Source organism: Carettochelys insculpta, chromosome 4 (genome assembly GCF_033958435.1).
Source record: "Carettochelys insculpta isolate YL-2023 chromosome 4, ASM3395843v1, whole genome shotgun sequence".
Taxonomy (NCBI): domain Eukaryota; kingdom Metazoa; phylum Chordata; order Testudines; family Carettochelyidae; genus Carettochelys; species Carettochelys insculpta.
Genome location: NC_134140.1, coordinates 37,892,830 through 38,469,545, shown reverse-complemented (window position 1 = coordinate 38,469,545; position 576,716 = coordinate 37,892,830). Strand labels below are relative to the sequence as shown.

At 41.6% G+C, this 576,716-nt stretch overlaps 1 protein-coding gene across 13 annotated transcripts; it reads right to left on the bottom strand.

The window, feature by feature from the left end:
* Window positions 1-154,467: 154,467 nt before the first annotated feature.
* Window positions 154,468-570,525, bottom strand: PCDH7 (protocadherin 7). Of its 13 annotated transcripts, none has more exons than XM_074992575.1 (4): window positions 567,230-570,525; window positions 375,447-375,663; window positions 174,443-174,502; window positions 154,468-158,769 (listed from the first exon to the last, which is right to left on the bottom strand). In XM_074992575.1, the coding sequence occupies exons 1-4, from the start codon at window positions 570,386-570,388 to the stop codon at window positions 158,390-158,392; spliced, it is 3,816 nt and encodes a 1,271-aa protein (XP_074848676.1). In that variant the 5' UTR covers window positions 570,389-570,525; the 3' UTR covers window positions 154,468-158,389. The 13 variants fall into 13 exon arrangements, 11 of the variants coding, with proteins under 11 accessions (XP_074848676.1, XP_074848677.1, XP_074848678.1 ...); XM_074992579.1 differs by lacking the exon at window positions 174,443-174,502 and adding an exon at window positions 291,506-291,573 and having other exon boundaries at window positions 158,653-158,769; XM_074992580.1 differs by lacking the exon at window positions 174,443-174,502 and adding an exon at window positions 291,506-291,573 and having other exon boundaries at window positions 158,653-158,769; window positions 375,471-375,663.
* Window positions 570,526-576,716: the final 6,191 nt, after the last annotated feature.

Here is a 576,716-nt window from a genome sequence, read left to right as displayed (position 1 = left end):
TTGGGGACCATATTGTGTCAAGTTAATGACTGTGGTTGAGGAATTCTATGCAGTTCTATGGAGAGATGTTACTTTTAGCTCCTCCAGAAAACAAAAACATTGATGTCCTGGGGTGGGGAATGATCAATGTGAATGACGCAAGTGGTAAACACATTCACAGAGGTACCATTCCCCAGGAAAAGTTGCATATACTAGTTCAAACTGAGTTTACCAGACACCACTGCGGATAGTGGCATAAAAAAGCTGTATTTAAACAGAATCATGCCTTCTTTTTGATCCATCAAACAGATAAGACTTCTGTCCAGAGGGGGTTCCCAGTCCTTGTGGTAGGTTTGGAAAGACTTTTGCTGAGCTATCCATACAAATTAGGAGATAGGTAAGAAAATGTGGAACTGGTTGGAGAGTTACTGTAGTCTACAAGGCCTACAAGCTAATGGGTTTAGAATAATTCTATAAACTATACTGTGGCACAGACCTGGTCTAATTAAAACTGAGCAGTTACTGCTATTCAGACCTGGGTTTGATAGAAAGCCAAATAAAAATGGAATGGGATTAGAAAACTGGGACTGGGCTGAAGCCAAGACTCACACTCCAAGAGGAAGCCACAGAATGAGTGAAGAAAAGTGGTATTGGATCTGTGGCCAGATGAGTCACTTTTCCCAGTATTGCCCAATCTACCCTAAGGCCCAGTGAAATGCCAGAAAGACCAGCTGCACCCTAATCTTTCAGCTTACTGTGAATGACTCTCCCTGAGGCGAGAGTCACATATACACTCCAGCCATGGCAAATAATGTTCATGATAAGCCTTTCAAACCCAAATCCACTGCCCAAATATCAAATCCATCAGAGTTCCATTGGGAGAAGAAGGTGGTAGCTAATGGGGAGTTAATTACTGTATTGAGAGATCCCGGGAATGCTTAGAATATAAATAAACCCCATGTCATGAGACCATCAAATTCTTCTAGGTGTGAAAACTGGGGGTTAAATTTGTAAGTGTGAAAGCCTTTGTCTTACCTACATCATAGATTGCTACACAGATTCAGGAGGAGTCATCAGTGTTGACTGTAGGTGTATTTGCAGATATTCCATTTTTCTTAAGGCTCCAATAAAGACCTTCCACTTTTAAAGCCATAATATCATCTTACCCTTCAGCTAGTATCAGACTAGTGAAGGACTGAGTTAGCCAAATATAGAGTCAGTAGCTGACAGAGGGTAGCTTGATACCCCACCAGTATGCAAAAGATAATAGAGTTGCAGCGGAAGTTATCTTTCCAGCACGCATAATATCTGATAGTAAGGGAAAGAGGGATGGGACAACACCCAGAACCATAGGAGTAAGAAGTCATATTGACTTGAAGGGAAATCTCTAAATCTTGTTGTTTTGGCCTGGAAAATTACCTCTCTGCCCACTCTTACCAGGAAAAAGGAGGCAGTACTCAGCATGAGGATAGTGTCCCCAGCCAAAAGTGTGAATACAACATGGTTGATTGTAAAGAAAATGTTTGAGCAAGCATCTTAAATGTCCCTGAAGTGTGAATATCTTTTCCCAGATTCCCAAACTGAAGGAGGGGAGGGACAGAGCCCTGAGCCTGCACTTTGAACCATTCTCACATCTTTACAGCAGTCATTTGACACAGATTGGCACTCTACCTTGACCTGACATTTCTCTTCCTTTAATGCATACTGTACACATCTTTTTCCTCTCTCCATCCAGTGTCTCTGAAATACGCCAGCACTCCCACTTCCTAGTTACAGGCTTATAGCTGACGAGGTCCGCAGTGACTCATCAAAACTTTTGAATCGTTCCATTCAATGGCTCTTTGAGACCCCATTCTTTTAAAGTGAGTGTACTGTAGATTATCTATTTGGGATCACTGGAAAATGTTTCCCAAGACATCAGGCTATTAGTTCAATAAGCCATTACATGTGCTTTAATCGTGAACTTTAAGCATTGAGGAGAGAGCAACTACAGTCATCGATGAGTTCTCATTATAAACTAACACGAACACAAACCCTTATGCCAGTGCATAAAAATAATGGGACAAATGATACTACAGAAAACTAGTAGATCCATAAAATCCCCTCAGAACCAACAAATTTAGATCTTAACATTGTCTTTCCCTTGGGATTTTCTATTGCATAGTTATTTGCATTCCCTGGCCACTGAAAGGCATTAGAGGATCTGAATCTCAGTGCCAAAGAAAGGAAAGGCTATTGAAGTCTAACCAGTGAATGTGATAAGAATTAGTCCCCACAAGGTCTGTTTCACTTCAGTTTTAATCTTATTTTCCACTTTTCTAAATTTGTGCCTTTATGCAATAAAACCAAACCATTATCCACAAGAGGCACATTAAGGGCTCTATTCATTGACCCACAGCTCTCCCTTTGAATGTGTGGAGATGCCATAGTCTAGATGCCATTGCTGGAAAAGTGCAGGGTCTATCCTATAGATACACAATGCCCATATTCTACCTGAACGAATAATTTGGATTCATTTCTATTACCTACCCATCTGGTATCACAGGTAGTATTTCTGATGAAATCCTTTCATTTGTGAGTCTTGTGTAACCCAGAGGCCAGGAGATCGCTGATAAGGGAGGGTGAAGTCTGCTTTACAGCTTCTATTGAACAGGTGGATTTGAACCTTCGCCCTCAGAGGCTGAAGCCATATACCTCTGCTGCATGAGCTAAAAGTCAACTAGTGCACAGCTATGGCTGTAGAGGGGATGTCACTCTCCCTTGTCAGGGGTCTCAGTATCTCAGGGTTATACGCTTCCCTCAGCTGAAGGAAGTGCAGCCCAAGCATCAGGCACCTCCTAGCAGTTCCTCCCTGACAAGCCCCCACTTGTAAAGCCTACAGACCCTGGCTGTTGGCAGGTTGGATAGACCCTGTTACTTTATAGGCTAACATCATGTGCCACTACAGCATGAGTTAAATCCAGCTGACTCTGAGTTAAGGGTTTAAAGCAAACTTGAACCTCCCTTGTCATGGGTCTCAGTGCTTCTCTTACATACTTCATAGAATCATAGGGCTGGAAGGGACCTCAGGAGGTCACCTAGTCCAGCCCCCTGCTTCAGGCAGGATCAGCCCCCGCTAAGTCATCCCAGCCAGGACCTTGTCAAGCTGGGACTTAAAAACCTCAAGGGATGTAGAATCCACCACGTTTATAGGCAGTGCTTCACCACCTTCCTGGTGAAGTAGTTTTTCCTAATATCTAACCTACACCTCTCCTTCTTCAACTTCAGACCATTACTCTTTGTTTTGCCATCTGACATCACTGAGAAAAGTTTCTCACGCTCCTCTTTAGAGGTCCTCTTCAGGAAGTTGAAGGCTGCTATTAAATCACCTCTTAGTCTTCCCTTCTGTAAACTAAATAAGCCCAAATCCCTCAGCCTATCCTCATAGGTCTTGTGCTCCAGCCCTTTAATCATTTTTGTTGACCTCCACTGAACCTGCTGCAGCACATCCATGAAGAAGAAGAATGTTAGTTTTCAGTGAAATTGCAGAGATAGTTTAGATAGGCAGATAATATAACCATTTGTAATTTGGCCAAAATACTTTGGTTACCTCTTTTGGTGAATTCCACATTGTATTAATAGGGTAAGACTTAAGCTGAGCAACACTAGTGATTGTTTTAGTTGTTCATGCCGCAAGAGGTAATAATTTAAAATTCTTTGGCTCTTCACAGGCAGAAGTAATTGGCCAATCCTAATATAATTTATTAAAACTCAATGTTTAATTACATTCAGGTGGACAGTCACAAATATAACGATTTGTCTCTATAGCAAGGTCATGCAAATTATAGAATTAAGAAAATACAGACAAAAAACACTGGTTGATATGTGAGCCTCAGAAAGAATGGGAAAGGTTATTCAATAAACTGCAATACTCCAAGGCATAAATTCATTACTTCTGTTGCAATACCGTAGAACCTTATTAATTCCCACTAATGACTTGAAGACCTATTTTATTGACTGTTGTTTGTGTTTAGAGGGTGAGGATTCAGTTCAACTCAAGCTGAAATAAATAGTAAAACTCCAACGGATTTACACTGTAATTTGATTGGGGATGAAGAATATGAACAATAGAAATAGCAGAGATAATTGATCAAAACATACCTGCTCAATCACTTACTAAGTAGTTTTAATTATTTGGTGAGGCATTTATATTATCCATTGCAGTTTATAAAATGAAATAGTATTGATAATAATAGCATGTTTCCCCACCACAAACCATGTTCCTTTCAAAGAATAGATATTCACATTTCCTTACAAGCTCCCAACATCAAGATAGTGTAAGAACCCTGATGTGATATTTGCAGCATGTACGTTATTTGTTTTCAGTGTACTGCATCTTTCTGATCGAGAAAAGCATTCCATCCCACCTTCTGTGGCAGCTGCCATTTTGTAATCAGATACAGCCTTTTACAGAGGAGAGGTGATGCACAAACTGTTCTTTCTCTCTCTCATGGAGTCTCTGCTTTGCTCATTTTTATTTTGTGGTGCTCTTGATGTAAAATAAAGGGTTATTCAAGCTGTCATCACAGTGCTGTTCTTTGCAGATGGAAAAGAATAATCATAACAAGTATATAGAAATTTGCTCATAATGAGCTGCCATGTTCCCTTTCTTTGCTTGGCCTGGCAAAATCTCATTAGAATATTGCTGAAACTAGGCTGTCATGAACTCACTGGTAAGTCATCATTGGATTTTGCCTTCCCTTCTTCATGGTACTGTGCAGGGGATATCTGGAAATAGAACTTTCAGATTTAGAGTTTGTATATAGCCTGAAGAAAAATGAGTGAAGGAAGATAGATAGAAAAGTGTGCAAACAAAATAAACTGGCTAATGATGTGAAAAAAAGAACCAATAGTGTGCAAAGGAAAAGACATCTAACTACTTGACTACTTAATGACATATGGTATTTCTGTCCTTCAATTCTGAAAGATGGAAAATTAGTTCATTCATACCATTTCACAAATGAAAAGTTGTTTATACACATTCTAGAATGTGTATAAGAAGCTTTTCCACCTCAGTGCAATTAATTTTCAGGATTCTGGCAGCTGTCTCACAAACAAGAAGTGACTTCCAAGCAATATTTCTGACAGATGCCCCAGCTTCTGATCAGCAGTACTGACATGGCTTCCATGAAGTCAAGATGATTTTTAGATTGAATTAAAAGAAGCAGTAAATTATTTTTGCACAGTTCACATGCACATGTATTAGAGTTTTAAAGGTATTTAGGTATTGCCTTTCTCATTATTGCAATGCCTAACTGATTTAGGATCCCAAATCTCATTTTCAAAAGGGTTTTAGGAGGCTGAATATATATTTAATCAATGTAGTTTGGGTTCCAAATTCCTTCTGATAATGAGATATGGAGTCCTAACGTGTTACTTGTTGCAATGCTGAGGACAGCAATGTCTAAATACCTTTAGAATTCCAACCCTTAGGCCTTGCAACACTGAATGTGGCAATGTAAATACCTTTAAAAATAACTTTGAAGTTGCTTGTTGTACTTTGAAGTAAGCAACTTCAAAGTTATTTTTAGTGTAGACACAGCCATGATGTTATTTCTCAATCTTAAAGCAGTTGGTGTTTTTTGAAGTAGAGCATTCACACACAAAATGCACACTTCCTTACTTTGAAGTAGGCTTTCTCCTACTTCGAAGGTAAACGTCCACACACAACTACTCCCTACTGCGAAGTAAGGAGACTGGAATGATGAAGGCAGGGGGTCGCATGGCCAACAAACCCTTCCAGGCTCCCAGCCAGCGGACCCCTTAAAGGGCCCCTCCCAGTACCCACAGCCCGCACGTGCTTAAGGCTCACAGCCTGAAGACAGCAGCAGCACGTACAAAGGGTAACAGCCGGAGACCATGCCAGCTCCCCCTCTCAGCGAGGACGATGCTATCACAGTCCTGCTCAGCCTGCTGGCCATGCTGCCTGCCATGCAGCACCAGCAGCACAGGCAGCTCGCTCTCATAGGACCCAGCCTTGAGGCTCTTACCATCCTCTTGCTGCCCCTCCCCTGCCCCCCCCCCAGTCCAGAGCCAGTGGGCATATGCCACCAGCACAGAATGGTGGGACCAGCTGGTGCTGGAGGACTGGGACAATGAGCGGTGGCTCAGGAATTTCAGGATGACCCGGCAGACATTTGAGGACCTCTGCCAGTGTCCTCCAGCACTGGGACACCTGTATGAGGCCAGCGTTCCCGGTGCAGAAGAGGGTGGCCATCGCACTATGGCAGCTGGCCACCCCCAACAGCCATAGATCCATCGGCCACCAATTTGGTGTAGGCAAGACCACCATTGGAGCAGTGCTGAAGGAGGTATGGCCAGCCCTCACCATGGGCCCGTCCCAGGGAGGGGGCAACCAGGCAGGGGGATCCTGGTGGCGGGCAGAGGGCTCCCATGGGGGTGTGGGGCCCCCAGTCCCAGCAGTCATGGATGTCCCCACTTTCCCCCTCCAGGCTGTCAAAGCCATCAGCACAGTGCTTCTGAGACGTATCATGACCCTGGGGGACCTGGACACCACACTTGCTGGGTTAGTGGACCTGGGCTTCCCCAAATGTTTTTGAGCCCTGGACGGGCCGCATATCGCGATCCGGGCTCCGGACCACAGTGGGGGCGCCTACATAAACAGGAAGGGATACCACTCAGTGGTACTCCAGGCCCTGGTGGACACAAGGAGCTGTTCCCTGGACTTGTGTGTGGGGTGACCAGGCAGGGCCCATAATGCCCGGGTGTTCTGGAATTCATGGCTGGGACGATGGATTCAGGCAGGCATGTATGTCCCCCCTCAGGAGGTCCCGCTTGGGGACATCATGATGCCTCCTTGCATCGTGGCCAACACCGCATATCTGCTGCACCTGTGTCTCTTGTGGCTCTATACCAACCACACCATGCCTGCCCAGGGCATCTTTAACGGTCACCTCAACCATGCCAGGGGCACAGTCAAGCAGGCATTTGGGAAGCTGAAGGGGAGGTTTCGGAGCCTCCTTACTAGGCTGGATGTCAGCCTCCCAATTGCCCCTGCAGTCATTGCTGCCTGCTGTGCCCTCCACAACTTTGTGGAGGGCAGCCGGGAGCCCTTCATGCGGGGCTGGACCGCCGACCGGGGGACTGGATATGAGCAGCTGCCCGCTGCCCTGTACTGTGAGGCACAGCAGGATGGGGTCAGGGTCCGGGATGCCCTGTGCCTGGCCTTCACACAGGGCCAGCCCTGACCCCCCCCGCCAGCCACACACCATACTACCCTGAACCCCTCACACCCCCCGCCCCCAGGAATCACCATGGACATGGGCTAGGGTCAGAACAGAAAGCTTTAATGGGGGAAATAAACTAACATACAATACTGAATGGAATGTGGAAACCTTCATATGCACGTGGGGCACTGTTTGGCAGTGGGGAGGCGGGGGCTTGGGTGGGGGACTGGACTGGAGAAGGGGACTGGGATGGGGGTTGGGTCAGTTGCTTTGTGGTGGGGGGGTCTGGGAGCCATGTTGGTCACAGCTGTCCCTACCGCCCCAGGACTGGGGTCCCCGCAGGGCTGTGACAGGGCTGGGACCATGGGGAGGTAGGGCTGGGGTGGGGGTGCCGCTGGCTCTGCCCCCACGGGGTAGACAGGAGGGGCCACTGGGGTTGGGACAGGAGTGTGGGCTTCCATCAGCAGCCACCGGGCCAGCTCAAGCTGCTCAGCTGGCGACAGGTCCACCACATGTTGGGCAGTGGTGGGAGGGGTGGCTGCAGCTGGAGGGGCGGCCGCAGGATAGGCTGGTGAGGGTGTGGGAGGCTGGGCAAGGTGGCCAGCCAAGGCCTGGTGCACAGCATCCATGCTGTTGGCCAGCCTCACCCCCACATCCCACTCCAACTCCAGCCATTCCCACAGCATGCTGGTAAGCTCCTGCACAACCACCCGGTTGGCAGCCGCCTCCTCATCCCTCCACGCTGTCTCCAAGGGGCCTGTCCATGGCCATGGGGGAATGTGGGCTAGGGCGAGGGAGCATCATCCCAGCCTTTTGCAACAGCAGCCCACTCAGGACTGCAGGGATGGATGGCTGATGAGGGACCTGTGGAGACAGGAGGGGACAGTGGGATGGACTGTGAGTGCTGGCTTCTGACTTGCGGGGGGGGCTGGATCTCCCACTCCCTTGGCCCCTGCCCCGCCTCCCTGCCGCCTGATGGCCCGTGGGATCCCAGATGCCCAGGGGTTCCTGCTTGGCAAGGATCTGCCCGTGCTCCCCGTCCTACATCCTCCCTTACTGCAATTTAAGCCCGTCATCAGAGGCTGAGGAGAATATTTTTTTTCTACTTCCTCATTGTAATACCCTTTTAGATATTTAAGTGCTACTATCATCTCCCTTCTCAGCCTTCTCTTTTCCAAACTAAACAAACCGAGTTCTTCTGATGTTCTCTCATAGATCATGTTTTCTAGACCTTTACTCATTTTAGTTGCCCTTCTCTGGACATTCTCTAATTTCTCCACATCTTTCCTAAAATCTGGTGCCCAGAACTGTACAGAGAACTTCAAATTAGGCCTAATCCGCATACAGTAGAGAGGAAGAATTACTTCTCATATTTTACACACAACACTCCTGTTAATGCACCCCAGAGGCATGTTTGCTTTTTTTTTTTCAGCAGAGTGACGCTGTTGACTCATACTCAGCTTGCAGCAAAATAATGTGATAAAATAATACTTTGCATTTATGTACTGACTGCCATGCAAGGAATACAAAGCAATCTAGAAATATTTCCTAAGGCTAATGTCCTTTACATAAGAATTATTATACACACTTTACGGAAAAGAAAACTGAAGCATAGGATCCTGGGTCTCTTTAAATTTCTAAGAGTGAAAGTCTGAAATCCACATTTCTGAGTGAGTACTGACAAGAAAGTACAGAGTGTAAGTTTCAAAACATATTCCTCACTTACCCACAATCTTGGAGGACACAATCTCTAGGTAGGGGTTGAGATAGCTGAATAAGGTTACTGGCCAAATATACACAGAACCTGTGAAGATTCTTTCCGATGAACCTGCAGGACAGACACACAATGTGTAATTTGTGTGACTTACTGGGTAATATTTCCAAAACTGCTTAACGCCTGGATCCTCAACAATATTCAGACACGCAACCAACACTTAAATGCTTCTGAAGATGTAGATTTAAGTGACTTAGAAGCCTAAGGCCACATCTAAAATAAAGACTTCTGCTGTCCTGGCTGTGTTGGTTGCAGATGTGATCCCTGACTGACACAGTTGTGCCAGAGAAGCCACTAGTAGAAACAATAAAACTTCATCTTTACTGTAGCGGAATAAACTTTACCATGAAAAATGCAGCTTTGTTCACATAAGTACATCCACATTAAGAATATTTTGCCCCATTCCAATTATAGACATGGTCAAAGTTCCATTAGCTTCCAGTGGGATTTCCTACGAGCTGAAGATTTGGCTCAATGTTTGAGTAAATGTCTTTTTAAATCTAAAGTTTGTTGACTGTCCCACACTATAGTAGAAAGGTCATTTTTGTAAGGCAAAATGTTCTGTAACACAGCTGCTAACAAACATTCTTAATCTAAAGCAATGCCTTTTATTGCCAAAGAGAATTAAAAATATAGAGAAACTCTGATTCCATAACACAATGTGCTCACATTCCTTTGGAGCCTTTTTCATTACACAAGATAGATCAAAAACAATTTGAAAGCCAACATCAATGAGCTATTTTAGCCAGCTTGCATTAAATAAGTGGAAAGCCTGAGCTAGGGAAGAAACGAAAAAACAAGAAAGCAGAGCTCACTTCCCTGTGTGTTTCAACCTCATTTCTCTTTACCAAATCAATCTTTCCTTCTGAGAGCAAATCCAAGGGAGAAGATGGCCATTGGCAACAACTGGCAGCCAAAGAATAGAGCTCAATTCCAGTGCACAAATTATTTTACCCTGGTTCAAAAAAAACTTTAGTTTTATGCCTCTGATCACCAAATACTCAGCAAACATCTTTTTTCTTCTGTGTCCACTGCAAAGAATATGATGACGATTCCTTGAAAAATCATATTTCCATTGGATTGCAGGTCTTTATGGGTAATGGGCCCCAGTGTTGTTGGCTGAGCCAATGTACCTATGTTTTGTTGCAAATGTGATCAAAGAATATGTAAGGACTTTTTGAATCCTTCCCCCCACACACCCTTTTTTTAAGAGTTACCAGCAATGCAGCATTTCACGGATCCCACTTTCAAAGCTGGATTATAAAATACAATGCTGAAAATTACAAAACCAGATTTTCACTGATCCCAGCAGTTGGAGGTGGAGAATTATATGGGTCTGTAGTGCTCCAGCACCAGGAATATTCCTGGTCCAGAGCCAGGTTCCATTAAAACTAAGCACCAGCTGAGTCCTTAGTTCCCTGGACCTTGCATCCCCCATTGCCTCCATACCAACCTGTGTTCTCCCTTATGCATCCCCTGGCCATCTCTGCTGTCCATGGGTAACTGGAAAAGACCCTGGGGGCTCCCACTGCCAGCACTGGCAGCGCAGCAGAGCTAGAGCAGGTTCCTGCTGCTCATTCCACATGGCTGTTAGTACCTGTGTTCCTGCAGCCAGAGGGTGGGATGCTCTGTGCACAGCTCACAGAGGCACCCCGAACCCCCATTCCTAGGTTGCAGTGACTGACATGCTGGCAACAGCATGGAGCAAGCTGCAGGAAGCCATTCTAGCCCCACTGCATGGCCAGTGGTGATAGTGGGGGACCCTGAGGCACTTTAAGTCACCCAGAGGCAGTAGGCAGGGCCAGGGGATGCATGGGGGGTAGCCTGTGGGGGGCAGTGGGCAACAGTATCCAGAGTCTCCCACCCACCCTGCCAAAAGTCACTGCCAGAGGGGAGTGCTCCAGGATAGTGAGGCAATGCTGCACCTTCTTGTGCACCCCACTCCTCCCAGGGCATGCACACTCTCCCTCCCAGAGCCTGCACCAAGGATCCTCCATCTCCTGCTCCAGGCCAGAGCCTATACCAAGTTCCCCCAGTCCTTTCCCAAGCCTGAATATGCACCTAGACTCCAGCCTGAACCGCTCCCTCTCCTGAACCCACCTTTCCTCCCAGAACCTGCATCTCCTCTGCCCCCACAATGCACTGCTTAAGACCAGAACCTGAACCCAGAACCCAAATGCCCTCTCATCACCTTAGATAGGTGACACAGGAGAGAGTTTGAGAGGGGGAGGGGTGCAAGCTCTGGGCATTCTGGCCACCACCATAATTTCTGCAAACCTACCACCACTACCAGCAGTATTTTAAAAAAAAAAAACACTGTCTTTCAATTTTTAACTGAAACTCTCATATGAGTTGGTGCTTTACGCCAATTTAGTGCCTTGGAAAAATCTCCTCATTAGTCAACGACTGCTGCTGTGTGAGGAATTTAGCATGCCGTAATAAATGCTCTTAGATGCTGAGTTGCAAATCTTGGTCCCCTCACCAAGCCTGAGTGCAGCCTCACTGCAAGGGAATTAGGTGAGGGATTGCATTTGTCTCAACTACAAAGAAAAAGGCAAGGCACTAAGTCTCACACCCAGGTCAATTGAATTGCAGTTTTGAATACAGGGCTAAAACTATCCATGGAGATGTTCAGGCTGGGTCCTGTGCTCTGAGATTCAACCCTCTCTCCAGGTCTCAAAGCTTAGATTCCAGTCGAAGCCCTATGTCCACACTGCTATCTTTAACACCACTGTCTGAGCCCCGCCAACCCAAGTCAGTTCAACTGGGCTTTGAGACTCATCATTACATCCATTTTTTTCTTGCCATGCAGACATAATCTCAAGTCCTTTAAAGGCAGCAGAGATGTGCTATCCCTATTATTACACATTGAAGCTGGCCAACTACTCAGCCAATGTACAGCTGGACAAAGCTCCCAGGAATGGCATCAGAGAAGGAGAAAGACCTGCAAATCTGACTGCATTTTGTTTTGACCAGTCAAAAGCATGAACTGTGTGAAGCAGAGATGGCTTTGACCCATACAGGGAAAGTTCCCTTGCCAGAGTACTGTTATTAACCAGAATAAGGGAAACATTATAGCAACTGTCATTGCAGAGTATTTTTTCTAATATTCTCAGCCTCACACTCACTGTTTAGGCTACCTTCAGTAGTTCTTTTTTCTGTCCTTGTTATGTTTCTCTGGCTTTAGAGTGCCTGCCTTCACAACAGCATGGTGTGTCTCAGAACTGAAGTGTATTGAATCAGGGACCAGCAACATAGACAACTGAATTTGCTTCCTCTATTTTAGCATGATTGAATTAGTCTGCAATACTTTTCAAAGTCTTTATTCTGACACCTTCATTCCACAATGTATTATTAGCAACTCTGTCAGTTCAACCAGGGGTTCACCACAGAAATGCAGGCTTGGTTAGAGCTGGTTGCATGGGCTGGATCCTGAATGGCTCCAAAACACAAATTATAATCTCAACAAGACTCCACAAAGGAAGTCAATGGGTTGATACAAAGTTCATTCAAAAAGAAGAATGAAATACACTTTGTTTTCCTACAGATTCTGCAGCCATAACATCCTCAATTAGCTTGTTAGTAGCCAAGCCTAATTCTCTTTATCAGGCAGCCTAAAATAGCAGATGTGGTGGAAATCACTGATCAGCTTTTGATCATAAATTGATCATTCTTCTGGTGAGCTGCTGTAACCTATTCTGAAGACATGACTTCCAGGAACATGAAAAGCTTTTCACACTGCATAGATTAGTCACTAAAAATGTATAAAGTTAACTTCAGCAACTCTGGTCAGACAGCAACTCTTTGTGGTGAAGTCTATTTGAGAATTCCTAGTCTTCAAACTCACTCCACAGAAAGAATATTAATTAATGAGATGGCTGTGAATCCAAAATCAGAGCACAACAAACAAATCAACAAACACCCTGCTATGAAAGAATAATGAAAAACACAATAATTCTGAAGTATCCAGAAAAGTATTCAATTTAATATTTCAGTGAGGGAAGTCATCCCCTGTTCTCTGTTTGTGTATTTTCTATTTTGATTATGAACTCCCTTGGGTAGGAATGACTACATAGCTGTTTATAAAGCTTTTAGCATAAAATTGAAACTAGTGCTACTAATTTTTTTTAAAAATGTAATAATAGTTAATAACAATAATGATGATTTTCGTTTAATGTTGCTCACCCTATACTTGGTGTAATTTGCCTATCCAACTTCAAAATGACTGAATGGTATAGGTGAATGACACCTGATCTGAAGAAGTGTATCTGCACCATGAAAGCTCATCACCTAATAAATTATTTGTTAGTCTTTAAAGTACTACATGGCTGCTTTTTTTTCATTTTGTGGGATACAGACTAACACAGCTACCACTCTGTCACAATACAACTAAGCCAGAGTTCATGGAGGCTTTTGAACTGCGAGTTTCTCAAATTGTACTGGAGCTGCGGATGCAACTCCTGTCCCCCTACTTTCTCTACTACCTTCATCTCCATCAAATCTAAGAAATGGCTGCATTCCATGATGATGTACTTCTTAATTGTTCAGCACGTATGCTTCTTTCACACATATAAAGACTGAATAAGCAATGTAGATTATGCCATCTTCTAGCACATTGATTTGACCAGAAGACTCCATTCCACTGTAAGGAATGATGACCTGATCTAGGTTTATAAATGTCTTTGTAACCTCCTATATAGACTGTAGCAAAGCAATAAGGTTAGCCAATGGGGGGATAGACAGGGTCACTGCCATGGGGCCCAGTTGAATTAGAACACCTGAGGACCCTAGGCACTGCTGATGGCAAGATTTGCAAGAAATGTTTCTTAGACCTCATCATTTCTAATACACACACACACACACACAGAAGTATGTATATTAAAAAGTAGGAAAACAACAGAAGACTTCTGAGGAAACAATAACCACTAGAGATAATAGTCAGACATTTATTGTCAGCCTGGTTGGCAGTTTGGAATGCTGAGACGCTAGTTACAAGACTTGAAAGATTGGACATGTCATGCTATGGTCGTTATCTTTCAAAAATCTGAAGGTCAAAAGGAAATCTGATGCTCATCTAGTTTGATGTCCCTCATCATAAAATGTAAACTTCCCAATTTCATCACAGATTTCTTTAGTATTTGAACTAAACTATTTTAATATCACCTGTTACCCCCATTTTTGAATCACTAACAGGTTTGTGCATAAATTCAGTCAAAGAGGTATTTGTATTGTACCACTCTGCTGTAGTGAGAAGTCCCTTCTATGATTATTTAGACCACACTGTGTGCTGGGATTAGACTGGGGAGGCTGTAATTAATTCTTCGGAAAGCTGGAGAGAGGCAGAAAGAATTACAAGGGCTTTCATATGTTGAGACCCTAAAGCAAAGAATCCTCTCCTTGTCAGTTGTTCTTTTTAATGTGGAGCACCAAGGGAATCAGTCAGGATCTAGGATCTTTTGTGTTATGTATTTTATACACACAGTTTTATGTAGTACCTGTCCCAAAGTCTCAGGCTTTGATCATAAAATGGATATTGTACAGATAAACTTCATTAAAGGAGAGGAGTTCCGGTGAAGACAGCAATACGGAGATGCTAGACAGGAATCATTGGAGGATCAGGCCTTTATTAGGCCAAAACACAGGAAGAGAGAAGAACTGACTCTTGACTTCCTTCTACTCCAGGGAATGCTGAACATCCTGACTTCTAATAACTGAACAGCTGAGTTCTGGAATTAGAGGGCGCCATTTCTCTCAAAATTTCATTTTGAACTCTACGTAAAAAAATTGAAAAATCATCTAAATAACTTCGATATCTACATCTCATTGACTTTTAGTGTGATCTAGGCTTCTAAGTCATGGAGGCTTTTGTTTTCTTTTTGAAAACATTACTTGTTATCCTTACAACTCCCCACTATAATTCTGGCAATAGGCAAACAGTATAACGTCTTCCTTTTGTGCCCTTCCAGAGGTGCCCTTTTCATCTATCCAAGGGCACAAATGAAGTGTGTGTGGGAGGTAGCTTATTTCATAAGCTCATTTCGTATTCTCCTTCACTGAAAGTCAATTCTATGCATATGTGTAAAACAAAAGACTGAAGCAGATATATAATGAGAAAAGATTAAATAATTTTAGTTTACAACAAAAAAGATAATACATAAATCCATTGCATAATGACATGCATGCCAATGTATAAAAATATATAAATGTAATGTGTTTAAAATACAAAGGAAGATTCAAAACCAACTTTGAGTGATTAATCAAAAATGCGTTTTAATTCCTGTAAAGTTCAAAGAGAATTTGGTTAAATATAGTAGTTTTATTTCATCACTCTTCACTGAAATCCTGTGTAAAGGCTTTCAATTATTTTGTCCTGCTTTCTTCACACTAATATTAAAGATAATTGGGACCTGATGCTACTCCTCTTGAAGACAATGATTATGCTTCCGTTGACCTTGATGAGATTTTGATCTGTCCCCTGGTCTTCCATATGATTTTTGAGTAGTCTTCTATACCAGTAACTGCCTTGGTTTGTGAGGTTTGTTACTGTAACTGAGTCAAATAAATTAGCAGTAGCAGAACCTTAGGAATAAGCAAGTCAGTCTGGATAAATGAAACCTATAGCTACAGATGCTCAGTGGCTATAAACTGGTGCAGTTTCACAGGCTCTCTCTCTATCATAAGAAGTGGTACCATGAGAATCTCTTGTCCAGCTATGATCAAAGTATTACCTACTATTTATATAGTCTCAGTGTCACTGAACCAGTTCTCCACAGCCCATATGTCCCTCTGACTGGAGTTGTATTAATATAGATGGATTATATGAGCCAAAGGTGTTAACAAAACCCAATGACTGTCTAAAATTAAACAAGATTAGCCAAGATTATGAGATGGTATGCAAAGCCCTCAGCCACATGGTAAACACACCATTAAATCATTTCTCAAAACTTTGCATTAAAGTCATTGTAAAAAAGAAAAAAAATAGTAAAGTGTTAGAAAGGGAAGGCTTTCATTTTAACATACTCACGTTCTTTTCCCCCTTTTCTGGGTTTTTAGAATGAAAAAAACACTTTGACAGTTTTAGATGTCTTTAAAAATAGTAATAACTCTCCTTTTGGGGAAAAAGAAAGATGTCTGAAATGGGTTGGGTTGTTGTTGCTGCTGTCATCATCATTATGAGTTTTTTTGTTTTGTTTTGTTTTTTTTAACTAACTAGGCCTAATTTTGGATGCACTAATTTTGGTTGACTGATTTTTGGTTCCAAACTTTTTTGGTTTACCAAGCATGATTTTAACACAGTTCTTAAACTATATCAGGAGGCTTTTTTGTTTGGATTAATGTAGTTTTTCTTTCTCCCTTTTGTACATTTTTCTATCAACATTTGTCACACTAAGTTGCCAAGACTTTTATGAACTTGGAACTTTGTTGCCCCAGTTACTGAAACATGACACTCAGCTCTCCATTTCCTTTTTCCCAGCATTTTTTTGTCCCTGGGAAGACTCAAACTAGCTTGCCAGCATTCTGTGCTTCTCCTCCCCTGTGCAGGACATCATCTACCAGATGTAGTTTGATGTGCAGCTCTATTACCAGGAAGGGGAAATAAAAAATAAGGAACTTAAATTAAAAATGTAAATAATAAAGTACAGGCAGGAAAAATCTTTTCCACTCACGTGAATATCAGAAACTGTTCCTGGATGAATATCCTTACAGATTCATGCACCTACTGTAATCTCTGGCTTCCAGTTGCTATCCTCTTGTGATGAAGCTGTAGAAAGTAATGTATCAACCTAGTGTTTTTACAATGAGACCTCTGAGAGTAGATCAAAGTACTATCATGGAAATATTTACTCTCTTAAGCAACACATTCCTCTCCCAAACCTTTGCCTGCATGTGAACCAAAACCTTCTTTTACCTCTGTGTAGCTGCGTCTACACGTGCACGCTACTTCGAAGTAGCGGCACCAACTTCGACGTTAGGCGGCGAGACATCGAAGTCACTAACCTCATGAGGAGATAGGAATAGCGCCCTACTTCGACGTTCAACGTCGAAGTAGGGACCGTGTAGACGATCCGCGTCCCGCAACGTCAAAATTGCTGGGTCCTCCATGGTGGCCATCAGCTGTGGGGTTGAGAGATGCTCTCTCTCCAGCCCCTGCGGGGCTCTATGGTCACCGTGGGCAGCAGCCCTTAGCCCAGGGCTTCTGGCTGCTTCTGCGGCAGCTGGGGATCTATGCTGCAGGCACAGGGTCTGCAACCAGTTGTCAGCTCTGTGTATCTTGTGTTGTTTAGTGCAACTGTGTCTGGGAGGGGCCCTTTAAGGGAGCGGCTTGCTGTTGAGTCCGCCCTGTGACCCTGTCTGCAGCTGTGCCTGGCATCCCTATTTCGATGTGTGCTACTTTGACGTGTAGACGTTCCCTCGCTGCGCCTATTTCGATGTTGGGCTGAGCAACGTCGAAGTTGAACATCGACGTTGCTGGCCCTGGAGGACGTGTAGACGTTATTCATCGAAATAGACTATTTCGATGTTGGCTGCACATGTAGACATAGCCTGTGTGTGTTAAACTATTCCCCCTGTATTATGTTTTATTTTGGAAACCCACCTTCCAGTAGGGATTATACCTCTCATGAGGTACTGCAGTCTCCCCTCTGGTTGAACTCATGAGCTGCTTCATAAATGTAATGTGACCATGGTGCATCATGCATGATGTAGCCCAGGTGCGGAACATCAGGCACCAGAAATGAAGTTGAGGAAACAGATTGATATTGAACCAAATCAAAATATAATATTTTTATTGAGTTCAACAAACTGTAATAAAACATTTCAGTTCAGCAATGAAAAAATGTTTTGTTACAATCACAAATGTCAGAAAGTATTTCAAATAAGATTATGTTTAGGAGTAAACCTTCATTATTCCAACCTTTAACCCAAACACACACACACGCGTGCACGCACATGCACACACATACAGTCAGCCAAAAACTCAAAAATTTTCATCCTGCAGGAATGTTGAGTTTTTGACCAGCTATAATTCAGGTGTGTTATGATTAACAATGGAAGGATCAATAAGAATATCTGAAGAAGAGCAGCAGTGAAGGTGTCTCTGTTGACTGCTCCAGCAGTTGTAACAGAGCAATCTGTGCTTTTTGGCTCCTGCTGGAGCCAGAAAGCATCACCCCCCGAACCTAAGAATAACCTTAGTAAGCAGGTACCACAAACTAGATGATCCAGATAAACAGTGGGAAATTATAGGACAAGAAGCAATGGGTTTTAAATGCAGCCAGGGAGGTTTAGTTTGGACATTAGGAAAAACTTCCTAAAGGTCAGAGTGGTTAAACACAGGAATAAATTGCACAGGGAAGCAGTGGAATCTTCATCACTGTAGATATTTAAGATCAGGTAAGGCAAACATCTAGCAGGGGTGATCTAGATAGTGCCTGGTCCTGCCGTGAGGACAGGGGACTAGACCTCTTGAGAGCCTGTCCAGTTCTAGTAGTCTGTGATTATATGACTGGCTTTGATTCCAAGCTGGAAGACATAAAAGAGGGTACAGTTCCGTAAGACAGAAAGGGCCAGGAACGGGTAACATTTCCTGCAGTAAGCTGGCTGACTGACTAATCAGCCAGTCTTCTATTCCCTCCCAGAGATTAAAGAAGTTCTGTGCTACTAAAGTGGGGTGCAAACTGCAGTGTCTGCCCAGATAAGGATTATTCCTCTTCTAACTTCTCCTTATTTCTTGTGTTTGTACAGCAGAAGACTGAAAGAGTCTGCACAGAAGGTTAAAACATAGTTGAGCATGGCTGACTTTTCGACCCTAGGATATTGCACACCACACTGTAAACCCATGTGTATCCTGCTCTCCTGCATCACAAACTGAGGGACATCAGAACAATGGCAGGATGGATATAAGCCTGCCATTGAGCAGTCAGAACTACTCACTCATGTCTCCCCCTTATCCAGAGCTCCTCAGTGTCAATCATGATGAATAAACAAAGCAAAAGGGAAAAAAAAAATTGAACCATTGTCCCTACCCACTTAGCAATTCCTGCCTTCACAGCTGCCAGTGCCTTGGCATTTCATCTAATTCCCTAATTGAATGAGAGATCTTGCTGTTGATAAGGACTTGGCACAGATCCCCTTGCTGCTTTTGGAGACTAACCCACAGTGCCTATATTATGGCACCTCTCTCTGTACCTGACTCATTGAATTTGTGTGAATAAAAACATCTCTGATTCAGCAAATTGCTTAAACACAATAGAAAGCCTAGTGTTTAAATCTAAGCGTGTTTTAAGTGATTTGTTGAATTGGGACTCCTGTTATTATAAGAATGTCTGTGTGTTCTGACCCTCCCTGTTTTTTGTTTGGTTTGTTTTTTGTTCTCTTAATAAGCCATATTTATCACAAGCTGCCTGTTCATACGAATTTTTTGAAAGTCAACAAGAGTTATTTGTCTTTCGCACAGGCCACGTCTACACTAGCAAGAACTTTCAGAAGAGCAAGGGCTTTTTTAAAAGATCCCACAGACTGGCTATACACAAAATGTGTTCTTTTGAAAGGAAATCAGAAGAACATGGAGCTTCTTTCAGAGGTACTCTTCCAGTTCTGAATCAGTCCCCTTCCCCCCAATGTATATAGTTAGCCCCTGCTCCCCATTGTAGATAATCGTTTGCATGTATTGTATAATTACACACTTTTTTTTCATGTTAAACAATTCATTTTTTTTGCCGTCCATGTGTCCTGGGTTCATGGTGGGGGGATGGTGGGGAACGGATCTGTGGGGGCATTGTGGGGGGCACAGTGAAGGATGGATATGCGGGGAGGAGTCATTGTGTGGGGATGCTTAGGTGTGGATGTGGGGGAAGCCTGTCGTGGGGGCAGGTGGGGAAGGGTCACTGGGACCCGTGGGTGAAATCCTTGCAGAGTCCTCCCTGATTCGTGCCCCAGCCCAATAGGCCTGGTAGCTCAGGGCAGCAGCTGACTGTTCATAGCCGGGGCCAGACTTGTTCACCCACCCCTGTATGAATTTCTCACTCTTTCTTTCCATAATGTTTTGGAAGGCGCAGCAGGCCCCCACCACTTGGGAGACATTCTGGAGGCCAGACTCCTGGTACATTAGGGGGCACCTAAACTGTCCCTTCAGGCACTTAAATGCACGATCGACCATGTTTCAGACCTGATTGATCCAGGCATTATATAGCTCCACGGTGGGGTCTGTTAGACTGGTATAAGCGCTCATGAGCCAGGGATATGGGGGGTACATGGTGTCTGCCACCATGCACAGATGTATGGTGATGTGTCTGACTGGGAAATCCCACTGGGGAACTAGGCAATGTAGGTTTCCTCCTGCATCTGCCAGCAGGGCCAGATTTGCAGAACACATGGGCATTGTGTGCCTGGCCTGACCAGCCCACCTAAATGTCTGTGACATGTCCCTTAGGAACCACCAGGGCCTGAAGCATTATTGAGTGTTAACCCTTGTGGTTTCTGTACCACCCACACTGTAGTCCAGGTCACGGATGGAGATATGGGTCCCATCTAGGGCACCAAAGCAGTTCAGGAAACCAAGCATGGTGAATTCTGTGATGACCACGTCCAGATTCCCCATGCAGATGACCCTCTGCAGCAGCATGGGATTTATGGCGCTGATGACTTGCACAGGATGGAAAGCACAAGCACTTGTCAGTGTGTGATGGGGTGTGCTGGCCCCTCCCTCCGTACATTCCCCTCCCCCCATGCCCTCCAGTCCCCCCATGAAACCTGTGGGGGGGTGGCTTGGCATGGTCCCATGGGGATTGGCATCTCTGCCCCCCTGCCCTGCCTCCTTGCACTCCCTCTCCCAGCCACCAGGGATCCCCCTTGCCAGGAAGCCTCCTCCCCATGGCAGGTGTTTGACCTGAGCATGCCTTATCTCCACGAGAACAACCCCAATGATTACCTTGCCCACCCCAGAATGGTGTCCCATGAATTGATGGATGTCTGAGGTAAACAGCTTCCATATCACAATGATGATCAACTTCTCCAGAGGAAGAGTGGGCTGCATGTGTATGTCCTGATGTCAGAAGGCAGCGGTGAGCCAGTTGCAGAGCTCCAGGAAGGTCTGCTTGCTCATCCAAAAGTTCTGGAGCCATTGGGCGTTATCCCACTTGCCCATCATGAGTTGGTCCTGCCAATACGAGCTGCTGGGATAGCTCCAGAGGTACCGGAGTACCTGGGGGTGGGGATGCTGTGAGCAGGGCCCTAGAGAAAGGGGCTCTATAGTTCTATCGGGGGCTCAACCACTGGAGGAGGTGGAGGGTGGCCACAACCACCATGGGCAGCAGGTTGACCATAGCATCAATGATGTCTGTGTCAGGGAGCTGCTGGGGATCCATGTGTTTGTGGAACAGCTGTCTGGTCCTTGCACAGGATCAGCTCTGCTGAGATCAGCTCAGCAGACCTCAACAGCGTGTACAGGAAGGGGCTGTTTGGGAGGGTCCCTTTAAAGGAACAGCTGGACGAGGACCCCAGATGGGCTTGGCAGCCATGCGACCCCATCCATGATGTTTTCTCTTCCATTCTTTCAAAAGTGTAGCCGGGACTGTGTAGCCACTCTCTTGGAAAAAGAGGATTGATATTTCTAAAGGGCAGATCACTTTTTCAATCTGCTTTTTGTGTATGGATGTATTCTTTCGAAAGACAATCTTCTGGAGGAACTTCTTTTGAAACGACGCTGTAGTATAGAGGTAGCTACACACTTGTTTCTGTAAATCCAAGCAATAGGCATCTAAATGCTATTGAAAATAATCTATGCAAAACTATATAAAAAGAAAAATTAGGAATGATAAAGTTAAGATTGCCTGCACAACCTGATTTCTGCCCTACTTGTTTATAGGTTACAGAAGTTGAACCTCTTTAGTCCAGCACTCTCTCATCCAGCAACATCTGTAACGTGGTATGATTTTAGTTAGCCAGACAGCTACTTATCATTGGTGTGGCCAAGTTCCCATGGTCCCAAAAAGTTTGTTTACAGCCACCAGATGTGGCTGTCAGTCTTCTCACTGTTATTTAGCTGTAATTTACCTCTGATATCTTCTAAGAGCCCTGTAAGCAGTGCAAATGTTGGTAATGCTGCTAGACTATATTGACCTCTCATGGTCCATCAAATTCTCTCATTCAGTAACAGTCAAGTGCCAAAGGTGCCAGACGAGAGAGGTTCAACCTGTATTTTTATGCAGTCTTTTATTATACAGTCCCATGCTTCTACACTTTACACAGGTCCCTGCTTCCTTCCCTACACACTTTAGAACTGTGTACAGACATGATTGTGAATAGGTCTGGGGTGCAGTATACCTGAGTCTCACACTCCCTTTTTTGTGCAATGTGTCTTCATAGCATGTCATGTACATATGGCAGAATCTAGCCCTATATCTTTATATAACAACCAGAATTCTATTGTTATGAGATGATATCTATTTAGAAGATTCCATTTAGGTTAAATATTTGCCTGTGTGGGGTGAGGAGAGGGGAAAAGGAAAGAAAAGAATAACACAGAATTTGGGTCTTAAAAAAGAATGGTTTTAAATATAAATATAGGGATGTACTGCTTTTATGAGATTGCATGCCTGCTTATATAGGCTAACATCCATCTTTGTGAAGGGTAACAAAAGAATGAAATCCCCGAAGACCCCTTTGATTTTTCGCAGTGGAAAAAACAAGCAGAAAATATATATAAAGATGTTTCCAGGGTCACCATTTGCTATCTCTGAATGTTATTTATTTAATTTGAGAGCTAGCAACTGTCCTCATTGTATATTTTAAGCACAAAAGGACACTTTTTTACACTCTTTTTAATATGGAACTTTTTAGAATTATTTAATATAAGCACTTTTGGAGCTGAAAGGTAATCAATAAGAACGCACAATCCTCTTGTTATTTTTACTGTCAGTGTGATCCCGCAAACCCTTGCTCATACTTCTGAGAATACACATATTCAAAAGGACATCTAGTGTGAACAAGGGGTTTCAAGGTTTGGCCTCATAAATTCAAACTTCGCAAATTCCCTCAGCAGAAGACGTGCTTACAAATACTGAATCATAAAAGTGAGGTTATTGAAAATGGTATCATTCTAACCTCCCTGTGTTTTTACTTAACCTTTGTTGTTTCTCATGTTGAGTTTCCTCCCACATTTGACCTTTGGCTGACAGATATATGGTAGAAGAAATATATGTACAAATCCCTCTGAACAGACCTAGGACTGATCAAATGTGCAGAAATTTAAAATGGAAGTTACACTCTTTAATATTAGCCTTCTGTCCATCTAGTCTTTCAGAATGCTTTTCCTTCTTCTTATTTTTGCATAACTTTGATGATTACCTATAGAAAAAAGTTACTTTTTGATTGCTCATATATATAATATATATTATTTTATAGAGACAAGCAGAATACCCTTAAGCCTTGTGAAAACTATCACACACCTTCAATGCATCTTCTTCCTGTTCTGCAACACTCATCCTGTCCTAGTAGAACTGCCAAACATGCTAAACATTTGTGGAGTTCAGTGATGTGGGCAGATATTCACTGAGATTTAGAAGAGACCACAGAAACTCACTCACTTGTGACTTTAACAGGATTTGGATCTAGGCCTCCAGAGGTGAAAGCCTTGTTCATTAAGCTGGTGGTGCTCCTTAAAGATATTTTTGTAACACTAGCAACAAAGCAAAATAAATAGATTCAGCCACATTCCAGCTGTCAAACTCTGTATCCACTTTGATGATTCTATGTAAATTCAGGAAACATCCTTTCACGGTAGACTTTGAGCTGTTTCTCTCAAAATATCTTGTTACAGTGTGGTAGAAACATGACACTGGGGTTAACAAAGGATTAAAAATAATAGCTTTTAAAAGAGAAAGAGAATCACAAAGAGAATTGCCTTGGCGCACAAACTGAAACAAAAGAACACAAGGATTGATTGACTGCTACGCAATTAACAGATTAAAATATTCAGGTGACAAGTTTCTACATAAATCAGACTTTCTCTCAACTGTTAAAGGACTGGAAGCATAAAATCATGATGTTAAAACATAAGGGTTTTACCTCTGAGTTGCAAGAAAGAAGTTTATAACGGGATGCAAAAGAATAAAAATAATATAAAAATCAAGAGTGAAAATATTTAAAGTTGCACAGTACTTTTCAGAGAACCTGAATTCTAACTGTGTAGTTGTTTATTCCTTACTGGATGTTTTTCTGTCTCTAAGGAATACTGAAATCCCTTTCTACTGCCCTTTTGCCTTTTTGATATGGCTACTTTAGGCCATGTCTAGATTAGAACGATTTGTCTACAGAAGTTTTTGTCAGAAGATATCTTCCAACAAAACTTCTGTCGACAGATTGTGGCCAGACTGCAGGGTGAATAGAAAGAGTGATTCACTCTGTCTACAGAGAGAGGCTGGACAGCCTGGATGCTCTATTGGCAAAATGGTCACCCAGAAGAATAGCAGACTGGGTTGCCCAGTGTCCCAAAAGCTCTTTCTCCTAAAAGAAGGCTCCCCAGAATGTCCAGACAAGGCTTTTGTTGATAGGTCTCTTTCAACAGAGGCGTTCTTCCTAGGGCAAGCTAGGTACAGCTGTTGACAAAAGAGCTGCATTCAGTTGACCTACTGTCAAAAGAATTGCCTTGGGAATCCGGATGCTCCATGAGTTCATGGTCCAGACACTGAAGCATAAATACTTTAATATAGTACATATTACTACTAATTTTGCTAGATATTTTACATAAAAAATAAAACATAGATTCCTTTCCCTGAGAAAGTGCAGTTTAATTTTAGATGCAAGGCAGTAGATGAGTGCAGCAAACAAAGAATAACTTATATAACATGATACTCTTTGTGTAGTCACATTGGGTGAATCTGACCTGCACTGTGGGAGTATCCTGTGGGAGTGCTGCCACTGACTTTAATATATCCACTTGATCCATTGAAACATTTGATCCATTGAAGGTGAAACCAGTTGTAGGAATAGATCAGTTTTGACAAAGTGCTACCTGCTTTTTCCTTTCAAAGTGACCTTTGTTGAACCTCTCTAATCCAGTCCTGGATCTCAGTATTCTGTGCTGTTATTTACCTCTACTTTGCTCCTAAATGTCTTCTAACAGTCCAGTAAGCAGTGAAAGTTTTGGTAATGCTGCTGGGTAAAACTGACCTCCTGTGGTCCAGCAAATTCTCTCACCTGGAACTGGTCAGGTCCTAAGGATGCCAGATTAGAGAGGTTCAGACTTTAGAGTCCTTTTTTTTTTTTAAGGTTATGGCTACTATGCTTCAACTTAAATTTTAAAACAAAGTGTTTTTATTGAACTAATCTTATTCTTCCATAATTTTAGTTGATGAACATTTTTGAGATTCCACCTTTTAGTCTCAAATTTGATATGAGAAAAATGTTAGAAACTTCGTGCTGCAGAAAAAAAATCTTACCTAACTCTAATTAAAAAAGGTGTTTTTTCCCAGTATAGACCCTCTTCACATGTTTTCTAATAAACAGTTCTTCCCTGTGTAATGAGGCAATCTACTAGAATGCTCTAACTACAGAGAAAGGGTAGGTAACAATTTATTTTCATACCCAGCTGAAACCATTAGGGAAGCTAAAGCTATATACTGTATCTGGAAGGAATGCATTTACATACTTTCATTCTTAGAATGGGTTTCTCACTTTGAAATGGAAACAGTTTCCTAACTTAAAGTAGGTAATTACACACTCCATTAAACAAGTAATTAACAGATTACAATTTGGAAGAAAAAAAAACCTTGAAAATGAGCAATTCAGATGCTGAACGTGAACCACAATGTTATAATTAGCATAATACCTTTTGAATGGATTAACAAGTACACAATAAAAATGAAAAAAAAAACAATGTTTCTTCCATGCAGATCATATGCAACAAATTCCATTTTATTAGTCTTACAAGAACATAGCTTAAGAAGAAACCTATTGTTAGTAACTTGTGCTAAATTATTCTAAAAACTAAAGAGAGAAAAGTTTTTGAAGGTTATTATTATGTGTGTGGCATATAGGAAAGAGTGTCAAACATCAAAGGCCAGATTCTGCCTTTGGATGTGGAAGTGCCTCTCCTTTTGACTGGGAGCAGACTCTGTCCAAGAATTTCAGCCATGTGGTGTTACATACTGCAGTTCGAGGTATCATGAAAGGATACCATAAGTGACCAATCAAATACCATAATCAAATATTTATACTCCTTTTTATTTCAATTTTGTTTGCTTTGGGCTTTGACAGTGATTTAGACTTGACCCTCAGCTTGCCTGGGCAGCCTGGAGAGAGGCATAAGTGGTTATACCTGTCCCAATACCTTTTCTAGAGACACGTCCCTGTCATGAATACATCCTAGCCCACACAGGCCACACAGCAAAATCTTCAATATATGCCCTGAGGTGAGTTGTAAGTACTCTTTATATCTCTGGAGTGGCACAAAAAGAATTTAAGGGTAGCCAAGGAACTTAAGACTCTCTTCTGTATAGTTAGTGCCACCATTCTGCTACATAATCATTAGTCATATTCTCCTGACAAGACAGTTTTTAAACATAAAATCACACTTAAAAGAAACTCTAAAAGATGAAACAAGGAATCCTAACTTTCTGCTCTATCAGTAACTGGATATTTAAAGTAATCAATTGCAATATTTCAATTGGCAATGTCCTTAAATTCTTCTATATTACTGTTTTTCCCAACGTACACAGTTCATATCTTAACCTGAAAATTACCCAACTATTTCTTTTCATCAGGTAATTGCCTTCTATTGAGAAGATCAGTTACTGGTTTAGACAGTATTTGGTCCTGCCACTGGGGCAGGGGGCTGGATCTGACAGCCTCTCGAGGTCCCTTCCAGTCCTAGTATTCTATGATTCTATGATTCTAAAAAGATAAAATATTAAAATGCAATACAAGAATATGTGAAACAGTGTAAAACTGAAACTACAGGAAGAGATTCTATGGCAAGTGAAACTATGTTTGTAATCTATGACATGAAAAAGATGCATGTTTTCTTGCTTCTTTTATTTGTTTACCATAAAGCTTACAGTTCAACTAAACTACTAACAAATCCCATTTTCACTTATTGTATGTGATCTGACAATGGTACAGGCTGTGGTGGCGTGGATTCTCAGTAGTTGTTAAAAAAATAATAAAGGGGATCTAATAATCTAAATCTTATAAAAGACAGTTGTTGAGGGGCTGCACAGACATCAAAAGTGTCTGTGTGAGAAATGCTAGCCCTGCCCAGTAGCTTCTTCCACCTTTTCTTCCCGCAGATGCTATGATGAAAGCTTTTCCTACTAAACTAAGAGAGGTAGATGTAAACTGGAATTATTTCTGTATGGCTGGGTCTATACTTGCCCCCCAAATATGAAGGGGGTTTGTTAATGAGGGTCATGGGAGATTACTAATGAAGTAATGTTGTGAATATGCAACGCTTCATTAGGCTAATTCTCCCCCACAGCAACTTCGAAGTGTCAAACTTCGAAGAAACAGCGTACTTGTAGCCGCAGGCACTTGCCAATGTTTCGAAGTTAATGACTTCGAAGATCATGCAGCAGGAATAATGCTAATGAGGTGCTGCATATGCAGCTCAGCACCTCATTACTATTCACTGAGCAGGCTCATTTGTGTGCCCCTGTTAGCCGGTGGCCGGCTAATGTGCGGTGAGGTACTCCCCTGGGTCCTAAGCAACCCAGTTTTTTACTGTTAGAGCAGGCAGCTCCTAGCACTCTCACCCACGGCCAGGCTGTAGTAACCAAACGGTTAAAGTTCTTTTTGTTGTGCCGGCTGTGTTGCAGTGACAAAAGGGTTAACAGCAGGGTCAGGCTCAGAGCTTAACTAGTTACAAGTTTATTTAAGCTACAGTTATAAGCGTGCGGTTACAAAAGGCTATTGTTTACTTCTTATATGCTAGCAAAGTACAGGTGTTAACAAGTTACGTTACAATCCAATACAAAGATATCTGTTACCATCTAACACAATATCTTGATACTAGTTACAGAGCTCTAATTCTTTAGCTGTGCACAAAAAAGTCAGAGACCTAGCAAGGGTGTATCTTACCCTCTCTGCGTCTCTCGATACCAGCGTAGCCAAGCTGGATCGGTCACTCAATTCCGCAGAAAGATGAATACGAGGTTGGGCGTCTCCAGTTGTGGACCTCGGGAGGCAATCACCTGACCCGACCAGCAGGTAGTTGGTGGAATGCACTCAAAGTTAGAGTTCTGCTGGACACATCTTTTATACCCCTTTTGGGTTACGTATTCTCTTTCTTATCTATGGTGCCAGATCATACTGGTCTGTCTTTGTGACGCCAGTTTGTTACAAGGGCATTTCTTACTTAGTTTGCACTTGTAAGACAAGAGATAAGCAATTTAGGAGTACAGGACATTCTTTTTGTGCGGGCGGGGCACTTCCCCTTCTGGGGTGATTGTGTGTGTGTGTGCATCATATCGATCAATGCCAGCTGGGGTGATTTCTTGAGGGTCCCCCCCCCTCTCATGTTGACAGTCTGGCCTGTTAGCCTTCTAGCTGTACTTTCTGCTTCTCAGGGTCACCATAAGCTAGCATATCTGGGCCTCAATGAGGGCATCAAAGACTGTGCTGTCAGCAGCCATTTCCGTGCACTGTGTGCTCCTCGGTGGGGGTGGGGGGGCAGCGAGCAAGCTGGCTTGTAAGGGGGAGACTTTGTCTGGCTACATTCCACCCCCTGATGCACCACAGCCCCTTTTGAAGGAGGGGGCTAGTGTAGACGAGCCCTGTATGGGTTTCTTTCCTGATCTCAGCATCACATGTTTTTGATGACTTCCTTTCTCATCTCCACTCCACTGTTGGTCATACCTACATAAACATTTCTCTGAGTTGGTAGCAGTTCACAGTCTGTTCTCCACTTTCATATATTTAAGGTGTTCGTAGCTGGGTTTGATCCTATGTGTTTGATTGGCTGCTGCAGCTGTATTTAGCCTGTGTCAAGAAAGCTTAACTCAACTCAGAGTTTGGATGTTCTTCTTGCCAGCCTTACGCCAGTGGGGCTCCCTTGCCTTCAGTGAAGTTAGCACTTTATACTGTTATAAGAGAGATGAGCATCAGGACCCAGAAATCACAAGAAGCTCTCTCAATTGACAATTATCTGAAAATAGTTTCATGCTGTCTTTTTGATCTTTTGGAGGAAAAAGTCTTCTGAACCTGAAATGGCAGCATAAAGCATTCTTCTCAGTGGTCCAACATTGTGTCACGCAGTGCCTAGAAATGAAAAATTTGACTGCTGCTTTTATCAACCTGTATGCAGTTGGCCTTCTTAAATCTACTTAGTTTCCTTATTTTCTGATATTTTACTTGCAAATGAGTCTTCTAAATTTCTATGACAGAAACCTGCTGGGACTGCAACATAGTAATGAAGATTTGAAAACTGAATATGCTTATTAATTTCACAATGTCAGATAATTTACAATAAAGTTGAAGACACAGTAATTTTTATGCTGCTGTGGCAACTCCTTATCCATTGCCTGATATTCCTTGCAATATTCTGGGCGGTGTCGAGCCAAGAATATATTCAAGAAATGATTACAGCCTTGCTTGCATAGAGGTCAATATGGACACTGACTACCTTAAAAAAAAAAGCAAAAACACAGTCCTGTAGCAATTTAAAGACTAACAATATAATTTATTAGGTGATGAGCTTTTGTGGGACTGTGGGACGGACCCACTTCTTCAGATCTTCAGATGTAGAAAATCCTGATAAATGATAACTGAGGCAGAAAGAATTTAACAGAAAGATGCGGGGGGGAACTAAATAAAAAAAACAACAAATCAGATAGGTAGGACAGAAGGAGATGGATAAAGGGAGATGAAAAATAGTTTCTGCAAATGTCTGTTAAGTTAAGTGGGCTGCCTGGGATCACTACAAATATCAAAGGTGGGGAAACTGTCCCTGTAATGCATAAGATAAAGGTTATCTTTGTTGAGCCCAAGGTGAAAAGTAACAAACCTGAGGATGAATTCCAATTCAGATGTTTCCCTTTGTAATCTGGTGTTTCTTTGTCTCAGAATGCACACTTTTAAATTTTGAATGCTATGACCACCTAGACTGAAATGTTCACTGACCAGTTTATGTGAAGTCAGATTCTTAATCTGACAAATGTCCAATTTGTTCATTTTAACCATGAAAGCAGCTTAACTTTGTTTGCAGACTACTTACTTCATAACTTCTATTTCTTTTGTAATGCTCATCGGAATGTCTGTTTGTTTTCACAGTTTTTTTTTCTTCAATGACACATTGCAATGAAAATAGCAAATCAAATCTTGCCAAGAAAGATATAAATCCTTTAAGGGCAGGTACTGCTACAGCCTAGAAACAAAAGTTTTGAATATCTGGCAATGTTCTGTTCCAGGAGTATTTGTATGTCAGGGGAGAGGAGCATATGTGGCTAAACTACAATTTGCCTATCACACTACTGCCAATTATTAATACGGTTTGAACAAAGCATCCCTTTCTTCCATTACTGCATCTCAGGTTGAGCACTGCATCCAGTTACTAAGTCAACCCTCCCCTTGCCAGTAGATAATTAGGTATTTATGAAGCATTTTGGAATTTCTTTAGTATGAAAGGTGCTACATATTACTAAATACTATATATTCTGCCTTAGTTAAAAATAAAAAAAAACTGGTAGTACAAGCAAAGAAAAGATCTATTTCATTCATGCATCTGTCAGATGTAAACAGTTAAACACCTTCTAGACTGCAGTCCTAACTTGAAATAATTGAAGCAAATGGCACTGAAGTTCAAAATAAGGGGCTAATTCAAGGTTTCTGCTATCCCCCTCATGACAAGGCCTAGCAGAAAAGGAATACCACGCTCAAAATAGTCTATCCATAGCCTACCTGTTTCTAGATTTCTCCTATCAATGGATTCACACAGAAAAATGACATTCCACAGAATTTTATTTACTTTGGAATAAATTCTCGGTTTTCAAAATGATTATTTTCCAATTTGCCTTTATTTTACCATCCCTATGAGCCAATTCAGGTGAACAGCATAAGGCACTGTGCTACCTTCACATCGTACCTAAATTCTGATAAAAGGGTTGATCTATGAACCAAGTGATGCACAAGATCTTGAAGAAGCCTGCTGAACTGAGGACAATTTCATCCTAGAAACACAGAGTGCTAAATTGAGCCCTGGAATTGAACATAACTCCATGGATGTGAGGAAGAGCAATTTGGCACAATAGATATGCATTAAGGTCATGCCCACATGAGCCACTTTACCTGGAAAAAATGGGCTCTTGTGCAAAAAAAAAACATGTAGAGTCTACATGGCAAATGCATTATTTGCTGGCAGCATTACACATCTCCCTGTTCAGGTATAACTCCTCTCTTTACGGTGTCTTGGCAACAGAACAGCTGTGTAGATGCTCCATATCCCTTTTTACCAACAGACAGGGCTTCCAGATCCCTCGGCAGCCTGTTTGCAGAACTTCCAGTCAGACATTCTGTCGACAGAGGTCAGGGCAGTCTGGCTGCTCTCTGTCAACAGAGTCACTCGCTCTTTCGATGTGATTTTATGTGTAGATGCAATCTGTTGGTAGAAGTTTTGCCAGAAATCCCTTCTGACAGTAACTTCTGTCAACAGAGGCTTCTCATATAGATGTGGCCCAAAGATAAAGAGATTCTAATTTTAAACTTTTGCATGGAATGGGCAGGATGAGGTTACATTGAGACTACTTAAGTGAATCATACCAAGAACTCTCTTGTGCAAAATGAAACCAGCTTTAAATGATACCAGGCCATGGTGAATAGACTTATATTGCTAGTCTTTAAAGTGCTACAGGACTGCTTTTTTTCTTTTAAAGGGCATGGGTTAACTTTTTTAACCAATCTGAAATATATGAAAATAAACCTACCTTAAGGTAATATGAACCCTATCACTCCAAATGAAAATGGAGATAGTAATAGCAAATTCTCTCTTACTACATGCAACCTTATTGGCCAGATCTGATTGTTTTCACCCAGATGATAAAAAACTGGATAAACTGTTTACCTTTCCTTACCTCTTCTGCAATTGTCCCTGCACAGGTTGCTCTCCCCACCTCAAGCACAAATATTTTCCAGAAGATCCTGCTACTTTTCAGTCTCTTTGAAACTTTACCAACTTTATCCAGCTTTGACTTATTTATTTTGTTCTGTTTTGTTTTGTTTTAATTCCAGTATGATGACAGAAGCAGGTTGCCACCTCTAACCAAGAATGAACCAAATGCTGTCACTGGTGTTTCTGAGCAGCCTCATGTTAGAAGAGGTAATGCTAGCCAGAATTTTAATCTAGAAAGTTCTCTGCAAGCAAGCAAACAAGCAACTTCGAACCACACCATTCTGTATTGGTCATAGACAAAAATCTCCCTCGCTTCCCATTTAAGCAGGGATGGGCAAAATACAGCCCACAGGCTACATACAACCTGCTAAGCCACCAGATCTAGCCTGTGGGCTGCCTCAGGCATGCAGAAGCTGCAAGATTATTGCTGGGGGGAAAGTGGCAGCACACAAAGCCTCCCCATCCTCTGAAGGTCTGGTGGAGAGAGCCAAGTGAAATAGGAAGTAGTTTTGAGCTGTCTGTGGCTGCAGCAGGTAGAGAGGTTGTTGGGTATTACCCATGTAAGTCTCTTGGCCAGAGCTTGCCTTCGGCATTTCAGACCCTCTTTCCCCACAAACCCCTGTACCCTATCTCCTGCCCTTCACCCTGCATAACCTTAACCCTCTGCCTCACCTTCTCTACCCAGAACCCACATAACCAAAACCCTCTGTCCCTTCTCCCGCACCCAAACCCTCTGCCAGACCCTGCACTCCAGTCCTCTGCCCTGGGTCACAACCTTTCCTGCTCAAAGTCACAGCCCAAATCCCTGAACCCCAATCCTTTCCCTTAGGTCCAACCCAAATCCCTGCACCCCCTCCTGCATCCCAGATCTCTGTTCCAGGTCACAGTTGCCTCCTTTATGCAAACTCTCTCCCAGACTCCAGACCTCTTCATAAACCCCAGTTCCTTATTCCATGCTCCCTCCTGCACCCCAATCTCCATCCCAGATGCTGAACATCCTCCATTAATATCATGGATGTGGCCCTTAGCAACCTTCCAAATTCTTGGAGTGGCCCTCCATCAAGAATTATTGCCCATCCCTGCATTTAAAGATCATTTTTAGATGAGTGCCCTTTCAATGTCACACCATATTCTGCTAATAAAAAAGCATCCTTGTGATGCAAAACACTCCTGATTGACATTGAACTATAGCACATATAAAGCAGCCGCTTTAGCTACTGTCAAATTAGGCAGCAGCCTACAATACCCGATTCTGCTTAGGGGAGGCTGGGCCAAACTTGAGCAACACACTGACCTCAGGTGCCATGTTACAGCAAATTTGGCCTGGTCACTTTGCTATCACAATGTATGGGGAGTTGGCAAAACCTAAGTTGTGTGGCAGTCTGGGGGTTGGTTCCCCCACTTCTCTCATCTAAACCACCAGAAGGCTCACCAAGATCCACCAGATAGTCTGGTAGGTTGGGTTATCTTCCTGAGAATGTCTGCTCTGAGGTGGGAGGCACTTTAAAGTTTTGCCTCGGTTAACAGATTGTCTTGAGAGTCCTCTGCAGATATAAATTAAAACAAAAACAAAAACAATAAAACATAATTCTAGTGGCTACACCAATTTAAATTCAGTTAGATGTGAACCAAGTTATCTTTCCGTATTCACACTCTATGGTTATGTCTACATTGGAGAGTTTTATCATCAAAACTGGGGTTTTGATGACAAAACTCATGGAGTGTCTACACACAAAATGTTTTTTGTCAACAGTCTTTCAGCAAAACTGGGCACTTCCACACACAGCATTCTGCCTCTCAACAATGAGGAATAACACCTTTGTTGACAGTTTATGTAAAGAAAAAGACATGTAGCCACTCCAGGGGGTCCGCTGTCAACAGACAGAGCTTCTGGTTCCTCAGGCAGCCCTGTCTGAGGAGCTTCCAGGTGGCCGTTCTGTCAAGAAAGTGGCTGGGCAGTCTGGCCACTCTCTGTTGACAGAGCAAATTGCTCTTTTGATCCACTTTTGTGTGTGGATGTGATCTGTTGACAGAAGTTTTGCTGGAAGATCGCTTCCAAATGTAACTTCTGTCGACAGGTCACTGTAGCCTATGAAAACAAAAAAATACCTAAAATGTTGATGAGCTTACGTTTGATTGAATTACAGAATTCAATGTGATAGAGGTCATTGCCCTGGGATGTAATTCAGAAAAAAAATTTCTGAAGCAACTTTGAGACTCTACGTTTCCATGCCAGTGAAGATGATAACTAAAGATCACATCACTTGGTCTTGCTGTTTTTTGTTTTTTTGTTTTTACAGGATAAGTCAAAATATTTTCATTTTTTGCTTGGTATGTAAAACTGATTCCCTCATGAAGTAGAAGTTATTTCAGGTAGCACACAGTTCATTCAGAGAGGTAGATGGTAAGATGTTTGACAACAGTAGCAATTTACAGTTAACTTGGCACATTGTTAAGGCTAAGCTTTTGTAGTCTTCAAACCAAACCACTCCTTGAATCACATTCTCTCCACACAAAGCAGCTGTGAAAAGTTGTTAGACGATCTGAAAAGATAATGAAAGAGATCAGAGAGTAAGATGGAGGAACTCGCAACAGAGTTGTTTGAATCTTTTCATGCAAAAAAGTGTTTGTTTTTTACTTTTTCTTTCTTAAATAGGACCTTTTCAAAAACAATAATTTACATTAAACACTGCTAGCATTATTAATATGTTAAGGCAGTTTTGCCCAGTGTTCTGCAATATTTTAATCAAGATTGTTTTAAAAGAGGTTTTTATTACAGTCATTTCAGAACAGTTTTGTCTGCCAAAATGCCAGTTTTCTGTAGAGAATGTTGGTAAAAGATGTATTTTTTTCTTTTATTTAAATATTGAAAAACAGTGACAAAATGGCATGGTAAACTACACAAAATGAAATATTTAGCCATTTCAAAACCTTGGAAATGTAAACAATTCCAGAATTTCTAATTTTGCCTGTTTTCAATCACCTTTACACTGCATCTTTCCCATCATGTCTCCTGTGTTATTACTTTTGTAGGTGGGGTTTGCATCTTTGTAGAACAAGCCAGGATTCTTTCAGAAAACCTGATGTATCTCCCATTATTGTCAAGATACAGTGTCCATATTATTTTTTCCTAGACGAATATCCTCTCCCTTCTTGCCCCTGTCCCTCCAAAGTCAATGGTAGTTCTGCTATTAAATACAGTAGAAGAGATTTCACCAGTGAATCATATGTTAAGCTTACTAGCCTTATTACGGCTTCCCCTCTCATGGGCAGAAATCTGAAAGTGGACATATGCTGGTAGTTTTAATGTATATTTTCATTTACTTCAGGTGCTGGAACTTCTATTTTGCTTCTGAGCATCCATGGTCTGTACTTTTTGTATTGATCTGCAGAGTGTGCATAGTTTGAACTTGCTTATGTGGAACCCGCTGTAGCCTGTTATGCATCAGCTGGAATGGACACTAGCTTCACATTATTCATGGAAAGCTCTGTATTTATTTATTCTCAGTAGGTCCAATGGTTTGCTGAAGATGAGAGAAGTGTATAGTGGTTTGGCTCTTTAGAGACTGAAGGATTGATGGAGGATATACAGTAAGCTCTGCTACTGCTGACAGCTGATAGAAATTCTTTCTTAGCTCTAATAATAGTACTGTTTTGAGACCCTCGTGTAAATACACTAAGGGGAAAAAAGCATTACAATTCTAGCCAATTATGCTAAAAGAGATTCTAAAAGGAAAACTGGAAAAGCTGTTGCCAAATGTAATTTACTGCATGGATCAGTCACGCATATGTAAGTCCTTGTTGACCTTTGAGAAGGCCTATGTACTCATTCTGTACTATTATTATCAGCTACTTAACCCTACTCATACTCTATCCACCCATCCATCTAGTATTTATATTGGGATCCAGAACTACAGTATCAGAGCAATCCAAACAATAAATTATGTTTTCCGACAGTTTTCTGTATTGCCTTTCAAAGTGATTCCTTCTTGGTAAGTAAAGAAAACATTAGAGCTGGGTAGACAATAGCAATTCCATTTCATGGCGGATTGCAAGCTTTCAGAATTAGGTTTGGCTTTGATTTCACATGTGTGCACATGTGTATGTGCGCGCACACACACACGGCAATAAAATTATCATTCTCCACCAAGCTCATTGGGTGCAATGGCTTTATGGACACAAAAGTGTGAGATTGGAAGCTGGGACTCCCAGGGTTTCCAGGCTGCAAAGGCTTACCATTAGCCCCCAAGCATACTTTCAAGGAACAGAAAGTCCTAGAAGTCCAAAGTTATGAGATGTCATGAGTCTGGGAGTCATGGCTCCAAGACTCTAGGCTCCTTGTCAGTCCACTAGACAGGCTGATGTGGAGCTGGGAGCCTGGACCCCCCAGCTATCTGCTAAAGAGGCTGCCAATTAAACATAAAAGTGAGCTGAAAGGAAACCAGTCAAGTCTCTGAAATAGTTTTACTGAAATTGGAGCTTTGCTACTCAGGGCAGTGCCCTAGCCACAAAACTATAAAATCATTCTCTCTCAATCTAATTCAGTGCATAAGTATTTATACTGTTTGGGATGATTTCAACAGCAAGAGCTTGAGGAAGCACTATATCAGAATATCTCAATGGCTAAGGTAAGGTTCAACAATATTTTTTTTTAATTCAGTAAAAAACTCAAGAGCCACAATGCACGTAAATACAAGATTGTCCTTAATAAATAACATTAAACCATACTTGTTGTGATTCCTATTTTAAGAACAGTGAACATACAATGATTTGTAATGTGACACATTTACTGCAGGACACTCACCATTTACTGAAAATGATCAGGAAGCGGTGGGCTTTTTGTGTTTGTTTCTTTGTTTTTTTAACTTTGCAATTATAGCATCACAAGCCACAAAGAAGTCCTTAAAGAAGCATATGCAGCTCCGGCACAGCAGGTTCCAAACCCCGGCTTAGGGAATGCACATGAAAGATTGGAAACCCCTGCTCAGATCCCTTCTTCTCATGTGGGGCAAGTGCTTTATCAACTAAACTAAAGGTTATTTGGAAGGTCTCCTTCTTAGCCATTGTGTGTGATAAAGTGGCCTCTGCTGCCTTTCTTGCAAGAAATAATTTTGGTGGTTACCTCCAGGAAAGGATACCATTTTTTCACTGACAACTTCTATTGGCTTAGACAGTGCCTCACTTAATGGCTGATCTTTGTGGATTCCATTCTCAGGCACCATTATCTCCCCATTGCTGTGTCTAGACTAGCTCCCAACTTCGAAGGCGGCATGGTAATTAGGGTGTTAGGAGATTGCTAATGAAGTGCTGTGGTGAATATGCAGCACTTCATTACGATAAATCTCCCCGGCAGCAACTTCAAAGTGTCAAACTTCAAAGTGCCAGCTTGCATGCAGCCACAGGTCAGCCGCGGGTACTTCGAAGTGCCTGTGCTACTTCAAAGTCCCTTCACTCCTCAAAGTTACCATGGGGGAGATTTAGCCAAATACAGTCCTGCATATGCACCATAGCACTTCATTAGTAATCTCCCAACACTCTAATCACCACATCCCCTTCAAAGTTGGGGGCTAGTCTAGACACAGCCCATGTGTTGTACAGAAAGGCTAGGTGCTTAACTCAGGCTTTACACATTCCAACCTGTAGCTAGGCAACTAAAGTCAACATTTCACTCAGTGAAGTCCCTCAGTGGATTTGGGTCACACTGTTCTTCTACTAAGTATTCCACAAAAAAATGTCATTTTAAAAATAGCTGCTGTCTCCAGTTGTTTTCAGTTAGGTTACCTTAACAACTGAGGACACTTGAATCAAAATAGTTACCACCTCTTATTGTTCCAAATGGGAAAGAAACAAACTGGAACTATAAACACCGTTATTCATGAATTAGAATTCCACTTAATCAACATCAATATATGGTAGAATTATGGTTGTTTGTATATTTAATACTGCATTTGTATGTTCTAACATAGAGTTATAAATCATGTAGAGCTGGAAGGTCCCTTGAGAAGTCATCTACTCCAGCCTCCTGCACTGAAGAAGGAACAGGGATATTAAAAACTGTAGGTCTGATCCATTTTTGAAAACCTCCACTGACAGTTATTCTATGACCTCCTTTGGTAATCTATTCCAGATCTTAACTATCCACATAGAGTGCTTATCTGGATTTATTTTACATTTAATTTTCAAGTTCCGGGTACATGAATCTAATTCTGTGATAAGTGTAACATCCCCGTAATAATTTTACCCTTAAGTTACTTATCTGAACAATATCTTAATTTAATTGGAATGTTGTGTTTATCTGGAATATTTACTATGGCTGAGCACAAATAAATGATGGACCTATATGGACATATATTTTGATACTTTAAACAAAAATGAGTGACAGCACTAGAAATAATTTAATGAAATTTAAAATGAGGAGCAATAAGATGAATAGTTACCAAAAACTTTCCGGCAGTGAAGTCTATTATGGTACACTCTCCAAAGAAGAACTTGGAAAGCCCTGTAACTGGGACATTTAAAGCTAGAATGGGTCAATTATATATATATATTGCATGCGGTAGTGCTGTTTTCCTGTAATTGCTCTGTCAATGGAACAAAAGACAAAAGTCACTGTTGTTGGGTCTTGCATCCAGGCAATAAGGAATGCTGGTATTTTCAAGTATGTCTTGAGCAACAAATATCTTAAGAGGGAAATATGGAAATAATGAATCTGATTCTCCATGGCCTTACATCTAGGTCAATCATTTAAAATTGTGTGAATGTGGTATAAATTGTTAGCCAGTCAGAAAGGCTTGTACACACCTTACAGGTACAAATGACTACAAAAGTTACAAAGCAGTGACGAATCAGGCTAATTCCTTGTTTGGATAAACTTTTGGAAAGGAATTTGAGAGTCTGGGAATCTTATTTTGTAACTGTTTACCATAGTAAATAGCACTTAAATCATTTTTTGGAGAAATAAATAGGCAGCTTTATTTGTCATATTGTGTATTATTCCATTGTTCTGCTGTGAAGTTCTGACTGAGCATTGCAGAAAGAAGGTCCAATGGTTGCCAAAAGCAAACAAAAATAGGTGAATAAAGGTTGTATATGGCTTTCCACAGCTAATTTTAATAATTATTACAGAGAAACGTTCAGTCTGCCCCTGGGGACATCTCACCTTATATCCTTGAGGCCGTAGCATAACTTTTGTTCATGAAAATCACATAGGCAATAGTTTACATCTCTCCAAGTGCGTATCTATTTCTCTGTGATATATTCAATGGTGGGGAGACAATCCATCTCCATTCAATGCTCATCAGTATGTAGAAAGACAACTCTGTGATGTACAGTACTTATGTCTGATGTATGTTTCCTAAACCTCAACCTCCTCGGCCACAATTGTCAGGGATTTTTATCCCTGGGCATTATCGCCCCCCTGTGTCGGGGAAACAAGCCTCTGGCACTGTAAAATTATTTCAGGTACATGGAAAATCTAAAGTCTTATAGGCTGCCATTTAGCAGCCCCCCCTCCAACGGTCACTCTGAGGCAGTTGGTTTCCCCAGTAACCTGAACTCATGAATAATTCATGAAGCCAAGTATAAAATGGGGTCCTCCGATTGGCCAAGGGTGAAGGGTTTCCAGAACCTTCGGCCAAAAGGAGGACCTGTTTGAAAAGCTTGGTGTAGAATCATGGATATTTTAATAAGCTAATGAATAATCATGAGGACTCTATAAATTCTGGGCTGCCAGCCCATTCTGCGACCCTTGGGTTCTGAGACAAGGACTCCTCAGACCCTATACAGGACAGCGTTGGCTGCAAAGCGTCCGCTGTTCCTGAGGTCAGCTCATTACAGCGAAGAGCTGAAAATAACTGCGGCGCCTGCCCCTTAGGCGGCGCCGCCTTTGAGCTGAAACACTACAGCTGCAGCTTGCCTCAGGGGCAGCTTGTCAGCTAAGAAGTGGCGCCAACGCTCCAGCGCCTCACCGCACACGAGCACCGCATTTGCATCCAGGAGCGGCAAGTGGGCTTCTTAGCGTACTCACTGGGTGGCGAACTGGACCGTGGCTCCGGTCACAGGTACTGCATACCCAGTGGGGAAACTAGAAGCCCACCAACACCACCTCGCCATCGTCGCTTCTCCGACCACTCCATCGCCTGTGTGTTTACCTCAACGACTTCACTACCGGACTCGACCATTGGACACAACCCCTCTTTATCGGCTTTGACAACCAGACGCGACCACTCACCTAATCTTGCTCACCGGACAGGACACGTAATAAAACTAGACACTCCCATTTAAAACCACCTAGGATATCGGGGTCCCCACCGGGGAAGCAGGGGGTAGCTTCCTTTGCTGCATGGCAGGCTGACGAGTTGGCCGCAGCCCCTGAGGATCTGACCCCTTGAGGGTCGGGCTTAAACTCCCAGGCATATTATATTTGGTCAATATTTAATTGTATATAGTTATTACTAATCGTCTGTTGTTTTCTAGTGTTAGCAAAAGTAGTTAGGTACTATACTTAACAGTTAAGTATTGATTTCCCCATCTCAGCCCAATTCCTCAAACTACCTTGCCGCAATTGCAGGTGGGAAGTGGTACCACCTACCTGCCAATTTCTCCCGAATGGAGGTTGGATCCCATGGGAAAAGGCTGGGGTTTTAAAGGAGGTTGTTCTCCAGCAGCCTCTACTGCCAGCCACTTGGGCCTGGAGTAGCACCCAGGCCCAGAAACGTAGCTTGATAGTCTGAGGATATTTCTAATCAATCTTGTGTGTACTGTAAATGTAATCTATTTAGTGTTGTTATTTCAGTTTATATATATATATATATATATATATATATATATATATATATGTGTGTGTATGTATATATATAGATAGATAGATAGATATATTGTCCTTCAATAAATTCCTCCGTTTTGCTTCCTTTAAACGGTGTTCATTCTCTCTCCCTCTCTGTCATCGCCCCTGCACGCCAGGGGGGCTAAGTGAGATCTAGAAGGTCACGTGCACTGTGTCAGGTTCCCTCACCTGTCTGGGGAGTGGGGCGGGTCTACAGTTTGTACCATCGTCCCTCCTTGAGGGTAGGTTCCCGGGGTTCCGAACTAACAGGGGGTGGTGAGGCACCTTTAAGCGTGTTTTTGCTTTTCGCTCGCAACAACAATGTGTCAAAGAACTGTGAAAAAAAATGGAATGTAACAGTGGCATTCATTACTGCTGACGAAGTACAATTGCTTTGTGCACACCTCACCCATCCATTTGCTAATGATGCAATGTAAGAAATACATTTACTATGTCAGTGTCGGCATTCTAATACATAGAACTGAAACCACCAGTTTGGCTAAAATAGTGGATGCTGCCTAAGAAATTTAGCTGTCGAGTTCCCATTCAAATTAATGAGAATTTTGGCATGCACGTCCCATGAGCACCTAAAAATCTCAGTCTTCAACTCCTGTGAACCTTTCCAAGAAACCCTATGGGCTTTGTCATTAGGAAAATGAGAAGGAGCAGTAATATGTGAAGGTTCATCTACTGGCTGCAAATGTCTTATATAATCTGAAAAAAAAATAAAAGAAGTGTTAAGAACACACAGTAATGGGAAAAATCAAGAAAAGTTAACATTTTTGAGATATTAGATATGCTTGTTACTGATATTTAGAATTATTCTGACAGCTTTCATTACAATTCTTTCTCCCATTATTTTTTTTTAAATATTTTCCCGCCGAAGAAAAGTGCTCAGCTATGTTATAATTAACTTGGCTGCCAAAAGATATTATATATCATCAGCGGCTCACCGGCCTAAGGTAGTCAAAGAATGGCGGTAGTATTGTTCACTGTTTAATCAGGTCAAAGCAGTGGCAACATTAATTATAGTTATTGTCAGGACACTGCTAAATGCCTTTAACAATAAACCTTGTTGCATGTAAAGTAGTCCTGCATCTTTTGTCATAGCTTTGTATAGGGTAGGCCAGAAGATTTAGGCCAGGTCTACACTAGACATAAAAGTTGGTTTCAGATACACCAGTCTAGCTATTGCAATTGCATAGCTAGAATCAACATATTTGAAATCTGCTTTTGTGATTGTCTTCACTAAGGAAGGTCAACTGAAGCATTTCTCTCACTGACCTCCTTTATTCCTCATCATAGTGAGGAGTACAGAGGTAGACTGCAGACCCCAGACAGATTGATTTTGCACATCTTTACCAGATGCATGAAACTGAACTCCAGAAGATTGACTCTGACCAGGTTGATCTTCATGGATATGTAGAAAAACCCTTACTTTGAATGTTCAAATTGGTGAGCATAATCATTATAGGTATAGACATTAGTGTACAGATAGTGAATGGACAAACAGGTACAGGAAACACTTTGCAACTTGGAAAAACAATAATAAACGTGAGCAATAGGGCCTAAAAGTAGGGTGACCAGGTGTCCTATTGCTGACTGAAAAACAGGTAGAAAAGGGTTCCTACCCAGTACTCCCCAGCCCAATGAAAACGATCAAGTGAGTGAGTGTAGAGTGAGATACAGTAACAGTGGTGGAGGAATAGAATGAGTACAGCAGAGTCTCAGAGAAGGGGTGGGAGAATGGTGTTTGATTTTTTTCAGTCAGAAAACAGACAAGCCATCGTCTTAAGAAAACGTCCTACCCCTCCTCCCACCTACCAGAACTTTCCAATGCAAACTAAATTACACAAACAAACAGTACATAAAAAGAATATTAATGTTGCGAAATCAAGCATTCAAAAGTTAATTATCAGAATGTAGGCTTCCCATTTGCACACACACACATATTCCGTCTTTAATTACTTGGTCACATTTTTGCCCCCAAAATACCCATGTCTCTTTTTTTGAAAATCTGAAGGGGAGGAATAATAATAATAATAATAATAATAATAATAATAATATAGTATTGATCCTGCTGCACATGACTCATCAGTATGGCTGGAACACTTGCATCCACAGCACAGACTTCTGCTGCTCAAGATAACATAACAACTGACAGAGTCTGACAACCATATATTGCTATATGGATTAGCCACTCGAGGGAATGAGACAAAAACTTGAGTTGGTTTCAGATATTTGCTGCTAGCAGATGAATGCTGGGAAACCTAGAATTTAATTAAGGGTTCCGGAAGGGAATGTGCTATAATGGTCACAGACATTCTGCCCCAGTTTCCTTAAGTCTGTTTTCTGACCAAGTTAAAATCTTGTGTTTTCCCCAACTTCTCATCGTGCTCTTCCTCTAACCCTGTTATCTTATGCTTATCCCAATCTCCTCACCCATATTTCACCAGTCCCCATCTAGGCTGTTTATCCAAATGCCACCCCAACCTGGGTTTTTCATTCTTGTCTCAGTCTGTCTGCCTAGTTAGTCACGGTTTATCCACTGCCCGCTCAGCATCTTATGCACTGCTGGGCCCCTCTTCATTTCTTTGTGAATTTCCAGTTTCCCTTTTACACACATACAAGCATCAGCTTCTCAGTTGTTGTCTCCTCATCCAAGCCCATCTGCCTCAGTTTCCCCATCCTGCAATGCAGCTTCCTTTCCCCAGGCACCATCATGAGGTGTCCTAAGAGCGTAAGGAAGCAGGATTGCTAACCCTCTCAGACCAGATGTCATTGCTGTGGATGCTTGAGAATGGTGGCAACTCTAAAGATAGGCACAGAGAGGCACCTTGAGCTCAGTTCCTGGATCTTGAGCCACAGCAGCTCACAGCAGCCAAGAACAGGAAATGAAGGCAACATTCTGCTCAGGCTTTGCAGCCCTGGAATAGAGCCTGCTTAATCATTCTGTGGGAATGGCATATATACAGCCTCACTGGCACCAGGAGCTGCAAGGGGTCTAAGAATGCTCTGTAAAAGTGACATCTTCAGAAGATCTAGATGCCAAAAACCAGTAACAGTCAGATGTGCATTTGCAACTGATATTTTTCAGGAGTAATTTGCCCATCTTTGAGATTTTTCACACAGACAGAAAAAATCCCATCCCTGACAGCAGACTGTGCCTCTGTACATGCTGGGTATAGTTTCAATGATGTGTAGGAAGACAGTTGTGTGATTGGTTGAGTAAATGTGCAATGTAGAGTTCAACATTTCACTTCCTTGACTTTGAAAATTTATATTAGGGAAAATACTAACCTGTGACTCAAGGGGGGAAAAAATCTTTAAGATGTAGGAGAATTCCAGCCCATGTCGCTCAAAGGAGCTAAGACCCAAGAAGGGAAAAAAAGTTTATTCATCTCAAATGGTTGTGAAGGTTGTGAATGATCCTAAGATTTTCTCTGTTGACTGCAAACTACTTTTTAAATGCACATTTCCCATATAAAACCTGATGGGCCAACCGCAACCCTGTGTTAGGAATCTTTATGTGCTTCTTAGTGATTACTTTACAAAGCTACAAAGCTGTTAGTGATTCATGGTCTACTATAGTCACTATGTTGTATGGTCAGTAATTAAATTTAATGTGTTGCAACAAAATCAGTACTCTGGAAAGTTAACCTTGAATCACCTTTTGAAAGATTATAGAAGCATTTGAAGTTCTGCTGCATGTCCTATTTCAGGTACCAAATGTTTTTAGCCTCTGATGAGAATAACACGTCCCGATCCATAAATTCATTAGAGCATCTGCTTCCCAGAGTCATAAGTTGAAAAGAGGAAAAGGAGAGTTAGTATTATGCTGCTCCTAATCAGCATCCTGGCAGTGCCTTTCCATAGCAAAGTCAGAACTTTGGGGTAACACAGCTCCAGCAGTCACCCCCTTTTCTTTCCTAGAAGTGTCTGTGGGGTCTACTCCTCCAGAGAATTTTACCCATGCATTTTAAAAGTGGATGCATTGTCTTCCTGGAAGAAGAAAATCAGTAGGAGCAATTACAGAAGAAGCTTACAACATCATAATGCGAGGAGGAAGGAGCTAGCCAAACTCCCTTTACACTCATTACTTCAAGTAGCCAGGACTTCATAGGTACAGAACTCTATTAAATCCCTCTGCATCCCAACAGTAGTATTGGAGGTCATGCATGTATGGCCTCAGGAGCCTCAAGAGCTTGAGGGAATTAGTAAAAATAGCCAGAAGTACACTACAGATTAACCATTTTTTTGTCAAAGACCCACTTCATCAGACGCAAGTGCATGAAGGAATTAGACTTCTGTATTGTGTATCCTGATTTTTTTTGGGGGGGGGGGCAGGAGGGAGCAGGTACTGAATTACCTGAGTGTGGGAATTTGGGACAATTGAGGTGGGACTTCACTCAGTCTTTACTTTTAGATCCCTATATAGTATTTCAGTTACAGATGTCACTGAGGTTATATATTTTATAACAAAAGTATTTTAATTAGCAAATCCCATTGATATTTCCTTCCACAGCTACGATTACCAATTATGATCTTTTGTCTGATAGATTAGAATAAAATAATATTGAACCTTATTAGCTACTTGAATATTGCTTTACGTATTCTCTCTCTCTGACTGGGACTCTGGCTAGAATCAAACATTAGATATGAAGGATGGATAAGTTAATGCCTCAGAACTGAAGAAAAATGCTGTGCAGCTCACAATTTGATCTCTCACTCTTGCAGAAGTTGGTCCAATGTAAGCATTATGTCAATCATCTCATCTATCTAATATCCTGAGACCAACAAGGCTATGACAACACTGAAAACTGCAATTCAACATGATATATTGTGTGAGTTTTAAAAAATTAGCCCTAATAGGATGAGGGTGGACATTATTTATCAATTAAAATTTTGTCAAGTTATGGGTGCCACATTTCAGAAAAGATGAGGAGAAATTGAGAAAAGTCTAAAAAAGTGCAACAAAAATGATTAAAGGTCAAGAAAATGTGACCTATGAGGGAAGATTCAAAACAATAGACACAGTTTTCAAGTACATGGAAGATTACTACAAGAGGGAGGGAGGAAAGATGTACTTCTTTACCTCTGAGGATAGGACAAAAATGAAGGGCTTAAATTGCAACAAGGGAGGTTTAGGCTAGATGTTTGGAACAAAACTTCCTATCAGGGTAGTTAAACACTGGAATAAATTGCCTAGGGAAGTTGTGAAATCTCCATCATTAGAGATTTTATAAGATGAGGTTAGACAAACACCTCCCAGAGATGGCCTAGATAATACTTAGCACTGCCATGAGTGCAAGGGACTGGACAAGATGACCTCTGAACTGCTACAATTCAATATTTACTTTTTTTTCTTCTACTACTGCCTGAATATGCACTTCCTATTCCAAATGAATGTGTGATGGACTAGAGACAGTTTGTAACTCTGGTGTTCAGAATTCTGAGGTCCTACTATACTGTATAAAATATAACATGCATTTTATATGCATTTTGGTTGTCTGGGTTCTTTTTTTTTACTCAATCCTAGTGATCAGTTCTAGTGCTGTAGTTTTTACATTTAGATAAATAATAGACAATTATGTTGCAGATATTACAGAACAAAAAATTAAATAATAGCACACACATATATGGTGGCATTTTTCATCTTGGCAGAATGCCCAGGATCTGAATAATGCCTTATTGTGTGTAACTTCAACCCTGATGCATCCCTTGCACATAGCTACCATAATGCAAATTAGTATTTGGCATGTTAATGGATGGGGAATCAGGATCGTTTCATAATAATAACAAAATAAAATTAATTCTTCTAATATTGTGCTGAAGGAGCTTATTCCAACAAAGAAACAATGCCATTTCAAAGGTGGGCATAAAAGAGCCATTTATCTAAAATGCTACTTGGATTTGACATTTCACAATGGTCTAAGAATATGATGCACGTATTCATTGTACATTTTGCCAAGAGCTGATATTTGAAAATCTGTGCTTCTTTGCATGTTACCTAAGAAGTCAAAATGCAGAGTACTTGGTCTCAGTAACAGAGAGAGTAGCTAACATAGTTTGACACTGGTGGAAGGCAAGGATTAAAGTAAACTCAAACAGGAGGGAGCCAGTTAAAGAAGAGAGGTACTTGCGGAACCTTCGTAGACGGCACCCTCAAAACCCAATCAGAGCTGAATGAGAGAATTTGTCAGACCACGGGAGGTCAATGTTGTCTAGCAGTATTACCAACACTTCCACTACTCATTAGGCTCTTAGAATAAATTTAGGGGTAAACTGGAACTTAATAATTGCACAGAACACTGAAACCAGGACTGGTGATTATAAACAAACTTCCTGGAACCACCGGAAACATAGCCACATCCATGATAATCGGTCATCTGACTAAATCAAATCATGCTGGATTGTGGATTTTGTGATAAGAGAGGTTCAACATGTATCTGCGTGGGAATGGTGCTTAGCCATGCCAGCAAGAGAAACATTGCTTTTGGGAGATAAAGGGAACACTGACTCACCTCTATATACCCCTTACTTCAGTCTTTGCACATAGGCTTCCCCTCACTCTCTCCAGAAAACAAGAATATTCAAGCATCCAAATGTCCACTGCAGCCTGTTCCACTGCTGGTGAATAAATATTTGCATACATATATTCAGAGATATCTTCCACACCAACAGTGCCACACAAATCCACAATGGCTTAATAGACAGCACTGTTTGCTATCACTTTCTAATGTCACCCTCAGCTATAACATACTTCTTTGTTGTTAGTTAAATTGCATCCTTGTGGAGTACATAATAACATTACTTTCTTGATGGGCAGAGAATCAGTGCATAGCTGTGCTTCAGGTCCCCCACTGAAACCTTGAAGCATACCACAGACACCCTGGCATTTCAGCAATGCACTATAAATAAGCTGCCATCACAAGACACACTTTCATTTTCTGGCTAATCAGAAATCAAGAATTCTGGCAATAGCACCAGAATTAAGTATCACCAGTTTCGTAGCTCTACCATTCAGACAGTTTTATCATTCAAATATCTTGGTATTTGGATTGACCGACCTCTTAGAGCTTACACGCTATACATACTGAACCATTAAGAATAAAAATGAGTGTCTGTTTGGAAGTTCTACAGTGAGGAATCCAGAGGGATAGATAGACAGATAGATAGATGCAGAGCCTCTCATATAGATATATATATTTTTGCAGAGCATCTGTCTGATGGTAGGGGCTTCTGGAGCCCTCAGAAACTGGATCAATCAGAAACTGGCTCTCCAGATCACAAATAGAGGACACAGACATTGGGCAGGGGAGCTTCAGGTTTCCTGGCAGCTACACTTTCTAAAATGCCCTGGAGAAAAGAGGCAACATGCAGGAAACTCCATAAAAGCCTGGGATCAGGCTGTTTCTCTGGATTCCCAGGCCTGTGACTGGATGGAAGGGACAGGTGTCTGGCCCAACAGATGGGCTTTGGTGGGCGGGGGGGGAGGGGCAGAGAGAAAGATTTATGAGCAGGGAGGCCCACTAACCTCTAACCAGCACCCCCAAACAAGTACCCTCTCTTTGTACACATAGACTCATACAGAACTCTCCCAACACTTAATCCAAGGAAACAAACACATGACTCTGACATATCCATGCCCCTTTCCAGCACCCCCAAATACCCCCTCTATTACCCTCCCCCCATTGTACCTTTAGTTTGCACTTTCCCTCCCTCCTCTCTGTGGGAAAATCTGTATTGTAACTATATGAAGGCAGGGAGAAAAAACAAGAATTAACTAAAAACTCAGATGGGCAATGTTTTCCCCTGCAGTGTGCCCAGCTGACACATGTGACACATTCAGAAGGAGGCACCAAACAAAAGCATAGAGGATAAACAGCAACTGGGGTGTCATAGGGGTTTTGTTAGTTCTCTACTCCTTGGGGAATCTTTATTTTGTTGTCTCTATTGTTACCAACTTACTAGCTGATGGGTATTTTGAAATAAATTACCAAAATAACTGAAACTATCATGATTATACTGTGTGGCAAAAATATGCAGAATTTTATTATAATGTGTGCAAAATTTCTAATTTTTGACACAGATTTCCTCCAGGAGTTAAATAGAATAGTTAAATTCAAAGGTGGGAAATAAATGTTTTGGTTGTCTTCTGTTAACCATAAGAATGCCTAGTCACTACATGGTAATCTACAAGAGTGGACTCGTAGTGATGTTGACAAGCAAGTAGAGTTTTTAATGAAGCACTTGACTAACACTTATTCTAGGGATGGGATTTTCAAAAGATGTCAAAACTCTACTCCTGCTGAAGCCCATGTTCATTAACATCTTTATTATCATTACAGTGACCTTAATTACTATTATATGAGCAGCATTTGACTACATCTATTTATTAGCTCCCATAGTATAAGCATTCACTTGTTATACGTAGTTTGTGGCAAGTAATATGAAGTAGTCACCAGAATCAGTGAATGTAGCTGATGTCATGAATTCTGAAAGTGTGAAACCACACAGAGCAATTACCTTCTTTTGTTATTACCAACTGACAGCAATACCATTATTAATTCAGATGTTGTAGTCACATAAGCAGCTTCACTATTTGTGTGAGTATGATTAGGGACTTTCAAAGGTTATGCAAGCTGTACGTTCCACCAAGGACTGACCTGCACAGGAAATGTTTACTTCTTCATACACATTATAAATTCCATAAGCAACCATTATGCTTGTACAGTGAAATAACTGAAACCACTAAAATAATTGTCATAAAATACAAGACCATTAATTTTTCTAGTTATTTTTCAGGCTGTTTTTCTACTGTATACTTAACTTTCAGTACTTCTTCATCTTCAGCATCTGGCTTTAAATACTGAACAGTGAGATTCCAAGTTAGCTTTTTCTCTAACCTCCTCATCCTCCCTCCTTGAATGTGCAATATATCTGCAAAAAAGGGAGATCATATGTCCCACCACAATGAAGGAACTGAAAAAAAGAGTAAGGGGAATGTAGTTTAGAAGTAGCCTTTGTGTGTATCTGTGTTATTTTGAAATAAGATATTTAGTAACAACTCTATAGTGTACATGTAGCAATAATGTCCTGGTACTCCAGAGATCCACCACTCAGAAGCAATCCTACATAACAAAAAAGTATGTTTACAGCATGGAATAATTAAAAAAAAAATTATTCAGTTTTATACTGAAATATCTAACTGGGTCTTATTTGAGCTCTGAGATACCTTTTCCTGCCTGCAACACTTACTTAGAAATGCAGTATTTCTTTTGAAACACTTCCAGCTCTGAAAGTTTTGCTGATGTTTACATTCCCTTTTTGACTACTACCTGAATGTCACTGAAGGAATCAACACAGCTTCCTATACCACATTTCGTAATTTCAGAATATTAAGGATGAGTTGAATATGGCTGAAGTCATAATATTTCTTCTGCATAGTGGCTGAACCTAACTCATGTTGTCATCATTAACATAAAAGACACTTTTATTAAACAAACAATTTTTGTATGTTTTTCCATTTTGTTAACATTTCTATAATTCTGTAATTGAAATGCCTACAAATTCATGTTCTCCAGTAGCTGTAATTAAGCACTGTACTCATTTTATTGGTAAGCTTGGCAGAAGACATTTTTATTTCTTTGCATTTTAACAGATAACACCAATGTTTATTTATAAGATTTTTTTTTAGATTTTTATCAATTTAAATTTTCACAGTTGTGCAAAATTATGGATTTGAAGTATCTTTTCCATCTTTATCTGACTGGATATTCAAAGTGGCAGGAAATTATGTGGGAGTCAGACAATAATTATCTAAAGACAGTAGATACAGAGATTCAAAAAGTTGAACTGTAAAACCATCAAGTTGCAAACTGTCAATATCACATATCAAAATATAAAAAATAAATGTCTTTACATTGTAATTTCTTGAGCATATTTTTTCTTATTTTGCTTATCTGTTAATTTCTGTTGTTATGGATGGAAATATTTTGTCAGGTTACTGAAATTACCTTTTGCTGACATTTACCAATTAAAATATCTTTCCCAGCCTATTAATAATGTAGCAAAAGTGGTGAAGCTAGTAATCAGGAATAGTATTTGAAAAACGTATTTTATAATGGAACTCACAGGCCAAGCTAATGGATTCATCCAGTATATATTTAGGGGCAAGGTTTCTGGTGCACTGGCAATATAATGTGAAGTGGAGTGTTCTAATGAGAACATCAGCAAATCTTGATTCAATAGCAGAGATTGTACTACAGTTTACAACCAATTCAAGGACCCCTCTCCCACCTCCTCCAGGATGGCAGTACAGTAGGCATGGCCGGGGAAAAGAAAGAACAGCCGAGATGCCCTTTTATTTGACTACTCACTAGACGCTGTTTTGGCCATTTGCAAAGGAATCAGTCCTGTACTCAGTGTTCCATAATCAGGGAATTACGAATTTGAGCAAAGTTCTCTCACAGCCCTCAGTTTGCACTATTTGCTCATTCGTAACAGCTTGACATCTAGTTCAGCCATTAGAGCAATAATAGGTTAACAGACCAGCACAGGACACTTAGGCTACGTCTACACGTGAAGCCTACTTCGAAGTAGCTTATTTCGATGTAGCGACATCGAAATAGCCTATTTAGATGAATAACGTCTACACGTCCTCCAGGGCTGGCAACGTCGATGTTCAACTTCGACGTTGCGCAGCACCACATCGAAATAGGCGCAGCGAGGGAACGTCTACACGCCAAAGTAGCACACATTGAAATAAGGATGCCAGACACAGCTGCAGACAGGGTCACAGGGCAAACTCAACAGCAAGCCACTCCCTTAAAGGGCCCCTCCCAGACACAGTTGCACTAAACAACACAAGATCCATAGAGCCGACAAATGGTTGCAGACCCTGTGCATGCAGCATGGATCCCCAGCTGCGGCAGCAGCAGCCAGAAGCCCTGGGCTAAGAGCTGCTGCACACGATGACCATAGAGCCCCGCAGGGGCTGGAGAGAGAGCGTCTCTCAACCCCTCAGCTGATGGCCGCCATGGCGGACCCCGCAATTTCGATGTTGCGGGACATGCAATGACTACACGGTCCCTACTTCGACGTTCAACGTCGAAGTAGGGCGCTATTCCCATCCCTTCATGAGGTTAGTTGCTTCGACGTCTCGCCGCCTAACGTCGATGTTAACTTCAAAATAGCGCCCGACACGTGTAGCCGTGACGGGCGCTGTTTCGAAGTTAGTGCCACTGCTTCGAAGTAGCGTGCACGTGTAGACACGGCTTTAAAGTTGTGGGTTCTTTTGCTGAAAAGACAAGGGATGAAAGAGCACAACATGCTGGCCTAAGAGCTGCAGACATATTAACTATACGCAAGGAGGGTGTATAAATGACACATGCCAGGTGCTCAGTGGGGTTGTGATTTTGACTGACAACACAATCACACTACTTTTTTTAACCTCTTGAGGGAGAAATGAAGATACATGAAGAATATTAAAATGGACTGAACAAAGTTGGTTGATATTCTTGGCTGGTTTTTTTTTTCCTGAGCAGAGTTTTAATTCTGTATTATTGTTGATGTAACATATTTTTGCTAGCTGTCCTTATTGATGCTGACAGGAACTACATGTCTGTAAATAAAAGAAGTAATACACTAACAGAGGGGCGCGCAAAAAGCATCTCACAGGCAGGACACAGTTTGCCAGGGCTAGCCATTGGCTGGTACGGCTGCTTGCAGCTGCCCTTGGCCATGAATCAGTGTTCCCAGCCAATAGAAGCTGTGCAAAGCAGTGTCCCAGTCTTCACCATTTCCTGCAGCTCCCATTGACTGGGAATGGTGATCCACAGACAAAAAAATCTGTGTGTGGCTGTACCTATGGACACACAGGTAACTAAAGCGCCAACAGCCACCAGGAAGTAACCCTGGTGAACCACATCCAGCCCATGGGCCACTTATTGCCCACCTTTGAATTACCAAGTAGTTCATAGCCACTTTGTTTCTTTTTAAGTAATAACTCATTTTTAGAATCCAAGTCTATCAGGGTTGTTCAGAGTAGCTTGGATATTTGTATACAATTTTAAAAAGGGGGACCAACTCCCTTTGAACAAGTGACTTTCTGTATTTATTGAGGTATTTCCTAACACTTTGTGTTCCATTTGTTCCCATCCCTTGTACAGCCTAGGAACTGATTTTTTTTCATATCTCATTATTAGAGATCTGAACTAAGCTTCAGTTATTGCCTATTAACAGAATGTATAGAGAGAAAACAGATGTGGGTAGATAAATTTATCATCTCTTGTGCTATTACAGGCATATGTTTACATAGGGATACATCCTGCTCCTACAGTTGAAGAGACTTTCTCTGAAGTGTATTGGTGCATTTTCACTGTTTGAAAAGAGAAGCCAGGGTACCAGGGACTTCACGAGGGATGAGCAGGGTGTTTTGCCTACACATAGCAGCTGCATGGGATTGAGGCAGGGTATTAGAATGGCACGAACATAACTCTGGACCTCTAAAGTGCCCATCAGAATTACTCCAGCAAGTAACTGAGAAAGGGATTTGCTCTTCAATGAAGAGGCTTAAGCAGTTACATCTGACCTTTCATGGCCTGATATTTTGAACAAGAGAGACATTTTCATTTGCGTTTCCCCCAAGGTTTTCAATGAAAAGGAAGTCTCACAAACACTCACAATTTGGGAACATTTTGGGATACAAAATAATCTGTGATACAGCATCAAAAATTTTAAAACAACTTCCTGCTTTCATGCAGCTCTAATTCCTATAAAGATCCAGAAAGTAAGCAAGGAACGAAAGATGCCTTTTTATAGCCCTTTTAATATATTCCTTAAAATTCAAACTGACTGCTGCTCTGGCTGCAGTTAAAATGCTCCCAAGTGGCACAAGGAAATGAATCGCAGTACAGCAGAGCATGTGATAAGGTGTCAGTTTCAGTATTATTCTTAATCAAGTGAGGTAATGATTTCTAACCTTGCTGGCAATATGATTCTCACTCTCTCGGGCCTTATTCAGTGAGATCATAAGCAAAATATCTCAGAGGATTTTGGCCTTGTGCATGGTCACTGTTTTCTGTCATTTGAATATCTGTTTTGGATGACTTTTGCCATGAACCACTGAAATAAATAATTACTTCCACAAATATAAAAATCTGAACATGGACTAGTAACAGCTCATTCACAAATGGAGTCAAAGTAATATCATGTTTTGTTCTATTCAGTTTCATGATAATAAACAGTGATTGCTAAGATACAGAAGGCATAGTTTGTTAAAGAATCCAAAAGTTCATTCTTTTATTTATCTATTTATTTACTGTTGTTTATCCAAATGTCTTAGTGTTTAATTCAGGCTGTTTCATGAGATTTCTCATTATCCCCTGGTTGTCGTTAGACAGGAAATTATCCAAGAGCAATTACATTATGCAAGTAGACCCAGAGAAATCGTCGGGATTACTCATGCTTGTAAAGCCTATAGGTCATTTTTATTTTGTTGGTGTAATTATCTCTGCTATAGATAAATTCAAGTGAATGTGTCAGTCTTGGAAAAAACAGTTGTGGTTATATTTGGTAATATTTGTTTTGAAATTTTTGGGGAAAAAAGTGGGGCTGAGTTGGTTGTTTGGGATGTGAGGTGCTAATTCTTGCCATACAAATTAATTTTCTTGACAGCTTCTGAACTGATATGATTTCTATTCACATCCACTTTTATTCTCCTTCTTCTGTGCAGATTATATATAAATGGCAGTTTGGGCAATAGGCCAAAGTCTTACCCAGTGGATCATGTTGTCTGCAAGGATGATCTTACCCAGTGGATGATCTTGTCTCCCCAGACAGAATGCTATCCTTCCCTCTCAAACCCACCAGCTTTATTGGCTGGTGTGGGGGTGACGGGTCTGTGTCTTTTCCATCTCTTCGTCACTGCTCAGTCATTCTACCTGGGGGCATGCACCACTAGAAGAGCATGAATTGCAGTTGTGGTTTGGTCTTAAACAGGTGGCACAAGTGGGGGTTAGGCATAGTGTGCTTGCTGTGTCTTCCAAGCCATGTCAGGGATGGTCATAGTCTGACTCAAAACCTGCAGTCAAATGCTAGTGTTTGGCATAGCTGTACCACTACGGTGAGCTCTTGAGGAAGAATTTATCTGTTTATTCAAGCACTTCTGTGGTCTCCAGCTCCATAAAAACCTAAGCACCTTGTGAGCAGTTATGTTTATCCTCCTGCAAAATGTAGGGATATAGCCTCCATAAAGAATTTATACTACCATGTGACACACAAATGGAGGTAATATATTACTACCTCAGAAAAGCTACTACTGTGGGGAGCACAGCAGGCCAAAGTCCACCCTTAGTTACACTAATGTAAATCGAAAACATCTCCAATGAATTCACAGGCAAACGAGAGAAAACATTTTGGAAATAAACAAAGAATATATTTTGAGTTAGAGTAATGCCATGGTATGAGATGCTAGACAATTACAGTAAATTAAAAATATGTAGTATGCTTTACACTGGGGAACTGATTTTGCTATCTCAGCTTCACACTGGTGATCTCAATGGATTTACTTTTGAGTTAACACCATTGTAAATGAATCACTTTCTGTTTTGTTCTTTGAAGACTAAAACAAAGGGTTGGTAGAAGGAAATATGCAAGTAACCTCCAGCTGGTGACTGACCCTGTGAAAGACTGAATGATATTGGGTATATATATATATATATATACATATATATATATATATATATATTGGGTATATATATTGGCTACATCTACACTAAGAGAAATCTTCGAAATAGCCATGCTAATGGCCATTTTGAAGAATACTAATGAGGCACTGAAATGCATATTCAGTGCCTCATTAGCATGCCATCAGCTGCAACACTTGTAAATTGCTGTTTTTCATTCTCGTGCAGCTCATCCATACTGAGGTCCTTTTTCAGCAGATAGGAATAAGGGGATTTCCAAGTTGGCAAGGTCGTTTCGAAAAGGACCCCCATCTGGATGAGCAGCACAGGAGCAAAAAGTGGCAATTTTGAAGTGCTGCGGCTGGCAGCATGCTGAGGAGCTGAATATGAATTTCAGTGTCTCATTAGTATTCTTTGAAATGGCCATTTGCATGGCTATTTCAAAGATTTCTCTTAGTGTAGACACAGCCATTATGTTTTTCCTGTGATTTGGAAACTAGGTATATAACATTGGTACCAAAGTTCTTTTCAGTTCATGATTTTTGCAGTGTAGTGCATCCTGGGAGAGTTGTTTTAGAAGCGAACACTGAACTCTAGAGTAATAAACAACAAGCATTTCTGATGCTGGATTTCAACTGTGTTCTGTGAAATTTTAAAAATATTTTGTTTCTTATTTAAATGATCTATAATATTTGGCTATGATACATACAATTTAACTCGACAACACTTGCTTCTCTTTTCACAGAGAAAAGTGTTATTACTGGATGGGGATATTAACATGATCTGATTTTCAAACAGTGCACGAACAGGAGCTCCTGAGGATGAATCAATGAAAAGGTGGATTGGGGAAACCTGGCTGATTCTCCGTAGAACATTTTGCTGGAAGCAGCAGAACTTTTATGGATTACACTGCAGCCTATTTTTTTCATGCAGTTCTACAACTGCTCGTGAGTTGCTGTTCCTAGACCTGTACAGCCTTTATTGCCCTAGTTCAATTATTTTTACTTTTACTGCAAGATATTTTTACATTTTCTGTTCCCTGTTTTCAGGAATAATTTGTACCTCCTAATCCTAGCTTCTGCCTTTATTAGCACAAGTGTTTGTACTTGGTGTAACTCAATAATGCACTAGTGTATTTCCAAGCAGAATCTCTCCATGGATAAAATGATGGTATTAATCTAATTCTTTTTTCATCTTTCTGATTTGTGACTGAAGTGAAAATATCGCTACAAAAATGCAGGTGCAAGACTTAGAGACATAACTTAAATCTGCAGCAGACAAGATGTTCTCCTCATAAATTACTCTATAGCATAAAGGTATCTTCAATTTATCTAACTTTATTTTTCATGCTTGCCAATCTCTTAGTGGTTGTGTTTGTTTTGGGATGCAGCTGAAATTAACGTGGCTATTTTGTCTTTAGTTGCATCAGCTCTTACGTTATCTATGTCTTTATTATTCCAAAACACCATTATTTTTCACAGCACTGTCATTGATTCATATCAGCTTTGGGAATAGTGCCCATTTCTGTCGTAAAATTTCTCCAATGAAAGTAGAGAAAGCGCAAAACATTGTATTTTTACAGGGTTTACAAAAGATATATTGATGTTTTTACTTATTTATTAGCGACTGCAATAGATTTAAAGTAAAACAATCATTAATGGGAGAATTTACCTATCACATTATGAAAGTTTTAATGAGGGTTAAGCTTTACATGTTATTTATCTCCAATGACCATTTAAAATAATAACATCATTATACTGTATTTACCACCTCACTCCAAGAACTGAGTACCACCATTGAATAATATTTGAAGAAGTGGGTCTTACCTACAGGAGCTCATTACCTAATAAATTGCTTGTTAGTCTTTAAGGTGCTACAGGACTGATTGTTTTTGTGAAGCTACAGACTAATGTGGCTATCCCTCTGAGACTATTACTATTGAAGTCAATTTTCTTTATTCTTCTGGTTTCTTTAATCCAACCTTCAATACTACTGCCCTTTCAGTTGATATACCCTAGTAAAGGAAGAAAAAGGGTCTATTAATGCAACCACTCCTTCACTGTTTGTTCCAAAGCTTATTTTAGTCGCCATCATTTGCACCTGCCTTCTATTCTGTCCAAAGCAGCGCTGCCAAACATCTTGGAGGAAAAATACTTTGGTTTCTTGTGAAGCCCTGTGTGCTCAATACTTCTCAAAAGACATTTGGCACAACACAGAATTGCCCTCCCCCCACTTAGCAAAATGACATCCACAATAGCCATTATTTGGATGCCAATAAATCTGACAAACTTGATAGCTCTAGTTTTTGTTCTACAGAAATTGTGAGCGTCATTCAACACTTAAACTACTGAGTCTCAGGGTGCAGATTTGCAAAAAATATGAACAATTGTTTGCATCAGAGCCCTCTAATTACTAAATAAAAATGGGAAAGTAGAAGTAGTTACTGGATGTGATTTTTTGGATTTATTTCTTTCTTGGTGCCACTTGCCCTGATTCTGAATAAGAGTGTTTTAAATATAGTAATTATTGCAAGTGTTGTTGATAGAGTTTTCTTGCGCATGGTAAAGACTGTAGGATTTTTATAGCTGTTAGTGTCTATTCAGAGGCAGATTGGAGGGAACTGACTGGACAAAACACAGTAAGAAATGGACTCAGGAGCTATGAAGTCTGCTGTAGCCCTGAAGAGACTCAGTCAAATCAAATATTATCAACTGATTCTATTGTTGGCATTGTAACTCCTACCATTATTATTGAGACAAACTGTATTTTTTTGGTTTCACTTTGTTTTGCAGTAGTTGCAGGAGGAGATCTGATTTTTCTGTTGTTGTTCCATTAATAGGCAGAAAGATTATTGAATCATCAACTCTTCAGGGTTGGGTTCTGCAGTAATATTTGCATTCTTAGCCAAAGGGGGTTCAGTGATCCTCCCACAACCAAACAAACCCACCTCTATTCCCCCTTAATGAGGGAAATCACAAAAATTCCAGTTACCTTCTGAGCCCCCAATCCTTTCATTCATTCTTCACAAATCTAGCAACCTGGTTTGATCAAAAGAAACATATTTTTAATTCATTCCAGCACCGCACAATCCCTTCTCTAGTTTGTTGCCGGACCTTCTACCTCTGATAATCCCAACCACTTCTTTTTAATCCCCATTTATTGGGGTTTCCTGATTTCTTTTATATTTGAAATGCCTGATTCTCCCATAGGTGGCACTCGTTTTGTCATCAGGGTTGGTTTATCTCCAAGCTCTCTTACCTACTGGAAAGCCACCCTACTGAAGTTTCATTTACAAGAACTTTTATGTTAAACATCCTGTGACTCTTTATACTCATTGAATTTAACTTGATTTACTCAAATTCCGCACATTAACACACAGTTTAAATCGTGATGGGAACTGTCTGAGTCACTATAGTGGCTCGTCTGCATACTTGGCTCAGTCTAACTCTGGACTTTCCCCCCACCCCTCCACTCTCTGATTTGCTCACCTGGATTATCTTTTTCTGATTTGTCCTCCTTGCTTACTGTTTTTGGTTCTCTGTGTCTTAAATATTAAGTCTGTTCTGGTCTGGCTATGGTCTGAAGAAGTGGGTCTGTCCCACTAAAGCTCACCTAATAACTTATTTTGCTAGTCTTTAAAGTGCTACTTGACTGCTTTTTGTTTTGTCAGTTTACTCAGTGAGACAAGATTAGGTAGGAGGGTTAATTAGGAGATTCAGCCGCAGAAATGACATGGATTTGAGGCAGAGGCACCAGAACATTCAAAAGGTTTCATTCAGTCTTGCAGGATGATTGAACCAGAATATTGGATAAATCATAACAAAAATAGTAGCATGACCTAGGGAGAGAAACAAGCACAGATGAATAGAATATAGTCTGCCAAAAAGTCCATTGATTAATTAAGGAAATGAAATTGAAAAATAACAATTAGACTGCTAAGTATTCCAAGCTCCAGAGGGCATGACCACTTTGCATTCAGTCAAGAGGCATCCGACGATCTTCTAAAGTGGAACTGGGTAAATATTTACTTCTCTCTGTGTGTTTGCATTTAAAGTGTATGTCCTGAATTTCTGTTGACTTAAACTGGGGATGAATTTGGCTCTGTCTGTTTCATCAGTGTCCTCCATGAAAATTGCAGTCAGACATGTCTGTTGAATTGTGAGCTCTGCTATCCATTGGAGTCAGAAGACACTTACTTACTCAAATCCTTGTACTCCAAGTAGAGCATAGGTCAAAGTCTCCTGAACTTCACTCTGTCTCAAAAAGAAACTTCTATCTGACTCCAGGAGTACTCCAGTTGTTGCCTTTCAATCTCAGTAGATCTTCTCCGTGTTGTCCAAGATCTTCCTCCTTTTGTTTTCCTTGCAGGTTCTGCATGAGAGTTTGATGGACTATGCCGGAGGATGGTTTTCTGAGAGTGTGGCCTAGCTGTCCCAACTTTCTTCTCTTAATCTGAATGTTAAGTGGTTCTTATCCTACTCTTTTCCAAAACTCCTCATTTGTGACAAAGTCTTGCCATTTGATGCAAATGATATACCTCATGCATCTGCTTATGAATGCCTGTAGCTTGTGATTTGAAGACTTTTTAGTATGCTCGGTCTCTCATTCATACAAGAGTACGCTCTTGATATTTGTGTTGAAGGTCTATAATTTTGTTTTCACAGATATTATTTGTGAACTCCATAAGGGATGGAAAGGCTTGAATGTAGCATTTGATTGCCCTATTGTGGCATTTATTTTCTTATCTGTTCCTCCATGTCTGCCAATAGTATAGGTGAACTGCTCCACATCTTCCAGGTCATCCAGGGTAATGAGCTCTATCCTTGAGGAGGCAATTTGGGGCTCTGGGGAAAATAGATTAAAAAAAATTGTCAGGGATTGTGCTCGGTTCTGCCAAGAGGGCAGGGGACTAGACTCGATGACCTCCCAAGGTCCCTTCCAGTTTTATGAGATGTGTATCTCCATATATTATAATGTATATCTCCCTGTGTGATGGTGGTGTTGTTGTTGGACTGGATGATCCTCATTATCTTGGTCTTTCCCTTGTTAATGCTCAATCCAGTCACTGAGGCAGTTTTGTTTAGTGTTTCTACCCTTTCTTCCTTACATTCATGTCAGTGTGAAAGGAGGGTGACATCATCAGTAAAATCAATGTCCTCTAGCTGTTTGAAAAGTGTCCACTGAATGTCTCTTTATTGGCCATCTGTTGTCCTGTTCATAATCCAGTCCATTGTAATCAAGAAAAGGAAAGGTGACAATAGGCAATCTTGTCACTCTCCTGAGAGTATGCTGAAGGATTGTGTCAGCATACCATAGTGAACAGCTTGGCATGTTTTCATACATTGAATGGATCAGGTTAATAATTTTGGATGGGATGCCATAGAGTTTCAGCAGTTTCCGCAAAACTAGCTATTGTCTCTAGCTATTCTGTCAAAGGTTTTCCAAAGTCTATCAGTTTATGTACAGTGGGGACTATTCTATGATCACGCTAAGAGTTTCTGTTCAGTCAGTAGACGATCTCTTGCTTCAGAAACTGACCTGTTCTCCGCTGAGCTGTCTATCAATTTCTGTCTTCATTCTCTCCAAGAGAATCCTACTGAACACTTTTTTCTGGAATAGACAGTAACATGAAGCCCTCCAGGTCTTGCATTCCTTCAGGTTGCCTTTCTTTGGAAGCTTGATAAGGTAGTCATGTTTCCAGTCTTGTGGAATCTCTTCAGTGTCCCAAATTTTCCCAAATATATTATATATCATGTTGACTGATGTCTCTGCCTTGATTGCTTCTGCAGGGATGTTGTGCAGAGCAGGTGATTTTCTGCTTTTCAGATGTGCAATAACTTTTCTGATTTCTTCTTTTGTAGGTCTGCTGCTGTTAATTTGCAGTGATATATTTGCAGGTGGTAACTTGAGGGGTTCCAGGTGGGCAGGGTGGTTCAGTAGCTCTTCAGAGCGTTCCTTCCATCTACTGAACTACTCACTTGTTTTGCTGGCATATGCCCCTCCATATCTTGTACTGACTGATCCACTGTATGCCGTGAGCTAGCTAACTCCCGTGTGATGTTATACAGTGCTTTCAAGTTTCTCTGTCCTGCTTGTTGTGCAAGGTTTTTCACAAAGTTCTTCTAGTCAGAAAACAAGCTTCAGTCAATTTTTTTAAATATGGGTATCAAAAGTTAGATAGTTTTACTGAAGACATTCATGCAAGTTAGGTTCCTTTGAATAAGCCTATGTATAGGATTCATGGTCTCCTGCAATATTGTTATGCTGAAAGGTGCTAATGTCTGACAGAAGTTCAAAGAAAGTCACTGAGTGCAATAAAGTCAATGGAGAAAGCTTGGCATACTCAAAAAGGCTCAACATAAGGCACAAACAAGCCTCTTTATAAAGTTAAAACCACTGCATGTAATGGTAGTGACCAGTGTTCCCCCTAAAATCAGTGCTTGGCAGCCACACAACAGAGATTCCAATGCCACTCAGCTGATTAGCAGAGCACCTACAGCTGGGAGAATGTGTTTCTACTGAAGTTTCACATCTGCACATGCCTTGGTGCATATAACAAAATTGATTCTGCACATGGATGTTAAAAATAGAGGGAACATTGGTGGTGACTGCCCAAGAAAAATCATGTGGCAAGTAACAGCTAGCACAGACAGGCTAAAAGAGGTGGCAAGTGCAGAGGCTAGGGTATTTGGTCTCTGTGTATTGGAAAAAAAAGAAAGAAAGCAGCAGAAGGTGGTGTGAGTGTGACCCTGAATAGAAGCAGAGAGGAAACTAGACTTGTAAATTCTTTTGTTAATAAACAAGATTACATGAAGAATATTCATGACTCATATCCCCAATTTCCTTATCCTAACAGGGAGCTAAAAAAAAACAAACAAACCTGTGAGGCCCCCAAGGGACAATAGCTCTTATGAGAACTTAGTCCTGTTAAAAAAGATTATGTAGTTTTGTTAAAGTTGCATATGTGCCACTGGAGTGACAGGTCAGTCAGCTGAAATGCATTTTCAGTGGAGTGATGTATTTCTAAGTGTGTGCCATCACATATAAGATAAATATATTTCAGCACATGTTGAGTAAAACAGAAATGTGAAAAATTACATACGACTGTCTAGTAAGCAAACAATGTTTACCATACTGTTAGTTCACAAGCCTCGAGACAGCTTCATTAAGGATAATGGAATATTGAAATGTGGCAAACGTGAAACTCGGAAGAAAAAATGAAAAATTCTGCAACATGAAAACAGGAGATGTGGAATCTTTAAGAATGAAAATGTGACTCAGTTATACATTTTACTTTAATTGTCTCCCATTGCAGATTCATAAAGACTTTTGCTGCCTAAGACTGCTGTACACTATAATGAAACCAATTAAATATTTAGTATTATTCAGGTGTTTATAAGGTTTTCCCCACTGTGGTGTCCAGACACAGCTACCTTTTTGTGTTTCAGTGAATACAATAATCTTCTCAAAACACAGAGCATGTACTGTGTGACCCTCTGCAGCAATCAACTGAACCAGTTTCCCTGAGAGGAATGAAGTGGGTGAACAGCAGTCACTAGGCTAATTGTCAGGGGATTCAGATGACTGTGGTTCTCAAAAAAGACTGAACAATGATGTCTGTCTTCTCATTCTAAAGGTAGCATGTCAAGCTGACAAACAAGAGGACACATTAAAAACGAAACAAAAAAACCCAATAACAACAACAACAACAAAAATTTTCAAGTACATTTTATGTTATTCAGCCAGGTCTAGTGAAAGCATTTGGGCCTGGAAATTTACCAGGCAGGATGCAGTTCTAATGGCAAACTACTGAGAAATTCCATATCCCATGAGCCAGGCAGCTGAGGCATTCATTCTAATCTTAGGTGTCATAAAGCAGCCTAGGCAGATTTTGAGATAACTTGTCACTTAGGATTTTTTAGATGGTAACCAGTCACCCAGAAGTGAATGGGTAGCTAGTGTAAAGTATAGAACACAGCAGGTATTATATACTGTCATGTGTCTTTCTACCTAAAAAGCAGAATGAATGCTGTGTTTAGTGGTACAACTGGTTCTGGATTTCAAACTTTCAGTTAGCACGCTTAAACTTAATAAACGCGATTTCTTTGGCCAAATCTGCTTTAGCGAGCAAAAGATCCATCTCATTAAAGTTACAGAACACTACTTTTTTGAGAGCAAAAAACGAAATGATTTTGTGATGCTTTAAATATGAAATATTTCAAAATATATTTCAGTTATCTGGGAGCATAATTTTTGCAGAGAATATCACTTTATACAATTAGCTACCTTTTCCCTTAATCAGTTTTATAGTTGTAGTCCCCATCCTTACTACCAAGACCGGATGTTAGATTTTTAAAGTCTTGGTCTATCATAGAATCATAGAATAGTAGGACTGGAAGGGACCTCGAGAGGCCATCAAGTCCAGCCCCCTGCCCTAATGGCAGGACCAAGTACTGTCTAAACCATCCCTGATAGACATCTATCTAACCTGTTCTTAAATATCTCCCCAGATGGAGATTCCACAGCCTCCCTTTGCAGTTTATTCCACTGTTTGACATACTTCAAAACCATTTATAGAAACCGTGGCACAGCCAGGCTTCATGGCTAGGTATTTTTTAGTTCAGTAGACTATGTCCTAGTATGAACTGACTTAGTTCTTGTGATAGGTCCAGTGAATAGCAATTACAGAAACATGATTGAAAGTCATTATCCATTATGGTTATTAACAAAGTTTATGGGATAGTATACACAGAGTCACTCAGTGCCATTCAGAACAAAAACATGATGTGGCTACAAAACTGGTTCCCATGGGTTTCAACATTCAAAATCATTTGTAGTTTATGATCCCACAGAGCCAAGGTTTGGTTTTATTTTTAACACAGTTTTGTTTTGAACTTTTTCAAGTGATCTCACATGAGGTTATTCTGGTATCTTGCAGTCAGTTCACTCACACTCAGCCTTTGGCATAAGCAATGAACAGCATTCTTGTGTTGACCAAATTTCCTCCTGGCAGCTGAGCCAAATGGCAGGCAATTGTCTGCAAAACACCTTTTGGTCCACAGTTGACAGTAGTTTTGACCCTGACTCATTTCAGCTCTTTTCATTCTTAGCCCATATTATTCTGGTTGATATTGCATGTAGGCTTTAAAGGTTTCTAATCAAACGGTATCAAGTATAGGTTAAACCAACAGGGAAATAAGTAATTAACAATAGAAGATGGATTTATTTTCTGTGTTGTTTTTTTTTTCTGGATTTTATTCTCTTTCCACCTCATAAAGTTTAATGCTGTGGTTGAGCAACTGTGAATACATATGATTTTCTAGCATTCAATTGCTTGGAATTCTGTGGCCTCATGGGTTTCACACTGGGTTTTATGGAGGTTATGCATGACGCCTATGTTTATGAAGTTTTGTGTAGCTATAGAGAAGGAGATCCTTTCTCACTCTATGGCTGTGTCCACACTAGAGAGTGATTTCGAAATGACTTATCCCTATCCGTTATTTTGAAATAAGCCATTTTGAAATAAGTGGCACGGAAACGACTATACACAAAATGCAGATCGACGTTGTGATCTGCAACATCGAAATGACTCCCAGTCATTTCGAAATGGAGCGGCTACACTGCCACAGCTTCAGTTCAAAATAACAGGGCAGGAAATGGTGAGGGCAGGATAAATGGCCAACAAGACCTTCCTGGAGCATGGGCGAGCAAACCCCTTAAAGGGCTCCTCCCAAACACATCCCCTGTACACATGCTGAGGACCCTGACTGCTTGCAGCATGTAGCCTCCAGCACAGCACTCGGCAGAGCCTTGGTTAGCCACCACACCACTGCGTGCCATGGACCCGTAGCACTTCACTGACAGGGACACCTTGGACATCTGGGCCAGCCTGACGGCCATCCTGACAACACGCCAGATGAGGCTACGTGCTGCCCAACACGTGGCCAACTTCCTGCAGGCTCCCCCCCACGCTGCATCCGAAGCACCCCCTGTTCCAACCCCGCCGTCGCCTCTGGCGGTAGCCCACCAGTGGGAAATGGTGGGGCGACATCATCCTAGGACAGTGGGACGACGACCAGTGGGTCCGCAATTTCCGGCTGACTCGGGCCACCTTCATGGAGCTGTGCCATTGGCTGGCACCAGCATTTCACCACCAGGACACCCGCATGCGGCCTGCGCTCCCCCTGGAGAAATGAGTGGCCATTGCTCTGTGGAAGCTGGCCACCCCAGACAGCAACCACTTGCCTGACCACCAATTCGGGGTGCGGAAGGCCACCGTCAGGGTCATCCTGCTTGAGGTAAGGCACCCAGGGCCACACACCTACGTTGGGTTCCTGGGGAGGGGGGTCCCAAGGTATGGAGCCCCAGATAATGGGGGGCCTGGGAGGGGGGGTCCCACAGAGGGGGTTCCCAGGGAGTGGGGGTCCCATGGAGGGTTTTCCCAGGGAGCAGGACCCCAGGGAGTGGGGTCCTGGGGAGTGGGCCCCCATATGCTACCACAGACTCATGGGTTCCTGTGCCCTCTACCCTACAGGTTGTCACCGCCATCAACAGGATCCTCCTGCACTGCCTGATCCGCCTTGGGGATGTGGACATTGCCATGGCCGGCTTCCAACAGCTGGGATTCGCCATCTGCATCAGTGCATTGGACAGCACCCACATCACCATCTGGGCCCCACCACACAGCTGGGGATGGTACATCAACCGCAAAGGCTACCACTCTGTCATCCTCCAGGCCCTCATGGATGCCCGAGGACATTTCACTGACATCGATGTGGGCTGGCCGGGTAGGGCCCATGATGCCTGCATCCTGCGGAACTCGTGGCTCGGCCACAGGATGGCAGAGGGCTCCTACATCCCCCATGGGAGCTGCCAGTGCGGGACATGACCATGACCCCATGCATCGTCGCGGATGCTGCCTACCCACTCAGCCCTGGCTAATGCATCCCTACCTGGGACACACCAATGAGAGCCAGGACCTCTTCAATGCCCACCTCAACCACTGCAGGAACACCTCAGAAAGGGCATTCGGCCATCTGAAGGCACGTTTCAGGTGCCTCCTGTTGTGCCTGGAGGTAGGACTGGCCAGTGTGCCCGCGGTCATGGGTGCCTGCTGTGCACTGCACAACCTCGTGGAGAGCAACCAGGAGCTCTTTGTGGCACACTGGGCAGCTGAGGCCATGCCGCACTATGAGCAACCAGGTGCGGTCCCATGTCGCCAGGTGAACCAGGATGGGGTGTGTGTGCGGGAGGCCCTCTGGGAGACCTTTGCCCGGGGGCCCCCATGACCTGGCCCCACTCACTCTATGCAACCCCCTCACCCCCCGTTCTCACACCTGCCCCACCAGCACTGCCTTTGACATCCCCACCTGAGGCAGCACACACACACCAGTAAATAAATTCAAGTGCTATGTTTGGAACAGAAAGAACATGTGACCATTTACGGGGCGGGGGAACTATTTACTTGGGGGATGGAGGTGAACTATGTACATGGGGAGGTGGGGAGCCTCAATCCTCTGTCAGAGTGGCTGGTAGGGAGCCAGGATGGCCCCTGAATCCACAACTACCTCCGGTCTGGGGACCACAGCGGGGCCGGGATGGGGCAGGTGGAACAGGGAGGTAGGGCTGTACTGGGGTATCGAGGGGCTCGGACTTGTGGGGAGCAGGGAGGGGAGCCACAGATGGGCAGAGCTCGCCTGGCCAGCTCCCGCCACTTGGCCAGGGTCATGTTGGCTGGGAGCAGAGCTGCAAGGGTGCGGGTGGGTTGCAGAACAGGGAGGAGCTGAGGAAGAGGGGGTTGGTGGGGAAGAGGGGGAGGCTGGGGCAGAGGGAGGTGGTGGGGAGGAGGAGGGTACCGGGGAGGAAGGGGGGGCTGGGGCAGAGGGGGTGCTGTGGGAAAGGCCATCCACTGGGTGGGCGGCTGGGCCAGGTGGTTGGCGACGGCCTGGGTCAGGGTGTCAAGATACCTAGCCACATGATCCCAGGCTGCCTGCTCCATGGAGAGCCATTCCCGCAGCAAGTGGTTCTGCTCCTGCCATGCAGCCGTGTGGGCTGCTGCCAGATCATCTGTGCAGCTGCAGCAGTGGCTCCTCCCACCATGGTGCCTGGTCCGGGGAGGTGTTGCCCCTTCACCCTCCTCTGCTGCTGTGGGGCTCTCAGGCACATCCAGGGGGCAGATGCTGAGGGCAGATGCTGAGGCTGTGAAGACATAAAGTGAGAGGGTGGTGCCCCATCAGTCATGAGCCCGGGTACTGTAGGCCAGCAGCCTTGTCCCCACCGCCATCCCACCCTGCTTGTGGTGAGGGGTTCTGGGGTGGCCTGTCTTCTGTGGAGTCCACCAACGTGGGGCCATTAGAGTGGTTGCTGCAGCCCTCCCAGGCTTCTGACTCTCATGGCAGCCCATGGCCCCATGGGAGCACCACCCAGCAACGATGACAACCATCCCTGGGTCCCTGGCCTGTGGCCATGTGCCCAGGCCTGCACTGGCTGCTTCAGGGACTGCCCCCTCCCTCGCAAGACCAGTGCACCCCACGCCCGGTCCTACCTGACGTTTTCTTGGGTGGTTCAGGGGAGGCCCAGGTGGAGGTAGCCTGGCTAGGGCCCTTGGAGGGCTTGGCCATGGACAGTGGTCCCTCGTTCGCACTGTCACTATCCCTGGTCCCAGCAGGTACTTTGGGGTCTGCAGTGTGGGGGGGCATTGAGGGTCCTGGCTGGGGCTCCTCTCCCTGCCCCTCTGGCTCTGTCGTATCAGGGTTTCTTTGAGTGGTGCAGCCTCCCTGGGTCCCAGCAGATGGTGGAGCTCCCTGAAGTAGGGACAGGTGTCTGGTGCTGCCCCTGACTGTCTGGCTGAGTCCCTTGCTTGGGCATAGCCCTGCCACAGCTCCTTCACTTTGGAGCAGATCTGGTCAGGGGTCCGGATGGGGCAGCCCCTCGCGGCAAGGTTGCTGGTGAGGGGGGCGAAGGCATCCACATTTTGCTCCTGCTCCTCCATCTTGAGCAGGATGTCCTCCTCCCCCCAGACAGCCAGCAGGTCCCGGACTTCAGCTTCCAGCCAGAGGGCGCCCCTCCTCTTTGGGGGCTGCCCAGAGCCGTGGGAGCCCTGCCGCCCAGACACCTTGGCTCCACAGGGATCCTGCCTGCTGGCCATTGGGCCGGCAACAGTGGGGTTTTGCTTCCTGGGGGTGCTATTGAGAGTCGTCTGGCCACTTCGTGCTCCTATGGCTGCCAGCACACTGTCCGCTTCCTACACAGGGTTTCTGTGTCCCTGCAGCTTTAAGGCACCCGCAACTGACAGCCATAGAGCTCCGATGGCTGGTGGGAGGGGCTGGCTCTGTGGAGGACTTTTCATTTTGAAATGGCATCCAGGGAGCGGTTACACACATTTAATTTTGAAATTAACATCGAAATGAGACTTTATTCCAAAACGGGAGAGGAATAACGATTTTGAAATGAATGCCTTTAATTTCAAAATTAATTTCAAAATGAGCAATTGCTGTGTAGTCGTTCTTCTGCTCATTTCAAAATTGACCCTTATTTCAAAAATTGTTTCGAAATGAGCTGCAAGTGTGGCCACAGCCTATGTGTTCTATGAAGTAGCCAACAAAAACACGTTGCAAATGGTACTGCATGGTGACAAAACACAGATGTTTAAAGAGAAATGTGCCTGCTAGTAACCCCACATCCCAAAATCCAGAAGGGGATTAATGAGTTTACGTGAAATAGGACTCAGTGGCTAGGACCTCAATCCCTATTTTAGGAGGTTCTACAGAGCCCAACACTACAATATCTAAGACATTTTCACATGAACTAAACAAACATATGTAGACTCACCGGAGACTCCAGATAGAATTCTGCTTTTCTCTCTTCCAATTGCTATTACTTTCTGTCTGGGTTATATATTCTTTTCTTAAAGTGGTAATCAGATCAGAAAGGCAAAAAGTTTTACTCTCCTAATAATGCCCTGAATTCACAGTGATAAGTACTGACCATGGAGCTGTGCCAAAACAGGGGAAACAATTTCAAGGGTGCAGCCAGGGATGAAGGGTGACCAGCTTTCAGAATGGTGTTCTACTGACATAACTTAATTTTCCAGAGAGCAAATTCACTCATCTCAGGATCATAGAATCATAGAATACTGGTCTGGAAGGGACCTTGAGAGGGTATTGAGTCCAGCCTCCTGCTTTCATGGCAGGACCAAGTACTGTCTAGACCATCCCTGATAGACATTTATCTAACCTGTTCTTAAATATCTCCAGGGATGGAGATTCCACAACCTCCCTAGGCAATTTATTCCAGTGTTTGAACACCCTGACAGTTAGGAACCTTTTCCTAATGTCCAACCTAAACCTCCCTTGCGGCAGTTTAAGCCCATTGCTTCTTGTTCTATTCTCAGAGGCCAACAAGAACAAGTTTTCTCCCTCCTCCTTATGACACCCTTTTAGATACCGGAAAACTGCTATCATGTCCTGCCTTAATCTGTTTTTTTCCAAACTAAACAAGCCCAATTCTTTCAGCCTTTCTTCATAGGTCATGTTGTCTAGACCTCTGATCATTCTTGTTGCTTTTTTCTGAACCCTTTCCAATTCCTCCACATCTTTCTTGAAATGCAGTGCCCAGAACTGGACACGATACTCCAACTGAGGCCTAACCAGCACAGAGTAGAGCAGGAGAATGACTTCTCATGTCTTGTTTACAACACACCTGCTAATGCATCCCAGAATCATGTTTGCTTTTTTTGCAACAGCATCACACTGTAGACTCATATTTAACTTGTGGTCCACTATAACCCCTAGATCTCTTTCTGCCATACTCCTTCCTAGACAGTTGCTTCCCATTCTGTATGTGTGAAACTGATTGTTCCTTCCTAAGTGGAGCACTTTGCATTTGTCTTAATTACGCTTCACCTTGTTTACCTCAGACCATTTCTCCAATTTGTCCAGATCATTTTGAATTTTGACCCTATTCTCCAAAGCAGTTGCAATCTCTCCTAGCTTGGTGTCATCTGCAAACTTAATAAGCGTACCTTCTGTGCCAATATCTAAATCATTGATGAAGATATGGAACAGAACCAGTTCCAAAACAGATCCCTGAAGAACCCCATTTGTTATACCTTTCCAGCAGGATTGAGAACCATTAATAACCATTCTCTGAGCATGGTTATCCAGCCAATATTGCACCCACCTTATAGTAGCCCCATCTAAGTTGTATTTGCCTAGTTTATTGATAGGAATATCATGCAAGACCATATTGAATGCCTTGCTAATGGCTAGGTATACCATCTCCATTTCTTCTTCCTTATCCACAAGGCTTATTATCCTATCAATGAAAGCTATCAGATTGGTTTAACATGATTTGTTCTTTACAAATCAATGCTGGCTGTTCCCTATCACCTTACCACTTTCCAAGTGTTTGCAGATGATTTCCTTAATTATTTGCTCCATTATCTTTCCTGGCACAGAAGTTAAATGACTGGTCGGTAGTTTCCTGCATTGTTCTTGTTCCCCTTTTTATAGATGGGCACTATATTTGCCTTTTTCCAGTCTTCTGGAATCTCTTCTGTCTCCCATAATTTTCCAAAGATGATAGCTAATGGCTCAGATACCCCCTCCATCAGCTCCTTGAGTATTCTAGGATGCATTTCATCAGGTCCTGGTGACTTGCAGACATCTAACTATTCTAAGTGATTTTTCACTTGTTCATTTTTTATTTTATCTTCTAAACCTACCCCTGTCCCACTAGCATTCACTATGTTCAGCATTCCTTCTTCAGACTTCTCAGTGAAGACTGAAACAAAGAAGTCATTAAGCATTTCTGTCATTTCCAACTTTCCCGTTACTGTTTCTCCCTCCTCACTGAGCAATGGGCCTACCCTATCCTTGGTCTTCCTCTTGCTTTTGATGTATTTATAAAAGGTCTTCTTGTTTCCCTTTATGCCTGTAGCTAATTTGAGCTCATTTTGTGGCTTTACCTTTCTAATCTTGGCCCTCCGTTCCTGTGTTATTTGCCTATATTCATCCTTTGTAATTTGTCCTAATTTCCATTTTTTATATGATTCCTTTTTTATTTTGAGATTACGCAAGATCTCCCAGTTAAGTCAAGGCGGTCTTTTGCCATATTTTCTCTCTCTCCTAAGCAACAGAATAGCTTGCTTTTGGGTCCTTAATAATGTCCCTTTATAAAAATGCCAACTCTCCTCCATTGTTTTCCCCCTCAGTCCTGATCCTTTCAGGATCACAAAGCAATCTGTATTTCAAACTCAGGCTCAGCTGAAATGGGACCAAAGTGCAATGAAAATGTTTAAAACTGAGATACCACTCAGCTCCCTCTTGTCTATTCAACTAGTTAGAACATTACCACTCGCCTTCCATCCTTTCCTTTTGTTGTAGCTATGCTTTGCCCTCTTAAGCTCAAGTACCACCATTCTGTGTGTCTGCCATTCCTGATGCAGCTCTGTCTAGAAGAATATATTTAAAAAAAAAATAGAGAAAAGAAACAAATCTTAGTTCTCCCAGCATCCCACTGTTGTATTGTCGCTACAGCCCTGACTGTCCAACCAGTTATGACTTACCATGTTAGCTCTACTATAAAATTGTTGGTCTTTATTTCAAACATTCCAAACAGTTGCTGAATACTAGGTGAGCAGAATATGAATATGTTGCCATCTCTGGTCAAAGAGGATTCAGTAAATGTAGGGAAGCAATGTGAATTATTCCATTTGTGAAATTATGTACTTTGATACAGCAAACATATGTGCCATATTTACCCATTGTGGTGCTCCATTCAACTGTGTGGAATTACCTCAATGGGAGAGTTAACTATGCTTAAGATAGTATCCTGTTGTGTGGTATTCTTTCGTTGCAGCAACTAAGGTGATCAATACGCAGGACAGCCTAGCTCTGGTGGGAGCAGCCTCACTGCAAAGCTACACTAGAGTTACTAGGTTCTCACTGGTGATCCACTGGCCTATGTTTTAGACCTTCTAGGGGTCTATGCCATTGTTCTTTGCACTCCAGAGCCGCGTCTACACGTGCACACTACTTCGAAGTAGCGGCACTAACTTCGAAATAGCGCCCGTCGTAGCTACACGCGTCGGGCGCTATTTCGAAGTTAACTTTGACATTAGGCGGCGAGACGTTGAAATCGCTAACCCCATGAGGGGATAGGAATAGCGCCCTACTTCGACGTTCAACGTCGAAGTAGGGACCATGTAGTCGTTGTGTGTCCCGCAATGTCGAAATTGCCGGGTCCTCCATGGTGGCCATCAGCTGAGGGGTTGAGAGACGCTCTCTCCAGCCCCTCAGCTCCATGGTGGCCGCATGGAGAGGCCCCTTAAAGGTCCCCTCCCCCTCCCTTCCTGTGCAGGAAGCTGAGGGATCGTGCAGGCGGCAGCCGACACACGCGGCCAGCCTGCACCTCCCTCAGCCCCCCACCCAGCTGCGATGGCTGCCTGGCAGCCCCCCCAACACCCCCAGGGGACCCCCCCAAGGGGAGCCAGGGCTCACAGACCAGCCAGAAGGGCAGCCAGGCTGGGAAGTGGCAGCGGGGCCCCTCCTGGACAGAGGCCGAGCTGCGGGACCTGCTGGGGCTCTGGAGCGAGGAGGAGGTGCTCCAGGTAATGGGGAGCAAGAGGCGGAACGCGGATGCGTTCGCTTGGCTGACCGACGGCCTGGCTGCCTGGGGTCACCCTGCTCGCACTCCTGACCACGTCAGGAGTAAGGTCAAGGAGCTGCGGCAGGGTTACTCCCGGGCCCAGGATGCGGCCAGCTGATCTGGGGCTGCCCCCGTCACTTGCCCCTTTTACAGGGAGCTCAGGGACATCCTGGGCTCCCGGCACACCTCCTCCCCTCCAGCCACCCTTGACACCTTGGCCGACGAGCCCCAGCAGGCCCTGCAGACGGAGTCCACCCCGGAGGCAAGCCCCACAACCTGGGGGCACCCCCTGGAGGCCACCCCCGGGACATCGCGGCAGGAGGAGGAGGAGCAGGAGGAGGGGGGCTCCTCCTCTTCAGAATCCGGGCTGCAGATCCTCCTTCTGCCATCCCGGAGCAGCAGCAGGGCCTCCGCCCCCCCGGGGATCTGCGGACTGTGGGAGCAGACCAACAGGTAGGTACCCCCCTCTGGTGTACACCCCTGGCCTTGAGGGGCGGGGGGTAATAGATATGTGTCCAGGGCCCCCCACATGCTCACATGGCCATGGCCCCAAGGACAACAGGGCCATGGCCCTCACATCACTGCATCAGCCCCTGCCCCCCCCCACCACGCACGACAGTGCCATGCCCCATCCCTGGGGCAGGGGGGAGCAGAACCTCGAGGGGCCCCCAGGAGGAGGGGGTGGGACACCCCGCAGCAGCAGCATGTGATGGAGTTGGGGGAGTGCAAAAGGGAGACTCAGGCTACACATGGAGCAACAAGAGCTGAATAGCTCCCAGGGGCAAAGGAGGATCCTGGGGCTACAGCTGGCAGGTGACACCTCTGCCCTGAACAAACAGGAGGGAGGAGCCGAGCTGGCTTGGAATTGGGGGGCGAGGGCGGGGGCCACAGGTAGAGGCTAGGGGAAGGGAGAGCTGGAAGGCAGCCAGCCTGAGGAGAGGGAAAGCTGCATCCCAGAGGGGCACCCCTTGGGGTCTTCTCCCTACGATGGGTTGGAAGGAGTGTCTCTTCCGACAGCTGGTGATGTCACTCCTGGGAGAAACTGGGCATCTGTGGCCTAAGAAACCTCTCCTGCTGTCAGACCCTGCGGGGTAAAGTGAGAGTCGCTCCCACCAGGGGACAGGGTGCAGGGCAGGGGGACCCCTGAACCCCATCCATCACAGCAGCATCTCCCGGGGACGGGGATGGGGAACCTGCAGCACAGGGCTGGGGGGAAAAAGGCCACGGCTCGGGGCCCACACTAACGCCTGTCTCCATTCTTCTTCCCCCACTCCTCTCCTGTGTCCCGCACCTGCACCATCAGAAGGACCGGAAGAGAGCACCAGCGAGGCCTCAGTCGTCCCGGAGAGCCCTCTGGGACCATCGCTCCAGGCCAGCCCCTCGGCCAAGGACCGACCGGCCCCACGGCGGGCTAGATGGCGGACCCCGCACCACCACCAGCCAACGGCAACAGACCCCCAACTGCTGGCCATCCACCGTCGGCAGCTGGAGGTCGCGGAGCAGCACCTGCAGCTGCAGGAGCGGGCGCTGGCCTGGTGCCAGGAGGCATGGGGGGCCTACATGGAGACTTTTAACCGCTTGGTGGACTACCTGGCCCCCCATGCCGCGCCAGCCGCCGCATCGCCCGCCCTGCCTGCTCCACAAGCCCCACCACTAGCTGCTCCACCCATCACTGTCCCGTCCGCCATCGCCCCGCCACCCACCGCCGAGGGCCGGAGCGCCGAGGGACCCCTGGAGCCACCTAAGACTCGCCAGCAATCCTACCTTCCGGTCCGGCCCGCCCCCACCCAGCCCCGGACAGGGCTGCGACCGCGGTGGGGCTCCCGGCCGTCAACGCCCAGTGCCGGGCTATAGGGGTGAGGGGCCCGGGACATGGCCCCGCCCCTTGTACATAGTTTAAAGTTATTATTTGTTGCCCCCCATTTGCCCCGTCCCCCCCATGTAAATAGTTCTCCCCTTTATCCTCCCTGGTTTTCTTTTTATTATTGAGGACACTTGTTTCTTTGTATTGTTTTATTTTTGTACATATTAGTTTTTTTCCACATTTGTACATAGTTTGTTTTTGGTTCAAATATTTACAGTTACAAAAAAAAGGTTCTGAAACAAAAAGAAGTTTAAGTTCAGCCACAAGTGCGTGCTGTCATTTGTCCAGGAAAAGTAGGAGGGGGGTGCGGTGGGGTGCTCCATGGTGTAGGCGTTGGAGCAGGAGTGTGGTGGAGGAAGGGGTGGGCAGTAGGGGGCCTGGGCAGAGTTCACCCCGCGGCCTCTTGATCAAAGTGGGCCCGCAGGGCCTCCCGGACCCGGGTCCCCTCGGGGTCCACCTGCCGACTAGGGGCAGCAGGTGGCTGGACGTCTGCCCTGCCGGCCTCTGCATCCCAGCCCTGGAAAAAGGTGTCCCCCTTGCTCTCTACCAAATTGTGCAGGGCGCAGCAGGCACCCACAATCTGGGGGATGTTGTTGGGGCCTGCATCCAGGCAGGTCAGGAGACATCTGCAGCGTCCCTTCAGGCGGCCAAATGAGCGCTCTACCACCTGGCGCGCATGGTTCAGGCGCTGGTTGAAGCGCTCCTGTCTAGCGGAGAGATGGCCCGTGTAGGGGTGCATGAGCCACGGCCGGAGGGGATACGCCGCATCTGCGATGATGCAGAAGGGCATGGTGGTGTCCCCCAGAGGGATCTCCCGCTGGGGGATGTAGGTCCCTGCCTCCAGCCGGTGGCACAGGCCCGAGTTCTGGAAAACCCGGGCGTCATGGGTGCTGCCAGGCCAGCCCACGTAAATGTCCTGGAAACGTCCCCAGCTGTCCACCAAGGCCTGGAGGATGACAGAATGGTAGCCTTTTCGATTCAGGTATCGTCCTCCACTGTGATGCGGGGCGCGGATGGGGATCTGAGTCCCATCCAGAGCCCCGAAGCAATTGGGGAAGCCCTGGGTGGCAAAGGCCGCGATGGTGGCATCTGGGTCCCCCAGCCTCACGAGCCTGTGCAGGAGCATGGCATTGATGGCACGCACAACCTGCAGAGAAAGCACATGGGACAGCCCCAATGAGGGGTGAGCAGGGTGTGCGTGGCCCTGCCCTGCCCTGCCCTCCTCTGCCCTGGTCCCCCTCCCCTGCCCTGCCCTCCTCTGCCCTCCCCCGCCCTGGCCTCCCCTCCCCTCCTCCTCCCCTTCCCTGGCCTCCCCTGCCCTGCCCTGCCCTCCTCTGCCCGGGCCCCCCTCCCCTGCCCTGCCCTCCCCCCGTGGGTTCTCTTACCTCCATGAAGACAGCCCCGACGGTGGCCTTGCTGACACCAAACTGCTGCCCCACGGATCGGTAGCTGTCGGGAGTGGCCAGCTTCCAGACAGTGATGCCGACCCGTTTCTGCACTGTGAGAGCACGCCTCATGGCAGTGTCCTGGTGCCTGAGTGCAGGGGTGAGCCACTGGCACATCTCCAGAAATGTCTGCCGGCTCATCCTGAAGTTCCTGAGCCAGCGGTCGTCGTCCCACTCCTCAAGCACCAGCCGCTCCCACCAGTCGGTGCTGGTGGGGTAGCTCCACAGCCGCCGCCGTGTGAGGCGGGGGGGGCGGGGTGCTGCAGGGTTAGGGGTTGAGCCCTGCTGCCCTGGGGGCATCTGCTCCTTTGTGGCAAGGAGGTGCTCAGCTGCCTCCCACATGGCATGGAGCAGGGCAAGCCCTGCTCCTGCCGGGAGGGCTAGGTGGACCTCTGGCTGCTGCTGCTGCTGCTGCTGCTGCTGCTGCTGCTGCTGCTGCTGCTTCTGCTGCTGGGGGTCCATGACTGCGGTGCCCGGGATCTGTGTGCCTATGGCTCCTCAGACCGCGTGCTGTGCAGGCTGAGTGTGTCTGGGAGGGGCCCTTTAAGGGAGCGGCTAGCTGTTGCCCCGGAAGCGCTAGTCCGCCCTGTGATCCTGTCTGCAGCTGTGCCTGGCATCCCTATTTCGATGTGTGCTACTTTGGCATGTAGACATTCCCTCGCTGCGCCTATTTCGATGTTGGGCTGCGCAATGTCGAAGTTGAACATTGACGTTGCCAGCCCTGGAGGACGTGTAGACGCTATTCATCGAAATAGGCTATTTTGATGTCGCTACTTCGAAATTAGCTACTTCGATGTAGCGTGCACGTGTAGACGTAGCCCAGAAGAGGGTGATGCTCTCAGATTATTTCCCAGTGAATTGTGGGACATGATGTTTATCTTTTTTTGTTCCTGGAAGGAATTGTGGGAAGGCACTGGAAGATCATGGAAACTCCAGTGATTTAGCCTGCATGCTCACTGCAAGGTGGACAGGTTATCAGCCTGAGTGAAAGCAGCACTGGAGCTTTTCCCTGTACCCTTCTATAAGTCAGCTAGCCCAGGTGGAAAGCTCCATTAAACTGGAGTGAGTTAGATTTAGTGTGAGAAGAGGATAAAAAGAACATTTGAATACAAGCCAAGGTTAACTCCATAATGAAGTCATGCTATAGAAAAATATAGCATTCTCAGGCACAGCACACAGGAGAATAAAACTTGCTTCTTCCAGTAGGTATCAGACCATAGAAAAGACATGAAAATTTTTACCAGGCCATGACAGACCCTTGAACAATAGCTTGAGATATAAATAAACTGAATTCTACCCCACTTGTTTACATAGGCAAGACAATTGATCTAGAAGTAACATGAACATTTGCAATAATGTGAACAGGGATGTGGTTGTTTAGATTATATTGTTTCCCATTCTAATTATTTGAAAGATTAGATTTTGTTTAAGTTAAACCTGGTCAATTGCAATGTTTTTGACACTATCCAGAAACATGCTGTATTACGGAGAAACCTTTTTGCTAACCCCATAAATTTGCAAATTGTGGCTTCACTTTGATGTAGCATATGTGCCGTTAGCTATCGATCAGAAAACGCTCCAGCCCTTTCTGTTTCACCTCTAGACATAGTGTTACAAATTTCGCAGATATCCCACTGCCAAGAAATGTGATGGGTTTTAATCACTGTCTACTCTCTCATTCCTCCTAGCTGAACATAAAAGGACCTTTTCTGATATGACCAATAACAACTCCAGAAGGAGTTCATTGCTTTTTTTATAGTTTTTTGATTTCTCTCCAGGAAATGTGGCCACTAATGCTGGGATATATCATAAACAAAAACTACCCATAGTGATAGTGAAATTATTCAAATGACATGCCTGTAAGGGGAGGTGTTGAAAATAATGGTTATAACTTGTTTAGTATGTTATATAATATATTACTCTGCAGCTATGTCTAGATTGCATAAGGAAGAAGGGCTGTATTGGCAGAGGGGGTCCTCCCAGCATTTGGCCCCATATGGATGGGCCAAATATCAGGAAAGTCTCTTCTGACAGAACTGTCAGCAGAAGATACACAAATGAATTGTGAAATTTACATGTCTTTTGCTGACAATTCTTCGTAATCTAGACACAGCCTGAAACTCTAGTGTGTATGAACAGCATAGGGGAAGAATTTAGTAAGTCTTCGGATTGTGTATGTAGGTTAAGGATGTGGGGTCACGTGGGAACAGTGGGATGCAAGTGGGTATAGGTCTATGGAGACAAGGAAATCAGTAGGTCTATGAGCATGGACTATGAACTGAATATTTATTAAGGTAACATTACTTTCTGTAGTTAGTTGTTAAAGAGGAAAGAGCATTAACTCTACCTATGACTCTTCATGTATACTGTCTCATTGCAAAATCCTTCTTTGTAACACTGTGTTTGTTCAAGATTTATATGATCTACCTGCCTTTTTGGCAGAAACAGCATGTAAGAACTCAGCAGTCATCTCGCTTCTGTTCAATTATTAGGCAATTCAGAAAGGCTAACAGGGCTTGGTACCTCTGTAAAAGTATTAGCTGACTTGTAAGCCCCTCTAAGGCACAGACCGTACAGTTTCTTATTACTACTGCTAATAACTGGAGTTGAAGGTTTTGTTCTGCCATGCTGTACTTTGCATAATTAGTTTTACACATTCTTCTTCACTTTTAAGGCTCTTCTCATTAGAATGCCTGCATCTTTTTAGTGTAGCATCTCAATGCATCTAAACACTTATTAATTTATCCTATTATACCCCAGAGAGAGAGGAAATATTAATTTCTCCATGTGGTGGAGTGAAGAAACCCCACTCTGCCACAGCCCTCAGGGAATATAAGTAGATATCTCTCAAGCTGTGATCAATAGTTGGGATAATAGGCTAAAGCCCAGGTAGAAGTGTGTGTTTGAATGTTATCCTGCAGCAGACTGAAAGAAAACCACTCAAGGAACGAGTCAAAACACTGCGAAGGTGGGAAAGAGACTGGTGGAGGACAGATCAAAAAAGGTACTCTGCTATGCTCTGTGAGCTAAAGAAGAAATGGGCTCTTAGGGTCCTGCTTTCTGGACCGGGAGGAATATTACTGTCAGGCTCTCTGGGTGGCTCATGAGGATGTCTGCGAGCCTCAGGAATACTGTCAGGAAACAGGCACAGACCCCAAATTGGCTGTTGGTGCTTTATTTAGATTTTACAACCACGCAGCTACTCAGAAACTACAATAACTTCACCATGGAGTCACAGACTTTCTCCTTGAGTACCAAAGTGTCTTAAGACTCAGGAAAACTTTCTTGTATGATAGAACAGTAACATACAAAAAGCTGTGGGAGAACACTTCAATCTCCCTGGACCCTCAGTAACAGATTTAAAAGCAGCAGGCCTACAACAAAAAAACTTCAAAAGTAAACTTGAGAGAGAGACTTCAGAGCTACAATTCATTTGCAAATTTGACTCCATCAATCATGGATTGAACAGAGCCTGGGAGTGGTTGGACCATTACAAAAGCAGTTTCTCTCTCTGGATGTTCACACCTCCACATTAGCTACTGATAATGGGCCACATCCTTCCCTGACTGAACTGACTTGATTTCTCCAATCTTGATGTTCACAACGCCACATGAAATGCTGATAATGGGCCACATCCCCCATGACTGAACAGACCTTGTCAGCTCTGGCCCTTCCCTTGACTGAGACTCCCTGTTTATATCCTCCTTTGAAACTCCCTTACTCCTGCATCTAGCGAAGTGGGTCTTTGCCCACAAAAGCTTATGCTCCAAATTATCTGTTAGTCTATAAGGTGCCACAGGACTCCTTGTTGTTTTTGAAGATACAGACTAACTCGGCTACCTCTCTGATACTTGTGTGGTAGATGATCCTTTTACATCATACATCACAACAATATGCAGATTACTCCCAGTCCCTGGGATTAGTCACTTACCCAAAGCAATTACAAATCAGAATCCACACCAAAGAAAATGCTTGCAATGAATCCTATAATAAATTAACTAAAATGTATTCATTAGGAGAAAAGAACTGTATTATTTAGAAGCTTAATGCATGTAAACATACAGTCTTAGGTAATAAAAATTGGAGTAGCTCTACAGGACATACAAGCTTGAATATCACAGCAAACTAAACTGTTTACGCTTAGCTATATTCCCCTCTCAGAATTTGAAGCATGATAGCAATACAGTTCCTTCTGGTACTGATTTTTATTGCTTTCTCCCAAAGTTCAAACTGATGGGATGAGGGTTTGCACCTGCCTCCTTTTCATGCCTCCTTTGATTTCATACAGCCTTCATGTGTGCAGCACTTTTCATTATTAATCCTTCCTTCCTGTTTGTTGATTTACATAGTATTAGAAGTTTACAATGTGAACACTCAGTATAACTTTATATCAGAGGATACAGATGTTTAAAGTGAGATGACTACATTCAGAATTCTACAAGTATTTCATCAAGTCTAAACACATTTTTAAATACACTCAGCATCTATTTTAATTAAACTAACACACAGGGGACAGATTGGGTTACAGCTATGTATTTCTTAGTTTTCAGTGAGGGCTTGGGCCTTTGGCATGGCCTGGCATCTGATCTGCCAGTGTTACAGTGACACAGGGGTTTGAGGACATCTGGGGTTGAACAGGAAGTCCAGGGGAAGAACATAAAAAGGCTTGTGTATTTTGAAGGGATGTAAATCTGAGTAAAAGAGCTGAAACACCCACACCCCGTTTCATAGAGAAAGAACAGAAGCACATAGAAATTCAATTACTTGTTCTATGTCACGGAAGAAGATAATGGCTGAGCCAAGAATTAAACGCATATCTCTTCAGTCTCAGGCTAGTGTCTTAACCTTAAGACCATATTTCCTAAGAAATTAAACAAATAATCATTGCAAAGCAGTTCAGCGCAGGGGTGAGCAAACTTTTTATGTTGGGCCCCACTTTTTGCCCCGGCAATTAGTACACCAGCCCCACCCCCAGCAACCTGTCTAATGTAATCGAACTGATGGAAATTTTAGTTATGTTCATATGGGAAAAAAAAAGCCTTTTCTGTATGTGTAAGAAAACAAGGTATGTAGATTATAAAAACTTTATTAATCGGCATATACATGTGAATACACATTCATATAAAGTACCATATTTCAACATGTTCAATGAGGTGGATGAACCTGAGACTTAGCAGCAAATCTTACTGTGTCCCCCAAACGTGTTTTGAAATGTCATGTCCTCCAAGAGGGCCTGCCCCAACTTAGCTCACCCCTGTTCTACGGAACCATTTCTGGGCATGAGGAAATACATCTACACACCTCAGAGATACCCCAGTTAAGCTAGGATCTCATCCATACAGAATGACACTGAATCAAGGCACCATCTCTAAACTCATTAAAATGGATTCTTTTTAAACTTGTTTATAAAGATCTATGTGTGAAAAATACCTAAAAGAATGGATAAGGAAAGTATGTGCTTCTTGTATTCCATCCCAGGTAGCTAATAACAAATTCCAATAACTTTGTCAGATATCGTTCCACAGACAGAAAGAAAAGAGGAAGTAAATGTCCTTTTACATCTGTGAGTAATGAAGTCTGAAAATAGCCATATTCATGGTCCAGACGTCTATACACTGGTAATCTACTTTTCCTTCATTGTAAAATTATTAAGCATGTTCACTGCTCATTGCAGTTAATAAACTATTGTGACTTCTTATTAATGATTTCTCAAATGTCTTCATCTCTCACGACAGAAAACTTGATTTTATGGATCCAAATTTAGTGGACTTCAGGAAAAATGGACCCCATTATTCCTGAAGTCTGATTAACAAGGGCCCATAAAATCCTAAGTACCTGCCCCCACCAATGGCCTGGAGGACCTGCCGCCTCTTTTGCCAGAGCCACCACATGCTCCTCCCACCAGGGGTGGGATGCATATATGGACAGATGGTACTCAAGTATGCACCCCACCCCCCAGTGGTAGGAGGGCATGGAAGCTCCAGTGGTGTCGGCAGCTCTTCCAGACAGTGGCGGTGGCGGTGGCAGTGGCGGTGGCGGTGGCTCTTGTTGCCATGCAAGGCACGGACCCCAGCAGTGGAATGGCTTTTGCTGCTTCAGCAGTGCCCCCAGCCATGGCTGGACCCTGGCTGCTGTGGTGGGGCAGCCAGCAGCAGCAGAATCCCCATCACAGTGGGGCCCCCAGCAGCCATGGCAGGCTCCAGAAACTCCTCCAGTGGCAGTGAGTAGTGGACATTTGGTGGAGGAGGTGGCTGATGGAGGCTGGCGGGGGTGCATCACAGTAAACCCTTTAATGTAATGGACATCCAGGTTTAATGGACACCCCACCCCCCATTAAACCATTAAATTGAGGGTTTACTGTAAGTAAAAGGGTCACACACTCTGCCTGCCCACTCTGTAGTGTCACAGAAAGCAGGTGTCCTGAAGTTATTTGTGGCTCATAGACTCCTGCGGATCAGAGCACTGTCATAGGCTTGGCCTAGAGCCATTTATTAATTTTGATTGATGCATTTTTTCAATCCATAACTTTACAGTCACCGTGCTTTTGGAGAGATGTTTAGTTTTCACATCAAGTAGCACTTTGTCACATCAGCTTGAGCCATTGATATATGTTACATTGTGTGACCTTAAACCCATGGCTGACACTGTGAGCAGATGGCTGAAATCAGTGAGCTCTCAGCCCAAAATAATTATTATTTATTAATTTAAGTCATCATCTTAGTACGAGACACAAATTACAGTATTCAAGGAGACAAGGGAAAAGATCAGTTCACTTTACAGAGCATGCAATAGAGGGTCATTATTTTTACCTCACTGTGGGATACAGAAACTATGATAGCTGGTAAATTTTTTCTTTCTCTCTCCCTTTGTTCAAATCTATCAAGCGAGATAGCAAGTATATTCATGTCTGTAGTGGAGATTTGCCATGTTTTCATTTGCTTGTAATTTTGCCAGAGGTTAACCATTCAGACTGAAATTGTCCATTCTTGCTCTGTGAATCAGGTTGAATTGTTTTGAAAGTTTAAGCACAAACAGTTCAGCCATTTCTGGGAACAATATTATGGGAAAATACATAGTTTTACCAGTCAAAGCGTTTTTGAATAGCTGTAGAGGTTTAGTACTTTGTATAGTATGTTGAGGTTTATTAAAGAGATAATCCTGAGGTCATACAGGTGTGTTTTGCTTTACCCACGTAAATCTGTCGAGATCTGGTAATGTTATAAATCAGAGAAAAGTGCCACATTTACATATGGGGCACTTTCCTACACTTGTCCCTTAATTTTCTATTCATTCTAATTGCAGTGGGAATATTGCCAAGCCACAGTGAGATGTCTGTGACAATCAGCTTAGCTGTCTTCATTCATCAAAATACAATTTAGCCTAGGGGATAACTTACTGCTCTGGAGCCCAGGCAACACTTCTGCCATTGACCGGTGTCAATTTGTCAATTTGTTTTTCTTTCCTTTTTTTTTTTTAACTCTGCAATGTTTATTACTGAAAAAGGCTTCAAAGACAATTCCTAAAAGTCAGAAGAATATACACTCCTCTTCCCCCATTTTTTCAGATAGGGTCACTGAGAAGTTGCTCAGAGTTGCAATTGCAGTGGTAGTTCTGATGGAACCAAGTTTCCAGTGTAGCAGATCCAAGTATCATCTACCAGATAGGTTTCCTTTTGGAATCAGTGGCCCAGACCTCTTCAGCTGGCTATGAGTTCTGTACTTGCTAGCCTAAATACCCGCCCATTCACCCCTTCCAGAGCCAGGACTCCTGATTCCCAACTTCCTTTGGCTTCTTTAGCAAACATTTTTGTAACCCACTAGTAAAGTACAGGCCCTGCGAAAATGATCCCTAAGCCCTCCTTATCTGATCCATGCCTTTCCAGGAGTCATGAATGGGAGCTGGTGCCATGGTTGCAGCCAGTGCCTATAGTTGGGAGTGGGGCTGACAGTGCCACTGAGGGCTTGGCTGTCTGGTAGGGAGTGCGGCTGCAGTAGCGACCAGGTGCCAGGTGCTGCAACTGGAAGGAGGCTCACAGCTAGGACTGATAGCTGGGGGGTTGTGACTGGAAATGGGGCTGGGAGCAGGTGGCTGAGGACCAGGCTGGACCTGTGACTGTCATGCCTCAAAAATTAGTTTACGACCCCACAGGTCAGCACTCCAGTGGTTTGGGGTCCACTGCTATATAGTCATTGGTCTGAGAAGGAGATTACAGCCTACTACCGCTCTTTGTTGTCCCTTTAGCTCAAGTCTTCATCAGGAATAAAAGTCTTTGATGTAGTTGGACTATATAGTGAATTACAAGGTTTAAAGGGCAACACTGAAAATCTGTGTCCAATGAACAGCATTCATCCTCTGTACTGAAAGAGAAGGCGGTTCCATGGAAAGAAAAATCCACTGGTCATGTAATTCAGCTGCATCATATTTTTATCATATTTTATATGATATTTTATATGCACAAAGAGACTAAATTAAAGTTGCTCAGTGAACTAATATCTGCCATTTCCTAACTTTTGAATTCTTCACCTTTAGCTATGGGTTTTAAGTGTAGATATTGTCAGTGATCTTGCTTGCTGTATTTACCTGTTTTATATTTTAAAAAGATTTGCTTCCTCATGGGTAGCAAAATTTAATTTCATTCTTCTTTTCATGGGCTAATTGCATTAATTAGCCTTCTATTTCATTTATGCAGTCACTGTTACTTATTTTAACAACTGTGCATGTAGAAATGTGGCCAAGAACAGATCTGTCATAACTTGTGCTGCTCCTCCTGCATGTGTGATAACTTGCTACAATGTAGTTTCTCCTGTTTCTTTTTTTCCCTCTTTCTTATATGGTGGGCCCTGTAGCTTAGGGCAGTTTCTTGGGATTTTGTTTAACCTTCCTCCACATTCAGAAAATGAGCTTCCTGAGTCATAGCTCTGGTTGCAGCTGTTACAGATTGGAGTGTGTGTGTGTGCATGTACATACATGTGGATGCTAAGCATAGGCCTATCAGGAAGCTTATGCAATACAAACTGGTACTGGAACTGGGGTTGCTGGGAATGCAGAACTCTATTTTAGATATATGCCCATCAGTGTCCATGCAACTAACTTTTCTTCTGCAGGATTTTTTTTCCCTTCTCCTGTCTCAGCTTCAGTTATTTCATATCTTTGTTTTGCACCTGTTCTTGAATGACATCCCTGCCACTACTCCTAAAAAGACAAATGCTTTTCTTTATTATGAGTCCCTACAAAAACACATGCTGGGCCTGATCATAAAGATTGCACATTCTGGATATTGCTGTGGGACATGATCGTGTGGTATTAACTGTATCCTGTGTAAAGCCAATTGACAAAAAAGAGTTCATGTACATCAGAGATATCTGAGGTCCTTCCTCCATCACTTCCTTTCACATTTGACCCAATGAGACTATATTGGGTTTAGCATCAATAGTGAAAATGGTGAAGTGCATTAGTTTATGAAGACAGGTGACCACACAAAATACTAGTTAGAAACACCTGGTACAACTATTTTATTATTTGTTATTTCTTCTTTTGGCAGTCGCTACATAACAAGTAGGATGTCTTCATGTCACTTTCTTATCTGTGAGGGTATTGATGGCTGACCAGCCCAGTTCTGGAGCTGCAGGTCTTATCACACTGCCCAAAGGTCCAAATCAGTATCAGGCTCTCACTCTGTTGGCTGCTATACCACCACAGAAAAAAATGCCTGCCCTGGGCAGCTTAAAATCCAAAGACACAAGGAAATGGACATGATGGTAAAAATAGGGCTATCAAGCACTTAAAAAAATATTGGCGATTCATCATGCTGTTAACAAGAGAATGCCATTTATTTAATATATTTGGATTTTTTTTAACATTTTCAAATGTACTAATTTCAATTACAACAGAGAATACTAAGGCTGTGTCTGCAAGTGTCAGTTCTTCCGGACGAGGATCTTCTGGAAGCCATCTTCAGGAAGATCATCTTCTGGAAAAGAGCATCCACACACAAAGCGGCATCTGAAGGAGCTGCCTGGTCTTCTGAAGATCACCTCCACACATACACATATGCTCTTCCAGAAGAACAGGGCAGGAAACACCACAGACAGGGTTACAAGGCTAGAGAGCACTTCTGGGACACCGGCCATGCAGCACTTCTGGGCCCCCGCCCCCAACAACCCCTCCCCACACTAGCTGCCGAGGCTCAGTGTGCTGCTACCTGTACAGTTCACTGTATTGCTGCTCTTGCAACAGCCCTTTGCTGGCCATGACCCCGAGGTCCTTCATCAGCACAGGCTCGCCCGGACAAGGGTGCTGAGGAGCCTCCTGGGCACCCTCCTTAGCCTTCTGCATGAATGCAGCCTGAGCACCAGGGGCCCAGACCTACCCCTGCCCTAGCCAGGACCCCAACAGCCCATTCACCACATCTGGACCCATGCTGCGAGCAACAAAGGGTGGGACCAGGTGGTTATGGCACAGAGGGAAGACGAACAGTGGCAGCAGCATCTGCATATGCAGAAGTCCACTTTCTGACACATCTGTGCCTGCCTGACCCCCCTGCTTCACCGCCAGGACACGGGGATACGGCCAGCCCTCCCAGTGTAGAAGTGTGTATCAGCTGTCCTCTGGAAGTTGGCCACGCAGATAGCTATCGCTCTGTGGGGCAGCAATTCGGGGTGGGCAAGTCCACTGTTGGGGCCGTTGTACTCAAGATAAGCTACACACCAGGACCCAGCCCAGCCTGAGGAGCGGGAAGGGTGGTCTCAGGCAACGGGGACCCCAGGGACCTAGGGGTCAGGACTGGACACAGGAGCCAGGTGCCTGTTACATGGGACCTTGATACCCCTCCCATACACAAAACCACTCCCAGAGGGGCACCTTGAAAGGAGGTCTTCAACACCAAGCTGGGATGTGCACAGAACCCTGTGGAGTGTGCGTTCAGGCTCTTAAAGGCAAGATTCTGGTGCCTTATCACACACCTCAGTGTTGGGGTAGTGAATGTCCTGCAGCTTGTGGCTGCCTACTGTGCTCTCCACAACCTCACTGACACACATGAGGGGCCACGGCACCAAGGCAGCACAGTCCCACCACCGCAGGAGTATAAGCAGCCACCCGTGGCCCCCAACTGGCAGCTCCAAAGGGACTTGATCCATGAGGACTTCACTTGTGGGGGCCTTTGAGCTGGGCCCCCAACACAGGTCCCCCTCTGCCTTCCCAGTGAACAGGGACACAGTGTTGCTAACCAAAACATATCATGTAAGTGACAAACTATAATAACTGTATATATGAACAATAAAAAACTGCTTTAACCCAAAACAAGGGAGTGGGGTCAACTACGTACAAAGGAGGGACATCTGGGCAGCAGGTGTATACTAACTGGGTGTGGAGGGGGAGGAAGGCCCTTCTTGAGGGACAGGGTGGAGGGCCATGAGCCCCAGCCCCAACGGCTGCCCCTCCCACTCTGGGCTCATGGTCCCAGTCAGGGCCCTGATGGGGCAGGGAGCATGTGGAGGAGGTGGTGGGTGGCTGGTGGCACGTCTCTGGGGGCAAAGGGCAGGGAGGGGTGGTTCCCAGGGTGGGGGTCCTGCCACAGGGCCCGCCATCACAAGGAGCCAGGCCCCAAGGTCCCGAAGGACCACCACGGGAAGACCCTAGAGAAGGAGGGAAGCTAGGGCCTCAGGAGTGGGGAGGGTTTGGGGCTCTGGAACAGAAGTGGAAGCTGGGGGCAGCAGTGGGGGAAGGAGGAGGTGGGCTGAGAGGGATGGCAGTGAGGGGGGAGGGAGAAGGGAGAGCTGAGGGCGTGGCAGGGGTAGCAGTGGAGAGTGCCCCTAGGTCACCGCACACCTGCTGGAGCATCCCCACCACCTCCCCACAAGTGTCCCAGCATCACCGCAGGTTCTCTCACTCCAGGGCTGGCTGCCTCTCTGCCACCTCGGTTTAGCAGCAAAGAGTGTCTGCGTATGCCACTGCCTCCTATGCATGGCTCCAGCAATGGGCCCTCCATGCCTGCTGGGCTGTGGCTGCACATGTGGGTCTGGTTTTTGCTGGGGGACTGCCAGCACCTCTGGTCTGCATGCTCCTGGCTGGGCCTGGGCTCCTCCGGCGCTGCACCCATCCCTGGGATGGAGCTGCTGTAAGACAAGGTGGGGGGAAAAGGGGGATTAGGGCCACAGCCAAGCCCCCTGAGGCAGTTCTCTGACCCCCTAGGCACCCCACCCCAGGCTGGACCCATGAGTCCCCTGTATCGCAAGCCATGGGCCTGGCATGGTGGCCTGGCCAACTGCTCACCTTAGGGATGCTGCCACCTGTGAGGGGCCCCATGTGGGAATGGGGTATCAAGTGGGAGGGATGCAGTCAGGCCCAAGGCACGGGTAGGCTGGGCACAGCTGTGTACCCTGGGTTCCCCCCTGCATGGACCTGTATGTGCAGGGGCTCCTGGGAGTGTGTGTGGGGAGCCCTGCACTAGCCCGCAGCCCTGAAGCACACTAGTGTGGGGCATTGTGGGCCTGCAGAAGGGTGGACTGCATGTGCCCCCACCAGGGGATGCCCCATGCCATGCACTTACCTGGTGTGACCTTGTAAAGGTCGAGGGATGCCCGGCTGGATGTGTTCCAGCTGCTTGGCTCCGAGGCTATGGCAATCACCAGGGACTCCTTGGGGAAGGAGTCGTATGAGGGTTCCTGGTGCTGGCTGGACATCTCGCCATCCTCCCTGGGCTCCTTGGAGCAGCTGCTGTCATCCCTCTCCAATGCGGCAGTAGGGTCCATCACCACTAGTAGGGTCAATGACGTGGCACAGTGGCAAGGTGTTGTCACCTGCCAGGATGTCCCTCAGCTCCCTATAGTTGGGACACCTGGCTGGGTTGGCCCCAGACCAATGGCTGCTGCCCCGGGCCCTTGCGTATGCCTGGTGCAGCTCTTTGATCTTGCACTGGACCTGGTCCACGATTCGGGTAGGATGTCCACTCGTGGCCAGGGCTGTGGCCGGATGGGTGCAGACTGCAGTTTCACCGGTGCCCTTTCATGTCCCTGAAGATGTCTTCCTCTCACTAGCGTGAGAGGAGGTCCTGTCCAGGCAGGGGCCCATTTGTGGCAGGGCTGCTCCTCCCCTGGGCTGCTGTCCCCTGACTCACCACGCAGGAGGGCTGGCTGGGGGCCCTGCAGTTGCTGGCCATTGGCTGTGTGGTCACAGGGAGCTAAGTGCTGCAGTCCAGTATGTGCCTGCTGTCCAGCACGTGCAGCCAGCCTCACAGTCCCTGCTTCCTGATCCAAGGTTCTTGATCTTTGCAGCTTTAACTGCCTCTGGAAGTAGGCATCATAGAGCCTCCAGGAGCCTGATGGAGTGTTCCCAAAGGGGAAGAAGGGGCTTCTGGAAGGAGGGTTTCCTTCTGGAAAATCCCCATGGGCCGCGTGTCTCCATGTGTACTTCAAAGTCCAGAAGAGCTTCTTCTGGACTCTGAACCATGGTCCACAATGCTAATGAGGTGCAGAAAATTTGCATCCACTCCTCATTAGCATCTTTCAGTTAGCTCATTAGCATGCCGCTTGCAGAAGAAGCGGCACGTGAAGACGCAGCCTACAAGTATTAGAGGAATTGAAAAATGTCATTTTGCTTGTTTTTTACTTGTGCAAATATTCAGTCTCCTTATGTTGGAAGTTGAACTCACAAATATAGAATTATGTACAAAAATACCTGAATTCAAAATTGAAGCAATGGGAAACTTTGCCCACTAGTACCTTCAGTATTATTTCTTGTTAAATTGATCTCACAGACAAAAAGTTTGTTTACATTGGCAGGAGATAATGTTGCCTGTTTCTTATTCACAATGTCACCTGAAAGTGAGAACGGAGGTTTGTGTGGTATGTTGTAGCCAGCCTTGCATGACTTTTATGAGCTATATCTGCTAAGGATTCGTACATCCCTTCATGCTTCAACCGTCAGTACAGAGGATATTTATCCAGGTTAACGATATCTTCTTTTCAATAATGATTCAAAGCATTGTGGACTGACACCTTGTCTCAATCAGATGCCATCAGCAGAAGGCTGGCTTTATTTTTTGGTGATCAGATTCTGTAGCTTTTGCTTTGGAGTGTTGCTCTTTTAAGATTTCTGAAAGGATGCTCCATATCTTATCCCTCTTAGATTTTTGGAATATATTTCAAGTTCTCAAACCTTGGATCAAGTTCCATAGCTGTCTTTAGAAATCTCACACTGGTATCTTGTCTCCATTTTGTCAATCTGCAGTGAAAGTGTTTTTAAAATCACCAATATGTACCTGGGTCGTTATATGAGACTGCTACAACATGAACTGTATGGCTGAATATGGATAAAACAGGTGGAGAAACACAAATCTGCTCATTAGCTGAACATTGGCATAGCATAGACCTATGATGCTGTATTATGTTCAAAAACAAGAGGCTTTGTCATGGGGTGACTGCCCCCCCAGTCTGGCAACAGAAGGGTTAAAAGCAGAGAAGAGGGAGGCTGCACACACACAGCCAATTATAGATCAGCTGGGCCCTATATTAAGGCTGCAAAGCAGAGAGGAGCTCACTCTTACCCTGACTAACAAAGGTGAAGCACAGGTTTCCAGTAAAGGCACAGCACCTTAAATCACATCCCTTTCACTGCAGCATCTGATGAAGTGAGTCTGTGCTCATGAAAGCTCGTGCTCAAAACTTTTCTGTTAGTCTATAAGGTGCCACAGGACCCTTCGTTGCTGTTAAAGATCCAGACTAACACAGCTACCCCTCCGATACTTGATCCCTTTCACTGTTATCCCCACAGTCTGGTATCCAGTCTGGTATCTGCCAGGCTATGGGCAAGGGGTTGGCAAAATATGGTCCATAGGTCGAATCCAGAACACCAAACCACTGAATGTGTTCTGCACCATCTTGCAGCCCACCAGGAGCCTCCAGGTTCTCCCTGACTCCCACATCCCTGCATGCCACTGAAGGCAGCTGGCTCTGGGGGCCCTGTGTTCTCTGCATGCTGTGTTCCTCTTCAGGGAGGTTTTGTGCATTGCCCTCATCTCCAGCATGATCTTTCGGCTCCCAATACCTGGCTTCTGTTCAATGGGAGCTGATTGGGCAATGCTTGTGCTCCCAATGCTGTGCACAGCGAATGCATGGTCCCCAGAGTTGGCCTATTTGAATGGTGTATGAGACACAGCAGGCAAGGACCCTGCCTTGAGAATGGTGTTGAGCTGCTGGCTGGGAACCCGCTAGGTAAGTGACTCCCAGCTAGAGTCCATGCCTGGCAGCCTCCAACCTCTGCCCACTACTCCTGCACCCCAAACCTAGGTCACAACACCTTCCCAGAACCTTCATTCCTTACTATACCCTTCCTCTAGGTCAGAATCCTCTCTTGTACCCAAGTCCCCTCCCAGACCTCACATCCCCTTGTGCACCCAAGGCCCCATGCCAAACTTCCCTCTGTACACAACCTCATCCCAGACTCTGCACCTCATCCAGAGTTGAAACCACAGGTATATACCTTACAACCATCTCCCAGCTTAAAATCAATTATCCACAGCTGCCCCCATGGCCCCTTAGTTATTTTGTGAGAGACATGAGTCATTTTAGAAATAACACCAAATCATTTCATTGTAGGAAACTTTGTGTTCTTCTCTGTTGTGCTTTTCCCTTTTTTATAATGATGCAAATTATTTTTTTCATTCTCTTATAATATGTAAAACATGAATGGATTAGACTGATTTCTTTCTCTGTTAAGCCTAACTCTATTTGTGTCTGTTTATACAGCCTGTTGCCTTAAAAATAGATTTTCATCCATAAAGGAGGGTAGGAAAAGCAAAAGACCAATGTTATTATCTGCATCACTAATGAGTAAATTTATTGATGCAGAAGTTATTTCTGACAACAACTTTGGTGGAGCCAGATCTGTTTAGTCTAGTGCTTGAGGAGCTGACTATGTATGTGACAGGGAATGAGAAGATGCTATTTGATTTGCAGCTATTGCTTGACTTAAAAGATAATAGGTAGGCACATAAACAAAGACAAAGCATTACTGCACAACCGCAGCTGGATAGTATGGAAGAGACACCAGTGAAGAATTAAACACTCTCAAGGACTAAGTCATATGTTCCAAATGTTTTAATAAATCTTTTCTGGAGCTGGGCTTTCCTTTTCCAAACACAATTGCTATAAATTGGTTGTAGGAGCCACTTTCCTTAGCAATGTTAAGCTAAGAAGTAGTTTTTATGTTGCTCTCCCTCTCATTTTTCTTGATACAGTCAGGCCAAATCACAGTCTGCTTCAAGCAAAAAAACAGAGAATAGAATTACAGAATTTACTTCTCTTTCTAGGTTAATCATTGGTACCATCTACAACTCCACATATTGAAACTCATGCAGTTAGAGAATGCCCATCTAATACTTTAAAGGGGATAAATAATTATATTGTTTAAAAAGGCCATTTTCCCCCGTGTGTTAAGGACACTGCAACAAACACACTCCTTAAGCCCAGAGCCAGACATTAACTCAAGATCTTATGAATCAGCTAAAAACATAACTCAACAAGAGCTGCATCACTGGCTCTATTCCAACAATTCAATATCTTAAATAGCATATATTCCCTCCCTCCAGGGACATTTCATATATTACATGGCTTCCTTTGGGAATTCACTGAGTAGTTTTGCTCATTCTAGATGAAAGAATGAAACAATATCTATCTAAGCCTGCACAGGTTTTGTCACCCTTAGTAAATATAAATTTGGCTATGTTTAAAAAAAATGTTCTGAGTTACAAGCCCATGTGGGGCTTGGGGAAAAAACGCCAGTATAACAAGGAGAAACAGGTTTCCCTCACACATTTAGGCAACCACCCCCCTAGTCATAGGGACTTCACTGCAAGAACTGAAAAGAGAATTTACCTCTTGAACAACAGGGCATAAAAGGGAAAAAAGAAAACCTAGATGTAGTTTCAGGATTTGTGACAATCTTTGCATCCAAGCCACAAGAAAGTGCATAAGTGGTCTTTTTCCAGCTAGGAGGGCTATACTAAAAGGGGAAGTCTTCTAATAAGAAACTTGAGTCAGTTTTCTTATTGCTCCTGCTTGAGAAGAGCATCTTCATTTGGCTAGCTTCATGAATGCACAATAAAATAAATCAAGTATGATTGCAGGAAGCAATAATATCATTTTAGCTCATTACATTGAGAAGATTAATCACCTCAGCATTTTGTTTGAAGGGTTTACAGTGTCCCTAATTCTATCATTCTTCCCACAGAGTTATGAGAAATGGAACACACAAAGCAGAACCAGTGAGGGTTATGTTGTCTATTCTGTTACAACTGGGTTGTAAAAAGAATACAAACTAAATTAAGAAAAAAAATGTTCTGTGCAGTTTTACCTCACCCAGTTTGACAGGTATTGCTGCAAATGAAAAGCAACTTCCTCCAGTAAGTCTAACATCAACAGTTACTAAGTTCCCAGTAATCATCTGGTTATGGGCAGTGCAGGAGGTTTGACAAGATGATCATAATGGCTCCTTCTTGCCTTAAAATCTGTGAAAATGATTGAAAGCAGTCGAGTTCTATAAAGTACACTCATTATGGCCCAGAAAGAGGCTCCAGGCAAAGTAAGGCTGCAACAGAGTAAGCACAGAAGAGTCTCTAATGAAAGGGTACTTGGTGTTGAGAAGGAATAGCATGTAAGTGATTAAAGCCATTAAATTAAGATTCAAGAGATCTAGGCTCAACTTCTGGCTCTGCCATAAAATGTCTGTAGTGGTGGGTAAACATAGTAGAGCCCTTTTTAGCAAAATTCTTGATCAAGTGCTCAGCTTGATGCACGCCAACGTCACCCTCGCAGTCTTCTAATCAGAATAAAGCATACTGAGTACACAGTATTAAGGAAGATAAAACAAGGAGGTCTAATAAAGGAGTATGTTATCCTCATGTGTCATAATGGCCTGAAGTTTTTTTTAAAAAGAAATTTTTTCAACCCTTTAAGCAACTGTTTACTGGTGCATCTATCTCTACAGCAGCAAGAGGAAAGGTTACTCAGAAGTGTACAGTCCTTGCCTGCCACAAGGCAGAAGTAGGAAATGAGACTGCGGTTAGGTGGAGTGAGTTAATGGATCCCAAGGGTCTGTCAAGAGACTAAGATTCAGAAATCCTCTAAACATGTTGAATGCAAAGAGTTATACACGCTGTGAGGGGAAGGAAAGTTCTGGTTACAAGAAGCCCCTCTCCATGTCTTTGAATGAATCCTGGCTGTGAGAATCCCTTCTAATCTTTATTTGAAAGTTGCCTGCAGGAAGCCCTTTTGATTTATTCTGAGGAACCCTGCATGTAAAGAACTTTAATTTAATAAACTCTGGCTGTTAACATCCCTGGAATGTTTGCTAACATGAACTACAAATGTTGAATTTTTTATTCCCCCCCGCCCCCGACATTGGCTCCCCTGACCTGTCATGGTGCCCTTTAAACTATTCAGTAACCTTCAGCAAGGTCATGGATATTATTTTGCTGTGTGCCATTTTGTGTATTATAGATATATTCTTGAGTGTTCTGAATGGAAGCCACCTAGTCAAATTTCTTAAAAAGATACCCTTTCAACCAAAGTCTCACAGAATCACAGAATCATAGGTCTGGAAGGGACCTCAGGAGGTCATCTAGTCCAGCCCCTTGCTTCAAGCAGGATCACCCCTACTAAGTCATCCCAGCCAGGACCTTGTCCAGCCAGGACTTAAAAATCTCAATGGATGGAGAATCCACCACCTCTCTAGGCGACGCATTCCAATGCTTCAACACCTGCCTGGTGAAGTAGTTTTTCCTAATATCTAACCTACACCTCTCCCTCTTCAACTTCAGACCATTACTCCTTGTTCTGCCATCTGACACCACTGAGAACAGTTTCTCACCCTCCTTTTTAGAGATCCCCATCCGGAAGTTGAAGGCTGCTATTAAATCACCTCTAAGTCTTCTCTTCTATAAACTAAACAAGCCCAAATCCCTCAGCCTGTCCTCATAAATCTTGTGCTCCAGACCCTTAATCATTTTTGTTGACCTGGGCTCAACCTGGTCCAGCAAATCCACATCCTTTTTATACTGGGGGGCCCAAAACTGGACACAATATTCCAGATGTGGCCTCACCAGTGCCGAATAAAGAAGAATAACTACTTCTCTAGATCTGCTCAAAATGCCCCTCCTAATGCACCCCAGTATGCTGTTAGCTTTCTTGGCTACAAGGGCACACTGTTTACTCATATCCAGCCTTTCATCCACCATAACCCCTACGGTCCCTTTCCATCGTACTGCTGCTGAGCCAGTTGGTCCCCAGCCTGTAACAATGTTTGGGATTCTTCCGCCCCAGGTGCAGGACTTTACACTTCTCCTCATTGAACCGCATCAGATTTCTTTTGGCCAAGTCCTCCAATTTATCCAGGTCCCTCTGGATTCTCTCTCTACCCTCCAACGTATCTACCTCTCCCCCTAGTTTTGTGTCATCTGCAAACTTGCTGAGGGTGCAACCCAGTCCCTCATCCAGGTCATTAATAAAGATGTTGAATAACACCAGCCCCAGAACTGAGCCTTGCGGCACTCCACTTGAAACAGACCGCCATCCAGATATTGAGCCATTGACCACTACCTGTTGGGCCCAACCATCAAGCCAGCTTTCTATCCATCTTATAGTCCAAGGATCCAATCCACATTTCCTTAACTTATGGACAAGAATGTTGCGGGAGACCGTATCAAAAGCCTTGCTGAAGTCAAGGTATATCACATCCACTGACTTCCCCATGTCCACAATACAGTTGTCTAATATAGTTGTCTATAAAGTCTAATATAGTTCTTCATAAAAAGGGATTCTTTTACATGGCAATCACAAAATTCAAACATTTGATTCAATTTGCTTAGGATAAGTACTAAAATGTTTGATGCTAAACTGAAGACCACGTTAATCAAACATTTGATGCCAGATTTTTCTTCCTTCACTGTGTTGTCATCTACTCCTCGGCCTCTTTTCTTTTTCCTACCACTAAAGGTGATCTTGTTTGCCCTTTCTTTTAGTGTCACTAATCTCACAGATTCTAACCATTCCAAGCTATTCCTACTTCAGATCCTTTCTCTGGCTGGGTCTGCATGGAGAGTTATTGCCACTAACTTCATGTTACATGGCTAATTTACTGCTGGCAGCAGCATCTGCCATCAGTGAGATCGCACACAGCTATGCTAATTAGCCATGTGATTATGCTAATGAGCAGCCATTGTGATTGAGAGACTGCTCATTAGTAAGAAGCTTCTGGCAATATCTCTCCATGTAGACTGAGACAACCTTCTTCCAACCTTCTGATCCCACTTTGGAATTCCAAAGGAAATTACAACAACTACTGAAGGAACTCCCTGATGCTACTCGGGACCTCATTCACTCAGACATACCATCTGAGCCGCAGCCTGGATTATTCTATTTACTTCCCAAAATCCACAAACCTGGAAACCCTGGATGCCCTATCATTTCAAGTATTGGCACCCTTACCACTGGACTATCCAGTTACGTGGACTCCCTCCTCAAACCCTATGCCACCAACACTCCCAGCTATATCCGAGATACCACCGACTTCCTGAGGAAATTACAAAACATCAGAAAAGTTCCTGATAACACCATCCTTGCCACAATGGATGTAGAGGCTCTGTACACTAATATTCCACATAAGGACGGATTACCAGCAATCAGGAATACCATCCCTGATGCCACCACAGCCAATCTGGTGTCTGACCTCTGTAACTTTGTTCTCATACACAATCATTTCCGATTTGGGGACAATTTATACCTCCAGATTAGTGGAACTGCTATGGGCACCCGAATGGCCCCACAATATGCTAATATATTTATGGCTGACCTGAAACAACGATTCCTCAGCTCTCATCCCCTGTTACCCCTCCCCTACTTAAGATACATTGATAACATCTTTATGATTTGGACCCATGGTACAGAGACTCTAGAAGAATTCCACAGAGACTTCAACAATCTACACCCCACCATCAACTTATGCCTCGATTACAACATGCAAGAGATACATTTCCTGGACACTACAGTACTAATCAAGGATGGCTTGATCAGTACCACACTGTACCGAAAACCTACTGATCACTATACTTACCCACACCCTTCTAGCTTCCATCCTGCACACAACAAGATCCATTGTTTACAGTCAAGCTCTTAGATACAATTGCATTTGCTCTGATCCAACTGACAGAGACCAAAAACTACAAGATCTTAACCAAATATTCATAAACCTGAATTACCCACCAGGAGAAGTAAAAAAACAAATCGACAGGGCCAGACGCATACCCAGAAACCAGCTACTCCAAGATCAGCCCAAAAAAGCCAAGAACAGAACACCACTGGTCATCACCTTCAGCCCCCAACTCAGACCACTGCAACAAATTATTAAAGACCTACAACCTATCCTTAATCAGGATGCCACACTCCATAAGGCCCTGAGTGACATGCCTGTTCTCTCCTATAGACAACCTCCCAGCCTTATGAGTAGTAGTAGTAGGCATCCTTCAGTCTGCATAGACTATGGATTGCGCCCTTTAGAGTTTCAACTGAGGACTTCATTTACAGCGTCTAATGTGACTATGAAGACCCACACGAGAGTGACAGTCCTTGCTGCATCTCTTGCAGATGTGGTGGGTGTCTGGCAAGTCCTTAGTGTGCTTTCTGTGCGCTCGCTTCTCCTCTGCTAGCTGTCTGATCCTCATCTCACCCTTCTGAAGGCCCTTGTGTAACCCCTGCCTCCATCCGCTGCAGTCATCTGCTAGTTCTTCCCAGTTGTCCAGCTCGATGTCAACCTCTCTGACCATCACTGACACCCTGTCGTTGGACACTGAGCTAAACAGGAGGATCGGAAAAGCGGCCACAACTCTGTCCAGACTCAGCAAGAGAGTGTGGAATAACAACAAGCTGTACACTCACACCAAACTGCAAGTCTACAGAGTCTGCATCCTCAGCACCTTCCTTTATGGCAGGGAGACTTGGACCTTGTACACTCGCCAGGAAAAGAGGCTGAATGTCTTCCACTTGCGCTGCCTCAGGCACATCCTTGGAATATCATGGAAGGACAGAGTGACCAACACAGCCGTCCTCGAGCAAGCTGGAATCCCATCCACGCACACCCTCCTCAGGCAGCGTCGACTCCACTGGCTTGGTCACGTCCACAGGATGAATGATGGAAGGATTCCAAAAGACATCCGTAAGGTGAGCTAGCCTCTGGCAAAAGACGTCCCAGACGCCCCCAGTTGCGCTACAAAGATGTCTACAGCCTTATGAGGATCCTCACTAACAGCCACAGTCTATACCCCAGGAATACCAGTCCTGGAACCTTTCCCTGCAACAAAGCCCACTGCCAGCTTTGTCCACGTATCTTCTCTGCAAATACCATCACTGGACCTAACCAGGTTACTCACAGAATCACGGGCACTTTCTCATGCTCCTCTACTAACATCATATATGCCATCATGTGCCAACAATGCTCAGATGCTTTGTATATTGGACAGACTTCTAACTCCCTTAGACAAAGGGTCAATGGGCACAAAACAGACATCAAAACACTCCAGATCCACAAACCAGTTAGTCAACATTTTAATGGAATGGGGCATTCTATTAGTGACCTAAAGGTATGTGTGTTACTAAAAAAGAACTTTCGCACCATTCTTCAAAGGGAAGCAGCCGAGTTGGCTTTATATTCAAATTCGGCACATTAACACATGGTTTAAACCGGGACGGGAACTTTCTGAGTCACTATAGGGGCTCGTCTGCATACTTGGCTTAATCTAATTCTTGACCTCCCTGCCACCCCTCCACTCTCTGATTTGCTCACCTTGATTATCTTTTTCTGATTTGTCCTCCTTGCTTACTGTTTTTGGTTCTCTGTGCCTTAAATATTGAGTCTGTTCTGGTCTGGCTATGGTCTGAAGAAGTGGGTCTGTCCCACGAAAGCTCACCTAATAAACTATTTTGCTGGTCTTTAAAGTGCTACTTGACTGCTTCTAGTTTTGATAGTGTATAGACTAGCACGGCTTCCTCTCTGCTACTATTCTTCCATGCAGGTCTCCTAAACAGGCTCCAAGCACTCACTATTCCCGTCACCACCACGTGCCCCTAGCCAGCCAATCTTTGTACAAACTATCAGCAGTAGCGTCTTTCTACTAGGTTCCAGTAACTCCTAATTCAAATTTTGTGTGCTTAAAGGCTTGCTGTCCACTGCTGCCCCAAGTATACATTCATATTCCTATGAAGTTTCTTGTCTAAAGCCTGCCTTCTTCTGAATATGCCTTAATATGATATCTTATAAAAACAATATTTAATCATTATCTGTCTAACAAGGCAATCTTGTCATTTCATAAATCTTTTTACACAATAAGTTACAGAACATAGGGTCATAGATTTGGCAGAAGATCTACAAGTTTTGCCTTGAATTTCTGCTGACAAACCCTAAGGAGTTCAAAATAAAATGCTATCATACTGAAAAGACACATGCACTTTTCCGCTGTGGCACTATCTGGAAAGCAGCCAAGGATTCTTAAAGTCACGTTAAAAGATGTGCTCCTAGTTTTCAAAATGATGAGAGCCTTCCTCCATGTTACCTCATTTTCCTCAGCCTTCCCTTTTCAGATGGCTTTTCTGTTTTTTTTAATCCCTTCTACTTTTGAAGGTTTGTTTTCATGAACTCATAGCTCTGAAATCTCCCAACATCCTTTTTCTCCACAATTCTATTATGATTATCTATCAACACTCATTTTCTCTGTACTATAAATTACCTTTGTATGTCTACATTACGATGTAGGATAGTAAAAGGGTGATTGTATTATACTCATTTGTGGGATACACAATGAATTACCCAACCATTGAACATATAAATCTTCTGGGACACAAAGGTAATATGAGGTTTGGGCTAACCTCATAGCTTTGTTGTCATCTTTTCTTTAAAGGTAAAAGTTGTATTTTTCTAGCAGTAAATTAATATGACACTGAAGTTAGGCTATAGTACCATATAGAGGGGCTGACATCCAGTGAGGGCCCCACAGCAAAGTGGAAGAGGGGCCTATTTCTGCTCCCCAGGAGTGGTGGGGCCAAGAGTGGAAGGGATGTGGCCAAGGGCAGTCAACTCACACCACCACCCAGCCCATGATACTAGCATACCCTCACCACTCTCTTCACCTCCCGCTTAGCTCTGTGCAGGTGAAGCAGTACTGCCATAGCACTTGAAAAGGGAATGGAGCTCTGTGCTCCGCCACCACTGCCAAAATATCAGCAGCAGTAGCTGGAACACTGGGCTCCTTTGAAACACAGGGCCTAGGAGCAACTGTTCCCTTTCACTCTCATCCAACATCAGGCCTCGTACTGATTTTCAAAATTGGTACCATACAAACCTTCTGCCATTTGAGAAAGGCTTTCTTTCTTTAGCAGACCTATGTTACACCAATCCTCTTTGAACTGATCCTGGGGATGTATTGATTCTTAGAGGTCTAGAAACATTTCTATATGCTCTCTGCCAAATTTTTTCTGTAATACTTGAATAGCTAGATTTGGTTTGAAAATCTCTATACATCAAGATGTAAGGATGTATAGTTTGTTCTGACTTCATAAAGTCTACATAAAGGAAATCTTTGAAGATATTTAGCCAGTTTTCTAGTTTAGCAGTTATCAGATTTTGCATTCTGTTTTTCTTGATGTAGGCCGTCTTGCAGAGTACTAAAGCAAAAAAAAAAAAAAAGACCCAAATTCTGTTTAGATCTATAACCGTAATGGACAATGACATAAGTAAAAGAGACATATTGTATTGAAGATTTCTTTCCTTGAAAACAAAGGTGTTTTTTTTTTCTGGCCCCTTAAAGGTAAAGCTGTTGGCTCTACTGTACCTCACTGAGTACTAAACTGGGAACAAATCTAAAAAGAAACTAGGTGGAGATGAAAAAAGTATTTCTTTCATTTGAAAGAATGGGCTTTAAAAAAATCCACCTTTACGACATTTTTACCCAGAAACTTTTTACCTTGGATTTATAGAGAAAAATCAAAAGTAAACAGACTCCTCAGTAAGCTATAAGTGGCTTGCTAACTACAGAGAGAGGGTTATCACAAAGTTTCTTTTTCAACCGAGAATTAATGATCCCTTGAGTTGGAGAAGACAAGAAAGTAATAAGACAAAACAATGTAAAGTTATAATGGTGGCCATCTGATATTTTCAGTTCTCTCAAGGGTTTCAAAGCCTCCATTTTAATAACTTAGTCCATTTTTATCATGTAACTTGCTAGGAGTGAGCAGACAAGGAGAGAAAAAATAAGGAAGAAATGATGAATCCTTAGTGTGAAGTATGTAAACTCATTACAGACTGTTTATATGAAGGCATTTCTCTGTGTGCCAGGCTATTTGAGGTTCTGATATCCCCAAAAAACCTGAGAGCATTTTCATTTTTCTAAGCTAGACAGAGAAGAGATCATTATGATCATCTAGTTTGACTTGTTGCAATTTTACAGCCCTGGAAAACTAATCTGGTAATTTCTGTATCAAACCCATTACTTATGTTAGAAAGGTATTCACTCTTGATTTAATGACTGCAAGCGATGGAGAATCCACTTTTCAAAAAGCTAAGGAAGTTGTTTTGGGGTTTTTTTGTTTTGTTTTTTGTTTGTTTTGTTTGTTTTTGTTTTTTGCTGGTTTTTTTTTTTTGGAAACACTAATTTTTAAACCAATTAAAAAAAAACCTTGGGAATGAGTTCTGACATATGCAAATTCAGGAGGTAATTTGTCTATTCGTGAAGACAAGGTGAAAGCTTATGATTACTATCAAGCTCAATGAGAAGCAGCGTATCTACTGACACTCCAAGATACATTCTGTTCAAATGAGTTGCGGCTCATTAAGCTAATCCTAGCTATCTGCTTTAGAAGGAGTTGCCCCCCAAATGCCTATCACACTTTTAGCTAAAACATTTTGGGTTTTGTTAAGATTTCTAATGGTTTGGGGGTTATTTCATAAAAGTGAAAGAGGTTCATAACAACTGCACACATTTTCCTGTATTATGCAATGCTACTTCCTAAGACTCCCTATAGGGTTTTCTTTTCTATCACTCCTGATGAGGACATGAGCACTGTTTCATGCAAAATTGTGCCAAGTGGTGTGGCATTTTGGTGACAAGGAGATACTGGTGTTGAAAGCTACCAGAACCATTTTACATAGGACATGAATCAAGTTTGAAACTGGCATCTTTAAAACTGCAGGGTTAATTTTAGTGATGTGTGAAAGCTCTCCAATAATATTTGAAGTTCTGCCTATTTGTGTACTTGTAAAGAAAACCAAATCCTCTGAAGTTCTCACCAATCTCTTGCCTAAGGGTAAGAGCTTAACCTACTCTTCTGGCTCCTGAAATACTTTCAATCTGAAACTAGCTTTAGCTAGTACAGTCTTTGTTAACGCTACTTGGCCCCCATCCCAGTAATTTTTTGATTGAATGTATGGCATATACACCTGGCTGTAATTCTCTTGAATGTATCCCTTGGCCAATCTCACAATTGCTAATGAAAGCAAAACAGTGTCTCTTCTTGGGTTTCTTTCTCACTTTAATTCTTCTCATAAAAAACTTAATTCTTCTGATGTGAACAACAGATCAATCTCAGTGAGTCATTCAGTTAGTACTAAGTGCCAGGTGAAAAGTTCTGACAGGAAAAAATTCTTTAATAATCTGTAACAAAAGGAGAGCTCTCTAGACTCTCATAGTAGAGTCACAAGGGTTGGAATTTCTAGTCATTCACTATCTTATATGTAGATTGAAAACTCATTTTAGGCTAATGTGATGTAAAGTGGTCTCACTAGGATGTGTACTTTTTCACTCATAGAACTCTGCAATCTCATTTACTTGCCTCGATTCACTAATCTGATTGTAATCATGTTACTTATCTTTTAATTTTGTATGTGCCAGATGTACATCAGAAATGGTATTCAAGTGGGACAGTCATAGATAAACTCCATTTCATTATATTTAAATGTTTCAGGGTTTGGATTTGTATTCAAATTCTGTTTAAGGGAAGGACAATGAAAGACACTGAGTGCTAAAAGGCTGCAACTTGCTAATAATCCCGAGATAATATAATTATTGCACATTCTTATGAGCACAATTTATTGCCCACAATTAACTGAACTACTGACTGAGGCTCCTTCAGTAAGACTTGGGTCACTGAATTTCTAGTTGTGGTGGCTGGTAACATGATATACATATAGTTTGTAACTCCCTTTTGAAAAAAAATGCTGTGTTTTTTGACTCCGTTTAAATCTCTCTTACACACGTCATATATGTGTACTTACCCTTTATATTTATATTCATATTTCCTTCTTAGTAGTAGTTGTAGTAGGCATCCTTCAGTCTGCGTAGACTATGGATCGCACCCTTTAAAGTTTCAATTGAGGACTTCATTTACAGTGTCTATTGTGACTATGAAGACCCACACGAGAGTGACAGTCCTTGCTGCATCTCTTGCAGATGTAGTGGGTGTCTGGCAAGTCCTTATTGTGCTTTCTGTGCACTCACTTCTCCTCTGCTAGCTGTCTGATCTTCATCTCGCCCTTCTGAAGGCCCTTGAGTAACCCCTGCCTCCATCTGCTACGGTTGTCTGCTAGTTCTTCCCAGTTGTCCAGCTCGATGTCTACTTCTCTGAGGTCTCTCTTGCAGACATCTTTGTAGCGCAACTGGGGGCATCCGGGAGGTCTTTTGCCAGAGGTTAGCTCACCATACAGGATGTCTTTTGGAATCCTTCCATCATTCATCCTGTGGACGTGGCCAAGCCAGCGGAGTCGACGCTGTCTGAGGAGGGTGTGCATGGTTGGGATTCCAGCTTGCTCGAGGACGGCTGTGTTGGTCACTCTGTCCTTCCATGATATTCCAAGGATGCGCCTGAGGCAGCGCAAGTGGAAGACGTTCAGCCTCTTTTCCTGGCGGGCATACAGGGTCCAAGTCTCGCTGCCATAAAGGAGGGTGCTGAGGATGCAGGCTCTGTAGATTTGCATTTTGGTGTGAGTGTACAGCTTGTTGTTATTCCATACTCTCTTGCTGAGTCTGGACAAAGTTGTGGCCGCTTTTCCGATCCTCCTATTTAGCTCAGTGTCCAACGACAGAGTGTCAGTGATGGTGGACCCGAGATAAACGAACTCGTGGACGACCTCTAACGTATAGTTGTCAATGCTGATTGATGGGGATTCAGCAACATCCTGACCAAGTACGTTTGTCTTCTTTAGGCTGATGGTAAGCCCAAAGTCCTTGCACGCTTTGGGGAACTGATCCAGCGGTTTCTGAAGCTGGTCTTCTGTGTGAGACACTACAGCAGCATCGTCTGCGAACAGCATGTCTCCGATGAGGACTTCCCACACCTTAGACTTAGCTTTCAGCCTTGCAAGGTTAAACAGTTTCCCATAAGATCTTGTGTGCAGCAAGATGCCCTCTGTTGAAGATCCAAAGGCATGCTTCAGGAGGAGTGTGAAGAAGATCCCGAACAATGTCGGAGCAAGCAGGCATCCTTGTTTGACACCACTCCTGATTCTGAAAGCATCCGATATGCGCCGTCATATTGGTTGGTTCCTCTCATGTCTTTGTGGACCTACTGGATCATCTTGAGTAAGCGTGGAGGACAGCCTATCTTGTGGAGCAGTTTGAACAGACCATCCCTGCTGACCAAGTCAAAGGCCTTGGTCAGGTCGATGAAGGCTGTGTAGAGTGGCTTTCTCTGCTCTCTGCACTTCTCCTGCAGCTGCGTTAGAGAGAAGACCATGTCAATGGTAGACCTCTCTGTGCGGAATCCGCACTGCGATTCGGGATACACCCTCTCAGCAATCTTCTGGAGTCTGCCAAGGATGACGCGAGCGAACAGTTTACCAGTGACGCTTAGGAGGGAGATTCCACGGTAGTTGTTGCAGTCGCTTCTGTCTCCTTTGTTCTTATACAACGTTACAATGTTAGCGTCGCGCATATCCTGTGGAACCTCACCCTCTTTCCAGCACAGGCACAGTAGCTCATGTACGGGTTCCAGGAGTGTGTCCGCGGCACATTTGATTACCTCGGGTGGTATACCATCCTGATCAGGGGCCTTTCCTGCTGCAATGCTGTCAATGGCTCTCTTCAGTTCATCCACAGTCTGTTCTTGATCCAGTTCGTCCATTACTGGCAGGAGCTTGACGGCATCGAGGGCTGCGTCAACCACAACATTCTCGCGTGAGTACAGCTCAGAGTAGTGCTCAACCCAGCGCTCCATCTGTTTGGCTTTGTCAGCAATGACTTCACCAGATTTGGATTTCAGAGGTTCCATCTTGTTCTGGGTGGGTCCTAATGCCTTCCTCATACCCTTGTACATTCCTCTGAGATTACCAAAGTCGGCATAGGTCTGGATGTTGCTGCATAGCTGGAGCCAGTGGTTGTTGGCACAGCGCCTGGCTGTCTGCTGTACTGTTCTTCTGGCCTCTCTAAGTGCTTCCTGGGTACTCTGGCTCGGTGAGCGTTTGTACTCCAGGAGTGCAGCATGCTTCTTTTCAATGACTGGAATCATCTCATCGGAGTTAGCTTCAAACCAGTCGTTCGTGTTTCTAGCTCTTCTAAACACCGACAAGGCCATGTTGTAAACTGTATCCCTCAGATGTTGCCATTTGGATGTCGCATCAGCACCCCCAGGGCCACTGCGCAGATTTTCCTGGAGGGTCTCTCTGAACTTTTCAGCTTTCTCTGAGTTTGCCGTCTTTCTGGCATCAATGCGGGGCTTTCAAGCAGGTTTAGAGAGGTACAGCTTCTCGGGTCTCAGCTTGAGCTTGGAGTAAACTAGCGAGTGATCTGTATCACAGTCAGCACTATGATAGCTGTGTGTCAGAAGGACGTTTTTGAGGTTATTACACCTAGTGATGACCATATCTAGTTGATGCCAGTGCTTCGAGCGTGGGTGTCTCCACGACACTCTGTGCTGTGGCTTTGTTTGGAAGAATGTGTTTGTGACATACAGATTGTGGTATGTGCACAGTTCAAGGAGACGCTGTCCATTGTCATTCATTTTTCCCACACCGAAGTGTCCTAAGCAGGAAGGCCATGAGGCCCAATCAGCTCCAACTCTTGCATTGAAGTCACCCAAGATGTACAGTTGTTCACGAGCAGGTATTTGTGCTACAGCAGCACTAAGCACATCATAGAACTTGTCTTTTACTTCCGGTGTGGCGTACAGGGTTGGAGCATAAGCGCTGATCAGGTGGACAGGACCGGCGCAAGTTTGGAGCGTGATCCGAAGAAGTCTTTCTGATCCGCCCATGACTAAATCCACCATTTGTAGAAGGGTGTTTCTGACAGCAAAGCCAACACCATGCTCTCTGGGTTCTTCTTGGGCTTTACCCTGCCAGAAAAAGTTGTAGTCCTTTTCCTTTAGAGATCCCGAATCTGCGAGTCGCGTCTCTTGCAGTGCAGCGATATCAACTCTGAGCCTCTTCAGTTCCTCGTTGATGACAGCGGTCTTGTGGGTTTCACTGATGGCCTGAAGATGTTCAGTCAAGCAGGTCAGGAGGGTCCGCACATTCCAGCAAGCAAGCTTAAATTGTTGATGTTTCTCATTTAGCTGCTTAAGCTAGTGAGAGCTCTATGACACCTGGTGGGATGTCAGTATATCTTCATCTTTGAAAACCTCTTTCTGACATTGGAGCATGTTATAAGAACATTGTAAAATAGACTCTTATACCTCTACATCCAGTGCTGCATAAATATTTTAAATGATATCTCTAAATATATGCTCTGTGCGACATTTATCGTAGTCTTAAGCCTGTGGTGAACATAATGGTATAGACTGTCACAGAACCATTTGTCCAGGGCGGATGTATTGTTCCACAATTCATTGGGAAAGAATCATGCAGTGGCTCAGCATATTGTGTACAAGAAACACTGGAAATAGCTTCCAGAACTCTCAGAAACACATATATTGCTGCTGAGGAAAATTGTCACGGTAGGAAGTCAAAGTTCCCAAAAAAGCCCCAAGCCTAATCTTATCTATCTCACAGGGGGGCTCCTATTAAGCTTAGGTACTTCCCCCTTTTAACACAAAAACAAATCATCTGACCCAAGCCTTTCAAATATTGGTATTGTTAGGCTTCCAAACCCTTATTTAGGTACAAAAATTAAAACTATAGGGCACATGGTATCTCTCAGAGAAGTTACCAACTCAGATGGATAATTATTTTTTTAAGTGCAAAACCTGAAACATATTTTTGCAACCATTTTCTTCTACATTACTAATGCTGTATTAATAATTGTCTTGTTTAAATGCTCACCTCTTTTGCAATCTTCAGTACTACATATCTGGAGGATATTTAAACATTGATTAGTTCTAACAATTTATCATCACTACCACATAGTTATTGTGACAGTGACAACGAGCCTCAAGAGAACTTCTAAATGATGTCCCCTGGGATAACATTCAATGTTCAGTTTACTAGCAAGGTCAGTGACACAGATTTGCCATCAATAGTGTCAGACTAGCCAAGAGTGACAACAGAACAATTCATCAAGACTCAGGAGGAAAGTTTTGGAAAAGCCTTTTTATTTTGAAGAGGACAAGGAAAAGCAATTTTGGGAAGTCTAAACTTTGGCCCATTAGGAAAGTTCATAAGTCAGGAGATCCAACATATATGAATAAAATGCAGCCAATTTCTAGACTGGTTCAAGATGTGTAAAGTGAGGCATTGGGGGTAATGACTCCACCATTCTCAGTAAAACTGAGCAAAAAAGTGCTGGATCCACTGTTAACAGATATGTTAATGCCTTTTCAATGATGCTGACATCCCTCAAATGAATTATTTTGTTCCTCTCTCTCCAGCGTAGACCGTCTTGGATAGTGAAAGGCCTATATTGTTAAATGACGATTTTTCTATAGTTGCTCAGATATGCTGATTAGCTTTTAAAAACTGAAAATAAATCAGTGTGCAACAAAAGTGATTGTAATGCAGCCCCAGAGATGATGGGCAGCAGGACAGACACCCACTGTGAGCACTGAGGCAAGGTGTGAGTGGGGACCAGCTCCATGCCCCAGAAGGGGCGGGGCCTATAACACAGCCCTTAGTACTATTCAGATGGCAGGGTTCCCCCTCCTGCCCCAGCCTCGCCACCCTTAGACCTCTGTGGAGTGGCACAGTAAAATTGCTGCAGCATTTCAAAGGGACCTGAAGCTCTGGGCACTGCCACTGCCATGACCCTAATAGCAGCAGTGGCAGCTGGAGCTCTGAGTCCCTTTGAAATCCTGGGCCCCAGATCAGCTGCCTGCTGTGCTCCTTCCATTGACATTCCTGACTATGGGATCAGACATGTAGTTTATTTTGTACATTTTGACATGTGATGTTGACAATCTGTGCTGTGCTGATTATAAAGCTCTGTCTAACACCCAGCTTCAATGAAAGTTAGATGCCTAAATATCTATGAAGTAATCATAGGTCCTGCACCTCATTTTCATGAATCCTTTATACCTAGACTTGACTCAGCCTGTCCAATTGAAGTCAGTGCGATTTAGGTGTCCAATATTTTTGGATGACGTGCGGCACAGTGCTTTGGCACAACAGCTGTTCTGGATTGCAGAGCAGTCCACAGCTGACTGGAAATAGCAGAGAGTTAAGCAGAGGGCTTCCATAGTTTCATGGAGTCAGAAAAGACAGCAATGATGAAGGGGTCTGACTGTTGTGAAGATGAAGAATGTGGAGGTTGAAAAGCTGTTGGGAAGGAGTTTCCACAACTTCACACACAGGGCTGGATTATGGAGGGGGCTTTAGGAGCTGCAGACCAGGGCCCTGGACAAAAGGGGCACCCCTTTGTCTGAGGCCCTGGAATGAAGCCACTGAAGCCCTTGCTGTGTCTGGTGGGATGGGGAGCAGAGGTGGCACTACATACTGGCATTCTACCCACTTCCCCAGCTGGAACTGCATGAGTTGCTGATAGAGCAGGGAAACTCTGTTCTTAGGATTGCCTGTGGGCTACGCCCACCCACTGCTCCCATTGGCTGGGGAAAGCCTGCAAGCCCAGGCAGACCAGGAAACACCTGTTCCTCCCACAAAACTGAAGCTGCACCAGGTAAGCACCCCATCCCCTGCCCCCTCCCACATGCTCTGTCCCACCCAGCCTGATGCACCCTACCTCCTGCTTGGATTCCACACCCCAATTTGCTCTCATACCCTATCTCCCACCCAGACACTCCACCCCACCTCTTGCCCAAGCTCCATGTATCCATCCCCAGCTCACTCTTGTACTCTCCCTCCCTGCCTCCTAGCCTCTGCATCTCCACCCTACAGTCTGAACTCTGGCAGCCCCTTCCTGTACCCCTCATTGTGGCCCTACCCTGGAGCCTAGCCTTGGTTCCCCAGAAAAGTTAATCTCACCTTGCTCCCAGGGGCAGTCTGTTCCACTCTCCTAGTGCTCTTACAATTAGGAAGATTTTCTTGTGATTTAATCTAAATCTATTATGCTCTAGCTTGAAACATTTGCCTCTTTGCTCTGCTCTGTGGGAAAAAAGAACTCTTTCGCCATCTTTTTTTTTTTTTTAATGGCAGCCTTTCAAGTATTTGCCAGCCAGCACATTTAGTATCCCCCCCAGCTGTATTGAAGACTTCATCTCCCACATCTGCCACTTTTGACCTATCCCCTGCATAGTTCAACAGGCAGGTCAGAACCAAAGCGTTTAAGTGGGATCTTGGAAACTGATAATAAACCAAGTAAATGAAAGGAAAATGAACAACAGACAACTCCCAAGGACATATTTAAAGTTTGGCATGAAAGAGAAAAATGTAACTCCACTGAATCGGAGAGCTGATCATATTTATTTGCTAATGCAGAAGAAATATTTAAACAATTCCATTTGCAATGTGGACAGCTGCCAAACAAATGGAAACCACCCTTGGCTTACTTGAGTGTTATGTATTAGATAAGTTGTCAAGTTTCAAAGCTCAGTATTTTTTGTGGCATTTTATATTTACACCTGAGGGTTTCAATATAATTAAGATTTTGTCACCTCTAGGTTACCCTTTAAAATAGCACTGGAGCCAAAAGAAACAAAGAGTTGTAACAATCCCCTGCCATCTGCCGGTGGTTTGATTAATTCAGTCTGGTTCCCAGTGGACCAGGTGTTCCCATCACAAAGAACGCCATGACAATTAGTACTAATTGTCACCTTTGTCAGCAATCTCCACAGAGAAACTGAAGAGAGAATGGGGCTGGGAGTGGAAAGTCATTCAAGATCTACTGTGCCAAAAAAAAAAAAAAAGAAAGAATGTCTTTACCTCACCAGAAGTTCATTAGCTTAATATAATTTGCCCTACAGGGTAGGAAATCCCCATAGGGAATTTTAAAACCCCAGCAGGACTATACATTCTCAATTGGAGCCAGCCCTTCCAGGATATTATCATGTTTGCGGGGTACTGCAGAAGTTCGCATCACCTCTGCTTGTGCAGTTCAGTGGGTACAACAAATTTTAAAAAACACAGAAGTGACTCAGGATTATAAGTCCAGTTTCCAAAACTGACCCGTGCACATAGAAGCCTAACTCCACAGTTTTAAAGGTACTTTAGGGTTCTTCTATAGTACAAACAAACACTCCACAGTGGCAAATTTTTGAGCCCAAGTCAACGGATTCAGGCTCACAGTCCTGGTCCCGTGGGGCTAAAAGTATCAGTGTAAACATTTGGCCTCTGGTTGGAGAATGGGCTCTGAGACCATCTACCTCACTTTTTGGTTTCAGAGCCTAGCCTACAGTTGAAGATCAAACATCTAGGGCTGCCAACTTTCTAATCATATGAAATGGAACATCCTTTCTCCCCACCTTTTCTGATGCTCCTTCCCACCCTTACTGCAATTCACTCCTGTGTCACTTCCTGTCCTCCACTCTCACTCACTGATTTTCACTGGGCAGAGGGTTTGGGTAGAGAAGGGGATGAAGGCTCCAGCTAGTGGGAGGGAGTGGTTTGCAGGCTGTAAGCTGGGGCTAGAAATGAAGGGTTCAGGGTATGGAAGCATAGCTCCATGCTGGGGAGGGAGGTTGGAGTGTGAGAGGGGCAGTCTCTGGGAGGAAGGATAGGTTGCAGAAGTGGGTTCAGGGCAGAGTTTGGGATCCATGGGGCAGGCTGGGTTCAGGAGAGGGTTAGGGTGTGGGATGTGGTGAGGGAACAGGATCTATATGGTATTTACTTTGGGGATCTCCCTGGAAATGGTGACATGTCCTGTCTCCTAGGTGAAAGTGTGGCCATGTGGCTCTGAATGGCCGTGTCTACACGTGCCCCAAACTTTGAAATGGCCACGCAAATGGCCATTTCGAAGTTTACTAATGAAGCGCTGAAATGCATATTCAGCGCTTCATTAGCATGCGGGCGGCAGCGGCGCTTCGAAATTGCCGCTGCTTGCCGCCGCGCGTCTCGTCCAGACGCGGCTCCTTTTCGAAAGGACCCCGCCTACTTCGAAGTCCCCTTATTCCCATGAACTGATGGGAATAAGGGGACTTCGAAGTAGGCGGGGTCCTTTCAAAAAGGAGCCCCGTCTGGACGAGACGCGCGGCGGCAAGCGGCGGCAATTTCGAAGCGCCGCTGCCGCCCGCATGCTAATGAAGCGCTGAATATGCATTTCAGCGCTTCATTAGTAATCTTCGAAATGGCCATTTGCGTGGCCATTTCGAAGTTTGGGGCACGTGTAGATGTAGCCAATGAGTCATATTGCCTCCACCTGCTGGTGCTGCCCCCATATCTTCCTTTGGCTGCAGTTCCTAGCCAATGGGAGCTGTGAAGCTGGCACATGGGGTGGGAGCAGTGTGCTGCAGCCCCCCCTACCTGTTCTGCCACCGAGGAGCTAGAAGGACATGTTTCCACTTTCAGGAACCACACAGAGACCAGTAGAGAGCCTTCGATTTTTTCAGCCATACTTTTAACAGCCCACTCAGAGTCTGAGCAGAGCCTCCAGAGTCCTTTCTGACTGGACACTCAGGTAAATGAAATAATCAGCTGGCAATGTTACAGCTTTAAGACTTTATGCCATGGGTCATTTTTTGTTGTGTAGATATACCCACAGATATCCAAATATGCAGCTAGACCATTTGTGGAGCTAACTCTCTGATACCATTAGAAATCTACCCCAAGCTGAAGAACGTTAGATCACAGATACTTTCAAAAATTTTATGCAGAGTCTGTAGGATTGTCAAATGTATTTGTACACCAGCGTAATTCACAAATTTCATGTAATATTACATGAACTTTAACTTTTTTTTCAGGAATGTTTTTATCTGAAAAGGAAGCAGCATAGGAATGTAAATATGAGATGAACAAAAAGCCTTGGAAATAATCCATTGATGTTATATAGGCTGTCTCTGAGACAGCAGATGGATAACAGGTCTTAGTAATAACATATGCCATTTCAACAAAACATTCTTAGTTTGGGGAGCTTTTTAAGAAAACAGTAATGACTATTGCATGATTAAGAGAACTGCAAGGAAATTGTTGTCTCAACACAAGGACAAAAGACTTGCCTTTTTTATCCTGAATTTGATGACTAAGTAGCATTTTTATAACCCACCTTAAGCAACAAAAAGAAAAAAGGGCAAAAACAAGGCATTTACTCTCGGGTGTTAAGTTGAAGTTGAACATTTTTTCTCTGTTCAAGAAATGTCATTGTGATGAGTTGTTTTTTAAAAATCACTGCTCAATTATTTTCCTCATGAAATGCTAATGATTTTGGAGGCAATGTAGTAATAATAAAATCTATAATAATTAGACCCAGTCGCTTTTCACCATGGGCAAATGTTACAGTTCTTGTCACTGACAGCAAACAGCAGTCCTGGACCAAGCAAGAGTTTCTGAAGAACTTGCTTATGTTTGGCAAATATTTTGGAGTTGAAAGCCTACTTCTCTAAGTACTGTCTGTAAAATGCTGAAATGAAAGATAACTTTGACTCTTTTTTCCAACTTTCCTTTTGTACTATTGAATGTGTTCCTGAATCTGCTGTTTCAAGAACCAGCACTTTCACACACGCTGGCCGCATCTACACATGCCAGCTACTTCGAAGTAGCAGTGCCAACTCCGAAATAGCGCCCGTCACGGCTACACGTGGCGGGCGCTATTTCGAAGTTGACATCGACGTAATGCAGCGAGACGTCGAAGTCGCTATCCCCATCAGGAGATGGGAATAGCGCCCTACTTCGATGTTCAATGTCGAAGTAGGGAATGTGTAGTCGTTGCGCGTCCCGCAACATCGAAATAGTGGGGTCCGCCATGGCGGCCATCAGCTGAGGGGTTGAGAGACGCTTTCTCCAGCCCCTGAGCTCGATGGTCACCGTGTGCAGCGGCCTCTTAAAGCTCCCTGCCCCCTGCCTTCCTGTGCAGGAAGCTGAGAGAGCGTGCAGGTGGCAGCCCAGCCACACGGCCAGCCTGCACGTCTCTGAGCAGCCACATCAACCCCCCAGTGCTGTGAAGGTCGCCCACCAGTCCCCTAAGCGCCCTCAGGGCATGCCCCCCAAGGGGAGCCAGGGCTCCCAGACCAGCAAACAGGCTGGGAAGCGGCAGCGGGGCCCCTCCTGGATGGAGGCCAAGCTGCGGGACCTGCTGGGGCTCTGGAGTGAGAAGGAGGTGCTCCAGGTAATGGGGAGCAAGAGGAGGAACGCGGATGCGTTCGCTCGGCTGGCCGAGGGCCTGGCCACCCGGGGTCACCCTGCTCGCACTCCGGATCACATCCGCAGTAAAGTGAAGGAGCTGTGGCGACTGGGGGCAGCAGGTGGCTGCACATCGGCCCTGCAAGCCTCCACAGTCCAGCCCTGAAAGAAGGCCTCCCCCTTGCTCTCGATGAGGTTGTGGAGGGTGCTGCATGCACCCACAGTCTGGGGGATGTTGGTGGGACCCGCATCAAGGCGGGTGAGGAGACACCTCCAGCGCCCTTTGAGGCGCCCAAATGTGCGCTCCACCACCTGGTGTGCGTGGTTCAGGCGCATGTTGAAGTGCTCCTGGCTGGCTGACAGGTGGCCCGTGTAAGGGTGCATAAGCCAGGGCCAGAGGGGGTATGCTGCGTCTGCGATGACGCAGAGGGGCATGGTGGTGTCCCCCACAGGGATCTCCTGCTGGGGAATGTAGGTCCCCGCCTCCAGCTGGTGGCACAGGCCTGAGCTCTGGAATACCCGGACGTCATGGGAGCTGCCAGGCCAGCCCACATAAATGTCCAGGAAAAAGCCCCGGCTGTCCACCAAGGCCTGGAGGACCACTGAGTGGTAGCCCTTCCTGTTTAGGTAGCATCCTCCACTGTGCTCTGGGGCGCGTATGGGGATGTGGGTCCCATCCAGAGCCCCGAAGCAACTGGGGAAGCCCAAGGTGGCAAAGCCCGTGATGGCAGCATCCGGGTCACCAAGCCTCACGAGCCTGTGGAGGAGCATGGCGCTGATGGCGCGGACGACCTGCAGAGGAAACACATGGGAGAGCACCAATGAGGGGTGTGCAGGGTGTGCATGGCCCTCCCCTGCCAGGGCCCCCCTCCCCTCCCCTCCCCTCCCCTCCCCTGCCAGGGCTGCCTCCCCCTCCCCCCGTGGGTCCTCTTACCTCCATGAGGACAGCCCTGATGGTGGCCTTGCTGACGCCAAACTGCTGGCCCACGGATCGGTAGCTGTCTGGAGCGGCCAGCTTTCTCCACACTGAGGGCACGCTGCATGAAGGTGTCCTGGTGCCTCAGTGCGGGGGTGAGCCACTGGCATAGCTCCAGAAATGTCTGCTGGCTCATCCAAAAGTTCTGGAGCCAGCGGTTGTCATCCCACTCTCCGAGCACCAACCGCTCCCACCAGTCGTTGCTGGTGGTGTAGCTCCACAGCCGGCGGCATATGAGGCGGGGGGTGGGGGCGGGGTGCTGCAGGGTTGAGGGTTGCGTCCTCCTCCCCTGCGGGCAGCTCCTCCTCTGTGGCAAGGAGGTGCTCAGCTGCCTCCTGCATGGCATTGAGCAGGGCGAGTACTGCTCCTACAGGGGTGGCTGGGTGGACCTCTCGCTGCTGCTGCTGCTGCTGCTGCTGAGGGTCCATGACTGCGTCGCTCGAGGTGTGCATGCCTATGGCTCTGCAGACCACGTGCTGTGCAGGCTGAGTGTGTCTGGGAGGGGCCCTTTAAGGCAGCGGCTAACTGTTGCCCCGGAAGCACTAGTCCGCCCTGTGACCCTGTCTGCAGCTGTTCCTGGCACCCTTATTTCAATGTGTGCTACTTTGGCGTGTAGACTTTCCCTCGCAGCGCCTATTTCAATGTGGTGCTGCCCAACGTCGACGTTGAACGTCGACGGCACCAGCCCTGGAGGACGTGTAGACGTTATTCATCGAAATAGCTTATTTCAATGTCGTTACATCGAAATAAGCTATTTAAATGTCGCGTTCACGTGTAGACGTAGCCGCTATGTCTAATGTCAGCAAAACATGCCAAGCTGCTTTGGTGACACAGACTCCTGTCAATTGCTGCATTGCTTGCAACCTGCCCTTCTGTTTCACCACACTGGCACAACTAATTCAGTTGCTGAGTGAAATGTACATAACTATGTCATTCATTAGATTATGAAAACACAATTCCCAAGAAATGTAAAGTACATCATCAACACTTCCATTAGTTACACTTTTTTCATGACAAGCAACTTTTTTGGCTGTAAGGAATAAAAAAATCTCTGTTTTGTCCTGAAAAAGCTGTATAATTAAATTACTCTTTAGTCTGAATTGATCCTCATCCCTCCTTGGCTGTAATAAAGGAAGTAGCCTAAACCAATGTCCTTCTTTCTGTTTAGACAATCTTCAGTCATAACATGGAGGATATTTTTTAATTATTTGAGTCAAGTAGCAAAGAGTTAGATTCTGACCTGAGTGGGATCTTAGCTTTTAAGTGAGTTGGGCTTGGATTTTGCAGATTATTTTGCCCCTCCCTCCACACTGGAATTTTTCAGTGGCATTTGTGCTCCTTTATAAGATCTCTGTATAAAATACATTCCTTATAGCTCATTGAAAATTTTACTCCTACAGTAAAACGGAGAAAATCTGGAATATTTAAAATTGTAGCAACTTCAACTTTAGGTTGGGTTAAATAGAGTTGGAAAGACTGACATTATGTATGGCTGAATATCTATTTAAATGAAAAAAAAAAATTAAATAAATTGACTTCATTCTCCATGTGCTACTTATGTGTATGCCAGTGCTGAAGTTTTTTGGTGTGTGATGGGTTATGGGAATTTCTGTCTCTCCCAGGATGCCACATAGACTCCAAAATCTAATTTCTAAAGATGTTCACTCATGCCCAATGGTGATAACTCTGTTCTGTGGTTGATTTCACTGCAAATTTGAAGGATGTGAGAAAATAGAGGATTCATCTTTTTTGAAAATCTGCTCAAGCTATTATAACATTTTTACTAGTGCTACCAGTGGGCAGCACATTTTAAAATAGTATATTTCCTTTAATCAGTGCTAAAAACAAATGAATAAAGCCTCCGCTCAGTCCAGTACATTGCCAATGTAAATTCTGTAGCTTTCAACCATTGCTGATTTTAAGTCCTGTAACTTTCTGTAAGCTTTGTAAGAGTAGCTTTGTTTTGTAGCTGTAGCTTTATTCTATATGGTTGTGTTTTGTTTCATGAGCTTTGCTTTGTGGCAGCTGCTGGCTCTTTATTGAGTGTTATAAGTCGGTAAGAAATTGTTTATAGATACCATAAGTCTAAGAAATCCTGACTTTTCCTCTCTGTAAAAGAAATTGCTTTCTCTCAAGTGAGCTTTCCTTTGTGTGAGAGGGAAAAGTGTGAATGTGGCTGGGGGGGTGCAATGGAAGCCAGCAGCACCTGGCTGACCAGACAATAATAGCCTCCAAACCCTGCAAAAGATTCCATCCAAGGAAGAAAAAGAGTCCCCATCAAGAGAAGATCGAAGTCCCATCTGTTAATGGATAACTCATGGTCATATAAGCTGTGTCTACACGTGCACGCTACTTCAAAGTAGCGGCACTAACTTTGAAATAGCGCCTGTCGAAGTCACTAACCTCATGAGGGGATCGGAATAGCGCCCTACTTGGACGTTCAACGTCGAAGTAGGGACCATGTAGACGATCCGCGTCCCGCAACGTCGAAATTGCCGGGTCCTCCATGGTGGCCATCAGCTGGGGGGTTGAGAGACGCTCTCTCCAGCCCCTCAGCTCACTGGTGGCCGCGTGGAGCGGCCCCTTAAAGGTCCCCTCCCCCTCCCTGCCTCTGCAGGAAGCTGAGGGAACGTGCAGGCTACAGCCTGCACACATGGCCAGCCTGCACCTCCCTCAGTGACCCAGCCAGCTGCGATGGCTGCCTGGCAGCCCCCCCAGCACCCCCAGGGGACCCCCCCCCAAGGGGAGCCAGGGCTCACAGCCCAGCCAGAGGGGCAGCCAGTCTGGGAAGCAGCAGCGGGGCCCCTCATGGACGGAGGCCGAGCTGCGGGACCTGCTGGGGCTCTGGAGCGAGGAGGAGGTGCTCCAGGTAATGGGGAGCAAGAGGCGGAACGCGGATGCGTTCGCTCCGCTGGCCGAGGGCCTGGCTGCCCGGGGTCACCCTGCCCGCACTCCTGACCACGTCAGGAGTAAGGTCAAGGAGCTGCGGCAGGGTTACTCCCGGGCCCGGGATGCGGCCATCCGATCTGGGGCCGCCCCCATCACTTGCCCCTTTTACAGGGAGCTCAGGGACATCCTGGGCTCCCGGCACACCTCCTCCCCTCCGGCCACCCTTGACACCTCGGCTGATGAGCCCCAGCAGGCCCTGCAGACGGAGTCCACCCCGGGGGCAAGCCCCGCACCCCGGAGGCCCCCCTCGGAGGCCACCCCCGGGACATCGCGGCAGGAGGAGGAGGAGGGGGGGCGCTCCTCCTCCGCAGAATCCAGCCTGCAGATCCTCCTCCTGCCATCCCGGAGCAGCAGCAGGGCCTCCGCCCCCCGGGGATCTCCGGACCGTGGGAGCGGACCGACAGGTAGGTACCCCCCTCTGGTGGACACCCCTGGGCTTGAGGGGCGGGGGTAAGAGATATGTGTGCAGGGCCCCCCACATACTCACATGGCCATGGCCCCAAGGACACCAGGGCCATGGCCCTCACAGCACTGCAGCCATCAGCCCCTGCCCCCCCACCCCCGCATGACAGTGCCATGCCCCATCCCCGGGCCAGGGGGGAGCAGAACCTAGAGGGGCCCCCGGGAGGAGGGGGTGGGACACCCCGCAGCAGCAGCATGTGATGGAGTGGGGGGAGTGCCAAAGGGAGACTCAGGCTACATATGAGCAACAAGAGCCGAATAGCTCCCAGGGGCAAAGGAGGATCCTGGCACTACAGCTGGCAGGTGACACCTCTGCCCTGAACAAACAGGAGGGAGGAGCCGAGCTGGCTTGGAATTGGGGGGCGAGGGCGGGGGCCACAGGTAGAGGCTAGGGGAAGGGAGAGCTGGTAGGCAGCCAGCCTGAGGAGGGGGAAAGCTGCATCCCCGAGGGGCACCCCTTGGGGTCTTCTCCCCACGACGGGTTGGAAGGACTGTCTCTTCCAACAGCTGGTGCTTTCACTCCTGCCAGAAACTGGGCATCTGTGGCCTAAGAAACCTCTCCTGCTCTCAGACCCTGCTGGGTGAAGTGAGAGTCACTCCCACCAGGGGACGGGGTGCAGGGCAGGGGGACCCCTGAACCCCATCCATCACAGCAGCATCTCCCGGGGATGGGGAACCTGCAGCACAGGGCTGGGGGGACAAAGGCCATGGCTCGGGGCCCACATTAACGCCTGTCTCCATTCTTCTTCCCCCCGTCCTCTCCTGTGTCCCGCACCTGCACCATCAGAAGGACCGGAAGAGAGCGCCGGCGAGGTGTCAGTCGTCCCGGAGAGTCATCGGGGACCATCGCTCCAGGGCAGCCCCTCGGCCGAGGACCGACCGGCCCCACCACGGGCTAGACGGCGGACCCCGCGCCTCCAGCCACCGACGGCGACGGACCCCCAGCTGCTGGCCATCCACCGTCGGCAGCTGGAGGTCGCGGAGCAGCACCTCCAGCTGCAGGAGTGGGCGCTGGCCTGGCCCCAGAAGGCATGGGGGGCCTACATGGACACATTTGACTGCCTGGTGGACTACCTGGCCCCCCATGCCGCGCCGGCCGAAACATCACCTGCCCTGCCTGCTCCTGCAGCCCCACCACCAGCTGCTCCGCCCGTCGCCGGCCCGTCCGCTGTCGCCCCGCCACCCACCGGCGAGGGCTGGAGCGCCGAGGGACCCCTGGAGCCACCTGACACTCGCCGGCCACCATACCTTCCGGTCCAGCCTGCTCCCACCCAGCCACGGACCAGGCTGCAAGCACGGCGGGGCTCCCGGCCGGCCACGCCCAGTGCTGGGCTATAGGGGCGAGGGGCCCGGGATGTGCCCCCCCCTTGTATATAGTTGGACCCTGTTTTTTTCGGCCCCCCGTTTGCCCCGTCCCCCCCATGTACATAGTTCTCCCCTTTATCCTCCCTGGTTTTCTTTTTTTTATGTCAGACAGTTGTTTCTTTGTATTGTTTTATTTTTGTACATATTGCTTTTGTTGAACGTTTGTACATAGTTTTCTGTTTGTGGTTCACATATTTATTTACATCCAAAAAAAAAAAAGTTTCGGAAAGAAAAAAAAAAATTTACGTTCAGCCACAAGTGCGTGCTGTCATTTGTCCAGGACAAGTGGGGGGGGGGGCGGTGGGGTGCTCCATGGTGTGGGGGAGGAAGGGGTGGGCAGTAGGGGGCCTGGGCAGAGTTCACCCAGCGGCCTGTTCATCGAAGTGGGCCCGCAAGGCCTCCCAGACCCGGGTCCCCTCGGGGTCCACCTGCCGACTGGGGGCAGCAGGTGGCTGGACGTGTGCCCTGCCGGCCTCCACACCCCAGCCCTGGAAAAAGGTCTCCCCCTTGCTCTCAACCAAATTGTGCAGGGTGCAGCAGGCACCCACAATCTGGGGGATGTTGTTGGGGCCCGCATCCAGGCGGGTCAGGAGACATCTCCAGCGTCCCTTCAGGCGGCCAAATGAGCGCTCCACCACCTGGCGCGCATGGTTCAGGCGCTCGTTGAAGCGCACCTGGCTAGCGGAGAGATGGCCCGTGTAGGGGTGCATGAGCCACGGCCGGAGGGGGTAGGCCGCATCTGCGATGACGCAGAAGGGCGTGGTGGTGTCCCCCAGAGGGATCTCCCGCTGGGGGATGTAGGTCCCCGCCTCCAGCCGGCGGCACAGGCCCGAGTTCCGGAAAACCCGGGCGTCGTGGGTGCTGCCAGGCCAGCCCACATAAATGTCCTGGAAACGTCCCCGGCTGTCCACCAAGGCCTGGAGGACGACAGAATGGTAGCCCTTTCGATTGAGGTATCGTCCTCCACTGTGATGCGGGGCGCGGATGGGGATGTGAGTCCCATCCAGAGCCCCGAAGCAAAAGGGGAAGCCCAGGGTGGCAAAGGCGGCGATGGTGGCATCTGGGTCCCCCAGCCTCACGAGCCTGTGCAAGAGCATGGCGTTGATGGCACGCACAACCTGCAGAGAAAGCACATGGGAGAGCACCAATGAGGGGTGAGCAGGGTGTGCGTGGTCCTGCCCTGCCCTGCCCTGCCCTGCCCTGCCCTGCTCTGGCCCCCTGCCCTGCCCTGGCCCCCCTGCCCTGCCCTGCCCTGCCCTACCCTGGCCTCCCCTCCCCTGCCCTGCCCTCCCCCCGTGGGTTCGCTTACCTCCATGAAGTCAGCCCCAACGGTGGCCTTGCTGACACCAAACTGCTGTCCCACGGATCGGTAGCTGTCCGGAGTGGCCGGCTTCCAGACAGCGATACCGACCCGTTTCTGCACTGTGAGGGCACGCCGCATGGCAGTGTCCTGGTGCCTGAGTGCAGGGGTGAGCCACTGGCACAGCTCCAGGAATGTCTGCCGGGTCATCCTGAAGTTCCTGAGCCAGTGGTCGTCGTCCCACTCCCCAAGCACCAGCCGCTCCCACCAGTCGGTGCTGGTGGGGTAGCTCCACAGCCGCCGGCGTGTGAGGCGGGGCGGGGGGCGGGGTGCTGCAGGGGTAGGGGTTGAGCCCTGCTGCCCTGGGGGCATCTCCTCCCCTGGGGCAAGGAGGTGCTCAGCTGCCTCCCACATGTCATGGGTCAGGGCAAGCCCTGCTCCTGCCGGGAGGGCTGGGTGGACCTCTAGCTGCTGCTGCTGCTGCTGCTGCTGCTGCTGCTGCTGCTGGGGGTCCATGACTGCGGCGCCCAGGGTCTGTGTGCCTATGGCTCCTCAGACCGCATGCTGTGCAGGCTGAGTGTGTCTGGGAGGGGCCCTTTAAGGGAGCGGCTAGCTGTTGCCCCGGAAGCGCTAGTCCGCCCTGTGACCCTGTGTGCAGCTGTGCCTGGCATCCCTATTTCGATGTGTGCTACTTGGGCGTGTAGACATTCCCTCGCTGCGCCTATTTCGATGTTGGGCTGCGCAACGTCGAAGTTGAACATCAACGTTGCCGGCCCTGGAGGACGTGTAGACTCTATTCATCGAAATAGCCTATTTCGATGTCGCCACATCGAAATAGGCTACTTCGATGTAGGCTTCACATGTAGACGTAGCCATAGAGTTCTGGGCCAGTGCTGATGGAGATGTACATATCTCATAGAGTTGGAGGGTGCTCAAGAGGGTGAGTTTAGTCCCCTACCCTTTTGGTAGGCCCATGCACTATCCCTTACAGATTTTTTTTTAAACCAATTTGCCCCAGACCCCTAAATGTCCTCTTGAAGGATTTAATTCACAACCCTGGGTTTAAAAAGTCAATGCTCTAACCACTGAGCTAGCCCTCCTACCCCAGAGTCTCCGGAGCAGTATGACAGGACAGTTGCTATTCAATTGCAACACATAAAGATGAATGCAAACCTATAGGAGCTCTTCTTTTCCTTTTCCTTTTCCTTTTCTTTTCTTCTTGCCAACAGCACTCTGAAGGAATTAGTCTCGGATGGGTGTGGGGGAAGGACATGAGGCCCTGAGTCCCTTCTCCTCTCCCAAGGATGTATGGTCCTGACTGTTCCTGAGTTTTACATCTGACAATAGAGCAAGCTGAAAAGGGGATCATAAAGTCAGCTTGACACCCCACATTCAAGACTGTATCCAGAAATACCGTACCTACTATGCCTTGGGTTCCTCTGCTGTCCCTAGGCAACTCTTCACCTGTGAGAGTTCATCTATGTAACTGTATGAGTACAGAAGGGTAAGAGACATGTAGGAGTTTGTGCTTAAAAGCTAGTTCCCTGTTTTCCTTTAATCCAATAACTGCATGTAGTAAAATGTACACAAATGAAGACCTGGATGATATCTCTAGTGTAAAATAGGGTGACAACAGGAACAACAAAGGGCCTAGAGGCACACAAAAGGGTACCTGACAGCTACTTAATGAGAATTAAACCCCAAAAACTTTGTGTTCCCCAACAGAGTATTCTTTATAATATTTTGTATGTCTGATGAACTACTGCAAATGGCCTCATATTTTAGCTTTCCATGTGAACAAAGTTTGGTTTGGGGCTGAAGAGTGACAGGTCTCAGAAGCTCTACCCTATTTTCCATGTGCTTCATAATTCTTGGGACCCCAAGTTATTTTATTTAGATATTTTTGGCCACAGATCTATGACAGCTCCTTTTTCCTCCTCTCCCTTTCTTCAGCTATAGTTACACTTGCAAGTTTTGCTGACAAAACCCCAGTTTTGTTGATAAAACTGGTGGAAGATACACAAAGAAATGTGTTTTGTTGCCATGAAACTCAGCACTTTTGCCAGCTGTCTTCTGCCTCTCAGCCATGAGGCATAACACTGCTGTTGACAGATTCTGTCAACAACAAAACTGTGTGGATGCTCTAGGGGGCCTTCTCTCGACAGACAGGGCATCCAGAACAATAGGATGTCCTGTTTTGTCAAGTGAGAATCTGGGCAGTCCAGCTGGTCTGTGGACATTGCCAAGCACTTTTCCAATTGGCTTTTGTGTGTGGCCACATTCTGTCCACAGAAGTTTTGTCAGGAAATGTCTTCCAACAGTGACTTCTGTTGACAGAGTGCTGTAGTGTAACCATAGCCTTCATGGCCTACGTTGGGGTTGTGAGCTCAGGAAACATCATTTTAATTTATTTGTAAATTAAGTGAAACCTTTAAAATGTTAACAAAGACATAAATGTCCTACACGGCTTAATACAGTATTAAAAATAAAGATGAAATAAAACAAACTGACTTTTTATGACTGGGGTTTTTTTTCTAATTTAGAATTTACTTTTTTTCCTGATTTCCTTAAAAGCATGCTTTAACAAACTTGGAGAACTAGAATGTAGGCTCCTATGGGAAGAAAATCAAAGGGAAAATGGAGCTAAGGAGAGAGGCAGAAACATACTTTAAGGCAAAACAGCACTCTACCCTGATCAAAAGGAAAAAAATGAAAAGAGTAATAAAGCCAATATAGCTCCATGAGGAGTTCTTATACCTAAAAATCAAAAATAAATCTGACTCAAAGTGGAAGTATTGAAAAATTGGCAATGATGAATATAAAAGTATAACACAGGTATGTAGACACAAAATCAGAAAGGTTATGGTACAAGATGAGTTATACCTAACTGGAGTGTAAAAGGTAGGAGGAAGAAGATCCTTAAATATATAAAGACAAAGATGAAAACAAAGGAAACTATTGATTCACTATTTAGCAGGGAAGGCACAATAACAAAGGGCAACACCAAGGAGGCTGAGGTGTTTAATGACTCATTTGCTTGAGGTTTCACTTAAAAAAATCATATTGTGACCATATGCTGAACACAATATTAACAGCAAGTGGGAACAGAGAGATTACAGACTGTTTAGATAAGCTTGATATATTCAAGTGAGCAGGATCAGCCACAATTCACCATACACTTTTTAAGGAAGTAGGTCAAGTGATGTTGGAACCATTAGCAATTACCTAAGAGAACTAATTGAAGATCCATGAGATTCCCAGACAAAACAATTAGTCTGTGGTAATAGGATGATAAATAGTTAACATGGATTTGTCGAGAATCATTTATGACAACCTAACCTAATTTCTTTCTTTTACAAGTTTTACAGACCAGCAGGTAGAGGAAGCAGTAGATACATCCTGTTTGTTTGTTTTTTTAAAGGAAAGCTTTCATCATAGTCCCACAAAATATTCACAGAAGAAAATTAGGAAAAAATATGGTCTAGATAAAACTGCTAAAACATAGGTGAACAAGTAGTTGAAAGACTGTTCTCAAAAAGTAGTTTTCAGTGCTTCACAGTCACACTGGGAGAACGTGTCTAGGGCTCTTTCCTGGGTTAAGTACTAGACAATATTTGTATTAAAGATTTGAAAGATGGAGTAGACCATTTGCTTATAAAAGTCATAGATGACACAAAATTGGGAGGCATTGTAAGCTCTTTGAAGGACAGGATTAGACTTAGAGTAGACTTGATGAACTGGAAAATTGCTGTTATGAAATGAAATTCAGCAAGAGCAAGTTATAAGGACTACAGGTAGGACAGAAAAGCCAAGTGCAAAAACGCTGAATGAGGAATGAATGCTTAGGCAGATGTATATCAGAACATGATGTGAGGATTGGAGTGGATCACAAATTAACATGAGCCAACAATGTGATAAAGTCGCAAAAAGACTAATTTTCTGGATGTTGGTTCACAGGAATGTTAAGGCAGGAGAAATAATTGTTCTACTCTATTCTGAGTTGAGCAGCCTCAGATAGTGTACTGTAGTCTCATACTTAGGACCACACTTTGGCTGCATCTACACTAGCAAGTTATTTCAGAACATCAAGCTCCTTTTCAAAGGAACATGCGAAGCATCCACACACAAAAATTTTTTGGTTTTTTTTGCTTTTTATGCAAAATCAAAAGAATGCATCATCTTCTTCCAGAAGCCCTCTTCTGCTCCCACCTCAGGAGGAGCGCCTCCTTTTGAAAGAAAGTTTCCTTCAAAATGAAGCATAAACATGCTCCGCGGGTCCATTTTTGGAAAGAGCAGTCTTGATGGCATCAGATTTTTCGATCCCTGAGCCATTCTTTGGAAAGAGTGGGGACTGTGTGGATGCTCTCTATCAAAAGAACAGATCAATCTTTCAATCCGCTTTTTTGCATGTGGATGTGCTCTTTCAAAAGACAATCTTCCATAAGATCATCTTTCAAAAGATCACTGTAGTGCAGATTCAGCCTTTAAGAATTATGTCAATAAATTTGGGAGTCCGGAGAAGAGCAACAGCAATATTAGGTTTAGAAAGCATTATTTTGAGAAAATATTAAAAATAAAGACAAAAAAATAAAAGCCCAAATGGTCATGTTTAGTTTCAAGAAAGGAAAGTTGGACAGAGGACACCTGACAAGTCTTCAGTATAGTAAGGGCTGTTTTCAAAAGGATGGTGATCAATTGTTCTCCACGTCCCCTGAGGTTAGGACATCAAGTTATAAACAAGCAATAAACTCAGCAAGGCAGATTTAAGTTAGATACTAGGAAAAAAATGTGCTAACTACATTGGTAGTTAAGCAACGGAATAGGGTTTCAAGGGAAGTTGTAGAATTCCAGTCACTGGAGAGTTTCAAGAACAGGTTTGATAAACACCCATCAGGGATGGTCTAGGTATACCTAGTCTTGTTGCAGGTCAGGGAGAATGGATTAGATCTTGAGATCATTTCCAACCCTATGTTAGCATGATTCTGTAGTTTCTAAACTTATTTACTGGTCTGAATCATAGGCAGATAAATGTCCATGCTGGTAAGAGTAAAGGAGAAGCACTCCAACTTCTTCAGGAAAGGAAGTATTTTGGGTTTGATCTTTTTGAACTTCTGTCTCCAAATCTGTGTGAGATTGAGAGGCAGAGGTACAAATTCTTTAGATAACACAGTTCCCCCGACCACAAATAAAGGGGCTCTTTTCTAAAAGTCTATGTATTCAGATGTAAAGCTCACTGACGGTAGGCACATTACTAGGATTGTTATCTAGCAAGCAAAATTTACCAGTTTGGGAGATCTAGTAGGGTACTAACAGGCAAACACCTGTAAAGAAGAGCTTCTTTCTTGTTTAAGAACAACAAGAAGTCCTTTTGCACCTTATAGACTAAAAGATATTTTGTAGCATAAGCTTTCGTGGGCAAAGACCCAGCTTGTGCGCCAAAATATCTGTTAGTCTATAAGGTACCAGAGGACTTCTTGGTGTTTTCGAAGATACAGGCTAACTCAGCTACCTCTATGTTTCACTACGGGCCTCCTCCTATTACCTGTTGTTTTTTTTCCAGGTTAACTAATAACTGATTTTTATTTGCTTGGGTGGCTAAACTGAATAATGGAAAAATTAGCTTTGTTTCAGGCATTCCATAACATAATGTTTTGACTATTTATGCCATCAAAAATAAAACAAACAAAAATTCAGGTTGCTGGAAACATGTTGTTGGGCCCCAAATTAAATATTTCATTTTCTTTCCATGTTCTTAATCTATTCTGAAAATAAAATCAAGGTAAAGCTTGGAACAAAGCTTCATTTTTGAATTGAAATGTTTTGAATTTGGGGAAAATATTTTATTATTATTTATATATTTTTCTTTGGCTGAAGTAATTCAGCGGATTTTATATGAATTCACGAAATGTTGTAATGGACCCAAATCAGCATTTCTGGCAGAAATAAATGATTGAAAAATTTCAACCAGCCCTTAACAGTCCACATGTATAATATGGAAATTTGATATTTATATGGGAGAACTGAACATTAAGGCCATTTCTACACAGGCCACTTCCTTTGGAAGTGGCATGCTAATACATGGAGCAAAATATGCTAATGAGGCACTGATGCAAATTCCCCATGCCTCATTAGCATAACATCATGTGATTTGGAGTCTGGAAGACCGTTCTTCCAGACTCCAAAACACCGTGTAGAAGCGCAGCCCCAGGGAGGCTTCCAGAAGGAAGTCCTTCTTCCGGAGGCCCCTTCTTCCCGAAAATTTTACACGGCTTCTACACGGCATTTTGGAGTCTGAAAGAATGGTCTTCCAGACTCCAAATCACATAACATTATGCTTATGGGCATGGGGAATTTGCATCCGCTTCCCATTAGCATCTTTCACTCCATGTATTAGCATACCACTTCTGAAGGAAGTGGCCTGTGTAGAAACAGCTCCAGTGATTCAGTGAAGATCACATGAATGCCTGTGACAAAAAAATCTCCAAAAACCCACTCCCATGGACTAGATTACTCTTCACTACCTGGGTGTTGATATAGGAGAGCTTCAACCAGCAACCGTAAAGCTTTAAATGAAAGCCTTGCTGTGGTATTTTGATATTTGAGTTTAATGCCATTGTTATTTTCAAATAATAATTCAAATGCCCTTGTGTCCTCGTTTTGAATAACTATTTTATATTGAGTTAAAGGTGCCTTATTTGATGTTATAAAGGTTTTTTTGTTTGTTTGTTTGTTTTTCTTTTCCTGGAGAACTTCTATTTCACTATTTTAAAATAAACAAACAAATGCCCTCATCTTTAATAAACAGAGGTATGCTATCCATTTCAGTTGACTCTGTCACATAGGGCACGCAAATGAATACTGATTTTATTATAACCACAAACTCAGCTGTGTCAGCACTTTCCCGTATAAACCTCTAAGCTTAAAGGTTTAGAAATTGGCCCAAGTAGTTGCTTGAAGCAAAAGCTTGGCATACAATATATCACACAAGCATCCAAATGTATTTTATCTATATATATATCTACATATCTAATCAGACAGACAGCTGGAGGGGCCACTGCATGGCTTGGAGGAGCTGCCGTTGGAGCTTCCATCTACATGTGGCGGCTTCAGTGGAGGAAGTGGCAGCTGCTCTGGGCTGCACCAGCAGTACCTGAGGGAGGAGTGGGGGAGCAGCGGGCTGAAGGGCTTTGGGGATCAGGCCAGGTGAGTGTTGGGAGCAGGCCGAGCCGGGGTTGTGGGGTGAGGGGGCTGCAGGCTGTGGCCAGAGGTGCCCAACCGCATAATTGTGGGTGCCCAGCCATTCAGCCAGAGCTGCTTTCCCACGCACCACTGGAGGCACCACTGCACAGCCTGGAGAAGCCACCACCACCAGGGCTCCCACATACATGATGTCTCCTCCAGGCTGTACCAGCAGTAAGTTATTTAACTTAATGGGGGGGGTACGGGGAGTGGCGGGCTGGGGGGGGAGTTCAGGATGGGAAGTGATGGGTGTTGGGAGTGGGAGGGCTGGGCGTGTGTTCGGAGTGGGCCAAGCTAGAGAGTTCAGGACGGGGGGGCAGGGGGGCTGCAGGCTATCAGGAAGCTTGGCAACAAGAGAGTGGGTGGTGGTGGGGAGATTTAAGCTGGCCCATGCTGCGGGATTGGGCTGGAGGTGGAACCAGGCTGGCCTGCAGTGATCAGGGAGCAGTGCAGGGTTGTCAGGTGTGTGGGGCTTCGGCGATCAGTCAAGTCAAAGGGAGTGCGGGGGTCAGGCTAGGCCCAAGGGTGCTGTGGGGAGCGGACTGGGGCCAACCAAGCTGGGCTGTGATGTAGGTCCTAGAGATCAGAGCTGCAAGATGCCTTGTGTGTCTCCAAGAGGTATATAGAAGGGGGCCTCTCCTGAGAGGTTTGCTGCAAATTAAGTGCACTTTGTCATGCAAATATGCAGCCACAGACTCACAGAGGCAACTTTACCAGAGTGTGAAGGGGCACTGACTGGCATCCATTGTTCCAGCTAAAAAAATCACAAGTGCCCAATGACAATGTTATGACATGATGTATGTAGCCCACCATCAAATAAGGCTACTGCCCCCACATTCTGTATGAGATGAGGGCCTGGGATACTTGGGTCCCTGGTTTATTTTTGAATAATTCAGATGGCATATGAACCATGATTTGGTCACCAACATCCAAGGAAACGTGACTCCTTACATCACCCCCGGGAACATAACACTGTCAGAGAATTCCCCACTGCCTTGTGGGTAGGTTTGGGAGATCCAAAGTCAATGGAAGTAAACCCAGACAGAATATCCAGAGTCGAAATCCTAAGGGAGGGAGGACTCATAAAACCTGCTTTCTGGCATCTCCTTGCAGTCACCTCAGTTCCAAACATACTGACTTCTGTCTTTCCTTTGAATTCAACTGGAGCAAATGATAGGTGGACAGTGGTGCTTGGGCAATGCACTTGCTCTAACACTAGAACAGGCAATGCAGCCTGTGAGAGGGTGCCAAATGGAGAGGACACTCCATCCTTACTGATAGCATGGAAACAACAAGGGAAGTTGCGGTTACAGGTTATAAGGCCTCCTTAGTTGGCAAAGAGAAGGACGCTGTGGGTCACTTTCATCGGTGGGAGGTGTCATCGTGCTCCACTCGTTAACTACTGTCCCCCTCAAGCCAGGCAGCTCCCAGTCAATAAGGTGTTGTCCTGCCACATCTGCCTTCCTCATTGGGTGCATGGGGCGAGACCAAAAATCAAAAAGTAGATGTAAATGACGTACTAGTCATAAAATGAAATAATAAATCAGCTTGCCTCCAGCTCGGTAGCTAGAATGTGCTTACCACACAAGTCCGGGACTTGAATCTGCCTGTGACTTTATGGACATGGACTCAATATGCAAAACAGGAGTCTGATTTGGAAGACCTGAGAACTATGTATGATGGACCGATGAAAGCACTTGGACCAAACATTGCCAAAGTCACTTCACTGAAGCATTTAAATGGACAGGTGATCACAGACAAAAAACTGCATATGTCCAGTTGGGTGGAACACTACTCAAGTCTTTATTCCCATGAGGCTATGGAGGAGGAACTTTCTCAAGCTTTTGATGCTGTCTCCAATGGAAAAGCACCAAGAAACAAGAGAATCCCAGCTGAAGTCCCGAAGGCAAGCAAGGCTGTGCTCTTCCCCTTCCTCTATGATTTACTCCTAAAATGTTCAAGATACAATGCCCCACACGACATGAAGGATGCACACATCATCACTCTGTATAAAAACAAAGGTGACAAGGGTAACTGCAACAACTACAGAGGCATCTTGTTACTCAGCATCACAGGAAAAGCATTTGCTGTTGTAATTCGCAACACCTGCAAAAACTCACAGATCAAGTCTGTCCAGAAACATAATGTGGCTTCAGGGATGGCAGGGCAACAATGGACATGATTTTCTGTCTTCAACAACTGCAGGAAAAATTCAAAGAACAAGGAAAGCCGTTATTCGTGGCATCTGTGGATTTCACAAAGGCATTTGACACTTAATAGATCTGGACTATACAGAGTATTAACCAAGATTAGCTGACCCCTGACCCTACTCTAGCTCATAACATCCTTTCACAAAAACATCAAAGCAACAATGCAATATGATGAATCTACATTGGAACCGTTTGCAATGAACAGCGAAGTCAGACAAGGGTGTGTTCTTGCCCCTGCCCTCTTTAGCATATTCTTCTCAGTTCTACTGAATTGTGTGTGTCAAAAATCACACAGCGATGTATTTCTCCACACAAGATTAGATGACTCTCTCTCTACAACCTGGCAAGACTCAAGGCCCAAACTAAGGCCAGGAAAGTCCTCATTAGGGAACTCCTCTTCACAGATGATGCACCTCTCATTGCTCATAATGAAGGTGTACAGTCACTGATGGACTCTCTATCCACAGCCTGTAAGTTGTTTTCTCTTGACATAAGCATGAGGAAAACTGTTGTATTCACTCAATGTATACCTCAGTGATCCAATATCATTCCAGATAACAGCGTATTAGATGTGGTTCAACAATTTTGTTACCTTGGATCTACTCTCACCACAAACCTACCCATGGATGAAGAACTGAACATCACAATCAGGAAGGAAGCTACTTTTTTTGCCAGACTTATGAAATGTGTATGGAACAGTCCTAAGCTGACAGTGAAAACAAAGATACTAATCTACCAGGCATGTGTATTGAGTATCTTGCTATATGGTTCCGAGGCAGGAAGCACCGGCTCAAACAAGGAGAAAAAAAATAAACAGTTTGCATCTTTGCTGTCTCCACAGATTTATGAATATCAACTGCCAAGATAAAGTTTCAAATGCAGATGTCCTGAGAAGATCTAGCACACCCAGCCTCATAGTGATCCTCAACAGCCAAAGACTACAATGGCTTGGTTATGTGAAAAGAATGGGTGACAAATGTCTTCCCAAAGAAATCCTCTTTGGTGAACTGTCATGTGGGTTGAGAAAAAGAGGATGACCGAAGGTAAGAGTCAAGGATACAAGGAAAAATGCCATGAAAAATTTCATGAAAATAGATCCAAAATCCCAGTGATCTATATCAGCAGATTGAAACACCTGGCAATGACTGCTAAGACAGCGTATATCATCATTTGATCGTATATGTGCAAGCTATGCAAAAGAACTTCATCTTAAAAAAGCTCTCAGACTCAAGAATTTGGAAATAGACTGACATGTGGTTATTACAATCGATCATGCAAATCCAATGGACGGATAAGCCAGGAGAGAAGCTGCAGACTCAAACACTGCCCATAGATCCTCAACACCACTGCTAAACAGTGTCTCTCAAGATGAAAAGGGGCCATAATAATCAAAATATTGAGACATTTTAAATCAAAATATTGAGACATCCTTCGAAGGAAGGATGGTATTGGGAGTTTACTAACGAAGTGCTGAGCTGCCTTCACAGCACTTCATTAAGCAAACACCCCCTCTCCCTCCCCGGAGCAAATTCGAAGTTTTAAACTTCGAAGTACTGGTACGCATATAGCTGCGGCTCACCTGCCAGTACTTCAAAGTTCTGGGGCAACTTCGGAATCCCTTTACACCTCAAAATTTTAAAACTTCGAAGTTCCCATGAGGGGAATTTGCTTAATGAAGTGCTGTATATGCACCACAGCACTTCATTAGTGAATTCCCAACACGCTAATTACCATCCTTCCTTCGGAGGGTGGTAGTATAGACAAGCCCCAAGAGTTTAAAGGAAGTATGTTTATGCATGTGGGTATTTGTCAATTTCTACTGTATCATTTCAGTTTATAAACTACAGATAGTTAAATCAATTATATGGATTAATAGCTTTAGATACGTTGAAAATAAAGTGTCAGAGGTGTCAAACTCTCAAAAGTAACTAAAATGTATGTTCCTTAGTAACACAAGATTGCACGAGGAGTAAGTAAATTTATATCTAAATAGTAGTTCATATGTTGTGAGAAGTAACTATACATTTTAAGTGTGTCATTTCAGTGCTAATTTGACCATCCTGAGGAAGCTGTATAGATCAGTATGACAGGTTAGAACACCGGTTTTCACACATTGTTCACTACTAATATGCCTTGAATTCCAGGAGTTTTCTTTAAGGGGTGAGAAGGTACTGCCCATCCAGTCACCAATTTCACAACCTGCAGACACAAGTGTGTTCATCTAGTCTGAACTCCAGAATGACGCAGGCCATAGATCTTCCTCATGATAATTTCTAAAGCTTAATTTTAGAACATCCAGTCTTGACTGAAAAATTGTCAGTGATAGAGAACCCACCATGAGCCCTGATAATTGCTTCACTGGGGTAATTACTCTCACACCTAAAAATTTACATCTTATTTCCAGTGTGAATTTGTCTGGCTTCAACTTCTAGCCTTTGGGTCAGTTTGTACACTTCTCATCCATATCTTTACTCTAAAATATCTCTAGACTGTATGTAGGGATGATTGTGTGAAAGTTAATAGCCTGTGATATGATGGAGACCAGACTAAATCAATGGCTCTCAGCCTTGTCAGAATACTATAGCTCTTTCACCTGTCTGATCTGTTGTGTGTATCTCTGTTTCCCTGCACTTAAAAGGTATTTGCCTGAAAAATCAAACATAAAATATCACCATTTCACAAATGAAAAAGCGCTTATTTTCTCATTGTTACCATACAATTATACAATAAATCAATTGGGATATAAATATTGTACTCATGTTTCATTATGCAGTACAAGTAAGGTGGTGTCTGTGTGAAATTTTTGTTTGTACTGACTTCGGTAGCATTGTTTATGAAGCCTATTGCGGTAGCGAGGATACACTTTTATCAAAGGTTGTCATTTGAGATTCCACACATTTGCCACTAAATTGTGTATCCAAGCTAGCAGTTGTTAAATCTGAATATCTGGAATACTGGTTGCAATCCTGTTCCATGAGCTTCTATGCACCCTAACTAGCCCTTACCTCTTAAGAGTTTAGAAGCTCACTAAGGGTGCATCTACACTAGCCATCTACCTCAAAGTAGCTGGCACAATGTCAAAATAGCATGCATCGCATCTACACGCGTGGTGCACTATTTCAACATTGAAATCGACGTTAGGCGGTGAGACGTCGAAATCACTATTCCTAACCAAAGATGGGAATAGCACCCTACTTCGATGTTCAACATCGAAGTAGGCCATGTGCAGATGATCTGCGTCCTGCTACATCGAAATAGCAGGGTCCATGGAGGCCATCAGCTGAGGGGTTCAGAGATGCTCTGTCCAGCCCCTGCAAGGCTCTATGGTCGCTGCGTGCAGCAGCCCTTAGCCCAGGGCTTCTGGCTGCTGCTGCTGCTGCTGCTGCTGCTGCTGCAGCTGGGGATCCATGCTGTGTTCACGGGGTCTGCAACCGGTTGTGGCTCTGTGGACCTCCTGCTGTGCAGGCCGAGTGTGTCTGGGAGGGGCCCTTTAAAGGAGTGGCTTGCTCTTGCCCCAGAAGGCCTAGTCCAGCCTGTGACCCTGTCCGCAGGCTTTGCTGGCCCCTTATTTCGACGGAGAGGGCTTGTGTGTGTGGACGCTTTGCATTTCCTTCTGGTGTGGCTCCCTTCAGCGTTCCCCATTGCTACTTCGACGTTGAACTTCGACGGCACCAGCATCTTACTTTGAAATAGGCTACTTCGATGTAGTGTGCTAATGTAGACATAGCCTAAGAAACTTTTAGTTGATTAATGGCATTGAAAAGTGTACCACTGTGGCTACTTATACACATCTTTTCATTTTACAATGAGCAAAAATACTGAGAATTTCACAGATGACCTCAGTCATCTGACTTCTTTTTCTTTGTGTCTTGTTAGGGAAAAAGACTACTATAATTTTATGCAAATGAATTTTTGTCTAATAATATCTAAGAAAGCTGAAAATAGCTCCAAATTCTCTTCTCACTTTGTAAACTGAGGTAAAGAAATGCTGTTTAATTTTATCTGTGTTTCTTGTCACTTAATAATGTAAGCAGGGTCTGAATGAATTTTTCCACGACAGCTACCTGGAAGAGGTGCATTTATGTAAATAAAATTTTCTCATGCTCTATTTAGCTACCAATAAAAGGAGCAGTATTTTGCTCAAAGTAATCAAGTTTGGCTAGTGTTGGAAATGAAGCACTTAGTACTAAATACAGGAGTAGTGAAATGTCATTAACAATGTTGTAATTATTGTAGGAATAAAGGGAAGCAGGACTGGGCCGAACTTGTGCCAGATGAGAGGGTAAGTGTCAGAGGAAAGGATCTTGTTAAGTCAAGGGCTTGAGTGCCAGAGCCCTGTGATGTGAGTGGGATGGGGTCAAGGTTCCTAGTCAGGAGATATGGATCCTTCTTTCCTGTGTCCTCCCTGGACTGGTTTAACCTGTGTTTTCCCGCACACACAATTCAAAGAAAGAGTTAAAAGGCTTTTTAAGGGATGTGATATTAAATGCTCAATCAGAGCTGAAATCATTGTGGTAGGATTGTATTTCTGCCCTAAGAGCTAAAACTCACTGGGAGCTGAAATCACCTGAGGGCAGTGTTTCTACCCAGCCTTCAAAGAGCTGAAAATTACTACAAGACTGATGTGCAGAGATCACAGCAGGGAGGCAGGTGGCAGCATAAGGTGACTGAAAGTTGGCAAATGAGTGACTGGTGAGGTGGACAGGCGCAATGAGCATCTAGCAGAGTGGCTGGCAGAGAGGCATGGTGGGATTAATTAATGGAAGTGTCAAGCCAGCAGCTGAACAGAGGAGCCATTGGAGTGGCTGGCAGAGTGGGCTGGTGAGTGAGCAGCAGAGTGAATTAGATGCCTTTTAACCCAGGGTAAGAGGTAAACTCTTCAGATGCCCCTCTGAACTGTGTGTCTAAGCTGGCTGAGGAGAGGACCTGTCAGGCACAATGCAGGGTCTTTGGGGGTGCTGGACATAACACCCTGAGGGGGGAAGAACACTGCCAAACCCATCTGAAGGTGGTTTTTGCCCTCCTGGTTTATGCTTATCAACCCAGTTTTCCATATTTTCCCAGTTTGGTCTACTTGCTGCTGGCCTTGTCTGGTAAAAGGAATAACCTATTGTGATACTTGGTTTTTTGTGCAGTTGAAATGCATGTCTTATGATGCCTGATTAGTTGTGGTAGAAAATGTCACAGATTCAGGGGTATAGACATCATATTATTGGACCTGTTCCTCCATCACTTTTAATCAATGAATATTTTTTTGGTCATGATTTCACTTTGTTCCTGAGCTTTGTTCTGTGGTGGCAGAAAACATATGCATTGCTGGATCACATTGTTAATTCTGAATACTCCGTCTATGCCAATATTTCATAGTGAAGTGATTTGTGTTTTCACTCCTACATACTTTTTCACTTTGCAAAAGGTCTTTAAAACATACATATTGTATATCACTGTTTGATAATACTCTGGTATCTGCAACAGGAAACATTATACTGCAATTAGCATGAATAATAGAGCAGAAATCAAACAACCCATGACAATTTCCTATGAACACTGTGAAAGATTAGACCATGGTGAGCTGACTGACACTATGTACAATTCTTTCACTCTGGCTACATCTACTTCTTTTCAAAATAGACTTTTTTGAAAGCAAAAGCAGCTGGAAAGATGGGATTCCTTTGAAAATAAACCCTGTTATCAAAAAAGGGAGGTATTTTTGAAGGCGCCCTGTCTACATGGCTATGTTGAAAACATGATTGCATGAGATTATGCACAAGAAGCATGAGATTTGTAAATCAACGCTTCATTTGCATTTTCAATCTCCCTCATTTCCATTCTCTTTTTGAAAGGGGAATGTAGTGTAGATGTAGCCTTTGTGAGGTATCCCAGTGCCTAAAGCACAGAAGATATTGTATTGGTAATTTCCTAGTGGACTGCTATGTTATCTATGGATAAGGCCCTACCAAATTTACAGCCATGAAAAATGTTTCATGGACTGTGAGATCTCCATCTCCTCCCACTGTGAAATCTGGTCTTTTGTTTGCTTGTATGCTATACTATACAGATTTCACAGGGAGACCAGCATTTCTCAAACCTGGGTGACTCAAAAGGGTTGCAGGAGGGTTATTAGGTTATTTTGCAGGAGTTGTGGTATTGCCTTTCTTACTTCTGTGCTGCCTTCAGAGCTTGGTGATGGGACAGTGGTAGCTGTGGGCTGGGTGCCCAGCTCCAGAGGCAATGCTGTGGAAGAAGCTGTGCAGAAGTTGAGGGTAGCAGTCCCACATCCCACCTACTTCCACACACACACACACACACACAACAGCCTTTTGGTAGTTGAGCCCTACACTTACGACACTATGAAATTTCAGCTTTAAATGGAAGAAAAAATGAAATTCACATTTTTAATAATCCAGTGAAAATGTAATTGACCAAAATGGATTGTGAATTTGGTAGGGCTCTAATATAAAGTTCCTCTAAACCTTTCTATAGTATTTTGCAGTTAAAAACTGACATAAATTGTGGCTAATTTTCAGGCATAAAGCAAGACATTTTACTATTCTTTGTTTCAGCAGCATGCAGGTGAAAACCAGTTTCAACTGCCTAATCCTAGAGCTAATATCACCTGCTTGGGACCTGCTGTGGAAAAGAGCATCCCAAGGCCTGTTCTGAACTGCATCATCTTCTTACAGCTCCCAAAAGTAGGTTGTGGGTGGCATAGGAGCCATCTCTTCTATCTTCATGTCCCCATTGATGAGATCCCTAGCTAGGACATTTTAGCCATTTTCTGCTCCCTTTATACTGTGAGTGGAACCATAACTGGGATCTCTCCCAGGGTGTATTGTTATTCATGTCCTTTGAGGTCATGGTTGAGGAATAGGATGCAACATGTTTTATATGAGAGAGGTGCAGTTGTGTCCACTTATGCAGGTGTTGCCATGTATTGTATAGATAAATCTCAGCAAAAATGTATAAATTGCCAATCACACATGAGAAAATTGAGTTTTTAAGCAACTTTGCAGTACTGTGCATCCTTTCTTCTTGATGAATTGACTGTGTTTTTAAAAATAAATATGCAGATTTCATCAGCAAAAATACAGCATATTTAATTTCCTATGCCCCAATTTTTGATTATAAACTCCTTGGACAGATCCTCTTTCAGAAATGTGGCCAGTTATAGAACTCATAGACTGTCTTATATTGAAATGTACTGCATGTATTTAAGGCAAATATATACAGTAGTATGGGAATTCTATATTTGCCTCTTCCTACAGAAAAAGATTGTAGCTTGACATCGTTACCTTGACAAAAATACCATTCCTGTTTTGTCAAAGAAAGTGTAAGTGGCACAGTGTACTTTTGCTAGCAGTCCAAAAAAATTACCTTTCAACAGTCTGTCAGTACTGTACTGCACACAAAAAAAAATCAACTGCTCTTCATAAAGGCCAAAGACTAATGACCACTTTCTTGCTAACTGTAGTCATAGTGCTGCATCAGAAAGGTCAGACAACACAGATTCAGCTGAATTCCATATTAAATAAAAAGCTAGGTAATGCTTGTCTGCTCTTTATTGGAGTGTCTGGTGCTCGCTGGCTTCACAGTGATTCCCCGGCTCTGTTCATCTTGCCTGATTTCATGTGTCATTGAGTTTCTACTGGCAGACAGCAGGAAAGTATAGAACAATGGCTGTCTCCAGAATGTGAATGAACAATGTGGTAATGGAGATGGAGGTGTGCTTATGATTGTTCATACTGTCAAATAATGTATGAGGTTCAACCACAATCACAGGTTTCATTTCAAGGGAGAAAACAAATTGGTCAAGGTGAGATATAAATTAGAGGATGGAGCGTAGCTGACTCCTAGAATGTAAAATCACACAGTGATATGTTACAGAGTAAGAAAATTTACAAAGTAATATTAAGTAAAATTGCTTGTATTTGGATTGATGGGTGGTAATACTACTTATTAACTCATGAGAAACAGCACATTGACCTTAGAAAGCTAATCCAGGGCATTCTGAAAAGCAACCTTTCCTGAATGAAATTATAAATGACAATATTGCAATGATGAGGCAGCAATTACAAGACAATTTGGATTGTTCAAATTTTTCTGAGTTGGAGAGTTCCAAAAATGATTTACACATCATTTAATGGACAACATAGAGACTCAAGGAAGGCCAAAGAGATCAACTATGTCAGACTATAAAACCCGCCACAGAGTATACTGCTGTGAAGCTACATGAATACCACAGTTTGACTCAAAGATCAGCAATATCACTATAACAGGACAAAAGGCTGTATATCGTGTCTATGTGAAGAATGTAAGAACTGGTGCCAAGAATCAGTATTCCCTAAAGCTAACCACAGTTACTATAGTGCTAATAACCTGTTTATCTGGTTTGCATGCCTAATTTCACATTTTGCATGCCCTATTACTTATTGTGCACATGCAATTATCCACATGTGGCTGTAAATGCAGGTTGCGTTTCTGCATACTCTCCCTTCCTTTGCAAATTACATCTAAAAATCAGATTTTCAGAGGTACTGGACACCTTCAAGACAGACTGACTGTAATCTGAGAAGTAGATAGCACTTCTAAAGAGTGTCACTTTTAACTGTGTACTAAAATATAGACTGAAATACTTAAGGTTAGGCACCTGCACATAGAAATATTGACCAATATCCTTAGTGTCTGATATGATACCTTTCACTTAGATTTCAACTGCTGATCTTCCCTTTTCCAGCTGCAGATCTACTTGGTCTTTAATTGCTTATTTACTCTCAGTATAATTTAGGGCTAGATTGTTAATTAGTTCTGGCTCTGGTGTAGAACAGAGGAAGTACAAAAGGACCTGATACAGTTACAAATACTACACCTGGTAGACAGCAGAATTTGCTCTCTCAGTGCTGCAGAAGGCATCGGAATGAAAGAGGTAGAGGAAGGGAATAGTACTGTCACGTGCCAGCCAGTCTGAGGGAATAGGGAAGGGGGAAGCTGCATTGTTTGTCTGAGAGGATTGTGTGTTGATTATGTGTTGAGCCTAGAAGCCTGCTAGGCCAGGGTGAGAGCTGAAAGCTTGTGAAGTAGGCTCTGCTCCCTAAGACTTTTAGCAGCTATTAACCTCATCCAGGGACTGGAGCTTCTCAGGAAGTCTAAGGCTTAAAAAGCCCACTCCTTAGTGACCAGAGGAAGTACAGCCACTAACAGGTGAGATTTTGTGAGGGAGTTCCAAAGGAAAGTGTGTGTGTTGGGGGTGGGGAAGGGAGGGCAGGTGAGGTACAGCTAGATATACCACCTTTAAATTTAAAGCCAAATTCCGCCCCACCCCCCCGATGAAACAAAACATCAATAAAGGAATGTAGTTTAGGATAACGCAGGCAGAAGTCCAGCAACAGAATGGGAGCTGCCTAGTTTATTACACCCTATGCCGCAAATATATGTGCATTCAGTGTCAGGAGCTTCTGGCCCTCAGATGTTTGAGGTCTGGAAAAAAGAGTGGCTGAACAGGAGTAGCCAAGGGAGACAAAGAGGTACATAAATGAGATTTTGCTGGGACATTGTCGAACGGTCCAACCCATGGCCTAACAGTCACCAAGCTGTTGAGGAGGATGAAAGTCTCACAGACATGGAAGAAAACTACCCCATAGTTAGGGTCCCTTCTTCCAGGTGATGATGTGGTATCCTCTTGCACCTAAGATACTTCTCTAGGGCTATGTCTACACTAGCCCCAAACTTCGAAATGGCCATGTAAATGGCCATTTCGAAGTTTACTAATGAAGCGCTGAAATACATATTCAGCACCTCATTAGCATGCGGGTGGCCGCGGCACTTTGAAATTGACGCGGCTCACTGCCGTGTGGCTTGTCCCAACGGGGCTCCTTTTTGAAAGGACCCCGCCTACTTCGAAGTCCCCTTATTCCTGTGTGCAGATGGGAATAAGGGGACTTCGAAGTAGATGGAGTCCTTTCGAAAAGGAGCCCTGTTGGGACGAGCCACGCGGCAGCAAGCTGCATCAATTTCAAAGTGCCGCGGCCACCCGCATGCTAATGAGGCGCTGAATATGTATTTCAGCGCTTTACTAGTAAACTTCGAAATGGCCATGTAAATGGCCATTTCGAAGTTTGGGGCTAGTGTAGACACGGCCCAGGAGAGGGAACTCCAGTGATTAGGAAAAGACAGGTAATAGTTATGGTGGATTCAATCATTTAAAACATATCTGGATTTGCAGTGACTGGGAGAACCTGATGGTGACTTGCTTGCCCAGGGCAAAGCTTGTAGATCTCTTGAGATATCTAGATAGACATATATATATATATATTGTGCTGGGGAAGAGCTGATGGCTGTGGTAAATACAGGTACCAATGACACAGAGAGGGATAGGAGAAAGGACCTGGAGGCCAAATTTAGGCTAGTAGGAAAGAGATTGAACTCCAGCATTCTCTGAAATGCTTCCAGTTCCATGTTCATGGGCAGTTAGACAGGCAGAACTGCAGAATGTCAGTATGTGGATGAGACAGTGGTGAGAAGAGGTTTAGATATATTAGGAACTAAGTTAACATGTCTTTTGTAAGGGAAATAATGGCTCATCAAACTACTAGAATTCTGTTTCAGGATCAACAAGTGTGTGAAAAAGGGGGATCCAGTGGATATAGTGTACTTAGATTTTCAGATAACCTGTGACAAGTTCCCTCACTAAAGGCTTTTCAGTAAAATAAGCTCCAATGGGATAAGAGGGAGGGGCTTCTCATTAGCGTGGCCTGGTGTCCTGGTTTTGAAGGGACAGTCCTGTATTTGAGTCTTCTTGAAGGTGTCCTTACTTTTTCTTAAAAATGGACAAGTTTTCCTGTATTTTCTGTCTGTCACTTTTCATCAGTATGGGTGGGTCCTCTAGCTGGCTGTATCTTTGCTCGCTAGCCACCCACCTAACAGCAGAACATGCTGGGAGTCCAGTGGCTGATGCTGTGAGTGGTCAGGCAAGACTAATGATTGGGCAAAGCTACTGTGTGTAGGACCAGCTCCTCTCCCTGTTAGTTCATCTGTGAAGTCCCTGCTGAGTGCCTCCTTTTGGCCAGCAGGTCCCCCTCACTCCATCCTATTTCCACCCAGCATTGGCTGCTTGCTGCAGTGGGTGGTAATTGCTGCTTATGTGTTGCTTTGGCTGCCCGCCCATTGGCCCTTTACATGCTTCCCCTCTGACTGTCCTCTTCCTGCTATGCTCTTTCACACCTGCATCGCCTCCATATTCCCCACCGGCTCCCAGCAGGGTGTGTCCTGCTCCCAGCATTGCACAGAGAACCAGTCCTGGTCCACTCATTCAGCTCACCAACACACTAACTAGCAGGCCACTTCTTTCCTTCATTGCCTCTGGCTCAGCCAGCACCCAGGAAAAGCTCAAGATTCTCTGGTCTGGGACACTGGGCAAGAAGAGCCAAGCCCTGCATGTGCTAAAGCCCCACACAGTGCTAGCACATGGAACCTTTTCTGCCCCTCGGCTAAACTCTGGAGTGATGAAGAAGCTATTTTCAGCTTTTTTTTCACAGCCCTACCCTGCAGGTTCCACAGCAGCTCCCACACACAGTGGCTGGGCATTCTGTTCACTTGCTTCCCCCAGCCTAGGTCCTGTCCCCAGGCAGTGTGGGTATGCCTTGCGCCCTAGGCACCCTCCCCTGCTAAGCCACCTCTCTGGCCAGGTTCTCTGAAGCCTCTGCAGCCAGGTTCCCTGGGACATGGTGCACAATGTGTCCTTAGGCCTTAACCTCTTCCTGGCTGTGCTGTAGCCAGGGGACATGTGGTGGCTGGGTAATGCCAGTGGCTAGCAGCAGCTTGGAGATATTTGCTGCTTTTCAATGTCAGGAAGGAACAAGCTGCTTCTGGGCACAGGGGAGAATGGAGGAAGGGGGCAGGGAAGGGGAAGAGATGATCTCTGCAAAGATATTAACCAATCTTCTTGCAGCTGGAAGAATCTTCATACCTTCCCTGCTGCTGCTGCTGCTGCTGCTGGCCATGTTCTCATGTGAACCCTCACAGAACTTTGGAGAAGTGGGGCCTGTAACCCTCACATGTTGCCTTGAGAAGACGTGGCACCGTGTACCAAAAGGGGTAGATCTATCCTGGGTGCCCAATCAGACATGGAGGATGAAGAGTACTGGGCTGGGACAGATGGGTGTTGCAGTCAAAAGTTATCTCAGGTTCGACACTGGATTCTCTGAGTACAAAACACCCTAACAAGATATCTGTTAAGCACAAGCAGCTTACTGCTCTGACCAGCTTTAGCAATAAACTCTTAACTAAAAAAGGAAAAGTGTGATAGGAAAGTGGCATCTCATGTCCCTTCAACAAGGTGGGGATCTCGGCCAGCTGTGGATGAGTGGGAGTTCTCTAGTCTTCCAAGGCACCAGCGCCATGGCCCATCGGTGAGGTCCAAATTGCATTAGTTTCTGTGTTGGTTATATACAGTTTTTCTGCCTCATTATACGATTCCGTTAGGTCACTCATTCCATTTTATGGTATTTCCTTTGCTGTCAGTTATTGATCTGTTATTGGTTCTTAAATAGGAATTTAGTTGGAATAGTCAGTAGTACAAAAATCATCTGAACAGTGTGAGTCAAATCCTCAGTTAATGTAAAGCAGCGGTGTCCAACAGGCATTCACAATTTTCCAGACTTGTGGTTGTTATCTTTCCATATTCACCAAATTATTTGCACTCTCAGCACCATCCCCACTCTAAATAAAATGCCCCACTTCTCCCCAGAGCCAGGCTCTCACAGAGCCAGGCATTCCCAGCTCCCACAACTCTAAATAAATGCCTTCCCCAGATCCAGGCACCCCCAAACCCTCCCATTCTAATTCAATGCCAGCAACCCACCAGGCTTCTGAAACTGCCGCTGGGGCCACTGCTATTGCCACCACCTGATTCTCCCAACAAGGGATGGGGCACATGTGCAGAGAAGGTGGATGGCACTTCCTGCATGCAGCTCTGAGGAGAAGCCACATGTAAAGGTTCCAAGAGACATGGGGTGGCCAACCCCCCCACTTGCCACAACACAGTGTCCTCTTCAGCACAGCTGTGGCCACACTAGCCCCTTCTTTCAGAGGGGCTATGGTAATGTGGCAGTTTGGAATATGCTAATGAGGCACTTCCAGGAATATGCAGCATATCATTAGCATAATGGTGGCTGCATGCACTTTGAAAGTGCTGGTTTCAAACATATTGGCCACCACGGATGTAAACCCATCACTTCATTGACTTCAGCACACTATTATGCTGACTTTTTCCAGTGGGGTACGGCCATGTCATTGTCATGAGACTCATTGTATTTTGTGGGGCTACAAATCAACACTTTCGGAAACCCCTAAATAGCATGATTTAAATGAAATGGCTACTGTGAGCACTTCTGGTTTCTTAGGACCAGTGTTAATTCTGGCTATATTTTCTGTCTTTGAAGTAAATTGATGCCACTTCTGCTGCTGGGTTGCTGTGTGTGTTTATTTCTTTGCAGCAAAGGGCTAAATAGCCTATAAAGTTACTGCTGCCATGCGTGTCTCCAACCCTCCCACTGCTACTGCAACCCTGACTGCTGCTTTTTTTCTCCCCTGGAAGCACTTTTTAAAGCCTTTTAACTGCTTTTGAGAGCAAGAGGATAACTAACTCGGCAGTGACTTTAAAGCCAGCAAGCAAAAACAAAGACGGTCCTGGAAAAGTTCAAGGGAGGAAACTGTCAACATTTGTCAAAGGAAAATTGCTTCTCTCAGCCCATTGGGATGAGGCATCTCCTGATAACATACAGTAGTGCCCAAACACTGCATATTGATAAATAATATATAAAGACAGTGAAAATAAGACTGGATTTCAATGACTCCTCTGAGGATCTCAAACCAGCCTAGTTTTAAAAATAAACTGTTTTGAAATACTAGTTCAGGAGCTGCAAGAGTTTCAAGAGTCCCAGTAAGACCATATTAAGAGCAAGTCAGAGTCTGAGGATGGAAAGAATTTGTCATGAACTTGTGTTAAAGGAGCAAAGTGACCTCTTCTCCTTCTGGGTAATATGACCATAATGGGTCAAATTCTATTCCAAATTAGCCCTGTGCCAGCAAGTTGGGGGTTACGTGGGAATAAGAGAGAGCACAGTTTAGTCTCTCATTTCTACAGTATGGCTAACACAGTGCTGTATCGAACTATAATCAGAACTGCTTCCTTCATCAGTGTGAGTTTTTATAACGTGATTTCTCAATTCTTACACTAAGAGCATTTCTGTCTAAAAGACTAATATTAAGAAGGTGGTTTTCTATTATGAACCAGCAGCAGCGTCACAAATTATTAAAACAGAGTGTCAGGGCCAGATGATTCCTCTCCTTTATACAGGCACATAGCATCAGTGCCACATGTGAGGGGTCTCCAAGGGGCCACATGCCCCCCTATGCTGCAGGCAGAAGGAGCAAGGGCTCAGAGTGGCCCATGGGTCTAATGAGGGAGGCTGATCCCCACAGCAGGGGTCATTCCCCTACCAGCTTCCTTCAGCAATGGTAGCAGGGGGAAGCACAGCAACGTGGCTCCACGCCCCAGCTGCCGGCACCTCACTGAGGGGCGAGATGGACCCCCAGCCCCCACACACACACATTCATTCACAGGAAACAGAGCAACACATCTGGCAACAGGGGAACAGACCTGCATTGTTTCACTCACCCCTGCCCCCAGCTAGGAGAGTGGGAGACAATAGCTGTGTCTACACGTGCACGCTACTTCGAAGTAGCGGCACTAACTTCGAAATAGCGCCCGTCGCGGCTACACGCGTCGGGCGCTATTTTGAAGTTAACTTCGACGTTAGGCGGCGAGACGTCGAAGTCGCTAACCTCATGAGGGGATCGGAATAGCGCCCTACTTTGATGTTCAACGTCGAAGTAGGGACCGTGTAGACGATCCGCGTCCCGCAACGTCGAAATTGCCGGGTCCTCCATGGCGGCCATCAGCTGGAGGGTTGAGAGATGCTCTCTCTCCAGCCCCTGCGGGGCTCTATGGTCACCGTGGGCAGCAGCCCTTAGCCCAGGGCTTCTGGCTGCTGCTGCGGCAGCTGGGGATCCATGCTTCAGGCACAGAGTCTGCAACCAGTTGTCGGCTCTGTGTATCTTGTGTTGTTTAGTGCAACTGTGTCTGGGAGGGGCCCTTTAAGGGAGCGGCTTGCTGTTGAGTCCGCCCTGTGACCCTGTCTGCAGCTGTGCCTGGCACCCTTATTTCGATGTGTGCTACTTTGGCGTGTAGACGTACCCTCGCAGCGCCTATTTCGATGTGGTGCCGTGCAACATCGAAGTTGAACATCGACGTTGCCAGCCCTGGAGGACGTGTAGACGTTATTCATCGAAATAGCCTATTTTGATGTCACTACATCGAAATAAGCTATTTCGATGTTGGCTTCACGTGTAGACGTAGCCAATGACTGTTGCAGGCACCTAACTTCCCCACTAGTCCCCAACTGAAGGAAAGGGCTTGAGGGAGAGGCAGGGCAGAGATGAAGCCTGAGGAAGAGGGAACATTGTCCCACCCCTCCCTGGCTAGCATGGGGAAGAGTCACATGTGGGAGGATGGTCCATGGCTGGTTACCTCCCTACATCTTGCTTAACCACTTGACCCTCCCTGGTATGGAGCAAGGGTGTGGGAGGAACTCCCACCACCTTGAACTGGAGGACACAGGATTATGGCTTCAGTCTCTCATGGGAGGGGGGATCCTGAGAAGAAAATTGAGTTGCACCCCACAAAGGGATGTGTTGGTCCAACTTCTGCCTCCACAGCACATAGATGAGTCCTGAGGGGTAATCATGTTTCCTCTTAAGACACAAGTAACTGAGCCCAATTGTCCTGCAGCAGCTACAGCTCCCACTTCTGTTTGAGTGATGGGGAATGGAACTGCTCTATCAGAACTTCCATTGACTTTACATGGGATAGGATTGGGCACTCTAGTGTTATCAATGGTTGCACAAGGAATTTAGAACAATAATAAAAATACTTCAGGGCTTTGCACTTCGGGGGGTAGAGGCTCTCCCTTCTCCTTTAAATGAACAGTCAGCAGGAAATGAGTGAAACTAGTGAAACTGACTGTATTTCAAAGAAACTGCCTATGGTTCCAAGACCATAAGGTGACAAGAGTCAGTCCCCATGTTTAATTTTTGGAATGTATTTGATTTTCATGTCTTTTCACGTCCTTGGGCCTGAGTTTTCACTGCCTTGAACCTTATACAGTCACCCGGACCTTTTCAAAATGAGAGCCAGAGCCTCTGCTCCTGCAAAATGCAAGGGGATCAAGATTGGAAAGTGGGCAGGAGTACTAGAGTATAAAGATGGACTGAAAAGTGAATGTGAGCTTATGTCCTTTAACATATGTGGTGAAATCAGTCTGGGTAATAGAGTATGTTTTTATAAGCAGATCATCAGATAACCCCTCATCATAACCCCTATTCCCAATTAACATCAAAAGAGCTGTAGTATGCTGATGTACAGGAGCTAAGCAACTGGACCAGTAGTGCTAATGTACTACAATACAGTGCCTTGGGATACCAAGGCAAATTAACAATGAGATAACAGTGTTAGCTTTGCTTTTCCCTGATTTAGTCATCACACGTCCAGACAAACATCATGGTACATGCTTCTCTGTTCTGTGGTACACTGGCATAACACCAGTTTCAGGAGGTTGTGCTGGACTGATACAAGTGAGAACAGAATTGGGCACTCTTTTTTTTCTATTTAATACTAGCCATATGCCAGTAGATCTTAAAATAAATTATTTTAAAAGAAAAAATCGTTTGAGCACATGACAGCTGACTAATGTGCAATGCAAATTAATCGGAAAAATCCTAATCTCTTCCAAATTTAAATCCTATTAATAAGAAATTGCTTTCTGTAAATCAAGGCAACACACACGTTTTTCTTTTTGGAAAAAATCTTGTTTATTCCCAGAGAATGCAAAAAGTGAAGTTCTATCTTAAATGCTTACATAGGCTGCTTAAATGGAGGATTATCCAGAGCAAGACACTCAACATAACTGCAAAAACAAAAAAGCAATCCAGTAGCACTTCAAAGAGTAACAACATTATTTATTAGGTGGTGAGCTTTAGTGGGATAGACCCACTTCTTCAGCCCATAGCCATACCAGAAGAAGTGGGCCTATCCCATGAAAGCTCACCACGCAATAAATTATTTTCTTAGTCTTTAAAGTGCTATTGGATGGCTTTTTGCTTTGATAGTATACAGACTAACACTACTATCTCTCTGTTACTATTCAACATAACTGCAGAAACTCTAAGCACAAACTGAGAAAACTTACCCTTGGTTGATACTCCCTTCTTTTCATGAGCCTATTTAATTAGACCTGTCTCTGGAATCTCCACTCCAATGCATCTGACGAAGTGAGTCTTTGCCCACAAAAGCTTAAACTCTAAAAAAATCTGTTAGTCTGTAAACTGTAAACTCATTGTTGTCTTTGTGGATACAGACTAACACGGTTACTCCTCTGATGCATGAAAAGTGCTATCTGACTACATTTTGATGTCTTACTCTGTTAATAGGATCACTTCTCACACCTTCCTTTTTTGTTCCTCTACTAACCTGAAACAATGCAGAATTAAGACAAAGTATATGGGTGTTTGCTTCCTACCCAGTTTTCTGAACTGCCATTTTTCTAAGTTGTGTGGGCTTTTTTTATGTTTTTTTTTTTAATCCTGCCCTTAGCTAATCTCATTCCTCATCTTTACAGATACAAGGAATAGTGGGGATGTTAGCCTCTCCTGTTGATGCTGCTGGAGCCTGAATGAATTTACTGCTACCTTGCTCGTGCCCCCATCATTGCCAAATGTAGGGATTCCATTGGCTTTTCATGAATTACAGTCCTTCACAGCACAATGCAGTTGGTTGGAAATTCTCTTTTGGAAAGTGTTTTAAACAGAAACTGAGACTGCCACAAAACTGGAGTTTTCCAAATGGAAGTGTTGACTGTGCTGCATTTTAAAAAATCCAGTCCCCAAAAGCTAAACAAAGCATTTAGTTTTGGATTAATGAATCTGAATCACAACATTCTAGTTTGTTGAACTACATCGACACGTTTCGAGACAATTTGCCATCAAACTTTATCTCCCTGAGCCGCTATGGTACCTCATGGGAGTTATTTGGATATCACATCCCCTTATTTGCTCCTGTGAGTAGGGCGACCATATCTCCCTGTCCCAAATACAGGGCATGGAGATATGGGCGGGAGGGGTGGCTCCTCCAAGCCCTATGGAGCTGGGAAGGAGGTAACTGCTGCTGGCGTTACCAGGAGCCCCAGAAAAGTGGCAGCTGCTGTCCCTCCCCTGGAGCCCTGGGAAGCGACAGCTGCATGTGTTCCCCAAGCCCCAGGCAGCCCCCAGCACTCCCTGAACCCTGAGGAAGCAGCAGCTGCCCACTCTCCCCCACAAGTCTCAGGGAAGTGACTCCCACCAGTAGCTGTGCTTGTGCAGCTGCTGGCAGACAAGGTAGTGGGAGTGGGGGTCTGAAGGGCCATATATGGGACAATGACCTCATTTCAAAAAATAAGTAGGGATTGAAGGTTTCTTGTATGATCTAATGCCCCTTAAATAAGCATAGGGACATGCTGCCTTCCAGAGACTCGAAGATCAAACTGGAAAAGAATATGAAATCACCTAGGCTATGGCTACATTGCAGCAATCCTTTGAAAGAAGTTCTTCCAAAAGATCTCTTTAGAAAGAGCACATCCACACACAAAAAAGTGGATTAAACAATTATCTGTTCTTTCGATACAGAGCTTCCACACAGCCCCCACTCTTTCGAAAGAATGGGCCAGGGATTGAAAATCCAATGCCTTGCAGGACTGCGCTTTTGAAAAAAGCACCCCCATGGCATCTACACATTTTGTTTTGTTTTCTGAAAGAATCTTTAGGCACACAGCATTCTTCCTCATTTGGGAGAGGAAGAGGGCCGCTGGAAAAAGTGCTGTAGTTTTTACATTTAATGTCTAAAGAATGCACTTTGTGTGTTGATGCTCCATGGGATTTTTTGAAAGAGCCCCTGCATTTTCAAAAAGAACTCACTAGTGTAGATGTAGCCCTAGTATTCTAAGAATCATGTTTCCTTCAGAATGAGGGGTGGGGGGAACCAAAGCAGATGTCAAGAGGGGAAAAAAAAAGTCAACTTGTATTAAAAGTATTCTTATATTCACTGTAGCTATTTATTGGAGTCAATTAGTAAAAGATTGAGGATGAATGGACGTTGTTTTCTACTCTTCCTTACTGGGCCTCTAGCATACCATAAATGCTGTCTTTGAGCAAGCTTCTGTTTATAATACATCTGGTCAGTGTCCTGCTTGGCTTTCAAACTCTCCCCAGCTTTGATCCAATACACTTCACAAATGTAATCTCTTCAGTCATCCTGCACTGATGCTTCTGATCACCTACCTGTATGCTTTCTTTTTCCATGTAACCCAATCTCAGCACGGCCAGAGTTTTCTTCTGTGTCTCCTGCCATCTGAAAGAGCCATTATGTATTTCTCTGCATCGATTCACCATATTTTAAAATCTCACCTTAAGATGTCTTTCTTACCATACCTCTGTCTCTTAATTTTGACTCCCTCTGCATCAATTTATTATTTAGTTCTGACCAGAAATCTGAAATCTGTAGAACATTTTTGGTAGTGTATATGAAGGCACTACGTTAGCTTGAACATTGGCTCCCCAGGTAACAGACTGAAAAACAAAACATACACTGTAGGAATACAAGTTTGTAATAAAAAAAAAAACAGAAAAGGGAGGAAGAAAAAAATTACAACATAAATATCTATGAAGTGAAAGGAAGAAGGACGTGCACGCACATGTTCCGTACAACCACAACCACTCTCCATCTAATATTGAGCCAGAAATTTGGCCTTACTCTAGACCCATTGAAAATCTGGTTTCAATGTCTCTTTGAGGATAATCCTCACATAGGGGCTTTACATCACCTGTTCCTGGACATTCCCTATTATACAGACTATTCCAGGGGCAAGAGAACAGCATTTGCATTCCTTGAGTTCTGGACACCTTCAGCTGCTAGAAAATGTTGAAGACAGTTCAAGTTACAGAAGCACAAAGGTTGCTACAACTTGCACTTGGGCAGAGCCAGTGTTAGGGGCTGAAGAGTCAGGCGGTAGTCCAGGGCTGCCACTTTCCAGGGACCACCAAGAAGCCATTCCAGCATGTGGGGCTCAGCTGCTGTCTCAGCAGCCAGCTTTCCCCTGCACTGAGCACTCTGGGGCTGGCACACAGGTCCCAGGCTGGCCCCTGCTGTACAACTTGTGCTCTGCTCCCAGGCAGGTGCTCCACTCCTGGGCAGCCCCTGACACTCTTCATGCTCCAGGATTGGGCCAGCTGCTGGGTGTGGAGCTGGGGTGAATCACTGGGCTCAGGGTTATTGTGGGTGCTGCCATTTTCAAGGAAGCCATTGAAATTTGCCCAGGGCCACCAATTGGACTAGACATGCACTTGGGGACCACATTAGCCTCTAGCTCTGTCTATGATGAGGGTGAACTACAGGTAGGTTAAAGCCACTTCTTTCTCCATCCCTTGGCTCCTGTACCAAGAACAACTGAACCAGACTTGAAGGCATGGGCCAGTAGCTTAAAAAGAAGCCCTAACAAATGTAAATATGTAATATAAAATCAAAGAAAAATGCTAAACAACAAAGATAGACCACACAATCTAAGATATATGGATCTAAAAGTTAGACACAAAGTGGTGGGAAAACAAAGTATGTGGCATCTTAGATAGCAGGGGAAGGCTAAATGAGGACAGGATGCTAATATTATCCACCTGAGGGAGCACAATGTCTTGTTACTAAGGGTCGAAGATTCTAACGCCTTCTTTCAGGCAAGTGGTGCCTTTCTTATTCAATATAATGGGCTATTGGTGTGGCACTAGGTGAATTTAAAGGGATGCCGTTTGAAAAATAATAATAAAGTTAACTATCAGTGTCATCTGCAAAGTACTCTGGGATACCACTCAGGGCTGCTGACAGAATTACCAGGCACCTGGGCAAGGTGTGTATGTGGGGGGAGGGGAGAGGATGAGCAGGCTTGACAGCCAGTGCGGACTCTGCACCATAGTGTGAAGGGGACCTGGCTCCATGCCCTGGAAGGAGCAGGGAAAAGGGCAGAAAGGGCAGAGCCTAACGCAATTAGCCAATAGTGCTGCTCAGACTTGGGTGCTGCCTGACTCTCCTGCCCTGAACCACATGGAGTAGCAGGGCATCACTGTCACAGCATTTCAAAGGCTACCAGAGCTCCATGTCCCTTTGAAATTCAGGGCCCAGTGAATCCGTCCCCATGCCTCCCCTCCCAAAAATATAATGGTGGGTTTGTGGGGTAGGGAGGACCTTAGGCAGAAGGGAGGGGGCTGGAGTCTAGCCTCCCCAGCCAGACTTTCAATGTTGTCCCACCTAGGACTCCAGCAGTGATTTAAAAGCCCCAGGACAGTTGCCTTTTCTTCCTTCTACCAGCATCCTTGTGTGCTCAGCACTGCTGCTGGCCCGTCGTGGTGCCACCACGTGCATGCAGACCTGGACGACAGGCAGCAGATGGTGCACATCACATGCACAAACCACTGCCCAACCAATATTTTAAATACTGCAGGGAGCTGACAGCTACTGCCATCACTGTGGCGGTAGCAGTGGCGTCCAGGAGCCCTGGGTCCTTTCAACTCACCTGGCCTCCTGGGCAATTTGGCCCTGATATCATTTCTAGGAGAAAACCACCAAAAGTGATTATCCCCTAAAGTCTGAAAAAACTGATGCAGAAGGACCCTCAATATTTCCTTTACTCTTGAGCTGCAATCTCATGAAACATATATTTAAATCAATTTTGTCTTGAAAGGGTTTTCTGTTGGCAATTAGGGAGGTCCATACTCAATAAATAGTTTACATCATTTAGTTGACAGATTTTTTAATTAATTTGAGATGGTAAGTTATCCTTGATGAGCCCCCACATTTCTTTCACTAGTAACCTATGATTGCATGTTCCTTGCACATGACCATCTCAGTTTTAACATTTTCACCCTGCTGTATATGATTTAACTCACCATATTGTTTAAACACCTTTCCTGGTTATTTGACACCCTTTACCATATAATGGGAAGCAATTTCCTCCTATTTATCAAGTGTATCTTCCCTCTCCCCCTTTCATGAAGTGTGTCTGAGATCATAGTGTGTAGTGTTTCAATAGACAAACTAAACATTCATGCCTTTGCTATAATTTTGGTGTTGATTCATCCATCAGTACAGCTTACACATTTATGAACTATTAAGCATCTTCTGTACACTCCCACAGAATGCTCAGTAAAGGCATGAAATTACTTCTGCTTAGGTCACTCATATTAAATTGAGTGACTGCACAAGATTTAAATTTTATTGCAAAGAAAGGGGAAGGAATGAAGCCAGGGTTAAAGGGGACCATAAATTGTTTGCTTACTTTAGTTCACATTCTCATCTCTTACCATTCCTTACAGACCAGGATTTTTTTTTAATCTTGCTTTAATCACCTTCCAACAGGCAGTGTGCAAAAAATGTATTAGAGAGAGGATAAAAGACAAAATAAATAAACACAAGATCATGCCTTATGTATAGCATTAGCATAAAGAAAGCATGAAAAGCTGATTGAAGCTACTCATTAAAATGAAGCCTTTGAAGGAGGTCATGGCTAGGCAGGTAGGAAACTTAAAGTCATTTTAAGGATTAAACCCACTCCATAGGTGCACAAATTTTAGATGTTCACCTATGGGAAAGTAGATGCCTCCATGACACATGGACTTGAAGTGCTAAACCAAGGTTAGGAAAAAGTACCATCTCAGAAGTTGAGAATCGCAAAATAAGTTATAAAACTTATGAGTACCTGTCAGTTTAGATATAAAACATTCAAAGCTGGTTCTTCAGTAAGGGTAATCAAATTTATCTGACTTCTTTATATTGTTCAGTAAAACTCAGCAGCAAGAGGTAACAAACTTTGCCTTGCAATATTGTATTTACAGGAAAAATTCAGCAAGCCCCCCCCCCGCTTTTTTTTTTTAACTGTACTGTTTCTGTATGGTAGGCCCAAAGAGAGGAAAAGAAGAGAAGAAAAATAGTAAGGGGCTAATTCACCTCTCAGTCAGGTACATGAGTGAACTTTTTACTTACATAATTGGACGTTGCATTTGTCGAACATAAAATGTGGGATTGTGTGGAATTGGGACCTACTTATTTTTTCTTTTAATCACAGGCTGTTTGACCCAGGCAGCTACTGAATCAACTTCTTCCCAATTTTCTGGTCTTCTTTCTTCTGGATACATTGTGATCCTTAGTGGATATGCAGAGATGGACAGACCTGGTTTAGACATGAGAGGAAGCTGGATGTACCACTACATACTGATGTGCAAAACCTTATATTAGCCCTGAATCTTATTATCCCCCCGCCCCCCCCATAGTAATGTAAACATGTTGTAAATGCTTTAAAAGACAGATCACTTTCATCATTAATGGGAAAGAAAGGCTGCTATTACAAGCATTTTATTTCTCCATTTAAAGCCGGCCAGAACAGGAGAACTTTGTGTATGGAATGTAACTAATCCACCATAGACCTCAATATAGGGTAAAGTAATGCCACAATAGCAGTGACAGCTAAAGTGGCCAGTTATCAGAACAGCGTTATTTTTTAAAAAGTATCATTGACAAAATAAGCCTGTGAATATGCTCCACATCTTTCCTACCAAAGTGAAACAGCCTGTCAGAGAAAGTACACTGCTGGCAAATAGCAACTATTTGAACATGTTATATTTTAATTTGCAGAGACAAAAATGACAATCCATTTATTTACATAAAACTGTACAAAAGCAAATTAAATTATGTAAAATATTTCATAAATAGAAGTGGACTAGCGTTTAATACATTTCGCCATGTTTAGCATAGGTGCGTGCATAGTGACTCATAATAAACAATGATAAATTGTTCTCTGTTTCACTATCAACATCCAAGTTGCAGAACAATAGTCAATGATTAATATTACAAACAGATCGTACCACACTGAATGCAAGTGCTTCAAAAATTTAGGAAAAAGTTGTCTGAAAGTGTACCCCAGGAAGCTGGAAAACGATGCCTTCCTCCATGTATGATGCTCTTCAGGCAGCAACTCAGTTGAATTGAAGGGCTACATTCATCCTAATGTTGTCCACTACTCTCTCTCTTGTTAAGGAAATGCATATTTATAACAGATAAAATGTAAGAAACTAGATTTTTTCAAGTTCCTTGTATATCGCCTTTTAGTGGTATGTGTATTTATGGCAGATTCATTTGGTCTTGTTCCATATTTCCTACTTGACAACTTCCTAAGGTATTATTTCAGGCAAGCATCTTTGATCCCATTTTAGTTCTTCACATAAAAATAATGGCTACCTTGTTTGTTTTGTTTTTCCTGAAAACTCAGGCAGCAGGCCAGTCAGAAACCAAATTGAATAAGACAGTAGATCTGCAGGTTCAGAATGACCATTAGCTTTTTAGACTGAAGCTACAGACTTCTCTAATACATATAAAGTTATACAGTTATGTGTCAATCTATAACTGTGTTCTAATGTAAAATACATGCAAAGTTTATTTGAATTTCCCATGGAAGGGAAAGGACAATTTTTATATTGTACAACCAAAATGGAATGGCAGGTGAAAAGTAATTAAAAGACAAGAAATCATCAATTTTCCTGGCAAAATGAATGTATGACACCTTGCTAAATAATTATATGGTATTTATCTATTGCAATCTATTTTGTAGCTTTTCAGGCAGTTAATTAGAAGGAAAACAAATAAGCAGCATATACCTAAGCTAAAATCTGGTTTTCATAATCTAAGATACTTAAGACTGGTCCAATATCTGAGTTTGGCAGAAGGCATTTTTTAAAATATATTACGCATAATTTATCAGAAAAAAAACAGGGATCAATATACAGGTTTAAAAAAAGTTGGGAATAGCCCATTACCCCTCAGTGCCCAAACCCAATCACCATTGTAGTGTAACAACAGGTATAAAAGGCACAATTGCATATTTTGCATTCACTCTAGATTTTTTTTTTACTTTGTATTGAATATGTTTATTTTTACAAAAGCACTCTATATATGGAGTGGCACCAGATTAATCTATTTCAAATGAAAATACTACAAACACAAAAATGTATTTCTGTGTCATGCTAGGTCATAATAGTAACTGACATGTTATGATGTAGTTCTACTAGAAATACTGTGAATACTTGATTTTTTTTTATTCTTTTCATAGACATTTTATTTTTAAGGAGATGCTCACAATGTCAATGGCATGACTGCCTTATGTGGTGCAAAAAGAGGTGAGTGACTGCTGATCCATTTAATCTGATGATCTTTTAGGATATGTATTATTAGCATTTTAGAAAAAGGGTTTAAATATATACTGAAACAAACTATCTAGTGATTTTCAACTGCAGCATTAAATAAAAAGTTCCCATTAAAGAAAGAAAAAGTATTGTTGAACATCTGTTATGCAATTCTGTATTCTGCTGAAGCGTGCAATAAAACTATGTATACATTATATAAGAATCTTTAGAATCTTTCTTTTCTTTAACACGTACTTACAGATTATACAACGCAGCAACTGCTTTTTACAGTCTCATAATAAAGTATTAATTTGCATCTCTGAATAATTTAAATAATTCAGTGAAAAAGGTCAATTATTAATCTTCATTTTAATAGTTTTTCTTCATAACATGTGCCCATACATCATAACTTCTACACACACTAGTATCAAAATGAAAAAGAGACTTAAGAGGAGAATGTAATGGCTACAATAGGTACAACCCTATGTAGAGGGAAAAAATATCTGAAAACTAAATGTTGTGATGAGTTGTAGTTACTTATCAACACATATTTCAGGCTGTTTAATGTTATATACTCTACGTAATGTTTCAAAAGCAAGAAACCACCCAAAGCTACATTTTGACTACAGTCTACTAGAAAGCCATCTAGCCATGCCTTAATGCCAGGTTTAACACCCAGGAATTTGAATGTTTGCACCCTTCTTAAAAACTGTCACCACTGTGTTGACTGATTGTCATTTTCATCTGAATGACTGAGTTCAGTTTTCAGTTATTAGTACATCATCAGCTACTAAGCAACTGGCTCTCATTTCTGCTCATTTTGTTGCTTTTATTGCACAAAAACCTGTTTTGTTTCCTATTTCCTTCTAGAAGTGCACACTGAGAGTTGTCACTGGCCACAGCTCTTTGCTCTCATGATTAGTCTGGACTCCTTGTGACTTCTCTCAATCTACCATGTAAAGTATCATAAAACTGATCGAGTCGACCAGACCATGTCACCTTGCTCAAGTGTGCTGAGTCTTGACATTGTGTCATATTGCACGGGACTCAGTTTTAATGCACTTGTGTTTTAAGAAAACCTGCACCATAACTTTGACATATACAATTATAATTTGCAACACTGATGACAAAAGATTTTGCAAACATACCTTGCACTCTGAAAAGAAGAAATTTTACTTGACTTGCCATATACGTATACTTGCATCACATCACTCTTCCCCCATCCACCTACCCCAAAAAGGGTTCTGGGTGACATCAACACAGCCTCTGATTTTTTAAAAATTAAACTTTTAGAAAACATTCCCAAGAACTAGCAGTATCATATCGTACAGCAGATGCTGTCTGACATTACAATATTTTCAGGAAATACCTTAGCAGTTCCTTTGGGCATTCTACTAAAATTCATTGAAGTAGTAATATGTCATCTGGGCTTGTGGACTGTGCTGCTGTGCAAAATGTAATTGAGTGTGTACTTATGTGTGCATGCATGCTTGTGGGTATACTGGATTTCAAAGCCAAGATCAAATACTTTGCAATTCCCCTGATCCACAGTGTGATCTTTGGCCTTTTTGTTCCTATGATCATCCCAACTAGATATACGTCTTGTCCAACATAACATGAGTTTGACAGTTTTTCATTAGTATGCTATGGTACACATGACATTAATTTTGTTATACTGAAGTAAGCCTATAGAGAGTTCATTCTATGGATAAAACAGAACCCAGAGTTCATGATTCATAGAGAAATATGCCATGTTTTCGACTGCAGTCTCAGGCTGAATATAATTCTGTTGCTTCAAGCCTCAGGTGAGAATATTAAAGCTGTGATCTTCACAAAGTGCCTATTAACGATTATCCCTTTATGTTTACTTCTATATTTCCATGGTTTCTGAAGGATCATCCCTGATGGGGATCAGCAATATTCAGATGATATGCTTGGGATATATTTTCCCTGACCTGTTATCCTTAACAAGCCAGATGACAATCAAAATCAGTGTGGCTTAAATCGTGCTTCAGCAGAGAGGTAACAACAGTGTGTGGTGGTCTTTTAATCAGGCTTGTTACCGTGAAAGGAATTTGCAATCAGAAATTTTAAAAAAGTAAAAATCAATGAGCGGGATTAGACATGCAAGTAACAACAATGGTTTCTACATTGTACAGTATAGTCAGGCGGACTGTATAATTAAATGCCTGATATGGAGGCAGAAGTGGCAGGCAAAGCTTTTGTCTCTTTGGTGGCCCCCTCTCTTTTATTTTTTCTTCCTTTTTTTCCTCATGCTAAACTGTTTTGATTCTAATATTTTTCCCCTTTTCCTTTTTACACATGAATGAACCTTGTTGTTGCTTCTTTGTAACCTACAGGTAAACTTCTCTTCTAGTTAGAGTATTGACAGGAGACGGTTTGTATTCCCCTGTCTGTGTAAGGGGGATATCTTCTGGGTTCGCTTCCTCATTTTTGCTGAAACTAGCTGCACTGAAGGTCTCATAGGATGAGGTCAACTTTTTGTTGAGGAGATTTCTGTTGCGATCACCCATGAGGGAGGCTTCTCCATTGGCCAGCTTTTCCTGACTGCCTCGTTCATCAACGGGCATGAAGGTGGACAGTTTTGGCTGGCTCTTCTGCTTCCTTTCTGGTGAAGTGCGAACTGGCATCCAGCAGGAGTCCGAGTGGCCATATTCATCACATTCTCGAGTACATTTCCCTGTCAGGGCTACATCTGGTAGAGGCCTCGAATCTGAAAACAGAGGAGAAGTTCCTTTATAAAAATGTACTGAAACTGACTTCCCTTCCTTAATAAGGTTGATGAAATTTTAAAAACAAAATATCTTATAAGTTCTTGCATTGGTAAAATCTTTAAAGGTAAAAAGAAAATCACCAAACTGCATGTTAACTTTAATAAGATAACATATAGCAATATGTACATGGTATGCAACAACCAAAAATGCAAGTCTAACAGACATTGGCAGCACAAATTACTGAGAAGTGTGGGCACAAATGCACTTTTTGACACATGACATTATTTTAGGCATAATTTTAACCAACATTTAGTGCCAATTATCTTATGAATCTTAATTTGACTGAATACCCACACAGACAACATCAGCCAGATCCCTCACTTTGTGCTGCATATTTTCTTTAATGGATTTAAACACAAACCCTTTTGTTTGGATTCTTTGTAAAACACATAACAATACCTTATGAATAGAATCTAAGGTCCTGATCTGCTGAATACTTATGCACGTGCTATATGTAAGTAGTCCCTTTATCAGAGATCTGAGCATATGAAGTTAAGCATGAGCATAAATCTGAGGACTGGGTCCTAAGGCCCATATTTTCAAAGGCATTTCAGCATCTAAATACCTTTGAGGGTCAGGGCCTAAGTTGTAAGAAAAGGGACACATAAAAAAGCAAATATTTCACACAGTAATGGCTAAATGCACACAACCTCCCCCCCTTTTTTTTTTCAATCTAATGTGTACGGTCAAAAGTGTTGTGTGTGTTCATGTAAGAGGAATGTGACTGCTGTAGTGTTGGCTGAAAGGCAAATGTTTTGTGGCTATGATATGCTGTGTGGAATGCTGGAGCCAATGTTAAATTATTTTGATATTTACATAACAACTTAGATTAGAAAAATAAGTTATTTTATAAACTTCCAAACATTGGGCCAAGTTTTGATATTCTGGTTTATACCAAGTAGTACCCTATTCCATGAACAGCCCATGTTACTATTTTAATATTCAAATTCCAACAAGAGCGGAAATCTGGCCTTATGGCAATGGGTAGGTTATACACAAGTGTTTATCTTATTATTATACAATGTAAGAGTTTTACGTTAATTGCACTATATTACATTTTATTCTATTTTACCTTATTCTTAATATAGGTTTGCCCCATCATCATTTTAGTTGCTATCAAAACTAAGCAGGAAATCTTTATTCCTTTGCCATTTGAAGAATGAAAAAGAACCCTACATGAAATAACTTTAATTTCTTTCATAACTAACCATATTTTCTCTCCAGTTTTATGAAAAGATTTGTCATGGGTAAAATCTTGGGGTGGGATTTTGACAGGTGCTTAGTTTTGCTTAAATCTGCAGTCCATGCACTCAGCCCACAACTTCAGTGTCAACACTCAGTGCTTTTGACAGTCCCATCCTTCACGCTCATCTCCCCTACCCCCTACCCCGACCCTCATTATGTGTACCTGAGGAGAATTATTTGTGGTATTCCCTATTAGGAATACTGAAAAGGCAGTACCATTTTACAATTAAATATCGTTCAGCTCTAAGGGCTAAGGGGATTTAGACCCCACAGATATTCATAAAGACTCCAATTAACTGCCCCTGAAGTCTGCAGGTGCCTCAACTCACATGGCAGCTATGTTTTTGCAGTAAAAGTTCCTGAGGTGGCTATGTTCCTGTCACTTTGGTGTCTTATTCTAGGCATCTCAATATAAATCTTCCACTTATGCTAGTTTGTGAATCACACTGGGGAGAAAGAGAGGTATTCTCAGCCTAACTTGCCTGTGGGGTTTGATATGGTACATGCTCTCAGAGGCCACCTAGTTCAATACAAAACAGCTCAGGAGGAGAAATTTCCCTGTAACATTTAGCTTAGTGGCTTGCATACTCTGCTAGGTTGTGTTTCATACCCCTCTAATAGCTAATAAGAGTTGAACTGGAGTCTCTGAACTCTCAGGTGAGTGTCCTATTCATTACCATTGCAGAATTTGATTTGTCTATTAAAGTGATAATATTGCTGTTTATTTTAGAGCTTTTTTAAAAGATTTTTTTATCCATTTATAAGATCAAGTTTATGAAAGTGGATGGGGATCAGTCAGTAGAGGAGAGCCAGATTATTAAATAAGAGTAGAGGTTGACTGAAAGTAAAATTAAAGTTTTATAATCATTAACACACAACTTTTCAACCCAGGTCAAAATATACAAAGTAAATATCCTTAACTCAAATGCCAATAAATTCTTCAGCAGCAATTTTCTTTTACCTTTTCTAGCTGCAAATTTCAATTATTGACAAATATTTTTGTTGATTTGGATGTACATGATGAAATTGACATTTAGCTGAATTTTCTGATAAAAATCTAATTCTTCCAATCCTAATCATTGGTATTCTGGTGTAGAACCTAGTGTCTCCTGTTATAGTTGCTCCACCGTGTACAAAGAATCTCAGGGTCCTCGGATCCTGAGTTTCCTAAATCCTAGATGATTGCCGTAATCTCTGTGTTAGAGTCACTCTCATGTATGTGTTCTCTCTTGTTCTCTCAAAGACCAAGTCTTTATTCCCTGCTTCAACAGGAGAGATGGACAGCTCCCTGTCAGCATATCCCATAGCACAGTGCCTAAAGTGCTTACCTGGGAGATGGAAAACTGCCCCATTCAGGCAAAGGGAATTAGAACCCGTGGTCTTCCACATCCCAAGTGAGTATCATGACCTAATTAGGCTCACCTTTAACACCCATAATTTTCTTCTTTGGTGATGGATAACAGAAATATTAACATTTGTCAGCCTATCAGTTCTTAAAGCACTGGGGTCTGGGAGTTATTCACAAAATGCAGAGACTATGGAAGGAAAACTGCACTGTTCATCATGATTAGAAAGGAATTACTCTCACACTTCCTGAAGGTAAGAAGCAAGGATAAAAATTTATTATTTGTGTTCATATGATACTGATTTGTAAGCAGGCAAATCTTCTTTAATTTTATTTAGAGCAAGACAAAAGTTATTCCTACCTACTCTTTCTCGTCTTAATAAAGTCTCTGATTCTGTAATTCATTTTCAGAAAATTACTATTTCAGATCATTTTAAATGCCTACTGCATGGCGGTAGTTGGTCTCTCCACATGTAACGTGGAAGTATAAATAAGTAAAGAGGACAGTTTCAATTATTTTGGGGAAAAAAAACACCCTCTTACTCCTCAGGGAGTTCTGTGCCCCTTGAAAAATATGGACCATGCAACTGCAACCCTTCCTTCCTTTTCTTTTTCAATTTCTTCATTCTGAAAATAGGATGTTTGCTACAAAATCCAGAAAGTTACAGCATGATACAGTAATTTCAAAATTATTCTTTTGGGGAGTAGCTCTCCTTTTGAGTAGAATTTATTATAAGGGCACTCAGTTTGTCTTCCATTGCCTCCTCATATTTATTTAGGCAATAAACCAGCAATGTAGTCAAGCATATATTTAAACTTTAAGCAGAAAAGTACACCCATTGTATGGAACTACACATTAAAAGTTAAGCATGTGCTTGAGTACTTTGGGGTAGAATTTCCAGAAACATTGCAGACTTCAATGGGAGCAGAGCTAGGACAAGGCTGAGTGCTTTTCAAAATCCTACGCTTACTAAATAGGGATAGGATTAGTTATGTGGTTAAGTTGCTTAAATGGTTTACTGAAAATGAGCCTTGTTTATTTCACTGTTGTAATGTCACAAATGAAAGGAGTCCAGCATTTGACTGCATTTCAGGAATATTTTTCTTCTTCACAAAGTGCACTAATGTTATTCCATATACCCCACCACATAAAATTATTTCACCTACCTAATCATACTGTTCCTACTGATTTTGGGCTCAGATTGAAATTCAGTGACCTTACATTTTTATCTCGTCATAATCAAGAGCTGCTGATGCCCAGATTAGTTTAATTTTTATCTTTTACATTTAAATAAAAATTGCCTTTTGTGTGCTGCATAATCCATGTTCAAAAACATTTGCAGCCACAAGACATCATTTTTACATAAAGAATGTGTTTTAAAATTTAAACCTTTCAGTGGCGACTACACTACTAACTGACAAACCTAATTGGATAAGACATACTACAGTTCTTGTCATCAGTGCTGGATAAATCATCAAGAAAAAGCTCACCAGATTTCTAGCATAATCTGTATCTTAGAACTTTACAGATACGCCTAAGACTAAATCATACACACACATACAACTGCAGACCCCTACCCAAAACCAAAAAGTCTCAGAGCCAGGGTCAACTAACTCAGGCTTGTACTGTGGAACAAAGCTAGCAGTGCAAGCATTTGGGCTCAGAGAACCCAAGCATCAACACTTCTATTTTCAGCCGTGTAGCATGGCCTAAATCAGCTGAGCCATGCCCCGAGACTTGCAGGTCTTTTTTTTTTTTTTTTTTTGTGGTGGGGGAGCACTATAGACATATCCTTTGCCTCAAAAATATGTTTGAAAATGTCAGGGATAATATAAATTTGTCAGTGTGCTGCTGTTTGAGAGAACTATCTTTATGGAATAGTAGTCCTTCTTTTTATTATTTTGTACACGTTATTCACTTTAATTCCTGTTTTTAAAAAAAGAATAGAGATTCAAGAAACTATTTCCTCAACCCATGCTATATTTAGAAACCAGGAGAATATCTATTTAATATCTTCCCATGCACTGTAGCTAATCTATAACTTTGTCATATTTCTTGTCTTAGCACAGAATTTTAAAAACCAGATGTCTAAAGTTAGGATCCTGTGCCCAAATTTAGGCGTGTAAAAAGTGGGCAAATTAAAAGGAAAAAAAATCTTGAGCCCTCAGCAGTTCTCATTAATTTCAACTGGTGCTTCTGGAAATTTGTCAGTTTTGACATCCAGATTTGATTGCCTAAATTTAGCAGCCACATTGGAAAATCTTGGACTGAAACTATATTCTTTTGGGCAGGAACTTTGTATTTGTTTGCAAAGCAACTAGCAGGTTACAAATAAAATAATACTAGCACATATGCATTCTACTTTATGGAGGCAGGGACCAGAAACATCAAATATTCCCCTTTTAACAACATAAAGCATTAGCGCCCAAATCTAAAACACAGCATATTGTTGCATGTTATTTTCCAATCTAGAGACAACTGCACTGAAAAAGGAGATCATCCAATTCATGCATCTACCCTGTCGATACATCACAAAAACCAAGACAGATGAGATATTGCACAGGATATAGATAGCACAGTTTTTAGGCTGTCTTGGCTGTCCTTTATCTCCTTGCCCATCACACAAAGCAAAGAAATTCATGTTCTCTTCTCCATCCTCTCAGGATAATTCTGGTCCTCAGCACTATGGACAGATGAGCTGGTATATATCTTTCCTACAGCTTGCTTTTTCCTCACATTCTTAAAGACTTGCAGTTGAATCTTTCACAGGAGTGTTTCCCAAAATGTAAGAGAGAGAGAGAGAGAGAGAGAGTGTGGGGGGGGCGGGGGGGGGGCGGGACGACTAGCCAGGCAAGCACAAGTGGGCCCCTCAATTGTCCTGCAATCTCCCTGGGGGTAGGGGGTGGTTGTGAATGAGGAAGGACTCTGTGTAGATTGCAAAGAAAACATTAAAAATAGGAATTCAGAGCAGATGAAGTACAACATCATCTTCTTGAGTGTGCAAAGAGCCTGAAAACAATTTTGCGCAGTGAACTGTCCCCTTCACTTTAGCAGGAGATAAGCATTCAGCTGTATTGACAATACACTCAATGTAATATAATCTATTTTCCTAGTCAAAGCATATGCAAAAAGATTAAATGTATTTTGCAGCACTATACCATAACTTCTCTGTGTGTGGGAAGGGTGCACAAAACCATTTGAGGAGCGGGAGATGCCATATATAATTCATAATATGATATCTAATTACATTTTAGTGCATTGCAGGGCCTAATCAATTTCGTCATGGGGGGCTCCACTTTGAAAATTTGATGCACAATGATTTATAGAATGTAAAATAGGTAGTTGGCTCCCAAATGTGCTCCCCAAAGCAACAACACAATGACCATGTAACTATTTAATTAAATTTTTAAAAAGTTGGTGAACTTAGAAGACCATTTTTGAAATGTTTGTCTTCTGTTTTCCAGGATTTGTTTATACAGGAGTAGGGAAACAAGGCAGGTTATTTATATGCATGATTATGAGATTGTGAATGACTGTTGCTTTAGGGCTAGCAGGATTGCTTGTTATCAGAAAACTAAGGCACTTAATACTCCAGAGAGAAAGTGAGATTCACATTAAGATAGAAATGCATAATTTTTTTAGGGGTGGATTTTTGTTTGTTTTGTTCTTTCGTTTTTCCTAGGAGTCTAACAGGTATTGATCAGTGAGCTCTGATAAGCATAGGTATGTGCCATAACCCTCCACCCTCACACAAATACTACAATCAACTAACTCACAATGAAATGCCACCTTCTTGTTAAATGCATAAAGATCCACATACAAAATTAATAATGTGCACCTACTCAGATTGTGGACATCCCTATAAACATATCAGGACAACACAATTACTTCCTAAGAAGCTTTGTGTTCGCAGACAGAATCATATTAATAAAACCTTGCTCTTAAAGCTCATTTCATTAGTAGATCCCAAAGCACTTTACAAAGGAATTCAATCTCAACCCATTTTGTGGATGGAGAAACAGAGGCATAGAGCCCAAGGTCACCAAGCAAGACAGCAATGGAAGTCGGAATACAACCTAGCCTTTGGAGCCATAGTCCAGTTTTATCACCGGGTAAGGTTTTGCTCACACGTTTGGTGACCTTCCTTCTCTAATAAAGCATAGAAACAATGCCAGTCCCTGTATTTGAGGGTCACATGCACTGATTGCACCTGCCGCTAGAGGGGTAAATCCTTCCCAGATGCATGGAGTCCTTGTCTTTTTATCCCCATAGGGGACAAATGCTGTGGTACAGCTTGCACACACCCAGGCTACAGCTACACAGCAATGTTATTTCAAAATAATCCATTCCAGAACAGCTATTCTGAAATACCTTATTTTAAAATAACACAGCTGCACACAAGACTGCATTTCAAAATAGCACCCAGCTATGTCCAGACACATAGTGCCTATTTCTAAATAGTGTCATTGGATGGCATTATGGCATTTTTCAAAATAGCACTATTCCACATCTTAACAGTGCTTATTTTGAAATAGTTATTTCAAAATATACTTATCCCTTGTTTAACAAGTACTTGACTAATTAGTACTCGCTAAAACAAGGAACAAATATACCTACCTCTATTCACTATATGGGTGAACTTCCCCCGCTTATAAGAGCAGGGTCCCTGGGCAGGGGGCAGGGAGACCCGCAGCCCCACAGCTGGAATGGAGCCAGCCATGGAGTCCCAGGCAGGGGGAGGGGAGACCTGCAGCTGGAGCCTTCTCCCTCCCTTCCCTCAGACATGCAGCTGTCTGACAGCCCTTAGGTTGGGGAAGAGAGGGAGAAGGCTCTTAGCCTGGTTCCCTCCCCTGCAATGGTGGGAACATGAAACTGACCAGCCATGAGCTGATCAGTTTCCTGGTCCCACAAGCCATGGGGAGACTGGAACCAGCCTGCCCCTGGTTCACAGCTCCTGACACTCTGGGAGCCAGGAAACTGACCAGCCCTCGTGGTTCCTGGCTTCCCTCTCCTTGCAGAAAATTCAAGTTATGCAGGGGTTGTAGGAACAACCCCTGGATAACTCAAGGGTTTACTGTATTAGACACCCCCCCTTCCCACCCTGCAGACCTCACCTAGGCCAGGTGTTAACCCCCCCTGAAAAGGTCCCAAACTGCCCCCAGCCTTAACCCCCCCAGCAGCCCCAAACCACCCTCATCCTTAGAGCCCCCAGTAGCCACAAACCTCCCCCAGACTTAGACCCCCTCAGCAGCCACAAACTTCCCCCTGGTTTACACCTCCCCCAGCAGCCCCAAACCACCCACAGCATTAGACTCTCCCCGCAGCCCCAAACTGCCCCCAGCCTTACAAATCCCCTGGAGCCCCAAACTTCCCCCAGTCTTAGACACCCGCCTTACATCCCTCAACAGCCCCAGCCTTGGACACTCCTCCCTCAGCCTCTTCACCAGGGCTGCTAGGCTGGGGGGCTCCCTCAGCCCTCCTGCTCCCAGCAATTAACTCAAGTGTTAAGGTTTCAGCACCTAGGCATAAGGTAATTGCTATCCCTAGTGATAGAGATAGCTGCCATCTCCAGCATCTATCTCTATTGATAGATACCTGCCTGAGGCAGCAGTTTTAAGAAACTGTAAATGGCTTCTTTAACAGTCACATGAAGCTGGCGACCTTTAACAAATCTAATGGGACCCATGTTTGGGTTGGGAATCCCTACTCTACATACATATACTACATCCTATTTGTGGTGCCAAACTATTAAATACATCAGAAAAGTACCTAAATTCAACTGGTTTATGTCAAGTAACAAGCACTTGGAATGAATTGGAGACTTCTACATGTATTTTAATGGGAATTTAGGGTCGCTCTTATGAGTTTTCACCTACGAGCAGAAATGTGGGAACCCATTGTGCTCGTATAGTGAGAGATGAGTGTAGGCATTATTCTTCCACCAATGAAGTTTACAAAATTCAGGTGTTATTCTCCTATTTGGAATTTATTTCAAATTAGCATATGCGTAATATAGATGCTCACAAAGCTATTTAGAAATAATGGCTGTTATTTCCAAATAATTTTTCTGTGTGAATGTAGCCCCACACAGCACTGGTATGCTGCAGGAAAGACTGTACTTCTCGAGGCACAATTGTTACCTACCCAGAGCTCTTCTGAGAGAAGTTGGCTCTGCTCCTGTCCCAACACAGGACTTGTCAAAATAACACCATTCAGTTCATAATATCTGCACCAGAAAACATGCAGTTGTGGTGTTATGAGCAGCGCCCATTGCTATGTAATCAAAGAATATGAGCATGTAGATTATCCTATTTCCCCTGCATTAGCATACCTCTGGCTGTCAAGGACTTGTCAGTTACACCCTTCCAGTGTTTTCAGAAAGCCACAAAAAGAGTGGCTATTTTCTTCTTTACTCTCTCACAGACATCATGAGGTGTTTGACCTAGGCTCACAATGCATTATGTGGTCCACCTCCATTCCCATTCTTCACCTTACACTTTCCTGCAACATGTATTCCTTTACCCTTCTTGCATAAATATAATGCAACCTGAGATGCATATTACAGTATAATGAGGAATGAAAGAACACCAGTTTGTGTAATTAAACAAGAGCTCATGTACACTGTTTTCAGATTAAATGCAAGTCTGGTTTATAAACTGTGAAACAAGAATCAATGACTGAATATTATTAGAGGAGCAACAATCCAGGACATAACTGAGGTGGTGCATGCTGTACTAAAACACTTAAGAAAACTGAGCATAGTATGCACACACCTACACACACAAACATACAGCATTACTGCCTTGGAAATCCCTGTCACCTAGTTGCCACAGTTCAGTGAGCTGCACCCCAGTCAGTACTGTAGCATTTTCTGACATGCCAAGACACTATTAAAATACTTAAACACTTTTGAAAGCATCAGCGACTTCCTTCTCTGCACCTTAGGCTAAACACAGTGAAACAGCAATTGAACATATCTCAAAAAGCATTTACTGCCCGAAGGCTTGGACCGCTGTCATTCTGAATGTGACATTATCATGTAGCGTGGAGATAGCACATGCCATCTCTAAAGGAGTCGAGCTGAATAAAGTCAAACACAAATCTGCTATTTGAGACATGGAAACTGTTCCATAGCAATAATTGGACTAAAATCATTTCATACATATTGTGCCAAATCTCAAGGTCATTTTTAAGTGTTAAATAAATTAATGAAATGCTTTGGAGCACAGAATAGTTTATAGTGAAGAAAGTTTAGTGAAGAACATAGTTTATATGTGAAGAAAGATAGGAATGATAAGGCTGTGTAGTTAAGGACAGAGGCATGAGAGAAGGATGTAAAATATCAGCAAATCGTTTTCTTCTTGTAATACATAATGAAATGAACATATAATCAACAGCAACATCTTATTTCTGACCCTATGCTTAATTAACCTGGGAAACTCCAAGGCTACGTCTACACTAGCCCAAAACTTCAAAATGGCCATTTTGAAGTTTGCTAATGAAACACCGAAATACATATTCAGCACCTCATTAGAATGCAGGTGGCCACAGCACTTTGAAATTGCCACGCAGCTCATCCAGACAGGGCTCCTTTTCGAAAGGACCCTGGCAACTTCGGAATCCCCTTATTCCTATCTGCTGTGTGCTATCTATTTCGAAAAAGAGCCCTATTTGGATGAGCCATGGGGCGGCAAGCCGCAGCAATTTCGAAGTGCTGCGGCCGCCTGCATTCTAATGAGGCACTGAATATGTATTTCAGCACTTCATTAGTAAACTTCAAAATGGCCATTTGCATGGCCATTTCAAAGTTTTGAGCTAGTGTAGACATGGCTTAAGTTCCAGAGGTTAGCATGATTCAAAAGAAGGATGAGGTAAGGGATTTTCAAAAACCTGAGAGAATTAGGTACCCATCTCTCAGGGTACCTGAGAGTGAACAAAGGGTTAGGATTAGGGTTCATGCACACAGTTCTCTTACATGCTTTTGAAAAATCTCACCCTGTAAGTTTATATGGATAAGAATATCACAGTTAGATAAGTGCTAATACTTCTGAACATAAACATTAACTGTGGGGGTGGGGGGTATGAAGACACTTTTCCATAATGTCCAATAGTAGGATTCTTGCACTTTTCCCTAAAGTGTCAGGTGCCAATATCTAGATTGTGGGTCTGCTACAACATGGCAATGCACGTATGTTACCAAAATAATACATATAATGGACCTGGTCTCTGCAATCACAGCTACACCTACATATAATCAAAAGCAACATATTTTAAAGTGACGAAAAAATCTGGGGGACAAAGACTCTCCTCACATCCATGGCTGCACACAAGACATATAAGGGAATAGCTGCTATCACTACAGAAAAGAACACCACTCCAATGTGTTATCTTTTATGGGGCTGACTGGAGACGATGTTTGTGTCCCCCCATCCCTGCTTGCTTTTTTTGCACATCCAGTCTCTACTCTCTACCCCAGCACAGATCCTGACCTCATGATGACCTGGGAAGGGTTTCAGAATTGCTGATTCCCTCTCCCTTCTTATGTTCATGGGTGCAAGGGTGTTTGCACGGCAGCTTGTAGATGTGCTATACATACACACTCAGAAATTTCCCACTAGAATAGCTGGCCTTCGAGACAAAATTCTTCATCTGAGGATCTTCTTGGCCAAGAGGTCTAAATCCAGACCTTGGTTTATTCACATTAGTAAAGCCTCTTTCTCAGGTAAATAGTACTAGAAAGATAGGGCTACTTTATTAAATGATGGGTGATCAGCAAACTAATCAGTAATCTAAAAGGGCATTCTAGGATGGTATTTAGGTTAAAATTCTGTACTACCAATTATCGCATTACAGACTCCACTATACACAATTTAAAAACCCTTTATACCAAATATTTCAGACATGGATTAATGAAATAAATAACGAGAGAGACAACAGAAACAAAAGGCCAGTAATGTTAAGCAAAGTCTCCGCAAGCCCAGAAGTGTAATTTAATAATTTATGGTACCCTCTAGCTGAGTTCTAGTAACTCCACTCCACTTAACAGCTATATCTATCACAGGAGACCTGATTTTGCTCTCACTCAAAAGCAGGAGCAGTGCCACTGAAATCCATAAAGTTACATGGGTGTACCACTGTTGCAATGGAGTGAAGAAACCTTAATAGATGTACTTTTTATATAGATTTGTTCTAGTTTGATTTATCCGACATCTTAGCATACCTTTCTCTGTATTATTGGGAGCATAAGCGTCTTCATCCATCTACTTGACATTAGCTCTGGACATCCTTCTTAGTCTATTCTAGCTGATTAATTAACTTAAATATCCATCTACCTATCTTTGGGCTGGTAATCAAAGAACCATTGCCAAATGCTTAATTTTAAACTTTTTTTGGTTGTTTTTGTTTTCATTTCAGATACAATTTTCTCCTAATATGTAACATCTCGTGCAGCTGTTCATCTTATTATGGGATGAATACAGAAAATGTGTGTTTCCTAAATTAGTACTTTTACTAGCCCATTATTGTTGCATCCATAGTTCCCCAGGGTGAAGAACTTAAATAATATTTAATATTAGCAAAATACAGTTTATTGGTTAACCAAAGGGTACAAAGGGGCCTTTTTTTAACTATTGAGGCCAAAGTAAACATATGTGGTCAACAGACAACCTATACAATTTACAGGCAGTATTGTGCATACCTGAAGCCTAAGTCCGCATAAGCACTAATTTATAATGTTGTTAAACTAATACAAAAGAGCAATAGCACATATTTTAAAAAGTTTTCTCTTAATTTAAATATTTCTACTCTAACTGAGACTTTGGTATTTCATTCCTGTTAAGACAGATTTTAGATGGGTTAAAAACTAAAAAGTGTTCACATCAGTGATAATGGACTAAATATACTCACTTTAATATGGCATCTAGAATTTAAAGTCATTCCCCAGATTTTAATTTTCTAGAATTAAGTATATTTGTTAAATCAATTTGTAATCCATTCAAATCCTTTGACAGTCTGATTTATTTCTATCACTAAAGTGGCAACAGATCTTTCTGAAAAGTAATACTTAACATGACTTCCTGAAGTCATATAGACATTAAGATGTAGGACACATTTAAGCTACCTAATTGTTCTGCTGGTCTAAGGCTTAAATATTAATCTGTCACTGTGTCAAATTACATACATTTAGATTTCTCAGTAAAATGTGTCTGTGCTTAAACTCTGGGCTGAAACAATTCATTGGTGCAATTAGATGTCATCCTTCCTGAAGAAGGCTTAAGACAAGCCTCAACCAAAAGTCAGTATCATCATTTCATTGGTCATAATATTGAAAGAATGGGACTTCAATTAGCTAAAATCCTGCACCTTGTTTGTTTTGCCATCTTTTCTGGATCTCTTTGCATATGAAAGAAACTTTTCTCTTGGAATTTTTCCCAGTGATGCTTTACAGATAAAGCCAATAGAATACACATAATGTATAATACCAAAGCCAGCAATTCTAGGTAGAAGTTAAAGGCCAAATTCTGGAAGGTCCTGATCATCCTCAATTCCTACTTGGAAAGCGTCAACGCTTCATAGAATGAGGTCCTCTGTATACCTTGTTTGGTTTATGCAAACTGTACCAGCATGTAATTTAAAGGTGGAGATATAGATTTTAAAAAAAATTAAAAGCATTTACTGAGACGGCTGTATAGGTGAGGAGATAGTAAAAGCAACAAAGCTGTGTGCCATTTGTGTTGTAAGTTTAATCAATGTTAAAATGTTGTAACACGTACAGTAGGTAGACTTTAAATTCCAGTTTCAAGGAATGTAAAATTCAGTGTTTAGGTAGATTTTACATGAAAAATAAAATAATGTATGTGTCCTGTCATAACAGGTCCAATACTTGTGAGACTGTGTATCCTTTCTTCTATATGTTGCAGAACATTACATGCAGTCTTCCAAAATCTTGTCTACCCTTACTAATTGACATTCATTCAATTGCTCATCTCTTCACAACCACGTCCTTGATAAAAGTAAAACATGTGAAATAATTTTAGTTTGCACGTCACCTCATTTCCCTATTGCTGACTCTTCAATCCCATGCTATTCTTGTGTGACAGGGCTAAAATATTATACAGCAGACAAACAGTAGCACTCATTCCCCAGCAGAAGTATTTCCAATCCATCTCTTTGGTGGACTGTGTCAGTGGTTTTCCAATTTTATTTTTGTTATAAGATATTGTTAATCCAAATGATCTCGCACAAAAAGGGTGCTGAATCCCTGCTAATGTGTATTAAATTACTTTCAAACTAGATGGAGAGGGGATGTTAAGAAACTTCCCCGTGCTCTGCAAACTAATGATCCTCTAAATAATGCAAGGCTCAGCATGAGAATTTGAAGGGGAAAACAAATATCTTGAGATGACTTGTCTTTTTAAGTAACTGTCAAGAAAAGACAGACTTGCTGAATGAAAACTAGCAGTGACCTAAGGGATTCATTTAGCCTTTATGCCATGTTAAGAAGCTTCATTTAATTATGTGAAATCCTGTCCAGTAAGACAGAGGCCTAATTATCTGCCCATGATAAACCTGTGTGTCTCAAAAATTTACATTGGGTATTTAGTATGATCAGATATAATCAGAATTAGGGTCAGATTTTAGGTAGAGCCCTGGAATACGGTAAACTGAAAAAGAAAGTTAGCCACACGTTATCTTTATGGTCAGTAAAAGAGAATGTCTTATGCTATGCACATCACATCAGGATAAATAATACAAAAAAAGCAGTTTCTTAAGCTTTACAGTGTTTTAATATAATTATCTGACAAAAGGCTCTCTGAAAGGAATCTGATTACATTCTATAAAAAGATCATTAAGTGTGACAGATAAGACAAATAACAAATAAATCATAAAGCCTACATATAAATGGAAATATTCCAATTCACAGTGTCACATCATATGGAAAATCCTATCTTCATAATTTATAAAGTCCTCAGGAGGACTAATACCTAATATCATCTAGTATCTAATATCCACTGAGATATTAGAGACAAGGTGGTGAAGTAATACCTCATTGGACCAACTGCGGCTGGCAAGACAGACAAGTTCTTGAGATACACAGAGCTCTTCTTCAGGTCTGGCAAGGATACCTGAAGAGGTCTGCATAGTTTGAAATCCTGCCTCTTTCACTCACATCAACAGAAGTTGGTCAAAAGAAGATGTATCATCCCCCTTGCATGTCTAGACAATTTAGTCAGATGGTCATAAAGGTTTTCAATAGAAATGGAATGAAACTACTTGGCAATACGTAGCAATTTGTTTGGACAGAAAGAGAAGATTATTATCTATGTCATTTAAACTGCAGAGGGCTTTAGGTAGGCACAGTTTGGGCCAACAGTGCTTAAGTGATGTGTGGTAATAAAAGTAAGGCTCCACATAGGTTACTAAAAACTGACCCTTTTGTGGATAAACAAGGGGGGAGGGAGGATGCATGAAGTTACCCTTTTCTATTCTGCCCCCATGAAGGGATAAATTACAATGTGATGTAGAGTGCAGACCGTTTTCCCTACTAACCAGAATTTCTCCTGAGGACTTAAGCTGAAGCTAAGTTCTGCTGCAATTCCTCTAGCATGCATCTTCCTGGCAAAGGTGGAATCTAACCCCAATTTTGCAGTTCCAAATTACAGAGAGGCATGAAAGGGTTTCGAGTCTCTTTTTATTTATTTATTGTTATTATTTACAAATTTTATTTTGTTCCTAAGATAGCAGGTTATTCTGTACCACATATGTGGAAAAATCGTCACACCTCCAAAAATGGGAAAATCAAAGATCAAGTGGAAGATAATGAATCTCTCCCTTTGATTTATACTCCATTGAAAGGGCTTTTTGTCATTAGCTTTTTATTGATTTTCAGCTGTGTGTACAGATTACAGCATGTGGATTAATTACAAGCATCAGCTCAGCATGGCTACAGACTCATGGCAGATTCATCTGGGTTACAGTCCATTAGTAATTAAGTATTAAGCACAACACTAATTCCCCTTACTCATGTTCAGGAGACAGGCTGTAGCATATCCATAAAAATCACTCAAAGGGACACTGCCACCTGTAAAATATATCCACAAAAGAGAAATAGTATCAAACTGTTACAGTAACAGGAAATAGGAAAAGATACATCAGAGGAGATAGGTTAAAATACAAGGCAGACAGGTGATTGGAAAAAGGAATCAGATTAATCCACTGAGACAAAAATAGATGGCAAGAGAGAAAAAAAATACAAAAACAATGTGTTGCAGCTTTTGTTGACTGTAAGGCTGCTCCTACTGACTAGGCAATGTGGGACTATGATGGCGTTTGGCTGCACTTAGGGTACTTGGCCCCCACTGACATAGAATCTGAATGCCTCACAGTCTTCAGTGCATTTATCCTCTAACACCCTATGAAGTAGAGAAAGTACCATTATCTACATTGTGCAGATGGGGAACTTACCGTAGGCTTATTGGAAGTCTACTGCAAAGATGGGAATAGTACACAAGTCTCTGGCTAGTATCCTAATCATTAGGTCATCCTTCCTCTCTAAAAAGAGAGGGTTTTGGATATTTCTTACTTTCCTTCAACAGGAAAAAGCTAATGTAATTCTCAAGTCTATTGATAAGAATGTCATCTAGAAGATGGAAGGAAGTGTCCCACTTTGCTCTGATGTGGTCGCTGCCGAAATATTGTATCCAGTTTTGGGCACCACGCTTTGGAAGTATATGGAAAGAGGGAGTTCAGAGGACAGAAAAAAAAAAACGAAACATAAAAGATTTACAAAACCTGATCTATGAGAAAGGGTTAAAAAAAGGCTGTGCAAACTTTATCTTTAAAAGAGAACCCTGAGGCTGGGAATGAAATCTGGAAATAGTTTCCAAATATATTAGGAGCTAAAATAAAGATGACAGCAGTAAGTTGTACCCCATTTCCACATAATGGAGAACACAAAGTAATCAGCTTAATGTGCAACAATGGAGATTTAGCTTAGATTTAGGGAAAAAACTTTATAACTTTAAGGGATAGCTAATCATTGGAATAGGCTTTTGACAGAGGTTGTAGAGTTCCTGTCATTGTGAAAATTTTCTTAAAAGCCTCCAAACACCTGTCAGGAATGATCTAGGTATACTTGATCCTGCCTCTGTGCAATATAGACCTTTCAACATCCCTGTCAGGCATACAGGTACCACTGAGAGAGATATTCCCTACACAAAAAGGAGAAAGAGGTGGAACTTTTAGAAGTCATCATGATGGTGTGGGGGACTTTTTAGCATCCCTCCACTGTCTTATACGTAGATTAATAAGTATGTACAAGTTTACATATCTGTTTTATCTTTTCAGACGAGCACTAGGTTAAGTATAATTTTTCAGGGATAAGGGACTAGCAACAGAGTGGGGTTTAGCAGCAGAGGCACATCCACATGGCCTCTTTACTGCTGGCAGACCCCTCTGCTGAGAGCAAAATTTCTCATGACTATGATAATTAGCCACACGATTACGTAAATGGAAAGCCATTTGCAATTTCCAGAAACCTGCTTAGCATAGCTCTGCCAGCAGTGGAGCTGGAGACCAGGGCCGTTTAGACATGGCCAAAGTCTAGCTTGCTCTCTTTGCATTGCTTCATTGTCTATTGTAGTGATCATTGCTCTTCAGTCTCCTGAAGAAGTTACTGGCACATGTTTTGCATATTCCCCTTCATTGTAAGATCAAGTACTCTCTTGTCAGGACTAATTTATGCTATAAATCTGATTCCAGTGCAGTTTATGAAAGATTTTAAAGATGATAATTTTCAAGAGGGTTTCTTTTGCAGTACATGAACTTGACAGTGGGCGGAAGAGAAGTAACCACATGTACTAGAAATATTGCACATTAACATATTTACATAGTTTTAAAATTGCACATATATTAGTGCCTTGTTTTAAGGTGTTTTAAGCATAATGTCAGAGAACAAATTGTCCTCTTCAATACACCAAATCTGTAAAACCATACAATCTCTACACTCTTGTTTCACTGTAGCTCACTAACAGTCTTTGGCAGTACTTGAGGATCAGCTGAGTTACTCTTAAGAGCCTAGATTCGAGGGAAGCTTAACTAGGAGATCCAAAGAATTAAGATGAAGAGGTCATGTTTATTTTATCAATAAGGGTGTAAGGAAGCCAAAGGCCAGAGGTGGTGGGGAAGATGGTATTTGAAACAGACAAAAGTTTATGGGTATTACAGGCTATGGTTTGCTTTGTACCTGGCAACTTTAAATATTGGGAAAACAAAATATTACTAATGTAGATTAAGATAGATTTTTTTAAAAAGGAAGAAAACATATTAACATATTAAATATCCCCCATTTACTGAAAACTACTGAAATACTTAGGATAAGGTTATTATGTTTTTTTTTTTATTATTTTACATGGCTTGATCCCAGGTGTACATATTGGGGTATGATTTATGCCAAAAATGTAATTACCATTTGGGATATAATTTTGAATAATCAATGTTTCTAGACATTTCATAATAATCTTTTATGCTGGTGGTTCACAGTCAACCTTAACAGAAGCATTTTGGGATTCATTCTTTTTCTATTTTCATTTTCCCCTGATTTCATGACATATTTAACAACTGCAGTATGTTTAATGGAAACAAACAAAACATACTGATTCATTGGTAGTATTGCCTCCAATTTGAGTCACACCCTGTGAAAATAATTATATTAGCTAAAATCTAATTAAGTTTATAGTTATTTTCTCTATAAGTGATTCCAACCTATCTTTAACTTACTATCTAAGTTCCCTGTTAACTAACATTTTCAATTAGCATGCCAAAATGCATGATACACATTTTAAAATGCCACTGTATTTCACATAATTTCAAAGGGAACACACTCTTTAATTGCATTCAACGATTGAACAAAATCATGTTACTCACTCATCTCTGTTCATCCACTCATCACATAATTTTCACCAAACAGAAAACACATTTTAACAGAATCATACTTCCATTATCTCACTTCAGCCAAAGTCCCAGAGTTCAAAATGAGCTCTTCTAAAAAGGATCATATTGAGGAAGGAAAGGGTAATTCAGTTGCTGTAGTCATTGATTCAGCCTCTTGTTCTTCTTGAAGAGAGAGTCATTAAAGTGACAGTTGGAGTAGTGATTTGTGTGATAATAGACATATGTGCATTAATCATCAAAAATGATCAATATATTTTGTATAAACCACTCAAGAGCCATCAGATGGTATGACTGCTGGACTGAACCAACCTATGTCAGATTTGATGGAGTGACCTCAGAGACAAAAGACTGTCCAATTATCAACCACCTAAGCCATTTGATATTCTAGGACTGTGTAATTTTGAAGTGTTTTTTGCTTGCTTGTTTGTTTTACAGTTCCCTTAACTGCCTTTAACAAACAGGTCATGATCGTCACAGGTATCAGTACAATGAAAAGGAACAGGTCGTAGTGAGTATGGTGGACACCTGTAAGTACCCCTTATAAGCAAATCATTTCAAAGAGAAATCCACTTAGTCAGACCTACACAAGCCATCTCATTCGTTTAGTGTAAGATTGAATAAAATCACAATCCATAGCAGTGGGTGGCAGAAAATGGGATTTTCGGTTGGAGTAATTTGTCTTTCAAAATGTTTTCTGAGTCCAATTAAATAAAGTAACTCCCAATGAGATGCTTTAAGAATACTTTTGATCTTAAGTATGAACACTTAAAAAGCAAACCATTTAAAAAAACTTAAATCATTTTTACAGAATAGTTTGGTACCTTATTATAATGAATATAAATAAATACTTCATTTTCCTATCTTGAAATCACGTTTCACAATTAGCATCAGACCAAAGCCACATAGTGGAGATGCAGGGAAAGTATTTATGGAGAATGTACAAGCTTTTGAAACCAAAAGAGACTGCTTAGTTATGTAAAAGAGCGGGAAACTGAAAAAATATCTATGTATTTTTGTGGGGGTTGGGTAAAAGGGTCATATATCATCATCAACACATTTTTCAGTTCAGAAATACTAAATATATTATGTCACTATTGATGTAAAATTCATTTAGTTCTGCTCTTCAGAGTGATGTTTCAGATGTTGCCTAGAGTATCTTTATTTTTTCATTAGATTATTTCTGTTTACTCTTAAGTTATTGCTTTTCCTTACACTTCTTGTAATTGAAAACTCAGTGGCTGCAGGGTGGCACCAGCAGCTACAAAATGATCTCCTGCAGTATCCTACCAAATTTACTCTATGCACTGCAACTTGATGTGTCTTGAACAATGTTAAAGTTAGTTTGTGCTGCTGCACAGCATGTCATGACTTTCCCTTTTTTTAGCCTGTTTTCCACTGTTTTTAGTCACTGAAAATGGGAAAGGAGAGAAAGAGGTCAAAACTGACAATAAAGCTGAATCAGCACATCTCATGCCAATGAAGTAATGAAAAACAGCACTGTTCTTATAGCAACAATAATGAATATAAATAGGAAAAAAGAGACTTTGAATAGCTACTGGGAGAAAGAGAATGAAGCATCCATTTCAAGGAAGAATCTTTTCCTGCCATCACAGATAGTTTGTGAACTGGCTAAATTACAATGACCTTTACCAATTTTCATGCTTCAAGCAAAGTCTATGGAAGACAGATCTTTATTTTCCTTTAAAGGATCAGATTTAATACAAGGAATTTTACACTAGTTTACTACGCATTTATTTCTGATGTTTGTCACCCCCCAGATATAATGTAGTATCACATCTTTGACATATTACTTTATAATATATAATACTTAATCTGAACATTTTTGCTTGTGTATTTATTGTATTAAGTGCACTTCCATGATCTACCTGCAAATAACCTTAGCAGAATGTACCTACTGGACAAATAATTGTCAAACGATGATGAAGATATGCTCAAGTCATATCTTAAATTAAATTAAAACTGTAAGTAAGTGTATAACTGTACACTGTGTTTATTTGCTGGACTAGGTATGTTTGAGTATTTCTCTTATTGAATACTGGATATTGTGTTCAAAGACAGATTAATTAAACGAGAATCTTCGCTTTTATAACTGATGCCATGTTCTAAAAACACTTAAGTAAAAAAGTCATTGGTGAGACACTGCACCAATTAAATTCCAACAGATTAAAAGGATTTTTGGTCTGTCACTAACAGCGATTCCATGGATTTAAAGTATTTTACATTGCCATCTGTTCAAAACTCAATAGAGAAAATACCCTTTTTATATTTGAAACTGTTTTTAGGGTAGCGATTACATTTTCAGTTAGAACAACCAACTAGCATTTTCAAATTACTTAGGAACCTTATGTTGTAGGTTGAACTATTCTAATCATTCGCAATTAACATTTTTCAATTATGTAAGGGTGTTAATTTACATTAAGATATATATAAAATTCAAGTTTTTGAAAAATTTCATTGCTTATTAACTAAGAAAAATGGTACTCATTTTTTGTAAATATACATTCTAGATTGCCTATTTCTTACTTTATAAAAATGTAACTGTAGGAACCACTGCTTTGATTCTGGTTGGAAAGGGGGCACTTGTTAATTGAATTCTGAAATTTTTAAGGCTTCAGCTCCATGGACCAACCACAAACAGAGAATTTAGCAATGAATCTATTTATAAAGGACTGAGAGACTTTGTCACTGCTGCAGGTCTGACCTAATCTGTCCTTCTGAGAAAGAAAATACATACCCAAGGCACACCTTTGATCAGACACATTAATTCATTAGTACTCAAGGGTTAGAAGTCTAGTCAATTCAAACTTCATTTACATTTCTAGAAAGCACAAATATTTTGGTTACCCAAGGCCTGATGTGATATTATTTACACAAACCTCAGTTAGTGATTTGTATCCTACTGGGTAAAGATCTAGAAATCAGAACTTCAATAATGCCAATAAGGAGTTTAACATACGTAAAACTGGTGTATGCACCTTACATGGAAGATGGAAGGAAGTATTCGGCTGGCTGCCAAGTGGAATGAAGTAAATGTGCTGTAAGGCTTGGAAGAAGGAGGAGAGATAAGAAACTGTTGCAGAAGGTCTAGCCTGGTTTCTGACTCATCCCAGGGGAATGAGGGATTTAAAAAGGGGCAGCCCTGTGCCTTAATCAGAAGTGACATGTAGGGGGTGCACAGGGGCCCCATCCAACCCTTGAGTTGGTGCAACCCCACCCACCATCAGTGCAGCACTGCTTCCGATAAGAGTTGGGGCAGTCCTGCCTCTCCCCCTGAGCATCACCCCCCAAGAACAGTGCAAGCTTCTAGCTGGAGGCTTCCCTGTACTCCCCACAAGTGGTGCGACGTTTCCGTAGGAAAAAGGGGAGGGGGGTAACAGGAAGAGGGGAAGAGCAGGAGGAGAAGTGACATGGATAGGGAAGAGGTAGGGCATGCGCAAAGCAGGGATAGGAACCTGGGCATCGCGGAACAGGGGCACACGGCCAGTGTCTCCCCAAATCCTGTATCTGTTACCTCTGGCCTTAATCCTCCCTTTTGCACAGAGAAGCTTTGGTGGCAACCTCCTTCCCTGCCACTTCAGGCAGCTGTACAATGCCACGTTTAATCTATGCCTGCTGTGTGCATTACATTAACCACCCCTGTGGTAAGGAGGTGCGGATAGAAAGGAATATTTCCTTTGCCACCATGTTAGCCTAGGTGGATATTTTTTCCTTCCCCACAGTGGGTGCCAGTGGGCTTAGCTCACAAACATCATTAAGGGTAACATGCCAGGGGTTGTAACTCATCATTTACCTGTAGGGTGGCTGGAGTATAGGTACTGTACAGGAGAGATATTCAGTGATGGGATATATGGCTTGGAAATGGACCTAAAAAGAGATTTTCAGAAAAAGAGTGAACAGGGCCGGTTGAGGACTTTTATGATTGGTTCACCAAAGAGCCAACCTCCATTCTTATAGTCCACTTCACCCCTCTCACTAGGGGGAGGTGGTTGATGGGAAGCTCTCAGCAATGGTTTTGCTGGAGGGACCTCGATGGAAAAAGAGAGGGAGCATGTACCCCCTCAGAAAATTATGTAATAAACATGGGGCTACCTGCACCTGTGTCTACCGGGTAAACCCAGACAATAATAAAATTGTGACCTGATTAAATCCATGTCAAATTCTCCAGTCCTTTTCAGTCTAGCCAGGCAATTGGGCCCAGTCTCTTCAACAGTGATTTTGAGGTAGGTAAAGAAAACAGGACTGATTCTCTCTTACTTTTTTTTTTTTTCAATTTTGGTTATTATGAACAAGACTATTATGGCTATTTTATAAATGAAGTTTTCTAAAGCTCTGAAATTCTAAATGATGGATCATATACAGAGTGTCACAATTTTAATCTTATGGCAGATATTCTCTGGAATCAATTTGTATTAAAGCTGGAACCACAACTGTTACCATATTTCAGGGGTTCCTAAAGGACACTGCCCCATTACTGCCATCTGACAACAAAAGTTAGAACATAATCCTAGGAGGATGCATGTGTACATATATGTGTGTTTGAAGCCTGAACCTACTTGAGCCCTGCTATCCCAAACAAGGTGCCAGATCTGAGGAAGTGGGTGTGCCCCATGAAAACGCATCATCCGATAATTATTTTGTTAGTCCCTAAAGTGCTACTTGACTGCTTGTTGGTTTTGTTAGAATACAGACTAACATGGCTAACCTCTCTTATGCTTAGCTGCAACCTTGACCATGTTACAGATTTAAAATTTCAGTTGCTTTATGTTCTGCTGGTGAAATAAATCAGCCAACAACTGGAACTTGTGTTCCCTTCTCTTTTCCACAAATATCAGACTATACATCCTATACATCCTAGCTGCTGATCATGTGCCTACCTCCATGAGGACAGGGATTAACTAAATACATATAAATTTTATATGGGCCTGCTAAGAAAATAAAGCTCTCATGGAAATCTTGTTATAATGGAATTTCAGTAATCACTATTGACCTTCCATAGATGTCATTTCCCAAACAGTAAGGACTTGTCTACACTACCACCCTCTTTCGAAGGAAGGATGGTAACTAGGGTATTGGGAATTTACTAATGAAGTGCTGCTGTGCACAGGCATCACTTTATTAAGCAAATCTCCCCCCCTCCACCTCCTGGGGCAACTCTGAAGTTTTAAACTTTGAAGTACTGGCACGCATCTAGCCGCAGCTCACCCACCGGTACTTCGAAGTGCTGGGGCCGCTGAGGAGTAAGGGTACTTCGAAGTTTAAAGTTTAAAAATTCGAAGTTGCTGTCGGGGGTAATTTGCTTAATGAAGTGCTGCGTATGCATGGCAGCACTTCATTAGTAAACTCCCAACACCCTAATTACCATCCTTCCTTTGAAGGAAGGTGGTAGTGTAGACAAGCCCTAAGAGAACATTAAAACAAAAATAGTTAGCTTCTGTCTTACACTACACATAGGAATCCATTTTTCTCCATATTTACTCCTTCTTTCTAAGTTGATTATTACCAATTAAACATTTTAGTTCTTTAAAAAAACCCAGATTAACATGAGCATAAAACAGACATTCATGCTTATAAAATGGAACGTATTTAAAAACAAAATAAAAATAGAAGGCATTAACACAAGTTTAAAAGGACATCTTCTGCAATCTATACAGGATTTAAGCAATTATAATGAAATTTTGGTCGTGTTCTTAATAACTATCCCAGACAGTAAACCTGACTATTATCCCTAATAGCATAATTACTGCTCTCATGATGAATATTCCCTGTTGTTCTAACAAGAAATACAGATGAGTTAATTCTATGTAGTTATGGAAATCCTGGGGAAGAAGGCACCTATCAGTAATATCTATAGGTCAGTTTATTGCAAGACAATCCACCAAGTATCCAACACATCAAAATACTTACATTTTAATTGTATTCTAGTCACTCTTAATACTATGAGGATCTTCTAGATAGCAAGTAATTCTAGCGAGAACTGAGCAATGTATTTTATCTCCTATAAACATCAGAAGGTTCTGCTTCACATCTTTTAGAAGACATCTTGGATAGATATCTCACAGAATGTAGGAGACGTATCTTAAGCATTGCTAAAGGCAAAAATACCTATTTCAAAATGTAGGTCTTTAGGCAAGCTGTGAAAACTGCATTTCTCTCCATTAGCAATCACAGAGCATTAAGCTACGAAGAAAGTTGGAATGGCTAGGGTCACGCTCTCAGAAAATCATTGTCCAGCATAGTCTGCCAAGCTCTCACATGGAACCCACAAGGAAAATGCAAAAGAGAAAGAGCTCAGACAAAGTGGAGGAGATCTACTAAAATCAAAGGACAACAATTGGTGAACTCCTGGAGCCAGCTAGAAGTTTTTTCTTGAGGCAGAGTGAAGTGGAAGAGATTTGTAGATGACCGATGCTCCACTTAGTTCACGAGGGTTTAAATCAAGTAAGTGAAACCATCATAATCTTAAATTTGTCAGGAAAACATTCTTTTATTAGCAAAAGAGATCTAATTTATATTTGGCTTTAAACTACAATTTGAACTTTGAGGAAAATATGTCTGTTATGGTACAGGGCACTTGTTCTAATTCCTGACTCACAGCTAAATGTATTTGAGCTGTGAAATCTGCTACCACAGACAAAAAAATGGTAGGGGCTGAAAAAATACAGGGCAAGTGAAGGTGAAGGGGACTTCACACAGTACACCCAAAGTAAAGAGAACCTTATGTGGAAATATTTAGATACAGAGACAACAGATTCAGAGACTATCAGATATTTTCAGACCTGCTTATTAAGGTATAGTGATTTAATACTAGAAATACTTAACTCTTCAAAAATCAATTTGTAGTTTTCTTAAGCTCTACTCCGTATAATAATGGCAGAAAAAAATAATATTTCCATATTCTTACACTTGAACAAGCACATTTCAGGCAACAGAATATTTATGACAGTTCACATTATTGCCTCTATTATAACAACCATACTGGACTTAAATACTGACCTTTCAAAAATGGCTTATTTTTACTTTGGGATTATAACAACAAACCAAGAGGTCCAATTAAAATGTCCTATCTTGTGCACAGTCAGTTAGAGGGTAAGGTTTATCCCCTTGTTGTGAGAGAAAGTTGTTGCATAGACACAGGGTATGTGAGGCTATATAAGCGTTATTATTAATTTACCTTGCAACAGTTACACCCCTTAACAGAGGTATTAGATGGTAAAATTACTCACATACAGCACACCAGAACCAGGGCAAAGAGCTCTGTGTTCAAATCTGACTATTCCTTATACATATCTATCTTTAAATGGTGTGATGAGAGTTTTAGGTCCTGCCCAAACATTTTAGACCCCTTCTTAATATTATGTGTGTAGTGGTTCCCAGCCTGGGGTGTGCAGACCCCTCGGAGTCCGTAAGGGTATTGCAAAAGGTCTGTGAAAAAAATAAAAATAAATAAAAATGATCATAGAATATAAGTTGTAAATAAATTGCAAAGCTACAGTCAATTATTATTTTTAAATTAAATATCTTTCAATAATATTGTTAATTGCTGTCCAAAAAATCTGTGTCGTGGTTTCTCTTTTTCATTTAAAGTCAACACTTGATTTAACAGACTAATGGGGGAAGAGGTGTCAATTAAACCTGAAAGTCCATTAAATACAAGGGTTTACTACCCATCTACCCCTGCCAGACTGCCCCAGCCCCAGCCCCAGCCCCAGGCCCAGGCCCAGCCCCAGCCCCAGCCCCAGCCCAGCCCCAACACCTCCCCCCCAAAAAAGGGAGACCACCACCCATGGAATCACTGAATGAGCTGCCGGGCCCTGCCGTGCAGCTGGACCTGCCCCATTTCACTTGGCTGGAGCTTTCCCATGGCTGGGACCCCACCGCATGGTTGGAGCTTTTCCGCTATGCCAAAGCTGCATCGCTGGAGATGCCCCAGCACACACTGCTGGACCTTACCATATAGCTGGAAGAGCTGCTGCCACTGCTGCCAGTGACACCACATACTACTCCCACCAGGGGTGGAACATATATGCGACTGCCATCTGCCCCTGTACATGCCCCACTTTTGGTGGAAGGAGCATGTGGTGGCTCTGGATGGTGGTGGTCCTGGATGTCTTGGAGGATTCAGCGGTGGTGACCTGCAGCAGCTAAGTGACACCCCTGCAAGTCCCTCACATTTTTGGTGGGCGGTTGTGGAGGGTGGGCTTTAGGATTTTACAGGAACTGATTAACCAGGCTTTGAGAATAACTGGGAGGTGGCAGAGGAGAAAGGAAGCGCTGGCAGATGTCCATTGTTCCCGAAGTCTGCTAAATCAGGGTCCACAAATTTGAGAGTTTACTGTAATGAAGTGTACATGGTGGCTAGAATTGGCTTTGATGGGGTTTTGTGAGTGGTTTGCGGGGGCTGATTGGGAGTCCACAAATGGTTTGGGGGTGTGATTTGGAGTTCACACTAGTGAAAAGGTTGGGAACCACTGGTCTAGGGCTGTCATTTAAAATTACTACCCAGAACCGCTTATCTCACTTATTAGCCAGAACGGAACCAGCACTGAGGCCAAAATGCCAGGTTTTACTTCAGGCGTGGTAAGGTCTGCTTCAGTGTTTTCCACTTTTATTTGGCCATGGAACCCTTTTAAACTCGAAAGAATTTTGTGGAACCCCTAATAACAGTCTTATATGTTGAACTGAAAAAGTAAACCACAAATAAGTAAGGATAGTGGTAAACAAATGCTATACAAGGTCATGAAACCAACATTTAGTTTAACTGCACATATTTAAAAACAAAAAACACATTTAATTTAATGGATTTAATAGTTTAAGTATGGGGATTTACAGTGGTATGTAACATGGTCGTACCACTGACTGCGTACAGTGCTGAGTACTGACATCATCATCCTCACTCTCTGGCTAAGCTGGCATTACACAGGGACACATCATGACAAACACAAATGAAAAATGTTTTAAATAAAATTCAAAAATTCTTAAATATTTTTAAAGTCATAAAATGTTATTTAATGGAATTTTCTTGCAGAACTTATTTTCACTTCAAAGAACCTGGGGTTCTGCGGAAGACCATTTGGGAAACACTGGTTTACTTGATGTTGTAAGACACAAGTTGGTACTACCACAGAAAAACCCTCCCATTACACAAAAGGCCTAATGTATTTTCTCCTGATGATCCCTTATGTTCAAAAGCACTTATTAAATACTAAGTTGAAAATTTAAATAAATAGCTGAGATTGGAACCTCAAGTTACTGGGCTAACATCTTTACCACCATTTCAATGAAGAAAGGTTTGAAAAAAAAATCAAGTTGAAAAAATACAGTATTAATAAATATCCTTGCCCCTTAAATGATTAAAACTTTGTTCATTATCATCTTTTTCTCACCAGATTAATAGTGTGAAGTCCAGAGCCTTACTATTCCCTCTCAAAGTATTCAATACAATTTATTAAAATCTTTGAAAGTAAATGAGAGGTGACGATTGTAGATCAGCTTGAACGACAAGGCTCAAAGTTTTGTTTCTAGCTGCAGTTCATATCCACTTGTTTCCGTAATTGCACAAATGAAACCCCTGCATAAGTATTCAAGATGAAATAGTGATAAGCAAATTAGGGTTGTCAATCAGTTATAAATACAAGTACTACGAAATGCTAGCCATTTGATTGGCCAACTCTTTCCTTTGATGTACCAATCTCGGGCATTTGTTGCTAATCCCCCAAAAGTAATCTGAGTGAGTGCCCAACATGATTGATAAAGATCATGCAAAGTGCCAATTCTGCTATTCTTTTCATTTTTATGCTACTCTTGTTCTGCTCCTCATTTATATCAACAGCAATCAATCATGCTGGCTAGTAAGACATTGAAGAAGAATCACAAGACAATTTGTTTTATATTTAAGAACAGCCCGTTCAATTTCTAAACAGAAATTACACTGAAAAACATCATGACTTGATTTTTAACTCTTCAAATGTTTAAGGTGTCAGTTTCATGACGTTGGGCAGAATGAATTTTTAAGCCTCCAGAACATTTTAATAATTCCTTCACTTGCAACTTGCAATTCAGAATTTAATTCAATACATGGAAAGTGGTTCAGCAGAAATACAACAAATACATCATGCCATCTGGGGACATTATGAAATGGCATTAAAAATGGGTTTAAAAACTAAAAGATCTTTTTCTTATTGTACCAAGGACACATTAAGTGAAATCAGCAGAATCATGCTCTAGCACTCTCTCTAGGGAATAGTCCTCATTTGAGTTCAGAAATAGGACCAATGCTTTTATGAATGGATTCATACTACTTCCTTCAGCTACAATGATAGAACATTTTTCAACATTTCAGCTATACCTTCTGAAAAACAAATTCTGTCACATTGTTTATATTCTTTTCTCCTCTACTTTAATCCATAGCAATTTCTTGTTAATTATTTCTGGCTCACTGTTAAATTTATCCTCTTGTAGGAAACAGGGATAAGCCTATTTCAGTGAAACTGAAGTATCCCAGGGTATCTGGAGGTTTATGAGTAAGATTGAAGCATTTTGCCTAGCCCATCTGTCTCAAAAATAGCAGCTACTAACTGTTTTATCATATATTCACAGTTTCATACCTCAATAGCCAAAACCTCCAAAACACCAAAATACTAGAAAATCCTGATCATTTGGAAGTTATCCCAAATCTTACTTCACAATAACAGTGCTAGAAGCAGAGCTCCCTGGTATCAATAGGGTAAGAAAGTTATACAAGTTATACAAGAATACAACTTATCTTCTCATTCAAAGCTTCTCATAAACTATCCCTTTTTCCTCTATGTCCTACTCTGCCTCCTAATTTGTTGTCCACATCTTATTCTCTGTACCAGCAATGCCACTGTGTCATCTCTCAAACACTCATCCTGCTTTTGTATTTGGTGACTCTAGACATCCATGTCTTTTCTATTCTATTCCACCAAGCCACACACCTAACCTGATTTAAATCTCTCCTGCGAACCCACTTTTTCCAGCAGCTCTGCAATTAAATTCAGTAAATATAAATTTACATCCTTTGCTTTTTTATGATCTGTACATTAAAAAAAGCTTTACCACTAAGTGCACAGGTAAATTTGTTGCGTCATTCTATCCTGCTCTCTTACTATACGCTACCCTCATTCATCACTTCACTTTAATTATTAGATTGTGTTTTGTTCTAGAGAGGGAACTACTTCTTTCTCTAGTTTATACACAGCACAGCAAACTTTCAATTGTTGCAAAATAATTAATAGTGATAATAATTCCAACTACATGTGGCAAAACAAAAAGTAGTCATGTAGCACTTTAAGGACTAACAAAATAATTTAATAGGTGATGAGCTTTTGAGGGACAGACCCACTTCTTCAAATCTGGAAATTCTGAAGTTCATCAGCTAATAAATTATTGTGTTAGTCTTTAAAGTGCTATATGACTACTTCTTTCTTTTGTGAAGATACAGACTGACATAACTACCTCTCTGTGACTATTCTACATGTGACAAGTTAGGAGATCAAGGTATTTCATAACAATTTTTACTTGCCTTTTAACACAGCATCTTAATGAGCTTTTCCCTTTTAATATTATAGGATACAATTTTGGAAAGCTCTTAAAGTGACTTTCAGAGGCTCCACCCAGTGGATCTTACATTTCACGGAAAATCAATATTGCTTAAGTGGTTTCAAAGTGTTATAAATTTTGATTGCAAAACTACATTTTGAGTAAAGGACCAAAAGAAAACCCTGGAAAGATGTCTCCTTGTTGACATAAGCAACAGGAATCAGAGTATTTTTGTGTGTCCTCTACTGCATTTTAGTGTATTCCTCTTACATTCAGTGATACTAAAAGCAAGTGAAAACTTGCCTATGAGAAGTTTACTAACACCTTATATAGGTCAAAGCAATATGCATTATGTGCTTATCTACTACATCTCCTGTATACAAGTAAATCAATGAATTTCTCTATTTTACCATTTCTGGAACATGTGGTTATTCTTCCGAAACAGTAACAATTGCTGAAACAGAACTGACTGCAATGCATTTGTCATGGAGTCACAGAGTGTAGGCTAAGACCCAGTCTATAACCAGTCACCTGGAAGGGACTCCTGTATGTGCCAGGCCTTGAGGACTCACACAGTTCTGCAGGCTTGTGGCTGCCAAGACTCAGATTTGATTTTTGGCACTAGTGATCTGTGTTTCTTTCCATGAGTCCCTGCAGTGATTTTTAGCCAAGCCAGATTATTGCAGGATGCTTGTACTGTACTCCTGCAGGGTGCAATGCTGTCAGTGAGTATTTGCAATAACACAGCAGACTTGCCAAAACAAAGTAACTATTTATGATTCACCTTGCACAAAGACTCCGGAAGGCCTTCGGTTAGTACAGAAACAGAAGTTAAACCGGGGTGGACAAATATGGCCCAGGGGTGGGGTCTGGCCCTGAGGGAGCCTGCCTTCTACACCTTGCACATTGCCTAAATCAGCTGGTGCAGTTTCTGACCAATGGCAGCACAGGCAATTCACAAAGTAGCCTTCCCCACAGAGGCATGTGGTGTGCAGACAGCACAGGGCCCTGTAGCCAGCCATTTTGTGTGCAGGGGTGTGAAGGTGGACAGCTTGACTGAAGCTCCTACTCCAAATGATGTGCAGCAGTGTAGAAGGGGGGGAACCTGCCAAAGACTCCTGCAGGACTGCTCGCTGGGAGCCACCTAGGCAAGCACTTCCCACCCAGAACCTGCCTCTGCAACCCCAGTCTCTCCCACTCTGTTCCCCCTCTAAAACTGCTGCCACAGGTCACACTCCAAACACCTGCACCAGGTCATACTGACCTTCTAGACCCTGCACTCCCACCTTCACCCCTCCTCAGGTCAGAATCCTCTCCTGTACCCATACCCATGCCTCCTCTCCGGCCATACATCTCCTCCAGCATTCTAATCTCTTAACAGAGGCTCCTTATGCTCCTAATCTCCATCGTAGACTTTGTACCTCCTCCATTAATATCATGGGATAGTGCAACTCTGGACCACTTACCAGATTCTTGGAGTGACCTTCTATCAAAAATTATTGTCCATCCCTGAATTAAGCCATAGTCTATCCTTATCAAAGCAGTGCCATGATGAGACGGTGGACACCATATTGTGTCCCCTTCTTGCCTCTCCTAGGCTGGGATTCTGAGTTCCTCCAAAAAGCCTTTTTCCTGACACCTTGTTCCTCACTTCAGTTCCCAAGGTATACTTGCTGTGGTTTCCTGCTATTAGGTGTTGTTTATTCAGTCTGTCTTGATGGACTCTCTGATGATTTGGGTTGGTTTTAGGCAATTCCTCAAAATGACATTTCAGTCTTCCTAGAAAGCAAGGTCTCTATCTTTCTCACACCCACACTTCCTGTGTGGCTCCAAGAGCAGCATTAACTCTTTGGAATCCACTGGATAGCAAAGCTATGTACACAGGGAAACTGAGGCATATGTCAGATTTGTAATAATATTATAGAAAATGTTGCTGCATTTTCAAACTACATTAATCAAGGAGAAGGGTTTATAATTCCTCTACTACTGCTTAGGACATGGAAATGATTCCAAAGACTTAAAGAAAACAGGTGAAGTTAAGAAATACAAGCAGGGTTGGGCAATTCAATAACGCTTGACCCTAAGGAATCATCATTGGAATCTCTTATCAATAGGACTGATAGTCTGTCTAAGAAGCAAAATTAACCTCCATACCATCCAATGCATTCAGGAGATGGCTTCTTGCTCGTTGTTCCTTTTGTATTAAAAATTCTTCTAAATTATAAAAACTAAACTTTCTCATTTTCATCATTTGTCTTTTCCTCTTCTGAACTGCACAATATTTCAACTATTTGCCAATTAATGGACCTTCCATCACATATTTTTGCAATACTTTCCCCTGCTACTTTACAGGGAAAAGAAAAACACAACATGAGATGTATTTTAGTAACAGTAAGAGTGTGATCAGGGAGGGTCTGAGGCCGTTACTGGATGAGGGAGGTAACCTGGTGACAGATGATGTGGGAAAACTGAAGTACTCAATTTTTTTTTTTTTGCCTCTGTCTTCATGGGCAAGGTCAGCTCACAGACTACTGTACCAGGCAGTGCAATATGGGAAGGAAGGCAGCCCTCGGCAGGGAAAGAACAGTTTAAGAGCTATTTAGAAAAGTTAGATGCACACAAATGCTTGGGTCCAGATTTTTATGTATTCAAGGACAGTGAAGGAATTGGCAAATGTCACAGAGCCTTTGGCTATTATATTTGAAAACTAGTAGCAATCAGGAGAGGTTCTAGATGACTGGAATAAAGGCAAATATAGTGGCCACCTTTTAAAAAGCAAAGAAGGGCAATCCAGGGAAATAAAGGGCTGGTATTGTTCAACATCTTTATTAATTACCTGGATGAGGGGATGGATTGAAACCTCAGCAAATCTGCAGATGACACTAAGCTAGGGGAACAGGGAGATATGTTGGAAGGTAGGGATAGGGTCCAGGGTGACCTTGATAAATTTGAAGATTGGTCCAAAAGAAACCCAATGAGGTTCAACAAGGACAAGTGCAGAGTCATGCACTTGGGATGGAGAAATCCCAGGTATTGTTACAAACCAGGGACCAACTGGATAAGTAGCAGTGCAGCATAAAAGGACCTGGGAATTATAGTAAATGAGAGGCTGGATATGAGTCAACAGTGTGTCCTTTTAGCTAAGAAGGCTAACAACATATTGGGGTGCATTTCCAGCAGATCTAGATAAGTTATTATTTCCCTCTGTTTGTGACTAGTAAGGCCATATTACATGTGGTTCTGAGTCCCCCACTAAAGAAAGGATGTGGATGTGGATGCATTGGAGAGGGTCCAGAAGAAGGCAATAAAATGATTAGGGGGCTGGAGCACATGACATATGGGGAAAGACTGAGGGATTTGGGCTTATTTATTTTTCAGAAGAGAAAAGTGAGGGGTGATTTGATAGCAGACTTCAACTTCCTGAAGCTCTTCCTAAGGCTGTTCTCAGTAGTGACTGAGGGCAGAACAAGGAACAATGGTCTCAAGGGAAGTGTAGGTTGGGTATTAGGAAAAAAAAAAGCTATTTCACCAAGAGAGTGGTGAAGCAGTGGAATGCATTACCTAGGTTACGTCTACACTAGCCCCTTCTTTTCGAAAGGGCATGGTAATGAGCGAGATTGGAAGATGATAATGAGGTGCTCCATGAATACGCAGTGCCTCTTTAGCATAATGGCGGTCGCAGCAATTTTAAAGTGATGCTTTCGAATCACATGTCGCCCGTGTAGATGGGGGCTTTTCGAAAGGCCCCCCTGGACTTCGAAAGCCCCTTTTTCCTAAAACCAAATAGGAAGAAGGGGCTTTTGAAGTCTGGGGGGGTCCTTTTCAAAAGCCCCCATCTACCTGGGTGGCATGCAATTCGAAAGCCGCACTTTTGAATTGCCATGGCTGTCATTATGCTAATGAGGTAGTGCATATTCATATACACTCATTACCATGCCCCTTCTAAAAAGAAGGGGCTAACGTAGACATAGAAGCGGTGGAATCTCCATCCACATAGGTTTTTAAGTCCTGCCTTGATGAAGTCCTGGCTGGAATTATTTAGTTAGGGTTGATCCTACTTTATGCAGAGGGCTGGACTTGATGACCTCAGAAGGCCCCTTCAAGCCCTGGGATTATATGATTCTATGAACCTCTTAGTCTGCAAACTACATTATACCATTTCTACATTCATGTCATCACTCGTTTACTACTGATGCTTAGTTATAAAAGGTGTAGTATACACTCAACACTAGTAGCTGAACAAACAGAGTAATGGATATTGCATCACAAGATCCTAACTCTTGTTTTTTTTGGGGGGGTGAGGGGGGCAGAATTTCCTTATTTCATTCTTTTTTGTGCTCTAAACAATACATCATTTTGCTTTCTTTACTGAATAATGTAGTATGTTTGATTAAATTCAAGTGCTCTGATTAAAAGTAACTGGTTGTTTTTCTTTAGAGGTGAAGTAAGAATGAAAAGAAAAAGACATGTAGTTCCCCAGTACAAGAATGCACTGTGGACACAAATACCATTAAAAGTTCTCCACACTTGGCATCTAAACATTCTTATTACATTGATTTTCTCCACATACAAAATGGATGGTGGAGACTATAACCCACACTTAATATTGCTCTAATACCACTTAAAGGAACATAGTTTACAACAGAGATGAATATGGCCTTATACTTTCATGATATATTTTTAGTTCTAGAGAGGGGAAAACAAACTTATGCAAAATAAATGTTCATATTTTAATCTTGTCAACATTTCCTAATGCTAGCATTAAAACAATTTATTTTCTACATCAACAACTTAGTATTAAGATCCATAAAATAATGGAAAGAGGAGTACTGTAAGCTGACTATCATACCCTGAAACTAACAACCTGTTCTGTATTTGTGGAGTACATTAGTCACAACCAAACATTTGTTTCACCACAGCATATTAAATGGCTTTGTCCTGCCCCTTCATCACTACAAATGTACGTTCTTGCAGCACATTTCTGCATTCATCCTCAGCTCCCCTTCAGGTTGGCATACTTCTTGTTTGAGCTGGCACTAATTGATCAATACGCTTCTACCTCAAGCTGTTCCAGCATCAGCTAACGGGGCAGCCACAACAAACACAATTCTGGCAACCTCTAATGTGTGCTCCTGCCTGTTATTCAGATGCTATTTGCAAAGAGTTAATATGTACATCACGTAGCTCATAGAAAGCTCAGAGCTTGTATTTTAAACAGAAAGCTTATTAGGCACAGAAGTCCTGCAAATTAAATCATAATAAGCAGCTACTTAAAATGCTTTGCAAAGACAAAATGCACATTAATATCTATTTTACGCACAAATAGTAATGTTTTCTTGTAAAGGAACACAGGGACAATAAATGAGATCAGGAAGGAGGAGGATTGCACACCACAACAGTTTAAAGCTACTTCATTTGCCTTTAGCAGAAAAAGCAAGCCTGTCTTGTCTTAATTTAATCCTCAAAGGACACAGAGAAAAACCAATTATACAAGTGGACATAATTTTCTTAGTTAAACCCACAGTGAACCCACACATGTGTAGTACCCAGAGGCACTGAGACCTCATACTAGGGTGAATGAAGTCTCTGCTCTACAGCCTCAGGTGACAGCCAGGTGGCCTTTAGATCACGTGGTAGAGCACAGGGCTTTAGCTCCTATGATTGCAGGCTCAATCCCTGGTGCTGGTGACATGGGTCTGTGAGTGTTACAACAAGGGGCTCATCCAGGATAAACTCATGGAAGGTCTCAGAAGCTTGGGATATGGGATATGCTTCCTCAGTGCAAAGAAGCATGTAGTAGCCAGAGGTACTGAGCTCTCATACTAGGGTGAGTGAAGTTTCTGCCTTAGCTGCCCTTTAGCTCATGGGGTAGAGCACAAGGCTTGTTAGTCCTTATGATTGCAGGTTCAATCCCTGGTGCTGGCAACCCAGGTCTGTCAGTGTTACATGTGGAAAGGCATAATACATGTGGAAAGGCATAACAGTGACACCTACCTTTGAGTATTTCTGACCTAAGAAATTTAAGCAAACAAAGCAGCTAGTTCAGAAAATGCCCTGTGTATATCTGGGTCTCTCTTTTTTGCATGAGTTTGCACTGTATCTGACTGTGATCAAGGAGGCTCAAAAATCAGCCTCAACATTTTGTTTCATTTGTCTCCATTTAATCAATCTCAGAATGTCTGAAGGACCTCAAATCAACATTGGGAGGCCAACAGTTAGCCTGTCTCAATACTCCACCTCTGTGTTACACTTTTCAGAAGAAGCAGAGTATTTGAAATATACAGTGTGCCCAGTTCACAAGAATATGATCTAGTTCCTCTTTGAACTGAATGGGAGTTTTGTCACAATCTCAGCTGGAGATAAACACTGCTGGATCGAAACACACTGAAGTAGCCATCCTGCTTTCAAGAATCAACACACCTGAGGGCAGTGGTCCTGTGTATATAAACACCTATATCAGATACGTGCATATGAAGGACTCCTACATGCTGGATGAGTTTTATTTAAGCCGCAGATAGCTTTTTAGGGGCCATAAAGATTTTCTGGAATGAGAAAAGGAGTATGTACATGGGAGGCAGTTGTCTTCGAAGACAAATGAAAAAATATCTAACAACAAATGCTATTGATTAAATTGTCAGGTTCAATTCTATTTTAAGTGGTTCTGTACTATTGGCAGATAATACCTATGTAGCATTAAGACTCTCCTTATTTCACAGTAAGATTTATTTTAATATTCAAGTTATTAAAATTAGACCATATTAGATTTTTTCTTGCAAAAAGATGGTTAATATAACCTAATTTCTTATTTATCTAAGTTTTATAATCAAAATTATACTTTTATGCATCTATTAAACATTTTAAAATAACATACAGTACATTTCCTTAAATGACTGGCAACACCCAACTGGTTGAACATAACGGGGGAAAATGTATGTCTATCTTACTATATTATGTGATGCCAGTAGAGAAATTAAACTATCTGCACAGTAGGTCTTTTGGCGAGACCTCAGCTTTGAAACAGAGTATTTTACATGTATAATTCTCAGCAATGCCTATGAACAGTAGTTTAAGAAAACTCTTTTTTTACGCTGCTTTGGAGATGGTAGTTCAAAACCCAGTACATAATTAAATACACATGATGGATTTTACTGAGTGCTTAATGCATGTAAAATTTCCTTTGACAATTCAAATTTAAACTCGCTTTAGTTCTTATAAATCTTGCAGTAGTATAATTGACTTAACATTTTCTCCAATACAGCTAATACAGTACTTTCATTTCTTTCTCGATTTTCATACAAATGAGAATTAGGCATGCAGAAAGAAATTAGTAGTACCTGATAGAGAACACTGAAACATCTGGGGAAGACAAAAGCATTCGTTTAGTTTTTCCATTTCTCATTGGTATCATTTCTATAGGTATTTGTGACTTAAAAGGGTGATTCATTACTGCCAGCAGAGGTATAGTGAGTAAAATTAATTTTACTGATGAAAATATTCTGGTAGGAAGCTATGCAGAGCAATCATTATGTTGAAATGAACGTTCCATTTATATTACAGACCCATTTTCTATCTGTCATGGAATTAAGAGAACAAGCTACAATCAGTAGCTATATAAACAGAAAGGTAAAAGGACACATTTATTTGACCAAAGAAAGGGTATATTTTCTTACTTACTGAAGGCCATATTCAGAGTTGGTGAAAGTAAGCACAACGTCATTGCTTCAATGGAGGGTTGTTTGTTTTCTCATCTCTGAATTCAGATTTATATTCTCATTTTTCAACATGCTGAGTACTGAAGTTTAATTTATTAGATGTGTGTACATTGTAATGATAGACGACTTCTTTAAATATACAGAACAAATGGGAAAAAACAACTATTTATTTGAGAAAGTTCAGAAAAACAAAAACAAATTGCTTTGGATGGGACTGAGCTAAATAATTTAGGTTGTTTTTTGTTTGTTTTTAAATATACCCGCAGTGCATATTCCCAGCTGGTTAAAATTGCACACACAATCTCAAATCTGCATTTCTTTGCTGTAGACCTCTTAACTGTAGCATTCCTTGCTTGTCTAAAAATCTAGATAGAAATGAAAGTAGTCGTTCGGTTGTAATGGAGAAAATGCTAACTCAGAATAAGAACAGAAAATAGATGGGGCACAAAAGGACCAGAATGTGTCCTCTGCAGTGGGACCACATGTGGAGCAAGGTAAGTAAGGAAAATGTGAGTAAAGATGTCAGAACCTGGCCACCATCCATGATTTCAAAGTTCTCCTAGGTTCCAAAAATGTTGGTAATATATCATATCTAAATTCAATAATCTAGAGGCATACAGGAAATATTTCCTCTGTTTCTTCCCTCTATAACTGTAAGACCTTCAATCAGATTAATTCTAGTTACTGACAAAATAGACTCAGGATTGCCCTCTCATTCAATTCAGGTTCTTATGTGGGCCTCATGAAAGAAAAGTACTTCCAATACTGCACATGAGAGAATATTTAAATCCCACCATTCCTCTATCTACCCATCTATAATGCAATGACATTCATCTGGAGATTTTTAATAATGGAAATGATTTTGGGTCAGCCGCAAACTTCATCATTGCCCCCTCTCGCCTGCTCCTCCCCCATTGTATCCTGTAAAATTCACCGATTGTTTTAAACAGCCATTCTCTTCTTTGAAAAAGATTTCCCTATTGTTTTCTTTCCTTTTATTTCTTTTCATATACCATTTTATAAGATTTTAATCCACATCAGAAATTTTTTCCATTTCTCCAGGGTTATTATTTTAACTGTCCATTATGATGTCCCTAATTAAGAACTTTCAATATTTGAGTTAAATTATGCTTGAGTCTCCATTATCTACTACTTTCCCCAGTGCATAATGAGTAATTTTCAGGAGAGAAGAGAGATAAAGGGTCAGACCTTTGGACATGGCTGAGTAGCACACTCTGTAAGTCACAAGTGGGGCAAAGTTGGCATGAAACTCACCTTTGTACTCTCCCAGTGTTTGTGTTTCTGAGCACAGAGCTAGCCCCTAATTGCTGTCCAACTGATTTTTTTAACATATGTGCACTGACTGCTAACAGTCCCAAGATAATAAAACTGCACTCAAGGGTGGACTCTAGGTAGGCATGTCATAGACATATCCCCACAGAAGCAGCTATAGGGATTTGGCTTATTTAAGAGCCTCTACCAATACTCATGTTACCAGAGGATCTCCCTTGCACTAGAAAAATCCCTCAAGTATATTTTGTGATCAAAATAAAAGCACTATGCACTACAAAACAGGTTCCCAAGGTTTTTTAATGTTTAATCTCTCTGACATGACAGATACATGGTAAGTTCTAAGGTAAAGCATTTTTCATACATATCTTTATAAGCCAAGATAAAATTAGTTCTTGGCAAAAGATGATACAGCAGACACTACCTAGAGAGAAGCTTTATAAATACTGGCAAGCTTTCTCCATCCTTACTTTCTTAAGCCCAAGCAAAAATTTGTTATTTATGTAGTCCTTTGCAGTCCCAAACATATGCGGTGCTGAAAATCCTCAACTCCCACTGTTATTGATCATCAGTGGCTCGGAGAAGTGCCCCCTCCTCAGCAATCTCAAACTTCCTCCCACTATCCTACCCCAGCTTCCTTAATGAACTGTCTTTGACATATTTTTAACCACTATCAATTTTGTATTAGTTTGTGTGGACTGCTGTCCTTCAACAGGACTCAAAGGGCCTCAGACTCTGGAAAGAATGGGCTTTATTTCCAAAGGACTTTTACATAATTTCAATTTTGTTAATACTATATTTTATTTCGCCTCCTGATCACAAGCCACAACACACTGTATTAAAAAAAAAAAAAAAGCTATGGCAATCTGAATAGATGACTGACTTAAATTTAGAGACACACCAACGCACCCCTAGAGAGGAAAGTGAAAATGATAACGGAACTATATATTTGTGGGTAGAAGGACAAAGCCTCCTATTCACACCACTAAATCCATAATACCTCAAATAGCTCGCGTTGTGCAACTTAAATCCTACGCTGCATGGGTAAAGCCCTGCAAATCTACAGATATCTGTCACGTCGACCTGGATGCAGCTATCCATGGGTCAATTTTTGTGGCTGCACATACAAATTTTGTATCTGTGCAGGGCTCTAGTCTATGGGGTGGGGCATCTGAAACCCAAGGCTGTTTAATGCAGCTGCTTTATTGTAGTAGCTTTGGCTAAAATCTACATAATTTCCTTTGCCAAAGCCTTAGTGTTATAACTCAGGCACTTTATTATTTTTGTTTACTTTACCAGAGTTATTAAATCCTAGCTACATTGAGTTACAAAGATCATAATTAGTGCCTTTACTGTCAAACTTCATGTTAAGTGCTATAAATGCTTTAAAGAAAAGCATGTTAATATTGCTGATCCAAATGAATAATCCAGGAGAAGAAAACCATCCAGCTGCCCTATGAATATTGAGTGTTCTAGGTTCAAGAGTAATTGCTATGTTCTGAAACAAAAATGTCACAGAAAACAACAAAACACTTGTTAAACATGTATCCCTCTTGCTGAAAATGAGGTTTTGTCCTAATGGTGGAAAAATGCAGACAGTGATGCAAATGTGGTGTGCATTAATTGGTCCATGTAGAACACAGTGTTCACTTTAGTGTCCCTAATCTTAGCACTACATGAAAGCACACAAGGAAACCTTTAGTGTGCTTCACTAGAGCCCTGGTGGAGAGAAATGTCTATCTGCAGATGTGGATGGATATCCATGGATAGATATTGTGATCTGCAGATCCACAGGGCTCTACTCCACAAGAGCTACTGCAGACAATGGAGAGGCTCCTCACTCAGTTGTGCCTGGGAGTCAACTCCCTACACTGGTAGTTCCTCCTAATAGTAGAGCTGCACTGCCCCCAGCTCCACCACACCAGCTGCACTGTACAGTCCTGGACAGGAGATGCCCTGGCTGCCAGCAGGGCATGAGATGGTGCAGCCATGCTTCCAGAAGGAACTGCTGGATTGGGGTGCTGGCACCTGGGCACAACAGGGACCTGGCACTTGGGCACTCCTCTCCATTGTCTGCAGTAGCTCTTGGGGAGTAGAGACCTAAGGATCTGTGGATCACAATGATGATCCGAATCCCTGGAGAGACATTTCTGCCCATACAGGGCTCTGTGCATGCGCAGGAGCTATGTGGGTTAACTAAGCTGTAGCAATGTTAGTGCATGTTAGAAATTACACCAGCCCTCCATAATATGAAATACATCTCTGTGTAGACCAGTGGTAGGGAAAATACAGCCCATGGGCTGCATCTGGCGCCCCAAACTGCTGGATGAAGTTTCTGGCCAATGGGAGCTCCCTGGGCTGTGCTTGTGGCACAGGCAGCACATGAAGCAGTCCCCTCTGCAGGGGCGTGCAGTGTGCAGAGAACACATTGGCCCTCAGTGTTGTGTTGGCCTGTGGAAGGCACAGAGCCTGCCCCAGAATCCTGCTGGGCTCTGAGCTGCCTAAGTAAGTGCTTCCCAGCCAGACCTTGCTTCTAGCAAATGAGGTCCTCTCTCCAATCTGCTGTTCCCCCTCCTGTACCTCTGACCTAATTTCACAATCCAAACCCTCTGCATACCTGCTCTTGCACATGTACCCCCTCTCAGACCCTGCATTCCCTCCTCCAGGTCAGAATCCTCTCCTGAGCCCATATCCGTACCCCTTCCCACTCCCCAATCTCCTGCCTCAGGTCACAACACCCTTCATCACCCAAGCTTGCTCCCAGACCCTCCCTCCACTTTTCTACCCTAAAATCCTACCCTAAGCTCCCTTCTGCACCTGACCTCCATCCCAGACCCCACACCTCCTCCATTAATATAGCAGAAGACAGCAACCTTTGGCCACTTCTCAGATTCTTAGAATGCCCGCCCCCCCATCAAAAATTATTGCCCCACCCTTCGCCTAGACAAATGCTAAGATGATCAATTTTTTCTGTAGTTACTGTACAAACTTCTATCTTTGACCTTTTTTCAAAACAGCAACACAATTACAAAGCAAATTGGCACCTGACATTAATTTTGATCCCAACTTGGCACAGCATTGTCCTGCTACTGGTGCTATTATCTTACTCTGTTTTGTCCTTAATGCATTTCAGCATCTAAGACTGACCATTTATTGGCTATATTTTGTAGGGGCAGGATCCAGCTGCCAAGCTCTGAAATGTTGTTTTCATCTAGCCGTGTTATTGAGGTCTATGGTAGGATTCTTAGCTAATTTCCTGTTCAGCTCTACTGACGTGTTTGAAAGGGACTGGAGAGGATTTAATGTAGGATTCTGCCAGCTTGCAGGCTGCAGCGTAGTCTTTATTTGGTCTTAAACTAAATATCACAAAAGAATGAATTACTCCTAAGAACTTTGTGTAGCAAAAGTAACTCATTCCCCAGGCATCACATAGGCAGAGGTGTTTTTCAGTCCTGAAGGTTTTTTGTTTCCTTCATCTCCCAAATTATTTGCAAACTAGTTCATTTTGTGGCCCCTCTTTTCTCCTTTGATAATGCGTCCTTCAGTAGTGACCCACTTACAACTATCTCCTTCAGGTTGAGACCCTTTTTCTGAAATGCTACATTGACTATGTGGGGGTCTGCAGGTTAGAAAATTCGACCTTGACTATCAGGCTGACTTTGACTGTGTGTCACTCTTTCTGACCATCTCTTCACCTGCTGCTTAGCTGTGCAATTGTACAACCTAGAAATAAAGAACAGAGGTGATTTTCAGCTTTTCTTCCACTAGCTGTAAGCCCACAGAGCCTTAAATCATTTACCTGACCTGCTGTTCTTCCCTACTGGATAAAACAACTTCCTCGGGTGTCTCTGTTTAAGGATTTTTTGTGGCAGCTATGAGATGATCTAGTATTCCCAACCTCCAAAGTCTGAATAGCAAATGCTAATAAAGCATATTTCAAAACACCCATGGCCATTAGTTCCATACTCTACTTTTCCATTCCAGACCCTTGACAGAAATAGTCAGGAATGGGGCAAAGTATAGGCAAGGGGAGACTAAAGTTTACATGTTTTTATTTATTCTTGGCTGTATCTTTACCATAAGCATCGCTGACTATTTCTGCCTCTTCCCTGGAAATCTACAGAGATACCTTGTCACTTTTCTCTCATTACAGCTAGAACCTAGTTTAGTGAAGCACTCTGCCTTCTCTAGGGACACACTCTAAAGAGTCCCCTCCCCACTATTTTTAGGGATGATCAGATAGTGAAGGAATTGGAGTATGGCTGCAGATTGCTCTCTCGCACAAAACTTCCTGAAAGGAGAGGAAGACAAGGCTCAAGGTATCACTACTGATTGGCTACCACTCAAGTGAGTTCAAAACCTGCAATCACCCGAACCCCTACCCTAAAAATAACCACCACCCTCTCCACTGTTCACTTGGGCCCTTGTCACTCACCTTTCCTTTTTCCCCTTTAAGCTAGGGAAGTGCAAGTTTTAACCGTAACAAAAGCATTTGCTTTAAACAGTTAAATGTATTTTTGGTTTAAAACAGGGAAATAATCTTTCTGATGGTTCAATCATATCTTCATGAATTACGAATGTTGCATGGTGGGTTTCTGAAAGCAATGGCACATTTTATGTCATTGTATTTTCCTTTTGCAGACCCCTGTGTGTTCAAGTGCCCATTTAGACAATGCAGTCCAATTTAGCCAAGCATACGTATTGGTAATTGTAGAAGATCCACAGACTGCTCTATTTTAAAGCCTTTATTAATAATTTCTAACCTTAATATCAAAATGTAGAAACCTCAGTATGCTCTGTTTCATTGTTGTTGAATACAATGATACTTATAGGACTGTATATATGTATCTATCACCATCTCAGAGAATAAGAAAGAAGAAAGTAAAGGATTCCATTAGCAAAATAAGATTAATTCATGTATGTAAGTCCCTTTCCCATTCAACCCCTAGCAAAATGATGGTCTTAGTGGAACTGAACATGTTGATTTAGACATTCCAACATTGTATGTCAGTGGTTCGGATCATAAGGAATAATGGTTGCAGAGCAGGAAAGATCCTTTTCAGCTTTGTGCCCTGGTTCAGGAACTGGACTTTTATTGCACAGCCCTCAGGTGCTGTACTCACAGAAAACCTGATTACTCAAGCTCAGGCCTGCTGACAGAAAGGAGCAAAGGGGCAAATTGCATCAGGATCTGGTGGACTTAAGGGGGCTCTGCCCAGCTGCTGCCACTGCTGCAGACCTTCCCAGCTCCTTTTAAGTAGCATGGTAAGACTGTGGGGAGCCAGGGAGCTCCAATCTGCAGTGCTGCAGGGAGGGAAGTTGTAAGTATGGGAGTGAGCAGGGAGGGGAGAGCTGGGCTGGGAATAGGGGGCAGGGGCAGATGTTGGGAAGAGAAAAAGGGGACGAGCTCTGAGGGTAAAGCCAGGAGCAAGGGCCAAGAGGTGCAGAGGAACCAGGATGGGAAGGGTAAGGTGGAGGTGTGGAGATAGGCAGGGATGGCTAGGAGAAGAAAGCTGAGCAGAGAGGGACCCACAGGACTGGTGGAGCAGAACTTGGCAGGGAGTTACTGGGGGAACAGAGAGGGGAAGGAGCCAAGCTGGGAACAGGACCAGTGGGGGTACAAGCTGGGCAGAGGGTTGCTAGTGGGGGTAGAGAGGGACATATGCTGAGCTGGGCATGGGAAAACTTTGAGGCAGAGCTGTTTAAGGGTAACTGTGGTAGCACTGTGGAAGGAAGGTGGGGAGGGACAGCTCCAGGAGGGAGGGGTATGTGGTTGTGACTGACCAGACGGTCCTCTGAGGAATGGTGCTTGGGGTTTCCCTGGGTAGGGCTTCTGGCTCTGTCCAAGGAAGGAGAACATGGGGCCCAGTGATTGTGTTGTTCTTGGGCCTGGAATTCCTGTCAGTGGCACTGCCTGGCTTTGTGTTGATAACAACAATTTGCTCCTAAATTTGACTTTTTAAAATTCTCTGTTTATTGATTGTAGATGGAAATGTCTTTAGAGTTGGGATCATCTTTTACTCTGGAGTGAGACCCTGCCTCTATGGATGCATGGGGGAGTTTTATCACCAATTTCTGTGCTGACAATATTCACAATGATACCACAGAACAACAACAGAATAACAACAATTACTAAGGTACTCACATAAAAACAACACATCACATGCAACTATGATTTGATACCTTTTTTAAATTCTTTCCTCTTAGGCATTCAATTTATTTTATGGGAGAAAAATCTATTTTCTCTACTTTAGTAATTTAATTTACTTCTCAATAGAGAGGAATGGAGGAAGAGTAACACATTTCCTGTTCCAGAGACTGATTTTACGTAATGTAGATGGCTCCTGGATTCCCTGAGCAAAATAAGTCCACTTTGCCTCTTTGGATTCAATCCCAAACCCCTTTCACAAAGTGAATCCCTGCTAAAGTGACTGGGGAGCCCGTGCATGGAAACACAGCAGGCCTGGGGATGGATTGAGGCCATTGCAGAATGCAGCTAACCATAAAGAAGAGTTATCTACTTCAAGATGGTTAGCTCCATGCTGCAGATGAGGTGTACAAATGCAGAACTTTCTGAATGGCAGTGTCTACTGGGGATGCACATACATCCCACATGTCACCTCATGCCCTGCATTCCTGGTAATACACAAGAGGGCTCAGACCTCCAATTGCCACTGAGTTTCCTCTACTAAATCAAGAGCATAAAGTGAGATACTGAAACAGTATGAAAGGAAGGTGGATCCTGTCCAACAATCTTCTTGAGGAATACTTTTTACTGTGCCATGTGCTCATTTACCTCTCAAATATTGCCTACATCATTTTACATAAGAACAAAGGAATGGTCATACTGAGTCAGACCAAAGGTCCAACAGGACCGGTATCCTGTCTTCCAACAGTGGACAATGCCAGTTGCGCCAGAGAGAATGAAATAAACCATACTTACCAAGTGACTTGTTGCTCACTCCCAGCTTCTGGCAAACAGGCTAGGGACACCATCCCTGCCCATCCTGGCTAAAGGCCATTAATGATATTAATGTGATTAATAAACAGATGCTTTACACAAAGGCTACAGTCTCGAACAGTCTCACCTAACTAACACTTACAGGTGTTCTGAATTGTGCCCCCCCCAACCTGCCCCACTGTGCAAGTCCAAAGCAATGCTGTTTGAAAGTGTAACTAGAAATCATACAGTGTTTTGAAAGGTGCTGTACAAAAAGCTAGGCAGACTACAATAGATGCCACTGACGCTGTGATACCATCATGCTGGTCACATTTCATAGAATGGAATTCATAGCTCTGCTTCTCCTTCTTCAGTTTTGATGAATAATTGTGATACCAGAGAGCAAAATCAGGCACCTCACTTCTGTCCTGAGGACTCTGCTATGTAGTTGATGAGGCATTTGATAGTGAAGCCTACTATTTGCCTTCTCCGTTAAATTTAAGGGAGTGAGATTAATCAATCAACAAACAACTTTAGGTCATTCCAAGAACTGTCTTATGCTTTGACTCTGTTGAGTTCCTAGGCATTAAGACCAGGGAGGAGTAATTTTAGAAAAAATATATATGTTGTCATGGACAGAGACCTCAAAACGAAGTTCTCCAGATACTTTGAACTTGAGAGTGAAGAAAGTGGATTTTAAAGATAAGAATGGCCATAAAGGGTCAGTCGAAAAGTCTTTCTAGCCCAGTGCCCTGTCTTCTGACAGTGGCCAGTGCCAGGGGCTTTAAAATGAATGAACTGAAAAGATGATCATCAGGTGATCAATATGATGAGGTCATAACCAATGCTATTATACTCCACACTATATAAAACTCTACACTGATAGACAATACAAAGTGCTGGAAATGGTTCATTCAAGCTGGAGAAGATGCAAAACACAGAGCTGAAGACAGGGTTGCGATCTGATAAATTGCACCTGTCCTTCATGGGTGTGATGCCATCAGAGGAAGGCCATAAATAAAAGCTGTCCTTGATTTCTACCACCCTGAAGCCAAACAAGTGAAATCCACATCAGTGTGAGGGAAACTCGGTGGGAACAACAGTAATTTAAATTTAAAAAAAAACCCTACAAAATTCCTGGAAAGGTTATTTGGAGCATCGCAACAAATATCATTGTTTACTTCTTTGCTGCCTGTAGAGATCAGACATGGCTTCAGGTAGAGGATATTAAGGGGATAGGAAAGATGCATGTTCACAGCCACAAGGACTAATGCTATCATTGTTCATGTGTAAACAATGTTGGTAGAAAATTATACTTAAGCCATATGAGGAAATCCCATTGATTTTTTTTCCTATTTCCATAAATATATCAAAATATGACATCACTGTCTGTATCAGATTTAGTGTGGTTCTATCCTAAAATAATATACCTGATGCCCAATGTACTAAACAAATTTACCAAGATCAATCTCCTGACATTAGATGATTTATATGAAAGAATGTTATATACCTTGTCTACTACAGAACAAGCTAATGAAAAAAGATATTCTCTGTTATGAACAGGGCATTTTGTATAGAAAACCTATACTTTGCTTCAATGTCTATTTTTGCTTTAGTGGGGAGGGAAGGCATATGATTAACTGGGATTTAAATTACCACTCCTAGAAGAGGCAGAGCAGAAATACAGTCATCCTTTGCACATCTCTTATTAGCTCCAATACACTCTTGCAAAACTACTTATTGGAAGAATGAATGAAGCCCATAATAATTAAAATAAAGATGAGCTATGCCATATACAAAAAGCTTAATATTGTTGTCTGTTCTGCAGTTACTGCATAAAAGGCAGAGGACAATAATCAAAATTTAATAAGAGCCTGAAAAATATTGTTTATAGACAGATCCCAAACAGGATATCAGATTATAATTAAATTTCTGATGCTCATGGTTTTATTTTTAAAATCCTGTTTTAGTCTTATATTCACAGCAGGCTTTCTAGTCCCTGCTCTCCAGCATGAGCAAGGAAAGCTGTAGTAACATCTGCTAGTTAAGCCCAGGGTACCAGGCAGCATTCAAACAGTGAATTAAAAATTCCCATCTTCCTCCCACGTACACACAGCTCCCAAAATCACCTTACTGGGAATTCAGAATGAAATACTGGTCTTATTATAAGAAAAAAAGCATACTTGAAAATGAACTAAACAGTGTATTATGCATTCTCATTTAGTTACTTTCATGCATTTCTTTACACCTTGGTGTTACGGAGGGTGGCACAGAATATTTCTGCTAGTGGGTCACAACAAATCTGCAGGTATGACACCCACAGGCACACTTGAACCTGGTGCTTCTGGCACCTAGTGCATGAGCCTCTACAGTGTGAGCTAAAAAGCAGGTGGCTGTCATCTAAGGCCATAGAGGAGACCTCTTTTTTCTCTCTGTAAGGCTGTGGCCACACTTGGCCAAAACTTCAAAATGGCCATGCAAATGGCCATTTCGAAGATTACTAATGAGGCGCTGAATTGAACATTCAGTGCCTCATTAGCATGGGGATGCTTCTGGCCGCGGCACTTTGAAAGCTCCACTTTTGAAAGCGTGCGGCTCAGCGCAGCTACATGGGGGTCCTTTACGAAAGGACCCCGCCCACTTCAAAATCCCCTTATTCCCCTCCGCTGAGAGGAATAAGGGGATTTTGAAAGTTTTGGCCAGGTGTGGCCACAGCCTAAGTGGTCCAAGTGCCTCTACATGGCAGTGCATCACACCAGTAGGTATGTGGGCTATATAGGCTTAAGACAAATGCCTGCGCTCCTCAGTGACGTGATGTAACGAGGCCATGGCCAGACAGATTCTTGAGGAAAATGCACCAGGAACAATACACAAAAATTATTTGAAAGATTTACATTTGCCCCAATGACCTAGACAAGAGTAAGGATATAATCTTTGTAGGAAACAGCACATACTTAAAATAGCAGTCAGAGCTGAAGCTGATGTAACTGGCAGCACACCATGAACCTCAGTAGATCTATGCCGTTTTACACAAGAATCTGACCTCATAGAGCCTGACTCGCTCGCTTTGTGTTGGTGACAATCAAGAGAAGCTACAGTACAATCAATGGAATAGCAGCACCACTGTTAAAAAAAAACGCACGGAAGAAGTAAATTAAGCCCCTTGCTCTTTTGAGATTGGGGGCTGGGGTGTGTGCAGTGAACAAGGCCTTCCCTTGAGTTTAGATATCCCAGAAATCTTGGGGCTTCAATACAGAAAAGTAGCCCACATGCTACTCTCTCAGAAAACAAAAATTACTGCCAGTAGTTCCCTTGTTGTGTGGTGTACTCTTCTTTTGCCAAGCTCTCTCCCCTGGTTCACAGCCAGAATATGTCAAAGAGTTGCTAGTGGAATGCTAATATACAGATGCCCTTTCCTATACCCTGTGTCAACACCTGTCACTCCATTTTTGTAGTTCTGCAGAGCCTTAATTCAATGCAAAATAGATCTTCCACCCTACGAGGAGGGTGTGTGCTGTGTTCTTTAGGATTTTATGTTATATTGGGCTCCCTCTCAAGAGTTCCTTTTAGACCTTCTGCACCAAGAAGTGGGGATGAATAAGATGGCCCATTGTCTCATCTGCCTCCTCTTCTTGAACTATTTCCCTTATTGTTCTCATTTTCAAGTCATACACAGAGCAAAAGGTTAATCCTTTTACAGTGTTTATTTCAGTTATTACTGCTCTGTCAGTAATTGAGCAACACATGCCAAAACAGAAGAGGAGAAGGGAAGTAGAGATTTTTATAATTTCCCAGTGCAAGGTTATTAAGCTAATGAATAGACATAGTAATATAGCACAATATGTTGCACCTAAGTAGGATTATTTTTTTACTTACTGATTAAATTTTAAAAAGGGCCGTGTATATTTTAGAGATCATAGTACTTCCTGAGGGTTGGAGTTGAGTAACTGATCTTGAACCTAGATCTTCCACCAGACTGTGCATTGCACTGACTTAGCCATGCAAGCACCTTTAAGGATTGTTTAGGTAGGGGGAAAATGCAGGTACAGTTATAATGTGAAATATACAAAACTTTAAATCAGCTCTGTCATACTCAGATATTTGTGATATCAGAAATAATTTAACCTGCCAGTTAAGCATCTCTCAAATGAACAAGGTATTTTTACCTCTCGCAAAATGGTATTTGCTCACTTTGATCTAAATTACAAAATGTTACAGAATATAATGTATAATAAAGTTCAACAAGGAGTCAAAATACATTACACATTTTTGAATAAAGAGATAAAACATTTCAGGCCAGATCTCATTTACAGAAGTATAAATCCCAGTTCCATTAATTCAGAAGAGTAGCTGTAGGTTGACTTTGATATAAATAAGATCAGAATAGTCTCTAACAGGAGAATTACACTTAAGTACAGCAGTGCCAAAGAAGTGATCAGGAATCTGTTTTGCCACAAGGGGCCCAAACTCAGCTACCGGTTGCACATCTCAAATCTAGTACTCTCCTGTCCAATAACATCTGTGAGCTAGCAACATCCAGGGTCCACTAGCCATGTCAGGGCTGGTGCAGTGGCCAGCAGTCCAGATGGAGCCAGAGACCCCATTTGCCCTGTGGCAGTGCAGGGGGCAAAGTCAGAGTCCTCACTTGACCTGGGGCAGCGCTAGGGTGAGCTGTATCCAGACTTCCCAACTGGTCAACAGGACATGAAGGCCAGAGCTCCATGTCTGCCCAATGGGGAAAGGCAGGACCCCTATAGCAGCCCCATGGCAGCTCAGGGCTGGGGCTGGAGGCCCAGGGCAGACATGGAGAGCCTGGGATTGGGCTAGAGTCCTGGGGGCATGGCTGGGGCCCCAGTAGCCTCAGAAGCAGAGCTACCTGGGGCAGAATCCCTGGACGTCCCCAGTCTGGCAAATTCTCTTGCTCAGGATCTGTCAGTTCCTGACCATGCCAGACCAGAGAGGTGCAACCTGTAGTGTAAACAAACCTAGCTCCATCAAAGTTGACAGTGACAATTCATGACAGTTGAGGCTTTCCCCAGAGAAACATAGGTTGTAAACCAACAGCGTGATTCTCATACCCAAAGGATAATCCTGCAACCACTATCAATAGAAGTTTTTCTTTGATTATCAAGGCCCTAAACATCTTGCCCCCCCCGTTTCCCTCTAGCTTACACTACTATCATTTAAAAATACCTCTTAGTGCAGTTTCTGCTCCAGCTGCTACTACTATACTGTCCCTGTATTCATGATTGTCAGTCCTATGTTTAATCCAGGACAGGATTATGTGTCTTAAAATATGAAAAGAAAAGTCCCAGGGTAGGGAAATTACTCTAATTATATGCTTTGTGTTGTCCACTTCCTAGTTAATAAAGTAAAATGAATATTAGACTCATGCTTCCTTGAGAGCCTGAGCAGCAGCCTGAGCTTCAATATCTACATCTGCTCTGTCTTGTGTGCTAGATCCAGCCTCTCCAGTGACAGTCTACCTGAACTAGAAGGCTTGCTAGAACTACCTGAACTAGAAGGCTTGCTAGAACTACCTGAACTAGAAGCAGATCCCAATGGGTGTTCTTGTTTTGCCCCTAGAAATAGTCTCTGATGATAAATGATTGAACTATGTTCCTATGACAGCCTTTGGAGAACTTTGCATTATCCAACTATACTGCAGGGACAGGAGACTCTATATATGATTTATTTGGGCCTTGGTTTTTATTATTATACTTCCAGGAGTACTTAGCAGATAAAAAAAGGGTACAGTGCAGGCAACTTCATGACCATTTCAATACCTAGCCTGGGGTTCTGCCAGCCACTGTCTTTGCCTAGGCCCAGCCAAAGAGTTTGTGGGGCCCAAGGCAGTAAGTTGGTGGGTAGTGGATGCTATAGCCAATAGGAATGTGGGGCCCAAGACAACTGTATCGCTTGCCTTGCCCTAAGGCTAGGCCGGCCTTTGCCATCCTGAGCCATCCAGACAGCAGCTGGGGCCTTATCATCCCATGCTCTCTCATTGTAGGCTTAAGGTGTACTCTAAATTAGGTAAATTGGCTCCTGAGAACAGGCACTCCAATCCTCCTGTTCTTCTCCTTTAACAGATACTTCCTTAAATCCTTTATCAAACCGTTTATCTGAATGCTGCACCCTTTCTCTACAGTGCACCTGCACTGAGTAGCCAGCACATAGAGACACCAGCAATTAGCTTGGCTTCCTCCCGCCCATATTCAGCTTGGTTCCTTGTTATCGCTAATGATCACTTCACTGCTCTGGAGAAAAGGGTGCTTCTCCTGCCAGGCTTGTCTTTTATCAACTTGCTTCTCTTCTGGTTCCTAGGGGCTAAGTCAGCATGACCATGCTGACCTATTCCGTTGCTGTTGCAATGTCCTTGTCTCTCTAGTCCTCTTCCCATCCCCAGCAAGTCACATGCTACCCTCCTCGCATGTTGGAGTTGCAGTGTGGTCATAGTTTGTGCGTTTGTTCTTCAGAGAAACAGAGGACTTCTGATCCCATCAACAGTATGGGAACCTGACTCTAGATTCTGCTTCAAATAAAACAAATAGCATCCATTCTGCATCAATGAGGCTGTGTTTCTAGGGTGCTGAGAATGTGATAAACACAACTGGAAATGGGGAACACCTTTCAACTTGAGATAACAATAAACTTTCACTTGCAGAATTTTTATTTAAAGGGGCTGTATATAAATTATATATACAGGGATTGGTAAACCCTTAATTTTGCAGGTCTTGAAAAAAAATCAACAGAAGAGGTTATGTAATTTGTAGACAGTCCCAAATATTAAAAAAAATAATAAAGCTACTTTTGTGATTCTGTACCACTGAAAAAAGGACATGTTGGAGAGAGGTTGGAGTGCTCAGAGACACTCCAGTCTATTTAGTCCTGTTCAAACATTTCAATTATTGTAGGGTGTCTCCTTGAAATGTCAAGATTAAAAACAACCTTCCACAAATTTTGGCTAGCATGCAGATAATCTATGACTTCTTCACTTTTGTTTTAAAAACAAAATCAAGCTGACCTTTTCACTTTCATAGAATCATAGAATAGAGCTGAAAAAGACTTAAAAAAGCCATCAAGTCCAGCCCCGTACCCTAGGCAGGACCAAACCCATCAGATCAGCCCCGCCAGGGCTTTGTCAAGGTGAGACAAACACCTCCAGTGATGGAGACTCCACTACTTCCCTGGGTAGGCCATTCCAATGCTTCACCACCCTCCTAGTGAAAAAGTTTTTCCTAATGTTCAACCTGGACGTTCCCAACTGCAACTTCAGACCATTGTTCTGTGTTCTGCCATCTGTGACCACTGTGAACAGCATCTCTCCAGCCTCTTTGCCGCCTCCCTTCAGTAAGTTGAAGGCTGTTATCAAGTCCCCCCTCAGTCTTCTCTTCTACAGACTAAACAGTCGCAATTCCCTCAACCTTTCTTCATAGGTCATATGCTCCAGCCCCCTAATTATTTTGGTCACCCTCTGCTGGACCCTCTTAAGTGTTTCCCCATCCTGCCTATAACTGGGGGCACAGAACTGGACACAGTACTCCAGATGTGGCCTCACCAAAGCCGAATAAAGAGGAATAATCACTTCTCTGGATCTACTGGCAACGCACCTCTTGATGCAACCTAATATGCCATTAGCCTTCTTGGCTACAATGGCACACTGTTGACTCATGCCCAGCTTCTTCTCCACTACAACTCTCAGGTCCTTTTCTGCAGTACTACTGAGCTAGTCAGACCCCAGCCTGTAACAATGTTTGGGATTCTTCCATCCCAAGTGTAGGACTCTACACTTGTCCTTATTGAACCTCATCAGATTTCTTGCATCCCATTCTTCCAATTTGTCTAGGTTACTCTGGACCCTACCATACCCTCCAGTGTATCTACCTCTCCCCCTAGCTTAGTGTCATCTACAAACTTGCTGAGGGTGCAATCCAATCCCTCATCCAGGTCATTGATAAATATGTTGAATAGAACAGGACCCAGAACCGAACCTTGGGGAACTCCACTAGAAACCGACTGCCATCCCGACATCGAGCTATTGATCACTACCTGCTGGGCCCGACCTTCTAGCCAGCTTTCTATCCATCTTACTGTCAATTTATCCAATCTACATTCCTTTAGCTTGCTGACAAGAATATTGTGGGAGACTCTATCAAAAGCTTTGCTAAAGTCAAGATAAATTACATGCATTGATTTTCCCCTATGCACAGAGCCAGTTATCTCATCGTAGAAACTAATCAGATTGGTCAGGCATGATTTGCCCTTCATGAATCCATGCTGACTATTCCTGATCACTTTACCCTCCTCCAAGTGCCTCAAAATGACTTCCTTGAGGAGCCCCTCCATGATTTTTCCAGGGACTAATGTAAGACTGACCGGCCTATAGTTCCCTGGATCATCCTTCTTCCCTTTTTTAAAGATGGGCACTACATTTGCCTTTTTCCAGTCATCTGGGATCTCTCCCAATCTCTACAACTTTTCAAAGATAACGGACAAGGGCTCGTCAATGACATATGCCAACTCCCTCAGAACCTCTGGTCGGGTCCTTCAGCACTTGTATCACGAAGTGATCCCCAACATTCTCCAGAAACTTCCTGGACTGTTTGTGTACTGCCATATTGGTCTCCCAACAGATGTCAGGGTAATTAAAGTCCCCCATGATAACGAGAGCCTGTGATCCAGAAACTTCTCTCAGTTGTCCAAAAAAAGCCTCATCTACCTCATCATCCTGATTCGGTAGCCTGTAGCAGATTCCAACCACCACATCTCCAGTGCTGCCTACTTGAGCTTGACCCATAGATTCTCAAGAGGCTTTTGTCCCTCTATGTACTGGAGTTCCAAGCAATCATAGTGCTCCCTTACATACAGTGCAACTCCTCCTCCTTTTCTCCCTTGCCTGTTCTTCCTGAACAGTTTATACCCTTTCATGACAGCACTCCAGTCATGTGAGTCATCCCACCAAGTCTCTGTTATCCCAGTCAAGTCATAGTTCTTGGACTGAGCCAGGGCTTCTAATTCCTCCTGCTTGTTACCCAGGCTTCTGGTGCTGGTGTACAAACACCTTAGATAACCAGTCCATCTCCTTGCCCTCTCTACTCAAACCAGGGGTCCACTTCTGTTGTACATTCCTCTTTGCATTTCTTCCCAGCCTCCAAGTTCCTTTCTCCCCTCAGGGTTTTGGTCACCGTCCCCCAGCAAACCTAGTTTAAAGCTCTCCTCACTAAGTTTGCAAGCCTAATTGCAAAAATGCTCCTTCCTCTCTTGGTTAGGTGGACCTCATCTCTTCCCATTAATCCTTGTGCCCGGAACAGCGTCCCATGATCAAAGAATCCAAAGCCCTCTCTCCAACACCACCTGTGTAACCATGCATTTACTTTCTCAGTTTGACACTCCCTACCTATCCCTTTCCCTTCAACAGGAAGGATGGATAAGTACACCATTTGCACTCCAAATTCTTTGACCCTTCTTCCCAGTGCCACATAATCCACAGTAACCTGCTCAAGGTCATTCTTGGCTGTATCGTTAGTTCCCACATGCAGAAGTAGGAAGGGGTAGTATACTGAAGGCTTGAGTAGTTTTGTAAGGCTCTCAGTCACATCCTGAATTCGAGCTCTTGGTAAACAGCACACCTCACGAGATTCCAGGTCTGGTTGACAGACGGAGGGTTCACTCCCTCTTAGGAGGGAATCCCCAACCACCACCACTCCTCTTTTAAGCTGTGTCTACACGTGCACGATACTTCGAAGTAGCGGCACTAACTTCGAAATAGCACCCGTCGCGGCTACACGCGTCGGGCGCTATTTCGAAGTTAACTTCGACGTTAGGCGGCGAGACGTCGAAGTCGCTAACCTCATGAGAGATAGGAATAGCGCCCTACTTCGACGTTCAACGTCGAAGTAGGGACAGTGTAGACGATCCGCGTCCCGCAACGTCGAAATTGCCGGGTCCTCCATGGCGGCCATCAGCTGGGGGGTTGAGAGACGCTCTCTCCAGCCCCTCAGCTCACTGGTGGCCGTGTGGAGCGGCCCCTTAAAGGTCCCCTCCCCCGCCCTGACTCTGCAGGAAGCTGAGGCAACGTGCAGGCTGCAGCCTGCACACGCGGGCAGCCTGCACAGCCCTCAGCCCACCACACAGCGGCGATGGCTGCCCGGCAGCCCCCCCAGCGCCCCCCCCCCAAGGGGAGCCAGGGCAGCCAGCCCAGCCAGAGGGCCAGGCAGTCTGGGAAGCGGCAGCGGGGCCCCTCCTGGACGGAGGCCGAGCTGCGGGACCTGCTGGGGCTCTGGAGCGAGGAGGAGGTGCTTCAGGTAATGGGGAGCAAGAGGCGGAACGCGGATGCGTTCGCTCGGCTGGCCAAGGGCCTGGCTGCCCGGGGTCACCCTGCCCGCACTCCGGACCATGTCCGGAGTAAAGTCAAGGAGATGCGGCAGGGTTACGCCCGGGCCCGGGATGCGGCCAGCCGATCTGGGGCCGCCCCCGTCACTTGCCCCTTTTACAGGGAGCTCAGGGACATCCTGGGCTCCCGGCACACCTCCTCCCCTCCAGCCACCCTTGACACCTCGGCTTACGAGCCCCAGCAGGCCCTGCAGCCGGAGTCCGACCCGGAGGCAAGCCCCGCACCCCGGAGGCCCCCCCTGGAGGCCATCCCCGGGACATCGCGGCAGGAGGAGGAGGAGGAGGAGGAGGGGGGCTCCTCCTCCGCAGAATCCAGCCTGCAGATCCTCCTCCTGCCATCCCAGAGCAGCAGCAGGGCCTCCGACCCCCGGGGATCTCCGGACCGGTGGAGCGGACCCACAGGTAGGTACCCCTCTCTGGTGGACACCCCTGGGCTTGAGGGGCGGGGGTAACAGAGATGTGTCCAGGGCCCCCCACACGCTCACATGGCCATGGCCCCAAGGACACCAGGGCCATGGCCCTCACAGCACTGCAGCCATCAGCCCCTGCCCCCCCCACCCTGCATGACAGTGCCATGCCCCATCCCCGGGCCAGGGGGGAGCGGAACCTAAAGGGGCCCCCGGGCGGAGGGGGTGGGACACCCCGCAGCAGCAGCATGTGATGGAGTGGGGGGAGTGCCAAAGGGAGACTCAGGCTACATATGAGCCACCAGAGCCGAGGAGTTTCCAGGGCCAAAGGAGGATCCTGGCGCTACAGCTGGCAGGTGACACCTCTGCCCTGAACAAAGAGGAGGGAGGAGCCGAGCTGGCTTGGAATTGGGGGGCGAGGGCGGGGGCCACAGGTAGAGGCTAGGGGAAGGGAGAGGTGGTAGGCAGCCAGCCAGAGGAGGGGGAAAGCTGCATCCCAGAGGGGCCCCCCTTGGGGTCTTCTCCCCACGACGAGTTGGAAGGACTGTCTCTCCCGACAGCTGGTGCTGTCACTCCTGCCAGAAACTGGCCATCTGTGGCCTAAGAAACCTCTCCTGCTCTCAGACCCTGCGGGCTGAAGTGAGAGTCGCTCCCACCAGGGGACGGGGTGCAGGGCAGGGGGACCCCTGAACCCCGCCCATCACAGCAGCATCTCCCGGGGACGGGGATGGGGAACCTGCAGCACAGGGCGGGGGGGACAGAGGCCACGGCTCGGGGCCCACACTAACGCCTGTCTCCATTCTTCTTTCCCCCCTCCTCTCCTGTGTCCTGCACCTGCACCATCCGAAGGACCAGAAGAGAGCGCCGGCGAGGCCTCAGTTGTCCCGGAGAGCCCTCCGGGACCATCGCTCCAGGGCAGCCCCTCGGCCGAGGAACCACCGGCCCCGCGGAGGGCAAGACGGAGGACCCCGCGCCTACTACAGGCGACGGCCACGGACCCCCAGCTGCTGGCCATCCTCCGCCGGCAGCTGGAGGTGTCGGAGCAGAACCTCCAGCTGCAGGAGCGGGCGCTGGCCTGGCGCCAGGAGGCATGGGGGGCCTATATCCAGACATTTAACCGCCTGGTTGAATACCTGGCCCCCCATGCCGCGCCGGCCCAGCCATCGCCCGCCCCGCCTGCTCCTGCAGCCCCACCACCAGCTGCTCCGGCCGTCACCGGGCCGTCCGCCGTCGCCCCACCACCCACCCGCGAGGGCCACAGAGCCGAGGGACCCCTGGAGCCACCTGAGATTCGCCGGCACCGATACCTTCCGGTGCAGCCCGCTCCCACCCAGCCGCGGACCAGACTGCAGGCATGGCGGGGCTCCCGGCCGGGCACGCCCAGTGCTGGGCTCTAGGGGTGAGGGGCCCGGGACGTGGCCCCCCCCTTGTTGTTGTGTATATAGTTGGACTGTTTTTTTTTGGTGCCCCCGTTTGCCCCGTCCCCCCCATGTAAATAGTTCTCCCCGTTCTCCTCCCTGGATTTCTTTTTGGTTGATGGCGCACACTTGTTTGCTTTGTTGTTGTATTGTTTTATTTGTGCACATCTTGCTTTTGTTGAACGTTTGTCCCTACTTTTTGGTTTGTGTTTGACATATTTATTGAAAAAAAAAAAAGTTTCTGAAAGACAAAAAAAAAGTTTACGTTCAGCCACAAGTTCGTGCTGTCATTTGTCCAGGACAAGTTGGGGGGGGGCGGTGGGGTGCTCCATGGTGTGGGCGTTGGGGCAGGAGTGTGGGGGAGGAAGGGGCGGGCAGTAGGGGGCCTGGGCAGAGTTCACCCCGCGGCCTGTTGGTCGAAGTGGGCCCACAGGGCCTCCCGGACCCGGGTCCCCTCGGGGTCCACCTGCCGACTGGGGGCAGCAGGTGGCTGCACGTGTGCCCTGCCGGCCTCCGCGGCCCAGCCCTGCAGAGAGGTCTCCCCCTTGCTCTCCACGAGGTTGTGCAGGGCGCAGCGGGCACTCACAATCTGGGGGATGTTGTTGGGGCCCGCATCCAGGTGGGTCAGGAGACATCGCCAGCGTCCCTTGAGGCGGCCAAATGAGCGCTCCACCACCTGGCGCGCACGGTTCAGGCGCTCGTTGAAGCGCTCCTGGCTAGCGGAGAGATGGCCCGTGTAGGGGTGCATGAGCCACGGCCGGAGGGGGTAGGCCGCATCTGCGATGATGCAGAAGGGCATGGTGGTGTCCCCCAGAGGGATCTCCCGCTGGGGGATGTAGGTCCCTGCCTCCAGCCGGCGGCACAGGCCCGAGTTCCGAAAAACCCAGGCGTCGTGGGTGCTGCCAGGCCAGCCCACGTAAATGTCCTGGAAACGTCCCCGGCTGTCCACCAAGGCCTGCAGGACGACTGAATGGTAGCCCTTCCGATTGAGGTATCGTCCTCCACTGTGGTACGGGGCGCGGATGGGGATGTGAGTCCCATCCAGAGCCCCGAAGCAGTTGGGGAAGCCCAGGGTGGCAAAGGCGGCGACAGTGGCATGTGGGTCCCCCAGCCTCACGAGCCTGTGCAGGAGCATGGCGTTGATGGCACGCACGACCTGCAGAGAAAGCACATGGGACAGCCCCAATGAGGGGTGAGCAGGGTGTGCGTGGCCCTGCCCTACCCTGGCCCCCCTGCTCTGCCCTGCCCTGCCCTGGCCCCCCTGCTCTGCCCTGCCCTGCCCTGGCCCCCCTGCCCTGCTCTGGCCCCCCTGCTCTGCCCTGGCCCCTCTGCCCTACCCTGGCCTCCCCCTGTGGGTTCTCTTACCTCCATGAAGACAGCCCCGACAGTGGCCTTTCCAATGCCAAACTGCTGCCCCATGGATCGGTAGCTGTCGGGAGTGGCCAGCTTCCAGACAGCGATGCCGACCCGTTTCTCCACAGGGAGGGCACGCCGCATGGTGGTGTCCCGGTGCCTGAGTGTGGGGGTGAGCCACTGGCACAGCTCCAGGAATGTCTGCCGGGTCATCCTGAAGTTCCTGAGCCAGTGGTCGTCGTCCCACTCCCCAAGCACCAGCTGCTCCCACCAGTCGGTGCTGGTGGGGTAGCTCCACAGCCGCCGGCGTGTGAGGCCGGGGGTGGAGCGGGATGCTGCAGGGGTAGGGGTTGAGCCCTGCTGCCCTGGGGGCATCTCCTTCCCTGGGGCAAGAAGGTACTCAGCTGCCTCCCACATGGCATGGGCCAGGGCAAGCCCTGCTCCTGCCGGGAGGGCTGGGTGGACCTCTAGCTGCTGCTGCTGCTGCTGCTTCTGCTGCTGCTGCTGCTGCTGGGGGTCCATGACTGTGGCGCCCGGGGTCTGTGTGCTTATGGCTCCTCAGACCGCATGCTGTGCAGGCTGAGTGTATGTGGGAGGGGCCCTTTAAGGGAGCGGCTAGCTGTTGCCCCGGAAGCGCTAGTCCGCCCGTTGACCCTGTCTGCAGCTGTGCCTGGCATCCCTATTTCGATGTGTGCTACTTGGGCGTGTAGACGTTCCCTCGCTGCGCCTATTTCGATGTTGGGCTGAGCAACGTCGAAGTTGAACATCGACGTTGCCGGCCCTGGAGGACGTGTAGACGTTATTCATCGAAATAGCCTATTTCGATGTCGCAACATTGAAATAAGCTATTTCGATGTTGGCTTCACGTGTAGACGTAGCCTTATAGTGGTAAGTGACATCTTATTCTGTTGATGCTGGAAGAGGGTATGTATTTCAGCAAAAGTATCAAATATCATCAAGCATAGGGAAAATAATAGACTCCTGAAACACTGAAAGTTACTGAAGAATATCAGGACATTTTTTATTCTGTCACGTATTGTATTAATTCATGTATGTTATAACAGGGTTCACCTATTCAGTGAAGATGGTCTGGTCCTTCATTGTGAAGAATTCCATGCATAATTACTACCCACAACTTCTTTGTGTCCTGTTACTCCTGCTCAAAACTACAGCTGTCAAACCTGTGGCTAAGAGGAGCTAGAAGCATTGAGGAGGAGGCAAACAAACAATTTCTTCTTACTATTACTTCACCAGTTCCAGGCCAGTCTGCATCATGCTTAGCCCTGTAGCACAAAATTAGAGCAACTATAAGACTTCTCTAATTCACAGTGGATGACCGTGGGCATCATTTTCATCATAGTCTTCACAATTATGCCAGTCTCCTTGTACTACCTGTATGGAGAAGGATAATGAAGGGGTTGCTATGACATCTTTCTTTCACCCAAAGATTTTGTAGTATTGAGAGAATCTTCCAGTGCCTTTCAAAGGTAGATTTTATGCAATGACAGTAATCCCCGTACAGAAAACAATATGGAATGATAAATCTTCATATAGAGACTTGTTATGTGGCATAGTGCACTCATTCTAAAATTTAATATCTGTACAGTAATGTAGTAGTAAGAGAAAATAATCATGTCAACAACCTCTGTAACTATATTAATATCATAGAGCATATTTCACCCTAACTATGAACTATATAATTATACAATCCTGCACATTACTGCCATAATCAACTCCCATTAATAGATTCATGGGTTTCAAGGCAAGAAGGGGCCATTGTGATCATTTGTCCTGATCTCCTGTTGACACAAGCCATTGAACTTCCTCAGAATAATTCTTAATACTTCAGAACAACATTCAATTTTGAGTTAGAATTTCACAGTGATGGAGAATTCAGCATTAATCTTGGTAAATAATTCCCAAAATTATGCTACTCACGTCTCATTTAAAATGTCACCTAAAAGTGACAATAGGCATTTCCATTGCACTTTTATTGCCAACGCTGCAAGGCATTTATGTGACAGATATACTTAACCTTCATATGCTCCTTCATGTTTTGCCATGTTTTCAATACTGATGATGCTTGTTAAAAATAATGTGCTAATTAAGTTTGTGACCAAACTCCTGCAGGGAAAATTTTACATCTCCTACTCTATGTTTTACCTACATTCTGCCATATATTTCATGTTAGCACAGTCTCAGATGATAATCCAACACGTGCTAGTCATGTTAAGCAGACTTGCACTGAAGATTTGACCAAAAAAAAAACTACCATAAACACAAACAAGGCATCAATGTGAGATTTCTAAATATAGTTGCAGCACTTAAGTGCCTCCCAAAATCCAAAAAGATGAGTTGTGGAATATGCTGTCAGAAATCTTAAAAGAGCAGCACTATCAGGCAAAGGCTGTGTCTACACTACAAAAATAATTTCGAAGTTGCTTACTTTGAAGTACAACTTTGAAGTAAGCAACTTTGAAGTTGTGTGCACACAGACCCTACTTTGAAGTTGAGAAGTAGGGCACAACTCCAGTCACAGGAATGGACAAAGGACTTCAAATTTGGGCTTCCTACTTCAAAGTTAGCTTTGAAGTAAGGGAAAAATGTGTGTAGAGTTCCTAGTTTAGACACATCCAGAATGTAGAGAACTTAACCAACCAGAAAAGAAAATCATCCTTCTGATGGTAAGCATTTGACTTAGATGATGAAAATCACATGTGTCAGTCCAACTGCTTTGTGCTTGATCATGATCCAATCTATCATCAGCAGTGATACAACAGTGACCAAAGTGTGTAGGCGCATACAAATGTGCAGCATACCTAGCACATAAAGGCTACGTCTACACGTGAAGCCAACATCGAAATAGCTTATTTCGATGTAGCAACATCGAAATAGGCTATTTCGATTAATAACGTCTACACGTCCTCCAGGGCTGGCAACGTCGATGTTCAACTTCGACGTTGCGTGGCACCACATCGAAATAGGCGCTGCGAGGGTACGTCTACACGCCAAAGTAGCACACATCGAAATAAGGGTGCCAGGCACAGCTGCAGACAGGGTCACAGGGAGGACTCAGCAGCAAGCCGCTCCCTTAAAGGGCCCCTCCCAGACACAGTTGCACTAAACAACACAAGATACACAGAGCCGACAACTGGTTGCAGACCCTGTGCCTGCAGCATGGATCCCCAGCTGCCGCAGAAGCAGCCAGAAGCCCTGGGCTAAGGGCTGCTGCCCACGGTGACCACAGAGCCCCGCAGGGGCTGGAGAGAGAGCATCTCTCAACCCCCCAGCTGATGGCCGCCATGGAGGACCCAGCAATTTCGACGTTGCGGGACGCGGATCGTCTACACGGTCCCTACTTCGACGTTGAACGTCGAAGTAGGGCGCTATTCCGATCCCCTCATGAGGTTAGCGACTTCGACGTCTCGCTGCCTAACGTCGAAGTTAACTTCGAAATAGCGCCCGACGCGTGTAGCCACGACGGGCGCTATTTCGAAGTTAGTGCCGCTACTTCGAAGTAGCGTGCACGTGTAGACACAGCTAAATACTCCTAATGCCAGCTACAAAAGACCCCCGGGAATGCCTGTTCTCACTTTCAGAGGACATTGTAAATAAGAAGCAGGCAACATTACGTTACATAAATGTCAACAAACTTGTTGCCTAAGTGAGTCACTAGACAAGAAGTAGTACTGAGTGGACCTGTAGGCCCTAAAGTTTTACATTGTTTTGTTTTTGACTGCAGCTGTGTGACAAAAAAGAATCTATATTTGTAAATTGAAACTTCACAATGCAGAGATTTCACTACAGAACTCACATGACGTGAACTGAAAAAAATTATTTACTTTGTTCACAATTTCTCCAGCATAAATATTTCCTCAGAAGTAAAGTGAGAATTTGTATTCTAGCTTGAATTTGAAATTAATATATTTGCAAATGTAGAAAAACAGCTACAAATATCAATTGTTTAATATTGAATAGTAACAAAGAGGAAGCCGTGCTAGTCTATACACTATCAAAACAAAAAGCAGTCAAGTAGCACTTTAAAGACTAGCAAAATGGTTTATTAGGTGAGCTTTCGTGGGACAGACCCACTTCTTCAGACCATAGCCAGAGCAGAACAGACTCAATATTTAAGGCACAGAGAACCAAAAACAGTAAGCAAGGAGGACAAATCAGAAAAAGATAATCAAGGTGAGCAAATCAGAGAGTGGAGGGGTGGGGGGGAAGGTCAAGAATTAGATTGAGCCAAGTATGCAGACAAGCCCCTATAGTGACTCCCCCCCACCCCTCCACTCTCTGATTTGCTCACCTTGATTATCTTTTTCTGATTTGTCCTCCTTGCTTACTGTTTTTGGTTCTCTGTGCCTTAAATATTGAGTCTGTTCTGCTCTGGCTATGGTCTGAAGAAGTGGGTCTGTCCCACGAAAGCTCACCTAATAAACCATTTTGCTAGTCTTTAAAGTGCTACTTGACTGCTTTTTGTTTCAATTGTTTAATAGTGTGATTAAATCTGAGATTAATTGCAATTATTTTCATGATTTCATAGCCCTATTTTACATCAACGTTTTGTGCTAAAATCCTGCCACTTTCTTAGTGCATGACAATATGCTGTTGTGTTATTTAAAATAATAACTAGGCAATAGATTTTACTTCACAGTTCTATTCAGTGTAAAGTTTGCAAAGTAATTTTGTTATTAAAATAACACGTTGTGTCTCCATGCCATCCTCACTCTGCAGAAAGGCCCCCCAGTATCTGCAACGTAGTGTGGGATTGATTGTGTGGGAGGGGGAAGTGGAGATCATGTTGTAGCTTATGCGTGGTTGGTGTGTGGATTCTAAAGCACTGTATGTGTTAGCAGAAAGGAAGAAGAAGACGTGTCTGGCTGTTTTAAAACCGCCATTAGACCCCTATTATGTAAAATTCTTTATTGGTTCTTCAGATCTTTATTTCTTCATTGTATTGTTTCTGTGTTGCCTATTTCTCTTCAATTTTGATAGCATGTTTTCATTTTCCAAAACATTTGTTGCAATTTATTTATTTCAAAATTTCACCTTGGTCTGTTTGTTGCCATCCTACTCTTTTCATGCATTTTTCTTCACCATTGCTCCTCCGCAGACAGTATCATAATTTGCATTCATTATTAGGAGAGATCGGAACTTGTTCTGAAATCATCTGTCTTTGGAAGCGGGTCTTTGCCCACAAAAGCTTATGCTCTGAAGCATCTGTTAGTCTATAAGGTGCCACAGGACTTCTTGCTGTTCTCAAAGATACAGACTAACACGGCTACCTCTCTGATACTTACTCCTACTTGTGTTAATGACACCTGAACCTCTCCAACACTTTATACTTGTACATTGGTTGTTTAAAGTACATCTGCAACTTCTACCACAGTGAGTCACTAAATCTCTCTGAAGTAGCCAAAGTTCACTAGTTTCATTGGCATGTCTCTAAAATTCATCAGTCTTACCTTTTGTGGTGCAAATGATTTCAACAAAATATGATAGTGGGGGAAAATGAGTTTCTTTTCTCAGGGATGCTGTTTGTTATACAACATTTTCCCCATGGTAGATGATATTTGTCACCATTATAGACAGATTTTATAGATATATTATGTCTAATTTTTAGGAATAGTTGCAGCTCTTTTGTATCTAAGTTTTAAAATAGGTAGAATTATTCTGGGGATAGAAAGGGGGTTAACTTAAGAAAGAGATTTTCAAAGCCACCTAGGGGATTTGGATGCTGAATCCTTGCTAATTTTAAAGGGTATTGGGCACTCCAGTCCCTTCAGTGGCTTTGAAAACCCCAATCTAAATTGTTCATTGCACTAAATCCTCTCAGGATGTTATGATTTAGGGCAGGAAAAGTAATAGCTGAATATATAAGCCTAATTTCTCTCCATCATATTGAAAAATACCCTGTATACTTTTTGTTGACTGCAACATCATACAAAGAGTCAAGAAATCCAGGCTCTGTTGCTGACTATCATGGACTTTCTGCATGAATGCAAGTTGGACATGTCATTCATCATTGCCTCAGTTTCCCCATCTGCAAACCAATGGAATTATTTTACAACATCTTCACTAGTCCTTTTCAGGTGAGTATTTCAAAAGCCTACGTAAGGGCAAAGTCTAGTAACTTAGTATTTAGCCACATTCTAAAGCTCTTCCTCAGATAGAATTGATGACCCACAACTAACAATATTGGTATTTTAGAAATACTTAATATGACCACATAGTTTACAGCACAGCCCACACCTTTTATCAATGTGACACCAGGGAAAGCAAAGGTATGGTTACCTTTGAAAAAAGAAAAATAAAAGCTATTCTCATTATTAAAACAGCTTTTTTCTTATTTTTGAAAGCATGACATATTCCCCATTCATCTGTTCCCCTTCCTCATGCAGAGACTCCGCAAAAGCCAATTAAACAAGGTATAAAAATAATCCCTTTTGGGGAACAATTTTCCCCACAAGGAGTTAAAATCTGGTATCCTGGACACAAGGTTAATTATTGTAATTTAGCACATATCAAGGGAATCTGCAATAGTGGTGTTAACAACTGTACAACAAGGAGATTCCAAGCTATAAGAACACTGATACACTTCATGGTTATTCCCCTTCTAGGTACTAATAACAGTAGAGTAGACATTATAATCCCTATGCAGAAAAAGTCTTCAATATATTGCTCTAGACAACAAAAACAAGCCAAATAGGCTCAGAATGGGACTCCATATAGAATTTATTTTCCTTTAAAACAAAATGAATTTGTTTTTTCACCTTGTTTATTCCTTTACTCTGCTTTGGGGTTATTGCATAATTAACACACACATCTAGTAACTGCCTATATATTTATTGTCAGAACATTTTACAACCCCTCTAATTTAAATCTCTGCATGAATAAACTGTAAGTTATCACAAGGGGACAGTGAATCACTTCTATAAACAGGATGCAAACACCACACAGAAAATTGAAATGGTGAGGGTGAGATAGAGAGAAGAGACTATGCTGTGCAATACACAGAGGCAAACACATAAGTAGTAGGAAGTATTGCTAGATATCTAAACACACACCAAAAGCATTCAGATACATACTTCTTACATGCAAACATTCACACTTAGAGGTACATGTATTTGATGAGTGTGTCTCTCTCTTTCATTGGGATAACGGGGAAACAGCTAGAATGACATTGATAATTCATGATAAAAAAGTATATAGAAGAAAATTACGTCCAAATTACATGCACTAATTTGAAAAGGATGAATGTAAGAAATAGCAAAAGGCTGACACAGATCTATAGATCATGAATAAAGCATGAATGAAAATGAGTAGTGAATTCAAATGGTGCTCTCTTCCAATTACTAAGACCAAATCTACTCTGTGGAAAACTGGAGAGTAAGGCAAGCAATTCCATTTTAGCTGCATGGAAAACATTCATTGCAATTTTGTGAACTGGGGTCAGTAGCAATTTTTCCTGTGTCAAGATTACAGGATCAGGCTTTTTCAAAGTGTGTGGGGGAACTGAGAACCATGCATAAACCATCCTTTTAAGTTAATCAAAATCATTCAATCGTAGTCAGTCATTGTATTGCAGGTGATTACCAGTGCTCAGTGGGGTTTTTTTGTTGTTGTTTTTTTTTTTTTTTTTTTTACAAAAAGGGGAGCCGGTACTCAGCTGGCTCCCTGACCCTCCCCCTGCCCAGGGGTCACACGGCTGGTGCTGCCAAGGTGCTGGTATTCAGCACTGGCAAAGACCATCAGAAAAAAGGCACCGCAAGTACTAACGAATTTGGGCATGAAGAGAAATACAAGAACCGTTTTTTCCTTCTAGTTTTCCCTATTATTTTCACTTCTGGTTTCAAGTGAAAACAGGAAGTTTTAAAGTGTGTGGAAATAACAGAAAGAGAAAAAGAAAATCTTCTTTTAGTAACTTTCAAGTTTGTACTGAGTTTCACACCAATGTTTAATTCTGATGCGATCCAAACCATTTTGTACTTCTCTAGCTGAAATGTACTGCCTAGGCATCAGCAGTTTAGGAGCAATTCTAGAGATCACTGTAGTTTCATGCTGGTTGTGCAATGTGGTAAAAATTAAAAAAAAAGAAATAAAAAAATTAAAAAAAAAAGTAATCAAGTAGTAAATTAGAAGAGTATGTTTATTTTCTATTTAGACTATGTGTATTTTAACTGGAGAAAGAATGCACCCCGTTTACTCAGTCATTAACACTTCAGCTTTTCTGTAAAAGCCTATAATTAAATAGGATTATGAAGGTAAAACCATGACAACTATGAATAAACAATTATTCACAACCTGCAGATACATGTAGATCTTAAAACTAGAAGAAGCATTTTGATCATCTCGTCTGACCTCCTCCTCCAAATAGATGACAGAATTCCACCCACTGTTTTTCAAAAATTATGGTTGAACTAGAGCATATTTTTTCAGAAAAAAATTATTGAAATTTGGTTTCAAGGGGCCTTTAAGAAATAGAAAACATACCATATCCTTTTGGCAATATGTTGCTATGCTTAATTATTTTCCCTATCAAATGTGCATCTTATTTCCAACTTGAACCTCCCTGACTTCAGCTTTCAGCTTTATCACTGATGCTTTACTAATTGGAAAAATAGCACATCCAGTGTCCTCAGCAGAACATGTAACAGACTTCAGTTACAAAGATCAGAGGTGCCCACGTTAAATATTTATATATATAGTTTCAGGTAAGTAGTCACGTTTTAAAATATGGAAGTTTGGAAACAGCTCAGGCTACAATATTCCAGAGGTGAATGCAAATGAATGCTCTTTATGTTTCCTTGTTGCACTTAGATTCAGTAAATGATATGGTAAATTGATTTTGAAGTGTCTGAGAAGTAGCGATAAACAAAAAAGAATAAGAACTAGATAATGTTGCAATTGAGTAAACTATAGAATCATTACTAATCCAATAAAAACAAGCAGTCCTGTAGGCCCTTAAAGACTCGCAAATGTATTCATTGATATAAATAAATAAAATTTAAATAAATAAATTTGTTAATTTTAAGGGGCTACAGGACTGCTTGTTTTTGTGAGGCTACCCAATAAGATTACTAACTGAATAATTCGCTCCCCATGAAGATCAATGTAGGTGCTTATAAGATGCTTATCATTACCTACAGAGCCTACAAGTTCCGTTTTTTCTGTGCTGGTGCATTAAGGATGTTGGAGAAGAAGTGACATGTGCACAACAGGCATCTATAATGCTGCTCTCTTTAACTCCAGGAATATAAATAGGGGTAGTTGAGTGCAGCCAGTTAGTACGTCCTCACCACACACTAACCAGTCACCTGTTACTTCTCTAACACAGTTTACAGCAAGCGATTCTGCTCAAAGCACCTCATCTAACACTGAGATAGCATTATGCTATTTACAAAAGTGCATGGCCTCTCCTCTCCTCCACAGAACTCAGGCATTTTACTCTTCTTACAAACTCTTGATTTTCAAGGTGACCCTGCATTTATTAACTGATGTAGAATGTATTTTCTATTGCTCCCACGGCTTTGTTTCCTATCCTCCTTTAATATGGCTAAGTTATGTATGAATAAAGATTCCATGGATAGTAGGAACCCAGTCAACGAGGCTCTTCTTGAAAGGTTACACATTATCAATTCTGACTAGGAAAGCATAGAATCAGTAGTAAATTACCCATTGTCATTAACAAAACAAAGTGACATTAAGCCTACATCATAGCAAGACTCAAAAGCTGGTTACAATTCCATTCGTGTAAGGAAAAGTATTACTCTATGCTAATACTCTTCTAATCCACATTACCTCTCCCTTTCAGCTGGTTTATGGCATATTGTTATCCCAGAAGAACCAAAAACTCATTTCCTCCAAAAATAAATTATTTTGTAGCAGTAAAGGCTTGTATCTTAAAATCTGTACTGAAATAAAAAACATTTAGCAAAATCAGAAAAACTAGGATTTATTTTATTGTTTTTCCTCAGCAAAGGCATATCAAATTTGGAGTGAGAGAAGTAAATATTCCTAAGTGTGAAAAAGCATCTCTTGACAAGAAGAAAATCAAAAGCAGGCCCCTATACTCACATTCAGATTGTTTACTTTCACAACTGAGTCACAACAAAAGACAGCTTGAAGAGCATCAGTATTCATTTTGCATTGAGACTATATTTCTGGGAAACTATTATTTGTTCCTTTTATCCCTTTGCAATCACCCCATAATTTGTTATAGTTAATACTTGATTGTTTGGAAAATGAATCAATCATCCGAAGACAGACAAAAATGGTGTAGGATATATATTTATATTGTTTTCTTTTTTTTCCCAATGCATTTTTATGAAACATACTAGAATGGAAATCAGATCAAATTGCAATGGTATATAAAATGATTAAAATTGAATCCTTTCTACAAAGTTTTAAATTGTGCTAGATGAAGCACAAATCCAGCAATACCATTTGTTTGCTTATTTTAGGGAATAATTTAAAGAGAGAAACAAAGCAAATGTTACTATGAAGAAATTCACAAATTCTTTATGTCCTTAGCTATTTCTTCAGAAAACATAGATTGCCTTGGAAAGCAAAACTAACAGTAATAAATTGAAATTATTTTGATAAGAAAATTAATTTTGAATAAACAATCTTCAAATTGGCCTCCTTTGCTCAACAAATTTGAGATGTGTGCCATCATGTTCCAATGAATATGGTTCTGCCACCATTCACTAATCTTATTTATAGGTTCCAAAGCCAAAAATTATCATTGTCAAAATTGTCTGACCTTCTGTTTAGTATTAGCCACAGAAATTACCAAAAGCAGTTCATAGAACATGTCTTTTAGCACAGTACTCATTCTCAATTTTAAAATAGCCAGTGATGAAGAATAGACCACAGGCCTTGGTCTGTTGTTCCAATGGATAATTACACTCACGACTAAAATTCTGCACCTCATTTCCACTCTGTTTAGCTTCCACTTCTCACCAGTGGATACTATTGCAGCTATTTTTGCCAGACTGAAGAGTCCATTATTAAATACTTGTTTTCCTCAGTTGATATTCATGGACTCTATCTTTTATAAACTAAATAAGACTGAGCTCTTTTGTTGATCCTTATAAAGGAATGATTTGTAATCCTTTATCATTCTCAAGGCTCTTCTCTGAACCATCTCCAATGTATCACCATTGTTCTTGAACTGAGGACCCCAAAACTGGATGTAATGTTCCATAAGAATGACCACTCTTCTAATGAACGTGATAAATATTAGAACATGGAAATATTTAAGAATGAGAACTCTGAGAAATGCAGAGATTAGACAGCCATCAGTGATTACTTAAGAGCCCCTGCTCTATTGACTGATCTATTGACTTCCAGGGGCCACGTCATAAATTACATAAGATAGGACATATTTCACAGACAGTTGTAGCTGCAATAAGGCAGTAGGAAGTGTGTGACACCAGGAGTTTGTGTTTTTCTGTAGCTTCTGACTTTCAGTCAGAGAGAATAGGTTTTTTTTTAAAATGGTATTATCTAAAGAAGATATGGCTTTCTACTCTAGTTACCAATTCTGTTGCAAACATCTGCAATTAACAACAATAAGGTTATTTCCCAGGCCTTTGCCATATAAAATATTGTAAGCGGGCTGATGGTATGCCTTCATACGGCAGCTTCTCATAACTTGGGGGAATATATGGCATAAATATGTTGGCTGTCTATGCCTGCAAACTACATCTAACCCCACATACTAAATACTAAATATGGTTCAAAATTTTGAACACTGACATAATGCAGCACTCAAACTTAACTCTGAAGAAGTAAACATTGCTTTTAACCATTTTAAATGCCATTCTTAACAAAATCACTTTTCAATAGTTTACAGAACAGTACTATGTACAATGTACACTAATTGGAGTGTGTGTGTGTCTGCTACATGATTGTGTATTTCCACTTCCAAATGATGGATACAGTGCATAACTCTGGTGGTCATAAGACAGATGTTCTACCATAGTTATCTAATGATTGGTCTTGAGATTAATGTCAGGGGAACTGTGCTATATTTATGGTACCAACCTGCATTTAACTAATCAAATATAGTTTATCTATGCACTTATGTGGCTCTTTTTACTAAAGTAGCTAGTGCTATATACAAGAAAGCCAACACAATTCTTTAATTGCACAGATTTATAAAAGCAAGTTTCCTGCTTTTTAACATTTTGATGTCTTATTTCTTATAGACCGTAATCATTGCTTGCATCAAACAGCTATGTTGTTAAAACAAATTTTGAAGAGTTTTGCATATATTCACAACAAAGATTTGAGGAATCGCAATCTTTAAATATGTAAAATATACATTAGACATAATTCTCTTGGACTGAGAATGAAAAGAGATTTATGCTCAAAGTCTATAGTTATTTAATATATTTTATATTTAATTCTGCTCCCATTTCAGTAAATGGAAGTTTTGCAATTTACCTCAGTAAGTATGACTGGGCCCTAAAAGTTAAACAAAATCTATTGTTTCAATAATAAAACATCTATTTACAGCAAAGACTCCCATTTAAAGCAAACTTTTCCGATTATGACAGGAGGAATAATTTAAACAATTAATACCAGAGGTCTGGGGAAAAAAAAACCCAGACATTTATTTGCATGAGCTAATAATGTAAAGAAGTCATAATTCTGAAGAAAACTAACTCTGCATTGACATTTTCAAAATTAACAGTGTTGATTATTTCCTTATTAATGTTATTTGATTTTGAATTATAAAGACTGGCAAGTGGAAATGTTCATAAGCATGAAGTGCAATTTAAAAAATGATCTGCTATTGCAGATATAACAGAGAACTGGAAAGGGTAACAGGAAACGATGCACACATACAAATGGACTAACTCTGACCTCGGGATGAACTAGTAAGCGTGACAACCGCAATAAATCGAATTAACCCTGGAGGTCCACCATATTCTTTCATTCCTTATAAACTGATTGATGGTCAAGCAACTGCAGAGCAAAAAGTAGCATGATTTACTCACAAGCTCTTAAAATCTCAGGGCTCTTTTCTATGGCTTTTAAAAGGAATTATGGAATTGTGTTGTGAAGGTTGTGCAGTGTGCTTCTTACAATTGATCAGTGGTTATTCACAAATACAGAAGAGTACTTTGTGTTATAAAATTAATTTCTTGCCATACTGAATCATTGATCTTCTTTCATATCTATGCAGAATTTCATTTCAGATAATCAATGTATCATGTAATTAGCAACTAAACCAAAAATATTTACACTTAGTTAACATCATTATAATACAGTTCACCGAGAGCAGAGTTGTGTCTTCAATGTAACTGAATATGTGACTGATCGATGCTAAATATTTTCAGTGGTTTTTTTTCCCCAGTAGGAAATAGGGGTGTGGTGGATGAGGGTGCAGTGGGAATTTGTCAAAAACTATTCTACCTGGGAACAGGCTTTGAATTACCTTTGCTTCTGTCAAAGTCCATTTATCAACCTGACAGAGCAAGTCTCTTAAAGCAAATAAGGGCAAGAAAGGCTTCTTCTCTTTTTCTTCAATAAAACTAGGTTTCTCTTTCAGAGAGGAAAGGCAGGCTAGGAGACAGCTGTAGCATTTAATTGAGTAGCAGCTAAATGTTATATAATTTCTTTTGTTTAGGTTTCTTTTAAGTCAAGGTGACAAATCATATCTAATACTGTTTGATTGCTTATTCTTTGCTTATTGAGTAACACTTACTTGACCTTTTATTCATCATGGATGAAAAAGATATTTGCGTATTTTCTCCAAAATTGCCACTATGTTAAATATTGAGGGTTTTTAACTGATTTACGGAGGATTCATTATTACACTGTTTTCAAGCCAAAAACACAAATACCTTAGCCATTGCTGAAGGTTCTCTAGATTTTACTAAATAAACATATTTTTAAAAAGGTCAAGAATGAACCACAAATCAGGAATGAATGTATATATATTCATAATAGGGTGAGTTTAATAAAATACTCTGCAAATTATGTTATAGCAAATATGTGCACCCATGTAATAACCATATTAGGAGCAAATAGGTGCACAATGCCCTTGAAATGTGTGAAACTCAAAGAATTCACTCAATTAATGGAGCAGAAAATTCTGTATGGACTGCTAATTTACACAGAAAGGCACCCTGGGTATTGGACATTGCCAGATCAACAGCTATGAACATTACACAACTTGTTTGAAAAGCCTTAGTCACCAGGTGCCCATCTAAATACTTAAGACCATTTTGCTTTAATGATGGAGCTGAAAAATTCAATTGATATTGGGTTTGGTTAGTGCAGCAGAACAATTATGCACCCTACCAGCTAAATTAATATTAAAGAATGCCTAGAATCAGTAATTCAGACTGGACTTTTGATGCACTTAGATCTCATTCGGTCAATATGTGCATAGGCTATACTGTAACCAAATACATGTTTGTTTTGGAGACTATTGTAGAAGATCTCTCATGGTTTTTTGTTTGTTTTTTATGTAGAAGGTGATATCAACACTTCCAGCTTTTTGTCTATTTTGAAACCATATTATAAAAGCAGTTTAATGTTTGGGTTCAGATTTTACACCTTTTCTGTACAGGTCTGTAAAGTAAACACATGCTTTGACTCTAGCTGCCTATATTTTTTTAAATACTATCAGATAATAACATAGAACTTTTCAGCCTAAAAGGAACCTAGAGCAGTTTACTACCATAAGTTAACTCCCACCTTTGTCTGCACAGACACTGGAAAGAAAGAAAAAAAACAGAAGCAAATATTCTGAACACAAGCAACACTGCTCAGAGTACGTGGGCAGCCAACATCCTGACTTCAAGCACAAGATGAGCTGGCAGATATATCTTCCTTTCAAAAGGCAGTTTGCAAAATTCCCAAAATTTGCTTATTTGGATAAAAGGGGTGGCTGATGCATAATCTGCTGAATTTAGAGCTGTGGGAGGTATGTGGCATCTTGGGGCTCTATGTGTAGAAACAAGACATTTTGTTTACTGTTGCCCACATTCAGGGTTGCCAGATTCTGCTGGCTTTCATCTGCATAGTCCTTTTTTTTTTCCTACTGGTATTACAAAAGTGGCACAAACAAAGCGAGAGCACGTGAAGTGAGGTGTGTGCTGACTGTACACAAGGTTGCTCGAGCCACGCGATCCCTCTGCATCCAACTGACGTACCGCTATAACTCAATTTGCACACCCCTGCAAATTTTGGGTATACAAGCACAGTTTGCAAAGCTACCCTGTCCTGGGAGACCATCTTGATTACAATAATCTTTAGCATCCCACTCAGAAGGGCCACTCATACAGCCAAGGCACTACTTTAGGTCCCCCCAGATTGATTTAGTGACTGCCATCAAAAGCAAGGAACAGCAACAGCAGTGAGTATGATGTGTCTGTTGAAAAAAAAGTGACCTGCTACACAAATATACCAACTCAATTTTCAACACCCTGGCCTGCAAAAGACAGATTGTTGCCTCTGTTGGACATGCATCTCCTCTTGTGCATAAATGCTGGTTCCCATTCTGCACTGTAGAATTATGTATAACTTTATTCACCAGTGAAGCATAGCCATCTACACAAGGCAAATATTACTGCAGAATAGCCAACTAAACATAACATCTGAATGAAGCATTTACCTGAAATATCCAACAAATATTGTAGATGGAAACTAATTGGGTAAAGTATAATTGTCCCTACTGGAATTATACCAAGATGCTGAAACTAAACACTGCTATTTTGCATGTGTAACCAGGGGGCCCATTCAACACTGTATTACTTAATTTTTATGCTTGTGCCATTAACATCAATTTGCTACTTTGAAGCTATTGGTAGAATTATGTAATGCAGTGGTAAATCAGGCATCAGAGTCCTTAATGACCCAGAGTCCTCAGGAGTCTCACAGGGATGACTGCAGCTCTAATGCACAGTACTCTCTAAAATCCCATTAGGTCAGTCTTGTCAGAGGGAAGATAGCTACTAACTGACCACTAACATCACCACATACAGACTGATCTCTTGATCATTGTAAATTTTTAACAGTTGGTAGATGCACTTACAGCTAGAGATAATGCTGCCACAAAAGTAAATGCATCATTTATGCAACACGTAAGTCACGGTTTCTGCTGTCAGAAAGCACATGCCACATGAACACCACCATGCCTATGTATTTTGAGTCCTCCTTTCCCTATCATCTGATTTCCGTGGTTTCACACAAACCCTGGAACCTCATGAGCTAAAGCCAAGACATCAAGAGTACAAATTAGACTTTTTTTCTATCAAACAAGTAGCAGAAATAAACACACAAGCAAACGAGTGAGAAAGAATTCTAAACTGTTGCCAGTACCCAACATTCTGGTTAGCCACCTATTTTGGTGTCTGTACTGAAGCTAAAAATCTGAAAATCTAGCCCTGAGCATATATGCTAGGCCCTTCTAAAAAAATCTGCCTCCAGCATTTCACTTTCCTCACATTTTCCTCAGAATTTTGGGGATTAATGGCACTTCAAAGTAGCGAGGGACCTTCAAAGTGCCTGCAGCCACATGGCATGTCATAAGAACATAAGAATGGCCATACTGGCTCAGACCAAAGGTCCATCCAGCCCAGTATCCCATCTGCTGACAGTGGCCAATGCCAGGTGCCCCAGAGAAGGAGAACAGAAGACAATGATCAAGTGATTTATCTCCTGCCATCCATCTCCTGCCCTTGTACTGAAGGCTAGGGCACCATACTTTACCCCTTGCTTATAGCCATTTATGGACCTAACCTGCAAAAATTTATCGAGCTCTTTTTTAAACCCTAATAGAGTCCTGGCCTTCACAGCCTCCTCCGGCAAGGAGGTCCACAGATTGACTGTGCGCTGTGTGAATAAAAATTTTCTTTTATTAGTTTTGAACCTACTACCCATCAATTTCATTTGGTGTCCCCTAGTTCTTGTATTATGGGAAAAAAATATTTTTTCTATATTCACTTTCTCCACACCATTCATGATTTTATATACCTCTATCATATCGCCCCTCAATTGCCTCTTTTCCAGACTGAAAAGTCCCAATCTCTCTAGCCTCTCCCCATATGGGACCCGTTCCAAACCCCTAATCATCTTAGTCGCCCTTTTCTGAACCTTTTCTAATGCCAATATATCTTTTTTGAGGTGAGGAGACCACATCTGTACACAGTACTCAAGATGTGGGCGTACCATAGTTTTATATAGGGGAAGTATGATATCTTTTGTCTTATTATCTATCCCTTTTTTAATAATTCCTAACATCCTATTTGCTTTACTAACTGCCGCTGCACACTGCGTGGGTGTCTTCAGAGAACTATCCACTATAACTCCAAGATCCCTTTCCTGATCTGTCGTAGCTAAATTTGACCCCATCATGTTGTACATGTAATTTGGGTTATTTTTTCCAATGTGCATTACCTTACACTTACCCACATTAAATTTCATTTGCCATTTTGCTGCCCAATCACTCTGCGCGGCATGTTTGACACTTCAAAGCTGCCGTGGGGGAGAATTAGCCTAATGAAGAGCTGTGTATTCACCGCAGCACTTCATTAGTAATGTCCCACCACCCTGATTAATATGCCCCCTTCACAGTTGGGGGCAAGTGTAGATGAGCTCTCTGAGTTTTCCTATACCTTTGTTTTGCTTAAAGCCATTTGCTGACTGCAGGCCTTTTATTGTTTCATCTGGTATCATGAGAGCATCAAGACTGTTAAGAGGCTTCCGAAAGAGTGGTGAACGTGGCCTGCTAAAAAAAAAAATATTACACCCACTGGCATGAGGGGTAATTTGACTCAGGTATATATGCTTCCCATACAGCCCAAAAGGGGCACTCTTCCACAGGTGGATTCTTGACCACTCCATTCCAAGACCTCTAGCACACAGCTACTCCTCCCTTCATCTGGCTTTCCAAGATATGGCCAGGAAAGATAAGAATCATCAGTCATAATACTGGGGTAAGAGATAAAGAGTAGCCATCCTGGAGCAATTGTGGCCAGGAATATTACTTTAGCATATGCATGTAGGCCACTTCCCTTCCACCTTTGGAGCTGTGTTCCGACACTCTTTTCTTATATCAAAGTAGCACTACCCTCAACCACAGTTCCATTTCTCCTTGTATCAGCTAACACTTCCATTACATGTTTGATGTCACTGCCAAGAAAAGGGTGACATTTTCTGAAAAGTATCCCACAGAAATCTTGAAAATTTTCATAGCCTGTGCAATATTTCTCACTGAGGTGTCAGTGAAATCTGCTTGTGACTTACTGTTCTCACTGCACAGCACCAGAGGATGGAACCTTTGTAATTTAGTACTTCTAATGTTGATAGAAAGTGCAAGTCTTGAAATCAACAGCGATTATTTTCTCTTACCAGATACAATATAAATCATGACTTATTCATTTAAAAGATCTGCTGAATTACAGCAGTATGTGCACTTATGCACACATGCACACACAGGAGCACAAGTGTGAAACAAAAAAACTTAGCTATAACCTTACGCTGGTGGCTGCTCCTTAATATTCATGTTCCTCCCTTCAACTATTCATAAGAAAACTCAGCTAGTTAAAGTTTTGAAATCTTTGATCATTACTATTGCAATATTTTCTTGAGAAAAAAAGGGAAAGGAATGAATTAACATTAAAATCATCTCTCCTATATAGAATATTTGTAAAACTATGCCAAATTTTGCATGAGCTTTAGTCAATTACTTGTGTTTTATTATAAGACCAGCTCTCAGGTAAAATTAAGTTCCTATAACAATTTTAACAAGACCGAATGTTGCCATGTTTCAATATTTCCTGTTCGCTACAGGAAATATCACAAAATGTGACCCAACCCATGCTCTGAATCTCTTCATACACTATTAATTCTTTCTTTTACTGTTCACTCTTCCTCATTGGGCAATCCTGCATGTTAGAGCAAACACAGCTGCTTAGCAAGACCTGTTTTCTATGACTGAGTGAGCTCAATGAGTGATTTTTTTCTCACAAGCTAAAGGTACATTCCTTCACATTCTCATCAGCCTCTGTTTAGTGCTAACTCTTTTCTGACCCTCACCCTGGGCATACTACTAAAGCACTGTTTATTGTGATTCATACTATAGCAGTTCTAGAGAGTATGATGACTAACCATGAAACACAATAGCCTGAATCAGGTATGCAAAACTAACATTTATGACCAGTATACAGCATACCATAGCAGCTTACTGTACAATATACAGCAGCTTACTGTAGAAGGAAGTGGCAAAAGTCAATTTTCTAGCTTCTTTGATATACTGACTGCTTTAAAAGAATGATTCCAGTCGGTATGCTCAACTTATAGGCTACGTCTACAGTACAGAGATCTGTCAACAGAAGTTACTGTGGGAAGCGATCTTCCAGCAAAACTTCTGTTGACAGATCATGTCCACACATGAAAGTGGATCGAAAGAGCAATCTGCTCTGCTACAGAGAGTGGCCAGACTGCCCAGCCACTCTCTCGACAGAATGGCCTACCAGAAACTCAGCAAACATGGCTGCCCAGCAAACCGGAAGCCCGTTTGTCGACAGAGGGACCACCAGAGCATCTACATGGCTTTTTTGTCATCAGAAACTGTCAACAAAGGCCTTATTCCTCATTGCAGGAAGGCAGAATGCTGTTGATGGAAGTGCCAAGTTTGTGCGTAGACACTGTGAGTTTTGTCAACAAAACCAAACCCTCTGGTGTATATGTAGACATAGAGAGATTTCTCTATTGCCAAGGGGTGGGGGACAAACAAAAAACCCCAAACTAGCAACTTCCAAAATATTCCACTGTTGATTTTTCCACTAAAATCTTCAACTAAATAAAGCTGGTATCTTGTGTGGGACAGAAAAAGGGAAAAACACCATGATAACTGAACTGTGCATGTGACATGAGGAAAACACTTCCATCATACAGATCACCACATCAGATTTCCAAGGGTTTTTAAATAAAATGTGTTTTACAATTATGAACAGCACCTGGATGGTGTTTTATAGATTGCACTCCAATAAATGCTTTTTCAACATATTTGAAGAGTTTCTGTTGTGCGGGCTAGCAAATGACTACAGCTAACACAGGCTGCTGCCTTTATTTTTCTCTTATAATGGCACATCTGTCTCTCTTCAGAAAGTCTCACAAACAATGCTAAAAGCCTAGAAAGCATGTGGACCCTGATTTAACCTCATTTTGGCACTCTGACACGGAGCTCAAGAGCCTCATAACTATGCCACAAAGATCAGCACCAGCTTTTGTCCTGAAATCCTTACCATAAAAGACTGCAGACCAGTGTTTTATATACGCTATGCACTTAAAGCCTGACATCAAAAACATTTAAAATATAAAAAAAATTAGGAGTCATGTGTTTAGCCAGAGGGCAAACAAAATCCCATACTGTCTGGGTCCTTTGGCATTTTGATAAAACAGCTCCAGAAAATAATGGAAGACCAGTGAGAAGAGCAGATTATGAATGTTGATGGAAATTGTTTTTATTGATTTTCATTGGCAGAGAAGCTCATAACATGAGGACTACAGTTATAAAAAGCAGTTGTTGATTCAGCACTAAAGGACAGACTCTCTTGAGAGCCCCGGCAAAGTTTAGTTTTAATCTTTTAGTTATTAGTATTTTGCCAGTTTATTTATATATATATATATATATAAATATATATATATATATATATATATATAAATATATATATGGCAAAAATTAAAAGTGACTGAGCAATTGAAAATATTTAGGATAATCCTATTGACTGAAGTCAAAGGCAACTCTTATTTAGTAATGTGTGTCTGCATTACAGGAGCACCCAGCTCCATCTGGAGAGTGTCCCATTGTGCTAGGCGTTGCACAAAACAACAAAGAGTGAGTAGATGAGGCCGGTTAAGTAAATAGAAAAAATACCTCTACATTAATAATAAGGTTTATTATAGTTACCAGAAAAAATAATTTCACAGGAGAAAAGAGTAGAATCTCTAATGTTTAATGTATACAGTAATCACTTTTTGTAAAGGGGTAGAGAAATGGACAGCTATTTTTAGAAGAACTGCTTAATTTGGGAATCTTACTTCCACAAATGCAATAAGGTGTCTGCCTTTGGTTTTACCAGATCACAGCATGATGACTTTGATTTAACCACTTCAATTTTAAACTGTGTTACAAAATTATGCAGTCATAATAAATTATTATTTCCTCCACGGTCTTGAATTTGGTGATAAGTTCACTTTGTCAAAGCAAATTTACAGACCCAAACACTGATTCTTCTCTCATTTACAATGGTGAACATTAAGAGTGACTCTATGGCAGCTGGTGGAAGCACACTGATGTAAAACTGGGATAAGTATTAGGAGAACCAGGCTCATGGTTTTAACGTAGTAAATGGTCTCTATCATACGAGGTACATGAGGACTCTGGACAATAAATAAATGAAGAAATAAATATAATATTTTAAGCAGTACTCTGTTTCAATTATACCCCCTTTTTGTTGACTTTGAACTTCATTTTCCATTCCCTACCTGAAACATCATTAAATGTTGGCAACCTTTTCTTCTTCCCTTTCTTTGTCTCAAAAGGAAGATATGCAGAAAGCAGAAAGCAGTGCTGGAAGCCAAGTAACTTAGGCTTGTCTAAATTAGGATGGGCTCTTTTACTATTTTTAATGCTCTAGAGTATTTGTACTCTAGCTGAGAATCAGACCCAAGTTCCAAGGGTATAGACAGCCCATGTGCAGATATATCTATGTATGCAAGGGGAGCACTGTATGTTGGTTATTAGAAAGTACTCATCATATTGTGACCCTTAGCAGACAGGCAAACTGTAATGCATGTAGTAGGAAAAAGAAATGAGTGTCTGTATTGGTTTCAAAGTTATTTGACACACTAATGCTCAGCATGTCCTTCATAACAGGACTGTCCTGCAAAAGATTATACATCTTAACACAGTCACAAGTAAAAACTCAAATTCACATTGATCACTGATGAATCCCTTGCCTGGCCTATGTTAATGTTGGCTAAAAAATTGGGATATTCAATTGCACCTTTCAGCAATGTTAGACGAAATCAAATGGAAACCACCTCCCAGATCACATTCATATGTACCTGCCATTGGTGGCAAAAACTACATTTGATAAACCCAAATTAATTAATTTAGAACTCCAAACATTAGTCACTTTTCTCTTCTATAGAAGATGATTTTCATGCAAGTTACACTGGAAGTTGCATAATATGCAAGCTAACACAAGAAAGCTGATAGTAATCAAAAGAGATTTTTATGGAAGCTGAAAAGACATTTCAATGGTATGAAGACATGCTCCTATTCTGCCACCTTCTGATGAGTAACGAGCCACTATATGAAAAGTCCTTAATCTAGAGTAATTGTTCAGTATTTTTAAAGAAAAAATATAAAAAATGCCCAACAATTTCTCATTCACATAGATTCAGACTACCTGAATTCTGAGTGCTGGCTTTGGTTTATAGCTGCATTTCCAGGTGATGTTAGAAAAGTTAACATAACAATTATTATTTTAAAACCAAATCAAATCAGTACTGTTTCTCTCTTCCACTCTCCCCTACTCTCTCTCTGGAAAGTCATTTACATCCAGTACCTCCAGACAAAATGCTGATTAAATAGTTGATCACTTTGCAACAAACTAGCTATTAATCTCCAAAGCCTTCAAGCATGAACATCTTGCAGAGGGCACAGTTCATAATAGAATTCTTGAGGGACAAATAATTGATAAGAGAAGACCATGATTGTTACATGAGCACAATGTAACTCTCCTGTGTAGGGCAGCAGATGCTGAAAAACAACCTTTGAAAACTCTAACTAGTAAATTATACTGCAAGCTATATTTGAAAGAGATCATTACCCTGAACTGGTAAGTAAAAACAAGTATTGCAACAGTAAGTGAATAAGCTTTTGTCAGAATTCAAAACTGAGTCACACAGTATAAGCTGTGAGAAAATGCTTTTAATTGCAGGTAGGTGCAGTCCTGTGTCATTAAGATGTCCAGTAAGCATGGCATGTTACAGTGTTTAAGAGAGAATATCATTGAAATGATGAGATATTTATTTAACTGAAATATGTATTAGACATCTATACCTACTTTGTGAACCTAGATGCAATGATAAACACAGCAAAGCTAAGAGCAGACACAGAATGCAAGAAAACTGATTAAGGAATGTGTGAAGACTACCGTTTGGAACATTTACAACTGGACGAGACACAGGAGTAAAAAAAACAAGTACTCTGTACTGTACAAGGATGAGGAAAGTCTTGGGGGCTAGTCTTGTGAAGCTATGAAGAAGTCATCTGAGTTCATCTGTGGCTGTTTACTTAAAACTCCACAGAAGATCTCAAAGCCTTAGGAGATCAAATACCTAATTTACTTCAAAACAGGCACTGCATCCCTGATTTCAAAAGCTGCATGAAAAAAGTTATTTCAGACTCTTTTAATGCATGACAAATGTCCACAGGCTTCCAGTAGGGAAAAGTAATTTCTACATGAAGTGGCCACATACATACAATACGAAAGGAAAGCTATGGAGAGAATATCACTGAAGGATTCCTGGTTACCCGCTATAGCTAAGGAAGTCTCCAGGCATAATGATCCTTCATGATGCAGAAATCAGGCTTCTCATGAAGAGAAAGTGGGACTGCCTGGGGAGGTCGACACAAAACAGATATTTCAAAATAGCTATCCTAGCATCTATACAACGTAACTGCTCTTTCGAAATTAATTCCAAATAGTCGCTGACTTATGTCAAAATTAGTTCAAAATTCAGAACCCTCATTTCAGCCGTGTCTACATATGCACCTCCCTTTTGAAAGGGGCACGTAAATGACATGGATTGGAACTAGTTAATGAGGTGCTGACATGAATATTCAGTGCATCATTAGCACAATGGTGGCCAGTCGCGCTTCAAAAGTGCTGCTTTTGAAATGCAAACTGACCGTGTAGACACGGGCACTTTGAAATTAACCCCTGACTTCGAAACTCCCTTACTCTCATTTCATTTTGGGGAATGTGTAGACACAGCCTTCATGAGGAATAGCGCCTATTTCAAAATATTTATAGATAGGCAACCTATCAATTGGAACAGATTTTCTGTCTTTATCTCAAAAAAAATATTCAAGATAATTCAATTGACTCTGTTTGTGCGCTGAAATAAGCTAAGATACGCTCTGCTAGTGGCTGGACACTTTGCTCCAGTATACACAATTCCAGATGACAAGAGCATGTAGAATTCTTCATTTCTACCAAGGAAGCATTTAGAGAAGCTACTTTTTCCTGCTGCAGTGAAGATAAGTAGTCGGTTCAACTTATCTCTTACCCAAAACATTGATCAGATGGGAGAATTTCATCTTAAAAGATCCCAAAGGTTTTCATGAGAGTGGGAATTGAAATGTACTGTATCAACCTGCAAGCAAATGATTTAGTAACACAAACCAGGAGTACAAACAGCTTAAAGGAGAAACAGAATGAAGAAAAGGGAAAGATGTTCTGCATTTCAAAATAAAGGAACAGATATTTTCCTAGTCAGACTGTTGCTCACCATTTTAAGTACCAATAAAAGAAGCAACTGAAAACTAAGTTGCTGTGGTCCAAAACAGCCACAAATGCCACACACATATAAAAAATCATATAAAACACCAGATGCAGATAAGGAGCAAGTAAAAACAGGGAGAGAAAATTGTAAGCTACAATAATGACAAAACAGCAGAAGTACTTTTGAAGTTAAAAATAGATATTTGTTCACAAGAATGAGATGGAAATGGAAACAAGCTACAGGAAAGCACATAGCCAATGCATCTTGTTTCTATATAATTGAAACAACGGAAGGTAAAAGATGACAATATAGATGTCTTCTAATAAACAGAAAAAGGCAAACAAGAACAACAAAATTACAGGACCTCAGGAATTAAAACACAGAATATGAAAGAGAAGGAGAACACGTTACAGATGTGACTGCTGAGATAAACCTGAACGATTTCTAGAAACAAAATATGACCATTTTATGACCAGTAATGTATAAAACACCCAAACCATACACCAAGACCGAATTGCGGCTTTTAATTGCTAAAATGTAATTCTCTGTGATAATCCAATGAGGAAACTGAGATTTGCATATGCTATCTGTTTGGCTAAGAGAAAAACAGTTTTCACTAAACATCGTCATACATAACTGTGTGCAATATTTTGGAAACAAATGTGTTTCTTTGAATTTTAAACTTTTTTAAAAAATATCTTTAGATAATGCTACTTGTTTTCACTTGTTCAGAAATTTGTATGCCATTCAATCAGTATTATAGAGTATTAAGTCAGTACAAGATATTGTTAAACATCAGGGCTTTTTCACATAATCAAAAAATTCAAGCCATAAAGTAATTGGCTTTGTTCACAGTAATGTTTACACAAATTTAGGACTAGAACACCCAGGGCTAACCTCTTGTCCGTAATTCACTTTCCTTTTTACAAATTCTTTTACTAGTTCATGTCCTTCCACTTAAAAAAAAAAAGTCAGCTTTACACCCTGCCCAACAATTTCATTGCCTGTGCCTCATAACACCTCCTTTCAGCCTAAGACATCATGCATCCTTCTTACCAGATGCTGCTTTTGTTTCCTCCTTCCTCTTTTTGCCTATACCCCACAAGCTTCTCCCCCTGCATGAAAGACATCCCTCTTCCTCTGCGTCAGGAATCTTCCATTTCCTCCTTCAAGCCCTTTTCAAAACTCTCTTTTGTCATTGGTTTCCACCATAAGGACTTTCACTCCTGCGCTGTTTACCCTCTTCTTCCTCCACCTCTGTCTCAGTATGAAATTCTAGGTGATTTACTTGACTAAATTTTCTCCATCTAAATTATTTGAGGTAGAAGAACTCATTTCTCATGCAATAGTGGCTGTCCACATGTATATGGGGTGGGGGTCAGGACAGATAGTGCTTTTGTCAGAGGAATATGTCACGCTCCTTAAAGAGTAGTTCCATTTGGTCCCCACCTGCACCCAGCACCCATCTATGGCTCTGAGAAGCTGTTTGCATGTGACAGTAGCCACAACAAGGTAAACCACTTCAACAAAGATTGTTCTGGCAGATGTTGTGATTCAACAGCCTTGAAGGTAGTTCAGTGGTGAGTTGTACACTGTGGTGGCTCTGAAGATGGTGATCACTTAATATAGCTAAGGAAGTCCCCAGACATAATGATCCTTCATGCTGAAGGAATCAGGATTCCATTGCAGAGATAAATCTGTTGAAAATGTGTTATTTTTCCCTCTTTTTTTCTCTAAGTTGTACTTTTAATCGTTTTTGTTCTTAAGATTCTCACAAGTTTATACAGAATATACAAAATAACTGTGATACAGCAGCCTAAAACAGTAAGGCCAGTATTCTCAGACCTGAATATTTCTCAGAGTATGGCACCCAGCTCCTCCCTCTGGTTTGGATTTTTTTTTTTTTTTGCACATCACCTCTGCCAGGGGCTGGAAACACAGCGGGTGTTTGACACGGCCGTCAGCAACCCCCACCTTGTCCCAGCACAATCCCAGCCTGGCCAGACACTTCGCCGCAGGCGGGCACTGGGGATTATATGGGAGGTTTGGCTCATGGCTCGGGCTGGCCGTTTCCTACCAACAGGCTTCTGCAATAGGACTGGTCTGGTGAAGCTGGCACTGCCGCCTTTGATTTCGTGGGGCGGCTGGTCCCTAGGTTTCCCTGTGCTCCGGCAGCGTGGCTAGCATTGGCGAGTCGGTCTGGCCTGGGCTTGAGTTCTCTCTTTCGCAAGCCAGGGGGCAGCTGGCCACCAGTGAAGAGGCCTCACGTGAAGAGCAGGGGGGTTCATGGTGTGACCTGAGGCAGGCAGGCCCGAGGAACAAAGAAAAGGGAAAACTTTGTGGAACACGGAACTGTGATGATTTTATCGGATTTTAGTGGGGTGGGTTGGGGATGTTGAATTCTGCCTGTGGTGCAGGGCCAAGGAACAGGACCGTAGAGGTGTTTCTTGTTCGACCCCGGCAGCCTGGACTCACACTGTTGGAGTATTTTTCTATTGCTCACCTGGCTGGCGGAGCCTGCACCCGGGGTGGACTTCTGGGGCTCTGTACCAGATCATTTTTGGACTTGATCTGGGGGGTAGAGAGGCGGGGCTGGAAAGACACGTCTGTGCACAGGGTTGTTTGCTTTTTAGAGCTGGGGTGCTTAATATAGCCAAGGAAGTCCCCAGACATAATGATCCTTCATGCTGCAGGAATCAGGATTCCATTGCAGAGATAGTGGGTCTGCTCCAGCGCAATGGGTTTCTCACTCAAGTTTCCAACACAGATTCATGCAGATCCCATCCTCACTATCACCCCTCTCTTCTTCCATAACATTATATCCTGAGTCCCAACTCATGCAGCAGTGGTGTGGGGTAAAGTGACATATGGAGATGACCACTGACAGTTGTAGCCACAGTTCTGCACATAGGTGGCTTTGGGACTAGTGGCCATTTAGTTCCCTCCCCAGGTAAGCAGAGAAATTTGGCTACATGTTATACAACTCAGCCGTCCTTTTTCAGGTTAACACTGCTCACTCTTCCTAAGGGAGAAAACAAGGAAAGGCCCCTGAATTTGCCCAACCCATAATACCAAGCCAAAATGTCATCACAGCTGGCAGGATGATTCCATAGTGGTTTAAAAAACAACAATAAGACTCATTCTGGGAGCATGGAATGTCTGCACCCTCACGAACAGAGACAATGCACAAAGAATCCTGAATCCTTACGGCATGTCACTGACACTGACCCATGCTCCTACACTGAGCAGGACAGGAAAAAGAGCACAAAGAGCAGTTTTACTCAGATCTGGACTCCATCTTCAGATTAACACCCACTTATGACGAGATCGCCAAGAAACCAAATGTCCTCCTTATATGTACATGACCATGCAATATTCTTTTCTGGACAGCAGACTGAAGTATGCCCCGGAAGAATAAAAATAAATTACGATGTGTCATATGTTGTTATGGCAGGGAGTGTTAAATATCCATTTATATATTTTGTGTGATTTTTGGGAAAAAAAGAATACACTTCAGGAATTCTGGAGAATTTCCCTTCCTTCATTTTCTTGTTAACACTCAGATGCTTACTTGATAAGTAAACCAAGGATAAGAATCAATTGTGAAACATGGATCCTTATTTGTAAACCTGTCATTAGGTGTTAAATCTGCAGTGAACATAGAAGATATTTCTGTTTGCTGAACTTATAGTTACAAGCCAGGCCTGAATTAATGTTACTCTGAAACCTAGCTAGGATCCGGAGAGACTTTGGGTGTGTTTATGTGTTTATTCAGAAGAGAGGTGTTTGAAAAAACAAACAAACAAAAAAAAACAATGGGTTGTGTTGGGTTACAAATCACCTAAGTACTGAATGCAGGGATAGTGAAATATGGCACCAATGTTGTAATTACATAGCAATACAGAGAACCAGGATTGTGCTTCACCTGTCCCAAATAAGAGGTCATGTGCTCGAATGTCAGGACCCTGTGAAAGTAAGGGTGGTGACGAGACAGCTAGGAAACTGCAAACTATCCCCAAGAGTCTTTCTTAGGTTAGTATAATCTGTTCTTTCCCACTTTTCAAGGCTTCTTTAGGAGTCTCTTTTTTATTTTAATTGCTCCCTCAGAGCTGAAAGGAATTGTAGCAGGACAGCCTTAAAAGAGGAGAGAAGCAGGTGGTGACTGATAGTTGTCTGGTGAACAAGGGACTGCTGAGTTGGAGAGGCACAGTGTGGCTGACAGAAAGGCTTGCAGAAAGGACCAGAGCACAGCCCCACATAGAGGAGTGGTAAGCAAGTTCTCAAGTAGCAGAGTGAATAAGGAGTCTATTTATCAGCCTTATTCCACCCCTATCACCAGCCTCCATCCAGGACAGAAGGTGAACTCTAGAGATGCACCTCAGAACTCTGCATGTTAATGCATTAGGACAGTAACTGTGAGTGGGATTGGAATGCACAGAAGAGCAGGGCAAATGAAGGACATTTTTGAGTTGCTGGACTTAAGAAACGGAGGGAAAAAAGCCATTGTTCAATATACTTGGGGATGAGTTTTTTTGTGTTTATGAAATCTGTGGTGTTCTCTAAATTACCTGTGTTTCACTCCTTTTATGGAAATGTTTTCTTTTCTACACTCAGATTGTGCTTGTGAATGGGAAAGTATTGCCTCTAGAGGCACACAAGAGTGGTGTATAAATTTTTGCTGGTTATTTAGCGGAGAACTCAGGATGGTTCTCTTGTATCAGTAAACAGGAACCTCTAGATATTGAACCTAGCCCTGGTTGCTGCCAGTTCCACCTGACAGAAGGGTTACATAGTAATAATTAGACTCTGTCTTTTTAAAAGGAGGATGAGAGTTCGGCAGTGGAGTGCTAATTAAAGTTGGAGACCATAAAAATATTCTCCATTATATAATTATCTGTGTTTATTTAATGTACTTGATTAGAGAGGCTTCAGCAGGATACAATTGTAATTTGACTTTTCTGCTTGGTTCAGTAAACTGCATGTTTTAAAAATAGGATTGTTTGAGAAAAGCTCAGGTATAAAATACAGGAAATTGAATTGGAATACTATACGGGATGTGGGAGTATTATATGGGATCATTTCAAAAAGGAAAAGTCTAGGTAGATCAATACTTAATCTCCAATATCACCTTCTAAATAGCCCATCATCACTTCAGCTAAAATTAATCTAATGATAACAAAATTCTAAATTAAGCAGATATTTTAAATGTCCACTTTTAATACAGTCATGTTTTCTTTTGTCTATAAACCGTATCTTACATCATGTGTTCAGCTGTCCTTTCTCTGTACTAGTGACTTAAAATTCTCAGGAAATACTCCACCCTCTTGCACTGATGTCTGTACAAGATTCTTTGTTAAGACAACCTTCTGACTTAATGGGTTTTTTTGTTCTTTGGCTGAGGCACAGTGTGTGTGCTTGGCTACATGTATTTCCTTTGCCATAGTGCAGTAATGCTTTTGCTTGATGTATCAAGCACTCTGAGATTTTTTTTTAAGTGTAGTTGTGATATTTTACTCTGAGCATACAGTATGTACAACCAACATCAAGTGTTACTATGAAAAGCTTCAGGCTTCTAACCACTTTCATTCAATTCACCTTTCATTCCACATAAAGTAAATGAGTTGGAATTAACAGGTCTGTCCTTGCATAAGCAAACATGAAGTCTGACAAAGTAATTCCCTGATAATCACAGCAAATTAGTCTTGTAGTGTACTGGCATGGAAAGTTTCTAACTGGCATCAAGCCTTAGGAGTAGTCATAAATCCCTTATTGTAAAATAGTGAGCGCTATTAGTTATGTTCATTAGGAATACTTTATCTAAATGAAGGTGAACTACAGGGTGCTCATCTTTCTGGATTTAGGGTCCCAGTTGCTAAGCAATTATGTATATTTGTGGATGCTAAAATGAATAAATATATTTTTCGAAAAGGATTGGTGAGTTTCTTACATTATGTAAGAAATCTCAAGGAGCAGCGCGTGGAGACCAGGCTGTATGCACACATCAGACCTGAAGAAAACGCAGGAGTTTGGCATTTTATTCTGAAGTGCATAACAAGAAGCACATTTTCCTCACGATCTTATGAGAGTCAAAAAGGAAATTTCATCCAAAAAGTGACAAAAGTCTGAATTTACATCATAGAACATAGAAAGTAATAGAATTGGAGGAAAAGCCACTCTGCTCCCCTCAAAAAGACTAGGTAGTGGAAAAGAAGTGCTAAAAAACCCAACAGTGCTGCAAATAGAAGCCAGCTTTCCAGACTTTTGCACATATGTCTTGAGGCTGTCAATCTCACACTAGGGTGTGATGACAGTGAATCAGCTAACTGCTAGAGGAGCAAGAATTAGATAAAGAGACAGGCATGCCAAGTGACTATTACTACTGTGTGCATGTTCCAGTGAGTTTTGGAATTGGAAAACTGTTTACAAATTGAGTCACTCCATGAATCTGTATGTACATGTAAAAGAATAGTCACTTGGTATTTGTGTAGACCTGTTTAGATTGTAGATATAAAGCAGCAGTGAAAGCTGTTAACAGATCTACATAAAGGATTTTTTTAACAAGAAGCCTGACGAAGATTAGTTCTTTTATGGACATCCCATCATTTCCAATTAATGATAAATATTAAAGCTGTGTTGGCACCCTTCAATGTGAAGTACCGGGAATGAGAAAAGAGTTACATGATCTCATAGTGATATGAAATTCCCATTCATTTTAAGGTTTTTAACATACACAAGATTTTTCAAAATATTTGCTATTCATTTCCATTATCTACAATGGAAAACTATATGTTAATGATACATATTTTATTTAGAATAAACAATGCCAGTGGTTGTACTGTGTTTTACAGCTGGTAATAATCTTTCGGGAGTTTATTTCAAGAGGGTAACTAATTTAAAATTCTTATAGAAATATTTGTAATAAAAGGAGCACACTTCTTTAGTATTTCAAAAGTTCACTGTCATGCATTTTTTTCACATACAACTAATATACTCAAATGGCAAAATTAAATAAGGATTCAGTTTTGCAGGTGTTAGAATATTTGCTACCTTTGTTCTGCAGCAGTTGGCAAACATTCAAAGCGATTTTAATCTCTATTATAAAACACCAAAAGCCTTTCTTTGGTCTTTGTAATCAAAGTTCTTTTATGCAGTATGTGCTGAAAAGGTGGGCTGTGATGATTATGGAAACAATTTAAAAATGTTTGGGGGTAGGAAATATTCAAATCGGTTGCACATTGACCTTCACATCTGGGTAAATAAAGTGGTGATGGTGCTGAGGGAAAGAAGTCAATATATTTCTGATTACTGATTTACTGTGGTAGCACCTAAGCACCTACAACAAGACTGAGTTAGATCGTACAATGCGTAGCACAGACAATGAAGAGTCTGTACCTTGAAAAGCTCACAAACAATAGAGAAGACAGTCAAAAAGAAATAGGAGAAACATCCACTGCCTGAACTACAAGGCCACACTGAATCTGGTAGGTTATCATAATAATATGCTTGTCTTTTATATCCAGATAAGTTATTTTGTTAGTGAGCATAAATTGAAAAAAATTTATCATCTTCAGAAAAGGAGACATATGTCTGTAGAGGAAGTTCATTTCCTCATGATGCAGATCTTTTACGGAACAAGAAGACTGAGTAGCCCATATACTTCACTTCTCCTTTAAATTGTTTCATACTCCACTATTACAAACCTCCAGAAAGCCAGAGATTTGATTACCTTCAAGTTGTAGTATTAACCCTACACACACTGGTAAGCATGTCCAAAGATTCTGTAAAGCTATTACATTCAGCATGTTGCCTGCGCTTAGCTTATAGTATACGATCTTGGTTAGATATTAGGAAGCCATGATAGTCTAGCTAACTGAGGCCTAGAAGGATCTATGCTTACCTTCTTTCCTGTCAGCAGTAATGCAAGGGGCCGGCCCAGTAAGTTGGGCATGAGGAGGAAAGCTTGGGCAAATTAACTTTCCGTATGTAGTTTTAAGGTCAGGTTAGTAATGGTGTGTCACATCGGTCTGTGCCATCTAAAAATACCTCTCAGATATCAATATACGCCCAAACCTTTCCTCACTTACAGGAAAGAACAGAAGATCATCCAATATGTTCAGGTAAAGGGGCTCAGACGGGAATTTCCCTTTGAGCTCTTTTTCGAGAAAAACAGGATGAATAGAATCAGGTCATCATACACACGGGGGTCTCTGCAGGTATTCAAGATTCGATTAGGTCAGACCCTAATTTAGTCAACACAAGGGAAAAGGGTATAAAAATCCTTTGGGAAAAACAGAAAGGGCACGTAGAAGAACAGCCAATGTGATGCACGTTAAGCTGTGCCAGACGGATCTGAACCGGCGGGGTGCCTATCACCACGACTGTCTCTCTCTCTCTCCCTCCTTTGTTATATTCTATTCTTGTTATTTCTTAGAACTCTCAGATAATTTTTTCCTTTTCTGAACCACTGTAATAACTCCCTTTTGACAGGTGGAAGCGAGCTGGTCTCTGCTTCTAAAGAGCTCAAAAGGAGTCAGTGAGTATCGCATCCTGTTTGCCAAGCATAGGTTAAAACCATAAGTGCAATTAGTAAAACAACAGGTATTGCTTAGAGACATTGTTAAGTAATATCTTTTATTGTAACCTAAGTGCTAAACGCGATATATCTCTATTGCAGTGTCTTGGTTAACTGCTGGATATGTATTATTGTGCTATTAAATAAAACAAAGGTATTGTTAAAATCATTGTCTGTGTTCTGACTGGGAATCCCGAAAACTCACCTCCGGCCTAAGCCTGAGGCTCTGCCTCAGACTTCACTGTTAACTTGGGGGAGGTGAGAACCTATAATCTTCAGCTGCAAGTCGGATTGGTGAGCTTTCCCAAATTTATATATCTATACATCTTGCTACCTTCCACCCGGGTCAACAAGAGTACAGATAATGGGCTAGATTTCCACATGTACTGAAGCACCTAAGGTGCAAATAGACAACCAATGAGATTGTCCAAAATACTGAGATAATTAATTACCATTGATTAAAATTGTAGTTTTAGGAATGTTTTCCTTCAAAAATTGCCCAGGCACCTAGCTTCCATTAAAGTCTATGGGAGTTAAGCACCTACAGGGGTTTCTGGAAGGACTTAAGTACTTATCTGTATCCTTTGGCACCTAAGTACCTTTGAAAATCTGACATGATATGCCAGCAGCCTACTCAAAAGAATATTATTTGTAGTATATCCTCAGCACCACGATTAATATGCAAACTCTCTTATGTTACACTTGGCCAAGAAGACTAGCTGACTTACTTTGACCCAAGAGTAAATGAATAATAGCAGCTCAGTATAAAGTCCGATTCAGTATATAACAGTGCAAATCACCATGTTCAGCATAGTCACATATTAAGAGTACTACATAATCTACGATTACCAATAACAATGAAAGAAATATGAATTTAAGATGAAGAGGCTGAGGAGACAGGAGATTAAAGGCAAACATGTTGTCTTTTACTTCATTAGGGATACAGACAAGGATAGCTAAGGCCTAAGTAGTGTTTCAAAGGGAGAATGTCATTTTGGAAGAAGAAACAAATGTTATTGTCAAGAGTTTAAAGGTGAGCTAGTTTTGAAGGATGAGTGAGGGCGCACACATACCAGGGTTTCAAACAGGGTTCCCCAAACTATAGTTCAGAGGATACATCAGGCCCACCAACACATTTTGACCTGCCCACTGAATCCAGTGACATTACCATTATATGTGGTCCACATGTGAGGAATATGGGTTGTGCCTGGAATGGGATTGTTTTCTCATAAAACCAAACAGAATTGAGACAGATCAAATACGGTCTTCAAAACTGACATAGCTGAGTAAAGGTTGAAACATATGGAACCAAGGAGAGCCAGAAAAAAAGGATGAAATGGGTATAGGACTACTTATGAATTAACCTTACAGAAAAGAGATAAAACAGAAATTTGGAGTAGTGCTCTCTTTTGGCACAGCTACACCCATGCTTCAGGTTTCAAAACATAAAAAATGTTATTGGAAACTAAATTGACCATAGCAGTTTTTTGTTACAACATAATACATTTATAAGAATGAAAAAATATACACTTCTTGGAATGCCCATTTAAAAACAAATTTAAAAAATGAGCAATCCTTTTTTGTAAGAAATCTGGAATAATAATATGTCAGACAAATTACACTGTTGAAAAAAGACAATCTTTTAAATGAAGCATGTACATTTTCCTTTTATTAAAAAAACAAACAAAATGCCTTAATTGCATTAATGTCCTGAGCAACACTGGGTAAATCTGCAGTTTTCTATAACTGTCTCTCTCTCTCTGGCCCACCATAAGAGCAAGACAGTTATGTGGCCCTGGCAGCTGGAAGTTTGGGAACCCAAAATTCAAGAGGCTTTATCCTGATGCATAATTCCCTCCCCACCCCAGGAATTAGTCATGAAAGAGTTTCCAAAAATGTTCTGAAGAATGTCTTTAGTGGCCATTTTCATACACAAAGTGGTAATAGTAACCACCCAATTTCAGCATCAAATGTGTAAAAAAGGTTGTTAATCTCAATATGTCATTCCTAGTTCACTTCTTGGAATAGTTCATTCATCTGCAAATACTAAAAAGTTATCAAGATAAACTCCTAGTCTCAGTTTGTCACTTGCCACTTCAGAGTCACACTGGTGTCTTGAATAGTAACAGAGAGGGAGCCATGCTAGTCTATATACTATCAAAACAAAAAGCAGTCAAGCAGCACTTTAAAGACTAGTAAAATAATTTATTAGGTGAGCTTTCGTGGGACAGACCCACTTCTTCAGACTACAGCCATACCAGAACAGACTCAATATTTAAGGCACAGATAACCAAAAGCAGAAATCAAGGAGGACAAGTCTTGAGTTAGTCTTGAAGGATGACAGCATGAAGAAGCTCATAACCTGGTTTTTAGTAATGTGCACAAATATCCAAGTTCTCTCTCTCTTTATCATAAGCACGACACTAGGCAAAGTGAAATGTCTTCAACGCTTGCAAAACGGCATGGGAGCGTTCTCTCCCCCAGATGCCTAAAACACAGACGAAGCAACACTAATTTTCTTCTGAAATGTGGATATGTCACCAGCTGTTGCTGTTTATAAGGCATACTTTAGGGGAAGGGGGATCTATTCACCCCCCGACACATGCATAATTCTGTTGACATTAATAGTAGTGTTCTCATACCAAAAGAAGAATAGATTGTTTTATCTTATGTCAGCTTTGTAAGAACAAAAGTAGACAGGTGTTATTTTAATTAATCACCTTCTGATTAACCAGAACAGACATTATTGGCAGTCTCAATCTCCTGTCTCACTTCATCATCTAGAGAGAAAAAGAACAAATAACCTGCATTTTTTTTAAAAGCAAAAGCTAGGAGATGTCTTAAGAATCCAGAGTGCAGAGGCCTACACAGCTTTTTTGGATCATCAGTGGCCCATATTTACATGTTGCTGTGTTGATCTGGAAAATTAACTCTGACTGCAGAGGGAACACAGCATGGATGCACGTGATTACTTTTTTGATTAATTTTCCATTGTTGATTTTGTCCCCCCGTTGATCGACAACTCACTCACTCTCACATACACGCTCTCCCAATTCCACAGCTGAAGGGACACTTGCTCCACTCTTTTGTTACTAGGTGTTGGTTTATTCATGTTCAAATATATGTTAGTTAAAACTGATAGGTCTGTGTTAGTGATAAGGCTGCCTCAGAACTTAAAAAAAAAGTGACATAAAATTGAAGCTTGCCATATCAGTTTCTTAAACATGACCAAGCATAGTGATCACATACAAGAGATACACAAAAGCACTGAAGTGTTAGGAGAGGAGTGAAGGCTACACCAATGAAACATGAGCCACAATTGTAACATATTTGAGGGCAATTACCCATGTTTAAAAACTTATAGCAAGTTAATAGTTCCTTTAATTGACATAATATTCTCTTTCTGTTTTTAGATTCTCTACATTAAGGGATTTTTCTACAGCACTCAAGAGACTGTGGTTTGATTTTCACTTGTCAGGTTGAAAATTGCAACCACAGTAATTAATAGTGACTGGCTTTGGACATGCTAAACAAGGAGCGTGCTCCTTAAATTGCTTCAAGTCAGAGAAGTCTGAGTGAAGAAAAATACTGAACACTAACTCTAGCTCAATTCTCTCCTTAAAATCCTGTTTGCATGGAAGTTATAAGGATCATTAATCTTACCATTGTAGATTTTAGTACAGATTGAACCTCTGTTGTCTAGCACCCTCGGGAACTGATCAGTGTCGAATGAGAGAATTTGCTGGACCTCAGAAGGTCAATATTGTCAAGCAGCATTACCAACACTTCCACTGCTTACTGGGCTTGAAGAAGTCATGTAGGGGTACATTACATCTAAACAACAACACAGATAACTGAGAGCCAGGACTGGTGTCTGTAATCAAATTTTATAGGACCATGGGAAACTTGGTCATACCCTTAAGTGGTCATCCAGTTAACTAAAATAATGCTGGATTATGGATGTTGCCAGACAAGAGAATTCTGGATTAGAGAGGTTCAACCTATATAATTTCTATTAAAGTACCAGCTAGAGTCCAACAAAAGATGGGTCTCTATGGTGTTAAATTCCATACATACAAACCAAGAGAGCTCTTGTCTCCAGTCTCCAGTGTTACAACTATTGGCAGAGCTGCACTGGCAGAAAATATCAGGTCCAAACTGTGCAAATATAGGGTGTTGACAAAATGGATATGCACCCGAGCATTAGTTAAGTGTTTATCCTCTAGACTCTAAATAATTTGGAAAATATACTATGCCTTATTAACAACTGTGTAGGCTCCGTGAACTTTCCAAGCTCCCTAAAACAGAGGATCCCAATAACCATGAACTGAAAGGACTCCTCAGCCCATGGTTGCCCCTGGTATCCTTTTCAAGAGGGTGCTGACCAGCACAGAGGGGACTCCTCAGACCTGCTATTAATGCAGACCTAGAATATACTTTTTGGAAATGGCAGGGGTTATGAATCCCCAGCGCTATCATAATGTGCTTATGTCTGCAATGGCAAAAAGGACTTAGGGGGAAGTAGGTGAACTGTGCTGCGTAGACTTATATTTTTATAAGTCACCATTAATTTTTAATTTTTGGGAGATGCTCAAATAGAAAAAATTTAAAAACTGCCTGATTTTCAAAGGGCAAATGCTCAGCACTTCTTGAATGTTGTTTTCCATTAATTGGGCACCCAAAGACATTAGTCGCTTCTGAAAACTTAGGCCGTGTCATCTTGCATAGATATTGAGCATTCTCACAGTAAAAGACAACTTAATCTTATTTCTACACTGAGAAGACTCCGAAAAACTGATTTCCATGGCCTCAAGCAATACTGAAGTCAGACAGTGTTTTGCTAAATGGATCCCTGAGTCAAAGAAACCTATGCAAGAAGCCAGGGCCTGATGCTTGGACTAAGCTGTCTGTTTACATTAAAATTTACCCTAGGGAAATGGAAAACAAGCCATAAGAAAGTTCTCTATTGCAACATATATCTTCTCTTACACATCTCAGTATGGTGAAGTGCACTCCCAAGTGAGTACGTGGGAATACCACGCATGTTCCATGCATAAACTCTGTTAAGTACAAAAAAAAGAGGAAGCCCTAGAGAGACCAACTGAAGTCTGCGTGAATATTGTAAGTTGCACAACTGATTTATATAGCACAAAGGGGACAAGTATATGGTCTGATCGTATTTTTAACATCCACTCTTTTTGAGAAAGAAATACAATTTGTGACAATCTCATGTATTTTCATCTGCTGTCAGGAAATGCAAAAAGTAGCCTCTTGTTTGTTTAAAGAAGCCTGGATATCACAAAAATAAATAAGACTTAAGGTGGAAATCATGTATGTATTGCAGGCACTAGGAAAGAATAGCTAGAGAACTAGAGCCAAGTTGCTATAACCCCTGTGCAGACTACAGTACCTTGAGGGGTTTTCCTGTTGCTGTAGAAATTCCATCTCTATGAATAGCAAAGCATTCTTCCATTAACCTGGTTGTGCCTGCACTGGCAGTTAGGTCATCGAAGATATGGTGAATCAGAACCACCTGGTGTTCCAAGGAATGGTGGCTCCAAAGCTGCTTAGGTAAAAGCAATATAGCTATAAATTTGATAATTATAAGATTTGTATAAAAATAAGAGTGTGTCATGCTGTCCCACAAGTATACTGTGAGGAAGTATTACTGCATTACTGGATATGTAGGGCTAGATTTACAAAGAAGATGCAGAAGAGGTCAATAGTCAGTGCTGCAACATCTCAACTGGTCACCCCGTGAAATTTACAGAGCCTAACTCAGGCACTTAGGCCCTTATACGATGCATGGAGAGAAATGGGCACCAGAGAATGGGATTCACAAAACCCAGGAGAAGGAGAAACAGCATCCTTAGAATCACAGAAGATTAGGGTTGGAAGAGACCTCAGGAGGGTCTCTTGTCCAACCCCTGGTCAAAGCAGGAAAACCCCAAATAAAGCATCCCAGCCAAGGCTTTCTCAAGCCTATCCTTACAAACCTTTAAGGACAGAGATTCCATCACTGCCCTATGTAACCCATTTCAGTGCTACATCACATTCCCAATTAAATAGTTTTTTCCTAATAATGAAACAAGACCTCTATCACTTCAACTTGATGCCATTGCTCCTTGTTCTGTCATCTGCCATCACTGAGAATAGTGTGGCTCCATCCTCTTTGGAAACCCCCTTTCAGGTAGTTGAAGGCTGCTATCAAATCCCCCCTTCACCCTTCTCTTGTGAAGAAAGATAAATTTAATTTCGTCAGACTTCCCTCATAGGTCAAGCACCCCAGCCCCCTAATGATTTTCATTGTCCTTCACTGGACCCTTTCTAATTTGTCCACATCCTTTCTGGGTGGGAGGCTGGGGTGGAACTGGATTTGATACTCTAGATGTGGCCTCACCAGTCACAAATAGAGGGAAATAATCAATTGCCTCTCTCTACTGGCAATGCTCTTATTAATCAGCCCAGCATGCCATTAGCCTTCTTGGCAACAAGGTCACACTCCTGACTCAGCTACAGCTTCTCATTCACTGTCATGCCCAGGTCCTTCTCTGCAATACTGCTGCTTAGACAGTTGGGTCCCCAGCCCGTAGCTGGGCATCAGATTCTCTGTCCTAAGTGTCCTAAGCACTTGTACTTATTAAACCTCATCAGATTTCTTTTAGCCTAGTCCTCCAATTTGCCCCATTATTACTGAAATGTAGAGTTAGTCTGTCTCACTCATCCACTGGATATTTAATTATTTATATGTAGTGGAACAGCTTTAAGAAGAGAGAACCTAAGGGACATGTACATTGCCTCACCTCAGAAGGAAAACATCTCATCAGTTGTCAGGGAAAATTAAATAGGGTATGTCGTATTCCACATGAGGGCTACTGGGAAAAGGTTATAAGGGAGGTCCCCATTCTCATACTTGTGAGCTGTTTGGGTCCTTCAAGTGAGGTAGGTGGTAGAATGCCTACTTTTGGACTCCTGCTGCTTCTTAAGCAACAGATAAGCATCTGGGTGCCTACCCTAGGTAGCAGTACACATGACCAGTGGCAGAAACATAGGTGCCCTTTGGACCTTCACAGTGGAAACGTAAGCACCTCCAGAGCTGGGCAACATTTGATAGGGGTCTTGTGAAGGCCAGTGAGGCTTAGTTGTGAACCTTAAGTGCCTAAATTGCAAGTAGGTGTGAGTCTGACCCACACTTATAAACCAACAGCTCTTTAAGCCCAGTATTTCCAAATATTAGAAGTATCTATTAGTCAACTACAGATTGACCCTCAGAGCCTGGAACCATAGAACTAGATACTCTTGCAATTGCATATGCACAGCAGTAGTTGTTATTAAAAAGTACAGTAGCAAGGAAGTCATTAAAGTGTGAAATTACAGCAGTAGCAAGCTTAAAATTTAATACGCACTTAGTCACAAAGGTGAGATCAACACCAGCAGGAAATCTACTGCAAGAAGCTTTAGTTTCCAGGGGAAAATATCTTCATGTAATTTTGCCATAAAGGGAATTCATAGTTCATCTATTTAAATAATCTGTCAGATTTGTTAATAAAAAGTTGTGAATTTCTCACTGTGTTCCATCCTTTGTGCTACCAATGAGGTGCACAGAAAAAAAAGGGGCATTTCCCATACCTCCTATGTGCATGCTACCCCCATCCCTCCTACAACAGCAGTTGGATTTAATGGGCATATTATTTGCACTCTGGTTACCCATTACAGTTGTATGAAGAAAAGTATGGTACTGTTTTTCAATCCTTAGATTAAGACACAGTGCCGTGCAGTTATCAGTTCTTATGTTCCATTTCTCTAAGAACATGGGTACATAATATTCAGCAGTCTAAAAAAATGTCAAGGATAAACATTATTCAACCCCTGTGTTTGAGGCATTGGAAGTTATAGCTGCTGTTGACTATTATTATCCCCTTTGTTGTCTCTTTTAGCAACAGAGACATTTCTTTACTAAACAAATTAGCTTATTAAATTACTGATGCTGAGCCAGAAGTAATTGGAATCAAGTGAGATGTTCACAGATATTTTTCAATTGTTATTTTTAATGTGCCAGGCACTCAGAATGGGCAAAAAGTTATATAAATTAAAGAAATATTTTTGGTATTGATTCCTGTGTGTTTCCCTCCTGGATGCCTGCAGTTATACAATCTTGAGCTGTAATCCGATTTGACCTTACAAATTAAGAGCTGGGTAAGGCTTGGTTTAGCCCCAGTATGAAAGACTATGTGCTTTATGAAGTAAGTGGCACTATTCTCACTGAGTGATGATAGAACAAGCACCCCAACATGTTTCTAGAAATCTTAATGCTGTAGGAGGTTTAACATTTCTCACATTTTGCAGAAAACATGTTGCTGATCAATTGTTAGCACTAAAAATGTACTAGCACTTTCCAGAGGACCAAACTTGTTAAAACTTGATGTTCTGAAAAAAACTCCCAGTGTATAATTTATATTCCTCTCATCCAAAACTCCCTTCATAGTTTTGGCTGTATTGTATTCTGCTGTTCCTATACTGATGATTGTGACAAGCAAGGTCCATTTCCTGCACATAGCACATAACTGCATCAGAAGGCAGGATCTTGTCCACAGCTGGAAAGGAGCTTGTTGACTATGAGAAATACTCTGTGAACCTCCTGGCTGAAAGGTTGTGCTATAGAAAAATCCCTTATGATCTATTTGGTGCACATTTGAAAAAAAAAAACCAAGATGCTCTAATGTTGTTACATCAGATCTCAGTCACATGCAGTGATAAAAGAAGGGATGCATCCTATTAAAACTACTTACGAAAAGCAGCAGCACGTGTGACAAAGAACCAAACCTGTGCCATCCTCCCTAATTAGGTGTTCTGGGAAGAAGCAGCTTTCAAAGTAAATTAAATCTACAAGAGGCTGTTCAAGCTTTGGATCCAACCACAGGGACAGTAATGCAGGTGACATAGGGATTTGCTCAATTTTCTGTACAGCTGTTCAGCTTCCCACTGGTTCATGCTATGCTGGAATAAACCATATTCCATTTCTCTGAAGAAAAACTAGCATCCAAAACTCAAATGATAAAATGGCTTTTACTGCAAAGTAATACAGACAGACATACACAAAGTATATTTTTTCAGAATAACTAAAATTTGTTACATACCTGGTGGCATTGATCTTACTTTAGTGACTCTATTTCTATGAAATATTTACCTTCGGCTTCTGGAATTCCACATTTTAATGAGTATGCTACTGTTTTTCACAAACTCCCCTTGCTTTGTACTGTACATTCAATTGAAAAGAAAATGGTAGGAATTAGTGTTTCCCTTAACGTATATCAAATTCACTGATACCTGATCTGTATGAATGTTTGAAGAGGCCTAGTTAAATAATAGTGCATATGTGTAATTATGTTTCAAGGCAGATGTTAAAAAAACAGAAGCAGAATGATAGAAACTTCAATATCTTTCAAAACAACTATTTTTCAAATGTATTCTAGAATTACTGCTTTCAGATAGTGAGGGCTTAAATCATCTTTTCTCTTGTATTTTTCACACTCATCACAGGGGTAGATTGTGACATGCCACACAGGGGAATAAATTGAAGTCTCTTATTCCCCCGTGCTAGCTTCCTGGAGTTTATGATTTGCAGCACAGAAAAGAGTGCAGCTTCCACATTCTCCTGGAGATGGAAAGGCAGTTAGTAGGAAAGAACAGGGAATGGATATCTCCCCCAACACACCAGCCAATGTAGCTCCACTGACACAGCAGGAATGCACACTGTGCCAGCAGTGGGCTACCAGAAGGTATGCTCCCAAAGAGAAGTGGGGAGAGTGGGTGGCAGGTCGTGATTTCAAGTCCTGCTTTCTAGTCTGTTTCCAGAGCAGCAAAGTACATGCTGCTTCAAGCATAGGATAGGTTCTAAAAATAGCATTCTTATTTTATATTATCTTACGTAAGCATTGGGCTACTGATATCCTTTTAACAGCATTATCTGACATAATAAAATTATGCAAGTGATTTTCAACGCATTTCAGCGGAAAAAACCTCAAAAACAGTTGGAAAAAGGCAGAGAAGAAACTGAAATAGTTAAAAAGGCTGAATATTCAAAGACATGAGTTAGTCTGACCTTCCCGATTGTTCTCCTATAGACAAATCCTAGAATTAACCTTATTTCACAAAATGCATAAATAAATGAAACATTGCTACTTTTTCTCCTCTAGACAATAGAAAGGGGTCTGTTTACTAATACACTACAGCTTCTTCTACACAGCATTCCTCTCATGAGAGAGGAATGCAAAAGAAGGAACCTGACATTGCAAATGAAGCGCTGATTAACAAATCTCATGCTTCATCTGCATAATCTCGCATGATTGTGCTGTCAGGAGAGATTTTGGTGAAAAAAACAGCCACGTAGGTGGGGTTCTGTCAGCAAAACCCCCCTTCAGCCACAGACCCTTATCTCTGAAAAAAATGAGGAATAAGGGTCTGTTGACAAAGAGGGTTTTCGCCGACAGAACCCCATCTACGTGGCTGTTTTTTTTTCCCCAACACAATCTCTCCCGACAACGCTATTGCACAAGATTATGCAAATTAAGTGTAAGGTTTGCAAATCAGGGCTTCATTTGCAATGTCAGGCTCCCTCATTTGCATTCCTCTTTCATGAGAGGAATGCTGTGTAGACATAGCCTAGGTGTATACTAATGGCTAGTGCTATGCTCACCCCTAGTGCCAGCAGCTTGATGCAAATGAGCAGTCTCAAAAATGCAAAATGGCCACTCATTTGCCTATCCGAGGGCTCATTTGCATATTCATGGCAGAAAACAAGCAGTGAAGACTTGGTGCTGCCAGCGAAAACCCCCTCTGTCACCAGCCCCTTATCCCTGGAAAAAATTAAGAATAAGGGGCTACCGACAAAAGATATTTTTGCCAGCAGAATCATATTGCTTGTTTTCTGCTGTGATATGCAAATGAGTTGCTCAGATATGCAAATGAGTGGTCATTTTACATTTTTGAGACAGCTCATTCACATCAAGCTGCTGGCACTAGGGGTGAGCATAGCACTAGCCAATAACAGGAATGTTCATTTCCCACTAACAAACTGTTGACTGCTAAAACAATGTCATTTTTACTACATGACAAGTTAGTGGCAAAGCAGGAAATAGAACTGCAGTCATCTAGTTCCCAAGTGGAAACGCTCTGCACAGTCTGTCTCTCATTCATTTTGACTGTACTTTATGGCACATATGGGCCGTGTCTACACGTGCCCCAAACTTCGAAATGGCCATGCAAATGGCCATTTCGAAGTTTACTAATGAAGCGCTGAAATGCATATTCAGCGCTTCATTAGCATGCGGTCAGCAGCGGCGCTTCGAAATTGACGTGCCTTGCTGCCGCGCGGCGCGTCCAGACGGGGCTCCTTTTCGAAAGGGCCCCGCCTACTTCGAAGTCCCCTTATTCCCATGAGCTCATGGGAATAAGGGGACTTCGAAGTAGGTGGCGTCCTTTCGAAAAGGAGCCCCATCTGGACGCGCCACGCAGCGGCAAGGCACGTCAATTTCAAAGCGCCGCTGCCGCCCGCATGCTAATGAAGCGCTGAATATGCATTTCAGCGCTTCATGAGTAAACTTCGAAATAGCCATTTGCATGGCCATTTCGAAGTTTGGGGCATGTGTAGACACAGCCATGGAGGTAGAAATGATAGAAATGAAAAAAAAATGGAATTTGAGCATCTCCCACCACTGTACTTTTTAATATTCCAACCTTAACACTTATTTTATGAAGTAACAATAATGTTTTACAAAATACAGTGTTAAAAAGGACACCTCAAAAGGCTTTAAAACAAACCACCAGTTTTATAAAATTACCAAGGTGTATGGGCCCATCCTTGCAAGGCATTCAGTGTACCCAGTGTTTTTGGGAAGTATATTGCATCATAGAGAATTAAACACCTTTGTCTTATCTAGCCTTAGGTTACAACCCTACAACAGCAATGCTGGCATAATCCCCAAGTGCAGACATAGCTTACACAAAGAAACAAGAGTTCTTCTGAGTGTAATATCAACACCTCCTTGAATGACATAAGCACTTTTCTGTAGATGCAACTTAGTTTACACGGGCAATTTTGTCAACATAATTACATTAGCAGTGGTGCTTGAACAAAATTTGTATAATAGGGGTTTTGAGAGCCATTGAACCAAATTGTGATGCCTTCATATGATGAAAACCACTTAACGCTCAGGGGTCTTCTACTACGGCAGCAGCTATATATATCACGGAGCTGTTTTTTTTTATAGTTATGTGAGTACGAAATCTAAGTGAAGACCAATACTGAGGCTCTCAAACTGCTCAACTGAATTTAATGTATTAAACTATATCTACCTTTGGGGTGGAATGAAAATAAATGGCATTTTCAAATCAGGTTTAACTGGCTTAATCAAGCTAATCTGTTTAGGGTAAAAATCTACAAGACTTACACGTATAATAAGTTCCTTCATTGAGAGAGCCTCTGGTGGTGTGGATGGGGAGAAGATATAGAAGGGATGTATCTTGATTTTAGAAAGGCTGTTGACAAAGTCTCACACATCATTCTCTTCATGAAGAGACAGGAATTTGGTAAAATGAAATTATTGTCAGGTGGGATGCACAATTTCTTGACAGACCATAATCCAAAAACTTTTATTAATAGTTTGCTGTGAATGGGCGGTGAAGGGCTAAGGCCTGTCAGGGAAGGAAATTGTTCTCTGTGGAGTCTGCAGAGGTCTGTATTGGGTCAAGTACTATTCAGCATTTTCACTAGTGTCATGGATTGTGAAGTGGGGGGTATGCTTATAACATTTGCATATGACACCAGGCTGGGAGGGATTACAAACACTTTGAGGGACAGAAATGTGACTTACCATCTTAATGAAAAAATGCTTATGAATACTCAACCCAAAGATGTTCTCTAGGAAGTATATCATGTGACATTTTAAAAGTTACAATCTACTGAATCTGTATATCCTATAAATATCTTTCTTGCATATGAAATTAAAATTATTATGCAGGAACCTGTTTTATTAGTCCAGGTATGCTAGTAAAAACCATTAGTCATGCATTGGGAACTTAACGGCTGTGTGATAAAGTCAACAACCTGGTTTTGTTTTTCCTGTAAGCTCAAACTGTGGTTGGTCCTACAAAGACACGTGAGCATGCCTCCTGATGCTGGAACTCATTTTGGATTAGGTCTTTTTCCACTCAAGGGCTATGTCTACACGTGCACGCTACATCGAAATAGCTTATTTAGCTATTGTAGCAACATCAAAATAGTCTATTTCAATGAATAACGTCTACACGTCCTCCAGGGCTGGCAACGTCGACGTTCAACTTTGACGTTGGGCAGCACCACATCGAAATAGGCACTGCGAGTGAATGTCTACACGCCAAAGTAGCACACATCGAAATAAGGGTGCCAGGAACAGCTGCAGACAGGGTCACAGGGTGGACTTAACAGCAAGCCGCTCCCTTAAAGGGCCCCTCCCAGACACACTTGCACTAAACAACACAAGATACACAGAGCCGACAACTGGTTGCAGACCCTGTGCATGCAGCATGGATCCCCAGCTGCCGCAGCAGCAGCCAGAAGCCCTGGGCTAAGGGCTGCTGCACACGGTGACCATAGAGCCCCGCAGGGGCTCGAGAGAGAGCGTCTCTCAACCCCTCAGCTGATGGCCGCCATGGAGGACCCCACTATTTCGATGTTGCAAGACGTGGATCGTCTACACATGCCCTACTTCGACGTTCAACTTCGAAGTAGGGCGCTATTCCCATCCCCTCATGGGGTTACCGACTTCAACGTGTCACTGCCTAATGTCGATTTCAACTTCGAAATAGCGCCCAACACGTGTAGCCGTGACGGGCACTATTTCGAAGTTGGCGCCGCTACTTCGAAGTAGCGTGCATGTGTAGACGCGGCCAAGGTAAGAAAAATTTGAACTGAACACAGATGATTCCCACCTTGGGCAAAAAGGACATAAAGGGAGAAACCAAACAACAGGTGAGTGGCCAGACATGAAGAGATCCCCTCCACTAAGATGCCTGTTGGAAATATCTAAGGTTGAACAAGGTAAAGGCTAGAAGCTAGAAGGCTGCCCAGCCTGTGAAAGAGATTGTTAGAACAAGTGTTAGGGTAAGAATTTGCACATAACAAGTGTCTTGGTGTATTAGGCTTAGCTGGCATGTTTTGTTTATTTTGGCTTAGCAGTTTACTTTGATCACTTAAATCCTACTTTTTATACTTAACACGTTTTTAGTATCAAGGTCAGTATAAATAGTATTTTACTGTTGGGGCAATCACTGTTGATATCTCTCTAATTGGAAGAGGGTGAAATTACAAGCTTTCTCTGTGTACAACTTTTATGCAGAGTAATACTGATTTATTTGGAGCTTTGGTCCTCTGTGGGGCAGTGTTCTTGGCATGCTGCCAACAGCCTTATAGATGCGCTAGTTCAGCATCTGTATTGCACTGCTGCGGGAGAGGACTGTTACCTCAACTGTGTGCCTTGGCTGCGAGAGACCAGATCTTCTGGTCGTCCAGCAATAGAGAAAGATGGGCTCAGTCACATGACCAGCACAATGGGTGAGAATCCCAAGTGGACCCCTGTGATCCAACCCATCACAAGAGGCATAATTCAAAATGCCCTTGAGAAATTGGAGAACTGGTCTGAAATCAGCAAGAGAGAATTCAGAAAAAACAGGCACAAAGAAAAGAAAATCAAATACATAACTATAACAGGGGAATAAGTGCCTTGGCAGCAGTACACCTGAACATAATCTGGATATTATAGCTGCTCACAATTTGAAAGAGCATTAACATAATGCAGTTGCAAAAGATTGATATTCTGTGGTATGTTAACAGGAATGTTATATGTAGACACAGGAGATAATTATACCATTCTACTACAAAAACAAAAAAAAAGATGCAGCTAAATTAGAGAGACAACAGATGAAAGTGACAAAAAGGTCTTGAAAACAGAAGTGTGAAGAAAGTTTTAAAAAAGTCCTCATGCTTAGTTCTGAGAAAAAACTGAATAGGGAACCAGTAACATCCTTAAGACACAGAATGCTATAAATCATTCTCTACTGAAGGTAGGTAAAGTAGTAATCAGCTTAATCTGAGGCAAGTAAAATTTAGGTTAGTTATTAGAAAAAATAAGCCTTTCAAACTACAAGTAGAATTAAGAAAAGGAATATGCTTTCCAGGAAAGTTGCGAAATCCCCATCATTGGAGGTTTGTAAGACCAGGTTAGACAAACTTTAAGGTTAGCTGTAAGCGCAATCCTACTTTTTTTTTTCAGTTCCATGAAGATATTTAATAGCCTCCATTCACAAAAATCTTTTTATAACAATATTACATTGTGATGGCAGAGAGTGAATTTGATCAAACTTCTCCTAGTCAGAATAATTTGCAACACAAAAGTAGACTTTAAGAGGTTATGTTCGCATCTGTTTCTTCTGTAAGTGTGAAATTGACACATCATACTTTTATATCTTCTTAGTGAAAAAGATTCACTGTCAGTTTGTTAGCACATTCACATGTGATAAAAATTGAATAAGTGAACAATATATATTTAGCACTTAAATTGTTTTTAATTCAACACCAACTGTAGTTCAACAGAACAGATATAATCCAATCTTATCTGAAAATTCATGTTATTAAAAGAATTATTTGATTATGTACAATAAACAGAATCAGGGAGTTGTTTTCTTAATTCAAAGGAAAAATGGACAGATTTCAACTAATTCCACAAGGACACCTGAATAAAAAGCTGCTGCAAACAGAACCCGTATCAAGATGAAGTTGAATGGCTAATCAGTACAGGTGGCGGCACATGAAGTTATGAGTGCATCTTTGTTGTTCAAAGCAATGATGCTATCACCGAACATTCATTGATACTTACAATCACTACAATTATCAATTTTGATGTAATCTCAATACTAACTTGCACAGGATTCATATTTTGGAGGTATCTAAATATGAATAATTGCTGGTCTAAAAAGAATTAACAAATATTTTCTCACTAACCACAAGGCATATATATGAGTGATTCAGAAGGATTAATATGTAAACATTTTTCTTTCATTTTTACTGTGCAAACAAGTCTACCCCCAAAATATATTTTGTTAAGAAACTCCTTCAAGGCACAGGGCCAACTTCATTTCTGATTTAACACGACTGACATCAAAAGGGCTACACCGGAGATGAATTGAGTGCTGGGTGTCTGCCACTGGCATTGTTTTCCAGTGGGAATTAAATTCCCTGAACTCTGGATTGAAATTTAACAGTAGTGCAACATACGTGAAATCAGGTCATTTGACATCTACCTGTATTTTGGATTACAGTTGCTTAGAAAATCTGAAAAAACAATTCTCAGAGAGATTAATGAAACAGTGTTTGCTACATGACATAAATATGCATAAAGCTGCTTTCACATCCTAATATTTCACTTTTTTCCCCCCATATAAGCATTTACATGAGCTATTTTTATCATCATCAGTTTAAGGCTTCTGTTTTCCTGTTATTTTGTGAAGTATACAGGTACCTGCAAATATGCAAAAAAACAAAAATAATTTCAATACAACTACCCTAATATACGAATAAACACACATATATTTTAGGAAGAATGTGAGCATTTTAGGAATATCATTACTTCCAAACACTTTTTTGAATAGTTTGACATCATCAAGTCACCATTGGAGGAATATTCTGACCAAAACAAAATAATTTTACATATAAATAAATATTCTGACAGCATTACTGCTTAAACCAAAAGACGTATTTAACATATCTTAAGTCTTTGAAAAATAAATCTGTCAATTGTCTTAGGTGCTCTGTATTACATTTTAGAACAAATGAATAAACCATGCCAGAGAACTCCCTTCACATTATTATAAAATTTTACATCAGGACTAAAATAATATAAGAGTTTTTTATGATCTCCCGTCACAGTCCTTTCTGTTTCTCCCTCAGTTCAAGACAAAAAAAGTTTCTTTTAGCAGCTCCTGAACACTTCTTGTGCAGTACAATTTTGCACCAAGGTAAGGAATGAATTTCAAAGCTCAGAGACTCTCATGGAGAACACCCCATCAGCCACCTTTCACGCTTACATGATCGGGGCTCAAGACCAGGTGCCCTGCTGATTTCAGTTGTGACAATATGGCAGGAGGAGAAAAAAAGACAACCTATCACATACTTATGTCCTCTATGGTTAAAAGATTTATAGCCTAAGACCAGCATATTATATTGTACCTGGCACTTGATAGGTAGATGATCCAGTGCTGTTACAAAAGAAAAGTTACAATATGCTTCCACCAAGATGTATCCTATAAACAAAAAACTGCCAAATTCTGCACCTGGTTCATTTCTTCATAGATGCAAGATGTAGCTCCATATAGAGCATACTGCAATAGCCTAAGCTGGAGATGACACGGGTTCAGATGACTTTTGCAAAGTCTGCATGCATGCAAATGCACACAATAGCAAGACAGATACAGGTACATGCATGTGAATTTTAAATGCAAGATTGCTCCTTCCCCTACTATTCCACCATTTTCTAAAAAAGATCCACAACTCTTTCCCCCTCTCAAATTGTAAGTCTCTTTTTGCATGAAGATAAAACTTGTGTTTTTTAATTTTCCCTTCTGAAGCAAATGCTCATCACACCTTCAGTCTGAAATTCAAAGTTGCACACAGCAAAGAGGTAGTGGAGCTCTCAATTGAAATACTTTTTGAACTTCAATTTGTGATAATTGGACAGTGGAGATTCCATGGCTGTGACACAGAACATTCCGTGGGGAAAAATATAAATATTGAGGCTTGTTTTGGTCAAGGGCACACTCGGGCTATGTCTACATTAGCATTCCTCTTTTGAAAGAGGCATGCGAATGAAGGAAATTGAAAATGCAAATGAGACACATATTTACATATCTGGCACCTCATTTTCATATTCTTCTTTCAAAAGAAGAAAAGCTGTGTAGACCCAGGTTTTTTGAAAATAATCCTTATCTTCAAAAGAACCCTTCTTCCTAAAAAAAAAATAGGAAGAAGGGTTGTTTTGTAGATGGGGATTACTTTCAAAAGAGCTGGGTCTACACCACTTCTCTTCTTTTGAAAGAAGCAATTTCAAAAGAAGAATATGAAAATGAAACGCCAGATATGTAAATATCTGTCTCATTTGCATGCCTCTTTTGAAAGAGGAATTCTATTGCAGACGTAGCCCATTGTTTCCAAAATCAATTAGATATATTGTCTGCTCTACGAACTGTCTGTTCCTAAAGCAGAGACTGATGGGAGTCATTAGAATTCTACCCTGAATAGCACCATGTTACAGCACAACATTTCAGGCTGATTTTAATCTATGCTTCAACCCTGCTGCTTCCAGGAGTTTCCCAATAACACTGCTCTTCAACTCTGCTCTGAGGAGCAAGGAGAATGACTGAGGGATGAATGCCTTAAGAACTTCAGCAGCAATTCAAAAGTGACTGTGTTTTGTAATTATTGTGATAAGTAGAAAATCAAAAGGGGGTTTTTTGATGTTACTGATTAGAAGCTGCTTCAAGGTCCTTTATACCACTTCAGCAGTGCCGTTAAGCACAGTAACGTTACACAAACAACTCAAAGTATCATAAAAAACAACAGCAATGGAATCTCAAGCACATAGAAGCAATACGGAAGAATGACATGCTTTACCAGTGATTTCAGAATTATTTTAAAATGAGATCAAAAGTGTTGCAGCCAGTCTCAAGCTTTTCTGACTCTCCTTAGTCAGCTTTTGCAGGCACAGGATTAGTATTTGAGCACTAACAGGAGACAAGGAATGAAGACAATGCTGTTTCCTTTGAGATTCTGTTGGAAAGCAAGAATCATCTATGCACAGGAGACAGTTTGTTTATCTATGTGCCTGCATCCATGAAAAAGATACTGCATAAAAATATAACAGATCTCTTTAAAATAACTCATCAGCAGCCTGCACAGCTGGCATACAAGTGACTTACAATAAATGGATATGTAATGTGCAATGATACTAAGACATCAATTGCTAGGATGCCATTTAGCCAAAACAGAGCCACCAAACACATTGAACATCAACTTCAAAAACCTGTATACAAATAAGATTTTCACACATCAGCTATTTACAGTGATATTAAGTCATGCTGAGTTCAGTAGTAACAAATAACTGAACTATATGGAAAGAACACCAAATATTTACAGTGTATTAGATAACATCCTTTGGGTGACAATGTGTTCACTGAACTACAACTGCTAATTTGTTATGCAAAATATTTATGCCTCAGCAGATCACAAGCTAGCTAAAGCAAGTCCTCCAGTAGAATTCTGTAGAAATGGAGGCGTTGCTGCTGCTGACATGATACAGCTAGATGTCATGTGTGTGCAAAGCTTCTGTCTGCTTTTATTTAAAACCAAGCACAAATTCCTATGTGCTGCTAGGAATGTGTCTTGAACAACATAATTTTATTTTCCTTTGGTAAAATTTTAGCTAATCTAAATTAGGTTTCTGCTGTTACAGAGATGAAACCTCAGAAAGCTAAAATAAAAAAAAAATATTTGTTTTTACATAATTAGGGATTTCCCCTTTTTACTGTATATTTAACTGCAATTTGCAGAATCCGCTGCAAAATGTTACACAGCTAAACCTAAAAGCCAAGTTATATTGTCCTCACAGGAGCAGAATTCTCCTGGAAGTCATTAGTCATTTTCTTCTAGTCAGGGCAGCAGGATATGGCCCTAAGATACAAAACTAAATGCTGAACCAGCAAATATTTTATTCAGTGAGAATGGTTATTTTTCAAATAATTTTTGAACAGGTTCAAATCATACATATTGCTTCAGATTTAGTAAAATCAGCTTCCTGATAAATACACATGAAGTAAATCCAGGCTGAAATATATCATTTTAAAACTGTATTAGTAGGGTTTTTTTTTTTTTAAATCAGGCATGAGGCTTGGGTTCATGTGAAAAATAAAGTCACCCCAGCGACATCTACACAGGCAGCCTCTGTCAACAAAACTAGGCTTTTGTCGACAAAAGTTGCCAACCATTTACACGGCTTCAGTGCTCTGTTGAGAGTCAATCAACAAAGCTCAGTTGTTTAGCTGGCAGTGTTATACCTCTCCCCGATCAGGTATAATACCTCTGTCGATAATGTTTTGTCGACAGAGTGCCCATGTAGACAGTTCTGTCAACAGAAAGGGCTTCCAGTTCCCTGAGCAGCCCTGTTTGTGGAGGTTACGCTCAGCCGTTCTGTTGACAGAGGGCAGGGCAGTTCACCTGCTCTCTGTTGACAGAACTGCATGCTCTTCTGAGCTGCTTTTATATGTTAACACGATCTGCCAACAGAGGTGCTGCCAAGGCTTTTCTGTTGACAGTAACCTCTGCCGACAGAAGCTGCCTGTGAAGACATAGCCCCACATGTGGTGAAAAGCTATTACTAGCATAGGAAAATTGCTTGGAAACAATTACATTCACTTGGCACTTCACAAATTATTACTGCTTTGTACCATCTATGACCATTCAGCAGCTCAACAGGACTTTCTATAGAGCTGGAGTACTGTTGCGTAAGCATCATCTAGGACTCCTGCTGTCCCATTGATCACCACACCCCATTCTGTCAGAAGCACATGGGCCAGACCTAGAGCTGAATACCAATACTCTGTTCTGCCTGACAGTGAGAAGCAGTGTTCTGGTTACTGCTCTACCACACAGGCTCCAAGAGCAAGGTTCAAGCCACAGAGGCAGACCAGCAGTACCAAGACAGCAGCACTCAAACACTGTAATAGAAGGTTAAGAAAGCCATGTGATGTCTCCCATAGAACACAACAGTTCTTCCTTATCTAGTGATAATAACAGATAAAGCAAAGTGCCCACACAAGGAATCTTTAAGGAGTATGTGTTTAAAAAAATGTAATTAACTCTTGCCCCAGTAAGGTATTTATATACAGTAAACTCTTTCATATCTGACAGCCCCTGGACCAGGAGGTTGCCAGATATCCAAATATTCTGGATAACAGACTGGTATGCCTAGCAATGCATAACACTAGAGAAAAAACAAGATTGTATACTAAGAAACAAACAAAAAACTGCTATGCACAGTACTTTATTTACCAACAACAGTAGTTTTGTACACTGTAAGCTTATACTGTATTTGCTGTATTTATTTGTATTTACTTTCACCATACTGTACTTATGGAAAACATAACTAAAATTTACTTATCGTTAAAATGCCGGTTACTTGAGGGTTCTGGATAATAGAATGGCAGATATGAAAGCGTTTACTATATAATAAATAAGTCTACTAAAGCCAACATAAAGATTAATATACTTAGACTTAAGATGTGCTCAGTTACCTCAAATTAGAGCCTATATGATTTATTTTATTCTTCATCCACCAAGCATCCTCCTATTCACTTTGTCTTCATCATCATGTCATATACAAATATACACTGTGAGCTCTCTTAGGCCGGAACTTCTCCTTCATACATGTGTGGGGCATATAATTCTATTTATGTAGCCTCCCCCAAAATGTATGTTTTTCAGGACAATAAAATATCAATATGAAAATGTCTGGAAAAAAGTTACTGTGGGGAAAAAAAACTAGTCCCACTGATTTGAAATTATCTATTTTGGCACCTTCTGTTGTATCTGTTCCATGCTGTAAAGCAAGGGGGAAGAAAAAAAAATAAAAGGACAAAGAGATATTGTATAATGGGAGGTTCATTTGCTTCCAATATAATTTTCTTTTTAATTTTCTGGCTTATCTACCACCATTCATTCAAAATTCAGAAGATTTTACCCAATTTCTACATACCTATTGTGGTCCTTTGCTCTCAGTCCCTTTCCAAGTTTCAAATGTGGTCAGAAGCATTTGGGTTTTTTTTCCCCCCTCAAAAATGCTCAAAGACTATGATCTTTAATACTAGAAGTGAGTTTGTATCCAGCAGATATAGCCTGAATTATTAAGATAATGCACAGTGAGGTCTGGCTCACTTTAAAACAGTCCCCAATTTGTTTCCATTCACTAGAAGACAAATAAATTACATTTCACATTCTTTTTCCATAACTGGTTAAATGTTGTTAGCATAGTGATTTCGCCAAAAGACCCCTACAGTTTAACTGTAATCCTTCTTTTAGTGACACATACCAGTGTGATGGCAGGGGTGAGGGAGATGGTTTTTACAAGTGATTACTTGTATTTGTTGCTTCTGATATCAGTGTCAAGTGACACATTGTACTGGACCCAGATCAGACCTGCTGTGGAAATCACCATTATGTACAGGACTGTAAGCCTGAATCTGGAGAGAGAGAGAGAGACTTGGATCTCTTCCCAAGAGAGGTGACAGCTGTGAGCATCAGTTCTGAAATGGGTGCCCTCAAAGGATGCCCAGAAGGAGATGTAGATGGGGTAAAAGTGAACCTAGCCCTGCAACAGAAAGACTCAGTAGCAGTGGCCAGACAGGCCACTTGCTTGAGTCAAGAGAGTTTGAGACATAAGGGCTCAGTTTTACTTTCCACAGAACGAGGGTGATACTTCCCTACTTCATAAAGAGCCGTCAAACTGAATTCCTTGTTCACATGCAAGGAAATATTTGATGGAAAACAGTAAAGGGTCAGATTCAAAGCTTACTGAAGTCATTTGGAGCTGTTTCCTTCCACTGAATTCAGTAGGGTTTGGATCGTTCCATAGGTATAGTAGGAATGATGGTAAGCAGCCCAGATTCAGCAAGATATTTAAACATGAACCTCATTTTAAAACACGATGTGGCCTTTGATGCAGCCAGGTTGACCCTCTCATACACCCTATTTTAATATGACACAACTGTCTCCACAGTAGCGGAGCACTATTTTAAAAGAGCAACATTATATTGTATGTTCTTGTCCCTGCATCTTTCCACACTACAGTATCATGGGTTCCAATTCACCTTTGCCAGTGTGGAGCAAGTCACCCATTTTACAAACGTGGCTGTGCTTTATCACATGTGGGGATCTGAGAGGCTTATCGGGCAGGAGCAGATGTTGAGAAAGGCAGAGTGAATGTGACTTGGAGAGCATAAAGGGTTGAGCAATGATGTGTGTGTGGTTGAGGATGGGAACAACTGGAAAAAATAAGAGACTTACACAGCAAGCCAGCTTAGCTGGTGTCTCTAGATGTGCAACACACCTACCTGGTATTTCAAGCAGCAGCACCAGGGGATTCAAACACTTCTGCACCAAGGGATCAGCACATTAAACTGCCTAATGGAGCTGCTGTGCCAGGCAATAGAGGCTACCAAGCTGATGTACTAGGGAACAGAGGCTTCAGTACTGGTCATAACCCCATGAGTGAATACAAGTACCCTCACTAAGCCTCTGATACCCCCTACATAATTGCCCAGTCCCTCACAACAGTCCCTGCCTCCCAGATTTTCTACCCTGATCTTTTCACTGTACTCTATCCCTTCCCTAGCCCTCTCATTCCTTCACGGTTCTTCCTCGTCACACTTCTCACACTCACATCCTCAGCCCTTACCAAGTTCTCTCACTTACCATGCTGCAGCTTTCTACTATGATCCTTGCTAGACTTCTAATATTACACATATCCATGTTCACACATACAAAGTTTATATCACTGTTCAATAATGGTGGAGGGAAGAGACACATCATGTCTTGTGCACGTAGCGTATGTGTCAGATAACATGGGAAGGGAAAGAATGACTAAAAACATTGGGTGCAGACTTCAGCAATTAGTTGAAGTTTTTTATGGTCATGGTATGTGCAACTGAAACCCTGTCTGGTTTTTAAACAAAGTGTTTCGTGTTGAGGATATTGCACAACAGCCATGTCTGGACTTGATGTGCAGACCAGAATCAAGAACAGCTAAGCTTTACTCATTTGCGTGACAAAGCAACTGCTAGTTTTATAGAGTTTATGCATTCCAATTTGCTGACAAAAGACAGCGCCATAAGGTTATCGTTACTACTTATAAAAGAATTTGTTCAGGTCTATCATCATTTATCAATTGAGCATCGGTGTAATAATATGCATCTAAAGAAACATGTGAACTCCCACATACAGAATAGATATAAAATTGTTCATTATGCTGAGGTAAGCTCTTTCCAAGGCAGATAAAAACCGTATGGCCTTTCTGATTTGTGATCTTTCCGATGCTAATGTAGCATGTACAGATGTTTTATGTTCAGCTAAAAGAGTTTACATGTATGGAATATATAACAGTTTCATATTCATGCACAATGTATAGCATTCCATACATATAATACATCCTGTACTTCACAGATTTTTACATGTAGCTATGACATTTCCAGATAGTTTCATTTTCTTTACTTTCTTATCCATCAAATTATTTTTTGTCAAGGTGGGAACCATGGAGATAAAATACATGTTCATTTGGGAAAAGATTTTGATCCTCTTACTCCCACTGAATGACACCTTACTATCGGTAACATCATAAAGTATTGCAATACTCACTGGCTGGATCTACACTACAGAGTTGTGTCAACAGAAGTCACTGTCAGGACATATTTCCCAACAAAACCTCTGTCTACAGAATGCATCCACACCTAATAGAGGCATCCCTGTCGAAGCCCTCTGTCAACAGAGAGTAGCCAGAATGCCCAACCCTCTGTTGACGGAACAGCCAACCGGAAGCTCTGCAAACAGGGGTGCCTAGTGAACCAGAAGCCCTCTTTGTTGACAGAGGGCCCCTCCAAGCTTCTACACAATTTTTTGTTGACAGAATCTGTCAATAGAGGTGTTATGCCTCATATTGGAATGACTTAACTCTCCCGAGAAAACTGCTGTGGTCTGTTGACAGTTTCTCCACAGAACGCATTTGTAGTGTGGATGCTCCATCAGTTTTTTCAACAAAACTCTGTAGTGTAGATGAAGCCACTGGGAGTAAGGATTTAGACTGATATGTCAGAGAATGGTTTTTTTTCATATGGTTTTCCCAGTCCTTGTGAACATGAAACCTGAAGTCCTGCAGCCCATGAGATCATAAATTCAAATAAGAAATACTACTGTATTTAATTAATTATATTTTCCAATTGCACCCACTTTACAAACACCAAAGGTTGCAAGGTTTCTGTTCCATAGATCTTAGTAGGAGAGGAAATGTTGTTAAATGATGCCTTCACAGACATTTTTAAGCAATGCTTCCTTTTAGAGTTTCTTTTCTGCTCAAAGCACATTAGTTTAAAACATGTTTTTCTACTATATTTTAGCTTCAGAATAGCAACATACAGTACTTTAAGACATGAAATCATCAGTTTACTTTCTTACAGAAAATACACACAGGCTAGGGGTGTTGCTAGGTTTCTCATTTTTGTGCTTCAATACTTTAAATTTTCTTTTCATCTCCACACATATATGCTAAATTCTGATCTCACTAACAATTCTGAAAACCCTATTGACTTCAGAACTAGTGAGGCATGAAAGGAGTCCATCTTTAAATTAAGTCCCAAAAGCGGCAAGAAGAAAGGAGGGAGACACTGCCATTTTAAAGAAGGAAATATGTTTTTATAAAACTATATGAATCATAAAAAGAGGATTTTTTAAAAAGATCTTGAAGTTAGAGTACCACTGACTTTCACCAGCTGGTGATCAGAATCAAAATGTTCTGCTTTATGCAGCTATGGAGATGAGATTTAAGGGCCTGGTCCTGTGAGATACTCATTTTCTGAAAGGTGCACAGCATGTTGAATTCACATTCTGCTGAAATGAGAGACAAAAGTGCTAAACAGCTCACAGATGTTCAAACAACTTTGCTGAGTACCATTTTATGTTGAGGTATATTGCTTTATCTGAAGAAAGCAGGCTTTTTTATTGCCATACAAAGTCTGAAATCCACTTGTGTGAAGTAACCTACAAATATTTGTGCAGTATACCTGAGCTGTCCAGAGAATTGGTTCCTCATCATAAGAGATGGTCTAACGAATATGGTGGAATTGAGCAAGGTAGAAGGTAGGTAAGAGGAAGAATCCTGTACATTCTTTTCCCCAACCTTCAAAAATCTTCTAGATCAGCAGTTCTCAAAGTTTAGCAACTCAAAGATCCCCATTTTGATTAAAAATCTTTCAGGGACCTCCTGTCCCACCTGTTCAACTAGCCTCTACACCTTCTCTGAGGCCCCCAACCCCACTCATTCAGAACCTCTCTCTCTGTTGCTTGCTCTCCACTCCATGCTCAGAAGACTGGGGCAGGAGGTTGGGGTGCAGGAGAGTGCGAGGACCCATGCCTGGGGACCTCTGAGCGGACTCGGGATGAAGGGCTTGGGGGTATAGAGTGAACTCCAGGAAGGAGCAGAGTGTTGTGGTACAGAAGGATGGGTTGCTGACTCCTGGGGGGGCTTGGGGTGTGAGGAAGGGAGGATTCTGGTCTGGGGCAAGGTCTTGGGGTGCAGAAGGGGGTTCAGGTGGCCAGAGGTGCTTACCGAGGCTGACAGGAAGCAGCCACCATGTCCCTATAGATTCTAACTGCCTGGATGGACAGTGAGGTTCCATAGGCACCATTTCCACAGCTCCTATTACTTGTGGTTCCCACTCAATGGGAGCTGTGGAGGCAGCACTCTGGTGAGGCAGCATGCAGAACATCCATGGCTGTCCACAGGGTTTGTGGGGATCTGCTGGCTGTTTCTGGGAGCCATGCAAAGCCACAGCAGCTAAGCCCATCTTAGCCCTAGGAGGCACTGATAGGGAGTGGGGAGAAGGGCAGAGTTGATCAGCAGGGCCTACGGATCTCCTGGAAACTGCAGACCCCAGCTTGAGAAAGGCTAGTCTAGATGGCCTGCAATCTGAACTTTCACTCTTCAAATTGTTATTGCACATGGTCAACATCTGCAATTTGTGCAAGGCTTTATTCAAGTCAGCCCTTGCGTATATTTAATATTTTCTTCCAAGGGGAAACAAAAGGGACATAAAAGGAAAGCCATATACAGTCCTCCTCAAAGCAGGACCTTCCTATTACTGTAATCCTGGTCTAGTCTTATTGCTTTACTGAAATTTGTTATTGGTATGAAAGCAGGGTAATGCAAAATATATATCAAGCAACATGGATCAATACTACAGAGCAGGAGTCTTCCTTGCCTACACACTACTCCATGTACTCCTATACTCTAAGGCTGCGTCTACACGTGCACGCTACTTCGAAGTAGCGGCAGTAACTTCGAAATAGCGCCCGTCACGTCTACACGTGTTGGGCGCTATTTCGAAGTTGAAATCGACGTTAGGCGGCGAGACGTCGAAGTCGCTAACCCCATGAGCGGATGGGAATAGCGCCCTACTTCGACGTTCAACATCGAAGTAGGGACGTGTAGACGATCCGCGTCCCGCAACATCGAAATAGCGGGGTCCTCCATGGCGGCCATCAGCTGGGGGGTTGAGAGATACTCTCTCTCCAGCCCTTGCGGGGCTCTGTGGTCACCGTGGGCAGCAGCCCTTAGCCCAGGGCTTCTGGCTGCTGCTGCTGCAGCTGGGGGTCCGTGCTGCATATACAGGGTCTGCAACTAGTTGTTGGCTCTGTGTATCTTGCACTGTTTAATGAAAGTGTGTCTGGGAGGGGCCCTTTAAGGGAGCGGCTTGCTGTTGAGTCCGCCCCGTGACCCTGTCTGCAGCTGTGCCTGGCTCCCTTATTTCGATGTGTGCTACTTTGCCGTGTAGACGTTCCCTCGTTGTGCCTATTTCGATGTTGGGCTGAGCAACGTCGAAGTTGAACATCGACGTTGCCAGCCCTGGAGGACGTGTAGACGTTATTCATCGAAATAGCCTATTTCGATGTCGCAACATCGAAATAAGCTATTTCGAAGTTGGGTGCACGTGTAGACGTAGCCTAAGTGGCGCAGATGATCCTATCTGGAGAAGCCCCACAGTGATGAAAAGTTCTGCTTGGTATATAACTCCAGGACAAATGACAGTCTGGTCCTTTTTCACTTAAATGGAGACCATGGGTTCAATTCTCCACTCATACCAATCTCACTTTGGGAAAAAACTATCACTAACTTCACCAATTGGCCTATTCCCCTGATCTCTTGCTTTCTTTACCAGCCAGCAAAGAGGACCAAATTATTATTCATTAGTGATCAAAAACATGAGAACTAAGGTTAACATACTGATCTGACTTTTATGACTAACTCTGATTCTTCTGGACTATTAAAGAGATAAAGGAGGGTGTGGAAATGTCTTTTATTGGGCCAACTTCTATTGGTGAGGGAGAAAAGCTTTTGAGTTGACACAGAACAGTTCTTCAGGCCTGGGAAATGTACTTGGAGATGCAGTTGTAAGACATGATTGTGGCTGGGAAACAGATGAGTTAGAGGAAATAGTAAGTTACCTTCATTGTTTTCTGAGGGTTTCAGATCTTTGATGCCAAAACCCAAGCACACCATTTCCCATCCTCAAGGTCAAAATTCTTTACTCAGGCATTCCTATTTAAAACATGCCAGCTTTTACCACATTTATGCACACATTATTTACTAGTCATGAAGCAACAAGTAAGTTATGCACATCGACCCAAGTGAATGTCAGTAACACCACACCATCATATATTCTATTCATGCCACCTACTTTAACAGAAACAAAAATCTATTTTAGAAATGCTTTAGATACTTTTCAAAGTATTTATTAGTAATTTTTTTCATTTTGCTTTTAAAGCCAACTTATCTTACAGCTAATCTGAATTAAAAAAAGCAAATATACATTTAGCAATCAGTTGATATTTTGTAATTTGACCATTGTAGTGGGATATTAATCACCTGTCTAAATTGGAGAGGAGTGGAAAGTAAGGAGGAATCTCCTGCCTAAATTTGATAGAACATAATATATGGGATCTTAAATCTATCAGTTGTACTGGGGTGAATATTGCTGGTCCTGGTCCTCAAATCATTATGTTTTTTAGAGGAAAAAAGATTAATCCTGTACATTAATGTACTCAATAAGAGCCATGTTTCTGATCCAGTAATGCTACATCTAGACTACAGGGATTTGTCAGCTGAGCTTTGTGGCAGAAGTTATCTTCCGATAAAACTTCTGTCGACAGATTGCATCAAGATGGCAGGGCAGATAGACAGAGAGTGGCCTCAAACCTGGTTGCTCTATGTAGCATCTTGGAGGCCTTTTCTTTTGATAGAAGCACCCCCACCTCACCCCTTGAACATCCAAACCAGCATTTTGTCGACAGATCTCCATCGACAGCAGCATTCTTCCTCATGGAGAGCAGGGTATGGCTGTCAACACAATTTCTGTTGACTTACTGTTGACAGAATGTGGTTGGCAATTTTGTTGGCAAATCTCTGTAGTCTAGCTATTGCCTGAGGAATTGAAGTTCAGCATGACTGTAAATGTTAGTAACTATTGTCATGGTACCTAAACCTTCTGTTCCTCTGATTCTGGAGGCTTTAAAGACCTTCTCTTCTTTCAGAAGGATGAGCCTGACTTAACTGTAAATCTGCAGCTGGCTCACAAGTCCATACACACTTGTCCATTTGGATTTGAATCAAAGTCTTGGAATATCTAACACTAATCCATCACTTGTTTTCCCTTAGACATATCAAACAACAGGTGTGCAGATCTGACAACTGAAAGCACAGAGATATACCATATACCATTTGTAGCAAGTCTTTCTCTGGGGTTTGTGATCTGGGAGCTCATGAAGCTACCTAAGAAGCATTAACTGCACTGGTTCCTGAACGTCTTTGGTTCTGGGACATAACTGTCAGAGAAGAGGGAAACTGACACCTTCCTTCCCTCATGCTTATGTCTCCTCTTTGTGTTGTTCAACTTCTTCCCTTACATGTACTAGCCATAGCCCTTTGCAAAACACATCATTGGATGAAGACCCCTCTATCCATGTCCTTAGGTCTGAAACTGTGCACAGCTGGAGAAAGCACCCCCAGGGCTGAGGCCAGGGCCACATCTGACAGCCCAGAGACATCCAGCGTCAGGGCCAGGGTCCAGGCAGCTAGGAAGGCTGGAAGCAGGGGGGCCAGCGGGAAGGAAGCAAAGCTAGTGGCAGGGAAAGGCAGCTGGCAGGGGGGCTGGAGGCAGGGGACCTCCCTTCATCCAGCAAATACCCTTGCTGAGAACTTGTCAGGTCCCAGGGTGCCAGATGAAGGAGGTGCAACCTGTACTACTAAATTAGTACCAGCCATTAACAGTTCCTGATCTCTGTCAGGAACAATTTTAATCAGGGCTTTGTTTAAAGCCTTTGATTTCAGTTCTCTCTTGCCACAGAATACACCCTATGCAGTGGCAATCCACAGGGTTTGTGGGTGGGGTGGTGGTCTCACTACAAAATTATTGGTCAGAATGTAAGTGAGGCATGTTTTGGAACATGATAAATGCATTTTTGTCATAAATGTCACCACCAATATTTGTTACATATATATGAACTTGAATCTAGTATACTGATATAAAATGTACTTCAGGGAAGATGATTTGGGGGAGTGGGAAGAGAACGCTTCTGCTATGAAATGGGAAAAATTTTCTGAATAGCTCCAGGATTCCTCAGTAGACTGCAACTGAACTGGTTCAGACAGTATATCATTTGGATTGCATAACTTTTCTATGTATTAACACTTTTTTTTTTTTGTCTCATCTTTGTAACATCAGGGCCTAACTGCATACATTTGCATAAACAATTACCACAACTGCCCATACAAGCTGGCCAGTTTGCATGCTTTGACTGCTGTTACTCTGCACACAAGTTACAAACTGACCTTAAGCTGAACTTTCGGGGCAGGGGGGGAAATTCACAATTTTGCTTTATTTATGGGTATCTCTGGACTAATAAAAGAAAGTTACCCCAAATACGATAGTGTTTTTCCTCCGGTTTGTAATTACACATGTTTGTAGTAAGTATTTTACTGTTTTCTTGTGCATGGTTAGAATAGATATGTCAATGTAATTTATTTTTTTGTTGCTTGGTTTTAACATTTCTAGCAACCACTTGGTTATTAATTGATTAGTACAGTTAGTCTGCTATCTATCTGCATGCAAGAGGCCTGGAATATGTGACGCATGCTAGTGACAATGGTAATACGTGTTAACCAATATAGGATATTATCTGTGTGACAAAAGAACATTACAGCAGTGAAGTCAGACAGAATCAAGACACAATAAAGCTGAAAAACTCAAAGATAAGAGGGGGAACAAAAGACAGGAAAAGAATTCGAAGTTAGAAGACATATCCACTAGGAGGAATTTTTTAAAAAAATAGTGCTATTAGCAGCAGTGGACTGTGCAAAATTGAACTGATCAGGATGAAGCAGCTGTGAACATTGTGATGGTAAGATTAGTAAAATTGTGCCAGTTGATTTACTGAGTATTATTACAGAGACTAACACATGATCAGGAACAAGGTCAGACATAGTGTAACAGTACCATAGCCAGAGAGAAAGAAAGTCTAGAGTGACAGGAGAAGTAGAGAATAGAGTAGAACAAAGAATATTCGAATAGTTGTACTACAATTTTTACTTCATTTTCTAGAAACATTCATATACACAGTTCTCCTTCAAACTGCCCCTCCATGCTCCAATGTAAAAGAGACAGTAAGGTCATGGCTACACTAGCTTTTCCTTTCAGAAGAGCTATGGTAATGTGGTAGTTTGGAATATGCTAATGAGGTGTTGCCATGAATATGCACCACCTTAGCATAATGGCAGCTGCATGTCCTTTGAAACTGCTGGTTTCGAAATACACGCAGCTCATACAACCGGGGGCCTTTCTAAATGACCTCCCTGATTTCAAAAGCTCCTTCCTTCCAAAACCAAATGGAAAGAAGGGGCTTTCAAAATCAGGGGGCTGTTTTGAAAGGCCCCTGGCTGTATGAGCAGCGTGTATTTCGAAACCAGCAGTTTCGAAGTGTGCATGGCTGCCATTATGCTAATGAGGCACTGCATATTCCTGGCAGCACCTCATTAGCATATTCCAAAGAGCCACATAACCATACCCCTTCCGACCACGGCTTAAAAATGGTATTAGCATTCAATGTTTTCTTGGGCTGTCATTCACTGCTGGCCGTCTGAAAAGCTTACCAGTTTGAAATCTGTGCTTCAAAGAGAATCCTGTATGTGTTATAAAATACATTAAGGGTATAACTGAAATGATTTAAAATACACTGCATGGAAGAGGGGGAAGGCAGCAAAACAATTCTTAATATTGGAGGTGACATTTTATATGTAGGGACTATGTAAACATGTTAAGGTTTTGTTTTAAAGAATTTAGTCATGTAACATTTAGAGTTTCTGTGTTCTACTTTAATAGCTTCACCTTTGCTATCTCCCTCAAGATCTTTGATGACGGTGTTGTTGTCCATGTCACATAGCTGAAAAGCCCAAGACTTACCCATCATACAATACAGTTCTATTGCTCTGATCATTAGCTTGTACTCAACTGTCAGTTTTCTGCCAGTCTTTTGACCAGAGTTATGAGACTACCTGATGTTTCAGATCAGCCTACAATAGCAAGTGAATTTGGGAAGGATTGAGGATTTAAACTAAAAAGGCTGAGCTGTTCATAGCTTAGATACCAAGGTGATTGGTGTTATAGAAAAATGTGTGTGGGGTGGGGATGGAGATTGATTGAAAATACAAGTTACATAGTCACAAGTGAGGGCAGTTTCCTATGTTACAGCATAAGTTACAATCAAATCTATATAAGGCAGTGGCTACACTAGTCTCTGTCTTTTGAAAGGGGTATGGTAATGAGCCACTTCAGCAGATGGTAATGAGGCACTGTCATGAATATGCAGCACCTCATTAGTGTAATGGCAGACGCACGTGTTTCGAATGTGCCACTTTTGAAATGCACGCTGCCTGTGTAGACAGGGGCCTTTCAAAAGGACCCCTGGACTTTGAAAGTCCCTTCTTCTCAAAGCCAAATGGGAAGAAGGGAGTTTCTAAGTCCAGGGGGTCCTTTTGAAAGGCCCCTGGCTACATAGACGGCATGCGTTTTGAAAGCGGCACTTTTGAAACATGTGTGGCCGCCATTATGCTAGCTAATGAGATGCTGCATATTCACAGAAGCGCCTCTTTAGTGTCTGTCAAAGTGGCTCATTAGCATACCTCTTTCGAAAGTCAGGGGCCAGTGTAGCCATGGCCTAAGAGTTTCTTGTTTGCACCATTACTTTATAAACTAATGTAGACAAAAATTATAAATTAATATAGTTAGTTATCCTTAAGTTTCAGCCATTAATAGTTGAGAGAGACTGCTTTCTCTGTCAGTATAGGTTTATAAGCAATGCCTTTCCGAAACTACTCAGGGCTTCTCCTTTCTACCCATCCACTAGTGTTGTTTTGAGGGGATTTGTAGAAATTCAGTGTCTCAGATTCTTAGCTTGCGTAAATCTGGATATCATCTTTACTTACTTGACTTAAACCCTTGTACTCTGAATGGAGCATAGGTCATCTACAAGTCTTCTCCACTTCACTCTGCCTTGGGGCAAAACTTCTAGCTGATGATGCACCAAATTTCACCATCAAAACAAAAAGCAGTCAAGTAGCACTTTAAAGACAAGCAAAATAGTTTATTAGGTGAGCTTTCGTGGGACAGACCCACTTCCTCAGACCTTGGGAGGTCTGAAGAAGTGGGTCTGTCCCACAAAAGCTCACCTAATAAACTATTTTGCTTGTCTTTAAAGTGCTACTTGACTGCTTTTTGTTTTGATAGTGTATAGACTAGCACGGCTTCCTCTCTGTTACTATTCAAATTTGACCAGCTGATGATCTGGCCCATTATGTCTTTTCAATAAGCAGTACACTGTGGCTTAAAATACTAATAGGGACAGATTGTGTTCGGCCCTTTGGAGGGGTAACAGCAGCATAGGCCACAATAGCTGTCACTGTGACACTGACAGACCCTGATTGTTGACTAATAAAAGTGGATCAGGAACTTCTGCAGCTTTTCTTTTTATATGGAGATATGTATCTCTTAGAGCCAGAAAGGACCTTGGGAGGTCATCAAGACCACCTGCCCTTTGGGCAGAACCAAGCACCATCCCTAACAGATTTAAAAAAAAAAACAAAACATTTTTGTCTGAGACCCCTAAACAGCCTCCTGAGGGACTGAACTCACCACTGCAGATTTAACAGGCTAATACTCAAGCCACTGAACTATCCCTCCAAACAGCTAAACTCATGAGGCTTCACTACAAAATGTAAAGGACACACGGCTCTTATTTAAAGATGTTTCAAACATTCATGGTCCAGGAAATTCAATTGTGACCAGACATAACTCTGTATTCATGCCTTACACACTGTTGTAATAATCTTTTTATTAAATCTTTGTGAGATATCATTTGAAAACTAACAGCTTGCTGGTGAATAATATCAAGATGAAATGGCTGTAGTAATGCATGTAAGTGTATGAAATTCCTTGCTATGATATTCTTAGCACAAATTCAAAACCCCACAGCCCTCCCTGTCCATGCAGAAGTATATTGAATTAAGTATTTACACCCAATGGTACATTTATACTTATATGCAGATTGACACACCAGGTGCTGATCTTCCAGGGTTCGATTTTTCGATTTTGAGCATCTAGTAAGGACATGCTAAATCAAACGTTGAAGATGCTCCTGTCTACTCTGGTACTCCTCTCAGTTGCAAGGATTAAGGGGAGTCAACAGGAAAGTTTCACCCCTTGACCTTGTGCAGTGAGGCCATACCAGAAATTTGACTTAAGGTACATCAGTTCCAGGTACATAATTCTCACAGCTACAGTAGCATATGTTAAGATATGTCAAGTCAAAATTTCTTTTCTCCTCAAGATAGCTGAAAAAGGACGTGGCAGGAGACAAAACAAATTTGCATTTCAGCAAACACAGCTAAGAAGTAAGAACATGGGAACTCCTTCACTGATGCACTCCATGTTGCCTCTTTTACTGTTTGAAGAAAACTTTGTTTTGACATGTAAACCTCAAAAGAGTTCAGTCCAAAAGTTAACTGGGTTTAAAAAAAAAAGCGGGGGAGGTGGGGAGGGGGAAAACTCCTTCTCAGGATAGAATTTTTAAATTTATTATTTTTTAATTTAACTAAGTGTTGTGTTTAAACTGAACTGTGTTTGGTAACTCCAGTGAAGGTAGAAAGCTGTTGAATATTGACCCTTCACAGGGGCAACAGACCTTAATACCTGAACTATCCAGGACAGGGCTGGACAGTACAGACCACAAGTTTTGAGAAAATTCAGACTGAAGTGTGTCAGGGCGGCACTGTGAGCAGTAATCAAGGCTGCTGTGGGCCAAATCATGATTGGAGTGTTGCTGCCAGGTTAATGTGTTTAATGTTGCCGAACCAGGGCTGTAGCTGTACACAGATACAATGTGCATGAGACCACATGCCATGAAGCTGTTTGACAGCAGTCTTGGTTGGAAGCTACGATAGCTAAACATTGTAAGACACCTAGGTCTGCTGGACAGATGGTAATAACCCAGCCCCTCACTGGGATGGATTGCACTCCAGAATGTGACATCCAGAGCCTAACCCAGTTCATTGTGTGATGTGACTGCCCTATATGTCAGAACATACACCTTTTTAGTTGAGTTCTCAGTAACTGATAGCTTTGTCAGAACCCAAGGTGAAGAGAGAGAGTGGATTCCCATTTCTGTGATCTTGCTCAGTCTCATGGGCTCCCATAGTATCTGCAACCACTTGTATAAAGATGATTTCTGTCATCTGTTTTTTCACAGCCCAGACTTTTCCTCCTTGTTAGTTAGGCTTTTCTGTGTTTCTGGGTGTCCCAAGAAGGGTGACAGCACCTCATGAGATTAGATCTCTGGTCTGGCCATCAGAATGAAAAGCCAGGATGAAGTCTAACAGCTATTAAACTGAGTTAGTCAATAATTCCAAGTTATGTTAAATGAAAACATGGGTTCCAAAGAGAAACTAAGGATAATCAGTGAAAATGAATGTAAATCACAAAGCTTTTCGCACAGATTTGAAGTTCTACATTGCTGCTGATAAAGTCCATATAGAAGTAATAAGTCACAAACTGTTTGGTTCAAGCAAGACTGTTCCACCCTTTCAGCTAAACTGTCTGGTCTCACTCTGCCTTCAGATAATGAGTCTGACTTCCCTTATCTAGGAATCAGGTCTGCAAAAGAGACTGGTTTTGCCTTTATGTGGCTCATCTGCCAAGTTGCTTAAGTACTGAGGGGGAGATTTCACATTCTTCCCACATTCCTGTAGGTGCCATTAAGCACTATCTCATTTTCTGGAAGCTAGCATCTTTAACCATCATTTTAATGACTTTACTTTCAAGCTTTGAAGCTTATCTATTGTTCCCCAGGTACAGATTAATACACATGGTGTTAAAGGGGGCCCTTGTTAAGGCATGCTCGCTGTTTGTAGTTGTTTATACCATTTCCCAATAACTAGGCTGTTTTGCAGATTGTATTACGTATATAATTTCCAACTTTGGTATATACTAACAGACATACAAAATGCCTTGCAATAGAAACCACACCCAAAACATATACCACAGTTCTCTGTGGGTGTTCTCTGTTAAGCAAGTCAGCACAGTCAAATCATATTCCTAAATCTTTGCCAACTTCTCCTCTCAGGCTTGTATGTCCTACTGAATCAATTTACTTAATTAAATTATGGTTTTTTAGACATATGGTTTGACAGCATCAAATCACAGGTCTGAATTTTAACTTCACTAGTATTAAAGCTTTCAGAGTTGCCTACAGAATGGCTATGTTCCCTGATCTGATGATCCTTGGGCAGGTCACTTTTATACTTTCATAATTACTCCATAACACCAGCCATGTTAAAGAATAAAATACAAATTGAATTTGAGTGCAAGCACACCAGCACTGTTCAGATCTAAGCAGGACAGAGAGGAATCTCTCACAGCAAAAGGAAATATTTATTACACTAATAAATTACATTCTTAAAGTATCAAAACAAAAAGCAGTCAAGTAGCACTTTAAAGACTAGCAAAATAGTTTATTAGGTGAGCTTTCATGGGACAGACCCACTTCTTCAGACCATAGCCAGACCAGAACAGACTCAATATTTAAGACACAGAGAACCAAAAACAGTAAGCAAGGAGGACAAATCAGAAAAAGAGAATCAAGGTGAGCAAATCAGAGAGTGGGGGGGGGAGGTCAAGAATTAGATTGAGCGAAGTATGCAGATGAGCCCCTATAGTGACTCAGAAAGTTCCCATCACGATTTAAACCATGTGCTAATGTGCCGAATTTGAATATAAAAGTCAGCTCGTCCACTTCTCTTTCCAAAACAGTGTGATAATTCCTCTTCAGTAACACACATACCTTTAGGTCATTGACAGAATACCCCATTCCATTAAAATGTTGACTAACTGGTTTGTGGACTATCCAGTTACATGGACTCCCTCCTCAAACCCTATGCCACCAACGCTCCCAGCTATGTCCGAGATACCACCGACTTCCTGAGGAAATTACAAAACATTGGAAAAGTTCCTGATAACACCATCCTTCCACATTGGATGTAGAGGCTCTGCACACTAATATTCCAGATACAGACGGATTACAAGCAATCAGGAACACCATCCCTGATGCCACCACAGCCCATCTGGTGTCTGACCTCTGTAACTTTGTTCTCACACACAATCATTTCCGTTTTGGGGACAATTTATATCTCCAGATTAGTGGAACTGCTATGGGCACCTGCATGGCCCCACAATATGCTAATATATTTATGGCTGACCTGGAACAACGATTGCTCAGCTCTCGTCCCCTATTACCACTCCTCTACTTAAGATACATTGATGACATCTTTATGATTTGGACCGATGGTACAGAGGCTCTAGAAGAATTCCACAGAGACTTTAACAATCTACACCCCACCATCAACTTATGCCTTGATTACAACATGCAAGAGATACATTTCCTGGACACTACAGTACTAATCAAGGATGGCCTGATCAGTACCACACTGTACTGAAAACCTACTGATCGCTATACTTATCTACACCCTTCTAGTTTCCATCCTGCACACGTGACTAGATCCATTGTTTACAGGCAAGCTCTTAGGTACAATCACATTTGCTCTGATCCAACTGACAGAGACCAAAAACTACAAGAACTTTACCAAATATTCATAAACCTGAATTACCCACCAGGAGAAGTAAAAAAACAAATAGACAGGGCCAGACGAATACCCAGAGACCAGCTACTCCAAGATCGGCCCCAAAAAGCCAAGAACAGAACACCACTGGTCATCACCTACAGCCCCCAACTCAGACCACTGCAATGAATTATTAAAGACCTACAACCTATTCTTAATCAGGATGCTACACTCCAGAAGGCCCTGGGTGACATGCCTGTTCTCTCCTACAGACAACCTCCCAACCTCATGAGGATCCTCACCAACAGCCACAGTCTATACCCCAGGAATACCAGTCCTGGGAACCTTTCCCTGCAACAAAGCCCGCTGCCAGCTTTGTCCACATATCTTCTCTGCAAATACAATCACTGGACCTAACCAGGTTACTCACAGAATCACGGGCACTTTCTCATGCTCCTGTACTAACATTATATATGCCATCATGTGCCAACAATGCCCAGATGCTTTGTACATTGGACAGACTTCTAACTCCCTTAGACAAAGGGTCAACGGGCACAAAACAGACATCAAAACACTCCAGATCCACAAACCAGGTAGTCAACATTTTAATGAAATGGGGCATTCTGTCAATGACCTAAAGGTATGTGTGTTACTGAAGAGGAATTATCGCACCGTTTTGGAACGAGAAGTGGATGAGCTGACTTTTACATTCAAATTCGGCACATTAACACATGGTTTAAATCGTGATGGGAACTGTCTGAGTCACTATAGGGGCTCGTCTGCATACTTGGCTCAGTCTAATTCTTGACCTTCCCCCCCACCCCTCCACTCTCTGATTTGCTCACCTTAATTCTCTTTTTCTGATTTGTCCTCCTTGCTTACTGTTTTTGGTTCTCTGGGTCTTAAATATTGAGTCTGTTCTGGTCTGGCTATGGTCTGAAGAAGTGGGTCTGTCCCACGAAAGCTCACCTAATAAACTATTTTACTAGTCTTTAAAGTGCTACTTGACTGCTTTTTGTTTTGATAGTGTATAGACTAGCACGGCTTACTCTCTGTTACTATTCTTAAAGTAGTGTCTTCAAGAAAAAAGCAGGATCCTCATAACTCATTAATATTTTCTAACCTTCTTGTGTTTTTTCTGTCAATGCTTTTTCTATTCAACGTCCAATTCCAACTGAAGGAAAACAAGCTTGTATACCACCCAAGACACAGCATTAATGGCTCATCTATCACCAAAAATTCATGATCCCTGCCCTCAGGAGTTTACAGGCTAAACTTGAACATAATGCAATGAATGTCAGCAAACACTACATATGGTTAAAGAAGGCAGAAGAGAATTACAAAAAACCTATATCAGCTTGTTTAGTGGGCTATGTATGTTATATTATCATTCCATGTTTTTATTTACACACATATATATTAAAATTTTAAAGTGCTGGTGTTACTGCTGACTTATTTAGTTTTATGTTTGCAGGAGAATCTAGGTGGCTTCCTTAATACTCAAGAAAGCTATAGTCACTTCTCAATTGTTTAATCTAATCCAAATAGAACTATGAATACACTGCTGCTAGTTCCAATGTACTCAAGATGTCATGCCAAATTCAGACGCACAATACAATATTCAAATTTGCAGAATAGTTTTCATCTTCTTAGAAGACAAGGGTCAAATTTCACCACTCTAAATTACACTTCTGATCCATAATCAGGGATCTCAGTCACAAATATTGCACTTATTCACTGCATGGAACATGATTGAGTCAAGGGGATTTCCACATGGTAAGTGAGTACAATGTTACCAAAGCCTGCTCTCTGAATAAGAAATCCAGAGCATGGACCAACAGGGAGAATTCTTGCCTGTGGTTCTGATCATTTTCCATTGAAGCCAATGGGATTTTTGCTCTTGACATCAACAGAAGCAGTATCTGAAATTATATAGAGACAATTATTTTCAAAGGAATTATAAAATTGCAACAATGTGTGTGTCTTTACATTTTGTGAATTGTACTAGTTCTTCAGGAGAGACTCTTTTCCCCATAACATTCAACGTTATCACAATTGCACCTGGAATTGCAATTTAAATTAGATGTTTTAAAATGCATCAATATATGATTCACTTCTTAACTTACTATGTCAGATTTTGAAAGGAATCAACTGTAGCAATGAGAAAACAAAATCTCTGAAGAAATCTAGTTTTAATTACTATCATCTCCATTAATTGTCACTGTTGATAAGTAGCAAAATATTTATAATGATATTGTATTTGAATATAAAGTAATTATTTTAAGCTTGAACTTACATCACCTTAAACTCTGAGTAAAAGCAGTGATTTTTGTTTTAGAAATAAACCAGTATTATTGTTTGAAAAGCTCTATTCTGCATAATAATACACGTTTATGGACCAAATTCTTATTTTGTTTGGTGTTTGCCCATGAAATTGCACAAATCAGCATGTTCTTTACACAGCACAATTTTGCCTCTGTATTCTAGCCAGTGGCTGGCATCTGCACAACCACCCTTCTAGATTATTGCTAATTCTATTATTATTATTAATAATAATAGAATTATTATTATTCTAGATTAATAAAAGCAAGAGCTATTTGAGTGTGTGGATATAGTACCTCTGTCTCTATCATGTGATCCCTGTTAAAGAAGGAGTCATGGCTCTGATATGATTATGACCAAAAGCCCAAGTCAGCAAACTACTTAAGAGCATATTTAACATTAAGCTTTAATGCATTACTGAATTCTCCAGGACATCTGTTAGCATCTCAGTCCCAGGATGACAAGAGAGCAGCCTAGGCAGTGTCAATTCTGTCAGAATGCAGAAAACCCTTGAAATACGTGGCTTCAAGTAGCACATAACTCTCTTTAAGGCGAGTTAAAAACAATTGAATCTGCTCTGCAGCTGTCAGCCTGCCTCCCCACAGCCGCATGGCTGTCAGCCTGATGCCAGCGCCACTGGGGCAAGGCATGGAGAAGACTTTTTGACTGCCCAGCTGCCTGTGGGCAGCTAGGCAATCTAAGTACCCATTCTTCCTGACTTCCCCTGATGTGCAGGGCTGGGGGAAAGCAGGGGGAAGGCAGGGAGAAGCTCCAAGGAGTGGAGGAGAGCAAGGAGCCAGGCTGCCCCTAGTTCCCCAATCCCTTCCACTGGCTGGAGCCAGGAAACTGTCCCAGGCTGCTGCCTGGGTCAATTTTCCGGATCTGCAAGGGGAGGGGAGCTGGAAGCCAAGCTGCCACCTGGTTTCGAGCTCCCTGCCACTTTGGGGACCCAGGAGACTGACCACCTCATGGCTGGTCAGTTTCCCAGGTCCCTCAAGCAGTGGGAAGCTGGGAACCAAGTGGCAGCCTGGTTCCTGTCTCCCTGCTTCAACTTGCACGACAATTTGAGTTACTCAGGGATTGCAGGAATGCAACTCCTTTGAAGCTTGCATTACTGTACTGGAAACTAAGCTTAGCTCATAAGCTGCCATACCTCATGGTTTTATGCGCCAGGTTTGTTCATGTGTGCCCATTGTACAGTAGATCATAGGAAGCACCACTGCACCTACCATACCCTTATCTCACTGGGCAATGTCCTGATGCTGGCGTATAATTCTCTCTCTCTTAACATCACTTAGAAATCTAACAATAAATTAACAATTCATTGCTGGTATTTCTGAGCTCTGTTTCTCTCCTTGAAAACAATTTGTTGTATTCCACAAATACAATCTGCCTCTCTAGCTACATTTAACAGTAATCACAAAGATGTATTGTTTTAAATGAAGACTGGAAAATATATGACCTATAAATGCTGGAAGACATTTCTTTCTCTAATTTTCATATTTTTAGATATATGTCATTTCACTACCTCTAGCAATAAACACTAAAGCCACCACAAGAAATACTACAGAGGAAAAGATAAATCAAACACCTTAAAAATGAGGCTGTATATAATTGCAAATATATGCGTAAGTCAGATAAATACTGTCAGTGTCTACATCAGTGCATTTAGTGATCACAATATGACTGCTTTGGGCCTTTCTGGTCATTGAAAGACTATATGATACAAAAGTCCAAAAGTATACAATAATTTAACTGTTTTCCCAACTCTGGTTTAAGTAATTTTCATAATAAATATGTTGACAGTCACATGAACAATACAGTATTAAATAAACTCCATGTGTAAGCATCATGTTTAAATTTCTGCATTATATTGTTGAATATTTGTATGATAAAAGCATCAGTCAACATTAAGATTATCCCACATCTAAGTATATAGTTATAAAAAGTAAAAGCAAGGAAGGAAATTATATTATTCAATTTAGAGCTAGATTTATGGACAGTTTTCCAACATTCTGGAACCACTGAAGGGAAACGGAGAACTACTATCTCTAGCGAAAGCACGTATGTACTTTCCCTATTGACTGACTGCTTTCATGGGCAAGAACAGGTCTGTTGAGCACCTGAACAAGTGAATAAGAGAAGAGGTGTCAGTTTAACATCTCTAATCCATGCTCTCTGCCTGTGCAAAGCCGATGGTGTAGTTCTACTAGGAAATTAAACAAGGGATCTGCTGTACCTGGACAGCACCTTTATTTTGTTTCAATTTGTTTTTATGTTATATTCTCTATAACAATTCTACTTTCTCTTAGTATTCAGCAGTACATGAACATGGTTGTTTGCCTCCGCGCACCACTCACATAGAGAACAAACAATACTGTAACTCCTTTTCGACCTCAGAAATTGATCAAAGTTCAGGGCCCTTAGAGATATTCCAGTTGGAATAGAAATTGATAGGGTCTGGTATTATCCTTGTATGTTCATCAAAATCTTATTTCTGTGAACTGAGAAGGAAAGTAAAAAATGAATTGTTTCTTAGCTTATAGGCCCAAGCTTCTCCCAAGTTCAGATTGTGCTTACAAGCTGCTGCGTCCCTCCTCTAGGTTTCTCTGCTTCTTACTCGTAACCCATCTAGCTTCTCTCACGCACCCAGCAACCTGGTGTGAAGAATACCCTGTTGAATCCTTCACTTTATTTCAGATACTACAAGGACTTGTTTTAGGTTCAACCTTTTAACTGTTTGTTTGTGCACTTCTTAAAGGAACCTTGAGGTTTTAAATAAATGAGGTTTTAAATAATGTAGATGCTAATAGGAATTGTGTGGATATCAGTGAATTATGAGGACTACTAACAAAACCATTCCAAAAAGTCACTATTTTATTTTAAAAAGTCATGCTGAGAACCAGAATCTAATCCTGCATGCAAGGCTTCCATGTTAAAAAAAATTGCATTTGTTTGGGCGGGTGGGAGATAAACATGTGAGCTACATCTGCACAGGTGGCTTCTATCAATAAAAGCCTCTGTCAACACAGAAACCCTGCAAAAACTTCTGTCGACAAACAGCATCTACACACAAAAGCAGATCAAAAGAGCAATCTGTTCTGTCGACAGAGAGGAGTCAGACTGCCCTGCCCTCTGTCGACAGAATGGCTGAACAGAAGCTCTACAAACAGGGTTGCCCAGGGAACAGGAAGCCCTCTCTGCCAACAAAAGTGTCTACATGGGTACTGTGTCGACAAAACACTGTCAACAGAGGCACGATACCTGATCAAGGAGAGGTATGATGCTGCTGGCTGAACAAGTTTTGTTGACAAACTCTCAACAAAGTGCTTTAATCATGTGGACACTCAGAAAGTTTTAGCTGAGCATAGCACTATCATGAGTTAAAATTTGTGTGGTATGATGAGGTGACTTTCTTATAAACACCCCCTCAGAAGTAAGGGCTCCTAGGGACACTTGCATATACTGGTTCAAAACTTGATTTCCAGAAACCAACAAAGAAAGAGTTTTTGATATAAAAAGTCAGGTTTACTCTGACTCAGAGAATTCTTTCACATCCAGCAATCCATCAGGATCATCTGTCCTGGTGGTGGACAGGGAGACCCAAGCTTCCTGGAATGTCTGGATGGAATGTGATATACCAAGCCCCATAAGACTAGTGGTTGCCCTCTGCAAAGCTTGTAACATGTATAGAGGCACTATTACTGTCATTCATGTTTCCTCTGTAATACTTTTAGCCTAAGAAAAAGAGTGCTTTCTTAGAAAGAGCTGTGTAGTAACTTGTAACTTCTGGCAATACACTGTTACGAGGAAGGAGGAAGGGAAGTAGAGAGAAAAAAAAGTCCAAGTGTTAGCCTTTATGCAGGCCAGTTTACAGGTGATATCAGAGTGAGATGGGCAGCTGTAGACCGATAAGACCCCTCCCCCTCCACCCACCCTTTCAGAAGGGAATGGGACAAGTTCTCTGTCCCAGAAAAGGCAATGGCAGGAGACTTCAGACTGATGGTGAATTTGTGAATTGGACCACAGAGGGAGAGATATAGCTGAAACTGTGACAAACATCAGTAAAGATGGAAGGAGGATAATCTTGTCAAAGACAATGAGTCAGGTTTTAGACTTGGATCAAAAAAGAAATAGATGAAAGACTTCTTCCTCTCTTTTCTTGCCCCATTCATGTTACAACTGGTCTCACAAAAGTCGCACTTGCTTGCACACACAGAAGTCTGTTCTCAGTTGAATGGGGGAAAAAATGTTTTCCTTCATTCTTAAATTAGCATTTTCTCTATACAGAACCACATCAGTCTCAATCAGAAGAAAGTATTTTCACTGAAAGCTCTAAAATGTTATAGTCTTGAATTTCAAGGAATTTTCTTTAATAGAAAGGAGTTGGAAAAAAGAAAACACTCGAAGATATAATTTAAAATAAACTACCAAAGACTTCTACTATGCACACTCAGGCATTAAGAAGCAATTATCTCAGAACTCCACAATCGTGCTTGGGTTATTTCTTACACAATCATGATGTAAAAATAGATCACACAGGTGCCAAACATTAAAGTTACTGTACTTAGCATATGACTCCCTAACAAAAATAAATCTAAAAAAATGCAACCATTTAGGATTTTAAAAATTGAAGTTCTGCGATAAAGGTGCAGAGCATCTCAGTGAATTAAGAGGAAGTCTTTCTTCTCTAGCATCTAATTTGACTTTGGAAGCATATGGCATTGAATTTGGCAGTTTCAGACTCTCACCTAATATAAACTTACATCTATAACAGTGTTGCACATAGCTCCTGATTTTCAGTTTCAGTGGATTGTACATAGTATAGCTGTCGTAGGCTAAAAAGTCACTGAGAGAGGATACCACACACACCTGGCTAGTAAACTTTACTATTGTTTCAATTTTCAGAATCATTAAAATATATCCAATTTGTTTTACAGCCCTACTTTCATTGCAATTATACAGGCACAAAAATATTTGACAGTATAGCTTAATTCGTTTGGAGAACTGGTGTAAATGACTGACAAAAACATTCTTTTGCCCATGTAAGCTATGTTTATATTAGGAAGGTTTGCTGGTATAGCTTTGCTGATGTCTGTTACCAGCTGTTTTGATCAGTGTACAAAATACTTGTTTCTACAAATCATTAATAGCATTGTATAGCATCTGTCTCAATACTAACATGCAATTTGTTACCTACATACTGCATACCTACATACTCACATAAACAGGACATTCTAGAGTCTACAGTATGCAGTTCAAGTGAAGTGAATTGTTTCAACCATTGGTGGAAAACACACAGGGCTAGAGGAATGCACATGCAGAGGTGGATGATAGGGCAAGAGACTTTCATTTTAAACATGAAAGCCATGTCTACACTTGCCCCTGCCCTTTCCAGAAGGGGCATGGTAACGAGAAGAGTGGAAGATATTGAAATATCTTGCACCTCATTTGCATATTTCTGCGAGATCTCACTTTCTTAAGATCCAAAAGCCAAAGCTGCTGTGTTGATGGGGTTCCTTAAGAAGGAAATTAAGGTAATTCCAAAGGAAACCCCCCCTTATGGAAGCCCTTCTTCTGCCCAAGTGTTTTGTTTGGTTTCTTAACATTTTGAAGAAGAGGATAAACTCTAAAAAACATATCCATTCATTGTGCTAAGCAGTAAAAATTGCACAATAAAGGAAACGCTAATGATACTTGAGCTCTCCTATTTTATATACATGTTCAAATTATTTCCCTTCTGTCTCTCCCCACTCATTCATGGATTCCTAGAATCTTTCACTCTTTACTCCCCACTCTTACCTGCCTTGATTATTTTTCCCTTTAAAATGAGTAAAATTAATGGCCTTAAACCATTTTTAGAAATTCTTGCTAAAACAAATCTGTAATACAGATTACAAACTAGATACAGGCTAAGATTTTCAGAAATGACTAATGATTTCAGTACTTCTGCTTCTTCTTGCCCAACTTGAGATAACATCAGAAGAGTTTTAAAACGGATGGAAACCCACCATATTCTGCAATCTTTAGAAACACTTCAAGAGGTTATAAACCAGATGCTCAAAACCACTAGTCATACTGAAAAGGTCTGCCATTAATGCATCCAATTTGTCCAGAGGTGGATGGACTTGAACACCCCACAATTCAAAAATTCTTGGTCCCAAAGGCTATGGTTACACTACAGTGATATGTCGACAGAGTGCAGCCGCATACAAAAGCCAGCCAGACTGCCTGACTGCTCTCTTGACAAAACAGGCTTCTGGAAGCACAGGAGATAGGGCTGCCTATTGCCTTGGATACCCTGTTGAGAGAAGTCCCCCCCAGGACATCCTCACAACTTGTATGTTGACAGACCCTGTTGACAAAAGGTGCTCTTCATCTGGGAGAGGCAGAAGGTTGTCAGCAGAAGTGCTGACTTTCGTTTCACCAGTTCCACCACAAAATGTCCACCATTTTCATCAACAAAAAGGTTTTGTCAGCAAAACTCACTAGCCTTAGAACATCTCTATACAATGAAGAAAAACCTAAATCTTAGACCCTCAGGGTTGTAGGTTTTAAGTTCCACAGTTCAAGTTCAAATATTCACATGGCTTTGTTTTACCCCTGCAACCCTCGTCCCATAAGAAAAAATAATCAATTGACCTGGGCTTTGAGAGAAAGTGCTGAAGCACAGGAGGACCCTTAGAGTCCTGCCTGGGATAGGTTGTTTTATAGTCTGGACACATCTGATTTTTACAGCTGGCCCGTAATGCTAGAAGCTTCTGAAGAAACAGAACTTAACCTCCTTAAAATTGTAATGCTCAAGCTCCTTTCTACTATTTGTGGTACAAACCTCCCGCTCCTTTCAGATGTACTTGGCTTATGTAGTGATTAGAGAAATTGAAGTGTTTAAGGATGTCTCCTTTTTTTCCACTAGTACAAAAATACCCAAACAAACAAGTTTTAAAAGGGAAATTGAGGCTTTAGTTCCACAAACTGCTGTTGAACAGCACCTGTGAGCAAGGGGTAGTTTAGACTATTTTCCCTTCATGGCCTTTAACCAGATTTATCCATACTCCTTCAGCTGACAGTATTTGTTCTGCAGACAGCTGGCTTGCTTTAATATATTTTTGAGATGCAGCTCTTCTCTGAAAAGTGATTAAATAAAAATGGCATCATTCAATTCAGCAGATCTGCAACTGCTGTGTATTGAGGATCTGAGGGAATGCCTACAGTGCAATTAAAAAAATATAACAAAACAAACTCACAACATGTTCTGGCCCATGCCTGGTGACCTGCACTAAGGAGCTCTTTTAACTGTGGCCCAGACATTTGGATTGGGCCCTGGATTGGGTTCTGGGATCCAGCCTGGTAGGAGTGTCCCACAGCTCAGGCTGCAGTGTGAACTCAAAATATCCCAATGGGAGTTTAATAGCCCTTCACCTGAGTCAGCTGACACGAGCCAGCCACTTGTTTTAAATGTAGTGCAGACATACCCGCACTGTTTAAATCACTTTAGGCATGTCTTCACTGCAGAGTTCAACTGGGCTCTTCAGGCTATTTACCCAGTCCTCCAAAGAAAAAACTCTGACCCAGGTTTGTGGATTCTTTAAACCCAAGGTGGTGCACTGATTGATCTAGTTGTATATGTTAGAGTTTGTGTACCTGTTTCACTTGAACAGGAATGTAACCACTTTGCAGAGAGAACTTGCTGACTTCCCTCTAATCCCCTCCTCATAATTACCGCAGAAGAACAGATATCTTCCCATTATAATTCCCTCAGAAAGAAACCTTGCGTCTCAACTCAAAGAACCATGGGATATACCTTCCTCAGCCCCACCCCATCACAGAGGCAAATACCGAAAGAGTAAGGATGGGATAACATAGCTACTATGACTGTGCTGCCGACACGCTCATACCCAGGCATCAATCATCCAAGTTAAATGAGCCACAGAAACATAAATTATTTGTGTCATAGTAACAGAGTAAGCCGTGCTAGTCTATACACTATCAAAACAAAAAGCAGTCAAGTAGCACTTTAAAGACTAGCAAAATAGTTTATTAGGTGAGCTTTCGTGGGACAGACCCACTTCTTCAGACCATAGCCAGACCAGAACAGACTCAATATTTAAGACACAGAGAACCAAAAACAGTAAGCAAGGAGGACAAATCAGAAAAAGAGAATTAAGGTGAGCAAATCAGAGAGTGGAGGGGTGGGGGGGAAGATCAAGAAGTAGATTGAGTCAAGTATGCAGATGAAGTATGCAGGCTTGTCTGCATGCTTGACTCAATCTAATTCTTGATCTTCCCCCCGACCCCTCCACTCTCTGAGTTGCTCACCTTGAGTATCTTTTTCTGATTTGTCCTCCTTGCTTACTGTTTTTGGTTCTCTGTGTCTTAAATATTGAGTCTGTTCTGGTCTGGCTATGGTCTGAAGAAGTGGGTCTGTCCCACGAAAGCTCACCTAATAAACTATTTTGCTAGTCTTTAAAGTGCTACTTGACTGCTTTTTTTATTTGTGTCATGTAGCGTTTCATTACCTTTACTCTTACTAGCCCTACTGAGTAAGCACAACTAAGAGATTTAGCTGGATTGTGTGTTTTGTTTAAGCATTACGAGCAAAACTATGTATTACACTCAGTTACACCTGGGTAACCCTACTGAGTCACTGAGGTTGAACAGGTGTTAGCAAGGACACAGTTCCAAACTAATGGTTTTGCACAGGTGCACATAATTCATCCTGGAGAACCTTTATTATTGGAGATAATGCACAGGAACAAAAGAGCCCAGACTAAGTTTTCAGGCCAGGCAGTTTGGAATTAAAAAACTCTCTAATTATAAACCACGGCTATTCAACATGGGAATCATTGACAGTAAATTTGCAAGCTCACAATGGCATTTTACTGTCATTTTCAGGGAACAGCTGTACATTCAACTTAATCACTAGTCAATTTAAGTGTTTAGGCAAAAATAAAACTTAGCAGCAACCCAGGCACCTGGATAGCTCCCAATTCAATTTTCGAAATAGAATAAAATTTTGAAAATGGCCAAATCTCTTCTGAATAGCATCTGAATGTCAGAGCTGAGCTGAAGGAAAAAGACTGCCTCTATTAGGTATTTCATCACTAGAAGATTTTGCAGCCAAAATCAAATGTGATAACCCTACATCATTCTCTGCCAGCCTGGCAATATAGACAGAGTTACCTAGTCCTTTTCTTAAGCAACAAAGCTTTAAAGCAGCCTGTTGTCTGCAAAGCATACAAGTGTAGCAGATTGCTCTGCACCTACGATGCTGAACGTTTAAAGATTTTAGTTCCAAGCTGTTTTTAATTGCTTTAATTTGTTTTTTTTCTTAATGCCAGATGCAGATAATGATGGCACTCTTCTCATTTGTACCTTGTGATAGTTCCCCCCAAAAATGTACAGCAAAAAGGAGCTGTCATGTACACTGAAAAGTTTCTATCTAGGAACGCTGGTACCCAAGGGAGGAGAGTTGCTGAAAAAGAAAACTCAGCATTTCCCTCTTTCCTTTCATGCTTGGTTACTAGAGCTCATGAAACAGTCTGCAGAAATGGATACTGCAGCCCTAGAGAAGAATTCCTTGGCTAGTATAGCTGTCTATCACATATAAGAAGCTGCTGCTATAGATATCTATCACCCATTTCCCCTCTCTGCAGATATTTTCATATTTTTCCTGTTTTACATCAACTGAATACTTTATAGGAAATCCAATTTTCCCTGTCACTGTTTCCTTTACTTGAATTACAGGATATCTGATATAATGATCAAAAATGTACAAGAGTCCAAACCATCAATTCACATCCAAAACCAAATTATAATTACTTTTTACGTACAGCACATCATGTAATTCACTATTCAGAGTGCAGAATTCTTAAGCAGTCAACTCCTGATTTCTAGGATATATTTCAGTGTAGGTCTGGCTGAAATCTTACCGAATTCTAGATAAATTAAACTCATTGCATTGCCTTTGTCCACCAGTCACTGACAGAGACTGCAGTTAGGTTTCAATGACATATTATATTTATGAACCCATGTTAACTATCAGCAGCCCCACTCCTTTTTTGCTAAGGGCATGAGCTGCAATGAAACTTATGGCCCCAAACACCAGACATAGGTGCCTATGCCCCTGTGCATAACAAGACAGTGATTCACAAAACTTGCTCACCTGTTACTTAAATCGTAGCCTAAACTCATTCAGTAGCCAGCGTTCCACTGTAGAAGTTCTAATGTGCTTAATTTTAGTCCTTGAGGCTCACAAACTGCTGCCTCCCTGTAGGTATCTGAATGCCTATCTCCTGCTTAATTCTCAGAGCCATTCATGAACTTAGGAACTTAAATATTGGCCATCCATCCTGTGTACATGGCCTGATTTGGCAGGTGTGGTCAGAGGCCACAAAATGAATTGGGTCTCAATCAAAATCCAGGCTAAGGAGGAAGAGAAGATGATGGTGTCTGCTTTGTAATGTTTAGCCTGGCAAATGGGGCACTGACCTGATATATAGAAGACTGAAGTTCTATTCTCCCGCCAAATTTCCCAGAGGAGGAGAATGGAGGCACTCCTCCATATGGACTCCTTAATGACGAGATTGCAGAATCATTCACCCCTCCCACTCCCGATGCCTATTCATGTATTTATCTTGATATAAACAGAAAACACATGACTCTGTATCCCAGTGGTTTACGCACCCACCTGATGGGTGGGAATTCAGGGTATGACCTCCTCTTGCTCTAATCTCACTTGAATTATTAATTCAAAAATTGAAAAACTTCCATGGGAGATTGAGAGAACCTCTCATTAGAAGTAGAGCCAGTCTTAGCAGCTGGCAAGCCTGGCAGTTCCCCGGGGCCACTACTTTCCAGGGGCTGGGCTTGGCTTCTGTCTCTCTGCAACCAGCTTTTCCCCTTGCTGCACACTGCTGAGTGGACACTCTTCTCCTGGGCTGGCCCACACCACTCTGCCCATGCTGCTGGGTGGCCCCCACCAACCCCTTCCTGCACTCCCAGACAGGGACTCCCACTGCACTACCTGAGCTCCTATCTTAGGCAGCTCCCCCGGCTTTTATGGATCCCAGACTTCCCCCATTAATTGCATAAGAGGCGTAGGACATTATTGCAGGCTATGTGCATCTTAGGCTAAGTCTACATTGCTGAGAACTGTCAGCAAAAGATACGCAAATTGCACAGTGCATTTGCAAATCTTTGGCCAACAGTTGGCTGTCAGGAGAGACTTCTTCTGACATTTGGCCTGTCCACACAAGGCCAAATATTGGAAACCCCCCCTTCTGTCAAGATACCCCTTCTTCCTTATGGAATGAAGCATACAGGGATGTCAATAGAATGCACTCAACCTTCCGCTAGATCTGCAGTCTGGACATGTGCTCTGTCAACAAAATTTCTGTCGACCGAAGTTTTGTCAACAGAAGCCTGCAGTCTAAACATAGCCTTAGTGTTGCTCCTGTGGTTTGCTACAACTGTAAAAGTTAGTGTTTAAGGGGCAGGAGAGCTGAGTCTTTAGGGTGAAGTGCCTGTTGTCTACTTGCCTATGGTCAGTTCAAATTTCAACCTTAAGTTAAGCATCCTATGCTCGGGGCTGCCTAAGGCTGCCTTTTTTGGCTCTACTTTTCTTTGCAGTGGAGATATTCCCAGTGACTACTGTTACCTCTGTACTATCATTTTATGCTGTAGAAGTGAAGTCCAGGGACCACAGATGGCAGAATCTGGCCTCTCTTTTCTGACTGTGTACCCAGTACTGTTCATCCCAGTTCCATTCTTCTACATGGTGACATCTCCCATCCCAGCTCAATCCTTGTCTTTCCATCTTCTATCTTTCACACTCCTTCAATCTCTCTTGCATTCAGCTTTTTCCTGCCTTTTCAATGTCTTCTGGACCCCACATTCTCATCTAGTATCTATTCTTTCTCTGCACATACCTTAATTTCCACTCAAATTTCCCAGTCCCCCTCAGGCTTCTCTCCCTTCATATCCCTTCATGTCTTCAAAGGTTCCTGTCTTACATCCTGATTGTACAGTGCAGCCATTTTCCTGAAGGCACCCTGGCATCAGTTGCTTTGGAAACAATGGGAAATGGTGGGCCTACTGCCTCAGAGCCCTCATGCTTCCTCATGTAAGGACTACAGTGAAATGGAAGCAATTTTGACAAAGATACTTTGCCTTCTCCCCTTTAAAAAAGAAAAAGAATATAAAAGGAGATGACTCCTTCGGAATGAGGAAAAATATGAACGTTTAATGCCAAGAACCTTGAGAATGAACTGAAAAGCCAAATAAAAGAGAAAAAAGAATAAAAAAATACTGAGACATGATAAAAAGAAGAGTTGTCACCTGTACAATTTAGTTAACATGTACAGGCACATTATAAATATACAATATTTCTGTATAATACAGGCCAAGGACGTTCACTGCTGAAGTCAGTGGCTCTCAGGCAGAGGTCCACATATACCTGAGGGCAAACAGAGGTCTGCCAGGGACAGATCAACTCATGCAGACTTTTCCTTAGGTTTACGACAGGCTACGTAGAAAACACTAACCAAGTCATAATATACTAAAATTTCATGCAAACTGCTATTTATACAATAAGCTAAGCACAGTAAGCACAACATTTATTTTTAATGGACTTTATAATTAGATGGTAAAATAAGTAAGCAATTTTTCCCTACCAAGCAACAGCATAACATTCTTACCTAGTGAGCTTTAGGGAAAAAAAAAAAAAAAAGCTTGTGGTACTTGAAACCAATTTCCTGAATCAGCATCCATAGTCAAATTTTTAGAATAGATGCATGCTTGAGTTCTATAGGAGTTATCATGTAAATATTTAATAAAAGTACTTCATAAAACAATATATTGACATTTGCAATAATAGTCTGCTGTTAGAAAAATATATTTGCTAGTCACACACCATGTTTATAAATCTGAAATATGAGAAGTTAAGTTTAGAAAAGTACAAAACATCTAAAACTGTCCAGTAAAACATCATTAAAAACCAACATCAGCAATTGTTTTGCAATAAAAATATCAGTTTAACTTCCCAAGAAACTGTTACTTGGGAAAGGCAGACTTGACTGAATTAGTTTTGGGTATCACAGAGTTGCATGCATTAACACTACCACAGCATTAGATAGCCTTCAGATAACTGAGCTCTTCCATTCCCAGTTTCATTGTATCTTTAAACTCTTGGCAACAAGGGTAGGATTTCTCAACACTAAATTCTAGCATTGAGGTAATCAAAGCTTCACTAGTTCTTAGTGTTTCAAATTCCTAGCTCCTTGTCTCAGCAAATAAATAACCCTTAAGAACAATATATCAAATATTAACACAGATCATCATGGTTTTTGATTTATCATTTGCCTCTTTGAATTTATTTGCTTTTTAAAAAATCAAGATGACCTAGGCTTACCAAGTATTAATTAGATAACAAATACTGAGACAAATTATAAATATTTTATTTGTATTAATTTTTTTTAAAACCCAGGCCTAGGTTCAAATACTAAATGTTAATGAAACATGAATATTAGAAAAGGGATGGAATATGACAGTGCATATGGAAAATGTTAGGTTTCTCTTTCACTGGGAACACTGCTTCAATCTAGTTCAGATTTGTGTGTTTAATATTACCTAAAACTGAAGTGTCCTAGAAAGTCAACAGACTTTTATTCTCTCTGCTGTCATACAAAGTGGTCTGAATGCTGGATGGCTTTGAACAGTACACAGGGGTTGATATAAAAATGGTTAGGTTTATATTTTGCTCACTAACTGTCTTATTACATGCTTCTATCTCACTTCGTATTTTCATCCATAGGAAGGAATATTTTAAACATTATTTTCCGAAGTTGAAGGGAATTAAAGTATAGTGGAAATAATTAAGGGTTTTAGACTGGGACCTTCTTACCCCTATCATTTAGAAGCCAGTGTTCTAAGGCCTCTGATTTTTAGAGCCTCAAATTTTGGCCATCTTGAGACATCTTGGCCTAATTTTCAAAATCTCTCACTTGCCATTAACTTCAGTTGGAATTGGGCATGCTTAGCAATTCTGAAACTCATATCCAAGGCTCCTCAAAATGGCCAAAAATTGAGGCGTCCATTACTGGAAATCATCAAAATTAGAGACAGCTAACGAGAGACAAATGGTAAAACTGGATTCCCCCTTTATAATGAGCAGTAATGGAGCAGTGGGTCCTAATGCCCCCTTATTTGAATGATACCTTACAACACAAATAGTTCCCCTGAACTCACTGAGTCTATTCGTGTAGTAAGGATCTACACTGTTTTAAGGGCGGAAAAAAAAATCAGGCCTTTAAGTGAGTAAAAAGTGTCTTTGTTTTATATTGCAGGATACGGTGATTAAAATATTGCAGTAAGTCTATAATTGTGTGCAATTCAAAATGTACTGGGGGTTATTAACCAAGGTGTGTGCAATCAGTGGATTTATCCTAGATTTAGGACCTGCCTAAAGTCAATGGTAGACCTTATACTGCTATAAATGAGACTAGAATTCAGTCTACTGCTCTTGTGTGCACTCTGATACCTCCATGTATCACTGGATGGTGAGGCTTTACACTTCTTTTTACGATATGTTTTGATGACTTTATATAATATATGCATTAAAATAAATGCTTATATACTGATCTATTACTTTAGAAAATATATGAGATTGTCCTTTCTGTCTTATGTCTTGAACTGTTATGTTTAGTAACAAAAATAAAGCATTATCAAAGGCTATTTGATATGTTTTAGAACTTTAGCATAAATGCCTGACACTACCCTCTATTTCAATGTTATGAAAGGTCAGTTTCAAAAGGGAAAAAAAATGATGCATTAGTAATATCAGATAACAACATGTTTATTTTTGATGGCCTGTATAAAGATAAAGAAAGTGTCTGAGGTTTTGCAGTTTCCAGAGTATGGTAAATGGCTGCATCTTTGTTGAGTCAAGGCTAAGGAAACATTTTTGGTACTTCAAAGTTATAATGTAACACTGCAGCATTTTCTATCTACAAACAAATGGAAATATATTGTTATGATCTTATTAGCAGTATTCATAACAACTCTACCATGTTTGATGAATGAAGCCACATTAATTGGTTTCAGGATCTTATTCAAGGTATGGCATATCCACTAGCACTTCTGAATAAGCAATTAAATATTTCAAAATGTCAGTTATGTTTTAGCTCAACATGGAATGAATACTGACTATGACTACTTAATTTTATTAGACAATTTATATTTATAAACAGAACTGTCTACATTTACTGGTGGTCATGAGCTGTCAAATACAGCATGCAATAAAATGATAAATAAAAGTGTAATCATATCGTATACAAATTATTGACCTAGTTATTTGCGTATATAGACCACAAAAATCTCTAAAAGTGCTAGGCTTCCATGTACTGCAGTATTAGGATGTTTTAATCTTTTGTTCTTATGAACTGGGAATAAAGCTAGAAATAGTATCAATAGTTATGAAAGGCAGATTGTGCCAGAATATAGGTAATTGAGATTTAGGCATGCCTTTTACGATATGCAGCTTATGTATCTTGGGAGGAAGAAAAACAATTATTTTATATTAACTGGCAATAGTATGAATTAGAGCTGGTTAAAAAATAAGTATTTTTATGAAAAAATTAAAGAAATATAAACTTAAATATGGTTTTCTATGGAAAAAATCCAAAATTCTTTCAAAAAACAAAAACTTTTTTTCATGAACAGCCATCTCATTCATTTTTAAAATCTGCAAATTTCCTAAGAAATTAAAATATTGTTAAAAAATAGAATATTCTTAAACATTTTAACCATTCAGGCTGCTTTACCCATTGAACTAACATACAAAGGTAGTTTGCTATAGAGGTGATGTGATGGGTTACTATTAGTGTTTTCCAATATATATTTTAGGCACTTTTTACATGTTTAGAAATAATCTGGGGGACTTTTAAACGCCTATTCAAATGAGACAACACTGGCTGGATCAAGGGAAAGTACATGAAAAGTCCAACAGAATTCTGTTATTATTCTGTTCTGATCTACACAAAAGTCATTGTCTACACTGATACCTCTCCTGGGCAGACTGCAAAATTACTTCAAATTGTCTGGTTGTTAGGAAGAGTTGGTGTCAAACCTCCTCGTTTGTAGAAGGGGTGGATGCATCCACTGGGAAATAATTATGCCCACACTCATTACACGTGAAAACTTATATAGCATTTTGAAAATGTAAATACTGATACAAGTGCTATTATAGTCTACTTCTCATCACCACTAATCAGACATGTTTGAACTTCAATCTCCAATTACAGGAAGGCTATACCTGTTTTAGTTTGTGAGTGTGTTTGTATGCATGCATGCAACTTTGTGAAATGTGTGTGCATATTAAAGCACACACAGCTAAATGTAATGCTGACTTTTTTCAGAAACGACATTACTGAGAATATTAAGTATCAGAAACTGCCCAATCCAATTTGCATGACAGAAGATGTTATGACAATATAGATCCAGCCCATTCAAAATGTAGTACAATTAAATATAATTGGATGATCAAAGGCACTGAATACTTTCAGTCATTTCAATAATTTCTTGTCATACCTCCTTCATGTTAGTATCTATTACAACTGCAATGTAATTTAAAAGCCAACACATCACTGTCCAGTGAAAACTAAACTTATAATTCCTGTCATTGACATCGCTCAGGACTACCTGAATTCCTCAATTAAGACATTACTTCTGCATACAAGAGAGCTTTGTTTTAGAATTCCTACATTCTAAAGAAAGGAGAAAAAAAGAGCAGCTATTGGTATTCAACTGCAGAACTTAGAATCAAATACCAGTCTCCAGGGTCCATGAAACAGATCTATTAATGATATATTTTGGATTCAAGATGGGTAGTTGCGTAACACAGAAACTAAGCACATTTTTATAGATGCAATTGATTTCATTTCACTAGAACATCACAAGCTGGCCTGATACCAGTCTTACATCATCTCAACTGCACAACTAATCTAGGAAATGCATCTGCAAAAGAGGGCTGTTATACATGAGAAACTGGCTAATTTGGAATGCAGCTTATAAGGAGGCTGGGAAAGTTCTTCCTCTTGATAGGTTTAGGTCCTGTTTTTAAAGGTGTGGGGTTTTTTTTTTTGTTTGTTTGTTTTTCCAGTGCCTAAAAATGGAGAGATCAGCATCTGATGAAGTGAGTCTGTGCTCACGAAAGCTCATGCTCAAAACTTTTCTGTTAGTCTATAAGGTGCCACAGGACCCTTCGTTGCTAAAATGGAGATGGGCACTTAGAGAAATTTTCAAAACATCCAAAGCACCCAATGAGTTAAGTGCTTATGGCACTTTTCAAAAGCATCTTATCCATATTGACAGGCATCTAAATGCCTTGAAATATCTAATCAACAGCTATTACCATATTTTCATAGATGTATCTTTTTTGAGGGAACTTTAGATCAAAACTTTGTTCAAGTCCTATAAATTCTCACCAACTTCTTTTACATTGTGCTAAGTTTCATATGCTTACTTGCCCTCATCATAGAATTACAGAACTGGAAGTTAATCTCAAGAGGTGATAAGTCCATACCTCTGCACTTGTGGCAGGACCAAACACCTTCTAGACCAGTATTGATAGGTCTAACTTGGTTTTAAAAATTTCTTGTGATGGAAATTCCACACACAACCTTCCTAGACAAATTATTCCAGGGCTTCACCACCCTGATATTTGGGAAGTTGTTCCTAATGTCCACCCTAAATTAATTATAAATCAATAGCAGTCAAACCAATTGTAAATCCACTGCTTATTAGGCCACGGGGATTATTGGCTAATTTTTTCACTAATGCTTCTTTTGAATGACCAGTTTCTTAAGGCTCTTGATGGAACAATGACACAAAGCACCCCAGCAGCTGGTTTCAGTATGAACTCCGATCACCTAGCAGAATCCTGTTTCTTCTTCAAAGGAGTGAAACAATTACAGTGGTTGGCAAAGTGCCATTGGCTGTGTAGTCTTTGGTGAAAGGAAGGGGAAATAATGTGGTGTTGCCAATGACTGTTCTACAGTGTCTTTTATAGATCGAATAATCATGGCAATTTTTGTATTTTTCAAAGATCTACCTACATGAGCCAAATATCCTGAAAACCCCCTTCTCGTTGACAAATCTTGTGCTTTCTTTCCCATAAAAGAACATCCATGTTATTTAACAATTGCAAAACTGGTTTGAGTTATTTTCTGCCAGTCCTGTGTTTTGTAAACATTGCAAATTTGATGTGTACTCTTCAACTAAGTAATTCAGTAAAAAATGTATTAAAATCTAAGGAATCCAAATATCATGAAATGATGTAAAGGAAACTCCCTTATTTAATTTCTAATGGATTAATTAAATCATATTCTGTGCTCTATGCTTGCTGTTTAATCTCCTATACTTATTGGGCTTCATACACTTCCTCTAACATACTAATTTCATCCAATCTCTAAGCAAAGATGCACTGCTGTAGCTTTGGCTGGACAATGCTGAAGAGGAAAAAAAATCCTCACAATGATCTGTTAACAGTTTTGCATTCCTATGTGACAGGAATAGTATACCCTTGTTTTCTGCCATGTGATTCATATGAAAAAGCATTGTTGCAGATATATGTAGTGTGACCTCATGAATCAGCTGCTGAAATGTTATATCACATACATTTTTATTTATTGCTGCTCATATGCAAATTGTATAAGGTTTCAAAGTGTGACAGAAGTATCATGGCATGATATATGAATGTTTGGTTCGGCCAGATCTCCAGCTTGAATTCAGATCAGAAAAAATTCACCACAATGTTTTCCAGTATTGAAACTTGTAATACTGATGGACTTTATATAATCATTCTTGTATTTTCTTATTTGACAAATGATAAAAAATGACCATTCAGGTACTTGGATTCCACTTCTGCCCTTACTAGAATATTCATAGAATGATAATATCCACAGTCTGCTTAAGAATGACTCACTACACTGTCAGCCAGTTTTCACCTTCTTACTGAAGTTTAGAAGATCACAGTCACAGAATGATGAATCATGGAACACTAGAACAGGAAGGGGCCTTGAGAGGTCATCAAGTCCAGTCCCCTGCCTTCAAGGGAGGACCAAATACCATCTAGACAATCCCTGATAGATGTCTATCTCACCTGCTCTTAAATATCTCCAGTGATGGGGATTCTACAACCTCCCTAGGCAATTTATTCCAAAGTTTAACCACCCTGACAGTTGGGAAGTTTTTCCTAATGTCCAACCTAAACCTCCCTTGTCCTATCCTCAGAATCCAAGAAGAATAATTTTTCTCTCTCCTTCTTTTAACACTCTTTTAGGTACTTGTAAACCACAGTCATGTCCCCTCTCAGTCTTCTCTTTTCTAAACTAAATGAGCACAATTATTTCAGTCTTCCCTCACAGCTTATGTTCTCTAGACCTTTAATCATTCTTGTTGCTCTTCTCTGGATCTTCTCCAATTTCTTCACATCTTTCTTGAAATGTGGTGCCCAGAACTGGACACAATACTCCAACTGAGGCCTAAGCAGCACAGAGTAGAGCCGTAGAATGACATTTCATGTCTTGCTCCTGTTAATGCACCCCACAATCATGTTTGCTTTTTTTGCAACAGCATCACACTGTTGACTCATATTTAGCTTGTGGTCCACTATGACCCCTAGATCCCTTTCTGTTGTACTTTGTCCTAGACAGTCACTTCCTACTCTGTGACTAAGTGTACGCTGCAGAGATCTGTTGACAGAAGTTACTTTTGGAAAAGATCTTCTGGCAAAACTTCAGTCAACAGATCATATCCACACACAAATGTGGATTGAAAAAATGATCCACTCCATTGACAGAGAGTGACCAGACTTCCTGGCCACTCTCTTGACAGAACGACCAACTGGAGGCTCAACAAAGAGGGTGAGTGAACCGAAAGCCCTGTTTGTTGACAGAGGGCCCTCCTCAGTATTAACATGGCATTTTTGTCAACAGAAACTTTCAACAAAGGTGTTATTCCTCATTGTAGAGAGTCAGAATGCTGTTATTGGAAGTGCTGAGTTTTGTTGACAGCCGGTGAACAAAACACTTTTTGTGTGTAGACACTCTGCAGGTATTGTCAAAAAAATCCCAGTTTTGTTGACAAAACTATCTACTGAAGATGTACCTTAATTGCATTTGTCCTTATTAAACTTCATTCTATTTACCTTACGCCATTTCCCCAATTTGTCCAGATCATTTTGAATTATGACTCTATCCTCCAAAGCAGTTGCAAGCCCTCCCAGCTTGGTATCACCTGCACACTTACTAGGCATAACCTCTATGCCATTATCTAATTCCTTGCTGAAGATACTGAACAGAACCGTTTACAAAACAGACCTTTGTGGAACCCAACTTGTTATGCCCTTCAAGCATTATTGTAAACCATAAATAACTACTCTGTGGCTGTGCCCACACTATGGTAATGTGACACTTTGGAATATACTAATGAGACACTTCCATGAATGTGCAGCACCTCATTAGCATAATGGCAGTCGCACACAGTTCACAACTGCTGGTTTCGAAATGCACACTGCCCATGTAGCCAGAGGGCTTTCAAAATGGACTCTTGATTTCAAGAGTCCCTTATTTGAAAACCAAATGGCCCCCTGGCTACACAAGCAGCGTGCGTTTCAAAATGGGCCATTTTGAAGTGCCCGCAGCCACCATTATGCTAATGAGGTGCTGCATATTCATGTCAGCACCTTATCAGCATAACCTGAAGTTCCACATTACCATAGCCCCTCCAAAAGCAGGGGCTAGTGTAGCCACAGTCTCTGTGAATGCTTATCCAACCAGTTCTGCACCCACCTTATAGTGACCCCATCTAAAGTGTATTTGCCCAGTTTATTGATAAGAAGATCATGCAAGACTCTACCAAAGGCCTTACTAAAGACTAGGTATAACATGTCCACTGCTTCTCCCTTACCCACAAGACTTGTGATCCTATCAAGCAAAGATACCACATTGGTTTGGCATGATTTGTTTTTTACTTATCACCTTACTTTTTCATTATCTTTCCTGTCACCGAAGTTAAACTGATTGCTCTGTAATTTTCTGGCTTGCTTATTCCCCTTGTTATAGATGGACACTGTATTTGCCCTTTTTCAGTCTTCAGGAATCTCTCCAGACTTCCATATTTTTTCACAGATGATTGTTAAATGCTCAGATACCCCCTCTATCAGTTCCTGGAGTATTCTAGGATGCATTTCTTGAGGCCCTGTGATTTGCAGACATCTAAATTTTCTAAGTAATTTTGAACTTGTTTATCTTCTAAACCTATCCTCTTTCCACGAGCATTCACTATGTTAGGCATTTCTTCATCAGACTTCTTGGTGAAGTCTGAAATTATACAGATATTTCAAGCTGGTTGTACATTATGCTGATCACTTTTAGCTCTGTTTCTGTTCCAGCTGAAGGGTAATGGGAAGGTCAGCTCAAATTTCATTCTTAATTGTTTTTATATAGCAGAATATAGCAATGTCATTTTCATATATGGCTTCCTTTTTCATGCAGAACTTGTTCTATTAAGCATGTCTGCCATTTCCAAGTTTTCTGATATTGTTTCTCCCTCCACACTGAGCATTGGGCCTACCCTGTCCTTGGTTTTCCTCTTGTTTCTAATATATTTGTAGAATGGGATCTTGTTATCTTTTATGTCTCTAGCTAGTTTGAGTTCATTTTGTGCCTTGGCCTTTCTAATTTTGCTCCTGCATACCTGTATTGTTTGCTTATATTCATCCTTTCTAATTTTCCTAGAATCAGTGTTCCCTCTATTTTTTTTTCCATCCATGGTCAAAATAAATTTTTTATGTGAACCCAGGCATGTATGGATGTTCACCACTAATAGAAACAAATGTTGCCCAATCTGGCTGGCTGTAGGTGCTCTGCTAATCAGCTGGGCAGTCCCTGAATCTGTCCTGGGTGGCTGCCCAAGCACTCAGCTTAGATGGAACACTGATCACAACCCATGGTTCAGAATGGAATTTTCCTCCAGGCAGCATTAGCAGTGACCTGGGTGGGTGTGATCAGCCTCCTTTAAAGCACAGTTATATTCTCCCTTCTGTTATGGAAGCCTTGAGCATTTGGTGCACACTGGACCCTCTTAGCCGTTGCCTATGGCATACAGACTGCCTGTTCTTTTGTGGGCTGTAACCCTCTGATCTCATTTCAGTTGTTTTGTTAGTATCTAAATTCCGAATAAGAGTAATAAAGTACCTATCAAAATGGAGTCTTGGTAGAGGACTGTATGAGTTTATAAGATTTGGCTATAATACCGTACAAAGTGTTGTATGAATTGTTCTTGTATAAATAGGGTCAGACTTTAAGGCTAGAGGGGACCACAACATCATCTGGTCTGATCTCCTGTACGTTGCGGGCCACCAGCACCACTCAGCAGCAGTTAACCAGCACTAACCCAACAACTGAAATAAGGTATCATCTCAACGTTCTCTGAATAATGTGGCTTTATTAATTTGAACTGTGTCCATCCTTGCATATTTACCACCTTCAAAAAGATCTAGATTCAGTGGTTCCAAAAATGAATAGTTTTTCCCCTTAATAAGCCACTAAGTGACCATTTTTCACAATATACAAAATGACAAGAACATGATATACCTCTCTGTCTCTCCTCCTTATCCAAACGTGGACCTGTTATATAGAAAGGATATTGTTAACTGGGATGTTCTGAGGGAAAGGGAAATGTCCGGTGGTGTGCAACAAGAGCTAGTGTTAGATCAGTTCTGAATATCTTTGCATAAGATCTAAACAAAGATCTGAACAAATTGAGAGGCACTGAGAGGGCCAATGAGGAACAAGTGAAATAATTTGCTTTAAGTAGCAAAGAATAAATATTTGCCAGGGCATGAAGAGCTCAGTCAATTTGTTTATTACCCACACAATAAATATATACTCATACAGTAAAGATATTAACAGGAAAATGTGAAAAAAGAAGGATGTGTACACTTTGGTGGGTCATATAACCAGTCTCTGCCTCAGTTTCCATCATACTGTGAAAGATAAAAAAAAATACCTCAGAGAGTGGTGATTGCTGGGCTCCACTCATTAAAATCTGTGAAGTGCTATGTGATCTCCAAACAGAAGGAGAGGAATTAAGTGCAAAGTTGTTTATTTTTGCTGGGGTTTTAAAATAACTTTAGTGGGAGGAGAGGATCAGATAAACTCCGAGTGTGTTGGATTCTCATCTCAGTTGTGGATAGCCAGTTAAGTTACTTCAAGGCTTGTAACTAAGATCAAAATTAGCGTGCCTCTGTTTCTTTATATTAGTAACAAGCAGTTTCAAAATGATGGCTCTCAAGGTATCAGAAACGTTCCTTTTAATGCCGTACTTACAGAGATGTCAGTTGTCATGAACTAAGACAAAAAACAACAGTTCTCTCCCTGAGTTTCCACTACTCAATGCTGTCACAACTATATTATGAGATACTGAAGAATCTTGCTAATGCCTCCAGGGTTAAGAATCTAAATTTTAAAAATAATTACTGTGCAAAAGATTTCTGATTCATCCCTGTGTCTTGGGCCTCAAAAGAACAGTGTGAAAAGTTGTATTATAAAAAATGTATAGCATATTACTGGGTTCTCCCTCTCTGTACAGACATTGTGGGTGGTCTGCCCAAAGTCTGTCTGCTGACTGTCCTGCTGGCAAATACAGACTAGTGAGAAGAAGAGAGCTACAGCACAGCTGCATGTGTGTCACTGATGATTCATTTTCATCACATACCACATCCCAGTTGCTTAGTTTAGGGTGGGCTGGGAGTGAAAATCCATTAGACAGACAAAACACACGTCACAATTACATAATTTTTCTCTTCCCTGCTGTTATTCGTATACTTCCTTTTTCTTCTGCTTTTAGATCACAATGTAACAGTGCAGGTGAAGCTATTAATAGTCCCAGCCAATACTAGAAAATTTATTTTGGGGTAATATAAAATTGCAGCTAAGGGCCCAAATGTTGTAGTGCTGGTTAGAGGCATTTACAACACTCATGAGTCTATTTTTCATTCAGTCTTGCAACAGCACTGAAGAAAAAGTGTTACACTGATGATTAACATAGGCTAATGTTCATATATGAGAACAGATATGCTTTGGAATATTCCAACATATCCCACAGCACAGGTTGCTGTGTGCTAAAAAAGTTTATCTGCTAAGGCAGTAGGATAGTACAAGTTTATAACCCCCCTCTCTTTCAATTTTCAAACATCCAGTGAGCCACAAAAAAAAAATGGCTCTTGCCAAGAACAATGGAGAATTGTCAAGTCATCTAGGGGGGATATAACTAACTGTATGCTTTGTCTAGAACCTAAGGCAGCAGAAATGTAGCCTTTATGCACAGTTTTCACCTTTCTCTCTTAGGGAGCATGAAGCAACTCCATGCAATTCACTAACATAAGAGTTTGGAATCACGAGTCAAAACTGAAGGAAAAGTTAGGGTTTCCCTAAAGAAGCAAATTCTAATCAAAGACACCAGCCATCCCAGAGCAACTGCTAAGTTACTAAGAATTATTTTCCTGCTTTTCCTGAGGATGGGAGGTGGGTGGAATATGTCAGCAAGTAAAATATAAAGTGCAAATTCTGTTAACAAGGGTCACTAGAGGGACTGCTGCTTTTCTGGCAGCTATAACAGATGGCAAGATAATGCAGTGCGATTAATAGGAAATAACTCTCCCAGGAATTGAGCTTTTACTGGGTGTTAGAACAGGTGGCTGTGTTTAGCAGGTGAATGCTAGCTCAGTTTTTTTTTTTTTTTACATTGGCCTTTCCTTATTATCAGAAGTGGTTTATCTGGCTGCATCTTACAGTTTCTTTTTCTAAAGTTAAACATTTAATCCATACTCTGTTACCTGGGAAAATAATTTGACTGTCAGAGGAACTGAAAATTCAAATGCAGTCAAATTCCAATTCTTAATTATTTTTATATAGCAGAATATAGCAATATCATTTTCATATATGACTTCCTTTTTAATGCAGGACTTGTTCTATTAAAAATAAACACATAACAGTCTTTTGACTTACATTAGAAGTCATCAAATTACCAAGAACACAACTAGCCAGCTGGCAGAACATTAGCAAAAAAGGAATTCTATGATCAAGAATTAATATCCTAAAAGTTCCTGTAACTGGGGAAAGGATTGGTGTTCAGATTATAGGAAAATTGAACATGTCATTTCCATAAAAGAGGAAATGCAATGCTTAACTTAAAAATTATATTTTTACGTTAATAATTACAGCAAGAAAAAAATTCTGACATATAACTATGAAGAGTCAGTGGATCGGGGTAATCAGACACTGTGTCTTCTACCTCCCAAATAAGTGACATTATAACACCTTGTAAGAATAATTCATTCTGCCCCCCTCTCTGGCTCAATGATTGTTTAAGTATTTATACACAATAGAACAGCTCTGACAGGCAAAACATCCCCTCTCCCCAAACAAGCTATTCCATATCTAGTGGTTAGTATTTGAACACATGTCCCAACTCAGAGAAGAACCCCTTTTCCCTATCAGGCAGAACAGGGAACTGAATCTGGACCTCACGCATCCCACACGACTGCTTTAATCATTAGGCTAAAAGTTAGTAACGAGTCACTAGCACCCTCTCTCCCTTTAGCTCTCCCATATGGGTCCTTATCCAGCACCCAAATCAGGTCCCATATGTCAGGTAGGTAAGGAAATACCTATTTCTATCTGGTTTGAGAATCCTGTCTCTTGTGCATGCCCAGCAGGGGAATCTAAGTAAATATGGGACAATCTTGAAGCGTTTACTTATGTTTTCAGTCCGAATGTGATTTTAAGCTAGATCTTCAGGAATGGGAAAAAACAAACAAGCAGATTTTTCCTCTCATGTGTGTGGTTCTAACACAAGCAATTGTAGCTGCAAACTTCACAATTGACTAATTTTGTAGGTTTTAATTATTCACATGAAGAATATTAGTCTGTGGCTTTCAAAATATCACAATGCAGTTGTGGAAAAAAAACCTGTTTCTCAAGTATGAGAATCTATCTTCCTATCAGTGGACAAATGCTCTTTACTGTCTACAGACTCAGCAGTGTTTGGCAAGTGTGAACTGAAATACACGACAAAATATGAAGCTTACACCTTTTCTGCCAGGAAACTATTCCATGTGTTTCACTAATAAGAAAAATGCCCTGTTAGTAAGAAGGATAACATTAAAAATGGAAACAAAACAGAAGTAGGGGCAGAGGTTAACAACTGTAAAGCCTAAACTCACATCATACGACAGTTATAAAATAATATAGATGTAAATAACAGTTATGAAGAAATAGAAGAGCAATATGTGATAAGCTTGTTTACTAGCATACTTTCTCACCCATGAAGATAACTGGTATTGGTTACTGAAAAAAGTAGACAAATCATGGTTCATTAATCAATAATAAGTGTGAATATAAAAAATCAGAGAAGTAGCCATGTTACTTTGTATCTGCAAAAATTATGAGGAATCCTGTGGCACCTCAAAGACTAACAGATTTATTTGGACTTAAGCTTTCATGAGCAAAAACATGAAATACTGAGTTTTATGTACTAATTCAAAATGTTTTCGTTATGACAAAATATAGCAAGAAAGAAAGACAGTTCTCCTTTCATGGAGCTGTCCCGGGGGGCGTGGGAAAGGCTGGGAACTGAGACCACCCCTCACACCAGTGCCTCAGATGTGGGGCCCAGGGAAACCCCGTACCACAGGCCTCACCCCTGCCCTGCCTCTGTTCCACCCTGCCCCACCCCTGCTCTGGCCTTTTGTCTCCTCCCCAAAATAATGCAAGACAGGGATTATGGGGGCCTGGCACAGGGCAGGCGGAGGAATCATTCCCCTTCTTTTTGCACTCACTGCAGTGGCAATATCTGGAGCAGCACGGCAGTCTGCTCCACTCCACCATGCTGCCCTATTCCTACCCACTGTGCTCCTCTTCTCTGTGGTGGCAGGAAGCACATTGCCCTGGGCCTGAGATACTCAGCTTCCCGCTGCTGTGGCAAAGACGACTGAAGCTGGCTTGAGAGAGGGCGGAGCAAAGCAGGCTGCCCAGCCCATCCAGATCCCACCACCATGATGAGTGTTGGAGAGCCAGGGCGGGAGGAACCAATGGATGCCGAGATAATAAAGATACTTTAAATATTTCTCTCTCAAAGTCTATTAACCTTACCGGTAGCCAATATGGACACTGTTAATAGAACAACTGTTCTAGTAAAACACAACCTGATACATGCTGGGCTGAATCAAATATTCTGGCAAAATATTGCAATGTAGTAAAGGCCATGACAATTGAAATGCGGTTCATTAACTGTGTGTGGGTTTTCAGTAAGCACTGCTGACATCTTCTGATGATGAAGAATCTGCACTGCAGCAACCAGATGACTTTCTTCAGTGCACAGCTGATACACCACCTGCTGCTTAATATGCTGCCGCTGATGACGCTTTTAACAGTTTCCGAGGAGCTAGGAGTAGACAGTGAAGAAGAGCCACTCATCTGAGCTTCAATCCACATTACTGAAAAATCAGCAGGTGCTGTGACTGAAGAAGATAAGGGTGATGGAGTCACTAATGAAAGTCCTTCTTTTTCCCCTCCTGAATTTCAGATTATAGTCTATACAAGTAAATAGCAATCAATGTGCCAGATAAGCTAAAGCGTTTCTGTACAGACACAACTTGGGGCTGTTGGAAACAAACAACGGAATGGCAGCCACATCACTAACAAAGTGCAGATTATTGACTTTCTTTTTTTTTTAAAGTGCCATTTGTGGATGTAATTTGACTTGTTTATAAATGGAAATACCTGAGTGCACAATTTTGTGCAGGATTGTAGACATTATTAAAGCTCCAGAAAATCTGAAGAGGATTTAAAGTTTAACCGCATGATTTTTGTGTGTCATGTTAAAGAAGAATTAAACAATGCTCCTGTTTCTTGCTTTATCTCTTTCTAACATTACAAAAATTGCTCCTGAGCTTGTTTAGTAAGAGTAGGTATTGTAAAGGACAACTAAACAGTTCTTGACATTGTTTAAATAGCTAATGAGAACACTTTATAACACAAAGAAACAGGATGATGTCTTATATGCTAAAAATAAAGACAAATTTTTTCCTGAATGTGATGGTTTTCAAACATTTCTTAATCACAATACAGAGAAAGTACTTTAAGATAAGTGGATTATATAACTATTTTAAATATTTTACATTTCTTGTGGAACTATATTAAATATGTAGTTCTGGAACTTTAAAGAAAAAATACTTCATTAAAAATCTTGTCAATTATTTTTAAAAGTCACAAAAAATTAGTGCTTTTTATCATTTAGGTCTGACTCATTACTTTACTCGTGTTTAATAGTACATGACACAGTAGAGTGTGGCCAAAGAGGCCATTTGTGGAGTAAGATTTCGACACACAAAGAAATTTAAGCATCCCAATGGTGAGCATTAAAATGCCCAATTTTTAGGTGATTAGAACATCCCAGAATCTACAATAACAAAGAAATTTCAGGCTCGATATCTAAGTCCCCTAAATAATAGATAGGGAGAGACAGGCAACCAGGGAAAGGTATCCATTAAAATCAGCCTGGTAGGCAGCTCCTAAACAATCTAACATGAGATGCCACCCAGCAGGCTGTCTCCTAAATCTTGCTTCTTAGAGAGAGTTCAGTGCTTACTCCTTAGTTGTAAAAAAAAAGTCCTTCTGCATGCTTCAGATGCACAGCTTGGAAGCCTACTGCTAGAGTCAGGCAGCTTAGGCACCAAATCACTGTCTTGCAAGATCATGCTAGCTATCTGCCTAAATCCATTCTAGGTGTGGGGAAGAGAACCCCCTCCCCCATGGCTATTTATGGTTATACTACTCAGCTGAGATGCAAGTGTTACTGAGTTACATTACTCTTCTCTAACTGATGCAGATAAAAGGATTTATACCTTTGTTTCCTTAGTTGTGTGCCCTAACCACTAGACAATAAAGTGGTTTTCAGTATGTGCCTGGCCTAACTGAAGATACAATTAATGAAGGTGGATAGTGTTCAACAAATAATCTAGTTCATACTAACCCACACTCTAATGCTTAGCAGCATGAGTGGGCATGATTAAGAACAACGAGAAGTCCCTTGGAACCTTATTGACTAACAGATGTTTTGGAGCATAAGCTTTTGTGGGCAAAGACCCACCTCATCAGATGCATGTAGAGGAGATTTCAGAGGTCTAATGAGAAGAAGGGAGTCCCAATCAAGAGGAAGGCCATAATTGATGAGATCAACTCTGTCAGGGAGGGTATGGCCCACTTCCAGCAGCTAATGTGGAGTGGACATGAGTGAAATTCATAGCCTGATCCCTTCTCATCCAGAAGAGAGATGAGCTAAATCAGGGTATCTTCCACACCTCAGTTGAGTACCTTCATCACTAGGCTAAAGAGAAGCTACTTTCTACTTCCTGCAGATTATTTTAGGAAGAGTTGGGCAAGGTATGGCTAAGAGATCTTCCCCTAGTTTGCACATTGCAGTGAGGCTCATGTCTGAGGCAAGCACCCTGTTACCAGCCTACAAGCAGCAGTGCATCTTCTCAGAGGTAGAAAGTTAGGCAACTATGGGACTGTTATAAGACAAATGTAGAGAGAATATAGGTGCCAATTGGGTTTAAATGCTGAAAGAATTAGGGCATAGCTGAGCAAGGTTTGACGGAAAACAGTAATGCCTAAAACTAGGCATTAATCTCCTAATTCCTCCCTGGATCTGGACCTAAACTACTGCTCACTGAGAGGAAGGGTGCTGTAATATGATACTTTGGGAAGAGATGATCATGGCAAAAAGGGGTAAATTTTTTTAAAGGCAGCAGGTGCCTAATTCTCATTGATATAAATAGAAAATATGTTAAATGTGTTTAAAATATTAGTGGAAGATGGGTGATTAATTCTCCTTTTGTGACTGAAAAAAATCTCTCCCTCGATTACTTAAAAAGCTGTGATTTCCACAATGATACAGCATATGGGTTGCTGAAATGAAGAGGAACAGCCAAATTCTTTTAACATCTTTCTTTTTGCCTTATATCATGTAATTGGTGTTCTGTAAAGATGTTTATTTTACAGTTATTGGCTGCTATTGAAAATCTTTGCAGATTTTTTTAATTGCTTGTACATTAAATTTGCAAGTGAACATTCCACAAAATAAAGTAATTTCTCTTTAGGGACCCTGAGAATTGCTTAAAATGTTACTGTGGCTTGTCCTGTGTTTGCAATGACTAACTTAGTTGTTGATAATACAGTGAATATTGTCGAGCTTCAAAATCAGAATTCCCTAGTAAAATCACATATTTTATCTAGTGCTCCTGCGACTGTTTTTTTAAATAATGTGACTGTAAAAGTATTTTCTCTGTTCTGAAGGATTATCCACTGAGGAGGGTGTAGGTGCTGCCGCTGTGCATACTATGATGATTCTTGCTTTAATTTCCCACAGGCCCACCAGTGAGAGGGGGCAAAGAGGGCAGATATGCAGGGAACTTCAAAGGGGCCCAGAGCTCTCATCACTGCTGCTGCTGCTTCAGCACTCGCTGGAGCTCCAAACCCCTTTGAGGTGCCCCAGCAGAGCCACTCCATGGGACTATGGAGGGCGGCAGTGTCACAGTCTGGGCAGCGCTAAGTGCTGATTGCCTTTGGCTACCAACTTCTGCCCTTGGTCCTTCCCCTGTCTGGAGTTCACAGTCAAGCTCCACTCCCACTCTGCCTGGGTATATTATATTCCTACCTCTATGATTTCCATTCCGTGTATCTGACAAGTGGTATTTACCCATAAAAGCTTATGCCCAATAAATCTGTTAGTCTTTAAAGTGCCAAAAGACCCCTTGTTGTTTATTGGAAAATACAGTAATTAAAGGTCACGGTATGCATTAGAGGCTGGATGTTCTGGAAAATAAATCTTGGTTTTCCAATTCCTGTGTGCTAGCTTTAAAGAAGGCATTTGAAGAAGATGAATGAATTATTACTCTGCCTACTTTACAAGAAGAGTATTTAAATGTGATATTTGAGTCCTTGCTCCCAATCCATAGCAAAGCATCTGGAAACTATCAATGAAAGAGGGTCAGAAAGTAGACTGGTTTATTCATCTTTCCTGGATGGTGGGTGGTTTTTATTATTATTACCACCAGTTTTTGTAAATCATCATTCTAGGGTTTGAAAGGGTTTCAAACAGATTTTTATTTTCAGATCACCAAGCGTTAACATTCACTGGTGTGGGTGAGTGTACGGAAATAGGGTTGGGAGATAGGCACTCCAACTTCTTAAGAAAGAATCTGCAAAAATTGGTAGTGGAACAACAATTTTTCCTTGCCAAATTTTTAACAACTTGGGAGGATAAACAATATGTTTTACTGGCTACAACTCTGAACATTTTTGTTGTTTTAATCTTCAAAAGAGGATTTATTGGCATATGTGGAACAAACCAATGGATTAGATGAAGAGTTAGAATTTAGTAACTCCTTGTTTGCCAGCAAATAGGCTTCTGTATGGAATTTTACAAAGTCTATGAACATTATGTTCACTTGGAAAGTTGTTGCCAAGGCATAATATTGATTGTCTGTCTATGTAATAAAGCACAAGAACAGTGCTTAGTCGAGAAAGTTCTACCCACTTTTTCTCACACTTTGACTGGGTCTACACGTGCCCCTTCCTTTCGAAAGGGGCATGTTAATGACCAGGTTTGAAAGATGCTAATGAGGAGCTGCAATGAATATGCAGCACCTCATTAGCATAATGGCTGCCACGGCGATTTGAAAGTGCGCCCACGGAGACGGGACCTTCCAAAAGGACCTCCCCCCCAGTTTTTGAAAGCCCTTCTTCCATAAGACCTGGGGCTGACAGTAGCTGTCAGCCCCACTGCTTATGTTGCCACTTTGAGTGCCTAAAAAATAATTTCCCTGAACTGTTCCTTCCAATCATCATTAGGAAGAGAGACCAACAGGAAACACTCTAGGCTTGAGGGGAGGAAGGATGTTTGCTTTGTTTGTAATTATAGAGTTATGAATAATGATCTTATCAATCAACATGCTTACTACAGGTGTTAAGCACACTATCCATAACTCAGTTAAAGTCTTAAAAGAAAATGGTTGAAGAAAACAGCAACAGCAACTAGAAGAGTGCAGAGCTGGTACTTCATTACTCTGAGCTATTATACAAGTAATTCAAACATTAATAGAATACTGGCAATTCATAGAAAAAGTCAAGATAAATACGGTTGTTGAAGAAGCAACTAGACAGAAAGACAGACAAGACATGCATGTCTGATGTTGAAGAAAAGCATGTTGTGCCTAATAAAATAGAGAAATTATTCCAAAACAGTTCATCCATGTAAAAATATGACATCTGTAATGCTGCCAAGGTCACAGACACCCAGAGTGACCTGCTGAGGAAATGCAGGTCATGCAAGACAAAACTATTTCAATGCATTTTTAACTCATGTGTTTAATTTCTCTAGGATTTTTTAAAAAAATAGAAATGAGAGTAAGTATAGATTCATAATTTGTGTAATTCTTTTTTTCAGTTTTCACTCTTACATACCCCATAAATTTCAGAAGGTTTCACATAAGATTACACACTGGTGTAAACTATTTGCTTGATTTGAAGAAATGTCTAGCACTAGTCAAACAAATTAAGCAAACTTGTGTGATATGGGCTACGTCTACACGTGCACCCAACTTCGAAATAGCTTATTTCGATGTTGAGACATCGAAATAGGCTATTTCGATGAATAACGTCTACACGTCCTCCAGGGCTGGCAACGTCGATGTTCAACTTCGACGTTGCTCAGCCCAACATCGAAATAGGCACAGCGAGGGAACGTCTACACGGCAAAGTAGCACACATCGAAATAAGGGAGCCAGGCACAGCTGCAGACAGGGTCACGGGGCGGACTCAACAGCAAGTCGCTCCCTTAAAGGGCCCCTCCCAGACACACTTTCATTAAACAGTGCAAGATACACAGAGCCAACAACTAGTTGCAGACCCTGTATATGCAGCACGGACCCCCAGCTGCAGCAGCAGCAGCCAGAAGCCCTGGGCTAAGGGCTGCTGCCCACGGTGACCACAGAGCCCCGCAAGGGCTGGAGAGAGAGTATCTCTCAACCCCCCAGCTGATGGCCGCCATGGAGGACCCCGCTATTTCGATGTTGCGGGACGCGGATCGTCTACACGTCCCTACTTCGATGTTGAACGTCGAAGTAGGGCGCTATTCCCATCCGCTCATGGGGTTAGCGACTTCGACGTCTCGCCGCCTAACGTCGATTTCAACTTCGAAATAGCGCCCAACACGTGTAGACGTGACGGGCGCTATTTCGAAGTTACTGCCGCTACTTCGAAGTAGCGTGCACGTGTAGACGCAGCCATGGTGAAGAAGAACAACCGTATGTACCTTATAAAGTTTATATAGTTGACTTGATTGAAACATACACCCTATCAACAACAGTGGGTACTAAAAATTGTAGGACAAAATAGAACTTGGCTATTTTAACTAGGGATATAAAATCTCTAATGATGTCTGTCTTTACAAGATAAGCTGAGTCAACATCTGGCATGATGTTCTGTACTTAGATGTCTTGGTCTTGAGTGACTAGATTTAGGTATGATGCCAGAGGAAAAGGTGAGTCACTTTGAAGAGCATCAATCTGATTATTCTTACATCAGCAGAATGGTTTTATTATTATTGTTTGTTTATTATTGTTACTTCTTAAGAACCACAGTATAATGTTGAACTCTGAGACTTCCATTAGATTACTATCTTCAGTAAAATAACTCAGTATTTAGTTATCTTTACTCTTTCAGGATAGTAATTATATATATTAAAGAGGAAAAAATCATACTTTTAAAGAAGAGGTATCTCTGCAGGGGTAATTACTGTGAACAGCAACCTTGGCACTGTTTGTTTTTTATCAGTACAAACTGGACAAAACCGACACTGAAACTGAGTCTCGCTGGAAATTACTCATCTTTCAAACATCAGAGAATGCCTCCAAGAATAAACTTCACACAGAACTAACTGGACAATCTTTCGACATAATCCATTAGCAACTGATTCACTAAAATCCTGATTCACTGCAACTAATATCGCTTTGTTTTAAAATACAATGATATCACTGGTTATTAAGAGCATAAACAGAATTTGTTAAATGTTATTTTGTATTTGCTATGGGCCAGATTATAGCTGGTCCTTGAATATACCATACAACATTCCGAAAAAACAAAAACAAAAACAACCCCCCCCACACACAAACACACAATAGTATTAAGTAACTAGCTGCACATGAAAATTTAGGAAACTCAGTTAGACCTATGACTGTTAGAGACACGGTCACTACGGATATTTTCAGCCAAGAGATAGCACAGCACACTAGAGAACCAAATAGTTAATTCATCAATGAGAAGGTTGTTTATGCCACTGAGGCTACTTCAGGCTTTGTAGAAATTTGGTTCGCAGGCTATAGGAAAGGGTTATTAAATGAAAATGAAAAGCTCTACAGAGCTTATGTCTACTAAGAAACAGCAGAGGTATACAAGTCAGCCCTGAAGGAGTAGCCATAATGGGCTTGTTACAGACATGTTCTCCTTGCAACAATTTTGAGACCAGGTGATAGGACAGTCAAGATGTGGTCACATTCTTATTTATACTATATGAGGACATTCAAAATGGTGAGCAGGGCTACAAAGGGATACACTTTCAAAAGTGGCCTCTAAACTGGCGGCTTCAATTTATTTTTGTTGCTTATCTTCAGAAAACTAGGTTCTGAATTTCAGAACTGAGGATCTTCAAATGAAATGAATGGAATTGTGGATATTCTGCACCATTATAAACTATACCCTAAGGTCAGAAAATTTCACACACAAGAACCCTGATTCTCAGTTCACCTTTGAAAATTTCAGCTTTAATGTAGCATGGCCAATGTATAAAGCAGCATACCAGGAAGCAGGAAGTACAACAAATATTTAGTTCCAGTAATAAGAAAGGACCATAGTTTGGCCCCACCAAATTACTTCGCTACAAGACCTAAGAGTATAGCTACATTTTTTCTAAACTTTAATATACATTCAAGCTTACTCTTGGTACACTTATTTCTATAGTATCTTGATTTTTTATGTTTACCAAACAAAACAGAAAATGTAATGACTGCCAAACTAAAGTTGAATGTGAGATATAAGTGGGGGTGTCCATGCTTCATTTGGAAACTGGGAAGTGGGTAACTTGGTAAAAAAATATTCAGGAGTGGGATTCACCCGTTACAGTTGAGGGTACTGTTACAGCCTACAGAAATGCTGTCATAAAGAAATGCTGAAGTATATGTAGGCCCAAAAATCTATTTCTTCAAATTAGTCTTGACAGTAGTCAAACAGGGCCTGAAAAAATATGAGTGAGTATAGTGAGCTAATGCAGAAGCAAGTTTAAGACAAGTTAGGATACCACATGTGCTGTAAACACGTTTTTGATGGCTATTAGTATGACGTTGGCACAGATATTAAATAAGATGATGGTTAAAGTTAAATAGTTAATAAGAAAGCAGAAAACTTTTAAAAGGTGGATTTCATGTTACTTAATTAAGGGATGTTTTTGTAACTGATTATAACAAGAGTAACGATTTAATTTTAGATTAGACATGACCATCCAGTACTACTGTAATGTTATGTCAATATTTTCAACCTGTGGTCTGCAGACCTTTGGGGGCCCACAGACTATGTTTAAGGGGTTGTACAATAAATGTTGCTATTACCACAGAACAGTGATTTTCACATACTAGTCCAAGATTTCCAAAGGGGTGTGCACCAACATTCAATTTTTTAAGAGGCCTGCAAATGACAAAAGGTTGAAAACCACTCTGTTAGAGAAAAGATTATACTGAAGAGACTGATCATCCTTAAATATGCCATTTCATCATTGAATCTGAGTATCAGCATTGTGTAGGGTCATAACATAATGTCTGTTTATTTAGTATAAAATAGTTAAACAACATATTTATTTTTATCATTCATTGTGTCATTCACAGTCTTCCACTAAATTAATTTATCCTTATCTTCCCTCTGGTTCTATTTCTTATTTTAACCATTTAATTGAGAACACATAAATCAAAGGTTACACTGTCAGTTTGACAGAACATCAAAGAACCATTCAAACTGTGGAGTTATTATTTTACAAACACTGGTTTCAAGGCCTAAAACATGCTTATCTTCTCTTGTGTTGAAATACAGAAATGTAGTGCTCTTCATTGCAGTTCAGAGAAACAGGTGATGAGCCCATCTCTTCCATCTGTACAAGGTGATAAAAATGTCATATACTCAGTCTAGTTAATGGCTAGATGTTGTCAAAAATGGAGGGAAAGGAATGGACTCCTTTTTCTGCCATTTTTCATCAAAATTTTGATTTTTTCAAAAATACTCAACCACCTTCATCTACTTCATGCTGAAGCAGTTACAGAAAAGATAGGAAAAGATGCTGTGATCAGCCACAATTGTTCTTTAAAAAAAATCACAATTCATTTTTGTAGCACTGATCAAGGCAAATTATATAAGTAGTACCAATAGAGCCCCACAGCCTTGCTTATACCACAATGAAACACATAGGCTGTGTCTACACTAGCCATTTCAAAATTTACTAATAAAGTGCTGAAAAACAGCAGATAGGAATAAGGGGATTTTGGAGTTGCCAGGGTTCTTTCGAAAAGGAGCTCCATCTGGACAATCTGCACAGCTGCGAGCCACGGCAATTTCAAAGTGCCGTGGCTGCCAGCATTCTAACGAGGCGCTGAATATGTATTTCAGCGCTTCCTTAGTAAACTTCGAAATTTGCATGGCCATTTTGAAGTTTTGGGCTAGTGAAGATGTAGCCATAATGGTTCAAGGTACAAGTAGACTCAAAGACACTTAATGTCTGACTGTGCTAAACCAACATGGCACAATAAGCAGACAGCCATATGCAATCTTACAAATTATTCAATCACAGTGTGTCAGTAAATGTCTTGCCACCAGTCAGAACCACTGATGTTTGCAACTGAAAGTCTCACAACAGATCACAGCCTGCAGAAATTCATCAGATACAAAAATTTGTGTGTGCATACTAGGTGGGTACGGGAACTTGTATGAAAATGTTATACATTAATTAGATTGAGGCATAACCCGAGAGCAGAAAGTAAAATCTAGTGAGCTCAGTGCTGGTAACCTTTCACTTCCACAAATAAAGAACTTACTGCCAATAATGAAGGATGAACCACCTATTATATTTTAAGCCTAGGGACAAGGAAGTTTTTTGTTATACTAAGTGGAATTAAATATAAAAAAGGTCATGTAGGGTGCGTCTACACTAGCCGGCTACTTCGAAGTAGCTGGCACAACGTCGAAATAGTACGCGTTGCGTCTACACGTGCCATGAGCTATTTCGATGTTGAAATCGACATTAGGTGGCGAGACGTCAAAATCGCTATTTCTATCCGAAGATGGGAATAGCGCCCTACTTCGACATTCAACGTTGAAGTTGGGCATGTGTAGATGATCCACGTCCTGCTACGTCAAAATAACGGGGTCCTCCATGGTGACCATCAGCTGAGGGGTTGAGAGACGCTCTGTCCAGCCCCTGCAGGGCTCTATGATTGCCATGTGCAGCAGCCTTTAGCCCAGGGCTTCTGGCTGCTGCTGCTGCTGCTGCAGCTGGGGGTCCACGCTGCGTACATGGGGTCTGCAACCAGTTGTCGGCTCTGTGGATCTCATGCTGTGCAGGGTGAGTGTGTCTGGGAGGGGCCATTTAAGGGAGCGGCTTTGGGCTTTGCTGGCCCCTTATTTTGATGGGGGAGCGCTTGTGTGTGTGGACGCTCCGCATTTCCTTCCAGGGCTGCTCCTTTCAATGTTCCCCGTTGCTACTTCGACGTTGAACATCGATGGCACCAGCCCTGGAGGATGTGTAGATGATATGCATTGAAGCAGCCTATTTCGATGTTCTTACGTTGAAACAGACTACTTCAACATAGTGTGCTAGTATAGATGTAGCCATAGTTTCCTGGGTTTGCTGGGTCCTGTCTTTCTCTTTAAAATAATGTCTGCATGACTAGTATCAAGATGCCACCCACAGAGAGAGGACTCTAGATGCAGCCTGTTGAAGGAGATCTAAATAGATTCTTCTAATGCTGTTAATAAAATTGTGCTTTTGTAAACATTTTTAGAGGTGTTTTATCTTTCAGTTTCACAAACATTGCTGCAGAACATTCACAGGGTGAGATTACCACCCCAAATGTTAGCGAGCAACAAGTGTCCATTTGGGATGTGCCCCAGGCTGGAATGATTCCAAATTATGGCTCTGAGGTATTTATAATGTTTATCTCCAGTTTTAATAGTGCACTCGATCATAGCTTAGGGAGAATTGGTTGCAATGCAGTGTTACTTAAAGCAGGCTGTGGTCTCTCTTAGTCACCATTTACCAGTAGTCATCAATATAAAGTATTTCACATGGCAAAGAATAGTTACTGTTGTTAAATGTTAGACTTTTAAATATGACCACTGAATATCATGTTAGAGCAGAACACAAACATTTTCAACGTTAAGCGTGATGGTAGGGTTTGTAGTCATCATTTGTAGTCATTTATTCCTGAGGTGGAATAAGCTTCTACGGCTATAGTTCAATGTTAAAAGCTTCACTTTCCATTCAAATAGCATATTTGATTAGACCAATGCTCAAAATTCAGTTTGCACTGAAAATTAATCCTTTAAACATGTAAGAATACCTACTACGTCTGCACATGGTGCTCATTCCCATAGATCACCTGGGGAGTGACATGTATTGGGTCAAAGGAGGGGCCAGATGATGCCACAGAACATTACTCTTCCTTCTCGCCATTGTAGTGGTGATGTACTAGATCTGCTCACAGATGCAATGGACATGAGGTCAATTTTAGTTACTGTGCAGAAATTCTTACATAACTTGATCAAAAGTGTCATGGAAACACTTGTCAAAATATTGACATAAATGTTAATATATCTCTACACTTAATGGGGACCTAATTCTGAATCCATAGCCTCATAGATTAAGGCCAGAAAGGACCATTAGCTCATTTATTCCAACCACACTAAATTTCACCCCATTGTCCTTGTATTGAGCCCACTAACTTGTGTTTGAGTAATGCAGTTTTTTCCAGAAAGCATCCAATCTTCACAAGAAGACCTGAAAAGGTTGTATCCACCACTTCTCCTGGCAGTGTTCCCCAATGCTTAATCACCTTCATTATTCAGATTTGCTCCTAGTCCTAATTTGAATTTGTCTGACTTCAGATTCCAGGCACTAGTTTCTTTTGTGCATTTTCACAGTAGACTAAAGAGCATTTTAGTATCTTGCCTATTTTTTCCTTCATGTGCTCTGTAATAAACTACCTTTCAGTCAACTTTTTGATATGCTAAGCAAATTGAGTTTTTAAGTCTCTCACTGTAAGGCATTTTCCTCAGTCACTGATTAAATCATTTTGTGGTTCTTTTCTGCACCCTCTCCAATCTTTCAACAGCCTTTAAAAATGTGGATACCAGAATAAGATGAAGTAGCCTAATAAAGACATATTTTAAAGTAAAATCACCTCCCCACTCCTCCTCACCACTTCACCGTTTATATCTCCAATGATTCCATCAGCCCTTTTTGTGACAGGATTCCACCGAGAACTCATGCTGAATTGTTTGTCCACTTAAATCTTTTGCAGGCATGGGTCTTCCATGATACAGCTCCCCATTCTGTAGGTATGGCTTGTATTCCTTGCTGCTAAATGTACTATATATTTTTACATTTGGCTCTGTTTCACACAGAAGTAGTGAGAAAAATATGGCAATTTCCTGGAATATTCAAAAAGCTTACTGAATTAAGTTTAAATAGCCTTGGGTATATCTATTATTGTGGTCTGAGATCGTCTATAACCTTTTTAAGGGAAGAGATGTGAGATAAGCCCTAGATGATCATTGACTACACTGAACCTTATATCAGACATGTTACAGCACCTCATGGCACCAAGCTGCATAAAGGAAAGACTGAACTATATTCTGGTTCTGAATATAATTAAGAGAGAGAGAGAGAGAGAGAGAGAGAGAGAGAGAGCGCAATTAATTTCTGACCAATGGGGGGAAAACCAGTCACGGGTTTCAAAGTACAATGTTTACACAGCCTGGTTAGCTGGAAATATCCAAATATTGACAGGAAAGGAATGGCACATCCAATAAAAATCCTGATCAGGAGGGAATGAGATGTGGGTCTTTGCCCAAAAGAGAAGATGAATAAGCGGCAAAGAGCTTACAGTGCACATCATTGGGGTATAACAGAAAGGGAACACAGATTCAGTTGCCCTGGACTGTCATAATTGCTTTTAATTAATACCATGCTACTAAGAAGAAGAAGAAGATATTCAAAATGGAAGATATGTGCGTAATAGACCAATTGTACACGTGGAACTATTCATGTATGGTGAAAAGTCTTGTGAGTCTTTATGAGGCAATTTGCTAAATGCTAATTTTCGCTGGTTTTAGATTTATCTAAAGCATCACCTTGTCTTTCTTTGAATGAGGTCTTCGATTGACCTAACAGTACAGGTTGTTTTTGTGCAGGATGCCTTGGTTCAGGAGAAAGGCTATGTCTACACAAGGACAGAAAGTTGATCCCAGATACACAATTCTATCTATGCCACTAGCATAGCTAGAAACGACATATCAGAATCAATATCCTGCCTTTGTGTAGACTGGGGCTTTTTGGGCTTGAGCCACCGTTCCTTACTCATGAAGTACCAGGGTTGATGTCTGAGCCAAGAGAGACCGATGTGGCCACATCGTTACAGACGCAGCAAATTTGAACTCTGAGAGACATGTTGCGGAGCATCGAATCCCGGGTAAGTGTAGATTCAGCCTAAGAGTGTAAATCTGGCTCCTGGACTAATCATGATTAAATGTGCTCTAGAGCTGAGTGGTGTTCTTGGTCTCAGGGAACTAGTCACTGCTTCTCCCCCAACACACACACACACCCACATACCTGTGAAAGGAATGGGGTTTCTCATCCACTATTCACAAAGCAAGGGGATAGAGAGATATAAGATAGCAGCAGGATTCTCTAATTTTCCTCCCCGTTATTGAAAATGAATCTGCTGGAACCTTGCAGAGAACTTTGGGTTAACTATTGATGATTCTTTGCACAATTATGGATTAATAGACTCCACATTCAATGTAAGAAAGGTATGATTATCTTTCTGATAGGGCCAAGGCCTGGGACAGATTCTCAGGTCATGAAAACGAGCAGTAGCGCCCATCATGTCCATAGTATAGGTTTGGGCCATGAGGATTCAGCTGGTATTATTTTGGAATTTAATTTGTTACTAAACCAGACCCCAGAAATGATAGCATCAGTTATGTAAGTACCAGTACATAGGTGGCAACAGCTGGAAATGAAGGAAAAACTATGTAAAAGGGAAAATCAGTAGACAACACACCCTCAAGAAAAAACAAAACCAGATAACTGGAAGACTACTCACCTTGCCCCATTGCTATGGCTCTTAGGCTTTGACTTTGTTTTGGATATACCACTTCAGTGGGGTCTCATGTCTATTCATATATTTGTTACTCTGCAGAAACTTTTAACATCTCCATTACTGATCATTTTAAAGGGTGTTTCATGAGGCCATCGCCTGTTGCAGGAATGGCACTTAATTCTAACAAAATAAATGCTTAAAATATAATGCAACTTTATGAATTAAACACTGATTAAAGTCTCCTTTCTTCCCATTCACTTTCCGGTTTTATAATTACAAAGATTTATAGCTAGTGCTGCTTTAGATGAACCCCAGAAGAATGTTATCTTCTGTTTCAGTTAGATCTCAAATTCAGAAGGTAGAAGTAAAATTATTCTGATTTCTTACATTGTTATTTTGACATTGTTAACTCAAACAATTGTTACTTAGAGAGCTGTAAAACATATGTTCTATTTCGATTTTTATTTTTTTCTGTCTGTTTGTAATAAAATATTTCCACTACCGTACAAATGTGAAAGTATATAACATGACTCATGTCCATCCCACAGTTCAGAATAGCTTTATTTCTACTATGGACAACATAACTTTTGAAAAGGGTTGTGTTGGTTGGATGTTCTGGTTGTCAGAGTGCTAGTTTTGAGAAATCAGGATTTCATACTACTTGGATGTGGGAAACAATGGTTGGAATCACTGTGCTGTTTCTACATTTGCATTCCTCTTTTAAAAGGGGCATGCAAATGAGGAAATAGAAAATGCAAATGAGGTGCAGATTTATATATCTGGCATCTCATTTGCATACTGTTCTTTAGAAAGAGCTTCTTTTGAAGGAAGAAAAGCAGTGTAGATGCTTTTTTATGGGAAGAAGGGTTCTTTTGAAGATGGGTTTTACTTCAGAAAAGCTGCATCTACACTGCGTTTCTTCTTTTGAAATAAGAATATGCAAATGAGATGCCAGATATGTAACCCTGCACCTCATTTACATTTTCTATTTCCTCATTTGCATGCCTCTTTTGAAAGAGGCATGCAAATGTAGACACAGCCTGTGAGTTTGAGCAAGAGGAAGGACTGTAATGGCTTGCTTATCTCAAATTCAGGTCATACTTGGGTTAGTAAAACTCAAAGTGAAGCTGGAAATGTATCTTGTTTTGTAGTTCTGCCTAAGAGATTAAAAGACTAAATCTAAGTTGCAGGTAAGTTTAAGGGTATGATTATTTATTTTTACCAAACTTTTACTTCACTAGAGCTACACTGATCCTGAAGACCTGGCTTATGACTATTAACACAGAGATAAGTTCATTGTGTCAAATTTGGATCTTGATTTCATGTGGGGCTTGGATACAGCTCATAATAAAAGTAGGGAGCAGTACGAGGTTGAATTTGTATTTAGAGCACTTAGTATATTTGGTAGTGTTTGAATCTCCACCTCCTTCCTCTTCTCTGCAATGCATAAAATATACACACCCACAAAAAGTAAGAACGGGAGTTTAAATAGTCCCTGGGAGCTCCAAATAGAAATTTATGAAGCAAATCAAAAACTAAAAAATATGGGAAGAATTCTCACTTCTTTTGGGGTAGGACAGAGAAATGGGAGAAAAGATTTATGCAGGCAATAATCTGTAAATCAATAAGATAAACAGCCCTATAATTTACTGACATAATTGGCCCTATAGTAAAACAATGAAAACATGTTACCTGTAAAAGCAGAACTGAACATGGGGATCGTTATTAGACCATAGGGAACAATCTTGTAATAGCAGAGGAAAGGACCACATGACCTAACAGTCTTATTTTCTGCCTTTAATTTATGTGCAGTAGGTCTGATTTCTGTAATTATGAAGAGACTAATGTGCATAACTAACTAAAGACACAACCATTCGCATTTGTTACAGTTTTAAGGTTTTAATTTTTATATGTTCGATGCAAACTAGGACAATCTAGGAATATTTTAATCCTGTTTTCATATAGTAAATATTTTATATAATTTTTTCACAACCCACAGATACCTTGATCTTATCTATAACTGTTTATCCTACAGAATGAGGTTGCATCTCTGTGTTTTGTATCCCTACCACGCTAATAAGTTGTACAATTCATTATCACCATGAGATGATGGCAACATTCACAAAAAATTAAATATCTGAATATTTTGCCATATATTGTGTTTCCTTTAACTTCACATGATGATATGTTGCCCATACAGCCTTCATACATAGAGTAAAAAAAAAATCAAATAAAGCCCAAATTCCAAGGGCAACAGAAAGGAATATTTCTCTGCTGCATGTACAGAATACGTTATTGGAGAGATGTCATCCAATCTTATCTAACATGTGTTTATGTTGTTTTATTTCTCAATGTTTTGTTTTGCAGCTAGAGTTGACAACTCAAGCTGAAGCTATTCTAAGAGATATTTATTCCAACATAACATAATGTCATTAATTTTACTGCACCAATTAAAATTTCCCAGATTGCTTTCAGTAGTCACCGGAAGCTCAATGCTGATTCCAGTAGACTGCCAGAATTGGTGTCCACTGGGATCAATGTTATTCCAGCAAAAGAAATTTTTACAGAAGTTTTTTCTAAGAAATTGTTGCTAGTTTATGACAAATTTACATACTGGGCAGACTTTTTTTTTTTTTTTTTTAATCTGAATCTTGATAAAAATATTCTATTTTTTTATAAGAATTGAAGCTTCAGAAGCTGGCACATGCCAAAAGTAGAATATCAACCTGAATGATCTACCTGGGGACTGAGGACAGCAAAATCCCAAGAACTAATATTGTTTGGTAAAAAAATATACATTTAAGACCCTCTTTTGTTTTCAATTACATATGTACAACCCCGTTTTCTTTATTAGGCCCCATTCCTGCAAACACTTATCTACAGACTTCACCATAATACTGTGAACAGTTACATATGTAACATTATATTGATTTCAGTATATGCAAGTATTTCTATGATCAGGAGCTAAGGCATATTCATGTAAAGGAGAAAAGAACTTGGCTCATTTAAATCACTGTGTCACGAAAATTATCAGAGAAGGGATACTTACTTTTTGACATAATACCGTCATAAAGCATCCATGTATCTGAAACTGTTGAAAGTTATTCTCTTTGAAGAAAAACATTGCATAATGAAGCAATTAACTAAACATGACGATTTTTTGTTTGTTTTTATTTTAAAATGTGATTATTTTTTGCTGGCTGAAGCTAGCCTTTACTTGCACATAGCAGGTAAACAATTTTAAATGCTAGATTTATCACACTTTAAAATTGTAGGAGCAAATGCTAGATTCAGTCCCAGTATAAAGACACATTTTCCTTTTTTTCAGCTAAGGATTCTCATTCATGTAATTAATGCCATAAAGTTTTGTTGTTTAAGTCATTTTCACATTGGTAATTATACTGTTGTCATAATACCATCTTTAGAAGTTTCTTTTATTTTATTTAAAATACACACTTCCAAATGCGTTCTGCAGAGCTGGCATTTTAGACTCATTTAAATCAAAACTGAAATGGAAGGCTGGCTTTCAGGATCACTTGGATAGAATTATAGAACACCGGAACTGGAAGGGACCTCAGCACCATTTAGACCATCCCTGATAGATGTTTTTCCAACCTGCTCTTCCAGTGAGGGAGATTCCACAACCTCCCTGGGCAATAAACCATAACTAATATCTCTTATGAGGTGTTTCTTCCTGATTTCAAATCACATCCAGTACACTGACAGGAGAGACTACCATTTCTATCTGAAAGCTGAAAAAATACATTGTGAAAACACGTACAAGGATTACTCACCAATGTGATAACATCTTAGCTATTTCTTCTTGCATAACAAAACATCTAATTACATCATTTAAGTGATCAAGCCATCCAGGAAAATGACCTGTATTTAATAAGGTGATAGGTCCACTATTGGTAAGGCTGAGTCTATCTTACTGAAAGTTTTACTAAGTGCTCTGAAATCCACATGGTTTCTCAGAGTGTCTTAAAAATCACTGTGTTTCCTGGGAGTCCAGGGCAGTGTAAAGAACAGCAGAGGGCAGGATATTGGTTTACCAATTAGTCTGCTGATCTCACTGAGTAGCCTGAGGTTTTGGTATATTAGTAGGCCAAACGCTAACCTAAAACGTGTTATAAGGAAAGGAATCGCCTGGCAAAACTGTAGCTTAGCACGGCCGCAAACCAGCTTGATCTAGTGAACAAATACTCTCACTCACGTTCTAAAAATCAAGAGAACCCTGCAGGTTGGGTTTGGTCCAATATACCTACTTTCCTTTATTCCAGAAGAACTATCCTCAATCACTTCCTTCAGGATAATGTCAAGTAATTTACATCCTAAAAAATCAGAGAGCCAGGTTATCTCTATCTGAGTTCTAATGTTCCTTAACCAAACTAAATACTGAAATAGACACATTTTAAAGTCACAGGAGCTGGTTTCTAAGGTGGAAGTGACATATTTATAGCTGGGTCAGTATCATGCCTCCCATAGAGTTATAAAGATTCATAGGGGCTACCAAAATTGCTCATAAATCATTAATGAATGGTTTTCTTGCAATTTTAAATTGACACGATTTTATTCCATTTCTGCAATTTTCTATCTTACTCCTACTGACGAATTTCATTTCTTACAGAATGCCTGGCATTTATTATTTTTTAAACTTAAAATTAATATCCTATTCTCATGCTCTTATTTCTGGGGTGGAAAAGTTCACTGTATGGTAGAACACTTAGCCAAGTTAATGCCCTGCACTATGTAACTGTGAGTTGTCTGCATGAGTAAACAGCGGCTATGAGAATATCAAATGATGTAAATATAGGATAGAAAATTAATGACTGTGCTGCCGGACTAAGAATTTAGCTACAGGGAGAAAAATCCTGGAATATGTAATGTTGATTGATTATTCTGCACTAACTCCACATGGTGAGTTAGTGTGTAATAGTTACTGTACTTGAACTTCCAACCCTAAATATTTCACTTTAACATACATGGAACTCCCCATGTAGAAAAGTCCTTGGAGAGTGCAAGAGAAAGTTCAAAATAAGTTTCATGAAGGACACAGATAGCTCCAAAAGGAAGGGGAGAAAAGAACTCTTCATGACATTAGAAAGGAAGCGAAAGAGTAAAGTTTGAGGCTTGGCTTATAATAGGAAGCTAGATTGCAGAACTGTATCCCTCAAGGCAGTGAAAAATCCACAACACAGTTAAACCAACCAAACTCTTTGGTGTAGACATCTGAGCCTGATGGGTCTTCTTGGGGAGGTGGCACACGTATGCCAGCATGACTCTCATCCAGAGGTGAAAGAAATTTGAATTTCTTACAGTGGGGTTGAAGGCAGGAAGTTGTGTGTGTGGTAGGGGGGGTTTGCTATAGAACAGTAGCTGAAAGAAATTTAAGTGTGCAGTGGAGTGTGGAGGTTCCAGAGTAGGAGGTTAGGTGTGGGGGGCTCAGGGAAGGACTCAAGGGTTGTGGGGGATGTAGGAGTCAGGGCAGGGTGCCGGAATGGGTGAGCACAGAGTGGAGTGCAGGTGAGGGGGGTGCCGTGGGGCTAGGGCAGCCCCGATTGGTAATCCTGCCCTGAGCTGCTCCTGTTCACAGTCAAATGGGAGCTATGGGGGCAACACCCTTAGGCATGGGAAGGGAAATGTGGATGTTGCAGCACCCCATGGCTCTTGGCCCCATTGTGGGTGTCCCAACTGCCAGTCCTGCATACTCGAGGGTCTACTGCTGGCCACACATGCCTGGGGCTTTGCTGCCAGTCTCAGCTCTTGGTCGGGGGGAAGGGAGGAAGGACAGAGGAAAGGAGACTGGACCAGAGCCCTGCCCTCAGACAGCCACTTTCTATCAGTGTGCCACACTAGGGCACACTGGCTTACTTTCACCTTTGCTCTCATCAGCATAGGTAATGTCTTCAGTGAAACAGTACAATTCTGCTGCAAAATTTTAAGTGTAGATAGGCTCTGAATCTCCTCTCACAGGCACACAAATCAAGAGAAAGTCAGTTTGAAACAGTGTACTTACAGTGCTGCAAAACTGGGATAGAATCAGACTTTATACAGATATTAAACTAATTATCTCTAATCATTTGACAAAATTAATAATTTACAACTATCACTTACGATACTTTCGGCCACGAATCTACAAGGAGATAAATCTGATAACATTCCCGTGAGGCAGGCATTTGTGGTTATGTTCATTTTACACACAGATAAACTTTGTTATGGGTCTCAAAGAAAGCTAGTTGTTGAGTAGGTAATAGAACACAAAAGGCCTGACTTCAATTCCCTTCTTTGCATGAATGTGGTAAGCTAGATCCTCAGCTACTTTAAACTGGGGCAGCTCCATTAGAACAGTGGATGATCAATTCTACCTACACATGAGATGAAAAATACAATCAATTTATAGATAAACAATTTATTTCATGAAATTAGACAAATAAAATACTAATCTTGTTAGAGAATTTTAAAACTTACATTTGAAAACCATATATTGTACAAAAAAGCTCTAACACAGCAGTGGACAACCTGTGACCTGTGAATTGCCAACAGCCCATCAGGGTAATCCACTGATGGACCCTGAGGCAGTTTGCTGACATTAACTGTTCACAGACTCAGCCCCCCGCAGCTCCCACTGGCCATTGTTTTCCATTCCCAGATAATGAAAGCTGTGGAAAGTAGCACAGGCCACAAGGACATGATGGCTTCTGCTTCCCGCTGCTCCCATTGGCCAGAAACCAGGAAATGCAGCCAGTGGGAGCTGCGGGAGGCTGTGCCCATGGATGGTCAACATCAGCAAAATGTCTCCGCCCAGCAGATGATTACCTGATGGGATGTGTGTGCACCTCAGGCCGCTCACCACTGCTCTAACAACTTGTAAAGAGTGTGATATTTTACAACGGTGAAGTTTTAAATTATTTTTCCTTTATACATCCTCCTTATCTCACTCTTATGCAAGCTGATTTATCAGCTCCATACTATGCCTTGAAACCATTAATAAACCACAAAGCTGAAAAAAATGGCTCACAACCCCCACTTTCACACCATTACTTTTTATTTATAAAAAGTCACTTTAGCATTTGCTGTACTTCTCAGTACCATAAAAGAGACACTTTAGATTTAAAATACATGCACATAGCATGTAGAGCCTGATTTTACAAGGTTCTGAGTAACAACAGTTTCCACTGAAGTCAGAAGCATTGTACACTGCATGGCTGAGGGGAAGAAAGCATGCGTCTTCAGCAGAGAACAGTTCATAAACAACAAATACGTCCAACTAATACAAATGATGATGAATGAAAGACAAAAAGGTGTGTCACACCATGTGTGTTTTCATACCACGCACATGCCACCATTAATATGTTGTGAGCAGGTTTCCCTAAGTCAGATGAAGGAGCAAGCTCCTCTGCTAACTTTGGACTATCTGATTTGTTACATATTTCCTCCACTAATATTACTTGGAACAATACCCCTAATGGTGAATCATTACAGTATTGTCAACTTTTGGAATTTTATTTTGAATTATGATTTTGAAATTATGATTTTTAACTAGTCATTATCTTTAGGGGCTTGACTCATGATTTTATACTAAGCTTGGACTATGTTTACACTACAGGGTTTTGCCAATAAAACCCGTGGAGCATCCGTATTCCCAAGGCATTCTGTCGACAATAAATCGACAGAACACGGTACTTCTGTTGACAGCATTCTGTCACTCCCATGAGGCAGAACGCTTCTGTCAACAGAGTTCTGTCAAAAGAAATCCCATCTGGAAGTTCTGGGCAGAGCCCTCTGTCAACAGACAGGGCTTCCAGGACATTGGACAGCCCTGTCTGCTATGCTTCCAGTTGGCCATTTTGTCAAGAGAGTGGCTGGGCAGGCTGGCTGCTCTCTGTTGACAGAGCAGATAACTCTTGCAAGGTACTTGGAAATTTGGCCATGATCTGTCAACAGAAGTTTTGTTGGAAGATTTCGTCTGATGACAACTTTTGTCAACAAATCACTGTAATCTAGACATAGCCTTGCAACTGAAATATTAGTACTGGATACCAGCTGTTCCACTCTAACATGCTCTGAACCAGTTTGCATGTAATGGACAACGGCTAGCCTTTTGCCTAAGGATCTCCAACCTAACTTAAAAATATAGCATAGAACACACATAGATATATGCTGTCCTCATGGAGTCTGTTCTGAAATCATCAGTGTGCTTCCAAGTACACATATACAAATCACAGGGAGTTTTAGTGGGAATTCAGTGATACTGGGAGTCAAGGGCCATGTCTACACGTGCCCCAAACTTCGAAATGGCCATGCAAATGCATATTCAGCACTTCATTAGCATGCGGGCGGCAGCGGCGCTTCGAAATTGATGAGCTCATGGGAATAAGGGGACTTCGAAGAAGGTGGCGTCCTTTCGAAAAGGAGCCCCGTCTGGACGAGACGCGCGGCATGCCATTTCAAAGTTTGGGGCACGTGTGGACGTAGCAAAGGTGATAAAATAGTTGTCCACGGGACATAGAACCATGTTGTAATCATCTAGTATAAATCACATTTCTCTGCTTTAGTTCTGTCCAAAACAATGCTACAATCTTAAGCAGAGAGGAGCTTCTGAACAGTTCAGAGACATGGTTAAAAGTCTGCTAAAACATAGTTGTAGTAATCATTACAGATTAAGTGAAAACTCACAAAAATGAGGAGTCTAGTGTAAATGCTAATTAAAAGGAACAGTCACAATAGTGAAATATCTGCAGGCAGAATGGAAACTTTCTATGAACACCCTCAGTAAGGCTCCAAGTATATGTAAACCCAAATAAATTACTAGACCAACAAATAAGATGGTGACATTTGTTTTTGTTAAGAGTACACAAAAGAAACAGCCTTTAAAAATTGGAAGTCAATTCCTACTGAGGAAAATGGAAAGCAGCTTGGATTACTCTTGAACCAATTATTCTTCCTCTCAGTGACGTCTAACTTTTCCTCAATGTACTGTCACAAAAACCTTGTCTTCTTAAATGAAAGAGCTCTGCCTAACAAGGTGTCTTGCCAGTATACAGTTCTCTTATCATGGCCTAGGGCTGCAGGGCCCATCTTTCTCCACTTGCAAAGATTCTGTCCCTTGTTGTCTGTCTAGAGATGGATACCAAACATGGCTATCTCCCGAAGTTCAGTAAACATTTCAATAATCAGGATGACTGACTGTCCTTTCCTTCCTTTGGGTTTCCCATCTACATGTAAGATTTCTATGTAAATGGAATTTCTCTTTTGTCTCCACCATGCTTAATTTACACAGGAATCAGATACCTGTGACATCTTCTCCTGTCTGGGCAGACTATAGAATCTAATATCATGAGTACCCATAATTCCTTACATTTGCTTTATCCACACAGATTTTATCAACAGGGACATGTTGCTAAAAGTTGTGCAGTGTAAACACTGTTTGTAAACACTTTTGTCAGCACCCTTGATGAGCAGTGTTTGCTTTGTCAACCGGAGATCACCTCTGTAAAATAACATTATTTTCACTACCACTTGTGTCATGATCATGAGGGTTAGCCAGCAGCCTGGGAGTAAAAGGGTTAACCTCCTCAACCGGGTGGGGTTGGCCGAAAGGAATGTAGGTAAGAATTGAATTTTTGGCTCCTCCCTTTTTCTGTCCTCTGTTGCTTCTTCTTTTTTCCAACAGACACAGAATATCTCCCTCCAAGAACAGACCCTCCAATCTTCTGTAAGTCGGGTAAAGTTTAGATAAATCCGTTAGGCTTTATTGTTTTATGGTTTGGGAAGTGGGATCTGATGTCTGTGCACTTTTCTGAAATGTTCTTTTACTCTCCTTGTAACTAAGTTCTAGGCCCATGGTGGAGACTCCCCATGTATTTTACTTTGTGACTCTTCCATCTAGTCATGAGGCTTGCAACATGAATATTGTTCTCTCTTTTTCTTTTGTTAACCTGGTATTGGTTAATGTTTGTGTCCTGTTTTTTTTTACTTTTGGGGCTGAGATTTCCCAAGTAGTCTCTCCTTGGTTTCCTTATTATTACTTCGGTGGTGGCAGTGAATTTTATCCCCAAAATCTAAGGTTTTTAGGATTTTGGTGGGGGGAGTTTATGCCAAAACCTGGTAGATAAGGTTTTGGAGGTACTTTTGCTGTCCCCCGCTTCTGCATTTGTCTTGCTAGAGTGGGGAAGGAGCCATGACAACTTGTCACGCAAAGCTTTTGTCATTTAAGGGTGACAAAAAAAAAGTGGAGGTGGGGAAGGAGGTTAAAGGACCTGTGAACAACAAATACCTTTGTCACACAATTGCCAGTGTAGGCAAAGCCAGTGTTAACACATATGTTTCAAGGCAATATTGATCACCGTGTCATTAGATATCAGAAATGACCTCACTCTATACAATGTAATATTACATAATTATAATTATGTAATTATACATAATTATGTAATTATGTATAATTCATAATTATACATAATTAATATTGCATTAAATTTAATATTGCAGTAATCAACTGTGTATAGTATTACTGTAATATTTACAGTAACATTGTATGCAAACAGTTGATTCATTTGGTTAGCATTTGATATTCAGACCTCCAGTCTTTATAGATCAGTAAACATTTGAAATGGATTCTTTTGAAAAATAGACTCTAAACCAAACTTCTCTTTGCTTCTAGATTCAGGCACTTTTCTTCTTCCCTGCACTTGTTACTGTGATGTTTGCCTTTGCCTCTTTCTAACTTGAAGGGTCTGTCATATGTAAATTCAAGTGACAATTTATTCCTTTGTTTAGGATAGATCTGTTAAAATCTTCCTGGAGATACCTTTTAATTCTCATTCCAGAATATGCTCACGAACTTTTATTACCCATTACATACTAAAATCATGCCAAATGTTACCTCTGAGATTTTAGTCTTTATACAATACCTCAAAAGGCACATTTTATAAAAAGATTATTACAATGGTTTGTAAGATATGAATATGGGGTACTTAGTGCATGTAGTTGTGGTCACCCAATCGCAAAAAATAATTTTAGAATACAAAAAAATACAGAATAAAGCAACAAAAACAATGATATGGAACAGCTTGGACATGATAAATGATTAGAAGACTGGGACTGTTTGGGTCAGAAAAGAGATGACTAAGTAAGCAGAGTGATGATGGACATCTATAAAATCATATGATGTGGAGAAACAGAGGTCACCCATGAACATAACAAGCAGCAGACTTAAAATAAACATAAGGAAATACTTGTTTGTATAATGTTCAGTCAACCTGTTGAAATCTTTGCCATGGAGAGTTGTGAGGGCCAAAATATAACTGTGTTAAAAAAGGGAATTAGATAAGTTCATGAAGGATGGGGCAGGCTGGCTGATGGGGAGAAGGGAGTGGTGGCAAAAGGGTCCAAGGGTGTGGCATTTCAAAGGGATCCAGTGCTCCAGCCATCCCTGCTACTACTTTTGCACTGGCCAGAGCACTGAGCCCCTCTGAAGTCCTGCAGAAGTGCAGTGCCATTGAGCTGTGCAGCTCTGAAACAAGAGTGGGCTCAGCGCTGCAGTCTGAGGTGTTAAGGCCTGGTGGCCCTTGGCTCTTCCTGCTCCACCCTTGGCCCCACCTCTTGTGGGGTGCAGAGCCAGACCCCCTTTCCACTTTGCCCTGGGGATTGTGGTGGCTGTCAGACCCACTGGATAGGGCCATCAGTGACTACTAGCCAAGGTAGTCAAAGATGTCACCCCCATGCTCGGGGTGTCCCTAAGCCTCTGATGCCTGAAGTTAGGAGTGGATGACAGGCAGGACTGCTGATAGGGAGGTGACAGAGGTGGGGGTGGGAGAGGTGAAGGGGATAGTTTCCACTTGGACTAACATTTCAAAGGGGCCCAGAGCTCTGGACACCACAACTATCAAAATAGCAGAAGTAATGGTTGGAGCTCCGGGCCCCTTTGAAATGCCATGATAGCGCTACTGCAGCTGTTGGAGGCAGCGGGTGGCAGATATCACCACAGTCTAGGCTGCCTCCAGTCTTACCCCTTCTGATCTTGCCCTGTTCCCTTCCCAGGTGCAGAACTAAGCTCCCCTTCCAACTTGCCTCAGGGCCCACAGTGGCTGTTGGCACCCCTGATGACAGGGGGATGGGTCACTGAGTGAGTTGCCATGTCCCTGAAACATCTGCCATTGGCCGTTGTTGGAAAACAAGATATTGGGCTTAATGGACAACTGGTGTTATTCATTACACTCATACCTATGTTCTTATGTCCATGTCTGGATATAACTTTCCTCTCACACAAACATTTGACTTCATATGTGACTCTGAGAATGCATCATATCTGAGACAGCTGGAAGGGACCTCTAGAGGTCATGGAGTCCTGTCCCCTGCCCTCACAGCAGGATTGAGAACCCTCCCTGACAATTTTTTTTTTAAATCTAGTTCCCTTAAACCCCTAAATAGCCTCCTCAAAGACTGAGCTCCCAACTCGGTTTACAAGGCCAATGTTCAAACCACTAAACTATCTGTCGCTATCTGAAGCTTAAAGTGAAGCTTCCAAACAGCAAAGAGCAAGAGAGAGCAAGAAATGGCATTTTAAGGGATTCTAACTTCATGGAAAGGTTTAAACAATTCAGTGCAGCATCTATGTCAGCCTATGCAGGTATATATACACATATAATTATTGTAATTGTAATATTTAGTGACTAGGGAAATTCCTCTCTTTTCTGGTATCTCTAATAAATATTTTTATTTACACACAACTTTCCTTTTTATACTCTTTAGTAATATTTTATTACAAGAGGAACTGTATTGTTTTTAATAATAACCTATCAATCCCACAGGACTTATTATATGAAGTGCCTTTGGTGTTTTGTCTCTGAATTAATGGTATACCTGGCAACTTGGCATGTTGCCCTTTGTCCAGGAGGATTTGTTGTATTGTAATATTTGCATCAACCTCCTAAGTTGTGTGGTTCAGGTTACTTCTCTTTGGTTTTTTTAAATAAAGCACAGCTGGATCTTCTACCATGAAAGGCATTCCTAGTCAGTCTCAAGGGAAGCCCCTTCACACTTGAAGCTGTTAGGGAGGCATGTGTCGGTGTGCAAACTGTGTCGGTGTGCAAACTGCTACAAATAGGTGTTAATCCTTTGGGTACCTGTAATGCCAGCATTTAAGCATATAATAAACTGGTGGCTTAATTTTGTTTAAAAGGTGGCACTGAGGAATAGTCACACTGTGGGAATTCCAAGGAGCTGGGCCCTCTAGCTAATTGCTGAGACTGACCCTTCTTAATCTCACCTGGAGTATCAACTAGCAAGAAATTTAAATGAGACTATTTGATCAAAAAAACAAAGAGTTCACTTTCTCTTACTTATGTTTGCTTGGGATAGAGGGAGAAGTAGGCTCTGGCTTCAGAATTCTCTGTGAGGACAGCTGCCCACCCACCATCCACAGAGAAAGGATGGAGATCATTTAACAAAATAGTAGAAAGGTGATTTGAAAATCAAAACAGAAAAAGGGTTTCAGCTGAGAAGGCTGAGGAGAAAATAGTGAAAAAAATTATCAAAATGCTACATTTTATGTGAGTTTGAGGGGTGGGGGGGAAGGGATGGGGTACTGCCTGGTAGAGGACAATTGTGATTATTTTCAGGGGCTGCATGCAAAATCCTCCAAGCTCAACTGATATCAATATCAGTAATTTCCATGTGCAAAGAATTCCCACAGGAAAAACAGAGACTGAAACAAGGGAGCTTGTAAGGGAAATGTGAGGAAGAGAGAGTGTGTGTCAAATCAACACAGGCAGAGGAGAAGTGACCGAAGAAATGGAAGAGACAATGAAGATGACTGAATATATACAGTAGGGTATTTGCATTAACCTTGAGCAAGTACCTCCAAAGAGCTTCATTTGTATGAAGAGATGTTGAAAGAGAAGATCTGAGGATTTGACAATGTGTGTAGAAATTAGTTGAATTTCAAAGAGGATTTGAGCAGATGATAGAGGGAATGAACTAGGATTCTGAAGGAAGAACCCAAGACTCACAGATGTAAGGTGGACTGGAGTAGGATAGACTTCTGGCTTGGGAAACTGTGAAGTGGAAATGTGACCATGAGAACCCAACAGAGAAAAAAGCGAAGCTAATGAAGGAGAAACAGAGCTGAGGAACAGATTTGCTGAGTTGGAAAATGAAGAAGAACTGTGGCAGGCAGTGACAGAAGATGGGTAGGCAAGGAAAAGAACAGTGCCTTGTTATACAAGGAGAGGGAAAGAATCAATGCAAGTAGCCAGTGGCCAGTAGCACAAGGATAGAGAATGACTCACAGAAGATTGCAAGATAGAACCAAAGACAAGAAGACTTGCATTCAGACAGAACAGGAGTAATGCTGTAGAATGATACAAACAGCGGGAAGAGGCAGGTCTATCAGTACACAGACTGGAACAAGAAGGCAAGACAAAATTGTGATGTTCAAGAGGCATTTATGGACAGAGGACTCTTCTAGTGTCCACCTGAGCAGGAGGGGAAATCGACTCCTGGAATGGAGTCTAATATTACTGAATAAAAAGAACTTTACACTAGGAATTTGGGAGAGACTGTTGAAAAATGCTCATGTAATTGCCATACCTGATGCTAATATTGAGCAGAAAGTAAGTCAGATAGGATACAGCAATGGAGAAAGAAACAACAAAGGTTAGAAAAATGGACATCAAGGGGAATAAAAGTAACAATCAAGTAGGCAACCAAATGCTTGTATCCAATCAAGCAAGAAATCTGGGTAAAACCAAGCAGAAACTTTTTATGTATGCTCATTCTGGGAGCCTGGGTAACAAAATGAAGTGTATGGAACTACCAGTGCTGGAAGAGAAACCAAATGCTATAGGCATAACAAAAAACATGGTGGAAAAATAGTCATGTTTTGAGAGAAGGTACTGAAAACTATGTGCCAATCAGGGAAGACAGAAGTAAAGCTAGACTGTAAAGAAATTAGAAGTGATGGAATGGATTAAAACAGAATCTGTTTGGGTCAAAATCAATTTCTGGAAGAAAGGGAACAAAGGATCCATGGGAGTATTGGTTGGAGGTATATTATAGAATCCCAACATCCAGTTTGTACATTAACAGAGACCTCTAATATTTAATGAAATCCATGCTATCAGGAATTGTGTGATTAGAGGAGACTAACTTTCAGACACAGATTGGAGAACAAGTGCTAATAATGATGCTAGGGCCCACATATGTGTGCATATTTCTTCACCAAATATTCATTGAAGTAAGAATAATGCCCGTTCAGCTTTAATACTGCTGAATAGTGCAGGCCTTATAGAAGAATTGGTTATAGTAAAAAAAGTTTGAATTATTATGGATTAATTTAGTTTAAAGTAAATGGGAGGGAAAACAAAATGGTTCTGGAACTAGAATATTTGATTTCAAAAGCAAAAACTAACAACAATTAAGGAATTTAGTCAGGGAAATGAATGAACTGAAGAACTCGAGGATCTGCAAGTGGAGAAGGAGGCTTGGAATTCCTTTTTAAGTCAAAGTTGCCAAAATGATATGAAGCCTGCATCCAAAGCATCCACAGATATTTATTTCCCAGGTGTCTGTCTGGTTGGCCTTGCCCAAATGCTAAGGGTCCAACCAGTTACACTGGAGTCTGAAAGTAATTTTTTATTATGTCAAATTGGCAAAGACAAGGGAAATTTTTACCTGCCTTTGCAGCATGAGTCACTTGCAGATTAAACTAGAGTAAATGGTGGATTATTTGCAACTTGAAGACTTTAAATCATGATTGGAGGATTTCATTAGCTAAGCCAGGCATATTAGGTTTATTACAGGAGATGGAAATGAGGTTCTGTGGCCTGCCTGCTGTCCTGAAAGTCTACACTACAAATTTTGTCTACAGAAGAGACCTTCTGTCAACAAAACTAGGGAGCGTCCACACTACAAATGCATTCTGTCTAGAATCTGCCGACAAAACACAAGCTATGTCTACACTAGCCCAAAACTTTGAAATGGCCACACAAATGGCCATTTCGAAGATTACTAATGAAGCGCTGAAATACATATTCAGTGCCTCATTAGCATGTGGGCAGCCACAGCACTTTGAAATTGCTGCGGCTCGCCGCCGCGCAGGTTGTCCAGATGGGGGTCCTTTTCGAAAGGACCCCACTAACTTCAAAATCCCCTTATTCCTATCAGCAGATAGACATAAGGGGATTTTGAAGTTCCTGGGGTCCTTTTGAAAAGGACCCCCATCTGGATGAGCCGCGTGGCAGCAAGCCGCGGCAATTTCGAAGTGCCATGGCTGCCCGCATGCTAAGGAGGTGCTGAATATGTATTTCAGTGCCGCATTAGTAATCTTTGAAATGGCCATGCAAATGGTCATTTCGAAGTTTTGGGGTGCTGTTGACATGGCCACAATCTTTTTCCCGGCAGAGTTATTTCTTGGAAGTTTGAGGCACAGCACTTCTGTAGACAGATTCTGTAGACAGAAAAGTAGTATAGATGCTCCAGGGGGCCCCTCTGCCTACAGAAAAGGCTTCCAGTTCACCATGCAGCCCTGTTTGTAGTGCTTCTGTTTGGCTGTTCTGTCGATAGAATGCTGGACAGTGTGGCTGATCTCTGTCAACAGATGGCATTGATAGGGGAGCCCCTTTTAAGTGTGGATGTGTTCTGTAGACAGAGGTTCTGTTGGCAACCCTCTGTCAACAGTGACTTCTGTGGACACAACTTTGTACTGTAGACCCAGCTTATGAGTATATAAGTATGCCTACCTTTCAATTAGAAACACACAGCTAGCCATGCCAGATGACTCAGGTTCACAGGACATGGACAAAGGGGCTGGTTAATTGCAGTGTAGCTGCTCCAATTCAGGCTGGAACCTGGACTTAGCCTTAATGCAGCAAGCCCAAGTCACTGGGCATGGGACATTTCTGGGTATCTAATTGCAATGTAAATGTAACTGATGATTCCAGGAGCAGATCTAAAATAGTAGAAATTCTATGAGCAGTAGAACTTGGAATGCTTAAAACTATATAGGTGAAAACAGAAGAAAATATACTTATTGGCAACAATCTTTCTTCCTAAAAAGGCAGAATATGAGATCATAGGTCTTTTCCACTTTTTATTACTGTGATTCTCTTATTAAAGCGTGTTTCATTCAAACTGACATCAGGAATTGGAAGGCACATACACTTACAGGGGAAAACTTTAAACTCTTCGGGCATTCAATAATGGATTTAAAAGTCACCCTTCTTCTGTAAAAGAATTTTGCCACAAGATTACAGAGGGAGACACCTGCATTGGATTTCATTTACAAATTTGACAGTTTTTTAAGTTTAAACTGAGGCCGAACAGAGAATTTAACTTTATGTGCATTACAAGGGCAATTTCCCCACCTTTGACATTTGCAGGAATGGGTCACATCCTACTTAATTTGATGAATTAAGTGGACCTACTAGTGACAAGTGACCCATTCTCCCCTTTTCCTCCTTCCCCCTTATAAACCCTGGATTCCATTTTTCTGCTGCTTTTTTTTTTTTAATCAGAGGAAGTGGGTTTTACCCATGAAAGCTCATGACCTACTAAATGTATTAGTCTCTGAGATGCCACAGGACTGCTTGTTATTTGGTTCATTTAGTGTTCCTATTCAGTGCAACAAAGAAGAGTGCCAGATTGAGATCTGACAGAGTTCCTCTGCCAAAAATTAAAAATCACGAGTAGAGGATGAGCAAGTGTTTTGCCATAGCGAATTGCCTTAAGACTGTCTGGTGTGACATTTTCTCAGTCATTATTCTCATATGGAGTTTAATGGACTTTTAATCAAGTCCTCATTCCTTGGTTTCTTTGATGTCAATTTCAACCATGATGTTAGCACCAGTTGTATAATGTAAGCACCAGTCAGTAGATACTGCTATCAGTTCACCAGTTTATTTTACACAGAGTGCTCAACAGCCACCATAAAATTAATGACTTTCAATCACTTCTGTTCTTGACTAGACATAATTTTCTTAAAATTATCTTCACTAAAATAAATAAACCTATATTGACATTCTATAGCAAAGCATATTCTAAAAGCCCTGTTAGCATCAGCAGAAAAAACAACAATGCTGGTAAAAAACTCTCTATGCTAGGGGAGAAATAGCTTCATCCTGTTTGTTGAGACCACCCAATGACAAAACATCTACCTAAAAAAATTAGGACAAGGTCTTTTATACTTACAACTAAATTTTGTTACTTATAATTCGTGGCATGAGACTAATGTATGGGATTTTACCTGTAAAAGCTAAAGGCAAAATTTTGCTCTTTGAAAAGAAAAGTAAGAAAAAATATTCACTTATAAGCACCTATGGGGCAACACGAGTTTTACTATAGTCTTGCATTTATAACTGGGTGCTTACAGATGGCTGAATGAAAGGTTTCTATATCTGTGCTTCTGGCAAATAAGCACTGCCTTTAAGGAACAGGCTTCATTGGGGATGGTGCACAGTTGCTGATGAAGTCTGGAGGCCTGTATAGAAGTCAAGCATCTTCTCCCTTTACGTCCAACCCACGCTGCTTCCCTTCAAGCTTAGCCATGACCCTGCCCCATTCCTGATTTTTTATGCTATTATTTAATTCTCAAAATGCAAGGTCTGCAGTTGTGAATGGACACAAAGGGTGACGGAATGCATTTTAGTTTCTTGCTTTATTCACGTATGCTGGGAAAAAGCATAATGTGGCCCTATCCCTGGCCTCCCAAAACGCACACCAAGTATCTTGGCATTGGAGAGAATCTGGATTATACTTTGTTTTGTGTGTGTGTGTGTGTGTGCGTGCATGTGTGTGTTGTCTTTTTTGGTGATTTCTACATTAAAAAGCGTGAGAAGAGTCAGTGTTCTATCTTTAAGATTGATCATAATTTGGTACGTAGTGGATCAGTCTCAATACCTTTCCCAATTTCCCTCATTTCAGAATAAAAACAATTGAGCCTACACTGGAACCTTCTCTATGCCAGCTAAATTTGTACTGGTTAGTGTTTTGTGTGTGTGGAATCAAAGTTCAGCTCATTCTCTTCCCTGCCTGTTCAGTCCCCACTTACCCACATACACCAAAACTCCTTTCCCACTCAGCACTGTGTGAGTAGCACATACACATGAGGAAAAGGTGACCTCACCACCTGACAAACAGGGTGGTCACAATCCTGCCCTAGAGAGGAAATAATTTCCTTCTTATGCTGACTATACTACAGCCCAAGACTGCCAGTGACCATACCTTTAAAACTGCATCAAGAGGCATCATAATCACGTATTCAGCCACCACCATGAAAAAATAATTCTTTGAAACTTCTATTGCCCACCTGCTTAAACCAACAGTTATGCATAAAAAAATCTGTGTATCCAATCTCTCTCCTTCCATGCTGAAACAAACCATAGTTTCAAGCTCCCACACTGAAGGTGCCTATCAATTATACCAGGCAAAACAAGTTTCCACAGCTGTCACACTTAGCAAGCATATCAGAACATAAAAGGGAGCCCATCACGAATGGTGGAATGCAGCTGATATGGCCATCCTCTCTTAAAGCAAGCTTGTGCCATTAAATTACACATGCAAACATTAACATTTCATGAGCATATAACTATCATTTCGCTCTGGTAAAAAAGGGAATAATGTCTTTTTCAAATGAACAATATGCAATATGCACTCATGGAAGGGCAAAATGCCCCAAACTGTGAACTTATTTAACCCTCTGTCATACAGCACAATACAGTGCCACTGGAACACTTAAAAGACATTCCTAAATAATAAATACTATAAAAATACTGTGTATTTTTTGCTTTCTGGAGATTCAATTTAAAAAGTAGCTCTACAAGTTTTCCTCTATAGATAATATTTGCCTTTACAGCACTATTACAAACCTTAAAATATAAATAAACAAATAAATAAATAAAATAAATAAAAAAATAAAAAGAATCATTTGATCAAGAAAACAAGTCAGGCATTACCCCACGGGGGGTGGGGGGGAACCTTCAGTACAAGCTTGTCTTTTGGCTTGTTTACATGAAAGGTTAGATATGATTCACTTTGATTTCACATCACCTGCTGATGAAATAAAACAGAATGCTCAGTAAAAGAACAAATGCCCCTGCAGGACTCTTTAGGGTTGATTTGTTCCTTAGGTACAGAAAAAAGAAAAACAGATTAAGACAAGCCAGTTGGGAAACTAATATGGGTATGTTTGTTTGATTTTAAGGGACAAGGCAACTAAAAGTATTGCTTCTCCACTAGTTTCACATTTTAATTCCTTGTGGTCTTCTTCTTCTCTTTGTTTTGGCACACATTCCTGTCTAGTTTCAATTATTTTCCATGGGGAAAGGGTGTAGACCTACAGCATGTGTCTATATACTTATTTTTATCTGTTCACTGAGAACCATCAATGGGTTTTTCATAACTCTAAGAAGTCACTTAAGATTGATTAGAACTTTTAGATCAACCTGAATTATTTCACTTATTGATAGAAATTTAATTCTAATAGCATATTCTAATATGAATGAGTTGTAAGTATTTCCTTCATAACAGAATTTGACTTAAGGAACATTGCAGTACTACTATTGGAATATAATAATAATTTCTCATGTGATACCTTTTGTCTTTCCAAGGAATGGCCTTTGATCTTTCTGAGAACTTTACACAGCGGAGAACTAATGGGTTTGGCCTACTATTGGGTTTTTTAATAAAATAAAGTTGATATCATTAGGGTACTTTTGTTTAAACTCTACCTACTAGGGACCTGGTCCTTACATCAGATATTTAATATAATTCCTAGTAAATCTTATGGGATCTAATACAGGACTTGGGGGCCATCAGTGTGCTCATTGGATTATCAAAGCAATAAAACACTTTATAAAATCTCATTCTTCAAGGTTTTACAGCTATGAGTGAGGAAGAAAGAGAGGGGGATTGTTTTAGTACTTATATTGATTTTAGATCTGCATTCAGACAGTTAAGGTGCAGTTTCACAGCTGATAAAGACCCACAGCAACAAGTCTCAGAGCCTGGGTAACTGATGGGTTCACAACACAGAGCTAAAAATAACATTGCTGCTTTAGCTGGAGCCTGAACTGTGATATCCAGTAACAGGGGAGGCGTTTCAGAACCTAGGCCCAAGCATGAGAAGGAATAAGTACACTGCTGTTTTTAGCAGTATCATAAGTCCTATGAGTCAGAATCCATTGATTCTGGTCCTGAGACTCTGGTGTGATTTTCAGAGCAGTGTAGACATATTATTAAAGCAGTGGCAGGCAACCTGCAGCATATCACAGTAATCTGACTGTGGGCAGAGAGGTATTTTACTAATGTTGACCATCCACAGGCACTACCCCACCCAGCTTCCAGTGGTTGCAGTTCATCATTCTTGACCAATGGGACTTGTCGGAGCAGTACTTGTAAGTAAAGAGGTTGCAGAGAAGCACTGTCTGCTGCTTCCCAATATTCCCATTGACAGAGAACAGAGAACCACAGCTACTGGGAGTTGTGGGGGGCAGTACCTGGGGATGTCCACATCAGCAAAATGTTGTACGGTCCACAGTCTGATCACGCTGATGGACCACATGTGGCCCATCTGGCTACAGGTTGCCTACCATTGTCTTAGAGTGATAAACACAGATCCATTAGAGAGGTAACAGAGATTCTCTGTTGCATTTCAAAATATAAAATGAGTTTCAGACATCATGAGACCCAAACTTAATAATTCATTAGCATGCAAGTTCCTTTCTATAAACCGTCTTGCCTTTCTTCATGAAAAAAATTATGTATAACACATTGGAGAATGACGTTCAGTGTTTCTGCCTGACTATGGCTGTTTTGGGGGAAACAAACAGTAAATAAAACAAGGACAGAACCTAAGTACCTCCTGAGAGGACACCATGGATCCTTAAGAAAATAATGGAAGAAGTCATTAACTGGGAAATATACATGCACCACTCCGCAGCCAGGCTAGAAGGGTTAGTTTACCCAGTCTAAGCACAAGACCAAAAGGACAGTCTTTAACACATTAAAGACTCCTGCTGCCTGGAGAGGAAAGGGCTCAGTGAGCACTAATAGCTGGAGAGAAGTCCCTATATGTTGTGGAGGCTGTGTATCACCCAGGCCAGTTATAGGGTAAAAGGAAAGAATAAAGTTTAAAGTAAGACCCAAGCACGTAAGCCTGTTGCTGCCTTAACTCACTTTCTTAATGCTGTGTGTTGAATTTGGCTGAATACATAATACATTGTTTTGAATAACTTGTTTTTGAGCCACTTTACTCAGCCACGAGTCACAAGAAAAGGGACATGCAAGTACCAAACACAGCTGCTGTTATCAAAGCTGGGAAACAGGAATTTTGTAGCCCAGAGATCCAATCTGAACAGTACGACCATCTAGTTCCTCTCAGACAGGGGTGAAGACAGCAAAACCAGTCACTTGAGATGGCACTTGATAAGGCCTAAAAAGAGCCTAAACTAGAAGTGCAATCCACCTCGTGACCATGACATAACACTAAAAGTAAAAGTTAAACATAATAAACTTCTGCTTAATAATGACATTGATATGCTAATCAACAGTAAAATTAAAAAAAACCAACCAAACTTGGTAACATTTTCCACCTTAAGACTCCTCAATACATCAACTGTATCTAGTTTATGACATATCCCCAATTTGTTCCACAGAAAGAGTAAAATAAATAAATAAATAAATAAATAAATAACCTCCCCCCAACTCATGCATCTGATGAAGTGGGTCTTTGCCCACAAAAGCTTATGCTCCAAAATATCTGTTAGTCTATAAGGTGTCACGGGACTTCTTGTTCTCCAAGATACAAACTAACATGGCTACTTCTGTGATACTTGTCATCATGTGACCTGTTATCTTTTTTTCCCTCTCCTCATTTCTTTCTATATATGATGAAAACTTTTGAGTTTGTTGGCATTCATATGGGTATTTTGGTACCTTTCCAAATTTTTTAAATTGTACTCTATAATTTGAAACAGAGTATTGCTCTTTCTCAGCGAGCAATGTGTTTGTTTTGGAATAAGAATTTGTTAGTGGATTTTTAAAAAGGAAACAAGTTGTTTATTATGACTATCTTTTTTGGTAAGCCTGAGTTACATTATTCTGCAAAGGAACTTCTATTTCTTTTTGCATTCAATATTTCTGATGCTGCCTTTGTTTTACACTAACAATGCTCAATAACTGCAGGAGACATTTGGGACGAGATAGAAATGCAAGATTGGACCCTCCCATTTGTATATTTATATTTTCTGCATTTTTGTTACATGCTTGTTTTTGGAGACTGTAAATTTTGTAAAACTTTAATATGAAATATTTCCTTTAAAAGTAGTAAATACATTTGATGGAAACTAAGAACAAAGAGTTAAAACAAAAATATACTGCAAACAACAAACAAAATAACTTATATAAGTAAATACACTAGTTAAGATGAACATGTATTTGACTGTAAATAATTCTGGTCAATAATTACGTCTTCTTGTATATTTGTACACATCAACTAAACTGGAGCCTTAATCTTTATTAGAAATAATTACAAATAATAACAATGATTATAAAAATAGATAGGCACATTCCCAGAACTGTCTACTTCTGTGATAATATTTAATAGTTTGGAGGTTCTAATTTACATCTGAAATAGTTTTATGCACTTAAACACAATCTGGTTTGGAATATTTCTTCTATTACTTTTTATCCACCTATATTCCACCAGGAAATAGAAAAATCCTATGATAAAGTACCCAAACAAATGAACTGTACCTATATACAAAAATATAATACTAATTAAGTATTTCAGACAGGGGAGTAGATAAAATCCTAAAACAGGCTGCAGTGGGGAAAGTGAAAGTGGGACTTAATAGCTTGCAAGTGAGACCAAAATTGTTTGTCACCATAATGGAGATTTGCCCAGTGTAAAGAATTTATTTTGATTCTTCATTGTATTTGTAGACTAAAAAGAGCTGAAAGACCTAATGTTGTCCAGGAAACTGAAAAAGCAGTCATCAAATACAAACACTCAAACAAACAAGCAAGACTGGATAAAATAGAGACTGCTGTATGGAGAGCAGTGAATTGAGAGAAATGCATTTCTGTTTGCTGTCTGAATTAGGCTCTTCATTGGAGAAAATCTGGAAGTGTTTATAAAGATTTGCTAATTTTTCTTTAGACAAATTAATTTATTCTCTCCGAGTCTGGAAATTTAGGAGTGCGTTCTGCCTTCAATGCATATTCAGAGCTCAGAATAACATCAAAGGGAATTCTGCAATCTTCATTAATGGGAGGCAGCATAAATTAACTATCAGTGCTGGCTGCTGGGACTCAGGAGATATTAGGTGAAATCTTAGCCCCAGGTGAATTCTCATTAAATTCAGTAGGACCAGTATTTCATCTTAGAGTCAGTTCTTAGCTCAACCATGCTGGACAAGTTACTTGATCTTTTGATGCCTGAGTTTCAATGTCTTTCAATTTAGAATATTAATAGTTACAAATGTAAATTGATTTGATAGCCATGAATGATACAGATTATATGAATGTAGTGTTTATACTATTGTTATTTTGTTGTCGCTTTTATGAGGAAAAAGAAAATCTATATTATTCTTAAAAAGTGGTATTTTAGAAGATGTCTCCCAGGTCACATAGTTGATGATCTCACTCCCCAACACACACACACACACACCCCTCCCTCCTAAAATTGACTATGGGAGTACACAATTAGGGATACCTAGTTTTCATCTGACTTCTTTTTTCTTGCAGTGCATGTAGTAATATAAATCTGAAGATCAGATTCAAAAGGGTTATCTTTTGTCTTCAAAGAATAAAAAGAATGCTAACGAATCAGGATTTAAAAATTAAGAACATAAGAATGGCCATACTGGGTCAGACAAAAGGTCCATCTAGCCCAGTATCCTGTCTGCCAACAGTAGCCAATGCCAGGTGCCCCAGAGGAGGTGAACCAAAGACAATGATCAAGTGATTTGTCTCCTGCCATCCATATCCCGCCTTCGACAAAAGGCTAGGCACCATACCTTACCCCTTGCTAATAGCCATCTATGGACCTAACCTCCAAACATTTATTGAGCTCTTTTTTAAACTCTGTTAGAATTCTGGCCTTCACAGCATCCTCTGGCAAGAAGTTCCATAGGTTGACTGTGCGCTGTGTGAAGAAAATCTTTATTAGTTTTAAACCTGCTACCCATTAATCTCATTTGAGCCGTGTCTACATGTGCATGCGACTTCGAAGTAGCGGCACTAACTTCGAAATAGCGCCCGTCATGGCTACACGTGTTGGGCGCTATTTTGATGTAAACATCGACGTTAGGCGGCGAGATGTCAAAGCCGCTAACCCCATGAGGGGATGGGAATAGCGCCCTACTTCGACGTTCAACATCGAAGTAGGGACCGTGTAGTCGTTGCGCGTCCCGCAACATCGAAATTGCGGGGTCCTCCATGGCGGCCATCAGCTGGGGGGTTGAGAGACGCTCTCTCCAGCCCCTCAGCTCAATGGTGGCCACATGGAGCGGCCCCTTAAAGGTCCCCTCCCCCTCCCTTTCTGTGCAGGAAGCTGAGAGAGCATGCAGGTGGCAGCCCAGACACGCGGCCAGCCTGCACACTCTTGAGCAGCCCCAACAACCCCCAACCAACCTCATGGCCACACGGCAGCCCCCCCAGCGCCCCCAGGGGACCCCCCCCCAAGGGGAGCCAGGGCAGCCAGGGCAGCAAGCGGCAGCGGGGCCCCTCCCGGACAGAGGCCATGCTTCGGGACCTGCTTGGGCTCTGGAGTGAGGAGGAGGTGCTCCAGGTAATGGGGAGCAAGAGGCGGAACGCGGATGCGTTCGCTCGGCTGGCTGAGGGCCTGGCCACCCAGGGTCACCCTGCCCACACTCTGGACCATGTCCGGAGTAAAGTGAAAGAGCTGCGGCAGGGTTACGCCCGGGCCCGGGATGCGGCCGGCCGATCTGGGGCCGCCCCCATCACTCGCCCCTTTTACAGGGAGCTCAGGGACATCCTGGGCCCCCGGCACACCTCTTCCCCTCCGGCCACTCTTGACACCTCGGCTGAGGAGTCCCAGCAGGCCCCGGAGCCGGAGTCCGCCCCGGAGGTAAGTCCTGCACCCCGGGGGCCACCCCTGGAGCCCACCCCTGGGGCATCACAGCAGCAGGAGGAGGAGGAGGAGGAGGAGGAGGGGGACTCCTCCTCCGCTGAAACGGGGCTGCACATCATCCTCCCCTCCCGGAGCACCAGCCGGGCGTCCACCCCCCGGGTGTCCCCGGACCATGGGAGTGGACCTACAGGTATGTACCCCCCGGTGTACATCCCCGGGGTGGAGGGGCAGGGGTAATAGATATGTGGCCAGGGCCCTCCACATGCCCAGATGGCCATGGCTCCAAGGACAGCAGTGCAATGTCCCTCACAGGAGGACACCAGCCCCTTCCCCTCCCCCCCAGCACGACAGTGCCATGCCCCATCCCCGGGGCAGGGGGGAGCGGAACCTCTAGGGTCCCCCAGGAGGAGGGGGTGGGACACCCCGCAGCAGCAGCAGCCGCAGCAGCATGTGATGGAGTGGGGGGAGTGCAAATGCGAGACTCAGGCTAGATATGAGCAGCAAGCTGAATAGGTCCCAGGGGCAAAGGATGATCCTGGGGCTACAACTGGCAGGTGACACCCCTGCCCTGAACAAAGCGGGGGGAGGAGACGAGCTGGCTTTGAATTGGGGGGGGGGGGGCTGCAGGTAGAGGCTAGGGGAAGGGAGAGCTGGAAGGCAGCCAGCCTCAGGAGGGGGAAAGCTACACCCCAGAGGGGCACCCCTTGGGGTCTTCTCCCCGGGACGGGTTGGAAGGACTGTCTCTGACTGCTGTACTGTCACTCCTGGGAGAAACTGGGCATCTGTGGCCTAAGAAACCTCTCCTGTCAGACCCTGCTGAGTGAAGTGAGAGTCACTCCCGCCAGGGGACGGGGTGCAGTGCAGGGGGACCCGTGAACCCCATCACAGCAGTATCTCCTGGGGACAGGGATGGGGAACCTGCAGCACAGGGGTGGGGGGACAAGGGCCACGGCTCGGGGCCCACACTAACGCCTGTCTCCACTCTTCTTCCCTCCCTCCTGTGTTCCGCAGCTGCACCATCGGAAGGACCGGAGAGCGCCGGCGAGGCTTCAGTGGTCCCGGAATCCCCTCTGGGGCCATCGCTCCAGGCCAGCCCCTTGGCGGAGGACTGACCGGCCCCACGGCGGGCAAGACGGCGAACCCCGCAACACCACACGGCGGCGACGGACCCCCAGCTGCTGGCCATCCATCGTCGGCAGCTGGAGGTCGCGGAGCAGCGTCTGCGGTGGGAGCAACGCCGCCTCCACCTGCAGGAGCGGGCGCTGGCCTGGCGCCAAGAGGCATGGGGGGGCCTACATGGAGACATTCAACCGTCTCGTGGACTACCTGGCCCCCCGTGCCGTGCTGGCCGCCACAGTGCCCGCCCTGCCCGCTCCACCCGCCGCGCCACCCGCTGCTCCGCTCATCGCCGTGCCGTCCGCTGTTGCCCTGCCACCCGCCACCAAGGGCCGGACCGCTGAGGGACACCTGGGGCCAGCTGAGACTCGCCGGACGTATCTTCCGGTCCGCCCGGCCCCCAGCCAGCCCCGGACAGGGCTGCGGCCGAGGCGGGGCTCCCGGCCGCCCACCCCCAGTGCCAGACTATAGGGGCGTGGGGCCCAGGACATGGCCTCCCCCTTGTATATAGTTGGACTTATGTTTTTGTGCCCCCCGTTTGCCCAGTCCCCCCCCATGTAAATAGTTCTCCCTGTCCTTGCAATCCCTGGTTTTCTGTTTTTTGTTACATGTAAATATATGGAAACTTTTTTATTATTCACTTATGTTATGCTTTAGTTAGTAGGTCTTGTACATAGTTTTGTCATTATTAGTTCAAAAACCAGTTGAAAAAAGAAAACCAGTTTCATTTTACCAACAAGTGCGTGCTTTTATTTGTCCAGGAGAAGTTCGGGGGGGGGTGCTGTTGGGAGCTCCGTGGTGTGGGCGTAGGGGCAGGGAGTGTTGTGGAGGAAGGAGGTGGGGCGCAGTGGGGGGGCCTGGCAGAGCTCACCCCGCGGCCTCCTCGAAGTGGGCCCGCAGGGCCTCCCCGACCCGGGTCCCTTCGGGGTCCACCTGGCAACTGGGGGCAGCGGGTGGCTGCACGTTGCCCCTGCCGGCTTCCACAGCCCATCCCTGAAAAAAGGCCTCCCCCTTGCTCTCCACCAAATTGTGTAGGGCGCAGCAGGCACCCACAATCTGGGGGATGTTGTTGGGGCCCGCATCCAGGCGGGTCAGGAGACATCTCCAGCACCCTTTGAGGTGGCCAAATGAGCCCTCCACCACCTGGCGCGCGTGGTTCAGGCACTGGTTGAAGCGCTTCTGGCTGGCAGAGAGATGGCCTGTGTACGGGTGCATGAGCCAGGGCCGGAGGGGGTATGCTGCATCTGCGATGATGCAGAGGGGCATGGTGGTGTCCCCCACAGGGCTCTCCCACTGGAGGATGTAGGTCCCCGCCTCCAGCCGGTGGCACAGGCCCGAGTTCCAGAAAACCCGGGCGTCGTGGGTGCTGCCAGGCCAGCCCACATAAACGTCCTGGAAAAGGCCCCGGCTGTCCACCAAGGCCTGGAGGACCACTGAGTGGTAGCCCTTGCGGTTGATGTACCATCCTCCACTGTGTTGCGGGGCGCGGATGGGGATGTGAGTCCCATCCAGAGCCCCGAAGCAATTGGGGAAGCCCAGCGTGGCAAAGCCCGCAATGGTGGCATCTGGGTCCCCCAGCCTCACGAGCCTGTGGAGGAGCATGGCGTTGATGGCACGCATGACCTGCAGGGAAAGCACATGGGAGAGCACCAATGAGGGGTGTGCAGGGTGTGCGTGGCCCTGCCCTGCCCTCCCCTGCCCTGCCAGGGCCCCCCTGACCCCCCCCCGTGGGTCCTCTTACCTCCATAAGGACAGCCCCGATGGTGGCCTTGCCGACGCCAAACTGCTGTCCCACGGATCGGTAGCTGTCTGGAGTGGCCAGCTTCCAGACAGCGATGCCGACCCGTTTCTCTACTGGGAGGGCATGCCGCACGGCAGTGTCCTGGTGCCTGAGTGCGGGGGTGAGCCACTGGCACAGCTCCATAAATGTCTGCTGGCTCATCCTGAAGTTCCTGAGCCAGCGGTCGTCGTCCCATTCCTCAAGCACCAGCCGCTCCCACCAGTCGGTGCTGGTGGGGTAGCTCCACAGGCGGCGGCGTGTGAGGCGGGGGCGGGGGCAGGGTGCTGCTGGGTTGGGGGTTGAGCCCTGCTCCCCTGGGGGCTGCTCCTCCTCCGGTGTGGCAAGGAGGTGCTCAGCTGCCTCCCGCATGGCATGGATCAGAGCGAGTACTGTTCCTGCAGGGAGGGCTGGGTGGACCTCTGGCTGCTGCTGCTGCTGCTGCTGCTGGGGGTCCATGACTGCGTCGCCCGAGGTCTGTGTGCCTATGGCTCCTCAGACCGCGTGCTGTGCAGGCTGAGTGTGTCTGGGAGGGGCCCTTTAAGGGAGCGGCTAGCTGTTGCCCCGGAAGCGCTAGTCCGCCCTGTGACCCTCTCTGCAGCTGTGCCTGGCATCCCTATTTTGATGTGTGCTACTTTGGCGTGTAGACGTTCCCTTGCTGCGCCTATTTCGATGTGGTGCTGCGCAACGTCGATGTTGAACATCGACGTTGCCAGCCCTGGAGGACGTGTCGATGTTATTCATCGAAATAGCCCATTTCGATGTTGCCACATCGAAATAGGCTACTTCGAAGTAGGCTTCACGTGTAGACGAAGCTTTGGTGTCCTCTAGTTCTTATAGTATGGGAGCAAGTAAATAACTTTTCTGAATTCACTTTCTTCACACCATTCATGATTTTATATACCTCTATCATATCGCCCCTCAGTCTCCTCTTTTCTAGACTGAAAAGTCCCAGTATCTCTCGCTTCTCCTTGACGTTAATACCACTTTTTATGAGCACAGTACAGCAATTGTAAATATATTTTTCCTTACTGAGAGAGTAAGAGCTTAAAGGGAAATAAGAGACACTTTTGTAATTTAAATTTAAAAGGAACGGCCAAATGCTTTGTCCCTTTGTGAGGCACAAAAGGAAGCTAATGTAAATAAATGGAACAGAAGTAGGCAGGACCAAGATAGAGCAGTGTTGCCTCTAATGGAAAGCAATATGAAAGGTTTGGATGTGGATTTAAAACTGAGCAATTCTGATTTCATCATGATAGTCGATCCAATCATTCACTCTTTAAGCCCCCCAAATTATTACTGATCTGAAAGCACTCAAGGTATTTTGCCTCTCAGAAGTACATGCCACAAATGATCAGAGCAAAAGTTATTTTTCTATTTCTAGATACTGACCTAAAGAAATATAACTAAAATAAGAACCATTCCACAGGCTGAAAGCCACATGAAACCTATTCCTGTTGGGTTCATAAGTTCTGGAATCCTCTAGGGCTATGCGTAGATTAAAGTGATTTGTCAACAGAGGTTTTGTCAGAAGATATCTTCAGACAAAACCTCTGTTAACAGATCGTACCTAGACCACAAAGAAGATTGCTCTTTTGATCCACTCTATGGACAGAGCGGCCAGACTTCCCGGACACTCTCTCAACAAAAGGGTCATCTGGAACCACAACAGACAGCATCACAAGTCAGAATTTCCTTCTGGGAGCCCTGGTGAGATGTGCCCTTAAAAGGTCTCACCCCAAGACTTCTATTCCCTGCTCATGCCAAGGCACACCTACCTCCAAGAGAGGCAACACAGCTGCTTGAGCAGGGATTCGACACTTTCTGGGAGAGACAACTCTTTCCAGTGAGCCATAGTGCCAGAGCAGCCCCTGCGCTTGCCTTGGCCCCACACAGCACCTCCTCATGGCTGTCCTCCTCTTCCTCAGGGAGGGGGAGCCTGACATCATTTTCGAGGTCCTCATCATTGCTACCAGATGCTCACACCTGCCCCCGCCCTTCCAAATGCACAGGCAGATCTGGAGGCACTCCACCAGTTCTGACTGGTGAGACCGTCTAGTCATAGGGCAGTGGGATGACCAACAATGCCTCCAAAACTTCCATATGTGGAAGGCCACCTTCCTGAAGCTCTGTGCCTGGCTCGTCCCCACCCCCCAGAGACAGGACACCCAGCTGAAGCCTGCCATCCCCATGGAAAAGTGAGTTACAGTCACCTCTGGAGGCTTACCACATCCAATAGCTAGTGCTTCGTGGGAAACCAGTTTGGAGTGGGGAAGTCCACTGTTGGGGCTCTCCTCATGGAGGTAAGGCACTTTCAGTCTGCAGTCCCTGCATCGTGGGGGCGGGTGTCCCACCAAAGCGAGGACCTCAAGAAGTGAGGTAGCGGGTGTGAGGGGTGGGGCTGGAGTGGGGAGAATCCCTATCCCTGGGAGACCATGTCCCACTGTCACACAGCCCTGCTACCAGGAGGCAGCATCACAGGGGAGCTACTGGCAAGCTCGAGGGTCGGGGCAGTGGGAGGAGGCCAGGGACCTTCCCAGGACCCAGGGCCTCCCTCCCTCAGTTCCTGATGTGTGTTCATTCCCCTCCCTCTACAGGTTGTGATGGCCATCAACACTGTCCTGCTGAGGAGGGTCAGCCATATGGGAGACATGGATTCAGTTGTGGGTGGATTTACCACCCTGGGGTTCCCAAACAGCATTGTGGCTATCAAAGAGACCCGCATCTCAGTTTGCTCCCCGGAGCATAGAGCAGGCAAATATATAAACCACAAGGGATTCGTCTCGATGGTGCTTCTGGCCCTGGTCAACCACTGTGGCCAGCTCACAGGCATTTACGTTCAATAGTCGGGCCAGGAAACTTTCACCTGTGCTGGAGGCAAGAACATTTGTCCCCCACCATGACCTGGAGGTCAAGGACATGCAGATGTCACTCTGCATCACGGGGAATGAGGCATACCCCTTTATGGCCTGGCTCATGAAGCCTTACACTGGCCAGCTGGACCTAAGCAGGGAACTCTTCAATGCCTGCCTCAACGGGGCCAAGATGAAGGCCAAGCGCACCTTCAGCCATCTCAAGGCCCACTTTTGGCCCCCTGGGATTCTTCCCAGAGCACCGCCAGCCAGGGCTTTAGGCCCACAGCCCCATCCCGTTCCCATCACGACCCCTCCCTTTGCTCCCTCACCCCTCCCTGACCCCTGAACGATGAAGAGGGGCACGGGTTTGGTGCTCAAATAACTTTTACTGAGCCAAACAAAAACCAGAGCAAATGCAACGGTGTAAGAAGAAAAATATTTAGAAACAGTACAGTATAGTGAACTATTTACATTGGAGGGAGTTTGGGACTGGGGTTGCGGGGCCCTCAAACCATGGAGGGGTGGCAGGCTGTGACCCCAAAGAGGAGCAGGATCAGCCTCAGGATCCCCTTCTGCCAAGGGTTCAGGGGACCTGTCAGGGCTAGGATGGGCCTGGGACCAGAGGAAAGTATGAAGGTGGTGGGCCTGCAGCAGTGTGCGGGTGGGCAGGGGGAGCAGGGGGGATAGGCATGGCCCTCAGCAACTGCAGGAGGTCCAGTATGCCCTGTGGGATGGCTGGCAGGGGCGGAGCAGCAGGGATGGCAGCTGCAGGAGGCTGAGCCCTCATGTCCTCCCAGATGCCTGTGGTGGTGTCAAATCGGGATATGAGTTGGTTCCAGGCCTGTGACTGCCACCCCCAATCAACCCACACCCACCGCTGCATGATGGGCTTCCTCCAGAAGCCAGCCCTTGGATGGTGTAGGTGCACCTGTAAGGAAGACAAGGAGGGGAGATGGTGAGTCATTCATGCTATGCAGCCCCTAGAGCTCTGCCCCCATCCATAAGCAGCAACCAACACCCCCCCAGGACAAGGGTTAGGGATGTCCTGGGAGCAAAGCTTTGTGTGGCCTGAACAATGGGCCTTGCTTCAGAGGCACTCCCCCCACCCCAAGAGATCCCCTTATAGGTGGCGGCTGAGCTGGGACCAGCCTGGCTCTCCCTGGTGGCCCCCACACACACCTGAAGTTCATAGCACTGTCCACAGGATTGAGTGCTGCCTCTCACCTGTGGGCATGCCTATGTGCCATGTGCTACGCTCCTCAGTGTATAAGGGGTCAGGCTGGCGTCCTCCTGCCTAGCCTACTTCCAGCCATGGTAGGTGCTGGCAGGGCTTCCCTCCCAGGCCCTTGGGCTCCTTCAGCCTCCTGTCAAGCTGGCAGCTGGCTGATGACCATGCCCAGGGGCTGTCTGCTGGGTCCAGGTAGTGTACACTACCTTGCACACGGTTCTACATGCCATGACTGCAGTGCAAGATCCCACCCAAGCCAGCCGGGTGACACTTGCAGCACACCCTATCTGCACCCACCTCCAACACCCTGGAGTGGGTGACATGCAGGGTACTTACCAGAAGGATCCTTGCCCAGAACCAACAAAGCCTGGGCGGTGGCCTGGTTGGTGGGGACTGGCTCCAGCACTACGAAGAAGATGTTGCTGTCTTCCGATGCCACGTCTTTCTCCAGCAGAGGTTGGGGCTCGGAGGCCTCCTCCTCTTGCTGATGGCACTCCAGCTGCAGTGGGGAACGCCCCTCCAGCACTGTGTCCATGCTGTGAGTTGCGGGTGATGTGTCTCCCCCTTCCGCCAGGATGGAGTGGAGCTTCGAGTAATAGGGACAGATGGCAAGTCCTGACCCAGAGTGTCAGGCAGCTTTCCAAGCCTGGACACAGCCTTGCCTGAGCTCCTTCACCTTCTCCTGGACCTGCTCCATGAATTTGGGGGGAGGAGCACCATTCCACCAGGGCAGTGGCCATCCAGATGGCCACCGCCCCTGGCCCAGGTGAGTTCTGCCTCCTTGAGCTCTGGGGTGGCTCCTGGGACCCCTCAGGCTGGTCCATCGACGGCTTGTGGGTGGGGGTGGGGGTCTTGTGGTGCCGGTGCATCTACCATGCTGCTGGCTGGTGTGGCTGTGGGCACACTGGAGTGAGCTGTGCAACATGCTGCTGTTCCAATTTTCAGCTTCCTGCCACAGGGTTTCCCAGGCTTCCTGTGTCTTTAAGAAGGGCCAGAGGCAGCAACCTTATAGTGCTGATTGCTGTGGACAGGATGTACCCTGAGGCACCTGCATGATGCCCTGGAGGCCTTTTCTGTTGACAGAAAGCCCTCCCCCCAGAATGTCCAGACCTGCCTTTTGTCAACAGAGCTCTGTTGACTGAGGTGCTCTTCCTCATGGGGCCCATGTGGTGTGGTGTGGTGTGGTGCATTCTGTCAACTTACTGATTTACTGACAACAGAAGGTGCTTGTGAACCTGGACACTCCCTGGGGTTTTGTCAATAAAACAGCCAGTTTGTTGACAAAATCCTGTAGTGTAGACATAGCCTAAGGGTGCTAGAGGTGATGCTGTACCCCCAGGTCTGAACTGGTTTCCACCATATACAGTGATGCAGTGGCTTTGTCGCTATACAAATTGTTCCAGCACCTTTGGGTGGGTATAATAAGAGTGATCACCATACTCAGTATGGCTATATTTGATCCCTTATTTTATTCAATGTATATAAAGCACAATGGAAACAAATAGGACCAGATACAAAATAAATCACAATAATCATGTATGAGTCACACATGTCCTAAAACCATCTCATCTTGTGGACATATTTCTCTACTAGTATAGTAATCTGTATGGAATGAAACTGTTACATCCCTGAACAAGAGCTGTTAGTAAGCAAGCAAGATATAACTGCCTACTTTCTGATACAAACTACAAACTGTTTAAGAACAACCACCTTTGAATGCACAAGGTGCAACCATGCATATATATGTAGTATTCTGTATTGATGGGCTAGCATGTGGTACTCCTGGTAAAGATATACTATCTGGTCTAAGGTTGAGAAACTCACAGAGGGATCAGCTGTAGAGGGAAGAAATTAAAAATATATGTTACAAAGGAGAAAGCTAGAAAAAATGGGGAAAAATACATTGGCTTCAGTAGGATGTTGTTAGCATAATGGAGAGACAAGATAAATGTCCTGAGGTAATACATTTTATTGGATCAGATGGTATTGGTGAAAGAGAGAAGCTTAGCTATGCAGAGCTCTTCTTCAGATCTGAGGAAGGTACTCAGAATGTCACAGCTAGATACAAGATGGAACAGACAGCTTGGGCATAAATCATTAACACATATTCTAAGGGGGCATTCAAGGTCAAGTGTCCCATTAACACTTCTGTACTCATAGGACAAACCAGTCAGTTTGGGGAGTTTATAAATCATTGTAGTAAACCATAAATCCAATGTCATTTTTAAGATCATGGTTTTTATATCTAGTAAGGTTATGAATTTAAGCTCTGAGGCTCGTGTTTGAGAGGTGTTGTGCAGGTTTCCTTTGAGGATGAGGACTGAGAGGTTAGATATGAAGTGCTCGTTTTGTGGAAAGTGTTCCGTGTTTTTGTCTTTTATTATTGTGCTGTGGGAATTCATCTGAAAGTGATTGTATGGTCTCACTCACACAATTGTTTTCAGGCAATGTAGTGCACTGGGTGAGATACACCACATGTTATGATAAGGTAGGTGTATATTGCATGGATATTGGAAAATGAATTGTGGGACGGTATTGATCATCATAGACATAGAGATACATCTGCAGATTTTCCAGCTATTATTCTGGCAGGAGTTGATGCTGCTTTGACACTTTTTCATCGAAAGCTCTTATGTAGTCTATATTGTGAACTGAACTATCTTTCTCTCAGACAGTTGACTGTCTTTTACAGTTCTCAGAATAGCTCATTATTGAAATTTACTGTCCCAAGCCATATTTCATCACAGAAAGTGTAATTGTCATCAGTAGTATCACTTGGGCAGGATGCTAGGCTCATGGGGGGTCAGGAGATCATCTGTGAATAACTACATGCAGCATTTTTCAGCAGCAATAATGAAAATTCCTTCTCAAGTTTCCAAATGAAATGTCAACATGACCATTCATGCAGGCTTTTTGTTTGGTTGGTTAGTTGGTTATTTAAAAAAAAATGTTCTGATAGTCTGAAACAAAGTGTGAAAAAATGTACAAATGTACAGCAGCTCTTAGAAACAGCCCCATGAGTTTCTGCTTGGTAATGATTATGTAAAAATATTTAACTGTGGCCCTGAAATGGGTTAATGTTCCTAAAGAATCAGGATATCCTCCACTATAAATATCTGAAGAAAAAATTGGGTTCTGAATAATGTAAATTAGTATGTAGCTACATTTTCCTATCTTTACTCATATTTATTACCTTATTCCATGAAGTTTATGCTATACAAACACAAGTGTGGCAGACGGGGCCCTAAATGAACACAGCTGAACTGCACTTATTTTCTGATAACCTGAAATCCTGTCACAGTTCAGGGAGCGAGGGGGGAGGAGAGACTGTCCGTCTTATCCAAATAACTCATCTTGCTCTGATCTCTAATTTTGCACAACCAGATTGATACCTAAGAAATAAAGTTGAAGTAGCCATAGGTAAAATTATGCAGTAATCAAATCATATTGCTGGAATTCAACAATAACATTTCTCTTTTTTGCCCTTTAGCTGTTCTTGTGTTCATTGAAGCAGCATAAATCTAAGGCTGTCTTTTAGGAGGGAGAAAATTGTCCAGTGAGTGTAAGACAACAATGGGAGTCAGGAGTTCTGAGTTCTATGCCGTGCTTTATCACTCAGTTCCTGTGAACCTTAGGCTAGTCACTTAGACTTCCTTTGTTTGTTTTGTTTTCCCTTCTATGAAATGATGGGTACATAAATACTTTCTTTATTTGCACCTGTGACTTACCCCAGCCCCTTATAAAGACAATTAATCTCTATTTTCTAACCTTTCCACCTTTGGGAGTGAGACACAAGTAGTTTGAGTGAGTTGACTAAGCTAGTGGCAAAGAGAGAACCCGAATTTAAATTACTTGATTCCCACTCCAAAGCTCAACTTTGTGGGCCACAAATGTTCTCTGAAAAGCTTGTTGTGACACTCAATGAATGACTGTACTTTACTTTTTAATCCTGTGATGAAAGGCACTAAAATGAAATATATTGAAAGTGTGCATATATATATATATATATATTATTTTGTTTAATCATGACTAGAGAAGATTGAGAGGAACTTCAGATGGGCCTAGCAAAATAAATCTAGTTGAACAGACAATGAGATGAAACGTACTGTTTACCAAAGCAAGGTTGTGCACACCAGAAGGATTTATTTGAACTAATCATACACATTGTCAGGTTGCAAATTAGCCCCATGGAAAAGTACATGGGCATCATTACAGACATGCCAATGAAAAACATTGACCTAAATAACAGCATCTGTAAAAAAAAGTGGTAGAAAATAATACTGAAAATATTGTGATGCCCTCACATGGAATACTGTGTTCAGTTCTGGTCACCCCATCTCAGACAATAGCTAGCAGAAATTAAAGTTCAGGGTCAAGCAACAAGAGTTATTAGATGCACAACAAAACTGATCTATGAGAAAAAATTGGATAAGACTGAATGTTTATTTCAGAAAAGAAACAAATATGAGGGAACATCCTAAAGGCATAAAATAAGGAAAACTGTAGAAAAAGGTAAACTGAGCACTCTGTCATAAAACAAGAACAATGGAATATTCAGTATGATTAAAAGAAAATTAACATAAAAATTGATAAAAATGAACATTTTATACACAACTGACACTAAACTTGTAAACCATACTGCCACATGAGATCAATAAGGCCAATAAAATTAGCAGAATTCATAAAGCTGCATGTGTGCATAATGACAACAATTGTAACTAAATGAGGCAGGATTAATCATCTTTGAGAAAATGTAACCTTTCAGGATTCAAAGATAAGCAGACCACAACCCATGGGCTTGTCCTCACTTAAAAAGCTACAGTATACACACAACCTACAGGCCATTTCTACACAGGCTACTTCCTTCGGAAGTGGCATGCTAATACACAGAGCGAAAGATGCTAAAGAGGCACGGATGCAAATTCCCCGCACCTCATTAGCATAACGTCATGTGATTTAGAGTCTGGAAGACCATTCTTCTGGACTCCAAAATGCCGTGTAGAATCATGGCCCCGGGGGGAGCTTCTGGAAAGAAGTCCTTCTTCCGGAGGCCCCTTCTTCCCAAAAAATTTTCAGGAAGAAGGGGCCTCCGGAAGAAGGACTTCCTTCCGGAAGTGCCCTTAGGGGCTGCGCTTCTACATGGTGTTTTGGAGTCCGAAAGAATGGTCTTGTGCACTCCAAATCACGTGATGTTATGCTAATGAGGCACAGGGAATTTTCATCCACGCCTCATTCGTATCTTTCGCTCGGTGTATTAGCATGCCACTTCCAAAGGAAGTGGCCTGTGTGGAAACGGCCACACTGATGAGATCAGTTCTCCTACCTCCCTGAGAAGCGTTGTCTAGGTTGACAGGAAAAATATATGCTCAATTTACCTGGCACTGTCAACATGGGGAATTAGCTCAGCTTAATTATGCTACTCAGTTTGGTAGATTTTTCACACCCTTCACCGATGTCCTGAAACCATCCCAAATTTCTAATGTAGCCAAGGTCAAACAGAGATCAGGAGAAGGCTATTCCACTAGTTTATATTATGTGATTTTATTTTAAAAAAATCTGCACATGCCTATGAAGTATCTAATACTTAGTGATCACTGTCAGAAAACAGAATACTATGCTTGATAGATCAGGAACCTGATCCAGTAGGACAAGTGGCTATATTAACAATATAAAAATCAAACTATAAAAATGCCTCCTCTTAAGAAAAGCAGTATGCCATTTCTGTCAAGGTAATGCCTTTTTAATGGCCACATTAGGGAAACAATGGGCAAGACTGCACAAATGAGTAGGGTCTCCTTGTAAGGAAAACTACAAGGACAGGAGAAAGACTCAGCAGATACTTCTGGTTCTGCAGATCTTACAAATTAGCAGAGCTTTTCATACTTGTTTTCACAGTTAGTCTGGTAACATTTCTTCTTCACCCCCTCCTGCCAGATTTGACACTAATTCTAATAATATGAACAAAACCTCAATTTACATCTGACATTCGTGTAAACTGGTAGTGCACTGTTCAACACATTATAAAGAAAAATAACCCACTTGTTCTGTTGTTTCAATTATCTATTTTATACTAGCCCATAAAAAAGTAGAAAGAGAAATCTAATGAACAAATTTGGGAAGTTGCATTTCATTATCAGTATTTACTCTGGCTGCAGTAGCTTAAGCCTTCTTCTGTTTGCTGAAACATGAAAGATGCCTTGTTTTCATTAGTGTTTCTATATTGTATAGTGAATGCAACAAAGGTATCAGAAGTTTTTTCATTATGTGCTGAAAACTATCTTTACAAACTTTAAAATGAAAGTAAATCCAAAGTAATTAGTTATAAGTGCATTGTTTTGAACCAATTGAAATTAAATAGTAAATATTTTAAATAATAAGAATTAAAAACTAATATAAATTTCAAAGGGTTATTTCATGGAAAATCCAAATGAAAATCCAATACAAATCCTGATTAAAAACTAACCAACCAAAACAGTGCAGATTACCAAGATTCCAATTAAATATGACAAATGAATACTTGACAAGTTTCAATTCCAATTCTATTTATGTCAGAATGGTCCATTAATATTGAAGATTAAATTACCGGAATTTGAGCAATACAATTATACTATATAGCTCGACAAGTCATCTTGAAATCTGGATCAGAGAAAGCACTCACTCAAATGTCAAATGCTACATTTACAGAGGATCAAAAGTGCATTGCATCTTGTTCTGTCATCACCTATTGACTAATGCTAACAAAAATTACTGGAGGCATATGACATGCCACAGTCTAAAGCCTGTTTTTTAAAACTGACAGCAGAATTCAAAAGACAGTAAAGTATAATTTTCATTGCACTGTCACCCAGCTCTCATGGGGTTCAGTTCAAGATTTTGGGAATATGATAAAAAAAATCTTCCTTACTGTCTGCAATCTTTGTGTTACATAATTTGAGACGTCTAACCTGCTATTCTTGTTTTGGGGGTACTCATGGCACAATATGTTCTGTTGGTAGTTTGATCTGGCTGTGCTTCCGCTTATTATGAAATCTAACTTCAAAGGATCTGAATGTAATGTTAACAAAGAAAAGTTACTTTCATCCCCCCCAAAATAGCTGAGTTTCATTGTTTTAAGTTTACCATTTAATAAAGTAGAGTGGAAATTGGCCCACGAATATCCAAAATTTAAGCAATCTAGGATCCACTGTATGTTGGATTTTCTGATATGTGAATAAATTTAGATAAAGCCACATTTGTTTTCTATTGAAGAACATATAAAAAGTTAGGATAAATCACAGTCCTAAAGTTCATCACAGACTCTGCATTTATATATGACTTTGTACAATATTGGGTCCTTGAAGCACTTTGAACTTGTCCAATAAAAGTTACAAAATACTTTACTTCACTGCACTGCATCTATCTGGATACAGCCCATGCTTTAACCTCATTTTCCTAAGCAGTATATTTCACCCTTAAACTAAAAAAAAATTAAAAATAAATTACAACGTAGGACGCAGGCTCCCAAGAGCTTTCAGTTTTTCTAGCTTCTAAAAAGAAAATTTAAATACACACACAAGTACATTTTGGCAAATGAAAACTGAATTTAGGATGATTATTGTTTACACTTGGGGTGGGGGGGTGCTCATTAATCTGTATGACTTGAAATAGTCGTGCATTGTTGAAATGCAGACCTTCAACAAATGCAGACTTCTTCAGTTCTTTCACATCATATACATTAGATTTCTCAATTTCCTGACCACAGAAAATGATCTACTTTTATTGGGTCAATGTGTCTATTTTAGGGGAAAAAACAACAAGAACAATTTTAACTGCTGACCAGAACTTTTGAAGGTCATCCAAAATGCCAGCCCAAACCTACACTGTGTTTAAGGAACTGATGAGACTCCATCCTCCTAACCTACGCAACCATACAAACTTGATTAGCAAACTGATCATTTCACACATCAGCACAGTGTACTCTTTGACATGCAGTAGTCTACTACAGAGTTTGTGTGTACCATCCAAAGCCCACTGAGGTCAACGCACATTGATTTCAATGATATTTAGATAAGGGTCAATAACTGTGGAACTGAAAATTATTTAAGCTATATTATAAAAAACTATTTTGAAGGTCACTATTTTCTACCTAACTGTAGGCACAAAAGAAAATTGCAAATTATTAAGTATTTAATTCCATAAGTTTGTAATTACTGAGCAATTACTCAGAAGGTTGTATTCCCTACCCAATCCTCACATACAATTTAAATTATGGATTTTTTTATGTTCTAAAAATATTTTTTTCACAATACACCATGGAGGAAAAAAGAAAATAGTACTTTCCATTTTAAATATTTCAGCATGGAGTAGAAACCTCAATACTGTTTTGAAAAAAAGCTGAATAATATTGGGGGGGGTAAGGGAAGACTCTAGAAGGAGATTTTTAATTCCTATTGTCTTGACGCCCATGCTGCACAAATTCAATTTCAGAAAAATGTCATAAGCAATGGTTGTATGACAAATAAAAAATGGAAGTAGAAAAGAGAATGCATATCCCTTATCAGTTCCTTTTGTTAAAAATAATAAAAAGAAGTGTATGCAATTTAATTTCCTTCAACCCATCCCTGTACTGATTTGTTTAAAATTATTTAACTGTTTCTGCAGTTACATTTAAAATAATGTAAAAAAGTCACTGTTTATTTTATTGGTATAGTTATGTTCCATTATTTTGTATAGCTGCATTTTTAACAAATATTACCATTTAAAATAAAATAGTTATAATTTACGCTATTTTATTTTATTATTTTGGACTGACCTTTCCACAAGTCTAATTATTATGGCTCACTAGTGTGATTATGTGTGTGAATGTTGTGTTTGCCCCTACCATTTTCCATATGCTCTGCCTCACCAACACTGCCATCCGGCGTAGTCCTTTCGTAGTTGTCCTCTGGGAGTGGAAGGGCACCCAGTCTTGGCCCTGATGAACTCTTACTGCTTGGTGTTTCTGACTCCTCCAGACCGCTGTCATAGCAACTCTGCAATGACCCTTGATGTGGGTCCTGAGGCTGACTCACAACAGAAAACGTCACTCTACGAAATGGCTGCAAGAGAAAAGATTCTGAATGTCACTGAGAAGTTAGGTCTTTGAACAAGTGATTCTCAAAACATGACTTAAAACATACTAATATCTTAACATTGACTACTTGATCATAAAACTTGGAAGTTTTAAATAATTTAAAATAAACTATTTGTAGTCCTTGACATTGCATGAGGAATGCCAAATATTTTTCAACTTGCAACACTATCAAGTACTTTCATATAATCTGGCACTAATGCTCGTTCAAAAAAACCCAGTATGTCAGATAAGAAGGTAAGAGAGAAACTACACAAGATTTACAAAACAAATGTTTAATTTTGTATTTTTGAGGCTGCTGGTAGCACAAACATGCATATAACCATTTTAAAATCAATGTCTGTGCTTTGGGAAGCCAGTCCATGTAAGAAAGAGAACAGAAACAGAAATGTTCAGTCTCTTCTATCTCTTTTGCCATAAAATTTAATGTCTTGAAATTGGGTGTACTGCTTACTAACTTTATAAAGCCTTTAAAGTAGCACTGGCACAGCTGAAACCAGATGCTTCCACTGGGACCATTCAAATGTTGATCATTGCGGATTTGTGTTCATTCAATATGTCAGATGTTACAGAAGAAGTAATTGTCGCTATAAAAGTTTACATACTGAACTCAGACACTCAAGGAGTATTCCAAGAAGTGGGTGAGTTCTCGTCACATTTAGAAAACATTAAGTGTAGACTGGGAATTAGGAAAAGATATAAAAGCTATGAATCTACCTTCTGTTGGAACATACTACATATCTTAGTTCATTTTAATGCCAGTTAATAGACATTAGGTGTATGAAATATTGTTATCAGTGGTAACAAACACTAATAATTTAGTTTGCAATGAATAAAATGCATTTTTATGTTACAAACAAACCCCATAATACTAGAAAAATAGACTGTATTTTAATCTCTAATCTTTGCACAAGGCACTTTGTGTGCATGCGTGCATGCGTGTGTGCATGTAATTTCACCTAGCTGTTACCTTCACACTCATTTTGACATTATCTCTTGGATCTACAAAGCACTGTGCCAACATTAATACGAGCAAGAGCTATAATCCTGCAAAGCAATGAGTGAGACTCCACGCAAGTTTAAAGGTGCATCCTGTGGTTTAACTGAGACATGCTGTGAAGTTGCAAAGTAATATGTAAGTGCTAATGTTAAGAATGTAGGTAGCTAGGTAGGATTATGCATATAAATTAATAAATGGGAATCCTGTTACATGTAAATCAGTGCAGACTATAAACATGTTTGTTGCTGTTCATATAAGAAAAAATGGCATGAACAGACCTGTGGCAGTCTCATGGCAAACCTTCACATTTTGTAAGTGTGGTTACACTTATTGATATTGAGTCAGTTTTACTCATAGCTCTACAGTATGTCCACTATCAGAAGAGATGAAAGGTAAAAAAGAGGGCAAATAAACCACAGAGCAAAGAGCCACTATTTCTTATGTGGGAGGAAGGGACACAGCAAGAGTGAGGGTTAGAGCTTTTGTGTAGGTGCCCCTGGCACTGTGTAATCTCAGCTTCTTTTTTCCTGAGGAATCTCGGCTAGCTGGATATTGATGGTTCCATCCCTTGCCTTACCACGAGAGCTGAAGACCCTCCTGCTTAAAAGGAGCATTCTGCAGCAAACCAGCTTGTTGAACCTCACAGGAATTTCAGAACCCTTCCCACAGGTGTTAAAGTAGTTGGTAGAGTAAGGCCCCTAATATTCTATACTGTGAATTGTTTGGATCATTTTTATTCCATTTCATAAGTTAGATTACCTAGGGTGCATCTACACTAGGAACTAACCTTGAAGTTAACTTTGACGTTAGGCAGTACATCAAAGTAGATAACGGAGAGTAGCCAAAACATTTTCCCTTACTTCGTAGTTCCCGTTAAAAAAAGTAAAGAAGGATTCTTTTGAAGACAGGATTTACTTTGGAAAGAGCAGTGTTTACACTGGTTTTCTTCTTTTGAAAGAAGCTATTTTGAAATATGAATATGCAAATGAGGTGCCATATGCAAATCTTCACTTTGTTTGCATTTTTGATTTCCCTCATTTGCATACCTCTTTCGAAAGAGGAATGAAAGTGTAGACACAGCCACTGTGTCTCATTTGCTATTAACTGTTTGCTCACATAGCTTGGTATTTAAGTAATGGGAAAGTGTTTTGTCCTCATAATTTTACACCTGAATAGGTAGCTGTCGTCATTTTAGCACTATAGAGAGTCACATCTACTACTGCATTTTCTCAGTCCGTTGGACTTTAAACAGCTTCAAATGGATGCCAAACACAGATATATCTTCTATTTGTCTACCATGGCTTTTTGAGACCATTTCAGAACACTCTCAAACACAAGCACGTTTCTATATGGAAACTTAAGGATAAGTAATTCTAAGAAGGATCGCTAGTCTCATTACATTGACAGAACTCACAGGATATTTCCACCATCTAGACATATTTGATAATTCATTTGGCTAAATCTCCCCTGCAGCAACTTTGAAGTATGAAACTTCGAAATGCCAGCTTATGTGTAGCCGTGGGTCAGCCACAGGTATTTCAAAGTGCACACATTACTTCAAGTCCTTTTACTCCTTTAATTCTGAGGATTAAAGGGACTTCAAAAAGGTGTGGGCACTTTGAAGGGCCCACGGCTGAACTGCAGCTACACACAAGCCGGCACTTCGAGTGTCACACTTTGAAGTTGCCACAGAGGAGATTTAGCCTAATGAAGTGCTGCATACGCATTGCAGCACTTCATTAGTAATCTCTCAACACCCTAATTACCACGCCCCCTTCAAAGCTGGGGAGTAGTTTCGACACAGCCAAAGTCTGTTCTACAAAATAAGGTTCCAGTATGATGTATAAGTTTAAGTTGCCAATACAGTGAAATTCCTCTGCAGTGAATGAAAATGAAAGGGTTGAAATTTTCAAATGCTTTTCAAAGCACAAACTAGAAATCTGATAATAGCAAATTTATGCTTATGCTGAGGTTACTCTGTGGCAAGGAAGAGTAACTTAGTTATGATTCCATCCCTGTTATTTTTAAATAACAATTCTAGCTCTGAAGCAGGGTTGACACACTGAACTGAAATGTAGGAAGTCAGTCAGCGTTCACATATTCTGTAACACAATACTTCTTAACTTTTCTCCTTCCCCCTTGAGCTTGCTTTCATATTCACATTTATAATGACAACTTTACACTTATGCAGGTGAAGTACTGTGTTTAAAGAGGATGGCAGGAGCAGCTGAGCAATGCAGTGGAGAGCATCTGAACCAGTGTTGCACAGCATATTTCTTTTGTACTGCCACTTTCATGCCTCCTTCTGAGGGCTGCAGCAAAACAGCAGCTTTTTAGATTAGTGTGTGTATAATCTCCACAAGGTAAGTCAATGTAACCTGAGATGAGGGCAACAGCCACAGAGAGACATTGAATGAGCTTCCACAGTGAGGGAGAAGGGATATAGGTGAGGAGAAGAGTCATTCCAAATCCCAAGCTTGGTGAAGAGTGGTGATATGTGACACAATACAATACTAAAGGTACAGAATAGCTGGGAGCAATTTGGTGTGATCAATGACTCAAGAATTCTGCAGTCTGAGTCACAGATCACTTCATTGACCTGACATTGGATAAATCCACCATTTCATACAGAAAACTTAGTGGAGCAAGATTGAACAGAAGTGCATTTTCCTAGCCGAACTCCAGAAATGAAGAAAAAGGCTGCAGTCCAGTTTCTGCTGAAATAACTAACAAAGTGCTCCTGTTTACAAGTAGGAACAGGACACTGTCCATAGAAAAAGGAAGACAGTCCTGCAGTACTGAGGTTCAATGTGTCTGTCCTAACCAATGCTCCTCTTAACTTCTTGATCATTTGGTTGAACACGCCACAACAGTGAATGCCTGAAACTATGCTAAGTAATATTAAATTAATTAAAAAGCCTAACATTTAAGACAAGAGAGAAAGAAACTGTAGACAAAACTGTAAGTCTAAGGTTACACTACAGCACTCTTTTTGACCGAAGGCACTGTCGGAAAAGACTTCTGGACAAAACTTCAGTTGACAGAGTGCGGCCACACACCAAAGCCAATTGGGAGAGCGGTCCACTCTGTCAACAGAGTGACCGGCCTGCTCTTTTGACAAAACAGACACTCGGAAGCACAGCAGACAGGGCTGCCCATTGTTCTAGATGCCCTGTCTGTTCAGAGAGGACCCCGTTCAGAGCAACCACAGAGCTTTTTTGTTGACAGAATCTCTTGACAGCAGCATTGTGGCTCATGGGTGAGAAAGAGAACACTGACAGCAAAAGTGCTGAGGTCTGTCGACAAATTGTTTTGTTGGCAAAGCTCACGAGTGTAACCATAGCCTAACGGTGCATAAAATATACACACGTATCTGTTTCTGGCAAGAAGAATGTATTCTGCTTCACAGTCAGGATTATATATAAATAAGCATGTCCTATGGTTATATCCTGCCTTGAAAAATGTGTATCGTAACATGCAGCAGTGGAACATCCTATGTCAGATAACAGACGAGGAGGGATAATTCACACTAAGTCACATTTATTCCCATGGTAAACAGTGAAATATATCAAGATAGAACACTGAGTACAGAAAAGACATAAATGGAGATACAGGTACCAAAAACTGCAAAAGGTTGAGAGAATGCAGGATGATGTAAACTGGTGCAGCTCCATTTATTTTAATACATAAACATGTAGCTTTGCTGATTTTCATCAGCCAGGAAACTGGCCCTTTATTTTTTGTATGAGGATTAGCATATGGACATGTGAGAATAGGTCTTTCAGTACTGTTAAAGGCTTTGTCCAGAGTGGGGTTCAAGCAGTGATGGTAGCATGCACTAGCTAAATCCGAACTGACTTCACAACTGTTTTACCAATCCCCTAAGATGTCTTCTCAGCTCATTACTTTGACTGGAAGCTCTTTGGGGGCAGGGATCATCTTTTTTTCCACAGTGACTATTCTAATAGGGTCCTGGTTCATGTCTGAGCATCCTGGCAGCTACCCCACCACAAATAAATGATAATAAACCTTGCCACTATGCAGATATTCTTATTTTGCTAGGAAAAAAGTTATTTCTGTATTCAGACTTAGATACTGTTCTGCAAAATGGATATAATCTGTCAAAGCAGTAGTTATCTGGAAGAGATACTGGGTGATCATATCAGGGTACAACTGAACTGCAGGCGGGAATGTACTTCTCAGCATGTATCGACAGACATATGCAAGCTCTGCTGTAGCTACTACTCTAAAAATAGTAATGTAGTTGGTGTAACACAGGCAGCAGCTTGAACTTATGTAAGAGTAAATGTACCTATCTCATAGAACTGGAAGGGACCTTCAGAGGTCATTGCATCCAGTGCCCTGCCCTCTCAGAAGGACCTATCACCATACCTGACAGATTTTTTTTTAATCTGTTTGCCCTAGGTCCCTAAATGGCCCCCTCAAAGATTCAGCTCACAACTGGGAGTTTAGCAGACCCATGCTCAAACCACTGAGCTATCTCTTCCCCTGTAAATCTTGCCCAAATGACCAGGGCATGTACACAAGGGCTACAGCTATACTAAAGAGTTTTGCTGATAAAACTGAGGTTTTGTCAACAAAACGCATGGAGCACCTACACACAAAATGTGTTTTGTTGACAGAAATTGTCAACAAAAGAGCCTGTAAATCCTTCAGAAGGCCCTTTTGTCAACAGAGCGGATCAAAAGATCAATCCACTTTTATGTGTAGACACAATTTGTTGACAGATATTTTGTTGGAACATTTCTTCCAACAGTAACTTCTGTAGACAGATGCTTCTAGTGTAGATGCAGCCAAGCAGTTTAGCCTGAGCCACCACCCATGCTACCTCCAGCACACTGCCATCTTTAGCATGCTCGTTAGAGTGCACCTGTCTGCTTACGCTAGGAAGAAGGCTCTCTGCTCCAGTGTAGAAATATCCTAAAGATCTGATCCTTCCTACGATGTGCTAAAGGCTCTCAATTACAATTTGGGAGTGTTCTGAACCTCATGGAGATAATTATCAGTCACCTTGCAGTATCTGGCCCCAGTATCCACTTCCATGGAGCTACTCATCAGACGTGTGACCATCAGTTATTGGAGGGCATGAATAAGGTTATAGTAAATCAAGAATGTGGTGCAAGAGGTGTGCTTTGTGATTTTTGTCATCCCTCAGACTCTGCCCCACCTCCTTAGGGGCCCTTTTTGCAAATAAAATCTGACTCATGCTGATTTCTCATTATCACAAGATCCAGAATAACCTTATTGTTCCTTTAAAAATGAATAGTCTGTTTCCTTTCTCACATGTAAATTATTGTTTATTGGTTTTGGGGCCTTGTGATGCATTTAATGAGTTGCAAGGCATTTTCCACCAAGAAGAAGCGAATACACGTCAGGCGTTTGAGACCTCCCTGCCCTTCCCATATTGAGAAATGAATAACGTTCTGGGGTAGGTCTGCTCAAACAGAGAGGAGATCCTAGAGAAGATGAAAAAGAAAATGTGGTATAGAAAAGATTGAAAGCCCTGAGCATGGCTATTACTAGTTATGTTCTACATTTAAAATATGATCGATTTTTTGTGAATTATGAAAAATTAACTTTTTAAAAAGCATTCAGGTTTTAATGTTGCTATTCTTCTCTAGTGCCATTCTAAGTAGGAATTAGCTGAGACAAAATTAACACACATTATATTCAGTTCAGTACAGCCCATTTAGCCTATTCCATTGACTTTAAATGAGTGCGAAATAATTCCAGTAAAATCCTCTCCCCGAGAATGATGTGCAAGTTAATAGGCATTTTGAAGCATTTATTACACTTTTACAGACAATGCAGATTTTAGAATTCTGAACTTCATTTTAAATTCTGAACTACATATTATAAATTCCTAATACACAGCTCTAATTCTTAGAAGAATCAGAATCTAAGAATCAGATCTTCTAAGTAAAATGCATTATAAATTTTCAGTGTACCTTGCTTCATGGAGTACTTTCCTGGTAAAAAGAAATGCACATTGACCTCTTAAACCTGGTATTCACTCATCGAGCAACATCCATGTTCCTGACAGACCATGAATGTTGCAGGACCAGAGAGTACTGGGGCTAGACCAGAATCCACAGTGCAGGGGTTGTGGATAGAGTAGCAGCAGCATCCAGCAGCATGGTCAGGACTGGCACCTGAACCCCTGCCTAGCCCCACCAGAGTCCTCCTTGCTGGAGCCCTGTGGCAGCCCTGTGAGCATGGGGCAGGGGCTGGATCCCTGGACCTCCCCTACAGCAAATTCTATCATTCATGACCCATCAGGTCCTGACCATGCCAGACCTGGGAGGTGCAACAGGTAGAACAATTAAAGGATGTTGATTTTAATTAATTCAGTACGTATTAAAAATAGAAAATTCTAGACATGTACATGCTGTTGACTGTGGCCCTTATGATAATCAACCACAAGATGTCAAGCAACATTTAACTAGGGTATGGTGCACTACTGGATTAGGATAATACTGATCTTAAGAAAACCAAAGTATTACATTTTTATACACTTCGAAAAAAAAACCTGACTGTCATCAATTTAGGAGTGCATGGAGTTAAGGCTGCTGATATAGCTCACCTTTGTGCAAAACACAAAAGGTTAGGACTTCCATTAAAAAGGACTGGAAATGACTTTGAATTTATGTTGATTTAGATACTATGACTCTTCAAGAAGATACATTTTATTGGAGATCAATGATATCTACTTATAAGTTCTCAGATATCAACATATGATGATATCTTCACCAGTAACTGTGGTCCTTTGAGATGTTGTAGTCAGTGTAGTACCCAGATCAGATTTTTAATAGCAATGCCTGTCACTTGCACCCTGTTTCCCTTATGCTTTTGTGCGAGGGTATAAAGGGCAGAATGCCTCCAACCCTCCCTAATTTCATTCATAATTTGCTATTTGAAGCAGAGGCTGTCTAAACTATGTCATGCTGTTGGCCTCAATTGAATGAAACACCTCAAATAATCACAGTTACTGTTGAGTAAATATATGTTCCTTCTTCTTTGAGTATTTGTCAGTGTGGATTCCACTGTGAGTGAATGACAAGGAGTATCCCTGCAGGAAGGTGGGAGTAAGGAATTTCAGCTGCATCAGTGCAAGAGTGATTTTATTACTGCTCTCCTGATCAGACAGGCAACTCCAAAACATAGGCTGTGGCCACACTTGGCCAAAACTTCAAAATGGCCATGCAAATTCAGCACCTCATAAGCATATTCAGTTCAGTGCCTCATTAGCATTAGGACGCTTCCGGATGCGGCACTTTGTAAGCACCGCTTTCGAAAGTATGCGGCTCAGCGTGGCTACGCAGGGGTCCTTTTTGAAAAAACCCCGCTCCTTTCAAAATCCCCTTATTCCTCCAAGCAGAGGGGAATAAGGGGATTTTGAAAGGAGAGGGGTCCCTCACCGAGCCGCGTGCTTTCGAAAGCGGCACTTTTGAAGTGCCGTGGCTGGAAGCGTCCTAATGCTAATTGAAGTTTTGCCCAAGTGTGGCCACAGCCATTGTGTTTCACAAAGGCCATTGAGTGACAGATTTCTTATATAAGCACATTTCTGAACCCAGGGAGGGATCTTACTGGTGGACTTGATATTCAGCAGGAGAAGCACAATCCCAGCCAGCTGACAACCCAGCATTATCCTTTTATCAGAAGGGTAGCCGTGTTAGTCTGTATCTTTACAAACAACAAGAAGTCCTTTGGCACCTTAGAGACTAACAGATATTTTGGAGCATAAGCTTTCGTGGGCAAAGATCCACTTTTTCAGATCCATTTAGGTATTAACCCCAAAGAGAAAGGTTAGCCTTTAAGACTGTTGACTAAGGCAATAAATCGGGAAATACTGTTAAAGATTTGATCCTGCCAATATATATATATATATATATATATATATATATATATATATATATATATATATATATATATAAAGCAATCTCTTGGAAAGACTGATACGTGAAGAATCTTTTCTCCTCGCACAGAGTGTGTCTTTTGTAACTATTAATGATCCTAGTTTTGGGTGGAACTAAAAGTGGTCTAAGTTTTATGAAGGCATCTGATACTGTTTCTCTACCCTTTAAGATGTAAGCTGGGTGGCAAGTGGGATTTGCTGAAGCCCTTTGGTTGTTTGCAGTGTGCTTTTATTTATCAAAATTACAATTCTGGTTGGACTGGTGCTGTCACAATGTCAAAGAGTTTGAGTGGTTTCCCTTGTATCAACATTGTTTGGATATATAGGGTCTCTTACGTCAAGTAGGAGATCCTGAAATGCTTTGAAGTCATCAAATGCTGGTGACAGGGATGGTCAGGTGACAATAGTGACTCTTTGGTGGACAATGATTGTGCTCTTGTTCCATTCAGTTTTGGGTTATTGATCACTGGCTCAGGAGTCGGTGGTCTGCATAGTGACACCACTGTAGAGCCCCATCTCATCTTAATGTAAAGACGGGGATTTTCTGCAGGATACTTGCAGTGATGGTTCTTGGCAGAGTCACTATGGGCCAATAAATGTGACTGGTCAGCCCAGTGCTATTTCTGCTTCTCTGTAGTGACATCACACATGAGGAGTCTCTAGTACTGGCTCTAGGATCATGCTCAGATGGTACCAGTGAGACCTCTCTATTTAACACTCAGAAGGAAGAGTCCAAAGTCAGTGGAGAAAGACAAGTGATGAGATATAGTATTCTCTACATGAAACTGCCAAGGAATTATATCTTAATGTGATCCCAGAGACTAATATGGCATTGGCAGAGATGATGTCCCTGTGAAGGATCTCAACGTTTCTATGAGAGCATAAATTGGTTCTGTACTAAACACCAAGCTTGATTGGTGTCAATGCTAGTGGTGTCTATTTGTCTAGCACCACTCTCTTAGCAAAGGACACAGAAGGCCTATCCTTGGAGGAGTGATTCTATGCTAGGAGCCATGTCTGACTTCCTCTTGGCTCTTCCTTTTAGCCTCAACCTTCTGTAGGAACACCAGTGCAAATTCCAACTGTGGCATCAGCATTGACAGATACATGAAGAATCGTATTTCTGCACTGACTCCAGTGAAAAAGATACAAACATTTATGAATAAAGCTCATAGCTTGATTTCACCTTCTTGCACCATAAGTTCTTGCTTAGCTCTAGATCTACCTAAAGTTTGAAGTTTTCTTTTTTAAAGGCCATTTAAGAATTATAGTGACCAGGGGAAAAATTAGACACGAGTTGAAATATCACAGAAAGCAGTCATTTTTACTACTAAAAAGCTAAAATTTCATCCTAGATGTCAGCAGTGAAATTTTTATGACAAACATATTCTAATGGGTAACAAGAGGACTTAAACTCTTTTAATGGAAAAATAGGAATATATCTTTAACTTTGGAGTTGTTCCTGATGCATTTGTAATGAGATTACATGGGCAAATTGACACAAGAGATCTCCAAATGCCTGACAAACACAGCAACATATCATTATGGGCTTTTGTGTTTTAGCTGTCTCCATTTTCAATACCCAGTGATTGCTAGCATTGTGAAACAACACGATAAAGCTGCTCCAGATGTACCCAAACCAGATGCAGAATTTCCGACTGCTATGGCCCCACAGTAAAGAAAGTGCAGTAGGGTCTTCTAATGCTCCTACTCACCCTTGGCGCTCACACTGCTGTCCCAACATACTCCACTCAATGACTGTATCTGCACCAGATGGGGGACCCCTACAACCTTCCAATTTGTTCACAAGGTAAATAATCAATTCTTTTATGTTACTACTTAGTCTCATGAACTATGCTTCTCCCCCGCCCCCACTCCACCAGGATGAAATTAATCTCAAGGCAAAAAGCCCGTATGACACCTTACTTCTTCCACAATTTAAGCCAGGGTAAGGACTTCTGTGGTAAACATCACCTTTCCCCCTGCATTGACAGAAGTAAATTATTATCTATATGACCAAGAATATTAAATCACACAAAAACTTTTTCCTTCTGACGGATCATCAACCTTAATTTTAATTACCAGCATCTGAATGTACACAGGTGGCTTAGACAGAAAGATAAAATGGTAGCAGCTGCATCATATTTAATTTCACACAAGCTTTCTAGTATAAGATGGATTGGTTCTCTAAATTCTCATCATATTTTTTTCTCCCCAGTGTTTGTACTATTGCAAGACTTGCTTATACAAGTAGCTTTGCCAACTACTTTTTCCATCTGAACTGAAGACTGTTTTTGGAAATTCCCTTTTCCATCGTTCTTTTGTTTTGTAAAGTAGGTTCAACAATTTTTTATGCTCCTCGGCTTCCTAGCTGGTAAAATCTGAGCACACTGTTTGGAGATATTGGTGGGTCTCAACTGTCAGTGCACTTTTTAGAAGTTTTAATGGGGAAAACCAAAATGCTCCTTTTTATCACTACTGTGTTTCTTTGGAAAGTAATGACTAATTGGTACCTCCTCATTATGTGTAGCAGAGACAAACATTGTGTCTCCTGGTATATCTACATTATTTATGGGCTGTGCCCTTTCTGCCACTTTCCAAGTCTCTGCACAGCAATTATTATTAACTTTTTTAAAATCCGATGTGATTCAAGTACTTGTTCAGCTGTGCTTGTACGGTAATGGAAGGGTGGATAAATGAGTCCTGTCCATATTTAATTCAGAGCCAGGAGATTCAGCAGATCACCGACCCTTTGCTGGTACAGACCCCACCTCTCAACAGCCACTGAAGTGGAAAATACATACATGCACTCACAACCACTCACCCCCTTGGGTCTAAATGTGTAAATAAGGAGTAATAGTGATGTAAAACTGGTGTTACCAGGGAATAATCTTTATATGTGCATATGACAGACAGGGGGCTAAACTGGATGACCTCCTGAGGTCTCTTCCAACCCTGATCTTCTATGATTCTAGGAACTTCAGCGAATAAAATCACTTCTCAACTTTGCCTGTGGACCAATCTTATGCTTTGTCAACCCTAGGATTTGGAAGGAGGGGGAGGTGCACTAAAGTGATTTAAGGCACCTTTGTCCACACCCCTTAAGATTCCCCAAGCATAACTGGCATGCAGTCCAGGAGCTAGTCCATTTTGCCTAGATGTACAAGACTCCACATTGGTACAGCTTGTTGTTATTCCACACTCTCTTGCCGAGTCTGGACAGAGTTGTGGCTGCTTTTCTGATCCTCCTATTTAGCTCAGTGTCCAACAACAGGGTGTCAGTGATGGTGGATCTGAGGTAAACGAACTCGTGGATGACCTCTAACGTATAGTTGTCAATGCTGATTGATGGGGATTCAGCAACATCCTGACTGAGTATGTTTGTCTTCTTTAGGCTGATGGTAAGCCCAAAGTCCTTGCACACTTTGGAGAACGGATCCAGCAGTTTTTGAAGCTCGTCTTCTCTGTGAGACACAACAGCAGCATCGTCTGCGAACAGCATGTCTCTGATGAGGACTTCTCGCACCTTAGACTTAGCTTTCAGCCTTGCAAGGTTAAACAGTTTCCCATCAGATCTTGTGTGCAGCAAGATGCCCTCTGTTGAAGATCCAAAGGCATGCTTCAGGAGGAGTGCGAAGATCCCAAACAATGTTGGAGCAAGCACGCATCCTTGTTTGACGCCGCTTCTGATTCTGAAAGCACCCGATAATGCGCCGTCATATTGGATGGTTCCTCTCATGTCTTCGTGGAATGACTGGATCATCTTGAGTAACCGTGGAGGACAGCCTATCTTGTGGAGCAGTTTGAATAGACCATCCCTGCTGACCAAGTCAAAGGCCTTGGTCAGGTCAATGAAGGCTATGTAGAGTGGCTTTCTCTGCTCCCTGCACTTCTCCTGCAGCTGGCTTAGAGAGAAGACCATGTCAGTGGTAGACCTCTCTGTGCGGAATCCGCACTGGGATTCGGGGTACACCCTCTCAGCAATCTTCTGGAGTCTGCCAAGGATGACGCGAGCGAACAGTTTACCAGTGACGCTTAGGAGGGAGATTCCACGGTAGTTGTTGCAGTCGCTTCTGTCTCCTTTGTTCTTATACAACGTTACAATGTTAGCGTCACGCATATCCTGTGGAACCTCACCCTCTTTCCAGCACAGGCAAAGTAGCTCATGTAGGGGTTCCAGGAGTGTGTTCGTGGCACATTTGATTACCTCTGGTGGTATACCATCCTGACCAGGGGCCTTTCCTGCTGCAATGCTGTCAATGGCTCTCTTCAGTTCATCCACAGTCGGTTCTTGATCCAGTTCGTCCATTACTGGTAGGAGCTCGACAGCATCGAGGGCTGCGTCAACCACAACGTTCTCGTGTGAGTACAGCTCGGAGTAGTGCTCAACCCAGCGCTCCATTTGTTTGGCTTTGTCAGCAATGACTTCACCAGATTTGGATTTCAGAGGTGCCATCTTGTTCTGGATGGGTCCTAATGCCTTTCTCATACCCTCGTACATTCCTCTGAGATTACCAAAGTTGGCACAGGTATGGATGTTGCTGCACAGTTGGAGCCAGTGGTTGTTGGCACAGCACCTGGCTGTCTGCTGTACTGTTCTTCTGGCCTCTCTAAGTGCTTCCTGGGTACTCTGGCTCGGTGAGCGTTTGTACTCCAGGAGTGCAGCACGCTTCTTTTCAATGACTGGAATCATCTCATCGGAGTTAGCTTCGAACCCGTCGTTCGTGCTTCTAGCTCTTCTTCCAAACACCGACAAGGCCGTGTTGTAAACTGTATCCCTCAGATGTTGCCATTTGGATGTTGTATCGGCACCCCCAGGGCCACTGCGCAGATGTTCCTGGAGGGTCTCTCTGAACTTTTCAGCTTTCTCCGAGTTTGCCATCATTCTGGTGTCAATGCGGGGCCTTCCAGCAGGTTTAGAGTGGTACAGCTTCTTGGGTCTCAGCTTGATCTTGGAGCAAACTAGTGAGTGATGTGTATCACAGTCAGCACTATGATAGCTGTGTGTCAGAAGGACATTTTTGAGGTTATTACGTCTAGTGATGACCACATCTAGTTGATGCCAGTGCTTCAAGCGTGGGTGTTTCCACAACACTCTGTGCTGTAGCACCCTCCTTTATGGCAGCGAGACTTGGACCCTGTATGCCCGCCAGGAAAAGAGGCTGAACGTCTTCCACTTGCACTGCCTCAGGCGCATCCTTGGAATATCATGGAAGGACAGAGTGACCACCACTGCCGTCCTCGAGCAAGCTGGAATCCCAACCATGCACACCCTCCTCAGGCAGCGTCGACTCCGCTGGCTTGGCCACGTCCACAGGATGAATGATGGAAGGATTCCAAAAGACATCCTGTATGGTGAGCTAGCCTCTGGCAAAAGACCTCACGGACGCCCCCAGTTGCGCTACAAAGATGTCTGCAAGAGAGACCTCAGAAAGGTAGACATCGAGCTGGATAACTGGGAAGAACTAGCAGATGACCGCAGCAGATGGAGGCAGGGGTTACACAAGGGCCTTCAGAAGGGCGAGATGAAGATCAGACAGCTAGCAAAGGAGAAGTGAGCGCACAAAAAGCACAATAAGGACTTGCCAGACACCCACTACATCTTCAAGAGATGCAGCAAGGACTGTCACTCTCGTGTGGGTCTTCATAGTCACAATAGACGTTGTAAATGAAGTCCTCAATTGAAACTTTAAAGGGTGCGATCCATAGTCTATGCAGACTGAAGGATGCCTACAAGACTCCACAAGAGCTCTGATTATTCCCTGGCATACACCAGTTCTATACCTGCAGTACTCCTTATTTACACAAATACATTTGGGCCCAAGGTATGAAGCAGCCAAGAATCAGGCCTATAAAGTCTGCAGATCAGCACTGCAATGATGTAGCACCACTGCTTGACATCACAGCAACTCTTGCTTTCCCTGCTTTTCCATTAGACCTAACAAGGTGGGGTAGGAATTCAGACAACCACTATGACACTGACAGTGAAATTCAGTAACACTTAACAGCAGCCATTGCCATCACTGTACTAAAGTGATTATTGCTCACTTTCCCTGGTGTTTTATTTATCTTCATTATTTCCACTGCTGTTAGTGTTTATCCAACCAGAGCTATTTGAAAAAGATGCTCTAAAGTTAGATGAAAACATTATGAGACAATCACCACTAGTCTCAGAGAGTCAATCAACGTCAAACGCTAGTGAGATAAATATAATGACATTGATGTCTCTACGGAATAGATCTGTAGAGTGGAAGAACAGTAATATCGACTAATCGTGCAAATTCAAGGTGTTTCTTTAAGCATTGGATTTTTGACAAAATATGTCATTACACTTTTCTTTGTACTCATTCTGAATTCCTAGCAGCTTGTTAAAAAACTAACAAACAAAATATTAATGAATGATTACTATTGTGCATGAATGCATTCAACCCACACAACTCTATTTCTACTTACAGTCACACTTTCCTATCATTCTAAATTTTTATTGTGTTCAATGTATAACTGACAAATTAAACAGGCATTATTTTTCCATGAGAAGGTTGTCAAACCAAAGAAAAGAAAAAAAAGGATAGCCCTTACATATTCACTATAAGCCTTAACAATTAAAGACTGCATACAATGGATTAATAAAATGGGAATAAAGACCCCATACAACTCAATATCAAAAGAAATTCAGGGTTGTCTATATGGCCTGAAGTGCAGACTCTGGGGCTTGGATGACTCCTAAGTGACTAACAAAAGTAATACAATGTTCTTTTATGTTGAAAAGGGTGATTCCACTGAAATTGTCTACGCTTATGTTTCTTATAATGCACTTATAAATATCTAGCAATGCATTTTGTGAAAAAAAAAATGTAACATGGCCATCAGTACTATTAAATCTGTAGTCATATGCTACATCTACATGGGCAGCCTCTGTCGACAGATGTCACTGTCAACAGAGACACCCTGGCAAAAATTCCATTAACAGTTTATGTCTACACATAAAAGTGGCTTGAAAGAGCAATCCCACACTGTTGACATCAGCCAGACTGCCCTGCCCTCTCTCAGCACAATGGCTGACCTGAAGCTCTGCAGACAGGGCTGCCCAGGGAACTGGAAGCCCTCTCTGTAAACAGAAGCATCTACATGGGCACTCTGCTGACAAAACACTGTTGGCAGAGGTGTTATACTTGACCGGGGAGAGGTATAATACTGCTGGATGAACAGCTGAGTTCTGTCGACAAACTCTTGACAGAGTATTTTAACCATGTAGATGCTTGACAAGGTTTGACAGAGGCTGCTCGTGTAGATGTAGCCACATAATGTAGCCATGGCCAGAATTTTACAAGAATTGAAGATTAGTGCAGAATACTAATTCACCTTGCTGAAATATCACCCAAAGAGAATCTACGCCATCTCTCCTTCAGCTGTCCTAACCTGCAGGATCCTTATCTGCGTTGTCTCTCCACAAAATCCTGCTGTCTTCGTCCCATATAAGTGTCTGAGAATCAGTGTTATCCAATCTGTTTTTCCCTCAGCCTGAAGGTGACGTAGCCCTTTTTTTGTCCTTCATTCCCTCTCTGATTTCTTATGCTTTACAACATTCTTTTCCCTCACTCTTGCAACCAATTACAGAGGGAATAGGGGCTTATTGCTGTTACTTGGCATTCCTAGCACTTAACCACTAAGTATGCTCTTGGCTTGTGATGCCCCCTCAACTTCTCAGTTTTGTAGTGAGATGCAGAGATTGGGGTGAAGCCAGGAGCAGAACTGGGCAAGAGAGAGCATGCTGAGTGAGCAAGAAAAGGATCTTAGCTACCAGACTTGTCTAGAAATAGCCAGGAGGATAGACTCCAGTAACAGACAAAAGGCAAGCACTTCTAAAAAGTTCAGACGGCTGGCCAGAAAAGCAAGAGATGCATGAGGGAAGCTGGAGAGCAGGGAAAAAAACATAAGTAGGCCTGCCTCTAGCTTAAGCAACTTTTTATTTTGTGACAGTCCTATGACGGCATCAGAGAACACTCTGAAAAGAGGCACCCAGGGGGCATATAAGACATTCCGTTACAGTGATATGAGGAGATAGTTGAAATGACTGTGGTTGTGTGCATGTGACTGCTTACAGGCAGGCTCAAACCTGAGACACCTGCAGCTTGGGGCAGGTACCTCTATGGTTTGAGCTAAGGGCCAGCTGGATGCAACGGATAGTTATTTTCTCCCTGTGATGTTGCCTAGGTACCACTACATGGGCTAGTTAACCACACATAAGTGTGTGGGTTATCCATGGAAGTTCGATTTCACTGAATCTTGTGTTTTCTTTTGTTTCTTATATACAATCTTCTCACCTTCCCCACACATCCTTCTAATCATTGTCATTGCATTCATCTGAGCATGTTTTTTCCTTTCCTCTATTTTTCATATGAGGTGACCAAAATGTAGCATCCAAGGTGATGAGGATGCATGAATTTATCTAAATTTCCCTTTTTCATAGAGGCTGAACCCTTTTTTTTAAACTTTTTTCAGTTATGCCTGTAACATTTTTCCTGAGACTTTACGACTAGTTGAGAAGCTGTCAATGCTTAGAGGTAGTTTAAATTGTTCTTTTCAATGTGGATTATCCTGAATTTGTATGCAACCGCTGACTTGTCTACTGAGCTACATGTGTTTTAGAGTTCCTCCTTCTAACAATACAGCTCAAGTTGCATGTTTTGGGGGAAAAATCTATCATTGGTCAAGTATAGAATTTAATGACTATATTGAACATTGAGCTTAGTAGTAATCCATTTATAAATCTTGATCTCTTTTCATGATGACATTTGGCCATTTAGTCCTGTTCAATCTCATCACCAATTTTTAATCCTAATAGGCCATTTCCCCTTACTGTGATTTAACAAAAGTGCTTCTCCCTTCACTGTGTAAAAATGTGGTAATCGCATTCTGAGCGGGATGGACACACACACTAGGTTTGCTTTTTTCCTCCACCAGGGCTTAACTGCCTCCAGGCAAAAAAGGATCTCCAGACACATTCCTGAGCATAGCCAGGCAGAAATTGAACTGAGCTGAGACTGGAAAGCTCTGCCAGTAAACTGGTGAATTATGCAGTAAATGGGAAACAGTGTGTGGTGGTGGTGGTGTGGGTTAATGCTGCTCAAAACAGCATTAAACTCTGCTCGGTGGCTTCTAACTCCCTTGTAAAAAGAGATTGTGTGCAGCTGCTGACTGAGAGCTAATGGTTATACAGCAAATGATTGAGTTGGGATGGGGTGCCAGGAGGTTTGCAGAGTGCCACTTTCAGATACATGAGATTGACAGTTACAGTTTCCCCTAGAGTTTCTAAGATACACACCATAATTGTGAAAGAATATGAGTTTTCTGCATTGTAACCTATGGAGTAACCTTTCATAGTAAGTTATCCCCTTCCGATCAGATTTCCATGATGGGTATCAATATGGCTATGGATAAATCATATGTACCAATTCTGCTTTACTTACTATTTTAACTCCTCCCTGAAGGCAAATTCTAGCTGCTTGCAGAGCTAGATTTACACATAATGTAAGTAAGCAACAATTTAGGGCTTCAGATTATGGGGGGCAGCTAAATACAAAATATTACTAAATAATGTGGGGGGTTTTAGCAATGCCTCTTAAACTTGATATAAGTTAGGTCTTAATCTGGCCCTGTTTATCTAAGATTGTAAAATCAGGTAGAAAGGGGATTAAAGAAACAAATAGCCCATGCTTCTCCTGCGTACACATATAGCCCCATGGCAGAATTCTTTTTTCTGCACTCAATGCAAGATGCAAGAGAGTGTCAGTGAATGAGAGCAGTGCTAAAAATGTGAAAGGGGAATGGTCATGCGCTCTCCTGGTCCACACCTGATAGGAGCTTCAGGATGTCATGTGGAAGGGCACAGCAAGATACAACCCTTTAACCACCAAATCACCGTAACACATAAATTGAATCAGGTTAGATAGACAAATTAGCCAGTTGGTGTGTCCTAACCATATCATACTCACTAATTGTCTTGAATGATTTTGCATGACTTTGGCATTTTCTATGGTATGTTCCTCTTTGCTAATTTACAGTACTTCATCCAATTTTTCACTCTATGTTTTATTTGTTTTAATTGAACTCACTATTAAGAAAAGAAAGCCTTCTCTGCATACTCTGGATTAATAACATCCCACAGCCTCACATTAATGGCAATATAAATTAGTTCTTGCAAAACCAAAGCTGTGTGTTAATGTTTATGCTTGCAGCAGAAAACCCAGGAAATAAATATGAATAAGATACATGTAACAAACTGGAGCAGCTCTTGTGTTAAGTTGACTCACCCATTGTCCTGCAGCAAGATGCTTATTCACTGCTACTGATTCATTTCGGCAGAAGGGGCTTGTTAACTCTACCTTGTGAATAAGGCAGGTGTGAATATATCTTCTGGCTGAAGGACTGGGGTGGGATCTGGGCTGTGCCTCTGAAAACAGCAGCACTGGTGGCCTGTATAAGTTACTGAAGCCACTGCTCTTGCTGCACCATGTAGCAGCCCTTGGTCCTGTCCCCAGCGTGCCCCCTCTACCCTAGAGCTTGTGAAGGGATCCTAAGAAGACAGATTCATGACTTGTTTCCATAGTGCAACTTCCCCCTCTTTGTGAGGTTTTACCACCTTTTTATGCTTCTCTGGCTCTTTCAGGGCTAGAGCAAGGATCAAGATATCACCCCCATGTCTACTGCAGAGAGGATCTGTAAAGGGAACAATTAAGCTTAGGAAAAGACTAGTAGGTAAATGTTTATATTTTTATTTATTGAAATACCCATAAAGCCAAATCCAAAGATGGAGACCAGACTATGACTGTTAAACCACAGCTGTATGTACTGTGGCAAAGTACGCTGGGGTCTTGCCAGGGTCCCATGCCTCTCCCTTCTTGCTAGAGGAATTAGGCTACAACCTCCTCTGCCAGTCTGGGCTGACTGGTTAGTCCTTTCCTCTTTTTCCATGGTCAAGGCTTCAGTCTCATTGTGGGAGGGGAGACCAGTTATCTTCTTGAGCTACTCCCTTACCCCCTCACCCTCCTGTCTTTTGCTAACACTACCTGCTCTCCTCTTAGCTCAACTGCCTCCACTTCCCTACCTTGTCCACCTCCTCTCTTATTTTTTCCCCTCCCTTGCATATGGGGGCTTTTTTAAAGCCCTGCCTGTCTGTGAGAGTAGCTGGCTCTCATTGATTAAACACAGCTGTTCCCTGTTGCCTCCACCTAGGTGCTTAACTAGCTTTTTCTCTCTTACCCCAGGCTGTGTCCTGAGCTGCTTTTCATCCTTCCAACTAGGGTCTGCTGCCCTGATCCTGTTACAGCATGTAGCTACTGCACATGCTTTGCCTCATCTAAGCACAGGATAACCTAAAGATAATCTTTGGGTAATCATTAAAATGCAATTGTTTGGATATTTCAATGTGCCAGTCTCACTCTACAGCATGGAGTGGGAGATATAGCCATATTCCTGTCCACTTCTCCCCAAGTTTTTGGAGTCCTGTTTCCCAAGATAGCTTGTCAGAAAAGATCTATTCCTGCACTCCCCAAAGGTTAGGGACTTTTCTGTTAGATTGTCATCCTTGCTGTACAGACAGTGCTGTACCATTTAGATGCTCCGTGTGTGCAGTTTCTATCCAGAATAGGTTAATAGTTGAAAACACATGAAAATATTTTGCTGGCCAAGTGGAAGAGAGCAAAATTGTTAGGGAAATTCACATTTTCAGGCTTTTACAAGTAAAATATAAGTCAATTATATATATTAACTACATGGTTGTATGCTTGTGTTGTATTCTTAATTTTGTGTAGTCAGTGGGCTTCTGGTAGCAAGTGGTGTCAATATGGCCATCAGTGGTATCCTGGTACTGTGGTATCCAGTAAATGTATTTCTTGTGTGGAATAGTCAAGGCTGAGATTGATGGTAAGGTGCAGGTCATTAAAATCTCGGCAGAATTCTTTCAGAGTCCCTTTACCATGGCTCCAAATAATAAAGATGTCATTGATGTAGCATAAGTAAATGAAAGGTAATGGGATGAGAGCTAAAGAATCACTGTTCTAAGTTGGCCATAAAAATTAGATTGATCTGATGAAGTGAGTTCATCCCACGAAAGCTCATCACCAAATAAACCATTTTGTTAGTCTTTAAAGTGCTACATTTCTGCTGTTTTATTTTGTTGGAGTGCAGACTAACACGGCTACCTCTCTGATACTTTTTAGAATAGGGTATGGGAATACAGCAATTAACTAAGTACACCCAACTCTATGGAGCTACATTAGAGGGTTTTTGGGTGGGGTGGGATGGGTGGTGTTTTATCACATGACATAATCTTTAATTAAAATGTAATTTTTAATTCCTGTAGACTTCAGAACAACATTGCAAGCCTGGCAACCCTAATTCTGTCATGCCATTATTATGTGATACATCTATAGAAAATATGAGGTTGTTTTGAGTAGTCATAGAATACCACCCAGCAGATAGAATTTGGCATATACTCAACAATTACAACATATTTTTTTTAATATTTTATGTAGCATTCATTTACAGGACACATTTGGGCCTTGGTTTTGCAAAGGGAGCCATCAACACAAACCCTTATATCCGTACAGAGCCTCACTGAAATCAAAAGGTCTCTGGAGAGTGTAAGTCTGCATTAGGCCTCTGTAGGACAGGACCTTAGCATTGGTAAAAGTATATAGCTGAAGAGTAAATCAACTACTCATGACACAAATATTTCTGCCAAAAAGTTACTTGAAATATAACAAGTTTTTATTGGCTCTCAGTTATCACAGAAAGAACCCTCTGCTACTACCACCACCTCCCAAAGAATCCCTACAACAACAAAAACTTGAAATTAAGTTGTTAAACATGTTATCAAGGGCAAGAAGTAATGGCCTATGAACCACCTCATCTTCTCAGTAATGAAAAACATTCTTGCTGCTGAGATTAGATGAAAGATTTTGAATACCCTTGCCATTAAATCACAGTGTTCAATGTAGGGTGCATTAGGTGAACTGGAAAAAATAAAACATCAATAAAGGTTTGAATTATTGATACGTGTTTTTCAACAAAGATGATCTGTTTGATTCTTGCGTCTCACCTTATGCTTGACTTCACTCCCTACAATTTTTTGTTTTGTTTTCAGTAATTATTCTAAATAAAAGAAAGATATTATAAAGGCCCAGATTTGTTATAGTATTTAAGCACTGCTGTTGTCAATGCTGCAACAACTAACTGATTTAGGAACCTAAATGTAATTTTTAATCGGGCTCTAAGGATGGACAGTTTCAACAATCAAAGTAATTGAGGGCATCTGATATTGCAAAATAGGCCTAGCCATGTACTTTCCAAATCTATAAACAATAAAGATTTTTTTTCAAACTTGAACAACTAAATTAGATACCTAACTGTATATTTAGGCAAATATCTCCCCATGTTTGTGTTTAGATGCTCTGCGAGTTTTGTCTACAAAACCCCAGTTTTGTCTGCAAAACTCTCTACTGTAGACATAGCCACATGAAGATTTCAAAGTTCTGTTTTTCTTGCAGTTTACACTGATGTCACCTTGAGAGGAATTCCTTAGCTAAATTTTCAAAAAGAAGTTCTGTGGCACCTAACAGATATTTTGGAGCATAAGCTATTGTGGGCAAAGATCCACTTCGTCAGATACAGATACAAACTAACTCAGCTACCCCTCTGATACTTAGCTGTGTTTGAGAGTTGCTAAGAAAGCAAAGATTTATTTTAGAACCTGGTTGAAATAGGAATAATTGCTTATGGAAGTAGCCTACACAACAAAGGCAGAATTTAACAGGAGATACACAGCATCAGTAATGACTATCAAGATTGTTTACCAAAATCTGTGTGCCTAACTAGCTGAAATCCTCAACTTGTATATTTGACACAGATTAGTACTATACTTTTTTTACAAGAAACTAATGATAATAGTATGTAAAGATAAAGTTTTATTTGCATATATAGCTATACTAAAAGAATTCTTGTATCTTTGCCCATTAATGTTTCAAATGTGTCATGCTTCAACCTTGTCATAATATTAATGGACTTCTTAGGCAGGCTCTTAACCTCTTAAAAATTAAAGGGTGAGGGACTTTGTAAAACTCTGTTATGTTTTTTAACAATTTTTAATAATGCTTAAAGTCATTAGGCCCAAATTCAAGTTCTATGTTAGTAGGTACAGCCTTCTCTTCATTTTTACAGTGCAAATCAGAAAGCACTTCTCCTTCTCACTACATGTCTTGTGCCTGCAAAAGGGAGGCCAGCTTCCTGAAAATCTGGCCCACAAATTTGGATTGAACTTTTAATTAATGAAGATATTATATATCTAAGGTCAAATGACAGAGAAAAGAGAATGTTGTTGTACAAGTATTTTGAAGTTTAAACTGCCAAAAATGGTTTATAGGGAATAAGTAGGATGAACTAAAATTATTCTAGAAGATGGAAGTCTTTATAATTAAAACCTGATGGGATTTTTTTTCCAGGAGAAGGTTAATACTAATGACCAACACTAATGAAGATAACTGCAATAATCTAAAATAGTTAAGAATGAAAAATTATCCTGGCTCAAACAAGAAATATGAAACCTCATATAATATAAACATCATCATGCACTAAATATATTTTTAAAAGATTTTTTGTGGTTGTTTGTTTTGTTTGTTCATTTGATTGTTTGTTTGTTTGTATTAGATACTGACCAAAATATAGCAATACCGTATTCCTGTTAACAATGTTGAACTATATGTAGAGGGTTGTTCTATTGATGAAGGAAAAATTTATGGGTCTCATCTTATTTATGTTAATTGCAGTCTGATGCCAAAGATGGGAAAATAGACCTTTTAAACACACAAGTAAATGATGATCCAGTATTTATGGTGATTTCTCTGTCACTGACTTGTAAGAAAGGGACTGTAATCTGGTTGCCAAGAATAAGTGGCTTCTCATTGGCTACAGCTCATGTTCCTTTAATCTCTTTGAAACATTCTAAATATAAGGTAGGAGCAAAAAATACTTTAAGCCTCATATAGGTAGGTTTTGACTGCATGCCTCAAATAAGTACCATAGACAGTGAATGCTTTATTATCCCACTGCTATTATATGTCTGTTGAAGGATGAATTCACATTGTTGTTAATCAAAGACTATATTTTCATAATAATAAAGCATTTGGCAACAATCACTGTCAGTCAAATGGTTGTAGATATTTTGACCATAAACCCATTATCAACTTTACTCATGAACATACTGTGTTTGAGAATTTTTTCAGCCAAGTCCACAAACTTTTAATACACATTCCTCCATTCTATAGTAATAGATCAGTTAAGTTTCAAGGTCAAGGGGGAAAGAAAACCTGAAGCCTGATGCATTTCTCAGAAACAAAAAAGGCAAGTCTATGGAAGCATACAATAATTGAGATGTGATGCATAGTAGCCAGAACTGACAAATGACTCTTTCTTTGTATGCATTGTTACAAATGTCATTTAAAATATGTTTAGAGGGTTAAGGTTCTGAGTGTAATTCAGTGGATGTCCTCCCCATTCCTGGGGGGAATTCTGTATCTCAACACACAGAGGCTGTGTCTACACTATCCCTCCTTTTTGGAAGGAGTATGTAAATGCAGCCGTTTGAAAATGCTAATGAGGCACCAATATGACTATTCAGTGTCTCATTTGCATAATGGTGGTCACCTGGAGCATCGAAAGTGTTGCATTTGAAATGTAAAATAGCCATTTAGATGGGGTTCCTTCAAAAGGAAAGCCCAGTTTCAAAAGCACCCTTCCCAAAAAAACCTTGAATGTTCATATCAGTGCTTTATTAGCAATTTCAAACTGCTGTATTTACATTCCCCTTCTGAAAGGGAGGGGTAGTGTAGACATAGCCACAAAGTATTCATGTGCCTTTTCAGATGTCTTTACTTCCTCATGGAAAATGACAATGAAGCAAAGAGAAGCCTTTTGGAGAAGGAGGGTTAGGAATGCCAATAGATGTAGTCTGGATAGGTATTGTCTCCCAAAACAGAGCCAAGGCACTAGTGCATGTGGAATTTCCATGCCACTGCCCCACGAAATTCTGCCATGCTAACAGAGGTGCTGCTCAGACCCTGCTCACTGATTCCTCCCCAACACCCAGCCCCCGACATCCACTCATCCCACATGCAGACCATTGCTTCTGAACCTCAATACTCTTCACCTGGACCCCCCACACAACCCCATCACTGAACCCTCCAATGAACTCCGTATGAATTCAAAGCCTCCACTGAGTTGCCTACACCCAGATCGCACCAAACAGAACCCTCTTATCCCACACCTGGATCCCCCCATACTACAGGCCTCTCTTCTCGGATCCTGCTGAGTTGAGCCTTCCCACCCACACTTGGGATAAAGGATTGGTGACAGAGGGGGGTTGAGCCAACAGAGATACATCCACGCGGCCTCCTTACTGCCAGCAGCTCCCTCTTCCAAGAGTGAAATCTCACACAGCTATGCTAATTAGCTGCACCAGTATGCAGATGGGGAACCGTTTGCAATTTCTAGAAACCTCATTAGCACCACACTGCTAGCAGTAGCGCTATGCTCCAGGGTTGTGTAGACATGGCCAATGTGCTATAGTAGGACTCCACTGCCATGTAATGGGAGGTTTCAACAGAAGATCCCACCTTTCTGTCATACTGTGCAGTGATATCTATCACTAATGGTTAAGTAGCTGGGTTTTTTTTAAGATTGTTTTATCATGTAATAAATGTTATAACCTTAATTGCGACCCCATGAAAACAAAGATTTAGAATGAAAATGATGATGCATAATATATCTGTGTAAATAGCACCACTCAACTAGTATTATTTGTTATTTGTATTGTGATAATGCCTAGAATCTCCAGACATGGGCTAGGTTTCTGCTTTGCACAGAACACAGAACTAAAAGCCTCCAGGAGCTTACAGTTCATCTTTTGATACATTCTGTACATCAAAAATTAAACGTCTGTCAAGTAAAAACTCTTCCAACTTTCATCAGCATTGCTGGGTGGGGCAAAAGTATATTACCTAAACTTGTAATATTTCTTGACAGCATTGCAGATGCAGATATATTATCACACGAGCAAAGTTGTAAAGTCTAACAGCTTATTACACCAGAATTCTAAGGTGCTTGATTATAAACAGCAGTGGTGTAATCCTGAGGGAATTCTGCCCCCAAAATTCTAATTTTTATACCAAAAACTTCTACAGGTTGTATCTCTCTAATCTGGAACTATCTCATCCAGCAACACCCATAATCCAGAATGGTTTTAGTTAGCCAGATGACCATATATCATGGGTGTGACCAAGTTTCCCATGGTCCCATAAAATTTATTTACAGCCACCAGTCCTTGGCTCTCACTGTTCTGTGCTATTATTTACCACTAAATACCTTGTAAGAGCCCAGGAACCAATGGAACTGTTGGTAATGTGCTAGACATTATTGACTTCTCGTGGTGCAGCAAATTCTCTCGTCTGCCACTGGTCAGGTCCCAAAGGTGCCAGATGAGAGTTGTTCAACATGTACTCACAATATTTTAAAATTCTGAAAACATTGTTTGTGAATGAATAAATGAGAAGGTTGAAACATGGAAGTGGGGAACACAAGTTATGGCTGCATGGAAGTAGGAGATCATTCCACAGTTCCTCCCCACTTCTCTCTCTCTTTAGCTGTCAATCCCACCCCTTGTGGCCATGGTCCTGTCACTTCTTGGGGGCCCAGAGCCAGCCCATAGTGACTTACCAAAATTCATGGAGTGCACCCTTGCTAAAAATGTTTGCCCAGCCCTGGTTTTGGACCTATCCTAAGTATGTTAATTTTGGGAGAGAGGATGGGAATGTCATGAGCATCTATGTCACAAGCACTCCCATGATGCACCTGTTCCTGCAGACACATTGAAGTTGGATGTCTCCGTTCTTATCAAATTTGTAACTTTCACAGAAATGGTGTTAAAATGGTGTTTTAAGTAAATAAGAATACAGATTTAGGGGCAAATTTACAACTGGTATGAATTAGTATAGCCCTGCTACCTGACTCTAAGCTTCTCACTTTATGTAGACAAATATCTTTTTCTACCCTCTTACGAGGGTACATAATGGGGAACAACATTGTGATGTTTGCAGAGAATATTGGATTTTGCTTGGATAAGACAGTGTGTATCTTAGCAGCCTTAGTAAGCAAAGTTTTTGGTCAATGCTCTCTGAAAATAAAGTATCAATCTCACCATCAGCCATCCCCTATTGCAAAGTCCAGAATTAAATGTAGTTCTCTCATTTTGCTGCAGTTTTTTCTGCCACTGTGCTGCTAAGCCATCAACATTATTTAGCACTGCATCAGTTTTGTGCCTGTTACTTTCACAGGACAAATATTTACATTTGAGCTGTGTCCAAATTCTCATAGATAAGCAAGAGAAATGGTGGGAAAAGATGTCTCTCTCCTCTCTTTTCAGTTCAGGACAAATGAAGCAGAAAGTGTGTGTAGATACTGGAAAAGAGATTGTGGCAAGGCTTTTGCAAATACAATTTTCTTTGCAAGATATGAAAAGTTCACGAACTTTATAGTGAATGAAAAAGGATTCAACCACTGGATTACTTTTAAATAGATACAGATGAATTGTCCAACTAAATTTCAAATACTTTATCCTACCACCTTCATACAGGTTAAAAAATGATATTTTATCCAATACTTATTATACTCTATATTAACTTATAATTAATAATAGTATGATCCTTGATCATTTGACTGATGAGATGTTAAACTATGGTGCATATTGTACAGTAAGAACTTTTATGTACAGGTTGAACATTTCTAATCTGGAATTCCCTCATCTGGCAACATCTGTAATGTGGCATAATTTTAGTTAGACAGATGACCACTTATCATGAGTATGTCCAAGTTTCGCATGGTCCCATAAAGTTAGTTTACAGCCAGAAGTCCTGGCTCTCAGAGTGCTGTTCTCTAATGTAGCTGCACTTTACCCCTAAATGTCTTTTAAGAATCCAGCAAGTAATGGAAGGCTGAATCTACACTATGAGATAAAATCAAATTTAATGGTGTTAGCTCGATATTAAAATGTCACTGTCTTCACGTAAATGTCATTAGTTTGATTTTGTCTGCCCTAATAGTGATAACAAAATGTCAGTATTAACAGACAGGTATAGCATCAATCTCGAGTTTAAAATGTTGAATAAAGGCTAGTGTGGAAGCTACACAAGTGTCCGATATGTATGCCACAAACCTACATGCTGCACCTGGCTCCCAACTCTCCGCTACTAGCAAAGCTGGAAAACTGACCAGGGCTGCTGCGCTGTCAGTTTCCTGGGTCCCATAGCTTGGGGAAGCCATAAGATTGACCAGGGCCGCTGCACTGTCAGTTTCCCAGGTTCTGCGGCTTGGGTAAGCCAGGAAATTAACCGGGGTTGCTATGCTGTCAGTTTCCCAGGTCCCCCAAGACGCAGGGACCCAAGAAATTGACAGCTCTGCTGCACCTGGCTCCTGGCTCAGAATGTAGGGCTGAGGGCACTGTGGGATAGATTCCCACAATGCACTGCTGTAAAATCGATGTTTGGTGATTTTAGTGTGGAAACAATATGTCAAAAATGTTGGGAGCCTGTGAGAAGTGAGGATACTCAATATAAATTTTAAAAAAATGGCATTATAAAATCAGTTTAATAAATCTGAATTTATCTTGTAGCGTAGACATAGCCGAAGTGTTGGTAATGTGCTTAACAATAGTGGCTACTAGATAGATAGATAGATAGATAGATAACAAAAGAGGGGGTAGAGATGAATGGTGGGATTTTCAAAAGCACTGAGGGAGTTGAGGAGAAGACACATAGGAAGCCAATGGAACTTGAGTGCTTTTGAAAAATTACTCTATTTATTTACATTTCTCAGAACAGAAACAACTACTCCCGCTACATAATACACTTAATAAGAGCCAGTTCAACACATACAAAGCTAACTTTCCATTCCTTGCTCTTTAGCACACACAAGCACTAATTAATTTAGTAAGAATGCAAATCCTCCCACATCCCAAACTGTTGGCTTCACTAGATCTGAATGCTTAATGTATTTCTAGTCAATTAGTTTCTTTCCCTCATGTTAATTTTAGTATGTCTGAATTTAGACAGACATATCTACATTATGTGATAATATTGTCATTATAATTTCTAAATATATTACTAAACAGTATTTATATTTAACTAGAATTATGATACTTTTCAACATCATCCAGTCTCTAGGATTTATACAAATATATTATTGACTGAGTAGGGTTCTATTATTTGCCTTGACAAGTGTAGAGGAGTGGAAGAATTTACAAAGATAACAATACAAATGGTGTCCATAGATACCATCAAAGACAAAACTAAGAGATTTTTTGATTTTCTTTAGATTTGTGCATTCTTGCTACCTCACTGCTGTGTGATCAAGAAAACATTCTAGAAATCATCAAAAGTTGTATTAAAAAAATTCACAAAACCCTGTGCTACAATTAAAATCTGTAACAATACCATTGGCCTTAAATTATTGTTTCTTTGGACTGAAGCAAATGACTTTTTTAGAGTTTTATCAGTAAATAACAGATCGTATTAAAAGCTTATGTGTATTAGAACAAAGGTCATTTATCCAAAACAAGGTTAGTTAGTTCCTAATAATAAGATTTGGCATTGAAACTTAGAGGATCTTTTATAAGAGGATCTCAAAATGCTTTACAAACACAAATGAACTAAGACAAAACACAATCTCCACAGATAAGATAGTATTATTACATCCATTTTACAGAGGAGGAAAATAAGGCATATGATTTGCTCAAGCTCAAACCAGGTGAGGTGCTTTGCTCATGTATCAAACAGTAATTCAGTGGTAGCCCAGTAGAGTCCATTATATTAGCTTAGACTAGAGGTAACAAACATACATCAGCAGAATGTGGTGTGATCTGATTTTGAGAGTTAAGGATTCAAATTTTTGGCCTGATGAAAATGAAGGAAGAAATTCTAGGCCTATGAATATGAATGCAAGGGAGAGGCAAATCTGGTGAGGATCAGAGATGAGGGACCAGATATCTTATCAACATTTGGAAACACAGCACACTGAAATGCATCCTCTACCAACATGAACCTTCTCCTTTTTATAAAGAAATGAAACCTATCACCAGCAGTTTAAATCTGGGTCATTCGCAGTCTCTGTCACCTGCAGGGAGAGCCTTTGCTACTCAGAGCTGATGAAAGCTGGCTATACAGCTATCCCTCAAGCAGGGCAAACAGAAGCAATAGCTCTGGGTCCCATGCTTTGGTGTGGAGTGGGGGTCTCACAGGCTAGTTAGATTGGCCAGTGTGGCTGGTTCCAGAAGACAGATCTATCACTTCTGCAGGGCCCATCATTTTGTTGGCAGTTAGTGTATGCAGAGCCCAGTTCAGCCAACCTCACTTTGGTGCAGCAAATCCCCTGCACCAGCCGTGGCACTATAGCTGCCATGGCACTATAGCCAACAATAGCCCTGCAGAAGGTGCCAGAAACTTCCAAAAGCAGCATGAGGTCCAGCACTAGGCCAGATCCATCCCAACAGCCCAGCTGCTGATGAAGAGCAGGATCCCCAATCCAGCAGAATCTGATTTGTCCAAGGCCAGCGGTCTGGGGCTTTGGAGCTCCACTAAGCTCTTTAAGGACTTTTTTGTGGCTCCCGACACAGTAATTACAAAGTTAAAAAAAATTCCCTCCTGATTATTTTCAATAAACGGTGACTGTCTAAAAGCCCCAAAATGAACAACTTGTGTCCAAATAGCAAACGATACGTGATCTCAAAACTTTGCATATCTCGCCTTAGAATCCTCCAGAGATAAGGTTCGGGAGCACCTATTACAGACACCTCATAGTTTTACCCCTCACCCTCTCCCATGGAACAAGAAGAGCAACAAGACAGAATCTTGTAGAAATCCACAAAAGAACCTGCTGTGCAGGTGAGAACCCCTCTCTCACATTTTAGTAGAAAATATTCACAACAGCAGTGAACTCAACTAAAATATATCCTTCTGCAGATTTCATTGTCTTACTCTTATCAGCAAGTAATCCTACTGCCTCTGAGGGGCAATGAAATTCCTAATTTAAAAATTCCAAAGCCATATAATGAGAGTACAAAGGGCAATTATGTATCCAATGTCTACTGCAAGTCAGTGGGAGTTGGGCACCTTTGCTCCAGCTCCCACAAGAACTACTGATATAAAATCAATGTGACATTAAATATCATTTTAAAGAGGATTACATAAAAAAACAGACAGATGAACAACGAGTGGCATCAGCTGAGGAAACCTGGGCTGTAAAGTTAAATAAGCACAGCTGGCAGTATTTCCACTCTCTATAAAGCAGATACTGCTCGCTTATCTCTCTGTGACTGATAGGGAGGAGAAGCATGACTGTTGGGGACAGTCATAAGACCATGTTAATGTGAAGCCAGCATTCTTTCTCTGGCGAAGTTGGAGGAAGGGAACACACCAAATGAAAACTAGGGCTCAAGCCAGTAAACTCATCTGTGTTATTAATTTTGTTTAGGTTTTTATATTGTTTGTCTTGTCTTGGGATGCTTAATAAATATGCCAAATCCAAAATGTTTACAAAACATTGCCAGGGTTTGTGATAAATGAGGTCACTTTAGTAACAAATAGCTGACTCTGCAGACAGCAGATACACAATGTATTTTAAAATACCCAAGAATGCCTTTGTATACATACAGCTAAACATGTTCAGGAGAAAAGCGTAAACAGGCAAAGCTAAATGCATTATGTTCATTTTGAATCCTCTAAGCCAAAGCAAATGGATGCTGTAGTTACTATCCCATAAGGGTATACTAATTTTTCACTTATGCAAATCTCTGCACTGCTGTTGGTTGCGGGCATATAATTTGAATAATAACTGTATTTCCAATTCTCAACAATCATACAGAAAGATTCTGATCCCTCTGCTCAGACTGCCTCCTGCTCTCAGAGACTCCATCCATCTGTCCACATGGCTATGACAACTTTTGGCTCATTCCTTGGCCTGTGACTTCCACCTAAACATATGTATTGCATATCATTCATATTTTAAAATTAATTGTATTTGATAGAGGAGGGAGAGTTTACTTTTCCTCTCAAGAGAAAAGGAGCAATATTGTGAGACGAGAAAATTCGGGTTACCTGGGCAGGTTAGTTAGTGCTTCAGGCATTCATTACTGTCATCAGAATGATGTGTGAATGATGCTAAGGACAATAAGCAATTGCAGCAGACAGATTCCCAGGAGGCAAGCAGAGCATAAGAAGGAAAATAAACCATTTATGGTGAAGTATGCTAACATTTTCAAAATACCTACTGGACTCCAGGACCTAAGTCAAATTCATGTGAGACCCAGGCCCTGAAGTCACACAAGCAATTCTGAATAGTTTATGCAACAGCTAGAAGAGAGTTCCTGTTAATTCCGTAATAACCCGGCCCTATTTTGCCAGCATACAATTACTACCTTGTAATCACATAGTACTTTGTTGCTATTTAAATTGTTAACACTGAAACATCTTTCTTAAGGTTTGTGCCCTGCAGCACGTTTACTGTCCTGTGTTTCAGGACTTTTTAAACCTACTTTTTGTTGCAGGAAATAAACCAGATGTGCTCCTTGCATATCAGCCTATTGGGCAATCTTTGATGGTTTTGAAGAGCATGCTATAATGTGGAATTTCTTTAGCCATAATTGTATACTTTACAAATAAATGAATAATGTACCATATAATAGTCAGCCTTGCTTTATAGTGCTTTATCTTATGAACCAGTTAACAGCAGGTCTAGGTATTATATCCATCTTTTATAATGGAGAGGAGGGATGCTGCAATTTCCTTTAATTCATATACCATAAGAGGATATCATCTTGCATTGCCATCGCTGGCTTAATGTCAATGCTGACTGTGGGCTTCCTTAGAAAGCTAAAGAACATTGTTTTTCCTACTCTGTCAGGAGCATCATTAATAACAGCGTTATTTCTTTGTGGCTGTAGTTTCAGGATGCTGCCACAAATAGAACACACTACTTGAGTTCATCTCGGGACAGATTGTGATCTCACACTAGTGTAAACTGGAATAACTTCATTGATTTCAAAGTTATGGTCATGTGAAAATAGTGACAATGGATTAAATCAGGATCTTAAAAGATCTTCTTCATCTGCTGCATAAACACAGTCTCCCTTGCAAGGGGTTAGAGAGTATTTTTGTAAATATGGCCCCAATACCTTTATGTAATGTACAAGTGGAAGACAAAAGATGTCTCTCCACACCTCATTCTATGGACCTTATATGAACTCAAAGATACTTAGCAGCTGCTCCACTATTTACAAGGGTGGGCCAACGAGTGGGGAGCAGATGAGGTTCTGGTTCCATCCACATCCTTAATTCGCCCATCCTCTTACACAGAGCTGGCCTCACTGGTAATGGGACCACCTCTTATTCTGGGCTGTATCCAACAGGCATGTTTTAGCCCACAGAGTTAGGTATCATCCAATCTTTCAAGATGAAGCACTGTGCACATTCAAGTCCCATGAATGAAACAGACACAGCGGAAAACACAGCTCTGTGTGGCTGCCAGTGTGTGTGTGTGTGTGTGTGTGTGTGTGTGTGTGTGTGTGTGTGTGTGTGTGTGTGTGTTTCTATCTCTTACGAGTTTTCTATTGACTTTTGAAATTGTCTTGAATTGAGCAATGGCTGGGGTTTTATAGGCCTATGCATCAATCTGATTCTTGGCTCTGGATCTTTAAAAAAAAAAAAAAGCTGAATTAGAAATTCCAACATTTCAGTTATGTAAACAGCTCATAAAACTACATATTCTTTCCAATCAGAGATGGCTGTCTGTTAAAGCTATTGTAAATTGGACATAAATCTCTGATAGCCCTCTGGCTTGAGTTTGCAGTAACAGGTTCTCTCGCATGTCAGAAAGAGAGAAATGGGAGCAATGGACTTCCCTGAGTGAAGTAGTGAGCACTAAGTAAGTAAAATTGTTGCTTCCAAGGAAGGAGGCACCTCAGTTAAGTGAACAAGCAAGTCCCTTCTAGGGGTTTAGGGGGCATGTTTAATTATTAACCTCAGCCAGTGCAACTCCCTGTAATCTTGAATGTGCATTTTAAAACTTAGATATCAGAAAACCTCTGTATTTTTGTGAAAAAGTCTCTGTTGGGGTCCCAAAGGGAGCTTGGGGAGAAGGACAGAGGGCAAGGAGAAAGTGGTGCATTTACTAATGTACGCTGTGCCAGCTACTTGACCGTAAAAGTAAGTATAGTTGGAGAATATGGAGTAGGCAATAAAAACCCTACTTGAAATGTTTTTATGCACACATTTGGAACTGTTTCCTATAGCTGTATTTGTCACTTGAGACTGGTAAATAAAAACAGCACTGAATTTTCATTTCTTTGAAGAGCAACTTATATATAGCCAGCTTCACTGTTTTGTTGATACTCTGTTGCATTTTCCTACTTCCTATCCTCCAGTGGAGACATCATTTTCTTGCATTACTCTGTGGGGATGTTCACAGGCTAGATTTCCCCGAAGCTTGAACCAGGATTCTTATCAGTGACAGCTGCAGCAATGCTGAAAGTAAACAGCATAAAAGTTTGCACAGAAAGGAAGAGCAGTAGTAAGGGCTGATGAGAGGGCAGAAGAAGGAGAAAGTTGTGTCTGGGCCCTGAGTGCAGGATCCCCCAGAAGACCTGTAATCCCTATGTAAATAAAGTGATAAAGGAATGGGGAGGGTCCCAAAAAGCACGATGTAGTGGGGCCCCAAATTTCTCTTGTCAGTCAGACCCTCCAGCATGTTTAGTGATGTTAATGCTGGACCGATCAGTGAGATCTGTCTTAACATTTGCAGAGAAGCAGAAAAACACTTTATAAAACTTGATATTTTTAAATCTGTCAATTCGTAATATTCAAAGTGACAGTGACAATTCACAGGATTGAGGAAATCAATGTTCAACGAGTATGCCAATGAAATAGTAGAAGTAACAGTGACAGGCAAAATTTATTTTGTCAAAAAGAGAGAAAAGACATATATCTTCTAATATATCTCCTCCACTCTTGGGGTGCGGGGAGGGGGTGTTGTTACAGTTTATACTAGTAACCTCATTCCTTCTACTCTGCAATATACATATTAGCTACATCTATGCTAGAGAGTTTTGTTGACAAACCATTGGTTTTCATGAAAAAACTCATAGAGTGTCCAAACTAAAAATGTGTTCTGTTGTCAGTAAATTGACAGAACACAGCACCTTTGTTGACAGCCTTTTGCCTCTCCCCCCAAGGCAGGATGCCTTTCTCAGCAGAATCTATTGACAAAAAAAATCATGTGGACACTCCAGGGGCCCTTTGTCAACAGACAGGTCTTCTGGATCACTGGGAAGCCCTGTCTGCTATGCTTCTGGTTGGCTATTCTATTGAGATAGCAAGCAGGCAGTCCTGTCACTTTCTGTCAACAGAGTGGATCTCTTTTTCGATCTGTTTTACTGTCTGGCTGAAATCTGTCAACAGAAGTTTTGCAGAAGATATCTCCCAACAGTAACTTCTGTTGACAGATCTCTGTAGTGTAAACATAGCCATTGACTCAACACTCAAAATTTTATTTAATTGTGAATTAAGAAATGGAAATGTATTGAAATATCCTGTGCATAGCTGTATGGAAATTTCATTTTGGGTCCACCAGCACATTTTGTTTAAACAATATCTAAACGTTCCTTTCCATTTCAATGTTCAGTAGAATAAAAATCTATTAGGAAATGAAATGAAAAAGGTAATTACAAAATGAAAGCTCCTTCCAACAAAAATTAAAATGCTTGGGTTTGTCTTTTCTTTTTCAAAAGAAAGTTTAATCAACATTGACACATTTCCACAAATCATTTTTATTTCATCAAAATTATATTTACAAAAAGAAAAATATTATGTTGGAAAAAATTCAACTACTTTTAGTCAATACCACATCTGCTCTCCACTGATTGAAAGGGGAGAAATTGCAATTGCTTAATTTTATTTTAAGAAGGATTCTCTAATCATTTTAAAAAAAGGAATCAATCAAAACCACTTATGATGATATGACATCTGCTCAGATATTAGACTACAGTCTGGAATGTCACCTTGAGTCTAATAAAATTTTAAAGATTAGCAAACAGAAGAGTTTTTGTGGGGGGTGTTTTAATTACTTATGTAATAACGTCAATATGAGTCTCCTAGGTATTGTAACACCTGTGTAATACACAACTGCATGATTAGGGTGTTTGAAAACATTTGGCTTCACCCTGTGACTCATCATACACCTTAAACTCATGATTATTAAGAAACAATCACATACCCCACTGAGGTTTACCAATTTAAAAAGAAGCTGCAACACTGCTAATATTCTTTTGCTTTGCTTTGTTTTGTTTTGTTTTGTTTTATCTTATATTATGGGGCTGGAGTAGAGAAGTCCAAGATTCAATTATAGTAAAGATCCCCAGACTATTTTGTTCTTCAATAGTGTTGCATCTTTCCCATGCAGCTCTATGACCTGAGGGACAGTCATCACTGAACGGCTAGTATTAATTTAGTAATATTGTTCACAGACCTTATCACATCCTGAATGACAAACATTTTTTTTCTGAAATCAAAGTGAGGAATAATAATATTTCTCTTTGGTCACTAATGCAGATTTTGCTCTTAAAAATTCTTCCTCCCTTTTTATCCTTTTTAAAATTATCCTTCTTAAATTTTTTTAAGCTCTGGCAGGATATATAAAGACAAACGGTGAGTGTTCAGTCATGAAGCATTTACGCATCAGGTTTTTGCTGTGTCATTGAGTCTCAGTAATGCAAAACTTCATTCCATGAACAAATGTTTAAGAAGTGAGTATTTCTAGTTTCACTGGGGTTCCCTCCCTCAGGAAAGTTGTTGAGTTCTATGCACCTGCTCACATCATAAGCAGTTTCTCTTTTCATGTTCAAATGGTACTATGAATATGCATCGGCTCTTCCTCCTCTCTCCCATCCAAGTCAAAGTCTAATATTTTCCCTACGTTACCCAATGGGAAAAAGAATGATCAAGTCAGCAGCATGGGATACTTAATTTGACAGAGCTGTGGTCACAAGGGCTACGTCTACACGTGAAGCCAACATCGAAATAGGCTATTTCGATGAATAACGTCTACACGTCCTCCAGGGCTGGCAACGTCGATGTTCAACTTCGACGTTGCGCGGCACCACATCGAAATAGGCGCTGCGAGGGTACGTCTACACACCAAAGTAGCACACATCGAAATAAGGGTGCCAGGCACAGCTGCAGACAAAGTCACAGGGAGGACTCAACAGCAAGCTGCTCCCTTAAAGGGCCCCTCCCAGACACAGTTGCACTAAACAACACAAGATACACAGAGCTGACAACTGGTTGCAGACCCTGTGCCTGCAGCGTGGATCCCCAGCTGCCGCAGAAGCAGCCAGAAGCCCTGGGCTAAGGGCTGCTGCCCACGGTGACCATAGAGCCCCGCAGGGGCTGGAGAGAGAGCATCTCTCAACCCCCCAGCTGATGGCCGCCATGGAGGACCCAGCAATTTTGACGTTGCGGGACGCGGATCGTCTACACGGTCCCTACTTCGACGTTGAACGTCGAAGTAGGGCGCTATTCCGATCCCCTCATGAGGTTAGCGACTTCGACGTCTCGCCGCCTAACATCGAAGTTAACTTCGAAATAGCGCCCGACGCGTGTAGCCGCGACGGGCGCTATTTCGAAGTTAGTGCCACTACTTCGAAGTAGCGTGCACGTGTAGACACAGCTAAGGAGTGATAATGGGCTTGTCTACACTATCACTATCCTTCGAAGGAACGATGGTAATTAGGGTGTTGGGAGTTTACTAATGAAGTGCTGCGTGCATAGGCAGCACTTCATTAAGCAAATTCCCACCCCCTCCCGCCCCCGGCGGCAACACTGAAGTTTTAAACTTTGAAGTACCAGCACGCATCTAGCCGCAGCTCACCCACCGGTACTTTGAAGTTGCCCCGGCATGTTTAAAACTTTGAAGTTGCCTCAGGGGGGAATTTGCTTAATGAAGTGCTGCCTATGCATGGCAGCACTTCACTCGTAAACTCCCAACACCCTAATTACAATCTTTCCTTCGAAGGAAGGTGGTAGTGTAGACAAGCCCATAGTGGTGGTACAAATACTTCCATTGTGTTTTCTTGAATGATTAACAAGTGCTTCATATACTGTGTTAAAAAGTGATACATTTGATGACACAACTATTCCAAAATCAAGTTATTCTGATTGTGGTCTTACTCATACTTTCCCACTCCACCTCAAAATCATTAAAGGAACCCTCTTCTCATACCACTTGATAGCTCCAGTTTTAAATTTCCCATGGTATATAATAGTAACAGCTCTCAAAATATCAGCCACTAAAATCCACTTAAATTAGAAATGAGAGAAAGGGTCTGAAGGTAGTCAGAATAATGAGATGTAATGGCACTTCATGAAATATAGGCTGGAAATCAATTTTTTTACAGAATGGTAATATGCTTCTATCCCTGATGGCTCTTAACCGCTCATAAATTAAAACAGTTACCAATCCCTTAAACCAGCAATTGTATTTTGGCACTGACCAAAACCTTAAAATTGCCAGTCTTGACCGTCACACCACTATAATTTCAGATTCTTGAAAAGGAATGTTGTCAAAGATGCTAAGAAAAATAACTGACATACTTTTTTATATACACCTACTTGAAAAGTCCATTTAATTGATTACACTGCTGTTATTTCCTGCAATGATTGTTTGTTTTAATAATAAAAAGTAATTGTTAGGCAAGCTAGTATGTTAACTCCCAAAAGCAACCAGCTAGCACAACGACAAACCAAGGGACATGTATTATAGAAGAAAAACAATTTCAGTAAGAAAACAGATATCTGTTTCAAAATTACAAAGGCTATTATAGATAAGAAAGTGTGGTGTTACCATGATATAAGTGCCAGTGTGACAGATAGCAATAACAACAAAAAATGAAAAGGAAAATCTAGATGGGAACATTAATTAAATACTTGTACTTACAATAATAATTTACAGGTTAGCAACATAGGAACTAAAAGAATAAATTCACACTCAAAAAAGTATTTAAAAATATATAAAGTTTTTATTCCACATTTAAACAGAATTACTTGTCACTGTTTTCAGATGGTGATTACCTGGCTTGTGTCCTGAACATTAATAATGCTGACAGACTTGATATTTCACTGATGGCAAGGGCTGTCCAGATGATTACAGCTCAGTGTAGATTTAATCTCCTTACTGTCTTTATAGTTTCAAATGACAGATTCCGAAGTTTCTTGCTTCTGACTTATTTAGGATGAATGGGTGAATAATAAATTACTTTTTTCTACTTTTAACTAGAAAGGCGGGAGGATTACTTCTGAAGATCTCCTATCACTGCTGCTCACTCTGATGCATATTCAAGTTTACCAAGATAATCCAAATACTATGGAGCTAAAGCTCATCCAATTTAGAGGATTATAAGCAATTAAAAGTGTATTAATATATAGTCACATTTGCTGCCTACAGTGGTATGGTAGCCATTGGTTACACATGAATCATCGTCTAGTAAGGGCTCATTGCCCAGATGATTAAGGATAATGGGGAATGAAAGTTTTCACTCTTCTGGGAGGATGGTTTTGTTGTAGAAATAGAAGCACTATGCACTGACCCAAAAAAAAAAATTAGTCATGCTGATCTCTGCACGTTGGGTTAGAGAAAATGGACAAAAGGCAATTGTAAAAAGAATGAGAGTAAACAAAGAGATACATGAGGAAATGAACCAGACTGGGGGTTTTGCTCTAACCATGACAAATCAAAAATCTTTAGAAAGCATTATCAGAACAATATGCTTTGATTTATGCTGTACTTACACTAAGACAAGTTGATTAAATTAGAGTTTCCCATTATCTTGTGGTTCTGCACAAGCAACTAAGCAAAACACTTCATCAGCACATATGCAAAGAGCAAAGTGGCTGAGTGATTTGTGGACATTTACTCTTATTAAGTCTTCTATTAAAAGTTGAAGACAGGTGTAAATTGCACTTCACTACATCAGGGTCTTGAGTAATGTCAGCACATTTTAAATAAATTATATTATTTACCACAATTCAGTAAGAATAAAACATGAAAATAGATCCTGCAAAAATCTACATGGGGTTATTTACAATTATCACATTTTCTTTTACCTTGAAATGTTAATTAGACCAAAGTTAAATGGCTGATTTAAATTTGTAGTTGCTTTTAAATATGACTAATCTAGTATCTGAGGCATCTATTGCCTCAAAGATGCAAGGAGAAGAACAGGCTGCTCAGTAAACTGCATGGGTTTTGATTATTTTAATGAAAAAAAAGTATTATTCTTGCGTTTTTCTCCATAGAATTGTTGATAGAATCTCAGGAGATGGTGACTCTGAATGCATCCTTCAAGATGTTATATGTTCTTAACTTTTAATTGAAGTACAATTGAGAGGGAAATAGTTTTCTTCTGCAATGACAATTTTTGAGATATGAAAATACTGACTTATTCTAGAAATGTTGCAATCCATTAATCTGGGAAAAATCCAGCTCGGTCAACCAAGATGTTTTGTTTAATATTTTTAAATTACTTTGTTTCAATATTGAATGTTTAAGTTAAAAATAGAGTAAATTATCAAAAGTTTATAAATAAAACCCCTTTTTTCCAAAATGTAGCTTTTTTATAAAATATTAAAACAGAGCATTCCAACAATTTTGAATGTTTTCTTTTTGCAAAGTTTTTTCACTGGGAAAATCACTGAACTTCACCCATTTCCAATGTATTACTTTTGACCAATCAATATTTTCTGTTGAACAAAATTTTGTCAAAAAAATTCCCAATGAGCACTTCATTGGACACAGAAAGGCTGTATCAGTCCCTTGTAATACCATTTCATGGATCATAATATCATTTCTTTAATCCCCACTTTCCTCCTCTGTTGTCTTCTCTTGCTATGATTTGCACAGTGCACTGCTGTACTTCTGAAGAGCTGGACTGATGTCTATGGGCTCCAGGTAGCCATAGCAGTCCATTAACTTTCTTGGATCAGAATGCAGGATTGGGGCTTTGATGCAAAAGTCTTTCATCTTTGATGAAATCCCAGTTGTGTTGAAGACAATAGGAGCTTTGTCACTGACTTCAATGACTCCAGGATTTCTCTGCAGTTTGTAAAATGCTACACATATATATGGGTCTGTGTAAGTTAAAATAAAAATAATCTCTGAGAGATACAGACATATGGGCTGTCACAGGAAACTTTCAGTGTATGGCTGGAAGATTGGTCCACAAAGAGCAACAAAGAAAGAAGGACTTTTTTCTCCATCGAATAAAATAAAACTCAGTGGGTGCATCTCCACTAGGAACTAACTTCCAAGTTAACTTCGAATTTAGGTACCACATCAAAGTAACCAGCAGAGAGCCTACACGCATTTTCCTTATTTTGAAGCTCAATTTTGAAGTCCTTAGTCCACTCCCAGGAATGGAGTAGTGCTCTACTTTGAAGTTTAACTTCAGAGTAGGGTGTGTGTGTGTGGACGCTCAACTTCGTAGTAAGCAACTTTGAAGTTATTTTTGTAGTGTAGACACAGCCAACATTTCTGACTTTTAAAACCTGTCCCTCTAAGAACACTTTTATTCAATATCTAGTAAAAGAATTAAAGACCAAACATTTAGAAATATGACAACAATCTGATTTTACAGATGTATAAAACCAGTTGAATTCAAAATTAGAAAAATATGGGTGTACTCTGGCAATCTAGCTGAATTGCCAAAGACTGTCAGCTGTTGCAGGCTTGTGGTTGCTTAGTTGGTTGGTTTTTGTTTTTAACTAGGAGATGGACAAAAATATCTGATAATGAGTCAACTGTCTTGGCTCCAAGCAGAATCTTTGTCTTTCTATGTTGTTCTCACTCTCAGCTGTAATACTGATCTGATGCCTCACCTCAATTCCTATAGCATGATATTGTTTCTGCATACTCTGTATCTGCAATACTCACAATATATTTGGTACTTCAAATATATGATAGTAGAGTTTAGAAAATATACACAGCATGAACCTCAAAATAAAAATGCATACTACAATAGTTCTTCAGACAAAATATCATTTTTATGATTTTTGTTGCAATGAGCAAAGCAAAATTAAATATCAAGAAGTCGATACATACACAATACATATTTCACCCACAAGGGATATTTTATTACCTTTTAGTTAACAAGGTTTCTACTTCACATTCCAACTCAGGTTTATAGCAGTAGTTATAAAGTCTGCGGTTACTGTGAGCTGCTTATGAATAAGGGGTCGTTCAGTATTATCTCAAAGGAGAACTAAGTTTGTGACTACAGAATTCTCAGTGGTAAATCAGTTATATGCGTCCAGTTTATTGCCATCTAATTTATATTATCTATAACTTCCAAATGTGATTATAACCAGCTTCAGACACCTAATGCAGTCACAAACCACATAAAGAGCACTAAAGAATATTAGTAAGTTTTCTAAACTCTAAATAATTACAATCACTATTTTTAGAGATGATACCACAAGTAATCCCAATCTTGATGATTAGCTTGCCTAATTCATATTTTAAAACTATGTCTATTGATATGTGGATATGATCTTAACAAAATTTACATTGTTTTCACACAAGTGTAACTTCATTCACTTTATTAATTACTGCTGGCTTACACCAGTGAAAGCAAGAGCAGAATCCATATACACAGGAATGGAGCCTTTTCAACACCTCATAGGCTACATCTACACTACAGAGATCTCTCAAAAGAAGCCCTTCCGGAAAATCTCTTCCGAAAAAAACTTCTTTTGAAAGCGTTCAGCCTCACACCAAAAAGCAGATCAAAAGAGTGATCTGTTTTTCAGAAGAGGGCACCCACACATCCCCCACTCTTTTGAAAGAATGTGCTAGAGATCGAAAAATTAGCAACCATGAGGACTGCTCTTTCAAAAGAAGGGCCCTGTGGAGCATCTACACACATTTTCTTTTGAAAGAAGCTTTTGAAAGAAGGTGCTTCTTCTAAAATGGGACTGGAAGAGCACTTTCAAAAGAAGCACTACATTCTTTCGATTTACTTTCAAAGGAATGCTTTTTGTGTATAGATGCTCCATAGGACCTTTTGGAAGAGCCCTCTTCTTTTGAAAAAACTTTAGAAAGGACTTGCTAGTAGATGCAGCCATAATGTTAGTTTGGCTGTGGCCACACTAGCCCCTCCTTTCAGAGTGGCTATGGTAATATGGCACTTTGGGATATGCTAATGAGGCATCATCAAGAATATGCAGTACCTCATTAGCATAATGGTGGCCGCACACTATTCAAAACTGCCAGTTTTGAAACAGAGCTGCCCATGTAGCCGGGGGCCTTTTGAAATGGACCCCTGATTTCAAAAGCCCCTTTTTCGCAAAACCAGATGGGAAGAAGGGGCTTTTGAAATTAGGGGTACATTTCCAAGGGCCCCCTGGTTAGATGGGTGGATGCATTTTGAAACCAGCAGTTTCGAAGCACGTGCGGCTGCCATTATGTGAATAAGGCACTGCATATTCATGGCAGTGCCTCATTAGCATATCCCAAAGTGCCACGTTACCATAGCCCCTCTGAAAGGAGGAGCTAGTGTGGTTGCAACCTTTTTGTTTATATGCCTACACCTCAAAGTTATTTAAAAAAAGAAGCCACTATTTTGAAATAACTATGAGACTGTTGACACAACTCAACCACTATTTTAAAATATTTTAGGAAGAGCAGATGCCCTATTTTGAAACTGGTAAACCTCACTGTATGAGGAATAACACTAGCAAGTTCTTTTGGAAAAGCAGGCCCTTTACCGAAAGATCATGCGGTGCGTCCACACACAAAATACGCTCTTTCAATCCAGAATCAAAAGAATGCAGCTTCTCTTCCGGAATTTGTCTTTCACTCCCAGAACAGGAAGAGCACCTTCTTTCAAAAGACTCGTTCAAAAGAAGGCATATGTAGACACTCCATGGTTCCCTATTTTGAAAGAAGGGTCTGCCATGGCACTGGCCAGCTAGGGCACCCATATACCCTGGCCAACACTCCTGGAGCTCTATGCTCCCTGTGTCTGGCTGTAGTTTAAAGCTGCAGAGATCCAGAAACCCCATGGCAGGAATCTGAGAGTGTGCTGGCACCAAAGCCACGAGCCAGAAGCCACACGCCCTCATGGCCACCCCCTGCAGCTGCACTCATGCCATGGCCACTAGCCTTCCCACCCCATGACCCACAGAGGCCCCCACTGAGCCTGTGGAGGGGTCCCAGAAGCCCACCCCAGCTGCCAGGTGGAGGGTGCCCTCCTGGACTGATTCAGAGATCAAGGACGTCCTGGGTCTGTGGCAGGAGGAGGATGTCCTCCGCATGACCACCAGCAAATAGAGAATGTCCCCGCCTATTGCCAGCTCTGCCACCAGCCTCTCTGCCCAAGGTCACCCTGCCCTCCCCTTGGAGCACATTCGCTCTACGGTGAAGGAGATCAGGCATGTACTTGGGGGCACGGCAGGCCATCTGCCCTTTTTACAGGGAGCTCACTGGGCTCCTTGCAGATGTGGCCAGCTCCCCCCACACTGACCACCATCCTCAGTGCAGCAACTGAGGAGCCCCCTGCAGTTGTGTCTGAGGAGGATCCAAGGACACCCAGACCCTGCACGGATCCTGGCCAGCTGGGGCCATGGACTGAGGGCCCCTTGGATGACAGCAAGTCATCTGACAGGAACTGCATCATCGTGATCCCATCACTCATCCAGCCAGGTGGCCTCCAGCCAGGCTGAGGCAGGACAACTACATGGGCAACAGCCTGACCTTAGACAGACCAGCAAGGAGTGCACCCCCAGCACACAGGCATGCCCAGAGGCGGCACTCAACACCTGCCCCTGTGGACAGTGCCACTAGCTGCAAGCGCGGGATGGGGGTCAGGGATGCTGGTTGTGGCCATCTTATCGGTGACCCAGGTGGGGCCCCTCTTGGCCACAAACCCCCCATCACCCACTAGCCTGTTCCCTGTAGGGGCAGGGGGCCACCCATGGTCAGCCCCATCACCAAGGTACGGTGGGGACATGTGCGACTGGGCCTGCCGTGCATGTCACACAAGCCACTGCACTGAGAATGTCTCTGTCCCTTGGCACGGGGTTAGGGGCACCTGTCCACGGGGGGCGGGGGCGGGGGGGAGCACAGCATGCAGGGCTGTGCTGTGGGACTGAGGTGCCATCTCTTTTTTCCCCTTCCATCCTTACCGCTGTGCCATCTGAGGGCTGGGAGAGCCCCTGGATCCAGAGAGTCCACCCTTGGCAGCCGAGTGGGCCAGTCTGCCCTCACCACCAGTGGCCAGGCAGGCTTGCATGCAGAGGGACTGTTGCTATGGCTGGACTGACAAGGCTGCTGCCTACATTGCTGCCCTCTGGGAGCAAAATCAGCTGCTCCAGGAGTGGCTGACACTGGACCGTGATGACCTGGCATGCTGGTGGGAGGTCTGGGGCAAGGCCACATGCTCCATACCATATGTAGGCTCCTCACTGAGCCACTAGCCCTGCCACCCACTGCCCCTGCTGTTCACCTGCCACCCCTGCTGCCCCCCCACCCCCATCACTGAGCCTGAGGCTGCTGCCCCACCCCAAACACTCCTACATCCCCAAGATCTTGGCCCCTTCCCAGCCCCAACTAGAACCCCACACCCAGGCCAGGGCTTGGAGCCCTCCTCTCTCTCCACAAACTGAGCCTCCCACATCCCCTGTCCCAGGCCCTCCCACTGTATATAGTTCCCCTGTATAGAGTTGCTAGAGTCTTTAACTGTTTGAGAAAGTTCTTGTTTATTTTACAACTTAGTTTATTTGCCCAACACTCCCTGTGTCCCTCCTTAGTGGGAAGGATGAAGTGAAGGGTGGCAGGGTGGGAGGGGTTTTGGGGGCACAGGATGGGCCTGCGGCCTGGAGGGAGCTGCCTAGGATGCTGAGGGAGGGGTCAGTGGGGCCCACACATGAAAGCCTCCCTGCAGACCTCCCAGATATGGAGCCTGTCTCATTGGGCCTGATGGGTGGAAGGCGCAGGGGGCTGCTCATACCCCAGCCTGGAATCAACCACCCAACCTGTGGGGATGGTCCCTTCCTTTGCCTCCATGCGATTGTGAAGGGAGCAGCATGCCTCCGCAACCTGGGGGACATTCTGCACCCTAACATCATAGTGTGTGAGGAGGCACCTGAAACGCACATTCAAGCACCCAAACACACACTTGACCGGGTTGCATGTCCAGGAGAGATGGCTGTTAACCAGCTCCTGGGAGGGAGTGTGGTGGCCTGGGTACGGCTGCGTGAGCCACAGCTGCAGGGGGTAGACCGGGTCACACACCATGCAAAGGGGCATGGTGACATCCCCTAATGTGAGCTCCCGCTGGGGATGTAGGTCCCTGCCTCCATCCTCCAACAGAGGCCAGAGTTGCAGAAGACCTGCGTGTCATGGGCCCAGCCCGACCAGCCCACAGAGATGTCCATGAACTGGTCCCTGTGATCCATCAGGGCTTGCAGCACCGCAGAATGCCCTTGCGGTTCATGTAGTGGCTGGCACTGTGGTCCAGGGCTCAGACGGTGATGTGGGTACCATCGATCACACCAAGGCAGTGGGGGGAAGCCCAGGTCAGTGAAGCCCATGATGGTTGCATCCAGGTCCCCAATGCATACAAGCCCAATGCATACAATGCGGAGCAGCACCTTGTTGATCACTGTCACAACGTGAAGGGGACAGAAAGCAAGCACACTCCTGAGTGTGTGAAAGGGAGCCCTGGCCCCCTCTTTCCCTGGCCCCCTCCCAGCCCCCTTGTTTCCTCCCCCCCATCCCCACACGAGGCCACCCCTCCAGCAGGGGGCCTGTGTAAGGGTGGGGCATCATGATCTCCCAGGGCCATCCTCCCCCCACCCCACCTCCGTGTATCCCTGGCCCCAGCCCCCTGCATCCTCCCTGAGCCTGGGCCAGCGAGCACCACATGCCTTACCTTGAAATGATGGCGCCAACAGTGAACTTGCTCACCCTGAACAGCTTCCCCACAGAGTGGTAGCTGTTCAGGGTTGCCAGCTTCCATATGGTGATGGCCATTCACTTCTCCAGGGTCAGTGAGGGCCACATACAGATGTCCTGGCATTGAAGAGTTGGGGCAAGCCAGTTCCAGAGCTCCATTAAGGTGTCTTTCTTCATGCGAAAGTTCTGTAGCCAGTGCACATTGTTCCACTTGGCCCAGAACCACCCGGTCCCACCAGTCAAGGCTGGTGGGGTAGCTCCAGAGATGACAGCAGGCCCAGAGGGGTGCACAGCTGGGTCCATGGTGGGCAGGAGGCCCCGAGGCTGGGGCTTGGGCACTGGAACAGATGGATGGCAGCCATGAGGAGGGTGTCAGTAGCCCAGCCAGGGTGTGCAAGCATCTCTGTGGCTGCTGTGGGTCCATGGCTCTCCGAAGTGAGGGCAGAAACAGGCACAGGCTCAGCTTCACTGTGAACAGCTCATCAGACCTCAGAAGCATTTGCAGGGGGTGTTTGAAGGGGCCCTTTAAGGGAGCACATGGCCAGTGTTCCTGGAAGGGCTTTCCAGCCATGCAACACAGTTTGTGGTGTTTCCTTGCCCTTTCTTTCAAAAGAGCACCTGCACTGTGTGGCTGCACACTTTCAAAAGAACAGATCGACAGATCAAACGACATTTGGTGTATGGAAGTGATCTTTTGAAAGACGATATTCTGGAAGATCTCTTCCAGACCTTCTTTCAGAAGATTGCTGTAGTGTAGACATGGGCAGGGAAAGGAGCCTGTTTCAAAATAAGCCATTGTGCATCTGATGGCTCCATTTTGAAATAGGTTCTACTGTGTCTAGACATGCTATTTCAAATAGCTGAGCACTATTTCAAAATGCATATTCTGTGTAGCTGAGTTAATACAGAATAAGCTGCTCTGGAGTACCTCTTCTGGAATAGTTTATTCAGGAGTAATGCTGCAGTGTAGACATAGCCCATGAGAATAAATATTCATCTTCGTGGGGGTTCTTAACCCTTTTTAACTCAAATAGAAATGATTTTCCCTCCTCTCTCCTCCCTTAAAACTTGGATTCATTCCTGATCCCCCACCTCTAGCCCCTTTGCCCTGCAGGATATCTACCACCCTCTTGCAGCCCGTGGCATATGTGTGTTCTGAAGGGCTATGGTTACACTAGATAGTTTTGCTGATAAAACCCTGATTTTGTTGACAAAACTGGTGGAATGTCAAAATACAAAGGCTATGGTTACACTGACCCAAACTGCCGGCAGCAGTATGCAAACGGGAGGTCTCAAAAATTCAAATGGTCACTCATTTGCATATTTGCTCACCAGCAGATGCTTCCACTGGCACAAAAAAAGCTGTGTAAACGTGGTTCTGCCTGTGAACCCCTTTGTTGGAAGCCTCTTATGCCTGATTATTTCCAGCTATTTGCATTTTCAAGACCATCCATTTGCATACTGCTGCCAGTGGTTCAGGTCAGTGTAACCACAGCCAAAATGTGTTTTGTTGATAGTTTGTGGAAAAAACTCATCACCTTTGCTGGTATCCCTCTGCCTGAAAGCCATGAGTCATGTTGCTGTTGACAGACTCTGTCAACAAAAAAGCTGTGTGGATGCTTTAGGGAATCCTTCTTTCGACAGACAGGGCATCCAGAACAACGGGCAGTCTGCTGTTCTTCTGGGTGCCTGTTTTGTTGAGAAAGCAGCCAGGCAGTCCACCTGCTCTGTCAACAGGGTGGAGCGCTCTCCCAATTGGCTTTTGTTTGTGGCTGAACTCTGTCAACAGAAGTTTTGTTGGGAAATCTCTTCCAACAGTGACTTTTGTCGACAGACCCCTGTAGGGTAACTGTAGCCAAAATGTTTCTAGAGCAAGGGGGAGTAGCCAAAGCTTCAGTGCACGTCAGGAGATCAGCTGGTCCTATGAAGACTACTCTCAGTATAGTTTATAACAGCACTGGGACCTAAAATACAGCTTTATTGACATTACCCCCAGACAACACATCCTCTGTTTCACCAAGGAAGATTCTCTACAGTTGGGGGAAAGAAAGGAAAAGCAAGAAACCACAAAGCATATATAACAATATTATTAAATGCACACTTTCAGCTGAAATGAAAATTTTAAGGATGTTTTAACCCCTAATAAAATGTTCCACTCTGTTGCCAGGCCTCTAGTGCTTTGTAAATGTAAAGCTGTTTAAGGAGACTCTTATTAAAACCATATGAGAAAAGGCACCATTCTGTAAAGTTCAAAGGACTGTTCACTTATCACCTACCATATTAAGTTTTAATTTTATTTTTATGTTCTGTGTAACCAGGGATATGCTGTTCCTGTTAAAGAATCTAAAAATCAATTCAAAAATGCTTTTAAAAGGGTGTGGAGGGACAGAGGTGGGTTATAAATGGAACTGCTGACAGACCTTATCTCTACAGTCTTGAGTGCTGCTGCAGGATTATGCACTCAGCTATTAGACATGTCTTAACATAGCTCTGAAAAGAAAGACCTGAACTGAAGCATTTATTTCCAACTATACTGAAAGCTACTTCTTGTACTGAACAAGTTGCAGTAGACTCTTTCCTTTTATTTACATTTAATTGCTTTCTATACTGTTATTTGGCTAATTTAACAGATAAAAACAACGCAAAAATAAATAAAAGGCAACACATATCTGTAGATACTGGAGAGGTTATGACTATGCACATGTGAATATAAAGAGAAAATCACCTTAACCATAAGAATGGCAAGTATGAACAATTTTGTAGAAGGTATTAATAAAACCTTTTCCAAACAGAGACAACTTCATTTTCACATTGTTTTCCCCCTTTTCTGTGCAAAGCTGCATCTTTCTCTATAATATAGCACACAAGTTTTCCACTGTCTGTTGTGAGAAGGCACATTTCCTGAGGCCTACGTATTAATATACATTGTTCTGAACTTGAAGTGTACCAGTCAGGCACCCTGCTGAACATTCCTCAAAGAAGTTGCATACTCAGCAACAAAACAGAGGGCGGAGATCAAGGTTCACCAGAAGACTACACAGGAGGCAACTTGGCATGACAGGTCCCAGCAGCCTATATTTCCTTCCATGCTTTAACCCATGCAGAAGTCATAACCACCAAGAAATAATCAAGAGACTTCAGAAACCCCATATACTTTGTGGCACAATGTAGAAAGGTGGAAGTGGAGCAATGATACTGATATCTCCATGTACTGATTCCTAGACTGAGCCAGACAATCATTAGCCTGATAAGAAGAGAAACAGATGGTGCAGCTGGGGAGGATCATACATCCATGAATCACAATCCCTCCCCAAACTCCTCTTGAAATAACGAAGCTCCACATCACTATTAATGCAAGGCAGCACCTGAATGGCACAACTGAAACCTAAGAAAAATCATATGTTGGTGAAGTTTTTGAAGACACAGTTCTGGTTCTCTTCAACCTTATCTAAGGTACAGGTAAGTGAGAAGCAAATGGGATCTTATATGAAGTTGATATGGTTTAAAATACTAAAGTAATTTGTTACAGTACTGGAATTAAGGGTGAAAGCACTGTCAAATACATGATTGTACAGTCCCACTTTGAAGTAAGAATCTAGTCATAAAAATTTACTGGAGATAATACATATTAATCACTTGTTTAATAAATGGTAAATTGATCGTTACAAACTCCAACAGATCAATAGCTAATAAGTATATTATTGTATCATATAATCATTTATATACACCTGATGTGCACATAATCAAAAAAGTGTAACAGAATAAGCAAGCCCAGTATATGTTGCTGAAGATTTCTTTGTGTTGATGCTGAGACAGAACTTTGGCAGTAGAGTAGGCAGGTTTTATTTTTTTTCCCTGAGCAATTGAGATGGAAAGTTTTCTTGGTTTCAAGCAATGCTAACAGTTTTCCAACTCAGTGGGGAGATCCTGTCCTGTTTCTGGGGGATGCTTAAGAAGAAAAAAAACACATTTTGGAAAGCCAGGTCTGTTTGGTCCAATAAGCTGAATCAGAGTCACATGAGATTCTGGGAGCTAAAACAAGATTATTTAAGAAAAGAAAAAGTCTAACATTTCAAACACTGTCATATATTGTGCAACAAACAAACAAACATAGAAAAAGCTGGAAAATGACAACCTTCTCCTCCGTATATATGAGTTGAATATGAAATAAGGTTTTGTCAACCAAGCTTTCAAGTAGATTAGTTAAATAAAACCAGCTCAAATAATAGGATTAGGGATTATATTTTGAGAGTGGGAGTATTTCTTGAAAATTTTGTATCTTATGTAGATGTCCAAGATGCTTCCCAGCTTTATTTTTCTATATGTTGTAATGAGTAACATGGATTTTTTCAATACAGCAGTATATACTGTAATGAGAAATTTCTTTTCATTGTTCCCTAGTGTGCATTTATACAACACTGTTTTAAAGCACACAGAAGTCAACATGGACCAATTAATGTGTGGCATGATAGCATGCTCTAGAAACCAGGCTGCTGTAGTGTACAATACTGCTCCATGTAGACAAGCTCTTAGATACTGGTACATAGTTCCAATATTTATTGAAATAATACCAATTTTATTTTATTTTAATTGGGATTGCTTTAGTGATGTTAATGGTTAAGCTGACAATCCAGATTCCTATATATGAGGTAGTAAGTCAGGGTTCTCAAACTTCATTGCACCATGATCTCCTTCTGACAACCATGCACGTGCCCAGTGGTCCTGGCCTGGACATATACCAGCAAGCTGTGGTCCCCAGCATGTCTTGAAGAACACTGGTGACACTCAACACCCGCCCCCCTGGACAGCGCTGTGAGCTGTGTGTGCACTGAGAGGTAAGTGGGGCCAGGCCACACCCAGGAACTGCCCCACATGGGCAGGGAACCTCTCCATGCTCATGATACCCCATGGCCACCATGCCTTTGGATGGGGGATGTTGTCCCGAAGGGGGGGTGGCCCTGAAGGGAGGGATGTGGCTCCAAAGGAGGGGATGTGGCACCGAATCAGGCAGTTGCCCTGAAGGGGAGATGTGGCCCCAAAAGGGGGAGGATGTGGCCCCGATGGGCAATGTTCTCGGGCTGTGATAATGGACTGAATCACCATCCATCTCTCCATACAGCTGAGCCATCCAAGGGCCAGGAGAGTCCTGTGCTCTCTGTCATCCTGGGCAGCTCCCTAGGGGTGGTGGAGAGGGTCCAGGCACCTCCCCACCACAGCAGCACCATGGCGGGCCCACAGCCGGAGACCTAAGAGGCAGTCAGGGGATGACATTGCTGCCGCCAGGCCGAGGTGGCTGAGAGATGCCTTTGGCTGGAGGATGTCGACATGGCCTGGAAGAGGGTGACCTGAGATAGGCTCATCAACAACCTGGAAGGCATAACAGGCATCCTCCAAGAGCACATGGCGAATGTGGCCCACTTTCTCAATCCACTTTTTTGTGTGTAGCCACCCTCTTTTGAAGGGCTAAAATTCAAATGTTATCATTCAAAGTTTACCCTTTCAAAAGAGTGCTGCCATGTAGACACAGCTATGAGGACTCTGAAGCAAATCAATCACCTAATCACAAGTGTGCTACCACCAACAGATCATGGTGCAGATGTAGCCACCCATAGGTGGAACTGAACCTGGAACCTCTGGAGCTTAATGCATGAGCCTCTACAGTTAGAGCTAAAAGCTACCTCTCTCTCAGCGCAGGCTGTAGAGCAGATTCAGTCTTTCTCTGTATAAGTGGTCTAGGTGCCACTACATGGGACAGTGACCCACACCTAGGTTTGTAGATTACACAGACAGCAATAGTGAGTGGTTTGCCACACCACACTGTGAGAAAAGAGTGTGTTTTGTCCTGAAGTGAAAGATTTGGCAGGCCCCTGGTCAAAGTGTGGGGGATGGCTGGCACCATGATCCTGGAAATGGTGAGGCCTCAGGGGGAAGGGTGGGACCAGGTCAGCTAGCCCTCAGTACCTCCTAAATTGCAGTGCTGCCCACCACAGCCCTCAAAAGTCAGGTGAAATGGTGCTCCAGCAGCAATTTAAAGGGACAATTACTCCTGCTGCTGTCACTATCAGGCTGCTTTGAACTGGGGGGTTCTGGGGCAACTGCCCCTTTTTTTCCTCATCCTCAGTCATCAGGCCTGCTGTGGAAGACCACTATTTACCTCTCCCCCTTATGAAAACAGACTATTTATTGCTAACCTCTGTTTCCTGTCTTTACTGATCAATAAGAGGACCTTCCCTTTTATTCCATGATTGCTTACTTTGCTTAAGAGCTTTTGATGAGAGATTTTATCAAATCCTTTCTGAAAAGAAGTATGCTATATACATTTGATCGCCCTTGTTCAAATATTTGTAAATACTATAAAAACAGGGAGGAATATGAACCATTCTTTAAAGCAAAAAAAACCAAATGTGTGTACATTAACATGACTAATAAAAACAGGATGCAAGTGAGTGTCGTGATTAATGCACAAGCTGTAGAGAAAGTAGATTTATTTAATTATCTGGAATCATCTAAATCCAACCAAAGAGATGAAGAAAGAATCAACAAATAAAAAAGAAAACTAAATATGACTTGCTCAACTATGGCCTTCCTCAAGGAAAGGTGGTAAACTGGTGTTTCAAAATTCATGAAGGTGTGACTGGTGAATAGTTTAATATTTTCTATAGTAATTTATAGACATAAATTGTGGAAAGCTAATGCTTCTGACAAGAGTAAAAGTGAATCTTTGGAAATGTGGTGTTGGACAAGACTCTTGTGTATCTCCTTAATAAAAAAAAAGGACAAATATATATGCTAGAAATATAATTGGAGCTAAGCAGACCCTGAAGTTGGAAATAAACAGATGCAAATGTATGTACAATACTTTAGTCAGACTAGGCAAAGAAAATAATCTTGAGAAAATTATTATGGAAGGAAAGGTAGAGGATCATCACAGTAATACAAAGCACAAGAAGAAATAATTATGTTTGTCACTAATTGCTAACAGAAAGATGCTAAATACTCAAAAGGGAAGGCCTCTGAAAATTCTGCTGTGATGTCACTAATGTTCAGTCACGAATAAATGGATTTGCTTAGCAAACTGAGAAAAAAGAAGTAGAGGTAACTTGGACTGAAATTTTAAGTAGACATCAGATGAGATTAAAATTGATTCTGAATGTTAGTAAAATAGGTATGTACACTGTTCAAGTACCACAGTCATAGGTGCCTTAGAAGGACAAGAGACAGAGGACTTACGAAGGCATTGGATGAGGTTCTTATTACAACTAGCTCTGACTTTATCTTCATCATCAGGAAGCATATCAACTTGCTACACACAGCCAGCTAAACACATGGCCTCTAAACCTCTGAACCCATTGGTCCAGAACACATTTTTTTCAAGTCATTCAAGACATATATTGTGTCCAAAAAGGAGGCTGGATCAGGTACCATCAAAACATACACTGAACCTAATGTGTGAATCAGTCAAAGGCAGCACATAGATAGGTATGTCCACACAGATATTTGTTCCCTGATACTCATGCCTGATCATATCTAGGTTCTATCTACACATAAACATAACAAGCAGTCATGTAGCACTTTAAAGACTAACAAAATAATTTATTAGGTGATGACCTTCTGTGGGACAGACCCACTCTATCTCTCTGTCACAAATAAACATAGTTCACCACAGCCTGGAGTTTTGGTGGACGCACTGTTGCAAGGGCACAAGAGCCAACACAGGGAAGTTTTGATACACAAAGGTTGGAGCAGGGCATTCTCTCACAAGTGTGGAACAAGCTGTATGGAGTCACACATAACCTCTGCTTTTTATCAAACAATAAGAAAAGAGACAGGAATAAAAACTATTTAAAAAAAACTGGGTCACATCTCTTCCTCCAAAGCTTTCCTGCAGTGTAAAGGTAAATTGTTTTGGATATGAGTTTGGGTTTTTTTTGTTGTTATTGTTGTTGTTGTTTTTATTTTATTTTATTTTAACCCATCCTCAGATGCCCACTACAATAATTTGTGCTGATTCCTAATCTTTTTTTTTCTCCAAATGAACTGCTAAGTCATAAAGAATTTCAAAAGAGAAGCTGCAGCAATCAGCACTACTGTTTATCATGAACTTCTCTCTGAGAAAAACTTGATATGAACAGGCAAATCCACATTAGCAAATAACTAAAAGCAATAATTAAAATAAACTTGAAACCACCTTCCCCTTCACCTGAGAAGGGTCTCCTTTGCGCTTCATCAGGCAGACTGATAATTGCTATTCTTGGACTTCTTGTTCATGGACTATGAAACATGGTGATATACTTCCTTTCACTGCATGGCTAAATATTATGCCTCTGTGCTAATGATGTAAAAATCAGTTCTTCCAGAATTCCCAGAGGACAGAGCAGGCATAAATTATTCTTAAAGAAAAACAAGTTTGTCTATCTTCCAACCTTGCATCCAGTTAAAAAACAATCATTCAGAGTAATCACTGTATACAGTGACGCCTTCTTCAGCATTCTCGTTATTCTAATGCAGTTCAGTTGCATCCTGATTCTCAACAAGATGACTTCTAGAACAGGGAAGTCAATTGGCTTTCCAGATAAGAAATGTTTCTCTCTCCCTGACTTAAGTATCTGAATTCAAGGATTCCTTGTTACATATGTCAGACAGCCACCCTGATGTCTATGTAAAAGTGCTCCAACACTTTTGATCTTTACAAGGAAGAGAACATACAATAAAAGTTAGTTTTTTAAAAAAAATTCTACTCCTTTTATGTAAACAGAAGAGTTTCTTTGTGACAGGATTTGTTTTGTTTCTTTTCCTTCTTTGCCAGCTGTTAGGATGTACAGTAGAGCATCCTGTTGTGGAGAAAACAGCAAGCTTTTGCCATTCCAGAGATTTCTGTCAGGGATTGAATTGAAATTATACCAACATTTTTTTCTAGTGCCTGCAGCAGTTTCTGCAGGACTTTTTATTCATTTTTAATTATGTTTCAAGTATAAAGATACTTCTTAGTTTGCTTTTCTTATAGGCTGGGTCTACACAGAGCCGCTCTCCCGGCAGCTCCATGCTAATCAGCAGCCTTGCAACTGCAAATGACTGCTCACTAGCATGGCCCCACAGCTTATTAGCATAGCCGCACGAGAGCTCACTCTCGGCGGGGTGGGGGGGCAGCAGAAAAGATCTGTGTGGGTGTGCCCCTTCCAGCAAAAAGCCCCAGTGTCACCGGCCCCTACAGGCTAATGAGCCACAGGACCATGCTAATGAGTAGCCATTTGCAATTGCGAGGCTGCTCCTTAGCATGGAGCTGCCAGGAGAGCAGCTCCGTGTAGATCCAGACCTAACTGAGTACGCACACAAACTGCTACAATTCTGTTAGGAAAGTGTGAACCATACTTATTCATTTGCGTATGGTGCTAACTGTGAAGACTAATGGGAACAATTTAATTTTCATGCATTCATACTTGAGTTCCATGAACATTTTGCACACCTAATGACACATCTGCAGTTGTAAAGTTGCCTGAGAAAGTGGATATATCTATTAAATGCACAAATGTGTAATATAACAGCACAAAAGTAAACTCACAAAATGTACGTGGATCCCTGGTTTCCTTTATGAAAATATGTCTATATTTGTTGGAGTTATTTAATGGTTGATGGTTTTAGGGAAAACATCTAGTTATGCTCATACTGTGGACAAAATGTAGGCAAATAGGCATAACCTGAAAACCAACACACTTTAACTCCCAATTTAATCCCTAGTCCAGGTCACTATAGCTGTGTCTACACGTGCACGCTACTTCGAAGTAGCGGCACTAACTTCGAAATAGCGCCCGTTGCGGCTACACGCGTCGGGCGCTATTTCGAAGTTAACTTCGACGTTAGGCAGCGAGACGTCGAAGTCACTAACCTCATGAGGGGATCGGAATAGCGCCCTACTTCGACGTTCAACGTCAAAGTAGGGACCGTGTAGACGATCCGCGTCCCGCAACGTCGAAATTGTGGGGTCCTCCATGGCAGCCATCAGCTGGGGGGTTGAGAGACGCTGCCTCTCCAGCCTGTGCAGGGCTCTATGGTCACCGTGTGCAGCAGCCCTTAGCCCAGGGCTTCTGGCTGCTGCTGCTGCAGCGGGGAATTCATGCTGCATGCACAGGGTCTGCAACTTGTTGTTGGCTCTGTGTATCTTGTGCTGTTTAGTGCAAGTGTGTCTGGGAGGGGCCCTTTAAGGGAGCGGCTGGCTGTTGAGTCCGCCCTGTGACCCTGTCTGCAGCTGTGCCTGGCACCCTTATTTCGATGTGTGCTACTGTGGCGTGTAGACGTTCCCTCGTTGCGCCTATTTCGATGTGGTGCTGCGCAACATCGATGTTGAACATCGACGTTGCCAGCCCTGGAGGACGTGTAGACGTTATCGAAATAGGCTACTTCGATGTAGGCTTCACGTGTAGACGTAGCCTATAAGGTATAGAGGAATCTACTTCCATTCGGTTATTTTGGAATTCATATGGTAAAAAATGTTTTCTACTGAAGCAGAAATGCAAGAAAAGGTTCATACAGAAAGAGGAAAAAGATTCCTCAGGCAAATTACATAAAAGAGAGAATATGATTAACAACCCAAGTGGATTTGATATGATAATAATAGCAATAAACTACAAATGTACTGCCAAGACCAAAGAGGAGAAAAAGAGTTGTGGTGGTGGGGGGAGCGGGGAGGGAAAATGAATGAATTTCATTGTCTGATGCTGAGGAGCACATTCTTTTCCACAGAAACCAGTGGAATTTGTGCTGGGAATTTCAAAGGAGAGTAAGAGGGTTGAATGTCAATAAGATTTGAGCATCAAATTCTCATATCCTGTTTTGAAAATTCTAGACTTGTTCAAAGTAGTGTCCCAACAGGCTAATGTATAAGAAAAATCTTTCCTTCTACTATGACAAGGGTGTGAATGGAGTTAGGAGCATAGAAAACCTCTTTCCCCAACACAAACAGGGCACTCCACAGTATTTAGGATATCCCAGGGAAAAGGATGATGTAATACACTGACCCCAAAATATCCTATGTTAAGGAATATGGGGCCAGATTTCTAACTGGTATAAATCAGGGCACGTTCATTGACTTTAATGGAACTATGCCCATTTGCACAAGCTAAAAATCTCACCCATAACCTTCAGTTTAGGAGGCCTACGCAGCTGTCCAGAGAGCTTGCACAGGAAGCACTAACCCAGTGCACTTGGCTCCCACTCAGAGGGAGAGTGAAGTGGACTGCATAGTGCAGCACCTAAGCATGCCATGAATAACCTCTACCCATGCTACAGGACTTTTGTAATGTAAGATGCACCCAGCCAGTGTTTCTGCTACCTCTCACTCCATTGGCCTGGGCATGTTTTGTCCCCAGCTTGCTTCCTTTATTTCTGCCCCCTGTTAGGAAAACATCGGACAGTTCAGACACATAGAAACAAAACAATAAATAAATATCTGAACTCCAGTGCTAGATTTAATAAAAACTGACATACTGGCATCTGTGTTTTAAGTTTTGTACTGTGATCGTGTAACACTGACGGCCCTGGATCCTCTGGAATTTACCCATGAACTGCATGAATCAAGAGACACAACTCTCTTAGACAGAGCTGTAGCAGACTCGGCAATCCCTAGATGATCTATCTGCCACTAGGGGTGCGTCTACACTAGCCAGCTACTTTGAAGTAGCTGGCACAACGTCGAAATAGCATGCGCAGTGAGCTATTTCGACGTTGACGTCGAAGTAGGGCGTGTGTAGACGATCTGCGTCCCACTACATCGAAACAGAGGGTCCTCCATGGCGGCCATCAGCTGAGGGATTCAAAGACGCTCTGTCCAGCCCCTGCAGGGCTCTGTGGCTGCCGTGTGCAGCAGCCCTTAGCCCAGGGCTTCTGGCTGCTGCTGCTGCTGCTGCTGCTGCTGCAGCTGGGGGTCCATGCTGTGTGCATGGGGTCTGCAACTGGTTGTCGGCTCTGTGGACCTCATGCTGTGCAGAGTGTCTGGGAGGGGCCCTTTAAGGGAGTGGCTTGCTCTTGCCCCAGAAGGGCTAGTCCAGCCTGTGACCCCATCCTCAGGCTTTGCTGGCCCCTTATTTCAACAGGGAGTGCTTGTGTGTGTGGACGCTCCGCATTTCCTTCTGGGGCAGCTCCTTTCGATGTTCTCTGTTTCTACTTTGATGTTGAACGTCGATGGCACCGGCCCCGGAGCATGTGTAGATGATACGCGTCGAAGTAGCCTATTTCGATGTTCTTACTTCGAAATAGGCTACTTCAATGTAGAGCGCTAATGCAGACATAGCCTAGAAGAGGGCAGATTTTCATACCAAGCAGGCCTGGGTTGCATACATTCTCGAGCTGAGGAAGTGGATACTGAGCTTCAGAGACTTCCTGCTCCATATTGCAGATAAAATCCTCATTTCTAGGCAGCCAGGATCAAACCTGGAGCTGCTGGAGCTTAATGCAAGAGCTGAAAAAACACTTCTCTCACCATGTATATAACACATTCATCAGTCTCTAGTTCAGAGATCCCCAATCTGTGGAGTTCATCCCCCCTAGAGGGGCATCAAGGACCACTGAGGGGGCATAGCTGGGGCCAACACTAGGCCCCCTGGAGATCTGTGTCTGGGGATCTGCTCCTGGATCCATGCACAAGATCACAGCTCTGCTCCCAGCCTCAAGCATGGGGTCCTGGCTGACAGCCCAACTGGTCTGCTCCTGGCTACAGCTGCTGCTCCCCCCCGACACCTGGGGCTTTTCTCCTGACCCCTCACCTAGGCTCCCAGATACCAGCCCGACTTGTGGGGTCCTGGCTGCCATTCGAATACCTGGGCTTTGCTCCCAGACCAGCTGCTGGCCCTGTATCTACAGCTTGGCACCCATTCCTGCTCCTGGCTCCAGATCTGAAGTCTGAGGGTGGAACACAGATGGATCAAGGAGGGACACAAGGTAAAAAATCTGGAACTACTGCTCTAGGGGATCTAGTGAAAATAGAAAAGGGATAGAGTGCCACACTAAAGCAGACAAGGGTTACAATAGCACTGAGAATTATTTTTTCTCAACAATTTGCAGTACACTACCACTCCATCAATGATTTTTTTTTTTGAGCTAAGCACAAAGCACCATTTTCAACCACATGAGCCTATGGCTTTAAAGCATGAAATAGCAAAATTATTGGCATATTACTCCTTTGAACTCAAAATCTATTTTATAATTCTTAATTCAGTATGTGCAAGGCAGAAATACAATAGCTGTATCTTTAAAAATAGCTAAAGAGCTTACGCTTTCTAGAGAAATCTTTTGAAGGCATTACAAATATAGGAGATGGCTTTTAGTGTGATAGCACTTCCAGGCCTTCTAACTTTATTATTTTGGCAATCTGATGCTGCTATTTTATGATTTGTTTTTATGATTATGGGAAGACAGAGATACCCAACAGTGTGAATGAGTCTCTGTGTAGCTATTTATCTATATCTACAGAACAATTCTAAGGTTTCACAATTAATTTTCCCATAATGCCAAAGTCAGACACATAAGCCTCTGCACAGATCATATCACAAGAAAATATGCATAGATACAGGCCAAGACTTACACACATACTAAACTTTCTATACTGCGAGCAGTTGAGTGCAGGATGACTATATACAAATGCACAGTATTAATCACCTCTGTAAGTCTATGCAGGATCTGAGGCTCAATTTGTCAAAGAATGTTGGATTTAATCAGCAAACATATACCAAATATATGCCAATTGTTGGACCACTTTAGGACAAATTTCCATTGCAGAAAGGGGTTTAAAAAACAATTGGAAACTATGCAGCTAATCAACAGCCCTATTGGTAGTCTAGTGAAGAACAGAAATAACTGTAAAACAGTGTATTGTTAATGGTCAATTAATCATTAACTAGTGTTCAACTTTATAACACATGGAAATAATATGAAATAATACCAAACAAAAGGAGTGTTTCATTAATTGTAATAAAAAAGCAGCTGGATGTAATCAAAGCCTCGAGGTCATTGTCAAAGGATGAGTCCATTTCTTCTAAATTCTAAAACAATATATTCTAAAACAATGTCTTGAATTGATGATAAAGAAGATACTTCTTATGCAAAATGCTGATGTGTGTGGTCAGCACTTGTCTAGAAAATTCATATTGCCACAGATGAGATCAGTAGATATCAGGGGATGGGAGTATGGCAAAGAATTTTCTGTGGATTTCCTCTGGAATGTGCTCCTCTGCCAAGTGTAAAATAACCCTAAACTGCCACAGAGCCCATTTGTTTGAGTGTATCCTAGTGGCAGGCTGAGAGAGTAAAAGGCAGCCTTTCTGTCTCATGGGTTTTCAGCTTCACGGGTAGCACAACTAGTTTGTGGTAGGCTGGAAGGGTGGACAACTGCTTCTTGCAGTTTCATGGTTTTTGACACTGACACTGTGTTTTTAAATAAAAACAAAAAAAACAGTCAAGTAGCATTTCAAAGACTAACAAAATAATTTATTAGCCTTTTTAAATGTTTTAAGTGTTTTTAAATGTGTGTCTAGGCTGCTCAGTAGACAGAACACATGATGGGTGCCATTTCACATGATGGGCTCTTAAGACTGAAATATAAATTATTAAATGAAATATTTTTTCTAAATTTCAATTTATTTTTAATCTCTTATTGATCTTTGATATATTGAATACCTGTTATCTCCTGAGCTGCAGGCTACTACTTTCAAATAATCATTCCCAATTAAAACAATAGGATTTTGTATGAAATAAGGAGTGTGAGAATTAGTGGCAACTTTTTAATTGCCTTTCAATATTGGACTCCCCACCCCACCCCGCACCCCCTTCACTTCTTCAACTAAGTAGGAATGAATTGAAAATAAAACCCTCCAATTTCTGGATATTCTCAATATATCCCAGGAGGAATTCAGCCGGTATGTCCAAGAAAAGGAGCCAGCTGTGAAAGACCACTTACAATAATACTTTTTATGGAAACCTTGTTCTGTTCTATGAGATTCTAAGCTTTCTGTTTTAACCCTTGATCTTTTGATTTCTAAAAGAAAAAAAGTAGATACACTGAATTATTTTCAAGTAGTTGAAAAGAATTTAAACTCACATTCTCACTTGGTATAAATTGGTAAAGTTCAGTTAAAGTTAACAAAGCTACATCAATTTATAGAAGCTGAGGAGCTGCCTTGGGAAGACTAAATTGTTGTTACTTTCCTCTTTAGGAACCAGAAAGTAGCATGTGATTTATTGTAACTTAAATTCTTCTGCTTGTTCTTTTTTTTTTAATTTCTCTGTTTGTTCTGACTATATTCTATTCACCATAAAGAAAAAATAAACTAAAGTTTATTAAATTAAGACAATTTATATTCCCTTGGACTCCTTTACTTTATTGGTCAGATTCGGAAATATATAAAAGAGACTGTTAATTTCCTGTTGAGACATAGATTCATGTTTTGGCAGCTGTTGTATAAAACACATTGGAGAATTAAGGGAGACAAAAATTGAAGTTAAATACATTTATATGTTCCCTATAATTGCATTCAATGCTGAATTAAACTGAATTGCTACCTATTCCAGTAGTGTAGGGACCAAGAAGAACGATGTTGAGTAAATGAAGTCATAGGTAGAAATCACATGCACTGAGGCTATGACTAGATTACTGCAATTTGACAACAGAAGTTTTTGTCAGAAGATATCTTCTGACAAAATTTCTGTTGAGAGATTGCTGCCAAATGAATCACAAGAGACATCCACTCTGCCGACAGAGAGTGGCCGGACTGCCTGTCCGCTCTCTCACCAAAATGGCCAACCAGAAGCACAGCAGATAGAGCTGTCCAGTGTCCTAGAAGAACTGTCTCTCAAAAGAGCTCCCCTCCCACTCCCTCCGGAACATCCAGATCAGCTTTCCACTGACAGAGGCATTATACTTCATGGGAAGTGGGATAAGACTGTCAACAAATGTGCTACATTCTGTCAATTTACTGCCAATACAATGCCATGGAAATCGGAATACTCCCTGGGTTCTATTGACAAAACAACAGTTTTGTTGACAAAACCCTCTAGTCTAGACATAGCCTAGGACTACTTGGAGAAAATGGAATGTGTTTTAGAAATATATTACAATTTGTAGACTTTATTTTAAAAAATCCAAAGAAAATTATTAAAAAAGTAACTTTTTTTGTAAAACTCCACCTTTTGACACAATGTTTAGCAATGATTTTTCTGCTTTATCATTTTTTAGCTTATTCAGCTATTCAAGCTTAAAATATTTGATACATTTGTTTGTTTTTCAAAGAATGACATACTTAAAAAGGTACATTTAAAGCACATATTTTAAAAGTTAGCCAACTACAATCAGCTCCAAGAAACACGAAACTCAGCTATTGAAGTTAAATACTGAACCCTTCGGATGGTTATTCAGAGACACAGCAATAAAATGGTCTTATTTCCAAACAAGGTCTAAATGAATGCTTCCCTCACAGCTAGCTGAGAGAGGGAAAGATTTGGGTGCATTTGTATAAATACAGTTTGCCCTATCTTTGCTTACTTTTTTGACAAATTCATCGGTGTCAAAGTGATCAGCTTTGGCTAATGTTAGGTACAAATCACTTTGGTACTGAATGCAGGGATAGTGAAATATGGTTACCTATGTTGTATTTATTGCAGGAATACAGAGAAGCAAGACGATACGTATCTGGCTCAAATGGAGGGAGGGGCTATCCTCCATTTAAAGAACCTTGTTAAGCTTGGGGCTTGAATATCAGAGCTCTATAAAAGTAACTTAGTGGGAAGAGGAATACAAGGGTTCATTCTGGAGTGATTTTACATGTTCCTCCCTACTGTTCAAGAATAGAGCTTCCTTAGAAGCCTCTTTTCTTATGTTAAATTGCTCAGTCAGAACTGAAGCCAGTTGTGGTATGATTGCATTTCTGTCCTGGCTTCCAAGAGATGTAAATCATGTGTGGTGAGACTGTGTTTCTGCCCGGAGCTGGAAACCACTGAGAGCTGAAATCACTTATGGCAAGGCTGTGTTTCTGACCAGCCTGCACAGAACTAAAAGCACTAAGATACTCACCAGCAGGGGCAGCCAGTCAGCTCAACAAGCAGAAGGTTGGTGGGAGCTCACACATTTGAGGGAGCATGGTGGCATTTACCACCCCTCTCTCCCCTCCTGCTCCCTCCAACACAGATGCGCTCACAATGGGAGGAGAATTCATGCACATGTACCTATGAACTATGACCAGGCACAAAAACTGCACTGACCAGGCACAACGAGTAAGGTGTTAAAAAGGGTAGGGGCATGTTACAAGATTCTGGGTGTTGGACTCAAGAACTGAAGCAAAGGACACTACTTAGCGTTCTCTGGGGAGCGTGTCCTTCTAATGCTTTTTATGTTTATGAATACCATTCGTGCTCTTTTCTCAGATTAATGTTCACTTTTATTAAAGAAACCTTTTCTACCTCAGACTGTGTGCTTGTGAGTAAAGAAGAATTGCCTCTTAGAGGTGCCCATTTTGTACAGTGAAAGTTTCACAGGGTGTGGGACTCAAGCCATTTTGGTTTATACTATAAAGGAATCCCCTGGATATTAAACCTGTCTCTTTTTGCTCTCCTTTCCAACTGGCTGAAGGGTTGCATGTTTTTCAGTTTGACTGGAATAATGGTGGCTGAAGCAAACAGATAATACACTCCTGAGATGATGTGAGCATGATACAATGAAGTGATTTACAGCAGCCTTACAATCTTCAGAAAGAAGGTTCAAACCCCTTTGAACATTAATATCTGAAACCTTCCAATCAGATTTTATCAACTTTTAATTCAAATTCCAACTCACATAGAAGAAAAAATATGAACATTTTCAATGTATATAAATTAGGCTGTGTTATTACAAAAAACTTCACAGCCATGTCTACACGTGCACGCTACTTCGAAGTAGCGGCACTAACTTCGAAATAGCGCCCGTCACGGCTACACGTGTTGGGCGCTATTTCGATGTTAACATCGATGTTAAGCGGCGAGACGTCGAAGCCGCTAACCCCATGAGGGGATAGAAATAGTGCCCTACTTCGACGTTCAATGTCGAAGTAGGGACTGTGTAGTCGTTGCGCGTCCCGCAACTTCGAAATTGCGGGGTCCGCCATGGCGGCCATCAGCTGAGGGGTTGAGAGACGCTCTCTCTCCAGCCCCTGCGGGGCTCTATGGTCACCGTGTGCAGCAGCCCTTAGCCCAGGGCTTCTGGCTGCTGCTGCTGCAGCTGGGGATCCATGCTGCATGCACTGGGTCTGCAACCAGTTGTCAGCTCTGTGGATCTTGTGTTGTTTAGTGCAACTGCGTCTGGGAGGGGCCCTTTAAGGGAGCGGCTTGCTGTTGAGTCTGCCCTGTGACCCTGTCTGCAGCTGTGCCTGGCACCCTTATTTCGATGTGTGCTACTGTGGCATGTAGACGTTCCCTTGCAGCGCCTATTTCGATGTGGTGCTGCGCAACGTCGATGTTGAACGTTGACGTTGCCAGCCCTGGAGGACGTGTAGACGCTATTTCGATGTCACTACATCGAAATAAGCTATTTCGATGTAGCATTCACGTGTAGACGTAGCCCACATGTACATGGAGGTATGTTCTCCCCTCAGTATCTGTAAGCTGTACTAGCTTACATCAATAAGCACTATGCACGTAGAAGAGAATATTAAATGGTATGTTTGCATACACCAACACAACACAAAATTAGCCAGCATCGAATGAATAGTTACCATACATGAAGTCATTTCATTTGTAGTGCTACATTTTGTAACTTTTAGCTTAGGGTCAATTTTTTCTCTATAATTAACAGAATGATACTGCATTTATACCAGTATAATTAAAAGCAAAATTTGAAAATTTGGCCCTCCTGGTAACTTCAAACAGTTGAAATAATATGCAGTTGAAATAAGTATTTTTTATTTATGGATCAGGAGAGTCACAAACCAATGAAGCTTCCTTTGCAGTGGAAATGATATTCTAGCAAAGGATGAAATGTGAAGCTGATACCAGAAATGACAATTCACCATTTTTGTGATATTTTATCCTTTGGTCTTAATCCTTTGCCTTCTGTGTCTTATTTATTATTTCTTTCTTACAGGCAAAAATGAGATGTATTAAAATTATATGTTATTGCAGGTTCACAAAATCTTCTAACATTGAAGCTATAAAAATGTCTGAATAAATAATCTTTTCTTATTTTGCTTGCTCCTGTATTGTAAGCATCTTTGTACTACTGCCAATACTGTTACCCACAGACACAGTGTAGACATCAAGCTGCTACATTGTGCTGAACAAGCTGGATAGTGGAAAAGGCCTCCTAATTATGTCCTCTTATATACTGCTATTTCTTGTATGTATAGCTCAGCGCCATTAGTATTTCCTCCTCCTGCATTTTCCTTGCTAGAACATGATGATGAAGAGCACTACAGGATGTAGAATGTGCTTTCTCTACAGAAAATATTACAAGAATATGGATTTTTCAATACCACTTAAAGGTTTTTTGTGTGTGTGTGTGTTATTTGTATCAATTTCAAAGGGGACACCAATTTAAGTTATTCTTAAATTTTAAAGTTAAGTGGTCAACTCGTGACCCATGTGTTAGTGTGCTAATGCATGTAATTATGCAGATAGTACAATGTATACATGCAATTGTATCTTATTTTAATAGCATGAAATTATCATGTAGAGCGGAAAATCCCATCTTCTGTGATTAAGAATACGGAATCATAAAATCATAGAATCGCAGGTCTAGAAGAGACCTCAGGAGTCATCGAGTCCAGCCCCATGACCAACGCAGGACCAACCCTAACTAAAACATCTGAGCCAGGACGTAGTCAAGCTTGGACGTAAAAACCTCCAGGGATGGAGATTCCACCACCTCCCTGGATAACACATTCCAGTGCTTCACTACCCTCCCTAGTGAAATAGCTTTTCTTAACATCCAACCGAGACCTCTCCCACTGTAACTTGAGACCATTGCTCCTTGTTCTGTCATTCCTCATTACTGAGAACAGACTCAGTCCATCTTTTTTAGAACCCCCATTCAGGAAGCTGAAGTCTGTTATCAGATTGCCCCTCACTCTTCTTTTCTGCAACTATATAAGCCCAAATCCCTCAGCCTCTCCTCATACGTCAACATATATCATTGTAATGTTTAGTAATTAGAAAATTCAAATGATAAAATGTCTTTTGTATCATGCTTCAAGGTAGCAAAGGACATTGTAATATAATAGTGCCAAAATGTTAAAGTTCTAAATAATGTAAAGGAAATAACACATTTTTCAAAATCTACAGTGAGGCAAAACCACATATTTTAGGTCAGAATTAAATCCCCAGAGCTTGACTCTGTTCTCACATTAGTTTTACACTAGTGCAACTCAGCTTGGTTACTCCTTACTTGGTGTCCAGTGCCTCACACAAGCTAACCATATAGAGGTGAATACTCCCATTGGGCTTAATGAATTCTCCACCTGCACATAAGCACACACACAAGCTTTCACAGGACTGGGGTTTTTTTTTTTCAGAGGACATTTCTACACAGGCCACTTCCTTTGGAAGTGGCATGCTAACACATGGAGCAAAAGATACTAATGAGGCGCGGATGCAAATTCCCCGTGCCTCATTAGCATAACATCCGGACCACTCTTCCAGACTCCATAATGCCATGTGGAAGTGCGGCCCCCGGGGGGGGGGGTCCGGAAGAAAGTCCTTCTTCAAGAGGCCCCTTCTTCCCAAAAATTTTTGGGAAGAAGGGGCCTCTGGAAGGAGGACTTCCTTCCAGAAGCCCCCCTGCGGCCGCACTTCTACGTGGCATTTTGGAGTCCGAAAGAACGGTCTTCCGGACTCTAAATCACATTATGTTATGCTAATGTGGCGCGGAGAATTTGCATCCGCACCTCATTATCATCTTTTGCTCTGTGTATTAGCATGGCACTTCTGAAGGAAGTGGTCTGCGTAGAAACGGCCAGAGTGAGTGAAAGCAGAATCAGGCTTGTAATCTATGAACCCCCCCAGGCCATATTTTGCCATAATTTGGCCTTTCCTTTTTGAGGTCTAAAATAGTGCGGATATTTGTACATATTTTCCACATTTTTCCAAAGTGAAAATGGAAGGCGGCACTTTACTTTCTCTAGACATAATGTATGAGTAAGTATCAACTGAACAAAATGTTTTCTTGATACATTTACAATTTTTAATCTGGGAGCCCGAGCCTCACTATCCCAAACTGACAGCTAGAGCCTCATCCATTCTCCGAATTACTCAAATGTTTGGTTATCCAAATTGGCTTTGACTCCAGTTAGATTAGAAGGTTGGGGTTCTACTGTGTATGTTATTGTTTTTCACAAAATGTAAAAACTAAACATTCCTTATAAAAATTTAAATTCCATGCTTTTTTTTTCTTTCCTATGACAAAGAAATTTATAGGATCAATGACCAACATCATTTAGTGTCGCAGCAAAGCTCAGTAGCCCATATCTTGACTGGCCCCTTGTTGTGCTAGGCACTCTACAAATATACATGTTGTCACAGTTCCTGCCCAAACCAGTTTACAATATGAGACCCTAATTCTTCATTCTGATTTGCCTGGATGAGCTCTTGCATCTATGTGGAAACGCACCAAAGTCAGCTGAGTTCCATGAGGGTACAGATGTCGACTTTTTTGAATCGGACTGCAGAACAGAGGTCTAAAGAAGTGAAATGCAAAGTGTGGGACAGAATGATGGAATATAAATATAAATATTAAATATATGAGATTGTACTTATATCTATAGAGTACAACTATATATAAGGATACAATTGTATACAATTGCCACTTGTTTGTATTATTATTTATAATTAAAAATGGGTAATGTAAATGCCAACAATGCCTCAAGATCTCAGTTGCTGGCTGACATGTCAAAGTGAATGCAGCAAATGTAGTTCTTAGGAAAGATTTGAAAAAGGAGTCCACATAGGGCTTTCCTTGCACTGAGAAAAGTGCAGATGAATCCATGGAGATGTTTTAGAGGAGCCAACAAATACGTGGATAAAATTGGAGCAGAGCAGACCAGAAGAAATGTGGTAAAAGACAAGAGCAGCCCAACAGGGAAAGGAAGAATTGTGAAGGACCTTACAATCATTCATCATCCCATGAACACACACACACACACATCATGGACCAAATAATTCTGGTAATTAGTAATTATGCTGACAAATTTCGTTGAGATGCACTATATGTAACAACAGGTTTGGCTTAATTTTTGTGTGTTTTGTCAGAGAAATGCAGAAATAAAATATTAACTTCTATTATTTGTATGTAAATGAAGCCATTTCTTTTTCATTTTTTTTTCTTCTTTTTTTCAACCAACCCAATCCCATTCATAGAATTTTTTTAAACATTTCACCCAAAGAGCAGACAACTTTTAAAAAATATTTTTAGGAGCTTACTGATCATATCATTTAAGTCAATGCACCTAAATACATTATCTGATTTTCCAGAGGGCCAAACAGACACAGCTTCTATTAATTTCAGTGAGACTTGTGGGTGGCCAGCATTGCAGAAAATCAGACAATTTTATTTAGCTATCTAAATCTACTGGTAAGCACACAGTCTTAGACATTAAAATTGAAGATGTTTCTTCTCAATGATAATATTTGCATATGTATTTTGCTGGGAATGAAATACTTTGTGGTTGCAGATCTGCTAGATTGGTATGTGCAACTGTTCAACAGAATACAGAAGCACTAAAAAAGCAAATAAATTAACAAGGCTTAAGCTTTTCCAGGAAAGTAATAATTTGACATAATTCTTAGTGTATTCAGTCACACATAGCAGAAATGTGATATGAACTTCTCTGATCAGCACCAGGCACAGGCACTACCAGCACATTATAAATAATTTCTGGTTTTCTTTTCATTTGTTTATTTTTAAGAAGTTTGTACAATGACATTGAACATATTTCCCCCCAGCTTCCCACTATTTTTACTTGTGAGGCGCTGTACGCATAGGTCTTTGTGTTGTTTCATTTTTAAAAAAAAGTAGATTCTCATGCCTGTAACCAGGATGAATTCTGATTGGGTGAATGTACTAAAATGATTTATTAGCTTGTTTACTTTGCTATTCAATAAATAACATAAAATCAATGAAGCAACTGTCACAGCTTAAAGTATGCAACTATAAAGAAGTACACACTCCAATACATCACATGCATTTTTTTCATTTTTGTCTGTATTTTAAAGGGAAAAAAAGGAGGTATGATAAGCAGGGACATAATTTAAAATGGCAATGATAATGTTTTTCCAACAGATGCATTTTATTTTACATGAATAATGTATATTTTCTTTTTTTCTACTGGCTGTAAAGGGCTAGGTCTACACCAGCACCCCACTTTCAAAAGGGGGATGCTAATGAGACACTTTGGGATATGCTAATGAGGCACTGCAATTAATATTTGGCTCAAGAATAAGGGGATTTTGAAGTGTGTGGGGTCCTTTCGAAAAGGACTCCATGTAGACGAGCCGCATGTGATTGAAAGCGGCACTTTCACAGTGCCACAGCCTCCATTATGCTAATGAGACACTGCATATTCATTGCAGCACCTCATTAGCATATCCCAAAGTGTCTCATTAGCATCCCCCTTTCGAAAGGTGGGGGCTAGTGCAAACATAGCCTAGGAGAGAGAGCTAGAGGATGGAGGCAAAATGACTCAGTGGAAGTCCTGACTAGAAAAGAGATAATACATTAAAATATGGTTTAAGCCACCATATTTTGCATTTCGAAGTAAGGTTTTCTTTGGAAGTGTGAACAGACTTCAGGACCAAGGTTCCTTTTGTTGGGGGTATAAACTCAGTAGTCAAACATTTCATCTCTAATGTTGATCGTGGTCAATCCAGCGTGTGGGCTGACTCGATCATTAACTGACTGGAGAGAGGACAGGTACTGAACGCTGCCAGTCACACAGAACAGCAGGAAGAATTGGGGGCAAAGAAGAAGTATGCAGAAATATATTTCTTATTTGTGTATTAGTTAATCATCTAAATCCTACCTATATGCCACAGTATTCATAAATGACTACAGTCTGCTTGGCATACACAAGTTTTAGGCTATGAACATAAGAACATAAGAATGGCCATCCTGGGTCAGACCAAAGGTCCATCCAGCCCAGTATCCCGTCTGCCGACAGTGGCCAATGCCAGGTGCCCCAGAGAAGGAGAACAGAAGACAATGATCAAGTGATTTATCTCCTGCCATCCATCTCCTGCCCTTGTACTGAAGGCTAGGGCACCATACTTTACCCCTGGCTAATAGCCATTTATGTACCTAACCTGCAAAAATTTATCGAGCTCTTTTTTAAACCCTAATAGAGTCCTGGCCTTCACAGCCTCCTGCAGCAAGGAGTTCCACAGGTTGACTGTGCGCTGTGTGAAGAAAAACTGTCTTTTATTAGTTTTGAACCTACTACCCATCAATTTCATTTGGTGTCCCCTAGTTCTTGTATTATGGGAAAAGGTAAATAATTTTTCTATATTCACTTTCTCCACACCATTCATGATTTTATACACCTCTATTATATCGCCCCTCAATCACCTCTTTTCCAGACTGAAAAGTCCCAGTCTCTCTAGCCTCTCCCCATATGGGACCCGTTCCAAGCCCCTAATCATCTTAGTCGCCCTTTTCTGAACCTTTTCTAATGCCAATATATCTTTTTTGAGGTGAGGACACCACATCTGCACGCAGTACTCAAGATGTGGGCGTACCATAGTTTTATATAGGGGAAGTATGATATCTTTTGTCTTATTATCGATCCCTTTTTTAATAATTCCTAACATCCTATTTGCTTTACTAACTGCCGCTGCACACTGCGTGGATGTCTTCAGAGAACTATCCACTATAACTCCAAGATCCCTTTCCTGATCTGTCGTAGCTAAATTTGACCCCATCATGTTGTACATGTAATTTGGGTTATTTTTTCCAATGTGCATTACCTTACACTTACCCACATTAAATTTCATTTGCCATTTTGCTGCCCAATCACTCAATTTGATGAGATCTTTTTGTAGTTCTTCACAATCCCTTTTGGTTTTGACTGTCCTGAAAAACTTGGTGTCATCTGCAAACTTTGCAACCTCACTGCTTTTCTCATTTTCTAGATCATTGATGAACAAGTTGAACAGGATCGGTCCCAGGACTGACCCCTGGGGAACACCACTAGTTACCCCCCTCCATTGTGAAAATTTACCATTTATTCCAACCCTTTGTTTTCTGTCTTTTAACCAATTCCCGATCCATGAAAGGATCTTTCCTCCTATCCCATGACCGCCTAATTTACATAAAAGCCTTTGGTGTGGGACCGTGTCAAAGGCTTTCTGGAAATCTAGGTATATTATGTCCACTGGGTGCCCCTTGTCCGCATGTTTATTAACCCCTTCAAAGAATTCCAATAGATTAGTTAGACACGACTTCCTTCTGCAGAAACCATGCTGACTTTTGCCCAACAATTCGTGCTCTTCTACGTGCCTTGCAATTTTATTCTTTACTATTGTTTCTACTAATTTGCCTGGTACTGATGTTAGACTTATCGGTCTATAATTGCCAGGGTCTCCTCTAGAGCCTTTTTTAAATATTGGAGTTATATTGGCCGTCTTCCAGTCATTGGGTACCGAAGCGGATTTAAAGGATGGTTACACTGACCTGAACCACAAGCAGCAGCATGCAAATGGTCAGTCTCAAAAATGCAAATAGCTTCTAATTTGCATATTTGCTCAACATCAGATGCTGCCACCGACACAAAAAAAAGCTGTGTTAAATGTGGCTCTGCTAGTGAAACCCCCCCTTAGTCGGCAGCCTCTTATGCCTGACCTTTTCCTTTAATGCCTAAATGTTTTAGATGGGTATTATTAGCTAGCTTTTACACTTGGTTCATTGTATATTAAAATTAGTTATATACATATGAAAGCAAGCAGCTAAATAAACAGCAAAAATCAGCAATTTACACTTCAGTGAAAGATTACAAAAACATACCAGAAACTTTCAAAATACCAGGAAGTTGCTAAGTATTGACAATTACAGTACACTTTCATGCAGGTTTACATTAATGAGGGAGAAAATTTGTCCACAAAGTCCTTGACTGACTCCATTTTAAGGGTTTAGTTAGCTTGTGTGAACTACAAACTCAAGGGGTCATTTGTCAAAATGAAGATCATAAAGATCCTCATGAACACCTGTGCTGCTCTGTTTGTTCAGAAACAATCATGCCTTGCTGCAAGTTTGATGCAACACCCATTGAAATCAACAGGAATCTTTCCATTGATTTAATAAGCATTGGATCAGGTCCTAAAAACCTTAGGGCCTAGTTTTGCAACCCAGTTTTTCATGTTGAGTCACAGTCCCGTTGACTTCAACCTGATTACTATAGCCAGCCAATATGCCTAAAGGACTGAGAATCTGGCCCTTAAAAAACAGCATTTAATTGTGGCTGTTGCAGCTATTACAGATGGCACATCTGAGAAAGAATGTGGATTTTGTATTCTGATTTAAAGGGAATATCGAAAGCTAAAGTGTTCTTCAGTTACAACTGGAAGAATGCAATCTGACCTGTAAGAAAAATATGTAAATCAAAAGGTTTGCCAGTCAGTCCTAAACCAACAGAAAATTTATATATATATAAAAGAGTAGTTGTGTGTTTCACACAGGTAAAGTGTTCTACGTAATACTCCTTTGAGGGACTGGTAGAGAACACATCATATCAGTTCCCCATTATGATTCTGTCAATGCTTGGACTAGTACTTCTTGCATTTTTAAGAAGAAATAGCTGAGGAAAAAAAAACTACACAAAGGTATGAAAATGTGTCAAGTTTTCCAGAGATTTTCATCATAATGACTTGAAACACTTTCAGCCTGTCTGCCAAGAATTTATGGGAATTCATCCAACCTGACCCCCTACTTTGTTTCATGCACCTTGCATATTCTGCAGAGGAATAGAAGGATAAATGTCCCAAGAAAGAGATTTTTTTTGTACTTAACAATTCCTTCTAAATGAGGCATACAATTTTTATGAAACAGGCATACAAATTTTAATGTGACAGTGATCTATCTTTTCTTGTGGTGGTGCATGCTTCATGCATGTGAAAATCATGAAAAAATAAGATCTGAATGCTAGAGGAAGGCATCCCTGAAGGCTTAACAATGTAAAGAGTTTTAAAAACTGTAGATTAGCAATTGTGCTGATCTGCTTAGACAGTAAATTCCTTGTAGCAGAGTATTTTTCTTCTTACATCTGTAAAGTGCCATTCAGTAGAAATAAGGGGACTGAGCCTTGCATTGGTTTAATTTAACTAGGGTTGGTTACTCCTGATTTACATTAGCATGAGCTCTGGGTCAGGCACATTAATGTGTTCAATAAACCCAAAAGTATCACCTTTGCAGAACAGGCAGCAGGTTTTGGAAGTCTATACAGACACAAGACTTGACTGCCATTTAGACACAGCCTTCCCACACAGAAGCAAGATACTGCCTGTATTCTTACTATCACACAGAGTACTAGCTGGTATCCTGCTCCTGGGAGGTTTAATGAGTCTCAGGCACACAGTTGTGCATCTGCTGTTACACCCATATGTGGTATGCCTCTGACTGGTATTATTATTATTATTTTTTGTATTGCATCATTGCCTTGAGGCTCCAATCCCGATCAGACTTCATTGAGCAAGGTGCTAGCTTTACATAAGAGAGAGCTGCTTCTTCTCTGAAGAATGTGTCGTCTAAATAAACATTGTGACATATGTAAGACAAAATGACTTGTCCAAGATCACACAGGAGGTCAGTGGCAGAAGTAGGAAGAGATGTCACATCTCCTGACTCTCAGTCCAGTGTTCTATCTAGCAGGCATACTACCTATTTCAGCAGGAAGGGAATGCAGCACAATCATAGGTGCGCATTTTTCCCAACATTCCCTAGTTTCTTTGGAATGCTGTAATAATAAAACATGCTCATTTCCTCTACAGTACCTTTGCATCAGTAGAAGCAGGTGATGAGAAGACCCTGTGCTCTTCAGAGAACTGCAGATACAGTTCTGCTTGTCCCTTAGGCAGGTCATACAAGGAGAAGAATCTCCTTCCACTCTCTCCCATGCTGAACCAGGCACAGTCAGTCTCAGGCTGAGAAGAAACTACCTGTGCATTTACTAAAAGTGTCTTGGCAAAACAAATGGACAATTTTAAGTATAATCACAATATTACAGTTCAACTCTATGGTAAGAAATCTGCCCATTCTGTTTTGTTTTACTCTACCAAATCTCAGAATTGTAGCTTCATGTAATGTAGCAAGATTTCATATAACATCTGCATGAAGGCTGGCCTGGCTGAGCACCATGAAGGATGTGAACTTAGGTCTAGGCTTAGTCTTTAATTCTTCAGACCAATACAATTCCACTCCTGGAACAAGATAGTGTGCAGTATACTAACATGTAAATACTCAAGGCGATGAATAGGGACAGATGATACCTGAAAATGCAAAGTTTGCATATACAGATATGCTCAGGGTCAGCTTGTAGCAATAAAGGGGAAAGTTGTGTATGGGATGGAAAACCCAGTGGACAAAGGCTGAAGACTTTCCACTATGCTACTGAAAGCTACGTTTGGTTGTTACTGGTGGGAAGAAATGTAATTGTAGTGTCAGGCCTTTGAATGTTGGATTGGGTGGCAGGTGGATGGGGGAAGGAAATTTACTTTAAGAAAGAAAGAAAATGTGTATTTTACTCACACCATCAATAATGATAACTACCCAGGGAGGTTTTGCTTTTAAAAGTGGGCACCTTTTACCATATTAAGCATCTTTATTTTGCATCTGATAAACTTTAAGGACAGAGAAGTCATTATATTAGGAGAAGCTAAAGGACAATTAATTGAAATGCAAAAACAATTATATGCACAATTAATTTAAAAAAATCTGTTTTACTCATCATCTATTATATGATTTTTTATATATAAAGAACATATGATACTAACAATCTTAATGCAATCAGGTACTTCAAATTATATTTTCCATCATTATGGATTTTATAGGTATTACAGCACAGCTGATATGATCAGTATAGTAAGTACTGTCTGTGGGTACCCATACATTTTTCTTTCTTTTTTTTTTTCCCCCCAAGAGACCTTTATAACTTTCTCAGTATGGAAAGATATTTATTCAAACATCTCCTATTATCAAATACTCACAGCACCAAGCTAGTATCATATTTAGACTTGGAACAATTTTATTGTAATCTCAGTGGCATTTTGCTGTCAGCAAGAGGGTAGCAAAATGGATTATAATCATTTTGCACAGAGTAAGGCCAGGTCTAGCAGAAAATGTTTAATTCTAAGTGAAGACTCCTGCAGAATCAGTAAAGGGCACATGCTAATAAGGAAACTGCAGAAAGGCAGTGGTGATGACATGCTCACTGAAAACAGCAAGCTCAGCAGATACAGCACAGCTAATAGAACCGTTACTGCCGCATGTCAAACAATGAAAGATACCAAAGGACAGAGTCTTCACAATGAAAGAAAAAACAGAGTACATGCATATTATAGCTGGAAAAGCTTTTGAGGCAGAACACAGCAAATGTAACAGAGCTATCAAATCCATGAATAAAAATATTTCAAGAAGCTTGCTCAGTTGAAAGAGGAATTTTTCTTTTTTAATTCTCTGTGCATTCCACATACTGTAGCCCTACCAGTCATTGTATTAATTTTCAGTTTGAAACTAATTTCCAGTGAGGCATTCCTTGTCTTCTGCTGATGGCAGCAGGTTTGGCTTTTTTTTTTTAAACTTCAGTATGTGATAGAGTCTACAAGTAAAATACAAAGCACTGCACATCATGATGACTACAAGGCATCCAGATGCTTTTATAGAGAATTAATTTTCCACACTATGATTAAAGGCTTCTGGTACCACTGGCAAATGAGGGTCAACTTGTTTCTTTTCTAAAACCTGGAGTCTATCCAAGAACACTGGGAATCTAAAATCTTCTTAGAATGCCTTTGCTATGCTAAAAAAGCAGTTCTAGTCTACACAGGTTTTTATACCATGCTCATCACAGTAGTACGTGAGTGCCCTTCAGTAGTGTGATAAGGAGCGTGACTACACACATCTATCACATGCTATTTGTTCTCTCATCCTCTCCCCAGAGGGGAAACTTGTGCAATGGAGTGACTTATTTTGGTACTGTGCCTATCTATCTATCTATCAACGGACACAAACACCTCTTTCTCTGCGATTACATTAGAAAAGCAGGTCAAAAACATGTGCCTTACACTTGAAGTCCTGGGGAAGTTGATTCCACAACCCTGGGCCATCCCCCCAAAAAAAATCTGTCTGCTGCACAAACGATCTGTACTTTTAATGTGGAACATTCCACTGTGTCAGAAGAGTGTAGGTGTGAACTATATTTCTGGGCCCACACCATAGGCACTTGGCAGATGAGGACTGACACCTTGATTTGATAGTCTATGGAGGGTTGGGAAACCTTTTGCTTTTTCTGTTGTTCCTATCAGCCACTGACACACAGATAAAAAATCAATTGTGGGACACATTGTCCTGCAGATACACACCAAGTTAAAGGACTTACGTCAACAGCAGCATCCGCTGGAGCTCACAGCTTCAACGCTGGCGGGGTGTGGGGAGCATGGAAACTTGCATTGGACCAGAAATGAGGGGTTCAGGGTGTGGGAGGGATCTCTGGGCTGGGGCAGGGGCTTGGGATGTGGGAGGGTGGTAAGGGTTCCAGATGGGGATGTGAGACTGAAGAATGAGAGGCTTGGGATGCAAGAGGGGGGTCGGAGCAGGGACCAGGATGTTTGAAGTGCAGCACTGGGCTCAGGGCTGTGGCAGGGGTTGGGGTACAGGTGGGAGGGGTAGGTTGGTGATGCTTACCTCATGTGGTTCCCAGTCAGTGGTACAGAGGGGCTATGGTACACTTTCTACCTTCTCTTCCAGCCCTATGATTCCATGTGAAACGGACATTAAGGCTACCTCTATGCTACATTTCGATACAACAGCTGTTATTTCTAAATAACTTTGCTAGCCTCTACAATACGCATGCACTTTTCAAAAATAAATTCAAAATAGTAGGTGCCTTATTTTGAAATCGGTAACCCTCACTGCAGGAGGAATAATGCCTTTTTTGAAATAGATATTTAAAAATAAGTGCTATTAAGACACGCGCTCTTTCAAAATAAGCCTTAATGGCGCCCAGTGACACTATTTCAAAATAGCACTATGGGTCTGGAAATGCTATTTAGAAATAGGTGTGTGCAATTTCAAAATGCATTTTGTGTGTAGTTGATTTATTTCGAAAGAAGACATTTTGAAATACCTCTGCAGTGTAGCTGTAGCCTAAAGGAATAACAGAAACCAAGTGGAATAGCATGCATCATTAAAACAAATGTTTTGAAGTATTTGGGCTGGTCAGAAGAGCTAGAAATAAAAGTAAATGTGATATTTAATGTGCCAATAATCCGGTAAACTGTAAAGAAAAAGTGATAGCATAGATAAAATAAAACTGTTCTGAATAAAAAAACCACCTTGGGGAAGGCTTGCAAAAGATTCTACTGGGAGTAATCTTCCTGGATTGGGTTTGGCTATAGACAGAGGTCTCCTTAATATTATATCACAGATTGTGTCATTATGGGAGACTTTAACTTCCTAGGTAAGGATTGAAGAACAAGTCCTAGTAATGATTGTAGCACCTAGTTATTACCAGAAGTAATAGGTCACACAACCATCAAACAAAAAGTCACTGACTCAACCAGGGATAGTGCTATTAAGATTTGGTCTTGGTAAATAGGGCTTAAAATAAAGAATTTTTTATTATTAGCTGGGATCGTCCATTGGAAATGACAGAGGACAATACTGGCCAAGATATTGTAGTCAATTACAAGATGACTAAGAGCCACCAAATTTGATGTTGCATTAAAGAAAGAAAATGAGATCTCAGGCTGTATCCATATGGATGGAGAAATAATACAGGTTGAACCTCTCTAATCTGCTACCCTCAGGACCGGACTAGTGTCGGATAAAACAATTTACTGGACTATGGGAGGTCAATATTGTCTAGTAGCATTGCCAACACTTTCTCTGCTTAGTGGGCTCTTAGAAGACATTTAGGATAAAATTACGGCTAAATAACAGCACTGAAAACTGAGAGCCAGGACTGGTGCCTGTAAACACACATTATGGGGCGGCAGGAAATATGGTCATGGTAAGTGGTCATCTGGCTAACTAAAATCATGTTAGATTATGAATGTTGCTGGACAAGAGAGTTCCAGATTAGAGAGCTTCTACCTGTAATGCCATGCTACAAGGTAAGTCATCCGGAAAATTCCCGTTTAATATCAGGGTTTACCTCATCTGGAATACTGTGTACAAAGTTTAGTCACTCATGTTCAAGAGAGATTAATTCAACCTAGAACAGGTGCATAGAAGACCTACTAAGCTGAGCAGAGGAGTGGAGAACCTGTTGTATGGGAGAGACTAAGAGCTTCACTTATTAAACTTAGCAAAGGTTGGGATATGACTGTTTTCTTAGATACCCTCTCGAGGAGGGAGAAGAGCTACTTAAGGCTGTGGCATCCAATACCTTTGCTATTCACCTCATGTGATGAATAGGACACTGCACTGTGGCAAATGCGTGCATACTGAACTCATAAGGTCGGGGTGGCCAATCCATGGATCTTGAGCTGCATGCAGCTCTTAGAGCCTTTAAATGTGGCTCCTCCTGAGAGCTGCATGCAGGGAGTGCCATCCGCCCACTCCGTGCATACACCCCACTGCTTGGTAGGAGAAACACATGGTGGCAGCGGCCCTGGTAGCAGCTCCAGCAGCAGCCTCGGCAGTGGCTCCAGCAACAGCCTCAGAAGCAGCTCCAAGAGCAGCCTCGGAAGTTGCTCCAACAGCAGCCTCAGCAGCAGCACCACCAGCAGCCTTGGTGGTGGCCCTGGCACGGCTCTGGCAGCAGCTCTGGTGGTGGCCCTGTCATCAGCCTCAGCGGCAGTTCCAACAGCTGTCCCAGAGTCAGCTCTGGCGATGGCTTCTGCAGCTCTGGTGAGTCGTTGGCACTGAATAACAATTAGGGGCATGTGGGAGCCTGGCTCTGGGAGAGAAGGAAGGAATTATTTTGCTACCAATATTCTTATACTATTTAACAAAGTTTGATATAATATAATGTGGCAAATATGGAAAGATGACAGCCACAAGTTGGACACAACTGATTTAAGAGCTATGCTGTCCCAAGAACAAATGGATATAAACAGTCCATGAATAAATTTAGGCTGGACATTAGAAGAATATATTTTAACCATCAGAGAAGTGAGGCTTTGAAACAGTCTTCCAATACAAATAGGGAGGGTAAGAAGCCTATTTTAAGATGGAGGTTGATACATTTCTTAATTGGGTTACATAGGGCTTGTCTACCCTACCACCTTCCTTTGAAGGAAGGATGGTAATTAGGGTGTTGGGAGTTTACTAATGAAGTGCTGTACTGCATACACAGCACTTCATTAAGCAAATTCCCCCCGCGGCAACTTTGAAGTTTTAAACTTCGAAGTACCGGCTCGCGTCTAGCCGCGGCGCACCCACCAGTACTTCAAAGTGCTGGGGAGTCCCTTTACTCCTCATAATTGATAGCACATAATAGATGCCAGCACAGTAAACTTCTAGCTTCCTGATGTTTAAAAATGTAATGCCAGTGACAGGGCCACCAATTGGGGATGGGGGGGGGGGTCAAAGGGAGCCATTGCCCCCAGACCCAGCATTTTAAAGGCACCCGGAGCACTTTGCCACCACTTCAGATGCAGCTCTGAGGAAGCGTGGAGGGAGGGGCCAGGGATGGCACCCCCTAAGCTGCACACCTTCTGCCCTTGTTCCTGGGGGGACCCCTCCCACTTTGCCCCTGGGACCCACGGTGGCTGTCAGTGCCACTGGCTAGTGATGTTATTATGTCCTCACTATAAAGGACAGAACTAATCAGGACTAGATGCAAAACAAGGGTCTGATCCTTTTCCCAATGATGTCTATAAGAGTCTTTTAGTTGGCCTCTCCAAGTGATGAGCTAAATTCATAAACCAGATTTATACAGTTTATTCTATAATTTTAGGAATATTATATATTCCTAACATTTTGATATTTCAGACATTTTATCAACAGTTGATGAAATGCTTTGAAGAGATTTTTGTTTAAATCACCAGTATATCTATTCCTTAACTTACCAATTAATAAAACCTGATCATCACAGATGACTCATAAGTCTCTAAACGAGGCCTCTGGGATATACATTTCATCTTGCACACAGTTTCTATTTGTTACATTAGTATTCAGCAACTATTTCAACAGGATGTCCCTAGACATTGCAATTTTGTGCACACATATTTGCCTTCTTTATCCACCTGCCAGAAGTTCAGAATCATTACAACATGTGAGTCAACCACAGATTGCACTGTGTCCATTAGTGGGGATTATTTGTCATGAAAATTTCATGATGTAAAGAAAAAAAACGCTCTGTATCAGACCCACATTCATAAAGAGCAGCAGGAGTAAGCATATTTCAAAGAGCTGTGTCATGCAGATACATGAGCCTTATTCTTTCCTCTCTACGTGTTTGAGCATTCTCTTTATTTTAGCTTTTACGACAAGCAATTAGCTATAACATAATTGAGTTATCCTGAACAAAGGCAACAAATATTTCCTTTGAGTAGCATTTTGCAGAACTATAAAGTGATCATTTAGAACTTGAGACCCAATCCTGAATATCTTACTCAAATGAAAAATATTTTCAAATACAAATAGATTCATTCAAAGCAAGGATGCTACTTGTGAGAACAAAGACTACTCTGATCAGCAAAGGTTGCAGGATCAAGCCTTTGTATCATATATTGTACCACGTAGGAGGCTAAGCAAGGGAGTATGTATGTCTATACAGGGTATATGTGGAATATACACAGATGTATTTCAGTGTGTTGCAAATATAGTGTGTCCAAATTCACACTGTTTTTCCAACTGTGGCACTATTAATGAGATATGAGATATGCACTTTTTGTGTTATGTAACCTGACTGTGCATGTCACCTTTCACACTACAGGTGACTGCATTTCTCTGATGTATCAACAGATATGCTTTGCCTATCATAGCCCATGGCTGCACTAGAAGCATCTGCCAACAGACGTTTCTGTCAGAAGATATTTTCCGACAAAACATCTTCTCGACACAGGGAGCCCATACATTAAAGCAGATTGAAAGAGCAATCCACTCTGTTGACAGAATGGCCGGACTGCCTAGCTGCTGTCCTGACAACACAGACAACCACAAGCACAGCAGACAGGGCTGCCCAGTATCAGAAGGCCCCCAAAGTGTCCACACAATATCTTTGTTCACAGAATCTGTCGACAAAGGCGCTCTTCCTCATCTGGATGAGGCAGAAGGCTGTCAGCAGAAGTGCTGAGTTTTTTCAACAGACTGTTGACAAAACACATTTTGGCTGTGTCTACGCGGGCACATATAGCCATATTTCAAAGATTACTAATGAGGCGCTGAATTGAATATTCAGCACCTTATTAGCATTAGGACACTTCCGGCCACAGCGCTTTGAAAGCCTCGCTTTTGCAAGCGCGCGGCTCAGCATGGGTACATAGGGCTCCTTTTCAAAAGGACCCGCAACTTTCGAAATCCCCTTATTTCAATCAGTGATCGGGATAAGGGGATTTCGAAACATGCCGGGTCCTTTCGAAAAGGACCCCCGTGTAGCCATGCCGAGCCATGCACTTTGGAAAGCGGCACTTTCGAAGAGCCGCGGCCAGAAGCTTCATAATGCTAATAAGCCACTGAATATTCAATTCAGTGCCTCATTAGTAATCTTTGAAATGGCCATTAGCCTGGCTATTTTGAAGATTTGTGCCTGTGTAGACACACCCTTTGCGTGTGGACGTGTGGCGAGTTTTGTTGCTAGTGCAGAGGTACCCATTTTGTTTAATAACACATTTCGCTGAAGGATAACAAGCCACTGGGACTTATCTAACAACCCTTAAACAATACTATCAGTCATTCAGTTAATTACTTCATGTTTAGAGTAACTAAGCTGCTCCAGTGGTTTGCAAGAGTGGGGTTCTAGTCCCGCAGAAATGGAGTGAAAGGAGAGGAGATGAACATATGGCTTCCCCAAAAATGGCCTGCAAAGCAGAAAATGGAGATGCCAGAGAACTTTCGCCTAAGGGAGCTCAGGAATAATGTAGGGAGGAATGCTGACGCTTTCCTTACTAGCTTCAAGCCAACTCTCAACAGTCAGTCCTACCACTACTGAAATATTGTGTCCATTTCTAGTGCCCATAAGCCAAAAAGGATGTTGATTAATGGGAGAAGCTTCAAAGAAGAACCAGGAAACTAATGTAGGGATTAGAATGTATTTATTATTATGGACTGACTGAAATAACTGTATCTATTTAGCTTTGCAAAGAGAAGCTGAAGGCGGTGACTTGATTACTGACTATATGCATCTCCACAGAGAATAACTATTTAATAATGGGCTCTTCAACCTGGCAGAGAAAGTTATAGCAAAGTTAAATGGCTGGAAATCAAATCTAGATAAATTCAAACTGGAAATAAGGCCTAAATTAATGACAATGAAGATAATTAACCATTGGAACAAGCTGCCAATGGTTGTGATAGATTCTCCTTTTAAAATCAAGATTGGATGTTCTTCCAAACAATATGTTCTATGAATTATTTTAAGGAAGTCCTATGCTCTGTGTGATGTAGGACATCTGACTACATAATCACAATGGTCACTTTTGATGTTGGAGTCTATGAATGTATGAATCCGAGTTATTAGCATCTCACACTTTACAAAGACTTAATGTGTCCTCCAAACTTTCTGCTAATTGAAAGCATCACAATATATAAATACTACCACATATAAAGGCTAAATCCTGGTGTTGCCAACTGCGTAAAATGCGTAGCATGAAAATACATTTTTGACCTGGCAGTGATGAATATGGCTTCTGCATGTTTCTGATGAAGAGTAAAATTCATCCCCACTGAAAGGTTCAGCACAAGTCCTGGAGGGCTTAGGTGTGATTTAAGTTGGGTATAGGTCTTGTGCAGACTTTTGGAACAGGTTTACATGTCATCCAGAAAGAGGAAAATGACATATCATTTTCTACTGTGCTACTTGTGCTAGTTCTAGGATCAATTAGACCATAATCCATAAAGCTGGATGGGCTCCTTCAGAAAGAAATGTGTTCTGTGAACACACAAGTTCATACATGTTGTGATGCAACTGACATGAACGGCTTGTTTGTCACTTTTTACTTCAACATTTTCAATACCCATCATAAAAGAAATACAAACAGGCAGACCGTAATTAAGAGAATAGTCGCGAAGTATTGTGGTATTATAATGCTTTTAAATCAGTCTCTGAGAAACTGAATGTCCTGGAGACAATTGTGTCTCTTCAGCTACAGTCCTGCATGGGGAGTGGTGAAAAGATTCAATGCTCCAATGGGAGAGGTTCTGAGATTTCTTGGCAGAATGCATCCATTTAGCCAAGCATCTAAGGGTGCAGCACTCTTTGCTCAAGGCTGCCTTGGCTGAAAGCATGGAGGGGAAACAGGTTGCTATGGCTATAAATTAAGGTTTTCCCAATTGTTGCGCATAAACTCACTGGCCTTGTCTACACGCACAAGTTGTAACTCTTTCACTATACTAGGATAGTAAAAACTGGACAACGTTCATAGGTCCAGTTAAACTGGTGTCCAAGTGCTACACTAGTATAGCATATTCCCATATATTAGTATAACTGCAGCCATACTAGGTTTTGAAATAGTATAACTATATAAGCAAAGAAAAAATAAACAACCACCCCAACCAAAACAGTTATATCAGAACAAAGACTGTACATTAACCAGGCACCAGCATCCAGCCTCCATGCAAAGTTGCAGAAGGGGGAAAGCATCCTCACATCCTAAGTTCCACAGCACAACAAAGCAGGGCTAGGATCAACAAAGCCTGTTGCAACAATATAGTGTTGTGATACTGTATACTGTTACTACAATTACATTAAATAGTTGGTACACTCAGAAGGATGAGAGAGAACTAGAAATAGTCCTTCAAGACAGCTAACACACAAAAACTTCACTTTTGATTTCATAAGAAAAGAATCTCTCCTGATTTCCTGTAAAATCATGTTTCAATCACAGATGCTGAAGAGATGCAGACAAGAGTTGTTTGCCTCAATGTACACATGAAATAACAAAAACTGCTTTTGAGCCAGGGCTGTAAGACAAAACATGGGTGGTATGTTTTCCTTCAGACCAGCCTATGATTAAATAAGCACAGAGATCATAGTTAAGAGTTAGTCAAGAATAGTTGTGCATCTGCTTTTTCATGTTACAAGTTTGTTTAAAAACTATTTAAAAGTACAGAAAATTTTAAACAGCTGTATTTTTCAACAGCTGACTTTTGCCAGTTATGTAACTAGTCAGAAAGAGCTTTTGTGTGTTGAAAACCAAATGATCAACGTTAAACAAAACAAAAGATTTTTGTAACCAACATTAAAGTAATTATACACAGAACAATCACAACATGACACCCACATCTACTTAATGACAGTGACATATAATTTGAAGATGAATCATTTCACTAGTCCTTAGTTTAAAAAAAGTCAAAGAATTCTATTTTTACTTTGTCTCTATATTTCCTCTAGCACTGTGAAGCTATCAAACAACCACAAAGTCATCTTCACTAATTCATCATCAACTCCATCCCAACATCATCAGAGTCCCAAGAGAATTCTAAAAATATACTAGTGAGATAATACTTCAAGTAATATACATAGGCTGGGTCTACACTTGCCCCCAACTTCGAAGGGGGCATGTTAATCAGGGCAACAGGAGATTGCTACTGGAGTGCTGCAGTGAATATGGTGAATACTTCATTAGGCTAATTCTACCCCCCAGGAACTTCGAAGTGTCAAACTTTGAAGTGACAGCATGTGTGTAGCTGCAGGCACTTTGAAGTGCCTGAGCTACTTCAATATGCCTTTACTCCTCAAAATTTTGGGGAGTAAAGAGACTTTGAAGTAGCACGGGCGCTTCCAAGTGCCTGCAGCTACGCGTATGCCAGCACTTTGAAGTCTTGACACCTCAAAGTTGCTGCAGGGGAGAATTAGCCAAATGAACTGCTGCATATTCACCACAGCACTTCATTAGTAATCTTCTGTCGCCCTGATTAACATGCCCCCTTCAAAGTTGGAGGCATGTGCAGACAACCCCATCGTATTTTATAAAAGCACTAATAACAAATTGTATTTGGTAACATTCTCCATTCAGATCTGAAATATAGATCTTGACTCGGATGGAATATTATGATCACCTAACTGAACACACCCTTATGAATACAGAGGCTATGATTATAGGAGTGTAGCAATTGTAGCAATCAAATGGTACAGGCAATCAGGCCTGATATAGTCACTATAAAAAAAGAAGACAAACAAGACCACATGGACTAATATTGCCATACCACCAAATTGAAACATAAAAAGAAACAAGAAGAGAGAAAGGGGAATTATTAAGAACTCTAACATGAAGTGGAACTAGCACTTGGAGCAATCCCTGAATGGTTGAATGAGCCATTCAAGAGCATGAGGTTTTTGAAGAACACCGTCATCAATGACCTCCAGGAAACAGCACTCTTAGGCATTGTGAGAATGTTAAGGGAAATCAGAGAAGAACAAGTGCATTTGAGCACCTAGAATGTGAGACCTCTGCAGACAGCTTAAGAGAACCCAGGAGGACCCAAATAAATTTGTGACCAGGATATATCAGTGACAAATGGGGATACATTTTAGACAGTCACTTCCCCCTTTTTTAATACTTGAAATCTTGTCTGTTTTAAAGGTTACTTGTGCAAAAAGTCACCATGATATGATAACTAGGGATTAAAAAAGTAGCCAAGGTGTGAAGAACCAACATGCATAAGAAAGTAGCCAATGTATGAAAGTTCTTTAAAATGTTTTATGAAGTTGGGAGTGTAAACTGCTAGATGCACTTGATTAATGTAACTTAGATACTCCATATGTATGGAACAGATAAAATAAATATCTCATTGACCAAGGCAGCTTTTTTAGAAGGAGTCTGACCTCTTAGAATGGACTCTTGTTTTTAAACGATCTTTTTGCTAGGTACAAGTGTGCTTTCTTTTGGAAGCCAGCATACAGATATTTATTCTTTCACATTTTAAATGCTATGCACTATGGTAAGACAATACTCATGGATGTATGGGGCATACTAAGGTACAGAAAATTAAGGATTTGACCATTAACTTTAATTTTCTTGACTTGAACAGTTCATTAGAACATCAGTTTTCTTGAGAAGAATTCAAAATCTAGAAGATTAAGTTTTCAGCATGGGATACCTTCCCACATCACGATCTTATCTTTACATAATGACTTGACTAAAAACTCAAGACACAAGCAAATACTCACTTTGTTTTATGGGTCCATATCCTCTTCCTATTGAAGTCAATTGATAAAGTCTTACTGACTTTCCTGGTTTAACCAGGAAAAGGAAATTCAGTCATCACTCTTTGTCCATGATCGCTTCTCCCTTCCTATGACAAAATCTGATCTTAACTGATTTGCAAAAGCATTGGTGTAACTCCGACCTCACTGAATTCAGTGGTAAAACAGATTCTGTGGTATCAACTATATCACCACAAACAACACTAGCATCCTTCCTCTCCATCAACTATTATTCATATTTAAAAGTTTTCCCTGAATCTTCCTTGAAATCATATTGAGAGGGCTGAGTGGGTAATATATGCCAAAGACACTAAAATCACAGTGCTTTCAATTTCATGCTAGTTTGTCAAATTTTCAGGTTTTTGTCTGCAATCTATCAAGTTGATTGCATGCAGATTCAGCACGAACCACCCATTGAATGAAATAAACATGACTATTAAAAAAAAATAAAAGACTCATTTAACGTAACTGCCTACATTATAGACTTCCTTCTATCCCTCCTCCTCTCCATCCCCCCCAGCCACACAAATCATTGGTAACTGTGGTCCTAATTGTGAAGAAGGTCGGTTATTTTTATTTATTAAGGTGCATGAAAGTCTCATTAAGTAACCATGTGCATCAAAAGCTGAGAATGTGTAGGAAGAATATTAAGGGAGTTAGAAGTGATAAAATCACAGCTTCAGCATAAATATAGCATCTTTCTCCTTATACATAGCATCGAGTCAACTTATTACTGGTTCTTATACACTAATAAAATATCTTTCTATATTTCTGGATATCACATAAAACACTTCATTATGTTGAAATTGACCTAAATCACAAATAATTCCTATTTTTAAGGGTTTAAGTGGAACTCACACTGAGCATAGCCCTTTGTTGAGCTCTCTGCACAGGGGTGAATTTTGCTCTTAACATCACACAAGCTCCTTATGATCCAAAGATGGATACGCAATCTGCTCCTCTTCAAAATCTAACATCTAAAATTAGCCAGGCATCACTGTCACATATCTAAGGATTTCTTCTGGGTGAACATTTTCTGAAAATAAAACTTCCTATTTATATGCAAATCAAGTACAACTGTTTCCAAAAGTAAATATTAAAAATTATAGTTTCCTTAAAAAAAAAATAAATTGAGTTATATTGGTTTTTCATTCAAAATTCACTCTTTCCCTTCCCCACCACTGTCTCAAAACATAAAACATAAAAACTTGAAAAAAAAAATCTTTTGGACCAAAACCAAGAATGGAAGGGCAAGAGAATGTGTCATCATAACTTAAAATGCTTTACAACATTAATTATAATGATTGCTAATGTATGCACATCCACAGACATATATATACTTGTTCAACAATGTGTGAGTGCATGTATAAATGTTATGTTTCTTATACGTACTCAACTGAAAAAAAAACAAACAAGCAAATGAACCTGCAACTATTGAAATAGCCATGACTTATTTTCACAGTGGTTCCTAAGTCATAAAACTAACAGACTCCAACTCTACTGGGATGAACATAAACAACTGCAAACTATATGATATCAAGTGAAAATCTAAAATAGGAAAGAAGAGTTTCTTGATCAGGCAGAGGATACCAGAGATGCGAAAATGCAGAAGCACCATTATATTCAGAGCAGAAGAAGCAGAGTAGATGAAGCTACTACTGTATTTCACACACACACAAATGCAATGAAGGGTAAAATGAACTACAGGAGACTGTGATTAAATGAGGAGGTGGTAGGAATCAATGTGGTTCGAAGATATTTTCTCAGGATATGTAGGAAAGCAAAGCTGCAGGAAAAATAATGTAGACTTGATGAAGCAAGAAGCTTTTCAGTACACATTAAATCGAGTATTAATTCTTCGTGCTGAAGCTTGAAAGTTTCAATAGTTCATGTTTTCCTTGAAACTGAGATCTGGCTCACTACCCCATTAACATTGCAGTTTATGTGTCTTTATTAAAATCTTCATATCTATTATTATAATTCCAGACCCTTAACATCATTTTTCAAATTTATTTCCTTCCTTAAACAGGAAGCATTTCACACTCTTCATTTTGATTTGGGTCTACAATTTACTTGAAAAAAAATCTGCTTCTTTTTACAGATTAAAGACTATTCTAAAATAATTTACATTTTAATATGCTAAACCCAGAAGATAAACAACAAGTAATCATCCCACACCTATTCCAGGTTTATTTAAGTTATTTACAGTGAAGGAAAGAATTATCAGCCTACCACAGCATTTTGTTTTCATGATATTACATTTAACCTTCACTATTCATGCAGCATTTGTTCTCTTTGCTATTTCATTACCACATTTTATTTTCTAATTAAAGTTTTGCTTTACTTTATAATAACAATTAGAGAATTTAATATGTGCAGGTATACTCAGTTTAAAAAATGAGATCATTTATTTTTCTGTAATTCATCTGATTATAAAAGGAAGGTACCCTTACTTAAGAATGCGCTGAACTTACTGAAGTAAACGGTCCCACTGAAATCAATGGGATTACGCACATGCTTAAAGTTAAACACAGGATTAAGTGCTTTGCTGGATCAAAGCTAAAGAAAGCAGACTTTAATGTTATTCTTGTACGTTCAAGGATTGATTCCAAACCCATTGAATGAAATGGGAGGATTAAAATCAGACCTTATGTTAAATAGGAAATATCTGCCCGGTTGTGCGTAATATCTATTATAGCGAATAAAATAAAAGTAAAATCAATTTCTTCATTGTTAAAATGTAATTATTAAGGCCTTTCATCAGCAAACTTTTAGATCAACTCAGTGTCTAGACAAGTCACATATTTAACCTATTTCTTGTCCTCAAAAGGCTTAATTCTTTATTCTGTTTATAATCACTCACTAGCAAGGAGGCATGGAATTCGCCTTTCATTGGGGTATGTATGTAGATAATTACAGAGCTCAAGAAATTTCCCCCTCTGAACTCTTCTCAATGACTGAAAACAAGGGTGCACAGGGTATACTCCTCCCTGTGTCTCCTGGAGCACAAATGCATCATGGGACTGCCCTTGCTTAGCAACAGCCTTTGTATCATGTCAAACTCACCAAAGCAGGCCACACTAGCCACAGAGATGGTGCAGTGTCTGCATGCCCTGTGTGCTAGGAACCTCGGAGAGATATGGTGAGTTACTTTTTCATCTGAGTGGAAGTATTACTCATCTCTGGAGCATGTAATTGGACCCTTAGTCCACCTTTCTCCTACCACAATCTAAATAAACTGGAAACAATTGAAAAGTAGAATACAGTACAATACAAAATTGTTTTAACGAGCCTCTTAATAGTTCAAAACAATGAGTTAATTCCCTGTAGTACAGTGGATGACAGAATTATGTATGGAAATCACTGAACAGGAGTTCAACGATAGCGAGCCCTTGATACCAGCACGTCTTTAGGGGGAGTACTAAGACACCAAGATTATTCATAAATGTTTTTGAAAAGTGACATTGGACCCTTGGCTTCCACCTAAATCAGGGTAAACTAGAAGGGCTGTCACTATAACAGGTCACCATGTAATGAACTACTCCACCTCTCATGTGGAACACACCTAACTTTCTGTGCTACAGTATCTTCAGTAGGCAGCTGAGTTCTGGTATAAAAAAATGAATCCATCTTTCAAACCACAGAGGAGAGTAATACTAACTGATACATACAAAATGGTGCAGGTTGTCTTGTCACAATATATTACAATGCATATTTGCCTGCAAAATCCGAATGTTTTGCTACAAGGCTTTTGCTTCTCTGATTTCCAGTATATGTAAAATGGGCCAAGTGGATGGTATGAGTTGGACTGGAATAATCATGAGAGCAAAGAACAGAGATGTCAGATGTCAAGGAAAGTCTTTGCTATTGAGTCATAAACACCAGGATAGTCTTACAGGAAAAGTGACAGGTTTGCTGTAAATGCCTGTCAAGAATCTGCCAAAAACATATTTCTGAGTCTCTTGTGATGGTCAAATACGTGCTGTCAAACTTCTGTTAGTTCTTGGCTGCTGTAACTGTAATTTCAAATTGGTTCTCTGATGAGCTCTTACCTTGTCCCATTCTCCACAAAATCCCGCCACAGATAAAATAAGGTTATTATTCTAAATCTGTATTTGCTGTCCTATTTTTTCTTCTGTTCCCTGCAAAATATCTGTGCCCAGTAAAAGAGTCAGTCAAGATGACAGGTAATCAGCCTATTTACTAACTCTTCAGGACACATTTATGATATGTGTTTTGGCTTTGTCACCTTGACTCCATTTCAAGATTTTATTATTAATACTGTTTTATAGTAATTATTATTTGCCTTTGGCTTGCCTTCCTAAAATTGCTGAACGCACTCCACATTATAACTTGGTAATCTTATATCCCTGATAAGTTGTCCTAGTACCCTTTGCTACTACAGTGGTCTTGAACTCAGTCCCTTTATCCCTTTCCTATTTCAGTTTTCTGCAATGAAACATAGGTACGAGTAGACAAGAACACAGCAATGCTGTCACAGCAGATGGGTTTGCTGTCAAAAGATGACATGTGGTAGCACACACAAATGTCCCATCAAACTCTGTTTTGCACTAATAAATCCTATGGTAAAATATGATACATAGTTTTGAAAATCCTAATGATATAGGAGACAAATAGAGACAGGGACTAAGCAATACCAATTGATTTCAATATACCTTTCATAAAACTGCACCTCCAGCTTCATTAGAAAAATAATATAAAATTGCAGACTGCCCCGTATATGGTCTAAAATTACAGACACAGGTCCCGTGAAAGTGGGAGTGCGACATTAAAAGGCATAGACAAAAGGATATGTTTTACGATTAAGTTGACAAAAAAGTGTGAAAGAGAAAGGCAGCTTCACACAGCAAGAGCTTCAGGAGAGAGAGCGATACAGAGTTGGCATGACATTGAAGGAGGGGTAAGGGCAGGTGCTAGACGAGTTGGAAAGGAACAAAGAGAGTTAAGGTATGTGAAGCAGAATGAAGTAAAGCTATAGAAGTCTTGAAAATATCTGGAAATTGGAATGGGGGAATTGAATGTGTTTGAGGATAAGATGGATGTTAACATATCTGTAACTACTGATGTTTGTAAGAAGATGGGAAGTAAGATTCCATACAGGCTGGCATGAGAGCTCAGATGAGAGATGAAGACAAGGCTGAAGATACGAGAAATGGAATGGTAAATATGGGTACAGATTTTTTTTCTGATACAGCAAACATGGAAAGAATAAGTTCAGAGTCAAAGAGAACACTGAATTTCTAATATAGTGGGGTTCAATCTTTTTTCAGTTGCAAACTCCAAAAAATGTAAAATGGAGGTATATACACTTTTGAAAATTCTAGACACAAGCTAAAAACCCCTATTTTAGTATGTAGCTGCACACACAAGGTCTGAATTGAAAAGGGAGAAGGATTCTTTTTGAAAATAAGCATGCAGATCATGCAGATGATGACTAAGTGGTGAACTTTCTCCCTTGAGATACTGAGCTGAAGGACACAGGTAAAAGCAACCATTCACTCAGTCCAAACATGGTTACAAGAAAAGAGTGTACAAATGATATTCCCTTGAGTAGAGAAACCTAAAAGAATCAGTGCATAGTTCAGGAAATGGACCTAATTTCAGACAACAAAAACAATAAATATGTTCATGGAGTTAAGGGCACATGTCATTATGGATGACAAAATAGCAATCCACTGCAAAAACAGACAGAACATATATTGAACAGCTGTATTAATCCTGAAAACAGGAAAATGAATTTTATAGATACAATAGGCAAGTTGATGAGTCTAATCATATGGTATGGATAAAGGGAGCAGGAAAGGAAGAAGAGATAAATGATATCTTCCATGTTCCATGAGTGCCTTGAATAATTCCTTAATTATATTTTTATTTATGAGGATGAATATCCATTTTGAGCAGCATCAGTGATGTTTTTACTAGTTAGCTTTTCAGATTATTTAAATAGGTGAGTGCTATCCACCCTGCCGGGACACATGTCCACAGGTAGGCTCACATTTGGTCCCCATTCCTGAAGTCACGTGATACTTTTTGTTGTCAGTAGGGGTTTGCAGTGCAATGAAGTTTGAGAACCCCTTACCTAGATAATACTTAGTCCTGCCACGAATGCAGCTGAGAGCACAAGGTGACCTCTTGAGGTCCCTTCCAGTACTGTGATTCTCTGAGTTTATACTCATCCTAATTGCTCCTACCACAATCCTGTGCACCTGCTCTCTCCACCAGCACTCCAGGATACTGGGAATCTCCAAACAACAGATGGGTGAAAGCATTGGGTCTGGGCTTTTGGTGCTCTCTGAAACATCAAAGACACACAAGGAGGATAGTATTTGGAGGTCTCTAAACTGCCTGTCCCTTATGGTGATAGTGCTCTTCTGGGTGAAGTGGAAACACTGTAGGTCAATGTTGGGGAAAGAGCACAGGGCTGGGGCACCAGGAGGGGATTATTTGTGCAGCTAGGCAGAGGCGGAAGAGAACCAGTCTGGGTGCAGATGAAGCTGGGGAAGAGTGTGGGAAAATGGAGTCAGTAGGAGAACTCTTCAGTGGGTGCAGGAGAAAGAGCTCTGGGACCTCCATAACAGTTCAAGGAAATTGCACCCACCTGGCTCCTTAGCCATCATTGGACTTGGGTGGAGACCTACTGAGGGTCTCTCTCTCTCCCTCCTAACCAGTTCTCCCAGGATGGATAGTTCACTGCCTAAACTGACATGTTCCCCACTACCTAAACAGCTGCACTTTGCTTTCTCTCCAGAGGCTACAGTGTCACTATGATTTAATATACAGCTCTTTCTAAGCAAACGTATTTAGCTTTATGGTGAAAGCATTCTAGAGGAAATATATTGTAATCAATAAAAGAACCTCAAAGCATGCTGAAAAGCTTAACGGAGGTCATCTCTATTCCAACCTCAGACTATTAGAGATGCCAGTATTTCCAACTCTTCCCTAAGGACGTCTTTCCATTACCTTCTCCCTGCCATCCCCTGCAAACCTAGAGAAAAGGCCCAGCCCATTGCTAATTCAGAGACTAGAGCCTAAGTCAGTTTTAATGTGGATTATTTAAGCAATATTCCTTTCTTTTTCTGTTGGTCTCTGAAGAATCTAGTGTGAACTAGACTATCCTCACTTTTCTTCAGGTAGCTCCCTAGAGGTGTTATAAGATCAGTAAATTTGCCTAATCACTTCCCCATAATTACTCATTCCACAACTCCTTGCCCCCATGGAATCACATACAATCCCTGTCTCTCAACAATACAATAAGACGCCATACAATAAGACGCTGCAGGAAATTGCATAACTGTCATATTCTTCCTTTGGAAAATTCTGATTGCTCCCCCAGTGTTAGCCCCTTATTCAGCTGATGTGATCCCTTTTCACTGCTGAGTTTCCCTTTGCCATGTAGTGGTAGATAATTGCTCTATACACTGAAGAAAGAAGGAGGAAGGGTGTTGAACTGAAAACAAGCTTAATTTATGCAGAAACAGTCTAGAAAACTGGTTCTACACTTTTCAATGAAAATAACAGAGGGCAGGAGCCAAATGGAAAGTAGCCAAATATTCTCCTTTAAGAATTAGCCCTTGGTAAAACTAAGGAAAGAATTCAGAATGATTCTGATTGGGATCCATTGATAAAATTCTCAGTCTTTACACGGAAACAAAGGAAATGATCACACCTTTTAATGAGATTCCCTCAACTTTTCTTCCTAGTAAACCCACGCTAAATAGATAGCAAAGCCAGGATCTTAACTGAATGCAATTTCTCCCTGACATTTAGGGTTTGTGAAGTATATTTCTCTAAAATTTTAACAGAGAGAAAGCCGTGTCAGTCTGTATACTATCAAAACATGCTACTTGACTTCTCTAAAATTGTGCTAGTCTGGGTTATCATTTAAATTGTTTTCTTCATTCCACTCATGCAAATTATGATTAATATCAGGAATCTGCAGATTTATTAGGACTGTATACAAACACTGTATGCACTATGTATTGGATGCCTTTTGTCTATTAATTAACAAGATTATCACGGTATGGTTTTTGACATAATGAAATAGTCCTGGGCAGTACTTTTTTTTTGTTCCCATGGCTGGGGCTGATGGAGGGGCAGTGGGGGTTGGCTCCCAGTGAGATGGTGGGGGCTCTGGCTCCTGGCCCTGCTTTCCCACGGGGCGCAGGCATTACAGCTTGTGGTGGGGGCTCCAGCTTCTGGCCTGTTCTGAAATAAGGTGATGGCATGCTGTATCCCTCCTAGGCAAAAGCACTGGTCCTGGGCAATATATTATTTATTTCTAATACACCCGTGTCTTTATATCCTTCCTGAAAATACACTAATTAACAAGCAATTTAAACAAACAAAGCACCAAATTATGGTGTTCATGGATCTATACTATTCCTTGGGGACCTGACAGGGACTGTGGCACAGAGGCTGTGCTATAAATCCCTCCCCAAGCAGCTCAATTGGCTGAAATCCTGAACAGGCTGTAGCTACTCTCCTTTAGAATACAGCAGCCTACCTCTTTCTCCTCCCTAGCTGCATAGGGTAATCGGGCCATTAAGGAATATGGCCATGGTTCCGCTCCTCATCACCTCTGTTCATCCCCATTGTGACACACTAAATCAACAGTTCATGCTGTCAGCAACTGTGGCAGGCCCTTGTGCAGACCACAACAGGAGGCTCTCCCCTGCATGCTGGTCCTGCATAACCTGGGCAGCACAAGTGAAATCCTGACTCATATTTCATGTGCACAAATTAAGAACTACTTTTCAAACTAAGATGACCAAAATCCAAATGTGCCTAAACATAGACATTTCAGAGGCATGTCACAACCAAAGGGCATATCCTGGGTGGCCGGAAAAAATGCATACTCAGAGCCCTGTGTACCACTGAGGTGACAGATAACTGACAAGCCAAAGGCAAAGTCAACGAATATAAACTTGTGGAGCTGCTGCCACATTCTTTCCAAAGGCGAAGAAATTTGCACCTGTGTGACTGGAAAACGAGCACACGTGTGGGATATAAGGAGATGCAGTGAATTAGTTTCTCTTCCTATGTATCTCACTCAGGCGCCATGCTGCATTGGCTGCCCCACAGTAGCTGCACACAATCCCCTCTTTAAAAAGAGTTAATGCTGCAAAGATCAGCATTGACTCCCACACAGATTTCTGCTGGAACTCTGTCAGGTTGCTAGGGCAGCACACTGTGTAGAAAGGATGCTCCCTGGCAGTGTACCTTCCCCTCAGGCACATGGAGCCTCAATTATGAGGTGTTCACACAGAGGGGCTTCTGTAGACTTAGCAGGGGGAGCATGCTGCAAATGCTCCACTTTTCCCTGGCCCATGGGGTAAAGGCCCTTTGAACTAGTTTTCTGCTTCTTTGCCCCTCACCATGCCAGTCAACACTGGAGGGCAGAGCAGTCCAAGGTTTTCTAAATGACTTTTTAAAATTCTTATTCTGTCTTTTGATGGTGGATGGATTTTCAAATTCAAAGTAAACAAGGTCTGAATAGCAAAGCACTAAGCCAAAACCTGCAAGTGGACGAAATTGTGAAAAGACAGTGGGACTGTGCTCACTCTGTTTGACCATGATTTTAGCTGTTAATGAGATTTTTTACCTTTTACATAAGCACATAATAACTATGTAAGAAACCAGAAACCACTTCCTCATTTTCACAACATACATACCTTACAAAACTATTTTCCCCCTCAGTGGGGCAGGAGGGGTTTTTTTCATCTTCAAACTTTCTCTTGCCTTCAGTGTCCCTATATTTCTTAAAACAAACAAATAAACAAAAACCAGCATAATGTCTTTTTTCTTTAAAGCCTAACATCAGGGTGATGGCTAGGCTAGCAAGTTATTTCGACAAAACCAGAGTTTTGTTGACAAAACTCGCCGCATGTCCGCACACAAAATGTGTTTTGTCAACAGAACTTGACACTTTCACCAATAAACTCTGCCTCTCCTAGATGAGGAAGAGCACCTTTATTGACAGTTTTGGTCAACAAAAAAAAGCTGTGTGGATGCTCTGGAAGGGCCTTCTGTTGACAGACATGCCTTCCAGGAAACTGGGCAACCCATCTGCTGTGCTTCTGGTTTCTGTTTTGTTGAAAGAGAGGCCGGGCAGTCCAGCTGCTCTGTCCTCAGAGCAGATCACTCTTTCACACTTTAGTATACAGCCACACTCTGTTGACAGATATTTTGCTGGAGAATCTCTTTCAACATAAACCTTTGTCAACAGATGCTTCTAGTAGAGCTGTAGCCCAGGACAATGAGGGGAGGGACTAACTAGGGATCTCTATAGATGAACCAGAACACTGCTTTTATGTATCCAAGCAGGGTTCACTACAGAACTTCAGAAGGCACTGTCTACCCCCAGCTTCCAGTAGTTTCTGGTTATTGCCGCAGCAGTCCTTGCTGGTCCAGAATGTGATCTCACTAGACTCCCACACTAACCCAATTGCCAAACACTTGGACCACCTATAGATATCAGCATGACCAACCTTCTGCATTTGGTAGCTGTTCCAGAGCAGCACCATGTAGCTTTCTGATACTACAAGCTGTGAAGCAACACTGAGAAATTCTGGCCTCCTAAGGAAGTCAGAGGTGACTGTCTTGAACAGCAAACAGGCACCGAAAGGGTGCCCCTTTTGGTACTTGTCATATTTGTTTTATTGCTTAGCAACATTGTTTTCTATTATGCTGAAGATACCCTTAACAAATATCCACACAAGTATAGCTAAATTGGGATGAGAAGGTTAGAAAGATTTATAACGTTGCCAGAGCTGTCATGTAGGTAGTGAACTAGGATGTTTCATTGCAAGAAATTTGAGAATGCTCTATTAACCATTTCTTTTAAAGTGTACATCATTTTAAAACCAAACTGCAAATATAAATTCGTTGAGACTTGAAAAATAAATAATTCATAATACTTAGGGTAGTTGCTTTGTCACAAAAATGTTGGGGGTGGGTGGGAAAAATATTACATCTGAACGATGGCCAGTATTGACAAAGGAAGCTGAGGTCCACATTTGTAAGTCCTCAGAGACAATGTCTACACTAGCAAGTTCTTTTAAAAGATTTTTTGAAAGAAAGGGGGCTCTCTCGGAAGATCATAAGAACATAAGAACAGCCATACTGGGTCAGACCATAGGTCCATCAAGCCCAGTATCCAAACTTCTGACAGTGGCCAATGCCAGTGGCCTCAGAAGGAATGAACAGAACAGGTAAAGCATCAAGTGATCAATTCCCTGTCACCCATTTTCAGCCTCTGGCAAACAGAAGCTAGAAACACCCTCCATGCCCATCCTGGCTAATAGCCACTGATGGACGTATCCGCCATGAATTTATCTAGTTTTTTTTTTTATACTCTACTATAGTCTTGGCCTTTACAACGTCCTCCAACAAGGAGTTCCACAGGGTAACTGTGCGTTGTGTGAAAAAATATTTCCTATTGTTTGTTTTAAACCTGCTGCCTATTAAATTCATTTGGTGACCCCTAGTTCTTGTGTTGTGAGAAGGAGTAAATACAATTTCCTTATTTACTTTCTCACTCCAATCATGATTTTGTATACTTTTATCATATAGCCCTTTAACTGTCTTTTTCTCCAAGCTAACATTCCCCAGTCTTATTCCTCTTTCTCCTTATATGGGAGATGCTTCATACCCTTAGTCATTTTTGTTGCCCTTTTCTGAACCTTTTCTCAATTGATATATGTATGCTGAGATGGGGTGACCACATTTGCACACTATAATACAGATGTGAAAGTACCATAGATTTATATAGAGGTAATATGCCATTTTGGCTATGCCTACACTACAAAAATAATTTGGGAGTTGCTTACTTTGAAGTACAACTTTGAAGCAAGAAACTTCAAACCTAAGTGTCTACAAACATCCTACTTCAAAGTTAAACTCAAAGTAGGGCACTACTGCAGTCCCAGGAGTGGAGTAAGGACTTTGAAGTAAGGGAAAATGTGTGCAGACTCTCTGCAGGCTACTTTGAAGTAGTGCTTAGCTTCAAAGTTAACTTCAAAGTTAGTTCCTAGTGTAGACGCACCCTTTCTGTCTTATTATCTATTCCTTTCTTAATGATTCACAACATTTTGTTAGCTTTTTTGACTGCCACTGCACATTCAGCGGATGTTTTCAGAGAACTATACAAAGTGACGCCAAGATCTCTTTCTTGAGTGGTAACAGCTAAGTCAGACCCCATCATTTTATATGTATAGTTGGGATTGTATTTTCCAATGTGCATTACTTTGTATTTATCAATATTGAATTTCATCTGCCATTTTGTTGCCCAATCACACAATTTATTAAGATCCTTTTGTAGCTCTTCACAGTCTGCTTGGGACTTAACTATTTTGAGTAATTTTGTGTCATCTGCAAATTGTGCCACCTTACTGTTTATCCCTTTTTCCCAATCAGTTATAAATATGTTGAATAGGACTGGTCCCTGTACAGATCCCTGGGGGACACCACTATTTATTTCTCTCCATTCTGAAAGCTGACCATTTATTCCTACCCTTTGTTTCTTATCTTTTAATTAGATACCACGTTCTTTTGAAAGTAAATCGAAAGAATGAAGATCTCCTTTTGAAATCACTTTTCATTTCCTGTTTCAGAAAGAGCACCCATTTTAGAAAGCTTCTTTTGAAAGAAAACATGTGTAGCTGTTCCGCAGGCCCTTTTTTATGAAATAGCAGTCCTCGTGGGGCCTGATTTCTCCACCTCTGGCCCATGCTTTTGAAAGAACCAGGACTGTGTGGGTGCTTCCTTTCGAAAGAGCAGATCACTCCTTTGATCCACGTTTTTGTGTGTGGACGCACTCTTTCTAAAGATGTTCTTCCTGAAGAGATCTTGCAGAAAGGCTTCTTTCAAAAGAACCTTTTCCAAAAAGAGATTATGTAAATGAAGCATGACATATGTAAATCAGTGCCTCATTTGCATTTTTGATTTTCCTCATTTGCATTACTCTTTTGAAAGAGGAATGTAAGTATAGACACAGCCCAAGAGTTTTCCTGCATTTCCGTTTTTAGACATAACTTGTTTGGGGCGCAAGCTTTTTTGGTTTTGTCTTTTTTCTTTTTTAGTCTATTCCACTGCCTTCTCACATTGATTGTCATAACCAAGAAATATTGGCTCTTCTGGGAGAGAGTTTCCATCTCATTGGGCTCCTCTGTCTCATAACTTCATTCTGATTTTGATGAATTGGTATTTTCCAGTGAGTGAATGTTTTGACCAAAAATTCCTGACCATCTCTAGCATGGATCCCAAAAGAAATTAAAAGCAAAAGTGCCTGTGTGTCCCAAAGCAAAACTATGAATCACTTAGTCACTATTATTGTTACCACTAATAACCTGAGTAATCAAAATATATGCCTATCACCTCTCTGATTTTAGCCAAACACTGTCTCCATCATAATTATAAAAACATCAAAGGTGTCTATCAATCATCTGATAAAGTGGGCTCCAGTCCATGACAGCTTATGCTCAAATACATTTGTTAGTCTTTAAGATGCTACAGAGTATCTTGGTGTTTTTGCTGCAACAGACTAACATGGTTACCCCGAGACTTTCATGGCAATTATATTATTGTAAGCCCTTGATTTCAATCTGCAATTTTTTTTCATCTGGTACTGCATCAGACAATATTCAAAAGAAAGAAAACTAAACCACAATCAAAATATACAAATGTTATTATCATTTGAACCCCTAAAAGTGTGTTAGGAACTTCAAAGAAAAAAAATAGATGCAACCCATGCCTAAAGGACTTCTGCTGATATGAACAAGTGGATTCTATTGAGCTCTACTCATTTTGAATTTGACCACAAATTATGACAAGAACTGGGGGGGTCAGAAAGATATTTCTATTTTTAAAAGTGGAAGAAGAACAAAACACTCACACTATTAGCCAGTCATCTTGGAGGTGTTGAAACTCACTTTCCAGAAGGACTGTGACAAGACTGTCTTCCAGAAAAGACTTAAATAAGCAGAGGCAGATGGCTTGGCAAACATTGAAGTAGGATATTCCATGATATTTCACATGGCAATAACCCACATATTAACTAAGAGAATGACCCATAATATATATATAAAATATAGAAGAAACACAATTCAGACTTCAGCAGGTATTTATAATGCACACACTCACACATAGCAGTTTAATACATTGACACTGCTGGGGAAACAAAACAATAAACATCCATAAAATTAATGACGGTCCCTTGAAATAATTAAATAAATATGATACTTAAATGTCAGCACCTAGTAATTATTCCACTCAAGCATCAGCAGCAGCTGTTAATGTTTTAAAACTACAATAGATGACTCCAGTCATTTCAAAAACACAGCCCAATGATGCTCTTTCAGCTTATATTATCAGCAGAGCTCAATTGAATTATAGCCTTGTGTTCCTTCCAGAGCCTCTATTATCCTGTATTTTTTAATTTAACACATATTAAAGATGCTGTTACACAAAAGCAAAATAGTGACATGCTTCCTAGGTGAGGTGTAAACACAAATTTCATAATATTTTTTCTGCTTCAAGAAACTTAGTTTCTAAGCAGTTTCCATGTTGAAATTTCTTTTTTTTTTTTCAGACAGAAAAAGGGACTTTCAAAGTTCCAATCTGATATGCATACGTAAGTGGAGACTTAACTTTTACATGCTTAATTTTCAGTTTAATCTCAACCAATCACTGTTAGCATCCACTACCACAACTATTTTGGGCTAATAATTATAGCCTTCAGACCTCTAACTATCTGACTCCATTTGTGTAATGCTAGATATCACCCCTCCCACAGACCTCTCAGCCTCTTTTCACTTCTATTTTTTCCTCCCACTTCCTTTTCCAGTTGGAGAGTGTGCAGTCCTGTCTCAAGTTCTGTGTCATCTTTCCCATTCCTCCACTTGTTCTTTCTTTCTCTGTTCTTGGTTATGGATGCTCTTGCCATGAGAGAAAAAAAGAACTCAAAATGAAAGAGTCTTGTCACACATTAATCCTCTACAAAAGGAAAGGATACATTAATTAAGAAGCAAGAAAAGCATTCTCAGTATCAGGATAAGTCTATATCAGGGAAATAAGTTGATTTCAGATATGAATTCTAGCTACTGCATTTGCATAGGTAAAATCAATGTAACAGAATCAAACTATTTCCCTAGTGAAATCCAAGTTTCTTTAGTCTTACATCAACATCCCTTACTCTGCATGACAGCATGGAGTACAGGGGTCGAAAGCCGAGTCCGGAGAGGTTAATTTTGCTGCGTCTTCATCTGATGTGCAAAATCAAACTCTGCGACTACAACACATGGATCTTCTGGTAAGTATGGACAAGCCCTCAGTCTTAAAGGAGGAGTGGGAGAAAGGCAGATTGCGGTTATAAATTTCTATTTTAAGTGAGACCAGGCCAAAGCTATTTTGCGATAAAGATTTATCTTGTGTACACTGTACAGAGTCTATCTTGCTGTTTTGTTTCTTATTTTTATTTTTTGGGGACAAATCATGCATCTGCAGCTTTCATGGACCCAAATTAATAAAAATAAGAATTAGGGGCCTAATTCATAACTACACCACCAATGTTGATGGCAGTATGGTCATCAAAGATGGACAAGCCTCTTCTGATGTCCGTGCCTGGTGATAGGAGATTTTCTATATGAATAACAGTAACAAGAGTGTCAACCAGTTTTCTCCTAACAGAAGAGTTAGAGTAAACTGACATTTGGAAAAACACAGGAGATCATCAAGGCAAAATGTCTTTTTTCTCAGCACTCTCTTGGTCTTATTTTATAATTTTTGTTTGCAATAAAAATCAAACAAATATGATGGATTCTCCTTAAATCTGGATTTAGAACTGTTAAACCTCATCCACCATCTTTCATGCACAAGACAGTGTAACTCTTGCTATATAAATGCTATGTTATACATTGCAAAATTACAATTATACCCAATCTCTCTGTAACCAAAACTGGAGCAAGTCCCCCATAGCTATCTATTACATTGGAAATACTGTTGACTATGCAAAAGCTTGACTATCAGCTCTCATTCAATGTCCCCATGGCATTTGGACAATCAAGGTTATTCTGAGGTTGGCAGTATATTTAATATACCTGGAACATTTCTTCTAATGAGTTATCTTAATTGATTACAGATGTAAATTTTTTTTTCATAAATTGCTACCAGGGAATGAATTATGATTTCTTAGCACAAAGGTAGCTTGACATATTGAGCCAGTAATTAATTAATGTGAGATTTGACTCATAGCATATGCTGGCTTTACCATTTTTAGAAGAAAATTTGTAATGAGGGGTTGCATAGAATGTATAATTGAACATCCACCTTGCTATACATATGCAGGATACAGTCCGGTTTGGACAAGTCCATTTTCTTACTAGAAAATGAGAATTTTGCAGTTCCATATGCACTAGTGTGCATTAATGACTTGCCTACCAGTCAGCTTCTCTGTGCAGCAAAATACAGCCAACAGATGCTACTTGTGATGCTACTTCTACAGTCATATAGAATCCTGTGCACGTGTATCTGAACCCCACCCATCAAACATATAACTTATGAGCAATGTCAGCAAAAATATCACCGAGTCTGTTTCATACAACAAATGAGATTCTAGCTGACATATATTGCTAAACTTGATGTGGGCCCTTCAAAACCAATCAATTCTCTCACAGTGAATCTTCATTATATAAGGGCAAAAAGGCAGTCACCCCAGAAAGCCCAAATAATAATTGTAGGCTAAATCCAATCTCTTGCTTAATAGATCTGGGGAAGGGCAGACTTTATGAAGAAATATGCATGACGATTAGCAAGAAGAGACTGCCCTGCAGTTGTCCCTGGGGAAGGCAAAGTTTGAGTTCCTATGATAAGGCTAGAATGCTCACTCCTATATCTTGCAGATTCCCTGAGACCCATCACAAGCAAGACCATCCATGTAAAAAGTTGTGCCTCACACACGCTATGGGCCTCTGGTGGCCCACCCATTTGGTCTTTTGGATTCTAGGTCCATCCTGAGACATGAATCTGGCCTGGAATACATGTTTGAAAACACACAAATATATCTGTGGGACAGACTCATCAGGGACGGCATGTGGGCAAGGCTTCACTGTAGATTAACTCCAGCACAACAGTGAACACAGATGACTGAATGCAGGTGCAAAATTAATCTGCACCAGCCAAAGTCCAAGAGCAAACAGGGCACTAATGACCAAAATATGATTCCCTAAGCTCATTATGCATTGTGACTCACTCATTTCTAATTATTTTATGTCTGTATAAATGCACAGAACATCATTAGGAAGAAGTTCCTGTTCTGTGAATGGAAGGCTCCTGGCTTTGCCAGAAATGTCTATGGCCTCAGAAGGCCTATTGTTTGGGATCCTGAGGAAGCTCCAAGAGTTTGGAAAGGAAGGAAGAGTTGCCATACTACTGTATCATCTTCAGCTGACCTTGATGATTTCTGAGCAATCCAGAGTCTGTGTTTGTGGTCAGAAGTGTTTTCTTCTTCTGTGTCCACCCTATAGCTGCAGCTGATGGGGAGCTCTTCATGAAAGCACAGCTCTAGCTGGTGCAATGAGGAGGCCTGAGTGGCAGAAAAGCTCTTCCCTAAAACCAGGAACTCCTGTTCCTGTTAATCCACAGAACTGGAAAACTGAACCATTACCTAGTCCACAGGCTGCTAATCATATCTACTCATCAATTTGATGAACAGCTCAGTTTCCAGAAATGTCACATAATTTACTAGTAAAACAAAAAGCAGTCAAGTAGCACTTTAAAGACTAGCAAAATAATTTATTAGGTGAGCTTTCGTGGGACAGAGCCACTTCTTCAGACCATAGCCAGACCAGAACAGACTCAATATTTAAGACACAGAGAACCAAAAACAGTAAGCAAGGAGGACAAATCAGAAAAAGATAATCAAGGTGAGCAAATCAGAGAGTGGAGGGGTGGGGGGGGGAGATCAAGAATTAGATTGGGTCAAGTATTCAGACGAGCCCCTATAATGACTCAGAAAGTTCCCATCACGATTTAAACCACGTGTTAATGTGCCGAATTTGAATATAAATGTCAGTTCGTCCACTTCTCTTTCTAAAATGGAGCGATAATTTCTCTTCAGTAACACACATACCTTGAGGTCATTGACAGAATGCCCCATTCCATTAAAATGTTGACTAACTGGTTTGTGGATCTGGAGTGTTTTGATGTCTGTTTTGTGCCCGTTGACCCTTTGTCTAAGGGAGTTAGAAGTCTGTCAATATTTAAGACACAGAGAACCAATATTGGACAGACTTCTAACTCCCTTAGACAAAGGGTCAACGGGCACAAAACAGACATCAAAACACTCCAGATCCACAAACCAGTTAGTCAACATTTTAATGGAATGGGGCATTCTGTCAATCACCTCAAGGCATGTGTGTTACTGAAGAGAAATTATCGCTCTATTTTAGAAAGAGAAGTGGACGAACTGACATTTATATTCAAATTCGGCACATTAACACGTGGTTTAAATCGTGATGGGAACTTTCTGAGTCATTATAGGGGCTCGTCTGAATACTTGACCCAATCTAATTCTTGATCTTCCCCCCCCACCCCTCCACTCTCTGATTTGCTCACCTTGATTATCTTTTTCTGATTTGTCCTCCTTGCTTACTGTTTTTGGTTCTCTGTGTCTTAAATATTGAGTCTGTTCTGGTCTGGCTATGGTCTGAAGAAGTGGCTCTGTCCCACGAAAGCTCACCTAATAAACTATTTTGCTAGTCTTTAAAGTGCTACTTGACTGCTTTTTGTTTTGATAGTGTATAGACTAGCAAGGCTTACTCTCTGTTACTATTCATAATTTACTAGTGTCAGTCTTTCCTAGGTTTTCTATCACTTTCTCACAGGTATTCATAAGAAAAACTATGATTCAATTAAAAGTGATTTGCAGTTACTAAAACAGCATATCAATTAATATAAGTAGTATATTAAAATACTGGCCATCTTTTGTTCACAGTTGAATCAGATTAATTAAGGGTAACAAGACACTCCCTTGCATGAGCTCCTTCATGAAAGTTCTCAGCCTAAAGCAGAATAGCAGCCTCCAGGGGACTCGGACTCACCTCCCCACCCCCGACTTCCAGGTCAGTGATGGTGAGACTTCAATCCAGGACCCTACAAGACATGAGCAAGTACAGCTGGCCAAGTGTAAAAAGAGGCTGAATCTACACTAGGCATAGAACTGGTGAAAATTATTATTCCTCCCTCCATAGCAAAATGAGTGGGGTAGGGGTGGGGAGCAAAGACTGAACTTTAATTCACTGAGGTCCCTAACCAGGCTTGGTAGCAAACCCAAAAGCTCTAAAGTGTTGGACGCAATAATTTTATTTTTAACTTTTATTTTGTTTTTTTAACTTTTATTTTTAAACTGGGTGTTAATATCCTTATTTTTGTATAATATGTGATGCGATAATAATAAAGTGATATAAAATAGTATATAAGAAAATGGCAACACATAAGAAAATAAAAATTAAATATTGGAACGTGCATGATTCCAAAAGACAAAGCCAGAAAGGTCGTCAGGTGACAATTTGACCAGAAACATAAAGGCTGCGTCTACACGTGCACGCTACTTCGAAGTAGCGCCACCAACTTCGAAATAGCGCCCGTCGCGTCTACACGCGTCGGGCGCTATTTCGAAGTTAACTTCGACGTTAGGCGGTGAGACGTCGAAGTCGCTAACCTCATGAGGAGATAGGAATAGCGCCCTACTTCGACGTTCAACGTCGAAGTAGGGACCGTGTAGACGATCCGCCTCCCGCAACGTCGAAATTGCTGGGTCCTCCATGGTGGCCATCAGCTGGGGGGTTGAGAGATGCTCTCTCTCCAGCCCCTGCGGGGCTCTATGGTCACCGTGGGCAGCAGCCCTTAGCCCAGGGCTTCTGGCTGCTTCTGCGGCAGCTGGGGATCTATGCTGCAGGCACAGGGTCTGCAACCAGTTGTCAGCTCTGTGGATCTTGTGTTGTTTAGTGCAACTGTGTCTGGGAGGGGCCCTTTAAGGGAGCGGCTGGCTGTTGAGTCCGCCCTGTGACCCTGTCTGCAGCTGTGCCTGGCATCCCTATTTCGATGTGTGCTACTTTGACGTGTAGACGTTCCCTCGCTGCGCCTATTTCGATGTTGGGCTGAGCAACGTCGAAGTTGAACATCGACGTTGCCGGCCCTGGAGGACGTGTAGATGTTATTCATCGAAATAGCCTATTTCGATGTCGCAACATCGAAATAAGCTATTTCGATGTTGGCTGCACGTGTAGACGTAGCCAAAGGGTGATGGATGAAATAGGGAGATGTGAAGAGACAGAAAGGCAAGAGTGTAAAGTATGAAGACAGCAAGAGTTTTATGTATGTATATATGTATGTATGCAGCTAGCTAGCTTGCTAGCTAGCTATGTCTCTATCTTCGCAATTCCATTTCAGTTTACTGGTGACATTAACAAATCACTCCAGTTTTGTTCCTTATAACTGTTTCAGTGGAATTCTGACATTATTAAGACACCATATTTCCTATATTAATAGAAAATGATAAACTGACACACCCTCAAGCATTATTTTCTGCTTTCTTCCAGAATGATGCTCCAGTACTAATCAGTTGCTATAACTAATACGGGCATTCACAGTTAACTGGGTGCAGAAAGTCCCTCTCAACTGCCCACATGAAAAAAACAAAATGAGGGTTTATAACTATGCTTTGTTACATTTTTATTCTTAGCATTTTGATCTGATATTATACCCCCAGGAAAAAAGTTATTACATGAGAAGAAATACAGTGGTAAGTTTGGCTCTTGGCTTTTCATCCTTCAAAGCTTTCATTTATAACTATGAAACAAAAATATTTAAAAATATCAGAATATTTGTATTTATTTTCTTTATACTCCATCTGGCAAACAGTGAAATATTCAGTAGATTGTACCATACCTAGTTTTTGCAGCTTGAATTAACTGAATAAAAGTTTGACCAGGGTAAGAGACCAGCAAAAGTCTTACACAGGCTCTCCCTCATTAGCTTTTGCACAACAGTGACTACAGAAAGCTATGAATGCACAGTACTCTGAATAGTAAAACATCTGTGAATTACATAATGACACTAAGTAAGTTCCAAATGGTATGCATACATTAACCCCCACATACAGGCTGGTACTTATTTAACACAAAATGAGAAAAAAATAATAGTGTTTCTGAAAGTTCTCTCCATGTCCATTATATTATCCAAATCAGATATATAGCTCTAAGAAAAGTAATGTAATTGTTATACAATAACAAAAATAGTCAAATCAATGTAAGTGAGATATAGAGGTATCTTTGGAAAATCCACTGCCATTAAAATTAGTTTAAACCATTACATTCTTCATATGCTTTAACCTGTTAGCAGCCCACAAAGACAACATGTAATATGAGGTGGTTTTATTTCATTTACAGACCAATATTTTCATACTATTTTCATTACTTTGTAATACAGCTATTGAAAAATACAGTCAACATCCTAGCAGATAGCAGTTTCTGACAAACAATGTAATCCTCTCTTTAGCTGCATTCCTGTCATTAGATCTACAGAGTGGCTTGGGTTTTTTTGTTTGTTTTCTCGTTTGTTTTTGTTGAAACATTCTTTTTTCTGCAGGTACAGTAGTCCCTTGAAAGCATAACATAGTGACTTATCAATAGCCATAAAGTGGATTCAAAATATGAGCGTCCTAATGCATATTACTCTTTATGTCTTGCTCAGGAACAGCAGCAGGTTTGTTGGTTTGTTTGTTTTTATCACACTGATAGGTGCAGAGATCGATTTGGCCTCTCCAAAGATATAAATAAACTTTCATTTTTATATGCATTATACTTTTCATTAATGTCTCTGAGAAAGTAGCTACACTTTTAATTGGTAAAAAACTGAAATTCAGTAAAACTTCAAAATATGCTGTGTTTGTCTTCTAATAGGGTTAATATCAATACGTGAAAGACTGAGCCTTTAGCATAGTACCTGGAAGTAGAACAGTGATTACCCTCTTTTTGGATCAACAAGAAGTCTTGTGGCACCTTACAGACTAACAGATATTTTGGAGCATAAGCTTTCATGGGCAAAGACCCACTTCATCAGATGCATGAGTGGTGGGGTGGTTTAAGAGGGGTATTTAAAAAGTGGGGTCCCAGTAAAAGGGAGGGCCAGATATGTTCCTTAATATTTATATAGTGGTATCTACATTACTAATTAGTTTACCAGATTAAGGATGTGATCCAAAGCACACAGAAATCAGCAGGGAGCCATTTTACTTAATGAGCTTTGGATCATTCCCTAATCTATATTACTTCCAATTTTAAGCCACAATGCCCCAAACCATTACCTCATGATTACAAGTATCAAAAGTTCTAAGTTCCATAGCAGGAGGAGGTATATACAGATGAATGAGAGGTTGGACCTGCTCAAGAACTGTGGTTCTCAGATTTATGAAGTTAATGTATGGTCTCAGACAATGTGCATTTAAACTGATATTATTGTTATATTAAAAATAGTAATTGAGTCTAGACTGCTCTTCCAGGTTATCATATGAACCATATTTTTTTCTCCTATTAAGAGTAGATTATGGAAGAGCTACACCTACAGTATATTTGATATTGCAGGTATCTGGTATCCCTAGTAATTTGAATCTGGTAATGTGAATACAATAAATTAGGGAAGGCTGATTTGAGCCATCCCAGTTATAAAGATATAAAATTTCTTCCACAGAACTTAATGGGCATTAAAATTGAACACAAAAACTACTTCCTATGAAAGATCCAGTGATAAATTCATTTGCTTTTGTTTTTCTTTTCAAAAATCATTATTCAATACATTTTTCTGATAGCTTCAATTTTGGAATAAGTTTTACTCCCTCTCCTCTACCCCTACCCTTGAGTCTAAAATAAAATGTAATCACACATAGATGGAATGAAATTGAGAAAATATACACTGGGCATTTAAGTGTGCGCGCGCACACACACACACACACACACAATTCTGCTGATATTCAGAAACATAAATTATACCCAGTGAGAGGAGAATTCAGTACTATGTGCCAGATATTGATGCCTATGCCGGGGATTAGAATTTCAATTGCTATTTCTTTCCCGAATATGCCATGCAGAGAAGCAGCCATGGCATCTGTACTGATTCTGAGAGACTGAAGTACAAGCAAAAGAGATGATACAGATGATCAGAACCTCACCAACTGCTGCCTGAATCCACATTTGCTCAAATCAGACTGTGGTTATCAGAGGGCATGGATAGCCCTCTGTATATCAGCTTTATGGTACTGTCACAGAAGGATGGTATTTTCAAAAGTGTTCAGCATTGACCCTCCTCAGAGTCATCTGAAAATCCCACCTATGCACACTAAAGTTGCTATTTTAATCTCTTTCTGGCATGGTTCAGTACAAACCCATTTCTTGGATATTCAATGTGCTGTAGCATTAGATCCAGATAGTTGGACTCTGAAATGCAAAAACTCTCCAGATTTTTAGAACAAAATCAAAAAGCTTTGAACATATTAAGGGCCAAATCTTGAATGGTAAAACTTCTACCAACCTCAAAAGCAGAATTATTTGTTTCTGTTTAATTAATCCTCCCAATGTCTTTTGAGGTAAGAAAATACTTTATATCCATTTTATAGATGGATTAATTGAGGTGGAGTAAAGCTCAGGTGACTTGTCCCAGATGACAGCAATATAATATCATCATTTTAAATGTAACACAGATTCCAGATTCCTATTCTCCTGCTCTGTATACTAAAGTACAACATTTCACATTACATGTTTAGAAAGAGCATAGGTTAACTGAAGATACCAAAAAGATAATATTTATTTTATTGAGGTAAGTAGTAATGTTGAAATCCAACTATGAATCCTTATGCAGCACATCAGAAATAAGTAAAGGAGCTTTGGACAATTATTAGACTCAGTGCATTTCAAAAAATTCAATCAATTTTATTGCCTTCTTGGACCACTTAAGATACAGAATTCCACAAAACAGGGGCCTTGACATTAATGCCTGACCTCCTGCAGGTCTAAGCCATGTATTTGTAAAGCAATCCTTTATTCTTGTTATAATTACAGCCAGAAATCCACTCTCATGAGCACTCAGGAGCCATTTAATTTAGAACTTGCAATACTTAGAAATACAGAAATAGCACAAATTAGAAAAAAGTCATCATAACAAACTCACACATTTTCAGTGGAATCAAAATCTGCGTGGTTTTGAGTGAAAACAATTCAAACAAAGCAAACAATGGAAGGCTCCACTGCACTACTCTACACTTGATGTAAACATGAATTTAAAATGCCATGAAGTTAAAATCTAATACCATATTCTGAAAATGGACTATGATCTTTTAGTGAAAACCTGCTGTTTTAATAATGTAGCTGTTATTAATATTGAAGTTTGAATTTTATTATTTACATATTAATTAATTATTTACTGCCAGTCATCAATGTGCTCTTAATTATTAAAAAAAATCATAGTCCTTGTCCGAGCAAGTTTAAAGTCTATGGCCCCAATTCTGCAAACACAGATGTACCTACTTAGCTATGACTGAGATAATATTATTCTAATGAGTATGGATTGTACAATAGATGCAGTTGTTTTCAGGGTCAGGACCTGAATCAGATGCTTAGACAATTTATTTCAGACAAACTAAATAAACCCAGAAACTCATGATCAATTAATTGAATGTAACTTCCAAGTTCCTTAACTTAGATCTAATCATCATCTCAACAACTTTCAAGAAAACAACAACCGTAATTTCTGATTTGACTCTCAGCAAAGCATTGAGATACTTCGGTTATGAGTATTATAAATACTCTTCACCACACTATTTGTGTTTTTTTCTCACTCTCATCATGAGGCTATTCTACCTGTCCATAAAATGATCTCCCAAACCAGTGCACCATACATCTCACACCGCTTATTCTAAAACCTACTAGAGACCAATTTCTTCTGCAGTCCCATCACCCAATAACTCATTTTAGCCAATGTCTTCTCCAAAAATATTTCAAGCAGAGAAGAAAGTAGGAAAGCAGGGAGGTAAACAAACAAATTATAACGAAACACCCTCCTACAGATGCCCTCATGCGGCTGGTCTGTCTTTTAAAAAGTCATCTTCTCTAGACAGAGGCTGTATTTGTCTGCAGTGATACAGCACTGAGTATATAATTGACATTTCAATAATCAGAAAAAATTAACAACTTCCCTACTGGACCTTCTTCTCTTTTACAGGAAACTTCAGACTGTAGTGCTGCCAATTCCATTTCCTTTCCCCAAGCTCTACATACTCAATTATAAATAAATAAATAAATTCACCTATCATCTTTGAGACTAGCCAAAACATATGAATTTCAGATTCTTCACTAATAATAAATTGTTGGAAAAAGGGAGACAATCTATAACTATTAGTGTTAAATATAGCATTTTTAAAAGTACAACTACCCTAGATGAAAGTGCTCATGGATATATACATAATAGCAATAACTAATATTACTCTTTCAATTATTTAGACCAGGAGGAAGATTATAGATTGTAGGCAGAGTAGGACCTGCTCTGAAAGCCACTAAGACTCAGCTTAGCATTTCCCTCAGTTTAAATGAAGTCACTGCAGTGGATTGAAAAATAACAGTAGTGTTATTTATTTACTTGTAGGTAGTTCCGTGGTCATCATTGCCATATCACCTCACAAAACTAATGGACTGACTTGCACAATCCTTTAGTGGGGGGGGACGTGCTATTATTCCCCATTTTACAGATGGGAAAACTGTAGCACAAAGAGATGGCCTGCACAAGATCACACTGGGTATTATTGGCAGTCAGGAATAAATTCCAGATCTGCTGATTCCCAGCCTTGTGCCTTTAACACAACATCACACTTCTTCCCTTCCACTAAAATGACATTGTAATACTAGTAACATACTTTTTTCTTTTTGATATTCATCAGTGGCACCAAGTTAATGAAGTGAGATATTCAAGTTGAACAACATGATCCATGTTAAGTGATTTAAAACTTTTAACAGGAAAATTTTCCTTGTATTTTAGATGCAATCACTAATAAAACAAATGGTTAAACTATGTCTCAAATGACATGACTGCACAATGACATAATGTTTTCATGTTAGTACATAAATCTTGTGTTTGCATGCATATATATATATGACTAAGCACAGTTACTGGCCCAATTTACTCATTCTCCTGAACACATGGTTGGGCAGTAGACAGCCAGCGGTGGAGCCATGACTTCTTTTCTTTGGTCTGTACTATTTTCCATCACTCACGGGTATATACAACAGAAAACTATTAGCCCTGTAGGAGCCAGAAAAAAGCAAGGGGGAGGGATGAAATCATGATGCAAAGGAGTGTCTCTGAATTACAAAGCCAGGTGGTCTACTCCAGTGGCAGTGTAGCTGATGTAACATGGTAATTCAAACAAATGATTAAACCAAATAAAATGGATTATATGACATATTAAGTTTTATTTAATTGAAGTGAAATACAAATATCTGAAATACAAATATATTTCCATATACATCTTTCAAATGTTAGGCTTTCTCAAAGACAAAATATTAACCTATTAGAATGCTCCCAATAAAGTGCTTGATTTTCTTGGTCAGACAGAAATATTACCCATTTTGTAATTAAACTTTTCTATGACATTAAAGCTCGAGAGATATTGATTCTCTCCTGGTTTGGCTACTGTTTTTCTTTGCTTTCACTTTTGCATGGTTTGAGAGTAATCATTTGTGTAAAATAGTTCATGCAATGTTATTTGTTATACAAATCATTTGAAAAAGTCAATTAATTTGTGGGTTGATCAAGGGGTCCTTTAAGACAAGCTGGGTGGTGAAACATATTCATACCTGAATTGCTTTATTTTAGCTGCATTCCTATGTTCCTCTTCACCTGTTCCTTAAAGTACATAATTCACACAGTAAAATAACATCTCCCCTCCATAGCAAAGATGCTGATGTTACCTACAAAAAGTTGTAGGGAAGTGTAAACAGGTTGTTTGTACATGGCCTGTTCTTGCCTGTTTACCTGCTTCTCCAATATCTTGTTGAGTGGAAAGCTGACCGTGGTGACTGGACTGCCCTGAATGGACTAGCAACTCAAAGACAGCATCAACATCATGTATACCTACAGTTACATGCTGGCAGGTCTTAAAAAGAGTTACACTGTGAGCTGTGGCTTTTTCTTTTTCCTTCTTGACAACCAAGTTGTTCCCAATTCCCCAACTGAGAGTGACTTGAAATTGCTACATTTCTCAGTTTCCATGATTCATGGTCGCGAGGTTATTCTAGCTGATCTCTGCTCATTTATTCCTTTTGTTCAGCCGAAGGATGACTGACAGGGAGGGTAACCTTCTTGTAAAAGTTTTTAAAGGGCTACTGCTCAATTCAGAATTTGTTCCTTCTAGGATTCACATGGAGTACAAAGTCAAAGATAGTTATTGTTCACATTGCAATTAGACAGAATATAGTTCCTTTCAGTGGAAACTGGTTGCTATGACTGAACACTTGCACAAGTTTGGAAACACATGTGATAAGAATGGTGGTGGGCAGATACTACATGCAGGTGGAGCTTACTATTGTGTACAAGAAGGAGGCGTCTTTCATGAAAACATGTTTCCCAATAAATATGGTTTGGGGAAATTGGAGCCTGGAGTTTCAGGTTGCAACACAGCTACATCTGGGTCACAAGGTGGGTTCTATCCAATGTTATCAAAAACACAGTTTATACTGGTACCATGGTAATTTTTCAGTTTGAATTGCTCTATTTCATTAGTAGTTGAGTTCTTGACCTTTACTAACTGCCAGTATGCTATGCTTTATCAGCAAGATAAAGACATGGTCTGTATACAAGTGTGCCCGGGTACTACTAAATCAGCTCTAATATTTTTCGAAAGTCAGGCAGGGAATCAAATAGTTAATGACTCTGTCTTATTTTCCCCATCTGAAATACTTGCCTGCATCAAGGAACTTTTAGTGAGGATTAAACGATCAATATTTTGAAACACTTTGAAAAATGAAAAGCAATATCATAACTGGCTACTATTAATATTAGAATATAAAACAAATCATCATTCATATATTTTTATTCTTTGAGGTTAAAGGTGAACAGTTAATAGCATAAGATTAATAAAACTCCTTTCACCCTTTTTGTTTCAATTTTAGCTGGCGAAAACTTGACATCCCTTATGGTGGTATTAGGTTAAAATGTAGGTGTTTTTAACACAGAAAAGAAATCTGATAAGGGAAGAAAGTGTTTAAGGAAAAGGAATTCTGAGCCACATCTGAAAACTTTATTGCTTCCTTGTGCTCTAAAGCTGGAGGCTGTACAAGATCCAAAAAACAGGAAGCAAAACCAATAGCTAAAAGTAATGTGATGAAGATTAGTAATTTGATTGTGATTTCAGACAATTTATCTGTTATAACTGAAATAAATGGCTCACTTTTAAACACTGAAATTTGTAGGCATATTGATAGTTTGGCAAAGAGTCATGTGAGGTGTTCATCATATACAGTGCATATAAAGTGCTGTTTAGTGTCATCTGCAAATTTATATCACATGTATGTATGTATATACTGTACATAACACATACTAATGTGGTGAAATTTTAGAGACTTTTCATATTTAGTCACCCTTTACCATTTAGAAGTGTGTACAAACTGGAAATGGGTATTCATGTAATGAAAATGTTCCCTAAACACAAAGATAAAATACAAATTCATGGATTTATAACTTGTTAAATGACCATGAAAAAAAGGGCAGGAATAAATTGTAAGTTTTCAAAATGTACAGTGATAAGTAGAAGTGTCCCCCAAGAGTCCATACTGGGGCCAATCCTATTCATCCTGCTTAAAAATATCTGGATAAAGAGGTGATCAGTGAGGTAGCAAAATTTGCAGATGACACTAAACTGCTCAACATAAATTAAAAATCAGACAGTGAAGAGCTTCAAAAAGATCTCACAGAAGTAAGTGACTGGGCAATAAATTGGCAAATGAAATTTAATACTCATAAATGTAAAGTAATGCAAAATAATCCCAAGTATACATACAAAATGAAGGGACTAATTTAGCTATAACTACTCAAGAAAGAGCTCTTGGAACCATTGTGGCTAGTTCTTTGAAAACATTCACTGAATGTACAGCAGCACTCAAAAAAGCAAACAGAATTTTAGAAATCATTAAGAAAGGGATACAAAAGAAGAAAGAGAGTATCTTATCATATCAATATAAATCCATGACATGCCCAGATCTTGAACACTGCATATAGATGTTGTCACCTTATCTCCCCAACCCCCATCAAAAAGATATATTGGCATTGGCAAAATTCAGAAAAGGGCAACAAAAATGAATGATTTTGGAATGAGTTCCACATCAGAGAGAATAAAAAGACTGATGCTTTTCAGTTTAGAGAAGAGGAAACTAAGGCAGATATGACAGAAGTCTAAAAATCAGGATTGGCTAGGAAAAAGTGACTGAGAAATAAGTTACTTGTTCACATAACATAAGAACTGGGAGTCAGCAAATGAAATTAATGGGTAGTAAGTTTAAAATTAACAAAAGGAAGTTGTTTTTTTCCCCCAATAGGCCTGTAAAGCTCCTTGCCAAAGGATGTTGTGAAGACCAGGACTTTATCAAGGTTCAAAAAAGAACTAAATAAATTCATAGAGGATAGATCCATCAATAGATATGAGCCAGAATGGGTAGGAATGGTATCCCTAGCCTCTGTTTGTCAGAGGATGGAAATGGATTATGGGAGTGGGATCACTTGGCCTGGGCCTACACTACAGTTTTATCAACAGATGTTACTGTCGGGACATACTTCCCAACAAACCCTCTGTTGACTTAACATGTCCACAGTTAATAGAAGCTCCCCTGTCAACACCCTCCGTCAACAGAGAAAGTGGACAGATTGCCCAGCCCTCAGAACTGAAAGCTCTGCACACAGGGTTGTCCGGTGAACTGGAAGCCCTCTCTGTCAATAAAACACCCCCACCACCACCCTCTCCCTCCCTCCCCCCTGGAGCATCTACACTTTTTTTTGACAACAGAATCTGTAGACAGAGGCATGATGCCTCATACAGAAGCGACTTAACTCTCCTGAGGAAACTGTTCCATTCTGGTGACTGTTTCTCAACAGAACGCATTTGTAGTGTGGATGCTCCATCAGTTTTGTCAACAAAACCCCAGTCTTCTCAGCAAAACTCTGCAGTGTAGACATGGCCTTGATGATTACCTGTTCTGTTAACTCCCTCTGTGGCATCTGGCATTGATCACTGAAAGACAGTATACTGGACTAGATGGCCCTTTGGTCTGACCCAGTATGGCCATTCTTATATTCTTATGGTCTATGTATATCCTACATAAATGTAGCTCCTGCATAAGAAATTGAATAGCTATTCTTTACTTACTCAAAACAAAGTATAATGTATGATTCTCAAAGTGCAATCAGTGTTGTGTTGAAGCATGGATTATCACTGAGTGTGGTTAAGTGAAGAGCGGATGAGCAAAGTCTCTATGCTTATTTGCCTTCCTCCATCCTACAATGGAGCTTTCAATAAGTTTGGGACAGATTTCTTTTTAATAAGCCAGATAAATCCCAATGGGAGATTTTCAGCTATTTAATTAACTTGCACACAAACAATTTATTTGAATTAAATACATATTTTTCATTCCTAGGTTAGAATGTCTCTTTTAACCTGTTTATTAAATGGGAGGCTTAGCAAGGTGACTACTACATATTCTTTTTGTGATTCACGCACAGAATTGCTATTGGTACCAGTGGAGTTTCTGTGGGTTCAGGGCATTATATGATTCATACAATCATAGCTAGGAGGGATATGAAAGAAATATTGTGCTATCCAACTTGACTTCCCCACTAAACACAACTTGCTATCTCATTCCCTCTCATGGCTTACCTAACCTGCTTTTAAATGTCTATCGTGATTGTGTATCACAACTTCTTGCAACCTGTTAGTGACACTTATTTTTTGTCAAAGGTGTGGTCTGTAGGGAAAATGATTTGCAAATAAAATGGCAAATATAGCCACAACATGTTCACTTTACTCAGATGAGTAATCCCATTGACATTAACTGGATTACTCGTGTACAAGGCACATTGTATTTGGCTTTAAAAGCCCAAACTGAAACCCTCAAAAGCTAGAAAATGAGATAGGTATGAACCAGGCTCTTTTTATCTCCATCTGCAACAATACAAGGTAGAAAGTAGAATTTCACTTGTCACAAATAAGCTCTTGCTTGCTCATTCTGACAGGAAAAAGACATTATCCAACAATGAAGCAGCAGTAGGAGGCAAGAAGGAAAGGAGCAGTTGTAAAAAAGCTATATCACTTGTAATTCTGAAATTCACAGTGTCTTGCAAGTTGATGTCTTACAGAGAAAAAATCTTCCATCATTTGGTCTCCCACTGTTTTGCTGACCTTTCCCCACTGGAGTGGTAGCAGGAGGCAAAAATAAAAGTGGTTTTATTCCTTGTGAGGCACTTGGCTGCTAAACACTGTGAATCTGAAAATTATAGTGGCTGTGCAATAATATTTCTTCAAAACTCCTCTGCTGGTAATTGCTACTGAACAGAAAATTAAGATCAGAAAAATAGAATAGCAGTAAACACCCCCCATACGAAATGCTGATCTCAAGTATGGTGATGTAAATTCAGTGTAATTCCTTTGGGACCATCAGAATTATTCCAGACTTACAGTGCTGTGTCAGAAATCAGAATCCAGTCATAGGTCCTCAGCATTTATTTTTTCACCTCCTCAGCTAAAAGAACCATGTATTTCTGTTGTATTTCATTTACATCAGTAGGTTTTATTCAATATTACATGAAGCTCTGGATGCATTTCCAAGTCAATGAATTCACCATAAAACCTCCAAGGTTAAATAAACAAAATATGTATATAAAATATGAAGAAATTCAAAAATGAGCAAATTGATTTTTATTTTAATTTTGCCTATTGATTTTGCTCACAGAAAAAAATCAATACAGTAGAAGTGTACAGACTTTGATAACATATTCTTAATACAATAAAGTGGTCAAAACCCCTTCCAAATCATATATTCTACCATTTGCAACTGACTGCCAGAAGGGGAGAAAGAGGCAGACCACCAGTTCCTAAAAGATAAACACAAAGGATGATATAATTTTAAGTCAAACGCATAGCCATCAAAAGCAAAAATGTGATCTTTAGGATTACAGTTCATTATCAGAAAAGGCATAGTCTGAAACCAAGAAATAGACTGCACACAACATAGTCTCCACATACAACTGCACCCAATTTAGAATGGAAATTTGAATAAGCCAAAGTGACACCATAGAGTTAAGCAGCGAAACATTTTGAAATATTAATTTAATACTTTATATATTGCTCTTATCTATTATTTATGATCAAGATGGGTATATGAATGAAATATTATTCAGGAACAGGGTATTCAGCCTCTTCATCCTCTAAAACATAGAGCAATGTACTAACCAGGTGGTGTCCCTATATATTTTCTCTCTTGGCTACCAAAAATATAGTCTTTGTTTTTATATGATATATTTATCTTATTAGGAACTAGAAATCCAAAGGGGATCTCCTCATCATGCAGTTTCCATTTAATCAAAATGAAAAGCATTTATTTTTAAATAGTTATTGAAATCAAAGAGAGGTCTTTCATATTCAATACTCCAGACCTTTTATCCATTTGGATTAACTTATGTTTATTAACTAAAGTACAAAATTTATATATGTAGATTAATGGCTGATTTCTGAGTTCCGTGATAGGGCCATTTAAAACTTTTTTGGTTTCTTCTGCAAATTTACTTTGAATGCCTCATGAAGTCATTTTTTTTCAGCAAAATCCAGAGTCTGAGTCTTCACAACTGCTCAAGTCGCCCCAGGTTTCTAAATAGTGGGACTGTTTTTGGTTTTCCAGGAATTCAGTGTTGAGGTATACATTCCATGTTCTTTGTTGATTTAGCACATGCTCAAGTTTTTGTTTCCCACTGCATATCATAAATGATTGCATAAAATTCAAGCACTGAAAATTCAATCCCATGTGCACTCTTCTGCCACTTATTAACAGAAGTAATAGTCTGATCAAAATTTCAGTCCTCTCAAACACAGATTGAAAGGGAAAGGGTCTTGTCCTCCATCTCGTACTCCTAAGAAAGAAGGTATTTGATCCTGTTCACCCCTTGGATGATGATTTCTGCTTACAAAACCTTTCTCACATCCCTTTAATTTATTTATTTATTTATTTATTTACGTATGTTTTGGAATCTTGAATCAGCTCAGTGCCTTCCCAAACACTTCCAAGAGGTAATTTAAAATTCTTGTTTTGAATTTGTTTTGAATAATTCCGAAGTTCTCTTGGTTTTTATTTTTATTTTTCAAAAGATGTTTGTTTTGAACATCTTCTTATTTCTGCAGTCACCCTGCCCCCTGGGAATCGATTTCTTAATATTACAGTAAGCAAGTTTTACATGTTTTATGATCCAACATACATTAAAGTTGGAGCTTTATTTATAAATGTTTCACTTACGAGCACATATATTCATTTTACACGATTCCTCAGTGTGGCCAGGGGGCTGCGTAGTCTGCACTGTATCCACCTACAAAAAATACAAAAATATATATCTGCTTACCGGGATGTGAGCAGGGTTTAGCTAACCTAATCCTACAACATGGATTTTACACCTGAGCAAAGAGAATCCTCTTCTCCCCATTAGGTTCAAGCATACTGTATAAGAAAACTATATCACAATGAAAACAGTTATAACAATCTGCATATTATTTATCAACATATGTGCAATTTAATTTAAGTGCACAAAGTCCAGTATAATGTTGATTTTATGGTTCATGATAGGAGAAATATGACAAAATCTGTTTCCTACATGTCCTTAGTTGTTGTTGTCATTGCAAATGCTTCTTTGTGGAACAAGAAGCAATACGATTCTTCCAAGTATCAAGGGCAAAGAAAACTTTCTGTTCCCAAAATGATGGATTTAATGTTGCAGTGGCTCCCTTAGAATACCAGTTGGGTTAGGTAAGAGATCTAGAATGGGACTCTTACAACCAAAACAAAACAAAACAAAACAAAACAAAACAAAACAAAAAACCAGCTGTAGAAGACAAACTCTGAAAAGCAGCATTAACTTGGGATACTGTTTGTGCAATGCTGTGAACATGTACAGACAGCACTGTGAAAGTGCTGGCTATTAAGTATCACTATTATACTACAGGATGGACATAGAGAAAATGAAGCATTAATGGTTTCCTTGAAGTGCTGTGATCAATAATGTTGATGAGATAAATGATGCAGTAAAAAGACATTCACGCTTAATGCTGAAAGAAAGCAGGTTTCCAATACATTGCTCACAACAGTTTTAAACTATTATTCAGGAACAATGCATCTTCATGGAAATACTCACCCTGTAATCCTGCCATGCCCAAAATGGTTACACAAAAAGGGCAGTTGGGTTTGTAAGGTAATTTTTTCTTAATGTTTATTTTATTAATTGCTGTTATTTGCCCATCACTACTTCTTTCTTATTCTGCAACATTTTGATAGATTGTGGAACTCTTCGGGATCCATTACCTAATGCAAGGCTAAGCCAATTTACACAAGTACCAAATAATATCAAGTACATCCAGGAAGCAACATTTGATGTATGAAGATAATCCTTAAAAATCTCCAAAATATCCTCAAATTAGTAATGTTTGTTCCCCAATTTAAATGTAATTTTCTCTCACAGAGTCATCTAGGATAAGCACACAAAATATTCTTCCTTGGTTTCAGGAACAATGTATTTACAATGTCTCAGTAAGACCGTTGCCTGCCATTAGTCCAGTTATCAAGTACGTACCTTTGTGCTGTTTCCTCCCTGTCAGGGGTGACATCCACTGGCAAAAATACAGGACTTGCCAAAATAGCGGAATCAACTTATATCAAAAGTCCATGATTTTCCCTCAGAATTGTCAGTGTCATGTTTCCCCATCAGTTATGTTTGTGTATGTATGGAATAAATGTAGTTGTGCTACATTATTGAGCACAAGATATTTCAAGGATCTGCTGAAATGAGCAAAGCATTACAGTCTCCTTCAATGTGTAGTCAGGAGGGATCTATCTGCCTACTTGTGATTTTAAGCACCTTTCAGTTAACTCCAAGATACAAACACAAAACTGAGTACCACGTACATTTGTAAGATTCTCCTGAGAACTGGAGATCCATAAAAATAAACTGATTATACTCTTGCACATGCAGAGTGTTTCTCATCTGTGACAGATGTGTTTTATGTTAACAATGTTTTTCAATTAAAAAAGATCATCAACCTATAATTCAGTACAAGATAAAAATAAAAGTAGGGCTTATTGTTTTTAACCATGTTACACTAACCAAACCTATGAAACAATTAACGAGGGTAATGATGGGTCCTCGTGGGACCTTTAAAAGATTGCAGGCACCAAGCTTTCGTGGGGAGAGCTATCTCTCCCCTCCCACCCCTCTAATCACTGCTAGGAAAGGTTGGGAAACTGCATTTTCTCTCTCCTTCTCTCTCCTCTCTGCCCTTCATGGGAGCAGCAATGCACTTCCTCCATTTGCTCACTGTAGCACAGGGAGTCCCCCTGTCTTATGGTTTCTGGAAAATGAACATCAAGAAGTGTCCAAATTTCCAATCAGCTCTGTGTACAGCCAGAGACAGGCATACAAAACAACCATTAGAGTAACTGCTTATTGTGAGAGCAAGATGCTTGCGGCTTTCTTCAAGGCTGGACTCATCTATCAGGATTAGCAATATGGTCGCCATTAGCATGTGAACATATCTACAGCTTTGAATATGTTAGATGTACAGGTCTAATTCATGTAATTATATTATAACAGAATGTATAAGAGAACACAATTTATCAGAAATAGATTATAGAGAGAGAGAAGCCACACACAGCTCCTAAACCATAGGACTATTAATTTATGCAAGTGCACAACTCTTTTATTGCAAATGATGAACTTAAATGGAGTTATGAAGGGTGCAAACCATAGTCTATGCAGACAGAAGGATGCCTGCTACTGCAGCTCTTTACAATTACCTCGCTTTCTTTATCTGCCTACCTTGCCTATGTTACTTTATTTCATCACTTACTTATTATCTAAGTCATTCCTAGTGAGTAATTTGAGATACTTTGTCCGTGAGTAGTTTGCTTGCTCAGCACCTAGTACAATCTCCTTCTGTCCCTTGATTGGGTTGCTTTAGCACTACAATAATAATAATAATAATAATAATAATAATAAATTAAAATGTAAGAAAGAACTAGAGACTTTGGTAGCATGCAGGATTGTAACTCTAAGTGAAGTTGAAGTCGTGGCATGCTCACTGTTGATTGCTGAAGCAAGTATCAGACAAAAACATAGCTTGTGATGTATGTTCTGTCATATGCCACAAAACACTGCAAGCTTACTGATAAAATTCTACAAAGCATGCAGCTATATACATTTTACAACAGTAAGAGCAAACAGAATGTGAGAAATGGTGATCTGTACAATAGAATTCGTTTATCCAAATCTTCATTATCCAGCTCTTCAGAGCACCAGCACACATGCAGGAATAAGGGAAGCTGATGCTTCAGCTCCAGGTGGTGGGTCTCTGGCTGTCAGCCGCAGGCAGAGGATGCCAACTGCTGGACCCTCACTGTCTGGTTTTATATTATAAAATATATCAATAACCTAACTGGTCATGTGAAAAAATAAAAAATAACAACTTTTAATATTAACATGGGATAAATATACCTGATCTGTTAAATATGTATATATAGAGATATTTCATTAAATTTGATAAAATTACTAGAAATGATTTATAGGTGTGGTATTGATGATCACTTTACTATATGGTAACACCCTGTTAAACAGAAAGATCTGATGACTGCAACCCTTTATAATAGCCGTTTAAACAAAAGCTAACTGTTGTAGTATCACTTTCAAGGAATGCTAACCTTCCTATTTTCTGCTCACATTTTGAGTCTTTAGTGATAATTAACTTGATTACCTTTCACACAACCTGTGTAAATTGGGAATGAGTACATTGAAGTCATTGGGCTGGATACTCATTGATATAAATCAGCACTACTTATAAAAAGCTGGTTTAAACCAGTTGACAATACAACCTCTTTGAATTTAAACAACGAGACAAGAATCAAACACAAGTAGGCTACGTCTGCATGAGAAGCATCTGTTGACAGAAGTGACTTCGGAAGGGATTTTTCCCAGCAAAACATCTGTCACCAGGGTGCATCTATACATAAAAGCAGACCAAAAGAGTAATCTGCTCTGTTGTCAGGGAGCAGCCAGACTGCCCAGCCCTCTTCCAACAGAATGGCTCACGGGAAGAGCTGCAAACAGGGCTGCGTAAATAGTGAACTGGAAGCCCTTTGGGTTGACAGAAGGTCCCCGGAACATCTATACAGCTGTTTTGTCCGTATCTTACAAACTGACAAGAAAGGTGTTATACCTGAATGTGGAGAGGTATAATGATGCCAGTGGATGTGCCAAGTTTTGTTAACAGTCTGTCAACAAAGAACATTTTGTGTGTAGATGCTCCGTGGATTTTTTACAACAGAAACCCAGTGTGGTGATCTTTGAATTCCTATTGGACACCCCTGCTTTAAAACATTACCTCTTATTTCATGGGCATGGAGGACACAGCAATTCATTGAATGGCTAGCTACCTCACAAATGGAAATGCCAATTTTGAAGGATATCCAAGAATTAACAGCTATATGCATCCTCTGATATAGGCAGATTTTACTGTGTGCATAGATCAAGAATATTATAGTCATAGAAACTAAACATACAAGAACTGATGCTTTTTTAAAGATCAGTGCAGTCTAGCGGAAAGACCAAGGAACTGGAGCTAGGCTTTTAAGTGCCTTCTAAATCTACCACTGATTTGCAGTCGAAGGAATAAGAAAGTCATAACTTCTGTGCCTAAATTTACTCATTTGCGTAAGTATCTTTAAATCTGCCTCTCACACAAAGGTGTTATGAGGATGAATTAATCAACTTTCTCAACATATGGTTTGGTCCTTAGATCCCTTGCTATATATTTGTGAACTAATATGCAGGAGGTTTAACAAGTTATTGTAACCACAGTGCAAACAAATTTGACCTTTATATTTTGCCATTCTTTTTTTTCAATAGATTATGTTCAATACAAAAGGATTTTGAATATATGTCTTATTGTTCAAAGAAACTACACATTTTACCCTTTTAAAATAAGCTGCAGCTTTTGAAGGCCTTAATCAACAAGTGGCATGGGTTTCTTAAGAAATAAAAGTTAACTGTATACTGTTTGTCTTGTAAGCACACTGATATATCTATTGGTTTAATTGAAGTCTATCATCTATCCCATGGATTTTATGTGCTGCAAATAACTAAGTAAGTTCTCACTTACTTTTTTGTTAATGGAAGCAGGGCATATTTTATGATCCAGAATAAATAAAAACCAAGAAAGGAAGGAAAACAAATGTAGCCAACATTTTTACCTTTGGTTTTCTTGGACATTCATCTAGATTAATCCTGGCATGATTAATTTATGATATTTGCTAATAGTTATTGTAAATCTAAAATTATGGCTAAATATCTTACATATTATGGCTATGTCTACACTAGCACCCCCTTTCAAAAGGGGGATGCTAATGAGACACTTCAGGATATGCTAATGAGGCACTGTAATGAATATGCAGCTCTCACTAGCATAATGGCAGCCACGGCATTTTGAAAGCACCACTTTTGATCATGTGTGGCTCATCTACAAGCGGTCCTTGTACCCCGCACACTTCCAAATCCTCTTATTCCTATTTGGTTAAAGGAATAATGGGATTTCAAAGTATGTGGGGTCCATTCAAAAAGGACCCTGTGCAGACGAGCCACACGTGACCGAAAGCAGCACTTTCGAAGTGCCATGGCTGCCATTATGCTAATGAGGCACTACATATTCATTGCAGCGCCTCATTAGCATATCCCAAAGTGTCTCATTAGGATCCCCCTTTTGAAAGGGGGGTGCTAGTGTAGGCATAGCCCATAACATGCATATTTTAGGTGCTCTCAAGTATCTCACTTAAGATACTAATCACTTCCATAAACAGTTGAATAGCATGGAGATTTGCTATAGGCAAATGAGGATTTTACAATTTCAATTGACAACTTAAAGAAAAGCATCTTTCTTTCTGGCAAAAAAGCATAATGTTTACTTTGGGATCAATAATCAATTTTAAATGTATAGGAGAGTTACATGCCTGGGGGGTAACTCCTTATAGGTATCACCAGACACTTTCAGAGTGTTTCATATTTATAAATGCCAGTATATGTGTACTATGGAAATGTCTATTTCAATCTAGGCCAGAGGCAAAATCAGTTTTATTTGCACATTAGTACCCATATTCGGTATGCTTTTCAGTAGTGATATACTGTAGAATGTTAACTCAAGAATACGTTGCTAGATATTTGGATGAATAGAACACAGTAAGAAAAATGCCATTTTATTGCTTGTTTTCTGAATAAAAGGAAAGCCTCAACAGACACACATGCCCACTGAGGAAATTGTGTTATGGCTTGACTGGGTGTGTTGAGTCAATAAGAAAGTTTGCTAGGTGACTTATTTCTAAATGTTTATTTAGCATTTCCCTTTCCATCTGTAAAATGCCACAAAAGATAATCGTGGGGACACAATTTTATTTTAGCCCTTTAAATGCTGTATTAGCATCTTAAGACTTTTAAAACCCTTTTCCTGACTTCTCTTCATCTGCGACTCCTTCCCTGCCCCAACTCCCAACATTTGATTTTCCCAGTGCCGAGGCATAGCTTGTACTTATTCAGAAAACACCAACATTCCAGTTTAACTTTGTAGACTAGCGCTAGGGCACAACTGCCGTGTCTACACGTGCCGGCTACTTCGAAGTAGCGGCACTAACTTCGAAATAGCGCCCGTCACGGCTACACCTGTTGGGCGCTATTTCGATGTTAACATCGACGTTAGGCGGCGAGACATCGAAGCCGCTAACCCCATGAGGGGATGGGAATAGCGCCCTACTTCGACATTCAATGTCGAAGTAGGGACCGTGTAGTCATTGCGCGTCCCGCAACTTCGAAATAGCGGGGTCCGCCATGGCGGCCATCAGCTGAGGTGTTGAGAGACGCTCTCTCTCCAGCCCTTGCGGGGCTCTATGGTCACCGTGGGCAGCAGCCCTTAGCCCAGGGCTTCTGGCTGCTGCTGCTGCAGCTGAGAATCCATGCTGCATGCACAGGGTCTGCAACCAGTTGTTGGCTCTGTGGATCTTGTGTTGTTTAGTGCAACTGTGTCTGGGAGGGGCCCTTTAAGGGAGAGGCTTGCTGTTGAGTCCGCCCTGTGACCCTGTCTGCAGCTGTGCCTGGCACCCTTATTTCGATGTGTGCTACTTTGGCGTGTAGACGTTCCCTCGCAGCGCCTATTTCGATGTGGTGCTGCGCAACGTCGATGTTGAATGTCGACGTTGCCAGCCCTGGAGGACGTGTAGATGTTATTCATTGAAATAGCCTATTTCGATGTCGCCACATCGAAATAGGCTACTTCGATGTAGGCTTCACATGTAGACATAGCCAATGTATGCAACTGCATAGGGCAGCACTAAATCTGGGGTACTATTGAGCCCCAAATTATGTAGTAGTAGGCATCCTTCGATCCCGAGGGACCATGGGTTTGCGCCCCAGTTGGACTGATTCGAGCAGCGTCTTCTGTGGCTGTGCAATCCAATCCGGGAGTGGCAGTCCTTTCCACACTGTAAGCAGCAGTAGGCAGATGTCGCTCTGGTATCATGGGCACGGATCTTCCTGAGGGCTCTCCTGTCTTCCGCTTCCTTCACCAAGGTAGTTTCATACACAACAAGAGCTTCCTTCACTCTCTGTTTCCAGGCATGCCTGTCTGAGGTGAGTGAATGCCAGGTGTTCACACTGATAGAGAGAGCACTGAGGTCACACTTGCACGTGTTCTTGTAGCGCAGTTTAGGTCGCCCTTTCGGCCTCTTTCCAGATGCCAGTTCACCGAAGAGGAGGTCCTTTGGTATTCGGCCATCCGTCATGCGTGAGACATGGCCCAGCCAGCGCATACGCCTCTGTTTGAGAAGGGTGAACATGGAGGCGGTGCCTGTCCTCTCAAGCACTGCGCTATTGGGGATCTTGTCCTGCCATGAGATACTGAGTATGCGCCTAAGGCAGCGCATGTGGAATGTGTTGAGCTGCTGCTCTTGTTTTGATCACAAAGTCCATGTTTCACTGGCTTACAGCAGTGTGCTCAAAACACAGGCTGTGTAGATCTGCACCTTGGTGTGTACCGTGAGCTTATTGTTAGCCCATACTCTCTTCGTCAGCCTGGAGAACGTTGTGGCGGCTTTTCCAATGTGCTTGTTGATCTCGCTATCAAGTGACAAGTTGTCCAAGATTGTCAAGCCTAGGTACACGAACTCATGGACGACTTCCAGTTCGTAGTCTAGCACGTTGATAGATGGCTCGTTACCCATGTTTTGGCCCATCACCTGGGTCTTCTTTAAGCTGACTGTGAGGCCAAATTCCATACATGCATCCGTAAAGCGAGTTATGAGTGACTGCAGTTCCTGCTGAGTGTGAGCAGCAATAGCTGCATTGTCAGCAAAAAGGAACTCCCTTAGATGCTTTGTAAACACCCTGGTCCTTGCTCTAAGCCTCAACAGTTTGAAGAGGTTGCCGTCCATTCTCTGTAGCAGTTCCGAAGGCATATCTGAGCAAAACTGCAAAGAAGATGTCGAACAGTGTTGGAGCCAGCACACACCCCTGCTTCACTCCGCTGAGAATCTCAAAGGGTTCAGATGTGGATCTGTCATATACGACGGTCCCCTTCATGACTTCATGGAAGGCCCTAATAATGCTGAGCAGAGTTGGGGGACAGCTGATCTTAGCCAGAATCGCAAACAGACCTTTTCTGCTGATGAGGTCAAATGCCGTGGTCAGGTCGATGAAGGCAACATACAGAGGTTTGTTCTGCTCCCTGCACTTTTCTTGTAGTTGCCTAACAGAGAAAACCATGTCTATGGTGGACTGTTCAGCACTGAACCCACACTGAGACTCAGGGTAGACTCTCTCTGCAAGAACACTGAGCCTCTTCAGAACAACACGTGCAAATAGCTTCCCCATGGTACTGAGAAGGGAGATGCCGTGATAGTTGTTACAATCGCTTTTGTCACCCTTGTTCTTGTAGACAGTAACAATATCTACAAGAGCTGCATGGAATACCCAAATTATGTAGTCCACTGTTTAGTAGCATGGTCAACTCAAACAGCTGTAATCCCCATCCTCCAGCCTCTGCTTTACCTCTTGGCCAAGATAGCCCAATCCCCTGGTCCTCTGCTCCTCCACTTGGTCCAGATGGCTGAATTCCCACCCCCGCCCCCACCCCGACACTCCGCCTCCTAGCCTCTCTGGCCAGAATCCCATTGGCTTCCAGCTCCACCACCTGAGCCTAGCAGCCCCAATCTCCTGTCCCTCACACTTTGCCATTGGGCCTCGGTGGCTGAATTTCCCCAGCCCCCTGTTTTGCTGCTTATTGACAGTGGCACAAATCCCCTAGCTCACATCTCTGGCCCACTGAACCACTCCCCCTTGTGCCTGTTCCCTCACTGACGTCCCAACCCTGTTTCTACCTCCACACTCCTGCTCCCTCCTGCAGAGTTGCTGCCTGCTCAATGGTGAGGGATGGAGAATGCTAGTGCTCAAGCAGCATTGGGTACCAGAATTCCTAAGGATGATGCTGACTAGGGCAGGTGCAAAAGGAATAAACAAATAAATAAATATTCCCTCCCCTCCCAAATCCAACTAACCAAATGGAGGAAACTTACTTTAACAAGTAACTTACTTAATCTGAACTAACATTTCTGAATTTAGCCTTCCAAGCCTTCAAAAACTGAAATACTGGAAAAGAAATAGCGTGTCAAAATTTCCATTCTATCAGAATCAGCCCATCATATTCAGTATGAATGATACCTACATAATCTTCAATTAAATAAAATGAACTGAGAAGCTTCCGCATAAAAGGAGGGCTCTGTTATACAGCTGCTTCTGCCCTAAACAACCCTTTGTCCATAGGTGGCACAAACTGACATGAAAATGCACATTCTGTAAGCTTGGCAAAGACATATAACAAAGACTATACACAGTTCTACTTCTGTAGCTTCCACTCTTCCCATTTGGGTGGTGACCACTGGCTGCTTTTAGAATGGAGGTCCAGGTCCATTTTTTTTTTTAATCAGACATAACAGAATCCTCTTTAGGGCAATTAAGCCATTTCTCAGAACAATCTTTTGAAAGCATGTATAGCTAAAGAGCACATTTAGAAGAAACCAGCTTGGCATTAGGCAAGGTACAGGCTGCTTCATTAATTTCCACAAAGTGGGATGGACAGGATGGCTTCTGTCACTGGGTTGTTGGCCCATTTAAGGTGACTCTGAGCCCAAACTACAAGGTCACATATTTTAAGCAGTCCATCTAGGCAGTTAAATAGACAACAAGCACTTTGGTCTGATAAAAGGTCATCAAGTCATCTGAAGCAGGTACTCACAGAAAGAAGCTCCTAAGGGAGAGGAGCTCCCAGAAGTGAGAATCACATGCCCTAAGGAGGAGAGCTTTATAACCCTACAGTCAAAGGGGAGAAACCATGGGCCTGGGAGACCAGGACTAAGAACCGCAGGCCCCAAGAAACAGACCTGTGCAAACTTTGGACCCAAAGACAGAGACTTACATTTCTGTTTATTTGTATTTAATAAAGTAGAAGCTAGTATGGGAATTTTGTCAATAGCTGCATGCACAGTATAGAGGTCTTCCAGGATCCTAAAAGAAGGGAAACTGAGACAGAAATGCCGGTACTGTCCAGTAGGAAGCACTAGAGGACAGAAATGCCCTACATCATCATCAATTAGTTCCCTAATTCTACAAATTGAGGAAGACCTTTGTTTTCCTGAGGCATACTTCTGGGTGGATCTGTGGGACAGATTAAAATTTCAGATTCTGAGGAAACCTCTCTTTCTTCCAAACACAAATCTCAAAGACTAGATTTTCAGACAAAAAATGAGAAGAACTTTAAAAAATCAAAACACTTGAATTTTTGCTGATGCCTACCGGGTTTAAGATGAAACCCAATGAAAACTGGGTATACTTTATTGTTGACTATATTTTAATGATTAGCTTAGAGAGAGAATGGAAAGCCTTGGTTTAGACCAGAATTTCCCATAATGTGTTCTGCAGAATGCTAGCGTTCTGTGCAACATGAAAAGGTGTTCCGTGAAAAAAAATTGATGCTAGAGATATTTTTCCTTCTAAAATATTGTGTGTGCATCAAAAATACTCAGGTATCTAAACAGTATTTAGATTGTAGGTACGTTAATCCATCCATAATGCATTCATAATAGTAAAGTTTTTATTACGTGACTTGTGCCAAAACAGAGTTGATTCGGATTGTTTTGGCATGAGTTGTGTTCACAGAAATCACTTCATGCTGCACCTGATACAAGGATCCAACACTCCAGCATCATTCCTAATATTAAATGGATTTGTGATCAAAAGATGCAAAAACACTCGTCCCGATCCAAAAAAAAAAAGTCACGTTTCTGATCTTTTTTATTTTCCCAGAGTTTTCTATAAAAATAACACATTTATAAAAACGCAAAATTTAAAAATATTTTCCCAACCTAAGTAGTTTGCATTTCTTTTTCTGGTTTTTTAAGCTTTAAGGAAGGATGGTCCTTTTTTAACTTTTATACTTAATTGTACATTTGCTAACTGTCCTATCAGGAAGTTAGTAGTTCATTCAGATGATTTTCATCTCGTTATTTTTTTTCTTTGTAAACTAAAAGACATCTGAAAAACATAACTCTTTTAAATCAACTTTTGAGCACTATGTGCAGCAATTTGTTGGTATGAAACACTGTCACCCATCTGCCCGGCATGTATGTGTTCCTTCAAAATAGTCCAAGCCGAAAAGTGTTCCATGGCCATATTGATTTGGGAAATGCTGGTTTAGACCGTGCTGCCAAGTGGGACTCATTTAGCTAGACAAGCTACTGCAGGAAAAAGGACAGAAAGATGCACACTTCCCTGGACCTCTCTCCTGTCTGAATCCATTTACTGTGGCAATTACCCATTTTCCTTCTATCAGAAGAGGCTGCGACCTGCAGCAGGCATAACAGACATTATTTCAAGAGCACCTAAGGCCACTGCTGCCCCTTTTGATGGTGAGAATGGAGGGAATTACAGTGTGAGCAAAAATTATCTACAGTAAAAGAGGGAAGATGGATTTTACAGGATGAACGATGTTGTATTTGGTTTTTTTTTGTTTTTTGTTTTTTTTAAGGTTTGGCTTTTCTAAGCCTCTGAACCTGAATCCATGCTGTATGGTACAATTGAGACTGATGGATAAAAGTGGGCCTCACAGATCATCTTCCTACTTCAGGGGCAGGAGTCAAGCTGTGTGGTCGAGAAAGCATAAAGAGCCATGGAGACATGGAGGCATTTCAGTCTGGCTCGTTGCTTTTCCTCCCTATTGCTACCAGGGAGTGGCAAACCACAGTCTGTGCAAAGCAGGCCAAGTCACAGAATAAATGATCTAGACATAATCATACACAATGCACTCCAGAAAAAGATACTAATCTAATTAAGGAGTTTTCAAACCCCTGCAATGTCATGAACAGGTGTCATCGAGACATAACCAACCTGATAATTTCACATTGCTAGTAGAACAGAAAACTGGCTAGATCCTAACACAGAAATCCTATCAGAAAAAAGGGAAGTATTACCCTCCTTTCATTCATTAATATCACATAGTTATTCCTAGGTCATTGAAATACAATTGAAAATTTATTAAACAAACTTTTCCTAATTTATGAGGAGCCATTTAGATTTGTGCAAAATAATATAGGTAGCTCTATTCTACTCTCTCCAGATTATAGTTAGGTCCCCAAGATATACATATACTCTATGAAATCTTGTTATGATCTGAAACTGTTTTGAACTAGTAATTAAACTGGGAGAATTATATTCTTCACACTTTGTTTTACATTTATTAAGTCAACTGTATCATTGATGTTCTCTGCAGAAAAATATCTAAAAGGTGGTGCTTTCCCCAATGAGTGCACACACATTTTAAATAGATACACTTGATTTACTCCATTTGTTTTAAGCCGAAGAGTGGAAAGAAATCTTTGACAAAACTGTCATCTTTAAAATACAGTGATATTTCATTTTCCCCTTCTGCACTATTTAGATTGCCTAGAACTGAAATGCTTCCAGCAACCACTGTGTCCAATTTTTCAGAGCTGTCACCTCCTAGCAAACTGCTTAAGCAAAATACTTATGTTGGTAAAAAACAAAGTAAACATATATTACAGAATGCTCTCTTTTACTCCTTTACAGGTCAGAATCTTAGTCAAGTGCACAAAATAGCAAGAACATTCAAAAATAAATTAAAAGCTGACTGTGATAGATTGGTTTTTAAGTCCCTAAATCTAAGACACCTATGACTAGTTTCCAAAGATACAGTTGGACTTAGCTTCGTGAATTTTTCTACACGATACTGATATAATCAAAATGTTATTTTCAGTGTATCCACTGTAGGGAAAATTAAACTGAAAATGAGCAGTTCAGTGGAAGAAGGGTACAATGAAAGAGGACCATTATTACTTCTTCCAAGTCCACATATGTGGATGTTATTATACTATACTTGTCAGCATTCAATACTCTGTAGGGTAACACAAAATTTTTACAGCATTACATTTGTAGACCTTCAGCCATGCTTTGTGCTGCCTGTATCATAACTCAAAAAATACAGTAAGAATGAAAAGGAGCAAAAATTATGAAAAAAACTTAAGAAGTCCCAGTATGTTAAAATAAACAACATTGTCCAAAAGTCAGGAGCTCTTACCACAACACTAGATATATTTTTCAGATAAAATAAATGTATCTTATCCTAGTTTTAAATAGCTAATAGAAAAGATGTATCACATTTAAGAAGAAAATTAAAATATGTTGAAAGTATGTAAACTTAACAATTTTAAAGCAATTTTTCTAAAGTATTTGTTTTGGATCAATCCATTTTTTTCTTAGATTTCTTAATACTTTTCTAGCCATTCTACTTTTTTTGTGCATGATTACACAGAAACCTGTTCAAATTAATCTTCCAGTTTACACACAAGGAGCTACATAAGACTACAGTTACTTCCACTGTTTCAGAAATTCTGTCATCTTACAGGAAACTCAATGTAGCTGATAGGGTACAATTTGAATCCCAATTCTCTGACGGCCCGTTAACACCAAATCTGTCACCCTTTAACACTACAAAATCAATACCATGGAATGTCATGGTGCTCTGATGGCCCACAAAGCCTTTGTAGACATTTATTAGACAAAGATTTTATATTACTTCAGAGAAGAAAAGTGTCAAGTTAAAATCAATTTCAAGTTTCTTACTAAGGAAGAAATAGCCATAGACAAACAAAAGATTTCATTCAAGTTACATTCAATGAAGCATAGGAACCAAACTAAATGTCACAGCTGTTCAGACACTTTAACACTAGAACTGCAAGAAGGACACCTCAAAAGTATTTGCACTGATTTTCAACTCTATGTCTATGTCTAGACAAGCCCCAGAACTTCGAAAGGAGCATGACAATGATCCAAATCGAAAGATGCTAATAAGGTGCTGCCATGAATATGCAATGCCTCATAAGCATAATGGTGGCTACGGCACTTTTGAAGTGCCATGGCTGCCATTATGCTTATAAGGCACTGCATATTCATGGCAGCACCTCATTAGCATCTTTCAATTAGGTTCATTATCATGCCCTTTTCAAAATTCTGGGGCTAGTGTAGACATAGCCCATATATCTTAGTATTTACAAAGCATGAGTCATCAGAGTATCAGACACTGACCACTAGGTCCATTACCTACCACATGCAACACACTCATGACTTCTAGGCTACCCCAGTCCTGAATTCTCTCAGTTGCTTCCTTTGATCGCTTCCCTCCATCCCCAGCCCCCCCAAGCACAGACATCCATCACAATAGCACCTCAAATAGGCCAATTCTTCCTGGGCCCTTTAAATTATTCCATGCAGCAGTGAGGGTGGGTAGATAGTACACCACAGTCCAGGTGGCACTGAGGGCTTCTGCTCGATGCCCCACCCTTCTGGGACTGCAGAGCCACCCCGCCCAACATGACCAGCGGCCCAGTGATGATGATGGCTCCTCTGATGGCTTAACACCTCTCCTGCCTACAGCTAACCTTCATGTTTCCCATAAAAATGAAGATTCTAACATTCTTCTAACTTTCAGGCACCCCTAGAACATTGGCACCCCTAGACAAAGCTATACTGTGCCTAACTAGAAATCCAGTCCTGGCTCACACCTCAATGAAACAATGATGCAACCTAGCCTAAAGGTTTTAGGAAGTAGTTATTGATTTTTCTGACACAACACTAGGAATTTTCCCTGATACTAGACAAAACCATCTGTCTTTAGACCCATTTTACTATGGGTGCTTTGAAATATACCCAGAAAGTAAGACAGAATGTCATCTGAGAGACACTCCTACCCACCACTGCTGGAATTATCAGGAAGGCAATGAATTCTTGCTAGTGCAGGATTTTCTGGGTCTCAGGGGAAAAGCTTACATTTTTAAAAATAATCCAATTGGGCCAATACCACAACTGAGCAAAGCCTGTCAGTTTCACAACTGTTCCCTGGTATATCAAAACCTGAATAAAAACTGTACAATATTAGACATAGAATAGTTAGGGGGATGTGTGAGGGAATGCACTCACACATACTGGATGGGAAAGGATTAACCCGATATTGTGAGTGGAGGAAGCCACATCCCCTTCAATCCACTGGGCATACTCCAGGTATAGCAGTATAAAAGAGAGCAACTCAGCTCAATTGGGGCTGACTTCTGTGGAGCAAGTACGCACAGTGCCTGCTCCAGCCAAGGCTCAGCAGTAGCCAAGTTCCTTTGAAACCAGAGATGTCGCAGTCTAGACAGAGGCCAGGGTAACCACAGAAGTCTCACTGGGTTTAGCAGCCGTGAAGAAGGGGAGACCAGAGAACCTATAGGTAACATGAATACCTTGGCCACAGAAGCAGGAATGGTGGCAGGAAGCAGTCCAGGGGAATTCAGTGATGAACTGATGAGTGAGCCAGAATCTTGACTAAGAAGTGTTTTGGACAGAGCCTTTCCCTGATGACTTAGTGGCCTGAATTATGACCACTCACAGGACCTTCGGCTGGAGTCTGGTGGAGAGACAGGGCCAGGGCCATCCTGCTGGGGGTGTATATTTCCACTCTGGCTCCTGACTCTAGTCATTAGGCCTTACTGCCCTGCAGAAAGGGCTGGCTTTCCTGACTCTGGCCATTGGGCATTACTGCCCCTCAAGAACGGATGGATTGCCTGACACTGGCCATTGGGTGTTACTTGTTCTGCCTGGAAGTACAAATTTACTGACATCGAGCCTGTAGGCCTTGTGGTCTAGCAGATCAAGGTGAACCAAGAGATTCTGTCCACTAGTCCATATAATCCCACAGCTAAGGTAAAGCATATACATTTGGTTGGGAGGAACATAGATATAAGGTATGTGCATCCAATCCTACTCCCAAAGAGAGGTGGTTCACTCACCTGTAACTGACAGGGCTTCCCACAAATATGTCACGGAATAGTATTTAAAACTCTTCTTTTTTGCCAAGAGAACTTAAACACTGACCCTAAATTGTCTGACATTGTCTAGGAAAATTGGAACAAAAAATGGGCGGCTCTGAGCAGACCACGTGACATTATTCTTATCTTATGTGACTCAACTGTTACATAGACCCTCTGCAAAAACTAAGATGGATACACTTGCACAGGCCTAACCTGAGATGTACACTTTTTATGGGTTACCATTAATAGCCAATGAGTCTGAAAAATAAGGCAAGTTAAACTAATCATTCTTCCTGGACCTGTGAGACCCTGGTTTCCCAGATTGATTCAACTTGCAAATCGCATCTACAAAGGGCCCCTTTAATCAAAAACTTCACTTAATTCATATTTTCACCACAATCTTTCCAAAGCCAAAAAACTTGGAATCCAAGAAGACAAATCTACTTGGGCCTGGGTGTGCTTATGATTTAGTGAAGTGTTTCCTGAAATCAAGAACAGTTTTGACTATTTGTTCATACCAAAGATATTTAGAAAACTTTTCTCCTGGTGCTGTCACCAGGCTATATCTCTATATCCTGGAATTCTGATTAGAGTGTTGGGTTTTTTTAATTAAAGTTTAAATCTTAATCTCCTGAAAGTTCAGCCTCAATCTTCATCCCTCAGAGGTGTAACTTCTCAGGCTTCAAACATGAATCAATTTTTGCATCCATATATTTCTCAGTGACTCAAGGCAGTTACCAAGGAAATACCTTCAGGTCATCAGACACACAGTGGAACATTTCTCTTTGAAGCCCATGTCTTATGTTCCCCAAATTCACCTTTCCCTAATCTATTGCTTCTTCAAGGAAAGTCAGCAAACCCAGGGTAGTTCTACACAGCAAATTTAATTCCAAATAACGATCCACGTGTCTATGTAGTGCAACTGCTATTTTGAAAGAGCAGCTGGCATATTCAAATTTGGTAAACCACATTCTACAAGGAACAGAGCCTATTTTGAAATAGGGAACAGAGCCTATTTCAAAATAAGCCATAGTGCCTCCAATACCTCTATTTTGAAATAGGCTCTATGACTACATCTACACTAGCGAGAATTTTTTAAAAAGCTGAGTCTCTTTTGAAAAATCCTACAGAGCATCTACACACAAAATGTGTTGTTTTGATATTAAATAGGAAGAATGCAACACTTTTTCTGGCAGCTCTCTTTCACTCCCAGATGAGGAAGAGTGCTTTTTTCCAAAAGATCCTTTCTGAAAAAAAGCCCTACAGGCCCTTTTTTTGAAAGAGCAGTCCTCGTGGTGCTGGATTTTTCAAAGCCTAGCCCGTTCTTTCGAAAGAGTGGTGGCTGTGTGGACGCTCTCTATCAAAAGAGAGGGTCCATTTTTTTATCCACTTTTTTGTGTGTGGATGCCTGATTTGAAAGAATGATTTCGAAAGAGACCTTCCAGAAGAACTTCTTTCAAAGGATCACTGTAGTGTAGATGTCAGCATCTATGTTTATAGATGCTGTATTTTGAAATAGCTAACTGCTATTTCAAAATGTATTTTTGTGTGTAGTACTGTTATTTTGAAATAAATTATTCTGGAATAGCCTTTATAGGGTGCATCTACACTAGGAACTAACTTTGAAGTTAGGGGCTACATTGAAGTAGCCTGCAGAGTGTCTACACGCATTTTCCCTTACTTAAGTTAACTTCAAAATAAAGGAGCCCAAAATCTAAGTCCTTGCTCCATTACTGGGAATGGAGTAGTGCCGTACTTTGAAGTTTAACTTTGAAGAAGGGTGTGTAAGGATGCTCAGCTCCGAAGTTATTTTTGTAGTGTAGACACGCCCTAGAATAGCTTACTTCAAAATAAGGCTACTGTGTAGACATACCCCTGGAGTCCTTTCCAGCCATGAACATTTGCACATGTTTCTAGACCAGGCAGCTTTCTGCTGTGATTGTGTGTCCAAGAAAAATGTCGGTGTTTATTTGAATCTGCCATTTTAAAATTTGGTTTAGTCAAAAGGCTTCCGATCTCTGAGCTCAGCATTTGCATGCAAATAATCCACTTTACAAAAAGCAGAATTGAATTCAAGAACAGGGAAACCTAATATGAGAAACAAAAATGTCAATAAATTAATTTCCTCCATTCCTTCTTCTCAAAGACTTCATTTACACTTGAGAGTTTTTGTCAACAAAACCCCGGTTTTATCAACAAAATTCAAGGACTGTCCACACTAAAAATGCATTCTGGCAATGCACTGTTGACAGATCTCAGCACTTTCATTGACAGCCTTCTGCCTCTTCCCCCATGAGGCAAAATGCCTTTCTCGACAGAATATGTCAACAAGAATGCCATGTGGATGCTCTGGGGGGCCCTCTGTTGACAGAGAGGGCTTCTGGGTCACCAGACAGCCCTGTCTGCTGTGCTTCTAGTTGACCATTCTGTTCTGAGAGCTGTCAGACAGTCCAGCCACTCTTTGTTGACAGAGAGGATCAACAGAACTATCCATTTTTGTGTGTGGCTGTAAGGTGTTGCAGAAGTTTTGTTGGAAGATATCTTCTGACAATAACTTTTGTCAACTGGTCAATATAGTGTGGATGTAGCCAAAGTGTTAAGAGTATCTCACATTGTTCAGCTGTAGATGGACCTTCATAATAGTTAGCATGTTCTTTTGCTGCAGAAACAGCCAGGCAACAATAGCTGAATATTAATGAACGATCCTGGCTCCTGTGATTGTCAGTGATACTGGAACACAAAACAGGGAACTGCTGTAATGTTGGATTCAGCACTTCTTGCATACCAGCACAGAGGCTTTGACTGTCTCTTCTCCAAAGCGTAGAAAGTCCCCCAGCCAAACACACTTCCCAACCTGACATTTCCAGAAAGCATTATATGCCTTTCTCCCTCCACAGCCCAGCTTGGTTTTGTAGAGACTTAATTCAGCTCTGACCACTTTGTTGCATTTTCTGGTAATATTACATATTTTTAGATCCTTTAGTCCCCATCTCCACCTTGCAGCTTAGTAGTGAGGTGTCCAAATATTGTTTATCTTGCTCACACAATTAGTGACACTAAATCCAGTGGAACTACTAATGTTATTAAAGAGAGAAGGTACCTACAATAATCCCTAAAGCTAAACAAACGCAGTTCAGATACTGCAGACTCTTAACAGCACATAGCTGGTACTTTGGGAATTACTAATAGCTAAATTACATGTAAGTTGGCACTCATTTAAAGAGGCAGAATTCATTTGAACTGGGTAAGAAGCACTTAAACTAATGGTAGGGCCACCAGCCACTGTGGGCCCTAGGGCAAACTGGGATGGGGATCCAACTCTGGGCCCTTCAGAAAGAAAGGGGAAAAGGGTGGAAGGGGTAGGGCCTAGGACAGTCAACTGTAAACTAAAGATAGCTGAAGTCATTATCAAAAATGTATCCAGTTAAGATGTTAACAGAAGATCTGGGACTCAAAACCTAAATACCAAACCAAAGAAATTTATTATATAAAAGTGCACATTTAAAGGATATTATCCTAGATCAATTTAATATACTCTCAATTAAAAACTCTACCTTTAGCAATCTAGCAAAACATAGCAAAACGTCTAGCTAGAAGTACTAGGAAAAAAAGTCATGTATCATGGGACATGGCAAGAGAAACGTGTACAGAGACTATTTGCCAAGAGGTGCTGAGCATCTGTAACAAAAAAGAGATGAAATGATGTTATTTCTCTCAGTGGCAACTGAATTATATGGACTAACATACATAGGCTATGTCTACATGGCACTTTGCCCAGCACCGCTGCCAGCAGAGCTATGCAAAGTGAGCTTCTCTGGATTGCAAATGGCTTGCCATTTACATACTCCCAAAGCTCATTACCATAGTCACATAACATTTCGGTGCTGGCGGAAGGGGGTGCCGGCACTGCAGAGGCCGTGTGGATGTGCTTTTACGGGCTAAACACTCCTCTGTCGCCAGTCCCTTATGCCTCTTGCAGTGTCAGCACCCCCTTCTGCTGGCACCAAAAGCTTGCAAGGCTATGGTTATGATCTTCGGGAGAATGCAAATGGGAAGCCACGTGCAATCCCGAGACACTCATTTTGTATGGGTATGCTGGCAGCGGCGCTGGGCAGAGTGCCGTGTAGACCCAGCCATGAAGAAGTGGTAACCAAACTGAATATCAAAACTAGGTTTCTAAGATTTTCAATTTGTATTAATTTATTATTAATTAGACAGAACAAAAGAAAGCTGACCCTTCAACACAATTTTAAGTAATTACAAAAACGAGCGTCCTAAATTGCCTCTTCAGCATTTCAGTGAAGAAACATGTTAATGTTGATTTCAATGATAATCAGTGAAAGATAAGAAAGCATGTGTAACATTAAAAATATCTGTGTTCTGATATTCTATTTTTTTCTACAACCTTGAGGAGACACACGTAGACTTTGGTAATTATTTTGCTTTTCTTTGACCTCCTACTAAACTAAGTATTACGAGAACAGGGATTCACAGAAAATCATCAATATAATGTTGAATGTTCGTACTTCTAGCAGCACAATTTCATAATGAAACTTCATCTTTACTCTTGTATATCATTATCTAAATTGAGTGGATAATCAGCAGCCCTACTGTTAACCTATTGAAGAAGCTGTCAATGAAGAAAACTGGCACAACAGAAGTAATGTCACTTTACTCTGTGAATCACTGCATCACAACTCGTAAGTTTTTTTCTTTTTTTTCATAGTCTGGGTCTGTTTTAAGTTCAGTCAATGTTTTTCCCACTAGCAAGGAGGAAGGAAAAGATAAGGAGAGCTAGGTATTGTTTCCACATGCTGCAATGAAAACTAAATATTTCAGGCCTCAGAGCCAGTTTCTTACTGTTTGCGTCATAGTTTCCGAATATTAGACTTTAATTGTAACTCTGATATCACTCATGCTTTGTGTAAATAATGTGAGGGCTCTTGAGAATATGAATATCCACGTCCTTTACCCCCTTTGCAACATTCAGTACACAAGATTTTCATTACTGCTGTTTCCCCAGGACACGCTAATATTTTCTATGACGTCTCTTTCCAATCCACTGGTGTCTCTTAGCCGACGTCGGTCTGCTCGGCTGTAAAGTCTCAGAGGGTTAGGATATTTTTTGCCAATTAGAAATATACAGGTTGTTTAATTAACACACCCTTTTCACTAATGGTTTAACCCTAACCTGACAGACAGGCTTTCTCACAAAACATGAACGAAGACTTTCTAATCAAACAGACTGAAGATTATAAAAGCATTATTCCTTTAAACACCCATGGGATTCTTTGAACTCTTCAAAAAGGCCTCTACCACATAAGCCATTATTATGGAACTTCTTTTAATTTGGAAAAAGATGCCTGGATTTTAAAGACTAAAGACTTTGGTGTCCCATAAATAATTTTAAGTTTGAATATAAAGTTACTTTTTAAAAACATTTGAAATTGAGATAAATTAAAATATAACAGTTTCTGGGTTGTACAGCAACATGAATTTAAAACTGCATCTGGGCAGTTATAAGTAGAACCCATCTGGTTTCTGTGGATATCTACAATCTGAATGAAACACAAATATTAAAGGTTGAATTAAAGATGATATATGTTACAAATTAGAAACTGGGGGTGGTAGTATTATAGGATTTTAAGTGGGGATTTCCTACCAAAAAGCCAACAAAAGGGATAAGTAAGTTTAATTAAGGTCTGGCTTACTTTCACTTACCTTACTTTATGCTTTAAGGGTTTTCTTTTTTTTTCTCCCCTGATTTGCTCCTGTTTTCCAGGTTTTCGGAGTGTGTTATAACAACCTCCACTCCCTTAGACTAAATCAGGTAAATTCAGAAGTGACTGTGATATATAAAAGGATATCAATTAGGTCTGACCCTGTAACTAAGAATGTCTAAAAGAGAATTCTAGAGAGGAAGAAGCTCTGTGTTAGACCAGTTTAGTCTCCCTTCAGTTTTGAGTTCCTAAGTTACTTTGAATTTGGTACTGCAAGTTCAGAAAGTGCATGAAAATGACCACCTGAAAAAAAATTAAATGAATAGACTGAATCTCATTCAGATCATAAACCCTGGATTTAAAAATATGCTGACACCAATACAGCGTAATTCCCCATCCATTTTCTTATTCCCAGGCCTACACATCCATTCATATTTACACAGAAGAATAACGCTATTTTCGTCTATCTTTCATCAGATCAGAACAGATTTTAAAGGTGCATTTGTTGATTCAGAAAGTGCTCACATCTAAGCAAAAAATTCTAGAATTTCATATGAATCTTGAGTGGGAAGAGATTGGGGGGAGGTTATGATTCACTTGCACCCAATTTTCCTCAAGTTGCTGCTTCAGACCTAGCACTGAGTCAAATCCTGTGGTCCAATTTCCCAGTTAAATCAGAAGGAACTCAAGTACAGACTGTAGCATTTGACTTACTGTGTTTATTCAAACATGCACAAACTCAGCCTCCTCCATCTGCAGCTAATGAGGAATGTGGATGTAGGGAAGCCATGCAAGGGGTGTTCATTTCCCATCAGGCATGGAATTAATTTCTGTGGGAGTACCCTCAGCAGCTGTTGGTGAGCAGAGAGACAAAAGTAAGACCAGAGGAGCTAGTTCTTTGAAAATCATATATCACCACCATCATCTTTTGAGGGAATGCTCATAAAAGTCATTCTAGATGCCCATGAAAGTTATTCTGCCTATTTGGTTATTAAGGCCAGGCACTATATTCTGGATTTTAAATCATTTCGAGCAGTTTTGCTGCTTTATGTGGTAAACTGAAGTGTCAAAAGAAAAACTGCTCTTGTGGTGTAAATTTTAAAAAACAAATGTGCCATTACAAATACTAATTTCACTCATTTCCAAGCAGAGAATGCCAGTCGGAGATCCCCAACTATATTTCAATCTCCAGATCCCAAGATTTTACCAATATTTGTTTCATGACGTTGTGAAAATGAACTGACAAGTGTGAAAAGAGCAAACAGCAATGAAAAGGAACGTATTATGGAACTTTGACAGGCAGCTGGACTGTGGCCAGGCAACTGCATTCACCTTTGTGTGCTCCTCAAGCAACAGACTGGCATAATAAGAAGCAGTTTCAGCACACCGAACACCTTTTTCAACCAATTGAAAAAGGGCTTCGGCATCCCAGGATTAAAATTAAATGGTTCCCCAAATCCGATAAGTGTGGAATAATTCTAGGATTTCATGCCTACTTCTCCTTTGATTGCTACAAGAAATTATCCCTTGAGGCACTTTAAATGACCTTACTCATTCAAAATTTATGTTTGTGCAGATCCACCGTCCAAACTTTTGAGTGTTCTCTTACTTTGGCTCACAAACACAAAGTGTGTCACAATCCCATTTTAATGGGGTTACCAAGGCAGGCCTAGACTTGCTGAGGCCTGGAACCAAAGTCTAAGAACTCCAGCCTTCAGAATTGGGACTCAGATTACAGGCTTCGGCTTAGGCCTGCAGTCACTGGACTTTGGCTTTGCCCGTCCGTCTGACATGTGCACTGGAGTCTCCAGCTGGCCCAGGCTTCAGACCCCATTCCTGGGGAATCACATAACTTTTGTTCTACAAAGGGATCACAATAAGATGATGCTTAAGAACCTCTGCTCAACATATGGTGCACACCGTAGCTGTGAGAGCTATTACAGCCGTGGAAGAATGTATTTATTCTCCAAAACCCACTCATCCCTTTTTCCACATTCCCCTTGCTCAGGCAGTGACCAGATACTAGGATTGACAATTATGACCATATTTTCAGAGACATTGAGCAGCCATTGCTCTCATGGATCCCAAAAGGAGCTGTGAGTAGGTTGGTTCCCTCAGAATCAAGCTCTTAACTATGAGGTAAAACAAACATTATTCTGCAGATGATGATGATGGTCTTATGACTTCCAATTTCAGTTTGACTTATATTTCCAGAGCAAAGGGGTTTTTACTATGACCTTTGAACAGGTTGCAGTACGTGATATCAGCACTATTACAGAATAAGGAAAAGAACATTTTTTCCCCTTCAAAATAATATTTTCTTCGGTCTTTAATATCCTGTCAGGGTAAGACATTTTAATTTAACAGTTTCCATTGATTTGCAAATATTCCATTATAATAAAAGCAAGGGGTTTTGTGCAATCAATTGGAATAAAAATAAAAATAATCAATATAAGCAGTCACAGCACGTAGAAAGGTGAAAAGAGTAAATAACTTTTGAAAATGACCATTATTCAGAAAACTGTAAGCATTTCCCAGAAGAAATGAAACAGATATTTTCATGTTTTCTTGAACAAATCATAGCTGTGCTATTTCAGCAAGATAATGAACTACAAAAAAGTAAAGCAGTTAAATATTACTGGCCCTATTTTTCCTAAAGAGATGACAAAGAAGTTACAGAAATGCAACATTTATATGTTTGGGTTTTATTTGTAAAAATAAAGCTGTTTTGTAAATCTTATACACAGGACTTGAAGAAACCACCCACACATCAACATTCAGTAGGAGGCTTTTCCTGGTGAGTTTGGAAGAATAAGCCATAATTTCTTCAGATGTTAAGCACTTATTTAAAACAAAAACAAAAAATGTACATTTCTAGCCATTGTGCATGTAAAGATTATTTTGCAAATGTAAATGTGAATTAGGACCACATTCCTGGGGCAGGGGGAAGTATGTATGTGCTTCAACTCAAGCATCTGCATAGCTCCTCTTATACTTTAGAGTTAATCACATATGCGAGTGCTGGATTGGGGCCTGAATATGCACCGCAGCATTCAGACATAACAGTGCCTCTGCTGCTGCAAAAAGATTTACTAAAATTGCACCAGAGTTTATATATACTCTGTTACAATGCCATTACCTGCTTGAACAGCAGCAAAGGCAGGCAGGCATGAGGATTATTCATAGGATCCAATAAGGCTGGTGAAAGGACAGAGTAGTGAAATACTTTCCTCTCCCTTCCTTGCAGCAGCAGAAGTCACTGGAAGTTGCAAATTAATGGACACCCTTCATCTACAACAGACAGGAGGCAATGAAGGAGAAAGAATAAACAAAAGCCTCTTTTCCTTTCCAATAGCTAGAGAGAAGTGGTGCTCTGAATGTATCAAACAACCACTGAAGAGATTCAAGTAGGCAAGGTGAAAGAAGAACTATTCACTTAGGCTGCATCGCCATGTGCTGCTTCATCCAAAAGCAGCACACTGGTGAGCTAACCAGATGATGCTATTGAGGTGTGGATGCAAATTTTCCACATCTCATTAGCATAGCGGCATGTGGTTCAGAATCCAGAAGAAGCTCTTCCAAACTCCAAAGTACATGTGGAGACATGTGGCCCAAAGGGATCTTCTGAAAGGAAACTCTCCTTCTGGAAGATGCCCACAGGTTGCGCATCTACACGTGTACTTTGGAGTCCGAAAGAGCTTCCTCCACACTCCAAACCACAAGCCGCTATGCTAATGAGGCGTGAAAAATTTGCATCCACACCTCATTAGCATCTTCCGGTTAGCTTATGAGCATGCTGCTTCTGGAAGAAGCTGTGACATGATTACCATAATATGATTGTCATGCATGAGACAGACAACAGAGTTGCTATGCAGTAAGTAAGAACAACATAGTAAAAATGCATTTTATAATTGGTTGATAAACTAATTGGACTATATATAACTAAGCATTGTATTCAAGTTAGCTAAAAATACTATGTCCTGTCTAGATTTAGAGGATATACAGAATCTGGCCCCTACTTTAGTTGCTTTTCCATTTCCAGCTGCACAAATCATCTGTAAGGGGAATACCTGAATGGCATAGAATCAGTTAGTAGCTCTACAAACTTCTTAACCTGTGGCCTGCTTAAAGAATGAGGCCAGGGAAAATGGTTCAGCTGGGCTAGTTTCCAGGCAATTATTAAGAGAGAAGAACAAAATCCAAATCTTTGTACATTGAAAAAAAAAAAAAAAAAAAGAAAAAAAGAAAATTAATCTCAAAAAATAATTTAGAGAGAAAAGACCATAGCTTAAAAGTGGGATTTATAACACCTCTTGGCCGTGTCTACACTAGCCAAAAACTTTGAAATGGCCATGCAAATGGCCATTTTGAAGTTTACTAATGAAGTGCTGAAATACATATTCAGCGCCTCATTAGTACGCGGGCGGCCGCGGCACTTCGAAATTGACGCAGCTCGCCTCCGCACAGCCCGTCCATACGGGGCTCCTTTTCAAAAGGACCCCGCCTACTTCAAAGTCCCCTTATTCCCATGAGCAGATGGGAATAAGGGGACTTCGAAGTAGCCGGAGTCCTTTCGAAAAGGAGCCCTGTCTGGACGAGCCGCGTGGCGGCGAGCCACATCAATTTTGAAGTGCCGCGGCCGCCTGCCTGCTAATGCCTGCTGTATGGTTTGGAAACGCTGGTTCCTATAGACATAGAAGATACAGCTAGTAGAAAATAAAATATTGATGAGAAGGGCAGACAAGCCAAACATAGAGTGTACATTCAGGAAGTATGGGACACCCAGCAGTTACTTTTAAATAATCCATTCTGTAATAACTATTCCTAAATAGCTTATTTTGAAATAACACAGCTACACACAGCTATTTTGAAATATCATGTCCAGACCCATAGGCTGTGTCTACACGGAAGATCTTATTTTGAAAGAGCACATCCATACACAAAAAAATTGATCAAAAGAGCAATCTGCTCTTTCGAAAGAGAGTGCCCACACAGTCCCCTTTCTTTCATACAAACAGGCCAAGGATCGAAAATCTGGCACCGTGAGGACTGCTCTTTCAAAAGAAAGCGCCATGGAGCATCTACACGTGCATTTTTCTGAAAGAGTCTTTTGGAAAAAGGTGATGTTCCTCATTTGGGAGAGGTAAAGGGCCTTCAGAAGAAGCACATGTTCTTTCGAAAGGAACTCAAAAAAGAGCATTTTTTATGTGGACGCTCCACTTGTTCTTTTGGAAGAGGGCCTGATTTTCCAGAAGGACTTGCTAGTGTAGACACAGCCGTAATGCTTATTTCGAAACAGTGCAACTGGATGCTACTATGGCTTATTTCGAAACAGCGCTATTCCATATCTTAGCAGCACCTGTTTTGAAATGCCTGTGTTCATTGATCAGAACATGAAAAGCAATAGCCCTTTGGTAAGCCATCCAGCATTTGATGTTACAACATTTTTTTTCCAGAGAAGAGTATAATTACTAAGATTAGAGACATCTATAAATATCTACCATAAAACATTATATAGCATTAGTGTTGTGAACTAGAAGCTGCTGTTTAAAATGGTGAGTAACTACAATCAGTTCAAATATCTCTAAGTGTTTGATTTTATGCACAAGGGCTAACCGGTACTCATTCTAGAATGCCTCAATAGTCCATTCTCTGAAAGGTCAAATACATCTAGTACCAAATGAGCTGGCTGCTAGACTCTAAAATAGACTCTTCCAAAGATGTGGAGAACAAGATGACATTTCAAGGTATCATCACACTGGCTATTTAAAGGAGGTACAAAATGTTGCTGTTTATCTGCTAACTAAATTTATATGATTGCTATATGTTTCTCTTACCAAACGCATGTCATTCAGAATCTTCCTGTAATTCTATTACAAAAGAGTCAGCCAAAAAGACATTTCATATAATTTCAGAAACAACCATTCACTTGTAGATGATATTTTCCCAATCTCTAGCAGCTATCTGCATTTGTTGCGCAAATTTAAAAGAGAAAGGAGATTAATCTAGTGATCATTACAAAAAGGAAATATCTGGTTCATCTTTTTGGTCCTGATTAGGTGGATGCAGCTGTAGACAACTTCATCAGAGCTCATTAATTAAGGGTTGATCCCAATGACAAAATTCCCAATGACTTCACTGTGAGATCAGCCCATGTGTTTATTTTTGAGACAAATGCTCCACCACACTGTGGCCGCTTTATGCTGCTCCTGTGATGCAAAGCAGCCGTAACATTTATTTTGGTCCATTTTTTACACTGCTTTGAAGTTATGAAGTCCGTATAATTAGTCAATATTGTCATAAACATTAGTTTATAAAAAATATAAACCTAATAATTATAAGAAAAAAAAAGCATGATGATCTACCTAGCAAGCATATGTATCTGAAAACAAACTTTCAAATAGACTAATGAAACAATCATGTGTCAAAAGTAATTTACTGTCAATAAAGACAAAATGGAGTTAAGACAGAAAACCTTAGGACCTTTTGGATTCCTGAAAAGATATTTAGGTGTAGTACTCACTACCATCAATCTTTTAAAATGTCTTACACATTTCCAGGACAGTATTATCATGTGACCTTCATTTTTTACAGCCACAAGAGTACCTTGAGCTTGACAAGATTTATTGTTCCGGACTAATAGTTCCTACATTGCATGAGAATTTCATTCATATTAAAAGCCTATATTTGATGGCCTTTAATTCATAACTTTTACAAGCACAAAACATCTCCGATCCCAAACAATTTGAAATGAATCAATACATCATGTTTTACACATAGAAAAAAGAATGAAGTGATGCATTTCTATTCCCATCACTACAGCAGTTGCAATATGACAGCCATCTTCCAAGCCATTTGATTGATGACTTATGAATTTTCAGCATCCTGTGTTGTAGGAAGCTAAACTCATTTCAGGACATATTTTAATGAACCATGCAAAAGGCTAATAGTAACTCATGCCTGATGCATTTTTTTCAAGCATTACCAGATGTTTTGATCAATCCTAATAATTTGAATAGATAATAAGGACTGATTGATATTAGGAGAATTTGAATTTTAATAACATAGGCCTGGGAATAGCATACTGCAGTAGTTTCACTGTACCATTTAACATAGATTGACTAACCCACAGCATATATCTGTCTATGCATCTATAACTATAACCACACACACACACGACAATAAGTTGTAGATAAGGTTGAAATGGCACTAACTTTCGAAATATCTGCTTCTTATTAAATTCTAAAGTAGTTTATTTTTCCCTTCATCTCATAATACCTTTTTCCAGAAAATCTAAAAAATATTACTTCATCCATCGGAGAATGAGGTTTATACTTTTTTTTTCACTTCAGAAAATATGCAGCACTTTTTCTCTCCTTCATGATTTAAGCATGCACCAAACCGTCATGTTCACAGTTGTGGTATTTTATCCTCTGATATCGACTGTTTCAGAGCTTCCATATCTGTCCTGGCATACTTAATGAGTATCTCTAGCATCAACAGGTGACCAAAAGCCTTTCCAGAGTTCCAACTGTTAGCCCTAATATATATTTTTATTAGCCTACTGCAATGAGAAATTGCAATCCTTGCCTCAAGAACTGAACAAGTCTTTCAGAATTGTACAATGCCAGAATTTGCTGAGGTTGAACCTAAATAGTTTATGCCTGCTGTGAGTTAGCAACCAATATTTGATTCATCAGTGGTGACTTTAAAACTCATGATCATTCTGAGTCATTAAATATAGTCAAGTGATTAAGTTGCATAATCAAACTGAAAAATGATTGAGTTAACAGTCTTTAGCAACACCTAGTGAAGACATAATGGTGCAACTACTCCCTTCAGTTTACATAAGTGTATACCCTAAGGTAGCACTACTGTAATGAAGTTTACACATGTAACATATAGTAGAATTTGAGCCATAGTTCCACTTGTAATCTCCCCACAAAAGTGCTTTCAAATGTTTAGCTGAAATGCTCTGGGAATTATTCTTCCCATGGGATTTCATTTAATACACGCATATTAGTAATAGGATAAAATCCTTGATGGTGTATAAAGCACAATCATCAGAAAACTTATATTAAAATATTTTAAATACAACCAGCATCTTTTAGTTTTCAGACAAGGAGTGGAAAACACAGGGTTCATCAGGGTTTGCCTTTGGCCAAGCCACCGGGTAATTTGTTCACCTGAGTGTCTACAGGCAGAGAGCCCTGGAGCTCACAATGCCATGGTTTCACATTTGCAGACAATAGAAGCTGCAGGAAGCATAAGTCTAGCTCGCGCTGCTTCACACAGCTCCAATTGGACAGGAACAGTGAACCATGGCTACTGGGAGCTGAAGGGCTCTCGGCCTGTGGATGCTCAGGTAAACAAACCACGTGGTGAACCAACATGGCCCCTGACTTCCTGTATCTAGCCTGCAGGCCGGAGGTTCCCCACCCCTACCTTAGAGTGCCAGACAGTTAGTCTTTTCAGATAATCATAACTATTCCTTCAGTAAGCCAAGTTGTGAAGGAAATTAATGTTTGAGGCTTGAAATGTAAATGAAGAAAAGCCTAGAGTCACATGCAATAGTATGCACATATTTCCATGTCTAATTTGCAAACACGATTGACATAAATGTGTGCTTGAAAACAGCCATCTGAACATGCAAATACCTGATCTTCATGTGCATTTTCATCAATTCTCTATGCAAATAAGTGTTTTTATGTGTGTACGTGCATGCTTAAATCTTCCTGCTTTTTAATGACAGGTTATTTAATACATTAACTACATTCAGAAGGGACCTCAAAAGACTTAAAACCACAAGCAAGGACTTGCTGGGATTATTTTTAGAACCATATATTTTTACAAATTTCAGTCACATTTTTAACTATCAACTTTTCAATTTAGGCCTCAATCTAGTAAAATACTTAGCATATACCTAATTTAAAGCATGGTCTCATTGTAGGTGTATGCTTATATGTCCACCTGAATCAAATTCTGAGTAAGGAAGTAACCTCTAAAAGAATTTTTTTTCAGTTTAACTAGCTTTTGTATGTATATCCAAACCTATGGAATTAATAGGCAGAACATTTAAAACAAAGAGACTGGAAAGGCTGAATGCATAACTGAGTTGTAAAAAGAATCTGATACATTCTTGGAGGAGAGGTTAATCAATGGCTATTAACTGAGATGTTCAGGTACACAACCACATCCTCTGAAATCGCTGGTACCAGTGACAACAGGAACATAGGAAACATCTAGACAAACCATTGGTCCAACTTAGTCTAGTCCTTCTCATGTTATGTTACTGGAATAAATTATTTAAATATCTACCAAATTTTTTTTTGTTTTAAAAGAGCACAACAAATCTCCTTTTAAAAAATAACTTTAAAACAAACACAACATGAAAAATAATTAATTTCCATTCTTCCAATAAAATAATTGTTTTGGAATGTGGGTGCCCAAACTGCAGCAATAAAAGTTGCATTTGCTACATGCCTGCAAGTAGTCTAAGGGCTACAGTTAATTTGAATACACAATGAATATTCTTCATTTAAATATTCTTAATGTATATATTTACATTTTTTTTCAAATAAATGCATATTCTCTTTTTTTTATTCCAACAAATATAGTGCTTCATAATCCTGTAAACAGATTAAGGATATGGCTTTAATCTATGAAACAAAAATTTCATGTGAAATGGAATGTTTCAGATTTCACTGACTTAGGATACTTGGAAAAATATTAAGAAAATTTATAGTTTTCATTACCTAGATAGTATCAGAATAAAATTCTAAATAGACTTTGTATTAGAGAACACCACACAGAATGTATAAAGAAGATTATCTGCGAGTAGGTCACATCAAATGATAAATGCTGGAGATGCAACCCATAATATACTAACTTGTCTCACATCCTTTGGGGATGAGATAGCTTACAAGGAGACTGTGCTGACATTTGTAATGCCTTATCACAGATACTGTATTTGCTATTCTCTGCTACTGGGCTCTGTCTACTGGGATTCCTGGAGAAGAATGGGATACTTCTGAGTATATCATGGTGAATTCTGATCACATTTGATAGCCAAGAAAGTGATACATAAATAATATAGCTATGAGATTCTTCTGATCTTTTCACAATAGGTGAATGAAATGGCTAATATAGTTACACATCTTACACTGAAAAGTCTCTGTATGTAGGTCGGCAAGAGTTCTGCTGTCCAAAAATTTAAATCAGTGAAGCAACATCAAAGAATGTACTCTCTCAATAGCTGCCAGTAATATAATGAATTATTTTAATGCATTGTATTAAGATTTTGCTACTAGCAACCAGTAGGGGAAATCACTACATGGCTGTCGCAATGAATTTTATGCACTGAACTATAGAATTTGTTGTGGTAGATTACACATGTGGAAAACTTTCCATGGGGCAAGGCACAACCTAGATCAACTAAAATGTATATATGGGGGAAACACAGTTTTATGGTCCTCCAGGTTTAAAGTGCATGCCTGTGTGCACGTGCACTCATGCATATACACACATACACTTGCCAAAAGGTACATCTATGAAATTAAAGAAAAATAGCTAGATGTCTGTGATGGGGCAGTTCCCCACACTAGAGTGGAAAGGATTAAAACAACCTTGGGAGAAGTCTATCCCAGAAGCCAGCTGAGAGGCAGAATGAGGCAGCTACTGAGGGCCAGGATAGGCATTATAAAAAGGGCTGCAGAATAGAGGGCAGTCAATAAGAAGAATTACAGGGAGAGGTACCTTGGACAGAGCAGTCACAGGTAACATCCAGGGGAGCCAGGAGAACTCCAGCCTGGCACCCCCCAGGCTAAGGGCCTTGTACAGGGGACGGAGAAGGTACTAGCTCTGCACAGGGGTAGCAGTGGGTAGGAGTGGCCAGCAGGTCCAAACCCCCTTGCAAATGATGAGTGGCCAAGTTTTGCCATTTGCCCCTGAGAGAACATGCTGACGGACATCTATGGGTCACTGAAACAAGGTGGACTTACAGGTAATGGGGTTCCCCTCAGGGGAGGAACCTAACCATGGAGACTGACCAGAGGGCAGAGGCCTGAGAGAAGGGGTGCCATGGTCTGTGAGGGACACGGGTCTTGATAAAAGTTGGAGATTGACAGGTAATGGTGGGTGATACACTGCCAGGACAGCACACTCCACAGCTGGACCAAACCAATTCCCAGAGCGACCAGCAGGATGCACCATAGCATTGAGCTGACCTGCTACAATGTCACATCCTGGCTACGTCTACACGTGAAGCCAACATGGAAATAGCTTATTTCGATGTAGCAACATCGAAATAGGCTATTTCGATGAGTAACATCTACACATCCTCCAGGGCTGGCAACGTCGATGTTCAACTTCGACGTTGCGCAGCACCACATTGAAATAGGCGTTGCGAGGGAACGTCTACACGCCAAAGTAGCACACATCGAAATAAGGGTGCCAGGCACAGCTGCAGACAGGGTCACAGGGCGGACTCAACAGCAAGCCGCTCCCTTAAAGGGCCCCTCCGAGACACAGCTGCACTAAACAACACAAGATACACAGAGCCTACAACTGGTTGCAGACCCTGTGCCTGCAGCATGGATCCCCAGCTGCCGCAGCAGCAGCCAGAAGCCCTGGGCTAAGGGCTGCTGCCCACGGTGACCATAGAGCCCCGCAAGGGCTGGAGAGAGAGCATCTCTCAACCCCTCAGCTGATGGCCGCCATGGCGGACCCCACTATTTCGAAGTTGCGGGACGCGCAACGACTACACGGCTAGGATAGGCACTATTCCTATCCCCTCATGGGGTTAGCGACTTCGACGTCTCGCCGCCTAACGTCGAAGTTAGTGCCGCTACTTCGAAGTAGCGTGCACGTGTAGACACGGCTCCTATGTCAGTAATTGTGAAACCAGACACATTTTCCTTTCACATCTGTTTTTTAACTGTTTCCAAATATTGTAATGTAATATACAGTTGCACTAGTGACAGTGATACTAGGAGTTATATCTGAAGAGGTGTTATAAATCCCACTTTTAAGCTATGCTCTTTTCTCTATAAACTATTTTTTAGATTAATTTTCTTTTTTTTTTTTTTTCAATCTACGAAGATTTGGATTTTGTTCTTATTTCTTAATAGTTGCCTGGAGACTAGCTCAGCTGAACCATTTTCCCTGGCCTCAATCTTTAAGCCTACCACAGGCTAAGAAGGTTGTAGTGTTACTAACTGATTCTATGTCATTCAGGTATTCCCCTTACAGATGATTTGTGCAGCTGGAAATGGAAAAGCAACTAAAGTAGAGGCCACATTCTGTATATCCTCTAAATCTAGACAGGACATAGTATTTTCCGCTAACTTGAATACAATGCTTAGTTATATATAGTCCAATTAGTTTATCAACCAATTATAAAATGCATTTTTACTATGTTGTTCTTATTGCATAACTCTGTTTTCTGTCTCATGCATGAGCAATCATTATGGTAATCATGTCACAGCTTCTATACAAGTCCTCTATGTAATGTAACAGACCCCCAGATCTGTCCAACACTATTTTAAGAATCATTGGAACTGGAGAAACCCCATATGCTCCTATATTGCCATGTAGGGACCCTCCGGCCACAGGTCTCTCATTTTTTATGCAGTGCACTCCCAAGCTCCATGCACATAACAAAAGCCATTGTACACACAGATATGAAAATTTAGAGGGAACATGGCACTTATGTGTGTTGCCCATTTTCTCTGCTTGGAACTCCTGGTCTGCTACTTGTTTTCTGCCACCCTAAATGACTTGGTAGTTCACCTCTGATCAGGTGACTATCTGATTTCTAAGCTTTGAAAAAATAATAACAATCTGATGTAAAAAACTCCAGCATTATTTTATATGTTCCATTTTCCAGCTGACAGCTTTGAATATTGTGATTTAACTAGATTTGCAGTTTCAGTTCTTAATATTTTCTCAAACAAATTATTTTCTAAATAGAGAAATTTCAACACAGGAAGCAATCCTTGAAATGTCACAAAATATACAGAAATCTGCTGGAATCATAACAAAGGCTATATTGTGCTACCCCATAACAGAGACAGTCACACACAGACAACTTTTGACTTCATACTACTTTATAAAGCTGTTTTATAGGTTTCTTTTGACAATTGTATAGTATCTAACCAATTCCACTGCATATATTCAGAAGCACGGGCTATTGCAGAAATGTGTTTAGGAATGACTGGAAGTGCTCCCTCATACGGAGCATGTTCTGAGCGTGAAAATTTGGAGATGTGCCTTCGAGACTGTGGGAATACCACAAGGATGTGTACAGCAATTCACCACAGAAGCTTTCTGATTTGTTTTTAATAAAGTTTTGTTTCTTTCTCATTCACTGATTTGCTATTTAATGAACTCCAAGATCCTTATTTGGTATCAGAAATGTTGAATGAGAAGAAAACTGCAGTGACTTTGACATTAACTCTTGTATTCACAACTTAAAGACAAAGGGGCTTCGGTTACACAGTGATCTGTCGACAGAAATCATTGTCAGAAGAGATTTCCTGACAAAACTGCTGTCAACAGTGTGCATCCACACACAAAAGCCGATTGGAAGAGTGCTGCGCTCTGTGGCCAACCTTCCCAGCTGCTCACTTGACAAAACAGGCACCTGGAAAGAGAGTGGACAGGGCTGCACATTCTTCTGGATGCCCTGTCTGTCAAGAGACGGGCCCCCCAGAGCATCCACACAGCTGTTTTGTCAACAGAATCTGTTGACAGCAGTGTTACACTTCATGGCTGAGAGGCAGAACGCTGCCAGTGAAAGTGCTGAGTTTTGTCAACAAACTGTTCCACCAGTTCCACCAGTTTTGTCAACAAAACCAGGGTTTTGTCAGCAAAACTCCCTAGTGTAACTGTAGCCAGAGAGACACATCAGAGAAGTGCATGGAACACCAGACACAGAAGCTTTTGCATGTATTTGGTTAGCACAAAAGTAGGTTGACTAACTTAGAAAGCACAAATTGGGGCGCGGGGGTATTTAAAATGGATATGTTGCAACCTCCTTCCAGTCTGCATAGTCAGGCAATTTTGCTGAGGACTGGAAAATGTTCAGACAGAGATCTGATTTGTATTTAGCAGCCACAGGGACAGAGGAGAAAAATGACAGTGAAACCAGCAATCATTTTTGCATGTTGTTGGGGAGGAATCATGGGACTGTTGTAAAATTTGAAGTTTGAAGAAGGAGAAAACATGAAGTTAAATAAAATATTAACTATATTTGAGTAACACTGCATGCCAAAAATAAAAGAGACTTTTGAGATAACTGATGAAAACATAGAGAAATATATCATGGAATTAAGGAAACTCAGTAATACCTGTAGCGTTGGGGAGCTGGCAGAGAATTGTTTGTGGCATTAAAGACAATGTGTTAAGAGAGAGAGAGTGCTTTGTGAAAGAGATTTAGCTTTAGGAAAAAGCTCTCCAAACATGTAGGGCAGCAGAAACTCTGAAAGCAGAAGACAGAGAGCTTAATTCACCAGAAAGGTTATTCTTGTTCAAAGTATTCATACAAATAAAAAAGTCATCAGAATAGGTCAACTCTACTGAGTGGTTCTACAGTTTTAAAAATCATTGCTGGAGGAAGACTGGGTTTTGATGGCCATGTGGAAGGTATGAAATCACAGCATGGCTCCAAACAGTGAGTGTGTTATCTTTGGGAAATTGTCATGAAGGTGGGAGAAAAAAATCAGTAGGCAAAATGCTGCAGATTCCAAACTCAGAAAATCCAAGTCCATTAATTGAAAAGGCAATCTAACTGAACAGTTTTTTTCACAGGTATTTTTGGGTCTAGTAAGCCTGATGAATGGGAGCAGACACTGTCTATAATTCTGAACCAAACAATTATTTCATTAAAAGCAGACACAGGAGCTCAAGTAAATATAATGTGTGAACAAGATTATGAGAGAAAATAATACCAAAACTGGGATCTTAAAAATAGTAACTGGCAATTCTGGAATAAATATACCAGTGAAGAAGAGATGCATTGCTATCATCAGTCTTAAAAACAACACATAAATGCTTCTATCCATTTTTAGAGTCCAAAGTGGCGACACCTATTCTAGGCATTGCGGCATGTGAGCAACTGAGTCTGGTAAAATGGGATTCACTACAGAATCATGCAGAACTATGTAGTGAAGCACTATTTTTGGAATAACATGACCTTTTTCAAGGCCTGGGTTGCTTGCTGGGTGAACATATACTTCAGATACACAAGCAGGTCCCTGCAGTTTCCCATCTATGTACAAAGGAACTATTTGTATTCGGTGATAAACTCGAGCTCACGGTTGAGCTCTAAAGGATGCAAGCAATGAAATTAAAAGAAAAAAGAGGAGTCTACAGAATGAGTGAGCTTCCTATTTGTTGTGGAGAAAAATAATAGCCAACACCACATATGCTTAGATCCCAGAGACTTCAAAAAAGCTTCAAAAGAGTATTTCATTCTACTAACTAGAAAAGAGGTTATAGCTCACAATACTCAATATTTCAGCAAACAATTAATTAATTATCTTGGAAAATTCATACTACCAAAGCTGCAGCTATTAAAAAAAATCTGAGTGTATGTCTATGCTACCAAGACCTGTCAATGGAAGTTACTGTCAGAAGATAACTTCTGAAAAAATATCTGCTGACAGATTGTGGCCACACATGAAAGTGGATCATTCTGTTGATCTGCTCTGTCAACTGAGAGTGGCCAGACTGTCCAGTCGCTCTCTCAACAGAACAGCCAATGAGAAACACAGCAGACATGGCTGCCCCGTCACCTGGAAGCCCTATCTGTTGACAGAAGGTCGTCTGCCCCCCGGAGCATCCACATGGCTTTTTTGTTGACAGATTCCGTTGAGAAAGTCATTCTGCCTCACGGGATGTGTGGCAGAAGGCTGTCAACAAAAGTGCCAAGTTCTGTCGACAGTAGTTAGTACGGACACTCCATACATTGTGTCATCAAAATCGGGGTTTTGTCAACAAAGTTCTCTAGTATAGATGTAGCTTTCAAGAATAAAAATGAATTGTATTGGTAAGACTAAGATTGTCAAGAAGGTCAAGGAAATCATGGAACTGAGAACTTCAGGAGACCTCCCTGACACTTACAACTTCAGGATTGGGGCAGCAGGACTACAGCTGTCATTCGGTGGGGCTCTGGAGCTCTCAGCTGCCACATGCAGCAGGCCTTAGCAGCTCTCAGCTGCCAGCCACGAAACTCCTAGTTGCTGTTCTCCCCTAACATCCACAGGAAGCTCTGAGTCACTGCTGACAACAGTTCCAGAGTGCATAGGCAGGAGAGAAGCCTTGCAGCTCCAAGATGCAGCAGATGAGGAAGGGACCTTAGTGTGCTCAGAAGCCACAGTTGGTGGGAGGCCAGACAAATGAAAGAGAGTCCCATTCAGTCACATCATGTAATGGAGGACAGCTAAAAAGTGACAATTTTTTTAAATGTTTATATACAGTCACAAGAAATGAAAATGATTAAGATGAGTGAAATAGAGTGTCTCGCATTAAAGGAGAAGCAGGCATCACAAATGTTTGCTGGAAAGAGGATAATCAATGGACACAGTAATACCAGTGTACAAAATAGATCAGAAGGACGAACAGGTCTTGCTCTGTTGTGGGAGAGGCACTATATGTAAAAGAAAACATAGAATCAAATGAAGTAAAAGTCTTAAATGGACTAAACTGTACCATATTATTTCTATGGATAAAAATTCCATGCTCTAATGATATAGTAGTAGTGATATATTACTAACCTCATGACAAAGATGATGATAATGATGTAAAATGCTCAGGGGGATTTGAGAAATTATTAAAATAATAAACTAAAAAATAATGGGGGATTTCATCTATCCACATACTGACTGGGTATATCTCCACCTCAGGATGAGATGCAGTGAGAAGTGTCTTGACACCTTAAATGAGTGCTTTTAGGAGCAGTTAATCTTAGGATCCACAAGAGTCAAGCAGTTCTTGAGTTAGTCATAAGTGGAGTACAGGATCTGGTCCAACAGCTGAATATAGTTGGACAGATTTGTAATAGTCTCCATAACATATTGAAATTTAGCATCCCAGTGGTGGGGAAAACATAGCAGCCCATTACTGTGACACTTAATAAAAAATAATAATAAAAAAAAATAAAAAAAAACCAGGGACCACACAAAAAATGAGGAAGTTAATTGAACAAAAATGAAAAGGTAAAAGTGAATTCCCTGAAAGTTGCATGGAAACTTTTTACAGACACCATAACAGAGACTCAACTTAAATGAATACCCCAACTTATTATTATTATTATTATTATTATTATTATTATTAATAATAATAATAATAATAATAATAATAATAGAACTGAAAAAGAGCTACCCTGGTCAAACAATCAAATAAAAGAAGCAGTGAGAGGCAAAAAGATATTGTTTAGAAAGTAGAAGTTAAATCCTAATGAGGCACATAGAAAGGAACATAAACGCTGACAAATGAGATGCAAAAATAAGATTAGGAAAGCAAAACAAATTGAAGAACTGCTATCCAAAGACCCAAAAAATAATAGCATTTTTATGTACATCAGAAGAAGGAAGTCTGCTAAACAGCCAATGAGGAGGCCACTGAACAGTAGAGATGCTAGAGATACGCTCAAGGACAATAAGTCCACTGTGGAAAAACTAAATGAATTTGGAGGATGTAAGGGAGATTCCCAAAATTGAGTTATTTCATTAGGTGACAAATCTGAGAAACTGTCCCTGATTGAGGGGTCACTAGAAGAGGTTCTGGAAGAAACTGATAAACTAAAGAGCAGTAAGTCATCATGACCACATATTATTCACCCAAGAATTCTGGAAAAAAATCAGAATATCATATTTCATCTGTATAAAGCCAAATCCATCCTGAATGCTGCCCACAGATGTAGATGCCCCATCTCAACAAAGATATATTGGAATCAGAAAGCGTTCAGAAAATGACAACAAAAATAACAGAAGATTGACATATGAGGAGAGAGACTTTTCAGTTCAGAAAACAGAAAACTAAGGGAGAATCATGACTGGTACGGAGAAGGTAAAAAAGGAAAAGTTATTTACTACTTTGCATAACACAGGAGTTAGGGGGCCACCAAACAGAATTAATAGGCAACAGAATTAAAACAAACAAAATGATTTTTTTTTTCACACAACACACAGTCAACCTGTAGAATGTTGTGAAGGCTAAGATTACAACAGCATTCAAAAAAGAACTAGGTAAGTTCATGGAATATAGGTCCACCTATAGCTATTAGCCAGGATGAGCAAAGATGGTGTCCCAAGCTTCTGTTTGCTGCAGCATATGTATAATTGCCTGTTTTGATGATTACTTGCTCTGTTCATTCCTGCTGGAGCCACTGTGGCAAGACACAATACGAGGCTAGACAGACCTTTGGTCTGACCTAGTGTATTTGTTTTGATCTTCTTATGTTACTGTTTTAGGTGAAGTGACTTTACAGAAGCAGGAGGATTGTTAACAACCTGTGGCATATCTATCCAAATCACTGACTAGGCAGAAACCAGATACACACAGATTGAGAAGGAGCTTTTAGGAACGTTATCTGCTTGTGAGAGATTCAATCAGTATATTTATAGACAGACAGTGGAAGTTGCAATGGACTCCAAGCTCCTGATAGTGTTATGCAGAAAACTGCTAAATGATTGACACTTAAGGTTTCAAAGAATGATGCAAAAACTGCAAAAGTATGATGCGGTTGAGACCTAGACATCCAATAAAGTCACCTTCACTGCAGATGCACTTTCCAGAACAGTGGATCCCACAGAACCAAAGAAGACTTTAGAGAAAGAGATACAAATCTATGTGGAGCTGATTGTAAAGTCAATTCCCATAACTAAAAGGAAATGGAGAAAAATGAGTCACTAGGACTCCTTAAAGAAGTGATAATTAAAAGGTGGCCTGAAGAAACAGCAATTGTCCAAGTGTAAGAAACTATTGGGAGTACAGACATGAACATATTGTGATAGATACGGCAGGTTTCAAGGGTAGTAAGGTTGCAATTCCAATGAACTTCGAAAAAGAAATGCTACAGAAGATTCATGAGGGTCATTGAGGAATTAAGAAGTGCAAACAAGCATGTGAGGTGCTATTTAGGCTGTGAATCAATCATGACATTGTTAATGTGGTAGGAAACAGCTTTTCAGGCTTGAAGTACAAGCTACGTCAACAGGCAGAGCCACTAAGACCTAATCCATTTCCTATGGCTTTATGAGAAGTAAGGTGCTGATTTATTTTCCTGGCAATCAAAGGATTATGTAAAAATCAGATTATTCTGTATATCCTGAAATGTGCACATTACACAGTACAAATAGTAAAGTAATGATAGCCAGTACAAAGGGAATCTTCCCCAGACACGGAATTCCATATGAAGTCTTTACCAAAAATTGGTTGCAATTTTTCAGTGCAGATTTTAGGCAATTTGTCACAGATTTAAATTTTCACCATAAAACATTAAGTCCAAATTATCCACAATCAAATGGACTTGGGAAAGACCTATACAGACAGTAAGAACCTTATGAAAAAGATTCTTCAATCAGAGGCTCATTTGTATGAAACATTACTGGTTTACCAAAGTAAATCACTGGAGAATGGATTCTCTCTAGCTCAACTGTTTATGGGTAGAAGGATCAATGTAATTTACCAATTATTCATAACCTACTGAGCTCTCATAAAAATGGCCTATATACAAGATACAAGAAAATCAGAAAAAAAAGCAGAAATATTATTTTGACAAAAGGGTCTGTGATTTCCCATCTGCTAATCCAGGTTATTGTGTTCCTGAGGAATCACACCTCTAGTACGGGGCCCCAAAGGGTGCCATTAAACAGGTACACCCAAGGTACTTATAGACACCAGACAGACCAGTGGACACATTTCAATGTAATCAAAGTGGTCTTACCATAACCCTAGGAGGTTCTGAACCACGTGGACTTTGGCATTTACCATCTGACTGATCTTTTTTTAATCAACACACAAAGGAGAAACTACCAAGGAACAAGAAAACAACTCAAACTACAATGAACTGAGACGATCAGAATGGGGAATTAAATGTCCTGAAAGGGTCATAGAGATTTGGTAACCTGCCTGGACAAGGGGCATTTGAGGAAGGTCAGTGGTAAAGGCTAAGCTGAGAGTGATGATCTGGTAACTTTTTCTCTCTAGGAGGATATTTGGTATATGGAAATGTATTAGATGGGGGAGTTCAAGGAGCTTTTGTAGTTCCCGTCCCATGAACTGGCTAGGCTTAGCTCCCTGCTCTGGCAGTTAAGATGTGGTGCACTGGGCTGCCACAGCACTCAGTTTTGGCCTAGCCACCATGATGAGAGGAGTGTGGCCAGATCAAATTTGAGTGAGTGATGCTCCAACCCCCCTGCACCAACACCACAAACATGAATTTGGCCTCTCCAGTCCCTGCTTCAGCTCTGCAACCCCAGCTATTTCAGTGTCTGGTACAAGGAGCTGAGCCCAGCTGCACCCACTGGACAGAACCCACAGGATTTTGTGTAGACATTTTTCTGCCCATGTTAAAATGTAAATTCTAATTCAAACTTAACTATTTTGGCACTATCAAGCCACAATAATAAAGAAAAATAGCATACAGAAAAAAACTATTCCAAGATTCATCAGTTACTACCAACACTAGTAGACTAGAAAGAATAAAAGAAGAAGATGGCTTTTGGTTATGAAGTATATAGTATGCTGCATATTAAAAAAAATTACGGCTAGATTTTTAAAAACTTTTAGGTGCCTAAGAACATAAGAACATAAGAATGGCCATACTGGGTCAGACCAAAGGTCCATCCAGCCCAGTATCCCGTCTGCCAACAGTAGCCAATGCCAGGTGCCCCAGAGAAGGAGAACAGAAGACAATGATCAAGTGATTTATCTCCTGCCATCCATCTCCTGCCCTTGTAATGCAGGCTAGGGCACCATACTTTACCCCTGGCTAATAGCCATTTATGGACCTAACCTGCAAAAATTTATCGAGCTCTTTTTTAAACCCTAATAGAGTCCTGGCCTTCACAGCCTCCTGCAGCAAGGAGTTCCACAGGTTGACTGTGCGCTGTGTGAAGAAAAATTTCCTTTTATTAGTTTTGAACCTACTACCCATCAATTTCATTTGGTGTCCCCTAGTTCATGTATTATGGGAAAAGGTAAATAATTTTTCTATATTCACTTTCTCCACACCATTCATGATTTTATATACCTCTATCATATCGCCCCTCAATCACCTCTTTTCCAGACTGAAAAGTCCCAGTCTCTCTAGCCTCTCCCCATATGGGACCCGTTCCAAACCCCTAATCATCTTAGTCGCCCTTTTCTGAACCTTTTCTAATGCCAATATATCTTTTTTGAGGTGAGGAGACCACATCTGCACACAGTACTCAAGATGTGGGCGTACCATAGTTTTATATAGGGGAAGTATGATATCTTTTGTCTTATTATCTATCCCTTTTTTAATAATTCCTAACATCCTATTTGCTTTACTAACTGCCGCTGCACACTGCGTGGATGTCTTCAGAGAACTATCCACTATAACTCCAAGATCCCTTTCCTGATCTGTCATAACTAAATTTGACCCCATCATGTTGTACGTGTAATTTGGGTTATTTTTTCCAATGTGCATTACCTTACACTTACCCACATTAAATTTCATTTGCCATTTTGCTGCCCAATCACTCAGTTTGCTGAGATCTTTTTGTAGTTCTTCACAATCCCTTTTGGTTTTGACTGTCCTGAAAAACTTGGTGTCATCTGCAAACTTTGCCACCTCACTGCTTACCTCATTTTCTAGATCATTGATGAACAAGTTGAACAGGATAGGTCCCAGGACTGACCCCTGGGGAACACCACTAGTTACCCGCCTCCATTGTGAAAATTTACCATTTATTCCAACACTTTGTTTTCTGTCTTTTAACCAATTCCCGATCCATGAAAGGATCTTTCCTCCTATCCCATGACCGCCTAATTTACATAAAAGCCTTTGGTGTGGGACTGTGTCAAAGGCTTTCTGGAAATCTAGGTATATTATGTCCACTGGGTGCCCCTTGTCCGCATGTTTATTAACCCCTTCATAGAATTCTAATAGATTAGTTAGACACGACCTCCCTCTGCAGAAACCATGCTGACTTTTGCCCAACAATTCGTGCTCTTCTACGTGCCTTGCAATTTTATTCTTTACTATTGTTTCTACTAATTTGCCTGGTACTGATGTTAGACTTATCGGTCTATAATTGCCAGGGTCTCCTCTGGAGCCTTTTTTAAATATTAGAGTTATATTGGCCGTCTTCCAGTCATTGGGTACCGAAGCGGATTTAAAGGATAGGTTACAAACCACTGTTAATAACTCTGCAATTTCACATTTGAGTTCTTTCAGAACCCTTGGGTGAATACCGTCTGGTCCTGGAGACTTGTTACTATTCAGCTTATCAATTAAATCCAAAACCTCCTCTAATGTCACTTCAATCTGGGAGAGTTCCTCAGATTTGTCACCTAAAAAGGCTGGCTCAGATTTAGGAACCTCTGTAACATCCTCAGCCGTGAAGACTGAAGCAAAGAAATCATTTAATCACTCCGCAATGGCACTATCTTCCTTGATCGCTCCTTTTATATCTTTATCGTCCAAGGGCCCCACTGCTTTTTTAGCGGGCTTCCTGCTTCTAATGTATTTAAAAAACATTTTACTATCGTTTTTTGAATTTTTGGCTAGCTGTTCCTCAAAATCTTTTTTGGCTTTTCTTACTACGTTATGACACTTAATTTGGGAGTGTTTATGTTCCTTTCTATTTTCCTCACTAGGATTTGACTTCCACTTTTTAAAAGCTGCCCTCTTCTCTCTCACTGCCTTTTTAACATGGCTGTTAAGCCATGGTGGTTCTTTGTTAGGTCTCTTACTGTGTTTTTTTATTTGGGGTATACATTTAAGTTGGGCCTCTAGTATGGTGTCTTTAAACAGTTTCCATGCAGCTTCCAGGGATTTTAGTTTAGTTACTCTACCTTTTAGTTTCTGTATAACTAGCTTCCTCATTTTAGTGTAATTCCCCTTTTTGAAATTAAATGCCAGAGTGTTTGACCGCTGCGGTGTTCTTCCCAACACAGGAATATTAAAAGTTATTATATTGTGGTCACTATTTCCAAGCAGTCCAGTAACAATTACCTCTTGGACCAGATCCTGCGTTCCAGTCAGGACTAGATCGAGAATTGACTCTCCCCTTGTGGGTTCCTGTACTAGCTGCTCCAAGAAGCAGTCATTTAAGGCATCAAGAAATTTAATCTCTGAATCCCGTCCTGAGGTGACATGTACCCAATCAATATGGGGATAATTGAAATCTCCTATTATTACTGTGTTTTTTATTGTGATAGCCTCTTTAATCTCCCTTAACATTTCAGCATCACTATCACTGTCCTAGTTAGGTGGTCGGTAATATATTCCTAATGCCATATTCATATTAGAGGAATGAATTGTTATCCATAATGATTCTATGGAACATTTTGATTCTTTTAGGATTTTTGTTTCATTTGATTCTATATTATCCTTCACATATAGTACCACTCCGCCACCCGCACGACCTGTTCTGTCTTTCCGATATAATTTATATCCCGGTATGATAGTGTCCCACTGATTGTCTTCAGTCCACCATGTTTCTGTGATGCCTATTATGTCAACTTCCTCCTTTGATATGAAGTACTCCAGTTCACCCATCTTACTAGACAGACTCCTAGCATTTGTGTAAAAGCACTTTAAAAAACTACCACTATTTATATGTCCGCCTTTCACAGACGCCTTGGATTTTTTTATATGCGATTGTTTCACATCTGATCTTGCCCATATATTATTTCCCACGTTCCCTATCCGACTAACTTCTAGGGAATCCCTATCTATGGAGCCTTGTGTACGAGAAGTCTCCGTCCAATCCACGTGCTCCCCCGCACCAATCGGCTTTCCCCCACCTCTTAGTTTAAAAACTGCTCTACGACCTTTTTAATGTTTAATGCCAGCAGTCTGGATCCACCTTGATTTAGGTGGAGCCCATCATTCCTGTATAGGCTCCCCCTACCCCAAAAGTGTCCCCAATTCCTAATAAATCTAAACCCCTCTTCCCTACACCATCGTCTCATACACGCATTGAGACTCTGAAGTTCTGCCTGTCTATCTGGCCCTGCGCGTGGAACTGGAAGCATTTCAGAGAATGCCACCATAGATGTTCTGGATTTCAGTCTCTTTCCTAGTAACCTAAATTTGGCCTCCAGAACATCTCTTCTACCCTTCCCTATGTCATTGGTACCGACATGTACCACGACCACCGGCTCCTCCCCAGCACGGCCCATAAGTCTGTCTAGATGCCTTGAGAGATCCGCAACCTTTGCACCAGGCAGGCAAGTCACCATACGGTTCTCCCAGTCATCACAAACCCAACTATCTATATTTCTAATGATCGAATCCCCCACTACTAAAACCTGCTTCTTCCTAACAGTTGGTGCTCCCTCCCCTGGAGAAGTGTCCTCGGCGCGAGAGGATACCATAGCACCCTCTGGAAGGAGGGTCCCAACTATGGGATGGTTTCCCTCTGTTCCCATTGACTGCTCTCCTTCCCTTAGCCTTTCATCCTCTCTAACAGCATCAGGACTGTCAGATTGGAGGTGGAACAGCCCTACTATGTCCCGGAAAGTCTCACCAACACACACCTCTGCCTTCCTTAGCTCCTCCAGTTCAGCCACCCTGGCCTCCAAAGCATGCACTCGGTCTCTGAGGGCCAGGAGCTCCTTGCATCGAGCGCACACATACGCCACCCGCCCACAGGGTAGGTAGTCATACATATTGCACTCGACACAATAAACAGGATAGTCCCCACTCCGCTGCTGGTCTTCTGCCTCCATTTCCTACTCTAATTATATATGAGGGTTTAATTAAATGTTTCAGATAGAGGTTGTTATAAAGGATTTAAGTTTAAGGGCAATAGAAGTCACTGGCTCCCTCCAAGCTCCCCCTCTGAACTCCCCTCTCAAAACTCCCTCCTGTTCGCAAGCAACCGGTCGCAAAACTCCCCGGTCGCTTACTAGCAGGGTTTAAGTGCTCGGCCTCCCTGATAGCTCCTCCCTCTGCCTACAGCTCAGCCAATCAGCACACGGTGTTTCAATTCAAACCTAATCAAGACTCACAGCTTCCAACTGCCTGCCTGAGCACACGGCCTTTCAAACAAACACTCAGCTCGGCACTCCAAACTCCAAACAAACAAACAAACACAAGCCCAGAACCCCAATACAAGCAGCCACTTACCCCAAGGTGCTTTAGTTTCCTCCTTCCTTCTCCTCCTCCAGGAGAGCCTCTCAAAACTCCCTCCTGTTCGCAAGCACCCGGTCGCAAAGCCTAAAGACATACATGGACATCTAGTGGGATTTTTGGAAGACCGAAGGTCAGGGGTTGGCAACCAAAACAGCAAGAAGAGCCATTTTTTCCTATTTAGTAAGATCTCAGTAATTCAAGAGCCGCAACGCATGTGAATACGAGGTGCTCCATAATGAAGACCGTCAAATCATACTTTTTGTAACACAAAGTATACACAATGATTTGTAATGCAACAGATGTTTACCGCAGGACATCCACAAACTTTTCACAAATTCTATTTCCTCACACTTCACACGTGTGCACCAGTCTTCCTGAGTTTCACTCCCAAACCTCTCTCTCTGATGGACACTAAAGTCGCATCTACACATGCACGCTACTTCGAAGTAGTGGCGCCAACTTCGAAATAGCGCCCGTCACGGCTACACGTGTTGGGCGCTATTTCGAAGTTAACTTCAACGTTAGGCAGCGAGACGTCGAAGTCGCTAACCCCATGAGGGGATGGGAATAGCGCCCTACTTCGACGTTCAACGTTGAAGTAGGGAACGTGTAGATGATCCGCGTCCCACAACATCGAAATAGCGGGGTCCTCCATGGCAGCCATCAGCTGAGGGGTTGAGAGACGTTCTCTCTCCAGCCCCTGCGGGGCTCTATGGTCACCGTGGGCAGCAGCCCTTAGCCCACGGCTTCTGGCTGCTGCTTCTGCAGCTGGGGATCCATGCTGCATGCACAGGGTCTGCAACTAGTTGTCGGCTCTGTGGATCTTGTGTTGTTTAGTGCAACTGTGTCTGGGAGGGGCCCTTTAAGGGAGCGGCTTGCTGTTGAGTCCGCCCTGTGACCCTGTCTGCAGCTGTTCCTGGCACCCTTATTTCGATGTGTGCTACTTTGGCATGTAGACGTTCCCTCGCAGCGCCTATTTCAATGTGGTGCTGCCCAACGTCGATGTTGAACGTCGACGGCACCAGCCCTGGAGGACATGTAGACACTATTCATCGAAATAGCTTATTTCGATGTAGCGTGCACGTGTAGACGTAGCCTAAGGGGAGTCATCCAACATTTTGAGATCACACTTATTTTGCTATTTACATGTGAATTGTTCATTATTTGGGCTTTTAGATGTTCATCATTTTTCAAAAATACTCAGGAGGGTTTTTTGTTTTGGTTTTTTTTTTAGTTTCCAATTATAGCACCAGGAACCCCAAAGAAGTCCTCAAAGAGCCAGATATAGCTCTGGAGCCACAGGTTGCAGACCCCTGACCTAGATTAACTCCTGTTCAAATCCCAGGCACTTTTCAAAGTCCCATGCATGTCTGTTTGAATATTCACATGCTTCAATTCTTTTTTAAAATCTGGCCCTTAATTCAAATCCATAGCTGATTTTAACCAAGGTAACAACCAAAAATTCATACATAACATCGTTCAGTAGTCTGAATGTAAATATTCTGAACCCCAGGGTGGAATCTAATTACTGGATCATGCTTTATTTCCCATGTGGCCTACTTGGCCGTGTCTACACTTAGAAAAAACTTCAAAGAAGAATACTAATGAGGCACTGAAATTAATATTCAGCACCTCATTAGCACACCACTGGCCATGGCACTTCTAAAGTGCCGCATATCATTTGTGCACGGCTCATCCACGCAGGGCTCTGTTTCTAAAGGACCCTGCAAACATGGAAATCCCCTTATTCCTATCAAAAAAGACCCCCGTGTGAGCAAGCGAAACGCAGCTCTTTCAAAGTGCTGTGGCTGGCTGCATGCTAATGAGGCGCTGAATATTCACTTCAGCACCTGATTAGTGTTCTTCAATTTGGCCATTAGCATGGCAATTTCAAAGTTTTTCTAAGTGTAGAGGTAGCCCTTATGCCCATTACAAATCAGAATATTTTAACAATGGTTTTATGTGGCTTCAACAGTAACATTGATGAATTCTTTTCCAACACTGTTAGCTACATCATATTTTAGGAGTTCAAATAATCTTTCAAAAGGTATATAGAATATAGGACAGGCACAATTGTATTACATCACAGCAGCTGTAACTCAGCAATGGGAAGGACACAAGCTCTCTCAGTTGTTTGATCAGCTGTGTTCAATATATTAGCTAACACTTCCTTTGTTTTCCTTTAAACCCATAAATATGATGGTCCCACTCTGCTTTCATTCCTCCCTCCACATATTCTTTATCTTAAAAATTCTGCTTTTTTCCTTGCACTAGACATCAAGTAATCCAATATTAAAAAAAAAAACAAAAAAAAAAAACCTCTGCCATGCAAATCTTGTAATACAATGTTTATCTACAAGTCCTTCTGAAGTTGATGAGCTATGCCAGATATTTATACTGGACTTTCCACTTCCCAAGCAATTAATTCTCTAAATAGCTCATCTTGAACTCTTGCTAGATCCTAAATACCTCCTATCTTCTGTTCCCCTGTTTAAAATTATGCCAGAAAGCATGAGTCTAAATATAGCTAGGGTCATTAATGAATAAAGATGTATTGCTGTTTCCTCAGAAAGAATAGGTAGAGGTCTTCTTTGCCTCGTTTTCTCCCTTCACTGCCAATTATATTGAAACTCTCTGAGTAAGCCGATCACAAAAAAAGTCTTCATGCTATTTTGCTTAGGTCTGAAATGTTTAAGCCTTTTTTGGAAAAAAATCTTCATGAAAATCACAGGATTAGTCATAATACTGGCATTTCCACTGTTTACTTTCTACAAGTTAGGTCAAACACAGGTGCTTGCTAGATTGAACCTCATTTTAACTCCTCATGTGGATCCACAGTCTCAGGATCTGACTGAATTTGAAAATCTTTCTGCCATTTTTATGTGAAAGGACACATTCCTTTGTAAGAAATAAAGGTCCAAAAGGGCATAAAGATATTGCACTGCTTCGTACTAGGGAAACTGAAAATGAAGTATTTTTGTGCTCTCTCTGTCTCTTATCATTTGCCCATGAAGTTTCAAATATCTAATGTTTCAAAGAAGCCTCAGGTTAAAACAATGAGTCCCGTACTGCTGAGCTTCCAAGATTTTCCATAATCCAACAGAGAGAATGAAGTTTAAAAAGAGAGCAGTGTTCAAAATTTTCTTATCACTTGGTTGCTTGGTGTTCACTGACATCTGCCTCCCAGTGAGACAGTGCAAAAACTAAACCTGTTTAGTGAGGAAAATGAAGATTGGCGCTAAAGTGTAAAAATCTTCAGGATGTCAATGAAGAAAAAAAAGACCAAAAATTCAGGCCATGAAGAACTGAGATTGACATACACAGGTACTGAAGAATCCAAGGGTACATTGGAAATGCAACAAGAGATCAAGATTCCCCTATATATGAATGCTATACTTTTTATTACTGTTCTGTTGCATCACTGAAAAATATTTCTCTCCAAACACAAACCTTACAGCAATGTTCAATTTACCTGGTTCTTGAAGTATCTTGCTTTCCAAAAAAGCAACATACAATGGTTATGTTAAGGTTTACCAGATTTATTTATTTCATTAGAATTTAAATAAAGAAAATGGAAATGAAAAAAATCTTTGGATATAATTGATTTCTATCTGGGGTTTTCTTTATGTTATATTTTCTTTATTTCCTCATAGTAGTTGTTAGTCTATGCCTTGTTTGGGGATCCTTTCCAAATATAAGCTTACAAAAATTCAAGCAACCATGAAAGCACCAAAAAGATGAAAATTTCCTATCTATATCCCCCAGTGTGTATAGGATGTATTTCTTCTGAAGAAAAGAAGAAGAAATTTATCCCATAATTTTCTCTTGACTAAGTCCGCCATCTCCCAAAAATATTTCCCCAAAATCTTTAATAAGAGATATGGCACAAAACTGCAATGCTAGAACGATTTGTAAAAAATAAAAAACAAAGCCAACTTTCCTTCTGATTTTGTAGAGAAATTCTTGGGGCAGCGGGGACTCAAATAACTCTCTTGCTCTCCAATTTATCACTAAGAAAATACTTACTAAAATGTTAGCCTACTCATCTGGGAGAGAAAGTAAATATCTGCACTTTTCCTCCGTAGGAAAAAAAACACTGTTAAGAACAAAAATGTGTTTCATATAACTTGAATTTCTTTTTATCAATGGCATTTTTTTCCTTTTTAAACTCAAGATCACATTATCACAAGGGCTATATCTACACTAGCCAAAAACTTCGAAATGGCTATGCAAATGGCCATTTCGAAGTTTACTAATGAAGCGCTGAAATGCTCGCTGCCGCCGACTTGCCACCGCACGGCTCGTCCAGACGGGACTCCTTTTCGAAAGGACCCCGCCTACTTCGAAGTCCCCTTATTCCTATGAGCAGATGGGAATAAGGGGACTTTGAAGGAGGTGGGGTCCTTTCGAAAAGGAGCCCCATCTGGACAAGCTGCGTGGCTGCGAGCCACGTCAATTTCGAAGTGCCGCGGCCTCCCACACGCTAATGAGGCGCTGAATATGTATTTCAGCGCTTCATTAGTAAACTTCAAAATGACCATTTGCATCGCCATTTCGAAGTTTTTGGTTAGTGTAGACGTAGGCAAGATGTTCTGCTATGGGCTACACCCTAAAAGCATTCAGAAACTAACAATGATGCTAAGCACAGCAGATCACTTGCTCAGCAGGACATCTCACGGGCTACATCTACACTGAGTATTATTTTTTTTAATTTTTTTTTCAAAAAATCCCACGGACAATCTACACACAAATGCGTTATTTCTAAATTAAATCAGAAGAACGTGGCACTTTATTGGTGGCCCTCTTCTGCTCCCACATGAGGAAGAGTGCCTTTTTCTTAAATGGACTGACAGAAAAAAAATATGTGTAGACACCCCAGGGGCTCTTTTTTTCAAAAGAGCAGTCTTCCACGGCATCAGATTTTTTGATCTGAGGCATTTTCAGGCCCATTCTTTCGAAAGAGCAGCTGGGGTGTTTCCTCTCTCTATCAAAAGAACAGATTGATTTTTTGATCATCTTTTTTGTATGTGGTCACAATCTTTTGAAAGAAAATTTTTCAGAAGAGATCTTCCAAAAGAACTTCTTTCAAAGGACTGCTGTAGCGTAGACATAACCACTGAGAATATGTGAAACCATTGTCCGGGCTGGTTTTAAGGTGTTGGCTATTTAAAGCCCTAAATGGTGGGAGAATTACCTAACTTAGGGATTACTTCTCTCCCAGCAAGGTAAATCTCTTTCATTATAAAAGAGAGGAAACTGCCAGGTGCTGTTCCTGAGGGCTTTAGGAATTTGTAATTTGTTCCTGTTAGTGCAAAAGAACCTAAATTCAATAAAATTCTGAGCCTTCAGAAAAGACATCTCAGCTTGCTTGAGGTTTTATAGGAGGCAGAAGTCATGCTTCCCAGAACAATTAAAGGAAGAGAAGGACCTTTATTTATGTGATTAGCCAGCTGAGTACCTATCTGGGGCTGCATCTACACTACCAGATAAAATTCATTTTATTAAAATCCATTTCTTAGTGCTGGGTTTTATCCATTCGATTTTGAGCATCTTCAGCTTGCCACATGCTCCCCACAAAATACTTACTGCTGCCACACACATGTAGCTTAAATCAAGCTTAAATCGAGCTTAAACCTATTGCACAGTTCCCTGAGCACTATTGCATGTTGGCCCCACACGAAGATTTGGGTATATGATGACGTCTTCCCACATTTCATTCTCCTCCTTCCCCTGTCATGTCAAGTATGTTTAAGTAGACACAGGTGCTACATTGAAACTTGAATGACTCACTCACAGTTACAGCTCTGGGCGGCTAAAAAACCCCAGACTACAGTCAGGTTTGGACCTGCAAAAGAAGGCCCTTAGGACAAGAATATTCCACACTGCAAGCCTTACTTTCACAACTGTGGTAACTGTATAGCTACTATATTTCCTACATTGAAACATGTATGGCTCGGTGAGGCTAAAATACCCTGGCTACAGCCAGCCCTGACAATCATGACCACCGAGGCAGATGTCCCCTGGGCAGCTAAAAGAACCCTGGCTACAGCCAGCCCCCAAAAATTATAACCCTCACTGCGTACAAGCTGCTTAGCATCTTGTGCAATGCGTCCCTGTCATTGGTTTGCGTCCCTTTCACTGGCAGGAATTGGGTGCAGGAATGTTCCAGATTGTGTGGCATCTCCGGGGCACAGGGAAGAGAGGGGACATCGGGGTCAGGACAACATGTAAATGGCTGAAAAGAAGTTTCTCATCCTACCAGATAAGCCAAGCTGACATGTGGTATGGGGGGGGCCAGCGGCTGGCGCCAGACAGTGCAGAACAAAAAGCAGCTAGCACGGGTATACACAGAACCACAAATCCCACAGCTAAGCTACTAGCAAAGAAAAAAAAAGATTTTTCAGCCTCTCATGACTCTACAGCCACAGCCTTCCAGGTGCCAGATTGCAGCAGTCTTCATGTTGCCTAATTGCTCGACACCTTAGAGTAGTGGAGATGTAAGAGGCCAGAGCCGAGAACTGTCTGACAGTGTGGGGCACATGTGGGACATCCATGGAGGCTAATGAATATGATTTAAAGACATCACACATCCTCACTACCCTTCATTCAGAATCTTAAATTCAAACTGAACGCTACACCCGTGAGGTTCCTACGATTTTAGGATTTAGATATTATGTCAGTTTTAGTGGTCCATAAATTGAGCTAATGTAATTTACAGTGAGGACAGGCACTTGGAAAAATCAAGCTAACTGACTTAAAATCCCTTTTATCCCTTAGAAAGACCATGTTAATGCTGTTTGGAATCTGTTGTAATTCTAATTGCAATTGTTGTAATACACCTAAGATTCAGGAACATTTTCTTTAGTATTTAAATTGAAAACACCACAGTTATTATATGTAGAATAATTGACTCCTTTATTGTATTGTCTTAAACTGAAAAGACATGGCTGTTGGTGTCATCTACATTTCATTATCCTCTCAACCTACCACTTAAATAGTCTGGTGGCCCAAGACAATTGTCTTTACTTTGGATACTTTCTTATTCAAATCACAGGGAGTTCTGTGTAAGGACTGTGCTATCACGTCCTGTCTGAAGATACCATATATGATCAGAATCCAAACCCCTACATTTAACAGTACAGAGAAACCTGCAGAAATTACTGATATTTAATAACATTTTTCACAATGGGTTCCTAAAAGTAAAAACAGGATAGCTAAATTCATGCTCTATATTTCAAAGTAAACACTGCATGTCACAGACTAGAAAGAAAATAGCCACAATACTTTAACACATCTGTATTTGGAAATTAACATATTAGAGACATCACGTATTGTGCTGTTTAAATTTTTGGGTCTTTTACTAAACTTACAGTGTAAGATTTTTTTTCCAGCATGAATGCAATCCTTTTAGGTCCATTTTTGATTTCTTCTCAAAAATGCATTATGAGGAGTTTTAATCAGGAGATATAGACTCTCCTATGAATATGTGAATAAGACAACACATTGTATATGCAACAGTATATGGTATGTTCATTCTGGGGGGACTTCACTGTATGTTACACAGCTCTTTAACACTGATCAACTCCTTATGTTCATCCTCCTAAGGATGGAATAGTACTTAATATTAGCGAATATTATGCAATATTTTAACAACTATTGGTATTAAAAAGAGTTAAATATGCAAGAAAGGGGAGAGACATCTTATGAGTTTGGCTTTAGGGACACTATCAAATCTACTCTTAAACTGAATAGCTCAGGTTCATAATGATAAATGCATGTTGTCATAATTTCTCACTTGCAGAGTGTACTGAAGCCCTAACAGCATCTACTCTTGTAAAACAGCACTACAATCAAAAAGTTCAAAATTAATAGCTGTGAAATCTCGAGCGTTCATAAGCATGTGTTTTTATCACTTCCATGCTGTGCAGATTGGGTACTCTTGTTATTTATTATTTGTGACAGTGAACAATTCCCACTTGCTTTAGTGCAAAAGCGAAGAGTTGTTCACATATAAAGCAGTAAGGCGAAGAATAGATTTGAAACTGTTGGAATCATTTTGCAGGACCAAAATTACATGGATCATACAGCGCTTTCTTTCAATGTCCAAAATAGTGGTAGCCCCACAGTTTTTTTAACCTCTGTTTATTGCTTTATTTAAAAGTTTCTCTCATCTCATTATCATTATCATCAACAACCATGGGCTCAGTGTCCATTGGTGTCTGATACCTCCCTCACTATTTCCTTCCCTCCTTCCCTGTTGAGTGCAGAGTGACTTAGTTTTCTTTTGGTAGCCAACTCATTCACTCAACCCCGACCACTCAAGTGGTGCCGTGGATCTTGTTTATCTGGCCAACATCCAAGCCGGGATCTTTTATCAGTTAATCGTGCTGGCATCGGATTTCATTCATACTGCCATTTCACTATCAGCACATCATCACTCACCTGACCAAACCCTCCCCCGTTATCCAGGCTTGGGACTGGCACGGAACCCCTAGGGCAGGGTTTCCCCACCTATGGGTCGGGACTCAACCATGGGTCATAATTACATTTCAGAAGGGTCTCCAGCTAGGCTGGGCAGCTCCACAGGTGGCTATTAAGAAACCATTCACACTCCTGAAGTGATTCTCAGTTTCTTAGTAGGATTAACTGCCATCAAGCAGTTAAGCCAATCAATTATGTTGAGACCCATTTCTGCTTCAGGGCAGAGAACTGCATACCTGATGAGCAGCACCCAGCTCAGGTGTGGTGGAGGCTTGAGTACAAGGCTGGGAGGGAAGGCAGAGCTGACCAGCTCCCGGGCTTCCACCCTTTGCAGGAGGTGGGGTCCCCCACCTCCAGCTGGCTCTGATGGCCACAGCTCTTCCCCAGCTGGTTTCCAGCCACAGGAGTCAGGGGTCTCTGCCCTGGCCCAGGTTCCCACAGCTGGTGCTGCAGGCCAGGACTCTGCCACACCCAGTTACCATCTGCAGGGGTCAGGGTCTCCCTCTGGCCCCAGCCAGTGCTCTCATGGCTGCCTCTGCCAGGCAGGGATCTGCCCCAGCCAGCTTCCAGCTGCAGGTATTGGAGTTCCCCTCCATACCGGTTGGAGTTCCCACAGCAGGCGCTGCTGGCCGGAGCTCCATGACCCAGCCAACTTCCAGCTCTGGGGGTCCCTGTGCCACCCCTAGCTCCCTCCAGCCTTTGAGTGACTCCTAGACCCTGAATGTGACTTCCCTAGCCTGTGAATGAGACAACCTTAGCCCCCTTCAGCCCAACTGACTCCTAGCACCTGAGTGTGACTCCCCAGACCCCTTCAGCCCGAGTGTGACTCCCCTAGCTCCTCCTTCAGCCCGAGTGACTCCTTGGCCCTGAGTGTGACTCCCCTAGCCCCCTCCAGTCCGTGATGTGACTCTCTCCTAGCCCCTGAGTGTGACTCCCCTAGCCCCCTCTTGCCCCTGAGTGTGGGGTTTAAGCTGAGGGGAGCAGTTTGGAGATGAGCGTCTTCTCACCATCACAACTCTGATTAACCATAGTAAATGTAGTCTTATTATTTTATTAATATATTTCACCTTTTCTATGAGATAACTATTATGACTATATAAACATGAGGAGACACAATTTTATATTCTTCCCTCAGGTGAAAAATTAGCTAATTACGGCTCTGCCTCCTCTTACTCCCTTCCCCTCCCCCACCCCGGCCCCTGTTTTTGAATTGCCTTGGGTCACAAAGTCTTCCTGAATTGTCAAAATGGGTCCCTGTCTGGAAAAGGTTGGGAACCACTGCCCTAGAGGCTTCATGGCGGAGCTTTCCTCTCAAAGCTAACATTCATATCTAACATGTTCTATATTTATATAGCACTTGGCACAGTGAGGCCCTGGTCCTTGATTAGGGATTCAAAGTGATACAATAATTCAAACACACTAATAATTTTAAGTCATGAAAATCTTCCTAATTTTTCAGATTACTATTATTTTTACTTTTGTGCTAGGATTTACAAAAATGCTCTTTTCTAAAGTACTTTGAGATTCATGGCAGAAAATGTTACATACAGTTCCCATACCATACAGTTTATAATACAGTCTGAAAACAAACAAACAAACAAAACAAAGTGACTGACAAGTAGCAGAAGAGAAAGGGAAGGGAGAAAGAAGAAAGAGGGTAACAGTAACAAATATGTACTGCTATAGGCTAACAATGTGAAAAACTTTATGGTTCAATATGAGTTCATCTCTTGGCTACCCACTTCTATTATCTTTGCAGGGGACCCTGCATACACGTCAGATTTTTTTAACAATTCAAGTTTTCTATAAAACTAACTCTATTTTAGTTGTAATAAGATTTTTTCTCAAATCATTATTTTTCCTGAGATTATTTTTGAGGACAATAATTTTATAGGCCTCTCCAGACTCTGCATATTTGCAATTAACAAAGAAAAACTTAAGAGTAGTAATTGCCATAGGTCTCCATCTGATTTTAGCATTAACTCACAGAAAAATCTATCATTTATTAAGGCAGCAAAAAAGAACTGCCTGTGGGCAATACTATTATCAGTGCACAATTAGTTGTAGATTGAAGACGTTAGCCTTACATATTTTCTCATGCTAGTAATCTGAACCCTACATTGGAAACCAGGTCTCTTGATGAAATGCTATTTATTTAACTACAGAAAATTTGATTTGATGCAAGGGTAGAAAATAACAAAACTAATAATTCCCAACTGTACATGAAATGATGTTAGGTCATATTTTAATTGAGACTTTTTAGTAGAGCATAAAAAATTATAAACAGGATACATTACAAGAGAGGCTTTTATAGCAAAGTCATTTTCTCTTAGTTTAAAAAAAACTTTGTGAATGCTAAAAAGAAGTCTTTTCCACTGTCAGTTACTATAAACCTATCACAAAGTATGAATTCCTAATTCTTAATGTTAAGTCTTTCAAATCCTTGGACTTATTTCATTTATTTTTTTCTTTGATAACAGATGGATTTTCTTTTATCCTTAGTAATTTGCATCAATAGTAGATCAGGAAGTCTTATAAATACATAAAGCCTTTTAGAAACATTTGATAGAGGGAAGCTTTAACTAGCCCTTTTATATTTACGCAACATTAATTCTCCAGGAAGGTTACCATTTAACTTGAAGAGTTCAGTCATTTTCTATGATTGAAGAAGAACAAGTTATAGCACACACTCTAAATTCAGCACACTATAGTGCTATAGAAGTATACTGAATTTCAGTTTTAAAATGTTCAAGATGAATTATCAGTGCATTCAGCAAAATCTGCAGAGTCAAGGGAATGTAGCAAAACCCACTCCCTGTTGAATATCACACAAGTCAAAACCTATTTTGTAATACTGTGAATAAGTAGTCTAAGTAAATCTATTCAATCTCTTTCACATGCAGGGAATTTCATATCGCTTTTTATCTTTTCTACCACACAAAAGAAAAACTGTGCAAAAACCACACTTTTAAATCATATTTAATAAATATATATTTAGAATGACCATAGTTTTGCAAATATAATTCATCTATGTACATGTTTTCCTTATCAGCAAACTAAATATGAGTTCCTCCGAGCAATCTGTTTCTCATTTCAATAGGGTAAGGGACAAACATTTATCATAAAGCCATTCAAATAACATACATTTTGTTTACAAAAGTGCAAACAAATTATAAATCTGGGACCTAATATACCGGCAGTAAAATAAACCAGAGATATCCTATCCAGCTCTTGTAAGGCACTGAGAGTTTTTACTTACTTAAATGTGAAAAGGTTCCTACACTCATAGCTCTCATAAAAGGTGGAAAAGTTTAAAGAAGAATAACTCAATCTGGTTCTGATCTCTCTGCTTCTCGTTTTACTCCTGTTTGAGAGATTAGTGATGTATGTGAGATCAGAATTACCCCTTTGTCTCTGTCAAAAGGACTCAAAGGCTACATCTACACAAGAAGCCTCTGACAACAGAAGTCACTGTCAGAAGGGATTTCCCGTCAAAACTTCTCTTGAGAGATTGCATCTACACATAAAAGCAGGTCAAAAGAGCAAGACTGCCAGCCCTCTCTTGACAGAATGGCTAATCGTAAATTCTGCAAACAGTGCTGCATGGTGAACCAGAAGACCTGTCTGTTGACAAAAAGGCCCTGGAGCATCTACACAGCTGTTTTGGTGAGAGAACACTGTTGAGAAAAGTGTTATACTTGAACAGGGAGAGGTATACTGCTGCCAGTTGATGTGCTGCGTTTTGTCACCAAACTGTTGACAAAGCACATTTTGCGTGTAGACATTGCAGTTTTTCTGAACAAAAGCCCAGTTTTGCCAGGAAAAGCCTCTCATGTAGACATAGCCATATAGTAGATCAACCAATATTCTCCTAACCTATACAATTTACTTTACATAGCAATCTCACTTGTACATTTCTTTAGATATTCTACATGAAAATTCCATTTTTAAATATGTATGAGTCGTTAAGTCACAAGATGCACAGTACAGTTTGTAATTGCTAGGGAGAAAACTGCTAATAGTACAAAGCCATGGGGAAAATGGATGATGCTTAATTTAGGCTTTAGTTTTGTCATCCTTACATATATTCAACCTTATTTGTTCTAACAATAATCTAGTTTGTTTCAGCAGAACTAGTTGTGAAGTTAAACATTGCTCAGTGTGAGAAAATGTGACTGATTCAGTCCCTTGGATCGCAGGCAGCAGAGTAAAACTGCAAGTGCATATTCAAATCAGTTATGAATGAGTTTTCTAAATCTGCAAAACGGATACATCCCAAGATCAGAATGGAGGTCGCTGGTTGAGCATGTAATTAAATAGAGGTCTTGCAATTTCCAGTGCAATTATTCCCACTGAACAAGGATTCACAAAACTACTTGGAATAAAAATAACTTTTATTTCAAAGGACACAGTTGCTGTCTTTTGCAACATTAATAAAGCAACCATAACATATATATCCTTAGCAGCAACGAAGGGTCCTGTGGCACCTTATAGACTAACGGAAACGTTTTGAGCATGAGCTTTCGTGAGCACAGACTCACTTCATCAGATCTGATGAAGTGAGTCTGTGCTCACGAAAGCTCATGCTCAAAATGTTTCCGTTAGTCTATAAGGTGCCACAGGACCCTTCGCTGCTGTTACAGATCCAGACTAACATGGCTACCCCTCCGACATATATTCTTCAAGTATCACTGATGTTCTCTTTGTATCAACTTATGTTTTTCTTTTTGAGATAATGAAGTATGCACACATGATGTCACTACAGTACAATGTATTTAGTGCATGGGGAGGGAGATGACAGTATCATTAAAACTTGATGTCCATAAAGTTGTGCTGAAAGTAATGGAATTGAACTAGCATAAAACTACAGTAACACCCTAGAGAAGCAGGACAAATGCACATTAAAAACAGCAAAAAATAAAGTTGGGGAAGGTAAATATAATAAAAAAATCAACTTACATGACTGTAGTGAAAACACTGAAAAAAGAACAATTTAATTAAATGATTATTATATTAGCCCTCGCTATTGCTTCATGAGTCATATTTCCAGTTTTGCTTTTTATATTCATTTTAGGAAACTTAGATTCCAATGAGAATATTTGTTGTAGATAAAACTTGACATCCACAATTAGAGTTTTAAATTTAGTAAATTACATAGAATTGCCTAAGCCAGATTTGGTCAATCTTGTGCATGACCTCAACTGGGTGGCAAAGTTTTAATTTCAGAAGTAGGCAAGCATTTTAGGTCAAATCTGTCTCATTTGTATGAAGACACACAAGAAATAGCACAAAATTACATGATCAAATGCACACAGTGACTCCTCAACAGATTGAGCAAATATGTGTTAGCATATATAGCCAAGAATTGTCCATTAGCATGATCAAGAACACACTTAAGTATGGAGTTACAGTCTCTTGAACCTTATATCCTAGAGACATAATTCTTTGGCTACAACAATGGTTTCACATTTTGCATTTGATATAAGGCCAAATCCTGCTCATTGTGCTCACACCAAGCAATACTGAACAGTACAGTCAAGGTTCTATGCAGTTAATTATGTAAAAGATGAAGTTTGGGAGGTGCTTTTTGAGCTACTGAATAAGCGCTCATAAAATAAAATCTTACAACATGATAGAATATGCTTACCAGTGTCAAGACAGACAAAGCTAAATTTTGAAAAATAAAGGTATAAAATGCCTGTTTTCAGTTCCTAGTTGTCAAGTAGAGGATAATTATTAGTGTACTATTTGTGATCATTACTGAGAACAATAAAACTATGCACTGGAAATTAGGCTACAACAATATACGTACCAGCTAATTTAGGAAAGGCAGTAGAAGAGTTTTCAGAGTGGAGAAAAGGCTGCTTTAAAACATTTAAACAATTAAAATCATGTTCTAAACCTCTTTTCTCAATGTGATGGAAAACCATGTTTCTGTTCAAAAAAGCTTGCACAGCCAGTGTCAAGAATCCATAAAATTTTACTGATTCCAAGATTTTTTGTTTTCTTGTTAGCCTGTTGGTTTTTCACACACGTTCATATTTTATATTAAATTGTATATCTTGTTTTCTGAAGAGAGTGAGACAAGCCCTATTCTGAAATACAACTGTAGCAATCAGTCAGCTTCACTCAACTTGCAGTGGTATAAGACAAAAAAGAACTAGGTCCCTGATTCAGTAAAGTACTTGGGACTAAACAGATGATGTTAGGTACATGCTTAAGTAACCCACTGAACTGGTGTTTCGGTACTGGATACAGGATGGGATTTTTTTCATTTGTAAATGGCTTATGACATAGAGTATCAAATTCCTTCACCAGTATTTGCTGAATTTTCCCTAGACTGAGAGGAACCAAGAACATAAAATATCTTAACATTTACTTTTTTTCGTTTTATTTACACAATTTCCATTGTATTCCCATGCCCATTACTCTCAGTTGGCTCCTCTCCAATGCGATATTCCATCACACTTGTAGAAGAGCAACCTCAGAAACATATTGGTTCCTGCAGCTGCAGCTGCCTCATTGCAGTACGTATGGAGGAGGGAAGGGCAGGCTGTTTGTTTGTTTCTCATGTGTAGAGCATTTTTCCAAATTCCTTTTGTGTTCGCAGTTTTAAAATCAGAAGGGCTCATTATGCTATTTTTTCTGAGATCCTACATGACACAAACTGTCATTTATATATTATGGTATTTGGATTTAAGTAATTTTGAAAACTTCACAATCACGCAAAATAGGAACAAACTGCAGGACTGGTTCCGTGGTATTTAAGACATACCAGTATCATATGTGTTAAGGCATCAGGCCAGGGTGGAAGTTAACAAGACAAGATAGGAATGGGCATTGCGAAATCAATCTGAAAGAGGAAATAAGATTTTACTTAATAATACCATTCTGAGTATAATTCATATATACTAGGTATTGGGCATTCAGCACATATTGGTAAGGTTATGTGAACTGGGTAATTTACTTTTGCAAGTCACCTTTAAGTACATTGCATGGTCAATAAATATTAAGCAGTAATTTACATTCAATGAACAAAGTTGGAACTGTTCTCTTACTACCTTTTGGTTCAAAAGAGATATTATGCTATTTAAATCTTTGTTTCTTTTTGTTATTAATTCATTGATGTGGATGATGATTAAAATTGAGTTTAATAATGTAATTTTAAAATAGTTGCTGACTACAACATTTGGGGTAACACTAACAATGTACAAAATGTAATATAATTTGAGACAACAGCATCTCTCTTTTAGATGAGAGAAGTCAAGCCAAAAGGATACAGAGCAAATTTCCCAGAAATATGACATACGTGCATACACCTTTGCTACATTATGGAACAATAAAAATATCTGGAGCAACTTGTGTTTGTAGTTTATATGCAATATATATTTACCCATCCTAAGAATGAACACAGGTAATTCATTTTGCAGCTCTAAATGTTCCTCAATGCATACTATAAAAAGTAACGCTGAAAATATGCTTTAGAAGCATGGCTGTAAGACACTGAACTGTATTTCTCAAATATGTGTAAGAAATATATACTTTAGGTATTCCCAGAAGGAAAAGAAAATAACTAGATATGTTTAAATTAATTACAGGAAAGAGTTTAGAGCGTTTCTAAAGGATTTGGGTAATTAGCTAACAAAAACAGTACCAAGAGGTTTCAGTTCTGAAGTCTGATGATTTATCACTGTTTTACTATAAAATCTAATCATGACCAGGCTTTCTATTTAATGTACAAGGAAATTTGTGTGCCATTGCAAGACAGTGGTTAGCCTGCAAAAACACTACTCAGTTAAAAAGAAATATTGAGGTACAAGATATCTAAGCAGGCAGAAATGAAGATGCACATTTATATGTATATGTGCCAGTATCACAAGTGTCTAAGGAACAATATTCTCTCTCTCTCTCTCTCTCTCTCACTCTCTGCATGCACATATAATACGGTTATTTAATTTTTGCAGTATTTTAATATACACAGGAATGAAAAGGAAATAAAAGTTCACAGTATATGTGTATATCAGTGAGCCATGTGATACAAAGACTGATGGAGTAATAATCAAATTGCTGGACATCTTAATGGCCTGGACAAAGCCATATATACATTCAGGGAGCTGTCAAAGTTAGTAAATCACAGACTACCTCTTTGAAGAAGCTAGCTTCCACTTCCCCATCCTCTTCCCTTCCCCCACCCTTACAAATAGACATTCTTTAGTCCTTCAAAGCATGACACTCCTGCTCTACTGAGATTCCATCCCTTTGGATTGCAGGATGATTGCAGTACCAAATTAGCTATTTGCACACAGGACATGAAGGTTTCACTGAACAGGAAAATAAAGCCCTTATTAGTTAGTTGAACACATTGTGTTAAATAAAGTGAATACAATTTTCAAAAATGTTTCTTGCAGTAATTTAGCAACAAATAAGGGTCATGACTAAAACCAGTTGTGGAATATTTACTATGTTGTAAACCAAAGAGAGAATATTTGCCTATGCTTTATTGAGAAACCTCACTCCCAGCTGTATCAATGCTAAATGTTAAAATGTTACACCTCATCACAAAGATCCACACTTGTTTTCTACATTCAGCTAGTGCTACAGTAAGATTTTTTTTTTTAAAAATCATTATTTGGACTCAAGAAACTTAGTCAATGCACTAGTCATGACCAACTTTACTCTTGCTGGTTAATCTTTAATTCAATTTTGCATCCACTATTGTGAAGAAAAAAGAGGTTTTACGTGGTTGGCTAAACACAAAATTTAAGACTGACTTCTGCTTGATGTACAGGGTGCATCCTCTCATTTACACATAATGGAGTTACATGAGAATATGGAGGGAGAAACTGATACTTTTAATTTATAGTTACAGCTCACATCTATGATAACCAGCTATATACAAAGTTGCCACAATCCAAGAGAAAACTGTACAATGTCCATGTAAGCCAATCAACTGGTCAGCACACTGAGATTTTTTTTTAAGTTTATTTCTACAGATCGCAAAAGCATAAGGATAACTCATAAAAGACTACTAAATTAGATAGGAGCAATGTACCTCAAGCAAAGAGATAATGTTCCTTAGATAACTCTTTCTAATCACACTGAAGGTGGCATAAATTTCTTTGAAAAACACACCCAGAATATTTTAAATATCCCAGACATAATGTATACATAGCAACTAAAAGAGAAACCAGTGGACATCAACAGACAAAAAAGAACAAGAACAACAACAAGAACAAAACCTCTAGTGGAGGTTAATATAAAAATCTCACATGCATGCCCGAGAGTTTCAGTGAATGAAATCTGCTCAAATGTGTTCTCATGTTGCTCTCTGTAATTTTGCATTATAAATTGAAGAGGAATATAGTTCCAAAAATGAATTTAAAATCAATACTGCATATTAAAAATAGTATTTCTGGTTTAGAATTACAGTTGGGGATCCAATCTTTCAAGTTGCTGAATGCCCCAGTGACGTTCTAAACTTACTTAACTTCTAGTGTCTTTGCTGAAGTTAAGGGGCAGGTCATCAGGCCCCAAGTCAACACTGGACCTTAAAGTCAATTGTAGATATGCAATTCCAGCTATGGCACTTGCATAGCTGGAATCAACTTATCTATAATCAATTTATCTTGCCAGCCATACTGAGGGAGGTTGACGGGAGAAACTCTCCTGTGGATCACTCTCACTTCTCATGAGAATAAGGAGTACAGGGGTCGACTCTCAACCCCAGATCATTCAATCTCACATGTCCCCACTAGGCCCACGAAATTGAGCCCCAGAAGACTGACTCTGACCGGGTTGCTCTCTCAGAGAGCGTCGATGTACCCTGAGGAAAGCACTTTGCTAAATCCACGCCTGTTCAGCGAAGCTATGTCTAGATTACTGGGATTTGTTGACAGAATTTTTTGTCAGAAGGTATCTTCCGACAAACCTTCTGATGACAGATCACACCCAGACTGCCAAGTAGATCACAAGAGCAATCTGCTCTATCAACAGAGTGTGGCCAGACTACCCAGCCATTCTACCGGCAAAATGGCCAACCAGAAGCACAGCAGACAGGGATGCCCAGTGTCCTGGAAGCCATGTCTGTCGACAGAGGGCACCCCGGGAACATCCAGAATGGCTTTCTGTTTACAAATCTCTGTCAACAGAGGCATTATGGCTCATGGGGAGCAGTATATAGCTCTTTACAAAAGTGCTGCATTCTGTCGACTTATGTCAACAGAACACCTTGAGAATCTCAACACTCCATGGTTTTTTTTTTTCAGCAAAACGGATGCTTTGCCAACAAAACCCTCTTGTGTAGATATAGTCTAATGTTTGTGCTTAATTTTAGGCAATTGTCCAAATCCCACTGAAGATAATGAGTCATATATATTTGATTAAAGTTAAGCGCATGGTTACATGTTTTGCTGAACAGGGATGGCCTGCTAAATCAGGACCTAAAAGCATATACTATTTCTGACAGAAACAATGATAAGTCATGTGGCACCTTATAGACTAACAGATACTTTGGTGTATAAGATGACGAAGTGGCCTTTGCCCATGAAAGCTTATACTCCAAAATATCTGTCAATCTAGAAGGTGCCATAGGACTTATAGTTGTTTTTTTGTGGATACAGACTTAACACAAGAAGTCCTGTGGCACCTTCTAGACTAACAGATATTTTGAAGCATAAGCTTTCGTGGGCAAAGACCTGCTTCATCAGATGCATGAGTGCGGGGGTCTTGGCCCACAAAAGCTTATGCTCTAAAATATCTGATAGTCTAGAAGGTGCCACAGGACTTCTTGTTGTTCTCGAAGATACCGACTAACACAGCTACCTCTCTAAGACTTAACACAGCTGCTCCTCAGATATTTTTGACAGAAATTTCATATTAAGAAAAACCCTTGAAAGAGGGACCTTCAAGGTAATTCAGGGGAAAATACAGAGATTTACTTTTCAGAGAAAGATAAACGTGATACATTTTATAATGCCATGATATCTAAATTTAATTAAAAGTAAGTAGTGTATAAATACAAAAAATAATTATAACATCTATTATTGTTAATATGTATGCGAAGGGATATTTCTGTTTTTTGGGGATTTTTTCTATTTAGAGTATTTCACGTGATACTGCATCAAGCAAAATGCCCTGAGGAACTAAGTACAACATACTAAACTGTAAAACTAAATATATGTTGCCTTAAAGGAAAAAAACAACTACAGCACACCCCAAAATCAGCATGGAAAAATATTACCTGTGTGCTCAGTTGAGCACACCATTTAGTCCTGTAAATGGAGACCTTTCCCCTGACAACAATATTGTGGGTATGAAGATGTATCAATTACCAAGCCTAATTACATTAATGGATAATGGATATCACCCTGATCTGCTTCAGGATGGGAACTTCCTGGTTCGTCTATTTACTTGTCTTTTAAACTTTATGCACTTGATAATCTCTCCATGAAACAAAAGCAACTGACAATGAGCGAACTAAGAAAAACATGAAAGTTTCAGCTAACCTCTTGCTATAATATGCATGCTAAAATTCCACAGGTTTCACCTGGTATGTACAGGTAATATATGGTGCAATTAATACTACTTGATAGTTTATTTCTAAAAGTGTCATCATGCCTTTTAAAGAAGATGTTGAATGTGAATACCATCTGACTCAAGTGCACAAGAATATGAGTACTTTTGTGAATAAGTCAAAGCTCAACAGGTAGCATTAGAGATATGAAAAATTCGGGTTATTTATATAAACCTCCAACTGATAGGCACATTATTATGTTAAAATAAAAATGAAACAGAAGCATTTGAGCATATAAATGCCACTCCGCTGCAAATTAGCAAGTGTCCATACGATGGCTGTAACAGAAGTTGTCTGCCAAAAAATCTATCCTGCAAGCTGTTATTTAACATTATTCTTACTGTCTTATCTTTAATTTATCTACACGTCTTTGCACGTCCCTATGCTAACCATTTGATAAGCTACTTACTTCGTCCAAAGAAAACTTCATTTACAATCCTTAAACAGATAATTAAACTCAATATTAAGTAATGTCAGCTTTTCAGTGTGTTTTAAAGCAACACCTGTGATAAAGACCTTACAGTGTCATCCATGAATTATTCAGCTATATTGATAGCCAAACTACTAGCACAAAAAGCTGTCAGACATTATCTGAGAAACTGGTGGTGGAGGGGGCTATTTTAAACTGGATAAATTTGAATCTTTCTTAATGTGATACTTCCACTTTGACTGTGGCATCTATAACTGTCATAAGTTATTTTCTTCTTCAAGGACACCCTGTAATCATGTACATAAAAATATTTTCTGGGAACATATTCTAAATAATTTAATAAACAGTATACAATCAATATACTTATGCACAATAACCTAAAATAAAGCACTTATCAGCACAAATAATCATTTGTATAGTCTAATCTCTTACCAAGTTCTACATTTAACATGTAACCCATTTTTTTACCAAAAATAAATTATACTTTTGACAGTATTCAATACATTATTTTAAGATGAGTTCTGGTAGCTAGGGAGTAGCTTTAATGTTTAGTATTTGATTATCATGGGTTATACCTCGTGTTGGCATAATAATCACTAAAAAGTATCATCTACTATGTGTTTAATAAACACAACCTTGGAAGCTTGTGAACTTTTCCAGTACTTTACATTTTATATAGGCAATATTTTCAAAAGTAAAATTATAGTGGTCTCCCTGAGAGAAAGTTAATGAAGGGTTTTGCCAAGAAACTAGTATGTCAAATGCTCTGTAAAACATTAGTATGACTACTAAAATGACATACACAAAAATATTAGCTACATCAATCACATCAATTTTAAAGCTCAGCTGAATGAATGAATGACTGAATGAATGCTCATGAAATTCACTTCTACTTACAATATTTTATTCCTCCATGCAAAATGCAAATACCAGTTGCATACTATAAAAGTCAATTTCTCTACACTAACAAGCATCTCAAAGTATAAAAATTTTCTTGGGTACCATATCTGCATGTTAATAAGTGGAAAAGAAAGCATTTTTGTGAAATTAGTCATATTTTCCATGTTCCAGACTTGGCACTGTATTTGCATGAATCTGCATTCATTTATCTATCCTATCTTGCATAATATACATGGCAGTTGAGAAAACTTTCAAAATGTCCATCTTACGCAGATCCTCCCATGGCAGTTCAAACCACAAAACATTTTTCTTAGCATATAACCACCCAACAAAGAAAGTCAAAGAAAATGATCTCAGCTCAAAATTAATCATATGCTTTATAAAATTAAAGTATGGGTCTGAATCATAAAAATGGTCTGATTCTCCAGTATGTTACACTAGTTTGGTGTGAGCATTTACTCTCCTGTCTTCCTTTTATACTGTCAGAACTCCACTGACTTCAGTAACTGATTTACATCAATGCAACTAAGGTCAGAATCAGCCCCTTATAATACCTTTGAGTTCATAAACACTTTAAAGGGTGATACTAAGTAAGTTTGTACCACAGCTACCCATAGATACTGCCCAGCGGGAGTGAGAGTGACACAGCCTTGGTCTTATACAAGTTAATGAATGTAATTTAATATCCCTCCAACCGAGAAAAATGTTGTAGAAGCGGGGTGGGGGGGGGAGTTCTGACCTCACTATTTATCAAGAGGCAGACTTCTGAAATCAGTGGTACTAAAAGATGTGAGTGGGATCACAATTGAGCATATATACTATATAGAGATGTGAATCTTAATGAATAACCCAGTACTTACATGTGCCATCTTTTTAACATGATGGCTGTAAATACACCCGCACAGAGCTTGGGAAAGTGTGAATATAGAACATCTCTGTCTCTTTCAGTAGGACCTTGCTGACTGGGTGGCAGGCAAGAGTTCTCTCTCAGTGGAACCTTGTTGTCCAGTGGATGCGCCTCCCTCGGAAAGACTACTGATGTATGACAGCGTCAAGTGGAGTCTGCTGGCTAGAAAAGTACGTGTGGGTGTTGGTGGCAGTGGGGAAACCGAGTGTCTCCGTTTCCCTCACCTGCCTGTTGCCCTTACTACTGGCTGATTATCTGTGGTTCCAAGGCTGTGTAGGGAGGAGAACTGCTCCCGTGTTGTGCTTGTTCCTGGCTGGATGTGTGTGCTGGGGGCTGATAAGAGAGTCTCAGGTTCCCTTTCAGGGGCTTACTGGATTGCAAGCTTGGGGAGGAGGGGCCCGTCTGGCCTCACTCTTGTAACCTGTATTTCCTATGGTCTGTATTTGAGACAGGCTGACTCCTGTGTGTGTGTCTGTGGTCGTGGAAGGGGGGGGGCATTTTAGAGGGGAGTCCCCCCACTCCTCTACTTGTCATTACTTACTGCCAGTCAGCTGGCTGGGGGAGGGGGTAAGGGAGGGGATGAGGAGTCCCCGGTTTCCTCACTTGTCAGCTGTACTTGCAGCTGGTTACACTGCAGGGAGGAGCGAGGGAGAATACCAAGGGGATCCCCTGACACGCTTTCCCTTGCTTACAACCCTGTGTGTGTGTGAGGGAGAGGGAGGGAGGCAGGGGCATCCCCAACTTCCTTACGTGCCTGCAGCAGGTGCTGGAAGGTGGGGGGTGCTGTCTGTGTGGAGGGGCAAGAGGGGGTCGTTGCGGGGTGTCCCCAGCACCCTTACCTGCTTGCTGTACTTGCTGCTGGCCTGACAGCTGTACTCGGAGCAGTGGTCAGATCCAATGGAGATGTTGTCTCCGGCCCCCACAAAAGTATTGGCCGGGGGCAGTTCCTGCACGGCCTGGTGCTTTTTCCCGGCGGTGGGGGACTGCGGGTGAAGCTGGACCGTGGGCAGCGGCGAGCTGGATTTGTAGTGCCGGGCCAGGTCCGGGCTGCCCGGGCCGCCGTTGACCGAGCGGTACCGGCCCATGCTGGGGCTGTCGGAGAGCTTCTCGTTGACGCTGTCGTAGCGCTGCCCGTTGGGCTTGGAGGCCTCCACGGTGACGATGCTGCTGTAGAGGGGCTGCTTCCCCTTCTTGCCCTTCTTGTCCTTCTTGGGCTTCTTGGCCTTGTCGTGCTGCTGCGGGGTGAAGAAGTCCTCGTGGTCTTTCTTGCCCGCCTCGTAGCCGTGCTTGCCCTTGGAGCGGCAGTAGCGGGCCATGACCACCACCAGGATGAGCAGCACCACGGTCATGATGCCGGCCACCACGCCGATGACGATGCTGAGCCGCTGCTTGCTCAGCTCGTAGCTGGGGTCGCCGGCGATGTCCTGGGCCAGGGGCGTGTGCAGGCTGCGGGCCACCTGGCTCTCCACCACGGTGGCGTTGGAGAGGCTCTCGTTGACGAAGACGTGGAGCAAGGCGGTGGTGGACTGGGGCGGCTGGCCGCTGTCGTTCACCTGCACCACGAGGCGGTGCAGGCCGTGGTGCTTGGGGGCCAGCTTGCCCACCAGCGACACCACGCCGCTGGCCGGGTCGATCTCGAAGAGCTTGAAGGGGTTGCCGCCCACGATGCTGTAGTTGAGGTCGGCGTTGAGGCCCGTGTCCGCGTCGGTGGCCAGCACGGTGGCTACCACGGTGCGCAGGTTGCTGGAGGGGGGCAGCACGGTGTAGGAGCTGTTGCTGGGGAAGGTGACGGCCGGCGGGTTGTCGTTCTCGTCCATCACGAAGAGCGAGACGGTGGCGGTGGCCGAGCGGGGCGGCTCCCCGCCGTCCACCGCCTTGACCCGGAAGGTGTAGCTGGTCTGCAGCTCGCGGTCGAAGGAGACGGTGGAGTAGATGGTGCCGGTGTCGTTCTCGATGGAGAAGATGCCGGCGGCCTGGCCCTGCTCGCCGGGCTGGATGGAGAGGCTGAGCTCGGCGTTGCGGCCCCGGTCGGCGTCCATGACGGTCACCATGCCCACGGGGCTGTTGGGCTGCAGGTTCTCCTTCACGTAGAAGGTGAACACGTCCTGCATGAAGCGCGGCTCGTTGTCGTTGCGGTCGGCCACCCGCACCACCACCGTGGTGGAGCCCTGCAGGGCCGGCACCCCCTTGTCCCGGGCCGTCACCTGGAACTCGTAGGTGTCGCGCTGCTCGCGGTCCAGCACCGCCTGCACCAGCACGTCCCCGGAGTCCGGGTCGATGCTGAAGACGCCGCCGGGCGCCTCGGCGGAGAGGGGCGAGGGCTCCAGCGAGTAGCTCAGCTCCGCGTTCTTGCCGCTGTCCGCGTCCGTGGCCGCCACCGTGGCCACCCGCTCGCCGGGCGCGTTGTTCTCCGGGAAGGAGACCTCCAGCAGGGCCTGGCCGAACACCGGCGGGTTGTCGTTCGTGTCGGCCACCCGCACCAGGAGCGAGTTGTTGCTGGACAGGCTGGGGCTGCCGGAGTCCACCGCCACGATCACCACGTTGTAGTCCCGGACGGCCTCGTAGTCCAGCGGGGCGGAGGTGTGCAGGAAGTACTTGCGCTTGTTCTGCGGCTCGCCCTCGCCCTCGCTGGCCGGCTTGAGCTGGAAGGGCACGTCCCCCACCACCGTGCAGGTCACCACGCCGTTCTCGCCCTGGTCGCGGTCCGACACCTGCACCAGCGCGATGGGGGTGTCCACCAGCACGTCCTCGGCCACGCTGGCCACCCCGTCCCGCAGCGGGATGCGGCCGATCTTGCGGATGTCGATGGTGGGCACGTTGTCGTTCTCGTCGCGGATGTTGAGCACCACCGTGGCCTTGTCGGTCTTGGGCGGCTGGCCGCGGTCCCGGGCCATGACGGTGAAGCGCAGCTGGTTCACCTCCTCGCGGTCGATGCGGTGCAGGACGCTGAGCCAGCCCGAGGTCTCGTCCAGCCGCAGCAGGCGCCGCACCGACTCGGTGGCGGCCCCGAAGACATACTCGATCTGCCCGTTCACCCCCACGTCCAGGTCGGCCGCCCGCAGCTGCAGGATGGGGGTCCCGGGGCTGCTGTTCTCCGCCAGGTCCGCCTCGTAGACGCTCTTCTCGAAGCGGGGGCTGTTGTCGTTCACGTCGGTGATCAGCACCCGCAGGATGGCCTGGGAGGAGCGGGCCGGGTCGCCGCCGTCCCGCACCCTCAGGCTCAGCTCGTAGGAGTCCCTCTGTTCTCGGTCCAGCGCCCCCTTGACAATCAGCTGCGGCTGCTTCTCCCCGTCCGGCGTGTCGGCCACCTGCAGCTCGAACACGCTGCTGCGGGCAGCCCCGTCCGCCTCCTGCCGCCTCTTACTGCCGCCCGGGTAGAGGGCGCTCTCGGAGCCCGCCGCCGACCCCCCGCCGCCGCGTCTGCCCCCGTCCCCGCCGGGCTCCTGCAGCAGCTCGTAGCGCTCGATGCCGTTGCGGCCGAAGTCCCTGTCGGTGGCGGTGGGGAGCAGGTAGAGGGTCCCCACGGGCCGGTTCTCCTCCACGGTGAGGGTGAGGACGGGCGAGGGGAAGGTGGGGGTGTTGTCGTTGATGTCGAGGATGATGACCCGGCCCTCGAAGAGGTCCACCCAGCTCTGCGAGGGGCCGATGACCGAGACCTCGAAGTCCAGGAAGCACTCGTTCTCGTCGAAGATCATCTGGCACTGCGGCAGCTTCTCGCGGTCGATGCGCCGCTCCGTGGTGCTCAGCTCCCCGGTCATGTTATCGATCTTCAGGTAGTCGGAGCCCGACTCCAGGCTGAATGTCACCTCCCCGGAGCCCGTCACGATGCCCAGGTCCGAAGCCACGTTGCCGATGCGGATGTCGGCGGGTCCTTCCTCGGCCAGGCGGTACCTCAGCAGCTGCTTGGCCGCGGCCAGGCTGACCCAGAGCGGAGCAGGCAGGAGGAGCAAGCAGCAGCAGCAATGCATAACGCCAAGGAGAGTCCGCATCTTCCCCATCGTCTTCCCACCAGCAACCCCCTCCTCTCTCCCACCAGCTCCCTGGCAAGCCAACAGCAGCGCTCCGCGGGCGGCGGGTGGCTTGTAAAATCCTCTTCCGGGCAGCCTGGGGGCTCCTGGCTGGCGCAAACGGTGGTCAGAGCCCTGCCGCTGGCTCCCCTCCTTCCCGCGGCGAGCTGCCGACAGTTCGCGGGACGCTCTTTTGCTGAGCCACGATCCCCCTCGGCAGCCAGGACGGGATTTGCCGCCTCCGCTCCGGTGTCCCTGCGAGCACTTTGCAAGGTTGGGGTGACAAAGGCAGGAGCAGCGCGGGGCTAGCTGAAGCCCTCCCTCCCCAGGTCGGCTTCCGTGCTCCCGGAGTTAAATGCAATCCCCTCCTCTCCCGCTGTCTCTCCCAGCCGTTTACGACCAAGGCGTTAGCTCCTTTCTCCCCCCTCTGCAGGCACACGGGGGAGAAATGTGACTCGCCTGCTCCAAAGGGCTCGTGTCCGGAAACCTCCCGGCGGCAGGCAAAACCCCCAAGTGAATAACTGATTCGAACAAAATCAGCTGCAAAACCAGCGGCAGCTGGGCGAGAACCCCGGTATCACAGAGCAGTCCGCAGAAAATCCCCTTCGCTCAGCAGCCAAGCCCCCAAATCCATCTTCGCAGCTCGCCTCCAATGTGCAGCTCTGTCTCCGGAGAGGATTTTTTTGAACAACTCTGCGCAAGGTCATTAGTCACCAAGCACCGATCCCCAAGCTGCAGGGGCCCTCTGCCCACAAGCCCCGCAGCTGGAGCGGCGCGCACGCCCCCGTTCCGACCAGTCCCAAGTTTGTTTCCGCAGCCGCAGTTCGTGTGTGTGCCTTACCTGCATTTGCGCTGCAGGCGTTACAGCGACGTGGAGCTGCAGCGCGGGGAGAGCGAGTCGCAACCGAGATTGCAGGCGGGCTCGCTCTCTTCCCCTCCGTCCCAATGCAGGTACCCGGCTCTGAACTTGAGCCTGGCGGTTCAAAGGTGAGCAGCCAGGCTGGGCAGCCCAGGGCGATTGTTGCTTCTCCCGTTAATATACCCGGAGCTGAACGAGCTGTAACTGGATCCCCCACGTGAATGAACAGCTTCGGAATCACAGCCCGGCGAGCGGCGGGGCGGGGGAAGAGCCGCCCGGCGTTTCAGAAAAACGCAGTCCTCTTCGCAAACAAAATGCCAGCAGTCAGCGCTGCCTTGGCGCCCCGCGGGAGGGGCGCTCCCGCCTTTCGGGGAAGCGCGGGGCGGGCGCTTTCCCAGCCGAGCGCCGGGGGCTCGCAAATGCTGAATGGCAACAGAGGCGCCGCTTCCCACTCGGCCGGGGAGGGGGGGCGGGGAGAGAAGGCAGCAAACCGGCAAGTTTGCCCAAAGTGGTGGGAGCTGCGGGAGCCTCTCTCGGCGGCTCATCCCCGCCGCTGCAGCGAGCGGAGCCGCCTGCGCTACACACGCCGGGAGAGGGAGGGAGCGAGTGAGCGATGGAGGGAGGACGAGCGGAGCCGAGCCGAGCGCTGCGCCCCGGAGAGCCCAGCCTGAGCCTCTGCCTCCGCCGCTGCCTGCGGGATAGCCGCGGAGCGCGCGCCGCCACCCCCGCGGGGTCTACCCCGCCCCCCCGAGACACCCCGCGGGGCTGCCGCGTCCCCCTTCGGTTCCCTTCCCTCCCGCAGCTAAGCAACCCGCGGCGCTCCCTTGGCTTTCGGAGCCCGGCCGGGGGCAGCGTGTGGGCTCGGGGGCCTCATTCCGCTTACACCCGCACCCTCGCCGTCCGCCGGGCTTCCCGGAACCGCAGCTCAGCTGCGAGCCCTGACCGAGCTCAAACTCGCGGGGAGGGAAGGGGAGCGCTTTGGCCGCTGCGCTCCTTGGCGCTGGGGGGGTGGGGGGCTTGGCTGGAGGCTACCCCTTGCCAGGATCTGCATTTTCAACGGCACCTCCGTGGAGCCGGGAAAAAGGGCCCTGGGACGGAGAGCCAGGGTGGGGGGGGGGGGCAGACACAGGTCAGGAGCGGCGCCGGGGCGATTCGCAGCAGGCACTTGCTGCTTCCCCGCCCGCTAAAATGTAGCGTCGCCTGGGTGGATCGGGGAGAAATAAACTTTAAGGTGTCAGACCTCGGCACAGCTCCGCCCCCTCCCCCCCCGAGGTCGCCTTCTCCTTCTTTTGACTTTGTGCCACTTCCTCGCCCGTGGCATTTGCCTGCCTCTGCTCTCTGGGCTGCTGCCTGGCGCCTCGCCCTGCCCCTGCCGTTCACACTCACGCGGGGCAGGCGGAGGGGGACGCGCCGCGTTTACAGCAGCTCGCCTGCCCCCCACGTGCAGGAGCACCAGCCCGGGGCGGGGGGGCGCGTTTCAAGGAGCACCTGAGGACCCCTGGGTAAGTCTGGTTCTTCCTCCGGCTCAAGCAGCCGGCTGTGTTGCGCTGGCTCAGACCAAGGACTCATGGCGGGGCGAGCTTCCCCCTCTCCTCGGGGAGCTGGGGCACCCGCAGGGACAGGAGCGTCCGAGCGCTCCCAACCTGCCCTGCCCCGCCCCCCCCTGGAACGGACTCTTGTGCAGCCAGTGGGCGGGCGCTGCCGCTGCCGCGGCTCCCATTGGCTGGCCCAGCGCCGCGCCGCCTCCTCCTGCTGTGCTGCTGGGGGCGCCGCGCCGCTCTCTATCTGCAGCATCAGCGAGAAAGCCCCGCTTGGCGCAGGCTCAGTGCGCGCCGCCGCAGTCCGGGCGGCGGGAGGGGACGCTGCAGCTTCGCAGCGGGTTAAGTGGCGTTGATCAGTCTCCAGCTCCCCAGTCGCTGGCCGGCCGGAGCCAGCTGCTACCTCGGCACGTTGCATCGCGCGGCTGCCCAGCGCCCGCCGCGCTTTCCCACGCTGTCTTGGGGGGAGGGGCGGAACAGCGTTTACCCCCCAACTTTACTCTGCGTGGAAATGTTTGCACAACACCCCCCAGCGTGGGCTCTGCAGCTCCCCCCCTCCTCCCGGGGGGCTCCCTCCTGCCCCGCCGCGCACCCACAACGCCCATCCTCCCCCGCCCCATCTTGCGGGATCTTTCCGGGCAGCGTGCAGTGCCTTCCCGTGCGTCCTTCACAGCGGATGGGTCCCGCTTTCGGAGCCGAGGTAACGCCCCCCTCCCCCCAGCCGGCGTGGGAAATGGCCCAGACGTGCTCTGCATGGTGGATGGGCCTCCTGCCCTGGCAGTTTGGAGGGCGGGGGGGGGGAGGAAATCGGGTGCAGGTGACGTGGGTTTCCCGCGCATCTCGTTTGTCTGGGGGAGAGGGCGATCGGCTCCCTGCCCCCCCTCCCCCGCGCCCCTTCTCGCAGCCCAGGTTGCTAGCCGGCCCCCTGCCACATCACCGCTTCACTCGAAGCCGGACCGAGCCCGGCTCATTCAAGCGGGGTCAACCCAGCGGTGAGCAAGAACGGCTGGGGCGGCTGGGAAGGGCGACGGTCTCGCACGTGTAACCGGGCTGCAATTGACAAAGCGGCCCGCCAGGCTGGCCACCAGACTCACACATTCCCGTGGGAGTTGCTGGCTGTCCAGGGACCTGAGCGGCAGCGTGGGTGGGCACTAGCGCCCGCCTGGCATTGGCAGCCTTTTGTTTTGCACGGGAAGCCCTTTAAAGCCAGCGCGGGGCTCCTGTCCCCTGCAGCTCGAGGGTTCCCTCTTCGGCAGCTTGCAGATTTCGTAACTATGGCCGTGGGTGGCAAGTCAAAGAGCTTTGCTCAATAGGCGAGTATTAGCTTAGCTTGTTTTAATTCCCCCGCGGAGCCCGATTTCATCGGCTGGACTGAGCGGGAGTTGGCCGCTCTCCCTTCCTCCCCGCAGCACAGTTTGGTTTCTTGCAGGTCAGGAATGCCGGTGTCTCCCACTGGAAAGCAGCGTATAGATGGATCCGCAATGGAGACCCATCTCGAAATAAAGAGTAACCAGAAAAAAAAAGGGGGGGGAAGGGTCTGTTCCAGGAAAATAAAGTAGGTCCTGGAGGCCGAATCTCGGGTGGATTACTTTCTGTGGGACGAGGTGGCATATTCCCAATAATATAAGGAAAAGGTTAAATACAGTAAACATGATAGCCAATTCTACAGAAAAAATAAAGCAGCTGAAGCGATTTGAGGGGAAAGGAGAAACTGACTCAAGAACTCCACCAAGGGACAAACAGCTGAAATGACACCACAATAGCACGACATCTGGGTTGACCTTTCATCTAAAAGTGTCTTGCTGAGTTTTGCCAATGTGTCCTGATCTCCCACTTCCATTCCTCTAACACCACCTCCCCACTTCCAAAGTTCCTTAGTTTATTAAAGTGTATGTACTAGGAGCATACTTGGTTTGGGTTCGAACAAGTGCTGATGCTTGCCAGTGTCTTTCACAGCCTTGAAACCAGATTTACAGACTAGCAGCCTGTAATAGACTGAAGTGGTTAAATTACTCTTTGCAGTAACAGCCTGTATGACAAACTTTAGAATTTAAATAAGGAAGCCACAGATTTCCTTTTAAACAGCTAATAATTGCTTGCTTTCCTGATTATTTAACTGGGGACTAGCCAAACATAAACCATCTTGTTTAAATCAGACAATTCTCTACTATAATTTCCTATATGCTGGAAAAACTAGGGCTAAAAATGTTATTAGATAGAACAATATTAGTCAGCTGTTTAGAACAGGGAATGGATAGCTGTAGTTAAATCATGTAAGTGCTTAATTAAAAAGTTTACATTCCTTGAAAAAAATCTGAACTTGTCTCATTAAAAGAAATAAAAAAATGGTTTTTATCTAGGGATGATCCCATTTCTCTTTCTGAATTTTAGATTTATAGAGGTTATTTTGAGGTTAGAATAACATTTAGCAAAAGGTATTTCCAAATCTATTTGTGTTTACCCAGATTTCAACAGTATGTATTAATATTCTTTACAAATCACTGTGATTTAGCCTGAACATAGCTTTCTAAAGAAAAAATATGTTCATATAGTATTGGTTTTAAAATGTTATCAATAGTGAGACAGGGATATTTGCCTATCATTTGGAAAAAAAATCTCATTTGTTTAACTAGGCTGCAAGAGTTATGAGTAGATTTTCATTAAAATCTCAAGGCTGTTAGTAAAATCTTTTTCCTCCCTTTAAATGGATTTACATAGTGGGCCAGATTTTACCTTGATTTACACATCATATGCAACCCACTAACTTCACTGGAGTTGCAAGGATTGAATTTGGCCTATAACTTTATATTCTTGTTTTTAGTAAACTATTTACATTCCTGGAAATCCAAAATAAGTAATAGAAAAAGGACATTGAAGAGGACACATTAGACTGATGCAAACGTAAAAATATCCCCATGTCAAAACTGGAAGAGATTTCAGAATTGTTAGTAATTTACATATGAAATAGTTCAGAAGGATATTTCAAGGAGTTAAACAGGGTGGGATTTAAATGAAGTACCTAAGACTAAAATATAATTTTGGCAAAACTGAGTGAAAAAAAGGGAAATATTTGCTAACAAATAGTGAATGGGAATAATTTTCATATATGTTAATACCACTACCACATAAATACTTCACAGTGTTCCTGTCATATTTAGAAAGAATTTAGACAATGTGGGTCCTTTGATGATATCATCAGTCAAATGTTGGTATGATAGTGATCTTACCAGGGAGAGATGAATGTTAAATCTTTACAATTATTTGATCATGTTATAATGATTTGCATGACATTTACAATAGTCAGAGAAGTTTCCTTTTTTTGTAAGTAGCTATATTATACTTTTTAAAATATGTGAATTTTTCGCAACAACCAATAACCATTTCAATTCTGCTAGTACTCAGCATTGGAAATATTTTGTAAGTTGGTGACAGAAATATACATCATCATCCTAAACATATTTAAGCAAAACAAAAACTGAGCACTCAGTGGGGTTTGTTTTTAAACTCAGATACACTCTGATGATTTTTCTGTGCTGTCTCAGAATCCCGGATTATCTAACAGAAACAAATAATTCTGTAAGATCACATATTATAACATGCTTTAGATGCAGATGTATTAGTTACAAGAGCATTTCCATTTTCTTCCATTTGGTTATTCAGGCTTGAGTTTAGAATTCCATGTTTCCCTAAAAAATGAGACAACATGCAAAAGGTATACTTTGGGCAAAATATTAGTGTGTTTGGGGTGGTGTCATGGAACTGACACACATGGAATCCCATTAATAGGGCCCCACCAAATTCACAGTCCATTTCAGACAGTTTCACAACCCTAGGATGTTTTAAAATAGCAAATTCCATGATTTTACTTATTTAAAATTGAATTTCAAGTGTTGTAACTGTAAGTGTCCTGAACCAAAAAGGA

What these genes read in the sequence shown, in the direction of transcription:
- PCDH7 (XM_074992575.1), bottom strand. Translation starts at nt 570,388, where the DNA reads ATGGGGAAGATGCGGACTCTCCTTGGCGTTATGCATTGCTGCTGCTGC. An exon ending in GCAGCAAGTACAGCAAGCAG is followed by an intron (nt 375,664 to 567,229) that starts GTAAGGGTGCTG and finishes TTTCTCTTGCAG; the next exon opens with CCATTTCGTAGAGTGACGTT. An exon ending in GGCAGAGCATATGGAAAATG is followed by an intron (nt 174,503 to 375,446) that starts GTAGGGGCAAAC and finishes TATATTTTACAG; the next exon opens with GTGGCAGTGTCCCTTTGAGT.